Source organism: Sciurus vulgaris (genome assembly GCF_902686455.1).
Source record: "Sciurus vulgaris genome assembly, chromosome: 12".
NCBI classification, from domain to species: domain Eukaryota; kingdom Metazoa; phylum Chordata; class Mammalia; order Rodentia; family Sciuridae; genus Sciurus; species Sciurus vulgaris.
The window spans coordinates 12,798,898-13,298,931 of NC_136473.1; the positions used below are offsets into that span (position 1 = coordinate 12,798,898).

Below are 500,034 nucleotides of genomic sequence, written 5' to 3' on the forward strand. Positions count from 1 at the left end.
AAACAGCATCTTCGCTTTCATTGTTCTTTGAGGAAATTTGGCAACAGGCACAGAACAAATTTCTTGCAGCCCCCCAGCTCAGCACATGAAAGACGGGCTGCCTCTACACCCCCGGATGCCCCAATGCCCCGGAGCTCCCTGCTGGAGCCTGCAGACTAGGGAGTGGCCCTGTCTCTTTTGTTAGTGACCCCACCTGGAGATGCTGAGCTTGGGGGGAAACAAGAGCTGGCAGTGGGCTGGTTGGCTCCAAGATGCCATCTCAGCAACCTGCCTGGCCTGAGCACCCGGGCTGGGGAGGGCTGTTCCTGCCTGTGCTGGGGTCAGAGGGAAGGGCAGCCAGGAGCACCTCCAAGGGGCTGCAGCCACTGTTCTCAGGAACGTCACATGCTTGGTGTCACAGAGGCCTCACACAGGCCATGCACAATGGGAGGGGTGCTCTGGCCTTGTTAATTCTTCTCCTGGCTCAGGGGATTGACTTTTAGCACTCACACTGAGTTATTTGTTGTTGTTGTTGTTGTTGTTGTTGTTGTTGTTGTTGTTGTTGTTGTTTTGAGGGGCCCTCAGTGGGAACTAGAGCAGGATCTGCTATGGCAGCTGGAACCCTCACTAGGAATTCTTACCTTGCTTGGGGCTCCTCCCATGTGCCCTCCGAGGCCAGCAGGTGAGACTGAGGCATGACCACACCAGAAAAATGAAGAAGCAGGCTGCTGACGAGGTCCATTTCCCCAGTGGTGAAGATTGAACATCAAGAAACACCAAGGCAAGCGTAGGAAGCAAGTTCTATTCAAAGAACAGAAACGGACTTCTTCTGGGAGGAAGAAGAGGACCCAGAGTTGGCATCCAGAGAAGTGGGGGTGTCCTGCCCCTTTTATACATTTTCAATTGTCTTGGTTCTCAGCCCTCCTTCGCCTATCTTGCCTCTTTCTTTCCCCGTCCTGAGGACATGACTCGTGGCTAACTGGCCAGGGAAGGTCTGCCCAGGAGGAGCTTCATTAACAGTCTTTGGGAGGAACAGTTCCCTGTACTCAGGTAACCATGGTAATGGGGGGCCTCCTCTGGAGGTATCAGCATTTCAAACCCCAGAGTCCATCTCTATCTTCCCAGACCCAGATCAGCTTTCATCTCCGCTGTCCCGCCCAATCACCTGTCTACACTAACTGCCTGGCCTTGGTTCTGCTGCACTTCTTCCTGGTGTCGGACTGTCTCAGGATCCCCTTCCAGAAGCCAGAGCAGACCCCTGTGTTCTCCAGGCATGACTCCATCAGGCATGAGGGTGGATTTTCACAGCATCCCTCCAACACAGAGGGGGTGAGTTTTTATTATGACCATTTTGCTGATGTGGAAACTTTAGTACCAGAGACGTGACCTACAGAATGGCATCCTCTCTGTCACTCCCAGTACTTTTCACTTCAACACGCTGCAGTCAAGTGAGGTCGCCCATTGGGAAAGGTGAGCCAAATAAGGAGAGTTGCAAGGAACTAAATAGAAAATAGCACCACCCTGGGGGTGAGATTCTCACCCCAGTCTCAGCCCTGGGGAGTCTCTCTAGAGTCAGGATAAAGGCAGGAGCCTGTGGAGATCAGCCAGTCATCCCCCAACTCCACTCCGAGGAGAACCCACCCAAAACTTAGCACGTGTATCTTGTCTCTAGGAGACTGTCCTACTGCTCCCTGCTGCCTATACTGCTAGAGACAGGAGGCTATTCCAGGATACTCCCAGCCAAAATTATCTTTCCTTAAGAAAACCAAGGGGACAGATTGGGGGTGTCACTCAGGGGTTGGGTCCTTTCCTAATACGCATGAGGTCCTGGGTTTGATTCCCACCATCAGAAAGAAGTAGAGCGAGAGAGAGAGAGAGAGAGAGAGAGAGAGAGAGGGAAGGAAGGAAGGAGGGAAGGAAGGAAGGAAGGAAGGAAGGAAGGAAGGAAGGAAGGAAGGAAGGAAGGAAGGAAAGAAAGGGAACCAAGGTACACGGCAGGGTCTATAAGCCTAAGAGGGTGAAGAGGGGGACTGGGGACCCTCAGGGAGGTGGCTGCTGTGGACAAGAAGTGCCTAAAAATAGCCGTGCACTCCTGACCACTGAGTGACAGCCTCTCCCTGGGCACAGCTGGGACTGTGTGGCCCAGCACCAGGGGAGCAGTAGCCAGGGAGACTAAGTGTCCCCAGGGAGCTTAAGCAAGCTATTTGAAGCCAGTTTATTGGTCAGCCACCACGGCTCACATATACTTTCTTGGTGACCCTCAGAGGCCTTTGGTCCAAGGAGGAGACAGAGGTGGCAGCTCAGAACAAAGCTGGTTTGGCCAGAGGTGGAAACAAAAGGAGCAGGATGCAGCACAGACCTGCAGAAGGCAGAACGGGCAACATGTCACAGAGGCCTTCAGCCAAACCGCAGGGCCCGTGGCTGGAAGCTGCCCGGCTCTAAGGAACCTCAGGACACCTCCTGCCACTGGAGGGCTTGGCGGGGAAGAGGCAGCCCAGGACTGACTGCTGCAGCGTGGGCCCAGTCCCCAGGTGGGCAGGTTCTGCTGCGAAGGCAGGACTGAGATGTGCTGAGGGAGACACAGGAGCCAGGGCACTGGCTGCCCTGCAGTACCTGTCCACCCTCCTCTCTGGCACTGGTGGGTGTCCCCTCCCACTGGCTGAAAACTGTGACAGTGCCAACTACCCAGCCCTGCTGTGGGTACAGAGGTCCCTTGTCACAGTACTTCATAGAAAACCACCACGTGCCAAGGTCTTGCCTGCTCCAGCCTACTATCTCAGCCAGTTCCTGCTGCCCAAGCCCTCACCCTGAGATTCTGATCTGCAGCTACTGATGAGTCACTGCCTATGACTCCTGTTTAGCCCCAATTCATTGGCATGGTTCCAGGCCCTCACATGGGAGGTTACCCCATCAGTCCCAATTCTAATACTTTCCTATTGTCCCTAAGCCCGCAGGACCTGCCATATCTGAATAGGAAATGCCTATCGGTGCTTCCCTGTTCTATGTCCCCTGCCTTGAGTTAGCTACAACAATCAGATCTAACATCTGATGAGAAACTCTTCATGTATCTGCCCCAAAGTTTCAAACATGTCTTCCTCAGTTCCCTGCTGCCACCCGCAGCAACAATCCTGCGGGAAGGAATCGGAGGCAGACTGGGAATGAACTACTTCTATTATCTTTTTCTGGGCTGCTTTCTTGCTTGCTTGCTTGTTCGCTAGTTTATAGAGGAAAAGAGGCTTGCTTGCTTTTAGAGGAAGAGAGGCTTGCTTGCTTTTACTATGCTTTCAGAGAGGCTACGCTTTCAGAGGAGCTATTTCTTAGAGTTCTGCTGCTGCTTCTTAGAGGTGCGTCCTGCATCCTGCATCCTAGAGGTGCGTGCTACAGGTGTGTGCTATCAGAGGTGCTTCTTAGTAGTGCATCCTGTGTACTGCGTCCTTCATTCTGCGATCTAGAGGTGTGTTCTCCTCCGAGGTGAAGAGAATGTCTTATATACACTAAAGCAGCCAATCAGCTTAGGATTAATTAGCACAATTGGAACACTCACCACGGTACCAATCAAGAAAGAATGAGGAACATGAGTCTGCCACTAGCGTTGAAGAGACATTAACCAATCAGGCAAAGGTAGATCACTCCAAGTTAACACTAATTATGCGTCACCTCTTGGCCCAACGCCAGCCGCCATCTTAGAGCTGCTTAAACATGTCTCTGCAGTTCCCCACCTTCCCTGCCCACCTCTGCCTTAACCAAAATGGAGACACGGATCTTAACCAAAATGGATTTCCAGTTGGATAGAATAAAGACAGTCAACAACCTACAATGGTTCGACTTACAATATCTCACTTTTTATGATGGTGTGAAAGTAATCCATTCAGTAGAAGCCATACCTCAGACTTTGAAGTTGGATCTTTTCCTAGGCTAGTACCATGCCGTATGGCGCTCTCCAGCAATGCTGCGCATAGGTGAAAAACCACAGCCCCTGGTCAGTCAGGTCCTCAAGACAGAACCGGCCCAGCCCCTCCAGTGTGCTGTGTTGCTAACCCTCGATGTTCACTAGGTTAGATACACCGAGTGCATTTTCGATTTGTGGTATTTTCGGTGTACAATGGGACACGTTGGGGAGCGTCTCATGTGAGTAACAGCATTACGGTGTAACAAGTGGTATGAAGCAAAGACGCACAGCCACCATGACAGCCATCCAAGAGGTCTAGGCAGGAGAAGAGCACAGCGGCCACGGCTGTTCAGGAAGGTTCTGGAGATGTGGGTGTGTGCTGAGCTCACAGCACCACTTCCGCATGGGAGAAGGGGTGGATGCTGAGGTTCAAGGCAGAAGCAGGCAGGGCAGGTGGGGAACTGAGGAAGACATCCACAGCATAGGTGGACTCTAGGGCTGCTGGAGAAATCACAGGGCAGGGAGATAGACTGGAGACGGCCACAAACTCAGAGACGGCCTCGAGTCTAAATCCGTGAGCATTGGGTCCTGTCAGAAGTTTAAGGTGGGGCTGGGAATAGAGAGAAGGCAGGAATGCCAAGCAGGGTTTTCCAGAACTGGGCCTGGATGCGGTGTTGGGTAGACCATGGGCGGAAAGAGTAAAGGCAGGAATCACTTCCAGGGCCCTGATCAGAGCATGAGCAGAGAGGCCACTAGAGTAAGGGAGGGTGGACGATGGCACCACTGGACCCAGACCAGAAAATCTGGTCAAGCCAAGCATACAAGTGACCCGCTCAGATGACCTCAGGAACCTGACAGATGGCATCGTCCCCCTGCCCCTGTGGTACTGTAGACTAAACTCAGGAGCTCTCTACCACCAAGCTACATCTCCTTTTTTGTTTTTTTATTTCAAGACAGTATTTTCCTACGTTGCCCAGATTGGTCTCAGTTTTGGGATCCTCCTGCCTCAGCCTCTCCAAGTAACTGGGATTATAGACGTGCACCCTCATGCCTAGAATAAGCCCCACTCTTAATGAAACCTCTTAAAAAGATATCCCACTGACTCAGGAGGCTGAGGCAGGAAGACCTCAAGATCAAGACCAGCCTGGGCAACTTAGCAAGATACTGCCTCAAAATAAAAAATAAAGGGCTGGGAATGTGGCTTAATGGTAGAGTGCTTGCCTAGCATGTGCAAGGTCCTGGGTTCTATCCCCAGCACCACCAAGAGGGAAAAAAAAAAAAAAAAAAAAGCAGCAGGAACTGATACCAGGGATTCAAACCCCAGCAAAGGAGAGGCCTGGCAGGGTATTGTCCCATCCTACTACACAGTTCCTATGCACAGGACAGGGCAGGGATACTGTCTCTGTCCCTGAGGGGCACAGAAGTCCCTTGCCGGTGGGAACCCCCTTGCCCCCCACCCCAGTGGCAGGCCCCAGCCCCTCGTCATCCACCTCTATGGGAGCCTCCCATTCCTGCCTTCGTGGCACTCTGTCTGCCTTAGTGGGGTTCCTACATGGAAGGGGGCCACTCATTCTGCTGCGACCGACCCAGGCCTTTCTGATGGGAGTCACGATTTTTACTTAAACTTTAATGAATGCCGTGGGGGCTCCATGAGGTTCCCCCCTGCTATCCAGGATTTCCCACCATTTTCACAATCTGGGTGCGATAGCCCCTCCATAGCTGCCCCCTTCTCCAAACTGTGCTCCCTGTCTCGGCCCTCACTGTGCTGCTCACTGTGTGACTGTCCTCATAGTCCCCTCCATACTTTCTTCTCCCCCAGAATGTCAGGCAGCTACAGAGGGGTAGAGCATGTGGGCTCCAGAGAGCAGGCAGCTTATCAGCCTTCTGTCTCCTGCAGAGACGGGGAGGGCGCTGCCAAGGGCAAGAAGGGCTAGAAACCCTCCGCGCGCACGGGTAGGGCAGGTCCCATCCACGGATCAGGACTGACCTCCTTGTGGCTTCAGGGCTCTCTCCAGTGTACCCCTGCCCTCATTTATATCTCCCTGCATGCCGGCCTGTCCATGGGGGTATGCCCTGACCATTGCAAGTCTCTCTTTCACCTTCATATTCCACGAACTCTAATGTCAAGTCCGAAGCCCTCCACCCACCCATTCTCAGAATTCTCAGAATTTAGTCATGATGCCCTCCAGGCACTTTAAACCCAACTCCACTTCCCTTTTACTTCTCATCGCTTACTCTTCACGAAGACCAAGCTAGGCCATTAGACCCGACTCTGAAGGAAGAGGAAGGCCATGGCTGCCACTCTCAGGGGACTTGCTTGAAGATTCCAGCGACGTGGCTGACAAACGGGCCTGAAACCCTCAGTGCTCTGGGTTGTCCTGATGGGTGACTGAGAGGTTGAGGCCTGAAAGTGGAATGTGCTCTTCTGACCCCACAGCCATCAGGACCTCAGGCCAAGCTCCCAGAGGGGCTGCCACACCTGTCCCTGTATTTCAAGAGGCCTAAAGGCAGCTTCCCAGGCGCAGACTCAGGGGACTTTCAAGGGTCTGGGGAGATGGCTTTCCCTCTCCATGTGTCTCTGGGAGCTGGCCTCCCACCATGAAATGCTCTAAGCCGGAGGTCTGCTCCGCCAGGACGGGGATGGCAGGCGTAGCTAAAGGCTTCCTGGGAACAATGTGCTGGGCCTGCTTTCACCTGTTGTTCTCTTCCTGACAGCTGTGGGAGATGAATGAGCCCAAGCGGGCCAGCAGCTAAGGACAGGCTGGCTCCAGCCCCTGAGGCTCAGTCCATGCGGCCTCCGTGCCTGCCCACACGCACGCACACACCACGGCAAACCTGTCTTTGAAGATGCGGTGGAGACTCAGATTGGCCTGAGTATAAGGCTTCATGGCCTCCAGCCTCCTTCTCATCCTGTCTTCTACCCTTGTGTCCTAGGGACAGAGGGAAACCTTACACCGCAAAGATGTATAGCACAGCGGGGATCAGGATCTGTTCTGGGAGCTCCCTCCAGGCCACACCTGCAACAACTGCTCTTCCACCACCCGGGAGCAAATGGGAGCAGGTGACCCGTGACCAGGTGACTCCCTGACAACCATGATTTCATGCTCTTTTCTTGCACGTTTGCCTACTCAAGGGGATTATACCCCTGATGCTCAGAAAACTTTGCCCCATCATGTTTGGCAAACTTCTGCCCAGATGATCTGAAGCCTTTGCCTTACAGATTCTTAGAATTTCAGCATGGCACTACCCCTACGGTTCAAACACAACTGAATGTTGCATTTATTTCCCAGAGCTTCCTATACACGGAGCACCAAGCGAGGCCATTAGAAATAAAGGGAGGATGTTATCAGTCCCCTCGTGTGACTTGCTTGAAGAGCTGGAGGAGCATGGCTGACAACTGGACCAGAAACATGAAGAGGACAGCACAAGAAAACAGCAGTTCAGGAACCACCGTGTGCAGGGAGCAGTCACTGGGGTCGCAGACCAGGAAAGTCTGAATGTTTTAAAGAACAAGGGGAATTCTTCGAGGTGTTGATATCAATACCGGAAATCAGAAATTATCTTGCTTTTGGAAAAGGAGCATATAGAATTGCCCAGATCACAACCGAAAAGAAGGAAAGGGGAGTCACCCTTCTCCGGGGGTCACTAAGCATCACCCAAGCCTATTGGTATCACTTGGGGCAGGAGAAAACTGTGAGAAGTCCTCCCAGCTCTCTCATTCCTGATTTACCAATTAGATGTGATCATGAATTTTTCAAATTATCCGAATGACAAACGTTCATGGTAGGAAACTTAGCAAGTGCAAATACGCCAGAAAAAGGAAACAGAAATCTTGTGCATGCTCACCCACAATAACACCCATTCTTCCATTTTTTTCTCTACATATATTTTTGTCCAATTGTAATGTGTTGAATGAGAGCATTCGCTTGGGGTGTATTTATGTGACCTTGTGCAACTGCCACACGAGTACAATGGTGGTTTACTAACAAGATGACTGCTTAGACTGGAAAGACTTCATCACTCCCTGTGGGAATGACAGCCATTGTTTGTACACCTTGGGTTTATTGTTAACCTGGGTCTTTGTATGAAGAAAGTTAAGCCCCCTATCTACGGTCTCCTCATTCCCCAATACAATTGGCTACCTTACCGACCTGATTTCACCTTCATTTTCCAACACTGCACGACTCTGACGCACGCTGGTTAGTGGCCTCAGGTGCGTGTTTATAATACTCCTTATAACCTCACTGCCTCATATTTAGCCTCTTTGGTTCACAGTCTATACAATCTATACTCATGACCAGAAAAGGGTACAAAAATATCCCTGTTCTCCCAGAACGGGCTGTGACCTCAGGGAATGATGGCTCTTGGAAGAGGCAGCCCATAGATTAAAAAAAAAAAAAGAACACATAATTCATATGCCCATAGATGCGCTAAGAACTGGAGGGGGACTTAGAGATAAGCTAGTCCCTCCACCACCTCCACCGCCTTTACCTCACAGATGAGCAAAGTGGTTCCAGAATCGAACTTATCTAAAGGCCTCAGCGTGTTTGGTTTTGAGTCCTCCTGTGACCTCTTAGTTTTGTGCCTTCTAGTTTGCGTACCTACGGTTCCGACACAGTGTCAGTTAGTTCACAGTAAATCACTGGCTCATCCTTTCTTCCTCTAAAAGGCAGAAAGCACCCAGAGAAAGTGACAGGAACTTTCCCATCCCCAAAGGGTTAAGAAGGGCTGGTGATGTCAGTATAGGCACAGCGCTGCTTGGACAGGAAAAGAACGCAGGGCTGTTTTTCTTCTCTGAAAGCCAATCCCAGTGGAGTCGCTGGGGTTTTTAAAACCAAATGTCTTTACAGCTTGAAATGAATAACTGCATGACCTCAGCTGTCACGCACGCAGCCCCTGCTGTTATACCTTGAGCCCGACTGCACTCTGGGCGTCCCGTAAATAACCCACGTCTGTGCCGCACATGTGGGGAACGAGCTGCCCTCAGAAATGGTTTCAGCGGGGAGGCCAGAAACTCTGTCTCTGTGAACGCTGCAGTCATCTGGTAGCGATTTCCCTGTCCCCATTAAAGCCAGACACTGGATCCATTTGCCTCCTTGCAGACCACCAGAAGGAATTCACTTTTATTGCTTGGCTGTGGGTCTCTTGGAGGAGCCCTTTGTGTTGCCGACGGATGAGTGTGAAACGCCATGATGACAATCTTGATGCTATGAGAGTTCACAGATTGTTGGGAGATGGAATCCTGCATTCGCTGTGAGAACAGAGACTCTAGACTATAGAGACAAGTCAGCTCCCCCTCAGAATAGGAATACGCAAATTCCCATTTAAGTAAATCGTTGCATTGGAGTCTTAGGGCTACCTTCAGACCTAACTCTGCAATTGAGACCTGGAACTCAAGCCTGAGATTTTTTGCCAAAGTTACAGAAACAAATGTTAGATATTGTTGTTATTATTGGTAATAGTACATTTTTAAAATAGTGGTTATTAACTAACTTCATGGAAACATTTATAAAACCAGTCATTGTCCCAGCCAAACAGGACTGAATTCTGTCCTAGACCCTCCCTGAATTTGTTCCAGGACTTTCGATATATCATGTAGATTGAGCCTCAGTTTCCTCTTCCATCAGATGAAGAGTTTAGATTATGTGAATTTCCATCCATCCCTAGGCACCTTTAGGAAGGATGGAAATAGAATCATCAGAATATAACATCATGTGTGATTTCTAGAAATCATTGTACTAGAGTGGTGGAGGGCACTGGGTGGGCACTCTGAGAGCATTCTAGGAGCATTCTGGTAAGAAAGGCCTGGGTCTTCCCCCAGTTTGCAGATGAAAAGAACCATAAATGCAATAACAAGAATCCCTGAGCACAGGACTGAATTTGGGCTCCAAACCACAAATGGCTGTGGCTAAGGAGCTGCATAGTATGCTGTGGGTTCAACAATGTCGGTCTTCAAGGTAGACCCCCAACAGCAGAAAAGCCAGGGTTATTTATGCCACAGGAGCAGGGGACCCTGGACAGACAGGAAAACAGCCTTTTCCTGCAGGGGACTCCTGGACCTCACAGTATGGGCTCTACTTGACCAGAACACACCCCATTCCCCATCCCCTTGAGGAGTCTCACGGGCCATGACAGTTCTGCCCAGCCTGGACAAAAAGGAAAGTTTGCAACCAGGACTCTGCAAACTGCTTTTTTGCTCTCCTTTGTTTTCCACAAGTGATTGATGGATTGCAAGGAAGTTTAGCCTGATAAGTCATTTCCTCTCCCAAAGCATTTGACTCACCTCTAATTCACCTCCTGTGAGTCTTCTCAGGACCAGACAACTCAGGAGTGTTTTCTGAGTTCTAATATATCATGGTTTTTTGACTCAAGTAGTGTGGCCTGTGCAGGAAGCTCAGGCTGGGACTGTGTCCTAATCCTGCTTCTCTGCAACAAATCCAGCTCATCTCCCATTTCCGCTCCAGGGAACAGTAGGATAAAGCTGCCCAGACTCTCAGGAGCATGGGGTCCCCATGTCTTCTAGACTACTCCCCAAGTCTTGAAAGCCTTAGAGGAAAGTGAAAATATTCTCCTGTACGGTATTCTTCTTTCTTTCTGCTAGGGGCCTGTGTATACTGAAGAACACGCACACTGGAACACACAAATGCACAGGCACACTCACAGGTAAACATGTGAGGAGCACGTGCTGTTGGTAGTAACCAGGCATTAGCAGACCCAGCAGGGTGGGCAGAGGGAGTGATGGATAGAATGAGCCTGCAGCTTTGGGGGAGAGAGCTCTGCCACATCAGCCCAGCCACATTAGGAGAGAAAGTGGCAATTGCACCTGGGTCCTGTAGAAGATGCTCTCATCCTGCACAGGGAGGAACTATCTCTGCCTGGCAGGGTGCTCAATTTCTCACCCACCATTCTGTGAACTATTACTAGATATCCAGGAGGTGTACCCACAATGGTCTGTGTGTCCCACAGAGATGGCCCAGAACAGGCCCAGATGATGTCATCTGCCTGCCAGGTAAGTGCTACTCAGAGAGCATCAAGTCCTAGACAAGCAAGGACAGGTGGTAACTAATGTCATGGAAAACTCCTGGGGCAGCAGGTGAGTCACTGAAGGAGAACCAGAGGAGTTAGGGAGGAGGAGCCACTCGCCATCCTTGGGGAAAAGGGGTTCTGGGAAGAGGCTGGACAGCTTCATCAGGTCCACGTTGGAGGGAGCTCAGAGCTGTGGCAAAGCTTGGACGAGGGACCTCCTTCCAAAACCCTGCTGATGCTGAGGTCGGAGAGGATGCATCCCACCAACTGGGCCTGCTGGGGAGCAGCCTAGAAGTGGACTCTCTAAATAAAATGCATGGTGGGCTCTAAGAAAGAAGAGTGACTGAGGAGGAGAGAGGAGCTCAGGGACGCTCTCACCACTGCACTTTAGCCCTGAGAGAGACACTCAGGCAGCCATTGAAGCAGCTGTCCTTGTCATGAGGCACATGGAAATGTGAACTCCAGAGATGTTCATCTTCCTGCACTTTCCCCTTTCCTTTCCCTTCAAACTTTGTGCCTCAATATTCCCAAGTAAAAAGAACAAGAACAAAAATAGTCATATTTATTGGGTTCTTATATACGTACCAGACACACTTATTATTCACTCATTTAATCTCAAGGGAGGCCTGAGGCAGGGTGGGAAGCAGAAACAGCCTGTGCATTGTTCTGACTTTTGTTATCGGGAACCCTAAGTCCTTGAGAGAATTGAGGAGGTAGAGCAGGCAGAGACAGTGTCTCAAAGACACTAGAGGGGAGAAGGCTCCATTCCTGACAAACATATATGTTACTTGTCTGTAAGCTTCCAGTGTAACATCTGCTAGTTATTTAATGACTTTTTGTAGAATGATAGTCTGAACCAGAGACAAAAGGTGTTGTGGTGAGGCAAACAGAGACATTCAATCAATCAGCAGTTCTCAAACTGGAGTACAGGGGCCCTTGAAGTGTCCCAGATCCTTTTATAATAATCCTCTGACTACGAGTTGCTGTTTTCATTCTCATTCTCTCATAGAGAAGTTTCCAGATGCTGTATGCCATCTGGAATGTGCAACTGACTGAATGTGGAAAGAGAACAGCAACCACATTGTCTTCTCTTCAAAAGACTTGTAAAATGTAAAATAATGACATTTTTCATTGATGTTTTTGTGTTTGAAAATAGTTAACATACAATGGGTTTTGATGCATCTTAATATATGCATTTTAAATTTTTTTCTCAGCTTTATATTTTTTCTCAATGTATATGGACAGATATGCTCCATGTGAACAAGAGTTCTTTGGAATTGTCAATAAATTTTCAAAGTGCAAAGGGATCCTGAGACCACCATGTTTGAGAATCACTGAAAGAGACAAAGATCGACAAGGGAGGGTAGGAAGGAAGGGAGAGCAGATTTGCAAGAGGCTCTTTGACCTTGAGCAAGCCATTCAACAACTCCCTGGCCTCGTCTCCCAATGAAGATGCTCCAGATGTGCTCCAAGGTCCCTTTACCTGCAAGTCTCTCACTCCTGGTCCTTTCCCCAGCAGAGGCAGACACTGGAAATGCAGTAAGTCAAAGACCCTCCCCAAAACCCAGGTTCCCTGGGGACACCAGGGGAATGCCACAGGAAGGGTTCAGTCTAAAAATAACTGCCCTAAGACCTGGGGGTCAGAGGGCTCCTCCCAGAGTTAGGAGGGAGATGATGTCAGTGCCAGGAGCGGAAAGCATTCCTGGGCCGCTCAGGTCTGTGGCTGACTGCTCAGGAATTCGAGATCCTTTTAGGCCTCCAGAAATGTCACCACTAATCTCTGCCTGAGCCCAGAGCCTGTGCGTGTGTGTGTGTGTGTGTGTGTGTGTGTGAGCACACACTGCATCAAATTCAAGAAAGTAATCCGATATAGGCTCTGACGTCTTTTCAGGGGAAACTTGCATTGAAACAAAGCTCAGAGCCTTATTTTTCAGAAAGCCATAGGCCCTGTTTTGTCCTCAGCAAGCAAAAGTGCTAAGGAGAGGGTGGGGCCGGGAGTCCTGGCGGTGATGGTAACCTGCCCTGCTCCAGCCCCCTTGCCCCATCCCAGGAGCAATTGCTGGAGCCCACGCTCCTTTCCGGGGTTCTTGGAGGCCTACTCTGAAACACTGTTATAAATACCCAATAATAAACAAACATGAGTTATTTCTGAAATGTACCCAGGAATAGCCAACTGCCCAGTGAGTCAAGGTTGTTCTGCAGATCCTGGGAAAGATAGAAACGTGGGTATGGTTTATTTTTCCATTGCCCAAAAAAGAATCATTGGTCATATATGTCTAATTTTAGTTTTCTGTTTCCACTTTTTTATCTTATCATCTTGGGGAATGAAAGAAGAAGGAGAAGGAGAGAGATTGGGAAAGAGTTGCAAGGGAGAGAAAAATGAAGAAAAGAGGAAACAGGGCAGGAAGGGTCCAAAATTCAACTCCGCTTTTTGTGACGACATTCAGAAAAACAAAATAGTTTAGACCATACTGTTCCCTGGACCTGTTAGTCTGAATTATAAAGACCCTAGATGGTGGGTAAGCCATAGAGAAATTCCATAAACTTTCCAACCCCAAAAGAATCAGATGAAATGGAAACACAGGTAGCTGAGCTAAAAAGGGGGCCCCGGTATAGACTGGAGCTGACTTGGAGCTTCAGAAAGTCTTCTCATTTGCAGGAAAAGAGCAATGTCCCCACAATCCCCCATTTTTCCCTTGGCTGTTAAGACTCAACATGTTCAGCAGATTTATTGAGGCGCTGCCAAGAAAATATTTTCAGTACTGGGTGAGCAAGTTGATACTGGCAAAGCTGGCCTTCTTGGGAAAGGCTGGTGAAACAGAACTGTGCCCTCCACATCTCAGGGGAAACAACCCTAGGCAGTTGACATTCCTCCTGGCCAGGTTCTCACTTACCAAAGCAAGGACCTAAGAGTCCTGCCACTGGCCAGACATTGCACCATCTTCCTAAGAAGTTGGGGCTGGAATGCTTAAAGCAGTCTCAGGATCACACGAATCCTCTCCTTTGTTTCTAACTTACTCTGTGGACTCTACCTTCATCCAGCCTGGAACATCTGATTGTCTCCCTCGCTGCAGGTGGCTTCTGGCACTTTGTGGATTTGACTTTGCTTTTGGTCCTCTTGGTCTCAGTTCTCCTCAAAGGATCTCATTGGATGTAATCTTCTTCCTTTCTCTATGCACTCTACTAATCCAAATCTAGCCAAACAAGCTCTTAACAACACCCCTTGCTCCTGAAATACTGGAGTCAAGCATCATTGTTCTGTTTTAAGCTTGAAACATGTAATTCCTGTTTTATCCTCCACACAGACCCAACATCTGCAGGTTGGCCCACCTGATGAGATGTTCCCTGGAAGTTCATTCACCTTCCTGAGTGCTCTTCACATGCAAAAAAAAAAAAAAAAAAAAAAAAAATTAGTCTCAATGAAGCAAGAAAACATTTCTAGTCTTACCTAAGGCCTTCCTCCAGAGCTGTTCCCATGAATAACACAACCCTGAGCGGCATCTACCCCAAAAGCTAACTCCCCAGAACCACAAGCCACAGAGCCTCCCAGAGAACTTGAAATGTGTGTCCTGACAGGTTGAAATTTGCAATAGATTGTGAGACAGTGATAAGCTTGAATTCCAAAAAGAAGTCACTGACACTTGGTAGAAAAGATGAAAAGAAACCAGATACTGCATCTGATTATTCTTGGACCAAGGATACATTTGCAAGAGATCTCAGAGACTGAGGAAACAGTCTGCAATAATGGAGCAAAGGGAAACGAACTGGCCCAGAAAAATCTCAGACCATGACCTTTGTTTATGAGCCTTTCCACCACCAATATTTCCACCAATAATGCACATTACTGGAGCCACACTGCAGTCATCTGAATCCCCAGAAAGCCACGCAGAGAAAATGCAGAGAACTCACCTTCTCCTCATCCTAAGCTCAAAAAAGTATGGGGTAAATAAATAGCCTCTTCCTAGGACTCGTTAATATGATTTGTGCCTTTTGTATTCAAAAACCACTCCACTTAATATTAGCTACACATTGTCTGTACTGTTTCCCCACAGGCAATATATGGCTAGATTTGGGAACAAAATAAAGCAAGGTTAACACAGAGACTACTTCAGAATATAAGGCAGATTTCACAGTGTCTTTAGGTCTCATAGAAGGTGAGTTGCGAGGAGATCAGATAAAAAGGTTTTAAATACTGAAATTTGAAAACACTTTCTATGATCAAATACGATGATTTTTCTCCCTTTCTTGGGTTTAATTTCATACAGAGCTTTTTTTTTCCAATAACCTAGGCCTGCTATACAAAAGGGTTTTGCTTCTATTATGAGTAGAATTCAGAAAGAAAGACAGACGTGAATGGACAGGAAAACACACCTGTGATTGTCAGGGGCCCCACTCTGCCAGATGTCCGTGGAAGCTTCCTGAAGTGGGGTGCAGAGCGGGGTAAAGGGCTTCGAGTTGGGTCATAATTGTAGTTTTAAACTGGGTGGCTAAATTTTAATTACCAAGAGTGACCAGAAAGTTGTGGAATCTGGGGCTGGGGAGATAGCTCAGTCGGTAGAGTGCTTGCCTTGCAAGCACAAGTCCCTGGGTTCCATCCCCAGCACCCAAAAAAAAAAAAAAAAAAAGAAAAGAAAAGAAAAAGAAAGTTGTGGGATCTGCTCAAGTTCTTGTTAGAGGGGAAGGGGTTGGAGAGCAGAGGAGAGCTACCATGCAGAGGCACCAGGAACAGCTCGAGCTGTCCCCCTCCACATGTTGAAATTCTTCAATGCACAGGCCCCACCATTCGTGAAATTGCTGAAGACTAAAGTGTTCATTAGAGTTTCCATGTTCCTGGGGAAGACCTGGAATGTGGGGGTAACAGATTGCCTAGAACCAACATGGGTTTCGAGCAATGTTCCTGAGGCAGCTTGATTCCCAAACCTCAGTTGAAAATACCCCATTAGTTTCCAGAACAAGCATCGGCCAAACTGAGTGCCATTCCTCATAAAACCTAATAAGCAATACATATCTCCACCTAAAAATAAATTCCAGCTTCAAAACAAGCTTACAGGGTTATATACAGCATACGAAGCAAGGGAAATGGAAAGATTGAGCCTGCTCTCAAAAACAAAGACAAAAACCTTCCCAGCCAGTGAGCATGGACCTTGTGGAGCAGCCCTCCTGTGCTCTTGTGTCTCTTCTGTGGCCACGATTTTCCCAACACAGACCCTGATGATTCCCAGATGCCTCTGGAAGACCTTGCTGGCTTGTGTTAATATCTTCTTTTAGCTTCTTCTCTCAAATCCTGGCCCACTTGCTTCCAGCACTGACTTGGGGAGATCCACACCTGTGCCCAACTAGCTCCTGCGTACAACACTTATGCTCCAAACAGCCTTAAATCAAGAGGCCCTGATGACCTCTCTGGCTTCGGGCTGCTTCAACAAGTGAGAATCTGTTCCATCGTAACAGGAAAGCCAAGAACTAGGGAGGGACGGTGTTGTCTGAGTTGCTTTCAGGACTTAAAAGAAGTAATAATGCACATTAATGGAGCCATAAATTCTTTAGAGCATTAAGTATATCCACTTACATGATGTATTTGTAATGACAAGCCCAGGACTGGAGATCAGAAGACAAAAGTCTCAACAGTTCACATTTAAATTCCATCACTTAGCCATGTTTATTTTGGGGGTCAGTCTTGTCCCCTCCCTGAGCCTCATTTGCCTCCCTATAAACTCAAAGGCAGCAATGGGAACCTCTAAGGTCCCTTCTAATTCGGTCAGTGTCCGCCGTGTTCTTCATGGGTAAATCTAACTTCAGCCTAGCAGGTGTCCAGTAACCGAACCCCATGGATCCCCCCTCCGCCCCTGCCTCTGTGGCCCTCACTGCCATGGTTGAGGTGTGTGCGTGAGTTCCTCAACTTACACAACCCATCACTTAATAAATACCCTCCCACGTCCCACGCCTGTAGGGCCAGGGTGCAGCACTAACAAGGAGCCTACTTACAATTAGAGCTGTGGCATCTTTCCTTCACTAAATAGACGGTGTGAGTTTTGCAACATAGGAAAGGGGGTCGGGCTGAATGCAGACTGCAGTGAGGTGCGGCCTGTCATTTCTGGTCCAAAGATGCAAAGAATGGAGAGTCCGCACATAATCACAAACTGGGCAGGTAGAGGCTTTCTAAGACCGAGCCCTGAGCAAAATCACCTATCAGCTTGGTCCTCAAGGCTAAGACTGGCATAGAGAAGTTTTTCTCATGGTTTCCCTAAGGAAACTGAGGCAGGTGCTTTTCGCCTCTTCTGTGGTCGTGTGAGCTAGAGCTAGTGTGTATGCAAAATGAAAATATCCAGCCCTGCAGGAGGAGGAGCAGAGGTGGGCGCAGACAAAAGTGAGTCATTGCATCCTACAGGAGGTGCCAGACACCACGGGGACCCCAGGACAGCCAAGGGGCTGGGCCTGCTCCCCATTTCCTCCCCACATACATGACGCGCACTCAAGAGTTGTGTTTGGACCCAATTCTGACTATTAGAGGGGGTCTTTCTAGAAGAGCTATTTCTTTATTTTCAAAGAAAACGTGACTTTCAGGGAAGCCTTCCCTCTCTCCCCAACTATTTCTCAAACCCACTTCTCTTGCTCAATCAGAATTTTCATTCTCAGAAGTTCAGCCTTTGGAAGGAGGTGGGGTATTAGCCCCCCTATGGTGAAACCTTTCACAAAAACAGTGCTATGGGAAGGCTGCCGGGTGCTGGCATCATAAATGTGGCCATTGTGGTAAATGAACCATAAGACCTGCAAGGTCGAAAGGGAGAACAATCTCTCTGGGCCTTAGATCATTTACAGTTCTGTTAAATTTGTTTTTGTTTGGTTTACTTTGGCTGAACACAGTGGCACGTCAGAGAAGAAAGTGGAGAGATTTATGGGAAACAGAATATGAGAAATCTCTCCTCCCCCAAGAGCAGCAGAGGAACACAGTCCCTTGTTTCCATGCAGGCGAATTATCACCAGTGTTCACATATTGGCAATACTGCTTGGGTCCTTCAATGGTAAGTTCAACTAAGAAGGCCTTGCCTTCTAGAAGGTATTCTAAAGTCTGTGAAACGAACTTCCCTCCAACATGCTACTTACTGTATACCCACTGAAATGTATTGGGTAACTAAAGGCAAGAAGTATCACACTAAAATAACATTTGGCAGATGAGGAAACTTAGGCCCAGAAAGATAGACCCTAACACAAATCTCCTCCACTACAGCTCAGTGACCAGCCCTTCCCACCCTCCTTGCACCATTCCTGCCTTCTGAAAAGGGCCTGGTTGGGGCAATACATGACTTGATCTCTCTAACTTTAGCCCAAGATTTAAGAGACTAGACAAATGAAGACTATCCAACCGTCAGGTCCTTTGAGTCAGCTCTAAGCTCCATAGAAGAGAGCTGAGATTAGAGTGAAAAATGGCTCAGCGCTCAAGTGGGGGAGCTGGGTAGGGGCCCTCGCCTTCCAGGAGATGCAGTACCTGCTGTCCTCCACTCAGAACTCCACTCTCCTATTTGCAGCAAAAAAAATGGAATTGGGGAAATTACGTTAAGTGAAACAAACCAGACACAGAAAGACAAGAACCACGTGCAATGCTAAAATAATAAAGAAAACAAATAAATAAAAATCAACCTGAAAGTAGAATAATGATTACTATGGATAGGAAAGGGACCAGGGATAGTGTCAGGGGAAGCCAGAAGAAGGGTGGTTGGATATGACCAATGCACACTGTATATAAATAGGAACTATCACACTGAACCCCAAATGTACAATTAATATGAATTAATAAAACAGAATACAGGAAAAAGAGAGAAAGAGAAAAGGAAAAAGAAGAATTTCTCTGTCCTGTTCTGTGGCCAATGAGTCACCAGGGTGCCTGCCTCCTATTCAGGGCCTCTGAAGTGCCTGCTCATCTCACTCTCCTGATCTGGAATCTTCCAGGTTCACTGATTGAAGTATGTGATCCCAAAGGCACTGTTAGAGCCATGAAAGGCAGATAGATAGGAGGAGCTGCTCACCTCAGCCCTGTCAACACACAATTGTTTAATCACTAAGCACAAGTTCAATAGCCAAGACCAATCACAGTCACCACAGTGTCCTCAGAGTTGCGGGGGAGGTGAATACATGGGCAGGAAGTGTGAGGCAAGTCCTTATTCTGCAGTTCAGGAGTCCAAAGTCAAGGAGAAGAAAGTGAGGAGGGCCCAAGAGGGTTTTCTGGTACAGTTTGATGTTTAAATGGTATGAATGACCTAGAGGCTGTGGACACGGAATCTTATCTCAGCGTCCCCTCTCCTTCCCACGCCTGGGAACCTGTGCACGCTGCTCAGCTGTCTTTGTTCACCTTTGGACAGGTGAAAGAAGGAATGTGGCAGGATTGGTGCATTCTCTCTAAACATGAGAAAACCAAGACCCAGGAAAAGAAAAGTAGGCATCCCCTCCACACCCAGGGGCAGAGCTGGGCCGAGTCCAGCCTCCCCTGCTGGACCTCCATCTACTGCCCATCCTTGTGGGCAGCATGGTTTTGCCTGACTCTGCCTTGGCCCTTACCACCCAAGGGACAGCTCGTCTGGCTGGCCATTCACCATTCAGGACAGGATCTGACAGTGGAGTGTGTCCTCGATTTGCACTTAAAGCTTAAGCTGTATCTCCCAAATTCATTAATCTTTCACTATGTTTTCACCATGCTACTTTTAGGACCTAAAGAAATGCTCCTTGAATGATCTCCAAGAACCCATCCATCTTTGATGGATCTAGATTAGGTAGCAGTGCTTCTTTCTTTTGATTTGGGTACTTGGCAAATTATTCATATAAGAAGAACTCAAAATGTTCACTCTTTGGGGAAATGCTTGCATTCAATTAATGTACGGATGTAGGCATGGAAGGTTCCTGAGGGCAGATACCAGATCTGCCTTGCTCCTTTCCATATCCAGAACCCGGCCCAGGCCCACACATCATGGTGAGAGTGTACTGAATATCACGTAAGTGAATGATTCTTCTATATGTGGATAGAACCAATTGCACTGCAGACAGATTTATTGAGTCCCTAAGTTCTTAGTCTTGTTCACACCCCTGAAGGCATATTATTAATTGGAATATTTTTTGTAGACTTTGATATTCTTCATCTCTGCTCACCCGTGCTAAAGCCTCTAGGGACCCAGGATGCATTTCCAGTCACTTTAGCACCAGAATAAGGACTAAATACCTTGACAAACCTAATCATCTGCCCCTCATCTTACCCTTCCAGGCATCCCCAGGCTCTGCAGACCCCAGCACAGGATGAAGGGTGGACACGTAAGCCTGTGTCTATGGTTGGTGTGCCTGGCCTATGCATTCTCAAACACGTGTGGTGCAAGTTCCCGGAAGGCAGCATCTCCGCCATGGAGAATGAATGACCTACTTCTGTGCCAGCTGTGCCAGCATGCACGCTGTGCAGGGCTCAATCTCTCAGCCAAGCGAGAGCAACCAGGAGTCTGAAGGCCCCATCCTCCTCCCTCAGCCTCAACTTCTGACAACTGAGAAGAGACACCTGTTCTCTCTGGTCACCCCTCTCTCTTGGCCTTCTTCAGTAAATCTAGGAAAGACTCCAAAAAGGAAGTCCATGAGGTTTCCAAATAGCATCAGAAAGACGAGAACAAAGGACTGTCATTCTCACCAGCCAGATTTCTAACCCCCATCCCATCTCCATGTCCCTACTTCTCAGCAGGCTCTCTATGGGCAACTTTTCTGACCTTCTTTTTCCTTCTCTCCCGCTATTATTTCCTGTCCCTCATCTACTCTTCACTCAACATGTTGAGAATTTTGTTTGTGCTCAATTTTATGTTAGTCCTTGAGTATACAAGGACTAGGCCACATCATGGCCCACCACCCCCAGGTAAAAATGGAGGCCCAGTTAGGAGGAAAAACTTGCCTTCAAGTCACACTGAAAGGTGATGGGGATGGGAAAGAGAAGTTGGTGGAGAAACCAAGTCCACGTCTATTTCTTTTTGCACATCAACAGTCTAAACAGTTGGCCAGTCCCAGAAACCTGGGTTGCTTTGTGATTTACTTGAAAACATGAAATGGGGTAAGAGGCATCAGTTCTCCCAAACATTCTGCTGTACTAAAATGATACCCATGGCTCCTCTTCCTGCCTAGTCCTCCCCAGCCCTTGACCACACACAAGTCACCCCAAAGCAACTGTGCCAGCCTCAAATCTCAACCATCATGGCTTTGGTGGGCTGGCCCACGTGGCCAGACCTCCTTGAAATTGTTTCTGGCGGACCTGGAAAGACTTGACATCTTCTGCAAAAGCTTAGAAGAAATGAGGTTGGGTTCTGGAGATGCTACCCAGTTTAAATTAGTCCTGACACTTCTGCCCAATCCTGTTAAAGCCCTCAAACCAAAAGATCTCAAGAGGTGACATGTAGAGTGAGGAAGAAGCAGAAAGAAGGTTTGTACTCACAATCTGCTTGAATCTGGCATTTTTTCCATTAGCCAAAGGGGACATTTCCTCCTCGATCCTCAAGTTTGGGTCCTTCTAAGGATTTGGGGGTTGTTTGTTTTCTTTTATTTGATGGGAGAGAGAAGCAACAGAGGAAGGTGTGTTAGTCAGTTTCTCATCACTATAACAAATACCAGAAATAATTACCTTATAAAGATAAAAGAGTTATTTTGACTCATGATTTTAGAGGTTCCAGTCCGTATTCAGTTGACTTGGTTGTTTTGGGCCTGCGATGAGGCAGCACATCATGGTGGGAGCATGTGGAAGAGCAAAACTTCTCACCTCACAGCCAGAAAGCAAAACAGAGAAGAAGGCGGGGGTTCCACAATTGCCTTGGTGGAAGACACACCCCCAAATGACCTACAGACCTCCCCCTAGGCCCCACCTCTTAAAGGTTCTACCATTTCCTTATTAGTGCCACACTGAAGACCAAGCCTTTAAAACATGGGCCATTGAGAGATATTCAAAATCTAAACTTTGGCATGAGGACTGTTGAATTTTACTCACTTAAGGTCCTGGGGTCCCAAGGCCAAACATGTATGAGGAGCCCAGTAAGCTGCAGACAGGCAGACCCCCTAGCCTTACCAAGAAGGAAACGCAACACAAACAAATGCACAACCCATAAAGTCTTAGAAAATCATGCTTATAAGGTAGCCAGAAGCTTGAGGATTGCATTTCCAGGTCCCACAGAACTGTGGTGGGGTCTGCAGGATGGACAGCTCCCAGAGGGACAGTACCTGGTGATTGATAGTCACTGCACCTGGAAAGGTTCTTCTCCATACTGAACCCCATAGGAGACTGACCCTGATGTCTCTCCAGATCGCTACTCTTCTTCTCCTTACTGCAGGCAAGTGAGACAACTCGTGCATGTTCGTAAGGATGAGCGGACAGCCCCAGACCAGGCTATGATCACAGGGCTGCTTTTGACCTTGGCCTACTGCAGATGAACCCCAGCTTCTAGGAAGAACTGGAGGCTGCAGATGAGGGACATGCTTCTCTGCCGATCTGAGTACTTAGATGGACATCCCTTGGGACAAGAGAAGGTCTTGTCTGTGTCAAGGGCATGAGACACTCTACTGTCAGGCAAACAAAAGCCTCCACTGGCCTTTCTTCAGAAGCCTTGCTTATCATAGGCAAATTCATCAACTTCAAAGCTGCTGCTTATGTTGTGGGGGGAGAGCGGGGAGCTCATGACCATTTAACTAAACTTTGGGACCACTTTATGGAAGGTTTTTCAGGAAATGAAAGTCAGCCAGGAAGTTGGAGCCTGGTTGTGTTTAGCTGTGCACACTGGCCTTGGCAGTCATGGAACAATCCAGAAGTCCACATACCCGACCCACCCTGAACTCAGTATTTTGGTTTGGTGTGTTTTGTACCATCTCATCACTAACCCTGTTGTTTCAAATGCCTCCTCCCTGCCTCTGTTCCACTAGGTTCCTCTTTCCCCAGAGGATTTTGCTGCCTGAAGCCAAAATAAATACTGGGAATTGGAACAGAGGAGGACTTTTCCAAGGGAGTGTCTGCTGGCACCTTTTTCTCTGTAGTCCGCACCCCTTCTCCACCTGCATTTTAGCTGTGAGCCCCGGCTAGGGCTGGAGTTTCGCAGATCTCAGATTTCACAGCCAAAGCTAAAATTCAACGAATGTCCTCCTAGGGTAACCCAGCACAAGTACTCAATCACAAAGTTAACTGATGTTTACCACTCTAATTGAGATTCAGGTGGCACCCCATTTAGCAATTCGTTCCCATTCTTCCTGGTTGTGATATTTTAGCTTTTTCTTCCTTTTTCTGTCATCTTTAGTATGACTATTTTCTTCTCCAAAGTACTTAGATGAGGTGGGTTCCTATATGCATTTGGTTGGTCACTTAATCTCATGTCAATTCAGTGAACTCAGTCAGCAGGTGGTATCCAGACTCTACCTTAAATCATGTAGGCCACTTAGCTAGGCCTGATTTCTCCCAAAAGTATGAATGTACACGTTAAAAAGCCTTAGTTAGGTTCCCAAACGCGTCATTTTGCATTGATGTGGGAAGACTTTGAAGCCTAGTCCAAAGTTTAAGAAGCGATCCCAAAGAAGGAATGATTAAAAGCTACCTAAGAACACGCAGCATTCATCAAATGGGCTTTCCTAGACCCAGCTCTAGAGTAAAACTCATTCAATAATAATTATCCAGCCAGGTGTGTGGGGTCTGCCCATAACCTCAGTTACTTGGGAAACTGAGGCAGCAAGATTGCAAGTTTGAGGCCTTCCTGGGAAACTTAGATCCTGTCTCAAAAGAAAAAAAGAGCCAGGGATGCAACTCAGTAGTGGACTGCTTGCCTAGCATGGTGAAGCTCTGGGTTCAATCCCCAGTACTGCTAAAAACAATAATAATAACAATAATTTATTCAATGATAACTATGCCAGTCCTGAGCTAAAAGTTTATATATTATTATATATTATTTTATTCAGTTCTCCCAATAGCTGCAGTAATTTTTTTTTTTTTTTCCTTCTGTGCTGGGGATTGAACCCAGGTCTTTGCTCATGCTAGGCAAGCACTTGGTCACTGAGCTACACCTCTACACCTCTGGCCCTGTAATAAATATTTTTTAACTCATTCAGATCAATCCTTAGGGAGGCACAAAGTGACTCAAGGGTACAGTCCAATCCAGCTGGGCTGTCTAGAATTGAAACTGGGGCTCTTAACCACTGGGGTCCCAGTTTCTGGTTCTGGTTCCCCTGTTCATATACTCAGCATCTGGGATGAATTACTTTTCTCCTAGCTAGGGGAGTAGTTCAGTGGTAGAGCATGCGCTTAGAATGCACAATGCCCTGGGTTCAAATCTTGACATTTAATTAATTAATACTTACTTCTCTCCATGACTTCTACCACTTTATTTTGCAGTAGGCATTGTTATCAACCATGCACTCAAAGAATGTCAATGGCCCACACCTGACAAGGTGGGCAGCAAATAGGAAGTAATAGGAAGCAGCCCCCAGATTGTCATGGAGATTGAATGAGATGATGTCTCTAGATCACTCAACATAGTACCTGGCAGGTAGTTGGCATCCATGGACAGGAGCAGTGGGAGCTGGCTAGTAGGGATAGCTCCACGGGACTTCCTAGACCACCCATGGCTGCCAAACTCCCTTTTTCTATACCAGCTCTATGGCCCTCTCCTAGCACCTGCCGTGAGTGCAAGTCTGTCTCCCACTTTCTGATAAGGTCCTACTCCGACACACCCTGTACCCACAGGTGTCTAGTAAAGTGCTCAAGCATAGAAAAGACCCCAAAACACTGGCAGGTCAATCCCAAAATGTTCTCTATCCACAGCTGGGAGCACCCTCCCATCCCCCTCCATTCTGCAAGATCCTAGCCCCTCTCCTCCTATCAAAGCAAATTGAGACAGTCAGCCCCGACCCCCAGGTACAGAATGAAATAACTCCTTTTGAATAGCCAGTCCCCCAGCCCCAGTCACTTTTGTCCTCAGGGATTCAAGTGTTTTTACAAACCCTCATCAGCTGGCAGGGGGACTTTCTGGTCCCTCCACCGCCAGTGAGCCAACTTCAGAGCCAAGCCTGAAATCAGAAAATGTAGGGAAGTCGGCAAAGTCTGCGCTTTCTTTGAGCTTAAGACTGGGCAGAGACCCCTGGCCCCGAGTCCCAAGGGGACTTGGGGGGAGTAATGAGATCATGTCTGCAGAGGCCCCCAGGCCCTTGGAAGAAGATTCCTCTGTAATTTCTTGGAAAAGCCTTCTCCTTCTAGCCATTTCTGCTCACGCCGTCTCAGTTTTCCTGTCTGGCTGCAGCCACCAGCAGCAGCCTGCGGGAGTTTGCCAAATTTCCATTGACTTGCTCTCTGGTCTTCTCAGGCTGTTGGGTTTCTCCCCTCGGGATCAGATGTAGGTCTGATCACATGCAGAGCAGAGTTTAAAATTGTGTGGTCCCCACCAATCATGTCGTCTTTCAGAAACTGTCATAAAAGAGGTCTAGGGACTTGTGGGGGAGGATACATGTTTTGTTTTGTTTTTTTGATTTTATGCATTCCCTCACTCCGTCTGGATATAAGAACCCAGGGAGGGAGGAGGCAGGTTTTCTTTGTGGGAAGGTACTATTGGGGAGTACAATAACACAGACCCTGGGGATCCTTTGTCTGCCTCCTGCTTGGTGGGTTTTCTTTTCCTGGCTTCTCAGAGTACTCAGGTGGCTGTGGGTGGGGAACCCCGGGGACTCCCTAAACAAGTCTCTCCCAAATGCCATGGACCTGGGCTCCAGTTCCATCTCTCCTAGTGGGTTTTCTTGGTAATGGACCATAAATCCCTTCGCATCTCTGGTTTCAATCTCTGGTCTGTGAGATGGCCATCCCTGTTAGGCATTCCTCCATGTTCCATAGGAATGGAAAATGCTTCTGAAGAGTCACAGCCCTAGAGAGCCACTGGGGTGGGAAGAGGAGCATGGCAGTGTTCCCCATGAGGGCCGTGAGTGTCGCCAGGGCAGCAACAGAACAGCAGGGCTGGCCAGGGAAGAACGCTTCCCCAGGTCAGATCGCAGCAGAAGGGGCAGGACAGAGTCACACAGGTAAATAGGGGCAAGGCCTTTGATGCCGTATGAAGGGATTTGAGGTTCACTCTAAGGACCAAGAGCTTTTATCAAGGTATTGACAGAATTTGGCAAAACCGGAGGCAGGAAGACTGTCAGCTCATCCTGCAAAGGTCATCTGATAGATATAGAGCAAGTAGAAGACCCAGGGAACCCAGCAACTCCAAAACCATCAGGCAAGAATGCGTCCTAAGCCAGGCACTGAGGCACACACCTATAATCCCAGCAACTCAGGAGGCTGAGGCAGGAGAATCTTAAGTTGGAGGCCAATATGGGCAACATAGCAAGATGCTATCTCAGGGGGATGGGAATTACTTTTTTATTTTTTGGAAGTAGGAAGTGCAACAATTCCCAAGTTCCTAATGAGAAAGCAGAATCTCAGATAGGTTCAGTTGGAATGGTGACTGATTTCTTAAATATGGCAGGGAGGCTGAACATCAGTTCTTACTGAGCCTTAAGAAGCAGCTTGTGTTAGAAAGAAGGACTAGAGCTAGGCATGGTGGTGCACGCCTGTAATCCCAGTGGCTCGGGAGGCTGAGGTAGGAGGACCACAAGTTCCAAGCCAGTCTCAGCAACTTAGTGAGACCCTAAGCAACTTAGCAAGACTCTGTCTCAAAATAAAAAATAAAAAGGGCTGAGGATGTGGCTCAGTGGTTAAGCACTCCTGAGTTCAATCCCTGGAACCAAAGAAAAAGAAAAAGAAAGGAGGACAAGAAATGCTGGCAGCCATCGCCTGAGGCCTTGTTGGTGCTGGGTGGGTGTACTGTGAGGGGTGGCTGACAGGGCCCAGGCGGTGGAGGCAGAGTCCCGGCTGGCTCTGTGAAACCACAGGCCTACACTTTTTCTCCACACGTTGTGGGAGGCTTCAGCATTTCCTCTTTGGAGAAAGGACACCCCGCGCTCCAGGCCAAGGCAGGCGGGTAATCAGTAACAGCTGCAGCCTCCGCTGGCTGAGGGTCAAGGCTCCAGCCCTCCTGCTCTTCGCCCTGTGGTTTCGTAGCCTGGCTGAGCTGCCAGGTCCCCGTGCACAGAGCCCCATTCTGTCTCAAGCCAGCTGTCTGGAACAGCCACCTGTCAATCTCCAGAATGAGACTGGAACAGTGTAGGTCCCTATTCGATGCTGAAAGGATGGATGAGACAGTGAATGCATGAGTGAATGAGTGAATGAACAAATGAATGGGTGACTCCACCTCTTCTCCTGTTAAAGGTAGTCTCAGGACAACTATTGTCTCAACCTTCGCAGCACTGCATTGAGAAGAAGGGACAGCTCAGTTTCAGGACCCAACCCCAACTCACAGATTATAGCAGCCAGACCCTCCTCCTGCCCACTGCAGGGCCAGCAGCTATGCACTTAAGCACCTGAACACAGTGGGGAGCAGTGTCCCCAAACCCCAGCACAGGCCCAGGGCCACTGCTGCTGAACACGGCAGAGGAGTGAGAGGCAACCCTATTCAGAAGGAAGCAGGAGCGGGACTTGGGCCAGGGAGCCTGGGCCCCACGCTCTGAGACCTGGAGTAAAGGGCTAAACTGCACAGGCCCTGAGCAGAACATGTGGAAGGAGTTAACAGGAAAATCCCTGCCAGGCCCTCACTGGAGAGGTTGAGGTTGCCTGGAGGTGAGGAAGGGGCGGTGGGAACAGGAGAGTGAAGGCCCACCGGCCCTGTCAGGGGGACGCAGCCTTTTCCTCCAGACGGATATTTCCTTCCCTTTGAGGGCTCCATGTGGGAAACACCAGCCAGAGGCAAATTGTTCAGCCTTGCTCCGTGGGGACGTCCCCTCCCTTGTTGCTCCCCCAACCCCATGCCCCTTTCTCCTGGCCAGGGAAGACCCCACTGAAGCAGAGCCCCCACAGTCTAGGCATCCATGCTTCCTAACGTCATTGCTTTAAGTGGTTTGGAAGTGAATCCAGTTCTGGGTTTGTTCTGAGGCCAAGATACATGTTTTCAGTTTTTTGCTCTTTCCTTCTCTGTGAACTTGTTATGACTGGTTTTGGAGCCTGCAGGGGGAAGGAGGTTGGGCAGGCTGTAGGGGAAGTGGTCCTGTCCCCAGGAGGGGGCTTCAGCTTGCAGGCAGGCCTTGGACAGGATCCCCTGACCTCGTGAACAGGGATGCTGGGTTGGCTCACAGGCCACAGAGTTCCAGAAGCAGCAAAAGGAAGGCAGAAGGAGCGGCCTAGAAGGCAGTTTAGGGTTGGTTTTGATGGGCGAGTGAGACAGAGAAGGGAGAGAAGGGAGAGGAGGGTCCTAGAGGAGGCTCCGTCCTTTCCCTGGGTTCTGGACGGTGCTGAGCTCAGGCGGCATTTCACCCACCTTGAGCCAATAGTTTCTCATTTGCTTGGAATAACAGAAAGTCAGAGTTTAGCTTCTGGCCTCTGGAGCCCACCAGGACAAAAGAATTGCCAGGAGCGCCCTCGGGCGGCCCTGTGCTCGGTGACCCCCTACCCTCTCTCGGAGGTGACAGCAAGAGCAGGCGGGGCACGTGCGGCCAGCGTTGCAGAGGGGTGCTGGGGGCATCACCAGCATTCCACAGTGACCACAGCCTGGGAAAGGCCAAGGACACCGCCTCAGACTAAACAGAAGACGGGAAAACACTGGTTCCAAAAAAATCACTATTTTTACATCTCCCTTCCCAGAATTCCAAGGTATCAAGATACAATCTAAAATAATAATAATCATCATCATCAAAAGGAAGGAGGGTAGGGGTGGAGGGAAAATCCACCAATGAAAGTCGTTCATTCCTTCAATACATTTCTACAGCGCTGTTTCCCCTGGGTGACGAAAAGACGTAGATTCCACCCGGCCCCAGACCCCCAGAACCCCCTCAGCATCTGCGAGGGCCCAGAACTCCACATGTCCATCAGCAGCATCCTACTGACTCTGCACCACCGTTTAGGGGCCAGATGTCAAGACACTGGAAGGTCTAAATGGGACAAAATCGACAGCAGTTCTAGACGCACTGTAAATAAGCCACTAATCTCAGGTGCAGGATGTAGCAGTGAACAAAGCCACCTGAGAGTTATTGTTGGGTGACTACAGGTGCTGGAATGAATAAGTGGAAATTTTTCTGGGGATTCCATTCTCCTGGCTTTTTTTTTTTTTTTTTTTTTTTACCCAAACTCAGTGGCTTATCCAGGCTTGGCAGCAAGAAGGTGGAAGTGTCTAGTCCTCAGATTCTCAAGTCACCTAACAGCCTGTGCTCAGCCTCCCCTCCTACCACAGAGCCCTGGAGTCACAGGGTTCCTGAGGGTTGAGGGAGCAGAGGCCCTACAGACACACCCTCTTAGCCCAGGTGGAGGTAGCACCAGACCAGACCTGGCCCAGATGGCAGTCCCTTCCTCTGGCCAGGCTGGCATGCTGGTGCCCCCGTGTGGCCAAACAGCTGAACAACAGGCTGCGTGCAAATCATCACTGGACAGCTTGCCCAGCTTGAACCCTACCTACATCCTGCCCCTTTGCGGGTCCAGGTCAGCAACATTAAGGACGATATGCATCAACAAATCAAGACCATAAATTTGTGCCTAACTAGTGCCTGGAAAATACTTTGGGATGAGGCTTTGGTTTATTCATGAAAACCAAGAACCCCGAAAATCCTGGGTTTAAAAGAGCTTATTGGCAACACTTAAAAGCTAACTTCATTAAGGTACAGGGATGCAGTTGGATAGGAGGAATAACTCTTAATGTTCTGTAGCAGAGTGAGGTAACTACGGTTGAGAACCCTTAATTGAATAATTGTCCCTATTTACTCAATTAACAAGGTAATTGAATAATTAAGAAATTGTTTCTTGAATTGAGTAACGTAAGTAGAGACCATAAAAGCGAAAAGTACCAGGCCCAACTGTGTCATAGGGAGCCCTCAAAGAACCGTGCCTCCAGAAAGTTCTTATTAAAGTTAAAAAAAAAAAAAAAAAACGCTTTCCAGAGATAAGGAGCACAATGAGCCATTCTCTTTTATTTTGTGGGTTTTTCACTTCTTTGAGAATAGAGCCTGAGGGGTCGTGTCCAGGCCACCACCAGGAGGGCAAAGTCATAGAACAGTTGAGAGAAGGAGGTCCATGCAAAGCCTCCCCAGGATGCAGAAGCAGTGAGAAAGTAGGTTGGGTTTGGGGGTCCTCCCCCTGCACCCCCTCTGCCTTGGAATGGAAAACATTTCAGCTCTTAGACCCTCCCGTGTGCAGATCAGGGAGGAAAGCAGCCCTTCCCCAACAGGGCCATGGTGAGGAGGTGTGCCCCATCCTAATTACACACACACACCATTTATATGTGCACTTGTCCTTTCTTTGCTGTTGTCTGTCAGGTAGACTCTGAGCTTTCACCAGTGGCGGAAGTAGCCCTGCTGTGAGGGTAACCCTGCGGAAGTGCCAAGGACTCCAGAAGGTCACGTTTCTGACACAAATGTCAGCCCTCTATCCCTAGCCTTGCTGACTCCAGCTGGGGCCTGGTGCTGCTGCCTCTCTGACCCTCTCTGACCCTCTCTGACCCTCTCTGACCCTCTCTCCAAGCTCTCTGCATCAGAAAGGCCAGGCCTCTCTGCCCAGGCATCCTGGTTGCCCTGAATTTGAACCAGCTCAGGAAAGTTACTAATTCATCCATCTACTCCACACTGCCGTTGAAATTTAGATTCCAGGCTTGAAAGTGCAAACACCTTTACCCACTGTTATGGCTTGGGTATAAGGTATCCCCAAAAAACTCACATAGGAGAAAATGCAAGCGGTTCAGAAGAGTAATGATTGGGTTGTAAGAGTCTTAACCCAATTAGCAATTTAATCCCCAGATAGGGATTAACTGAGTGGTAACTGAAGTGGTAGGGTGTGGCTGGAGGAGGTGGAACTTGGGGCATGGCTATGGGATATATATTTGGTATATGGAGAGTGGAGTCTCTCTCTTTGCTTCCTAATGATGCGAGTTGCTTCCCTATGCCACGCTCTTCCGCCATGGTGTTCTGCCTCACCTTGAGCCCTGAGGAATGAAGCTGGCCTTCTATGGACTAAGACCTCTGAAACCGTGAGCCCTTGAATAAACTTTTCTGCCTCTATAATTGTGCTGGTCAGACCCTGTTAGTCATGCAGAAAAAAAAAAAAAAAAAAAAAAAAAAAAAAAACTGACTAAAACACTCACTGACCCCAGAAGCTCCCGACCAAGCATTAACCTTTGGACCCACTGACATCTCCATGGACTCCACCTGCTGCCCACACCAGGGCTCTCTAATGGCTGCAACAGGGTTCAGTGTCCTCTTAAAAAATGAGAGAGAGAAAAATTGCTGAGATGTGCAGAGTCAGGTACAGTCGGAAGATTGAGGAGGACCAGCACATGGTGGGGACAGCCAGGGACCCTGGATACTACTATTCATCCTGCCCCTCATTCAGCAAACAAATACAAAGCTTATTCTCCCAGCCAGGCCACCTGCTGGGCACAGGATTCAGGGTGATGGTAGGCAGGACCCAGTCCCTCTCCTCAAAGCACTTCCAGTGTGGGGAACCTTACAGACACATTAATAAATTATTAGAATCAAGTATGAGATGAATTATGGAATTAAAAGTCAATCTTTGGGTAGAGTGATAAGCCCAGGGAGGACATGATTCTTCAGTACCGGAAGAATTAAGGAAAAGGTTCACAGGTTGTAAATGAACTGAACCCTAAAAGATAAAAAGGATTTCCCTCTTTATCATGGTCAGAAATATTTTTCAAAATGAGATTCAGGATTGGCAGTGAACACCTGGACGTGTGTGATGGGGATGTTTTACACCCGCAATCCACCCCATTATGTTGATTGCCTGAGAATAATGTTCAGTTACCCTGAAATTTAAAATGGTCAGCCCCCAAACTCATAAATATCAGAATCCAGAGATAAACCTGCTCCTGTTAGGACTTCTGGGCATGGTCTTAGCTAGTAAGTTCCAGCTGCCATAACAAGGTACCGTAGACTATGGCTAAAATGACAGGCAGTCACTTTCTCACAGTTCTGGAGTCTGGAAGTCCAAGATCAGGACATCAGTCCTCTCTGGCTTGTAGATGGCCACCTTCTCACGTGACCTCTTCTCTGGAGACAGACAGCTGAAGTGTCCCTTCCTCTTACTCAGACAGATATCGGTCCTGTCAGACCAGGGCCTGCCTTCATGACGCATTTAACATTCACTATCTCCTTAAAGACCCTATTTCCACATACAGTCACGTGGGGAGTCAGGGGTCCAAAAGGTGAATTTTGTACAGACACAGTTCAGCTCATAAAAGGGAGGCCCAGAAATGTGTTTTTAAAAATGCCACGTTGACAAGAGACAACACCAGTAAGGGAAGAGCCGGACAGGAAGAGGCCATGGCCAAGACGGGTTTCCCAGAGCCCTGCCAAAGATTGACGACCTGCAAGCCAGAGCACCATCCGGGCACTCCCAAACCCAAGGAGAGGCCAGGGGGTATGGGCCTCTCTTTTCCTCTATCAGTTCTCCTACGCCATCATACTGAATTCTCCTCTCCCCTCCCTGTCCTCAGCCCAGACTCACTCTGGGGGTGGGCAGGAATGACAGGAAAGAACAGAGAAGGAGACTCTCAGGCTGTGTCCCTGGAGGACTCAGCTTTCCTGGGTCTGGGGGCTTAGGGACTTCGTGCCACACCACGTGCCCCACAGCACTGGGTGTCAGCTCTGGTTTGGAAAAGAGCAAAGCCTGGCTTTCTCATAAAGCACTTCCAGGTGGGGCAGATTGAAGTGGGTGGTCGAAAGGCATCTTAGAAACTGCTCCCCGAGAAGCCGGGTGCAGTGGTGCCCGCCCGTAACCTCAGCAGCTCAGGAGGCTGAGGCAGGAGGATGGCGAGTTCATGAGCCAGTCTCAGCCGCGTAGCCCTCCCCTCTTCACACTTCTAAACTGCTGCGTGAACCATGCAAAATGTCTTTCTCTCCTGCCTTTCCTGCCTCTTTTGTTCTCCAGCTGGAAAGCTGCTTATTGTATGAAAGGAGTTGTTGGGTGGTTTGAGGTTTGTTTGTTTTAAACAAGGATTGAAAAGTTTGTGTCATCTTTTAGAAAATTTAGACTGTGAAGGTTGTGTTCTTGTTTTATTCTCCTCTGTGGATTTCATAACAGAGTGAAGTTAGAGGTGATCAGAAACAAGAAACTAAGGCATCTTTAGGAACTGATTTCCTGCTATGTGCTTAGCACAGTACTACTTTAGGAGTTGGAGGATAAGAAGAAAAGTAGTTATGCCTGGGCATGCTGAGTGCTACTGACTATTTAGTCTTTATCCTCCTCTAAAAATAAAACAGCAAACAACAAACAACAACAGAAAAAAATGGTAAATGAACTTATTTGACTGGCAGATCTACCTTTAGCCCTGTTTCTTCCTTTTTCTTTCTTCCTGAAACATGAACATGAGGACCAATGCTTTAGCAGCCATCTTGGAACCATGAGGACAAAAGTCAAGACAATTACAAAAATGTTGACCCTCGCATATTGAACCTCTATGCCATGGGGTAACAAACTGTGGTCCCTGAGCCAAATCTGTAGCCCACCAACTGTTTTTGTAAATAAAGATTTATTGAAACACAACCTCATACTCATTTGTGCTTCTCTGGCTAATTTTGCCCTTTAAGAAAGAGTGGAGTGGTTGCAATAGAGACCAAGTGACCTACAAAACTAAAAATATTTACTAGGTGACCCTTAACAGAAAAATATTTAAACTCCAATCTAAACTATAGGCAGCACTGCCTGACCCTGAAATTATTATGGGAAAAAAATTAATCCTCTTGGTTGAAGACACGAGATTCTTGATGCTTAACATCAGATTTCTGTTACTCATAGTCTAATTGATATAATAATACTTAAACTTGAAGTACGTAGAGTTTATACAACCATAGGAGTGGAGTGTGGCAATTTGGGGGAAATTAGAAAAAGACTAACCCCCAATTTTCTCCATTAGAACAAGAATCATAGCCAAGTGTACATAGCCCCAGAAGTCTCTATTCACACCACAGTCTAGGTGGGATAGTGCAGTGCTCAGCCTGGGCAGCTGTATGCCACAGCCCTTGAACCTGGCTTCATCCTGGAGTCCATTCATTAAGCCAGTCTATGTGCACTATCTCTATGTCAGATACTGAAGGTGCATAAAATATGGTCCCTGGTTTGTAGAATATAAGGAACTAAACCAAGTGACCATGTTATGGACTAAGTTGTGTCCCCTGCCCCACCAACCCAAATGCGTATGTTGAAAACCTGTTCAAAGAAAAGTTGAGAGCAGCTAAATTATATGTTTACTTGAGCAAGAAAAAAATCATAGAACAGGTAGCATGAACCAGGAATGGAAAGATGTCTCAGAGCACCCTGTTTGGCCACATGGGTAGGTATATTTGTCCGGAGAAAAGGAAGCTGTGGACAGGAATGACCTGCCTGGATTCAGCCAGCATGTGCCCTGTTCCTGGGAGCAAAGGAAACCTGGAGAAGGATGTGGACGTCCAGGAAGAGAGGGTCACAGGGGTGGCTGGTAGTCCCAGGAAGCAGTGACCTTCTCAGGGTGACATGGCCATGAGGAGGCCAGAGCTAGGCTGTGAGGAGTCTGCTCCAACCAGTGACCCCCAGGAAATACAAGGAAAGTCAAGGTCACTTACACTGGGGGCTAACATCCCAAAGTCAAGCCGGCAGGGACACTATGCTGTCACTATGTGGGTTACATTAAAGTAGAGGGACATCCGCGGCAAAGGTTGTGTCCTGGCCAGTGAATGCCCACCAATTAGCCCTGCAGGCTTGTCCCTTTTGCGTCTGAATTGGCCTTGCCTTCACTCTCCTCCCTCATCAACATCACTCACCGCCTCTCCCAAACTCCTGAGAGAACCTTGAGCAGATTCCAGCCTCCAACCTCTGCCGGCTGCCAGTCTACAAGGCCACAACCCAACTAACCTTCAGGAACACACATTTTAGCCCCATTCCCTGACTGGAGATTCACTGGAGATTCAACTCGGAGTCCCCTCTTCCATGAAGCATCTCCAGACACATACATTTTTTTAAAACTACAAATTCTCGAGGACTTTTCCCTCTTGCCTACCTTTCACTCTTCTGGCTTTTGTTGAGATTGATGTTGGTGTTGTTAACACATCTTTCATCCCCAGAAAATGGGAAGGTCATATGGGGAAGCTGAGATCTGTGCAATTCCCCTCCGAGACCCAGTTCAGAACCATGCCTTGGACATTCGGTACGTACGTGTCTATTAAACAGAGAGACAGATGATAGATGGATAGATAGATAATAACTGGATAGATGATGGATGGATGGGTGATTGACAGGTAGATAGGTTGACAGAAGAGACAATATTAGCAGTAATGCTTTCCGGTATTGTTGGGATTGCTGTCACAATCATGATGAAAGTCGCGCTTTCCTCAGAGTCCACCTGGGAACACACCATTAGCCCAGGTGAACGTCCTGGTTTCCTAAGAGGACCAGATGTCCTAGTTTGGGCAAAAGGACCTCTTGAAAAAAGATGTACCACCAAGGACTCGCTCCAGGCTATTGCCAGAAGGGAGAGGAACTGTCCCCACCCTGCCACTTGTTGGGAAGCGACGGCTTCCCCATATGGAGGGGTATTCCGTTCTGCGGTTTGCAGTGACGTGCACAGGCCCTGCCTGCAGGGGACCACAGGCAGGTGGAACTTTCTCCGCACGCTTAATTTTTCTTCTGCTTCTCAGTGTTTCCGGGTGGAAAATGGAAACAGCTCTTACTGGCACTGCTCAGGGGCAGAACTTTACAAGGCCTTGAATGGTTGGGAATAGGAAAAGACACAATTCATGGTGGTGTGTCCTTAGGGATTCATAGATATGAGAGAGATGATCCAAGGTCTTTGGATCTCTCCCGTTCATCAATCATTTACTTCAGTGTTCAAAACATCACGAGGAAAACAATGATTCACACCTGGCAAGAGGTAACTAGCGGTTGTCTGTGGGCACAAAGTGCAAATGATTATAGTGTTGGCTTTCCAAGGCTCTGATGCTTGGCTGCAAGCCAAGTCTAGCAAGGGGCGGCAGAGAGAAACACAATAACATCCTTTGCAGCCAAGATCTGCAAAGTACATTTCCAGGGATTCCAGCTCAGGAAACCTACTTAGAAGCCATTTCCCCAGGAAGCAGAGAAGAGCAGAGTCCCTAATGGAAAAGGGGCCTGACTCGGCCTGGCATGCCTAAGTCTCTTAGATTCCAGCAGAGGGCTCCTTAGAACACTAAATCGCAAGGGCCATTCATTAAAATCAGGTTAGAAACTATAATGAGAGAAGCCGGTGCACAGGAAAAAATGCAGTAAATTAGAAAAGTGGTTCTCAGAGTGTGGTTCCTCCGGACACCCCACCTGCACTTCCTGGAACTTATAAGAAATGCAAACTCTTGGGATCCACCTGAGGCTTACTCACTGGGCACTCTGGGGGTGGGGCCCAGCAATCTGCAGTTTAACAAGCCCTCCAGATTACTCTGATGCATGCTACAAGTTTAAGAACCAATGAAATGTTTCTTGAAGGCAAAGGGTACACTGTTGTAGGCTGGCCTGGGTACTCAAATATCACTTGTAATATTTGTTTCTGTGAAGAAATGTGTCATAGTTCACAAATGGCACCTTCCCGCTGTGTCCTCATGTGACACAGGGCTAGGTGGTTCCCTGGTGCCTCCTTTACAAGGGCATGGATCCCATTTATGAAACTCCACTTCATCACCTCTTCCCTCCCAAAGACTGGCCTCCTAATACCATGGTGCTGGGGGTAACAGTTTCAATCTACAAGAGCGGACCACTACCCGCCCCTAACCTGCACATCCTTGATGCAGTTATCTGCTCCTGGGCCCACTCCCTCAGAAACGGACTCTGAGATCCTTTGGGGCCAAGGTATGTTTTATGTTTTTCATGTGCTTAGTGCCCATCGGGGAATCTAAAATACAACAGTGGCTAAAAAGAAAATAAAAGAAAGGTGAGGAGGGATGGGTAGGAAAGTGGCCTGAGGAGTGAGTACACATTCCCTCTGTCCCTCTTGGCCTCTGTCCCCAGCACAGCAGAATGAGCTTCAGGGTTCGATTAACACTGAGAAGCAGAGGGAACAGTCTTTGCCAAGAGCTTGGCATGCAGACTGGTAAATGAAGGGCACATCCTGGCTCAGAGTCAGGGACAAAGTCTTCCCAGCTTCAAATTCTCTGTTCACAAGAACCACACACCTGGAGACCAGCTGCTGGGAAGTCAGAATTTTTTTGAGCAAATAAATGTGTGTGTGAGAGAGACAGAGCAAGCAGGCTCTTTCATCTTTTCTCCCTTAATTATTGTATGGAGACCTTAGGCTTTTAGGGAGCACCCTGTTTAGATTGGGCCAACTTAAGACATACTTTCATTTGAATTGCCAGAGATCACAGGACTTTCCTGCCAACGTAACTAGGGCCTAGTCATCAATGCCATGTGGTACTATGGTGGAGAAAAGAGAAAAGGCAAAGACTCCAAGGTCTGGAAATGTTTTCCAGGCCATTGCAGAGAGAGCAGGCCTCCCATAGGGTGGGGCACCATCCAGAGGACAGCTCAACTGCTCACAACATGAGTGGGCTGGAGAGCTTTGTTCTCCAGAGCCAGCTACATGCTCACTTTGGTGGATAAAGAAATTCCACTGCTTAGAAGGAAAGTGTGTTGCCCCTGGAAAGAAAGTACAAGCAGTCTTCCAACAAAATAAGGGGTGGAAGTGGACATGCAAGACGTTCTTTTTGTCCTAAATGACTTCCCAGCTCTCTGCAGACTCATCTGGAAGAATAGATGGGATACTGCAGGTAGCATTTCTATAGTACAGGAAGGGACCAGACTTCCTCCTCAGCAGATGGTAGGCAACCCAGAGATGAACAGCTGCAGCTGGGATTCAGTGGAGCCCCTTCCTCTCCCTGCTCCATGCCTCTTACCTGAAGAGGGCAGGCAGTGCCCAGGCCAGTACAGGCTGGAAACAGCTGGTGCAGCTGTGAAGTGGTCCTTCATTTAGAAACAAGTTTTGATCTCTCCAAAGGGTAGGGTGTGAAACTGCAGCCTGTCCCAAGAGTCTCATCTCGAAGGCTCTTCAAGATGAGGGCTGAGGAAGCCAAGTCAGAGAAGAGGAGGCTGATCAGGAAACAATACTTCATGCCTCACTCTCCTTCAGACAAGCTGGGAGGAGCTGTCTGCGAGCCACGTGGCACGATCTAGAGGTTTAAATGCTTCATTTGTCAAAGGAGGGGAGATCCGAAAAGAGATGGTGGAATAGATCTTACAACCCAAGCCACAAACTCAGGGCTAATAGGAAGCTGAAGGGGATTTTTAAAGCAGAATCCAGTTTATAAGAGTCGCACAGATCTCTCTCTCTCTCTCTCTCTCTCTCTCCCCTCTCTCTCTCTCTCTCTCTCTCTCTCTCTCTCTCTCTCTCTCTCTCTCTCTCTCTGTCATAAAGACATGTTTACCCCTTGTTGCTCCTCTACACATACAATTTTTATGAAAAAAATTAAATATCAAAACATATAACACCCATGTTTCTATTCACTACCCAACATGAACGAGTAGTAGCATTCTACCAAGTTTATTTCCTTTTTGCGGGGAAGGGGTACTAGGGATTGAACTCAGAGGCACTCAAACACTGAGCCACATCCCCAGCCCTATTTTGTATTTTATTTAGAGAAAGGTCTCACTGAGTTGCTTAGGGCCTCGCTGTTACTGAGGCTGGCTCTGAACTTGCAATCTTCCTGTCTCGGCCTCCTGAGACATATCCCTATGCCCCTTCTCATTTTCCAGAGCCATGACCAGGATGCTGAGGTGTTTTTTTCCACATGCGTGCATCATACATATGTATTCTTGGATACCTGGGCTCTTTCATATTTAAATTTATGCAAATGGTTAATTATGTAGATAGATGTGTGGCAACTTTTTTCATGTACCATTAAACATTTTAGATTTATTTATGTTAAAACATGTAACTCTAATTCATCTTAACTGTTACAGAATGTAGACATTATGCAAGTACTTTCTACAGCTTAGTCCCCACTGACGCCATCTTTCACCATGACAAATAGAACTGCAGTACACATCCTCATACACATCTCCCTGTGATGTCATTATGGTATATTTATATCAAAGAAGAGCTCCTCAGGATCTGGGCTATGTACCCTTTTAACCACGCTACCATCTAACTGCTCTCCAAAATAGATGTTCCAAAGTATTCCCCATTAGTAGTTTGAGTTCCTATTTGTCTTTATGGTACATGGATATTATAAAACTATCAGATCTTTCAACATTTTTTCAAGATGGTGGTAGACAGCCTCATTTTGTTGAATTAAATATTCATTAATTACTAGTTCATGTGAATGGACATTTGAAGATTCTGCTTTCATTGATCCTCTGTACAGATTCTTTGCTCAGTTTCTTTCTGTTGGGTCATTAACATTTTCCTTAACAATTTATAAAAGGATCTTTTTATATTTTGATTACAATTATTTGTCATATGTTTTGCAAATGGCTCCTCCAAATCAGTCAACTGCACATTGAGTTTCAAATGCAAACCATGAGATTTTCTGACATTAGCGTATCTGAAAGCTATAGGATCTACAATCATTAACAAAGCCACAGAAGCAATACCCACATAACTTTCACACTTGAGGAACATCCTTTAATCATCTAAATTCAGCCTCACAAAAACGAATGAGGCTAGTGGGGTCTCATTTCCTCGTCTGTGGGGAGAAGGGATTGGTCAGTGGTTGGTCAAGATCCTTTTAATGACCTAGGTCTGACCTGTTATCCCAATATGGCAGCTGGGACAACCCAGGCCCAGAGGAGTAAGAAAACAGTCTCTGTCACAGCCCTGTTTAAGGGTGGAGGACCTACACTTAGTCAACAGGCCTCTTAGACCCAACTTCACCCACACAGGAAGAAGCCTATCTAGTGTTTCTGCCCGTAAGAAAAGGGTCACATGAATGCACGGCACTTTGTTCAACCTCTTTTATTGAGCTTTAAGCATTCGGGCACCTGATTCTATTAAGATTTATACCATCTGGAGACGATACCAGATTTCATTGCTAGAGGGAAGTTTCTATTAGAGATGAAAGAGACAAAACCCAATGCTTTTTAAAAATTATTATTGTCATTATCACATGCAGAAACATTGATTCATTCGGAACAACTTCCCAGGACAAGACGAAGCCCCACCATAACAATGGCTAAAACCTCGGAGATGGAAAACACCCCTGGCGGCCGGCCTGGAATCCCTCACCAGCTACACGGCCCCACCCAAGAAACCACGCAAGGAGATGGGCTGAGGCGCTGGCAACACGGGCCTCGCGCTGGCCAGCTCAGTCTCCTGTTCCACACTGCGGATGGGAGGCTCCGGCCCACCTGGTGGAATTGTCTGGTGGCCACCCTGTCCCCACTTCTGGGCACGCTGGCTTCAGAACAGGCATGTCCCACATGAGCCTCCTGTTTCCCCAGAAACTAAACACATCTAATTATGCAAAATCCCCTGGTTTAACTCCCTGTTGAACATGTTATTTCTTTTCTTTTTAATTAAGATACAGGATGTCAGTCAGGCAAGTGTTATCTGAACATGCTACTTACTATTTCACCTTGTGGCCTAAGCAGTAGAAGGACTGGTTCCTATTACCACGAGGAGGGATGAGACGTTTTCTTTCTCTGCCTTGCCTGGTAAGCCTCATTCCTTCCCAGTTCAAAGCCCTGGACCAGCGCCTTACGGATGACAGAGGTGGCACAAGCGTCCACAAGATGAGCGAGGGAATGGGTACTAGTGCTCCTCGGGAGCCAGGCACTCCTCGGGAGCCAGTTATTCCTCAGGTGCCAACCTCTCCTCACGGTCTACCGCTTCAAGGACTTGGTGAGACAGGGTAGGTGAAGAACTCATTTGGCAACTGTAGAACCAGATGAAAAACAGTCCCTAAAAAGTCTCCTAACAGCCCTTTACGCTGGGAATGACCGGCCATGAGACCGGCTATGAAGGGCCTTCCCTTTGCCTGTTGTTTTTATGGCTCGTTGACAAACCCTTAGTGTTGTGGCGTATGCCTCTTCTAAAAAAGGCTCTTCATCCTGCATGAACTTCTTAAAAGAGTCGAGACCTAACATTGAAGACGAACTTCCTAAGAAACACTGCGAGTTGCGGGGAATTCAAAGCTTGAGCCTTTCCCCACTGCGACCCGTATGAAGCCCCTGAGTGGTGGATACGCCTGGGCACAGGTAGGCCTTGGATAGTGCCAACTGCTGCCCCCAAAATAGTGTTCAGGTGGCAAGATGCCATCAGAGTGGTCGTCCCAAACCCCCAAGATCAGGTGCCTGGGACTCGGAACTTCTGTGGTGTGCCACCCATACACACGAAGATCAACAGCAGTGCCCCCAGTCCCTGCTGGCCTGGCCTCCCCTGTCTCTTGGAGTCATCTGTCCTGAGAGAGCCTTTGAGAGAAGTGGGTAAGAAGAGGGAAACTGGACACCGAGGCTCACACAGAGGGACGGCATCCATTCCAGAGGACCAGCACAGGGTCACACCTACAATTATGACCTGAGACACTGGCCTTTCCAAGGCCTTGGAAATCTTCTCCGGGATTTGGGAGAGAAGACCAAGCAGGACAGCTGAAAGGGACTCAAAGAACGTTGTTCGATCTACAACAATCATGGTGTTTCAGACAGGCCAGTGGAAACCTCTCCAGCCTGAGACTGGGCACAAGGGCAGCAGCCAGGCAAGTGGCCAGCCCACCCGGCCCACACTCCTGCAGCTCAGTTGTATGAAAGATAATCGATGAGCCTGGGCGGGATGTTCAACTTGGCTATTTTCTCCAGTCCTCGAACTCCGGTGGCCTTCCTTAGGCTCACCCTGCAGAGTTGTGACAAGGTCAGAGGTGTCTCTGGAAAGGGAATGAGGAAGCATATGAGGTTAGTTTCAGCAGGGAGCCTGATGTCCCTTGACCTAAAAGACACTAGGGTGGAATTGGAAAGCCTCCCTTTCCCCTGGAATTAGGACATGCCTGCATGCCTCCTCGGCAGAGTGACCAGAGAGGACAGCCAGGGACCCAAGGAAGATCAGGAAACAATACAGGTGATGGCCGCCAGGGTTTCATTTTGTGGATTTTGGGTTTTGAGCAGGGAGTTCATTTTTGTTTTTTTGAACCACTGTGCAATTCGCCACACAGCTTTGTCAGCAAAGAACTGATTGGGTAGCTGGTAGTCTTGTTTGTCAAACATCCAGACAAATGAAGCACAGCTTCAGAGTTGAGGCTGGGGCAGATGCTAATGGCTGGCAACACTGCTCCAGGCCCCAAGCCCTCTTTCCCCAGTGACGCCACAGGCCACAAAAAAACCTGGGAAGAACTGGCATGCCTGCATGAAACAGCTCCTGCAGATGAAGTACTCTAATGGCATCCCAGTGACAAAGAACAGGAGTTCAGGACTAACTACTAGGCTCTAAGCGGGAGCTCAAGGAGAACTGGCAGACTAGCCCAAGGCCAAGGGTGGAGGCACCAGGGGCCGGTAGTAGGGGCACAGTAGGAGGGGCTCACTTTCGTAGTACTCAAAGCACTTGGCAGGGGCGCTGCTGCTCCACGTGTAGTCGGAAGGCTTCTTCCCACGGTTGTCCCGAGCGTAGATGTTGCCTCCGAACTCAATGAGCATCTCGATGAGGTCCACATTCTTCACTTTGGCCGCATGGTGAAGGGCTGTCTCGTGAAGTTTTGCTGCATTCACATTGGCTCCTGGAGGTCCAGAACAAAGAACATGTCACCAAGGAGAGCGCTTGGAGCCGAGAGAAAACTAGCAGGTGCGACGTGCACAGAAAGCAAAATCAAGAGAGACTCTACAGGAGCTTTTCACAGATGCTTTTCAAACTCCAAGAGCAGTAACTGCTTTTTTTTTTTTTTTTTTTTTCTTTATGAGAAGGCAACAATAATAAAGAAAAATAACTGCATGTAGAACCAAAGAGAAGAAAAAACAAGAAGCTTCCTTGTGAGTTGACCGTCAGTTCTGACACACTCTGCCCTCGGAAGGCCACAGATTTCCAGAAGCTCAGCTGAGCCACCCAACTGTTCCTGTGTCCTGAAGAAGACACAGTGCTCCCTCCTGCTGTGGGCACATCAGGCTTGAAGAGCACAAGCTGAATGAAAGAATGGATATTTCTTAAATATAAATATTCTTTTACGAAACAGGAGAGGCGAAGGGAAATCAGGCAAAGTACCCAAAAAGTTAACTGTGAGTTCAGCTCTGCCTGCCTCATCTTTCTGGGTTTATTCAAAAAAAGATGCAAAGACTATCTAAATGAAGCATTTTTTCAATGCATTAAGAAATAAAGATTATGACAATTTAATCTGCATAAAATATTATTTTTAGGGCAAAGCCTTCATCAGTTCCTTTGGAAGAACATACCAACTTCTTTGACGTCTGCTCCTAAGTTGGCAAGGAGGGTATAAGAAAAAGGAGATAAAGGTATTTTAAAGAGTCTGGGTGTGGTGGCGCATTCCTATAATCCCAGCAGCTCTGGGGGCTGAGGCAGGAAGATCACAAATTCAAAGCCAGCCTCAGCAACTTAGCAAGGCCCTATGCAACTCGGTGAGACCCTGTCTCTAAATAAAATATTTTAAAAAGGCTGGGCATGTGGCTCAGTGGTTAAGCTCCCCTGAGTTCACCCCCCAATACCAAAAAAAAAAAAAAGGAAAAAAAAAAGTATTTTAAAGAAACCAAGCAAATAGCCCTTCATCAATAAGTAATCCCCCAGTGACAGATTCAAACCACAATCATAAAATTATAAAATATGGCAACAGTATGCCACCAATAACCTCAGAGGGTCAAGAGTGGAGGAAACAGGCAGGCGTACAGCTGTTTCATTTGATAGTCCCACTGCTCAAAAAATTTGAAACATCCCGCTTTCTGCTTTAAAACGCTTTTAATTCCCTAATGAAATGTAAGAAGTGTGTTAATGCTGCTGAGAATACAGAAAGCACTCCAATGGGATGAAATGAGGGATGAAACTCTTCCCATTTCCCAGAGTCAAAAGTCACAGCCAAGGGCTGGGTGTGGCTCAGTGGTAGAGAGCTTGCCAAGCATGTCTGAGGCCCTGGGTTCAATCCCCAGTATTGCAAGAAGAAAAAAGAAAGAAAGGAAACAAAGAAAGAAAAAAAAGTCATAGCCAAAATTCAGAGCTCAAGTCAGGCAAAAAACATTCCTCAATCAGGAAAAAGGCTAGACTGGTGAATTTTTTTTTTTTTTTTTTTTTCTAGTATTAGGACTAAACCCAGGACCTGACACATATTTTACACAAACCCTCTACTACTAAGTTACATTCCCAGCCCTTTTTTTTTTTTTTTTTCATTTTATTCTGAGATAGGGTCTTATCAAATTGTCCATGCTGGCCTCAAACTTGTAACCCTTCAGCCCCCCATATAGCTGGAATTCAGACATATTTCACCATACCTGGTTATAGATGACCTACTTACTTAGTTTGGCACAAATAAATTACAAAAAGTGTATTAAAAGGCAATAAATTAAAGAAAGATCTTCCCCCTATATCCAACCACAATGTCACGTGAGGAATTTTCTTCCAATACTTGCTTATAGGAATGAATATCTTGTACAATCATAACTCAAATGTAAATTTTAATGCTAAATGCACACTCTAATGAAAAATAAACTGTGAGGTCCACAGAATCTGAAGTCCAGGTTGCTTCTCTCACCTTATTAATTCTGTCAATACTTTTGCTAGCTAGGGAGGAAGGCAATTGTCTCTAACAACAGAGAAAGAGGCACAAGAGAAGCAAAGCTCTACCCTCAAGGTCAGAGAGGAAACTGAGGCTGGAAAGAGCCTAAAAACAACCCTTGCCTGCCATGCTATTTGCTACAGCGACTCCATAGATGAGGCCCCAGTGAAGACTCTTCCAAAGCTGCCTTCCCGAGGTGTACATTTGTTGTTGTTGTTGTTGTTGTTTGGTGTGCTTTTTTGTTTTGTTTTGTTTTTTGGTGTTTTAGGAGTTTTTTTTTTGCACTGGGGATTGAACCCAGGGCTGCTTAACCACTGACCTACATTCCCAGCCTGTTTTATTTTTTATTTGGAGACAGCGTCTCCAAATAAGTTGTTGAGGTTGGCCTCAAAATTGCGATCCTCCTGCTTTGGCCTCCTGATTCACTGGGATTACAGGTGTGCACCACCACACCCAGCACAATGGGATCTTTCTGAAACGGGCACTTGGCCTCATTTGACTGGGTGTTAGAGTAAGAAAAGTGAATGAATGAGGAAGGAAGCCGGAATCCTCAGTGGCAGTTGGGAACACCAGACCAGATGTGCACAGAGCAATGTGGATGAGACTTGAAAATACACTGCTGGATGGGGGAAAAAAAAAGAAATGGAGTAAGATATATAGCCCCATACCATTTATGTCCATTAAAAAAAAGTGCCTCAACTGATAATGGGTACCTTACAAAAACACAAAGAGAAAACACATAAGGATACACATGGAGAAACAGAAGAAAAAAGGAGGAAGGCAGAGAGGGGGGGAAGGAGAGGGGAAGAAAGCAGTTCTGTGCAGCTCAAGGATGCATGCCTGCATGAGTAGCACGAGGCAGAGACGGAGACAGAAAAGGGATGCCGGCAAAACCACCAGCTTCATGTGGGCACTGAAAACTCTCAGCGTCATGCTTCAGAGAAAGGGGTCATTACCGAAGTCCTGACTTCAAAGCGAAATAGGATCAAAGTGGATTCAGAGTAAGAACCACAGTCAGCAAAGTGAAGGGACTCCCTAACACACCCTAGCATGCCAAGAGCCTGCACAACCCTGGAACGTAAGCACAAATAGCTCAGTGCGTCCTTTCTGCAACAATAAATGGGGGGGAGGGGGGAATCAAGATGAGGCCCGCCCTGGGAAGGTAGAAACACAACCATCCTCCTCAGCAACTTCCAAATGCTTCCAGCAGAGTTAAACATTTACTGGTGGCGCTCAGATCAAAAATTACATCACCAAGATGACTGGATTTTCTCCCTCACCATTCCTCCGCCTTTGCAAATAGAATCTGGTTCCTTGACTTGGTTGCGCTGCCTAACAGAGAACAAACAGAGTAGGTGTCTGCGCGGTGCAACGTGGCAGCTCCTCCGCTCGGCTTGCTCAGGGCCACTCTGGAATCAGCGGAAGTGCTGCAGCAAGTTCTTCTAGAGGCTTGGGACGGGGCTTTCCAGGGAAATCCAAGCCCCACCGTTCAAAATCACACTTTAAGAAAATGCAATTGTGAGCAGCTCGGGTATGCGACTGCTTCTCTCTACTTTTCTGTGGGTATGAAATGTTTCACAATGAAAAACTAATTAAAAAAAAAAAAAAAACTGGTTTTTGAGAAAAAAAAATAATCCATTTGCTCCAAGAGAGGCTGTTACAGGAAACCATCTGAGAGGATTAGAATGGCCACCGAGGATCATGTGCAGACTTGACAGCGTGAGCATCACCAAGCATTGAGCTGGTAGTGACATACCACAGAGGCTTCCCCAAACCCTGGTCATCTGCAATTTCCCATCAAAATGGAAACTCCCTTTAAAAACTGCTGGGTAACCTTTTTTTTTTTTTCCCCACAAACTACATGATTTTATTTATAAAATTCGGCAAATTGCTTACTATTACTTGTGTCCATTTAAAAAGTCTTTAGTTACAGCTCTCAATTTCCAAAATAAAGATTTTTGAAAATGTACTATCACTAAGTATTTTATTAAATTGATATTGGGTAACCTTTTTTAAGGCTGTAGTGGACATTACAGTTGTCCCTTCTTCCTTTCCAACTTTCCCCCACTGTGGCCACTTGGCAATGTGCAGTTGGGTTGCTGGGGTGGGGTGAGAGGACCTGCCGAGCCTCAGCTACAGGTGTGAGCCCCGAAGGGTTTGATGGCCTCCCCCTACCACAATAATAAGTTCAAGTGATCCGGATTGGGGCCAATCAGAATTGGGCCACGTTGGGGAAAAAGGGATCCATTTAGGTTTGGACATGCGATCCACTTTGGGCCCGTGGAACACTAGCAGAGGTAGGCCAGAGACATGGAAAGGTGACTCCTCACTCTTCTGAAAAAACTATCAGAGTCTTAAAAAGTACAGCGTTTAGATTTTAAGCCTGAATCTGCTGCAATCATTTGACCACTACCCCAGGATTATCTAACATGTAGGGAAACAGAATTTTAAAATTCAAAGAAATGGAGGTCTTGGTGACAATGTGGAGCCATCAGGTAAACAAGGGACCCTCGACCTGAGCTACTTATCTTTTAAGCTTCCTGAGCCAAGACATGCCCTTTATTGTTTACCCAGTTTTAACTGGTTTCCTAATTACAGTTAGCCCTCCCTATCTGCAGGTTCTACATTCATGAATTCAGTTGAGAATTAAAAATATTCAGAAAAAAAGATTATATCTGTACTGAACACGTACAGACTTTTTTCCACCTTGGGAGAAGACTGAGGCTTTTTTGAACACATTGGCAATAGTTGGATTCCAAAGATTCCCTTCTCCTAAGACTGCAGGCTCCACATCCCATTATACCCTGGTCTCTTTTGGATTCAGACAGCAATCCCATCAGGCATGATTGTGTCCTCTAAAAACAGTCTTTTGCATTTGTTGATCTCCAGCCACACAGCAAGTACTGTGGAGACATGATTAAGACTCCTCCCAATAATCCTGCAAAATAGGTTTTATTTTTCCAGTTTTATTAGAAGCTGAGGCCGGGCTGGGGTTGTAGCTGAGAGGTAGAGCGCTTGCCTAGCATGGGTGAAGCCCTGGGTTCGATCCTCAGCACCACATTAAAACAAACATACAAATAAATAAAAAAGGTAAAAAGGTGATTTAAAAAAAAAAAAAAAGAAGCTGAGGCCAAGTTCTCCCTGGCAAGTGTGAGAGCCGGCTCCAAACCCTGATCTGTCTGACTCTGCTGCCCAGCTCTTTGCCAGACACAGCACAGGCAAGCAATTCATGCAGGTAAATACTAGCTCAGGTAAGCCACCCACAGAGGTAAACACCAGTTCAGGTGAGTAACTACGCACCTGCATTGAGAAGCACTTTGACACAGTCCAGGTGTTCCCGTGCACAGGCAACGTGAAGGGGGGTCCCAAAATGGCAATCATGTGCTTCCAGATTGGCCCCAACGTCAATAAGAAGCCTCACACATTCGGAACTCCCTTAGAATACACGGAAAGGGATGGAAACATCCATGAGTATGTGCACTGGAAATAAGAAGCCTGACAAACAGCAACTGGTACAGATCGCCCTATGGCTGCTGGCATCCCAGTCCAGCCTCCTGGCTGAACTCCCTCACACTGTCACTGTGCAGGTAGCCCTGCCTCCTTCTGGCTCCTCTTTCTGTCTCCTGTGCAGGTTCAGGGCCCTCTGCTCTCCTTTCCTGGCACATGCGCCCCAGACTCCATCCTCACACTTCCCATAATTACCTCTCCACTGTTGATAGTTACCCAATTTCCACCTCCAGCCCTGAAACCCAACTCCACAGCCACAACTGGGCTGGCCAGCCTCACCTGGATGTTGCGACCCCCACACAGTCCTATCTCTCCCCTTCCCAGGGTCCCTGCTCCTGGCCAGTCCCTTTCAGCCAGCAGCATTGCTCCCAGCTCAAACTTGATTCACGCTTGACCCTGGGCAGTTCTCTGTCACACCAAGTTCTATTAATTGATCCCCAAACCTTTTTAATAAATCCACCCTTGCCGCATTCCTTCTCTGGGCTGTGAACACTTTGCACTGGATCATTTCAATGGCCCCTAACTCATTCACTCACCACTCATGCATGCCTCATGCAGCGGGGACGCAGTGTACAGTGGGGGGTTGACCTTCGCCCCGTAGGACAGCAAGAGCTTCACACACTCGATGCTGCCAGAGGCACAGGCATCGCAAAGGGGGGTGCTGCCGTCGATGTTGCGAGCGTCCACCTCCAGGGGAAGAAGATACAAGTGTCAGAGGGGAGAGAAAACCCCTGCAACTTCGTTCTCATCTTGATGTGGATTGACCTTTGCAAAGACATGTCTTAGAAGCTGGTTGGCTATTAGGTACTGAGGCACCAGCTAGGCAAAGAAGTTCAAAGAGAAAGAGACGCTGTTGGGGGAGGGGGTGCCCATCAGCTCCCCAAGTACAGAAGGTTCTTTTCTCCTGAGGCAGGAGAGGCTCAGCCCTGCCCTCACCACTACCTCAAAAAACTAAAAAGTACACTGCAGGAAAGTAGAGGCTGAGGCTGCCAGCTGGGGGAGGAAGGACATAAAAATGGGTTTTAACTGAAGCCTCAGCTAAAAGAAGGCCCGAGGCTGCTTAACCTGCCTCTCTAGCACGAAAATCATGGGCCAACAAAAGGCAACTCCCTAAATTGGCAAATTCCACTCAGAATTTGTCCAAATTCAGCTTCTACGTGGGCATATGCTGAAACTTGTTCCATTGCAAGCTTCTGGAAAGAGTAGATAGTACACCGCCCTCACTTCTTCCCCACCCTGGCAACTCTGAGACCAGAGCCCCACATTCCTTATAAGTCACTCAGTGGGGGAGGGGGAGGGGTCCTGCCAGCTCCCCAGAGCCAGCGGCTAAACAGCCAGGAATTCTGCCAACTGGAAACCACTGGCGCCTTCAAACCAGACACAGGGTGAGTACTTAACGCTAGGGAAGGCACCAAACCAGAATTTTGCTTTTGTTCCTTTATGCTTCCCTCCACCCCAGAGAGCCAGCCTCCCTACTCAGTCATCCTGGACCCCAGAACCCTGCTCTCTCAGCCCAGGCCCCACCCTTCTCCCAGGGCAGAGCACCCCCACCAACAAACGGCTGAAACTCCTCAGTCCATGAGCACTTCGTCCTCCGTGTGCAGCACACACTTGCCGTCCCTCCCTCCTCCTGAACTTCCAAGCACACTCTGTTCTGTCTTCCCATTTTCCTTCCCAGTCTCCCTCAAGGGGTTCTGTGTATCCCTGTCTGCCCATCACAGAAGGCAAATCCCAAGTCATTTCTTTTCCTCCCTCCAGAGGTCTCCCTAGCTGGTTGCATCCGTTCCCGCAACTGCAGCCAAGCAGGGGCCCTGTCCCCCAGGGGCACTTACTTGGGCCCCAGCTGCCAGCAGCAGCTGCACGCACCGCGCCTGGCCCTGCAGACTGGCGGCGTGCAGGGGTGTGATGGAGTCCACCGTGACCTGGTTAACGCAGGCGCCACTCTCGATCAGCCGCTGCAGCTGTTGGCTCTCGCCCCGCTGGGCGGCCTCGTGCACTGGGGTGCGCTCCACCCAGAAACCTGGAGAGGAAACGAAGCCAGCGCTGAGACCCTGACACTTCCATCCCGGACAATAAACACACACGGTAAAACGGAGACCCCTGATACCCAAGGCAGGAAACATGATCACCGTAATTGGTCCCAGCACTCCTGTTAAAATTCTTGAAAAGGAGGGTGGAGTCTAAACTCCTTGGCAGGGCATAGGAGGAAGTCCGTGGACCTCGCTCATCTCCATGATCCCATCTCCCCTGGGGTGGAGCCCAGGTGGCATGTGCAACTCTTGCCTGACGTCCAATCAGCCGGATATCAAGATGGAATTGGCACCCTCTACGACCACGTACAAAGACAAATGAGATGCAGCACAGTCAGGGGTGAAGGAAGTGTAGAAACAATCCAAAACATGGTCACTATAATAGTATCTCCCAAATTCCCAGGGAAGGGCAGGAAAGCATCACAGAGGACCAGAAGCTGTGGCTATGCAGGTCAAGTTTTGTTTATTCATCCGTGTGTTCCTAGCACCTGGCAAGGCCTATGGCTCAAAGAAGATGTTCATGTCCACCTGCTTGGTGAAAGACTGCACTAGTGAATGAATGAATGAATGAATGAATGAATGAATGAATGAATGAATGAAGAAATCTAACTGAATTACTAAAATGAATTATTAAGTGGACATTTTAAATAAAATTTTAAATTTTAGTTATTAAAAGAAAATCTAATTTTATTTCTTTATCTGACCACTCCTTAGAGGAAATGCAACTTATTGGAAACCATATTTTCTAGTAAATAAACTTCAGCTGCAGTGGTCTGAGTGGCAACAATGTGGGTAGAGACGAGAAGCAATAGATATGATAAGAAAACAAAAAGGAAAGAAACAGAAACAGAGAGAGAGAGAAAAGAAAGAAAAATAAATTTCTGTCCATTAAAGGGCATAGTCAACAAAGTGAAAAAGCAACCCATGGAATGGACAAAGTATCTGCAAATCACATATCAGGAGTTAAAACCCAGAATATATAAAGAACTTCTATAACTGAAAAACCAAACAACAAATGATCAGTCTTAAAAAATGGGCACAGGATTTGAACAGATATTTATCCAAAGAAAACATACAAATAGCCAACAAGCATTTGGTAATCATTAAAGAAATGCAAATCAAAAATCACAATGAGATATGTTCTCATAGCCATTAGGATGACTATATCAGAAACAAAAAACAAAAATCAAAGTACGTGTGGGCAAGGATGTGGAGAAACTGGAACCCCCGGCGCCATTGGTGGGAATGTAAAATGGTATAACCTCTGTGAAAATGGTTGGCAATTCTCTGAAAATTGAAACAAAGAATACATGAGGTCCCACCATTACACTTCCTGGTATATATCAAAAGAACTGAAAGCAGAGACCTGAAGAGATACTGGCACACCCATGTTTATATCAGCATTACTCACAGTCATGAAAATATAGATAGAACCTCAGTGTCCATCAAGAGATGAACGGACAAGCAAAATGGGGCACGTACATTCAATAGAATATTATTCAGCTTCACAAAGGAAGGAAATTCCGACACACACTACAAGATGGATAAACCTTGAAGGCATTCAGTGAAATAAGCCAGTCATAAAGACAGATGCTGTATGATTTCACTTACGTGAGGCCGCTAACATACTCAAAATTAGAGTCAGAAAGTAGAACGATGGTTACCCGGGGCCGGGCAGGGAAATGGAAGATTGGTGTTGAACAGGTACGTCGAGTCAGTGTGGTAAGATGAAAAGGATTCTGAGAGGGTGGTGGTGACCATTGCACAGTAATGCAATGAGCTGTGGCACTGAACTGATGCTTAAAAACGGCTATAATGGTAAAGTTTGTCCTATGTGCTTTACCACGATTAATTTTTATTTTCATTTGTAAAGAGTAACAAAAATACAGAGGAGGACCTAGGGCACAGTGAAGGCTGTCCCCTCCTGACTGCTCTCTGCAGGGAACAGCTCTACAATGGGACTGGGAGGGGTGCTTGAGTGACACCCCCAAGCCACCAGATGGCCCTCCTAGGGTTGCAACACAAGGAGGAGGAAGAAGCCACTCCCTTCATGAAGACCAGCAGCTAGCACCACAGAGAAGACATCCCAGTGACAAACCTGTGACAAGGTTAAGAGGAAGGGCAGCATGGGTATCAACCTTAAACCTGTCCCTGGAGAGTGAGCACAAGAAAAGTGGTTAACTAGTAGACTGGCCAGGCCTGACCACAGCCTGAAGTGTCACATCCAGTGTGACAGGATGTTCCCTCCTGGACCCCAGCACTATCTCCCTCAGGGAGTGACACCCTGGAAACCTGAGACCCTGCACTGTTCTGGCAAGTTCCCTCTGGGGCTAGATTCCTCCCCTCAACCCCTGCCACATAATTGGTCTCCATCCCTGGCTCCCTCTCACCCCTCTCCCTCTAACGTAGCTAAATCATGAGTTGGTCATGTGGGCCCTGCTCACAATCCTCCCGTGGCTCCCTTCTCCAGGGTAGGACCTGCACACCCCTATGACCCACCCTGCCCTACCCTTCTCCAACTGAGATAGAAATTTGGGGATAAAGGAAGATACTGAGTCTCAAAGGAAACACCCATTGAAATTCAGGAAATACCTAGGAACCATTGAGATGCAGAAAGTACCCATGAACAACGGCCACTCTGCAGTGACTTGCCCTTGGCCCGTGCCCTTGACTCCTGCTCTTTAACAAGAGGGTAATGCCCAAGTGCAGGAAAAACTGGCTCGAAATTGTGTCGCTGCACCCTGACTTCACCTCTAGTCGAACCCCCAGCAACTGTCCCACTATAAATATTGAGACCCCACAGCAGGAGGTTGATGTCTCCCTGTGGAGGAGGCCTGCTTTCTACCTGAGTGTGTATTTCTGGCTTTACCCCAAAGGTGTTTCTCTTGAGATAGCCTCTGTCTGCCTTGAACACTCTATCTGCTTTCCTCAGTAAACCTCTGTCTATACCTTTGACTGGCATGTGCTGAACTTCTTTGCCATCAGAGGGGTCTGCTGGTGCCCCTTCACTCTGGGGCTTCCTGGAATCCTTCTTCGGAGGCCTGTCTTCTACCTTGACACAATGACTGAAATTTTTAAGGTTCAGAGTGTCACATGGTCTCAGGCCTCTGAGTGTGTTGTTCTTCCCCTGCCTGGAATACCTTCCCTCATCCCCACAAGCCCCAGGTCCACCTCCTTTCCAGTCCAGTGACTCCACCAAGACCCAGAGGAATGTCTGTTCTTTCAAGAAGGCTCCAAGCGTGTGGCTCACCCACCCATGCCCTTCATCTCTATACAGATAGCTAATTTGCATCCTTCCTACCTGACCTTTCCCCTGAGGCAGTTCTTGGGCACCTTAGGGACAGGACCATGGCAGATTGGTGTCCAGCTCCAGCATAGAACTGACACACAAGAATCTGAATGAATAAATATCCCCCACAAGCATTTTTTACTTACTGGACTGACCTTGTTATCCCTGCAGCTGGTTCTGCCCCTGCCCTGCCAAATGACAACCATCTTCCAACCCCTTACAAGTATACCCACTCCTAGACAATGACCTGAGACAACATGGTTGTGCTTGCAAACTCTAGCCACACTAGGAACTGATGCATCAATTAAAGAAGAATTTGTGTTGTAACAAGAGACAAGGCTGTAGCCCTGGACAGTGTGTGATCCAGCACAGACTGCTGGATTCCATTTCATTCCTGCCTCCTCCCTCCACTTCAGTTTAGGGTCAGGGTGATGCTTACATTGCTCCTTATACTCACCTGTTGCTTGCAGGCTCCTGCTAATGAATGGCTAAGCAAAAACCTTCAACTTGAACCTAGAAAGTTCCATGAACATCATCGACTTTTCTACTGCCAGGTAACTGCTGAAATCGACCTGAGAAGGAAGGGCCTTTGCTTGCAAACACTCTCCTCTGTCCTCTACCCATATGACCGTATTGATTCAGCCCGTGTACCAGCTGAGAACCTTTCTGGTTCCCTAGTCCCTCAGCCCTCTCTGCCTTTATCTGGGGCCCCTGACAGTCTCACATCTGAGAGCCAGGCCCAGGACCAAGCCTGACCGATTCTCCAGATAATAAAGGCCTAGCCAAGAACATCAGGCAGTTCAGTATCAGTCTTCCCTTGGAGAGCAGATTTGTACAGTGACCAGCCCCAGGCATCACCCACAGGTGAGTTCAGATCAGTCTCTGTCACTAACAACTGGTCCTGTCACCTTGGGCTTCTTCTCTCAAAGCCTCTGTCTCCTCCCTTATAAAATGGAAATATTAATGCCTAGCTCACAGGGTGGCTGAGACTGAATGAACTAATGCCTGGACATTATTTTACACAGTCCTAGCCAACTGAAAACGCTCAGCAAGTGACAGGTGTACAATTATTGAGGGACCCTTATTATCATTACCACTATTCCTGAGTCCTACCTGGAACTTCTGTGCCACTTTTGTCTGTCTTTGTTCCACAACAAGCCCCACCTTGTACTTCAGTCCCAGTAACTCAATCCTTGTCTGAGTCCCCAACGGGCAACTGACTGAGTCCCTGAGCAGTTTATTTGCTCCGTTCCCACCTGCTTAGTTTCTGGGTCCTCTGAGACCCGGCCCTGAATCTTTTAAAAGTGGTTTGCTGGGGCCAGCTGCTAAATAACTAGGAATTTTGCTGACCAGACAGCCATGGTGTGAGTATATATACCAGGAAAAAGAGCAAATCGGAGTTTTATTTCTGCTTCTTGTTCTCCCATCCACACAGAGACCCAATTTGCCAACACCCCATTTAGGCACTCTGAAGCACAGAGTCCTGCTCTTTGAGCCCAATCAGTAACTACTCAGCCCAGACCAGGTCCACCCTTCCAGAAAGGGCCATACAAGCCAACTCTCCTGAGACCATCCTCTATGCTGTTCTGTCTGTGTCTGGTGGACCTAACTTGACCATGACCATGACCCAAGCCACTCCTCTCCCAGCTCAGCCTCTTTGTGGACAAAACCCCACTCCAACAAAGAGTGTTTTCAAACATCCCCAAGGACACCTTAAACATAAAGCCGATCCAGCACTATGGTTTTGAATTGGGGTCAAATATCCAAGATGCACTCTTAAATGTTGTACTGGCTGGGAATCTTGTTCAAAATAAGTCACTAAAGGAAATCTGGGGTCCTGGCAACCAGAAGTGTTGAACACAATCTGAAGGTTCTAATGTAAGGCCTTCCCCCAAAACATTCTTGAAAGGACAAGGGCTCTCAGACATGCCTCATCAATAAATGTAGTTAAATGGGGATGACTCCCCACACGCTGGGAAACAACCACAGAAGCACCATGGGTGGGCACCGGAAGCTGCAGGGGATGGCTTTCTGAAGGAGCTCCATTGGCTCATCTTTAGCTCTCAGGGAGAAGTCTGGTGTCCTGAGTGACTTATCCCCCAGTGCTGCAGACAGCTGAGAGTTGTGCACGTAACAACTGTTAGAGCTGGGAAGGACCTGAGACATCCTTTCAACTGACACTCCAAGGAAAGGACTGCAAGGCACGCCATCTGTTCATCACCACCTGCTCCCCAAACTGCAGCACAATCATGATAAAGGAGTATAAGCACAGGTGGGGAGACCGGCCTCTTTGCCCTCATGCCTTTAGCTCTGTGCACATATGGGTTTGTCCCCTCCCCAGAGCTTAAGGGTGACAACACCTACCCTGCAGGATCCTTGTGGTAATTAAAGACAGAATGAGTGCTGAGAAGTAGGCGCTTAATAGTGTTGATCATTATCACCGAACTGTAATCATGCCATCTGCATTTAAACTTTAGCAGACTAGAAATTAGCAGGCACCTTGATTCCCAAGTGGGGGGGGGGGGGGCGCTATTTTGATTTGTAGGAATTGAGCTATTTTATTCTCTCTCTCTCTCTCTCTCTCTCTCTCTCTCTCTCTCTCTCTCTCTCTCTCTCTCTCTCTCTCTCTCTCTCTCTCTCTCTCTCTCTCTCTCTCTCACTCACTCTCTTTCTCTCTGTACTGGGGTTGAACCTAGGTGCACTCTACCACTGAGCTACATCCCAGTCTTTTATTTTCTATTTTGAGACAAGATCTCACCAAGTTGCCCAGGCTGCCTCAACCTCCTGAGTAGCTGGGATTACAAGCATGTACCCAGCTGTCTCATTGCTTTTAAAGATATTTTCAACCATGTCTTTTAAAGTGTTTTAATTACGAATCCTAAAATACGCCTTGCAGTAAAATTAAGGTCAAAAGACATACAATATGGTTTTTTAAGATGTGTTCAATGAGGTTAAAAATACTAAATATGTTTCCATTCTTGGAGAAAACAGTCAAAACCGAGTAAGAGTGGCAAAAAGAAAGTGAAAGAGAAAAAGTGAAAGTGAAAGATGAAGAGAAACTAAGTAAAGGTAGATTGCCTAAGAAGTGACAGAGCCAGAAGGAAGGAAAAGTCTGCTATTTAATGAATGATGAGCCTTCTACGAAGACCTTGAGGAAAATACACCTACTTAGACACCTTCACCTCCAAACCTCCCTCCCCTCTCCTCCTTGCCCACCCATCCTGCAGCCTGCTACCTCCACTCCTTCCCTTGCCACCCCAAGATGCTTAGGACCAAAGTGGGGAGCGGTTCCCTGTCCCCTGGTTCCCAAGACCCAACAAGGTACTGTGAACCTGGGCTTTGCCTCAGAAAGACCCGAGCTCTGGTCCTACTTTAGGGAAGTTTTTCATTTTAAATCCTCTGAGCCTCCATTTTCCTATGATTGGGGGTAACGTTTCACAGGGCCATTTTATGGAAAAAAAAAAAAAAAAAGATAATGATTCACACTATTTTGCCGGTGAAAGTGCTCAGTGTTTGTAACTTACTGTTATTTCCTTTGATACCTTTGTTGGCCCTAAATAAGATTTTCTGGATCATATGTTAACCAGTTCTCTTTGAATTCCTATTTTAGAATAAACTTCCTGCCCAAAATATCTCTCTACTCCTTAGAAAATGCCCTGGATTTCTGCCCTATTGAATTCTTTTTTCTCCTTCGCCCCTCACAGAAGTAAAGAATGTTAGAATTAGATCCCCCAAAGATCTCATTCCTTTGAGAGTAAGAGAGAAGGTATAAATCCACAGAAGCTAACAAAAGCTGTGGGGTGAGTTTGGGAAAGATTTGGGGAGCTGGACGGCAGGCGGGATTCTACCTAAATTCTTTGTGCTTATTGAAAAGGCCATATTGTAAGACTCTATAATCAATACCTCTGTGAAATGTTATATTCAAAACATGTAACAACTAAAAAAAATGTGCAACAACCAGGCACAGTGGCACAAGTCTGTAATCCCTGCAACTTTGGAGACTGAGGCAGGAGGATCACAAGTTCGAGGCCAGACTCAGCAACTTAGGGAAAACCTGTCTGAAAATAAATAAAAAGGACTTGGGATGTGACTCAGTGGTAAAGCACCCCTGGTTTCAATCTTATGTACAAAAATAAATTAAATAAAACTATGTAACAATGAATTTCTCTATTATGTATAATTATAATGCACCCATACAATTTTTTTAAAAAATGAAAAATCTAAATGTTTTGGTTAGAGTATACCACAGATAAGAGAATTTGAAGTCAGAATTCTAAAATGGGTCAAAGCTCCTAGTGCCCTCCACGTCCACTGGGACAACAATATTGTTTTGTATCCAACACATTCAGCTTATTCATTAGGGTTGGACATTAAAAAGTGAGCAAAACATATATTTTAGAGCAATATATTAAATTATGACAATGTCAACAACAGCTGTGCATCCATTAACTAAGAATGTGCCTTTCTTCTATAGACACATCCAGAAACATGCTCAAAATGCTACCATGCTATTTTGAATCCTCTACCAGAACAAAATAAAATGTGTATTTAAATAGGTTTTGCAAGGGAGGAGAGGAGAAAAGGGGGAGAACTAGAGACTGAATTAGAGCAACTTATAGTTCATGCTTTTATAATTTTGTCTAAATGAATCCTAATGTTATGTATGATTAAAAGAACCAATAAAAATATATGTTATAAAAACAAACAAATAGGCTTTAATGGGTAGCTGTTCATTGCGTATTCAGTTGAGCCAATCAAATACAGATCATGCTGTCAGGGTCAAAGTCTTAAGTCTGCCTGCCATGAAATGCCAAGTAAAAAGAGAAACTTTGTTAAATGCCTTGATCATTTTGAAAAGGAGGTTGTTTTGCAAAATCAATTAAAATATCTCTGCCTTGCTATCTCTGCAGTTCCCTTTTCAACTAAATTTACCCTTATGACTTTCCACTTTTATTTGCGTTGCTTTTTACCAGTGTAAAAGTACCTTAGGCATTTTAGGTTTTTTGTTTTTTTGTTTTTCTTTTCGGAGTTCAAAGTGCTTTCCACGTTCATTTCAATTGCCATAGTATCCTACTTCATAAGACAGTTTTCTTCCCCCAAACAATGTCCCTTTGCCCTCTAATCCATTTGATTCTTGAGCTGCCCAAATGATAGAGTGCAGAATTGCTACCCCCTTTGTCACCGCGTGTACCACGGTGTCCCGAGGGTATCCTCATTCTGGGTGAATTCCCTGGCACAGCTGGCTGCATCCATAGGATGCTAGAGACACTGCACCACGGCTTCGCGGGCGGCTGGCAGCTCCCACAGAGAGCTCAGACCAGGGCTACCCCACCAGTGGACCCGGTGGACACGTACTGGGTTCTGCCTCTCAAGTGTGCAATGACACCCCTCACCACCACCACGCACCCGCACCTTCCCCAACGTGCGTTGGGCTCCGGTGGGTTTGCGATTCTGAAACCCCACACTTGGTGCGTCACACTGATGACCAGCCCTGCAGTGCGCTGCTTGGGTCAAGGTGCGGGACACCAGAGCAGGGTCTGAGATGCTCGAGATCACCGGGACCCTCTCCATCCGCGGCCCACCACCCAAACGCCCCTGACCACCAACTCCGAGCAGGGCATGTCACCCATCTCCGGGACGAATGCCATCAGATGCGCCTCTTGAGTCCCCTCTAAGAGCTGTTCCCGCGGTCCCCGGTCTTTCTCCAGCCGGCGATTTCTTCCCCGCTCCCGCGTCCTCCCTGCCACCCCGCTCATACCCACGTCGCCCAGGAAGCAGCCGTCAGCCGCCCGCGGCTCCATGCGGCTCTCTGGCTGGGTGCGGGCACCTCGTCGCCCCGCGACTCCGGGCACTGGGACCTGATCGGGGACCTGGCCCGGCCGCGCCGGGCCACTGGGCGGAGCCAACCTCGGAGCGGGGCGGTCAGCTGCCGGAGGTGGCAGCGCGCCGGGAGTTGTAGTTCCTGCTGTCTTGACACGGTTCCCCTTTAGTCCCCACTCCGCAGCGTGTGCCGCCGCGCTTTGCCAAACAACTGAGAACTGTGTATACTTGTATGTGCGAAACACGTATCAGTGTGCAAAACACGCGTTCCTGTGTAAACGCGCTGCCTGTGTGGAAACGTGTCCATGTGCAGACCTGTGAGTGTGCAGGTGCAAAGCATGCATAATCCTTGTGCTTGCGTGCAAAACGCGCGTCCGTTTGCAAAACATGCTTGCTGCGCAAAACTTACGTCCATGAGCAAAACGTGTCCAGCTGCCAAAACTCAACCCTGCGGCTTTTCCCTGATCGTGCTCGGTTAACTTTCATGAAGCTTTCCTTCGGAGCTGGAGCCGGTGTTCCGAGTGCCTGTTGGAGACAGGGACAGGGTCTCACTAAAGTGCTTAGGCCCTCACTAAGTTGCTGAGGCTGGCTTTGAACATGTGATCTTCATGCCTCAGTCACTGAGATTACAGGCGTTGGCCACCACTCCGGTCTTCAAGTCCATTCCTTTAGGGATAGGTTTGAATCCAGTGTTCCCCTAAGTCTTAGCAGATGGAACCTGAGGCACAGCCTGGCAGAACCTGTTTCCAGATTGACTTCAAGTCAATAATTGAGTAAGTGAAGTTTTTGGGGTTTGGTTTTGCTTTCAAGCAAAGCAGCTTCAGAAGTTTAGAAGGTTTAACCTTGCCAAAGTTGGTCACAGCCTCATGGTGAGACCTGTACTAAACCTGAATTTATTTATTTGTTTGTTTTCAACACTGGGTGCATTACCATTGAGCTACATCCCCAGCTCTCTTATTTATTTATTTAGGTATTTATGTATGTATTTATTTATTTATTGAGACAGGGTCTTCATAAATGAAGGTTTGCTTTCAGTTGGCAGGGGCCAAAATTCACCTTCACTCTCTTACTTCAGAACTTTATCAACATTCCAACCTTATGTCACAATGTAGTCTGCAGGAATCCTGACTGTCTCTCCATCCAACTAGTCCATCACCCTGGCCCATTATTTTAATAATATGGAGTTGATTGCCTCTGATGAGCAGGGGCTATTGTCTACTCTAAGCAACTTGGTAAGGCACATGCATGTCATGGGGTAGGAAATAGAGCCACAGAAATTCTGCCTATCACCTGAGGGAAAGCTCGTGTGACATCAAGACAACCCCTCCAAAGTGAAAGGAAAGTAACTGACCCCTCCAATCACCAAGACAGCAACACAACTCTGAATAAGCTTCCTTGTTTTTTGATGCTACATATCCTTTATTTTAAACATGTTTATTTTCTAATAGAAGCAGCAACTGACTCTCGCTAAATTTCTATCATCGGCTTCTCCAAGTGCTGGACCAAGTATGTGTAAGGCTCCGAAGCAAAGGGCACTACCTTCTTCTGTTGGCTACCTGTGTCTTTGAAGTTGGAGATTAAATAGATAAAGCGACAAACTTCCCTTTGACCACTGCTTTTGCTGTGTTTCAGTTAACTTCCCATCACCTGAGGAAAAACAATTTAAAAGAACTTAAAGGAGAAAAGACCCATCTTGGTTCTTGGCTTCAGAGGAGGCTTTGGATGTGGTTGCTGGGCCCGGTGCTTTTGTCTGCAGCAAGGCAGGAGTGCACTGTGGCGGACGCACGTGGCAGTGGAAGAAAGCTGCTCAACCTAGGGGAGCCAGGAAAGAGAGAGAAAGGGAGCAGGAGGGGTCAGGGACAAGATATACCTTCAAGGGCATGCCCCCACTGCCCTTCTTCCTCCACTGGGCCCTCCCACCTAAAGTTCCCACTAGCACACAATAGCACAACTCATAAGTGGATTAATCCATGAGGTCAGAACACTAAGGACCTAATCACCTCCCCAAGACCCCACCTCTGAACAGTGCTGCACTGGGAACCAAGTCTTTATCACCTGAGCTTTTGGGGGACATTTAAGATCCAAACCATAACCAGCTGCATACCACAAATTTGATATGTTATGATTTCATTCAGTACCAGATATTTTCTAATGCCTCCTATGATCTCTTCTTTGACCGCTGGCTTATTTAGATGTGTACAGTTTAATTTCCACATACTGGGAATTTTCAGATACTTCTTCATTGCTGATTGAGTACAAAATATATCTATAATATACCCTATTATTTCAATCCTTTCAAATTTACTAATGTTTACATAGTGATGCAGGATATGATCTAGCTTACCTTACCAATTGTTCCATATACAAAATAGAATGTGTATTTATTTGGCAGTCAGGTAGTCATTGAGTGAAGTTTTTTTGTTTGTTTTGTTTGGTTTTGAGGATTGAATCCAAGGTGCTTTACCACTGAGCTACTTTCTCAGACCAGCCCCTCATCCTTTTTTAAAAAAACTTCTTATTTTGAGAGAGTCCTGCTAAGTTGCTGAGGGTTAAATGGCTGGTCTCAAACCTGGTGATCCTCTGCCTCTGTCTCCACAGTCTCTGGGGTTATAGGCATGTGCCACTGCACCCAGTAGGTGAACTTCTTACACACTTCTTAGGTCACCTTGTTTGACAGTGTTCAAGTCTTCCAAAATTCTTGCTGATTTTCTATCTGTTTCTACCACTTCCTGAGAGAGTAGGGTCAATTTCCAGATTAATGTGGATTTTTTTTTTCTTTTTCAGTTATCCAATTTTGGCTTATGTTCCTGAGCTCTCTTAGTGAATGTGTACCCAGTTAAGACTATATATTTTTTCACCAACTGACCCTTTGATCATTACTAAATTTACCTTTTTAGATCTTGAGATATATTTTGCTGTATGGTCTACATTGTCCAATATAAATATGCTACCTCAGCTTTCTTATGATTAATGTTTGCAAGTGTATATTTTTCCATCCTTTTGATTCCAGTCTAAATTTTTATATTTCAAGTATGTCCCTTCTACTTAGCATACTCTTAGGTCTGACATTCATCTTTTAGTTAATATGCTTTACCACTTTTGCATTTAGCATGTTTAGTAATATAGCTGAGTTTACTTTTTTCTATTTGTTCTTTGTATTTTTTTCTCTCTTCCTGCCTTCTTTTGTTGCTTGTACTATTGGTGTCTTTACCACATTAAGAAATTATTGCCAGTGCAATGTTGAAGAGAATTGGCAGAAACAGACATTCGCCTTTCCCTTGATCATTGAGAAGCATTGGGAGAAAACATGCAGGACTTCACCAGCATGACAGGAGAAAGGGTGTTGTGAAGAGATATCTACTAGTTTAAGTTTCTGCTAATTCTACTTTTTCTGAGTTTGCTTTTTTAATTAAAAAATGTCTTATTTTGTCCAATTTTTTGCATCTATTGTAATGATCATGGTGTTTTTGTATTTTATTTCATTAGGAGACTTTATTATATCAATTTTCAGATGCTAAAGCATCCTTATATTCCTGGGATAAATTGCATTTGGTCATTGTGTTTAATTCTTTTTTTTTTTTTTTTTTAATGTTGCTGGTTACAGTTTACCGGTATGTTTTTAAGGATTTCTTGCATCTGTATTCATAAGGAATGTTGGGTCTTCTTTCCTAATTTTGTTATCGGGGTAATAATGGATTCATGATTTGATTTTGGAAAGTATTACCTCATCTCCCACTTTTTTGGAAGAATTGTGAAGCATTGGTGTTAACAGTTCTTTAAACAAGTGTTAGAATTCATCAATGAAGCCATTTGAGTGGGCTTTTCTTCGTGTGAAATTTTAAAATACTAATTTAATCTCTACTTGCTGTAGGTTTACTTAGATTTTCTATTTATTCTTGTGTCAGTTTTGGTAATCCATGCCTTTCTAAGAATTTAGCCACTTCATTCAGGTTATTCAATTTATTGCCATGAATTGTTTACAGTATTCCTTTATAATGCTTTTTTTACTTCTGTAGGATTGGTAATGATGTCCTTTCTATAATTTCTGATTTCAGTAATTTAAATCTTCTCTTTTATTTTTGAGTCTGAGTGAAAGTGTCAACTTTGTTAATCTTTTCAAAAACCAACCATTGTGATGAACAAATATATGAAAAAGTGCTCATCATCTCTAGTAATTAGAGAAATGCAATTCTCTAAAACCAGTTAGATTTCATCTAACTCCATTTAGAATGGCTATTATCAAGAACACTAGCAATAATAAGTGTTGGCGTGGATGTGGGGAAAAAGGCACACACATACATGGCTGGTGGAGTTGCAAATTGGTGCAGCCACTCTGGAAAGCAGTATAGAGATTCCTCAGAAAACTTGGAATGGACCCACCATTTGACCCAGCTATTCACTCCTCCATTTATTCCCCAAAGACTTAAAATCAGCATACTGCAGTAAAACAGCCACATCAATGTTCATAGCTGCTCAATTCAATGGAACCAACCTAGATGCCCTTCAATTGAAGAATGGATAAAGAAACTGTGATATATACACACAATGGAATATTACTCAGTCATAAAGAAGAATAAAATTTTGGCATTTGATGGTAAATGGATAGAATTAGAGAATATCATGCTAAGTGAAATAAGCCAATCCCAAAAAACCAAAGGCCAAATGATAATACATAGTATGTTATGTATTATGATGATAATACATAACAGGGCTGGGGGACAGTAAGAAAAGAATGAAGTAACTTTGGATTGCGTAGAGGGAAATGGGGCAGGAGAAGGTGGGGGAAGAACGATAGTGGACTGAGACAGACAGTATTATCTTGTGTACATGTATGATTATACAAATGGTATGAATCTACATTGTATACAACCATAGAAATGAGAAGTTGTACCCCATTTGTGTACAATGAATCAAAATGCAGTCTGTAAAAATAAAAAATAAAATAAAAAAAGAAACAACCGTTGGTTTTGTTGATTTTCTCTATTATTTTTCCATACTGTTTCCATTCTAATCATATTATTTCCTTCCTTCTGCTTGGTTTGAGTTTAAATTGCTTTTCTTTTTCCAGTTTGTTAAGTTGACATGTTAGGTTATTGGTTTGAGATCTTCTTTTTAAAATAAATGATTACGACTCCCCTCTAAGCATCCACTGAGTTTCAGTATACTGATTTTGGTTTTATTCATTCAAAGTACTTTCTAATTTCCCTTGTGATTTCTTCTTTGACTCATTGGATATTTAGCCATGTGTGTTTAATTTCCATATATTTGTGTATTTCACAAATTTCTTTTCTATTACTGGTTTCTGGTTTGATTTTGTTGTGGCTGAAGAAAACATTTTTTATGACCCAGCAACTCAGTTACCTGAGGCAGGAGAATTGGAAGTCTTAGGCCAACTTAATGAGATGCTGTCTCGAAATAAAAAAATGAAAAGGGCTGGAGATGTAGCTCAGTAGTAGAGTGCCCCTGGGTTTGATTCCCAATACTGTAATATAACCACTTTGTATCACTTAATCCTTTTATCAAATTTTGTTTTATAACATAGCATATGATCTATCCTGAAGAATATTTCATGTGCACTTAAGGAGAGATCAGAATCCTCTCAGTCCTTTCTTGGCTTGTGCACAAGCTATATACACACACAAACACACGCGCACGCACATAGGCTTCTAAGTCCTCAGGAATATATTGAAGTTTTCCATATCTCCCTATGAAGGTCTCATTCACTAGGTTTTCCATTTAAGTTCTTGGCCAGCCTCTCATTTGCTCCAGTTGGCATCACTGTCTCAGATGGCTGCACAGTTTAACACTCACGATGATCATTCCAGCAAATCTCTTGGGCATTTCTCACTTACCAATCTCTCTGATCAAATAAAGACGATCCCTGTGAACAGAGTTTTTCCACAGGGCTTCCAGACAGGCGAGATAGTGAAAACCCTCTGGAGACAGGGCTTTCTGGGGAGACTCCAAGCCCCTAATATCTACCAGGCTGCTGCTTCTCACAGCTGCCACGATTCTGAAGCAGTTATTTTTCAAGAATACGGCAGCGTTTAAGAGAGGAAAGTGCAAATAGGGCGACTTAAAATGTCATGATGTTTACTATTCTATTGTGATTTGGATATTTCCTCTAAGTAAATGCTCCTCTGGTTACTATAAGCCTTCAATTACATTCTAGAGTTCTAAAGAACAATATTTGACTGACTTTTCCCAATGTTCTCACTGTTCCGTGAAGGAGTTGATTTTGTGGAAGTGCTTCTCTGAGCATTACATTTTATTTTATTTTTGGTACTAGAGATGGAACCCGGAGGTGCTTTACCACTGAGTCACACCCACAGCCCCCTCCCCTTTTTAATTTTTATGTTAAGACAGGGTCTCACTAAGTTGCTTTGAGCCTAGCTAAGTTGCTGAGGCTGGCCTTGAACTTGTGATACTCCTGCCTCAGCCTCCCAAATCACTGGGATTACAGGCATGTGCTACCATGCCCAGTTGCCTTGAAATATTTCTGATGAGAAGTTTCCTGCTACTATTATTGTTTCCCTCTGAATCTAATCACTCATTTTCCCCTCTGACTGCTTTTTTTTTTTTTTTTTTTTTTCCCTGCGGTGCTGGGGATTGAACCCAGGGCCTTGGGCCTGCAAGGCAAGCACTCTACCAACTGAGCTATATCTCCAACCCCCTCTGAGCGCTTTTAAGATATTCTCTTTATATACAAAGATACGGAACACTTACAAATTCATCCCACAAAACCTACATACCTAAACCAAATAAGGAGACATCCAGGAAAGAAAAGTACAGATTAGTATTCCTCATGAACTTAGATGCAAAAATTCTCAAGAAAATACTAGAATATCATACTCACAACATATTAAGAAGATTGTATGTCATGACCAAGTTGGTTTTATCCCAGGGATGCGAGGATGATTTAACATAAGCAAATCAATAAATTAATTCATCATATAAATAGGATGAAGGACAAAAATCATGTATTCATTTCAATGGATGCAGAGAAAGCCTTCAACAAAATTCAACAGTCATTCATGATTTTAAAAGAAAAACATGGAAGAAACCAGGAAGAGAAGGAATGTACCTCAACATCATATAAACTGTATATGAAAAATACAAAGCCAACACTATAGTCAATGGGGAAAAACAAAGTTTTTCCTTTAAAATTTGGACTGAGACAAAGATGTCCACTCTCATCACTCCTATTTAATATAGTACTGAATTTCTAGACAGAACAATTATGCAAGAGAAGGAAATAAAAGAGATAAAAATAGGAAAATAATAAGTTGAATGGTCACTAATTGCAGATGATATGATCCTATACTTTAGAAGATCCAAAAGCTCCACCTAAAAGAATACTAGTTAATAAATTCAGCAAAGTAGCAGGACGCTAAATCAACGTACAAAAATCGGTGCTGTGGCTCAGTGGTAGAGCGCTTGCCTTGCATGTGCAAGGCACTGGGTTCCAACCTCAGCACCACATAAAAGTAAATAAATAAAGATATTGTGTCCACTACAACTAAAAATATTTTTTAAAAATAACTTTATTTTTATTGTGGTGCTGAGAATCGAACCCAGGGCCTCATGCATGGTAGGCAAGTGCTCTACACTGAGCCACAACCCCAGCCCCTAAAAAATATTTTTAAAAATACAAAAATCAATAGCTTTCCCATATACCAATAATGAAGCTTCTGAGAAAAACAGAAAAACAATCCATTTCACAATAGCCTCAAAAACCTAGGAATAAGTCTAATTGGGGAAATACCTCTACAATGAAAACTATAGAACACTGAAGAAAGAAACTGAAGACACAAGAAAATGGAAAGACCTCCCATGTTCATGGATAGGCAGAATTAATATTGTTTAAAAGACCATACTACCAAAAGTAATATACAGATTCCATGCAATCCCATCAAAATACTCATGACATTTTTCACAGAACTAGAAAAAAACAATCCTAAAATTCATTTGGAGCAATAAAAGACCCAGCATAACTGAAACAATTCTAAGCCAAAAAAAAGCAATGCAGGAAGCATCACAATAACTGACTTCAAATTATACTACAGAGCTACAATAGCAAAATCTTCATAGTACTGGTATAAAAACAGATACATAGACCAATGTTACAAAATAGAAGATACAAGACAATAGAAGACAAACCCACACAGATACAGTCATCTGATCCTTAATAAAGGTGCCAAAAACATACAGTGGAGAAAAGACGGTCTTTTTTGGGAATGGTGCTTGGATAACTGGTTTTCCATATGTAGAAGAATGAAACTAGGCCCTTGTCTCTCACCCTACACAAAACTCAACTCAAAATGGATCACAGACCTAGGATTAGATCAGAAACTGTACAACTCCTAGAAGAAAAAGTAGGGTCAACACTCCAATATATAGGCAGAGGCAACAATTTTTTTCAATAGAACGCCTAAAGGTCAGGAAATACACTCAAGAGTTAGTAAGTAGCCCCAAGCAGCCCAGCCCCCTCCGGTGGGAAGCGCCTCTCTAGGCTAGCTTCCCAGGGCAGACCGCCCAGTGAGAGCCTCTCGATGCAGAGCCAGCCACAAGTCCCCAAGCCAGCAGAGACATCCAATACACAAGCGGCTTCTGGGACCAGGGCTGGGCAGCCAGAGACCTCTCCAGGCAGCATTGTCCCCCTCCAGCTGCAGGCTTTTTCCACGGGGTGATCCAAGATGGCGGACTAGAGGGTGACTGCATCTCCAGTCGCCCCAGAACTCAGGATTCAAGAAGGGGAGGCATTGAGAGACTCAGACTAAGATAGAACCACGGGGTGAGTCTCCCCCACCCAGCGAAGCTCAGCTGGGTGGCAGGCCAGGATTCGAGTGGCTTATTAGAGTAGGACAGGGCAGATAGCGTCTCCCACAGGCAGCTCTGTGCAGTCTGGCAGTGGGCTCCACCCACAGGGACAGATCCTCCAGCCTCTCTGAACAGGCCCCCCAGTGAGAGCCCTTCTGCACAGAAGCAGCGCAGCCAGCTCCGGCCCGCCCCGGCCAGCTCCAGCCCACCCACAGTTTGCTTCAGTGACCAGCACAGGGCGCCAGGGACTTCCCCAACCAGCCCAGCCCCCCTCCGACGGGAAGTGCCTCTCTAGGCTAGCTACTCGGGGCAAATCGCTCAGTGAGAGCCTGTCTACACAGAGCCAGCCACAAGTCCCCAAGCCAGTGGAGACCTCCGACCTACAACCAGCCTCTGGAACCAGGGCTGTGCAACAAGAGACCGCTCCAGGTCTCTCTCCCTGGAACCAGTAGCGGGCTAGGGGCAGCGTTCTTCGGAAGCACTGCATTATCAAATTAATCCAAGACTTCTGGCTACTGAAGGCTGGTAGGTGATACACTGGAAATCTACAGGGTCACTATAAGCCAATAGAGGAAATCTACAATATCACAGAGTCCCATTGACATCTGACCAATATGAGAAAACAAGGGAAGAAAATGTCCCAAACAAACCTAGATACTATATCAATAAAACCCAATGACAGCACAGCAGAAGAAATGTCCGAAAGGGAGTTCAGAATGTACATAATTAAAACAATCAGGGAAGCAAACGAGGAGATGAAAGAACAAATGCAGGCATTAAATGAACGCACTAATCAACAGTTAAAAGAGCAAATAATGGAAGCAAAAGAGCATTTCAATAAAGAGAATACTGATACAATACTCTAATACAATTAGAGATACTGAAAAAAAAACAAACGGAAATCCTTGAAATGAAAGAAACAATAAACCAAGTTAAAAACGCCATAGAAAGCATAAACAATAGGATAGATCACCTGGAAGACAGAACCTCTGATATTGAAGACAAAATATTTAATCTTGAAAAAAAGGTTGACCAAACAGAGAAGATGGTAAGAAATCATGAACAGAATCTATAAGAATTATGGGATATCATGAAGAGGCCAAATTTAAGAATAATTGGGATTGAGGAAGGCTTAGAGAAACAGACCAAAGGAATGAACAATCTATTCAATGAAATAATATCAGAAAATTTCCCAAATCTCAAGAATGAAATGGAAAACCAAGTACAAGAGGCTTATAGGACTCCAAATATGCAAAATTACAACAGACCTACACCAAGGCACATTATTATGAAAATACCTAACATTCAAACTAAAGACAGAATTTTAAAGGCCGCGCGAGAAAAGAATCAGATTACATTCAGGGGGAAACCAATAAGAATATCAGCAGATTTTTCAGTCCAGACCCTAAAAGCTAGAAGGGCCTGGAACAACATTTACCAAACCCTGAAAGAAAATGGATGCCAACCAAGAATTTTATACCCAGCAAAACTTACTTTCAGATTTGACGATGAGATAAAATCCTTCCACAATAAACAAAAGCTAAAGGAATTTACTAAAAGAAAGCCAGCATTACAGAACATTCTCAGCAAAATATTCCATGAGGAAGAGATGAAAAACAACGATGTAAATCAGCAACGGAAGGAACTAGCCTAAAGGAATAGCCAAATAAAGGAGAAACCAAATCATGTCAAAAAACAAAAATGAGTCCAATGACTAGGAATACAAATCATATCACAATAATAACTGTGAATGTTAATGGCCTGAACTCATCAACCAAAAGACATAGACTGGCAGATTGGATTAAAAAGAAAAATTCAACAATATGCTGCCTGGAAGAGACCCATCTCATAGAAAGAGATACCCATAGACTAAAGGTGAAAGGATGGGAAAAAACATACCATGCACACGGACAGAGCAAAAAAGCTGGAGTATCCATCCTCATTTCAGATAATGTGGACTTTAAGCTAAAACTAATCAGAAGGGATAAAGAAGGACATTACATACTGCTTAAGGGAAGCATAAATCAGCAAGACATAACAATCATAAATATCTATGCCCCAAACAGTGGCTCATCCATGTACGTCAAACAAATCCTTCTCAATTCCAGAAATCAAATAGACCACAACACAATAATACTAGGTGATTTTAACCCACCTCTCTCACCGCTGGATAGATTGTCCAAACAAAAATTGAATAAAGAAACCATAGATCTCAACAACACAATCAACAATTTAGACTTAACCGACTTATATAGAATATACCATCCAACAAAGAACGAATACACTTTCTTCTCAGCAGCACATGGATCCTTCTCTAAAATAGACCATGTCTTATGCCACAAAGCTACTGTTAGCAAATACAAGAAGATAGAGATACTACCTTGTACTCTATCAGATCATAATGGACTGAAATTAGAAATAAATGACAGAATAAAAAACAGAAACTTCTCCAATACTTGGAGATTAAATAATACACTATTATATGATGAATGGATAACAGAAGACATCAGGAGGGAAATTTAAAAATTCTTAGAAGTAAATGAGAACAAAGACACATCATATCAAAATCTCTGGGACACTATGAAAGCAGTACTGAGAGGAAGATTTATTTCATGGGGCGCATTCAACAAAAGAAGTAGAAATCAACAAATAAACGACTTAACACTACAGCTCAAAGCCCTAGAAAAAGAAGAGCAGACCAACACCAAAAGTAGTAGAAGACAGGAAATAGTCAAAATCAGAGCCGAAATCAACGAAATTGAAACAAAAGAAACAATCGGAAAAATTAACAAAATAAATAGTTGGTTCTTTGAAAAAATAAACAAAATTGATAAACCCTTAGCCACACTAACAAAGAGAAAAAGGGAGAAAACTCAAATCACTAAAATTCGGAATGAACAAGGAAATATCACAACAGACACGAGTGAAATACAAAACATAATTAGAAGCTATTTTGAAAATCTATACTCCAACAAAACAGAAAACCTCGAAGACATCAACAAGTTTCTAGAGACATATGAATCACCTAAACTGAACAAGGAAGACATACACAACTTAAATAAATCAATTTCAAGCAATGAAATAGAAGAGATCATCAAAAGCCTACCAACAAAGAAAAGTTCGGGACCAGATGGGTTCTCAGCCAAGTTCTACAAAACCTTTAAAGAAGAGCTCATTCCAATACTTCTCAAAGTATTCCATAAAATAGAAGAGGAGGGAACCCTCCCAAACTCATTCTATGAAGCCAATATCACCCTGATACCTAAACCAGACAGAGACACATCAAGGAAAGAAAATTTCAGACCAATATCCTTAATGAGCATCGACGCAAAAATTCTCAACAAAATTTTAGCAAACCGCATACGAAAATATATTAAAAAGATAGTGCACCACGATCAAGTGGGTTTTATCCCAGGGATGCAAGGTTGGTTCAACATCTGGAAATCAATAAATGTCATTCACCATATCAACAGACTAAAAGTTAAGAATCACATGATTATTTCAATAGATGCAGAAAAAGCATTCGATAAAATACAGCATCCCTTCATGCTCAAAACACTAGAAAAAATTGGGGTAGTGGGAGCATTCCTTAACACTGTGAAGGCCATCTATGCTAAGCCCATGGCCAGTATCATTCTAAATGGTGAAAAACTGAAAGCATTCCCCCTAAAAAGTGGAACAAGGCAGGGATGCCCTCTTTCACCACTTCTATTCAACATTGTTCTTGAGACTCTAGCCAGAGCAATTAGACAAACCAAAGAAATTAAAGGGATACGAATTGGAAAAGAGGAACTCAAACTATCCCTGTTCGCTGATGACATGATTATATATTTAGAGGAACCTGGAAATTCCACCAGAAAACTCTTAGAACTCATAAGTGAATTCAGTAAAGTAGCAGGTTACAAGATCAATGCTCATAAATCCAATGCATTTTTATACATAAGTGATGAATCTTCAGAAAGAGAAATTAGGAAAACTACCCCATTCACAATAGCGTCAAAAAAAAAATAAAATACTTGGGAATCAATCTCACAAAAGAGGTGAAAGACCTCTACAATGATAACTACAGAACACTAAAGAAAGAAATTAATGAAAACCTTAGAAGATGGAAAGATCTCCCATGTTCATGGATAGGAAGAATTAATATTGTCAAAATGGCCATACTACCAAAAGTGCTATATAGATTCAATGCAATTCCAATTAAAATCCCAATGATGTACCTTACAGAAATAGAGCAAGCAATTATGAAATTCATCTGGAAGAATAAGAAACCCAGAATAGCTAAAGCAATCCTCAGTAGAAAGAGCGAAGCAGGGGATATAGCAATACCAGATCTTCAACTCTATTACAAAGCAATAGTAACCAAAACGGCATGGTATTGGTACCAAAATAGGTAGATCAATGGTACAGAATAGAGGAAACGGACACAAACCCAAATAAATACAATTTTCTCATACTAGACAAAGGGGCCAAAAATATGCAATGGAGAAAAGATAGCCTCTTCAAAAAATGGTGCTGGGAAAACTGGAAAACCATATGCAACAGAATGAAATTAAACCCCTATCTCTCACCCTGTACAAAACTCAACTCACAATGGATCAAGGACCTCAGAATCAGACCAGAGACCCTGCATCTTATAGAAGAAAAAGTAGGCCCAAACCTTCAACTTGTTGGCTTAGGAGCAGACTTCCTTAACAGGACTCCCATAGCCCAAGAAATAAAAGCAAGAATCAACAACTGGGATAGATTCAAACTAAAAAGCTTTCTCTCAGCAAAGGAAACTATCAGTAATGTGAAGAGAGAGCCTACAGAGTGGGAGAATATCTTTGCCAATCATACTTCAGATAGAACGCGAATATCCCGAATCTATAAAGATCTCAAAAAACTCTACACCAAGAATACAAATAACCCAATCAACAAATGGGCTAAGGAAATGAACAGACACTTCACAGAAGAAGATGTACAAGCAATCAACAGATACATGAAAAAATGTTCAACATCTCTAGTAATAAGAGAAATGCAAATCAAAACTACCCTAAGATTTCATCTCACCCCAATTAGAATGGTGATTATCAAGAACATAAGCAACAATAGGTGTTGGCGAGGATGTGGGGAAAAAGGTACACTCATACATTGCTGGTGGGGTTGCAAACTAGTGCAGCCACTCTGGAAAGCAGTATGGAGATTCCTCAGGAAGCTTGGAATGGAACCACCATTTGACCCAGCTATCCCACTCCTTGGCCTATACCCAAAGGACTTAAAATCAGCATACTACAGAGATACAGCCACATCAATGTTCATAGCTGCTCAATTCACTATAGCCAGATTGTGGAACCAACCCAGATGCCCTTCAGTTGATGAATGGATAAAGAAACTGTGGCATATATATACAATGGAATATTACTCCGCCATGAGGAACGACAAAATTATAGCATTCGCAGGCAAATGGATGAAATTGGAGGATATCATGCTAAGTGAGATAAGCCAATCTCAAAAAACTAAAGGACGAATGATCTCGCTGATAAGTGGATGAGGACATAAGTGGGGGGTAGGATTGGTTAGTGTTAGGGTTACGGTTAGGTTTAGGGTTAGGGATAAGGTGGTAAGAATGAGGAAGAAAGGAATGTATAGAGGGAGAAGAGGGGTGGGAGGGGAGGGGAGGGGGGAAGGAAAAAAAAATAAAATGAATCAAACAACATTGCCCTATGTAAATTTATGATTTTTAATTAAAATTAAAAAAAATATTAAACTAAAAAAAATCTTGCATGCATTTTATTAAAATTATGCCTTAGAGTTTCATGGTTTTAGAAATCATTATAAATATTACTGGGCTATTATTTTTATTTTCCAATCATTTCTCTTGTCTACAGAGATTCTGTATATTGACTTTATATCATGCAACCTTGCTTAAAATTCATTTCTTAGTTCTACTGTTTTTTTTGTAGATTTCACAGAATTTTCAACATATATCCGATCACCTGTTTAAAAAAAAAAAAAAAAGTTTTCCTTCTTTTCAAACTCTTGCCTTGTATTGTCTTATTGTACTGGCTAGAACTTCCCATACAGTGTTGAATAGAAAGCTATACTTGTTCATTTTTCAACATCACATTTGCTGTTGATTTTTGAAGATGCCTTTTATCATGTTGAGAAGTTGCCATCTATTCCTTATTAACTGACAAGCTTTTCTCCTGTCAAAACCTTATGTTGAAATATGTTAGGTTCTTGGCAGTAACTGAAATGATCATTTGTTTTTTATTTTATTCTATTACTACGATGACTGACATTATGTGATTTTTTTTAAAAATGTTAAATCAAGTTGTATTTCTGCAATAAATTCCACTTAGTCATATTAAAAAAAAAAAGAAATTGATCAAACAGATGTTCTCACACAATTAAAAAATGGCATTCTATATATGGTTTTTCATCTCAGAATTGTAATTATAGAGGCTTAGCAAAAATAACAAAATCGTGATCATATTTTTAAAAAAATTACATCCGTACAAAGAGAAATGATAAAGTAAGTTCTCTGTGTACTTGCATAAAATAGTCTTGAAAATAAATTGTTCAGTGAAAAAGCAAATTATAAAAAAGATGAGTATTCAACATGCATCATTTGTGTGTGTGTTAAAAATAAAACATTATTTTCAATATGAAGGAAATATTTCTGTAAGGACACGCAAGAATCAAATCCTTTTGGTGACCTCTGAAGAGGAAAATTAGGTGACTGGAGACAGACTCGGGAGGCAGACTCCCTCTGGTATATTCTTTTGTACCCTATAAATTTGAACTATCAAGTGTAGTGCTGGTTTGGAAACTAATGAATGAATCACAATATCTGACATAAAAAAGTGCTCAAAAAAAAAAGAGTTAGTAAGTAGGAGAGTATCAAATTAAAAACCTTCTGCACAGCAAAAGAAACATAAAGAATGTGAAAAGAGAACCTACAGAATGGGAGAAAATCTTTGCTAGCTCCTCTTCTAACAGAGGAGTAATACCCAGAATATATAAAGAATGCAAAACCCTGAAGTCCAAAACAACAAATAAACAAATAACCCAATTAATAAATGAGTGAATGAACTAAGCAGGGACTTCTCAAAAGAAGAAATACAAGTAGACAACAAACACATGAAAAAAATATTCAACACCATTAGCAATTAGGGAAATACAAATCAAAACTACACTGAGATTTTGCCTCACTCCAGTCAGAATGGCATCAAGAATACAAACAAGAGGGCTGGGGTTGTGGCTCAGTGGTAGAGTGCTTGCCTAGCATGTGTGAGGCGCTGGGTTCAATTCTCAGCACTGTATATAAATGAATTAATAAAAAGTAAAGGTCCATCAACACCTAAAAATTTTTTTTAAAAAAGAAGACAAACAATAATAAATTTTTGAGAGGTTGAACAGAAAAAGGGCACTTTTACACTCTTGACAGTATTGTAAATTAGTACAACTACGCTGGAAATCATTATGTAGCTTCCTCAAAAGACTGGTAATGGAACCACCAAATGACCCAGCTACACACTCCTTGCTATTTATCCTAAAGAACTAAAGTTATCACACTACAGCAATACATGCATACTTACGTTTATAGCAGCACAATTCACAATAGCCAAACTATGAAACCAGCCTAAGTGTCCGTCAATAGATGAATGGGCAAAGAAAATGTGTTATATATACAAAATGGAGTTTTATTCAGCCAAAAGAAAAATGAAATAGTAAAACGGATGGAACTTGAGAACATTATGTTAAGCAAAATAAGCCAAACTCTGATCAAGGGTCACATGTTTTCTCTCTTAAGTGGAAGATAAAAAGGAAAAGAAAGTTGCAGGGGATGAGGAGCATGGGTCATAAAAATCAAAGGGAGAGTAGAGGAAAGGGGAGGGGGGACAGTGGGGGAGGGGCAGTGCCCGGCAGAAGGGAAGCGAAATCCTGAGGAATGATTTGGCCAAAGTATATTGTTATATTGTGTGTATGTACAAATATGTAACAAATCCCATCATTGTGCACAACCATAATGTATCAATAAAAAATGTGGAAAAAAAAGATGTTCTCTTTATCACTGGTTTCTAGCAACTTCATTATGATACACCATGTATGCTTTTTGAGCTTTGTGAATATATGGTTTCATGATTTTTATCAAATTTTGAAGAAGTGTTTCAAACATTTTGTTTTTAAATGTTTTCTATACACCTGTTTCTATGATTATCGCATATTACACAAGTCACTGAGGTTTGGGTTTTTTCTTTTCCTTTTTAAAAAAACAATTTCTTTACTTAAATTTGGTAGTTTCTACTGCCATAACTTCATGTTCGTTGATCTTTTCTCTGCAGTGTATAACTTTGTTAAGCCAGAAACTCAGTTTTTCTTAATCTAAGTGAAATTCTAGCGAGATTTTCATTTTAGATATTGATTTTTTTTAGTTCTAGAAGTTCCATTTGATTTTTATATAGTGTCCATTTCCTCATTGTTTCACATTTTTCTTTAAACACTTTTTTTTTTTTTTTTTTTTTTCGATACCTAGGATCGACCCCAGGGGTGCTTAACTACTGAGACACATCCCAGTCCTTTTGTTTTTTATTTTGAGACAGGGTCTCACTAAGTTGCTTAGGGCCTCTCACTAAGTTGCTGAGGCTGGCCTTGAATTTGCAATCTTCTGGCCTCAGCCTCTGGAGTCACTGGGATGACGGATGTATGTCACCTTGCCCAGCTCCTGTGTTTGGAGTGTTGTTCTGGAAGTCAGTTAATTTACTTGCAGATCCGCTCAATTTTCCAAATCTTCTATATAAACTTCATTAGCATATATCTAGAAAAGACTTTTGGTCTAGTTTAGTTCCACCAAAGCATGGCTTTTACGCATCTCTACTAATGTCCCAGATGTTCAAGATATTTCCATTCCGGTGTCTCAGAATTCAACAGTTTCTCAGCCCTGGGCAAGTTCTGGTAGTTACTTCCACAGCTGCTCAGTGGTCTTTCCGTGGGAGTTGTTCTTTTTCTGACCACTTGAAATATCTTCCTATGTATGTGTAGCTCCAGGGGATACTGACACAAATTTCTGAATCTCTTTTTCTACATGTTTTTTTCTCTTCTTGGTGCACTGTCTCCAGAGTTCAAATCACTAAGTGCTAGAGATGTTGAACATTTTTCATATATTTGTTGACTGACTGTATTTCTTCTTCTGTGAAGTGTCTTATCTGTTCAGTTCCTTTGCTCGTTTATTGATTGGTTACTTGTTTTCTTGGTGTTAACTTTTTTGAATTCTTCTACAGGAAGGATATATTCCTGGAGATTAATGCTCTATCAGAGGTGCAGTGGCACAAGATTTTTCTCCCATTCTGTAGGCTCTCTCTTCACATTCTTAATTGTTTCCTTTGCTGTGAAGAAGCTTTTTAGTTTGATATCATTTATTGAGTCTTGATTTTACTTCGTGTGCTTTAGGAGTCTTGTTGAAGAATTCATTTCCTAAGCTGACCTGGCTCTCGAGCAGGTTTCTTGAAGATCACTGCTACTTACTCAGTCTGCCCCTTGCACCATACAGGTCCACTTTACACATACTTGGGGAGCAATTCACCCACGGCTTTTCTGGGCAGAATTTTAAATAAGAAGGTCGATGGTACAAACGAGCCCCTGTCTATGCAAGTAGTCTGAGGACCTCAAATGGTACCCATCCTCTTCTCCACTGTATAGTCTTAATTCCCCTCACTCTTAGCTATTACTTCATTAGATCTCGTTTCTTACCTAGTAGCACGACTCAAACCTTGATTCTTGAGGAGTCTTAACACAGAGTAATCACACATTTCTGAGGTTGGAATTGCTACACGTGTCCATTAAGTTACAGTGGGGCAAGGGAGTACCAAGACACACAGAGATTCCTTCCCATACATAAAACTTCTCTACCTCCTCCTGCTTATCAGCAGAAATTATTATATTTCATAAAGGTGATTTCTTTTCTCAACTAATGTTCCAGGGACACAAAAGTCCAAAGTATTCTGTCAGCATCCTTAGCTTGCAATTTAAAGGCATATTCTGAGTCCTCTGATATGAGAGCACTTCCTTTGGAGACCAGAATCTCCAGTCTAATAAAGCCTAGAGTTGTGAGAATAGGAAGCACAAAATCTCCCAAAGGGTCACTGGAAGCGACAATAATTGGGGCCACTTCTGCTTCCATCTCAACCCTCGACTTTTCTCTCTTCCATTCTGGCCTTTTTCTGGTTGCAGAGGTATAGTAGGGCCCTCATTAGCTGCCCATTTATTTTGCCCCTAGGAATATCATACACTATTTGCCTTCTCTGCAACTCTCTAAAGGTTAAACTCCCTTGGCTGCCTCTCCAACCCTGATAGTCACTAGAGTAATTATGACACCTGGCTTCTGTTACCACCTGCCTCTATTACCTCAGACCCCCATCAGTACTGTGTATATTAATGAGCAGCTCTGTGATCACCTCTCCTACTGTTAGCACTGAACTAGTCATCACATTTCCCAGGATACTACTGGCGAACTCTTCAGCAGTTAGGCTACCACTTTATGCCAAGGACAATCCTGTACCTCACATTTCATTTGGAATGTACTCCTTCTTGCCATCTGGATAGTGAGTAAACCAATTTCCAAATCCTATCTAATCTTTTTTTTTTTTTTCTTTTAGACCTTTCTCAGTTTTACCTGTGTCAGTTCTGGTTCTCTGAAAGGAGAGACAGAAGTGGACTTAGTTGGGGGAAATATCTGCAAAGAACAAAGGAGGAAGGAGCAAGAGTAGATGAGAAGAATCTTCAGATTATGGTACAGACCTGATGTTCACATTTCCACTGTGAATGGAAATGAGGAAGGGAAAAATTGGATGGGAAGTCTCAGGCTACTGCAAAGTCTGAGAAAGTCTCAACTGGACTTATGCAGAACTCTGAGCAAAGGTTCTGCATGAGAGGAGGCCTACTCTGAGCAAGAATAACCCAATAGCAGCACACCCACCATGCTCAGTCATTGGCTGGGAACAGTCTGAGGAAAGGACGGCCTCAGCATGAAGCTGTAGTAGACTCAATCGGGTGGCAGTTGAAGGTTGTCATCTGTGTTCTCCACAGCAGGTTCTCATGCAGATCAGAGAGGGGCATCTCCATGGCCACCACAGGATGTAATACCTATGAAACAAGGGATGGGGGGATAAAACTGAGCATATCTGCAAGGCAATTCTAAAAAATACCACTCTCATCCCAAATGGGATCTCTGCAACATATTAGGAGAACCCCACTTTGTGCAAGAAATGGATAGCCTACCTGAGCCACTGCCTTGTTCAATTGTTATTAAGGGACTGCCCTAAGAAGAGCATGATTTCTGCCCAAGAACTGATGCAACCTCTGAAGGAGGAGCTAATAACTGGGACATCAGTTAATGATAGTCCTTGCATCTGGATAGCAAGTTCTTCAAGGGGGCCTGAGCATTCCATTCCCAAGCAGGCAGGAGTGATTCTTAAACTCACTTCAGTTTAAGAACCACCACCTGTAGGCTACCTACTTATTCACTAGCCTTATTAATTTTCAATAATAAGTGATAATCACATTAGTCATAGTTCTGTTACTGAGGTCATTTGGGGGATTGTTATACTTTGTTTATTTTGTGTTATCTATTTATGTTCTTGTAGACATTTCTCTGCATTTGACCAAGTGGTTTACCAGGAGTCCTTCTTAGCTAAGTCTAAGATTTCTAACTTTCAAATGCAGAAGTAAAATCAGCCAGCTAATTTGAGAGGAGATTTAAAACAGGAAATGATTGCGGATATTTCAAGTTTAAAGAAATCATTATTGGATCCATCATTACAGACTTTTTCCACAGGAGTGGAATAGAGGCTAGAAGAATTTGTCCAGTCCTGTTATCTTCCTTTTATCAGTTTCCTCTGAATATACCACTTTCTCACTTCACTTTTCTCCCCTTGCTTTTTCTTTCCTTTCAATACTCTTCCTTCCTTCTTCCACTTCAATGCGGTGAAACACAAGTCAACTTAGAGGCGGGAAATTTTATTTTGGGCTCTTGTGGTCAGAGGTCTCAGTCCACAGACAGCCAAGTCCATTGCTCTGGACCTCGAGTGAGGCAGGACATCATGGTCAAAGGGTACAGTAGAGGAAAGCAGCTCACCTCGTAGTGATCAAGAAGCAGAAAAAGAGAAGTGGGTGAGGAAACATGCACCTTTCCAGGGCATGTGACCCACCTCCTCCAACCATACCCTACCTGCTTATAGTTACCAGTCAGTCCAATCAAAATAATTACTGTGGACTAATTTGGTTATGGCTCTTACAATCCAATCATTTCAACTCCAAACATTCCTGCATTAACACAGGAGCTTTCGTGCTTTTGAGGGACACCTCGAATTTAAACTGTAATACTAAGTTTTGAAATTCAGGCAATGGGTTACTTTTAAAAGAGATACTGTTCATTTCCTTCTTATTATTTAAAATGACTTAATCCAGTTGGGTACAGTGGCTCACACCTGTAATCCCAGTAACTGGAGGAGCTGAGGCAGGAGGATTGCAAGTTTGAGGTCAGCCTCAGCAATTTAGCAAGGCCCTAAACAACTTAGTGAGACCCTGTCTCAAAATTTGTGAAAAAAGGGGGAGTGGCTGGGGATGTGACTCAGTGGTAAGCACCCCAGGATTCAATCTCCAGCAACCCATCTTAATCCATTTACTCTACTCCCATTTTCTTAATTACGTATCTTTTTGCCCTCACCCCTAATACAACTGTGTTGGAATATGTTTGTGTTTTGTTGCAGAATTTGTAGTTACATTTTTATACATAGAGAAAAAGGCAAATATTGGGTCCATGGAAAACAAAAAAATTATATAAAAATGTTTTATTACTTAAGTGTAAACACAGTTAATATAATTATATTGGGAAAATGGATAAAGACAAATATATATTTTCAGGGTATTGACTTAAAGAGTTCAATTTTCATTCATTTTAAGAAAATTTTACCTAAAATTGAGAAATTGAGCTGCAGAATCAATCATTTTCTAAAGTAGCATTTTCAATTACCCTTTTACTACTTTTTGCAGGGGTGGGGGGGGGGCCTGTTCTAAGTTTACCACAGACATCTTATCAGAATGAGCTTTGAATTTATATTAGTTTAATCAAGTGACACATAAAAAGGCAAACCTATATAGCTCTATTCCCTTTTCTTTCTTTTTTGTGCTATTGTCATATATATCTGTATAAATATACTAACTCTATTAATCTTACAAACACAATAATAAATTGTCACACCTATTACTTTACCATTGGTGTTGATAACTTTAGCCAAATACAGCTTTGGTCTCACCCACTTTCTTTATGGTGTTTTTGGCAAATATCTTAGATTTGTAGTTCATTTCCCTTTTAGGTCCAACATTAAATTACATACATATTATTTTATACAATTGATTTAAAATCGGTTCTATGAAGGAGAAAATGTGCATTCATATATTTTTCATCATCTCATAATCAACTTTACTAGTGCTCTTTGTTTTTCAAGAGTTCAAATTACTATTTGGAGTCACTCGCTTTCTACCTGAAGAAGTTCTTTCAGTATTTGTTTTGTTAGGCAGGTCTTCTAGACACAAATTTAGTTACTGTTTTTGTGGTACAATCTGTAATTCACCTTCATTTTTGAAACAGCTTTGCTGAATATAGGATTCTTGATTGACAATTTTTTCCCTTGAGCCTTTCGAATATGTCATCTCACTAACTAGAAGCTTCTGTTGTTACTGCTGCTAAGGCAACTATTAATCTTACTGGATTTCCCTTGTAAGTTACAACTTATTTCTTTTTCCGCTTTCATAATTTTGTTCTTGTTTTTTACTTTCAACATTTTTTTATGACTTCTCTGTTTCTTTGTGTTTACATTGTCTGGAGGTTGTTGAGTTTTCTGGATGAGTAGGTTATTTTTTAATACATTAAGGAAGTTTTCAGCTTTTTCTTATCTTCTCCTCTTGTTGGTATTACTATTATTACCTATTATTTACTCCTCACTTCTCTAAGGCTTTGTTCATTTTTCTTAATTTTTTTTATCTGTTGTGCACTTTGCATAATCTCTGTTGATGTATGTTCAAGTTCACTAGTTCTTTCTTCAACCAGTTCAAATCAACTGTTAAATCCCTCAAGTGTTCTTTATTTCAATTATTATACTTCTGAAGTTCTGTTTTCCATTAGGTTTTTAATTTTTCTCCTCAGTGATTGTTCTATTTGATTCAGCATTTATCATATACCTTCCTTTACTTATTTTTATCATGATTTCCTTTAGTTTGGTGAGCATATTTGTAATGTTTACTTCAGTCTTTTTCTGTTAAATCTGGCATCTGGTCACTTTTGTAGGCAAATTCTGTTGGTCGGTTTTCTTCCGGTATAGGAGCTACAGTTTCTTGTTTCTTTGCATGCCTCATAACTCCTGACTGGAAACTGGAGACTTTAATAAACTGCCCTGGTCTGCGCACTGCCCCACATTTGGTGTTATTTTTCCTAATGCTGCTGCTCAGGGAGACAGAACTTTGAGTACGTCTACGATCACTCAGGTATGAAAGTGGAAGTGGGAGGACTCTCTTCCTGAAATAGGTACTAGCTCCACATCTATTAAAAATGAAATCTGTACTTAAAAACCTTCCTAGAGCCAAACGCTGTGACCCAGGCCTGTGATCCCAGCTGCTCAGGAGACTGAGGCAGGAGGCTCACAGGTGCAAAGCCAGTCTCAGCAACTTAGCAAGGCACTGTCCCAAAATAAAAAATAAAAAGGCCTGGGGATGTGGCTCATTGGTTAAGTGCCTCTGGGTTCAACTGTTGATACAAAACAAAAAATAAAACAAAAGACCTCTTTCCTATAAAGAAAAATAAAAGCCCTGATGGTTTCACTGATTAATTCTAGAAATAGTAATTTTAATCAAAGTACTTAGGAGACTCATCGCATGAAGTCAGAGTTATCTTGATACCCAAGTCAAAGATATTGTAGGAAAAGTAATACACATTTCAATAGCCTTGTAAGTGCCAGAGTCCTTACAAAAATATCAGCAGTTCATGTCCAGTAATATTATAAAGAAGATAATGTATTCTGACTAAATTTGGGTTCATCCTAGGAACTCAATGTTGATATAACATTGGAAAACCAACTGATGTGCAGTTCACAACATTAATGGGTTATATAAAATGGGATATATATATATATCCAATTCTATAACATATGATAATCACATACATATATCATCTTGATGCAAAAAAAAGCATTTGACAAAATTCAACAACCACTTATGGAAACTAGGAACAAAAGGGAAAATTCTAATTTTAAAAGACGGTGTACAATATACCAAAGTAACATTATACTTAATGGTAAAAAAAAAAAAAAAAAAAAAAAACCTTAAGTGTTTTCTTCTTAGATAAGGGTCAAGTCAAAGATGTTTGATCCTACCCGCATTAGAGGGGCTTAAATAATGTAAGAAGGGGAAAATTCCAGATTGGAAACAAAGAAATGAAGCAAATTTTATTTGCAGAAAGTATTTGTCTTAGAAGATTCTAAAGAATAAAAACACAAGTAGCTACTATATATAACGAGTGAATTTAGCAAGTTATAAGATACAAGATTAACACTGGAAAATCCATTGTACTTAAATGTACTAACAACAAATTTTTGTATGTAAAATGTCTAAGTACCATTAACACCAAAAGATATGAAGAGATAAATATAACAGAATGTGTGCAAGACCTGTGCACTGAAATTTATAAATATTGCTAAAAGATTTAAAGACCCAATTAGATTTATGTTTCATATTTTTGAAGGCTAATAAGATGTTAATTCTTGGGTACAGTCCCAACAAGCTTCGTGGAACATATCCCTCCTTATCATATAGGCGTGCCCACCACCATTCAATTTCATCTTCGTCTTCCCTTCAGATGATTGTCGTACAGTCTCCTTCTTTCATGGGCAGTTCATCATCATTCTGAGGCTCATAATCGCAAAGTGCATAAATGACTCCTTCATTCATTATGCCCATTTTCTCCTCACCTCCATAAACTGAGAGCACTGTGTGTGGCCTTCCTCCATCTCCTCACACTTATCTGCAGCAGTCTGCATGTCACTGTAGGTCATGGCAATCACAGCTGCTCCACCAAGAACTTACACGCCTGGACATTGTTACAGGAGGCAGCACAATGCAATGGGGTCCATCCATCACTATTAACAGCATTTGTATTTACATCGATCTGCACCAGGAACTTAACAATTTCTGTGTGGCCTGCGCACACAGCATTGTGGAGAACTGTGATATCCTCGTCACTGGGCGGACTAGGGTCATCAACCTCATAAATAATTCTCTGTACAAGGTCAAACTCTCCCTCCAAAGTTGAATCTAGGAGTAAAGCAAGAGGGTTGAAATTCACGAAACTTCCTGGGACTGAACCCAAGAATTAAACCAAGACAAAGGAGTTTGGCCTGAAACTTAACAGAATTTTAGTTAATGAAGGATTAAGCTTAATGATCACCAAGAAGAAAGAATACAGTTGTTTTTGGCAGTAATTTCTCAAAACTTATTTTAATCACAATGTAGCTCGAAAGCAATGAGGAATGTGCTCTGGAAGAAAATGAAGGATTGAAGAATTCACTGCTAGATACTCAACATGGGAAATGGAGCTTGTAAGTCAGCAGAGCATTCTGTGCTAGGCACATCTGCTCCACGGAACACTCAGGAAGACACACTGTGACAATCTCATTTTCTGCAAGAAAGAGGACCATTCCTTGGACTGTTGGGAAATCAGCTTCCTGTCCAGTTTAGTGGGCATTTTTTTTGTGTGTGTGTATATGGTGCTGGGAATTGAACCCAGGGCTTGGAGAATGCTAGGCAAGCTCTACCAACTGAGCTATATCCCTAAGCTAAATGCCTTAATGGGCATTTTTGGCACTGTTTGGTATTGGTCTTCCTGCCAGAAGGACCAATGCCATCATGGCACCATCCCCACGCCTCCAGCACCAATAGGCCTTGGACTCGTGGGGGCTTGAAGGCGCCATATGCTTGTATATTGTCAGCAAAGAACTGCTAGTTGTTTGTCAGTAAGCAGTAACTATTATATATGAGTTCTAGCATCTTAAGAATTACACATGGATTTGAAATACTGAAACTACACTGCCTCATCTAGATTAGATTTAGAATCTTGTTTTTAGGCTGAACATGAATCTATATTTATTGTCTTTTGTACCTTGGTAATTAGAGACTTGTTATAGACTTTTCCCATAATATTTGTCAAGATCATAGCTAACCTTAAAAACATTGTAATAAAATTAAACTTTTTGACTCAAAAAAAAAAAAGATGTTAATTCTCCCCCAGATTTATCTGTATATTCAGTACAATATCAACCAAAATTCCATCAGGTTTTTTTAAGATACATCAGGTTTTTTTTTTTTTTTTTAAGATGATAAAGGTGATTCAGAAATGTATACAGAAATTCAAAAGACTTAGAATAGCCAAAATATATTTGAAAAAGAACAAAGATGGAGCAATGCAAAGTCAAACCACAAGGTATCTTCTAGAGTAGCTAAATATTAAAGCACTGCCAAGGATGCAGAAAAACTAGAATTCTTTTATGCAGCTACAGAGGTGTAAAAGCTAGATAAAACTAACCTGCAAAAAGTTTGGCATCATCTACTAAACGTGAACACATGACTTTATTGCCACGATAGTGCTCTACTATAAAAAACCCCAAACTCAGTGGTTTATGATACAGCATTAATGATCAGCCTTATCAATCTTCGGGACATCTAAGGTTCTGCTAATCTTAAGTTCAGTTGTGATTTGGCATCACATCTATTTCACATAGGGTTTTTTTTTTTTTTTTTTTTTTTTTAATACTGGGGATTGAACTAGGGTACTTTACCACTGAGCTACATCCTCAGACATTTTTATTTTTTGAGACAGGGTCTCATTATGTTGCTTAGGGTCTAATTGCTGAGACTGGCCTCAAACTTGCAATCCTCCTGCCTCAGACTTCCAAGTTGCTGGGATCAGAAGTGTGCACCACCACATCCAACTCCACAAAGCTTTGTTCTGGAGACCTGGGCTGAAAGGGCAATAGCTACACAAGGCCTGTTTTCCTCATGTGAATCACATGAAGATAAGAGCAGAGGCAAACTACACAAGTGCACTTAACACTCTTGTGTGATGTTTGCTAATATTCTATCAGCCAAAGAACTCACTTAACCAAAGTCAATATCAATGGAGAAGTAAACTTGGTCAATAGTGTGTGGGAAAATATTTGCAAAGACAAAATCCAAATTACCATGTTTAACATTCCATTAGAAGGGTGTATGACCAACAGAAATAACTGCACATGTGCTTCAAAAGACATAAAAAAGAATATTCAATGGCAGCATTATTTAAAATAGTCAAGAGCTAGAAACAATCCATGTCCATCAAAGTGCCATGATTAAAGAAAATGTGCTATACCCATATACACAGCAGTGAAAAATGTAAGAACAGAAACACACAAAAACCTAATGTCTCATACACATGCAGAAATCTATTCAATTTGTGTTGAGTTCAAATTACCAACAAATACATGATAAAGATTAAGGAAACATACTTAGAAAGCAATCATGATTTTTTTAAATAAGGAAGACATTATCAGGAGTCAGAATAGTGATTAGATTTGGTGGTAGGAGAGAATGATGTCTTGGTCCATTTTCTGCTGCTTTAACAGAATACTACACACTGAGTAAATTAAAAATAGAAGCTTATTCTGCTTATAGTTCTGGATGTTAGAAAATCAAAGACTGAGGGGCTGCATCTGGTGAAGTCCTTTATGTTGCACTATTACATGGTGGAGGAGCAAGTGGGCACATGGCAGAGTGAGAGAACGCATCAGGCCAAACTTCATCCTTTCATTAGGTACCCATTACTAAGATAACTAATCCACTCCTGCAATAATCCATACACAAGACCAGAGTACTCATGACATAATCAACTTTTAGAAGTTCCACCTTAGTACTATTGCAATGGTAATTAAATTTCATGAAGTCACAAAGGGAACATTCAAACCATAGTAGGGAAAATACTGAATGGGAAACACCAAAGGGAACTTCTAGAAATTGGTAATGTTCTATTTCTTGACCTAGGTGGGGGTTTCATGAATATCTGCTTTAAGACAAATCATGAAACTAGACATTCTGTTTTTTTGTATTTTTAAAATACTGTCATTCTCTTTTCTTCAGTTATTTAACAAGGTTAATGTCACTTCTTATGTCCTTTCCACTTGCTTTGCCTTCTGCTGTGTTTGGCTCTTCCTCCAAATCTTCTAGGGATTCACCTGGTCATCTTCATCTTTGAATCTGAATGTCCCCTTTTCATTGAGACCTTATAGTTCTGCCTCTTCTGCTCTGTAGTTCTGGCCTCCAGCTTCCAACTCCATGCATCAGAATTTCCAGTTTGTCTTCTCGACATGCATCATCCGAAATTCTACTTTGTTATGGTGTTGGTTTATCTGTTTCTCATCCACCTCTAAATTCGATTATGGCTGCAGAGTCTTTGTCCAGCTTGTTCATGACTGTTAATTCCAGTGTCTAATGCTGCACCTGGTCACAATAAGCAGTGAAGTATCCCACCAAGTGACTAAATCTCTTTGTATTCCCCAAACATGCCAATGTCCTTGGCTCGAAAGCCCCGGATTAACGTTATTTATGGTCACTCTAACTGTCCCAACAGATTATGGAGAGCTGTTCTAGGGAACCAGCGCAACGACCGCGTGTCACATGCCTTTTAACGTTTACTAATTTAAGAGAAGGGCTACACTGGAAATGTCTTAACTGGCCAGAGAGAACAAGGGTCGTCCTGGAAGCTGAGGCAGGAGGAGCCTGCAGCAGGGAAGACGAGGAGTAGGCCAAGTTCACTGGACCACCCACATCCAGGGAAGCCACCTTGAGTCTCCCGCCGCTTCCCGCCAGGCGCCTTCCGCATGCGGTTGGGCGCCAGTCTCGCGAGAAGCTGAGGCGCCGAATTCGTCCGTTCCAGCCAGAGACTCGCGCCTGCGCAGAGACCAGAAGCGAGCGCCGCGTGGACGCCGATGGCGGCTCGCGCCTGCGTCCTGGTTTCGCCCCCGTGATTGGCTCCCGTCTTTCAGCGGACGGGCAGTTCAGTTTTCACTTTCTCTCTTTTTCCGCACCCCTCCTCTTTTTCCTTGGGCCACAAGGTTTTACTTCCGGTTGCTGGAGCCCGGCAGCTAGAAAGTCGACACGTTCCTTCAGGCGGCGGGCGTCCAGGGGCTGCTTCTCGCCTGGGACTCAGGCGCGACGGGGCGCGGGGCCGGGCGCGACGTGGGGAGCGCGGCGTTCCTCTGACGAGACGCTGTCTGCGCGAGGGCCGGAGACGACGCCTGGTTCCGTGCACACTTGCTGGCCAGCTGGCCGCCAGGCCCGGGAAGGAGGAGCGGACGCGTTGGAAAAGCATGGGAAGAAGAGTGCGCAGTGATCTCAGGTCCTCGAGGGCGGCGGCCGCGCCAGGGACAGGTAAACCCCATTCGGTGTTGGGGCGCCCTGGTGGCGCATCCCCGCAGGCACCCCGAGAAGAGCCGGTCCCGAGGGCGAGCGCACCGCCAGCTGCCCGGCCGTGTGCGCCGCGGCCGTGGGCTGCGCCGCCGGGGTTCTGCGGTGATGCGCGGCGGGCGCGTTCCTGCCACCTGTTTGCAGTGCTGCGGGTGGGAGGGGTCCTTTCCGCCTGGCCACCTTCCGATGACTGCTTCACCCTGTCCCAGGTTCGCCAGCACAGAGATCTGAACCCTGGGACAGGTCCGTGCCGGGCTTCCAGATTGGTTTCTCCCCCTTCTCAGGCTCAGAATCTAAACGGTTTACACATTAAGTTTGGGTTCGCCTGTCACAAGGCAGCTGCCTTCTCAGGGATAGGATATTAAGTTCTTGGCTGAAGTCGCCCTGATTGGGTTTGGACACGCCAGCACCTCGTTTCCTAAAGGTTCATTATGACGCCTGCTACTCAAGTTTCTTTTTTCAGAGACCATGGCAGTACATGACCTTTTTTTAAAAAAGTAAAAGCGCTGCCCATAGGGAAGGTCATTTAATAGCAAGCTGAAATAATGCATAAGGAATGTTCTAAAAGGTTGGTCTATGCAACCCAGCAGTTTGTCTGAAGGCGGCACCAACCAGCACTTTCTGGGAGAATGTGATTGATGAACCTCAAAATTTGAGGTCGATAACTTGAAAATTCTCAAGTTTTTCTTAATCGCCATTTGTCTATTGGAAATTCATATTTAAACCAGTCTTACCTTTCTTTTTTCGTAAGGTAAAATTAGAATGGTAGAGTTTATGAAAATGTGAAGTATTGTACAGGTACATGATAATACTGTAATAGCATTAGTGATCTGAGGCTCCATAGTGTTCCCCTGAGAAAGCATTATAAAGGGAAGAGGGTGTGTGATATATTCAATATTGTAGAATAGGAGTCTGGTGTAATCATACCTGGGAGGTTTACAACAAAGTGAACTAACCGTGTAAGAATACTCTTGTCTTGAAAACCTGCCTTGTGGAAGTGAATAGCTGTGTATCATATCTCCAGTACATCAATAACTAACTAGCCCAGGCCAGAAAAAAAAAAAAGGTGACTTAAGTGTCCACAGTTATTTCAAGGAAGACACACACACAGTGTTTGAAATATATTTTCAGGGCATTTACCCAAATGTAACAAATGCTCTTTAAAAAGAGATATATTATGAGCATCTCCTGTAACCTGGATGTATTTGCTTAAATTAATTAAAACTCAGAGTGACTAAAATCTTGCCTGAGAATATTTGTTAAATATAGTATGATATCTAGTTCGTATAATTAGACATTATATGTATTTTGTTTCTCTGATGGTAGATACTTTCAAGATTTCCTTGTAACAGTGCTGCAGTGTTTGGTTTTTGTTGTTTTGATGCCATTACAAACATGCTTTAAGTGCTCAGATAGTGGTTTTGTAGAATGCAATCCTTATCAGGATGATCTCAAGTAATTGTACCCTTTTGAATTCACTTTCTCAAAAGGTGTGTTAATCTTCCTGCTAGCCAGCGGTGGATGGTAAAAGTATTTTCTAAATATCTTACCCATTTAATAATTGAAACAAAACCCTTTTAATTTTTATCTTCTTTAATAATTAAGAAAGTCAAACATTTTTTATTAGGTCAAAATATCATTTGTGTATGTATTTACTGGGTCTGAACACTCTTTGAGCCATTTATTGTTTTAGTTATTGTATCTTTATAATATATTTTGGTGCTTTCTTTTGAAAAAGCTTTGGGTTCTTTTGTGTTTTTCTTCCAGATGAAATTTAGAGCCATCTCTCCAAGTTCTATTGAAAATCTTGTTGGGATGTTGTTTGTGATTACATTGAATTTATAGATTAATTTAAGAAGAGACATTCTTTTGAGTTTTTCCTTTTAGGACAATAGGTATGTCTTCCTGTTTCCTTTAAAAACTTTGTGTTTTGTATGAAATATGCTATTAATATGTACTGTTAAAAAAAAAAAAAAAAGTATATCTCTGTATGTTGCTTAGTAGAAGACCACAGGTATTTTGGAAAGATTTTGTGTCTATTCTAGGAGGAAATCATTCTAGGCTCCATCACCATAATTATATTAATTTCATGTTAATTATTCCCTTGCCTTCTATTATATGTATTTCTTAACATGTTAACATGTTGTTTACTTTCACTTGCTTTTGAACTTTATTTTTAAAGTTTTTTTTTTTTTTAAGTTGTGGATGGACACAATATCTTTATTTATTTATTTTTGTGTGGTGCTGAGGATTGAACCCAGTGCCTCACACGTTCTAGGCAAGCGCTATACTGTTGAGCCACAACCCCAGCCCTGAACTTTACTTAAATAGAACCATCGAATATATTCTGTCAGTTATTTTTGTTAAAAATTGTTTCTGAGATTCATCCATGTTGAAGCATGTGCCTGTAGTTCAGCAATTCAGAAACTGTTGGTCTCAGAATTCTCTAAAACTTAAAAACTATTGGCGGGGTGCGGTGGTGCCCACCTGCAGTCCCAGCGACTGGGAAGCTGCGGCAGGATTTTGAGTTCAAAGCCAGCCTCAGGAAAGGTGAGTTGTTAAGCAATCAGTGAGACCCTTTCTCTAAATAAAATACAAGATAGGGCTGGGAATGTGGCTCAGTGACTGAGTGCCCCTGAGTTCGACCCGTGGTACCAAAAAAAAAAAAAAAAAACTATCGAGGATCCCTAAGATCTTTTGTTTATTTAGGTAATATCTGTTGATAATTACTACACTAGATATTAGAACTGACAAATTTAAAATATTTGTATGTATTAGTACCTTTAAAAAATAAGCCCATTACATCTAACATAGATAGCATTTTAATGACAGCTACCCCCACTTCATTATTAGCAATGAATGGCACTGCTTTCCTCTTTGAAAATATCCTTAATGTCTCCTAGAATTCTACTTGCATTTTCACATCAGTCTCCTGCAATTTATTGTTTTGGTCAAAGTACAGAGAAAAGCTGGTCTCTACTAAGTGGTTGGAAAAAGGAGAAATACTTGAATGTCATTTTCAGGTAGTTATGTTTTTCTTTGATATTTGTCATTTATGATACTAACAGTTTCTTAGAGGTTAACCTCAATGTAGAATGTGGAACAATATGAGTAACCTTCCTTTGCTCTCTGACATTAACATCCATTGGTCTGTCTTACACTTTTAGGAAAAATATGCTTTTTCTCCTACTCATTGGTCATTTGGAAAATAATGCTTCACTGAATTATGCAGATCTTCTAGATGACAACCCATACCATTAAATAATATTTTTAAAAATCACATATATTAGAACCCCTGCTGTAATTCATTCATTTGCAGTGAAATATAATCCACTGATAAGAATATATTCTGTATTTATCCATGTTGGTTATTTCTATCATTAGCCTGTATGATTAATGCTGCCATAAACTTTCTTGTTCATGGCTCCAAGTGCATATGTACAGTACTTTTACTCTGGCCCACTAGTAGTGAAATTACTAGATCCTTTGGAAGACTGTGTTGAACTTTTATTAGATACTACCATTTCCAAAATGGTCGTTTTGATTTATCATCCAGCAGTAGTGAATGAAACCTATCAGCTCTCCACATATATATGACTTTGTCCAACTTACTGATTTTTGCCAGTGTAGCGGAAGTGAAAGAGTACATTATTTTGCTTACGAACTATTTCCCTGCTTACTTAAACAAATTGAGAATCTTTTCATGTGTTTTTAGCCAAACATGTTTTCTTTATCTAGTAATGTTTATCTCATTCTTTCTGTACACTTTCTGTACACTAGCTTGTAGGCATTTTTAAAAGTATGTTGTACCAGTTGATAAATTCTTCCTGTTGCTATACCATGTTTTTTCTTAATATATCCTGAAAAATCTTCACAAATAAGAATATAGAAAACATACTTATTCTACAGCATAAAATAACAGTTTTCCATTGTGTGACTACCAGTTTTTTGTTGTTTTTTTTTTTTTATTTTGAGAAAGGTTCTCACTGAGTTGTTTTGGGCCTTGCTAAGTTGCTGAGTCTGGCTTTGAACTTTCGATCCTCCTACCTCAGTTTCCAGAGCCACTGGGATTACAGACATGCGCCACTGTGCCTGCAAGTTCTTAAGATAGTTGAATTTATCAATGTTTTCCTTGTAAAGGTTCTCTTCTATTTTCTCAAAAACTCGTAGAGATTATTTCATGTTTATATATTTGGAATTGTTATTTGTGTGCATTGTTGGGTATAAATATAATTTTACTTTATTCTCATGGAGATAACTAATTGTGGAATTTGCCATTGAATTCACTTGGACCTAAAGTTTTGTCAGTGGCAGATGTTTGAATAGTAATTCAATTTTTTTAGTGGTTACGAGATTACTCAGATTTTTTAAAAATTTTGTCAAGTTTGGTAAATTCTATTTTTCTAGGATTTTGTCTATTTCATCAAATTTTAGTACATATCAGAGTTGTTGTAAGTGCCCTCTTACAGCAGTGCCGTCTTACAATAGTATGATGACTTTAATTCTTTAGGATAAATACCAGAGTGGTATAGCTGGGTCATATAATGGTCATATATTTAATGTCTAAAGCATGTGTAATTATATTATTTATTTATTGGTACTGGGGATTGAACCCAGGGTGCTTTGCCACTGAGCTACATTCCCAGCCCTTTATTTTTTTATTTTGAGATAAGGTCTTGCTAAGTTGCTGAGGCTGACCTTGAACTTGCTTCAACCTCCAGAGCCACTGGGATTAGAGGCATGCACCCCCATGCCTGGCTCTTTTTAATTTTTGACATTAAGTATTTAATGCTACTCCCCATTTCTTTTCTGTTCTTTTTTTCTTTCTTTTTTAGGTACAGGGGATTTAACCCAGGGGGCTTAACCATTGAGCCACATCCCCAGCCCTTTTTTATAGTCGTGTATTTTAGATAAATCTCTTTTAAGGAGTCCCTGTTGGAATTTTTTTAAATGCAGTTTAAACAAGCTTTAGGTAGGACATTATAGCTTATTTGCATTTAATGCAGTTGCTCTTATTTTGTATTTTATTTGCCCTATTCTATATTTCTTGTCTCTCGTGTTTTTATTCATATTGATTTAATATCTTTTATCATTCATTTTTTTAATCTACCAATTTGAAAATTATATACTTTATTTCATATTTTCCCTAGAAATATGCATCCTTGATGTTTCAAAGTCTAAAGTTAAATGATATCTTTATTTTCCTTAGAGCTGAACTTCATTCATCCTCTTCATGATTTAATGTTACTTTTATTCTGTATTTGAATTCTTTTTTCCATATTTTTAATTGGTGCATTGTAGTCATGCATAATGGTAGGAGTCGTACATATTTATGCATGCATACAATGTAACAATATAATTAAGCCATTGTCATTTCCCAGTATTTTCCCTTCCTTTCCCTTCTCCCTCCCCTGTCCCTTTCTTCTATCTACTCATTACTCATTTCCCTTTGGTTTTCAGAGACCTGCCCCCTCCCTACTTCTTTCTTTTCTTTTCCCTCTTTAGCTTTCACCTGTAAGAGAAAATGTGACTCTTGATCTTCTTGGTTTGGCTTATTTTGCTTAACAAAATGGTCTCAAGTTTCATCCTTTTTTTTTTTTTTTGCAAATGATAACTATTTTTTCTTTATGACTGAATAAAACTCCATTGGAGATGGGTATATATATCACATTTTCTTTATCCATTCACTCATTGATGGACACTTTGGCTGGTTCCATAGTTTGGCTATTGTGAATTGTGCTGCTATAAACATAGGTATGCATGTATTGCTGTAGTGTGATAACTTTAGTTCTTCAGGATAAATAGCAAGGAGGGTGTAGCTGGGTCATTTGGTGTTTGCATTCCTAGTCTTTTGAGGAAGCTCCATACTGATTTCCATAGTAATTGTACTAATTTACAATTCTTTCAAGAGTGTAAAATGTTCCTTTTTCTGTACATCCTCTCCAACATTTTTATTCTTTGTATTCTTGATGCCATTCTGACTGGAGTGAGGCAAAATCTCAGTGTAATTTTGATTTGCATTTCCCTAATTGCTAATGCTGTTGAATATTTTTTCATGTTTGTTGCACACTTGTATTTCTTCTTCTGAGAGTCCCTGGTTAGTTCATTTGCCCATTTATTAATTGGGTTATTTATTTTGTTTTTTTGGTCCTAAGTCTTTCAAGTTCTTTATATATTCTTGTTAGAATTCTGTTAGAAGAGGAGCTAGCAAAGATTTTGTTATCATTCTGTTAAGTTCCCTCTTGACATTCTTTATTGTTTTGGTTTTTTGATGTGCAGAAACTTTTTAATTTGATGCCATCCCATTTCTTAACTCTTGACATTATTTCCTGAGCTTTATGGTCCTATTGAGAAAGTTGTTTCCTGTGCCTTTATGTTGTAGTGTTGACCGAACACTCTTCTTGTAGGAGTTATGCGTAGTTTCTAATTCCTAGGTCTTTGATTCATTTTGAGTTGTTTTGTGTAGGTTGAGGGATAAAGGTCTAGTCTCATTCTTCTATGTGTGGATAACCAGTTTTGTATTTGAAGTCTTTTAAAAAAATTTATTACCAGATAGATGGGAACCTACATTAGTTTTTTGTTGCTGCAAGAAGATACCTGAGAAAAACAACTTAAAGGAGGAAAGATTTATTTTGGTACATGTTTTTGGAGTTGTCAGTCCATGGTTAGTTGGCTCTATTGCTGTGGCTCTGTGTAAGGCAGAACATAGTGGCAGGGAGCATGGTGGAGCATGGCTGCTCACCTCATGACAGCTAGGTAGAAGGGATTGGAGTCAAGATATAGTACCCAAGGGCACACCCCTTAAGTACATGCTTTTTCCCAATTAGATTCCACCTCCTACAGTTTCTACCACCTCCCAGTAGTCCTTTCAGTCATGAATCCATCAGTGGATTGACCTATGAGGTCAGAGCTGTCATAATCCAGCTCTCATCCCAAAGGCCCACCAATGAAATTTGTTGCATTGGGGAGGAAGCCTTCAGCACATGAGCCTTTCAGGGACATTCCAGATCCAGACCATAATAGAACCTGTTTAGAATTGCATTTTATAGACAGTCCTTATTCATATTTCCCACATTTTTGCTACTTTCTCCCTTACTAATTGCCTCTCTTCTTTTATTCTGTCTGGAACCATTTTCCTTTTGCTTTCCTTCTGTACATCCTGTGGAAAGGCTTTTGTTGAAGGTCTTTGGATGAACTCAGTTTTTGTTCACCTAAAGGTGTCTTTCACTGTCATTCTTGAGAAATGTATTTGATGAATATAGAAGTTTAGTTGGTGAGGATCTTCTTTTAGCATGCTGGAGATTTCATTCTTGTCTTTGGCTTCTAATACTGCTATTAAGTTACCTCTTAGTCTTGTTAGTTTCTTTTTCATATTGCTATTGATATTTTTCTTTTTGTCTTTAGCTTCCTGCCATTTTGCTCACCTGTGTCTGTCTGTCTTATTACCAACACAATTTAGAAGTTTACTTTATTTAATAGACCCAAATAAGCTTCATACTAATGAAATGGTAAGCATTTTTAAATGTTTTTGAAAGTATACCCTAAAAACTAACATAAAATGTAATTTAATATTAATTGTTTGAGGGAAAGAAGGGAATGACTTCTAAACCCAGAAACCATAGAGGAAAAAACAAACACTGATGGATTTGACATCTTTTGAGTGTTGTTATAATCAAGTCTTTTTATTATAATTATTAATGCATATAAATTATACAGATTAATGGATTCAGTGTGACATGCATATTTCTGTATTTTGTTTGAGCTGTGGTTTGACTTCTTCAATACGTAAATTAGAAGTGTTTTTAAATGTGGTAATAGGCTACTAATAATTCTTTAAAGTGTGAATTTCTGGGCTAGGGTTGTTGCTCAGTGGTAGAATGCTCACCTAGCAAGTGTGAGGCCCTCGGTTCGATCCTCAGCACCACATAAAATTATATAAAGGTATTTTGTCTACCTACAACTAAAACAAAAAAAATTTTTTTTTAAAGTGTGAATTTCCATTGTGTGTTCTTTTTATCTCATTGCATTAAGATAAATTTTTTATTGCCTACATAGTAAATATCTTCTTACAAATACAGGAAAAAGATTTCTAAAACTTTAAAATACCAAAGGCAATTTACACCAGTGTGTTTGGAAACTATATAAATATCATCTACCATTATTGTTCTAAATCAAAGAAATATCTGAATAAACCAGTAATGATGAAAAAAAAGAGTACTCATAGCTCTGCTCTGTCTTACACCTTACTCTTTGTTCCAAATATTTTTTCTTTTTCCATAATTATAATTGCTATAAGATTAGCAATTTAATTAGTCTTTTCAAAGAACCAGATTTTGCTTATATTGATTTATTAGATTGAATTTTTATTTTTAAGTTGGCTTCTTTTTTTTTAATTACTACTTTTCTCATAAGAAATGTGTCTGGAGTGTACTTTGTTTTCACCTAATAAGATTTAATAACATTTAATTGGATAATTCAATCTCTTGCTAATAATCTATTTTCTGTTCCTTGGCATGGTGAAATAGACTGTGTTTAGAACCTTTGTACACCTGTTCCTTCATTAGAAGGAATGTTTAAGACTAATTCCTGAAGCCTGGTTTGTTCGGTTGAGGTACCTATTTCACCCCTTGGAAATGCCCTACTTCTTTATGCCCTTCTTTATGTCTCACTAAGTTGCCCAGGCTGGCCTAGAACTTGTGATCCTCCTGCTGTGACCTCCCAAGTTACAGGCATGTGCCACTGCAGCAAGAATAAAATTTTTGCTAGGTGTAAGATTATAGTTATCAGTCTGATAAACTTTTTAGAGTATTTTGAATTTTGAGAATGTTAAAACAATTTTTAAAAACTGAGTAATTATCTAAACCCTAGAATAAGCTAACTGCAATTAAATGAAAAAGTCAAGAGTACATAGATATAATTCATTTTACTCAATGATTATAATCTCCAAAAAAAAATTTTTTTTAAAGACACTTTCTCTCCACCAGTTAAATAAAATGCCCTAAGTGAATGTGTTATTTTAAATAGCAAATAATTGCTGGGCAGGAGGCTGAGGCAAGAAGAATCACAAGTTTGTGATCCTAAGTAACTTAGACCCTGTCTTAAAATAAAAAATAAAAAAAGGACTGGGGATGTAACTCAATGAGAGAGTAACCCTTGGGTTCAATACTCAGTACTGAAATAATAATAATAGCAGTGGTAATAATAATTAACATACTTACTTAGTCTACATAATTTTTTAATTTAAGAAATTTGCTTTATGAGGTCAAATTATCCTATGTATGTTGTATACAACACAATTGTAATGATTCATTCAGTCTACTAATTGATTACATCCAGGAAATGTATTGTAAGTGGATATCTTAAGTTACTTAGTTTAAGCATAATGTTAATAAGTAGGAAGTGAAGACATCCTTAGATCAAGGACAAGTACTTCACTTCCTACCCCTATTGGATTTTATCTTTGGTGTGTTTTGAGGGCTGCATAGGTTAGTGGAAGGGAGGATCTCCCATCCCTAATTACAGGTGCTGTTAACATCTCTTAAGGATGCGTGAAGTATTCAAAATCATGTTCAGTATAAATGGGGTTATAAATGGGGTATTCATGGTTTTATAAAACCCCATGAAATCATATATAGCAAGACTGTATAGACAACAGTGGAACAGTGATTTAGAATAACTTGAGGTCACTGTAGTGAAAAGAACCCGGACTTCAGAATCAACCTGGATTTGTAATCTGGTATCGTTGCTGGGTGCCTGCAGGCAGGAATGCGCGCTGTAAAGCCTCACGGAAACCGCACCCCGGGAGCGGTCCCAGGGGTACCCGAGAAACACCGGACCTTGGCTCTCCTGCCTGTGGCCCCCAGGCTTGCGACCCCCTGGCTTGCGACCTGAGCGCGAGGCGGGCACGCCCCGCTGCTCGCGGAGCCCCGCCCTTGTTGACTTTCAAAAGGCGCGGGCCCGCGACCTGCGCACCTCGCCCGCCCGCCCCTGTGTGGCCTGCAGATGCCGGCCTGCCCGGCACTTTGGCCTGGGTGGGCGGGAGGGGGCCCGAGGGGCTGCCGGCCGGGCAGAGGCACAGCCCCCTCCCCCGCGCACCATGAGGTGAGGAGGGAGGCGGCCGCCTCCTGCAGCTGCCGGGGGCGGGGGGCAGCCGCTGACTTACCCGGCTGGCCTGCGGAGGGGCTTGTGCTAGGGCCTGGGGTGCGAAGGAGCCTGGATAGGGGCCACTCGGGTTTATCTTCAGGAGAAGGTTAGCGAGCGAAGCATTGGCAGGGCCACGTCAGGTCTGTGCCGCTGAGACCCGGTTTTAGTAGACAGGGTTTGTGGGGAGTTGGAGGTGTACTGAAGCGCTCCACTCGTGATTCTCACTGGGCTGTACGGTTGTGGTAGACTCCAAGAACTGCATTGTGTGTATGTAGACCTACCGCGGTTAAGGCCATCCAGTGAAACGTAGAACAGTGACTCGAGTGGACTTCGCGCTTCCAGTAATAGCAAGATGTACCTTGGGTTTTATTCCTGTTGTGTGTAATCTTCACTTCAGAAAATATGTAAATTTTTGTACATGGGAGAATTTCCTGAATGAATTTTACAATTTCTATGAAATCATACATTTCTCATTATGTCATTTAAAACGTTTTAATAGAAATGTTTTGTATGAGTCTCTTTGTAACTTGTGGGAAATACTATTTCTGTTTACTTTTTTGTGTTTTGTGGAAGTTTTATCTTGCTGCTACTTAGAGCTGTGCTCCCAAAATGAAAATAGCTCTATTTCTTCCAGATTATATTTATGTTTATTTAAAATTTTAGGTAATACATAAGTTAAAAGAAAAAAAGCAATAAAGAACTTGGCCCACCCAAAGATAACTTTGTATTTTATTATTTACTGCTGGACACTGAGGTACTTTGGTGAACAAGACACAGTATTTGCGTCTTTGAATGTCACATTGTAGGCGGGGGAGATAGACGCCCCCACCCCAAAACAAAACATCTACTTTAGGTGGGTGATCAGAGAGTAGGAAGTCAGGGGAATCCGTGACAAGGTGAGGTATAAGAAATGAGCAGGAATCAAATTATACTTGTCTATGGCAGGAAGCACATGTATTTTGAGGGCAGTGGGAGGCAATAGGTTTGGTTTGGTTTGGTTTTGGTACCAGGAATTGAACCCAGGGGTGCTTAACCCCTGAGCTACATCCTCAGCCCTTTTTATATTTTATTTTGATACAGGGTCTCACTAAAGGTTGGCCTTAAACTTCTGATTCTCCTACCTTAACTTCCAGAGTTATTGGGATTACAGGTACCCAGTGAGACAAATGGTTTTAAGCTGAGAAATGAAGTGATCTGGGAAACTAATTCATTAAGTATTTTTCTAATCCTCACTGTGTACCAGACACTGTTCTGAGCACTGAGTATACAACATTGAAAAGGACAGCAACCCTGTATTCATGAAGTTAATTATCTAGTGTTGGAAGATAGATAAAATTATTAGTCATTGATGTGTGTTACGCAGATGACTATTATTGTACTTGTGGTATGTGTTAAAAGAGTTGATATAGGTAGATAGTGCTTCTCTTTTGTAATCTGCTTTTCTTTCTGCTAAACAATTTATGGTAGGACAGTTTCCTGTTACTACTAAATAAGCAGATTTCTAAGATTAAGTATGGTAGAAATAACATGCACAAATAAAAAATGCTGTGCAGCAACAAAAATTTACATATGATAAAGCTTCTGCTGGGAAATAATTGTAATTTCTTTTTGACACACCAGCTTGTGATTCTTCTCCCTCATTTCACACCACAACAGCTCTTTTGTAGTTTGTTTAGTTATGGATTTACTATTGTGAACCATTTCTTTTATTCCGAGAATGTTTTGTTTGTCAGGTTTTGGTATTAGAATTTGACTACTTTGTGAAAATAATTGGAACATTTTATTTCTGAGTTTTAGAACAGATTATTTAGCATATACATTATTCTTTCATTCAGTTACCAAATACATATTTATTAAACACCCATTATGTGCTAGCATTTTGCTAAATACTAAATAATCAATGGCAAACAAAACATACATGATTTTTGTTGTCACAGGGTTTCATTTGTAAGGAGAAAGACATTAGTTGTTTATAAGTACCAAGCCGTTTTTTATTATAGTGACCATAATACCTGACAACAACAACTTAGAGAACAAAAGTTTATTTTGGTCTCAAGATTTCAGATGTTCAGTCCCTGAGGTGATGCAGACTATCCTGGTGGAAGAGTGTGGGTAAGGAAAACTGTCAGCTCATGGCAGCCAGGACGCTGAGAGAGAGGGAGGGAAGGAGACTGTGCATGTGCACCAGAAGCAGAGACAAAATATGATCCAAGGACATACCCTTATTGATCTGCTTCCTTCAGCCATGCTCCACCTGCCCATAGTTACTACCCAATAGTCCATTCAGATTACAGCTCTTATAATCTTATCATCTCACCTCTGAGCGTTACTGCATTGCCTAACACATGTGCTTTTCCAGGGACATTACAGATCAAACCATAGCATTATAGATTATGGTAAATACTATGAAAAGGGCAATGTACTTTGAGAGACTATCATTGAAGATCTACTTTAGATTAATAATATTTTATTTTATTTATTTTTTTTGGGTGCTGGGGATCGAACCCAGGGCCTTGTGCTTGCAAGGCAAGCACTCTACCAACTGAGCTATCTCCCCAGCCCCCCAATATTTTATTTTTTGAGTAAATAGTTTTTGATTACATATGTAATACATTTTAATTCATTTAAAATTAATACAATATGTTAAAGATTTGGTGTGTAACTAGGGCTATGGTAGATAAATAAGAAAATAAGTTGAAATAAATTAACAAAATAATAATTACCATAGTAACTGATGTGTACGTATGTGTATGTTATATGAATATGTTCAATTGAGGATTGAACATACTAAGCAAGTGCTTTACACTGAGCTACATCCCTAGGCTCCTATACTTTTTAATTCAAAAAATTAAGACGGGTTAACTAGGCACTTCTGGTTTGACATGTCTAATTATACACCCCTTCAGAAATTCTTCTCTGATTATAGTAAAAGAATAAATATATAAATGCACATAAATCCAAGAGGAAGAGTGAGGAAAAGACAAGTGAAATCAGTAGTTGCAAAACTAGGGGGAGAACTGGGAAAGTATTATATGATTGAAGGATTAGAGAATGGAAAAACTAAAGAGAGGTATGCCAACAGGAAACAAGCTAAATCTAACTGTAGAATCGGGAAAAGGCTCAAGAGTTAGAGGCACTGAATACTTTTCAAGGCAAGAATACAGGGGTGGAAATAGAAGGGTTGGTTCTTGGTCTTTAGTAACATTGATGACCTAGATCCCTTTCTCCACTGTCATACACCCAGACAAACACTTCTCCATACTGACTAAAGACAGAAGATTGACCCTCAGGCTTTCAATCCCTGAGGTGGAGGTGAATCTTCTAAATGATACTTAGGAATAAGTGAAAATCTCTGTGCTGAACAGTAAAATCCACAGCTGTCTTTTGCTGCTTGGCTCCCAGAACTAATAGTCAAGCTCATGTGCCCCTAAACAGAATATTAAAGATTATTTTTTGTGGAAACTGACCAGCTCATGGCAAAATATTTAACAGCTGTGGACTGTAGAAATTCATCGGATTCAACAACTAGGTTCCCATCAGATCACCTGGAGGTAAGAGATTTTGATCAAGAAGCACTGTCCTGCACTACAACTTTGAGGCAGCTTTTAATGCCTCACATCTAAAGAGAAATGTATAGCCAAGATTATCAGCCCTTCAATAGAATTTCTAACAAAAGAGATCAAATAAGAAATAAACAATTAGAAAAGAAAAGGAGTTTGGTAGAAATAGATTTACTGAAGGAAACCAAAGAAACTTCAACAAAATATTGTATCTTTAAAAAGAAGAGATTACATTTATGAAAGATGAAGAGGTTCTAATTTTAAAAGAATTTATTCAGAAAATAAGAAAAATTAAAAGAATTATTAAAATTTTCTAATTCAAGATTTAGACAATAAGGCTAAAGAATTCTCTCCAGATTTTCAGATTAGAAATGTTCAACCTGTACTTTGGGGTTTCCTTTGTGTCTAAATACATAATCTGTAGGATTTGGTCTTGGGTGGGTTTGTTTTGACTCAACTGTGGAGGTATGATTTTCATACAATAAAGTGAACCAATGAATTTTGGTAAGTGTATGCACTGTGTAGATAACATACTAGTAAAACTATAGGACACTTCCATCACCCCAGAAAATTTTCTTGTGCTTACCCAGTTGCAGTCAACTTCACATCCCTGCTCTTGCCCTGGGCAGCTACTGGTAGGATTTTTATTTCTTTGGATTAATTTTGCTGGTTTAAGAACTTTGTATAAATGGAATTCTGTAGTGTATACTCTTTGTGTCTGAATTCTTTTGCTCAGTTTAATGTTTTTGAGACGTGCTTTTATCGACAGTTTTTTTCTTCGTTTCTTGATAGCATTATGGTATATGAATGTACCATAGTTTGTTCACAAAAAGGATTGCAAATGAAGTTCAGAGCAACATTATTGATAATAGTCTAAAATTGAAAAACTGCTGTTCCATTTGTCCCTCATTGCCAACATTTGATATTTTCATTCTTTTTAGTTTTGGTCATTTCAGCAGATACTATTTTGTCATGGTTTTAATTAGCATTTCTCTGATAATTAGTGATAATTAGTTTCTTAATGATGCTCTTTTGAAGATCAGAAGGTTTTAATTTTCATTAGATCAGTGTATTTGTCTTTTTTTTTTTCTATAGTCATTAATTTTGCACCCTGTGAAAACTTTTTGTATCCAAGAGTAAAGATTTTTTTTTTTTCTGGTAGATGCTTTATGGTTTTTGCATTTATGAATGTATGTGCAATCCATTTCCAGTTTAAATTTTGTGGTTCAGTATTACCAAAAATGAGTATCTGGACTCTTTTCTGTTATGTTAATCCATATGCATTATCTTTACATTTTTACCACATTATCTTGTATTATCTTGACTACCTACTTTGTGTAGTAATTCTTGAAATTAGGTAGTGAGCCATTTGTTCTTTTACAAAATTGTCTGGCTATTGTGAATCCTTTGGATTCTTACATAAGTTTTGGAATCAGATCATTAGTTTCTGCATACTTGTATTATATTGAATCTATAGCTCATTTTTATATCTTTAACATCTTATAGCAAAGTTATAAAGCTGAGCAGTAGTATCACAGAATACAAGCATGGATTGAAGCTGAAGCACAGAATGCTCCATGAAGGATCATGAAGGATGCTTCTAAGAAAAAGGAAACTGCTCAAATCAGACTAAAAAAAAAAAAAAAAACAACACTTGATCCATCTCTATCCAGAGGATATTTTTAGTTCTCTGGGAAATTTTCAAATTGAGATAATGATCGATAACTGAAATTTAAACAGAGGCCATTTTAAATTCAGAAAAATAAAACATGATGTAAGAAAGGAGCATGACTACCCAGAATGACTCAGCCATGATTAATATACACACTTAAGTAGTGAAACTTTGAATACTGGTATAACAAAACAGTGATTTACAATGAGGGGATGGGGCAGAGAAGCATACTTTTGTGGGTGAGGGAGATGTTTTCCATTAATAGAATGTCTATGTATATGTGTATTTTACTGGGAGACAAGGTTTTGCTAGAAGATACAGCTGAAGTTCAAGGTGGTTGGCAAATGATGGTAGCACATAGCAAGCACCCAACAAATGTTAACCATTATTATCATTAATAACAGCGGCTTCCTTGCTGATAAGTACATAATAGGATAGATTATGTTTTTGGCAACAAATTTTTAAAAATTTATCAAATTACCTAGTCTCAGTATATAATGTCTCGGCATAACAAGCCTTCCTCAGTAGGGCAGTTTATAGGTCATAGTGTTAGAACTGAAAGGAGTCTTGGAAAGGTCATTACAACTAAATGAGGCCTTAGAGAATATAAATAACTTTTTAAAAATTCATCAGTTAGTACGCTACAGCCACAAATTAAAGTTGTTTAAGCAGTAATGTTTCAAAAAGTCCAGAGACAGGGCAACTCCAGACAGTTGATTCAGTGACTAAAAGATTTCATCAAGGATCAAAGTTATTATCTGTTTCCTTCTGTCCTCAGTGTGTTGGCTGATCAGTCCTGAATTGGTTGCAGGAGGTTCAAGGCAGCACATCTTCAGATAAGGTCCTAAGACTACACTGTAGAGGCCAGAAGGGTGCATCTTTTCCTCTTGCTCTTTTTAAGAGAATTTCCCCAGAACGCTGTCTGTAGATGTTGATTTACATCTCATTGGCCAGCATTGACTTACTGGTTTATTTAAAACAGTCTCTAGCCAAAGGGAATAGAGTTACCATAATTAGTTTAATTAAACTTTCTCAATTCTCTCCTGAAGCATAGGATCACCCATACCTTAGAAATATTGTAGTTTTGGGAAAAGGAAGGAAAGAGGGGCATGATTGTTAAAAAGTCGTCCAACAATAATTTTCACACCAGGGTCCAGAGAAAACTAGTGGTAAAGCCTACACTAGAATCTCCTGATCCCTAATTTAATTTTCCTTTCTTGACATAGATAATTTATCCTTATTTGCTTAATTAATTGACATCATCAACATAGCTACTTTTTCTAAAAGATCTCCCATATATTCACACAATTCTAAACATCTTTGGGGAAAAAGGTATGTTGTGCATGCTGTTCTTTTTGTAAAGTATATTGAAATCATGAAGTAATAATTGTTTAGAACACAATACTATAAAGCCCTTGATTAAAACTGAAAACCTTACATCTTTTTCTTTGCTCTTTTTTTTCCTCTTCTCACCCTCATTAATCATATGAAGCTACTTGAGGTTTCTTTAGTGTATCATGTTTTTAACTCTGCATTTGATCATACTATTTCTACTATCTAGAAAACATAACACACTAGTTCATCCTTTTCGATTTATCACTTAAATATCTCATATTTCAAGAATTAATGACCTCTTTTCAGACTTATCTCTACCTCCATTAGATTGGTTATACCACTGTGCATTCACTCTATTATGTTCTAGATACTCCTACACATTTACAGTACTGATTTCTTTGCATGTGTCTTGTAGTTTGAGCTCTTTTAACTTATTTATTTGCAGTAGATCATTTCTCATGTGTCTTGATAAATTAAAGGTATGTCATAGTACTGGATACATAATACCACTCATAGTTTTGTTTAATGAATTTACTGATGGGGGGGTGGGAATGATTTTTTTTTCATTGTGTTCTACTTGATTTTGTTATTTTTAACCAAATAAAGATGTGGTTCTATGTCCTGCTTTTCATTTAAAAAGATTTTTTTTTTCATTGAGGCAAAAGTGATTCCTAAAAGCACAGGAATCTATTTCTGTGTACAAGTTTTCACTAGAAGTTAAACTCTTGGAGGAAAAATATTTCTAAGTATGCTACTGCTTTAATAGTACAAATTTAGTACTTAGCTGTAGAGATTTCTCAAAGGAGGTAAATTAACTATAGAATCATTCTTCATGTAAATTAGATACTTGTTTAACATTTGTTTATATCTTAGAGTCATTTACTTTATGAATTATTTTTTTTTTCTTTTTTCATTTTAGCATTTATGACATTAACAAAGAACAGGACCGCATCAAGAATTCTGGGGGTATATGTAATATAAAGGAACTAAGACCATCCTCCCAGCTACATTCTCTCTTAGAGAAGATCGAGACAGGGTTCCTAGCAGAAAAGAGTGGGTATTAACCTAAGTGCTGTAAATTATTAAGTGGAATAATAACATTTTTAGTTTTAATTTATATCATGAAAAACAAGGCTTTTTTAAAAAAAGTATAATTTCCAGTAGCTGCAATGTTTTCATAATCATTAGCCTAAAATTGATAGGTGGCTAGGTTTTTGAATTGCATCATAAAAAGTACATTCTTCTGTTTGCCTTTCTTCAAAATTATAATTCATTTTTTCAAAATTGAGATAATTGAAATAGTAGAAGTAATACATGCTTGTGTAAGAACAACCTAAATTAGAATAATATATGTTAGATAAAAAACTTAGGTTCCCCTTTTATCACTTTCCAACTTCAGTAACTATTAATTTAACCAGTATTAATTGTTTGCTTTCCCATCCTTATATATTTTTTTCTGTATACTTGTCAAACACCTAATTTTACTTAATATTTTTTTCTTTTCTGCCAAAGTGGCAGGTAACATGTTGTTTCTCAGTTGTATATAATAGATACCTTTGTATGTCAGTATATACAAGTTTACCTTGTTTTTAATAGTTGCAGAGTATTCCTGTTGATGTTTTAGGTTATCTTCATTGTTTTTGCTATTAGGGATGCTCATTCAAGGAATGCTTGTGTGTGTCCTGTACACTTATCCCAGTATTTCTTAGAAATACATTCCTAGAAACAGAATGGTCTTTGTGTATGCACATTGCAGTTTTTTTTTTTTTTTTTTTTTTAAGATTCTGCCAAATTGTACTAAAAATATATTTATTTTGAACCAGCTATCTTTTAGTATCTAAAAAGTAAAGACATAATACATTTTGGGATTAAGTGATTCAGGAATGAACTGCTCCCTTCAATTATCAAATGGCTTACTTAGAATAGGTAAGGTGTATAGGCATCATTAGGATAGGTAAGGTGTATAGGCATCATTATTATTAACAGATGTAGGTTGTGGACCTTCTATGGGGAGATTACAATCTAGTTTTTGTTAGAATCACTGTGACGTCTAATTTGTCATTAGTTTATTTCATCATCTGCTTTCAGACCAGACTTTCTTTTCCCTCCTTTCCCATTCCCCTTTCATGTGGTACTAGAGTTCACACCCAGGGCCTAATGCTTGCTGGGCAAGTACTTTACACTGAGCTACACCCCCAAGACCAAGAGTTATAGAGTAGAAAAGTTACCTGTGATATAGTACATAGGAAGTTGGTTTATTATTTTCTCATCCCTCCTATTAGAAGTTAGAAAGAGGTGTCCAAAACCAGACTTAAAGACTGAGCACACAAATAACAGAAATGTGCCAAAACCAGGTACTACAGGAAAATTCACTTCCCAGAACCATTGTGATTGAACTTAACCTTTCTCTGTGTACACTTTATTTTCACTTAAACCCTCCAGGATACTTTGAATACTTTACAGACAGGCACTTTTTGGTTATCTTCTTAAATGTTATTTTAGGTTTCTTTGTAGAAAAGCCCCGTCTTTGTTTACTTAATACTATAATTTTGAATGTTTGAATAAAGCATGAATATAGCTCAGCAAAAATAGGGCCATTGATTTGTGAAGTGTTCATATTGTTCAGTACACTGATTAGACTCAAGTGAAAATATATTGTGTAAAGAAAAGCATCAATAATTTTTTGGGTAAAATTCTTACCTCACAGAGCAGGAAACTCTTGCTCTTTTAAGGATGTAATCATGGTCATTATTATGAAATTGTGAAAGATTCAAGATTAACTATGGTTTTCCAACATTGTTGTTTTCCTTCTACTAACCATAAAATTATTTCTTACATAAATATGATGCTGTTCAGATAATGCTGGCTTAAAAAGGAAAGCAGTTTTAGCTGTAAATAGTTTTAGAAATAAAAATATGTAAGCACAAAATAAGTCATTTTATACTTGTTCCTCCTTGTTTATTTCAGATCATTAGCTTTATTCAAGGCTTAATTGAGAACAGTATTTCTCATACTGATGTGAAACAGTGTTCTTTGGCCATGTGTTAAAAAGTTAAGTTAGTTTGTTTTCAAAATTTGCACTGGGGCTGGGGAGATAGCTCAGTCGATGGAGTGCTTGCCTTGTAAGCACAAGGCCCTGGGTTTGATCCCCAGCACCCCCCCAAAAAAAAAAAAATTTGCACTAGTTCTTGGTTTTTCACTGTATTATGCATTGTGATGCTTAAAAATGGGAATGTATATGGTATTCAGTAATATCTGAATTTAATATCTGTTATTTCCCTATTAATGTCTTGCAGAATTTGGAGATGTTGATAATCAGAACATTTATTTCCAAAGCTACTTTTGTTTTTCTTTTTCATCATAAACAACATGTTTCACACATATTGGGCCTCAGTGAATAGGCAGAAAACTGTAATTTTAACTATTATCTTTGGCGTTTTGCTATTTGAATCCATTCAGGGTTTTTTGTTGTTGTTTTGAGATGGGGGTCTCTGATTGGCCCCAAACTCCTGGACTCAAGCCATTTGCCTCAGCCTTCCAAGTAGCAGCAGAGCCATGAATCCCAGCTTAGAATATCCATATTTTTTTACAGCACTGGTATTGAAGGAGAAAATGACTGAGCAAAAGTAAAGCTTAGAATGAATGTATATAGATCAGATTTGCTAACTTCTGAAAATTCTTAAAGTTTTCATCCTGGTTTGTTTGTTTTTTCTTTCCTTTCTGTTTGCAGTCTTTCATTTTGAAGCTGAAAAGTTTCTTAAAAGGATTTTTAAAATACCTTGAAGCATTGGGACAGTTTAGTCAAAATTAAATTTACTAAAATGTTTGTTTTCATTTCATCATAGTATGGTTTTAGGTAATAGGTAACAATTTATATATTTTGTTCATAAGTTAATTTTAATTAAGATGCTTCTCTTTAACATTTGAAATTTAATGAAATTGGCAGTTTTTTTAGAAGTGGGAAGCCATTTTAATGTATTTATACTATGTGACCAAAACTGCCAGTGCTGTATAAATCATTCTTATTTATAAAGAAGTGTAGAAGGAAATAAGAGTGTTGGTGCATTTCATTGTAGAAACTATAATTTGAATAATATACAAATCAATAAAAAAAAAGTTTATAAATCCCTCAACTCTGATAAGGAGAATGAAAAGAATAGAAACGAGAGTAATCAGTTCAGATGGTTAAATATTATAAGTATTTATTAGGCTCAATTCTTGTTGAAATGAAAAAATCCAAAGGTACAGAGGATCATCAAGGGAATTACTGGATTCAGGTAGTAATTCTCAATTAGGAAACATACTTCTCAGGGGAGGAGTATATTAGTCTCGGGATAGTGCATGAGTATGGTTTCTTAAAAACACTTAAACACTTTTATCTTGTAAAAAGAAAAAAAATTTTTACAGTATATTCCATGTGAATTAAAGTTCCACAGATGACTCTTAGCTGGTGTGGAGACCCCAGAGACAGAATGATTTGTATTGTTTGGTGAGTGTGCAATAATTGGCCTCTTAAAAAGGATTGTAACAGACTTATGAAGAATTTGATGAGAGGATGGGAAGAGCGATTATCAGAATGTGGCATAGGTAAAAGGAATAAAAACCTAAGAGGTAAAAAATATTGACCTAAGCAATTGTTGACTGCCACCTTGACCTGACAGTTAACATCTGCTTTTGTCCAACTATAGTTACATTATTGTGCTGAGCTTTAAAACAGTAGGTTTAAGGGGTCTGGCAGGTTATATCTGAGCTCTTAAATTAATAGTAATTTTGCCTCAGTTGTAATTTATTTAGTCTGTTTTCCTCACATGAATGGTCTTTTAAAATTCATGAAGACAGTACAGATATAGTACCTACAGTACATCATTAATTTCTTAGTTATACGGGAGAAGAATAGATAACATTGAGTGATATTCATTGTGCCTCTGGTAACCCTATCCTTTCATTATCTTAAACAGTGACATTATTTTTATTTGTGTTTTACAGTCTTTGAGACAGTGTCCTTGAGTTCAGATTCTCTCTTCCAGAGGGCAATTTCAATTCTACATACTTCTTATTTGGACTCTGCATCTGAGCATGGTTTTCAGTACAGTCAAGTGACTTTGGTGAAAAATGACATTTTCTTAAATGAGGTGAGGTACTTGGTGCACACTATGTGAGTTTTATTTTAGATTTAAAAGAAATACTCATTTTTGGCCTATAGCCTCATACTTCTTGGCTATCATTTTTCAGATGAGGTAAAAGAGCTTTGGAAATAGTCACTTAGAAGATACTATATTTTAGGGAATAGAAAAAATAGTACATTTAATTAATTTTTCAGCTGGAGGAGTTCAGATGACACATTTAAAGAATTTATTTGCAGGAGAAAATAGCGTATTCATTGCATTTGGTTATTCTTTCTTTATACAGTACAAAACTTTTTACGAACAAAAACAAGCCAATAATTATACTCAGGAAGAACTTCAAGAAACTTACGGGTTTCTTCTGTTTGAAACTGAAAATCAGGTAAGGGAATTAGATTGTAGAAAAGTACTTTTGTGGTTTTATATAAACCATCATTAGTCTTAAATGTTGATTTCCGTTCTGTGAGATTATCAGATGACCAGTTTATTGGTATTTTTTATTACTTAGTTCACTGGCAGTGTAAATAATAATAAAAGCTAACATGAAAGAGGTTTGATTTTTAGTTTTTTACAACTTTTTATAGTTTCTCTTTAGTTTTATCTTACAGATGTTTATAAACTTATGGTAAAAATTAATTCAGATTAAATACCCTTTAGTGGAGTGAACAGACACTTTTCCATTATGGATAATTGTTTACTACATTTTTTTTTTTTTTTTTTTTTTACTACATACTTTTTTTAGAGGCTGTCTTTGAAGATTGAACATATGTTTGATTTTCAGTATCTAAATTGTGGGAGAAACAAACCTCAGTGTAGAGAATGTCTCCAAAGATGTGTATGGCTTCTAAGATACAATTTTAACAATACTAGGGATCTATCATCTGAAAGTGTTCCCAAAGTAATTCTTAGGTTGGGTTAATGGTTTATAAAGAATGAGGGCAGATTTGCTTAAAAATAAGTAATGTGTTATAAAAGGTTATATAGAGCTACTAGAGGGGTTTAATCCCTTTTAACTTCATTATATAAATGAAAATAAGATGTGTTATGGGCTTACACTAAATACAGACATTTTAAATTTAGTGGATTTAAAACTGTAATTAGGGCAGGGGGACCTTCAAGGGAGTACTTAATTGTGACCTTGTTTAATTTGGTTTTGCTGGTGATGTTTTTGTTAAATGTCACCAATGTAAAGTTTTATGGAAAACTTTGGACCATTACTCAAAATATAGTTGTTATACATGAGCTTGCTTTGTACCATGAATACATGCAGTGAACAGATTCTATACTTATTTTAAAACTTGTAGATTATATTGCACTATTTCATTGCCTGTCCTAAGACTGATAATAAGCAAAAGTAGTATCTTTTGTTTAAAGGCAAAATTGGTATGTCAGCGTGGACTGTGTGTTGGCAGCAGTGCTATTACCACTCTTGGTGATCCAGCCAAAGGTAAGTCTGTAAGGAAAAAATTTTTACGAAATGAAGCGAGTTTTGTTTAATTTCCATACTGGTTTTTTGTTTTGTGGGTTTTTGTTTTGAGGTACTTGGAATTGAACCTAGGGCTACAAAAGTGCTCTACCACTGAGCTGCATCCCTACCCAAGGTTTAGTTAATTTCATAAAACACTTTTATTATTATTTTTAAGTGATCATTATTATTTTATTTCGAAAGAGAATTTGATCTAAAGTATTTGAATTTCTTGTGTGTTTACACTTCCTGACCATTGAATTAATGTGAATTGTTAAGAACGTATAATAGTTACAGAATCATAGTAACAGTAAAACACATGTATTAAATACCAGTATCATTAGTGTCAAACCAATCATAATCTTTAGAAATCAGAACTTTAAACTTAAATGAGTTTTTAATCTAAAACTTAAAGGGATATTTTTTTGTTTTTTGTTTTGTTTTTTTTTTTTTTGTTTTTTCTTTTTAGCAAAGATTAGCACTGTCATGAGGATCCCTTCTACACTATCATAATGGCAATAAGAATGGAGAATAGATAGAACTGACCAAACTTGGCAACCATGGAATGTTAGGAGTAAGAGAGAAGAATCAAGTATAAAGTTTTAAGCGTATACTATAGCGATATTACTAGTAGGAAGGAATCACAGAAGGAGAGAAGCAGATTGGTAGGGAAGCTGATCAGTTAAGAGAGATAAGTAATGGTGAACATAATTAACAATGAATTTTTTTTTAGTCTTCAGTTTTCTCATTTGGAAAATAGAGTTTTGAAGATTAACTGAATAGTACTTCTTTAATGAGTTAAATTTGAGAAATAATGAGCTTTCACAAGTGTTTCTTAAACATAACTTGCAAGTGGTAAAAATAGTTGGGAAAGGATCAGAATTGGGTCTTGAGGGTACTTAGGATAGTATAGAAGAAATAGATGGCCCACAACCAAACTTTTTGATAATTAATGGGACCAGGGTGTGGCGAGATAGAATGCATTTGAATGAGGAAGAATTAAGAGTAGTCCATTGAGTGGAGAATTGGCAAGTAGAGCTTCACACAAAGAAGTATCTCAAGAAGAGGGATGTTTTGCAGGGTCAGGTGCTATAGAATGTAGAGATCAGGATTGAGAAGGATTATTGGTCTTCATGGTTAGATTTTTGCTGATCCACCCCCTTTTTAATTACTTGCATTGAGATGTAATTCACAATACTGTAAAATTCACCCATTTAGAAAGTGTACTATTCAGTGTAGCTGTTTTGTATTTTTTTTTTGTTTGTTTAGTCTGTTCACAGAATTATACATCATTAATTTTAGACCATTTTTGTCACCCAAAAAGAAATCCTATGTCAATGAACAGTGACTTCCCTTTCCCCACTATCACCAGCTGTAGGCAACTGTTAGAAAACTAGGCTGTTTTCTGTCTCCATAGATTTGCCTTTTCTGAATGTGGACGTAATTGGAATCACATGATGTGTATCTTTTATGAGTAACTTCATTTACTTAGCATAATAGTTTTAAGGTTCATCTATATCATAGTCTCTGTACATCATTATTTTCTTATGGTCTAATCTATTATATATTTGTATGCCACACTTTATTCATCAATGGATGGGCATTTGGGTTGTGTTCACTTTTTGGCTGTTATGCAATGACTATTCTGCAGCTATGAACATTAATGTATAAGTTTGTAGACATGTTTTCATTTCTCTTGGGTATGTAACTAGCAGTGTAATCACTGGGTCACATAGTAACTGTAAAACAAAATTTAAACATTCAACTCATATCTTCTAAAGGATATTATAAGGGTGATAAATTTATAACCCCAGTACCATTACATAAAGCCTTTTTTTCTTTTCCCCTATTTTTTTAACCCCACTCTCTTCATTACAAAAATTCTAACATATAGAAAAGTTAGAGAACCCAAGGTTAACAGATAACATTTTGCATCATTTGATTTGCTTCATTTGCATTCTTTTCTGAAGAATTAGAAAGTAAATTACAATAAGCGCCTCAGCTTCAATCTCAAAAAATATGAAAATTTTCCTGCTTTACTACAATCATGTGATTTTATTGCTGATGCTTGAGAGGCTGATTTCAGTAGAGTGGTACAAGTAAAAGATGGATTATTCTGTGAAGAGCACATCCTTCTGAACCCATGTAGGGTTTGATAATGGAATAACACAACTGCCTTCATGTTTCCTAACTAATGGCTTGTATAGAACTGGATAATTATGTGTTTAATAGTAATGTGTTCTATTAATACAGTGTTTTATAGTTTTAGAAGTGTATTAATCTTATATTTTCATGAGAATGTACGGTCTTTGTGTCTGTGACCCAGGCTTGCTCTTCTCCCTTGAGGAACTTTTTCATAACTGGAATCAAAGCTTCTGATCACAGATTAATTGGTCTTTGTCACTGTAGCTTAAGCTTTCTCGCTCATTGCCTTTTGTATTTCAAAAAAGATGCTTCAATTGAGGAATATCTCTGAAGCCTGTCCTTTCTCCTTATTTTCACTGCTACAGCCTTATAGGGGTCCTTCTCTCTTAGCTATTACTGGAGCTTTCTAATTGTTCTTCTAATCTCCCCTCTTTACTGGCAATCTGTTGCTTAAACCTTTGATGATTCTCTGCTGCTGGGGACAGAATACCTACCACATTTAGGACTGTGATGTGGCTACAGTGGCAAACAATAAATATAATCTCTGCCTTGATAGAATTTGCAATCTAACAGAATAAGCTTCTTTGAAGGCTGGGGCCTTATTTTACTTACTTTTTTGTCACTGCTGTCTAGCACAGAACCTACCACGTAGTAGACTCTCAGTGAGTATTATTAAATAAGAGTGCCTATTGATATTTTTTCACAAAGGATAACTTGAGAGTCAGATTGCCAAATTACCATAGGCCTTTTGATTGAATGATTGCATAGAAATCTCAAAGAAGACATTTAGGATTTTTCCAAGAATGTGATACTTTTTATCCCATTTTAGTTATTGTACCCAACTAGAATTGGTTGTCAAACACATATTCTTAACTTTAAAGTTTTGATACACAAATAGTGATTCTTTAAAAAGGTAAGCAATATCAAAATAGCATTTTTTAAAATAAACTTTTATTTGTTCTTTTTGAGGTATTATTTAAAGACAGCCCTACATGTAAATTGTATCTGTACAGAGTCTGTTTAAAGTGTAAAATAATCTATGTTTTATACTTTTATAGGTGTATACATTTCCAAATACTCAGACTATCTTCATCCAAGACCATGGTATCATGGGAAATCTGGTTATGTTGTAATTTTTAATCTAATTAAGGTAAAGGCCCAGATGTGCTTTTATATAATTTTCTTTTAAAAACTGAAGGTTATCTGCTTATGATATTCTTTGTAGATCATTAGCTAAAGATAGTACTTGGTATCCAAATTCAGTGAAGCTAATTTTTTTTAAACAAATTTTTTGTTCATTTAATACATTATCTGAACATATTTAAGAAAAGAAATATCAAAATAATGAAAAAAGTTGTTCAGTGAAAAGCCTCCCTCTCATCCCTGTCTAGCAGAACTCCTTTTTAAATATGAAATAAAACAAGTAGCTGCTTATAAAATAATATGATTACAGTTATGGAAGATGAATTTAAACAACATTTGTTGTCTGATTTGAATTGTCAAAAATAAGAAGTTTTCATTTTCTTAATTCTTAAGACATTCAAAGCTTGTTCACAGCTTTATGTGGCACCTTAGTACTTATCTCATAAATCTTGAAGTCCTGAGTAGTTCATTTTAAGTGAGGAAGTCAATTAGAAATTTCATCCAAATATGAAAACTCTGATTTTAGACGTTGGTGGAATTTTAAAGGATATTTCTGTGGTCTTGTTTAGTTTTACTGACTTTTTAGGCTATAAACTCTTCATATTTCTTTTTTTTTTTTTTTTTTTTTTTTTTTTTTTTTTTTTTTTTTTTTGTGGTGCTTGGGATCGAACCCAGGGCCTTGTGCTTGCAAGGCAAGCACTCTACCGACTGAGCTATCTCCCCAGCCCAACACTTCATATTTCAAAGTTTGTTCCCCAAAAACTAGAGGGAAGGTAACACGGACATGATTTGCTTTTCCTTCCTTAAAACTTCATTCTGCTGTTTTAAGTGTTGTTGTTCTGGTGAAGAAAGTAGGCCTGTTAGTGCAGATAATAAGCATTTCAGTTTTGATTATGTAGGTTTGTGTGTCTACCTTGGATTCTTGCCAGTGTCTGCTCCCCTGTCTGGCTAGAGATTGCTGTTCAATTTTTGCCTATGTGCTCTCAGTCCTCATTTTATTTCAGAAAAGCTAAATATGCTCAGGGCCATAGATGTTTCATGGGAAAAGGTAGAGGTTATGGTTACTAAGTAGTGTTATTTACCCTTTTTTGGCCTCTTAGTATTGCCTTTGGTGGTCCTGTAAGTGAAGAGGCAGGACTTGAAGAACAATAAAAAAAAATCTTTCTGTAAAAAATGTAGTTCCAGCCGTGGTGGTGGTGCATGGCTCAGGAGGCTGAGGCAGGAGGATCATGAGTTCAATGCCAGCCGCAACAACTTAGGATCTAAGCAACTCAGCAAGACCCTGTCTCTAAATAAAATTTAAAAAAGGACTGGGGATACTACTCAGTGTTTGAGTGCCCCTGGGTTCAATCCCTGGTAGGAAAAGGAAAAAAAAAAAAAAAAATACATTTTTTGGGGGGTTAGGGGAGGGAACTGGGGATTGAACCCAGGGTCACTTGACCACTCAGCCACATCCCCAGACCTTTTTTGTATTTTATTTAAAGACAGGGTCTCGCTGAGTTGCTGAGGCTGTCTTTGAACACAAGATCCTCCTGCCGCAGCCTCCTGAGCTGCTGGGATTATAGGCGTGCGCTACCATGCCTGGCTAGTTTCATTCTTTTTATAAAAGTAAAAATTGTCTATAGTTTTATATCCCACTTTGGTATATATGGTGTATGTTTTGTATTTTTTCTCATATATATTGATTTCTTACCCCATAAAAGTTTGTGGTTTGTATATTTATATTTATATTCTTTTTAAACTTAACATTATGAACATTTTCTTCCATCATTATATTCAGTGTTTTCTTATTTTTCATTCAGCTTTTTAAATCATTGTAATTCATCATATGTAACTTGACTTTGATCCTGTTGAAGAAGTCTATAATGGGAGACACTGTTGGCTGTTCAGTGATCAGGGCTAACTGCCCGCTAAGCATTTTGCTACGCATTTACTCCTTCCTGACTACTGGGCCCTGGCATAATTTACAATTATTAATACTTTGGTTTGAAAAACTCATCTTTTGAAATTTTAAATTTTGTTATATTTTCCGTTATCATTACTAATAGCCATTCAGAGTGTATCATAAAAGATGGTAGACTCTAGTTTTTCTCTTACATGTTTCTTTTTTTTAATTTTGAGAAAGAGTCTCACTAAGTTGATGATGCTGGCATCGAACTTGTAACCCTCCTGTCTCACCCTCCTGAGTCACTGGGATTACAGGTGTGCACCACTGCCTAGCCAAAAAAATAATTTTTGATTCTCTTAAGTTAGGAGTTATTCATGTATTCCTTTGATATTGTGATAAAAGCTGTGGACATTTGCCTCAGAAAGGTAACCATACACACCAGAGTTTTAATTTTAAGACATTTGTGATAATTAAAACTACTAATCTTAAGATCATTGGGTTTTATTTATTTATTTTTTAATTTTTAGTTGTAGATGGACAAAATTCCTTTATTTCATTTATTTTTATGTGGTGTTGAGGATTGAACCTAGTGCCTCACACACACTAGACAAGCGCTTTACCACTGAGCTAAACCCTAGCCCAAGATGATTATTTTTTAAAGATAATCCTTACTAGGGTGACTGGTGGTGCAAACACAACCACATCCTTGTTAGGCTTATGAATCTTATAGTTAATGTGTTTGCTATTTGAAGACATCTGATCAGTCTTAATTTTTTCATTCTAGGGAAAAGTCAAGTTTGTGTCTGAGAATTACACAACTAACTACACTAGGCCATCTTCTGGCTATGATTGCCACGTGGCAGCAGATACAAACAAAGTTTCTCACAAGACAAGTCATTTTCGTGCCTTTGAGCTGAGTCAGGTATAGTCACCTATGAATAAATAATACCTAAAGTATATTTCTGAATCTAATGTTAAGTTTCAGGGCTGGGTAAAGTAGAGATAAATTTGGTACAAGTGTAATTCCGTAGTACTGATAAATATGTATTTTTGTTTTTTCAGTATTACCTCTATGAACTTTCAGGCAACACTGTTATTAAGCGACCAAGACAGATCTGTCCTTATGTAATTGTAGCTTTTCAGTACAGGGAACCTAAAACGATGGCAGTACCAGCTCATAAAAGCATGTAAGTAATTATATGCATACTTTGTTTTACTGAATTTTCTTCTTTTGCCTCTAATAAAAATGCTTTTTTTTGTTTTTTCCTTTTCTAGAGTTGAACTCAGTAAAAATGGTAAGAAATTATTTTTTTGGTCTTTCAGTTTTTAGTAAATACTTTATTCATAAATAATCAGTTTCTTTTTTTTTTTTTTTTTTTTTAATCCTCATTTCTTAAAGTTCTCTCTCCATGGAAAGGACAGTTAATTATTCAAGGTTGTGTGCTGTGCGATATAACTCTTTGGTCTACTTACGGTACGATAGTTCCAACACAACTGTAAGTATTTTGTTTCCTTTCTAAATGCTTCTACTGCCTTTGGTTTGTTTTTTTGTTGTGGTGGTGGTTGTTTTCTTACTGCTGGAATTCATACCCAGGATCCTACCCATGCTAAGCAAGCAGTCCACCACTAAGCTACCCCACTACCCCTAATTTTTTTTTTTTTTTTTTCTTTTTAAATTCTCATCTTGAGGTCTTGCTGGTTGGCAGTGGTGTGAGTTGCAACAATTATACTTGCTTTTAGATTAGGGTATATTTGAATAGGTGTGTAGAGCACAAAGACATGACACAGGAGACCTAAATTCTAATCTATTGATGGAAAAATGATCTCTCAGAATAAATTACTTTATATTAGAGGTTTAACATTTCTCCAAAGAAAATCAGGTTTGCCTTAATAACAAATACAAGATTATAGCCACTCAGTCCTCTTACTGAGTCTTTATTAAGATGTGCAGTAACTGCTAGGTGTGGTGTCACACACTGGTGCCAGGGGAGTATGAGGCAGGGAGGATCAGAAGTTTAAAGCCAACCTCAGTAACTTTGCAAGACCCTAAGAAACATATCAAGACCCTGTCTCAACATAAAAAAAAAGAAAAAGAAAGGACTGGAATGTTAGGCACCCCTAGGTTTAATTCCTGGCGTCAAAAAAAAAAAAAAAAAAGATATGCAGTACCTAAGTTTCTAGCTTTTACAGGATTCTCTGTGAAAAAAAAATTAAATAAAAGTAGCTGATAGGGCTGGGGATATAGCTCAGTTGGTAGTGTGCTTGCCTCGTAAGCACAAGGCCCTGGGTTCAATCCCCAGCACCGCGCAAAAAAAAAAAAAAAAAAAAAGTAGCTGATACATCTGTACATTATAATGAATTATCATAATGAATATTTTCTCCAGGCAAACTGTGAGGTACATCTTATGAACTCTCTTCATTCAGCTGATTCCTTTTTTCTTTTTCTTTTTTCTTGTGTGTGTGTGCATTGCTGGGGATTGAATCACCGGCCTTGGGCATTTGAGGCAAGCACTTTACCAACTGAGCTATATCCCTAGCCCTCATTCAGCCAATTCTTTATACTCAAAACCACTGAAAGATAGACAGTTTGATCGAAATACAAGGTGAAAACTGGTGTGGAATCAATTGTTTTCTTTCTGCTGGCCTTTTTAAAGAAGAGGCAAAGGGGTATTATAACCCATAAAATAAAATAATAATTTTGTGAATAAATGAGGAAGAAGGAAAGGTTCTTCCTCAGAGTAGAGCACAACTACCAAATGTACAGAATATGTTGAAGTATAATAATCAAGTGGATGCTAAAAATAGTTAAGAGAAGGATGGATATTTGCATGTCTCTTTAACTTGCTTACTAATATAAAGTGCAGAAAACTGGCAAATCCCATCTTAACTAAGGGTCAACTTAATATAACTATTAACAGAATAGATGTTGTATGCTTTCCAGTATAAAGCAGAGAGGACACAGTATCACTTCTGTAGGTAATAGTACTGTAGCATTGTGAATTTTGTGAATTTGCTAATTACTTTGCCATTGTGTCAGAAAATTTTCTTTTTGAAGAATTATTTGGGGTAAAAAAAATCACATTTGCATTTTATTTTCAAAAGAATCAGAATTAATATGGTTATATAGAACGGCAGAATAAAATAAATATGGAATACTGGTGACATTTAGATTCGAATGAAGTGTATAAAAGAATTTTTTTGTTCCATTTTTGCACAGTTTAAGCCAGTCTAAACCTTTCAAAAATAAGTTTTGAAAAAGGAAAAAGTAGTTGGGAGATGATTCAAAAGATCTGTATGTGTAAGAGTTTTCAACTCTTAGCATAATTTTTTAAATTCTCAGTTTTAGTATATGTAATTTGTTGAAACTTCTGGATATTTTGGTTTTACCAAAATTGCATGTATTCAGAAAATGTGAACCAATTTGCAGATTTGGGTCATTTGTTTGAAAATCTGTACTGTATATAAATGCATATTATTATAGCTAGATTTTATCATTTTAAGTACTTTTTGTGGTTATTATATTTTCATTTGCCATTTATGTTAGAAAACCAAAAATTATGGAACTATATATAATATCAGTATTTATTGCATTGCTTGATATCCTTGCTTTTTTAGACCACAGGAACTTGATTTTAAGTATGTAATGAAAGTGTCTTCTTTGAAAAAACGACTACCAGAAGCTGCCTTTAAAAAACAGAATTACTCGGAGCAGAAAGGTCTGTTGAAATGTGATGGCACACTGCATGTCCTGGACTTTTGTTCATGTTTTTTTCCATTCTCTCTTGCAGCATATACACGCACACACACACACACACACACACACACACACACACACACACACACACACACACACACACCCCACTTCTGTTCTCAAGACCTTCTTAAACAGTTTTTTGAGAAAGTTCTAGATTTGCCACATTCTTCAGTTCTTTGGAACCCATCTAGAAACTGTGAAAGGTAGTTTTATCTAAGATAATAAAGACTAGCTTTTAAAATACTGAGGGAATTAGGCAGAAATTTAAAATAGCTGGAAATTCATGGACATTTCCTATCATTTTGTTGCTGTTTTTATTTATGTCCTTTTAAATAAAAAAAAATTTTGAGAAGAAAAAAATTTGGTCTCTTAGGTTAATCTTTGGAATATTGGTGTTTATTTTGTTTATACAGTATTTGTCCTGTTTACCCTATAGCAGTGTTAATGTAAATGAGCATTGTTTTGAAATTATTATTTCAATGACTTTTTACTAAGTAGTTTTATAACTAAGAACATTAAGTGATAAAGATTTATTGAGTAGTATCCCTAGTTTGTCTTTCATTTTTGTAACGTATAAAATGATTGAATGAACTATTAAAAAATAAAAGAATATTGTTTTTCTGTTTTCCTTTATAGTCTCTTGCCAAGATTTGTGCTTTGATTTGTATGAGGTGGAACTGTCAAACAAACAAGGGGAAAGGATAGATAAATTAACAGACTACATTAAAAATAAACAATTGGTAAGAGTCATTCATTTAAAATGTAATTATTTTCCCCTTAATTGAGAAATTGTATCTGTGTATTAGTTGGCTGTTACCTAGATTGAATTCTTTTAATTTGCTTAAAAGGATTTTCAGTGTATAGTATTTATTTAATTTTTTAACTAAGGGGATTGAACCCAGGGTTGCTCTACCACTGAGTTCCATCTCTAACCATTTTTATCTTGAGACAGGGTCTCACGAAGTTACCTAGACTGGCCTCCAACTTATGATCCTTCTGCCTTAACCTCCAGAGTCACTGGAATTACAGGAATGTACCGTGCCCAGTCTATGAACTTAATATTCATTGACTAACACATTTTTATCCTTCTTGTATATCAATTTATGATGGTGTCTCAGGTTTTGTTTTGTTTTCTTTTGGTATTGTATGGACATTGGGTTTTATCTTTGTTAGGGGTACATATTTTTGAAATGTCGAAAATGGAACTGTTAACCTTATGATTTGGAATAATAACTTTTTGATAATTTCCCCTACTACCTGGGATGTTATAAAAAGAATTCTTTCATTGGATTGTATTTCTAGTGCTCCTAGCTTCAGGATTATACAATAATTTTCATGTAAATATAAGCTTAAGGTGCTACTATAAAAAATATAATCTGATTCTCCTTGAATCAGTGGCTGCCTCCTAACATTGTCTTCAGTGGTTTGAAATTGCAACTGTCTCAGTGGGGAAAAGTGAAAAAAGGCTTTTCTGGCCCAGCCAGATGGGCCCATGCCTATAATCCCAGTGGCTCAGGAGGCTGAAGGAAGAGAATTGTGAGTTCAAAGCCAGCCTTAGCAAAAGTGAGGCACTGTGCAACTCAGTGAGATCCTGTTTCTAAATAAAAATAGAAAATAGGGCTGGGGGTCTGGGGAGATAGCTGGGTTTGATTCCCCCCAGTACCGCAAAAAAAAAGAAAAGAAAAGAGGGCTAGGGATGTGACTCAGTGGTCACATGCCCCTGAGTTTAGTCCCTGGTACCCCCAAAACCCCAAAAAAGGCTTTTCTGATTGACCTGTGGTATAATTAAGCACTCTTCTAAACTAACCCTTGCTGTTATAGTTATTATACCTAAAACATGGCCATGATTATTTGAACTAAGAAACTGGAAATTTGTAATACTGGTCTCTAAATTCTGTGATGCCTAAAAACCTTAACATTTCAAAAATTTAAAAAATTCTTTTGAGCTCAGAATACACTGTGTGTGGTAGATGAGAGGGGTGTTGAAGATCCTTTTTTTAAATTTTATTTTTTGCGTTTCAGGCAATCATTAAATGCTTAGAAGACCGGGGATTTTTTATTTTACTTACATCATCAGCCTTAATACCAGAACCAACAAGTAAGGACAACTTTTTTTGGATGAAATAGTTTTCAGTGTACTTACCTTTTGTTATATAAGATTGACAACCTAATTTTTCTTCTTCTAATTCCCGTTTGTATAGATTTTGTAGGTGAGCAGATGGGTCTACATGGGTTATATTTGTTCCATTCACACCTGTCAACAGGTAAGGATACAGTAGTATCCAGTTCACTTGATCTGTTGCATATTATCAAGTCCTCATCTAACTTGACCTTTCAGTAGCACATAAACTGTTAAATGCTGTTTCTTGTCATCCCTTAATCTTCCTAGTTGATCTCAGACCTCCTTTGCAGGCTTACCCTGTCCTCTGAGCTTCAGACGTATATCTCCAACATCCCCTGACATTTCCACCTTGATATCTCCAAGGTACTTCAAATTCAGAATGTCTAAAATTGAATTTGTTACTGAACAACAGTAGCTAGGAGATAGTTTTGCCATAGCCTATCCTGTGGGTAGGCACGGTCTTCATGGATACTCTTCCTACTGTTTGGACTATTGGTCTCCATATTTGGCTCATGCATTCTCAGGGTGATGTTGACTGCCCAAAGGACTGAAATTTGATTTCTGTGGTGAAAAAATATTTTTTATACAGTATGAAAACAGATATGCAGTGTATCTCTGGCATTACATTTTCTTATGGCAATTAGGGGAAAAAAATAGGCCTAAGAAGGCTCCTTAGGGAGGATAATGAACAAAAACCTTAAGGAACACTGATCTAGCTTATTCATATATGTCAGGTTGTAGTTTCAGTATCAGTTTTTTTTTTATAACCTCAACTATGCTTACCATTAATATAATTTAAATATTTACTTGTATAATTAAACACCTACCCTTCTCCTAACTCTCTTTTTTCCTTCATTTTCCTGAGAACGGAACTTAGGGCCTCATTAATGCTAAGCAAATTCTTTACCACTGAACTGTATCCCTGGCGTAGTACCTGCCTTTCTCATATTCTACTGAATCCTTAAGCCCTACCAGTACTGGACACCTCAAAAATAATAAATATTTGCTGAACAAATAAGTAAATGAAAGCGAGTCTTTTGTTTTTCAACGTGAAGAAATTAAATTCTCAGTTTCATAAATGTGTGGGATTTTCTTTGGTTTATGGTAGTAGGGAGCTAACCCAGAGCCTTATACCTATTAGCCAAGTACTCTACCATTGAGCTTCATCCCCTGCTGTACACTATGTGTTTTTTGAACAAAAAATTGTGTCTTAAATTTATAAATCTACAACCATTACAGAAAGTATTTAAAAGGTTTTATTGTTGTTGCTTGTTTTATTTTTAACATGTGTTTGGTTATGTTTGAGACAGGATCTTGCTATGCTGCCCAGACTGATCTTGAATTCATGGGCTCAGGTGATCTTTCCACCTCAGCTTCTCAAGTATCTGGAACTATAAGTGTATGCCACCGTGCCTGGCTTAAGTTGACTTTTGTTTTAAATTGTGCATTGTTACTCAAAACAAAGAGCTTCACTTTCTTGGGTATCATGTCTTTGGAATGAGCAGAACAATACCAACTGTAATAAAAGAATGGCAAAAGCTGATTGCATATATCATGTTAAGTATTTAGAAATTATTAAAATAGGTGCTCTTATTGTAACTGTGTCAAAGTTGAACCTGTACCCAGGAACAGCCCAGGAATTCTATTTGAATACTTATTGGAGTTTTGTGTTTCACATGCTACTCAGGCTCATGAAGACTTTTTCCCCCCTTAACAGTCATTCAGAAGTAAAACTTCAGTTATTTGTTTTAAATTGCATAATATTAGCCAGGCATGGTGGCACATGCCTGTAATCCCAGTGGTTTGGGGACCTGAGACAGGAGGATCATAAGTTCAATGCCAGCTATTGCCTTAGCAACTTAGTGAGACCCTGTCTCAAAATAAAAAAGGATTAGGAATGTAGCTTAGTGGTAAAGCACTCCCAGGTTAAATCCTCAATACCAAAAAGAAAAATGAGTAATATATTGCCTCGCTAAATTAGGTTCTCTTTCATAGATTTTTTTTTGATAGTCTATGACAAATCATACTGGGTTCTGCCTTTCCAGATTCCATCTTGAAATAATGAGGTTGTATAATACTTTATTCTGAACTCTGTCCTTAAAAATACATAAGGGCTTTTTTATTTTTCCTTAATTCATTACTGTCTGAATAATGAGCTTTAAAGAAAGGAAATGTTGTTTTAATATGTAGCCATGTTTTCCTATTTATTCTTATTTACTCTTTTTTCCCTTTTCCTAATACTTAGTATTGTATTAATATATTTAACTAGGACTAACTTGGTGTTTAGTAATTCTGAGGATACCTTTTCTTCAAAATGATGGTATGATTTCTATTTGCATTTGTTTGTATATGTGGGTTTATATTACGAGTGACTGAAATTTCTAAGTTTTTCTTAAACAGTTCATAGAGGATCTAGCCTTTTTCCTCACTACTTTTTAAGTTATCAGTTTACTAAAAAAAAAAAAAAAAAAAAAAAAAAAAAAAAGAACACTCCAAGACCAAGGAGATGAGGTGAAACACAGCTAATTGGTTTAGTTTTTAAAATTTTTGTTTCTTTTGATAGAAAAGGCGATGAAATTAGCAACTGCTCTTCAGTGAGATTTGGGGATTATTTAAATCCTTTACTCCTTTCAATTCACCTGATTTGTATTATATCGTCTAAAAAGATTTTGAGGTGTGTTATATAAGATAGATATAAAATAAGATATATTTTAAAGAAAGAAAATGAGAATTAAAAAGGAAAGCAGATCTGCCCATTGTAATGGCCAGAACTACTGCTTTGAAGGACCTGTTGAGCTGCTTGTCAAGTGAAATGGAGCTGGAGGCAGGGCTTAGCTTAATTCATTCTAACCTAGCAATTGCATATTAAATGATTCTTTTTCAGTTCAAAATGTGCATCTAATTTCAAATATATGGAGATACTTATTTATGAAGTGTACCCATAAGTCTTTTAAAGTTGCTATTTAGGCTGTCATTTGAAATACTGTAGCATATTTTAACCATTCCATCTAAATATATTTTTCTTAAATGTTTTATTTAAAGACAGAACAAAACAACCTCAGGTTTTTAATATATGACATACGTTTTAGGGGTGAAAGATTTGAAAATTGAAGATGACATCGCATTGAAAGTGATACCTCTTTTACCTGCCCTTAATTGCGCCCTGCTGGAAGCAAAGAAAGCACTTCCTGAAGAAGGAACCCATCCAAACACATTAGTAAAGCATAATTTTCAAGAACTGTACAAGGTGGATAAAAGCCCTTCATTGACTGTTCCTTCGGATGGAATGAAAAAGACTGCATTCTTTGGGAAATCATCCAGTGATTTTGACTTGGTTCCTCCACCTGAAAAGTGCCCTGTAGAGTTTTTGACTCAATTGAGGTCTTATTTTTCAGATCCTAGTGGTTACACTTTGGAAGTTTCTACTGCTTTGGATTTTTTAGCAGAGCATCCTCAGTCTCCTTGTATTTCAGATGGAATTTGTGATGCTGGATTTTCTTTAGTTATGACTCCAGATCCTGAATTTCTTGACTCGGAGGTGGAAATAAGGAAAGAAACTGAAACAGAAAAGAATTCTGAGGAAATATTGACAGTGGAAAAGGGAACTGTAGTTCCCTTGAGTCCAGCATCAAATCTGAGAGTGCAGCCGAAGAGAAAAGCCAGCATGCCACTCCTAGGGCAGAGTAAAAGGGTGAACTTGTGTCGCCCACTTCCCAAAAGAACTGTACCTGGAACAGACAGTGGATCACGCTCTCCAACAACCCTTAAGTTAGTTAAAGGACAATTTCCTCAGAAAAGAAAAAGAGGTAAGCGTGACTTATGTGGACTATTACTAGTTAGTTGCATTTGAACACTGTTCCTCTCAGGATTTGTGTGGATTGCAGCTTGGCATTGAGTTAGAATTTTGTTAGAAACATGAACATACCTCCTCATGTGATTTGTAGGCATCCTTAGCTTGAAAAGCAGTGACCTAGATAATAGCTTAAGACCCAAGAAATGAGAGATCCTGAGGTACCTCAAAAGCCTACCCACCAAAAGCTTATGTTTCACTTGTAAAAACCTCTCTCACTGTCACTTACATATTTCAGTCTAAGAAAGATGGTTATTTAGTTTCTGTTTTATGTGCCATCCTCTGACAAATGGAGACGGAAGAAAGGGATCCCACAGCTAGCTCACCAGTAGTAGCAAAGGATGATGGTTGATGGCCTGAACACCTGTGAGGAGACAGGGTACACCTGGGCTTCCAGACTAAAGCAGTCTGGGGCCAGCTTTTTCATCCTTCGTGTGCATCAGAGTTTTTTAAGTGATCACCTGGGTCTTAGGTCTGACCTACTGAAACAAATAAGCAGTGAGTAACAGAGTCCAGAACCATTTACTATATGGACAGATATACTTTAGGTAGCTCAGGACAGCAAACCTTATGACTTTGGCATAGAGTAATCTCAAATTATGTGTAGTATATATTCTCTAAAAGGTTAGGAAACTATATGCTATATGATGACCCCTTAGCAAAAGGGTCATACACTTTACCCAAGAAGCCAGAATCATACCTATATCATATCTGGTTCTTCTCTCTCTATGTTGACATTGTTGAGCAGTCATGACAGAGACCATTTGGCCTTCAAAGCTGAAAATAATGCTTTCTGGTCCTTCACAGGAAAAGTTTTCCAGCCCTATCTATACTACTTTGAATTAGGAAATGTTAATGCCTAAAAAAGAATTATAGTCTATAGGGATCTACAAGATTCTGAATGAAGTCTTACCCTATGGTTTAATAAATAATGATTTCTGGCCTGGCCTGTTACGGTTTTGTGGTTTAAGAAATGGGTGTGTGTATATAAGAGGGCAGTGGAAAGTACAGCAATATGAGGCATTGAATCTTGTCATACAGCTGTTTGTAAAATATATTCCAGGCCAACCGTATTGAACTTCTGTTCTATATAAACTAATTTACTTCAGGTACTGAACAATCTGTAAATCAATATTCTTACTGTTTCTCAAATGGTTTTAGTTTTTAATCTATTATAAGAAGCATATTTGATATTATAGTCTACCCACAAATTCATACTGACTGAAACAAAATTTCAAAAACCATTTACTGCGTATAATACAATCTGATGACTTCTATTGTTTCATTTAAGAAAGAATTCTGGTTGTAGCATATTGAATTTGACACTCTACCAGTGGATTACTGAATGCAGTTTGAGGAACATGGCATTGAGTAATACATACAAATAGAATACCATCCCTGAGAATCACCTGGTTGTTTCATTTTTCTTTTTCTTTCCTCAGGACCTGAGTTTGTGAGAGAACTTCCCTTCCTGACTGTGCAAATGTTAGACACTTTACCCCAATGTCTTGGTTGTCTAATGTTACTCTTTTCTCTTCTTCTTTTTTTTAAATCAAATCTTAACTATTTTCCTGCTTGATATATTTATTTTGCCTGTGTGCTGAATATTTTAGAAAATGTAACTGGAATGAAATGAGAGAAGTCTTATTCTTGAAAAAGACCAATGTACTGCTTCATTTCATGTGATAGTTTAATAGGTAAAAATACTTAGACCCTGGGAAATGTACATTAAGAGGTTATTCTGAAAGCTCTCTTTAAAATACTGATTTCTCTAATTCCCAGAAGAAGGAAATGAATCTCTGTTTTATCCCTTTTGTTTCACTAACACTCATCACAGTTTATCATGCTGTTTAATACCATGTTTATTGTTTTCAGTGAGAAATGCTATTTTCTGTATAATGTAATTTAAAAATTCTTTTGACAACATTCATTTCTGATTATTTTGTATATCTTTGTGGCTATACTTTCTGATGGGAACAACTGGATTTATGAAAAGTCCATGGGGAAAAGTGCTCAAGGGAGTACTTATTAACATGTTTTTAACTCTTAAAGAGCTCAACACTTTTTTTGTATAATGTTTAGATGGGCAGTATTTTTCCTCCCCACCTAGCTCCCATCTTAAGCTATTTTCTTAATTCCATGCAAGAAGCAAACAGAGCATCCAATAAGAAAGGAGTGGGTTTTTGTTTTGTTTTGTTTTGTTTTGTTTTTGGTAAATAGATTTCTCAAAATTCAGGCACAGATTTTTGTCAGTCTTCCCCTATATTTTCTTACAAGTTTGTTTTTCAGGTAGTATTAAAATATAGATGTTTATAAGTATTAAAGTAAAATATATAGTGTGGTTCTTTATGAGTATACAATCTCCTTTCTGTAGCACAATTACAGTTTTAACCATATCACCTTATGAGACCTGTGTTGTTTTCTGTTTAAATATAACTATCCATCTCCTAGGGCTGTGAACTAACATATTCATTCTTACCTGCCACATCAGTCAGGAAAGTTTATGTACATTAAAAAAATTAATTTGCACCTTGTTTTTATAAAGTTATTAGGTGATTTTTTTTAACCTGATAAGGCTATAAGCAGACACTTAACAATTTCATTTATGTATGTATATATTTACATATTTCCAGGAATTGAACCCAGGACTTGCTAAGTTTTACTACTGAGCCACGTCCCTAGCCCTTTTTTGGTTTTTTATTTTGAGACCAGTTTCACTAAGTTACAGTCCTGCCTCAGCCTCCTAAGTCACTTTTTTTTAAAAAAATCTTTTAATAATACCTCAAAATATAATTTATTCCCCATTAGTAAAGTTATCCCCCCAAATAAAAGAAATAAAGGGAAAAGCTATGCTGATAAATATCTGGGGCCCCATCCCTTAAAAAACGGTGTCTTTTCTACATAAGGTGCGGAAGTGCTGACTGCACAGTTTGTACAGAAAACCAAATTGGATAGGAAAAACCAAGAAGCTTCTATTTCTAAAGATGTTCCAGTGGCAACGAATGCTAAAAGGGCAAGGAGACAAGAGAAATCTCCAGTCAAAACTGTTTCCAGGGCTAAGCCACCTATGAAGAAATCTCCACAAAAACAGAGGGTAAATGTAGTAAAAGGCAATCAGAATCCCAGAATCAGAAAGCAGCCACAGCCTGGTAAGAACCATTCTTCCTGTAAATGTAAACACAACAATACAAATCTAATAGAGATTGCAACATAATATATTGAAATAATATGAGCAGTTGAAATTCATCAATAATTTGTTCTATATTCTTTAGTTCTGACACTAACATAAATAACTGGGTATCCTATTGTAAATAAACTAGAAAAGGGCAATATTTAAACCACAAAATAGACCATACTTTTTAATTTGCATAAAGTCTTAACATAAATTATTTCTAAGAGTTAAAGTATAAATGAGCTTATTCATGACTAAATGCACAAGCAAGTATTTGACAGTATTTGAACCATAATCAGTTATAAAAAGTGGAATGCTATAAGTTTGTCTAAAGGAATTTTAAACATTTTTCAAACCCGTCAGTATTCAGAATCCTATATTTGGTTTAAAAGACATTAACTTAATTTGAAAAGTTATTTTAATTTACTAACTTTTAGTGAATAGTAAAGTCTAGTTACTTGAAGAAAAACCAATCTGCTCTACTTTACATATTTCTGTTAGATATAACCTCTTAACTATAGAAAGTGCTGTTTCCACCTCAGACTTTACCTCTCTGTAACTGAACACACACCACCCTACTCCTGGGTTTCCTTCCATTCTTAACTTTGCTATGTATGGTATGCATCCTCTTCCAAACTGCAGTCTGTAAATGACACTTTATCTTTGGTATTGAGGCCTGTTGTGGTATATGGGGTGTTGTTTAACAAAAAGATTGCATTTCCTCATATCTTGATATTTTAATCTGTTTTCTAAATCCAATTTCCCTTATTCTGTTCTCCCCCTTATCACTAGATTTTTTTGTATCTAATAGATAGTGGGAATTCAGAGAAACATGTCCTGTTCGTGGTAAAATTATAGGTCTACTTTTTTTTTTTTTAAATGACTGAAGTTTTTTTAAAAGCTTATCACACCATTTGAAAACTATCCAATTTTGACTTACATACCAAATTTGAACTTTTGTGCTTGTTTCTGATGGAATTCATGGTGTGGTCTTATACGTGTCCATATTTAGCTCCAGCTGGTTCTTGACATGTCTTTCCTCTTTTAGTCAGTTTGTGCCTCCCTAGGCACAACAGGTATTTTTACTTTTGTGCAGTCCCACTCTACAACTCATCCAGGTTCTGTGCTGCTGAGTTCTACTTTCACAAGCCGGCGATTCCTTACTCTCTGACTAATCTCTCTTGCATTTCCTTTTGGAGTTGTGTGTTCGTTTGCAGTACTGGGGATTGAACTGGGGCTTCACACTTGCTAGGCAATCATCCTACTTCTGAGCTACCTCTCCAACTCTTTTTAAATTTTATTTTGAAACTGGATCTTGCTAAATTGCCTCCGTCTCCTGAGCAGCTGAAATTACAGGTATGCACCATCATGCCTGGCACCTGTTTTGTTTTAGAGAACATATGGAATTCAGTTCATCTTATTTTCTATTAAGTATGTGCTGGTCCTATTGTTCCAATTAGTTTGTAAACATTAATAATGTATTCTTAGCAATTTCTTGAATTCTTTGTACTGAATTGGCTTTCAGATATATGTGACAAATTTGAGAGGAGTATTCAGTTGAATGGTGGCAGAAAAGTAAGTCCAGAAAACTGAGTTCTCAGGATATATGTTTAGCCAGGCACATTGGCACATGCCTGTAATCCCAGTGACTCAAGAGGCTGAGACAGGAGGATTACAAGTTCAAGGCCAGCCTCAGGAACTTAGCAAGACCCTGTCTTGAAATAAAAATAAAATGGTCTAGGGATGTGGTTCAGTGATAAAGCACCACAGGTTCAATCCCCAGCAGCCCCCCAACCCTCAAAAAAGAATAAGTGTTCAAAAATAGGCTGATTTGCAGTGCAGATGTTTATAGATTATGCAGCAACATACCAAAATTAAAAATTTACCTTTTTTTTTTTTTATTATTTTTTAAGGTTACTACCTTTTAAATAGTCTCTTAATTTTGCTTCCATTTTCTAATCACCTGTACTGATCTATTTTAATTTTTGTATTTGAAATAATCAAGAGTTTAAGAAGGCAGATAGGATATGGCCTTGCTGACCTTAATTTGAAAATTATTGATTGTTATTTTAACTGAGACTAATGATTTTCTGTCCTTTTTAAAGTTTGTGATAGTTTTTTATTCACTGAATTTATTCACTGTATGTCTGAGAGATATTTATGTTATTTTTAATTTACATGAGACTATATTTATTAAACTATTCTTTTCAACTTCACAGTATTCTTACTGTTAGGCTTAATTAATATGATATTCTGTGTAAGAGATAGACAAGTATATGGAAGCCATTATGTTAACAAAATAGAATAAAATTGTATCAGTAAATGCACTAGATCAAATAAATTGCAGGTTTCCAGTACACCTGTGGGAGCAAACAAGACATTTCTACTTTAAGCCCTATTTTCTACATACCCCCACTTTGGGTTTGCTATTTTAAATAAAAACTGGTTAATAGTAATAATGCAGGGGGACTACATACTTGCTCATTCTAATTGATGACATCATAGGCCATAGTTTTCTTCTCTTTAAATATATTAGTATTTGGCTTTTGAAGGGACACTATCAATTAATTTCAGAACTACTACAGTTTATTATAAAGAGGAGCACATTTGACTTTTCTGTTCATCCATTTATCTGCATCAGGGAATCATTGCCTAATATAGTTGTGAACTTTATCCTTCATAACAACATTTAAGAAGGATTAATTAATAGCCTGAAAATGCCTAAACAAACCACTAGAAATTGTAAATTTTCTGATTATGGGAAAATGGATAGATTTCATTTTCTACAGAAAGAAAACTTTTCAGTATATATGCTTTTTTGCAGATTTAGTGATAATGTTTTTATGACTGAAAGTAAAGTTTTTAAAAAATGATAAAATTAATTGGTGATTCTGAATATTCTTATGTTCATGTTATGACTTCTAATTTTGTGTTCATACTATATCTTATAATTAAAGATAATATGGTTTAAAATCATCTCTAGTTTGAACTTAGGTGATTCCTTAATAAACCACTTATTAAGGGAATTGGTTTCTGAGAAAGTATGTTAGTAAACTGTAACACACTTCACATTTCTACATTCTTATATCCTCATTAGACTGTAAGCTCCCTGAGGGCAGGACTTAAACTGTTCTTTTCTTTTTCCTGTTTGTGTATTTCTTGAGGTGCACAGTACATCTGTGTGTAATTTAATACATGCATTTTGGAGTGATGATTTTTTTAATTAATGTCTAAATTCTTTAAATTGTATTTAATTGAGCAACACATTAAAATAGATCTGAGAATTGAAAGCAACCTCAGTCTGACAGTAAACTTAAATGCACTCTACATAACATCTAGAGGTTTTTCTTAAATATGTCAGCTTTTCCATTAGTACATTAATTTTCCTTTCCTTTTTTTCTTTTTAATTCTTTTTACTTGTTCATGGACCTTTATTTTATTTATATGCTGTGCCTCACATATGCTAGGCCAGTGCTCTACCACTGAACTATGGTCCCATTTACTAATTTTCAATAAGTCATAGTAATATGGCACAGAATTCTATGAAAAGGAAATGTTATATGTGTCCCTTTTTTTTTCTTTTATGTTAAAGCCAAGGGAGAAACTGCTTTACAGCTTCAATCAAATATTTCATCAGATGACCAAAAAGATGGAATTAACATAAATACAGATCAACCAGAAAGTACCACAGTGGCTCATGAAGATCTTCCTGAAAACTCCATTATGAACTATGACTCCCAGGCCCTAAATATGTTAGCTGATCTTGCATTAAGTTCTGCTACCTCTTGCACACCATCTTGTGAGCCTAGAATTCTTCCCTGCTCCTCCGAATTGCTACAGAATGATGTTTTACTCTGTAAAGAAAATTCATTGCATGGTACCTCTGACCATGAATATCATAGGGGTGTTAAAAGTCAAAAAGGTGTACCGTTGCCCAAACTGTCCTCTGACAGAAAGAGTAATTCAGGGTCAGACTTAATTGTTAACCAGGAAGAAGAGTGCTTGGTACCTTGTCTGGCCCCTGATAAAGCCCAGTCACCACCTCATGAGGAAACAGTAAAATCTTCAGATGCAAACCAAAACTCTCTTGTTGCTGTGGAACATTCATATGCCCTGCTCCTTGCAGAACATTCAAAGAAACATCTACAGCAGAGAGGGTTACCAGGCCCTGCTTTTGCCAAGAATGGGACTAAAGGTCCTGAAGCTGGAACTCCAGTGGGAAAAGTCATGCCTTTTCGGCATCTACATAATACCTCCCCTCTACAAAAGGTTTCTTCTGTGGATTCATTGATAAAGCGCAAAAATCGATTTGTATCTTCCCACCTGAAAGATTTTTATTGCTCCCATAGCGTGCTTAGCTGTGATGGCTCCTTTAAAGTCACTTTCACATGTGAAACAGAATATGCATTCAACTTAGATAGCAAATATACCAACAATCCACTGGAGAAAACTGTTGTAAGAGCACTGCATGGGTAAGTATGAGTAAAACTTGATGAAAATGATTGTAATTTTTCTGTTGAGTTAGACAAGATTTTTGTGCCAGACTTTGGGGTAGGAGAAAGAAATGTGTATAAAACCAGTTATTTGTTGAGAATACTAAGCAGATTTGTTTACTAAATTTAGAATAAGAGGCAGACTTTGCCATATTGGTGATTACATGGAGAGTATTTAAAGATACCTTTAACCTCATAAATGTCTTTCCATTTTACAGAATTCCATCACCACTTGTAGTCTTTGAGTTAAAGGTTTTAGATGAGATCTCAGTGTAAGAGTATAAGACATAGAAATAATGCTTTTTAGGATGAATTCCAGACGAACGTTTTTAAAAATTATTTATTATTAAAAATTATTTCTTACTAATAATCAGATTGATAGGAATAAGTGATTTTGCATAGGCTTATTCTAGAAATCTTCCTTATGGAAGTTTCAAGGCAATACTAGCAGAATGCTTAGATTTTAGAGTAGGGTAGGCTTGCATCTAAGCTCTTCCCATTTATTACTTCCTGTGACCCTAAGTAAGTTTTGTGCTTCTAGACAGTGCTTCCAATCTTTATTGTGTATGTAGCTCATTTAGAGATCTCATTCTGGTGTATTCTCTTTGGGGTGAGGCCTGGAGGTGACATTTCTAGTAAGTTTCCAAGTCTCATTATTGAAGGATGACAGTCTGTGCATAACACTTTCAAAAATGGGTTTAGCAGGAGCTACATACTGAGATTGTTACATATATTTAAGACTTCTGCACAGTGACTGGCCCATCGTGATAAATAGTAACCATCACAGTTAGAAGCATTCACTGTATTGCTTTCTGTCAGTCAGTTCACATGTGACTAAATGGACTTTGCATATATATCAGACTTCTTTACTTGCCCATGTTTATATATACTTAGGAGACTAGGAATTAGTCATGTTCAGATCAGAGTTCTGCCACAGGTGTTGTGGTTTGAAAGAACTCACTTAAATGTTCTCATTGCCCTTCTGTTTAAAATGGGTTAGATTTAAAATGTTAGATTCCAAAGGCATTTGTTAAATCAACTTCATGTTTGCTTATTCATTCCTATCTGTGTAATTTTTAAAATAAAAACGAACACAAACTACAGTTCTAATGGAGGCACTTACTTATAAGAAAATCACATAACTATTTCAATTTTTTTGTGTGTTCTTTAAAATCTTAGGCCCTGGAACACTAATTTGCCTGATAATGTGGAAGAAGTGAAGCTTTTACTTCACATGTGGGTAGCTCTGTTTTACAGTAATCAGAACAAAGTTTTACGATCATCCCGAAAAGTGGTAGAGCACAGCAATCCAGCAAAATATGTGTCTATAAATAGCACTTTAGAGTCTTTTGAACTCAGTGAAATTGAGGAGTCCTCCAGTGTGGAAAGATGTTCCATAGAACCTGTGTTGGAGACTAATGAAACATCCAGGGGTCATGCTGCAGAAATGTCCTTCCCTGGCCCTAACTGCTTGCTTCCTTTGATTAAACCACCACCTGCCAGAGGTTTGGAACTCTGTGTACAGAATGAACAGAAAGAAACTTTTGCAACAGAGTGTCATACAGATAACTCAGAAAACCAGAATTTCATCTATTCCTGTAATAATGAGGTAAGAAAAACTGAATATTATGAATGTTGGCATTATGTTTGAAGAAATTTCATGCTTTTTTTTTTTTTTTTTTGGTATGCAAAATCACATTCAGAGTAAGGTGTTTTATTTTAGGACAGTGGTGTAAAGGATTTTAATGCCAAAAAATTGGTTTTCATAAAGTGTTGCTCTACACTGTCTGCAGTAGTTTATCATCCTGATTGAAAAACAGGAGTAGAAAAAGGTCATAGGGGTGTAGGGTGAGGACAGATGATCTAGGGGAGCCACTATAATTATGTCACATACTACTTTTATAATTTGGGGCAAATTACTTTGTTCTCACTGAGCATTTTTATAAAAAAGGTGATGCTAATACTTGTCACGTCTTATCTAGATATTAAGAATCACATGTTAATAAACATTAGAAAGGCTTTGTTAAACCTTAAACTAAACTTGACTATACCAGAATTAATTTTGAAGATAAATAATTGAATAGTAGAATACTAGGCCTGTGAGAGGAAAATCATTGCAGTTAATGATTTCTAAAAATGGAATGAACTCTTTTGTACCATTGTTTTCAGCTGATGTTCAATCAGACCAGATAATCAGATTCTAACAGGAATAAATCAGAAAGTCGTTACATAATTCTAAGTAAATAGATTGACAAAATGCCCAGATTTACTCTGGAATAATTTTGCATGGGTTTGGGCAGCACTTACGAGGCGGGCAGTGTTTCTATACCAGAGGTTACTAGAGACTTGGAGGTCCGTGGTGAGCCTCAGAGGATGAATATCTTTAAATGATGATGATGCATAGTAAACTGTCAAGCCAAGTTTCAAATCCAGACAACTTACCAGCAACTTGAATATATTTATGTGTGTATATATACTTTCAGAATGTGTATAATTTATTTCTGAAGATGGGGTTGAGAAATTTTTATCTGATTCTCAAGGAGATACATAAAATCCAGTTAAAATTACTACCTTAGAATGATAAAATATTTACAGTTAGGTGAAATTCCTTTACTACCTGCCACACTAGTTTCATATATAGTACTTTTTGATGTGGTAGTGTGTAATTATTAGTATTAATCTTTGGAATGATTTTTGGCAAACACAAAAATAGGATATAAAGAAGTATAAAGGAATATTTAAATTAAAGATTGCTAACAATCTCTAATATATACAGGTTGCATATTCCTTATCTAAAATGTTTGGACCAGAAGTACTTAAAATTTGACAATATGTTAGATTTTGGAATATGTTCAGATTTACTGGTTAAACATTCCTAATGTGAAAACCCCCCAATCTGAAATAGTCCAAAGTCCAAAACTTTTTGAATATCATGATAGTGCTCAAAATTTTAGATTTCAGAAGTTTTTCTGTTATCTTGTTGGATATTTTGGCTGCACCTCTAAGGCACACGTGTTATGCTACTCCTTCCTCAGCAAGTGGGCACCCGGAATGTGAAGAGTATTCTAGCATAGTAGGCACTAGAAACCAGTAGTATGTTGCTTTTAGTCATCTAAAGAGCAGTTCTTTATATCATCAGACTTTTTATTGTGGAGACATTGTACACTGATAATAAAATATATATATATATATAAATATAAATTTGAAAAACACTTCCTGACTCCCAACATAATGTGCTTCAAGACTTGGTAGGCAATCTGTGAGCATAGTGGTCCAAACATTGCAGGGATACATAAATTATGTAATCAGTCCCTTTTACTATATTCTAGATAAGACCATTCTGGAGGCTTTCAACAGAAATAAACAACCTCTTTATGGGAGTAATCAGAACTGTCCTGAGGTAGTTCTACTAATATTTTACCTAAGTTGTTCTTTCTATTGTTTAAATCATTCCCTTTAGTTTGTAAATGCAAACTGCATTGATAAATTCTGTTACTCTGTGGAATAAGAGGTATGAAAGTGAAAATTATCTCCAGTTTTAAGCAAAGAAGGTATCTCGGGGAAGGAACCTTTATTTACCAGAATCAGTTATTTGGAGTATGGGGGATAATAATTAATTTACTCTGTCTCATGGAAAGTACCAAATGAAATTATATTTATAATCTAATTTAAAACTGATATTTAATAGGAAAGTTAGCTTTAAAAGTTATCTCTTGCCAGGTGTAGTGGTTTATACCTGTAATCCCAACTGTTTGAGAGGCTGAAGCAGGAGGATCATAATTTCAAGACAAGGATCAAAAAATTAGCAAGATCCTATCTCAGAATTTAAAAAAACACCTATTTAAAAAAAAAAAAATTAGGCTGGGGATGTAACTCAGTCTTTCCTAGCATGCTCAAAGCCCTGGGTTCAATGCTCAGTACCACCAAAAAAAAAAAAAAAAAGAAGAAGAAGAAAGAAAAAGCATCTTTTAATCTCATTAACAGCAAAGTTGGGTACTTTTTGTTCAGTGCCACATTTCTGAATTGAGATATGCTGTTTGGCAAACAGAATGCAGTAGTCTAGCCACTTTTCTTCCAAAAGTGTCATTTAAAAAGTTATAATTTTTTAAAACTGGGCATGGTATCACATGCCTGTAATCCCAGTGTCTCAGGAGGCTGAGGCAGAAGGATCACAAGTTCAAAGTCAGCCTCAGCAACTTAGCGAGTCCCTAAAGCAACTTAGTGAGATCCTGTCTCTAACTAAAATATCAAGAAGGGCTGGGAATGTGCTCAGTGGTTAAGCACACCTGGGTTCTATCCCTGGTACCAAAAATAATAACAACAAAAGGCTATACAATTAAAGTTTTGGCGTTCTCATCTATATATATCTTTTTTTTTTGGCCGGGGTTGGATACTGGGAATTGAACTCAGGCACTCAACCACTGAGCCACATCCCCAGCCCTATTTTATATTTTATTTAGAGACAGGGTCTCACTGCGTTGCTTAGTGTCTCACTGCTGTTGCTGAGGCTGTCTTTGAATTCATGATCCTTCTGCCTCAGCCTCCCGAGCACTGGGGTATAGGCTTACGCTACTGTGCCTGGCTTATATATACTTTCAAGGAAGAAAAATTCTGCTCTGGAGGATATAGCTCAGTGAAGAAGGGAAAAAAAATTTTTTTGATAGTGTTTTAAGCCTATTGAAGATCTAAGAAGAGATGGATTTGCTTGATCACTACCCTCTGGTAGTCTTGTAGATTAGAAAATTCAAAAGAACAGACACAGACTAAATAAAATTGGTCCTTGACTTTTCTGTTCTTCACATGTGTAATTGTGTTTAAAAAAATCTGTTTGACATTTATTTATTTTTATTTTTGTCATTTCAGGTAATTATGGGGAAAGCCAAACAAGAATCATCAGATAAACTAGAGACTTCTAATCTTGTGCTTTCTGGTATTGAGAATATGCAAACTAATGGACCTTCTATCGCTGGTGAAGAAAAAACCTTTCAGTTACTTGAAAATACTACAGTGGCTTCTTATAATGATACAGTTACACAGGCCACATTCACCACAACTTACGATGAGGCCAGTAGTCACTCAGGGGTACATCAAAAGTCTGCATATGACACTCTTGAAAACAAAGTTGATGTATTTCATGCAGCAGTGCAGCCAAAAACAAGTGCTGTACAGGATCTTACCCAGCATAACAGCCCCATAAACAATGAATGTCAGCCCTCCTTGGAAAGGATGGATGATGATATGGAGTATGTGATGATTAATCTGGAACCAGTTACTCTGACTTTTGAAAAAAATGCCTGTGTACCAATACATTCAGAAGTAAATAGACCTGATAAATCCACAGTCTTTGATACAGCGCTGATTAAACAAGTATCTCCTGCTGTGAGTCCTAGACATCCCATAGCTACATTGGAAAAAGTGCAAACACTGGGTCTTAGGGATGTTCCATCTCTAGCAGTGTCAGGACAGAAAGCTACTAACCACCTTTCTGCCTCCTCAGTTAGTAGAGAGGCACTTGCTCAAGAACTGTGTTCATTACAGAAAGAGAAGCCTCTTCCAGTCTCATCACCACCATCCAATAAAGCATTGATAATGGAAGCATTATCATTAGCCAGAAGTTCTAATTATCCATTACCCAGTGAAGAAATGAAAGACTCTCAGGATTGCAGTTTGCAGACTCAAAATGTCTTTAGCGTATCTTCAGAAGAGATTATAGAGCCATCCCAGGTTGAAGTAGTCTCATCATCAGCCTCGGCCACCTTGGGGAAAGGGTATTCCCATAACTGTATTCCACCAGGAATTACTACGTCAGATGGCTCTTTAGAAATAAGGAAGAATGACAAGAGTAATCTAAGTCATGAAAACACAAATGTGGAATCATTGACTTCAACATTTGCCCAACAAATCAGCCCGTCCGTGAGTAGGGAAGAGACCAGTCTGGAGTTGTCGGAGGAAGATTCTGATATTGACCTAACTCTAACAATATCACCACCTACAAGTCCCAAGGAAGAAATGGCAACTGATGAAATAGAGCAACTTCAGGAGGCCCCAGTATCAAATTTAGAACTTCAGGATATAGCTGAAGAAATAGTTCAGCCAGAAGAGGTAACCCTCGTGGAAAACAGAAAAATTAATTCAGCTAGTTACATGTCGGTGTGTCCTGTGGTATCAGAAGAACCACTAGAAAATAAGGAAATAAAAAGTGATAGTTTACAGCCAGTTACTTTAATACTTTCTAAAGAAAACTGCACCCTTGAGATTGCAGAAGAAATTAATGTTACCTCTGATTTCCCCTTTGATTCTCTAATTGAAGAAGTGTCACCACCTTCTAGTCCTGACCCCCCAGTAGCAACTAAAGAAACACGACCTTCTCAGGCTGTGTCTCCATGTAGTTTAGAACTTCATGGTATACAGTGTGAGAAAAGTAACAAACTGTACCAGATTGGTTCAGGAGATTTAGCCATAACTGAAAAAGAAAATTCTTTTGTTAGTCCTAACCATCCAATGGGACAAGGTGACTTGACTCAAGTGCAACAAATTCAGTTTTCTGCTGAAATACCTCTAATGTTAACCAATAATCCAGGAAGAAAAGGTAGACCAATCCTTCCTGGTAAAGTAACCGAGGAAATTGTCCCAAATGAGCATAATGAGGGTTTTTCTTTCTCAGAAAAGGTGCAGTGCTACAATGCAGTATTAAACAAGTCTGCCTCAGCTGCCAGATACAGAGGTAATGTCAAGCCTTCTGTCGAAAAACTGGTAAAATCAGGAAATCCATTGCAGCCAATTAGTATAGAGAACAGAAATTTGGACTTACAACATCTTGTCTTAGAGTCCAGTGAACCTTCATTTAGTTCTAAAAAGATTATTGAAAATAAGACTTTGGCTGACCGATTAGTTTCTACAACTGCTCTAAGTGGAATCGTAAATGTGTCATTAAAACAAAAGACCAACCCTAAAAGCATTACAAAAAATCTTTTTGAGAGTGATTTGAAAACAGATGCTGGTGGTTATATGCAGGTGAAGTCCATGGACTCTGCCTCCATTGATAGAGCTGATGTTACACAAACATACATGCACCCAGAGAGCCCAAAACTTGGTTCTTCCTCAGATAGCACTATATTCACCCATTGTACACAACCAGGGAGTGTAGAGCCAGGGTTCCAAACACAGGAAATATCAGTAGTCAGAATGGCCAATTTACTTAAGAATAGTGAGACGAAAGCTGAGTTACATGAAGAAAGCACAGATCTAGGTACTGTAAGCCTTCATTCTAACTCTACATCTTCAACAAAAGGTGAACAAAAAATTCACACACCACAGGATACGTCAACATGTGAAATAAAAGAGTTGCTGAATGGTGGATTTTTTCCCATGTATCCTGGTTCATACCAAAATACAGCAGATACCAGTGAAAGTATCAGTAAAGGGACTTCTGCTTCCTCTGACTCTCTTGTTTGTGGAATCTCTAAAGAGCATATTGACAATAAGAGCCCTAGAGATATATACAGGGCTGAGGCTGATTTTGAAACTCAAAGCAGAGACACAGAGATGAGGGTGAATTCAGACATGCATTATGAACCACTTTCTGGAGACTCTGATCAAGACTCTCTTGATTGTAGAAATCCCAAATTAGACATGGAAGATTCATGTACTATGAGAAATAGTCACACCAGCAAAAAAGAGGATGCTACAAAAGATAGTTATGAGTCTTTCCTAAACTCAAACAATAGTGATAATGAAGCTTGGAGTTATAAAACAGTTCCAGGGCTAGAGACTAGCTTTCCTCCCAGAAACAGGACCTTTGGATTAAAGCAAGAAGATAAGTGTGTGCCAAGTTATGTCCAAATACGAGATCTCCATGGTATCCCCAGAACCTATGCTAACTTTACTATAACGAAAGAATTCAAAGATACATCTAGAACTTTGCATAGCCTGAGGAGGCAGCCAGGTTTCACTGCAAACTGCAGCCTGCTCAGCTCCTGGACAAGTACTTGGCAGGTGGCAGATGACCTCACCCAAAACACATTGGATCTGGAATATCTGCGTTTTGCACATAAAATTAAACAAATAGTAAAGGCAGATTCTCAGAAATCTACCTCTTCCCCCAACATCTTTCCAAAGGAGTCACCTACCCAAATCATGGTTGGAACTTTACCTTTGACAAAAATACCTGAGGCCCCAGTTCTGCATCCCACATCCAAGAGCAGAAGCCCCATTCTAGTCACAATTGTGCATCCAGATGCTAGACAGCAAAGTCAGCACAGAAGAGGCCACCCACCCACCCATATGGACAGCACTTCCTCCTTTTGGAAGGAGAGATGTAATCACAGCAGAAATCTTACAAATTCTCAGAAAAATCAGACGGTTTCATTCCACCTCAACAAACTGAAATATAATAGCACTTTGAAAGAATCTCGGAATGATATTTCACTTATTCTCAATGAATATGCTGAATTCAATAAGGTGATGATGAATAGCAACCAAGTTCTTTTACAAGATAAAGAATTAAACGTGGCTTCTGGAGAAGCCATGTCCCAAGAGGTGTATCCATCTTTTCCAAGACAATCAGCCTCCTACGAAGACATGATTACAGACTTGTGTGCCAGCTTGCATGTCAAACTAAAAAGTGTTATGAAAGAAGCTTGTAAGAGTCCCTTCCTGTTCTACCTTGTTGAAACAGAAGAAAAGTCTTTCTTTTTAAGAACAAAGGTAAAGTTTTGAGCTTATTATGCTTTATATTATTGATTGCCTTCTAATTTTTAGTGTATTTTAGAACTAATGTAGCAGTTTTGGCCTCAGAAATTACAATATGAGGTGGTTTTTAGGTTTAATAGCATAGTCTTTATCTGCATACTAAGTGTTTGTCTACAAGTGTTTGTCTACAACTTTGAAGATTTGTATGATGTTACAAAAATTAATGCAAAAGACTAGTTTCACAAGTTAGCAGTGCACACAATCCCATATTCAAATGTACGTACAAATGTTCACTATACTAAAATACGGGTTTTCCAGAAATTATTACCTGTGTTCCTCTAGTAATGTGAATAATTGACCAGGACTTTTTTTTTAAAGAATTTAACCTTTGGGGTTTTTGTTGTTGTTGTTGTTGTTGTTGTTGTTTTTACATTTTGTTTTGAATGTAGGGTTGAGGAGCAAACCCAGTGCCTTACCCATGCTAGGCAACAAACAGCTCTACCACTGAGCCGCAATTCCAGCCCTTGACAAGGACTTCCTTTGGTTTAGGATGTCTTTTTTTTTTTTTTTTTTGACCATTAGGATAACCAGTGTTCCTGTGACTACATGGTCCTTTATGTTGGTGAAATCCTGACTTGGGAGGAGCCAAAGTCTATCTTGATTCACCATTAGCTTTTTCATTTTATTCTCTCTGAACTTATTTCTCTTCAGTTTGACATATTGACACCATTTAGTTTTTAAATAATTGCAAAAAGTTACATAAAGGTTATAGAAATAGTACTCTTCACCTAGATACAGCAATATTAACATTTATGAACCATTTGAAAATGTTGCATGCAGTGTTCCATTACCCCTTGATACTTAAGTTTATATCCCTGGGTACAGGATATTCTTGTATATGATCATAGTACTACCCTAAAATTTAGGAAGTTAGCTATCTGTTCTACAGACCCAATGTGGGATCACAGGTGTCTTCAATCTGAAATAGTTCCTGTCTTGTTTCTTACCTTTTATGGCCTTGGCAACTTTAAAGACATTAAGCCAGTTATTTGATAGAATTTCCTCTGATTTGCATTTATGTGATATTTACTCAAGATGTGAGCATCTATGGCAATAAGCTCCTAATACAATGCTGTGATCTTTTCAGTGCATTTTATTAGAAGGCAGATTGTGCCTTTACTAATGTATTAGCTTTTTTGCTTGGTTAAAATGTCACATTTTGCCAATGTAAAGTTAATTAGGCAGTTTGTAATTAATAAGCTTTTGAGACTGTGCAAATAATCCTACTTTCTCATCATACCTTCACCTACCCCATTTAACATCCAAATCATTGATGAGTCTTGTCTGAATCAGTTATGGCTATGATGATTGCTTACCACCTGGTGGTATTCTAATTCAGTCATTCCTTCTACATTTATTAGTTGACATTCTGCACAGTAGACCTTTCCCTTCTCTCCCATTTATTTGTTCATTCATTTGCTTTCATATATCAGTGTGGCCTATTTGTCCATTTTATACTAAAAGGATTACTATCTGTTCCTTCATTATTTTAGCACTCAGATCCACCAGTGGGAGTTCCCATAAGCTGGTTTCTATGTCCTCCTGACAAGTCTCCAGTAATTCTTTGTGCACTTCCTTACTTTGTGATGCAACCTGATGTTCCAGGCTTGTCTTGTGTTTACTGTGCCCCAGCATTGAAGTCAGCCATTTCTCCAAGGAGCTGTGTCTTTTTATGAAATACCACATTTAGAACCAAGGGCTGGGCACTGGTTAAACTCAGTGCCATTGAGTGTCACTGCTTCTAGGACCTCTCGGCACAGAGCCAGGAAATTTATATGTGTACACACAAATATGCATTTATATCTCTACATAAAACGCAAAACCAAGTTTTTGAGCATCCCCTGTTCCAATCCTGCACCACCAAGTCTGTGCTAGCCTTTCATATTTGGTGCTTCCCTTGTCCTGACTTCTTGACCTATGTCATTCCCACTGTCCCCTTTGTAATCAGACCCTTGCCTGGGGCACTTGCCCAGAGCTAGGCCCTAAGCTTACCTGTCACCACTGGGGAGCCACTGAAAAAACATTTTTAAAAGATTAATAAGAGCACGTTACCTTTTAGAGAGATCTCTTCAGCAGATGGAGAAGAGATGGAAAAATGGCAGATGACAGGGCTAACTTGAATACATTGTTCTGTGAGTCACATTTTCTGTAAGATGGCTCCTACTTTGTCATTTAAATATGTCAGATTTTTAAACTTTTGTCCTAATTTTTGGAATCTGTTCTTTATCATAGGTTTTTTTTTTTTTTTCTTCCCCCTGCCAAGGATCCTTCTATTCTCTAAGGTTCTTAATAAAGGGCTCCTGGATTTGATTTTGTTGTGTTATGCAATCCCTTGTCTTTATTCCAAGTTTCTTACCATTTGATAGGCAGTATAGTTAAGAAGGTAAAATACTGAATGATCCTCAGTCTTTCTGAAGGTGTTTGGCCTTCAAAGCAATCTGGAAATTAACTCTTTCCTTTAACTTAATTTTGTTTGTTATCTTGCACCCAGACAGACATGTACTGAATTGGGATCAGCTGAGTTGGCATCATGACCATGTACCTGTTTTGCCACAGTGAGCAAAATACTGATCTTTTTTTTTTTTTTTTTAATTTTTTTTTTTGCTTCTATCTTAAAAGCAACAAAACAATCATCTTATTTTTCAGTTCCTTTCCAGAGCAGGCGATACTAGTTTTCTTGCCGAAGGGGAGATCTTACTAATGCATTTTATTTGTAGTAGTACTTCTAGATAATATGCTTTCTATAGTGCATACATTGTTTCATGATGTTTTATCATGTGGCCACTTTTGATAACAAATAAACTTTGTGCAAAGATAAATATCTTCAAATGGATACATGCTAAAATAAACTTGAATAATGTTTTTAAAACTCAGAATGTAGGGCTGGGGAGATAGCTCAGTCAGTAAAGTGCTTGCCTTGCAAGCACAAGACCCTGGGTTCGATCCCCAGCACTGCATAAAAAATTAAAAAAAAAAAAAAAAACTCAGAATGTATCCTGGATAATTCTGTTGTGGGAACTCCTGAAGCATTAATTTGTGTTTATATGTAAGGTGAGGATCTGCAAGCACTTTTATTACTATTGAAATTGGAGTGCACAATAGAAGAGCCCAGAATGCCACGTGAATTATTTCAGTATTTTCAGTAATGAAAATGTATTCATTCTAATTGTTCATTAGTTAATAAGGGAAAAAATTTATAATTATTTCAGTAGGTTTTTTTTTTTTTTTTTTTTAAATCTTCTAAGAATCTCTTCAGTAATTCATGCTATCCATTTTGAGTGGTGATGAAATAGTCAAATTTTAGTTGTTTTGGGATCCAAGGCCAATAGGCCAAGTTACACTCTTATTTTTCAAGAGGAAATAGCAACAATTATCATGAGTGTTTTGGATATAACTAGGGTGTACAATGGAAACCCCAAATCCCTCAAACAGAAATTGTTCAGTTCAGGAGGTTCCTTCACTACACACTTTGACCTTCCCAGTGAAGCCATTCTATGTGGTATGATAGAAGCCATGTCACAGCCGTACCTCACAAGCACTCACAGTTTAAACTGTATCACCCATTGTATTCGAAGATGTAGATCGAAGGGACAACTGACACTGAATCAGTCCCGATTAGTGATAAAGGAACACATAGCTTTTGTTTTGTTTTTTAATTGGCTAGTTTTGGCACTTAAATATCTGGTATCCCCAAGGTATCTCACGCCCTTGAAGAAATTTAGATAGATAAATTTGATATTTAAGGACATACATTTTTGGTACTTCATGGACATAAATGATTACAGATTGCTTTACCTTTGAAATAAACTTCTAAATTCAGTTGTTACTAATAAACAAGAGTCATTTCTTTTATATATAAAAGGTTATTTAACAGTAAAACCAACTGTTCTTTCTGTTGCTTTGTTAGGATATAATTTAGCAAATAGGATGTGTTTTTTTGTGACTTTTTAAATTTGTTGGTTTTAGATATTGATGGCTTACTTTTAATAAACTCTAAGATAGTTCTGTGCAAGTATCATTTGTTAATAGCTATTTGTAAATCTTTCAGAACATTTTGAGGAAAGGAGGCCATACAGAAATTGAACCTGAGCATTTCTGTCAGGCTTTTCACAGAGAGAATGATAAGCTAATAGTCATCATCAGAAATGAAGATTTATCATCACATTTGCATCAAGTAGGTTTGGAATCTTTTTTTTTCCAAGAATGTATCCCCAGGAACTGAAATTGTTCTGTAGTATGAGACTCATGCCTGCCTTTTTCTGTAGGGAAAAGGCAAACACACACAACCATTGGGCCTTTTAAGTGGGAAGATAATAGAAATAAGGTGATGGGTGCACTATGGAAGACTGTAATATCACCAGGGTATTTGTAGGGCAGAGTAAGTTTCATAAACTATCTACATTATGTAAGCGAAAATTGTGAAGAGGTGAACGATTGCTGAATTTTTTCACTTGAGATAAATCTGTGTCACTTGATGTCTAACAATAAATCTTGCTTTTAAAGGACTTGGGAATATTTTCTTAACTCTGTTATGATATTTACCTAGTAGCTGACAAAAAGTAATTGCTTATTCCAAGAAGATCCAGCTTACAGACATAGACCAGGTGCATAATCCTGCTTGTCAGTAGATAGTGACATGAGCTTGGCAGCACTGACACCTATCTGTGAACTTGTGGAGACAAGACTGAATATATGTGACCTGCTGATTACTTCACAGGTCCTCAAAGCCTTAGATGCACCTGTCCTCATGAACAATTATTTTCAACCCTTGAGACCTCTTTATATAACTAGTTTTAAGAGTTCATTGAAGGCAATGATGATGAGCTTAGAAATAGTCCTTTATGCACAACCAAGTTACCAGTCAGTAGTCCAAATATATTTCCAGCTGTTCCTGGACCTTGGAAACCTTTGCATAGGAAATGTGCCTGGTGAACTCTCTTCACAGGGCCCTTTTCTGTCTAACAGATTCCTTCTCTGCTGAAACTGAAGCATTTCCCCAACGTCATCTTTGCTGGAATAGACAGCCCTGAAGATGTTGTTAACGACACCTACCAAGAGTTGTTTCACACAGGAGGCTTTGTGATATCAGATGACAAAATATTAGAACATTTAACTTTAGGTTGGTCTTTTATTTTCCTCTTTTTGAAATCTAGTCAAATCCATTTCTCCTTACCTTGTGACCCAAGTATTATTACATCAAAAATTATCAACTAAAGAATTTCAGTTGCCACCTGTTGAGGGTTTAGTTCCTGTCAACTACTACTAAGCACTTTTTATATAGTAATTCTCATGGTAGGGCTCTTAACCTATTTTTAACTAGATATCTTCATCACCAGACCTGCTTCTAAGTTCCTTCTCTATGTGGCCAAACTCCATTTATACAAATTTGAGATTTTTGTATTTAACTTCTTCAATTTGCCAAATCAAGTCTGCTGTACAGTAAATTTTTTTGCTTAGAATCAGCCCTGTTCTTCATTTCTGATGACTATCACAGAAATCTAAAAAACAATTACTGTAAGTCATATTTTGTAATCATCTTGAACTCTCCCACAGAACTTACTTCTCTTATGGCAGACACTTTTATGTGTTATCCAAACCTGCCCCATCTCTGATCACATTAGAACTCAATGTGGGAGCTCCTTCTGGATCAGATTAAAATGATCTGCTGAAGCATGAATTCTGCATGGAAACTGGGATTAAAACTATTGGTAGCTTTTGAGTTTATGAATCTCAACTTGCCTTGTTCCAACAGCATGGAGTCCTACTCTATCACATGGCTTGTCCAGTCAAGCTTTTAATTGCAGACTGCTATGCCCCTGTCTCTACAGTTTTTTTAAATATGTGGTATGTGCGCCCGTCTCTACAGTTTTTTAAAATATGTGGTATGTGCCTCACACATGCCAGGCAAGCACGCTACCACTGAGCCACACAGTTCTAGTACAGCCCTACACAGTTCTTTCATGCTATAGGGTAAGCAGGTGGTTGAGGGGCGAAAGTTTGTGCCTTTGTGAGAGTGGAAGCTGCCCAACCACTTAGGTGGTAGTGGTGGTTATGTACTCAACCATGGGTCTAATTTTTTACATGTGGCTTCACATGAGCCAAAAAATAAAATAAAATTCTAAAATATCTCTCGCCAAACATTCTACAGTTCAACTGAAGGACATTGTCAAAATTCTGGAAAAACTAAATGGAAATGGAAGATGGAAGTGGTTACTTCACTACAGAGAAAATAAAAAGCTAAAGGAAGACATAAGGTAAGTACTTTGGAGTGGGGGTAGAAATGCCCTTATGCTCTTTGTGCTGTAGTGTCCCTCCAAGCACTGCAGCCAGGTGAGTTGTCACTTTCATCACAAGTGTTCAGGTCTGTGTCTAGCTGTTGCACTTCGGTTTTGTAGCAGGACATATAATGAAGGAAGCTGTGCATTATAACAGTATTTGAGCCATGCACTTCTCTAGGTTAATGGAAATCAAATTTGTGTCAAACGGTATATAGTTAGATTTAGGCTCTACTACCATGAATTATAAAAATAATAACTAGGTTTAATGTATATGGGGTGTTTTTTAGATATTTATTCATAGTTGTTAAAAGAAAATTTTGATTCTATGGAAAAGAGTTCTGGGGCCTCTGAAGATTCCTGCCTATCCAAGGTATGCCTCTCAGTTCTCCTGAGACAGGAAAAAGAGTGGGCTGGGAGGCAGAAAAGTGTTGATTGGACAGGCATTGTTAACTGATGAAGATGTCAGGCACTGGTAGGTGCTTTACATTTATTGTGTCCTTGAAACTTCACCAAGAAAGTACAAAGTAAATCCTGCATATTAACATTATTGAAGCACCTAGAGAACAAACTATTCCAAAATCAAAAAGTCATCAGGTTTGAAGCTGGGCTTCAACCCCAGAATGTTCTCCTCCAAAATGACTTATTTACGCCTTTTACCATACTGCTTTCTCCAACAAAGTAGGAGCAAGCATAACAGATTGTATGAGTTACAAAACCTTTAAAGGAAGGAAAAAGAACAGAATTCCAGTAAAGGCTTTCCCTTGATAGAGGATCTAGTAAAGCAGAGAGCGCTCAGGGGTCTGAGCAAGCCAGAGGGAGTAGAACCTGGAATTCACAGAGGATCTTGTTACCCAGGCAGTTATGAGGGAAATTTTAAACTTAAGTAATTAGAGAAGTACATTAAAGCTCTGAAGAGCCTCATCATATCTGTAAGTTATTAAGTATAAATTAAACTAATTTAAATCCTTTCAATATATTAAGGATGCATTTTCCTCTAAAAGAGAAAGAAAACAGTACTAGAATTTTAAGAGAGATGAGAAATTAAGAAAACTGCTACATAGTTTTAACAAAGTTACTGATTACAGAATAGAGATCTTTTGGCATACAAATATTTAATGCAGACAAAAAAGACCAGTACAAATCAATGAAAGACTTGCCAGGCCGCACAATTTGAAGTGGCAGTAGGTAAATGTGCAATGTCTCTCTGGCATGAAATGAGGCCAAAATTTATAATCTGCATTTACACAAGAGTCATTACAGTAATAATATTTTAAGGCAGCTCAACAGGACAATGACATCCAGGACCTAAGTGTGTCATGAAAAAGAACACAAAGAAGCAAAGAGTAGGATCTCTCATGAGTTTGAGTTATAACAACTGGTTAAAACAAAGGCAAAAAAAAGTCCTAGGAATAAAACAACTGAAAATTCAGGTAAGTAAATGAATGGTCACAAACTTACACTGAATCTTAATTTAGCTATTAACATTCCTATGTATTTTCCAGAATCGATTCAATTGCACATAAAAAGAACTTAATATTGAAATCATATCAGAGTGCAAATATCATTGAATTGCTTCACTATCACCACTGTGACTCTCGATCACCAACAAAAGCAGAAATACTGAAATGTTTGATAAACCTGCAAGTTCAGCATGTTGAGGCCAGATTTGCTGTCTTCCTAACAGGTAAATTCACATCCTGAGTTTTAATTTCCATGATTTGTTGCCAAAATAGGTTGGCTCTAGAAATGTCCTTCCCAGTAGCATATAATTAACATACGTGTGGATACATTTCATATCTGACAGCCAGGAACAAACTTTCAGTATAATGTGTTCTGACATATTCACATAAGGCTAGAGGTGGGGGTATGGTTGCTTTGTCTAATTAATAGTCCTTTAATAAATTTCATGAGCTCTTATAAGCAATCTAAAGGATTTGTTTTCTGTGAATCTTAACCAGACATTTTTAAAAAGTTTATTTAAATAGTTGCAGAAGTTATCACTATTGTCATATTGTGTTCCTTCTTCCACCCCCATGGATGCAGCTTATATTTTTCTTAACATTGAACCATTTTTTCTTTTCTTCCCCATCTCATATTATTAAGAACTTGTACGTAAGATTGTTTTTTCCCTTAAGTTCTCCTGTTTAAAAAAAAAAAGTGGATTCATGATGTTTTTCACCAATTTTTTTTCCTTCTTCACAGATAAGCCTACTGTCTCAAGAGAAGTCTTTGAAAATAGTGGAATCCTTGTTACAGATGTAAATAACTTTATTGAAAATATACAAAAAGTAGCAGCTCCATTTAGGAGTAGCTATTGGTAAGAACACTTTCTATGTAACTCTCCCCGTATGAGTTGGAGTTGTTGGCAGCAGACACTGACGTGCATTTATGAGACACAGTTGTTCAATAACTGCTCTTTACCGTATACATCGTGCGACAAATTTAAGTATTTAGGAATGGAATCAGTTTAGTTTCCCTAATTATCACTAATGATATAACCAGTGTACTTTGAATTACTCAACTGATGTCCATTGTCACATGTGTTAACCTGGGTTGCCAAAACAAGACAATGTAACCTTAAAATGCATAGGAGTTTGCCCCCATTAGATACAACAACCTATTTATAAAATATTGGTCCACTTTTTCTATCACTTTTGTGTTCCTACACGTGATTTACCTGCATCTGCCTAGACATGAAGGATGCCAACAAATTAGTATTTTCCAGTTTTTTAAAATTTTGAAACACACATACACAATTATCTCATGATTGAAAAAAAAGGGTGTTCTACACCTTAGAACGTTTTCCTTCTTTCATTTTCCTGTGTTTTGCTCTAACATCTGACTTCACAGTGGCACAGTAGTTGCCATTAGCTTTGGGTTGCAGTGTTGAATATTGTTTTAAATTATTTTCGTTTTAAACATATGCCTTCAAAGCTATTGAACTTACAGTTACAAATTTACAATGTTTACATAGTTGGAGCGAAGATTAGTCTGTTTTAACAAATAGCTTTGGTTTTGCATGTTAATGTCAGAAAGGCACATGAAATGTATATTGTGGTGTTTTAAAGGTTTTACCACCCTTGTTAAAAAAAAAAAAAAAAACTAAAATCTTGAATGGTTTTATTTGCTGTTATACAAGCAACACTACACAAAGTTAACACATTTTATCCTAAATGGTACAGATTTATAAACTGTTGTTTTTCACTTATTCAGTTTTTGTAAATACTGCACTACAAAATCAACCTCTGAGGAAGAAATAATCATTTATTTATGATATTAGAAATAATTTCTATAGTAATCTTTAAAACACAAAGCCAAGCCAAAAAAAAAAAAAAAAAAATTTTGTAAGATACATAGTATCTATTTGGAGCAAAGGTTTTTATAACTAATTTGTTTCATTTTTTAATAAAGACAACTAAAAAGTCATTTCACTGTTTCTGCATTGCTTACATAGCAAAAATTAAAATTTGTATGGGAGGTCTTGACAATTTTTAGGCTATTTATACAAGAATAACCAGCTTCCAGAGGAGTTGTACCACACAGTTCCTTTTGACCTGGCCTCTGTTAATCTAGTTACTGCAGACTGCCTGTGCAACTGGTGGTCTTTCCTTCACAAAATCAAATATACTGAGCAGCAAACTACAGAAAGGAAATTTCAGCTGGCCTTTATACAGGGCTGTGCAACTCATTCAATTGCTTTGTACCATTGCTACTTAATATTATGTGCTAGTTTTACTCTTTAGCATCAACAGTTCTCTTCACTTCGTGATTAAATTATGTGTATCTAGTAAGGGGGACCAAAACTATATTTGGTACACTACACTACTCCGAAATTACTAAGGAAAGCAACATTTTTTAAGCACTCACTACCTGTCATGCTACCTGCCTGGCACACTACCTTACAGGTTACACCTCAGACATCTCTCCCCTTGCTCAAAAGCCTTCCAGAACTACCCACAAAGCCATTCTTCTTGATTCCATATTACCTTTCCTGTAACTTGTAATCCTTAACCAGAAATAGTATCTCTCTCCTCAACTGTTAGCTCCCCCAGAAAATGCACCTTCATCATCTTTGTGTTCCACTGGCCCAGCACATTAGAAAAATGAGAATGTTCTGGTCTCTTTTTTTCTTTTTATCACTAATCCAACTGGTGCCTTTCCTGCATGAGTTAGGTTCGCAATTAGAACATGATGGGGAATCAAGGGAAAGGCTTCCTGGAGCTGTAGCATGTAGCACCTGATAATGTCCGGAGGCATTTTGGGCAGTGTAGGGCAGGTGATGATGATGGCTATGATACAAAGTTATCTGGCTCAGTGAGAAGTTGAGAGTCTCTGAGCTAAGTAATCACATAGATACCTGAATAACACCTTAAATTGCTTTACCAGATCATCTACTTCCATCTCTTCTCTTTCACTTAACTATGAAATACTAGTCATCTGTGTCAAACAACAGCATATACATTGAGGCTTATTATGAAGAAGAAAGGTACTGCAAAAACCAGTTCTATCATTTAAAGTACATAAAGTACTAAATCTGATAGACACAGTGGTGCATGCCTGTAATCCCGTCAGTTTGGGGAGCAAAGGCAAGAAGATCATAAGTTCAAGTTCAGCCTGGGCAACTTAATGAAGACTTGGGATTTTTTTGACTTTAGTTTTTTAATTAAAAAAGACTTGGGATGTAGCACAGTGATAGCATGTCCCTGGGCTCAATCCCCAGTACGGTGGGGTGGAGGGGTGCTAAAGTTCCTCTTCCACCTGATTTCACTTATTAAAACTGGTAAAATTACCAAAGAAGAATCTAGTCATTCTGTCAGAAATAAAATATGAGGTATATACTCACAGTAAAGCCAGAGGATGGGCTGTTCTGATGCATCCAGGTCAGAAGCTACACCATGTTCCCAGCTCCAGCATCACTCTTGGCTCTCCTGAAGGCAAGGCAGTAGCTGTGTTGTGGCCCTCACAATCAGGACACAAACAGACCAATACAGAGGGCAGTGGGTTCCAGAGTTTGGCTTTATTTTGCAGTACAGAAATCATTTGGAGCCATTTTGGGATAGACATCATTGAAGTAGAGGCTCTGTCAAATCAATACTGCATTGCAGCTTGGTCCATTTCAAGAAGCCACACCTGGGGTACAAAAGATGCTTCCACATTTTACCTGCTTTTTAATGAAAGGTTCCTTTCCCCTTCTCATCAATTTTATTATGTTAAAAAACCACATACTGGCTTCCTCCAAACGAATCCCTAAGTCTGGAGTTTGGTTAGAAGTTTATGCCCACATAAACCAAACTTTTGGCTATGGTATTTGGGCCCTGCCATAATACTTAACACAAAATGTAGTTATAGGGAATATTCAATTTAGAATCTCCTTAATGTCAAGATGGCACACAAATTGTATGAATCCAGCTCTTGAGCAGCAGAAGCACACAACTGCGAAATCTACCCTGATTAAAAGATACAAATACTGTATCAAGTTCTCTGTATTGATATCACAATGTTTAAAACTGCTCCTTCACTAGAAAAAAAGCCAGTTCAGTTAAATTGAACAGAATGTGGTAACTGGCCAATTCTGAATAGCCACTCCATGAAAACAAGTTAATACATGATATTAGAAAGATGAAGGGGAAGAGTATTTACTGATACAATGCTCTTCAATCTCTCCATTTTTTGATTACAAAAGCAGGCCTTACAATTTTGATTTCATACAATATGCATTATTTGTCAAATATTAAATTTGTCCTAATTAGATTTTAATGTGTACTGCTGTTAGTCTTCCCCATAGATGTCATTTTTCTTGCGCTTCATTTCCTCAAAATCAAACTCAGATCCTGTCATCCTCTTATAGATGTCTTTAATGTCATCACAGGTCGTCTCAAAGTGAGTTGTGGCATCATATGTGCGGGAAATAAAGATCTGGAAATAAAAATTACAAATATTTAAAAGTATTTACAAGATGTTTCCTAATAAAACCTAACATATCCTTTACAGATCTCCACACTTACCTGGCTCTCTTTTCCCAAGTCTTTTGGTACAAGGAGGTCACTGATGCTAACAAATCTGAAGGGGAAAAATAAATTGGCAAGTTAGTTGGTCCCACACCAAGTCACTGCTTTGCCTGAATTTTTAAGCCCAGAGGGGAAGACTGGTAGAGATGAAGCACTTCAAGACTGCCCACACAGCAGCCATCGTTGGCCGGTGGTCAGCCGGTGGTGTTCTCCTGCTCACCTCACCACAGAACCAAAATAAAGCCTCAGTTTGGATGTTAGCTGACACAGCACTCACTTTTGTTCAATTGGTTCCAAGAGTTCCAAAGCTGGTCTGATTTCTTTTTCAGGTTCCTTGGTTTCCACAGTTGTACTAACAATGGCAATGTACTTTCCTTGCGCTGCCACATTGTGTGCAGAGGAGATCATGCAAACGTAGATATCTAGAAATAATAACAACAGTTCGAGGCCTGAAGTGTATAAACCTGGGACAAGGGTGCCCTCAGGCTTTACTATATTTCATTGAGTTACTGCTCCTACAAGCTTAAGCTCTATGTGAAAGCAAACTGGGTAGTGGTAAATATGCAAATATTTAATAACCTGAACTTTCTTTAACCTATTAGAGATTAAGGATTGATGTGACTATGAACTGCTAAACTTGGAAATAAAATTCCTTTCCAGCTCTGTCATAGCACCATATTATCTTCTATTTTCTGCTCTATACCCTGCACATTTGGAAACATTCTGAATAGCTAAGAAAGGATTTATTAAATATTGGTTTCCTCCTTTTATTAGTTAAAAATTGTAGGTCAGCATAAATTACTTTTAAGTTGGCAATAATAATTTCTGACATCTGACTTGATCGGTATACCAGTATTCTATATTCTCAAGTAGAAAATTATTGGGCTCCTTTTATGTACATTTTCAGAAACCCAGGGACTGTTTGGGAACAATAAGATTAAGTCCCTTTGTTCTACTGATAATGTTCTGCAACGTGATTTCTCCCCACTACTGGAGGTTGAACCCAGGGGTGCTTAACCACTGAGACATATCCCTAGCCATTTTTGTTTTGGGTTTTTTGTTGTTTTGTTGTTGTTGTTGTTGTTGTTTTGAGACAGGGTCTCACTAAATTGTTTAGGGCCTCACTAAATTACTGAGGCTGGCCTTGAATTTGCAATCTTCAAATCTAAGCCTCCCAGTCACTGGGATTACAGGTATGCACCACCCACCACACCTGGTTGCAATGTGATTTCTTAAAGTGGAAAAAAAAAATCATAATACAGCTATCTCTTAACTGTTTAAAAGCTTATAACCCCTTATAAATTGAATTTTAGATACATAGGATGTAGGGCTTCTAATTGAAAGAAAGATGGGAAACACCTAACAGTTGAAAACAACTGGTTAAAAGCAAACAAATTAAGAACTCTAATTTCAAAGCCATGAACACTTTGCTAAAATGAAATATAAGAATTAAGTTCACAAATGATGACACAGCAGTAACTATGTCATCAATTCAAAACTGTAATGGATTCAATTGAACTTATCAGCATAAACCTCCATAGTCACTCATGTTAGAGCCAGGAGATTGTGAGAATTCACCTATTCCATTTATTCATCCTAGAGGAAGAAACTGTGAGGTCAGAAGTGATGGATACAGGTCCAAGGCAGGGCTTCTAGTTTATTTCAACACATGCTGCAGGATCCTCAGAAGCTGAAAGGATCACATTATGTTTCCTATATGTAAACTAACCACACATAAAGTTAGGAATTTAGGATGAAATAAAGCAATCCAATATCTGCATGTCTTCAAAACTCACCAGACTTTCGATTGACTTGGTTCTGTGGAATAATGATCTGACAGGAGTTGGCATCATTGGTGTTCTTGATGGGGTGGCTGAGGATGCATATAACTCTGATCACCTGGCCCACTTTTTCTACCCGATCTTTTACATAGCTGGGGTCACAGATGAGCTGCTTACAGCGAGCAATCTATAAGAAGACATTTTAAAAGATCTTATAAAGACATAAGCACATGGGAAATCCATGTTCATGGATTAGAAGACTTAATGTTGTTGCAGTAACTAAAATTCATGTTGAATCATAAGGATTGAATTAATAGCCAAAACAATCTTGAAAAAGATCAAGCTGAGAATGACTAAAAAGCTAGGTAGTCAACACAGTGGTACTAGCATGAAGACTGACAAAGGTAACTGGGATTAAAATAAGAGCTCAGAAATAAACCCTCACATTTACAGTCAAATGATTTTTGACAAAGATGCCATGGCCAATCTGTACAAATACGACAATCTTCTCAAGAAAGAGTTCAGACAAAAGAATGAAGTAGAACCCTTACCTAACACCATACACACAAAATAAAATAGATCAATGATATAAAATTATGAAAGCTCCTGGAATAAAATGTAGGATAAAAGCTTCATGATATTAAATTTGGTAGTAATTTCTTACACACCAAAAACACAGGAAATAGACAATCTTCATGAAAAAATTTTAATTTTTGTACCAAGAAGAAACACTATCAACAGCGTAAAAGGGCAGTCCACAGAATGGGAGAAAATATACATGGATACATCTAAGGGATTGAAAGAACAATTAAAAAAAAAAAAACCTGACATGATTCGAAAATAAGCAAAGGATTTGAAAAGGTATTTCTCCAAAGAAAACAAATGGCTTATTAATAAATGTGAAAAGACAATGAGATACCACCTCCTATTAGAATGGCTACTATCAAAACAGGGATGTGTTGGCAGGGATGTGGAGAAACTGCACCCCTGAAGGGAATGTAAAATGGTACTACAACCATCAAAAACAGTATGGCTGTTTCCCAAAAAAATTAAAAGCAGAATTATTATATGATCAATTTAAATTTAAATTCAAAAGAAGTGAAAAGCAATGTCTTGAAGAGAAATTTATTTGTACGCCAATGTTCATAACAGCATTAATTGAAATAGCTAAAATGTTGAAACAACCCGAGTGTCCACTGATAAGCAAAATGGGGTTTACACACACAGTGGAATATTATTCATCCTTAATAAGGAATGAGATTCTGACATATGCTACAACTTAGGTCAACTTTAAAGATACTGGTGCTAAATGTAAAACTATTCACAAAAAAATGAATACTGTTTATGTGAGATATTTAAAAGTAGTCGAAATCACAGAGAAGGAATGGTGGTTTCCAGGGACTGGGACAAAAGGAATGGAGAGTTACTGTTTAATGGGTACAGAGTTTCAATTTTATAAGATGAAAAGATGCTTAGTGGTTATGGCTATAAAATATTATGAATGTGTTTAAAACTACAGAACTGTACACTTAAAATGGCAAGGATGGTAACTTTCATGTTTTGTGTACTTCAAATCACATTTTTTCAACTGGGGGGGGGTGGTTTATAGTGTTTAATACGGTATCCTGAGCTGAAGATGTAACTCAGTGGTATGGCGCTTTTTTAACACATGTAAGGCCTTGAGTTTGAACTCTAGCTCCACAAAAAACAAAAAATAATATATTAATTTTCCCTTGAACAGAATTTCTTATATTTGTGAACTATAGATAACTAGTAAAACAAGCTTTTCCCACAGTTCATATAAATTTTCCTTGGACAGGTGCATAGTATTCAGAAGTATACATTTTAGAATAGGGCAGATCAGAATTCCAATTCTGGCTCTACCTGTCCTTAAGGGATTGCTATTAGGACTAAATTATATGGTGTATATAAGGGTTGTCATATGTGCATGTCCTGGCAAAGAAAAAATAAATGAATATATAAGACTAGCATTATAAACAGACCAAAATCATCATCTTAAGACTGCTTTTTAAGTAAAACTTTAGCTCCAAGATTAATGTATTATGCCCGTGTCTTTCTCATGGCAAAGCCCTAAAGTTTCCTAAGAAAGGCAGCTTTCTGCTGTGTGCAGCAGAGTGAAATGAAAGAAAAACCTGCAAGAGAAGGAAAGAACTTAATCAGATTAAAACATGTATCCTTAACTCCCAAACAACTATTGTGCTGAAAGCACAGGTAGATATATGACAGATCTCAAATAACAGAAGTTCAGAAGTTCAGGTGACCAACTAGTAAAAGGAGATTATTTGGCATTTAGGCCAGGAGATACCATCAGGAACAGCAAAATAATTTTAAAACTTTTTGAGTTTGTTTTTGTGAATGGCTTGATTTGTAAGGACTGATATTTCACAACTTTTTCCCTTAAAGGTCTTCCAAAAAAATAGAAAACATCTACCTTACATGGCCAGTGAACCCCTTTATAAATGTATTATACACAGTGAGATCTTGGTGATGATATCTGCCCTACCTTGAAACATTTGACCATTTTATCATTTTAGGAATTAAGTAATAAAAGAATGGCAGAACCAACTGTCAGAAGGTCAAAGCACCAGTAAAATGTCATCCTTCAGTTCTTATATATATTCCATCTTCTTACAAGAACATATATAAGACTAGAGACTACCAAGGTTATTTTGTTGTCACCTGTGGCTTTCAATAAACAGAGCATTCAGAGTTTTTCATTTTCTGCCTATTAACGGGCCAAAAGAAAGAAATTAACAGGATTAGAAAACAGCAGAATTAGAGAGGACCACAATGCTAATGGTGAAATGATCAGACAAGTGACTCTCAGATTATGGCTCTTCAAGTGACAATATCATAGATAAATTTTCCCAAACTCAAGAACTGAAGAGTGAACAATGTAACTCTACAGACAAAAGAAGGTATAGGATCCTCACAAAGTCAATCATTTGACAGGAAAGACCAAGAATCGGGAACCACCCTGTTTTGCCAAAAGGACGTAAGTCAGTATTGTTATATCTTTTAAGAGTGTAAGACGTCTTTCAGATCTTACTCGCTCTAAAGGGTTTGTTTAAATTTTCTATGTTTATAATTTCTAATAGTCTTTTACTATCCTTTATTGTTCATAATCTATTCATAAAACAAGGTTAAATACTAAAAAAAGTGGTCTAAGAGTGAGGTCCTTTGGATATGATTGGTGCTATTTTTGCTGATACATCTAACAAGTGGTCATCAATAAAATACTTTAATGAACATTTCAAACAATCTGATTTCTTTCTTTAATGGATTTGTAGTTCTTCATTTAAAGTAGGTAAGCCAGTTGTACTGACAATCAAGATAAAAGGAGATTATAAGAGCCGGCGGCAGTGGTGCACACCTGTAATCCCAGCAGTTTGGGAGGCTGAGGCAGGAGGATAAAGAATTTAAAGCCAGCCTCATCAATGGTGAGGCTAAGCAACTCAGTGAGACCCTGTCTCTAAATAAAATACAAAAAAAAAAAAAAAAAAATAGGGCTGGGGGTGTCGCTCAGTGGTCAAGTGCCCCTGAGTTCAATCCCCGGTACCTTCCCCTCTACCCCCCAAAAAAAGATTATAAAGAAGTAGCCTGGAAAATATAAAAACTATGAAGAGTCAATATCTCAGGAGATAGAAGGTACAAAGATGATTATATATCTCTAAAACACTTGGGCCTAGAAACCTGGTTCCTATTCCGCCACAACCATTCAGTCATCTGCCATTTTATTCAGTTACTGTTGGCAGACCAAGAGTATCATGATCTGCGAGAGCTTTTAAGAAAAGGCAGAGCCCCCTCAACCTTCTGAACTAGAATATGCATTATAACCACTTACCAGTGATTTATCTACAATGCAGATTTATGGAACTACTCATAACTCCACCTGTGAGGACTGCCAGCTCCACAATGTGTGGACAGGTGCCAATTCACACCATTTACATAGGGCATACTCACCTGTAAATATGTAGTATTATCATCCATAATACTGGACATTTTGGTCTTCAGCAACAACTGACACAATGGAAAGGATAAATTTGTTTTTAAAATAAGAAAAAGCAACTATATTAGTCCTTAGTTGTGATGAATACTACCTTTCATGAAGAAATCTCATGTAGTCTGAAATCTAGCATCAATGGCCATAGTAAAATAAGTACTTAGTAGATAATACATTTTCTTCACAAGAACACAGTATTTTTAAAATTGTACAAGTTACTCACCTCTCCTTCAGACTTTACACCAACCACTTTTCCATTTTGCACAATGATTTCTTCAATTGGTTTATTCAACATGTAGGTACCTCCATAAATAGCACTCAGCCTAAAAAGTTTTTAAAATCTCAATTATAATAAATGTTTTAATTGCTAAAGTCTCCCTCCTTAGCTCTATATGAATTATAGGCAATATATTTGCTAAATTACCATCTAAAAGGATATTAGCTTAATTCATTAAAGTATAAATTATAGAATAAAAAACACAAATTTGTCATACAGTTGAATACTGAGAGAGAAAAAAGACACTGACCAGCAACAGGAATAGCTTATATTCATTGGTCTTATCCTCCTGCATATAAATATAACTTGGGACTTAAAAACTAAACACTGTCAGGGGCTGAGGTTGTGGCTCAGTGGTAGAGTACTCGCCTTACATGCATGAGGCCCTGGGTTTGATCCTCAGCACCACATAAAAATAAAATAAAGGTATTGTGTCCACCTACAACTAAATTTATGTATATCATTATCAGAAGGCACTGAACATTATCAGAAGGCACTAGAGAGTGCCTAAAGTAGTCAGAAAATGACAAGAATCAATTGGCTGAGCTCTTGGGTGGTTTACACTGCTTTCCCTAAGGGAACTACTTCTCTAGTCCTTTAACTTGGAGCAGACAACAGAAACAGGAAGCCTACAGCCTTACTGATTTGAGGTACTGTAAGCATTTGAAGCATCACATGAGATCATTGGGGGGCTGGGGCTGTAGTTCAGTGACACAGCACTTGGCTAGCATGTATGAGGCACTGGGTTCAATCCTTAGCATCACATAAAAAATAAAAAAAAAAAAAAATAAAGGCATTCTGTCCATCTACAACTATAAAAAAATTTTTTTTTAATCATTGGGGAAACCTTACAAAAGGAAGAGCCATAAAGGAACCCCCCCCCAAAAAAAAAAAAAAATCTGTGATAAAAATCTCTTCAAATCTTAACTAAAAAAGTATTTTCCTTCTGTTCCTCCCACCCACCACGTACCGGGATCAAACAGGGCTTCATGTATGCCAGGCAAGTGCCCTGCCACTGAACTACACCTCCAGCCCTTCTGTTCATCCCTTTAAACTTCTTAATGCAAAAAAATCAACATTGTACTATGGGGCTTATAAAGTGTGAGAAATGTAAAATATAAACAATAGCAAAAAGGAAAATGGTAAATAAAATGATAGTGTTGTGAAGTTTTTATATTTATGTAAAATGGTACAATATTAAGTCTAAATATAAACTGTGATAAGATTATAATTTGTAGGGTAAGCAATGAAACAAAAAGGTAAAGATTAAAACCTATCAGAAGAATCAAGATGAAATACTAGAAAATAATCCAAAAACAGGAGCAGTAAACAGTGGGGACTATATGGATTATTATATTAAACCATAAACTATAATGGTTCGTTATATTAAATGTAAATGGACTAAATACTCCAATTAAAAAGCCAAGATTGTGGAGCTGGGGAGATAGCTCAGTCAGTAGAGTGACTGCCTTGTAAGCACAAGGCCCTGGGTTCGATCCCCAGCACCCAAAAAAAAAAAAAAAAGCTAACATTGTCACAATGGACTAAAATAAATAAATTATTCAACTATATGCTGACGCTGTCTTCAAGAACAGCGTTGCTGGGGATACAAGATGTATCTAGCTCCGTGGTAGACTGCTTGCCTAGCATGACCAAGGTCCTGGGATCAACCAGCACCACACACACACACAAAAGAAGAAAACTGATAGAACTAGAAAAAGAACATACCTTTGAATCTTTCTACAATTTTTCTCTTTTAGGTACACCAAGGAATTCACACAGAGGCACTTTAACATTGAGTTATATATCCCCAGCCCTGTATATTTTTTATTTAGAGACAGGGTCTCAACTATGTTGCTTAGAGCCTCACTAAAGCTGGTGAGGTTGGCTTTGACCTTGCAGTCGCCCTGCCTCAGCTTCACAAGTTGCTGGGATTACAGTGTGCACCACCACGCCTGGCTACCAGTTCTCTTTATAGAATACTCCACCCAACAAATGTAAAATATACTTTTTTTTTTCCTGAGCATATTCACTAAGATTGTATATTCAACCATAAAATATGCCTTAATTTCAAAGACATTAATATTGTTTGTTCCCTGAACATAATGAAATTAGACACTAATAACAAAAATATTTAGAGAGATTCTCCAAATGTTTAGAAGTAATTATTCTTCCAAATAACTCTAATTTTTTGGGGGGGTGGAGGGGGCAAAAGAAATACAGTGGTACCATGGTGGATAGCAGATTTAGAGGGAAATTAAACTTTTAACTTGTATCACATGTGAAAAGTATAAAATCAAACATGTTTCAACTATAAAAAGTCAAAAAAAGGGAAGAAATTAAGAAAAAGCAATTGATAAAGATAGGAAACTATAGAGAAAATTAATGAAGCTAGAATATTGGTACTTTGTAAAAGATAAATGATATTAAATCCTAGAAGAAAATATAAATCACCAATCACCAGAATGAAGGAGCATCACTAATGATCTTATGTACGATAAAAAGATAATAACACTAAGCACAACTTTTTACCAATAAATTCAAAAACTTACTTGAAATAGTCAAATTCTTTGAAAACCACAAAACTACAATAAGAACTAGTGTATTTGAATAGGCTAATTTCTATTAAAAGAAAATTAACAATCAAAAGCCTTGCTCCAAAGAAAGTTCCAGGTTCAGATGGCTTCACTGATCAAGTCTATGAAACTTTAAGAAAAATCAATAGCAATCTTCACAAACTTTCAGAAAAGGAAGGAGAAAACTCTTCCAAACATTTTATGGACTACCAAACCTTGATACAAATAGGGACATTAAAAGATTTATAAACCAATATCATTAACAAACACACAACTCAATGTATCTGTTATTTGCATTAGTTGTATATGCACAGTCAGTCAGCAAATTAAGTTCAACAATAAACAAGCAAATGCATCATGAATAAGGAGCTCGTCCTGGGAATGCAAGGTTTTTTAACATTAAAAAATAAATCTGTAATTCATTATATTAACATACAGAAGAAAAGCTGCATGATTAACTCAATGTCAATACCCATTCATAATAAAAACTCATAGTAAACTATGAATAGAGAGGAATTTAATCTGATAAAACCATCTATCAAAACTACAGAAAACATATTTAATAGTATAATATTTAAGACATTCTCCCTAACTCAGGGAACAAAGTAAGAATGTCCATTCTTACCACCTTAACATTGTTCTTGAAGTCCCAGCCAGTGCAATAAAGGTAAGAGATATGGGGGACATGTAAAGATTGTTAACCTCTATATTCCCACATGACACGACCATGTATGTGAGAATTTTAAGAAACCCATAAAACTAGTTGAATAAGTGAATTACTTTAATGAGCAGGTCACGAGACACAAATATACAAAAATGAATTTTATTTCTATATATTAGGAGCAAATAACTTTAAAATGAATAGGAAAACTCACTATTATGATGATGAAAATTTTCCTCAAATTAATCTATATATTTAACTCAGTTCAATCAAACTCCCAGCAAGTATCTGTCCTGGAAAGAGACAGCCTGATTCTAAAATGTACATAGAAATGCAAAGGACCTAAATAGCCAAAACAAATTCTGAAAAAGAACACAGCTGGAGGACTTACATTACCTGACTTTAAAACTTACTACAAAACTATAGCAATCAAGACAGTGTGGTAATGATATAAGGAAAAAAAAAAAAAGAACACAAAATCACTGAAAGAAAACTGAATCCCAAAGCAGACCCACCTACATGGCCAAATTACTTCCCCATAAAGATACCAAGACCACCTGGAAAAGAAAGTCTTTTCAATAAATGCTACAAAAAAAAACTAAATACAGGTATAGGGGAAAAAAAATGAACCTCAAGCCCTACCTCATTCAACAAACCAGTATTATTTCAAGATTAATGACAGATTAAAATGCAAAAATTAAACTTCTGGAAAAAGACATGAGTATCTTTGTGCCCTCAGGGTAAGCAAAGATTTCTTAGGACAGAAAAGGCATCAAACATAAAAAGATAATTTTGATATACAGTACTTTATCAAAATGTAAAAATTACAAAAGACAAGCCAGAGACTGAGAAAATATCTATAATATATATCTGACAAAAGACTTGGCACCACAATACATCAAGATATACAAATCTTGGGCTGGGGCTGTAGCTCAGTGGTAGAACACTTGCCTTGAACGTGCGAGGCACTGGGTTCAATCCTCAGCACACATAAAAATAATAAATAAAGATATTAAAAAAAAAAAAAGAACTACAAATAAAAAATAAAAAAAACCAAGTTAAAAATCTGCAAAAGATTTGAACAGTCACAGCATAAAATTATAAAAATAGTCAGTAAGTGCATGAAAAACTAGTTAATTTTAGTTCACAAGAAATGCAAAATAAAACCATTTCATATGGCATTCTACTCATTGGGTGATTAAAATTTTTAAAAATGACAGGGCTGGGGATGTAGCTCAGTGGTAGAGCGCTTGCCTAGCATACCTGAGGCTCTCAGTTCAATGCCCAGTGCAGCCAAAAAGTAAAGAATAAAGCTGACAACACTAAATATTGATAAGGATGGGGAGCAACCAGAACTCTCATATTGCTGAATGCATACAAGTTGTACAACTACTATGGAAAACTGGCAGCTTCTTATGAAATTAAACATATACTTGTCACATCAGCCAGCAAATCTAATTGTACACAAAAATTTAAGAATGGCTTTAAGAAAAGCCCCAGGGGGCTAGGGATATAGCTCAGTTGGTAGAGTGCTTGCCTCACACACATAAGGCCCTGGATTCTAATCCCCAGCACCACAAAAAAAAAAAAAAGGAAAAGAAAAGAAAAGCCCCAGAGTGAAATTCTAGATGTCTATCAATAGGAGAATGGTACATTCATATACAAAAAGAATGAATTATCAGCATTAACATGGATAAATGTCAAAAATTTTGTTAAGCATAAGCAAAGAACACAAATGCATGCACACTGTATCATTCCATCAATAAGAACTTCAACAACAGGCAAAATAAGCTGGTGGTAGAAATCACAAATGTAATGCAGGAGAAAGGGGATGTATTGTTTACAAAACCAGGAAATTTTCTGGGCTAGGGAAAATATTTTATATTTTGACTGGGGCTGTGGTTACACAGGGTCAGTACATTTGTCAAACTTTTTTTTAAACCAAAGATGTTTCATTGTGCATAAATTTTACATTACTAAAAATAAAAGAATGGGGGATAAGTTTCATCGGAAGAGCACTTGCAAACATGTTACTCTCAACACCATGAAAAAAAAAAAAAGGAAAAATACATGAACACCTTGTCTCATTGCTAAAACCAAAGCTCATGTGCCTGTGTGAGATAAAATTCAGAATCAGTGAGATGTTAGCTAATCAGTTAAAAATGGGCTCTTACCTTGCAAATCCTTGTGGCAACTCTCCAAGGCCATAGAGTGGATAAAGGTATGGGCTTTTGCCATATCTTGCCAAAGACTCACTGTAAAGTTTAATTCTATTAATGGTTTCACAACATGGTTGATCTAAATAGCTGGAAAAGAAATGAATATTAGAAGAGGGTTTTAATTTTCTTTCTTAGTTGTTCAATTTCAAAATCTTTTATTGAAGAGATTTCAATTCACTACCTTCTGACTTCATTTAAAAGGTTCCAACACTAAACAACTAGAACTTCTTCTTTTACAGTATAACACAGCTCTATGTTTTGTTAGAATTTCCAATTTGGAGAACCTGGAAATTTAGTCAGCATTCCAAGAAAATTACAAATCTTAAAAACCAAAACACTTACTCATCAGTTCTGTAAAGTGCAAGAGCATGACCAGTAAAATCTATAACATCTTGGCCCAAATCAAATTTCTTATACACATCTCGCATCGTGGTCTTCTTAGGATCGATACCCTCAAAAGTTCTAGGATCTTTTTCATCAAAGTTGGCAACATACACTAGGAATTTTCTGAAGCGACGCTTTTCAAACAGTCCCATTAAACCTAAAAAAGAATTTTTCAAAAAACATACACTCACACTAGGACACTAAGGGATTAAAAAAAGTGTAAGAGGAAAATTTAAACATGATCGTCATTAACTTAGGCCCCTAAGGCAAAATGTAAATTAAGATATGAGAAATTTGGATAACAGCACCTCCAGCTTCACACTTTAAAATATAATCCACAAAATTAATACAGGTTAGAAAGTCTTTAAGTTTACCCCCAGTAACAAGTAATTACAGTCAATAATTAAATATAAGTTAAATTATGTCTCTTATTAGATACAAAGAAAATAAATAAGTCTTTGAAAAAAATCTTATCTACAAAGGGATCAATATCACTGTGGATGTTGACTGCCCTATTGGTTACTTAGTTTAGAGAAATACTAGATAATCCATTCCCTGCTTTTTACACTAAAAGGTGGACAGACACTATAAACTACCACCTTGTAGACCCTCAGCTCTTCCTACTAGCAACATGCAGTTACTAGAAAGACAATGAAAAAGAAACTTCTCCTCTTCCTAATTGTACAGAATGTTTAAGTTCACTAATGTAATCTCCACTGCCTAGAACAGTATCTAGCACATGATGGACATTCAATAAATATTTGTTGACTGGATAGATGGATTTCTGAGATTCCTTTCTACTATAAAAATCTAATTATCCTGAGAAGATAAAACGAAACTACTTACTAGATGCCAGGGCTTCTGCTTCGGTGGAAGGAACCTTGTAGATTTTTCCTCCCTTATAAACAAAGCTCCCTTCAGTCACTTTGAAATCCAGATATCGAGTGACCTCTGTATAAAGCAGCATCTTAACCAGCTGACCTAAAAAAGTCACAGAATTCAAACTTCAGATTTAACTTGCTGGGGTTGTGGCTCAGTGATAGAGCGCATGCCTAATCAAGCATAACACACTGGGTTCAAGTCTCAGTATCACATATAAACCAATAAATAAATAAAAGTCCAACAACAACTAAAAAATTTTAAATTAACAGAAATAAATGCACATTTACTAATACTAATGGCTTCCCAATTTCTTCCTAGTATTGTCCAATAGCTCCTACAGAACAAATCTGCAAAGCCATATTTTAAATGGTAAACCAGGATGCATACCTACTGCAGATATAGAAGTTTCTAATGTTATGACTTCAACATTAATAATTTTTATAACTTGCCAAAGATACGAAATATTAGAGGTATGAGATTTAGAACTGCAGTATTACTGTAAATGGATTTAGGCTGCTTTACAGTTTCTATCATATTTCAAAGAAACAACTCCCAAAATATTTCAGTTTCCAAGTCAATTTATATTTATTAAAGTGAACATCAACACCATGCATAGAAAAAGCCAGGCATACAAGTAAAAGTACTACCTGCCTATAAGCCCAAACATTCTTATGTAACAAAAACAGCAAGCCTGTGAAACCAAAATTATTTTAAAGCTGCTTTGAAGATACACATACTAAAGTTGTCAAACATAAAAAACTATTTTTTCTTTTTTAAGAACAAGAAAGTAAGTAATGAGAGACTTATGCAACCAGATATTAAAGTACAATTATAACTGTACAGATAATACTGTATAATTATATTAACTGGTCACCAAATTAGGGGAAAATAATATGTAGACACCATGTGTAAGAATGTAATCTGTTAAGAAATTAATGCTTGATAAAATTTCAAATCAACATAGAAAAAAGAATGAATGGTATTGAAGGACAAGTGGTTGGCCGTCCTGAATAATAAACTTCAATCTCTACCGTCTGTGTGTGTGTTTGTGTATGTGCATGTATTCCCAGAGACTCAACCCAGGGCCTCAATGCATGCTGGGCAATACTCTACCACTGAGCTACATACCCATTCAGTCTCTACTTTTCAACCAACAGGAAAACAAAGCACATAAATTTCATAATAAATATGAATCTACTTATATGGTAAAATGACAAAAAAAATGAAACTGTAAAATCATTCAAACAACCATTAGCATTCTAATAAGCTTGAGGCGAGGTGGAAAGAAAATTTCTAAGCATAACCCACCCCCTCCCAAATAAAAAACAATGAAAGGAAAAAAGATCAATATGACATGAAAAAAGCCTTTGGTACAGAAAAAAAATTTAATTAATTATAAGGCAAATTACATATCTTTAAAAGGGTAATCTTAATTATAAAGAGCTCTTTCACATCAATAAGGAAAAACAGAAAAACCTCAATGGGAAAATGTACTAACACAAGGCTGGCCAATTTACTAAATAGGAAAGTCAATCAATATCTAACCATTCTCTAAAAAATAGACATTTTAAAAGTACAGATTTTGCCTCTTAATGACACAATGGCAATCAAAACAAATAATATCAAGGGTTGAGAAAGATTCTGGAAATGGAGCTGGGGGGATACTGGGAAATGGATAGGATAATATCAATGGTGAAAAGAAAATGTGGCAATAAAAACAAAAAGACTTTTTAAAAAGATTGTTGTCTTTGTCCCCATAATACAATTCAACAAGTATACAAAAGGGTTTCACACATACACACATTCATAATACATTGGCTAAAATAAACAATATGTTAATTGGGATCAAAAACACTGTCATGCACCAGAATATTAACCATGATTAAATCTAGATAGTGAGATTATAATTATGTAAATTTGCTTTTCTTTCTTTCTACTTAACTGCTCCCTAGTTTTAATAATATTATTTAATAAAACTTTGTTTTAGAGTTTAGCTAAATTCTAAAACAAACTCTAAAACAAAAAGAATTTAGCTAAACTAAATTTTAAATTTTAGAGAAAATTCAAATAAGGTCTCTTTCTATTAAAATGAACTATGTAATAAAAACTAAAAAAAAAAAAAAAAAAGAAAAAAAAAAGAGGAAAGGGTAGCATAGACTTTATTCATAGAACATAGACCTTGATAACCAAGAATTTAGTTTTCCAGTGTCATCAAGTGCTAATAACACTGCAATTTAAAAGGATATCTCATGCCTCTAAAAAGAGAGAAAATATGAACAAAAATAATTTTAAAAGCCTACACAAGAAAAACTTTTAAGATGTTTCATTTTTAAAGGGCCAGTTATCTAAAACTGTCACCAAAACATAGAGAGGGAAATCTGTTACAAATGTTTACAATTCTGGTATGGACTACACCACATCCTAATAAGTACCAATGTTTAGAGCTATGTCAAATGTTTACGATTTTTCACAAAACTTATGTTCACAAAATGCTTGCAAAATTTGGTATATTGTGCTACATCATATCTTTGTTTCTCTAGAGCTATTTACTAATAAGTCACACCCACTTCGCTCCATTCTTAACTTACTGACTCCAGACACCTCTAATGGACCATATCACTAACCATACTATTGCCATTCAACAAAATCCAGTTCGTCACACCCACAATATTCTCTCTTCAAGAGATAATTTCTACCTCCAAATCAGATCCAGTGTACTTTCATAAATTAAGTCAGAATTCTTTACCATTAGCCATAAGAAACTTGGGAATTAAGTCAACATTCCAGTCTCTTCCTCTCCCCATTGATGCTGGTGGTGGTCCTGGTAATTTAAATCTTTTGTATAACTAAAAGCAAAACAAAATGTAACAAAATTTAATTTTCCATTATACAAGTATTCGTGATGAAGTGGCTTTGGTACAATAAGGAAATACTACTACAAGAGGTAAGGAATGAGGGAATTTTATTTTTTACCAGATAAAAATTTTAGCAAGGTCCTAATATATATGTAAGTAAAATAGGTTAACCAACTTGTGAATACTAAAATAGAGTAAATATTGTATAAATTTTTAATTTGTTTTTCACTAGCAGGAAAACAAGAATACAAAACTGTCAGTGACACTCTAGTTCTTCAAGTACACCCCTTTATTTGTAGAAATCAAACTCATTCTTCCCCCATATAAAAAGCTAACAAAAGGTTTATGTAGCTCTTTAGTAGTCTTTTTGTTTTGTTTTTAAAACCACAATTAAGCATTGCATTTTTGTTGTTTCTTCTTATTCTCATCTTTGAAAGTCTTCGCACTTTTCTTTTGAGAGGATCACATTAGTTTGTAAGAAACTATTGATTACATCATACTGCATCACATTAGGGGGCATATAAATGTCGTTACCCCACCAATTTTGCTTCTTTAGTTACAAAGTTAAAAATAAATTTTGGATTCTCCAAACTAGAAAAGATAATTAAAATTAGTTCTAGTAAATAGCTTTTTAAGCTTCATCAAGGTATAATTGATATACAAAAAACTGCACATGCTTAATGTATACATCCTGACGAATTTGGAGACTAGTACACACCCATGATACTACCACCAAAAAGTATTAAAGATATCCATCTCTCCCCAAAACTTCTTTGTGTTGTTTTTGTTTCTGGGGGTTTTTGATTTTTGGTTTGGGGTGTTTAGTAGTAGGAAGAGCTAACTTATAATTCCTAAGTTGAGGAGCAGCTTTAATAAAAGGAAGCTTGCAGTTTAAAATTTGAGAATATTAACTCAATTTCATGAATCTTACTGATAAGGTAAAAACAATAAGTAAAGTTGGTAGATACGCAATAAAAATTCATGTCTCTGAATATATTCGCCATAAGAAAAAAATTTTAAAAAGAAAAAAAGGGAAAGAAAATGTGCTCAACTTATTAAAACTTATTAGCTAATAAATGTGCTGTGTGTGGAAGGAATGGTGACAGCACATCGCTCCAGACTATATACAAAGAAATTTCGTGGCCGTCACCTGAACTAAGAGGTCCAAGTTAATGGTGGATACATGTGGATGTTTAATAAGCCCCACACAGAGAAATAAATGAGTTTAGTAAGACACAGTGCTTCATGTGCAGCTGGGGAGGTAGCTCAGTTGTACAGTGCTTGCCTTGCATGTTCCAGGCCCTGACCCCAGCTCTGGAAGAAAAAATTTTTTTAATATGCTTCATGTGGCCATGTCCTAAAAAAGCAGGAAATAGGTTAATAAAGCAAAGGGAACTAAGCTTGGAATTGTAGAACACAGGTTCACAACCAATCCCTGAAATTTTAACCCTCCAGAGACTATTTTGTAACCCGAAAAATGGGGATAAAAATATGCCTTTGAGTGACTCAGAGAATAAATAACACCCACATGGAAAGCATTGGCATTGTGCTTGGTACGTTAGTCCCTCCATCCCCATCAATTTTCCTAGTCTACATTCTATTAACTTTGAAAGATAATAGACACTAGATGGCAACAAAAGGTCACAATTAAAATTTCTACAGTCCTAAACAAGAAGCTCCTAAAAAACTTATGGTGCTCCAGACTTTCTTTTTAGTAAATTAAAAAAAAAAAAAAAAAAAAAAATTAAAACCATCTCTAAGGAGTAAAATGAAGATTAACTAGTAAAACATTCAAAATATAAAAGGCATATTAATTTTTATTAACACTCACATCCTCCAGTGGTGTTATAGATGCACTTTCTCCTCCATAATATGGGTTTCTATCCATATGAAGAACCTTCTTTCCATTCACTGACATTATTCCAGACAGAATACATTCCTACAGGGAAAACATAAGTATCTTTAAAAGAAGGCAAGTCTCACAACATATTTAAAACTGATTCTTCTTTAAAAAAGAAAGTCTGTCATTAAGAATTCTCTTGTTAGAAAAAAAGAATTCTTAGTAACTAACATTTATATTCATGCAACATGACATATTCCATGAAGAAAGCCTTAAAATAACCAGAATTCAAAGGGTGGTCTTGGACCTCAATGGCTCCCAACATTAAAACTATTTTCACAGCTGGGCATGACGGCTCACACCTGTAATCCCAGCAGCTCAGGAGGCTGAAACAGAAAGATCTCAAGTTCAAAAAAGATCTCAAGTTCAAAGCCAGCCTCAGCAACACTAAGATGCAAAGCAACTCAGTAAGACCCTGTCTCTAAATAAAATACAAAATAGGGCTGGGGATATGGCTCAGTGGTTGAGTGTCCCTGAGTTCAATCCCCAGCACCCTGACCCTGCCACAAAAAACAAACAAACAAAAACAACTTTTCATAACAACACCAAGAACATTGAGTCACTTTTTAAAAACTAGGTTTGCATTAGCACTGATGATGCAAAATCAATGGTGAAGAAAACAAAGACAGAGGTTCTAAACAACTAGCAGTTATTATATTCACTAACAGGCACTTGCTTAAGAGGTATCTTTAATGAACTACAGAAATTAGTTTATTAAAATATATCTTTTATACATTCTTTTTATATTCTGTATAATAAAATGGGAAATATACAGTACTTATTGCTCAGGAAAAATCTTTTAAGTCACTGACTAGTAAGCTGAGCTACCAAATCACAGATCATCATTTTGATTTTAAAAACCAACTGACTAACAAACTATGATTAATCAGGTTTAGGTATCTGTCAGCACTTTCTCAAAAATAAAGGAAAATAACTAACACCATTTGTTGCAAACAACAAGAAGTTAAAATTGTGGGCACATACATCAGGTCCCTAATACTGACTTCTAAATGACTTTTCAGTGACAGTATTAACAAATATGATTTTTTTTTTATTGGAAAATGAGTGTGTCAACATTGGGGAAATCTGCATTACTCAGTAAGCTAGTTTCCAAATGACATAGGAAAAATGTTCTGAAATCATGCAGTGGAGAAAAGAGAGGAATATATAGTGTAAGCTCTATCAATGGATTTCAATGTATCAGAATATCAAACCATTGATGAGTTTTTGGGTTATTATTACAATTCAGTTTTTAAAAATTTGATGCTTGTGTTTTCATGTAAATAAAAGAATTTCAACAATAATCTATAAGCTTATTACTATATTCCTTTCTTGATCCAACTACATACACATTTGTATGTTCTGATTATTTTCATAAACTTCAGATAGACAATTATCACAACAAACTACACACAGTAGTTTTTATAAAGTCAGACATTAAAGAGATCTGCAAGAAGTGTAAGACAATAATGGTCTCCTCATAAATCTTAATTTTGAAAAAGTTACACTTAATAAAATTGTCATGCATGTTAACATGTAATGGGGTTTATTACTGTTATTTTAAGTGCATTAATTTTTTAAATTTCTGTTGCTTTCTAATATTGACAGAAACAACCCTTATATAAACAAGTTTTTTTTTTTAGGATTTTCAATCTTTAAGAGTGTAAACAGAAGCTAGACCAAAATATTTGAGAAATAGGGTCCTAAGGAAGAAGCCTCCAGGATAAAGGATAACCATTACTAAACTGACAACTGAATCGTCAGTGGTCATTCTGAAAAATGATAAAGCCTGGACAAATTCAGACAAATCAAACAAGATGAGAGCTGGCAGTGGGATCAAGAAGAAAGAATACACACAAAAAAGGAAAGATCAGTTAGTAAGTAGTAACACAGACATGGGGTATACATTCATTTGGAAACCTTATACCAGAATTTTGGAGATCAGTGATTTATTTTTGAAGACATAGGAAATTCCACATACATTTATAAATTTTAGTGTCTCTCAAGTTTGCCCAAAATACCCTAGACAGCAGAGAAGTACGATTTCATTCCCCTAATAATCTATTTGACTTTGAAACATTTATTCTTTAACATAAAAATTTCAATTTTCCTCTATGATGTATGTATTTGTTTGACATTTTTAAAATGATTTAAACAACTATCAGGTTTGATTTTAGTATACAAGTGTGCATAGTTTTTAATGATTCAAGAAACAAAACATGTTCTGAAAGTTCCTCATGCCCTGTTTCACTCATAACCACCACCACCTTCACTCTCATGCTACTAACAGCAATGATTTGTTGTTTTTGAACTCCATATAAATAAAATCATGTATTTATTTTGTTGATCTCACGTCTTTTATTCAACATTGTTTAAAGATTCATGTTTTGTGCAAGGTATAATTTGCTTATTCTCATTGCTACAAAGCAGGGATCCCTAAGGTACATAATCCACATTCAGCATGCTGACTACTTTTTTAAATAAAGTTTTACTGGTATATATCCATGCCCCATTTATGTATATATTGTCTACAGCTATATTCACACTCCCCCAGTTGCATAATTGTGGCAGAGATCATATGGCCTGAAAAACCAAAAATTTACTATTCTGTACCGTTTCAGAAGGAATACCTAATCTTGCAAGCAGAGAATATTAAAGTGTAGTACCTGATCTGGCATTTCCTAAATAGATTCTAAAACTTCTAAAACTTCAGGTTGCATCCATGACTCCAAGAGACTTGATCAACCTGGAGGGGCCCATCTGAGTCCATAGTTAGGATGGGGGAGATGGTGTTAAAATATAGTTTCTGACTCATGTACCTGAGTGGATCCTAAACTACTCCATTTTTAGCTAAATTCTCCAGCAATGCAGATGCAGTTGATGTATGGACCACACATTGAGTAACAAAGCTGCAGAAGTCTCCCCTGAAGGGATATACCACATTTTACTTAGTCCACACTTGGAAAGTATCCAGTTTTTGACTATTACAAACAATGCTCTATGAACACTCTCACATGGCTTTCAAGTATACATTTCTGTTAGCTAGCTAACAAGGACAGCAAACACTGCCAATCAGCTTTCCAAAATAGTTGCACAATTTACACTTTTGTCAGCAGTATATGAAACATGTCTTTGAAGTTTCAAATCCTTGCCCAAAACTTAATGTTGTCTTTAATTTTAGCCCATTCTTGTTAAGATGAATTTCCTGATAATTAATGAGGTTTAGTATTTTTTGTAGTTGACTAAGACTAGGGTATCTTCTTTTAATAAGTATCCATTCAAATTTTTTGCTCACTTTTAAAATGGGTTTCCTGTCATTTTCTTATTGCTTTATGAAAAGTTCTTTATATATTCTGGAGATATATTAAGTCCTTCATTCTTTACATGTAGCATAAAGATTTTCTTCCAATTTGTGGTGTGACTTTTCATTTTCTTAATGATATCTTGATAAACAGAACTGAAAGTATTTTATAACTACAAATCAGCCCTAACAGCATCTAAACAGTTAACTTGCTAAAAAAAAAAAAAAAAAGGTACTAACACATATAGTTCAATATAATATATGAAAGTACTTTAATCTCGAAACCAGGTTCTTTAAAAAAAAAAAAAACAGGAACACCAGTCATATTCCCAGTTAACAAAAGAAGTGGACTCCAGGGTTCAACTTTTGAAGAGAAAAATCACAGCAAATAACTCTGAGTGTTGCACAGCTTCCACATATAACTTTTCACACTCTACTGCCAAAAAGCATGACCCACTGGATCTAAAGAGAGCACTGAAGGCTAAGAACTAAAATAAAGGGCCCAAAAATTGAAAGATACAGAAAAATCAATGAGCTGACAGTAACTATCTTCAAAGCCATCACCTGGAACAAATACAACCAAAAGTTAACTGAAGCTAAAAAAAAAATATCTGCCAGTCCAATGATTCTTCTAAACTCATAATAAAAGATTGTCTCTACACTGCTAAAAGAATACAATATAGTACTATATAGACTCTGTCTCTAAATAAATAAACAAAAAAACAAACATGGTTGGGGTAGCTCAGTAGTTAAACATTCCTGGATTCCATTCCCAGTACCAAAGGAGAGACAGGGGGGGGGGGGGGGGGGGGGGGAGACTGAGACTCGAAGTTCCTAGGTCTTAATGGCTTCATAAGGTTATAGCTTAAGATAATAATTAATCCTTGTGATATAAAAATCTTAGTTATCAAATAAATTAATAATGTTCTTTAGTTTGTTAAAGAAGTTATGATATCATTTATAAAGGTTTTTATCTAAAAGCTATAGTTCTTTAAAGGAATAACTCACAATTCCTTATAAAATTCAAATATATAGAACACTCTTTTTTTCCCTCAGAATAAAGACTTTAATTTTTACCAAATCATTTCAGGTCTTCTTTATTAAAGTTACTATTAACATTTGTGAATTAACTGTAACTACTGGATGTCATCCAGATGGTGGGCTCATATTTTATGATTTTGTACCATTTGTATCATTGTACAACAGTCCTAAGACTCATTATAATGTATTTTTTAAATTTTTGAAATGTGTTACATTTTTTAAATTTAGGGCATGTTGTAGAGATCTATTGTTTGTAAAAACTAACAATAAATAAAACAAAATGGAAAAATTGTAGATTAATATGAGCTAATCAGACAACTGATACAAACAATGCCAACTAAAGCAATATACAAATCTCCAACAGTTCCTCATACTCCTTTAACGGTAAAAGTTCCTGACACGCAAAGTTCTAGGAACATCATGTAATATTTGGCATCTATACTTGATACCATATACCTTTATTAGGGTCTTAAGTATTAGGTACTAAATATTTATAAACCAAAAATTAAGGAAAGTAAATGGTATGTTCACTTCAGATACTCAAAATTAATTTTAATCTGAGGGTTTTAAACTTTGGTGACCTCCACATTGAACTGCCATCTAAGTCCTGGTATCACTAAAAATCAGAATCCCTCTATCATGACTACTCCTACCAATGATGGCAGCAATGTGATTGCCCTGAATTGATATAATTCTCAAAGAACATCTCACAAAATAATCTAGGAAGACTAACAGATTGAAGAGTTATCATAGCTAGCTATAAAACCACAGCAGAAATTGGTAAGTATGTATCCACCACTCAACAAAAAGTTCACACTCCAAATGCAAATTTAAATAAAGTGTATTATCTTAACTTGTTTGTTATCCTATAAGACTGTGTACCACCTTAGATACAAAGTGATGCTTCTGAACTAGGCAGGTGGAAACTTGCATGATGATGCATTTGTACTCACTGGTCTATGTTCACCTGACCTGAATCATGAGCAAATCTGAAAGACTAGCAATAATCATAGAAAAAAGAGGGGAATGAACTGGCTCCTAGAACTGCTGGCAGCAACACTACCCATCCGATTGGCCAAAATCCTCCACAAACAACTAAATTCAGCTTGAGATCCTAATTAGGCAGTTAAAAACAAAAACAAAAACAAAAAACCTGCAGTGTGTAGGCCTATTCATTCAGGCATCCAACATTTTCCCCAACTTAGCATCAAAAAAGAAATTCAACCAAATTCCCCACATTTAAATAACTAAATGACTTTCTGGACAAATAATCACATCTGTTTAGTACTATTTCCTAGACTGTCACAAGTCTATTTCTGAGCTTTTCAAATATAATAAAATATTCAGAAATGGATGTTCAGCAATCATCACAAGTCACTATAAACAGAAAGATAACCTTTTCCTTAAAAAAAAAAAAAAAAAAATCAGCCGAATAAAAGCGCAAAGGTTTTCTCTCATCTAGAGAAATCAAAAGTAGTTATTTCTGGGTGTTAGCTTTATAAAAATTAATCTGATTCTGAGAAAACGTATTTCAAAAAATTTTAAGTGGTGATTTATATTAAATGACTCAGGCATTCGCGATCGGACTATATGGAATTCACAAGATTTACAACAGTGTTCATCTACATTACATCAGTATTCACGATTTAGTAGCCCCATCAGAATTTCAAATTTCCCCAAAAAACTGATAGTCGAATGGTCCTCTCTACAAATTGAAGTCTTCTGCAAGAACAGTTCTCATTTTCTTAAAAAAGCAATAGGAAAGGTGCAAGATACAAAACCTGCCTGCATTATTTGCAGAATATTCTCTAAAGAACTCTAAGCAGACAGATGTATAGAAAAATAAATATACCATGGCATTAGATATGCCTTGCATTCGTATATTAGGAATTTATTCTCATGTTATTGATTTATCTCCTAACTCCCTGAAGGGAGCTAAGTAGTAGAAAGATCTTGGCCTCTAGCAATCCATCACGTTTCTTAAGAGAAAGCATTCAGAACAGATAGCGGAGGCAGGAAATAAACCAAACAAAAGGAAAAAATGGCAAAAGTCAGGTGCAAAGCATCTGACATCCAAGTTTTGAGAAAACTAACTGCCAACTCTACCGATGCTCAGTAAGTGGGTTGAGAGAGTACTTCAAAGGAAGCAACATGGCTTATCTGGAAGAGGAGGAATTTTAAAAAGAAAGAAAAACTAATCTCTGCATTTTCTCCAAAAACTTAGAGCAGTGCCTATTCAATGACTTGTCACGAAACCTCCCGGGCTTTGGCAGTCAAAGACACGAGTGGCAGCGGCTGCAGGCTAACTAGGAAAGGCCACTGCGAGCGGTTTACACCTCCCCCTCTGCCTAGTGCCTCTCCGCTTCCAATCGCGAGAGGTCACAGACCAAAAGGGAAGTGGAGGAGCAGCAGCACCCCCAGGGCAAGTGTTTTCCCCCCCTTTCCTCTCCATTTCTGCAGAAGGGTGAAGCTTCTTCTCACCTGCTTTTATTCGGCCGTTACTACCCGACTGACTACCTTCACAGACGCACCGCCTGGGTTTCCATTTCCTGGTGTTTCGCCGCAAACTTGGAGAATGCTCGCTTCCTTCAAATCCGTCCATTTCCACTAGCCACATCCCCCTCCCCGAAACCAAGGCAACGGCGAAAGGCAGCCCCCGAGGAGACTCACAGGCCGGCAGGTCTGGGACGCAGGGCCGTCGTGTGCCCGGGGGTGCGTCCAGCGCCACCCGGCCACCGGATGGCGGGGGAGTGGCGGCCAGGCCGGGAGACTGGGCGAGGGGAGGCCGCGCTGCCCCGGGGCCCGCAGAGCGCGGGCCGCCCCGCACCCCTCCGCCCGCAGCTCACCGTCAGGCCGGTGCCCAGCACGATCACGTCGTACTCCTCATTCATGGCGGGGCAGGGCGAGGACCGAGGATCCCAGGAGAGAGAAAGCGCAGAGGCTCTGCAGCCACCCCAAGGAGGCGGGAAGGTGCTTCGGCCGTTTCGGGCCGAGGGAAAGGGAAGAGCGTAGGAGAGGTAAAATGGAGCTGACGAGGAGGTGAGGCCGACCGCCACCTCAGACGGGAAGAGCGGAGCTGGGCAGGGCGGGGAGGGAGGGCAGAGAGGAGAGGGCGCGGCGGGCGGTGACCGAGCCTCCGCAGCCGGGGCGGGGCCTGCAGAGAGGCCGCGAGAGCCGCCAGTCACGCGCGCCCCGCCCTCTCATTGGCTACGTCCCTGTCGTTCGCCCAACCTTCTTCTTTTCTCGCCAGTCGCGAGAGGAGGGCGGGATGTCGCCATCTTGGCTTCCGGTTCCCCGCCCGTCCTCTGCCACCGTGGTCTGGGCGGCGGCGCGCCGGCCGGGAGTTGAGTTGCGCGAAAGAAGTGGGACCGCGGCTGCGGTGCGTCTGTCACTTTCATGACTCCGCCGCTTGGGCTGGAGCTCGCTAAATCCAAGGGCCAAAGCCAGACCGCTGCCCTTGGACTTTGAGCTAGTATGCGCCGTTAGGTGCGTGTGGGGCCACGTGGGTGAGGAACAGCGACCCGGGCCGCCTCTTGGGAGCTGCCAGCTTTGGTTGCACGCTGCAGCTTGGCGCCTATTCCTGCCCGCAAGGCAGGGAAGAGCTCAGAAAGTATGCGTTTTCTTTCGTGCCCAGTGCCGTACTTGTGGGTTCTGAGAAATAAATATGGCTGGTTTCCATGCTGGAGAAAATTTGCCCTAAAGTAGCCTCCATCTACAGTGAACGGCACCCTAGCTTGATGTGCAAACAGGTTGTAACCTAACTTTAGAGTATACCCTGGTAACCAAGCAACTGAGCTTTGGCCAGTCCCAGGCTGAAGGCTGCCAAATTGCGCCCTAATTAGGCAAGTGCTGAATTGCACTATTCGAGTAATCTTTGTACATTTCCTGTTTTTCTGGTTATAAATACAGTTCACCACATTTTAGGTGCTGGGGTATTCTGAACCATTTTTGCCCTGATGTGCTACCTAGTTCCATGTATTTGTTGTTTAAATAAACTCTTAAATTTAACTCATCTTAGTTTTTTTGTTTGTTTTTAACAGATTAGCATAGTTAATAGAGTCCAAAGCAGAACTTACAGTGGTTCCCAGGAGCATCAAGCCTCCACGCGAGCTAGTCACCAGCACCCTTTGGGCCTGGTGATCTTTTACAGCATCTGGAGATCCTGGGTAAGTTTCTTTCTTGGATCCCATGCTCCACTCATTTTGTGTTCTCAGCTCTCCAAGTTCATCTGAGCAAACTTTCTGTTTTTCTCCTCCCCACCCCGCACCACTTTCCCGAATTGAATTCAATTAAGAGGCCTGAGTTTTCTTAACAAAATATGAATTGGGTTTCAAGTCAAATTGGATATTGAACACTTAAATGGGTTAGAAAAGCAGTGGTACAAGTTTTAATTTAGAGAGAATTATTTGCAAGTCATATGTGAAAAACAGATTTTTTAAAATCCTGCTAAAACAGGACTCAGTGGCAGAGTACTTACTAAGCATGTGCAAGGTGTTGGGTTCAATTGCTAGCACTGGAAAAAAAAAACAAAACAAAAAAACTGCCAAAACAATAGGACTTTTAAAATTTTTTTTTAGTTGTTGAACGACCTTTATTTTATTTATTTATATGTGGTGCTGAGGATCGGACCCAGTGTGTCACACATGCTAGGCAAGCGCTCTACCACTGAGCCACAACCCCCGCCTAGGATATGTTTTTTAATTCATATGTAGACGTATCTATACCTGATGAATCAGAAATTTCTTCCTGAATTTTTTTTTTTTTTTTTTTTTTTTTTTTTGTAGAAGCAGTTAAGCTTTAAGCAAAAAATTAAGGGCATGATGAAAGAGGTCTATACTTTAATAAGTAAACTAAAACTCTGTCTCTTCTGTCTTTATCTAAATACTCTGATTCCACTAACCCTTTGTCCAATTGCCTTTTTCCTTTGAAGATAAAAAGAGAAAGACAGATGCTAAATAAAGTGAGGCCTTCTGACCAACCAAGGATACCCACTATCACTTTTGCCCCATGTTCTGAGATAGAACTTAGAGCCAGCATAAGAGAATTTCCAAATCTAAAAGAAAATCCTCAAAAAACTTATCCAGAAATTTAGAATTTTCATAGCGGCTTACAATCTGAGACTCCCTGACCTTTACCAACTTGTGCACATGACATTGGGACCTAGTGAAGCTTGAAATGGATGGCAAAAGCAGTTGGAAGGAACCTCCTCAGGATATTAATGACCCTTTCAAAAGTTGTTGAAGGGTGAGACCAAGGAAAGCTAGGAAAATTATTGACTTTTAGATTCAGTCTCTGAGGTTTTTTGCAGAAGATTAATTTGTCCATTATATAATCCTGCAGGCAAAAGAAGGAAGAAACAGTTTCAGATTACAGAGCTCACTTAGAAACACAGTGAAGCATTCTGGACTCAAAATACATCAAAGACTATTTCCTGCCACAACTAAAATGCCAGAAAAACCAGGCAGCCATAAACTCTGTCAGGGGAGGATAGACTCCCACAACTATGACTTTCCAGTTATTTTCCAGCAGTTTCTACAGGGAACAGACACCAAAGGACCTGAAATTGGTCCAGTAGAAGACTTCAAAAGGAAAACAAAGGGCTTTATGGATCTGGTATGGCATGTAGACCCACTGAAATAACTCTTGGGATTATCTTTTTAATCCGTATACTTCATGCTACCTTAACAGCTGCAGGAGTAAGAAGGCGATCTGCCCGCATCATTATGTCTGAGATGCACATCACCACAGTTACTTTCTTCCCCAAGAAACTGCAGAGGGTAGAGCAGAACTAACCCAAACTGAAGTTGTATCAATTTGCAAGTTTGGATATGATGTGTGATTTGGTATTACAGTTGGTTCTTCTGCAAAAATAAGAAGCAATGTCAAACAAGTCCAGAAGAGATTTAACCCATTTGTGACATCAATTGAAGACCAGATCTGTAGGACTCTGCCAGTTTGTTAATTGGTATGTGTCCCATCCTGTTACCAGTTACCAATTGGCTCAACAGTCAATCATGAATTAACCAATTTGTATATGGAATAGTAAACACAAGTTTCACCTAAGAAGTAGTTGATTGAGCATATACAGTGGTCTCCATTTATATCCAAGCAACTACATAAAACACTATCTGACATAAACAATTCACAAATAGTACGGTTTTACTTCATCCTGTTGCTAATGAAATTTCTGCTTTCTTGAAGGCCTCAAAAAATGTCAAAAACAATTGGATTCTGTTTGGAGCAATCCAACATTGTGCAATTCTATAATTATCGCTTCAAAAGGTCCCCAACTGCTATACTGCTACAGACAACTAGCTGAAAAAGCACACTCCATTCTATAATTCTTTTGTTCTTCCTGAGAGGACACTAAGAACAAGTTTAAGAGTCTCTTTACTTGCCATTGCTTCTGATCAGAGGATCACTTACATAAGTGACCAACATGGTTTGGTTCCAAATGATTAAAAAATATTGGTGGAATAATTGTCCTAAAATTGCTAAAATTATTTATAATCAGTTTTTGGTTCTTCAAACCCATATCCTGGGAAGACAACAAAAACTTCTGATGGTACATTTCCCCCACCTGATGGACCCTTTGAACATTACAGATGAATTTGATTCAGTTGACACCCTCAATGTGCGTTTTAGTCAGCTTTTTCACTGCTGTAACTAAAAGGACCTGACCAGAAAAGTAGAGGAGAAAGTTTATTCGAGGGCTCACAGTTCCAGAGGTCTTAGTTCATTGAAGGCTAGCTCCATTTTCCCAGCTTGAGGTGAGGCAGAACGTCATGGTGGAAGAGTGTGACAGAGGGAAGCAGCTCACGTGGTGATCAGAAAGCAGAGGGAGACTCCACTTGCCAGATACAAACTGCCCCACCTCCTCCAGCCATACCATTCCTGACTTCTGCTACCACTCAGTTGATTCCTATCAGGAGATTAATTCACTGATTGGGTTAAGGCTTTCACAAGCCAATCATTTCTTCTCTGAGCCTTCTTGCATTGCCTTACACATGAGCTTTTGGGGGATGCCTCACATCCAGATCATAACAATGAGCATCTAGTATGTTCTTGTAATAGTGTATTTTTCTGTTAGGATGGAAACTTTCCCAAATAAGAAAGCCAATGCTATGACATTATGTAAGAAACAACTAGAAAATGTGTTTCCTTTATAGGACATCCCTGGAGAAATTTCCAGTGACAGAGAAACCCAATCCATTGGACATATTATGAGGCAATTAAATAAGATGAACTGTTTTAGTCATCTTTTCATTGCTGACTAGAACAACTGAGAGGAGGGAAAGTTTATTTTGGTCTCACAGTTTCAAAGATCTCAGTCTATATACAGCTGACTCCATTGCTCTGGGTCCAAGGTGAGGCAGCACATCAGGGGGGAAGGGCCCAGTGGAGGAAAGCAACTTACGTCAAGGCAGGTGTAGGAAGTGACCACAGGGGACATGCACCATTTCAGGATATGCACCCAGAGACCAACCTCTAGCCATGCCCTTCCTGCCTGTAGTTGCTCCCCAGGTAAGTCCATTCAAAGTAGGATGAACTTCAGCTGTAAATCTAATCACTTCACCTCGAATATTCCTGCAGAAACAGGAGCTTTGGGAAGACACCTCATCAAAACCATAATGTGAACACCATAGTATTTTAAAATTGAAATTAGTAAAGTCAACCAACTGTATTGCCTTGGCCAAAGGTGTTACCACTGGCTTTAATGGCAGTCCTACCCACTCCCAACTGACAAATGTAGATTGACATTTTATGAAGATCTATGCCCAATTTGTTAATAACAGCTCAAACATCTACTATCCTGAATTCTAATATAAGTGCTGTAAACCTTAAATGCCAGTGTATTTTCATCCAGAAAAAGAAGCTTTTTGTGACCTACCAAGTGATGGTAACTACACTTCTCAAAATCTACAAACTAGAGACTGCATTTTCTAGAAGTGACATCAGAGAAAGATTGCTCTTGAACCTTATTGGAAGGACCCTACCAGGTTGTCATTCACACTGCAGCATAGTTTCAAGACCTTGAATGTTGGTTCTGCATCTCACAACTCAGAAGGACCCCTCCTGACACCTGGAACTGTACACCTGTTGAAGACTTTAAAATAAAACCAGGGGAATTTTTTTCTGAGAAGCGTGGCATCATAAGATGTGATAGCTTTCCCAAGAGAGCAGAACAAAATTTCTCTGTCACCATGAGGCCTTTCCTCCTGTTTTTCTGCCATTCTAACCCCCTTCCCTTTTTCACACAGGGAATTCCACAGGACAGTAATCTTTGGATGGTTTTAATGTAGCAAAACTGTGTGATCTTGCAAGAAACCAGAGTGATTGTTCTGTGGGTTCGTATATATAAAAAAAAAAAAAAAAAAAAAATCAGAAAACCATTCAGTGCCAGTACCTCTTGATATTCCAAACAAGAAACAGGAAAGGAATAAACTCCAAAAGAACAGAATGGTATTGTATTCCTTGAAGTTTTAACTATCACTACTTCTTTCTTCCCTCTGCCTGTGAGAGGTAGTACTCCAGCCTTTCTGCTCAGTAGCCTGATTGTTAACAGGTATAGAAAAACTGGTTGGAACCTGCATGAAGTATTCACTTACTCTGTTCTGCCTTATCATTAGTTTTGATCTTGTTATTTGGCCTGGCTTACTCTTGCTTTCTAAATAGATTTTCTTAAAATTTTTCAGAGCATCTCCCTTTATCAAATGTCAAAGTGGTCTATAACTGAAATTAGTACCTCTCTCAAAATAGGACAAATTAGTTTCCACTGAGGAGAGGTTCCAGTGGTTCTTGGGGACTCACTTTTGGCAGTAGTGAAGTGCGAGAGGCATGGAATTTAAAACTGACTCATAGGTTGGGAGCAGTTTCAAACTTTACAGCCAATCAGAATTCTCAGAGATTTAGACAGAAACTACTCTGCAACAAATGATTAACATCTGTGTACAATGAAAACACATAATGGAGAATCATGCAGCTCTTGATCTCTTTGCCCAAGCTGGGGATGTATACATGTTACTGAACAAAACTGAATGGTACACTTTATCTTTACCCTGATTTAGTGCTACAGAGAGCTTAATTAGAAAAGTTACTGATACTGCCATTTTTTAGACCTGGCCACCAAACACATTAAGGAAATTTCTCAGGGGAAAGTAATACATTATGTGTTTTGGGGAAGAGCTAGCATCTGCTTTGAAGGCATCTTGATTGGTGAATGTTAAGCTTGGCTGTTAAAAGTTTTCCTCTCCTTTACATTTCCTTTAGTAGCCTCCAGATCACTATGACTAGTGTCAGCAGAGTAGCCACAAAATTGAGTACCTCTTTGGATCAGACACTTTGCAGCATACTATGTGTTATTGTCAGCTTTTGTGTTGCTGTAACCAAAATACCTGACAAGGACTACTTAGACGATGGAAAGTTTATTTGGGGCTCAGGGTTTCAGAGATCTCAGTCCATAGGCAGCTGACTCCATTGCCTCTGGACCCCAAGTGACACAGCATGTCATGAAGGAAGGGCCCAGGAGAGGAAAGCTCAGCTTATGACAGAATCAGGAAGTACAGGGTGGGAGAAGGGGTTGGAGAGAGGGAACAGGCACTCTTCCAGGGCATGCCCTCGGTGACCCACCTCCACCTGCCTGTAGTTACCATCCAGGTCATTCAAACTAGAATGGACTAATTGGGTTGCATCTCTCGTGATCTAATCATCTCACCTCTAAATATTCCTGGATTGACAGGAGCTCTAGAGGGATGCCTCATCCAAACTTTGGTATTCCAACCCAGCCCCCGGAAGCTCTTGTCCATCTCACATGGCAAAATGTCTCATCTCCAAGAGTCCTGTAGTCTTAATTTCAGCAGTGCCCTAAGTCCAAATCCAAAATCTCATCGGACTGTGAGACAAAATAAAAAATAAATTACATATATCTAATACATACTGTTACAGAGTAAACATTTCCATTCCAAAAGGGAGAGATGGGGGCATAGAAAGAAGGGTTGGGACCAAAGCAAAACCAAAATCCATTTGGACAAACAAGTCCTGTAGCTCCATGTATAGCATCTAGGATACTTCTCTGAGAGATCGTTTTTGTTTTTTGTTTTGTTTTGCTGTTGAAGATTAAGGATTGAACCCAGGGGCAATTTACCATTGAGCTACATATCCAGCCCTTTTTTTTTTTTTTTAATTGAGACAAGTTCTCACTAAGTTGCTTAGAGCCTCACTAAGTTGCTTAGGCTGGCCTCAGACTTTCAATTCTCTTGCCTTAGCCTCCTGAGTTGCAGGGATTACTGGCATGTACCACTGTTCCCAGCAGGGTACTATTTTCAAAAGGCCTGGGCAGCTCTAACCCTTGGGTCTTATCAGTTGTAGCATTCATGGCCTCTCTTTTACCCTGGTTCTCTCTGTACCCATCATCTTTCCTCAGCAGACAGCCCAAGTTGCTGGCATCTCTTAATCCCTGGGTTCTCCATTCCAGATTAGCTTCACCTTTACATTTTAACACACTTTTCTCTCAGAGGCAGCCTGCAGATATTCTGACCTGTGACACTGCCTGAATTTCTAGGCCTTCCTTTGAAATTTCAGTGGAAGCCTCCTTAACTTGACACCTTAACTTGAGCATGCTGCATTCCTGCCAAATCAATACCATGTGGATGATGCCAGGGTCTGCTGCCAGCTCACACAATGCCTGGTCTCCCTGGAGTTAGCTGCAGTGGTTTTTGAGTGCCTGCATGACTCAGCATGGTTAAACTACTGCAAGGCCCCCCTGCCAGTGCAAGCAGGGCGCCCCTATGATCTTGTCCTAAAGGAAGTTTCTATACCCTGGAAACTGCAATGGGTGTACTTTTGGAAATTCCCAAGATAGGCATCTTTCCTATTGTCTCTGTGTGAAGTACTTAGCATCTCTTGAGGTGCTATAATCTCTTCAACAAGCACACCTTCCTTAGCCACAGCTTTACATGCATTCTTTTGTCAAAACTGCAAGTTTTTAAAATCTTTTAGCTCTTGGAACTGAGCAGGCACTTTACAGAAGAAATATGAATGCTCAAAACTTTATGAAAAAATGTTCAACATCTCCTGCAGTAAGAGAAATACATATTAAAACTGCACAGAGATACCATCTCCAATCAGAATGGAATTTATCAAGAATACAAGTAACGATATATGTTGGGGAAGATGTTGGGGGGTAAAGTACACTCATACATTGCTGGTGGGACTGCAAATTGGTACAACTACTCTGGGAAGCAGTATAGAGATTCCTCAGAAAACTTGGAATGGAACCACCATTTGACCCAGTTATCCTACTTTTTGGTATATACCCAAAGAACTTAAAATCAGCCTACTATAGAGATGCAGCCACATCAATGTCTGTAGCTGCTCAACTCACAATAGCTAAGCTATAGAACCAACCTAGTTGCCCTTTAGCAGATAAATGGATGAAGGAAATGTAGTATATATACACGATGGATTACTACTCAGTCATAAAAAAGAATAACTTTATGACATTTAGTGGCAAATGGATGGATTCAGTGACTATCATGCTAAGTGAAATAAGCCAATCCCCAAAACCCAAAGTTCAAATGTTCTCTGATATGTGAATGCTAATACACAATAAGGGCGGGGGAGGGAAGAATAGAAATTCATTGGATAAGGGGACTGAAGGGAAGGGAGGTGGATAGGAATAGGAAAGACAGTAGAATGAATCCAACATAACTTTCCTATGTTCATACATGAATACACCACCAGTGAAACCACATCATGTACTACCACACAAGAATGGGATCCTAATAGATAAGTTATACTCCATGTATGTACGATATATCAAAATACACTCAAGTGTCATGTGTATCTAAAAATAACAAAAAGAAAAAAAATTTGCCCTGTTTTCTGTTCTTGAGTCTCAAAGTAAACCTGGCTAAAAGCTGCCAACAATATCCATGCCAAATGAATGATGTACTGCCTTGAAATTTCCTCCCCAAGATTAGTCCATCATCTTTAAATTAAGCCTCACACAGTCTCAGGACATAGACAAAATGTAGCCAAGGTCTTTGCCAGAATATAACACAAGTGCCTTTTAGTCCAATTCCCAAGAGTACTCATTTCTCTCTGAAATCTCATGAGCATGGTCTTTATTCTTTTTTTTTTAATATTTTTTTAGATGTCGATAGACCTTTATTCTATTCATTTACATGTGGTGCTGAGAATCGAACCCAGTGCCTCACACATGCCAGGCAAACACTCTACCACTGAGCCACAACCCCAGCCCCGCATGGTCTTCATTCTTACCAGTATTCTGGTCTGAGCTCCTACCAGAATTGCCTGTTAAGCTCTGCTTACAACATTCTAAAACTTACAGCTAGCATTTCTTAACTTTTCACAATTTCTCTTACCAGTTCCAAAGGCTTCCAAACCACATGTTCAAGTTAGTCAAAGCAACAACCCCATCCTTGGTACCAGTTTCTGTTTTAGTTAGTCAGCTTTCGTGTCAGTCTTACCAAATTCTTGACAAGAATGACTTAGAGGAGGGAGATTTTATTCGGGGCTTATGGTTTCAGAGGTCTCGATCCATAGATGACCAACTCCATGGCTATTTCCAAGGTGAGGGAGTGCCTCATGGAGGAAGGGCTCAGCTCATAGTAGGGTCAGGAAGCAGTGGGGTGTGGGAAGGGGTCACAGGGAACGTGCAGCTTTCTGGTGCATGCCCCGAGTGACCCACCCCCTCCAGCCATACCCCACCCTCCTACAGTTACCACTAGTCTGTCCATTCAAACTAGGATGGACTAATTATGTTACAGCTCTCGAAATCTAATCATCTCATCTCCCAATATTCCTTGCAGAAACACAGGAGCATTGGAGAAACACCTCATACAAACCATAACAGTCAGTTTCTCAATTTCCACCATAGTTCAAACACTCTGATCAGTGGGACACAGACACTTGAATTTTGAATTGTTTGCTTTTGATCAATTGATTAATGGAAGCCTCCTATTGCGGTTTCTTGGCACTATATCATGCTCACTCAAAAGTGTTAAATGTCCCTACATAGCTATCATTTTTACACTGATATCATTAGAGTTAGAAAAATAACATAAGACATATGAATCATCTACTATTGTAAAGTTGTGGACACAATACTGAAATCAAGCAGATTCATTATGACGGTTGCAGAAGCTGGTGTATGGCCCAGGCCCATCATTTCTGTGAATCTCTCAAAGATAAGAGGGTGCCCACAGGGAGCTGGGGAGAATTGTAAATTGAAATAAATTTAACCTAAACCTAACTTTCTACTTGAGAATAAGATGTGACCCAAAGTGGCCTCCATATTTAATGGCCTACTATCTCCCTTAATAAACCTTTAACCTAAGAATGGGTAGCTGCAACTTTTAACTTAAGAATATACCCTAAGAGCTGGGGTTGTGGCTCAGTGGTTCAGCACTTGCCTAGCATGTGTGAGGTACTGGGTTTGATTCTTATCACCACATATAAATAAATGAATAAAAGTTCATCAACATCTAAAAAATAAAAATAAAAAAAAAGAATATACCCTATTAATCAAGGAACTGAGCTTCAGCCAATCTCAGGCTGAAGGCTGCCAAGTTATATGCTCAAATAAGGCAAACAACAAACTGAACCAACCAGGTAATCTTTGTGCATCATTTCCTGGTTTTCTGGCTGTAGATACAGCTCACTACCTTATAGAACTGTATATGATATGGAGTACTACCCTATTTCTTGCTCAAATAAACTTTGTTAAAGTTGACTCAGTTTTATCTTTAACAGTGATGCCCAAATGAGTAACTTAGGAAGGTTGGGAAGAGCAGGGGGAGCCTCTTTTTAAAAGTTTAAACAGGAACTGAAGAAATAGCTCGTTTTGGAGAGTGCTTGCCTAGCATGCACAAGGGCCGTAGTTTGAATCCCCGGCACCTCAGAGGAAAAACAAAACTCTAAAAGCTTAAATAAACTGGAAGATCAGATTTGACTTGGAAGCAGATATTCACCTACTGAGAGCTATAATTTAAATCAGCTATAAAAATGCCACCTGACCAGGACACAAAAGGTTTAAGTCATGAGCACAGAAGAAATGCTTCCCCTATTCACCTCCCTCATCTCTCCTACCCACACCTGCTTTTCAAGAATTATTATTGAAATCTCCAGCGCTGGTGAGGATACAGGTATGAACAGATATTTTCAACTCAGAGGCAGACTCTGAAGAGGCCTTCTGGACAGCGATTTTCCTACAGGTGTTAACAGTTGGAAACACCAGTGTTTTCAGAAAGTGATAGATCTGCATACCCAGCAGCCATAAAGATTTGGTATTTCCTTCAAGATTTACTCTCAAATATAGCTGGATAAGAGCTATTTAAAGCAAATCTTGGTAGAACTTCTTTCCTCACACTTTAATTCAGATTGAGGAAAGAATATAACCATTTTTTATATTCTTCAGCCCATAGGAGGATGTTATTTCGACCAATGGACCTTTTGAGGGATGAGAAAGGAGAAAGTCACTTAAATTTACATACAACCTTAAGTGGATTTGTGTGTATTTGTGACCAAACAAAATTTCCTAAGGCAAATGCCAAGTTCAAAACCTACAAGACAACTGAATCTGGTTATATGACAGTTGGTGTAACAATTTTTTGTTGACTAAATAGATGATTCCTTAAGAAGGTACTGCTGAGTTCAAGTTATCAGGAGTCATGATACCTAGATTCTGTGGAACAAGGAGGTTGAACCCAGGGCCTCCTGCATGCTGGACAAGTGCTCTAACACTAAGCTACGCCCCCCAACCACTTTTATTTTGAAACAGGGTTACACCAAGTTGCTGAGGCTGGCCTCTCACAATCCTCCTTCCTTAGGCCTTGAAGTAGCTGAGATTACAGGCATGTGCCAACACGCCCAATGTTAAGCTACATTTTTGAACTTGCATGAAATATCCATTTTTAAAAATGACCGATGACACTAAAGAGCCTTCTTCACATTTTGCCATCATCCTCTGAATGTTGAAAAGGCTTTTAAACATATCAGCTAAATTATGGTACCTTGCTTAATTGAAGGTTATTTCATGAATATTCAGCTATAGTAACTGAGAAACCTAAAGGCACCAAGATGAGGGAACTGGATTTAGGGCAAATAAGGATGCCTTACACTAAAGTTTAGTTTTGTTGGCAGTACAGGTCCTATGGCCCTGCCGAAGGGCAAAAAATAAAATACGTCGACTGATTTTTGACTGAGGCCATAAAAAATTCTGTACCCCTCCTTGTATCTTCCATTCCTACCTATTCCAGTTGCCAAGGAACTTGTTAGACAACAAACTATTTATGGTGAAGTGGCGTGAAAGTCACTAATTGGTTCAGTGGATTGCAAGACCACAGATGTTCTTAGTTCCTGCTAGAGTGAAACCTCAGGGTTAGGGGAAGTAGGTTGGTTGGCAGAGAAAAGTAGAAAACACCATCAATCTCAAAAAATATTTCAAATATTTACACAAAGCAGGAGTACATGGCAGTCTTATCTGTATTTGGGCACTTGAGAATAATCGCTGATCTGTTTCTCCTAAGCCTTCATCTGTGCCTTACAAAGGAAGAGACTGAGTCTGAGGAAAGAGAAAATTAGAGTGACCCTTTGTCCAGGACACTCTCCTTCCTCCTGGACCAATATAACAGTTTCTCATCAGTTTTTCCCACCTCTCTTCTTACCCAATTAGTTCTTTATCAGTTCACTTTCTTCTTAAAACATGAATCAGATTATGCCACATTTCTTCAAGTCCTTTATTTTTTTATTTTATTTTATTTTTTTATTTTTTTTATTGTAAACAAATGGGATACATGTTGTTTCTCTGTTTGTACATGGCGTACAGGCATACCATTTGTGTGATCATAAATTTACATAGAGTAATGTTGTTTGATTCATTCTGTTATTTTTTCCTTCCCCCACCCCTCCCACCCCTGAAGTCCTTTTTTTTAATTAAAATATTTTTTTATTTTTACAACACATTTTGATTCATTGTACAACTTTTCATTTCCGTGGTTGTACACAATGTATATTCACGCCATTCATGTAATCATACATATATATAAGGTAATACTGCCTGTTTCATTCTACTGTTTTTCCATCCCCACCCACTCCCACCCCTTTTTCCTCTACACCATCCAAAGTTCCTTCATTCTTCTCTTCCCCCCACCACCCCCCATAGTTATACATTGTCATGCACTCATCCGAGAAAACATTCGGCCTTTGGCTCTTTGGGCTTGGCCTATTTCACTTAGCATGATATTTTCCAGCTTCATCCATTTACCAGCAAATGCCATAATTTTATTCTTCATTTTGGCTGAGTAATATTCTATTGTGTATATATATACCATGGTTTCTTTATCCATTCGTCAATTGAAGGGCATCTAGGTTGGTTCCACAATCTAGCTATTGTGAATTGAGCTGCTATAAACATTGATGTGGCTGCATCACTGTAGTATGCTGATTTTAAGTCCTTTGGGTATACATTTTGAATAAAATGCAAATTCCTCAATATGGCCTGCACAGGACTGTTTAGTCTGCATCTCTCTCCAACTTTGTATCGTATGCTTTCGCTTCTTGATCATTCATCTATAAGCACACAAGTCTTTCAGTTCCTTGGGTGGTTAAAAATTTTCTGACCAAACTTTTAACAGTCCCATGGCCTTTGTACTCTAGTTGGTCCCATGGCTACCAACCTTCACTTCCCCCTGCTCCTCTTCACACAGCTAGCTCTTTCCACTTCCCCTCAACCACTCTGTTAGTATCCTGCTTATTTCTCTCAAATTTTCAAATTGCTAGTTATTTTCTTCACTTGTCCTTTGCCTGCCAGTTAGAATGTAAAACACCATAAAGGCAGAGATATCATCTGTCTCTCCACATTTATGTCTCTAAATCCCAGAAATTGCTGAGCATCTGGTAGATGATGTGTAGATACCTGATGAATGAATTAGAGACCTAGAAGTTGAGCCCTACATCAACAGGGGCTAAATGTGAAGGAATTAATACCAGTTCTCTTGATACTTTTGAGAAGTACAGCTTTTCTTCTAAAAGAAGATACAGTACTATTTTAAGAGGTTTTAGAGAGAGGAATTTATAAAATACAAATCTGTTTAAAACCTAGATCACTAATGCCATTAAGAAAACTCACATTGTACTAGAAAAAAATTTAATAAAGTTTCAAAATGTGTATTTCCTACTATGATGAATCATTTGTCCAGACCCATCCTCCCCAAAAATATTCATCTGCTTCTGGCCTCCGTTTCAGCAGTAACTGATTAATTTCAATCTCTGCCAAAACCAGAATTCTAGATTGCCATCCTTGATACTGCCTTCTCTCATGTCTATTCTGGTTTTCCATTGCTATATAATAAAACACCCCAAAATTTAGAGGCTTAAAAAAGAATGGTGGCTTAAGATACAGTATATTATCATCTCATGGATCTGTGGGTTAGAGTGGTCAGCTAGGTGGGAATTGCTTGGACCTATCATGCAGCTTTAGTTTGGGGATATCCTTCTTTGAAGGCTCCACTGGATTTGACATTCAAGATGGCACCCTCACATGGCTGATCATTGACACTTTCTGTCAGTTAGGAATTAGCTGGGTCTAGAGCAACTATCTATGTATGGCCTTTCCATCTGGCTTGCACTTCTCAAAATATGATGATTGTGTTTCAAGAGTACACATTCCAAGAAATAAAAAATGGAAGATGCCCGTATCTTAAGTAAGGCCTGGGTCCAGAAACTGGCACTTCTGCCATATGTGTCAGTGCATTTACAGAGCACACTCAAATTCAGGAGAAGCTGTAGGACAGAGCTCTCACAGAAAGAATATCAATGAATTTGTAGTCTTCTTAACTATGTCACAGGTACCCCATTAAGGTCTAGCCATTCCACCTCATAAAAATCTTTCCAGTCCCTTCTTTGCTCCTTCATTGTCATTATTCCAGTATAAACCACTAACTTCTTGCCTAGACTGTGGCAACAGCTTCCTAATTGGATACCTGGCTTTCATTCAGTTCAGACTCAAACCCGTTATAGCCCAAGGGATCTTTATTAAAATCAAAATTGACCATATTGGCTATGTCTTTAAAGTCTTCTATGGGTCTCCATCACTCTTAGACAAGTCCAAATGCCTGACCATTTGCTGATGTGAGCTTAAATGATCTATTGAACCAAATCCCTCATCACAACTCTCTTCACCTCTTATCGTGTTTTCTGATTTCAGTTGCTGTATTAGTATCTACTTGAGAAAAAGCTACTCTAGGTATTTTAAGCAGAGTCAATATAATATAAAGAATTAATTTCAGAACTGTTAAAAAGAACTGGAGGGGCAAATACAATAAGGTTACCCAGAGATTCAGAACTGCATGAAACTAAGCTGGAGCAAGAGTAAAAATGATGTTACCCACACTTGACAATGGTCTCACCCATTGACTATTGTGCTGCTGAGGTTAATGGAATTCACAGACATACACCACCTTATTACTACCACTGGCACTGAAGCTGTTAAAATGACCACTGCCACAGCTGCCAGTGGAACCCAGGAGTCCCTGCTTACTAGCTGCTGCAGTCCCCACAAGTGGAGATGCTACCAAAGTGGGGGAATATGGCTTCTCCCTTCCTCCCTTCCACAGTCTTCCACAAATGCTTTCCATTAGCAGAATCTAGCCATAAGATGGATTTGGTAAATGTGACTTGCTGGTTTTCAGTCTGCTGCAATGCAGAGTAAAGCAGGAATAGAACTGAGAGCCAACAGACAAGCTACTGGCACAACTGCAGCAAACAGTTTTGCGATCCAGGAAGTTACCATGCTATTTCCCCTTCTGGACATGCTTTTCCCTCTGCCTGATCATCCTATTTGGACTTGCTTCTCCTACTTGCTTGAAGGCTCAGTATTAATGTCACACCCTGAAGGGATCTTTCCTTAATTTCCCTATCTGAATGAAATCCTCCTATTCTAGTTTCCCATAATACCTTCCATTATCCTTCTCTTAGCACTTGTCACCCTAGGTTGTAATCGTTTACTGCTCTGTACTCTTTCTACATTGTGTACCTCTCAAGGGTATAGTATTCACATTTCCCCCTCACTGTCTAGTTCATAGTAGACACTAAATAAGTACTTACCACAGGAGTTCCTAACCTGGGAATAATTGTGTTGCTACTAAATGGTCTATGAACTCGCAGAACTGTATGCAAAATATAGTGTACATATACATTTTACAGAGAGAAGATCCACTATCTTAAAGGGTCAAGGACCCCTAAATGATTAAGAAACCATATGTATGGACAAAGAATATGTCCACAATATTCCTGAGACTTAAAGAAAAAGATAGTTTCCAGGAAGAAACTAAATATCAAAAAGACCATTTCCAGTGACTTGTAAATATCACAATTTTTATTGAATTCCTGTATATAGGAAAATGAAATCAGCACCCAGACTTGTAATATAATTGCAAATAGAAAATAATATGCATAGTAGAAATCATTTGCAAGTGTGTTATTAGTAGCAGCTCTACAGGGTGCTTTGTACATAGGGACCAGGTGGCAATGGGTGGGGCTTGTGCATAGTGGCAGAGCTGGTCAACCAGGTGTCTGGATTCCCAGAAAGGCTGATAAGCACAGTGCAAGCATGTCCTACACCCATTCGTCCTTTGAAAAATTTCAACTTGCTCTAGCTCCTACGTGTAGAGAAGATATAGGGAAAATAGCATGTGTATCATGGAAAAGTAATGCAATAGACTGTGTTATTTTTTGTATCATCCTAAAGACAAGAATGATCCCAATGTAGCCTAATGTGCCTTAGATCTCTTAAAATCACTTGAACATTTCTTATATTAATTAAAATTATTTTTGTTACAAGTAATGAGAACTACATTTTACATATAAAAGAGAGTTTATTAGAAGGATAAAGGGACAAAAATGTAATCAGGTCCTGGAAGAAATTAGAAAATTCTGTCTCTAAGCTCAGCCTCTCTCTGTGGAACTTCTTAGTTATTTTCTCTCTCTGTGATGACTTTGTTTCTCTTGCACGAGGAGAGTAAATGAAGGCTAGGGGCTTCCATCTGCTGAGTTTACATTATCTCTGTTCAGTTCTTAGACCTAGAACAGTTTCTTAACCTCACAAAACTGACATATTAGGCCAGATGGTTCTTTTTTGTGGGGGCTACCCTGCACAGCACCACCCACCCTACCCACCCCACAAAACTGTGGAAATCAAAATGTCTCTAGGTATTGCTAGTATCCCTGCTGGGGAAAAATCACCTTGATTGAAAACCAATGAACTAGATTATCTAGGCTTTTAAAATTCAATATCAAAATTCCAGAAGGAAGAGTCCAGTTGGCTGTCCCGTCTTGGACCCTGTGTCCAACTTGATCCAGTTAACAGAGCCAGGGCATAGATCATGTGGCAAAAATATGGCTACCAGGAATCCCCTCCTGTGGAGGGTCAGGCAGCTCCTAGGAAAGGTGTAGCCACACATTTCATAGAAACAACTGCAGTTCCTTGATCCTCACATGAAGTTTTCCAGCCTAACACTACACACCTGGACACTTGGGTGATTTAGGGGAAATGTTTACAGAGATATAGTTAGAGAATCTATATATGCCTTTAAAACAATTTTTAACCCAAAATTTTCTACTTTAAAGTAAAGGGCTTTAAAGGTATAAAAAATGATTGGGGGTGAAGGATGTTGCTGGGGATTGAATTCAGAGCCTTGCTTTATGGTAGGCAAGTGCTCACCCACTCACCCCCACCCTTAAAATATATTATTTTTAAGTTTATTTCTTTCAGATGTATGTGTTATATCTGTTCTGAACCAGGTGTTGGGCTAGGTCTTGGTAAGCTAGGAAGATTGGGTCCTGCCCTCACAGAGGTAACATTTCAGTTCCAGATTGAGTTAAGGATTAAAGTAGAATATCTACCATATGTTCTACTTTGGATTATGGTCGTTTTTCTTTTATAAGCTAATTACTTTTTTATTTAAAAGTTTTTAAATCAATTCACTTTTTTATACCACTGTGGTATCTGCTTGTTAGAACTGAATGTTTGTCCTGGTATTCTTATCAGCAATTCATGAACAAATAGTCCTGTTTTACTGGAATAGTCACAATTTTGAACACTGAAGTTTTCTTGCCCCCGGCTCAGTCTTGACTCCTACTAGAAATAAATAACAAAGTATTAGAAAATATTTTTTTGTCTTTTCCCAGATAACAGAAAAATAAGTTATACTAGCCAGAAAATAAGGATTCATGCTGCAGTGAAGGTTATGTAGATAACCTTGTTAAGTTGAAAATAAGCTAAGTTTACAGAAATCGATCTCTCCCTATCTCCCAGAACAGTGTGTTGCTCTTCCAGTCCTGCTTAATCCACATCAGGATCTCTAGCATATTCTGTGAGACAATAAAGCCTCAAGATGCTTTTCAAGGGAAGTGTTCCAAAATCATACAAGTTTGAGAAATGCTGCACATTATACCCTTCTGGGGGCAGTGGGAGTGCCAATTGACATGTTAAGGGCTCTGAAAGTTTTCATAACTGTTTTGGAAAGAAAATGGTAGTATTTCATTAGTTTAGTTTATGTGAATCTTATGTCCCAGCATTCTATTCCTGGGTATATATCCAAAAGAAAATTTCCTGGTATATAAAACATATTAAAATATTGGGATGGTAATATGTGGTAGCAAAGAGTTACCTACTTGTCCTTCTAAGAGAAAGAAGATGTAAAGTGTGATGCATGATGACACTTCTTGCAACTATCAGAAGGACTAAGTAAACTACAATGTAGCAATGTAGAGAAAGGTGAAAAATGGTGAGTGAGACAAATGAGAATCAGAATGAGATTCATATCATAATATGGTCATTGTAGAAACACATACATGCTGTACATTGTTCAAAATATACTTACATTTAAATACAGAGTAAAACTGAATCATGATGGTGATTAAATGCGAACAGGTGCATGTGAGAGAGGAGACAGAGGTAGGAGAACAATGACAAGATCCACCTTAACATGACATCTCACAGACTGAATGCATGCCTTTTTCTTTTCCTTTTTCTCTCCCCCCCCCCCCTTTTTGGTACTGGGGATTGAACCTAGGGGCACTTTACCACTGAGATACATCCCCAGCCCTTTTATGTTTTGTTCCCTGACAGTGTCTCGCTAAGTTGCTGAGGCTGGCCTCAAATTTGCCATCCTCCTGCCTCAGCCTCACAAGTCACTGGGATTATAGGCCTGTGCCACTGCACCCACCTGCCTTTTTCTTGATTCTTACAAGAAATGGCATTAGAGAACATTTTTTTCAAATATATTAACCCACAAGTTCAAAGGAAATAGAAGATTCAGCAATTAAAAGAAGTTGATAGAATCTTGAAAGATAAAAAGCAGATGGTCAAATATAACTGACTTAGACTAGAGAAAGCCAAAACACCAGAGCCAGAACAGAGGTACAGCATAATTATAGAAGCAAACTTGTTCAAGCTAGAGGTTCCTAAAGGAGACAGCGGCTTAGTGAGAGTGAACACCTCTGAGAGCCAGACACGAGTGGGTGAGAACAGCAGTGTAGCTGAAGGTGTGAACAGGAGCAGTCGGGTCTCCTGCCTACCCACCCACCCACCAAAGGGCCGGTGTCGACTGTGTAGAGGTTGACCAGAAAGTCCCCAATCCTAGCACTCCAGGCACAGAGAGGAAAAATGCCACATCAAGCAAGGGAACCCAAACGACACGTGACAATGAGAAAGCTACCTGCACTTCATCTCCATCAACCTGGCGTAGGGAACCCTGGGCACATCCTATAACCCAGGAAGTGGGGGTAGGGGACCTCCCTGACTTCTCTGTTTTTCTATGGCCACAGAGGCACACCTGGTTTCTCAGGTAAGCACCTAAGGACAAGAGGCTTCCACAGAAGTGGAAAAAAAACTTCCAGACAAGGACTGGGGGGACCTAGAAATTTCAAAGATGGTCTTTGAATCCTGTGGCATGAATCTGGCCATTTTCACACTCAGAGGAGCTTTTCACTGGGACTTTTTCCTAAGACTGGCAGTCCCCTGATGCTGTGGCAGTACTGCCTTGTAGAGGGTTGCTATTCCCAGCTCACTTCTTCCACCCTGGAGTCCCCAAATTTAGAACCACTGGAATTTAGGAGATTGGAAAGGACTTTGGAGACCCCACAGAATCTCCCCATTTATGCATTAGAAAAACTACAGCTAAGAAAATTTAGATGACTTGTCACCTCTCAGTTACAGTTCTCTTCAACGCTATACGCTTTTATAAGGCCCAGCTTTGCACTCCGCAGGTTGTAACTTAGACCCAGAGAATTTCTTTAATTTTCAGCCCTATCGCTTCAGAGAAATTGTTCACACTGAAGAGCTGTCAATGTGCTTTTTTTCATGAGGGAGACTGTGCTCACATAGTCTATGCTCCCACACAGGCCTGACTGGCCTATGTGCTTTATTTGTTCTCTTATTGACTGAAATAGCAAGAAAGCCACCAAAATACAAGTGTGGCATTAATTTTTGTATCCTTGATTCCTACAGTTTTTTTGTTATAATTTTTAAATTTTTTGTTTTTTTAGATATACATGACGGTAGAGTGTATTTTGACAAAAATACATGCAGTCTAACTTCCAATATTTTTAATCATATTCTATTTTAAGGTTACTATAGGTTTCCTGTTTAAAATATAATAATCTAAGCTTTCATTTCTTGTAGCAACAAAGAAAAGATCCCCTGTGTTTTTATATTCCTACAGTTTTTTTGACAGAATTTCTTTTTTTTTTTTTTATTGTAAACAAATGGGATACATGTTGTTTCTCTGTTTGTACATGGCGTAAAGGCATACCATTTGTGTAATCATAAATTTACATAGGGTAATGTTGTTTGATTCATTCTGTTATTTTTTCCCTTCCCCCCACCCCTGCCACCCCTCTTTTCCCTCTGTACAGTACTTCCTTCCTCCATACTTGCCCCCCTCCCTAACCCTAACTCTAACCCTAACACTAACCCATCCCTCCCCCTCATTATGTGTCATCCTCCACTTATTAGTGATATCATTCGTTCTTTGGCTTTTTGAGATTGGCTTATCTCACTTAGCATGATATTCTCCAATTTCATCCATTTGCCTGCAAATGCCATAATTTTATCATTCTTTATGGCTGAGTAATATTCCATTGTATATATATACCACAGTTTCTTTATCCACTCATCAATTGAAGGGCATCTAGGTTGGTTCCACAGTCTGGCTATTGTGAATTGAGCAGCTATGAACATTGATGTGGCTGTATCTCTGTAGTATGCTGATTTTAAGTCCTTTGGGTATAGGCTAAGGAGTGGGATAGCTGGGTCAAATGGAGGGTCCATTCCAAGTTTTCTAAGGAATCTCCACACTGCTTTCCAGAGTGGCTGCACTAATTTGCAGCCCCACCAGCGATGTATGAGTGTACCTTTCTCCCCACATCCTCGCCAACACCTGTTGTTGCTCGTATTCTTGATAATTGCCATTCTAATTGGGGTGAGATGGAATCTTAGGGTGGTTTTGATTTGCATTTCTCTTATTACTAGAGATGTTGAACATTTTTCCATATGTTTGTTGATTGCTTGTAGATCTTCTTCTGTGAAGTGTCTATTCATTTCCTTAGCCCATTTGTCAACTGGATTATTTGAATTCTTGGAGTAGAGTTTTTTGAGTTCTTTATAGATTCTGGAGATTAGTGCTCTATCTGAATTATGATTGGCAAAGATATTCTCCCACTCTGTAGGCTCTTTCTTCACATTGCTGATAGTTTCCTTTGCTGAGAGAAAGCTTTTTAGTTTGAATCTATCCCAGTTATTGATTCTTGCTTTTATTTCTTGTGCTATGGGAGTCATGTTAAGGAAGTCTGGTCCTAAGCTGACATGTTGAAGATCTGGACCTACTTTTTCTTCTATAATCTGCAGGGTCTCTGGTCTGATTCCGAGGTCCTTAATCCATTTTGAGTTTAGTTTCATGCATGGTGAGAGATATGGGTTTAGTTTCATTCTGTTGCATATGGATTTCCAATTCTCCCAGCACCATTTGTTGAAGAGGCTATCTTTTCTCCATTGCATATTTTTGGCACCTTTGTCTAGTATGAGAAAATTGTATTTATTTGGGTTTGTATCCGTGTCCTCTATTCTGTACCATTGATCTACCTTTCTATTTTGGTACCAATACCATGCTGTTTTTGTTACTATTGCTTTGTAGTAGAGTTGAAGATCTGGTATTGCAATACCCCCTGTTTCACTCTTCCTGCTAAGGATTGCTTTAGCTATTCTGGGTTTCTTATTCTTCCAGATGAATTTCATAATTGCTTGCTCTATTTCTGTAAGGTACGTCATTGGGATTTTAATTGGAATTGCATTGAATTTGTATAGCACTTTAGGTAGTATGGCCATTTTGACAATATTAATTCTTCCTATCCAAGAACATGGAAGATCTTTCCATCTTCTAAGGTGTTCTTTAATTTCTTTCTTTAGTGTTGTATAGTTCTCATTGTAGAGGTCTTTCACCTCTTTTGTGAGATTGATTCCCAAGTATTTTATTTTTTTTTTGACGCTATGGAGAATGGGGTAGTTTTCCTAATTTCTCTTTCTGAAGATTCATCACTTATGTATAAAAATGCGTTGGATTTATGGGCATTGATCTTGTAACCTGCTACTTTACTGAATTCACTTATGAGTTCTAAGAGTTTTCTGGTGGAATTTCCAGGTTCCTCTAAATATATAATCATGTCATCAGCGAACAGGGATAGTTTGAGTTCTTCTTTTCCAATTCCTATCCCTTTAATTTCTTTGGTTTGTCTAATTGCTCTGGCCAGAGTCTCAAGAATGATGTTGAATAGAAGGGGTGAAAGAGGGCATCCCTGCCTTGTTCCAGTTTTTAGGGGGAATGCTTTCAGTTTTTCACCATTTAGAATGATATTAGCCGTGGGCTTAGCATAAATGGCCTTTACAATGTTAAGGAATGTTCCCACTATCCCTATTTTTTCTAGTGTTTTGAGCATGAAGGGGTGCTGTATTTTATCAAATGCTTTTTCTGCATCTATTGAAATAATCATGTGATTCTTGACTTTAAGTCTATTGATATGGTGAATTACGTTTATTGATTTCCTGATGTTGAACCAACCTTGCATCCCTGGGATGAAACCAACTTGATCATGGTGCACTATCTTTTTAATATGTTTTTGTATGCGATTTGCTAAAATTTTGTTGAGAATTTTTGCGTCGATGTTCATTAAGGATATTGGTCTGAAATTTTCTTTCCTTGATGAGTCTCTGTCTGGTTTAGGTATCAGTGTGATATTGGCTTCATAGAATGAGTTTGGGAGGGTTCCCTCCTCTTCTATTTTATGGAATACTTTGAGAAGTATTGGAATGAGCTCTTCTTTAAAGGTTTTGTAGAACTCAGCTGAGAACCCATCTGGTCCCGGACTTTTCTTTGTTGGTAGGCTTTTGATGACTTCTATTTCAGTACTTGAAATTGGTCTATTTAAATTGTGTATGTCCTCCTCGTTCAGTTTAGGCAATTCATATGTCTCTAGAAACCTGTTGATGTCTTCCAAATTTTCTATTTTGTTGGAGTATAGATTTTCAAAATAGCTTCTAATTATGTTTTGTATTTCAATCCTGTCTGTTGTGATATTTCCTTGTTCATTCCGAATTTTAGTGATTTGGGTTTTCTCTCGTCTTCTCTTTGTTAGTGTGGCTAAAGGTTTATCAATTTTGTTTATTTTTTCGAAGAACCAACTATTTATTTTGTCAATTTTTTATATTGTTTCTTTTGTTTCAATTTCATTGATTTCAGCTCTGAGTTTAACTATTTCCTGTCTTCTACTACTTTTGGTGCTGTTCTGTTCTTCTTTTTCTAGGGCTTTGAGCTGTAGTGTTAGGTCGTTTATTTGTTGAGTTTTACTTCTTTTATTAAATGCGCTCCATGAAATAAATTTCCCTCTAAGGACTGCTTTCATAGTGTCCCAGAGATTTTGATATGATGTTTATTTGTTCTCATTTACCTCTAAGAATTTTTTAATTTCCTTCCTAATATCTTCTATTATCCATTCATCATATAATAGCATATTGTTTAATCTCCAGATGTTGGAATAGTTTCTGTGTTTTACTCTTTCATTTATTTCTAACTTCAATCCATTATGATCTGATAGAATACATGCTAGTGTCTCTATCTTCTTGTATTTGCTAACATTAGCTTTGTGGCATAATATATGGTCTATTTTAGAGAAGGATCCATGTGCTGCTGAGAAGAAAGTGTATTCGCTCTTGGTTGGATGGTATATTCTATAATTGTCTGTTAAGTCTAAATTATTGATTGTGTTATTGAGATGTATGGTTTCTTTGTTCAATTTTTGTCTGGAAGATCTGTCCAGTGGTGAGAGAGGCGTGTTAAAATCACCTGGTATTATTGTGTTATGGTCTATTTGGTTTCTGAAATTGAGAAGGATTTGTTTGACATACATGGATGAGCCACTGTTTGGGGCATAGATGTTTATGATTGTTATATCTTGCTGATTTATGCTTCCCTTAAGCAGTATGAAATGACCTTCTTTATCCCTTCTGACTCACTTTGGCTTGAAGTCCACATTATCGGAAATGAGGATGGATACTCCAGCTTTTTTGCTGAGTCCATGTGCATGGTATGTTTTTCCCCATCCTTTCACCTTTAGTCTATGGGTATCTTTTTCTATGAGGTGAGTCTCTTGCAGGCAACATATTGTTGGATCTTTCTTTTTAATCCAATCTGCCAGTCTATGTCTTTTGATTGATGAATTTAGGCCATTAACATTCAGGGTTATTATAGAGATATGATTTGGTTTCCCGGTCATTTGGTTCATTTTTTAAATTTTATTTATTTATTTGTTTGACACAACTTGTTTCCTCCTTTATTTGACAATTCCTTTAGGATAATTCCTCCCTTTGCTGATTTGCTTCTTTGTTTTTCATCTCTTCCTCATGGAATATTTTGCTGAGAATATTCTGTAATGCTGGCTTTCTTTTTGTAAATTCTTTTAGCTTTTGTTTATCATGGAAGGATTTTATTTCATCGTCAAATTTGAAGGTAAGTTTTGCTGGGTATAAGATTCTTGGTTGGCATCCATTTTCTTTCAGGGCTTGAAAAATGTTGTTCGAGGCCCTTCTAGCTTTTAGGGTCTGGATTGAAAAATCTGCTGATATCCGTATTGGTTTCCCCCTGAATGTAATTTGGTTCTTTTCTCTCACAGCCTTTAAAATTCTGTCTTTATTTTGTATGTTAGGTATTTTCATTATAATGTGCCTTGGTGTGGGTCTGTTGTAATTTTGTGTATTTGGAGTCCTAAAAGCCTCTTGAACTTGATTTTCCATTTCATTCTTCAGATTTGGGAAATTTTCTGATATTATTTCATTGAATAAATTGTTCATTCCTTTGGCTTGTTTCTCTAGGCCTTCCTCAATCCCAATAATTCTTAAATTTGGCCTTTTCATGATATCCCATAGTTCTTGTAGATTCTGTTCATGATTTCTTACCATCTTCTCTGTTTGTTCAACTTTGTTTTCAAGGTTAAATATTTTGTCTTCAATGTCTGAGGTTCTGTCTTCCATGTGTTCTATCCTACTGGATATGCTTTCTCTGGAGTTCTTAATTTGGTTTATTGTTTCCTTCATGTCAAGTATTTCTGTTTGTTTGTTTTTTTCAATATCTCTAACTCTTTATTGAAATGATCTTTTCCTTCCTGTATTTGCTCTTTTAATTGTCGATTGGTGCGATCATTCAATGCCTGCATTTGCTCTTTCATCTCATCATTCAGTGCGTGCATTTGCTCTTTCATCTCATTGTTTGCTTCTCTGATCATTTTAATTATGTACATTCTGAACTCCTTTTCTGTCATTTCTTCTGCCATGCTGTCATTGGGTTTTATTGATGTAACATCTAGATTTGTTTGCAGCATTTTCTTTCCTTGTTTTCTCATATTGTTCAGATATCAGAGGACCGCTGAGATATTGCAGATTTCCTCTATTGACTTACAATGTCCCTGAAGATTTCTATATATATCCCCCCTTAGCCTTCAGTAGGCTGAAGTCTTGGAGGAAGTTGATAATGCGGTGCTCCACAAGGAAGCTGCCTCTCTAGGAGTGGTGGCCTTCAGGTGGGGTATAATTCCTGCTAGTGGGCAGAGGTGCCTCCACTTGTTGACCAATGGTCATCCAAAGGGGAACTAGGCTGCGGGCTGAGGCAAGGCCTGTTTGGGCCTGAGTCTCTGGTTTTACCGTCCTTGTGGGGAAACCTCACCCGGCAGGGAAGACTCACCCGGCGGGGAGGTCTCGCTGGTCAGTTCCCTCCTAGAGGTTCCCCTCAATTTACAGCTACCGCCTGGGCTGGGCTGCCTTCCTCTGCAAAGTTCCCAGGGGCCCGGCCCTACCTCCTGGGCCTGGGAGCCTCACCCTTCGCAGATGAATCTCCTTAGGCTGCCCCTCCTCAGAGAATCTGCCCGCAGTCCCGGAACCTTCGCTCCGCCCCTAAGCCTGTCTCTGTGCGGCTCTTCCACCCAGAAGCCTCCTAGATCCTGGGACCCTGCTCTGCACCTAATCGTCTGGCTATGCGGCCCCTCCTCTGAGCAGCCACCTGGGGCCCCGTACAATCACTCTGAGTCCCAGAGACCCACCACACACCTCTTCCTCCAGACAGCCACCCAGTATTCCGGTGCCGTCACTAGAAGTCCAAGAAACTCACTGCGTGCCTCCTCCCACCAACCACCTGTAGCCCTGGGCAATCAATCACTCTGAGTCGAAGTGACCCTCCCTATTCCTCCTCCTTCTCCAGATAACCCCCCGGGTGTTCAGGAGCGGTCGCTCTGAGTGGCTCTGAATCCACGTGACCCGCTGCACGCGTCCTCTGGGCAACCGCCCGGAGCTCTGGTGCGGCCACTCGAGACCAAGCGACCCACCGCGCTTCCCCTCCAGGCAGCCCCCTGTGTTCAGGAGCTGTCACTTTAAGTCCAAACAACTCACCACTCGCCTTCTCCTCTGAGCAGCCGCCTGGAGCGCTAATGCAGTCACTGCGAGTCCGAACGACCCGCCGCGCTCCTCCTCCTCCTCCTCCTACTCCTCCGGGCAGGCCCCGGTGTTCAGAAGCGGTCGCTCTGTGTCCAAACAGCTCGCCGCGCAGCTTCTCCTCTGGCAACCGCCTGTAGCTCTGGTGCAGTCACTCCGAATCCAAGCGGCCGCGCTCCTCCTCCTCCTCCTCAGGGCAGGCCCCGGTGTTCTGAGTCCACACAGCTCTCCTCGCCACTCCTCCCCTGGGCAGCCACTGGAGCCCCAGTGGTGGCTCTGAGTCCCAGCGCTGTGCTGAGCGGCCTCCTCTACGACGCTCCCAGTTGTCCGAGTTCACTGCTCCAGCGGGGGGAGGAGTGTCTCGCCGGCAGCTCTACTTCACAAAGTTCCCTGCGTTCCGGGACCACTGTCCCATCTGGGACGCCTTCCCAACAGGTGCGAGTCACCCGGCTGCTTTGAGTTGGTCCCAAGTGTCTCAATATCTCCTCTTTTGAATCCTGAGTCCTGGAGCAACATGAAATGCAGCCACCCTCTAGGCCGTCATCTTGAAAACCCCAGAATTTCTTTTATTATTTTAAGGAACACTATTTTTCATATGTGTTTAAGCAGCAGTAATTGGTAGAACAGACAGCCAGGGGATTAAAAGATAGGTCAATTTGCTATGGATTATTAAATCAACCCTGTTTTTTCCCTCATCTCTTTCCCACCCTTTCTTTTGTTTTCTCTGTATATTAGTGAATATTTTGCCACTGTAACCAAAAGACCTGCTAAGGACACTTTTAGAGGAGGAAAGGCCCACAGTTTCAGAGGTCCCAGTCCATAAGACGGCTGACTCCATTGTTCTGCGTTCAAAGTGAGGAAGACCATCAAGGCACAAGAGTATGGCAGAGGAAAACAGAGAGCTCTGTTCACCCTGGACAAAATATATACACCAAATGCACACCCACAGTGACCCACCTTCTCTAGCCACACCCTACCTGCCTACAATCACCACAGTTAATCCATTCAAGTGGGCTAAAGCACTGATTAGGTTAAGGCTTTCCTAAGCCAATCATTTCAGCTTTAAACTTCCTTGCATTGTCTCACACGTCAGCTTTTGGGGGACACCTCATGTCTAAACTATAACACCCTCTTTCCTTCTTTCTCTTAAGTCTTCTTCCCATGGGCCCTTTGACACTTTCCGAAGCACCAGCATGGGAAGATATGTTGTTTGGAAACGGACATAATTAAGATTTCCCACCTGTCTGGTATGTGCCATGAGCTCCCCTACCTTCTGATACCACTTATGTTCCCAATCCCATTGAATGGTGTGCTTCTTGGGGGCTCAAATTCTCCAGGAGTTTCGCTCACCCCACTGCCAATAACTCATCAATGTGTAGGTTAAAGTGCCTTGGGATGCAGCTTTGAGGGGCTGCCTCCTTAAGTAGGAGTCAGGCCCTCATTCAACTCAATATCCAAGTGTCTCCTGGGAAAACTGCTCTGAAGATTCGAGTCGTCAGCCAGCTTTATTTTCATATTGAGGTTGCTTGGTGTTTGTCCTTGTATGTAGAGCTCCTGGGTATTCCACGATGCACAAGGACTCTCCCTCCCTTTACGTGATACATGATACCACCCTGAGAAACCCTGCTACTTAGCCTGGCTGGCAGGAGAGGACTCCTCCAACATTTCCACAGAATTGGAAAGCTAACATTGTACAGTTTAGCCTTAAAATGCCAAGATTATATATTTTTATTACTTAATTTTTGTTTAAAATAGCCACAGGGAAAAAATTCAAATAATATGTAAGATTATAAAGAAAGAAGTAGAATATGTTCCCTGTCCCCACTTAATATTTTTCAACTTCTTTTTTCACATAGGCAGTTTCATATCTCCACCCATAAATAGAACCTTTCTTTGTAATGGCTACATAGTGTTTTATGATTAAGCATACCTTTAAAAAAAAACAAAAAACAGGGATTTATCCCAGGGGAGTTTTACCACACTGAGCTACTTCTGGAGATGTAGTTCTTTTTATTTTTTATTTTGAGACAGGGTTTCACTAAGTTGCAGAGAGTCTCACTAGTTGCTGAGGCTGGTCTCAAACTTGCAATCCTTCTCCTACCTCAACTTTCTAAATTGTTAGGCTTATAGATGTGTACCATTAGTGCCTGGCTAAGCAAACCTTTTGTGTGTGTTGCTGGGGATTGAACTCAGGGCCTTGGTGTATACTACACAGTACTCTACCACTGAGCTAATCTCTAATCCCAACTTTTTTTAGATTATGGTATATATTTTAAAAAAGCATTATTAAGATACAAGGTGGAAAACACTTTGGAGTCACATTCAGTGTAAACATCCCAAATAAAATAGAAACCTGTACCTTTATGGCAATGCACTGCATTTAAGGCAGGACAAAAGTGAACTTTTCCTTCAAAAAGCACGTAGTGGATTGAATAGTGACCCCAAAAGCCTCATGCCTGACCCTGGAGAACTATGAATGTGATCTTTACTTACAAAAGCATCTTTTCAGTTACGATTAAGTTAAGGATCTCAAGAAGAAATCTTCCTAGACTTAGGGTGGGCCCTAAATTCAGTGATAGGTGTAGTTATATAAGAAAGGCAGAAGGAAATTTGACATAGACACACAGCAGAGAAGGCCACTGTGAACGCAGAGATAGAGATGTGACCTCAACCAAAGAATAGGTACAACTACCAGAAGTTGGAAGAGGCAAGAACCCATCCTCCTCCAGAGTCTTCCAAGGAAATGTGACTCTGCTGACACTTGGTATCAGACTTTCAACCTCTAAAATTGTGAGAGAATGAATTTCTGATGTTCTAAGCCACTTAGCCGTGATGATTTGTTGCAGCAGCTCTAGACAACAAATATTGGGTACAGTTTAATCAGCTTTTTTGCTGCTGTGACCAAAGAACCTGACGAGAACAATTAGAGGAGGAAAAGTGAATTCTGGGGCTCATGGTCTCAAAGGTATCAATTCACAGATGGCCAATTCCATTCCGTGGGGCCTGAGATGAGGCAGGATGCATGTCAGAAGAGTATGGTAGAGGAGAGCATCTGGGAGCATGGCACTAAGAAGCAGAGAGAAAGAGACTAAGCTCAGCTCTCAAAATACACACCACAAAGGCACGCCGCCAATTACCCATCTCCTCCAGCCACACCATACTTGCTCAGTCACAACTCAGTTAATCCCTATTAGGGGATTAACACACTGATTAGGTTAAGCCTCTAATAACCCAATCATTGCACCTCTAAACTTTCTTGCTTTGTCTCATACATGAGCTTTTTGGGGACACCTAACATAGAAACCATAACAGGGACTGATCTATGTTTCGGGAGTCCTGGCCACATCCTTTTAAATTATGGCATTAAATGCATGGCCTGATCCAAGCCATCTAACTCATTCTGAGTTTTGGGTTTCTTCATCTCAAAAGATGAGAAGATTGGGCCAAATAATCCATAACTGTATTTCCAGTCCAAATGTACTCTTTAGAATTTGAGGACATTCACCCTTAAAAAGTTAAAGTAACAACACCAGGTCATAAGTGATGGATGGGTGATAAATCCAGGAAAAGGAAAAACACTGCAAATTCAGATAAGAGAAACTTCCCTAAGAGTGATGTGTTTAAGGAAGGTTTACCAAAGCAGGTTGGAGGAGAGGAGACAAAGAGCCCTGCTGGGTGGTGATGGGGTGGAGATATGTAAAGTGTGAGCTATGGTGAGTGGTCTAGAGGATACCAGATTCAGAAGAGCAGTAGATGGGAATGTGTCAACAGTAAAATTATTTCCCCCACCCTGTGGCAAAGACAGAGGGATCTAAATGAGCAGAATTTTGTCATAAGGAAGTTAGCTTTGACTTTAAAGAGGACACAAAGAAAATTTGGGGAGTATTGACTTTGGGGAATAATGGGAAACCACTTGGAGAGTGAGCCTTTAGTTTGCCAACCACTAGTAACTGGTTAAGATTGACAAGGAGATGGAGATGCCTTCAAAATCACACTTAGATCTTGACCTTAAGAAAGAAGCCAAGAAGGAGGACACTTCATCAAGTCGACAAATGGAGAAGTTTGCAACAAGTGTTGAGTTGAGCTTAAACAGTTGGAGCGATGGAGGGGAAGACATTACGGCCACAGGGAAGACTTGGCAGATATGGAGTTTCCTGGGAATGATCAGGGACTTCCAACAGAACAGTAGCAGCACGACACCCAGGAGAACAGACTGCGAGCTGACTGCGCAGCTGTAGTGAAGCAACAGCCAGGGGCGGGCAGAGGGGCGAAAGCATCCTTCCAGTGTTGCTTCCTCAATCAGTGATATCGGGATGAGGGTAGATCAGAAGATGAACATGTTCCAGATCAAATGAGAAGATATTATGAAAAATAATGATTTTTTTTTTACAGTGTTCTGACCCCTCAGGCAAATTATCTTTACATTTAAAGGATGACCTTATACTACTTATAACTCAGTTCTTTCTAACCTCCCTTCATGTTTAAAGTTATGGACACTTAAGTTCAGGCCATGGAACCGGTTTCTGATCTTCCAGAGCGTGGATTTTGTTTTGTTTTGTTTCGTTACTCCTTCCTTTCAGAGTGCTTCTTTTCTAATGCTTTTCCGTAAGTACCGGCATAAAACACCATGACTACTTCTGACCAAAGGAACAATTTTTCCTTCAAACAGTCAGGACTCTTTTGTACCCAAAAGACTATTTAAAATAGCTAGGGAAAAGGGAAAACGTGCTGTATATTAAAATGTACCAGTTAGATTATCTTCACAAATAAATAAATTACTACTCAAATGCTAGCAGACCCTCAGCTGAAGAACTTGCCCAAGGCCAAGCCAGGGCCACAGCCAGTGACTGATGGCAGCAAAAATACAAAGACTAGCCCCTATTCCATGGAAGGACTTTTCTAGCTCTCCAGATCTCCTGTGGGGCTGGCCAGGCTGGCCTTGGTCTCCTTGGAAGTATGGCTTCTCCCTCGTACCCCTCCTGCTTCCTTACTCTGCCTTCCATAGGTGTTGATCCCAAGACACTGCCTAGTAACCACCTGCCTGCTAAGCCCCATCACCTGCCCCCCTTGGGGCAGGGAGCCTGCTGGTTACTATAAGCACTGGTGGAGCAGCACAGCAACTTCAGGAACCCCAGTCAAAGCACCCACTTGAGCTAACTGCTCACTGGCCTGCTACCAGCCTCAGGGCTGTACCGCCAGAGAAACCGGACTTCACTGTTTCTGCCCCAGGGAAGGGTGCCAGGAAGGGCTCCTATTAGTCAAGTTTGAGTCTGGCCCAGCTCTAGATCATGGGGAAATCCATATTTATCCATGCTGTCCACCTCAACCATTTATTTAAAGGCAGGAGAAATCATAACCAAATTAATAAGAAGCAGGAAGGTACTACTGAGCAGACAGATCCAAGATCATGGGACACCTTGGGTTGTCTAATGACACCCCTTCCTATCCCTTCTTCCATTGGTAGTCAGGTAGCCCACATCCCCTCACTCAGCCCAGGGCATCTCAGGATGAGTGATTGAGTCTGACATCCTCCCATGCACTGAGACTTTGGTGAGGTCAGTGAACCACTTTGCTGCAAGGCAGCACTGACTTGTTTCTCCAAGTAGTGTACCGGTTCCTTGAGGTCAGCAACATGCATTGTGCTCCTTGCTGGAGCTAACACTGGCTCACTGTTTTGGAGGAATGAGAGTGGAACTGCTCAGGAAGGGTTTCAAGAATCCCTAGATGTGTTTTTCTGGCCCATTCTGGCAGTTCAAAAATGCTAACCTTCTGATACATGCAGGCCTTGAGGTCAATAAGAGAAATGGAGCTTAAAAAGAGCCAAAACAAATTAAACAAAACCTGAAAAGCTTACAAAATGATCTAGCTGTTCAGCTCTCTCTGTCTCTCTCTCTCTGTCTCTCACTCTTTCTCTCAAGGCACCCCATATCCCACAGCGTCGGGTCGGAAAGGCACAGGCCCTGCTGAAAGAGCAGATGCTTTTAGTGCTCCTGGTCACCTTCCCTTCATTGCCCCATTGCCCAGCACCTCTGGAGCCTGGACCAGATGGGTCCCTGACTCACACCAGAATAATTTGGAATCAAGTCCCAAGGCGCTACACGGTGCTTGGAGGGCGGGTGTGCCATGGGGGGTTTCATAGAAGCATGGGAGCAAGACTGCATAGAGGCAGAACAGGCAGGACACAAGGGATGAGGAGGTCCTGAGGCTGAAGCCTGAGCCGATTTCCCTGCATGATTTAGCTCCGCATTTTTGTGCTGATGGCATCAGATGAAAGAGAAAAGAAGTCCCACAAGAGGCCTCCGCCCCCAGCCACTAATCTGTGTCCATCTGGGTACTCCTTTCATTTTAGAATGTAAATGACCAGTAACAGCCCAGAGAGGTAAAATCTTCCAGTGGGCATTAACATTTCGATAGGGATCAGTGCCTTAAATCAAAGAGATTTAATTCTAGGGAAAGAATTTCAGATGTCTGCTGGGACTCCACTTTTCAAGTAATCTAGAAGCCAGAGGTAACCTACTTTTATTCTAGGAACGGCCCCCAGTGAAGGTTAAGACAGCCTGAGGATCAGTGGTTTTCTGCAGAAAGAAGGGTTGGGCTCTGAACTCTGAGGTCTCTTACTTACATCTGAGGACATTGATATTCCAGTTCCCTCGCACCTGCCACAGCACCTGGCCCACCGATGGGCAATTAGCAAGCTTGAGTGGGTGACTGGGTAGTGGGTGAACAACCTGGAAGGAGTCCCTGAATGCTATACCTTCAGATAGCTGGTGGGAGCATCCCCAGGAAGTTCCCAAGAAAGGGAAACAATTTCAGAATTGTGTTTATCTCCTAAAACATTATGATAAGTAAAGGAAACCAGAAGACATAGATTGTGTGATTGCATTGATATAAAATACCCCAAATAAGTAAAACCATAGAAAAAGAAAATAGATTGCTTGTTGCAAGGGGCTGTGTACAGGGAGAATGATGCAGGATTGCTTTATGGGTGCAGAGCTGAGCTCTGGGTAAGGAGAACTCTTCCGAACCAGAGGTGATGATGCACCTCATTGAGGAAGTACTAAATACCACTAAACTGTACACTTCAAGTGGTGACCTTTATGTTAAGTGAATTTCACCTCAATAAAAAGCAAAGGCATATGAAGTTGTACTATACTATGTAAAGCCCATGAAAAGACAGGAGGAGGGGCAGCTGACTCCACCTGTGGGGTCAGGAAAACCTCTCTGAGTAACTCAGATTTTCCCTGGTGGTAGGTTTTGTCTGAGCTATGAGGCCAAGAGCAGCTGTTTCCTTTGAAAATACAAGGAGACTCGTGCTTCTCCCGTGGAGGTGGGTCTTCATTTCAGGGTCAGACCTCAAAGCACTGGTTGTGTTTGCTGGAGTCATTGTCAGCATGTTTGTTACTTTGATTCAGAGGCTAGGATAAAGAGCCATTATCAAAGGACTGCATGTTCCCTGTCTGATCACTATAGGCCTGGGCAGCATCCCTGGAGGCTATGAATTTACTGGACAGGAACAAAGGGACCATTGTTGAGTGGATAAAGCCGTTAGAAAGTAGATTTTTCTTTGCTGGTGCTGTGAGGCACGAATAAGATTTTTTTTTTTTTTTTTTTCATTTTTCAAAGTACTGTCATGTCTGAGGAGTGTGTAGGCAAAAGTGTCCACTCAGGTCCATGGCTACCTGCTACAGAAATTGGGGAAATGGGGCTCACATCATTTATCAAGTGTTTATCAAGTGTTTAGTGTACAAACCTTGTCCAAAGCTCTCCTGAAAACTCTTGATGATGGATGGAGGAAATCAGACAAGACTAATGGGATGTGGAGTTCCCAGAGCTAATGCCATGCATCCCTGGAAGGTCTCATTTGCCACAATTGGTTTGGTAGGGCTTCAGCCCAGTGAGGTTTCAGTCTGTGACTGCCCCTAGGTGAAAACCATCCAGGCTTGGGAAGTAAAGTCGATCTATTCTCAGCCCTCAGACCACCTCTCCACCCTTTTCTTTCTTTTTATAGTTGTTTGGTACTAGGAACTGAACCTAGGGGTGCTTTACCACTGAACTACACTCCAACCCTTTTTATTTTTTATTTTGAGATAGAGTCTTACTAAATTGCTGAGGCTGGCTTTGAACTTGTGATCCTCCTGCCTTGGCTTCCAGAGTTGCTGGGTTTAAGACCCGCTCCACCATACCCAGCTGAAATAAGAGATTTCTATGGTAGCAGTGGTGCATTTGTAGAGCAATGGGAGAAATTTGGATGTTTTTTCATGGGTTTTGTGTTTGTGTGTGTGTGTGTGTGCATGTGTGTGTGTATTCCACTCCTAGGCATATATCCAAGAGAAATGAAAATGTGCCCACTCAAACACCTGTAAAAAGATTCTTTATAATAGCATTAATCATAACAGCCAAAGGATGATAACAACCCAATCCATTTGATTGATGAATAGAAAAACAAAATGAGGCATGTTCATACAATGGAATATTGTTTGGCCATAAAAAAGAATGAGGTACTGACCTGCTGCGACATGGATAAACCTTGAAAACCTTGTGCTAAATCAAAGTAGCAGGGCTGAAAAGACCACATTATGTGAGTTCCTTTATGACATGTCCAGAACAGGCAAATCTAGAGACAGAAAATAAGTGAGTGCAGGAGATGAGAGAGGTAGGTAGTAAAGCGTGTGGTAACTAATAGGCAAGGGGTTTCTCTCTGAGGTGATAAAGAATTCTACAATTGACTGTGGCAAAGTTCGTACATATCTGTGAGTATAGTAAAAGTCAATTAATTGTATATTTAAAGTGGGCAAATTGTATGGCATGCAAATTACATCTCAATCAAGCTATTTTTTTTTTTTATTGTTGTTGTTGCAGTGCTGGGGATTGAACCCAGGGCCTTGTGCTTATGAGGCAAGCACTCTACCAACTGAGCTATATCCCCAGCCCCTCAATCAAGCTATTTTTAAAAAGAAGTTTCAAGCCAGGTACAGTGGTGCATGACCATAATCTCAGTGTCTCTGGAGGCTGAGACAGGAGGACTTCAAGTTCGAGTCCAGCCTCAGCAATTTAGTGAAGCCCTCAGTAACTTAGCAAGACCCTGTCTCAGAACTTTTTAAAAAGGACTGGGGATGTGGCTCAGTGGTAAGATGCTACTGGGTTCAATTCCCCAGTACAAGGAAGGAAGGAAGGAAGGAAGGAAGGAAGGAAGGAAGGAAGGAAGGAAGGAAGGGAGGGAGGGAGGGAGGGAGGGAGGGAGGGAGGGAGGAAGGAAGGAAGGAAGGAAGGAAGGGTACTTAATATAATTTCTTGAGTTTTCTAAATATATAAACTATTTAAACTCCTTAACATGAGATACACATTTTCCCCACAAAAGAACAAACTACTTATTACCTACAAGGAACTTAACACCTCAGTTTTGTTCTCATAATAATCCAGGTCTCTGCTTCTATCTTTATCTTTAGTGTCAAAAGAGGAGTGATGTGTTTGTAGCCCCTGTATTTGACAGATCTTGTAGGGTAGAAGAACCCCCCAAACAGTCCACTTCCTGCCTGGACCAAAAGGAGTTGAGAGAAGGGTGGAGTAGAATGACCAGTGAATCACATCCCAGGGGACTCCACATCTAACACCTGCCCTGCCCACCCGAGGGACAGTCAGGACTCACCTCAGACCAAGGAGAGGGAAAGTAAGTCTGCCTGGGTGAAGAGCATCTGATGAAAATGAGATATTCCTTGTATTTTCAGAAGATACTTCAAAGTTACACAATTTACTTAAATTTAACTTTAAATGATGAAGCAAATGAAAATGAAATTTCGGCATGATGGTTTTGCTTGTATGTCTTGCCACCCCCTCACAAAAGTAGCTGTGTTCACTTTCTAAGATGCGGCAGGACAGCCCTTAGAAGGAAGGATTCCATAAGTTCTTGGTTAAATGAATGGTAATAATCAGAGACAGGAAAAAAACTGAAAAGAATGTACTTGTGTAGAGACAGTATGACTAAATTGAATCCTTTACATTTGCCTTTAGGCATTATTATAATACCATTAAATAAAATTTGGGCTAAAAAATTATACCCACTTGATGAAACTGAAACAAGCTGTTAAAAAGTATAAAGCATGTCTATAATGGACAGGAGTGGAAAGATGTCCAAGTAGGAGCAGCAGGTGAGCAATGTGCTAGGCAGACACGGACAAGGCCCCTCAGGAATAGGCAGCTCGGGACCAGTGACTCCATCCCAGCCTTAAGGTGTGCGCCAGGCCCCGAGCCAGTCCCTGAGGCAAAGGCACAGGATCAACATACTGACTGGATAGGGGGCACATGGACCCAGGAGCCCTGCTGTGACTGGACTCAAAGACCTAATTTTTAAAAATCTCTAGCCTGTGGTCTTCAAGACCTCCTAACTACCTTCTAATCTAGATAACAGACACCCCTCGGCAACCCTCCTTGGGACCACTATCCCCGCAGAAACTCTGATTTATTATTGCTTTAATAAATCCTGGGGCTGGGGATATAGCTCAGTTGGTAAAGTGCTTGCCTTACAAGCACAGGGCCCTGGGTTCGATCCCCAGCACAAAAACAAAAACAAAACAAAAAAAAATCCTGCTGCTTTGCTCTCACCCTTTGTGTCTATGGATCTCATTATTTGAATTCACAAGACAACCAACAGATCCTCTCATCTCGTCTATTATAGTTATGAGAAAAAAAAAGTAAATTCCCCAAATAAGGTATTAAAGTATGATCATATTTTTTCCTTAAAAAATAATCAAAGCTAGCATGGTGGCACATGTAATGCCAGCTACGCAGGAGGCTGAGGCTGGAGCATGACAAATGCAAAGCCAGCCTCAGCAAATTTGGCCCTAAGCAAATTAGCAAGACCCTGCTCAAAATAAAAAATAAAAAGGGCTGGGGATGTAACTCTATGGTAGAGTGTCCCTAGGTTCAATTACTCCATGACAGAAAAAATAAAAATAAAAATGTCACGTGAGTCTTTGATTGTTCTAGAAAACCCTCAATTTTGAAGCCTGGGAGTTGGACTCACTGGCTTCTAACACCTTCATATTATATGTAACTCAACCCAAAGGGAGCCACATACCTCAGGATACTTACTCTTCCCTCTTGGAAGACTGAGCAAACAGAATACAACTATGATTTTTTTCAAGTATTTGTTTTAAATGCATACTCTAAACCATACATTTCATCTTAATTGTGTCACAGGTATTTTTTGACCTTAACTGTGGAACAAGGTATTTTATTTATAATGTAACCTTGAAAACATATGCTTGTGATCTAACCAGGAGGACAATCTGTATTGTAATTCGTCGTAGCAAAATGGACAACTTGTAATTTTGCCTAAGGAAATAACTAAGCTAGAGAATGGTATTTTGCAGCTTGCTGAAAATACAAAGCAGATCTGGTTGCAGATGTTTGTGGATGTTATGGTTTGGATACAAGATGTCCCCCCCAAAAGCTCCAGTGTTAATGCAGGATATTCAGAGGTAAAATGATCAGATTACATGAGCTGTGACCTAATTGTTCATCCAAGGTTGAATGACTGAGTGGTAACTGTAGGTTCTGGGATGTGGATGGAGGAGGTAGGTTACTGGTGTGGCCCTGTTGCTCCTGCCTATTGCTCCCTCTGCTTCCTTGATGCCTAAATGGAGCAGTGTCCCTCCACCACACCCTTGTGTCATGATGTTCTGCTTCAATTTGGGCTCAGAGCAGTGGAACTGACACACTATAGACTGAACCTCAGAAACCATGGGCTCAAAGTAAACTTTCCTTCCCCTAAGTTATTCTTGTCAGGTATTTTGGTCACAGAGAAGAAAAGTTGACTGACACAGCAGATGGATCATTCTGAAGGACATCTCTGAAAGCCAGCAAAATTATTTGCCTATGAAGTGTTCTACCTTGTTTTTGGGTTCAGATAAAAGGGGAAATTACTGTTTATCTCTGAGATCTGGAGACATTTCTATTTAAGCCTGTCTCATTTCTGGATGTTGGCAGATGGGAAAGGTCAAAAGAATAAACTGACTAAGGCTGTTGCAATAGGTCACAAAGCTGGGGAATTCTGTTAAATTAATGTCACAACTTCTTTCTCACTGATCCCTCCTGTCACTTGGAAAAATATGGTCAAGATAAACTGACCTCAGCAATACAGATGCTGGCCATGGTATATCTGTAGCTACATGAACTTGGGGGCTGCTCCTGGGTCACTAGCAGGTCAGCCTCCTCTCCAAGTTCTGCTGACATGGCAAAATGAAACCAAGTTGAAAGCCAAAATCAAAGCAGGGCGAAAATGCCACAGAAGCCATTTGAATCCAATCCTGTTGTTATTAGCAACTCATTTTTGGTCCGGATTGACATCTACACTATAAAAGTGTTTACTATTACTATAGGGTTGCCATGTTAATAGAACCATGGAGGGAAAATTAGATCCCACTGAAAAGTCAAGCATGGTATTACAGCCAATGAGAAGAGACCATGGTACGTTTTTCAGATTTTCTTTAATTCAATTGGAATGGGAAACTAAAATCCCAACCTTTGCATAATTATCACTGATATTTAAATGTGAAAGAAAGCAACTTTCTCAAGTGTTCCAAAGATGTAGGAAATATAGCCTGATCTTTTAACATGGAAATGTCTAAGTGATAGCATGGACATTTGGCAAAGATGGCAAGAAGCCAGCTGGTTTGAGAACCTTAGCTATGTGTTCTCAACCAGGTTATTGAATTTGATTGAACCTCAACTGGATTGAATAGTTTCTCAAATTTACAACATTAAGTTATAAAAATTCTGATACTACTATTCTGTGTTTCTATTGGGTAAATCAACACCACTCAGCAAGCCACAGAAATATTTTCAATGACAGATTACAAACAAGATGACAATACTCCAGTAAAAACTCTTGATTAAGTGCCTTCTATATGCCAGGTACTGTACTCTCACGGGAGTACAACAAGGTAAGTAATTTGATCTTTTTACAAATGAGAGAACTGCCAGGTACGACTAGGGAGGCTGAGGCAAGAGGATCACAAGTTCAAAGCCAGCCTCAGCAAAAGCAAGGTGCTAAGCAATTCAGTGGGACCCTGTCTCTAAATAAAATACAAAATAGGGCTGGGGATGTGGCTCAGTGGTCAAGTGCCCCTGAGTTCAATCCCTGGTACAAAAACCAAACCAAAACAAAGCAAAACAAAATCAAATGAAAGAACTGAGGTTCAAGGAGCAGATCTATTTGGTCTAAAATCTAATAGATAGTGAAAGACTAGGTTGTGATTTATACACAGAGCTCTCGAGTGCCAAATCCTGGGTCCTTTCATTCTATAATCTGTCTTTAATGGCAGAGGATTCTGGAGCCCACAGGAAGATGACATTTCCAGGCCCTTCCTATGTCTGGGTAGAGCTATATGTCCAGTCTTGCTAGTGGAATGTGGTCAGCATTGACTTATGCCCTACACAACCCCACCCCCAGAAGGATCACGTGACTTCTCACACCATCTTTTCCCAGTTTGTGTGACTAGAAACCAAGGACTCTGAGGTGATGGCATTGCACAGTAGAAGGAACCTGGCTCCTTGAGTGCACTTCTTGCAGAAAACTGTCCAAATGAACCACCAACCAGGAGCATTTCCACATCAGATGTTTCATACATGAGATATAAGTCGTAATCCTGTCAAGCTCCTGAAATTTTGAGGTTGAGATTTTTAGCAATGATTGAGAAGATGGGCTCCAACTTAAGTTCATTTTTTCTGTGTTCAGTTAAGATATCAAGCTCAATTTTTCTTTCTTTTCTTTATTTTCTTTCTTTCTTTCTTTTTTTTTTTTTTTAAGTAGTGGTGCTATGAATTGAACCCAGGGCTTCATGCATGCTCCTCAAGAGCTCTGTCATTGAGCTATATCCCCAACCCCATTTTTGGCCTTTAAAAAAAGAATCAAAGCTGCCATGTGAATTAGCATCTCATATAGGGTTGTCAAACTTAGCAAACAAAAGAAATAAGATTCTTACTTCAATATGAATTTCAGACAAACAAATACTTTCATAGTGTAAGTACTTTCTATTCAATATTTGGGAGATCCTTATTCTAAAAAATTTGTTATTTATCTGAAATTCAAATTAGATAAAAACAAGAAGTTAAAAGCAAGCAGGAAAGGACTGCTTTTATTTAATTTACATATCTTTGAAATGACTTTATGATTGGCATACAAAAATCTCTATGCATCCAATGTATACAACTTGATATTTGGGGGCAAGTAACCACCTGTGAAACCATTACCTTAATATATTCCACAAACATGTCCACCACCTCCAAACATTTTCTCCTACCCTCTTTATTATTCTTTGTAATAAATACACTGCTGTGCTTGGAATCTCCTCCAAATTCATATGTTGAAATTCTAACCTCCAAGGTGATGGCATTGAAAGTTGGGTCACTGGAGAGGTGATTAGGTCATGAAGGTGAAGCCCCTACAAGTGGGATTAGTGCCTATATAAAAGAGACCCCAGAGAGTTGCCTTACCCCTTCCACTATGTGAGGACACAGTGAGAAGACTGCCATTCATGAATCAGGAAGTGGGTCTCACCAAGCACTAAACTTGCCAGCGCCTTCTTTTTAGTCTCCCAAACTGTGAGAAATAAATATCTGTTGTTAATAAGTCACCCAGTTTATAGTATTTCGTTAAAGAAATCTTAGTGGACTAAGATACTTAATGTAAGATCTATCACCTTAGCAAATTACGTATATAACAGCATGCTGGTAACAATAGGCACTAAGCTGTACAGAGCTCCAGGACTTATTAATCTTGTAGAACTGAAACTTTACACTCATGGACCAGTATCTTCCCATCCCCTAACCTCTGGCGACCACCATTCTATCCTTTGATAATATGGACTTGACTGTTTTAGATTTCACATATCTGTGAAATCATGTGGCTTTTGAGTACTTGCTTTCCTGTGCCTAGTCTATTTCAATTAGCATAATGTCATACAGCTTCTTCCACATTGTCACATATGACAGGATTTAAGGAAGGGCTTTTAGAAGGTGGGGATTAGAGGACAGCTCCTCTCAGGGAATCATATTTACTGGCTGGGATTGGAAGATGACAGGGTAAACCCTATGACAAGTCAAGGAAAGACATTCCCAGGGAGACACTGAGGTGGAAGAAGGTCTGGTCTGTTTTGTTTGAGGAACTGAAAGGAGGCTGGACCCTGTCAGTGTGGCTACAGCAGGAGGCTCTCTCTCCACAGAGGGAGAAGCCGCAGGGCTGGGTCGTCCCCATGGTGCCTTGCTGCTGGACTTCACCCCAAGTGAAGGAGTCTGAGCCAGGGATGGATACCACCTACTGGTGGCATCTTTTCCAGGCTGCCGTGAGAACTACCTGAAGGGAAGTACAAAAGTGGAAGTAGCAAGACCAGTAAGGAAGACATCACAGCAATTCAGGCAAGAGAAGGATGCTTGCACAGGGCTTCTCCACCCAAGTGTCCTTCCAGAATGTTGCTGCTTCCCATCAAGAGGGGTTGGGGGTGTAGCTCAGAAGTAGGGTGCTAGCCTAGCATGCATGAGGCCCTGGCTTCAATTCCCAGCAACCCCTCCACACAAAGGGTGGCTCCATTTCCTTCCCCTTAAACCTGGGGGAGACTCTTGACTATCTTGACAAAGTGGAATGTGGGGAGATGATGTGGCCTGACTTCAAAGCTTTGTTATGAAAGGCTCTAAGGCTGCTGCTCTTTCTCATGTTCACACACGCCCATATGGAGGCACCCCAAGGAGCAGCCTAGGCAAAGAGGAACTGAGGTTGCCAAACAACAGCTGCCAGCAACTGTCAGACACTTGAATGATTTCAGCTGTCAGATTTTCCAGCCAAGACCCCAGTCATGGCGGAGCAGAGACCAGCCATCCCTGTGTGTCTCGTCTAAATCCCTGACTCGTAGAATCCATAAGCATAATAGTTGTTTTATATTGTTGGATTTTGAGGTAATTTGTTACACAGCCATAATAACTGGAACAAGAGGACAGGGACTGCAACTTGTGTGGTGGCAGTGGATTTGGAGAAAGTAGACCTGTTGGAGAGGCTGAATGGAAACAGAATTAACAAGACATAGTTAAGGAAGGGTCAAAAAACAACTTAATTGTCAAGATACAGGGGAAGGCCAGGATACAATAAACTTTTGAATCTTTTTTTACATTTTAAATGAAGCATACATTTCATCTTGAGAGTTTTAGCCATTTTTAAACAAATAATTTTATCTCTGTTAAAGTACAGAAAACTAAGGGATTGGTAAAAACCATAAAAATTTTCATTCATTAATACCTTAGTATGAATAAAAACTGAAATGAAGTTTTCTTTTAGATAAAGAAAATGGAGCCAGGTGTGGTGGCACACACCTGTAATCCCAACTATTTGTAAGGCTCAAGCAGGAGGACTACTAGTCTGAGGCCAGTCTGGGCACAGTGAGGCCCTGTCTAACAATAAAAAGTGAAAAGGGTTAGGAATATAGCTTAGTGGTAGGGTGCCTGCCCAACAGGCACGAGGCCCTAGACTCAATCCCCAGTACTGCAATTAAAGAAAAAAAGGCATCTGAAAACTAACGCAATGTCCCCAAAGAGGGAAAGAGAAAAAAAAAAAAAAAAAAAAAATTGACACACAAAATACAGATGGCCTTCATAACTACTTCTGTAGTTGAGCCCTTCCTCTTGATCTTAGACAGCTGTTAACTATGATTTTCATTCATCTTTGACAACTTACCCCATTAGGCCAGACACTCAACTAACTGGTCTTGCTGTGATGAATGATAAAAATGATTACATGTGTTGAGTGCTTGCTATGCGTCAAGCATCATATGCATCAATTTATTTACTTCTCCCATGAGCTTGGGAAGGAAGTCCCATTGTTATCCCTCCCTTTACCAGGAAACAGAGGCAGGAAGTGTAACTTGCACAAGGTTACCAGCTGGCTATCCACAGTGCAGGGGTCCACACCTGGCTCTCTGTGGGTGCACAGCCTTTCCTCAACCTCTAATAATGTCTTCTAGACTGCCTTTATTGTTCTTCACAACGTCAAGCCTATAAATAAATGAATTACTCTCTGCTCTCTGGGATTAAAATAGAGAGTTAAAAAAAATAAAAACAAACACAAAGAGTTAAGAAGTGCTGGGGTTGGAAGTGGGGGATGGCACTTAATCCCAGCGACTCAAGAGGATTGCAATTTGAGGTCAGTCTCAGCTGATTAGTAAGACCCTAAGCAACTGAGGGAGACCCTGTCTTAACAACAAAAAAAAAAAAAAAAAAAAAAAAAAAAAACATAAAAAGGGCTGGGGATATGGCTCAGTGGCTAAGTGCCCCTGGGTTCAATCCTCAGTACCAAAAAAAAAAAAAAAAAAAAAACCAAAACCAAAAACGGAAGTGCTGGGGAGGGGTGGGAAGAGGGGAAGAGAGAGGTGGCAAAGTGTTATGGGGTCAGATAATCACATCCAAGTAGTAATAATCAAGGTAACTCTGATAAAACCATGTTGCCAGAGACCCTAATTGTGCCCAAATTTCAATTCTCTTCTAGTGGTCATGTGACTGAGCTGTGGCTAGTTGGATGTGGTGGATGGAAATGATGTGTGTGCCTTCTTTTTCTTTTTCTTTTTTTCCCCGAAGAATCCTTTTTAGACTCTAAAACATTTTATACATGTTAACTACTAGTTTCACTGCTTCAACCAAAAACTGTGAAAAGACTCACATTCAACAACTATGGAATACTTATTACTCATCTTCCATTACCTTTTGATAAGGTTTATTTGCAAGATGCCATGCCCTTTAAACACCATAAAAAGTAATTTCTGAGTGATCAACCTCTGCCAGAGGCTTATGGGACTTCCCCAGGTGTTGGCTGTTAGAGATGTCTCTTACACTTTTCTTCCCACGAGTATCACTGCTAACTTTCTCAGGATGCTTTAAGCAAGGGGAGTATTTCTTTTTCTTTCCTTACAATGGAGAATCCATTCATCAGACAGGCAGAGCCTTCAAAGGGATACTTCCATTCATCTGTTTCTTGGAATTGATGATCTATTCCCAAGCTAAACAAAAGGTTCTTCTCCTTCTTTCTCCTTCTCCTTCTCCAACTCTTCTTCCTCCTCCTCCTCCTTTCTCCTCCTCCTTCTTTCTTCTTTTTCTTTTTTAAGCTTTGCCAGAGACAGCACCTTAATGAACTGCTTCAGGCTTCACTGCAGAACTTCACCATTTGAAATTTCTACCTTGTATTTAGCCTCAGTCCATTTCTTGGGATCCAATTATTGAGAGCTAGGAAAGACTGGCTATCAGTCTGGAATGGCTGTCTCCAAGTTGGTTTATTTCACCAGCAAGCTAGTTTATTTCACTAGTCCTTCATTGGATAGCTGAGTCATTGTAGGCAAATCACTTACCCTTTCTATGCCTCGATTTCCTGCCTGTTGGACTTGTTCCACCCTCAGCCTGGGCATTCTCCTCTGCAAGAGGCAAACAGTAATATCTTCCCTACCTGAAAGAGGTCACCATCTGCTGGATGACTTTGTGGGCATCTGTATTCTGGAACATGCTGTTGTAAATATGTTGTGATTACTATTTATTTAAACATTCTTCTGGATAGTGAGCTCTAAGAAGGGGGAACCCTGTCTTTTCCACCTCTCTTCTAGCATTGAGTGCGTATATTGGGAAGCAAAGTGAAGATCATTTTTAGCCAAAAATTTCTGTGGCGAATTTTCCACAGTCATTCACTAATCCTGGACTCAGGATGAACTTTTTACAGCAACATCACGGTAGGAAAGGGGGAGACCAGGGATCGGGGAAGCTAAAACTAAGCGCGCCAGAATGAGATTAGCGATGGACCAGGAACGAGCTTGGGCTGTCGCTGTCAAGGGGACGTCGGTGGTAGAGGTGATGCAACTCCAGGCTCCACTTCGACCGGTGTGCTGTTTCATCCTAATTCTTGGAATTGGGTTGAGCTCCCTGGCGTTCTGCAGAAGTAACACGGCTGCCAGCGGCGCCCGGGATTTCCCACGAACGCAGAGAGAATAGCTCTGGTTCGGCAGGCGCCCCCCAGCGCCCTGCCGGAGACAAGGCCCGGGCCGGGTCAGCCCAGGTGGGGGAGACGCACCTGGCCGAGGCGTCTGCTGTAGGCTGGGTAGAACCGCGGCAGCAGGGGCGGCGGGGAGGCATCATCGTTTATCGCAGGCAGAAACGTGGATCTGCACGTACGGAATCATCGAAAACTCCGTCCCACAGGGGGCAGAAGTGTGCCTGGCCCTCATGGAGGCAGTTGTGGGAGGTTTCACCAGGTAAGGACTCCAAGGCGGCAGTGCCTTGTGCGCCTTCTTTAAAAAGCGAGCGTGATGTTCTCACCACAGGTTAGGGAGCAATCTCGATGGCACAGGAGGGGTCAACACACTCAGGATGGCAGAATGACCAGCAGGAGACTGGATCACTGATACCCAGGATCCTGAACTCTTGAGTGTGTGAGAAAGGGAACGGAAGCTTATGCCGTTGCTATTTTGGGTCTTAGTTATAGGAGAATTTACAACCTGTTGGCCACGAGTTGTGCACAGCGCTATGGAAGCTCTGAGAAGGAATGCTTACATGTGAAAACATTTATTTTGATCCTCTGTGTGTATGTGTGGGCCTGTTTGTGTGCATGTAAGGTCAAGGGAGTGGGGATTTTTGAGAAAGTACGATTTCCCACAAATGGTGCAGATGGTCATTTTTTCATTGCTTTCTGGAGTGTATAGGTTTTTCTTTACCAGAAGACCTCTCTTACTGAGTGACTTTTGTTTCCATTTAACATTCTATTATAAAATTGAATTACCTACATCTATATCAGCTGGAAGAAAGGGAATGTTGTACCCCCAGAGCTGTACACCCAAGGGGCAAGATGAAGTTGGTTGTTGTTCCTACATCTTTTATGTTTAGTCACAGCTTGGATGATTGTGAATTTTCAGCACCACTGGGCAAAATGAAGACCATGCAAGCTGTAGGCAGGCACTGAGGGTCAATTTATTTACCACACGTTGTAATCAAAACAGGAATACTCTACCACATCTGGAGAGTCTGTACCATCCTGCTCCAGGTATTAGTTACCTCTGTATAGCCACTGTTGTTTTTTTTTTTTTTTTAGGTATTGAACACAGGGCACTTAATCACTGAACCACATCCCCAGCACTTTTTATTTTATTTTTATTTTGAGACAGGGTCTTGCTAAGTTGCTTAGGGCCTTTTGAAGTTGCTGATGCAGGTTTTGAACTCACAATCCTCCTGCCTTAGCCTCCCGAGACTCTAGGATTACAGGTGTGCACCATTGTGCCTGGCTTGAGTTTTTTGTTTTTGTTTTTGTTTTTAAGGAGATATATAAGTCATTTCTGCTCTACTTTAGTCTGTTTTTTCACTCATAACTGTATACCCAAAATTTTATTGTCCCTATTTAAAATTATGTGTAGAGCTAATTAACTCAATACAGAAATTATTCTTACAAATCAACAAGACAGGTAAAACAACTGGTCAAAAAATAAGGCAAAAACTGACTTCTTTAATGGTCCCAGTCAAAGGCTTTTCTATATCCAGGTCTTTGGGATGTTTCCTCCTACAGTGTCCTGGGTGAGGCCCAATGACTTGCTTTGGCCAGTGGGATGGGAGCATCTGCGCAGAGTAGAGATTAGGAAAAACATTTGAGTCTCTCCTTCCTCTCTCGAATCTGTGCCACTCTCATGAACATCAGCCTGAGCTAGCCTGATGGCTAGAGTCCCAGGGAGTTGAGCCAATGTGGACCAGCCAATGCCATCCTATGCCAGCAGCCACTAGTGACTCACCAGCTGACTGAAGATTCTCGAGGGAGCCCCGCTGAGATCAGCTGAGCCTAGGTTCAGCAAAACAACCCTGATGACCTCTAGACCATGTTTTAATCTACTGAGTTTTGGGGGGTGGTTTGTTACTTAGTAATACTTATATAGATAAAAATAGGAAAATGAACTATAATGGCAAATAAATAAATCTAAAGATCTTCAATTTTATTTATGAAGAAATGCAAAACTCAAACACTGAGATAATATATCAAATTAGTAGTCATTAATTTTGATGATGGCATGGAGGAATCAAGCACTTCTGAGAAGGAGTACTGGCAATAGTTAGTAGAGTGCATGGCACTTGAAATGCAGTTCAATCTTGTCTGTCTTCTGTGATTTCTCACTTGCAGAAGCAGGAAAGTTATAGGCTCCATTCCCTAGGCTCTCTGAGAGCTAGATTTCTGGATGTGAGTTGCATTCTGCTGGTTACTTGAGCTCTGGAAGGCAGAAGAGGAAACCATACTTTGCTGCTTAAGTTGGCAAACACTGTCAGGAAAGTGACCCCCTGGTTGTTTTGGTTTCCTGACTAGCAGAGACAGCATGCTTAGAGAGTTTATGTAGGTCAAGGCAGCAGCTTCCCAGTTGGGCAATGACTTTTGGATTGAAAACGTAATAGTTCTTTTTGAAGCTCAGGCCTGCAAGCATGGCTCTTGAAGTCAACTCTCAAAGTTCAACGTAGATTTGTTTTTGAGCCTTCCCAACAATGCTGCATTCCATCCAGTAGCCTGTAACAAAACTTCCACATAAGCTGGGTGGAACATATACTCTTTTCAGCTAGCTGAACTGTAATTGATACAGTTATCAACATAAAAAATGCATAGATCCTTTGATCCACTTCCAGGAATTTATCTTCCTAGGAGCTTATCTTTCAGTTGTTCACAGGACACAGAGGTACTCATTGCAGCACTATTTATAACAACATCTTACAACCCCCCAGAAGCATTCTAGATGTCCATAAGTAGGAAACAGCTTAGACAAATTGTGGTACATCTAAATGACAGAATGTTCAAAAGAGTACAATGCTATGCGACTATTTAAAAAGAATGAGGTAAATCTTTTAAGAACTAATAAGAAACAATGTCCAAGATGCCCTAAGTTTAAAAAGTCACAAGAGTATGTATTATATGTTCCTATTTGGAATAGATTGGCTTCATTTGTAATATTTTAATTATTTTCCCTATGAGCAAGTATTATTTTTAGAAGCTCCAGCGTTACACCATATATAACCTTATTCAAGTGCACAGATAATGCCTTTAAGGTATAATAAGTGTAGGCCCTGTGCACATGTCTTCTGGGGTTTATGAGTTAAGAAATAGTCACTGCCCTCCAGGACTGTGAAACTTCTACACATATAAATAGTTCTAATATAAGTAAACCGTGTGATAATTGGTAGGAAGTGTCAAACAAGAACAGGGTAGGAGAAAATACATTCTCTGGAAGAGGCTCTGCTGGCCTTGGAGATTGTGACAAGAGTTAATTATTATCAAGTGCTCTCCATTCCTTTGGTCTTTGAGGATTTTCAGCATTTTTTACTTACTGTGTGCCTTCCCCCATGTTAAGTGATTTAGATGCATTATAATTTTTTTAATGTTCCCAGCAACTCTATGAAGGAATAGTCATTATCTCATTTTTCAGATGAAAAAAAAAAAAAAAAAAAAAACAAAAACTAAAGCATAGAGATATTAAGGGACCAGCCCAAGCTGGACTCAGTCCTGCCAGACCTGGAGCCTGGGCTCTCAACCACCATGCTGTACAGTTAGATAGAAGGATTGCTGTGTGTGGATTGGAAGATGGGGTTGTAAAGGAGAGCAGGTGGCTAGATAAACACAATGGATTTTTTTTTGAGCATATACTACGTCCAAGATGTGGTGCCAATAATCCTTTTATTTTGTTTGCCTGATAAAACTCCCGTCTTGAATAAATCTAACTTCCCACCTGCTCTGTACTTGATCAGCTGACCCTGGTAGAGAAGAACACAGGACAATGGACTTCAGCTGACCCCTGGGTTACTCGAGATCCAGCTGCATTTCCCGGTTCTGGTGGTTCTCAAAATGTGGGTTACCAGCAGCACCCACACCAGTATCCCTGGGAACTTGAGGGAAATACAAATTCCTAGGGGAGAGCTAGGACATTATTCAATGGTTTTAGTTGTGCAAGATGATTAAGTTCTAGAGATCTGTGTACAGCAGACAGCCCACAGTAAATAATACTAACAATGCACCTAACGATGTGTAAAAAGAATGGTCTCATGTTAAATGTCCATACCATACACATACACAACCCCGCCTCCCCTGAAAAAAATAGCAGGGCTGGGGATGTAGCTCAGTTGTAATACCCTTGCCTAGCATATATGCGGCCCTGGGCTGGATACTCAGCATCACAAAAATAAAAAACAACAACAAAAAAAGAGAGAAACAAAGGGGCATGAAGAAACACTTGGAGGCTTGTTAACCACTGAAGTTTCATGGGAGTATGCACATGTCTAAACTCATCAACTTGTATACATTCAGTGTGAGCAGATTTTTGTATATTAATTACGCTTCAGTAAAGTCTTTAAAGAAAGAAAAAAGAAATGCAAATTCCCAGACTCCACCCCAGACCTTCTGACTTAGCCTCAGGGCTGCCTGGCTGCCTGTGCTTAACAAGCCTCCCAAGTAAGTTTGAGAATCTCTGTTCAGGCCTCCGCTCTCCTGATATTTCACACTTCTTTCTACCTCCTTGAACCTCCACATTCTCAGCTGATTGACGAGAAAATAGAAGCAATCAGAAGAGGCCTCTGTTTCTCCTAGCATATCATCTCCCCAGCCCCGGCTCCTTGCTCTTCCATTCTTCATTTCCTCTTGCATCTTAGGGTGGGGACTGTCATGTTAACAAATGTTTCCCTCTGTACACTCAGAACTACTCCAAGTGTGGACTTTGGAGCAGTGGTGGCACGGGAATTTGCTGGAAATCCAGACACGCAAGGTCCTCAAATCAGAATCTGCATTTGACAAAACTTTCAGACAGATAGACTCAGCTTAAGAAGCACTAGGTCCCGGTTCCCTTCCTCACCCACACAATGGTCTCTTTCTTCCTCATTACCCCTCCCCACTGGATCTTTCTCTCAGCATTCACACTGTAAGCTCCTCCATTAAAGAAAATACTGCCCCACATGGTGACCCACAATTCTTTCTATTGCTTCATTTTTCAGCTCCAGTTCCAGTCTTCTTGTTCACTCTTGAACCTGCTTTGATCAGACTTTTGCCACATCACCAAGACCACACTGGGGGGCTCCCAGAGCCCATGCTGTGAAGTCGTCAGCTTGGCCTGCCCATCCCTGACTCACAATACTGCTCCAGCTGGACATTCCTCCCCTCTTTACCATGTGGGCCAGCACCAGCTTCTCTTCATCCCTCCTTCCTTCCTGCTACTGCTTTGGTCTCTTTGCTGGTCTTCCTCACCTTCAGGGGCCCACATTCTGTATCACCCTGGGTTCAGTTCTAATCAGCTTCTCCTTGCTCATGCCTTTGGTGATCTCTACTCAATGTCATCTCTTCACAGAATCCTGAAGCTGCCTCTCCCACCCAGACCTCTCCTCTGAGCTCCACCTCTTCTAGACGGCTACCTTCTGGGCTCCTTCACATGGACCTCTGAAGGGCAGTTCACACTCTACCAACAGTCAGACCCACACTGTCGACCTTCCTCCACTCCAGATTTTCCTCCCAGCAGTTCTACCCTCCCATTTACTCAGGTCCAAAGACTTAACCCTTTCTCTCTCATCCACATTCACTCGTCAGCAATTCTTGTTGATTCTACCTTCAAAACACATCATCCTGATCTTTCTACCCCATCATCCTGGGCCAAGTTGCTCTCCTGTCTCTCAGTGGTTACTTCAATGTCTTCCTAGGCAGGCTCTTTGCTTCTGCCCAACATCCAGAATGATCTTGCTATTAAAACAACAAACAAAAAACCACCCAGGTCAGATTTAATCACTCCTCTGTTCAAAATCCTCAAATGACTTCCTCCATGTCCCCAGAAGAAAACGGTTCCAAAGGGCCTTATGCACTCCAGCCCTGACCTCATCCTCTGCCACTCTCTCCCTGCTTACTCATTTCTGCCATGCTGGCTTCCTTCCCCTTTCTCTAACACACAGCCACTGTTGGCTCTGTCTGGAATGTCTTCTCACCGCTTACAATGTTCTCTGCTCAGCTGTCACTGACCACTACCCCCGTGGCTCTTTCTGCCCTTTCTTTATTCTCTTTGCACTAATCACCACCTGGTATACAGTCCCCCAGTCTGTGGTTTGCAGGCTGTCTCCCCTTAAAACTGGAGTTTGAGATGAAACTCGATTCTCTGCTTCTGTTGGTTGGTGGAGTCTGTGTAAGGTGCAGGCCTCTGCAGCAGAGAAAGCCCGTCTTCTCCACTACCACTGAGTGGTGAGTTGCAGATCTCAGTACTGCATCTGTGTATGGGGGCTATGCCCTCCGGTGTTCAACAGAATCCAGCAGCTTACCACCAACTTCTCTCCAGGTTCTTGTCTTGCAGATCTGACGAATGAAATTCATGGGACAAAGGAAGGCAACAGTGAAAGGAATAGGATTTATTCAAGTGTAAGAATAGAAACAGAAACCTCACACAGGCAAGAGGAGACCCCTGTAGCAGTTGCTGGCTGAGTATGCCAACCTAGGGGTTTATACAGCACATAGGTCAACACTATTGGTCCAGACTGATGCTATTTGGGGTTTAGAAATGTACTAATGCTATTGGTTAACCCTTGAGCCTGAACTTCCATTCAGGTTTCCCCACTTCCATTTTCCTGCTGCTCCCTAGGAAATGGGAGGCTGAGCTTGTGGGATCATGGATGTTCCAGGGTTCTGGCTCCAGGCATCCACACTGTACCCAGTAGGGCTGCCTGAGTGGGACAGGTTGACATGCCCTGGCTTGCCTCTGGCCCTGGCTTGCCTCACCTCAGGCCTGTGCCGGTATGGCTCATCTACACAGCTGTAGCCTCTGCTCACCACCTACATTCCAGCCAGCATGGGCTGCTACTCTGTCACTCTGGGACAAGGGCTTGGCTTTACCCTGACCACAATGAGGTGAGATCTTATCCTGGCTGTCTGGTGCTGAAGCCTCCATGCCTGGCACACAGCAGGCATTCAGCATTTGATAACTGAGTGAACATGGATGATCCCATTTAATCCTTGCCACAGGCACCCTGTGCGATAGGCACTCTTATTTAGAGATGAGGAAGCTGAGATTTACAGACAGTGGAGTAAATTCTCCAAGGTCACTTGATTAGCCATTGGCTGGAGTTTGAATCCATAGCACATGCTGGTAAATAAGCTGTGCTGCTTCTTTCTTTTCTGTGAAAAATCTATGAAACAGTAAAGCCCTGTGTAAGAGTAATTACCTTTGCTATTTTTTAAAATGTTGATTCAAATGCAACACATACACATACACACCAGGGTGTTCTTAACCCTTCAGAGCTTGGGAGGAAGGAGAACAAGATCTAGTTTACAGAGGACATTGTGTTGGCTGAAATGCCTGCAGAGATGCTTAGACTGATGTGTTCAAGACAGAAATTGCACAGAAGCAGAGTTAGGTGGCTGATAAATGTCATTATTCTCTAGTTCCTTTCTTAGGAATGCCTAGGTCTGTTTTCATTATTACCTTTCTAAGGGATGGTTAAAGGAGTTCGGATTCTGCAAATGCTGAATGATGGGTCTAGCCATATGTGTCAAGCAAATCTTTCCTCTCACAGCTAATGTCAGAGGCCAGGCCTCCCCCATCTCACTTTTTTCTCAATATAAACCATATCACCATTCTAGTTGAATCTTGACCCCTTCTGCATGTTGCTGGTTTATGAAAGCAATTTTAAAGTGTAAGACTATCAAATAAAATTTTACATTAATTCGTTATTACAGAAAATGTGATATACATAGTTCATCCTCCTCCCCCTGCTTGGCCCTGACATTCAGTGTTTTACCTCTCTTTCTCCTTACCTTACCAGGCCTTTCTTCCCTTATTAATGCCTATAAGCAGGAGGTATTCCTTCTGCATCTGCAGCTGAGCCTTCCCAAGGTTTCCTGACCCCATTCCCCTGCCCTGCAAGAGGGCCTGATCGCTGCTTGTTTCCTTCCCTTCCCACTGGTGGGTCCTCCCCTCTGACCAAAAACATGCTGTGCTCTCAGCCCCTCTGAAAACAATCTACTGCCTTCTCCAACTACCTTATTTCTTTCCTTTTATTACCATTTGACACATCCAAAAAGATTACAGGCTTGCTCAAGCCCCTGCATGCCTCGAATGCCTCCCAACCATTGCCTGCACCTGGCGAGCACCTCAGAGCCATTTCCCCTCTCCGTTTGCTCTTGCTTTCAGTTGACTCTGACAAAATCCTTCTATCCTGTCTTTATCCTATCTTTAAAAGAACCCCCAAACAACCAAAATGTCTATATAAAAATCAATATGCACAATATGATGGGGCTTTACATATTTATTAAAAACAAAGTTCACAGAGTTTTTTTAAGAGCATAAGGATTTGGTTGCCATATAAAGTTGGAAGGAATACCATATATACAGCCTCACCTCAACCATATGCATTTAGACAGACTGGGAGAAAATAAGAGTGGTTACAACTAGCTGGTGGAACTGTGGGGTAATTCTGTTTTTTCCTTTACTACTTCCTATATTTCCTATATTTTACAATAGCCTTTTTTTTTTTTAAAGTCTGGGAGAATACAAAGGACATTTTTCTGGTCTGCCATCTGCTGGTGAATTCCAGCAATACCCCAGTTGAACTGCATTTGGTGCCTGCTCTGCCTTTTCTCATCACCTAAGTTCCTTTGTTTAGTTCTCATGTTTCCTCCTTTCTTCCATTTTTTTTTTTTTTTTTTTTTTTTTTTTTTTTTTTGGTGCTGGGAATTAAACTCAGTGCTTAACCACTGAGCCACATCCTCAGCCCCTTTTTAATATTTTATTTAGAGACAGGGTCTTGTTGAGTTGCTTAGGGCCCTTCTAAGTTGCTGAGGCAGGCTTTGAACTCATGATTCTCCTGCCTCAGCCTCTCGATCGACTAGGATTACAGGCATGCGCCACCACTGGCAGGTATCATGTTTCTTTAGTCTGATTCTGCCATTTCTTGTTCACTTTGTAATCCCTTCTCTATCTTGTCTTGTAACAATTTCTCATATAATTTTTTGTAGGTAATATATGTCAGGTCCTAATTATTTCCAAGTGATTGAAGTCCTTACCTATTAGTATCTCTTGCTGGAAATTTTGAACCTGATTGAGCTTCATTATGTGTACTCATCATGGAGAGGGTGACAACCCTCATGGAAGTGGGCCTTAGCTGAGTGGCTATAATAATGCACTATATATATGCTATAACTAATGCACTGGTGAAAGCTCAGTAAGTTATTTGAGATGAGAGGCACGAAGAATCACCATTGGCAATCACTGGCCGTTGGCTGAATTGGCAGGAGCTCTCTGGCAACTATGTGGAGGGCAGATTTGAGGACAACAGGACTAGAAGTAGGAGTAGTAATTAACAGATTGCCGCAATAGTGCTCTGGGATGAGAATATGGGTGCCTGAGCAGGGAGTCACAGATGGCACAGAGTGGACTCACAGATTAGCGAGCTATCCAACAGGCAGAACTAACCAGGACTTCCCGTAAAGGGACCCCAGATTTCCAACCTAGATGGCCTGGTGAGCTGTGGTCCTCAACTGAGGCAGTGAACACAGTGTGAATTTGAGTGGGTTATGGACAAAGTTAATGATGAGAAATTAAGTGTAAGGCAGTCTTAGCAAACCTATGTAAAACTGTACTGCAGGTAGTAGAAAAGAAGGGTTGAGAGAGACTGGGATGTTCCTGATATTAGGATGCAGCTGAAACTAGAAGAACGGATGACAGCATCAGAAGCAAGTGTAGAATAGGGAAGAGGAACTGGGAAGAGAAGCTGGAGCACACCAGCAATTAAGGGACAGACCCTAATAGAGGAGCTCATGAAAGAGACAGAGAAGGAAGAACCAGAAAGAAAAATCCAGGAGTGAGTAGTCACAAGTGGCAAGAGTCCAGAAGGTAGAAGGGACTGATGATTGGAATTTCAATTGATTACTGAATAAGATCAGTAATATAAGGACTAAAAATTCATTACTTGATTTGGCAGTTAGAACATCCCTGGTATCCTCACAGTGCCTAGTTTGCACAGAGTAGGGGTAAGAAAGCCAGACTGCAAGGGCCTGAGTGGCACCTAAGAGTCCAGGGTACCAAGGATAGTCTCTTCTTCAAAGGAGTGTGTATGAGGAAGGGAGCTTGAGATTTAATAATAACTAGAAGAGGCTGCATGGTACAAGAATCAGAGAACAAGAGGAGATGATCTGTGCAGGATGCTTAGCATAGAATCTAGCATATAGTAAGCTCTTGATAAACACAAATTGTTACTATCATCCATTCATTAACCATATAATGTATTAAAATTTATTAATATATTAACTTTCCATTTTATGGTTATAGTTAACAAAGATGACAAAAATTCCCATCCAAGGTGCTTATATACCAATGGCAGACAATAAACAAAATAAATAACTCAATTTACGGGGTATATTTGCTAGTGGTAAATGCTAAGGAGAAAACTAGGGGAAGACAATATCAAATGTTGAAGAAAGGAATGAAATTGGAGATAGGAAGCCTGGAAAGTCCTCACTAGCAAGTTCACTTGTAGGTAAAGACTTCAAGGAATTGAATATAGAAACTATAATTAGGAAGTGAGGGAATAATTTTAACTATCATCATTGCAACAGCATCCTTAATATATTACTATTACAGAGATACATTGTTATCATCTATGATTACTGTTCTCTTTGCTATAATGAACATTGTTATTATAATCATTGTCATCTCTGGCTGCTGAGTGGTTTTACTAGTGGTAGTCAAAGTTTATGTCAAGGTCTGGGGATATAGCTCAGTTGGTAGAGTGCTTGCCTCGCAAGCACAGGCCCTGGGTTCAAATCTCCAGCACCGCAAAAAAAAAAAAAAAAAAAAAAAAAAAGTTTATGTCATAAAGGTACAACTAGAACTACTGGGAAACAAAAGTGTAACATGATGTGTTAAAATCATTGTCCAGTTTGTAATGGCAGAAGCAAAGTGACAAATAGTAGATGATGATACATGTGAGAGCTGCAAGTAAGATGCTGCTGTATCCGTGTTTCAGAGGGAAGGAAGGCCAGCACCGGCTGGGCTGTGGACCCTACCTCACATATGAAACAGCCACACTCAGAATCATCTTCAGATCCAAAGGGCACTGACGCAGATATATCTTTGAAGCAACAGGAAAATGGCCCTGGCATCTCAAATCAGCACATCGGCAGAGTGTGTGATTGAGAGGACTATGTTTCTACTAGAACATTTATTTACCAGTTAGGGATAGGAATTCACCAATGCCATCTGGCAATAGTTAAGAGGAACTAGAAGTTCTTGCTATTTACCAAGGCAAGCACAATGCTGAGAATAAGGTGGATGTGTAATAAGTACTTGCTGAATTGCACTGAACAAGAGAATTAAATCTTGCTCATGACTGATGCACACCACTTTTTAAGTCTAATTTGGATTGATAATTATTCTTTGCAACAGAGAAAATGGTCAAAAAAGAAAAAGGAAAGGGGAAAACAAAAGAACACAAAAAGAGTCTGAATGCCTGAGGATTCATCCTATCCAGCTATTTTTAAAAGTGATACGAGTATATCATTCCTCAACAGTCAGAGACTGCACTGGCTTATGAAAGGGGACATAAAATGTAACTTGAAGTTTTAAGAACAGAACCTCATTAACTCAGGTTAATGGAAATTTTTGGAAACATCTTAATTGCATTTTCTAGTTGTATTTATTACTTGAAGGGGATCAAGAATTTGTCTATTAAAACAAACAAAAGTTATAAAGTTATAAAGAACATTATACAGATTAAAACTTTATAACTTAACTAGCAGTACTTTGAATATAGAAAAGTTTTCATTAATTCCTTACAAATGTCAGTTTAGACAGATATAAGCATTTCCTTCCTATGAAACCAAAGTGTTGGATCACTGTAAAAGTTTATGAAGGAAGAAGCTACATAGGCCAATTATGTTTTATGGTCCAAGCTAATAGCAATTTATATTATATTTTTGATGTTATCATTGCCTTACCATATAGCATTTACCATAGTACATTTTCATAAAGGTGTATATGTATATTCATTCATGTTATATGCTTCTCTAAGCATTCTAGAGATTGTCTTCACAGACATTATCTAATTCTACATTAAGGGTAGAAAAACAAGAAATTGGATTATGGAAAGATTGAAATTGTGCTCAGGATCCCATAACATGTCAGTCATGGAGCCAGGAACTCAGATTACTGGTAATCCAGGAAGTCCTCAGCAGGAGAGGAACATGCCAGAGGGAAGGCAGGAAGAGAAGAAAACATCTGTTACTGAATACTTTCAGTGAGTCTGTCAATGACTTAAGAAGCAGGATATTGATTACCACATACTTTATTTTCTCCTTTTAGAAACATCCTTATACCATCTCACTGTGGTCAAAGCCCTGAAGGACACCAGCTGTCTTTGTGAGCTGCTGAGCCAGGGTTCCGGATATGTCTGCAGAATCCTTTAGCCCCAACTGCATGAGAAATTCAGCACAAACCAAGTGCTGACCTGCACAGGCCAAATGCAGGGCTGAGGGAAGACGAAATGACATGGACTTAGAACATGACCCCCTAGAGTAATGCTGACCTCATTAAGTCAAGTGCACCCAACAAAACTTTTGGTTCATTCAGTGATAAGTAGTTTATACTTTTTAATCCAGCCCCATGATTTCACCTATACCGAATTACAGTATTTTTTTTTTAACTTGATTGGGCTGAAAATATTTTTAAAGATAACAAAACCAGTTGATAGGATTTAAGAAACTTTTCCAAAGCAATGGAGCAATGAATGAGAAATAGGAGACTGGTCCCACTCATTCTCACTCCTGTGTGCCATTCAAATGCAGTTTCAATGGTATTGAAATTTTTCTCAATGTTTTGTTGATTCTTTTTGGAAGTAAAAATCACCCTGAATAAGAAGCACATGACAAAAAGAAAACATGCTGACCAAAATTCCCATTCTAGGTGTCCTGAGAGTTCAAGTTCTATGCCTGAACTTGAGGAGCTAGACTGCATCCCTGCCTGCACTAGTAGCAAGTCTTTGAAGCATAAAGATCCCAGTAAAGCCTGGCAGAATGGCCTTTGACTCATAGAATACTAATTAGAGGGTTTAATTCTAAAGTCCAAGCTTAAAGTTAAAGCTCTGAGTGGGGCTGGGGATGTAGCTCATGGTACCATGTACTTCAAGCAAGTAGCCAGCACTCAGAGGCTCTGGGCTCAATTCCCATCACCAAAAAAAAAAAAAAAAAGAAAAAAAAAATTAGCTTTGAGAATATATTCCTGAGTCCTTGCCCTTATCTATATACCACCTCCACAGCAGGTGTCCTCATGAATTAGATACAAAGTGCTTTGAGGGCACATATTTTGCAGTGGTTTAAAATAACAGAAAAAAGGGCAGTGGTAATGAGTAGTGGTCATCATTGTCATGACAATAGCAATAGTTTTATAGATTTTGCAAACAGAGGAAAACTTATTTTGAGGAAAAGTTGCTGAGCTACTGGAAGAAAAATATTAAAACCAATACAGGTGTGTGTGTGTGTGTGTGTGTGTGTGTGTGTGTGTGTGTGTGTGTGTGTTTTGTTTGTATTACCTATGTGGTACTGGATGTCAAACCCAGGGGCTTGTGTATGTTAGGTAAGTGTTTTATCACTGAGCTATACCAACCCCACGTCCAGCCCCAAACCAAAGCTTCTAATATAAAAGTAGGTGTATTGTTTACATTTAATACCTGATCGATTTCTTTCATCTTTAGAGTTGATGTCAGCACCCAAGGACAAGAGAGTCTGAACCGTGCTTGTATGTCCTTCCTGAGTGTTGAAATAAATTCATTACCACTGTGATGAGAACAAAAGAAAACCTTTACACACAAATTCTAGTGCATATTTGGCTCTTGTAAAAAATAGTCAACTGCTAAAACAAAATTTTCATACCTAAAGACTCAGTATATCACTCTCAATTATAAAACAACAAATAAATATCTTGGTAATATTTAATTATTAGGATATAGATGATCAATTTTGTAGGTTAAATTATCAATTGGGTTTCTGAAAATATAAGAAGTATAAATCTTATAATTTACATAGAATCCACAATTTCAAAATTTCCCAAACAAATTGCTATAATCGTTAGGGTAGAGATACACTATAAAAGATTATAACCTCTCATAGAAGAGAATTCTATTATGGGTAGCATTACCATTTTTATAGTAATTTTTTGGGGGGGTACTGGGAATTGAACCCAGGGGTGCTTTACCACTGAGTTACATCCCCATCCCTTTTTACTTAGAGATAAGGTTTCCCTAAGTCACTCAGGCTGTCTTCAAATTTGTGATCCACTTGCCTCAACCTCCAGAGACTCTGGGATTATAGGTGTGTACTGCCATGCTCATCCATATGTAATTTATACATTCTTTGTCTAGCCAGTGAGTCTATTAGTGTGAAGAGACCAAAATTAAGGATTCAGGTTTTATCTTTCTGTGGAGGGAACACTAGTTTTTTTCCTTTGGTGGCCATGAGAAAGGATCAGGAGAGAAAAAAAAAAATCCTGCTTTGAAAAAAAACACATAAAGGCAGGCAGTCACTAAATAATGTGTAGGTAATACATAAGACTCGTAGCACTTAAAATAGTTCTTTTTCTAGTGAAGAAGTTTTGCTTATCTTCATACATTGGCAATACCAGTGAATATAATTACTTCACTCCAGTTAAAGCGATCTTAACTTCTGAAATCCAATGTAAGACTAGAGAGCTATAAACTTCATGTGATGGATCTTTATGACTTTAACATTACTCTGGAAAACAAACAAGTTGGGAAGGAGGCATAAAGTCACATTTATATTTAAAGAGATAAAGGATTTTGGAATCAGGAACATGGGCAATTTCTCCATAGAGATGGAGCCAGACAAACCTAGAGCCACCCATCAACGGAATAAAGCAAGCCTACACCAGGCAAAGGCAACATCATGAGGACAAACCTACCTTAGCTGCAAAATGAAGTGCTGTGAGGTGGGTTGCTGTTCTTGTATCTACATCAACGCCAAGATCAGACACCAAGAATCGGATGGCTTCATCTTGCCCAGTGACTGCTGCCCTGTGCAGAGCCTGGGCCCCCAGGCTATCCTCAGCTGAAAAGCAAGCCTGGTAGACAGGAGAGAAGAACAAACATAAGAAGCAGAGAAACCTGGGTCCATATACTTGGTAACATTCTGGCAACACTTATTTACTTGGTTGTCTGTGTCTCTCTGGGCAGAGGATACAGAGCTTTTGTCTGATTCTCAAAGGACTCTAGCCATAACTAAAAAGAGGTTAAGTCAGTGTTCACATAAATACAGTTATCTCATACTATACAAAGGCACCATAAACATACATTGGAGAAAAGATAGGCTCTTCAACAAACGGTGCTGGGAAAACTAGAAATCTATATCAAGTAGAAGGAAACTGAACTATCTCTCACCCGGCACAAAACTCAACTCCAAGTGAATTAAGGACCTAGGAATTAGGCCAGAGATCTGTGCCTACTGGAAGATAAAGTAGGCCCAACTCTCTACCATGACGGCTTAGGAACCAACTTCTTCAATAAGACTCCTAAAATGTAAGAAGTAAAATCAAGAATCAACAAATGGAATTGTATCAAACTAAAAAGCTTCTTCACAGCAAAGGAAACAATCAAGAATGTGAAGAAAGAGCCTAAGGAATAGGAGAAAATCTTTGTCCTCTGCACCTCAGATGGAGCATTATCTCCAGGATATATAAAGAACTCAAAAAACTTAACACCAAAAGGCCAAATAATCCAATCAATAAATGGGCAAAGAAACCGAACAGGTACCTCACAGAAGGACAAATATGAATGGTCAAAAAATATATGAAAAAATGTTCAACATCACTAGCAATTAGAGAAATGCAAATTAAAGCTATACTGATATTTCATCTCATTTCAGCCAGAATGGCAATTATCAAGAATACAAGTAACAGTTTGGGGAGATAGCTCAGTTGGTAAAGTGCTTGCCGTACAAGCACAGGGCCCTGGGTTTGATCCACAGCACGGCAAAAAAAAAATAATAATAATAAAATAAAAAAATACAGGTAACAATAAGTATTGGTGAAGATGTGGGGAAAAAAAAAAGTTCACTTATACATTGTTGATAGGACTGCAAATTGGTGCAACCACTACGGAAAGCAGTATGGGGTTTCCTTAGAAAACATGGAATGGAACCACCATTTGACCCAGCTATCCCACTCCTTGGTTTATACCCAAAGGACTTAAAATCTGCATACTACAGCAACACAGCCACATCAATGTTTACAGCAATTCCGTTCACAGTAGCCAAGCTATGGAACCAACCTAGCACTCTATAACAGATGAATGGATAAAGAAAATGTAGTATGCATACACAATGGAATATTACTTAGCTATAAAGAAGAATGAAATTATAGCGTTTACCGGTAAATGGATGGAACTAAAGCTTATCATGCTAAGTGAAATACGTCAGCCCCACAAAACCAAAGGCCAAATGTTCTCTCTGATATGTGAATGCTAACACACAATAAGGGGGGTAAGGGAAGAATAGAAGTTCATTAGATCAGACAAAAGGAATGAAGGGAAGAGGGAATAGGAAAAAACAGTAGAATGAAGCAGATATAACTTCCTTAAGTTCATATATGAATACATGACCAGTGTAACTCCACATCATGTACAACCAAAAGACTGGGATCCTAATTAGAATAAGTCATACTCCGTGTATGTACAATATGTCAAAATACAGTCTATTTTCATGTATATCTAAAAAAACAGAGCCTACGTTCCATGCTATAGCATCAAAAGCACTGTAAGGGGCCAGTTTGTTGCTATTATTACTATCAAAGGCTATTTATTGAATTCTTTTAAAAATTTTTTTAAATAGTTGATGGACCAATACCTTTATTTCATTTATTTATTTTTATACGGTGCTGAGAATTGAACCCAGTGCTTCACACATGCTAGCCAAGAGATCTACCACTGAGCTACAACAGCAACCATATTATTTGAACTCCTAATTTGATAATTGCTCTGTGTACTTGAAATTATTTAATCCCTGTTGGAACCTCCTGAAGAAATGGAATTTGTTCCCATTTTACAGATGGGAACATGATATTCTGATGCTTAAAGAAGTCAAGGGGTACCATGTGGGGAACTTACCAGAGTTGGGATTCAAACCCAGGATCTGAATGATGCGTTCTTCTTATTCTATGATCTAAAATTTGTAGGAAGAACCAAAGGAATCAAACAAACCCATTTTTATACCTCATGCTTTTCAAGGAGTAGCCTGGCTATGTCGATGTGACCACACTGAATTGCATCCATAAAGGGGGTGACACCACAGTTGTCTTTGCAGTCTGGTTCATACTGACACCTAGAGCCAAAACCAACAGAGCGGAGAACATTTGCCACTTCAAACACAATGGACAGTTGATACTTGATCACCTCAGGTACACTGTGTGCCTTAAAACTACCTGTGATACTCTGGCATGTTCTCCCTCTTCTCCCCACCTCAGTATCTGAACTGAGTGCTGGATTTTCAGGAGCACATGTTGATCTTCCCCAGAAAACACCCTCCTGTCTGAGCCTTCTCTGTCCTGTGTGATGGCACCTTCTCTCTAGTTTACCTGCATCCTGACCGCTGCCTTTCCATCACTGCCATCCTTGCAACTCCTGATCTCTTATACCCAGCTACCCACATCTCTTAGCTCTGAAGTCAAACTACTCTAAACAATCTATATGCTTCCCTCTGTCTCAGCTTTCACTCCTTAAGACTAAGTCATTTGGCAAGGGTCTTCCAAAATTCTTCTGCCTTGCTCTGCCATTCTCCATAGTAACCATGGTCCTCCCTCCATAATGCAGTGGGCAGAGTCACTCCTGCTTAAAACATTTAACCGCTGCTCACTGCGCGAAGGATAAAATCTCAAACCTCGCCTGAACTCCAAAGACCAGAAGCATGTAGCACCTGCTTATGCCTCCAGGTTCCCCCAACCCTGGGCTTTCCATGCTTGCTTTTGCTTCCTGGTTCTTCCATTGTGGAACCCTTTCCTGCCTTGGCGTTCACTGGGCCTTCTGTTTGGAATATTACCGCCCCACTCTTCCCTTGGCCAACTCCAACGCATCCTTCACATCTCATGTGAATGAACTCTCGATAGAGGCCTCACTTCACCACCCCCTAATCTACACAAGGACTTGGTTCTCTCCTACTGTTCCATACTTTTCCTTTGTAGTATTACAATCTGTAATTCTATGACAATTATTTGTGAGATTATTCATCTGTACTTGCTTCCATACTAGCTTACAGGTTCCACTAGAGGAAGGATTGTTTATCATCCAGAACCTAACACACGAAGGTGCTGGAAAACATTTCTTTCTTTCTTTCTTTTTTTTTTTTTTTTTTTTTTTTTTTTTTGTTTTTGCGGTGTTGGGGATCGAACCCAGGGCCTTGTGCTTACAAGGCAAGCACTTTACCGACTGAGCTATCTCCCCAGCCCCGCTGAAAACATTTCTTGAATGAATAAAAGAAAGAATACTTATAAATCTGCAGACAACCAAGTATGTTCCAATTAGTAGCAGGCAAGCCTGCCACACAGCAACATTTTCAGGGCCCAGTGTTAAGTGCTTTTCTCTAATGACATGCTATTTCCTCAGTTCATTTCTTTCACTTCTGGCCTCAATTATCATTTCTATGTCCATGAGCCCCACATTGCTAATTCTGCCCCTCTGTTTCTCTAACTGCCTGCTTGAAGTTTTTGCTTGGATACCCTTAACATGTCTACAAGTGAAATTATCTTTTATCCAAATCTACTTCTTCGGTGTTCAATGTCTCAGCAAGTGGCACCTGTACCACCACCCTGAAAGTCATCCTAGACTTCCCATGGACACCTGAAAATCATCCTTAATGTCTCTGCTTCTCCCTCATTCGTGTATTTATTGTGGTGCTGGGGACTGGAACCAGGGTCTTGCATATGCTAGGCAAGCACTCTACCACTAAGATAGGTTGCAAGTCCTCCTTCATCCTCTTTGTTATTCACCTAAACCTGTAAGTCTACTTCTTAGACACCTCCAAATGTTTTTCTTCAACTCTAGTCATCTCCCCAGCCCCGCTATTATCATTTCTTTCCCATTTCATTGTACCAGTCTCCCAAATGTTTTTCGAAGCACCTTCCTACCACCAACCCCCACCCCCATTTTACAATCAGAGGATTGAAGATCTTTGAAAATGCTAATTTCTTGTTATCCCTTGACTTCAAACACATCCATATTATCTCACGTGCTTAGAATAAAATCTAAACTCTAACATGGTCTGCAGTATATATGCTCCCTTCACTGTCTAGGCTTCGGCATATCAGTTTCTCAAATGAACTAGTTTTTCCTGGCTCAGAGTATCCACAGCTGCTGACACCCCCATCTGGATGTTCCCTTGCCTCCAAGTTGCAGCCAATTTCTATTCCTTCCTCAGGTGAGAAATTAAGTATTGCTGGTGCTGAGATCCTTACTTGTAGGCAAGCAAGCCTTCCCGTTATTTGCTCCCCTAGGGATCCAGCAGCTCCTTGCAACACTCATCAGACTTACAGAGTTTGTCAGTCTTTCTTCTTGACAGTCTCTGATTCCATGAAGGCAGAAACCATATCTGCCTTGTATCTGTTGTAGCCCTTATATTGATTCAGGGCATAGGGCATAGTTTATAATGGACACTAAATGAATATATGCATGTTTGTTGAATAGAGAAATAGATGATTTTTCCCTCATATGTTTGCTAGCTATTTTGGTTTTACAGTCCGAGTTATCGGCTCGTGTCCTGTGTTCACTTTTCTTTTGCAAGCTTAATTTGTTTCTTAATCTGCTTGAACTTCTTATGTAAAGTCAATATTAACTCCTTGTTATAACAAACAAATATTTTCCTCCAATTTACTGTTTGCGCTTACCTCTCAAGAAGCACGTTTACTGCTTCTAAACGGCCATGCATTGCTGGGAGAAGAGAGTTGAGAATTAGAGCTTTTTAGTGCATACATAAAATGCTTCTTGGTTGGAGATGTAGCTCAGTGGTAAAGTGCCTCTGGGCTCAATCCCCAGCATCAAAACAAAACAAAACTGTAATGTTCTCATCTCTGATCTCTATTTTCCCAAATCCTCCATTCCCTCTGTGGGTGACTTGAATAAGCTGTTGGGCAGTCCTGGGTGAAGCAGGTTGCACGAGTGTGCCTGCATGCCCACAGAGCTATAGACTATACCTGCAGTGTGCAGAGGCGTTCTTCTAATTTTGCTCTCCGTCTTCCATGCATCTGGGCAAACAGTGAGCAAGTATTGGAGGATCAGAGGGTCGCCTTCTCTACTGGCAATATGGAAACTGTTCCAACCATCTTTGTTCTTCAGGAGTGGATTGGCTCCATGTTCTACAAGGTCCTGGATCACGTCAAGATTCTTCCTTGTGCAAGCCATCATCAGAGGAGTCCTAAGGCCAACCAAGATAAGCTGTCAAATAGAAGGCAGCTGAGACATTGGCAGCAATGGAACAGGACTTAAGGAAGTACACATCTTTGGCACAGATGGAAGACCTAGAGAATTCAGGGGACTGGCAACTCTGCCTGCTGTGAGATGCCTGGGAGAAATAACAAGAGTAAAATGAACATGACTAATGTGAACCTACAGCAGGAGGGTACCTGAGAGATGAACTGTTTATGAGCCAGGATAGTAATCAACTATAATAGAGCTAATAAAAGTCATAGATGATCCCCAAAACATAACCAGGTCTACTTTTCCACCAGAGTGGGGAAGATGTACTTAACTATATGGCTCTCTCCTGTGGTGGTGGTAATGGTTTTGCAGTGCTGGGGATGAAACCAGGCCCTACTGCTAGGAAAGTGCTCTACCACTGAGCCACACCCCAAGCCCTCTCCTACTTATTTAAATCGAATCATGAATCACTTGAAGGCAGGAACTTCATTGTGTTGTAAGACAAAGTCAATGAAACAAAAGGGGATTGGTTTGTGTGATGGTACAGTACCTTGATGGTGGTGGTTATACAAGGCTAGGCTTGGTAAAATCGCACAGGCTGTACTCACAGTGCATGTGTAACTGATGAAATTTGATTACTTATATTGATTGTAAAAATGTCAAAACTACAACTGGTGAAGTAATTTAGCTAGGTGAATAATCAGTGAATTGTGTGCACTGCTCATAGCTCAGCGATGTGAGCTATAAGCAGTGCACACAATTCACTGATTATATTTCATACTGTTTTACAAAGGAAAGTTATTGTCCTGCCCAGTTAACCCCAGGAGGGCAGGAAGGTTGTGTCAGGACGACCCTGCTGCTGAGCGGGTTTCTAGGGTGAGAACTAGCAGCTGAGAAAAGCTATCTTGTCGAAGGGGACAGACTGAAGAGGTACACTAAAATCTGATTCTGCCGGGAGTGGGAAGGCGGAATGTCTTTCTGGATCCCGGCCACCTACCAGTCGGCTTTCTTCAGGCTATCCACAGTTGCCCCTCGGGCCAGCAGGTAGCGCACGCAGTCCCGGTGGCCCATGGAGGCAGCTTCGTGTAGAGGCCGCTTGTAGTCTCGGTTCGCGGCCTCGATGTCCATCCCCCGGGCTTCGGCCAAATAGGCTAGGATGTCCCGGCGCCCGTTGCGGGCAGCACAGTGGAGGAGGGTGTCCCCGGTCGGTCCTTGGTAGCCTCCAGCCGCCTGCAGCTCCTCCTGCAGGGCGAGCAGCTGGCCTTCCTGCACTAGCCTGCAGAGGCGCCGCGGATCCTCGGGCCGGGCCATCACCCTTGGCCCCGCAGGAGTGGGAGGGACCCCGAGGAGCACCAGTCCTCTCTCAGCTGGGGCCCCGCTACTGTAGGCTGGGCGAAACTAAGAAGGGTCAGGGGATTTAGATTTCTGAACGTGACCTTCCTCCGCGACGCTGTGCCGGTGCCCGGCTGGGCCCGGTTGGGTTCCCGGGAGAGCAGCGACCCCTAATACCCTCACGCCACTCGTTCTGGATGTGGGGAAGGAGCCGTGATTCCCAGTACAAAAAAGGTGACTCCTTAACCGGACCGGACAGTCCGTGATGAGCACGTTTGTGGGCCGCTCTTGTTGGCGCGTTCCAGGTGCGCGCAGTAGTCTAGGCCGAGCCCTCGGCACCAATGCAGCTCCGGGTACGTGGATACATCTCTTGTTCTGGAGCTGCCCGCTGCACAGAAGTGACTTGAGGTCGAAGAGGTCAGGGTGTGGGGTGTGATGCTTTACCGACGAGCAGTGAAGCGACGGAGAAGCCCAAGCGGTCTGACCCTGACCCCGCACCCTACCGAGACAGGGGTAGTTCCAGAGGAAGCCGGGCCGGACCGTGGCCTGCTCTCCTCGGCCCAGCCCACACGGATCTTCCTCCTGCAGCCTGTCGGCTCACGTCTGCTGTAGGGATAAGTGTGGGGCTGCGGCGCGCAGAGTCGTCCCCTGTCCAGGCCTGACAGACAGGCTGCTGGGGCCGCTCACCGATGGGGTGGTGTTTCTATACTCCGCCCACTCCTCACCCAATCAGCTGCAGTACTCGGCTTCCTCCCCGCAGCTACAGCTGTAGCTCCCGCGGGAACCCAGGCAGCTCGAAGGAACTCTGGGAAAGTTTCCCCTAGCCTCTGCGCGCGAGCGGAAGCGCGGACAGGGCGTGGCTCTCCGGCGGAGGCCGCGCCCTTTGCATTCGTGAGTTTCTATTGGTCTCTGAAACCATCCGTCAGCCTGTTCCCCCAGCTGCGAGACTCGATTGGTTCTTGGGGCCATCCGTCACCCTCGGCGGCGGGTGCTTCCCTGGGCTGAGGCTGGGCGGAGCTCGCGGAGGAAGTCGGCGGGCGTCTCTGCTTGCTGTCTGGGACGGAGGAGGAGCTTGCTGCGGAGGACGCTGGGCTGGGCGGTCAGCGGCGCCGGCCCGGAGGCAACGTTGGCAGGGACCCGGGTCTGGAGCGCCATAGTGCGTGAGACCATAGACATGGCAGGGAGTTTAGGCGGGGATCTGTCGCGCGGGGAAGTTAACCTTCCAGAGCCCTGCCCGGGGGTCCCGGCCTCGGGGGTGGGGCACAGTCCGCGGGGGGCGCGGGGCGGGGCCGGGCGCAGGGTGTGTGTAGGGGCTCCGGGGGCCGCCGGCAGGTGCGGGGCGTGGTGATGTGCGCACGGGGGAGGCCCTGGCGCCGGGTGAGCTCGGGCCAGGTCCCCGCCCCCACGCTGCTCCCTGAGGCCCTGGAAGGGGCAGCTCGTCGTTTCTCGGGGGCTGGTGGAGGAGGTAGGGGTACGTGGCCTCGGTTGCTGACAAGCCAGGCTCTTTCTCCTCTGATGTTTTGACCTTGGGCAAGTCATTTATGCTACCCTGTTGTCTCTCCTTCTCTCCCTCTTACCTGGATATAAGAAGGTTAGGGTGATGTGGAAAGGCCTTGGGCTTTAGGAGGCTTCGTTGAGATCTGAGTAAGCTGTATATGAGGTGATGGAAGAGATTAGGTTAGTTAGGTATGTGTTCCTTACCCGACCTTACGAGGAACTAGTCATTTAACCTCCTGGTGTTTTCAGTTCCTTTAGGGGCAAAAGGGGGGTCGCTACTCTGTCAGGGTTAAGAACTCTCTTTCCACTTTGGTATTGCACTCTGATTTTCAAAACACTTGACGTTAGTTTTCTAATTCACAAACAACACTGTAAAGCATCATTCTGGTTTTACAGGCGGGAGAATTGAGGCCTAATGAAATTAGTGATTTTACCAAGAAGGTATGGATGATAAAGTCTTTTGGAAGGAAGAATGGCACCAACTGTTGAGTGTCTGCATGTGCCAGACACTGCTAAAATAAGTGGAAGATTAAAATGAAGCCTCAACTGTGCGATCATGATAATAAGCCCCTTTTACTAATAAACATATTCAACTTAGTTTAGTTACTGAGTGGTATGGTCACTGGAGACAGAACGAGGTCCAAGTATCAAGTTTGCCAAAGTTTATTGTTCATTAACTCTTATCCCCCCTCCAAAGGGGGGAAAACAAGAAGGCAGCAAATGAGGGCTTTTAAGTGCACAAAGTTTTAAAACATGCCAAGCAGTGTGCTTACTGCAGTTGTTAGAGTCAGTGCAGTCTTGAAGTTGAGTATCTGGTAGTGTCTTTTTGCTGGTAGTGCTTCTTTCCACCCCATTCTCCTGACAGATAACCCTGCCTTCTCTTGCCTCTTGTCTCCAGTTTCCCTGTTTTTCTTCTTTTTTGAAACAGGGTCTAGCCTTGTTGCCCAGGCAGGCCTGAACCTCCTAGGCTCAAGTGATTCGGCCTCAGCCTCCTGAGTAGCTAGGACCCCTGGTGTATGCCATTATGTCTGATTCAATTTCTCTATTTTATGTTTTCTTTTCTTTCTTTTTTTTTTTTTTTTTAATTGGGGCACATGGTTCACAAAAAGATGGAATACTTGAATCCAGGATAATTATTTAATTGGTGTTCCAAACTTGATTCTGTCTCTCCTGTCTGCTTTATGAACTTAGCTTTGATCTCTGTCCCCCTTTGAGTAACTAGATGATGAAGTATGTGAATCTGTGCCCATAGTGCCTGTGATTTTCTGGAGCAAAAGCCTGGTCTGGAGGGTGTGTGTATGGTGTGTGTAATAACCCAGTTATTTCTGGGTTGTCGCTGTTTTTTGACAGTTAGGTTACCCATTTCTTTTGTGCACACTTTTGGAGTTTGTGGCCTGGCCTTTACTGTCTCACTTCCTATGTAATTGTCATTGGTTTGTGATTTGCTGCTTGTCTGTTTTTCCTTTTTTTGTGTGTGCTGTATTGCATGAATATGTAGCACTCAGCTGTGGTCACTGGGGTACTGATGATTTGATATGTTACTGATTTGTAAGTACATCAGACTGTTAGAACTCAAGTTCTAATTTCACTTTTGTTTCCGTTATCTTTTTTCCCTACTTATCATCTCTTTCTATCCCTTTTATACTGATTTTTTTATTTGGAAACTGAATTTAAATTTTGTCTTTGCTCTTTTGGCTGTGAAGTTACCTAACTCCTAGAAAATTATCTATCATAGCATCACAGATAATTTATCTTCATTGACTATTTGCATGCTTTTGGAGGACCAGTCTCATTCAAAGTATTTCTTGGAGCTTAACCTCTATTCCATAGATACTTTTTTTTTTTTGGGGGGGGGGGTACTGGGGATTGAACTCAGGGGCACTTAACCACTGAGCAACATCCCAGCCCTTTTTTGTATTTAATTTAATTTAGGTCTTGCAGAGTTGCTTAGGGCATTGCTAAGTTGCTGAGACTGGCTTTGAACTCACAATCCTCCTGCCTCTGCCTTCTGAGCCTCTGGGATTACAGATTTGTGCCACCACACCTGGCCCACGGATGCTTTAAAATAAAACCAAAAATTATTTTCAAAACTAAGACTTTAGGTCTCCTTTCACTACAGAAAAAAAACAAACAAAAAAATTATTTCTCTTTAACATGGTTAATGAATCATCTTTCTTAATATTCTCTTCTTAATATTCTCTTCATCTTTGGGTCAAAAAAAAAAAACAACCCTTGTTGGTAGTCATCTGTTCTCTCAGCTCAATTTCTGCTGCTCTTAGGCCTTTGACAACTCTCACCTCTGTTGGTATAGTGACTTTCTGACTAGTTTTCCTGACAGTCTTCATGTCTGTCTAAATTTGATTGTGTATTGACCCTGCTTTAAAATAGCATGATACCCTGAATCACTGCCACGATAAAGTCCAGTTTCTGTAGCAGGGTGTTAACGGACCTTCATAGTATGTGGCTCCAGATTAATTTCCCAGCCTTGTTTCCCATAATTCCCCATTAGTGAACCTCTTATTCTGACAAAACCCACCTTTTTGGTCACACAGTGCTTTGCTGTGCCCCTGTGTTTTGGGACATACTGTTTCTTCAACCTCACTGAATCCTATTCATCTTTTAAGGCTCAACTCTTTGTTAAACCTTTCCCAATTTTCCTCTTTTCAGTTTACTACCATAGCACTTTGTGCATATATTTATGTAACACATTGCTTCATGTTTAGTAATTTGTGTTTGTTTTGGTAGTTGCCTTATGGTCTGGTTTATTCATTTTTGTATACTTAATGTCTAAAATAGCATTTAACATCAAGGAATACCATAAGGAAAGTCCTTGTGGAGTTTATAATGAAACTGGGACATACTAGATATATAAAAGTGGTCGTGGAATAAATTGATAGTAGAAAAGGACTTTCAAATATATAAAGATATATTTTAGACAGTAAATAATGGTCTTGTTTTTTCTTTGTCATTCCATTCCTTGTGAGGAATGTAGAGAGTGAACAGCCCATCCCATCCTTGCTTGATATATTCAGCAAGTGCTGTTTCCAAGGGAGCAGGAAGTATTTCAGAGTGTTGAGATTATTCGGGAAAGATTAAGCCTACTGACTTGGGCCTTGGAGTGTAAAGAGAAGCAGGATGTAGTTAGTGGCTGGAAGGGACCTGGCTTTATGTACAGTGAGTGTATTAGACAGTGGAGCTAGAGCTATATGTTCTCTTTCTGTTATTGTTTCTTTTAGAACTAAGGGGGAAATACTTTGAAGCTTTTCTATTTGAGTCTACAATATATAGTGATTTTTTTTTTGCATAGTGTTTTCTGCATACCTATTTATTAAATTTCAATATGTCCTTGAATAAATAATTGCTAGAAATATATTAAATAACAATGCAATGGAGATATATTAAAAATGATAATTGTGTAAGACATTAAATACATACTTATGAAAAGAATTGTTACAAATGTCTTAGAAGGACTTCTGAGTACTACCTGGCTTGAGTGAGTACTTTTCACAGTGCTGGAGATGCGGGATAACACACATTTACTTACTGGATTCAAGGTTTCACAGGCTGCACTCAGACCTGTCAAGTACCAGAATCTTATCAAGTATCAGAACCTGTATAATAATGGGCTATGTCTCTGTTATCTCCATAGGAGACACCAGACCAGGTATTCACTTACTCATCTTTACAGACCTGCCCATCAGAGAATAGTGAAGAGTATGTGGAGAAACTAACCAGATGAGGTTAGGTTACTCTAAATTATCTAATTAGCACTAAATAGCAAAATTAGGTAATGGGTTTAGGAACAGTTTCTCCACTAAGGGACATTGTACAAGTTAACCTGATTTTTTTTTTTTTTTTTTTTTCCTTAGAGCAGTTATGTAATGAAAATCAGACCTCTAGAAATAGTGGGCAGTTACTGTCTTCATCTTGTCCATTTAGGTCTGTAAACTGTAAGTTCAAGAGGACTTTTTGGTATGAATTCTAATGAGTAAAGATAGGGGAAGAAAGGAAATGATTTGATACCAATTTCAAATGATCCTGTAATAGTTAGGGTAAGCATTGCAGCAATAACAAATACATCCAAACAAGTAATGACCTCACAATAGAAGTTTACTTTTTAATCCCATAGTAATCTAAGAAGGTTACAGATGGTGGGGTTGTTGGAAGTTTGTGTGTGTGTAGGTGTTTTGGTGGAGAGGGAATCTTTGAAAAGAAGTAATGTAAGGTCTCAGGCTGCTGGAGGCACTTCATCTTGAACATACAGCTTCTAAGGACATCCTGAGGAATCAGCTTCCCAATTAACTTGAGATGGCATAGAATGGGGGACAGGTCTGGAAAAGGCACACACCACTTTTATTCACACTGCATTAGCTAGCACTCAGTCTTAAGGTGTCATCCAACTGTACATGGAACTGAAAAGTGGAGGTGGTTTGTGCTAAGGAAGAAGAGGAACAGAAGTCTGCCACAAGACCCAAAGAACTCAGTTTCAGTTTTTGCGACTTGTTTTGTAGATTGATTTTCAATAAAGAAGATTAAAATAATTTGAAACCAGGCAAAAGAAAGCATAATTGAGTAATTATAGTGACATATTTCTCATTGAACAACTCTTTAAATAGTATCTGCAGTCCTGTGCTAAGCCCTTCGAGGGATAATGATGGTGAACGTGGTCCCTGCCTTTGGTTCAAGTAGCAGAGTGTGAGTAATGAGTACAGTTTAAGGGAGACTGCTGAGAGCCTGATCTCCTCTATCAGGGACGCCTCGGGAATGGTGTGGGATCCAGTGGGCTCGGAAGAAGTAGACCATCGTCAGAGTAAAGAGTCTGACAGTTAGAAAAGAGCCAACCCGAGTAATGACCACCTTGGAGTCAGCAAAGACCAGGAAGCCAGTGGTCCATTGATCTGAGATTAAAAGCTGAGGATATTACCAGAGGAATATTAGAGTATTAGAGGGACTTAGAGTAGGGGACAGAGAAGTCACTCTAAGAGGGCCATTCCATAAAGAGCAGTACGGGAATGGGCTTATTTGAGCCTAGGCAGAACTGGTTTTTCTTTTGTTTCAGGGGCGCTTTCCATTGAACCATACCCTCAGTCCTTTTTACTTCATATTTTTACTCTCAGTCCTGTTTACTTTATATTTTTACACTTTTTTTTTTTTTTTTTTTTGGGGTGGTGCTGGGGACTGAACCCAGGGCCTTGTGCATGCGAGGCAAGCACTCTACCAACCGAGCTATTTCCCCAGCCTGTATTTTGAGACAGGGTCTCCTTAAATTGCTTGGGACTTCTCTAATTTGCCCAGGCTGGCCTTGAACTTGTAATCCTCCTGCCTTAGCCTCTGAGTAGTTGTGATTACTCATTAGTCATTACAGGTAGGGTAGGCATGGCCACCCTACCTGTCTGGGCAAAATTGTTTGACAAAATGGTTTTCAAACATTGTCAGTTTTTTTTCCCCTTCTTTTTATTGTCCTAACACCTGAAGGATATGACATTACTATTAGTCTGGTAGAGGGTCTCTACCAGATACTTTGATACGGAGAGAATTAATTTGAGTATCTTTGGAGTCTCACATGGTTTGGAAAAGCCTCATGAACAGTTCTAGCCCTCTCTGCATGGGACACCGAGTTTAGGCATAGTTTCCCTTTGTGTACATTCATTATGTAGCATTCTTTAACTTCACTTTAAAGTCACAAACAACTTCTAACAACATCCTATAAAAAAGAGATGTTAAGTACATTCACTTCTAGGTGGGAGGAATACCATTAGGTTTGGGTGACTCAGGGAAGAAAATTATATGGAAGAGTCAGCATTTGAGCATTTTTATTTTGATAAAGTTAGATTTGAAATGTTTTTTAAAAAGGCATATTAAAAATAAAAGAATGATTGAAATTTCAGTGTAGGTTTTAAAAAAATAAATTTAGCAAGAACACTAATGCTATCAAAATAAAACCTTTTAGAGATGCTCAGATTGGTCTGGTAGTTAGGTAAATCTAGGAGTTTCGTTGCTAGGTTTTGACACAGGTGTGGAGGTAGGTTTTGTCACCCTCAGTGTGGGTGTCACAGTACTTACACATGTATGATAGGGTTCTTTGGATTCAGTGTGGCAGGTTATTACACTCCTCATTTTCATAAATTTTAGCAATGCATGCACCTGCCTGTAGGAGGGTCTTCTAGCAAATTGCCTTGCCTCTGGGTTGAGGCTTTGAGAAGGTGTTAAATGACTTAACTCCACAACAGCTAGGCTCCTAGCTCCCACATCAGTGGATCACAGCACTTACCTCTAAGGGACCTGAATCTGGTGAAAGTGCCAGTTCTCCGTCCCTGGCAAGTCATGACTCAGCACCATTTCCAGTGGATAGTAGAGGCAATTTATGTTAGTACACAGAAGCCATGTCTTCCAACTGAGGTGCCCTCCTCCAGTTGTCAGCCTTAGCTCTTTCTACAATGGCTTCATGCCTGAAGTATAGTGGAATGTACTTAGAACTCTGGAAGCAAAACACTGTTCTAACATTTCTACTAACTCTCTTATTCTTGTACTTCTTTAGCTGCTGTGACTAAAAGGATCTGACTAGCACAGTTGTAGAGGAGGAAAGGTTTAAGGGCTCACGGTTTCAGAGGTCTTAGTTCATAGAAGGCCGGCTCCATTACTTGGGACTGGAGGTGAGGTAGATCATCATGGTGGAAGAGTGTGGCAGAGGGAAGCAGCTTGCATCATCAGGAAGCAGAGAGAGAGAGTCTCCATTCTCCAGATGCAAAATATATACCCCATACCCATGCCCCAATTCCCACCTCCTCCAGCTACACCCTACCACTTCAGTTCATCCCATCAGGGATTAATTCACTGGTTGAGTGAAGACTCTTACAACCTAGTCATTTCTCTGAACCTTCCTGCATTGTCTCACATCCAAACCATAACATTATATATCTACAAATGTAATCTTCTCAATAAACATTTTAGAGTCAGATTTATTTTATGAAGTAAATACATAAACAAAAATATGTAAAAAAAAATGTACCTATGCATACTACCTATTTTTCCCCCAGACAATTCCTTTTAGGAGTGAACATTTGGATGTTCTCTTAACTGTCTGATGTACTTTTAAGGAGGTCCCCTGTGGGTCTGCCCTTGCCAAATTCCACATAAAAGTCTTCACCCCTTTTACCCTGTCCTTAGGTCATCTTTCACTCATTATTTATTGACCATGTACTCTCTTAGTCCATTCAGACTGCTATACTGGCAGATTTGGTGTCTTTTGAGGGCTCACTTCCTAGTTTGTGGTTGATGTCTTTTCACTGTGTCTTCATATGGCTGAAGGGGCAAGGGAGCTCTCTGAAGTTTGTTTTATAAGTGCACTAATCCAATTTATGGGGGCTCCATACTTATAACCTAAACACCTCTCTAAAGCCCCAACTTTTAATATTATCAGCTTGGGGGGGGTAGGATTTTAACGAGTTTGGGGGAACAAACATTTGGTCCATAGCATGCACTGTGCCTGGCAGTGTGCTATGTACAGATGGTATGGCAGTGAAAAAAGGCAGACTAGTTCTTATTGTGGAGTATACTAACTGTTTTTGACTCTAAAGCATATGATTTAGACATGCCAGTTTTATGATCATTATAAATGCCTGTTTTCTTACTAGGGCCTCTTGTAGTTTGGCTGGGGAAGGCTGGGATGAGGCCATTCTTACATACTTTTACAGAAAAAGTTCCAAGGTTCATCCTGCATACATAAGCATACAAATCTATACAAATCTATTTTCAACCTCTCTTTTGTATAACCACGGTATTTCTTTTTTTTTAAGACGGTTTTTTTTTTTTTTTAGTTGTTGATGGACCTTTATTTAATTCATTTATTTAAATGTGATGCTGAGAATCGAACCCAGTGCCTCACATGTGCCAGACAAGTGCACTACCACTGAACCACAACTCCAGTCCCTAACAACAGTACTTCTGAAAGTCAGATTTAGGAGTGTCATAGATTCAGACAGGCATAAGAATTCTTCACTGAGCCTAATGTTGTCATTGATTATCTGTCTCTTTATTGATTTTTCAGAACCCTTATATTACCTGACTTGTACCACTCCCCTAAGCAGGCCTATGACTGGCCCCAAGATCCCGGATCCTATAAATTTGAGTGGTGTTGATCTTTTGATGTTTTATCTGTGAAAGCTTTTCCTCTCTAGGCCAGTCTGGCAATAGATGTTCACCTTCTATGTACATGAGATGTCTTCTGTTGGTCCAGTTCTCTCATATCTCCAGTTTTAATTGTAGACCTTGTGCTTGTCAGCTCTGAAGCAAGTGGAAATATTGAAGAGATCAGAGATAATTTTCATAGCTTGGATTTATGGGGTCAGTGGGTTTATTGCTTAGAAGCCTGCAGCTGCTCCTCTGGGTGAGCCTTGTATGGAGCACCTGATCTAGGGCCCACATCTATCTACTGTGGAGGGCACCTCACGGCTTCTTTTCCTTGTCTCTTTTCCATTCTCACTAGAGGACCTCTTTCAGACAGAATAATAATTGGGTTTTTATTTGTGATATGAAAGGTTTTGAATAGAGGTGATAAAATTTCAAGTCTTATTTTTAAAAGGGATCAGACTTTGTTTTTTTTTCCCAATGTTCAAATGTATTCTTTTCAATATTTGAAAGATTGACTTTTTTTGCTTTTGTATGGTGAATAAGACATTTAGAGAAATGGTTCAACAACAACAAAAAATTTACAAAACCATTAAAACAGTGGAGATATTTGATTTTATGTTAATAATGAGTAATTGAGACATTACTTGCTATTTTATGAAAGTGTTTCCAACACAGAATAGACTGTAATTGGGCTGCTGATGTGCTTCCTGTCATGCTGTTAGGTGTTACCATCTTTATATTTTAAAGATATTTCCATGTTTTAAGAAAGTTAATCAGATAAACCTTGTTGAAGAGAGGAAGCAGATAGCTATATTTGCATATGGTTTTATATTTGACAAACACTTTGGGGTATATTTTCTCATTTAATCCTAAGTCTCTAAGACTTGGTGAAGCAAAATGACCTGAAGTCATATAGCAAACAAGTGGTCAGATGGGTCTCAAACCCAGTTCTGCCCGGGCCACCATCTATGCCATGCAGTGTTGCTTTCATCAGAGTAAGCATTTTGTAACTGCTGTTGCCATGGCTTAACAATGGTAGCATTGCATGTTCTAAATTCAGTGGTTCTAAGGTCTTCAGCATCCTTTTAGAGTGACTCATAGAACTGTTTTTGTATGTGTAATTTTAATTTTTGAGAAGTCTTAAAATATTCATGAAGTATTTTAAAACTTACACCTTAAAAAAGAACTACAGAAATTTACAAGAGTGATTTCTAAAGATGCTGGTGGCTGGGAAGGAATATTGATAAAAATATTAACTGTACTACTTATACTTATTGGTGTCTTGATTTTATATGTTTTAAAGTATAGAGAAAATGGTTAGTGAGATTCTGGCATTTGATACTACAATTCATTTTATATTTAGGACTTTTGAAAATAGGTACTGGCAGGAACTGCTTTTATCCTCTTGTAACTTCAATACTATATAGCTGTACTTGTCTTTAAAGAAAAAAAAAAAACTATTGTACTTAAATTTTTAATTCCATGAGGAAGGAGGTAGCTAGAGAAGTAACAGAGAAGCATGAAGAATCTAGGCTAAACATGAAAAAGCATTGCTTGACAAATTGAGTAATATAACAAAATATTTTGGTACTCTTTTTTTGGGGGGGGGGGGCTAGGGATAAAACTGATGGCTTCACACATGCTAAAGCATTCTTAACACTAAGCTATACCTCCAGCCCCTTTATTTTAGAACTACTGAAACAAAATTCTAAGCTCAGTTGCTATTGTGATATATTGCTGAGAGAAGATAGAAAATTTCCTCCTCTGAAGGTCCTGAAAAGTAGATTCTATTTTTTTCTTTTAGGGGCCTTGCTGTTGTCCTAAGCCAGTTCTCAGTACTGAGATCCTCTTGGAGCTGAGAGCTCTCTGTGTTATGGTCATTCTCTTGAGTAGTTTTCAAGTTTTATTATGATTATTTTGCTTCTGAGACTTGTAGATGCTGGTGTGTATGTGTGTGTGTGTGTGTGTGTGTGTGTGTGTATATATATATATATATATATATATATATATGAAATGTAAGTATTTTTAAAATACCATAGCCGACTCTCATAAGTTATGTTTTTTTATCACAATTGAAAAAAAATTGGACAAAAAGTAAATTATAAAAGTTCTTAATATTTTTTAAAAAGCTATATAGTTAACTCTTAAATATATATGTAGCTAATGTAGGCACGTATGTGGCCTGGACAGAGGCAAGGGAAAGTTGCCAAATCCAACTTATCCTTTAGTGGCAGCTTCTTTTTGAATAAATATTTCATGATCAAGTCTTCTAGAAAGTTTAAGTAATAAATACTAGTAAGTAATAAATACTAGAGAAGTATCATTTTAGGATCTTTTAAAAAATTGAGTATAATTTGCTGACTCCCTTGTAGAATTGGTGATAACTAATGAATATCCCATTTCTTTTGCCTGTTGGTACAAAACAGTGAGACGGTTTAAGCGGAAGCATCTTACAGCCATCGACTGCCAACATTTGGCTCGGAGTCATTTGACTGTGACCCAGCCCTTCGGTCAGAGATGGACAAACAGAGATCCGAATCATGGTCTCTATCCTAGATCCAGAACAAAAAATGGGAGTAGGGGTATGTCTTTAAGAAAGTATCTTACCTTTCAAAATCTGTAGTCTGTGTGGCCTTTGGATAGTTTCCTAGTATAAAAGTAGTTATAAATATTACTGCTGTGATTTTGTAGTCTTGTAATAGTTTGACACTTGTTTCATTATTTTTGAATTTTCTATGAAAATTCTGTCTTATAATGTTGATAAAAACCCCAGAGAACCTGTTAATTTGTGTAATTATATTGTGATAAAAGGCACCAACCAATATCATCAGTTTGCCAGTCCAAAAACATTATAATTACTTGATTCTTTATTTAATCTTCTTTGTCCAGTCTGTATCATTATATTGCCTCATCCACTGCTTTCATGGCAGACCATGCCCTTTGTCACCACCTAGTATCTGGACCACTGCAGTAACCTTTCTCCTTTTTTTTTTTTTTTGGTGCTGGGGATTGAACCCAGGGCCCTGTGCTTATAAGGCAAGCACTCTACCAACTGAGCTATCTCCCCAGTCCCGTAACCTTTCTCCTTGACTTCAGATTTTTCAAATCAACTGGAATATATGATGTTGAATATTAATTCTTGAACATGATTATTTTCTGTCATGTTACAACCATTTTTAAGAACGTAACATGTTTTTTTTGTTAATACGATGGAATCAAACTTATGCTTGCCATTACCTAATAATTTTAATTTTTAAAATTGACATATAATATTTGTACTCATTTATAGGTTACATATGATAATTTGATATGTGTATACAATGTGTAATGATCAAATCAGGGTAATAACAAATCTATCTCCTCATTTTGATATTAATTATTAACATGGAAATTCTACTTCTGTCAGTTTGGTTCTCTTATTTTACCCATCCCTGTACCAGATGAGTTCCTTCTTTTGTTCATGCCTGTTAGTATAATCTAGATTGCCTTAGTTCCCTTTGGTACATCTAATTTCAGAATCCAATTTAAATATTACCTAGTCATCTTTAAATACTGTAATATGTGTGTCTCAGTTTTGGGAACTACTGTAACAAATTATATTAGGTAATTTTAAACTTAACTATATACTGTCCGATATTTAGTTTGTTTTGTGTGTACAAGTCAACTTCTCATCTATGTTGTGAGTTCTGCAGCATTCTGAATATGGTGCTAAGTACATAGTAGGATCTTAACTATTAGTGTGACTGAGTCTGACAATTAGGAAATAGCAGGATATAACCAGGCCTTACTGTATTTAAAATTCAGGGTATCTACCAGAGGCAGTTACAATTGTTTTTTCCCCTAATATACAAAAAATATTAATTTCATCTCTAAATTTGATTAAAGGCCAAACCTAGTTTCAGTTCATTCTCTTATTTTCCTCAGTAAGAATTTTTGCCATAACCATTTAGAAAGGAACCATGTATATAGTTATATATTTATAAGGTTCTTACTTCATTGGCATTTAAAAATAACTTTTTGGAGTTTGAAAATAGTGTGGTGATATGGGAAATAACCATTTAGGCTCTGTTATGTGTCTGATATGTCTGTGAGATCATGGACTGTCACTTTATATTTGTTTCCGAATTATGGGTACTTAGTAAATGTTTGGATAGCATGTAGAAGAGATTAAATACCACTGTAATCATATGAAACGAATTCTGACTCCTTCCTCTTTTTTTTAAAAAAAATAAATTAATGCATTAGCTTCACAGGAGGGAAAATAAAGGGCTTTAACTTCATCAAATGAGAAAGGTAGGACTTTCCAAACTTGATAACCTAAAGCATGTTGCTTTTTATGTAAGCAAAAGTAGACTTGCTGTTGTAGGAAAAAAACAGGATGTGCCTTGTGTGAGCAGATATGTGAATCTGAGCAGTTGTTTCCTTTCTGTCTGTCCTTTCAGGTGTCCCTTGTACAGCATATGATCTGGTACTTGTGTATGTTGCAAGGTATAAAGTAGGCCATCACCTCTCGAGAACTGGTCTCCATCTGTTTCCAAGTATATGTCTGATAATACTTTGAATTAGCTATTTATATACACACCTAACCCATAAACATATCCTTGTCTCCTTCCTCTGTTAACATCAATAATTAAACATTAGGTTGTCTTGTTTGGATCAACTACAGGTCAGCAACCATGGGTCATTTTTGTCCATTCTGTTTGCATTTTCTCTACAGGTCAAGTATGTCAAAAATACAGCCCTGAGTTCTTCCTAGCTGATCAACAGCAGTGCACCAATGACATGGCCAAAAGCAGTTCTGTTGGCCAGGACAGCTGTCAGGACTCCGAGGGTGACATGATCCTTGCTGCAGAGAGCAGTTGTGCCCTGCCTCAGGAAGGTGATGGAGGAGAGAGATTGGGCTCCTCAGAGTCTTCTTTGCCCCCAAGGAAGCGCTCTCGGTCCTTTAAGGAAGATAGTAGTAATGCTACAGGGATCAGCCCAAGGGATGGAGTTGCTAAGAAAACCCCAAGACAACATTTGTCGCCATCATGCACAAGACCTAGGGAAGCCAGGCAAGAGGCAGAGGACTGTTTGTCGTGGCACTTTGCAGAGTCTGGAGAAACTGGCCAAGACATTGAGGACATTGGTCCAGACCCCATTCCTGACTCATATTATGGGCTTCTTGGGACTTTGCCCTGCCAAGAAGTGCCAAGCCACATCTGTAGCCTGCCTAGTGAAGTCTTGAGGCACATCTTTGCCTTCCTCCCTGTGGAAGACCTCTATTGTAATCTGAGCTTGGTGTGCCACCTTTGGAAGGAGATAATCACTGACCCACTGGTGAGTAAAGTGCTCAATTGGGTGATAATCCCTCCAAAAGCTTGTATATTAGCTTCACTTAATGATACTTTGGATTAGAGGATATCCTCAGAAATGTTTCCATTTTCCTTCAGAATAATGGCCGTATTCCAAAGGGCATTTCATCTATTTTTGTTCCATCGTTCCAGATCTGCAACATGTAAAAAAATTTAAATAAGCTGGGCATGGTGATGCATGCTTGTAATCCTAGCAATTTGGGATACTGAGGCAAGAGGATTTCAGAGGTCAGCCTCAGCAACCTAGTGAGACCTTGTCTCTAAATTTTAAAAGGGCTGGGTATGTAGCTCAGCGGTAAAGTTGCCCCAGGTTAAATCCCCAGTAACACACACACACACACACACAAAATAAATAAGTAAAAATTAAATTATAATTAATTATAATTGCATAATATATAATAAAATAATTATAATAATACTAATATAATCTCTAGATTATGATCTGTGTTCTATTTTAATGCACCTGTGTCAAATTTGATGAAACATTCACAAAATTGAAATCTTGGGACTTGCTGGGGTTAAAGCCTTCCAGGCTTGTCCCACTGTATCGTTCTAGCCTCCTTGTTCTATTCATCTTGGCTCATCTCTGTGTTCTGTCTGAAACACATGATTTTTCCTGTCTTGATTGTAGACTGCATGCGTGTTTCTGGCCCACCATGGCATGCTCTAATCTCCCCATCCCACTTGAAGGGCCCCTCATATCTGTTTTGAAGTCTTAACTCTGGATTCACCACTCCTCATTTCATCCTGTTGAGGTTAATCATTGTTTCCCCTTTGTGTTCTCTAACAGTCTATACCTCTGTTAACATAATTTATCATAAACTCTATTATGGTTTTAGACAGTTTTCTTCCCTACTTAAACTTATTAGCTCATTGTTAGACGCTAATGATTTAAGTCGGTTATCCTATTTGTTGAAGGCTGATTGTCCTATTCATTTCTGTATAGTGAACAGGTATTCAATGAGTGTTGCATTGGAGTCACCCTGGAGTACTGTTATAGATTGGTAATGGGAACCCATACTCTCAGAAAAGACTTCTTGATGCTACAGTTGATCAAATTATTGCTCTGGCTCCTGTCCTTTGTTCATTGTCTTCCTTTCCATCCCAGATTTAGGATCTTAGGTCAACTTGAGGACTGGAGAATGTTTTGCTTAGACTATCTATTGCTTTTCCTTAGACTATCTATTGGAGGCAGGTCAGAGATATAAAGATTAAATCTCCCTTCAACATATTGATATTTAAAAATTCAGGGATGGAGTACATGATATATCAAGATAGATGATTTTTTTTTCTTCTAAACACAAAAGATTTTGGAGGAAATGTCAGCATCACTCCAGATTCATTCTTTGCTCGTGATCCTGTCTCCTAGTTTCTTGAGAGAAATATCTTCCTGCTTCAGATGTGAACCGTTTGTGTCGTATTTCTGCCTACTAATTGAGCACTGTGTGTGAATGCAGAAGTTGTAGGTGTGAATAAGTGAGCGTTTTTTTCATTCTGCTTGAGAAGATTTTTGAGACAGTATCCCAGTTTGTACTTATTCTGGAAATGTTAGACTAATGCTGTTTTTATCATCACTAACAATGACATGATGTATTTATTTTTAGCAATTTGTCATAGCTCTCAGATTTTGTTCTTGTAGTGTCTCTGTCTGGCTTTCATGTCATGGTAATGCTTACCTCATAGAATGAGTTTGAAAGTGTTCCCTCACTTCAGTTTTTGGGAAGAATATGAGGAATATTAGTGTTAATTGTTCTTTAAATATTTGGTATAATTCTCCACTGAAGCCATCTGGTCCTAGGCTCTTCTTCATTGAGAGTTTTAAAATTACTGATTCAGTTTACTCATTATTGATCTGTTCAGTTTTCCTATTTTTTTATGAATCAGTCTTGATGGGTTGTTCTAGGAATTTATTTTCTTCTGTCACTCGATGCTTCAGTCAGCTATTTCACTGCTGTGACTGAAGGACCTAACCAGCACAGTTGTAGAGAAGGAAGTTTGGGGCCTCACAGTTTTAGAGGTTTTAGTCCATAGAAGGCTGACTTCATTTGTAGGGACTTGAGTTGTGGCAGAATATCATGGCGGAAGAGTGTGGCAGAGGGAAGCAGCTCACGTGATGATTAAGAAACAGAGAGCAAGAGAGAGGTCTCCACTTACCAGATACAAATATTTACCCCAAGTCTTGACCCCAATTCCCATCTCCTCCAACCACACCCTACACTTCAGTTACCACTCAGTTAATTCCTAACATGGGATTAATTCACTGATTGTATTAAGACTCTCACAGCCCCAGTCATTTCTCTGAATCTTGCATTGTTTCACATGGTGAACCTTTGGGGGACACCTCACGTCCAAACCATAACACTCAATTTATTGGTGTGTGATTGATTGTAGTACTCTTTTATAATCTTTTTGTTTGTGTGGCATCAGTTTTAATGTCCCTTATTTTGTCACTTATTTTAGTTATTTGAATGGTCTCTTTTTTTTTTAAGTCTAGTTAAAGGCTTATTAATTTTTTTTTCTTGCCTAAAAACCCCAACATTTTGTTTTGTTAATTTTTTTTGTTTTTCTACATTTATTTCTGCTCATCCCCCTCCCCCTCAGTGCTGGGGATCATACCTGCCACTGTGACACACCTCCAGTCCTTGCTCTGATCTTTTCAGTTTCCTTTCTTTGGCTAACTTTGGGCGGCTTATTTTTCTAATGCCTTGAGGTATAAAGACGGGGCGTATGTTTCCGGTCTTTCCTCTTCTTTTCAATGTAATTATAGCTACATGCTTTGCTCTTAGCACTGCTTTCACTGCATCCCTCTATGTTGTGTCTTCATTTTCCTTTGTCTCAGGTATTTTCTAATTTTCTTTGTGATGTCTTCTTTAACCCTTAGGTTGTTTTAAGTATGTGTTATTTAAATTCTGTGTATTTGTATATTTGCCAGCTACTTTAATTTCTAGTTTCATTCCATCGTTGTTGAAAAAGATACCTTATATAACTTCAGTCATTTTAAGTTTTTTAACACCAGTTTTGTGGCCTATGTGATCTACCCTGGAGACTGTTCCGTGTATTCTTGAGAGGAATATACGTTTTGCTGTTGTTGGGCAGAGCGCTCTGCATGTATCTGTAGATTTATCAGTCTACAGTGTTGTTTCAGTACTGTGTCCTTACTCATCCTCTAGCTCGTTGACTCGTCATTTGAAATTGGGTGCTATTTCTTCCTTCAGTTCTGTCAGTATTTGCTTCATTCATTGAAGAGCTCTGATGTTTGATACATATCTATAATTATGTCTTCTTGATAAATTGACCCTTTTTTCATTGGATAACATCCTTTAACATCTCATGTAACAACTTTTAACTTAAACTCTGCTTTGTCCGATAATAGTATAAAAACAGTTGTCATATTATTTTATCTTCATTGAAACTCTTATTAGTGACCTGATGTTCTAGATACAGAAACTGAAGCACTAGGTTTTCCCAGACTCTATAACAAGTTGGTATTTAGATATAAGACTCAGTTCCGGTTTCCAACCAAACTTTGTATAATATTTCTACATAATCTGTTCAGCTTATGATTTGGGAGCTATAATTGCTTTTCAGTGGGTAGAAGATTGTATGTGTTTATGTAATCCACTTTTTACTAGTCATTGCTAACATGTTATTTTGTTTTTGTATTTGAACTACATAGTTCATTCCTTGGAAGAAGCTGTATCATCGATACCTGATGAATGAAGAACAAGCTGTTGGCAAGGTGGATGGCATCCTGCTGAGCTGTGGCATAGAGAAGGAATCGGACTTGTGTGTACTGAACCTCATACGGTGAGTTTCCTTCCTCCTGTGTGGGAGATGGTTTTCCAAGTCCTTCCTCACACATCATTGCTTAGGATCATCTTTCTTATGGACTCTTCTCTGAATGTTTTACAGATACACAGCCACCACTAAGTGCTCCCCAAGCGTAGACCCTGAGAGGGTGCTGTGGAGTCTGAGGGACCATCCCCTCCTTCCTGAGGCGGAGGCGTGTGTGCGTCAGTACCTGCCTGATCTCTACATGGCTGCTGGGGTGTGTTAAGAGGCTCTGGGGGACTGTGAGGGATGGTGGCATCTTTTTTCCACTGGAAGCAAGTATATTGGTGATCAGGTTCAGCTGAAGATTATATTCATTTTCAAAACTTATGTAACCTCTGAATGCTTGGAATCATTAATCTTGTCATTGGTCACCTTAGAGAAATAAAAAGCCATATAATGATAGATTCTTGGATTTGGAAGGAATTTTGCAGAAACAGTTCAATTTCCCAGTCTGTTGAGGAATTCTCTCTGAAATATTTCTGCAGGGGGTCATCTAGCCTCTAAACACTATCAGTAGTATGATTTCTTTATAAGACAGCCTATTCCATTTTCAGCTTTGGTTATTTGAAAGGAGCAAAGAAATTAAAGGTCTTGGTACTGACACAGTAAGGTAAGGAGATGATGGAACTAGCCCTAGGTTTCCTAAATCTCAGTCTGGTTGTTCCTCACCCAGATCAGGTGTTCTCATGTTTTATCTTGGAAGGTACCTGCACCTTTTCCAGCATTCTGATAGTCACAGAGGACTAGAAATCCCAGCATCAACCTCCTCTTTCTGTCCTGAGTAAAATGATTGCAGATGATAGTGCAGCACATTTTCCCTCACAAGATGGTCGTAGTGAGAGGGAAATGGGGCTTTTGTTTCTTGGAATGCATTCTTTAACAAGGAGATATTTGGTAATGTCAGAATGATAGATGTGTCCATTATTGACTGTTTCTGCATTACTGAGCAGTTATTTCGATATAATAAGTAAGCATTATGGTCTTCATAAATCCATTTTAAATAATTTATTTACTATTTAATATTTAACAATTATTGAATAATAAAAAATAAAGATTAATTAACATCCTAACACTAGGAAGTTGTCAGTCTTGATGTCCTTCCTGAATACTGACTTGTATTTCTAACTTTTGTGCCTCCCAGGTAGGCACTCATTAGCTAGTTACCTTAGTTACCTTGTTTTGACTCTGAGTACTTGTATACCTGAGAACTCACACTGACCTGGAGAGGAGAGATGGGAGATGAGAGGGAACTCTTGTTTTTAGAGTGTCATCTCTATGCAAGATTCTACTAGATACTTTGTAAATGTTATTTAATTAAAGAAAACTAAGATCTCAATTCCAAAAGTGATAAAAAGAAGGAATCCAGGGCAGTTGAAAAGTTTTCTGTTTTCCATATGTGAGTTGAGAAGTTTGGGCTTGGTTCTGACAGCTAGATGGCATGTGAACCCCAGAAGTGGCTTTCCTCAGTAGTTCTCTGATGTGGCTCTTGATTGTGGCCTGTGTCTGGCTGCTTCTCCTATCTGTGCCCCTTGCCTTGCAGGGTGTTAATGTCTGGGCTTTGGTGGCAGCCATGGTGCTCCTCTCTGGCAGCGTGAATGACATCCAGCAGCTACTCTTCTGCCTCAGGAGACCCAGTTCCACAGTGACCATGCCAGATATCACCGAGACCTTATACTGCATAGCTGTGCTCCTCTACGCCATGAGGGAGAAGGGAATTAACATCAGCAATAGGTAATGCCCTGGAAAAGAGGAGGCACTGCGATAAGTGAGAAGATCCCATACTTGGTACTACCCCACCTTGCCACTCACCAACACTCATATCCAGCAAGCTATAACTCTTACTGGTTAGCCTCAGTTTCTTCCTCTGTAGGTTGAAGAGATTGTGAAGTTTCAGTTTGGAGATGTAGGAAGCATGCTTTGTGAATATAAAGTGTTATGCCACTGTAGAGTGTCACTGAGGCAGGTTTTATATTCATGGGTATTGAAGCCTTAGGCGAAGCCCACTCACTGAGAAAGGCTATCTTACCACTTTGGCATAAGTAAGGCACTTAAACGGGTTCCTAATTCAGAGTGACTTCTATGGTTTCTTTTACCAGAGTACTGAAGTGTGCACAGGTCAGCACTCAGAGGAATATGTGCATCCAGAGGATATGGAGTACCTACCACCTGTCAGATAGTTGTGCAGGCACTAGCAATTCTACTGGAAAAGTTAGATAAGATTCTTGTTCTAGTGAGGGAAGACAGATAATACATGTGGGAAGGAACATTTTATTGGTAAGTGTTACATGGAAGACAGAACAGAACGACATGAGAGGGAGGTGGGCAACCCTGCATTACATTGCATGAAAAAAAACATTTCTCTGAGAAGTAACATCTGAATGTCAAGGAGAAGCCGTCATTTTGAAGTTTGTGGGGAGAATCTATAAGTATGGTATAGATCATTTAAGGGCCCAAAGGACAGAAATGAATGTGCAACATACAAGGAAGTGAAAAGTGCAGGGAATAAGAGAGAGGCTCATGTAAGAATGAGAGATGGATGGGGACAGGCAAGGGAAGTGTAGCCACAGTTAGAGGTTAGACTGGAACCCAGAGTGTGTTTGGCCTCTTCCCTGATGGTGAAGCCAGGCAGCTCAATAATGCAACTGATCCCAGAGAAGCAGGCTAGCCCACAGAGTATTGCTCTTCTCCAGGGAAAGACAGTGGCCCCTGGAATTAGCCCCAAGAAGAACGTGACTGGGTACACAGGTAAACCACTCATCCTTGGTAATGTATAAGGAAGGAACCTTATTTGCCAGAAATGTCTAGGTGTTTCTTGTTTTTCTGATTTAAGTTTCAGTTTGTTAACTGTGGTCTCATTGAAGCAAGGGGCAAGGAACTTTATGATAGAATTCAGACTGGACAAGTGATGAATAATGTCCTGACATGCAAGTATGGACATATGAATCATCTATTTACATGGATATAGATGGGGAGCAGGAAGTATGTCTTAGCTCAGGCTGCCCTAACGAAGTACCACAGAATAGGTGGCTTAATTAACAGACATTTATTTTATGTTCTTGGCTGCAAGTCTAAGAACAAGGTGGCAATGTATTCCATTCCTGGTGAGGAACCTGCTTCCTGGCTTACAAATAGTCACCTCCTCTCTGTGTCCTAACATGCAAAGATATAGAGCCTGGTGAAGTCTCCTCTTTTATGAAGACGATAATCCTTTTGGATGAGAGCCCCAACCTTATAACCTCATGAATCTTAATTGCTTCTTTACAGCAAACAGATTTGGGACTTGAGCTTCAATTTATGAATTTCAGAGGGACCCAGTTTAGTCTTTAATAGTAAGATGGTTGATTTTTGTTTCATTTATTTATTTCTTCCTGCTTTGAAATAAGGTGTTTCTAAAAATACCTGTTGTATCAAAAAGAGTTGATGCCTGGACAACAGCTCCCCTCACTGGGGGACAGCACAGTGCACTTGGTTGTGGGAACTGGTGATACAGGGAGTTGAGTTTGGGCATATGCACACATAGAGGTTTTGGAGTAGCTTATGGTAGACTTAGTCTGACCATGTCCTTTGTCTCTGTTGATTCAACTTTGTCATCTTGGTGACTTGCAGGCTGTTTTGATTTCTTGTGTTTGTAATCTCAGTAGCCACATAGCACCTTTCCTTTGGAAGGTTAAAAGCTTCTAAATCAGTATTACTTCACAAGAAGTTGGCAGCAATGGAACTGTGTTTGGAAAGATAATGACATTAAAATTGTCAGCAAGATTATATGAGAGAACGGGAATCTCACTGCTGGGAGTAGAGTTTACACCTGTTTTACACTGGTTCTTACTGCTTGTTTGATTGTCTCCTAAGGTTACAGTGCTCTTGTTGTCCTGGTCTCACTCTCGTTTTGATGTTACACATAGAAACAATGTACTTTTTCAGAACTGTTTCCCTGAGAGTACATTTGTCACCTCTGCAGATGATCTAAATTCTTTTCTTTCCATCTTTGCATCAAATGGTGATAAGTATTTTCTTTTTAGAAATGATGAGTTTAAATACATCTGAGAAAAAATAAGATACAGATTGTGACTTAAATTTGAAAGTTTCTAAATTTGATTTTGTTCCCCATTAGGATTCATTACAACATTTTCTATTGCCTGTATCTTCAGGAGAATTCCTGTACTCAGACCACTAAAGTTAAAGAGGAACTGTCTGTGTGGCCAGGGTATGTATATATTATGAATATATGCATATGGTTTATCTTCTATTTGTGACTCTTTCTTGTACATAAGGGGAGATGTTTTGCTTTAACACTTTATTGAGGCATATTTTACGTTACGTGAATTTCTGCCTTTGAGTATATTACTGAGTCATGCAACCAACTTTACAGTCTAGTTTTAGAGATGTTTTATTCCCCTAAGAGGAGAACTTTTTGAGTCAACTTTCATTTATGCAGTTTGCCTGTTTGATTGTCTGATTTCTGTTCTATAATGATTATAGAAAGAAGACCATCCAGCTTACACATGAGCAACAGCTGATTCTGAACCATAAGATGGAACCTCTACAGGTGGTAAAAATTATGGCATTTGCAGGTAAGGAGCTCACCTTAGTTTCTGGAATAGAGCATCAGGTTCACAATGTAGTTGTTTCCTACCTGTTACCACTACATCTCTTCTTCCCACTACCTGTCAGAGCATCTGTACCTTGATTTTTTTTTTTTTTTTTTTTCTGGTGCTGAGGAAGGAACCCAGGGCCTCATGCATGCTAGGGAAGCCCCCTTCCTAACTCAGCCCTCTACCTTGATCTATTATCAAATTACCTCAGTCAAATAATCTGAAAAGTGGTTATCCAAGGAATCCTTGTTTTCTCCTGCTACTCTAGGGAACATCCACACTGGAATTCCTGTTTAGACAGTGCATAGGAATTCATTTTGAGGGTACATCACTGGGTTGAGCTGGTCGTTTATCATTGCACATGCACAGTCACTGTTTGCTTCTGGCAGAGGCAGGATGTGTTAATCTGGTCAAAGGGTTTCAATATCTCCCTGATTTTGTAGGGTAATATCTAGCAGGCCCTCCCTCCATGTGGGTCTAGCTACTTTCCTAAATATGTTGTCACTATGGTACCTCAGATCAGCTGAACTGATCTCCTTATGATCTCCTCAGGTACTTGGTTAGCCTTTTGTCTGAATCTTTGTTCATGCTAGTTTCTCTACCTATAATCCCTTCCTGCTACTGTTCTGCCTGAATGTTCTGCTAGTAATGATTTATTAAGTGTGCCTGCAGATTGCTGGTCCTAGCAACATTCTGTAAGGTTGGTTAGTTATTCTTACTTTAGAGATAAAGTAATTAAAGCTCAAAGAGATTTGCTGTAGGTCAAATAAGCAAGTTAGTGGTAGAGCCAGAATTCAAAGCTTGTCTCCAAGGATATGTCTTCTTCCCCTTCTTCTCCCTTCTTTTTCCTTCCCTTCCTCTCTTGCCCCCACCCCCCCCGACTTCACTTTTCCTTTGCTATGCTGTGTTAACTTCCATCATCTGTTTATTCCTGATAAAGTCTTCTTCAATTGTTTGAGTCCTACATATACATTTGTTGAACTATAATTAATCATCTTTTAATTACTTTGTCCCTGAACATTATATAGTAACAATAGCCAACCCAGGTGTTTTGTCAGTATTCCATATTACTTCATTAATCTTCAGAACAGTTCTGTTAGGTAGAGTATGAAGTACCATTTTTGTTCTTTGACAGGTGAGTGTTTTTTTGTTTATAACGCATATTCTTTTTCACTGTACTGTGATCATTATACTCTCATTTTGTTGTTACTTATTTCACCTCATATTGGTATTTTATTCCCAACTAGATTTTAACACATTTTTTAATATCTTATGTTGCTTAGCATGCAGCTGAACAAATAGTTGGTGCTCAATAAATACTCATTAAATTAAAGATAGGTGGAATAACTGAATAGTTAAATGAATCATGGAGAAGTGAAACAGACAAGAGTTCAGAGTGAATCGGAAGAATCCTTGAGTCCCATTTACATATTCTTGCTACTAGAGGCTTAAATGGCAGTTAGATTGGACATAGCTACCTTTTACTGAGTTCCTGCTGCTGGGGGGTTTGATGATTATCTTTGCCCTTATAAACTCCACAATTCAGTGTTTCCATGAATTGTTAAGAAGCAGACTGAAGCTCAAGCCGGGGTCATTACCTCCAGAACCTCCTGGAGGCCAAATCCCAACCCACCTTAATCTGACTTAAAATTTGCTGCTCTTCTCATGGCACCACTTTGATCAGTATTGAAAACTTGTCCCTGTCCTGGTCTGAAGCCTGAGGTGGAATAAGTCTGAACAAGTGAACAAGACCTAATGGGCATCCTTCAGCATGTTTTCCCTCGTCAGAGAGTCACATCCTCTCCTCTTTGCTTCCACAGGCACTGGGAAGACCTCGACCCTGGTCAAGTATGCTGAGAAGTGGTCTGAGAGCAGGTTTCTGTATGTAACGTTCAACAAGAGTATTGCAAAGCAGGCTGAGCTTGTTTTCCCCAGCAATGTCATCTGCAAAACTTTTCATTCCATGGCCTATGGACACGTTGGGCGGAAGTGAGCATTGCCAGGGATGGCGTCGTTGTCAGTTCTTTTGTTCTTTTTCACCTGATGCTTATTGATCACATATGAACTTATCCCACAACACTAAGAAAATATAATGTTGTTATCTCTGTTTACAGGGAGGAGATAGATAGCTTTACTGATATGTACTTTTATCCCATAACATAATTTACATGCAGCAATATCTTACTGAGGGTGCATTCTCATGTTTCTGAAACTGAGGCACAGAAAGTCAACATGTCTTGTTTAAAGTTCAGGATCTCACATATCCTCATCAGTTTTAGGCTTTCCTTGAAAAGGTGGGTGGGGAGAAGGCTGGGCTAAGGTGCACACACCTGAGGTTTCCTGGACATGAAGCCTTCAAGAAACTTTGAGTCCCTTTGGGAGTCACTTGGAGCATGGACCACACCTTGTGATAGTGGTGTCTCTGTGAACTGATTCTCTTCTAGGTTTTATAGTTCCTAAAAGCCTGGTGTAAGCCCTTTCAAAATAGACATGGATCTTGCAGGACTCCTTGTAACTTTTAAACATTCTGTCTCACCAGTGTATAACACTTGGAGTGACTTGATGGTGTTATTGGGAAGAATGGGGGAGATAGGGAGACTCTCAGTAGCACAGTTGCAATAAAGCCAATTGCTATTCATTTGGGATGTGCATTACAGGTACCAGCTGAAGAAGAAGTTGAATCTCTTTAAGTTAACACCCTTTATGGTTAATTCCGTCCTTGCTGAAGGGAAAGGTGGATTCATAAGGGCCAAGCTAGTGTGTAAGACTTTAGAGAACTTCTTTGCTTCGGCTGATGAAGAGCTGACGATTGATCATGTGCCTATTTGGTGTAAGAACAGCCAAGGACAGAGAGTCATGGTTGAACAGAGTGAGAAGCTGGTAAGTATCAAAGTGTCTTAAACATTAGCAATCTAGTATTATTTCTGTCTTTTCACTTCTTTAGAACTGCTCATAGGAAGTTGAAGATAAGCAGGTGAGACTGTAGGCCTGTCCTGACACCTGTGAATTGTGTGGTATTCAGAGACATCTCACTTAATCCTCATAATAGTCTTCCCTTTTAACAAATGAAAACAGGTATTGTGTGACCTGCCCACAGTTTATAAGAGCTTGTTGTAAGATCTTATGGACCCAGAATCTGATCTTATCTGAGCACCAGCAGTCTAATTTTTTTGGTTATTCCTTCTATATAGATTTACTAGTGGAAAAATCTATTTCTTAGTTCTATGAAGCTATCAAGTCTTTCCAGTCATTTGTTATTTTAAAAAAATTATTTATTTATTTATTTTTTGGTACTGGAGGTTGAGCCTAGGGTTTCTTTGTCACTGAGCTGCATCCCTAACCCTTTGTATTTTTTATTTTGAGAAAGGTCTAAGTTACTGAGGCTGGCCTCATATTGGGCTTATAACGTGCACCACCATGCCCAGCCTTTGCCATTCTTTTCGTGAAAGAATGTGTCAGTCATAAATCTAGAAATGTTGATTTTTTTTGTGTGTCAGCTGTTGTGATCTCTGATCTTTGCTCTGCCATACCTCAGTGGCCTTAGTTTCCCACTCATCTTTGTGCTCCAGACCCTGCCTGAAGTTCAGAGATTGCTGCAGGACCCTAGGAGTTTAGGGAGGGCCTGCCCTCTGTTTCATAATGATGTCTTTGCTCCTCTTATGTGTGTGGAAGTGAAAATGTGATTTTAGTCTTTTCTAGGATATTCAACTTTGGTTCACTGTATCACATGCTTTCTAGAATGGTGTCCTTGAAGCAAGCCGACTCTGGGACAACATGCGGAAGCTAGGGGAATGCAAAGAAGAGGCTTACCAAATGACTCATGATGGTAGGCACATTTCCAGACATTGGTGTCTTTTAAATACAACTGCTTCCCTTGTAGGTTTTGACTCTTGCTCCCTTCTTTCAGGCTATTTGAAACTCTGGCAGCTGAGCAAGCCTTTGCTTGCCTCTTTTGACGCCATCTTTGTGGATGAGGCCCAGGACTGTACCCCAGGTGATAAACTATTCAGGACATCAGTAGTCTCAAATACGTAGAAACAGCATCATGATTATGTAAGAGGACATATATGTGAAATAAGTTGATTATTCTTATTTGTGATAAAGAAGAGGAACAAATGCTAGTCATTCAGAAATCCCTTTTATTTGACTTAGAATTTCAACAGTTGTCTGTTTCCCTTACCCAAAGCAGATTTATCTTTCTCCCTATATTTTGCTGAAGTTGTTCTTACAGTGTTAACTGAGTAGCTCATCAAATGAGATGATAGAGACTTAAACTTGAGTGGGGGAAAAGTGGTCAATTTAGAGTGAAAATTTGTTTTGTGTTGTATATTTTTCAAGTGGCTACCAGAGAATAGACAGTGTTATGAGTGTGATTTTTAGGGCGTTATACTATTAAAGAGAGAAGACAATTTACCTTATTTTGTATTTACCTATGTGTTTTCTTAGACTCAATAGTTCAATCAGGACTAAAAGTAATCATTCCTAGGACCAGGAACTACTCTTTTTTCCATTATAGAATTATTTCTTTTGATTGAGTGCCTATCCTGCAGGAAAAGACAACTTTGTTGTCTGTCGTGGGCTGGCTTAGTTTTGTGAAAGCATTTTTATGCTTTTCTTTCTTAAATATAGTTTCTTTTTGCTGTGTATGTTGGACTTCTTCCAGTTTCTCACTGTTCATCTTATTGGTTTCAGCTATCATGAATATAGTTCTATCTCAGCCATGTGGGAAGATCTTTGTAGGGGACCCACACCAGCAGATCTATACCTTCCGTGGCGCAGTCAATGCTCTGTTCACAGTCCCCCACACGCACGTCTTCTATCTCACACAGGTAAGTGCTCTGTCTGCTTCTGAGTGCCCAGGAGCATGTAAGCAAGCATCATATTTCCCCTCCTAGGTTTTTTTGTTCCAGGCCCTGTGGAAGTACTATGCTAGGTTCACAGTACATAGCATATCCTTACTTGTAAGCCGTGGTTCTCAAAGTGAAGTTCTGTGGAGGCCAGCGAAGTCAAAACTTTTCATCGTAGTTATTTGCCTTTTTTGCTGTGTCGACACTTGGTGCTAACTGTGGGTAAAACTTCTAGGGCCTTACCATGGATCAAGGCCTCGATACCAAATTGGACTAGCAGTTATATTCTTTCAAAACATTCAAAGTGAAAATAAAAGAGCATTTTACTTAAGAATGACCTTGGTGCCATAATTATTAATTTCATGACCTGTTGACCCTTGAGTACATCTCCTTAATATTCTATGTGCTGACATGGGAAGTAGATAAAAAGCGTTTCCACTGAAAACTGAAGCTCGTTGGTGTCCCAGGAAGAATACTCTTTTAGTTGAGTTGTGAGCTAAACAGGCTGTTTTTTTCTTGTACAGTTTTTACTTGAAAGAACAACTGACAGACCATCTGTGGTTATTTGGAATTGGGTATTTGGCATTTTCTCAAACATGAGTGAGATGAGCAGTGACTTCAGGAAACTAAATAAGTGTGTGTTGCCAAAGATAAAATTCTTACTTTCAAGTAAAATTAAAATTTAGGAAACCATGCATCTGTCACATTGAACATGATGCAACTCACAGTGTCTGTGATTATGTAAAAAGGTGATTAAACATTCTTCCCTTTCCTATTAAACATTTGTGTGGGGTTGAATTTTCTTCATAAACTTCATCCAAGATAATGTATCACAACAGACTGAATGCAGATGTAATTGTGAAATGCTGCATGTTGAAAAAAATCTGTAAAAATTGCCAAACTGTGCCACTCTTTTTATTAATTTTTTAAAAATTTTTTGAGAAATACACATGATTTAAAAAAGCGTTCCTTACACTATCATGTAGTGGGTTTTGTGATTTTTAGTTTTTTTCTTCTTTTTTTTATATTTAGTTGTCGATGGACCTTTATTTTATTTTTGTATGTGGTGCTGAGAATCGAACCCAGTGCCTCACATATGCTAGGCAAATATTCTACCACTGAGCCACAACCCCAGCCCCCTTTTGTGATTTTTAAATGGATTCGAGTATCTGCTATGGTGTAGGTCACATAAATAAAAGTGCTTTGAAGGCTTCAGTATTTTGTGAAAGTGTGAAGTGTCCTGAGACCACATTTTGAAAACCACTGCTTTTAGTAAACTCTCTATCCCTAGAAGAGATGTGTATCATTTGTATTAAAGCATAAGCTCTATTGTTTTATATTATTGAGAGGTCCATGAACTTCTCTGTGACTATTCCCTTGAGTTCCCATCTGCTGTAGTGACTTAGGGTATCATTAGCTCAGAATTGTTTGTTTTTTAATTGACATTATTTTTTTAAAATAGTTTCAGATTTACAAAAAACTTGAGGTGGTAGTTCAGAGAGTTTTCATACACCCTTTCCTCCGTTTCCCCTACTTTTAACATTTTAGATTAATATGGAGCACTTGCCACAAATAATGAACAAGTATTGACATATTATTATAAAACTAAAGTCCATAGTTTATTCAGAGTGTTAGGTTTTGAGTAGTATCTTTGGCTGCTCCAGAATCCCATCTAGGATAACACATTACATATAATCGTGTTTTATTTGGCTTTTCAGGTATTTTTAATGTGCTCTGTACTGGAATTTTTGAGGTTTTTTTTTTCTCATGGTTAGACTGGGGTTATGGATTGGGGGTGAAGGCCACAGAGGTAAAGTGCCATTTCGATCACATGGTATCAAGGTACATATTATCAATATGGGATAGGACTGGGTGTTGACCTTGATCATCTGGCTGGAATAGTGTTTGTCAGGTTTCTCTACTGTAAAACTGTTCCTCTCCATACTGCATCCTGGGGAAGGAAGTCCCTCTACTGAGCCCACACTTGAGAATTAAGTATTGGAGTATCTTCATAAATTATTTGGAATTCTGCAAGAGATTTGTTTTTCTCTCTACCTGATAGCATAAAGAGATTTGTTTAGTCAATATTTATCTATCTTAATATAGACTCACGAATATTTATAATTTGGGTTTATGGTTCAGTACAGATCGTTTTATAGTGACATAGTACTATTTGTTCAAATTCTAGTTTTCCTATGTCTATGTTATTGCTATTCACCAAAGTACACAATACTTTATTACCTTAAGTTATGAATGTGTGGAAAAAAAGACAGTAAATACCAGGAGATGGGGAATAATGATATTGTTCCAGTTGGAGTGGTCAGGGAAATAGGGTCTCGGGCCAGATTGAAGGACAGAAAAATGATTTATTTTTCTGTGAGGAAAGGACTTCCAGTCTAAGCCAGGGTAGGGCAAATTTAGGGACTTCTTAGGCCATAGTGATTCTACCTGTGACTGTCTTGTGCAGGGCAGGAATTATGAATTAATGTTGAAAGCACTCTCAAAGGGGAGGGGAGGAACCCTTAAACTGTCTTAAACTTTCATATAATTTAAACATTTAAACTGTGCTAGAGTTGAATAAAAAGGTGGTGGGGGTAGATTTGCTTAAAAGGAGAGTTTGCTATTGGCATGGAGGAACAATGGAAAGGAAAGACTGTTCAGGTCATGGAAGCTCTTGACAGTGAGTACATCTTTTTTCCATATGTATTGTTCCTTTCTTCTGGTAGCAAGGAAATGGTATAATAAAAGTGTTTGCATAAGATTAATCTAGCAGAGGGAGAGAGAATCATATGACGGGGAGGGAATTGGAGGTAAGAGACCAGATAGGTGAGACATGAAATATGTGAGTCCAGCAAAGCTAGTGGCAGGGATGAGAAAAGATAGTATAGATAGGGTGATGGAGTATGGTCAAAATTTGGTTGGGGTGGTAAGTGAGGAGAGAAATAGATCATTTCAGGGTTTCAAGATAGAAGATGTTACAATTAACACTTAGAAATAAAGTTAGAAATTTTTGATTGCCGGACTCCTGTTTGGGTACAAATGGTTTTATTTATGGGGAATTTCCAAATCCCCTTCTGATGTTGGATAAGTTGGACCTTATCAGTGGTAGAAGTGAGCTCACGGGTATCAAGGTGGGTTGCCAGTTCATTTTATTTTACTGTTTCCAACAGAGTTTTAGATTTGGTGTGGAAATAGCTTATGTGGGAGCTACTATCTTGGATGTCTGCAAGAGAGTGAGGAAGAAGACACTGGTTGGAGGAAACCATCAGAGTAAGGTTTTCAGTAGCTCTTCTTTTGTTAACAAAATTAGTTATCCTCCTCGTTTTGATTTGTCATTGAGTTTGTGCTGTCTCCTCAAAGGTGGCATTAGAGGTGATGCTAAGGGACAAGTGGCTCTGTTGTCTCGGACCAATGCCAATGTGTTTGATGAGGCTGTACGGGTAACTGAAGGAGAAGTACCTTCAAGGATACATTTGATTGGGGTAAGAGTAAATCTCTGTTGACTGCTTCATTCACAAAAATGTTATAGACAAACATACGCAGTGAACATGTTCAACTTCATTAGACTGATTATGCAGGAAAACATTTGGGTTTTTGACTCTTCACCAGGCTGCACTGAAACTCAACTCTTTACTTCTGGCAACTCTGATTATGCTAGTAAAATATTCCTAATAAGTGAGACCCAATAAAGAGGATTTTTTTCCCTCTACTCTTTGAAAAATGAACTTCTTTAAATTTGATTGTGCAGTGAGGCTGCTGGCCACCTGAGGTTTTTCTGATTGTGTTGTTTATTAGTATAAGAACAACTGAACTGACAGCACCAGTTATTCTACAACACATGGGGTTCAACACCTGGGTTCTAGCTCTGGCTCTGTCACTGACCTGTGTGACTTGGGGCAAGTCACAACTTCTGTGTGCCTCATTCTCTCCATCTCTAAGATAAAAACAATGCCTTTCCTTCACCTGTTTCACAGGGAAGTTAGGATTAAATGACATGTTTACATCACTTTTAACTCTGAAACAAAGCTATGACTGTAAGTTACTCATTTATGAAAAAATATTTTTGACAGCCTACTGTGTGCTGGGCACTCAATAAATAGTGAATCAAAATCAAAGCGGTCTTTTGATTTTTCTTTCATTTTTTAAAATAAAGATGATATAAGCATGTTATAGAAACCTTCGGACTAAAAGGAAGAATCATTAAATAAGAAACATAAAATTCAAATATTTCATATAATAATTCTCATTTTTGCTGATTTTTCTTTGTCTTTGTCCTTAATGTGTTTTTTTGCATAATGTGTAGTGGTGTACATAAAAATGTATTCTATTCACTCAACACATAGTCTTATTTTCTTTCATTGCTGTTGTAATGGCTTTATAATATCATCTAGAAGACATCGCATAATTTAGCCATTATCATTATTGTAAGAGAATAATATTTTGGAATATCCATGCCAGGCGTAATATAAAGTAAGTTGTTCTCACTCCCTCTCTTACCTCTGTTCACTGCCTGTCACATGTGTTATTACACTTGGTCACTTATCTAGTTGTGAGATATGATGTACATCATTTTGTTTTAGCGTCCATTTTATGTCAGTGTTTTACATGTCTTTCCTCAAAATATGAAAGGTCCTTAGAGTGGGGAGCCCTTGTCTTGTGCCTCCTGTGCCAGGCCTGGTGCCCTGTGAGTGCTGGCGCCAGGCCAGTGCTCAGCAGGCCCTCCTTAGTTAGAACAGGGCTAACCCATGGTATAAGCAGGCCCTTTCTCCAAGAGCCAACCTTTAAAATCACAGAATTATTTAGACCTATAGTAGGTATTCTCTAGTTCTTTCTCAAAAGAAACAGTGTGGTAAGTATTCAACCCTTTCTATTCAGTTACCATTTGTATTCTTTTGCAACCATTTCACATTCCTGGAGAATAGACTTAAATTGCCCATTTACTGATTAGAAAACAACATGCAGCTATCACTTGTCTTTCTTAAAAACATATGAAGAATTTGAAGTAACAGCTAAATTTAAAATTTGATAATTCTGAGTTTCCAGGCCATATTATAGCCCAGTGCTTTGCAGTTGATGAAGTTCCCCATTCACGGTGATGCTTTGGGTACAATATGAGATTCGTTTCCAAGAAACCATCTCATTTCAAAATCCCACAACTACATTTGCTTTATTTTGTTTTGTTAAGAAACAAAACAAAAAAACAAAAATCCCACCAAAAAACTTTTTCAGGGGATTAAATCATTTGGATTGGACAGAATCATTGATATTTGGATCCTTCTTCAGCCAGAGGAAGAACGGAAGAAACGTGAGTACCTTCCTGGCCTTGGAGCAGTGGAAAGCAGCACTGGAGAGACAGGGATGGGGAAGGCCCGGGTTGGTCCTCAGACAGTGTTCTTGTCCTTCCAGAGAGGGGGGAGCTAGTGTTGCTCTTTTCCCTTGAAGAGGGGGATGCCTGAGGCCTTTGGTTTTCAGAGGTACTCACAGACTTTTCCAAGACCTTCTCTTGGGAGTCTCATTACTTGCCAGCGTTGGTCCCAGAGATTGTCTTCCCTCACATCATTCTGTCTGCCTGGGCAACTTCACACATCAACACATTATATGGGCCCCAGATGATACTTTCTGATATTTCTATGGCGCTCTTTCAAATCCCTGTGAAGTAGGTGAGGATCTCAAGTGTGGGGCCCTTGATCCTCAGTTGGAGACGGAGAGGCTGCTGCACTGACTTGCCCAGGGACACACAGTGAGTTAGTGATGCAGTCAGGACTGGAACCTGGGTCTCCCACATCTCAGACCACCCATTGTCATGTTGGTTAGGAATGTGCAGCTATTGCTGTCGAGGTAGAGGAGCCTGCACCTGCTGACTGAGTGTGTTCTCCTCAGAAAACCTCATCATTAAAGACAGATTCATCCGAAGATGGGTACACAAAGAAGGCTTCAGTGGCTTCAAGAGGTACGTGACTGCTGCTGAGGACAAGGAGCTTGAAGCAAAGATTGCAGTAGTTGAAAAGTATAACATCAGGATCCCAGAATTGGTGGAAAGGATAGAAAAATGCCATATAGAAGATTGGGACTTTGCAGGTAAGGAAAGAAAGCACTTGGTTTTTGCCTCCCTTCAAGAGGAGGTGGAATGTCCTTACCTATATGAAGTAACTGTGACATGGGTGGCTGTGTTATTTATGAAAAAAGGAACAAAGCCCTGGTTTCAATCCCCAGCACCACATAAAATTTAAAAAATTTTAAATAAATAGAAAGGAGAGCCTTAGGGCTCTTTATTGCTGTTCCACTTTCAAGTCAGTAGAATGGGATTTTCTAGTTCAGCTGCTCCACCTAGGCAAACCATGCAGCCCTCTTCTGGGCCTCTGTCCCTTCCAGTGTAACATACTAGGGGATAGGGAGAGTCACTGTGGTCTGCAGAATGTGATTCCTGAGGTACTTCTTGGATTAATTTTCTACTTTTCTTCTCAACCTTTTTTTCCTCCTTTTAGGGGCCCTACTCTCCTCCTCCTCCTCTTCCCACACAACTGCATGCAGCAAATGAACTTTTGTTTTTCTCTGGTTCCTTTCCCTGCAAAGTCTCCATCTGACTGAGCATTGTTTTTATTCTAGAGTACATTTTGGGCACTGTGCACAAAGCCAAAGGCTTGGAGTTCGATACTGTGCACGTTTTGGATGATTTTGTGAAAGTGCCTTGTGCCAGGCATAATCTTGCCCAACTTCCTCACTTCAGAGTTGGTAAGGACACTGGTGGCTCTTGGGATACTCTTACTTTAGTAATTAGGAGGTGACTGGCTTGGTTTTGATTGGATGGTTGTAGCCTCCTGGTAGTTCCTTCTAGAAGGTGAGAATCACCTCCTGTCCTAAATGTTTGACTCTTATTCTATGGTTCTTAGAAAAATCAAACTGTAAACTGGTACAAGGCTGCCTCTCTTAGGGTTATGTTCACAATGGCCCTCGCAACACACCTCTTCAGCTTCAGATTTGTCACCAGCAGCCATTGGTGCTCAGAAAAGCTTGAAAACATTCCATTCACCTGCTTTCCAAGGTGTTTTTCTTTCACTAATTCCCTTTCCTTTTATTTAAAAAAAATAAATCAGAAAATCATAAAAAGTTAAGCTAGAACTCTTTATCATTTGTCTGCTTTTTAGTAAATTTAAATTCAAGTCTGTTTGTTAAACTCTAAGCATTAGTGTTTCATTTGATCTTGAAGCTTGGAATAAAAACATTTGAAATTTCCGAACAAAAACTCTTTATTAAATATAGTTTCAAAATTTGGGACATAGCATACATTGAAATGATGAAATAAAAAACTGACATTCCTTTTCTGTAGTGAATAGCCATAAGGGTGTAGAGACACGGTGTTGAACATAAATCAGAGTGGAAGGAGGAGGAATAGGTACTGTGGAGAGAGATCACCTGCTTTTTTAGGGATGAGTGGGCAAATATTTATTTTGCTACTATCTTTTTTCCCCTTCCTGGTTTATATTTACATACTTTTTTGGTGACTGCTTTTTTGAGATAAAATTTACACACCACATAGTCCACCCATTAATGTGTACAGTTCAGTCAGCAGCTTTCATTCTGCTCACAGGCCAACTCTCTCTTGTGCTAGGTATTGAGGCTGAACGATGAGAGGGGTAAGTGGGCACCACAGACTTACAAATGTGGTTTTCTTCCCTGGTTGTCTGCTGCAGATGTAAGACGTTTCCAGATTGGGCTGTCAGTACAGAGAGAGAGCAAAAGGAAATGGAAAGAGCCAGGCATTAGAGACTATTGACTTGGATCCAGCTCTGGCTTTTTTTGTGTGACTGAGTCAGCATGTTCCCAGCATTTACTGTAGCAGAGCTAAAAAAACCCAGTACTTAGTGCCACTAGTATGCAAAGTTTCTGTTTGTTTTTGTAGTTGATATTTATAGGAAAATTCTGTAGATACATCCAGCAAATCGTGAGTGAATTGACAGGGTGGGGGATGAGTGAGGGGTTGTAAACACTTAGGTGGGAATACAAGTTTTCCTAAGCAAGCTTTTTAGTTGACTTTTCCCTGTTTCTCTAGAGTCATTTTCTGAGGATGAGTGGAATTTACTGTATGTTGCAGTAACTCGTGCCAAGAAACGTCTCATAATGACCAAATCACTGGAAAACATTTTGACTTTGGCTGGGGTAAGAGTAATGCAAAACAACATTTGGCCTGTACTGGTTTGAATGAGATTTCTGCCTGTAGGCCCTTGCAGGGATTTGGATCAGGATGTCAGACAAGAAGGGAAGGTTTCTTCGGTGTACAGAGGCCAGTCACTAAAGTGAGAAGTGTTCAGACCATTGAGACCAGAGTATGCTTGCTTTCCAGATTGTTCCCTAATTCAATTTTAAAAGGTTTATTTAAAATGTCAACTGTTTTTATGTGTTTCTTTTGCTCAGTTAATTCTGAACAATGTTAGGGGAAAAATCAGCAAGAATGTTTTCTGCATCTAAACTTCTGCCTCCCACTCCCTGTTCTTAGTCCTTCCAGGAATAAGCGTGCAGGTTGTGACCTAAGTCACAAGCTTAGATGCAGAAAAGCAAGCTCATTCACACTTATTCCCCCCGCCCCTACACTTACTCTTTAACTCCCCATAAACAACTCTCTCTCTATCCTCTTTTCTTGTTTCTATCTCTTTCCTGCTTTTCTCAGTCAGAGCATAAATGATTTCAACTTTTCAACCTTGTTGGAATAAATAGTCAACAAATATGAGATAACAGTAATTGCTTAGTCCATCTTTCCCTGAACCAAAGATACTCAAATCTAAACTTTAAGCATAAAACTTAATAGAAATACTGGTGTTTTTTTTTTTGGTTTTTTTTTTTTTTTTTTAGTGGTCTCCATAACATAAGATTTTGTACAACAGGATGACTTATTCAGAGGCATATTGTGCTATTTCTCAAGGAGGTGAGATAGGACCTGTAGAGTTTAAACATTGCTTCTAATGGTTTTGAACCTCTGGGTGGGGATTAAGTGGGACAGTAAACAGTATAGCGAATGATATTCAAATTCTGAGTTGTCAGTGGTAATAAAACAACCTTGATATTCATAGTTTGAATATTATAATAACATTTTTCCCTTATTTTTTATTGGTACATTATAGTTGTGCATAATGGTGGGATTTGTTGTTACATATTCATACATACCCACAGTGTAACAATATAATCTAGCCAGTATCAACCAGTATTTTTTCCTAGTATTTCTCCTTTCATTCTTCTCCTCCCTCCCCCTGATTCCTTCCCTCTTCTCTGCTGATTTCCCATTGATTTTCCATGAGATCTGCTCCCTCCTTTCTCCTCCTCTTTCCTGTCAAGCTTCTACAAAGGAGAGAAAACTTAGGATAATTAACCGTCTGAGTCGCTTAATAGTATTCTCAGGTTCCATCCATTTTCCTGCAAATAACATTATTTCATTCTTCTTATGACTGACTAAAACTCCATTGTGTATACATACTACATTTTCTTTATCCATTCTTCCATTGATAGAAACCATAGTTTGGCTGTTGTGAATCGTGCTGCTATGAACTTGCATATGCATGTGTCACTATAGTATGATGACTAATTCTTTAGGATAAATATAAAGAATGGGATAACTGGGTCATATAGTGGTTCCATGCCTAGTCTTTTGAGAAACATATCAATTTTCTTAGTGGTTTTACTGATTTACAATCCCACCAAGAGTGTAGCAAGTGTTTCTTTTTCTCCACATTCTCTCCAGCATTTATTATTATTTATATTCTTGTTGTCTGTCATTCTGACTGTAGTTTTGATTTGCATTTCCTTGATTGTTAATGATGTTGAACATCTTTTCATACATTCGTGAGCCATTTGTATTCCTTCTTTTGAGAAGTGCCTGTTTAGTTCATTTGCCCATCATTTAATTGGGTTATTTGTATTTTTGATGTTTTTTTTAATTCATTATATATTCTGAATATAATCATGTGTCAAAGAGTAGCTAGCAAAGATTTTCTCCCATTCTGTAGGTTCTCTTTCCACGTTCTTGTTTCCTTGTTGTGCAAAAGCTTATTAATTTGATGCCATCCTATTTATTAATTCTTGGCCTTATTTCCTAAGCATTATAAAGGAGTCCTATTGAGAAAGTTATTGCCTGGGCCTACAAGTTGGAGTATTGACTACATTTTCCTCTAGGAGTTACATAGTTTCTGTTCTAATTCCTAGGTCTCTGATCCATTTCGAATTGACTTTTTTACAGGGTGAGAGAGTAGGATCTAGTCTCATTCTTCTACTTATGGATAACCAGTTTTTCTAGCACCATTTGTTAAAAGGCTTTCTTTTCTCTATTGTATGGTTTTTGGCACCTTTGTCAAGGATCCAATGACTATCTGTGTGGATTTGTGCCCGTGTCTTCTATTCTCTGCCATTGATCTATGTTTCTGTTTTATGACAGTACCTTGCAGTTTTTGTTACTATAGCTCTATAGTATAATTTGAGGTTAGGTATTGTGATATCTCCAGCATTACTTTTTTTTTTTTTTTTTTTTTTTGGATACCAGGGTTTGAACCCATGGGTGCTTAAACCACTGAGCCACATCCCCAGCCCTTTTAAAAATATTATATTTAGAAACAGGGTCTCACTGAGTTGCTTACAGCCTCACTAAGTTGCTGAGGCTGGCTTTGAACTCGCAATCCTCCTGCCTCGGCCTCCTGAGTTGTCCAGCATTACTTTTTTAGCCTAGAATTGCTTTGGTTATTCTGGGTCTTTTTATTCTTCCAAATGAATTTTAGGACTATTTTTCTAGTGCTATGAAGAATGTGCCATGGCGACTCATATAATCCCCGTTGCTCCGGAGGCCAAGGCAGGAGGATCACAAGTTCAGAGCCAGCCTTGGCAAGTTAACAAGATTCTTGCTTTCGTAAGCCTGCATCTACACTAAGAAATAGAGGACAAATATGTATGTAAACAGGCATTCTCTTCACACTTTTGAGGAGGATTGTATCAGAGCTTGAAAGGTAAAGTATGCTTAAATGGTAAAAGTAAGTCTTTTGCCAGGCAAGGTGTGTGCCTGCAGCCCCTGCTATTGAGGAGCTGAGGCAGGAAGATCGCCTAAGCCCAGGAGTTTAAGACCAGCCAAGGGAACACAGCAAGACCCCATCTTAATAATCAAATTGTGAAAAGCTTCTTGCATAGGACTGATTAGGTTGCATTTTTATTTTTCTTGACTTCTTTGTCAATTTTCCTCTAAACCTCTATGAGATAGGCGTATTTGGTACTAAGATAGGTGGTTTTGGAGTTTGAAATCATATAAATTTTTCTTAAGGTAGATTTTCCCCTAGGCCTCACCTGAAAACCCAAGCATCAAAACTTAGAATTCAAGCCCTTTTTTTAAATTTGTATCTTTAGTGGTATCTAGGTCAACTGCATTCTTTTTCTGAAAAGGGCGAGGAAGTAAATATTTTAGATTTTGCCAATCATATGATCTCTGTTACAGCTATTCTGCTCTCCCGTTGTACCTCAAGGACAGCCGTGGACAGCATGCTAGTAAATGAGTGTGTCTATTCCAGTAAAACTATTTGTAGAAACAAGCACTAGTCTGGATTTGGCCCACTTGTAGTTTGCTAACTTTAGTTTAGATCCAAGTGTGACTTTTCTAAATCTCTAAATGAGTACCCCCAAGGAGTTAAGTGGAACAGTAATCTTTAAGTACAAATAATCTTGCCTATTATGTGAAGTTTTATATAAACTGATTTATTTTTATAAACTGTTGTACAGTTCTCTCCTAAAATTATTGTTATGCTATGGTTAGCCCTTTAACAAAACTATATTGTCATATTGGTGAGTATTATAGAACAAAATAATCATTTCAGGACATGGTTAAAGTAAGACTTTTCGTTAATTTATAAATTTGATATATTAAAAAGATGGTAAAACAATACATTAAACAACCATATACAAGTCACCCCTATAAATATTTGGAGTAATCATTTCTAAAAAACAGATTCTTTTTTTTCCATAACCACAGTGCCATTTTCACATATGAAATTTATAATAATGTGTGGCTCCTACACACCAGTCTATAGTTATATTTTTATGACTATGTAAAAAATGACGTTTTTACAATGGTTTGTTCAAATCAGGATCCAAATAAACATTTGGTTGTTAATCTCTTAACTTGCTTGATTTAGAAGAATCCAGTAACCTGTCCCTTCTTTTCTAATGCCCCTGTCTTATTGAAGAAACTGTGTCAGTTGTCCTATAGAGTGGTCCTCATTCTAGATTTGTTTCCTGTGTGGTTTTGTAACTTGTTCTACCATTGCCTACTCTGAATTCCCTGTAACTGGCAGTTAGCCACAGAGGTTTCCCTAGACTTAGGCTTAACTTTTTGGACAGGAATGCTCCATGATAGGGGTTATGCACTATGTCTCATCATATCTATTTTATTTAGAGACAGGGTCTCAATGAGTTGCTTAGTGCCTTGCCATTGCTGAGTCTGGCTTTGAACCCACAGTCCTCTGGTCTTAGCCTCCCAGGCTGCTGGGATTACAGGCATGTAATCTTTTTGATGTTAAATGTAACACAAGTATATAAAATGGCATAAAGCAGTTTCAAATGATGCAGTGAGTGTCCCAAAGCAGGAGATCTGCCACCCATTCCAGATGTTGATCAGTGGCCCCTCATCGTATATACCCTTCTGCCCTCCTGAGAGTAACCACAGTCCCAGCCCTTACAGTACACACAGGCTTTGCAGCTTTTCTTTGATCACGTTTGTACCACCAATAATGTGAATGCTGAAAAGTAGACAGTTTTCTCATATGCTCTCTCCATTCTGGTATTTGGAGCTGTACCATCTCTGAACTGTCAGAGCCTTTAGCGCTTGACATTCTCACTCTCAGGGATTATGGTTCTACAGTCCTCTCAGATTTAACATTAAAGGAGTTTTCCTCCTTTACATATGTGTCTTTTCTCTTCTGCTGAAAATCTTGATTCCAGACAGTATTTATTAATTATTTGTATTATTCTGTGTATTTCAAAACAATATTCAAAATAATACCAAGATGATTAATGAAATACTGAATGGAATTTAAGATTCCCTAACGGCTCCATTTCTGGACATATTTCCAGTGATGTATAATCAAAATACCATGTTCTGAAGTCTTTTGAAATAAGTTTTTTCCTCCACTCTGTGGTTTTATCATCAATTAAATATGCAGATGTTTGTTTGTTCATAATCCCTTAGGGATTGCTGTTTCTTTTTGAATGTGTGAATCTTACTTTTTCAGTCAAAACTTTGTAACAAGAAAAGTCTCATTTCACCTTCACCCCTGTCCCCTTCAGATTATTCTCTCTACCATTAGTAGCTTCCTTGGAAAAACAAGTTATTGATTTATCTTTCAATATCTTTTTGTAAATTTTAGTAAATCTATATATTTTCATATTCTTCTTTTTCACAAAATGTGGCATTCTCTATATACTGTTGTGTGCCTCATTTTGTCGCTTAAGAAGTGCGTGTTGAAATCAGAGAACTAGGGATGTGGCTCAGTTGTAGAACACTTGCCTAGCGTGCACTAGACCCTGGGTTTAATTCCCAGTACTGAAAAAAAGAAGGAACTTACCATCAATTCATAAAGCTCTCAGCTTTTGCACAGCTGAACAGTGTTCTGTGTCACTGTACCATAATGTATGGTTTCTGCCTCTGATAGACATAGAATTGCTTCTAGTCCTTTGCTTTCATGGTAACACAGTACATAATCATAAGTCATATGGTTATCCTCCATAGATTGTGTTATTTTAGAGGCCCACTAGTTAAGTGTAAGGGTTAAATAGGATTTTTAAAGCTAATTGGAAGCTGGTCAGTTAACTGTCGCATACATATAATGAAGAAGTGAGTTTTCCCCAAAGAAAAGAATACGGAACCTAGAGAAATGGTTCCCCCTTATGAGACTGGGTGGGGAAACATCTGTCTGCCCACAGGGTTGTTCTCAGGAAGCCCTGGGAAGCTGCCTCTTTGTGTGAACAAATGTTTAAGTCTGAAAGACTTTGCATGAGGTGGAGTACTTCTGCTTTTTCTTTATTGCAATTTGTGAGTAACTGGGACATCCTGTTGCAGAAGTGGCTGAGTCCAACCTGTAGTCTGAACGGCAGGCCATAAAGGATATTGAAGACTCTGGAATAAGAGTGAGGGATCTAATTTTGAGGCTATGAAAGCATGTTGAAAATGGTAGAGCCATGAGTGTGGCATTTTAAAGACATAAAGAAGCATTGCTTCCTGCTACCTGAACTGATAAGCCATTTTGATCTTTATAATCAAGAATAGGGAATGCAGTCTCCTTATCTTCAACCCCTGTATACTAGTCTGCTTTGTGTTGCTACAATGAAATATCTGGGGGCAAGGTACTTTAAAAAATTAATAAGTTTATTTGAGTTTATTTGGCTTGATTTCAGTGGTTGGAAGGGCCAAACAGCATGTTTGCAGAATCCTGGCCAGGGCCTCCAGGCTGCATCACAGCATGGTGGAGAAACAGAAAAGAAACTGGAGATATGTAGAAGGGACCAAGTGTATAGGCAACCTCACTTTATAATGACCCATTCTCATGAGAATTCACTGGCTCAGGAGATCAGCCTTAATCCCTTTTGAGGCAGTGCCCCTGACCTAACTACCTTGCAGTAGCCACCATCTCTTGAAGGTACCACCTTAGCACTGCCACCCCAGGAATCAAGATTCCAGCACATGAACCTTTGGGGGACAAACCACATTCAAACAATAGCACCCCCTTAGAAAATATATCTAATCACCAGAAGCTTTTTTTGTTCATTTGTTTAAGTTTTGAGCAAGTGGGCTTGGGATGTACCTCAGTGGCAGAGTGCTTGCCTAGCATGCCCAAGGCCCTGGGTTTAATCCTCAGCACCCTAAAATAAATAAAATAAAAATGTCTTGAGGAAGTGAAGGAAATCATGAAATCATTACATTTTTTTTTTCAAATGCAAAAGTCATAAGAAAAATACTGTATTCTCATTGTATTTCATTGAAACAAAAGTTTCATTGAAACTTTGCCTCAGTTTCATTATCTGTAAAGTACCATAATGGCAATAACTATACCTCAAAGGATGTTTTTAACAGGTTAAGGAAATGTTAGCTATTATTTTATCACATTGAAGTATATTACATTTTGTTGCAGATTTATAAATTTCCAGGATTTTACAAAGTCAGACTGTTTATAGTACACATTATGTATGTAACACACACTTTACAGTATGTGCTACATTTAAATGACATGGATAGTATGTTCACAGTATGTATACCTTATGTGTAATATATGCTGTGTTTTAGTACACGTATGTTATATATGTAATATGTACTACACATGTAACGCATACTGTTTATAATACATATTGTACATAGAATTTCAACACTGTTTGCAGATATTAGGGCTTATTTGTCTTTTCACCCTGTACTTTCATAAGTAGAGCCCCTGAGTCTACCTGACATGTGATGGCAGCACAGACTGAATGCAGAAGCAGAGATGAGAGTCCAGTTACCTTTTATTGACCTGGGTATTAAGAGAGATTTGCAGAATGTAAAAATGCTACTCTTCTAGGTTTTTTTTTTTTTTTTTTTTTTTTTTTTTAATATGGTTGTTTAAAATAAAATGGGTTAATATAATGGACTTACTATTGTTATTTTTAAAGAGAATTAATATTTTTTAAATTGCATAGTTTAAACCTCTAACATGGCAAATATTAACAAGTCACATATGACATAGTCTCCTTGGAGTCCTTAAATGTTTAGTAGTATAAAGAGCCCTGAGACCAAACTACACTGCTGCTCTATAGTAGTACTTTTCAAAGTGTAGGTTGTAGTTCATTAATAATTTATGCAGTTAATTTTGTGGATTATTATAAGCTTAAAAAAAAGTGAAAAAGCATAAAATCTAAAAAAAAAAGAATACATTGCATGTAAGATTCAGCAGCATTTCATGAAATTTTTATTTTAATATCTTATATACATGTGCACATATAAAATTTCAATGAAAGTGGGTCAAAAAATTGGAAAGCCAGTACTGCAGAAATTCATGCAGTAGGGAAAGAAACGTACAAAAATATTCACTGCTGTTGTTGGAAATATGTGGAAACAACCTAAATATCCACACTAAGGGAAGGGATAAATAAAATGTGAAAGAACGCTAGGTTTGAATCCTGTGTATAGCACTTGAGAAAAATGGACTAGGTTAGAAGGAAAAAAATAGTGTAACATTTATGAAAACAAACACCCATAAAATGCTCCCTTATGTTCTTGGACGTATATGTAAAGGTGAAGAAGCTATTTTGGAATGGGTCAGAAAGGATGCATGCCAAAGTCATGATGCTGGTTGCTTCTGGGAAAAGGAATGAAAATAAAAGGCAAAGAGACTTCAAAAAAATTTTTAAAATTTTATTTTAAAAAAGATTTCGTACTGTTAATTGTCAGTGAGCATTGATTGAAACTTGAGTGTTTATATTTTCTTTTCTGTAGCAGGTAAGCAGGTTCTCCTAGCAAATAAATCAAAATGTGCAGCTAAGTTGTGGGGAAAAAAATCTGTAAATAGCCAGTTGTAGTTCAGAACACATAAGATCATCATTTATTGATAGGCAGATACTTGGAACCCTGCTAGTACACCAGGTGTGTGGAACTCCTTGAGGGTAGCAGCATCTCTGGCAGGTCCTTGACCTCATGGCTCAGTTTAGGAAATGACCAGCATTTTATTTGGCTGCTCACCTTTGCCAGACATGTGTTCTAACATACTTTTGTTTTTCTTACTCAACAGCAACCATGTGAAGTAGGCACCAGGTTGCTTTGCATTTTACAGATAAAGAGGCTTGAGGCTTAAGGGATCATTTGCCCCCTGGTCAGCCAGTGGCTTAGAGGGTATGGAAACATGCAGGATTAGTTAGGAAAAGTTTTTTTTTTTTTTTTTTAAGTGTTGTTGGTTTCAGCTTTCCTTGGTTGTAAAGTGAATATACAATTTTCTAATGGTGCAGTTGAGGATGGGTTAGTGTAAGATACAACCGGGAAGTAGTCCTGAAATATCATTGTAACCAGTGGTTTTTGCAAGTTTGTCCTTTAAATCTTTTTTTTCTTTTTCTTTTTTTTTTTTTTTTTTTTGAAAAACTGGTAATTTTATCAAGAAGCCCACTGGACTGATCTGAGCATTCTCTCTTGGCAGTAGCTTTGGAGGCAGAAGTTAGAGAAACTCAGGAAAAGCAGGAGAGTCAGTGTTTTTCTCATTGTGAATATGTCCAAAGGGTGTTTGTAGCTTTATAGTTGTTGGAGTTTCCAAGTAAGATGTAGCAGAGTTATTGTTGTTGATCTCTTCCTCTTTTCTTCTCAGGAGTACTTCTTGCAAGCAGAGCTGACAAGTAACGTTTTAAAAACAGGAGTGGTTCGCTGCTGTGTGGGTCAGTGCAACAATGCCATCCCTGTGGACACTGTCCTCACCATGAAGAAGCTGCCCATCACTTATGTATGTTTGCTATCTGTGCATTTTGTTGCTTGGGAGCTGTGTGCTTGACTGGATTTGGGGTGAGGGAGATAAAGGAAACATTTGCGGAATCCTTCCTCAGGTTTTTATACATGTGAAGGATCATAGATGTGAGGTCTGCCCCTGGTCACACAGTATAATGTGGAGTTAGGATGGGCAGTACTGTCTGGACGAGCCAAAACCTTCCTGTCTGGGAGATGAGGCTGTGACCTGACATATCAGAGGAGGGCTGTTTCCCTGGAGGGCTCAGTTTCTTTTTTTCTTGGTGTGCTCTCTTCCTCCCCTTGTTTGAGCTGGAGATCAAACCCACTGAGCTACACTCCCAGCCCCCAGTTCTTTATCACTTCCCTGGATAAATTGCGGTTACTACCTGAGGGAATTTGGTAGAATTAAGTCTATCCTTGATGGTAGAGTTGTGGGAGGTGTTACCTCCGAGGGTTTGCACGAGTCTGAAAGCATCAGAATCATAGTGCCTTAGTGCCATAGTGGACTTATACGACAGTAATTGATCGCTTTGTAATGGAAGATCCTCATCCTTGGGTTTTTTTTTCCCTTACCTCTTTTTCTCAACTATCACTGCAGAGCAACAGGAAGGAAAACAAGGGTGGCTACCTCTGCCACTCCTGTGCAGAGCAGCGGATCGGGCCTTTGGCATTCTTGACTGCCTCGCCCGAACAGGTACGCTCCATGGAACGCACTGTGGAAAACATAGTGCTGCCCAGGCACGAAGCCCTGCTCTTCCTCGTCTTCTGAGACCAAGAGGAATGTTCTGAGTGCGTAGAGGGGCTTGCTGTGGACTCCCAAGTGCTGAAGAAAGCCAGCGTGGGTCGGGTTCCTGCTCACCTGAGACTCAGTTCAGTCATGGAGCATTTTCTGGGGAAGAGGAACCCAACCAGGGTTGGACCTGCCATTTCTCTGTTCTCTACAGATAGCCAGTTTCCACTTGTCTATCCTCCATATGCATCAGGTCAGGGGAGTGGGGGATATTCTTTTGATAAAAAACAGAAAACAAAAAACATTTTATGTATTTAAACTTTTATTACAAGGTTTCAATTAAACAGGCATTGCAACACTAGCATGCCACTGTGACACTTAGCTTCGGCACTGTCATTTTTAAACTTCCGCTTTTTACTGTTTTTTCTTTTCAGCAGCTTTTCACTTTTCACATCATATGCCAAGCAGAGCATAAGATTTTCATGCCATGGGGAGTCACTCATGCATAAGACATAGTGTGAGCCTTTGTCATTTGGGGCTCACAGCAGAAACTAGGTATGGGCACTATACGTCAAAGTATAGTGACAGTAGCTAGAGTTCTCATTTTTTCTGCAGGTACAATTGAAAAGATCAGAAATACTTGCAAGGGAAAGTGGAGGTGGGCGACCACTGGAGGGGCGGGGAGCACATAGAGGGGAAATGGGAACCTGGTACCTGGTTCACTAGGCTTATGGATGCTGAGAGGATGTTGTAATAAAGTTACAGATTTTTACAGAAATGGCCACTGACAACACATCCCATAGATGTACATGGATTTGGTTTAACATTTTGGCCATTCAGTTTGTGTAGGATGCTGATGGCAGGTGAAGGGGCAGACATTGCACCACCAAAGAGTTCACCACATTATTCTACAGGTTAAACCAAAAAAGAATGCAGGATCTTCATCTTTTTTTTTTTTTTTTTTTTAGAAAGATCATTCCAGATGTAGTTTGGAGGATATTTTAAGAAGGTCAGATAAATAAAAAACAGTTGTGATATTAACAAGGTATGACTAAGGCTGGTGATTAGGGAATGGACACAGAGATCTTTAGTTCTAAAAGTGTGGTCCCCAGACAGGCAGCATTGGCATCACCTGGGACCTTTTTAGAACTAAAATCTCTCAGCTGCCACTTAACACTTAGAGGTTTGAATCCCACAAATTGGTATTTAATAAGTCATACAAGTAATTCTGATGAACTGTTCTTGATATTAAGAAGGTAGAATCATCCAGGCATGGTGGCAAACACCTCTAATCCCAGTGACTCAGGACACTGAGGCAGAAGAATCACAAATTTGAGGCCAACCTCAGCAACTAAAGCCTTAAGCAACTTAGTGAGACCCTGTCTCTAAATAAAAAGGGCTGGGGATGTGGTTTAATGACTCAGTGGATTGAACCTCTGGATTCAGTCCCCGGTACTAAAAAAAAAAAGAAGACGGTAAAATTGATAGGTCTTAGTACTTGGACTAAGGGTATAATAGAATCTCAATATGTATCCCCATTTTCTGACTGGTTCACCAGGTAGACAAGGGCACCCTCTGTTGAGAAAGGGAAAGTGGGAGGTACAGTAGGTTTGTGTAAAAATAATGAGTTTGATATTCAAAATGTTGTTTGTGAGTATTGTGAGAAATCCAAACATGGTTGTCCAGCAGGCAACTATGTAAACACATCCGTACTCTGCAAAGCACCTTGGGCTGTGAACTTGGGCTGTGTTATCCATATGCATTACTTAAGTTCTAGGGTTTTCATGAGTTTATCCTAGGAAGATGTTAAGAATGAGATGAGCAGAGGTCCAAGAAGCCTCACACCATGAGACTTGGAGTTCAAGGAAGCAGAGGGTTTTGTGAAGAAGAGTGACAGCTCAATCAGGAAGAATGGCCATCATGGTGGAGTGGTAACTGCATTCAAGAGAGGTGAACTTGAGCATCCAGTGCTTTAAAGAGACCAGGTGAAATAAAGGCAGAAAGATGTTACAGAAACTGACAGTGAAAGTCAGCAGTGATGTTAGCTCATCAATTTTGATAAGGTTGGAAACCAGACTGCAGTAGCCTCAAATGTGAGTGAAGAACTTGTGGTATTTGATCAATTAATCATATGCATTGCTTTGGATTCTTCTGAAGTCATACTAAAATGACAGTAGACAGTGATTTTTTTTTTTTTTTTTTCCAAAGCCTTAAGGGCAAAGAAAATAAGAGACAGCTGCCACAAAAATTTCCAGGTTGGAAAACATGTATTTGTCCTCAAGGTAGAAAAGGACAGTTTTTTCTGTAGGGAATTCAACCAGCTTCAGTGGAAATGCTGACAATGACATTGGAGTTCCTAAGGAGAAGACCAACCATATCATCCAAAGGAGTAAGATTGCAACTGTCAAACTCCACCCACATGCTTACTGCCCATTCTTGGCTTCAGTGTTCTGCCCTCAACTAGGAGCAGTAAACCAAGGAGCAACAGATATCTGAAAACCACCTTGTTTTAGTCAGCTTGTTTGTCACTGTGACCAAAGGACCTGACAAGAACAATTTTATAAGAAGAAAAGTGTAGTTGGTGCTCATGGTTTTAAGAGGTCTCAGTCAATAGACAGCTGACTCCACAGCTTCAGTCCCAAAGTGATGCAGAACATCATGGTGGAAGGGTGTGGTGGAGGAAAGCAGTTTAAGACATGGCAGTCAGGAAGCAGAGAAAGACAAAATATAAATCCCAAAGGTATGCCCCAATGACCTACTTCCTCCAGCTACCCGCTACCATCCTTCAGTTACCATGCTGTTAATCCATAGCATTGGATTAATCCACTGATTAGGTTAAAACTCTCATAATCCAATTCTTGCATTGTCTCACACATGAGCTTTGTGAGGACTATTCATATATAAACCATATAAGCCGTACCAAACCTCCCAGATGAAAGTTGAATATCAAGACCAAAGAATAAACTTGGAGGGAATGGTCTATCAAGGAAAGGAAAGCATCTAAATATCTGTAATATATTCAAAGGATAAAAGAAGATAGTGCATCCATGAAATTATGGGATCACTTTATGTGAATGTTTGGAGTAAGAAATGTGAAAGAAATGAAAAACCCTCTAGAAGTTTTGGAAGAATAATCAATTGAAAAAATGATAAAACCAAGATTAAAAAGCAAGACTTTAAGCTGCTCATGGTGGCGCATGCCTCTAATCTCTGTCTGTGGAGCCACAGGCAGGAGGATCAGGAGTTCAAAATCAGCCCCAGCAATTTAGCAAGGCACTAAGCGACTTGGTGAAACCCTATCTCTAAATAAAATATTTTAAAAAGCGGGGGTGGGGCACTGGGGATTGGCTCAGTAGTTAAGCACCACTGGGATCAGTCCCCAGTATTAAAAAAAAAAAAGAATTTAAGAAGTTGAGCTTCTATCTTCATATAGGCTGATACGGAGAGATTACCTGGAGTCATTAAATGGAAAAAGCAACTTGGGGCTGAGTGTGTACAGTTCATATCATTTGTGTAAATTGTGAGGAAAAAAAATGATTATATGTGTTTTTTTCTTGCCAAATCATAAAATAACCTTTGAAGGATTAAAAAAAAAAAAAAAAGTTGAGCATTTGCATAATACAAGGAGTTTCAGGAAGAGAAATAGAAAACAGAGGCCAAGGAAATTTTTAAAAATACTACCCAGAACTGATGGTAGAAGTTTCTGGATGGAAATGACTTGCTAAATACTCAACAAAATGGGTGAAAATAGACTTCCAGTGAGTACATTGTGTCAGGCAAGCACCATAACTACTATACTACAGAAATGAGTATATTGTGAAATTTTTAGATTATTAATGACAAAAGTTCCAATAAGTTCCCAGAAAGAAAAAAGTTACATAAGGAGAGTCAGGGATCAAAATGTCACCAGATTATACAACAACCGAACTGTGGAACCATCCCTTAAAAAAATGGGGGAAATGATATGCAACCTAGAACTCTAAGCCTAGCCAAAGAATCAGTAGAACAAGGACATTTTCATGCCTCCTTTTTTTTTTTTTTCCTTTCCTTGCCTACTATTCAGCTTTTCTCCAGAAGCTACTGGAGGTTATAATTTGGTAAGATAAGGGAACAAGCCAAGATTGGGGAGGATGTTCCTTGAGGAAACTACTGGGTGTAGGAGGAAGAGGATGCCAAGATTCCATGCACAGGGTCCCAGAGCTTTGGAGTAGGTCGTGGGGCTCTGGCTGTAGTCGCTTCAAGATGAACTTAGTGGAATACCTAATGTTCCCGAACATCTCAAAGTGTTCAGGTAACTGGCAAAGTGTTTAGGCTGGAGTTAATGCTGAGTATAGAAAGCTAAGCAACTGAGGGACCAATTATTTTGGAAAAACCTGGTCCCATTGTGTGAGAATCAGCTGTCAAAAGTGGAAGGTGCCATAAGACCAAAGAAAAGAGATCCAGGCTTGCACAAAGTGCAGTTTACTTAAAACGTGTGTCGTGAGCAGCAGCAAGTGATGGTGTGTCCTCACACCCTAGGACAAGAAGAAGGATTTAGATACTAAGCTAGATAAAAAATCCAGAAAGCACCTGACCTTTTTCAGGAACTTGGTATGTTCAAATGCCAGTTAAGAAACTCGCTCAGCACAACAGTGTTCTATTGAAAACTTGGTTGATCCTATAGGATTTGGGATGCACATCAGGGTCATTTGGCAGACAAAATGGCAGTTATAACCAGGATGGTGTCATCATGTCAAGCTGGATCTCTGAGCAGTTAGTCTTTGGGAAGCAACAGGTGGTAGAGGAGGGGAGAATCGACCTTAGTTTACTTCTTAGCTCAGCTGTATCTAAGTCTTAATCCAGTCAGACACAGAGAAGAGGGGAATGAACTGAATCTCCTGCCTCCACCGTAGGATGTGAGTTCCAGTGCCTGAAACTCAAAACTGGAAGTAGAAGCCAACGTGAGCTTCCTTTTAGACAAGAAGATACATACCAAAACAACCAATGGAAAGGTTTAAAATATTTTCTTTGGGGGAGGGGGAGGGAGATCAAAGTACTTTTTGGGTATGGTGCCCTATTTAACTGTTGACTCTAAACTATGCGTCCGAGTGATAAAACTGTAAAATGTGAAACACTGGAAACCAGTCTCAACAAGCAAGGCCAGTAAGGTAGACTTGGGATGACTTTGGGGGGTGGTTTTTGCTTTTAAAATGCAAGATTTTGAGCAGGCTTACATATTAAATTAGGGGAGGTGGCTCGATGGAGATATATGGTGTAGGATGTAAGGATTAGGATATAAGATATAAAGGAAACAGCCTGGGTGCACATTATGAGGGTTAGGATGTTTAGAGAGCCCTCACTCAATAATTTCATCTTTCTAGTGAAGTTAGAAATAAGATCATCTTGAGAGATTATTAAGTTAGGGGCAGATGTAGAAGAGAATGGAGTAGAAGCTGATGCAAAATCAGATTGCAGGGCAGCATTCACCCAGTTGTAGTTAAGTATCATCCTTTTAGTTGATAGAGATTTGTTTTCCTCTAGAAGACTGGGTGTGGGAGCAGAGACGTCAAATGATTGAAATAGTTTAACACTAAAGTAGGCAAAATGACAAGGCCCCTGTGGACATCATCCTACCCAGGAAGCCTGGTCACTATGCCTTGCTATTCCCCACACTACATTCCTGTAGTGGCATCTGGTTGGCCTCTGGGAGCAACTAATTGAATTGAAAAGGAACTTCGACACACCTAGAATTTGACTTGCAAGCTAATGTTTATCTTCATGCTTCTTGATCGTCTTTGTCCATCACTCCTTCCTAGTTATCCTGAACTTCTGAGTTTTTAGGAATATGGAATATATTGAGAAACCAGAGCCAATTGCTTTGAAGTTTTAATGAAGGGGTATAAATCTGGCTTGAAATGAGGCAGGCAGAGTGCCTTCAACTCACTGCCCAAACAGATAAAAGACCCCCTAACATACACACCCTTTCTCAGGTTCTTCCTAAGCATCTTCACACACTTAGGGTGTGAGAGCTTTCTAAGCATTTGGCGGAGACTTCCTTTCCCCCATGCTACTTAATCATAGATTTTCCAAGAGAACCCAGTAATTGCTGTCCCCATGTTCCAAATCACTAGTGATTTTTGTATATTTGATGTCTCTATCATCCTGGCCTAAGGGGTAGGATAGATGGACAGAGTTTCCAACTCAGATATATAACTTCTTTACTTGATACTCTTTGATACCAATATCTCAGACTTAAAATCCAAAATGCAGCCTTTGCTTTCTTCTGACCACAGCTCTTCCCCTGTTTACCCTACCCATGATAAAGGCCTTCATTTGGGACCCATGACTGATCCATCACTTTCCATTACTCTAATTCACCTACCTGTAAGTTCCTGTGACTTTTTCTCTAAATATGTCTTGAGTTCATCCCTGCCTCTCCACCTATCCTTCCTCTTGGACCAGGCAGATGCTATAGTGTTTCACTGCTGAGCTATGGAAACTTCTGATTGCTCGCTTTACTTTTACTATGACCCATCTCTTGACTCTATAAGGGAGGACATCAGATCTTAAAATGAAGACTGCTATGTCATCTTCCTGCTTAAAACCCTTCACGGGTTTCTTGTTGCAATGGAATGGCAGCCTACATTGGACTGCAGGCAGAGAAGTCTTCCACTTTCAGTCCAGCTACCTTCATGTGGAGCTGATCTCCCCTGGCTTTTGGTATTGGGGGTTGAATCCAGGGTCGCTATACCACTAAGCCACACCCCTAGCCCTTTTTATTTTTTATTCTAAGACAGGTTCCTACTAGGTTGCCCAACTGGCCTCAAACTTTCAATCCTCCAGCCTCAGCCTCTGAAATCACTGAGATTACAGGTGTGCACCCCCACATCCTCTAAACATCTTTTAAAGTAATGTATAACTCTGTGGTTCTGGATTTTTTTTTTTAGCAGTGATTTTCCTGACACGTTTTCCTAATACGGACCCACAGTAAACAGGTAACACTGTGATCATTTGTTTCACAGCCACATAACCAAGGTCACTGGCGGCCTCACACAGTAGGGGCCTAACAACCCTGTCTTGCCAGCTCCACATTTTAGGGTCTGTTACAACATCCACACTTCTTAATACTAAATTCAGTATTGAAATATTTTGTGCTGTGAGTAACCTAAAAGCAAAACTATCAAGGGCATTAAACAGCGTCGCTGGCTCTTTGCGGTACAAAATCCGTGGATATTTGTCACCGCCTGCAGCAACAACTTGCACGGGTCTTATGGGTGGTGGACTGGAAACTGAGGCACTTCTATCTTTCTCTTTAGTGCACTGCTTTCTTGCTTGTTTGTTTATAGAGGATAGAGGAAATGAGGTTTACTTGCTTTGAGAGGAGAGAGAGACCCCGCTTATCAGACAGAAAGAGACTTTGCTTAAGAGAGAAACTTTGAGAGAAAGACAGGCTTTGCTTAGAGCTTAGAGGAGGAGACTTGCTATGCCTTAAAGTCCTGCATCCTGTGAACTAAGGGTGCGTCTACCTAAGGTGCCCTAGTGATGCGTCTCAGTTCTCCGTTCTGCGATCTGCCTTCCGCTGCTGCCCCTACTCGCTGCTGCCTGCGTGTGCCCTTCTCCTGCTTTTCTGCTAATGGCTGCTGTGCGTGTGTTTCCTTTCTTCTGGCTGCTTTTCATGTCTCTGTCTCACTCCGCCTACGCTTCTATCACCTCCAGGAGGCGGAGAGCAGGGCCATGCCTCTTACGCAAAGATTAGGCAAGACGCTTGGAGCAGGCAATTAGTGCTCGAGAACACATGCACATACATTGTGTGCATGGACGAGAAAATCACCAGAATGTGCTTATGTCAATTAACCTCCTCGCTGCCGATGTGATCAGGCGCCATCTCGGCGCCGCCAACATGGCACAGCCCCCAACAAAACAGGAAATGGGGTTTCACACAGGTGCCCTGAGGAGGGCAGGCTGCAGGGGGTGCTCATCTCAGCTGCTTGGCATCTGTTACAGTTCAGATCAGGAATGTCCGACAGGGTCTGGTGTGTTGGAGGTTTGTCCCCAATGCTGCACCATCCAGGGGTGGGGCTTTGGGGGAGTGATTGGACTGTGAAGACTCCAATCTCAGTGGACCAATCCAGTGACAATGATTTGATGACATTAGAGGGAAGTGGTTGAAACTGTAGGGTAGAACCTAGTTGGAGGGGGCTCTTTGTCCCCAGGCAATTCTCTCTGCTTCTCAGCTACCATGAGGAGAGCAGCTTTCCTCTGCCACAATCTTCCACCATGATGTCCAGCCTCACCTCAGACCCAGAACAATGGAGCTGACTGACCATGGATGAAAACCTCTGAAACTAAGAGCCAAAACAAATCTTTCCTCCTCCAAGGTGTTCTTGTCAGATATTTTGGTCACCACAACAGAAATATAACAGCATTGTTGTTAAGGACCCAGGCGTGCTGGGCCACATGCTTGTAATCCCAGCAACTCAGGAGGCTGAGGCAGGAGGATTGTGAGTTCAAAGCCAGTCTCAGCAAAAGTGAGGCACGAAGCAATTCAATGAGACCCTGTCTCTAAATAAAATACAAAAAGGGGTGGGGATGTGGCTCAGTGGTCAGGTGCTCATGAGTTCAATCCCTGGTAATAAAATAAAAATAAAAATCATTAATAAAAGAAAGCTTCCCTAGCCTACCTCATATCTTGCTGACAAGAACTGGGTCACCTGTCCATTCCTAAACCAGTCACTAGCAAGGAGGGATGGCTTAAAGTCACTTTCTTTCCTGGAACTTGGGAAGCGGTCAGCCTCTTTGATGCTTATGGCTGTATAAAAGAAAAAAAATCCTAACAAAGTGGGAATTCATTTAAGAAGGAAGGAGCAGGGAAGTCAGTCACTGGTCCCATATTATCCCACCTGGCAGGCAGGCCCAGCCTCCTCTTGCAGAGGATGAAACGTTTGATGAGGAATTGGGCCAGGATCACAGAGTTTGGATGAAAACACAAGTTCAGTCCCCAAAACATGGTGCTTCCACCGCCACCATGTGAAAAGCCAGAATTGAAGCTCTTCTGAAAGGACATCATGGTTTTTAAAAATGCCATTGAAGATTTTCATATGTTCCTTGCCATAGAATTCTCCAAACCAAATTTTACTTCCAATTGAAAAGTGTTATGGTTTGGACGTGAGGTGTCCCCCAAAAGCTCATGTGTGAGACAAAGCAGAAAGGTTCAGAGGAGAAATGGTTGGATTGTGAGAGTCTTAACCCAGTCAGTGAATTGATCCCTGATGGGATGAACTGCAGTGGTGGGGTGTGGCTGGAGGAGGTGGGAACTGGGGCGTGGCTATGGGGTAGATATTTAGTATCTGGAGAGTGGAGTCTCTGTTTCCTGACGATGCTTACCTCTGCCACTCTTCCACCATGATGTTCTGGCTTACCTCCAGTCCCAAGGAATGGAGCCAGCCTTCTATGGACTAGGACCTCTGAAACCGTGAGCCTTTGAATAAAGCTTTCCTCCTCTATGGTTGTGCTGGTCAGATCATTTAGTCATAGCAGCGAAAAAGCTGACTAAGACAAAAAGTATAGCTGCTGTGATTATACAGGACTCAGGGTGGGCACTCAGAATTCCTTCTGAGCTCTGTGCCCTTGGCCCCCTCAGCTGCCTTCGTAGCCTCCAAGGCTTCTGGAATACTTTGAAAATACCAGCAGGCACACGCATCCTGGTGGGCCTAGGACCACCTTAGTACTGGACTAACTTGGGTACCTGCTGGGATGCATTTGCCTCAAAGAGGGTTTTGAAGATTACACACTTGCTTTGTAATGAGGGCTTTTGGCTTTTTGCCACCTATATTTGTGGTGAGGACATCTGCCAAAAGCAGACAGCTGGGTGGAGCCAGAGACATGGCATTGAAGTCCCAAGGATCTGCTCATTGCAAAACTTTCGTTCTTTCAGGCTGCTTTGTTTCAGTTGTGTTTAATGCAGTTACTGAGCAATATTCCCAGAACGCTGCTAATATGGGGCTTATAAGAAGTATGATGCTTCCCAGCCTGTGTTGCCGTCTCATTCTTATCAGCCCATCTTTCATGCTCTGCCTTCCTTTCCTGAATGCGGTGCTTGAGTCCCCGTTTAGAATGCTCCCTGCAAATTTATTTAAATTCCACTCATTCTTCCACTCACGTCCTGACTCTACAGCGCTCCTCAGATCTTCAGGCCTTCCCGTGGTCTCCATCTCTACACGACTTGTGTGACAGTGTTCACGCTTCATGTGGCGTTCACTGACTGCTGCGTTGTGGTAGAAGGTTTTTGCTATGGTATGGTATGATGGTTTGACATGTCCTTTCTGAACAGGCTGTAAGCTCCTCGAGGATAAGAGCCAGGTCTCAAATGGGACCTCAGGACTTTGTGAGAAGGTAGGCACTCAGATTGCCTAGGCCGTCATTTCCACTGCACCAAGGTGGTGTTTGCAAGTTACCACATTACAGAGCAGAGAGTGAGTGTTACAGGAGCTCAGAGGACACGAGTACATAGGACAAGGGTAGGCTTGGGGTGCATGTGAGCCCCACGTTCCCCCTATGTCCTCCTTCCAGTACTGGGGCCTTGTCCTTATCCAGTGAATCTAGGCTGCTCCTGCCTCCAGGTTGCGCAGACTCGTGGGAAAGCAAACAAGTGGAATTCTGAGGCCATGGTGTGCAGGTTCAGCTAACAGTGGGAGGTCCTCGAGGGCAAGTGGGGCTGCAACTGGAACATGGGATGGTCTTCAAATGTGTCTTTTGGACCCTATTCTACTTCACAGTTTTCTGATCTATGGCATGAAGAGGTTGGATTAGGCCTATGACTTTAAAAATAAATGCCATAAACAAGAAAAGAAAAAGAAAAAAATAGCAGGGGGAGGGGGAGAGAAAGTAAGGGAAAGGAAATCTGAGATGATGTGTGTACCAGGAGTAGCTGGGCCCAGACTTGCCACTGTCTAGATTAGACTACATTGCTTTTCCTCACATGAGAATGCTGTTAGAAATTCCCCCAAACTGATCTTTGCCAGCTTTAGGCAAGATTTTTTTCTCTTTTTAGAAAGAAAACCTGAACAACTGGGCTCCATGGGACATCCCTGTAATCCCAGAAACTTGGGAGGCTGAGGTAGGAGGATTTTAAGTTCAAGGCGAGCCTCAGAAACTTAGCAAGAACTTGTCTCAAATAAAGAATAAAAAGAGCCAGGGATATAGCTCAGTGGTAGAGTGCCTCTGAGTAAAATCTCTACTACCAAAACAAACAAACAAACAAAATACAGTAACACACACAAAGAAAGAAAACTTGAGCACACTCATTCTGGGAACATTCCCATGCTTCTTCGTTCCTTTGTGGAACATTTCTCATTGGCGATTCAGTACATTTTTTATATTGAAAATAGATATTTTATTTTGTCTATACAAAGCACACTTTCAAAATACAAATCATATATAATATGTAGGTATAACATATAAAGAAGTATAAATTAAAAAACACATGTATGTAAAATGCCATCGAGTTCAGATTTCTCTCCAAATCTGTTCTGCCTTTCCTGCTCCCTTTTAATGCATGCTGAAGGCTGGAGACAGGGTTGTTAGGAGCGTGAATGCTGGGTCTTCCCTGCAGACATCTCCCAAGCCAGGAGGATCCTTGGAATGAACTGAAAGCCTCAGGTGGCCTCCTGTCCTCTGTAAACTACAAGTCGGAATGGGGACGGAGTAGAGTCCAGCAGAGAACTGTCCTGGGTCAGTGTGAGTGAAACCAGCAGCCTTCATGGACCCTCCAGCCTCCCACGAGTGCTTCAGTAGCTTGGATTCTGGGAAGCAGGCCCCTGGGTCCCTCAGTGGTGTCTGTCCAGGCACTGGAGAACCCACCCACTCAGACAAGCGGTGCCTGGGCACGGTTCATACGGGTCATCACATTTGATGATCTTGGTGGACTTTTTCCTGGCGCCCAGCTCCCTGTGTATCTTCCGGGTCTTCTTCAGCTAAAGCAGAGCTGGCTGCTTGGCTCCATACTTTGCTGGGCTGGTTTCCTGGAGTTTCAGAGTTTGGGGGAGCAGTTTCCCTAGTCTTCCTCTCTGCTGCCACTCGCCAGAGTCATTGGCATCACTTCCATATTCTCCATTTCAACAGCACTTGGCTGGGAAGTTTGTCTGCAAAGATGATTCACAGGTTTTGAAAAGAGGAGACAGTCATTCTCCAGTCAGAGATACTTTTTATTCAAAGTGTACATCCAGCACTAGGTGGGGTAGGGGGGTGGGTCACATAAGCAGACATGGGCCCTGCCGGCAAACATCATAAAATACCTAGTCCACAGTGGTCTGTGTTGTTCAAAGACTGGCAAAAACCTAAAGTGCCTAAATGTGCACATGATATTTAAATCCTATTTCGGTATTCTTGATTCCTCGTCTGCAAAGATTCACCAAAGATGCTAGAAAAATTCACACCATCCCTGCCCTTGCTTCCCACTGGCTAAATCCTCTGCCTAAAAAGCAGTGCAGATGGTCTGGGCAAGAAAAGGTAAGAGTAACCAGTGGCCTGGTTGGACCAGGCTCGATCATGCTGGTAAAAATGATTTAATAGTCATGAAGCTTTTAAAACAGTTTTTAGTGTTTAAAAAGTATTCAACAAATGAATAAATAAGTCAGTTCCTGAATAATAAAGTCGAGGGAGACAGAGTCCAGTTGCATTTGCCTGCTGTCATGGAGCTACCTGCTTTAGGCCCCGAGGGTCTGCCTCAGCACTGTTCCACGGCTTATGAAATGTCCCTCCTGGGGATGAGCAGCTTTCTAGGCCGTGCCAAGACAAGCAGTCTGAGTTCCTTGGAGCGAGAGCTAAACTATATATCAGGACTTTAGGTCGATTTTCCAAAAATAATTTGATAAAAACCAATTTGTTGGATGGCAAATATACCTATTATCCAGTTTGAAAAAAAAAAAAAAAACCAAAACAACAATATTTTCCTCTAATGAGCATATTTATTGATTGTATATATCAAATATATTCTTCTAAATATATTTTTAGGAATATATTTAATGTATTTTTTAGAACGATACCATGGACATTCATTTTAATATAGTCAATGAATGTATTTAGTAATTGTTAATTCTTAAGAATATAAATCCAATGACAGCATTTTATGTGAAAATTATAACAGTATTTTGAAAGTCCTTTAAAAAGTAACTTTCTATTTTGTCAACATTTAGTATTTTTTGAATTATTTCAACAAATTCTTGAGTAATAAATAAACCTTAGTTTGTTCACTTCTAAATTCTTTATTAGATGTGTTATATTTCTTATCAGTTGGTCTGGCATTATCAGCTTTTGAAGATTTACGCAAAGTTTTAGATGATTGCTTTTCATTTTGGCTTGACAGTAGCATTTCATGGAATGTTTATTTTGTCAAAATCAGGCTCAAAGGGTCATAATTTTTATATTGACATAATATGTAATATTTTATTAATAGAAACTAAAAATGAGTTTTAACAAATCTTACATCCATTCATAGAATAATGCTGAGAAGAATTCAGAGCAGCCTATCAATATGAAATGCTGAAATACTGATTCTAACTGTCAGAAATACAAAATGGGTGCTAATGTGTCACTGGGGTTTTAATAAAATGATAAAATGCCTAAATATTAGAAAAATGAAAATATAAAAACAAATGTCTGCCTAGTGCAGTGGCACATGCCTGTAATCCCAGCAGCTGGGGAGGCTGAGACAGGAGGCTCACAAGTTCAAAGCCAGCCTCAGCAACTTAGCAAGGCCCTAAGCACCTTAGCGAGATACTGTCTCTAAAAAATAAAAAGGATTGGGGATGTGGCTCAGTGGTTAGGTGCCTGAGTTCAATCCCTGGTACCAAAAACAAACAAAAAAACCCAAAATACAAACGTTGACAAAACCTAGACTTTTCATAAATGCTGAAATGCAGATTTCAGTGATTAAAAATATGGAATTAATTACTGGTGAATGAACATATTCAGAAGAAATCATTTAGTAAGTACATATGAGAAGAATATATTCATGACTATGTCATAAGAACTGGTACAAATTGTGTATTCATCCAATTAGGCACTGGGTGCATTCTTTCTTTCCTTTTGGGGTGGGTGTGGGTGCTGGGCTTGAACCTATAGCCGTGCACCACACACTCTAAGCACATGCTCTATCCCTGAGCTACACGCCCGGCCCCATTCTTTCTGAGCTGGTATTTTGGCAGATTGGCCCCCACATGGCCGACCTGGTTTCTGCTGCTCCCATTCAGAGCAGGGGTCTGAGAACTGTGGGCAGTGAATGGCACTCTCGGGCTCTCAAGGGCTGGCTTAGTCCTGCTCCGCTCTGATGCTCCTTTTGGCTGATACAGAGGGGCCCCCGTATGAGAGAAAGGGATTCTTCTCTGCAAGGCATCCCAGAATTATTCTGATATAGCTCTTTTCTCCTGGGAAGAAAGAACCTGGTCCCGTGGTTTCTTGTGCCACTTACCTTAATTTGATGTAAATCACCAGGGCATACACCAACAACACTACAAAAATTGTGACGGATGTGGAGATGATCACTGTAAAACAACAAAACCAAGCTGAAACCCTAGGAGAATCCCAGGAGCACATTCATTGCTAAGACTTGGCAAATTCTTGGCAACTTACATTCTTAGAGAGCGATCTAAATCCCATTAGCTTGCTGTTACTAACATTTGAGGGCCATGCAGTTTGATCTATTCCACATCTGGGCAAAAACATTCTTTTCTGCTGAGGCTGATGTGCTGAACTGTCCCCACTCATGTCATCTCATACCCTTGTACCTGCTTTGTCCTTGGGCAAAGAGCCTGGGGTGCAGAACAGGGATGGGAGGAAGTGAGGAGGAAGAGGAAAAGCCTCCAGGACCAAGCTGGGTGATGGGGGGAGCAGCAGGAGGAGACCTGCAGCCCCTCCTGCTAAATCCAAGGGGAAGGAAATAGGGAAAGGCTCCTCCTACCCTGGGGCAACACACAAGCACGCAGGATTATTTTCCTTCCAATCCCATCATTGTTTCTTTTACATTTACAACTTTTTATGGCAGAGGAAGAACAGCAGGAGAAAGGAGAGGTGTTACAGGTAAGAAGAGGGGAAGGTAGTGACTAAGGGGAAAACATGTTTTCACTGTCATAAAAGGAATGGCATGGGGTGTGGGGTCACTCATGGACATGGGATCAGCAGCCATGCCTTTGCCTGAGAATTACCAGAAGGAAGAGGGGAGTCTTTACATGTGAACAAGGGGTCTTGGCCGGAAGGCGGTAGAACAGAACTATTGTTCCAAATGCTTGTGGATTTGGCCAATTCACCTTACTATTGTGAAATCTCGCCACAAAAATCACCTGTCGGCCCTGCAAGCAGATGACAAGGCTGAAGCACCAGTCTCACTGAGGAACACAAGTCACATACAGCTCAGGCACCAAGTCCACGCCTTGCATACCAGGATAAATATCCCAGAGCTTGGCCTTCAAACACAACTAACTCTAGTGCAAAACAGGTGAATACAGACAGGCTTGCAAGGAGTCCTGTAGAACCTCCGTGATTAGAAATGGAAGTTGGCTCCCAAGCACAAGGCCCTGGGTTCAATCCCCAGCACCGCAAAAAAAAAAAAAAAGAAAAAAAGAAAGAAATGGAAGTTGGTTCAGTTTTTCTCAAGGGCAATTCGCTACAGACAGCAAAAGCCTCAGAGAAGCCCAGGTGCTTTGACACTCTAACTACAAGAAATTTATCCTAAGGGAATAGAGAACTATATACAGGGGTATTCACTCAAGTATTGTTTAAAATAATTTTCAAGATGTCAATCTAAATCTCTCTTCCCTAGAGAATCAGTTAAATAAAATATGGCATACCCATAAATGAAATACCATCCAACTACTAAAAATTATGAAATGGATATATATTAAATTATTATGAAATGGATACATATATTATTACGAAATGGATATAATGCATATTATAAATATGTATGAAAAGATGTCTACAATATCATGACTGAAAGAACTGATTAAGATAAAAATGAACCCAAAATAATTTCCAACAAGCCACAGGTATATGCTCAGAAAAGTCTTGAGGGATACAAAGAGCACCAAAGCATTAAGTAATGGTGGGATTATAGATAATCTCCATTTTCATCTTAGAAAATATTTATCATTTTCCTCATATTTTTACACTGACACTGTAATCAGAATAAACAGTAAAATTAAACAAAACAACCTCTAAGTAAGCAAACAAAACAAGCATAGAGAAGGTGTTATAAAAGAAATAATAGAAAATAAGAGAAATTAAAGATGTTTTGAATTCTCAGACTTAACATTAATTATCATTTTGACTTATAAAAAGAAGTTTTACTTTTTTTTTTTAAGTAGAAATGTTGTACCCAATGGTAAATGAACTATGTCACACATTGGCTAATAGGTTTGACATGCATTTACTGTCTGTGGAGAGGTTTATGGGAAAAGGCGAGTTGAGAGAAACTATGGTTCTACTTTCACAATGTTTCTTCCTGTTTCGTTTTGAATAAAAATAAAAACTGTAGAAATCACAAGCAAGAGAGAGGCAGGCTCTTGGGTCAATGACAAAACAAAGCCATTTGAATTCAATGACTTAACTCAGGTCTTGAGCCTCTGTTTTGATCATAGCCAAGCAAAGTTGGTAAAGAAATGGAAGCCAGAATCATGGGTTCACCTGATAAGTTCTCCATCCTTTTGCTTCCTGTAGGGGGTGGATTGGAGAAAAAGGAAGAGGAGAGGAAGGACGGAGGGGGAGAAGTTGATGCTTGTGCAGAAGGCCACCTGGGCCAGGGGCTCCCCCATTTTCTTCAGCCTTGGTGCTGCGTCTAAGCTGGAGAAGGCAGCTGAGATGCCAGCACCACCGCCCAGTGAGGATGGAGAAAGTCACTCCCTGGCAGCTCCTCAACAAGCCAGGCCCGGCACAGGTTAGCAGCGCCCACCACACCGAGACCACAGTGCTGTGTGCCTGTGTCAGATGGAGATGGTTTTGAAGGAGGTCATCACTCATTGCTCCTGGGAGGTGTTTCTTTTCTCCCTCGCTGCCTAGGCAACGCTGAGTGTCAGGTTCAGGGTTGGGAGAGTAGCCCAGTGGTAGAGCGCTTGCCTAGCACATGTGAGGCCCTGAGTTCCATCCCCAGTATTACAAAAAAAAAAAAAGGAAAAGAAAGAAAAGTAGTGTTGGGTTTGAACTAGACAATAAATAATTGTTTGGAGTTCAACCTTTAAAATTCCAAAAACTGGGCTGGGGCAGGAGCTCAATGGCAGAGCATTTGCCCAGCACATGTGAGGCCCTGAGTTCAATCCTTAGTACCACATAGAAACAAATAAAATAAAGGCATTCAGTCTGTACACAACTATAAAAAAATTAAAAACAAAATTCCCCAAACTGAGGTAAATCTGCCTTTCATTGCAGCATGGGACAATATCTGGTACAGAATAGGGACTTAATTTATACTGAGAATGGATGAGTGACATGAAAGGAGCAGCTCCTGCCAAAGGCCAAGCAAATTGTACAAAAGACTAGAAGCGGAGGAACGTTCTGGAAAAAAACTCTTCGCTCCTAGTGTACTAAATGGGCGTGGCTGTGTGAAGGTTGCTGTGGTTTGCACGCTAACCTCTCATTTTATAATCAGGCCTCATTAAGGGCCAGAGATCAGATTGAAAGAATTGAATAAAGTTACTGACAAAAAGGACTACCAAGTAAGTTGGTATGAATTTAAGAGAGTGGAACTATGAACCACCTTTCTTAAATATTTATTAAAAGGCAAAGCCCTCCAATTCACTTATTCACTTGCTCACCCATTCAGTATTTATTGAGCATCTGCTATGGCCCATTTTCTGCTGAGTTAAAAGGGCAACTTTTTAAAGCAATGATAGTCATTCATTTAACTCACTTTAAAAAACCAAAATTATGATGATATGGGTAGTATCAAAAGGTAGAGTAAAACATCAATTTACTAAGCAACCATGACGATCAAAGCATGGTTAATATTTTCCTACAGAGATGAGCGCCACTGATTGCTTACTCATGCAAAAATAACAGCTGCTCTAACCTCCAATGAGCCAGTGAGCATCTCAGCCACACGTAACCAACAGTGGGGTACTCCTGGTTCACAGGGTGGATGGCACATGACATAATTTGAAGGCCTGATAACAGAGTTTTTAGAAAACTAGCACAATTTTTGTTTTAGTACATCTTATTGGCAGACAAATTTAGATCTCATTTTCAAGCCTGCTGACCATTCACTCTTATGTTTAGGCAGCTTGAAGGAAAGAAATCTTATTCATATATGAAAGACATAAGTATTATTTTTAATCTTTGTATTTTTATGGTGTGTCCCATAGAATTATCTTTGTTCATTGTAGGTGTTCAGTTAATGTTTATTATGTTGCATGTCAGACACTTGAGAGAATTTTTGGCATTTTAGCCTACAGAAAGTCCTAAACTGGGGAAAAAATTGATGACAGATTATAGCCTATAATCAAATAGTTTGTTCAAAGATCTACTTAGAAAATTTTGCATGTAGGATTTTATCTTACAGACACACTCACACCAAAGGTTTACAAATGCTGTTTGTAATATAACTAAAATATACATGCAATCACATGTCTAGAGAGGATACTGGCTAAATAAGTTGTGGCAGATCCAGACAATGGAATATTTGGTAGCTGCTAAAAAGCATGAGGTGGGGTTTATGTACAGGAAAGGATCTCCAAGATATGCCAGTAAGTGAAAACTAGGTGCAGAACTGTAAAAAGCAAGCAAGCAAACAAAAACCAGCTGTCAGCATTATTTACCTTTTATGTACTTGTTTATATATACCCTATGTGGGAGGATGCACAGGTATCTGCTTCCTTTCTGCAAGATTTTGCATCAAAGATAGGATTTTTTGTTTTTATTGCATATCCTATGTAACTTTTCATAGGACCCTGTGCAAAATATTACCAATTCAAAAAATTGAATAAAAAACGTAAAACTACACTAAAAAGATTAATGCAGATTGTAACATCAGGAGAAAAATTAGGTTGGCTACTTTACTGTTCTCCTTTTTTATTTTTTATTTTTATTTTTGGTACCAGAGACTGAACCCAGGGGTACTTAACCACTGAGTCAAATCCCTAACCCCTTTTTTATTTTTTATTTTGAGACAGTGTCCCACTAAGTTGCTTAGGCCTCACTAAGTCACCAAGGCTGGCTTCAAACTTGTGATCCTCCTGCCTCAGCCTCCCAAGCCAATGGGATTACAGCATGTGTTGCCATGTCCAGCTAATGTTTTCCTCTTAAATCATGAGCATATTTTTGTTTCTATTACCCTGTCACTAAATGCCACAGTCTTTCTGTGAAAATACTCTCCAAAGAGGCCTTTTAAATGTCTTGCCTTGGCTTTTATGTTTTGATCCTTAATAAAAACAAACAAACAAACAAACAAACAAAAAAAAAAACGGATTCTAAGCAATTAACATCTAAGATGCCCAATGCCACCGTTTTTTACCCCCTGAGATGAAACTTGATCCAGGTAAAATGGGACCACAAAAAATGTGAATTCATGACCAGAAAATAGAAATAATTTTTACCCATATCAAATTATAGTTGTGTTCTTCTTTTTGTTCCTTTTAAAGCTAGTCAGACTAAAGTATCAGATTTTTTCTCGCCATCTGCACCCGTTTCCCTGCCTCTTGGGTTTTTGTTTTGTCTGCAGTGCTGGGGATGAAACCCAGGGTCTCCTGCATGCTGCCCAGCGCTCTACCACTGAGCTGCACCCCCGCCCTCTCCCTGCCCCTGGGTCTCCCTTCTTTCTCTGGTTCTCTTCTCTCTTTTCTGAGCTCTCTGATGTCTTCATCTTTTTCTTTCATTCTCACACTCTTTCTGTTTTCCTCTTAGACTCACTTGCACATTCTTTTTCTTTCTCTTGGAACCCTAATGCTGTGCATCTTGGGGAAAACGCCTTCTGTACTGAGAAATCCTGGCAGTCTCCCTGGACAGTGCATGGTGCCCTCCCTGGGAGAGGTCAAGGCAGGTTCTGACAGATGAATGGCATCATGTTAGTGGTGGCAGCAGACGCTCCTTGTTTCCTAACAGGCCCTGGCATGTACCTAGCCTGCCGAGAACTGTGAGTAGCTGAACCACAAGGCCCTTGGAGCATCGGCCTCTTGGTGTCAACATCTGCAGCCTGAAGGATAGAAACTGCAACTATGAAGAAAAGCAGTTACGAGGCATGAGGAGTGCCCTGAATGTCCCCATCAGATAATGGAGACAATTCTGAGAGGGGAAGGGGAAGCCACCAGTGAACATGCTGGGGTGGTGGCACGGACCATCCAGGACCAGGACTATTATTTAACGCTCTGTGTCTGCGATCACCCTGATCATGAACATGTTGGACAAAGGACAGTACTTACCAGTGGTCTCTCTGGAGCTGAATGCAGTAGCATCTGCAGAGAAGAGAGGACAGCACAGTCAGGGCTGGAGTCCTAAAGGTACGAGGGTATCATGATGCTGGAGAGATAACAGACAACTGAGCTACCATCTCAGACCCTTAGAAGATTCGTGCCTGGTATAACCACTCTTCTTAGCAAAGAACAAGCAGAGTAACTGACTGAGGTGCTAGACCATGCCTGAGAGCTGGGCATGCCCTCCAGAAGGGCCCTCCCACGGTGGAGGGTGCAGATGGCATTTAGAGTCCTAGCCCAAGCTGTGCAGTGCTGGCTAATAAGGTGAGCCATGTTGCATCTGGGAGGTGGATTTCATTTCCAGCTGTCCCAACTGGACCAGGCCAGGTGGAACAGCGAGAACAGAGACAAGGCAAGGGATCTGTGGGAGGCAAAAGGCAGCAGGGCAGCTCCATCAGTCCCAACTTGAGACTGAATGTTCAGAAGCCATGCAGTTATCTTGGGCCAGATCTCAACCCAAATCGCAGAAGCAGCACCTGGGGAACTGGCCTCTCATGCAAAGCTAGTGCTAACCTGGTGTCTCGTGGGGGTTTGCAGGTGTGAGTTCCAAGGTCTTTGCTGTTGTCTGGGATGGGACTTGGGAGGACTCATGGCTGCCTATGCTTGTGGTTCCTGCCGAGGGTGGCTGGGATGGCATCAACTGGGAGCCTGGTACCATAGCTGTCTCTGTGGTCACTGTGATGTCTGGGTTGGGGGATAAAACTGCTGGCTCTGTAGGAAATTCTAAGACAGAACAAAAATATTTAGACTAGTGTCTTCTCGGCTCCAGCAGAGGGTGGACCTAAGGACCTACTTTGGTGACCCCACCACAGCAGCCCGCTTGCTGCCAGCAAACTGTCCTTTAAGTGGGCAACATATCCAGCCACTTGAGCCATGGGATGTGTGAGAACTCTAAAAGATACAGTTATTTATCATGGTGCATAGAAAGAAAAGATCCCTCCGAGTTGAGTACATTCAGCTGTTTCCTAGAGAAGCTTGTGAAATACTAAAACACTTGGTTCCAAAACACAAGTAGAGCTGTATTTGCTGAAGACAGCAGGGATGCTGATCTTTTTTCATTGGTGCTCTGGATGCACAGTGGTGGCCTGAGTTCCATTTTCATTCTTTCCCAGACACACATGTTGTGAGAAGTCCTTAGTCACTACCTCACATGCACCTTACCCTATAAGCTGCCCACACTCCTGTAGTTAAGAGTCCCCAGAGCAGTCACATCCAGTCACCCATGATCACACCAGTCTGTGTCAAAGGTCACCATTTCACGTCTGAGGTTTTTGTCTCAAGAGATGGATATCTGACCGAGTGTTTGGGGCATTGAGGCAGAATTGGGAAAGGTTACTTGGTCATTCTTATCTCTTTGGTGAACTGAGTGTGATTCAGATCAAAGGAATTAGGGAATCACCCTAAATGTAAACGGAGCCAATACTTCAGCCCCTTATTTTTGTTTGCAAGCAACCCACCACCAGGAGGCAGCCTCCTTTCCGCCTCTTCGTCCTGCCATGAGCAGTGGTCCTCAGCCCAGGTTACCCAAGAACCACATGGGTTGCTTCTAGAGCCTCTGACTCCAGATCACTCCCCGAACCATGTGGAGTTCACTGTGCGTCCAAGACTGAGAACCACAGCTCTGGGAAGGTGTGCCTGAAGAAAACGGAACAAGCGAAGAGAGAGATGCCCACACCTGGAGGCAAGGAGGGGAAAAGGAGCCAGGAAAGGTCACACAGTGGATGAGCTGACTCTAAAACAACAAGAGTTAAATGCAAAATAAGGGTGCCATGGGATATGAGGCATATTAGCCAAGATATTTAGCTTCCAATGTTTCGAACTGAGAAAGTACTGAGGAAATTGGGCTAAAAGATCACCCAAGACTCCGTTAAAATACAGAACATTGGTGGGTTCATGCAGTACTTCTATAATAGAGCATCACTGTTAATTTGCCGATGCTCAGGACCAAGGGAGGGACAACTCTTCATAAGTCCCTTACATTGCTACACATCTTGCAAATAGAGGACCTGATGGACTTTTCTCTGGACTATCTGCTCAAAGATACATATCTAGCAAGTACTTTGGAAGACAGATACAGTGTCTCTTTCTGGAGGAAAGAACAGACATATTTGCTGCCAGTTATAAAATATCAGGTTCCCTGAGCCCAGTGTTCCTCCCAGACAGTGCAGCCTGCTAAACAATGCAGCCATGTGTTCAGGCCCATCCATGTTGTCCCTGTGGGCCTGGGAGTCAAGAGATTTTTGCAAACATGCTCATGCTCTTGCTACTTGTGCACCATGTGAAAAGTCCTTTGTTTACCCTCCAAGAATATCAGCACCCATGACATAGAGGCAGACTAACAAGCAAGTAAGGTCAAATTTCAGTGTTCCCAGTTCTTGACAAGCACAAATGTCTACAACTAAATATGGTTTGGCATATTAATACACTATTATTTATGTACATATGAAACCTGGATCTCAAGCAACTTTGGCTTAAACAGCTAAGCCACTGTCTTTTTTTTTTTTTTTTTTTTTTTTTTTTAATAAAAAGTTTGCCCTATTGCCGAAGTTCTCATTGGAACATTATCAGCGATCTATGAATCTGCAGGATTGGTGGGGAAGGAAGGAGGGATCTGGATGATAGTTCTTAAAAATCTTCTCATATTCCTACCTTTTCCAGAAGGGGAGGGACTCTCTGGCTGTGGGGTCACCCTTGCCGGCACTACTGTGGAGGGAGGCACTGGCCTTTGGTGAATCAGGGAGGGGTCTCCTAGAGAGAGGACAACCACATGGCATTTATGATCCTGAGTGAGACACTAGGGTGGCTTCAGAACTGGATATAAATAAAAACTCAATACATAGATTTAAAATGGAAATACCTGGCTTCTTAGGACAGGTTAGAAGCACTGGAAGTAAACAGTGTTTCCAAACCCAAATGCAGAGACAGACTGCAAACATTTCCAAAAAAGACTGCACAGGTGAAACATCAAATTTATTTTTGATTGGAATATATCTGGTATTGACTCAGCTTTATAATCTTGGTTTTTCATGGGAAAATGAATGATCACTTAATAGATTCCATTCGCTTAGCAGGAAAAAAAAAAATCCAAAGCATAAGAGAGGGGGAAAAACAACAAGGGGAGTTGCTAGTGGTAAAGGTTTGCAGGGGAGGAATCTTTGTACCTGAAGATACCTAAAGATGCCGCCAATCTGTGGGCTCTAAAATTCTGATTCAAGAGTCTTTCTTTCCTTCCCCTCTTGGCCCTGTTCAGAGCTTGCAGTTCTTCTCCATCCTAGACTCATTCACCCAAAGAATGTGGAGCTTTGAATAAACATAATTTTCCCAACAATGGAAAAGCCCTGATTTTTCCACTCTGACTCCACACTCACTGCTTGTCCCTGGCCTCCCTGGGCTTTTCCCTTCAACTGCGGCCAATGCTGTGGATGTGGTGTTCTCCAGGCCTGCAGTTCCTTGAAACTAGTGACCGGGCTTCCTCCTGCCCTTCTCTGACATCTGTGTGAATCATTCTGAGGAGCAGGAATGGAAGAGGGTTAACCTAACACTACAAATGCAGCAGGAAAGTCTGGCTCTTCCAGGAGTTTCCAACAGAGGGAGGGAATTTTCTATAGAAACCCCACCTCCCTTCCCTTGTCCCAGAGAGGAGTTGGGCATCTCTACAGATGCTCTGTGAGAACATATCTAGCTGCTGCTGATTGCACTGAGCATGTTTGTTAAATTAGAATTCTCTTGGAAGATCCTGGGCTAACCTTTATCTTCCTAGAGGAATAAGGAAAGCAGAACAGAACCTAGTATTTCTGGATATAGCATTAAGTGGCTTGGCTTCCACTCCAAAATTATTTGGCTTCCTCTGGGATGGTACTGCAGTTGTGGATGGTTTGAAAAAAAAGTTTATTCTTGCAACTTCCTCATCTCGCTCTTGAGCACTGGCTGGACACCATACATGGCGACTAGGTTAAAAAAAAATCCTTCCATGTGGGCCTACCCCAGCCCAGTGGGTTGGGTAGCAACCATCAAGAACTCAGGAGAGTTTGGCTTCTCATGGGGAATCCAAAACGCTCTCCAGGCAGCAATCACATCCTTCTAAGTGGTGTGACTGATAATCAGAATCAGCCCACTCTCTCGCTGATTTCAAAACACACATGGATAATAGTAATAGTTAATATTTACCAATCTCCTTTTAATTCTCCTACAAACCATGGTGTTGACATCAGGTTCATTTTCTAGATGACCAACCAGAGTTCCCAGAAGTTAAAGGCTTTGCTGGAGACCTCAACATGGTCAGCAGCACAATCAGGATTTGAACTCACAATTGTGAGACCCCAACACTGTGTATCTGCACCTCTGGCTGATGTTGCTTAGGGTCACATGGGCATATTTGGCCTCAGACCCCAGTACAGATCTCTGCCCTGAGACGCTTGTCCAGCTCCCACACTGCTGCTCTGCTCCCTGTGGCCTTGGCAGCAGGGGTGGGGATAGTCCTGGGACTGGCTACTTACTGATACACCTGAGGCTGGGAGTGGTCCAGTGGGTGGTGTTTGTGGTCTTGTTAAACACACACTCAGTGAGGCTGGAGGTGCCGGCCTTCCGCTTGAAGCCAGAGTTGCAGACGTACCGCTCCCTGGAGTTCACGCTGTGACTCTTGACCCGGATATCCGCATGCTCAACAGCCACCGGGGTGGGGCACGTGGTGCCTGCCAGAGTGCACAAGAGGGTCGGATGAAAAGAGCTGGGCGTGCTAAGAGCGCTTCTCCAGGGCGCCGGCGTGCAGCAGGAGGAAGCTGTGTGGCCAGGGTCCACTTTTCCGGGAGGCCCCTCCAAGCATGTGCAAGGGGATCAGGAAGGGCTTTCAGGAGCTGGTCTTGAACGCCAGCCATCCGGACAGCTAGGGACAGGGGAGTGGGTCTCCAGCCTTTGCTGTCTCTCAGTCCCGACCAAGCTATGTGGGGACTCCCGTTTTCCTGACTTGCTGGTCAACAGTAATAACCTTCCACAGCTCTCCCTGTATCTTGGCCGCGGCCCCACAACATAAGCCGATGGTCCATTTCTACAGGCAACCGCATGATCCTTAGAGATGCATATTTGATAGCTTTATTCCTCCCTGGCTGCCTGCAGCTCTTAGAATAAAAACTGTTGACTGAGGATGTGGCTTAGTGGTAGAGCATTTGCCTAGCACATGAGAGGCCCTGGGTTCATCCCCAGCACCGCAACAAACAAAAACCCGTGATCCCTAAGAAGTCCCCAAGGCTCTGCCAGACCCAGCCCTGCCTGCCTCTCTAGTTCTCTCTGCCCCGGACACACTAGCCTTTGCTTTCCCTGCACCACTCAGCATGCCAAACCCCACTCCTCACCCCCACCACCCCGACCCCCAACCCACCACCACACTTGGCCGCCTGTCTCTACCACCCTTCCTGGCTGACTGCAACTGCACCTCCTCAGTAAAGCATTCCTTCATCTACCCAGTAAATTGGCTCCCCTACCTCTGTTCTTTCCCTTTATAGTCTCTTCCACAGTATATATGTAAGATGTGGAGATTATATAATTAAAACACATCTTGCCATCTGTATCACTTTGAGCTATGTGAGGAAGGGGTTCTGTCTGTTTTGCTCAACATTACATTCCTGAGCCTAGTACAGAATCTGGAAATAGTAAGTACACAAGACAATTTGCTTAGCAGGGCATGGTGATGCATGCCTGTAATCCTGGCTACTCAGGAGGCTGAGGCAGGAGGTCACAAGTTTGAGGTCAGCCTTTGCAATTTAGGACACCCTGTCTCAAAATTTTAAAAAATGAGAAAGGGGTAGGGATGCATCTCAGTGATAAAGAGCCCCTGGTTTCAACCCCCAGTACTGAAAAACAGAAACAACTTGTTTTAATAACGAATAGGAATACATACACTCTTCCTCAATAACAGGCTTGAGTCTGACCATTGAATGCGAGTGAGTTGAATGTATTTTATTTCTACATGTATAATCAGCATATATATATATATATATATATATATATATATATGCTGATTATTGCCACATTTTCAGAAGAAACCAGGAGTGAGGTGGACTGGCCCAGGTGGGTCTACTTTCATGATATTTGGAATTGAACTCAGACTATAAACTCCAGTTTAAGATCCTGGCAGTTGTGTACTAGCTGTGTTCTGTAGAAATGAGTTTTACAAGTTAATATCTAAGGGTCCAAAAAGAAAAGGAGGAGCTACAGTGTAGGCTACTTCCATTTTGGGGGCGCCATATTTGTCATTGACTTTTGGCTGTTGTACATTTTTTCGTTCTTTCGCTCTTTCTCTCCCAACTCTTTGGTACGTTGTTTGGAATCCCTTCAAAACCATCTTCCTGCACAGGCCTCATGTTCAAGTGAGAACGGATTTTAATTTCAAATTACTATGTTCGGAATTTCTCGGTCTCTTTTGGGTCACTTTTCTTCTGTCTTCACTGTTTCCTGTGTTGTGCTCAGATTTGGGATTTTTGCCAGGAAAAGTTTTCGCATGTTCTAAGTCTCGAAATATTCCCTTCCAGTGTTTTTCAACTCCTAGCGTTGGTAGCACACTTTGAAATGAAACATTTGTGGCTGATTACTCAAGGAGATTTAAAATGTCAATGCAATAGTGATCATGTCAGTAATAATTATAATATAGCCAATGCCCATGAACCCCATGAGATTCAGTGTCGCTGGGTGATTCCTTTGGTCACCTTTCAGTGCTGGTCGCTATGTGAGTGGAACAATTTATCATGTATCAAGATGGACTCAAAGTTCTCATATATTTCAGTAAACATGCAATCTCCTTTGGTGACAGCTCAACCTGTTCCTTACTTTCAATTCCCTGTGAGTACTCCTCCTCTGAGCTCAGCACCCCTCCTGCTAATATTGCTATTATTGTACGGGTATTCAATTATAGGACAACAATATATATATATATGTTTTTTGTGGTGCTGGGGATTGAACCCAAGGCCTTATGCTTGCAAGGCAGGCACTCTACCTACTGAGCCACATCCCCAGCCCTCTTTTTATATTTTATTTAGAGACAGGGTTTTGCTGAGTTTCTAAGTGCCTCACTAAGTTGCTGAGGCTGACTTTGAACTTGCAATGCTCCTGCCTCAGGCTCCCATGCTGCTGGGATTACAGGCATGCACCACCTCGCCTGGTTGGCATAACAAATGTCACATAGCTAATAGGAAATGATTCACCATAACTGTGCTATGTGCACAATTGAAATCACTGGTTTTAAATGAAAAGGAAACTCGGTCTGATCCTGGAGAAATAGTGACTGTTCTTCATCTGGAGATTTTCCTCTGAAGTCTGACTATGCTGTTCAGGCTGGGGATAAAGATCTAAGTCATTGTTATCACTCTTTTTCTTCTTGATAATCTAAAGGAAGTAGATGTCATCAATGAGTAAAAAAAAACTAAGCCTAGGTTTCTCACTGCTGAAAGAAGTTTCAAATATAAAAAGGGGGAGGGCCAACTAGCACATAGTACCCTATATTGCTGGAACATAATTGGGGTTAAGGAGTCCTATGTAATTATGTGTATGCATGTACACACCTCTGGTTTGAGTATATCTACATGCATGTGTATGCTTGTGTCTTTGTATGTGTGCATGTGGGTGTATGGGTGCTTACATGGGTGTGCAGTGTGTACATACGTGTTTGTGTGAGTGTACGTGTGTGTGCTCCTGCTGTGCTGTCAGTGCCTAGTAGGAATGCATATTAGCAGTGAGTACCTAGTGCCAGATCTTGGTCTCCAGTCAAAGGACTCAGGGCTCCTCAGGGAAAAGGCAGAATCCAGGGCTAGGATGGAGAAAGCACAAGATGAGCCTGGAACATATTCTTGTGCCAGAAAGTAGGGAAGTACTCAAAGCTTGAGGGGAACATGTCAAAAGGCTATAATTGCCTAGCAGGACAGATGCTTGCTGGCCAAATGTCAGATGATTTGAGCATCAACCAATCAAGACATAAACAGATTAGAACTAATGGAACCAAATAAAATAATACTGCTGGAGTCAATGCTGATATAAGCAAATGAATAGATATATAAGTGAGGGAGAAGAAAAAGCTCTTCTTCCAGATGTTAAATAATAAACATCAAAGGAATGATGGAATAAGAAAAGAAACCAGGGATGCTGAAGTTTGGTAAGGAGTAAGGTCTTTAAACTGTGTGGATTTTCTGGTGTGCACTGAGCTGAGCCAGACACACACTCTCCACGTCCCTTCTCTGCAGAGCCCAGTCGACTCAGGTCAAAAGGAGAGAAAGGGAGTGAAGCCGTCTTCCTGCTGTTGAGCTCTGAGATCCGCTGGTCACTGGGTGTCCTATGCTCTGTGGGTAGGACACCTCCTCTAGCGGGTGGGGATCTTTGTTGCCACTTCTCTCTTCTTGGCTGGGTGCCTATTTAGTTCTATGATGAGGGGGCCTGGTAGGGTACCCCATTGTGAATGCTGGAGTCTTGAAGGTCAAGGTCAAGAGCCCACATGGGTAACAAACAACCCAGCCCCACCAGTTCCAGGTGATTCTTGCTTCCCACCCAGACTGGCTTCTGGTGGACTTCAAGTTCTAGGCCAGGCACACAGAGAACAGCTTGCACGGGCTACATGACCAGCTCCAACCACTGCACGAGTGGGTTCTGTTACTCTCTGATTCTTGGATCAGAGTTCGGGTGGATCCACACAACCTGAAAGCATCTTCCTGCAAATCCGTGACCAGTGACAATGGTCACTGATGGGGAAAATGGTAACAGCTGGAAACCTCACCTTAAGCAGGTGATCAAAGTTAACGTCACCAAACTGGGGCAAGACAATATCATGTACCTCACTGAAAAGAACACATGCGTTATTCCTGCAGTATTCCTTTTAAAAAAAACCCCATAGCTGAATCTAAGAGGAAACACCAGAGGGGCTTTCTAGCTGACCTGTATTCAAGCTCAAGAGAGAAGGCGGAGGAAGCGTTCCAACTTGAAGGGCACTGGAGAGACACCAAATGCAACACATGACCCTGGATTAGGTCCAGATTTAGGGAGAAAGTCAATAAAAAGGACAGCAATGGCATGATTGACAGATTTGAACACAGACTGGGTATTGGACAACAAATCAGTGTCAAGTTTACATTTCTTGCTTTTGACAACAGTGCGGTGATGACGAGTGACTTTTTGGAAGAGAACGCCATCGTTAGGGAAAATACACTGAAGAAGTCTGGCCAAGAAAGACGTAATGTCAGCAGCTTACTTTAAAATGGTTTAGAAGAAAATGCACATGTGTAAATATATATATGGAGAGAGACGGGGAGTGATAAGTTAAACAGCAAAATGAAAATAGTCAGGGAAGCCGGGCAAAGGGTATTCGGGAGGTCTTGCAACTCTACTGTGAAACTGAGTTTAAATCAGAACTTAAAAGTTTAAAAGTAAGCAAAGCGAGAAACACATAAAAACCACTTGAAGAGTGGTCCTTGGGGCCTTCCATGATTCCCATCCCGCCCTGGGAGCTCCTGTGTGAGAAACTCCATCCCCAGAGTCTCATGTTGACGGTATTTGAAGTGGGGCCTGTGGGAGGGAATCGGGATAGTTAAGGTCATCAGGATTGGGGCCCCATGATGGTGTTAGTGGCTTTATAACAAGAGGAAGGGAGACTTAAGCTAGCATCCTTGGCCCAGCTCACCATATGAGGCCCGCGGGCATGTTACGAGGCACTCAACCAGATACAGAGAGAGGCCACGCTTTTGGACTTCGTCCTGAACTGCAAGCTAAATTAACCTCTATTCCTGATAAATCACTCAGTCTCAGGCATTCTGTTATAGCAATATAAAATGGGCTAAGCCTGGGACCTTTGAAGATTCTTCTTGAAGAAAATTCTAGAAGTCCTTGACGACTCAGGCTGAGATTGGTGAGGAATGTTTCTTAGTTCCTTAATCATGGTTTTCAGAGTGTTGGTTTGTCCTCTTTTTCTCACCACTTTTCCACACCTTGCAGAGCTGCGTCTTCCATGACCAGGATCTAGTGGTTTTGATGCCACTCGTTTGACATTTGGTATTTCAGTTGTAGCTTTGGTTTCCTGAACAAGTTCACATTGCCACGTGGAGGGTTTGCTCTGCTTCTTATTGCCTCTCTTCACCTCAGGTTGTCTGTCACTGATGTCAGTATTATCTGGCATCAGACGCACCTGGAGGGCTTCTCAAAACATGGAGTTCTGGGCCCCCCACAGAGCTTCTGAGTCAGGAGGTCTGAGGAAGGGCCCAAGAATCTGCCTTTCCAAGTTCCAGGTGATGGTGGTGTTGCTGATCCAGAACCGGTGCTTGATGGTGCTCACAGATGCACTGCAGCAAGTGGCTTTTTAGCAATCATTAAAAATTTCCCTTGAAGTTATGAAGAATGGCTTGCTCATGACCTTTTCAGGTCATTGGTTCCATTGATGATGACTGTGTTTACATGTTACCGCTTGCTGATCTCTTCTGAATTCCTGTTCAACTACATTTTTTTGGTAGGGGAAAGGTACCAGGGATTGAACTCAGGGGCACTCAACCACTGAGCCTCATCCCCAGCCCTCTTTTTGCATTTTATATAGAGACAGGGTCTCACTGAGTTGCTTAGTGCCTCTCTGTTGCTGAGCCTGGCTTTGAACTCGCAATCCTCCTGCCTCAGCCTCGTGAGTTGCTGGGATTACAGGCATGTGCCACCCCGCCTGGCTCTGTTCTACTACTTTTAACTGGATCTAACTCCCCCTTCTCCATCTCAAAAATCCATGTGTGTGTGTGTGTGTGTGTGTGTGTGCGTTTAGCTTGGCAGTACCACAGGTTTAGTTCCATGCTATCAGTCTTAAATCTGTTATCTGTGGTGCTTGGTTGTATGCTACTACACAGCTCGGAAAAATACATAGGGGTGTAAGAGTGGGGTTGGGTGGGGAGGAATGTTCATAACAATCAACTCAAATCAACCCTGGAAATGTTTGGCAGCAAACCAGAATGGAGAGTCCCATAAAAACATGAGGCCTGCTCTGTGATTAAATGTTCCTGAGAGAGCCTGCACTGACCTTGAACCTTCGGACCTCTCTGGGTGCTATTACATCATCTGTAGCTAGACAGTCTCTCTCCAGCCACGGATCAGTGACTCCAGAAACTAAGAGAAAAAGACATTAAGTCCCGTGAGGAAGAGCTACACAAAGACTGGGTTTTCGTTGGCAGGACTGTCACTAACTGAGTTTCTCACCTGCCCTTTCTCTTGCTTGCTCCAAATCTGTTCTTTCACATGGTCGTCTTGGGTCTTCAAGGATCCTGTGAGATCACAGCTCCCCACCTCCAGAGGACAGAGGGCCTCTGCCAACGGTTATTCTGCAACCTCCAAGGTCAAGGAAGCCTCAGAACCCCTTCCTCACACCAACACCTCACACTTTGTTACTCAGATGACGGGTTCCCTTCACTGGCCACAGTGGTTTCTCATTCCACTTGGAGGACCCTTTTCTCCTGAAGGCTGACGTCGCTTTCATTTCTGGTTGGTCCTTCCACACATTTTGTTTGCAGTGCTTTCTCTTCCTGGGATAAAGTGTACAGGATTAGGGGATAAACCAGGTAGACACCCCAGCTCCGCTGGGAGTGATAGACATTGCTATATAGTTGGAATGGCTGGCACATTGCCCTGGAAAAAGTGGGAGGAGGGGCAAGAGTTATCCAAGTGAAGGAGGGAGGAGCAGGAAAGGCCCATTCCAGGTAGAGGAACCAGTGTGTGCCCAAGGCCCAGCCAGGAAGAAACCTGACGGAGAGGTGGAATTGGAGGCTACAGCCTATAAAGCTAATGCAGGGACCCAATCCTGTGATTTATAGTTTTTCAGGCTGTGCTTCTGTGCACAGAAGATTTCTACAACCATCCTGATCCCTTCTTATCACTGCTGGGAGAGTGAGCTCAACAGAGCCGACTGTCAGAATGGGTCTCCTGTGAGGTGGACCCCTGGCCCTGCCGCTCTCCCTCATCCAGCAGATTAACTAACAAGGACTCCAAGAGTGAGTCTGTGGCCAGACAGACCCAACACATTTGTTCTTGTTCCATAAAAACTCAGACTTAATGAATATGGGGTCTGACAGGTTATCCAGTCCATCTGCAAGTCAATCAATGACTTCTGTTTACTGAATAAAAGAGTAGAGGAATAAGGGAATAGAAAATGATAGAAAAGATTAGTATAAAGTATACTGGGCGTGGAAAGAGAGGTTGAGTGACTGGGTAAATCTCTTAATTTCACTCAACTCCAGTGTCCTTATGTGTGAGTTGAGCATGATAATTCACAAGGCCACTGAGAAGACCCAGGGTTACTGAGCATGAAATGCACTTTGTGAACCGAGACTAAAATGCAAGGAATCATCATCTCTCAGTGTAGCCCTCTGTACCTCTAAATTGGTAATCTCCAACTCCTTCACCAAAATCCTGGGAATTCCCATCTCCCCTAAAGGAATCCCAATGCAGGCACCAGGGAAGGATACAGAAGAAGAAATGGCCTCTAATGAGCCTATTATTGAATGAGAAGAACACACAGGAGAGCATTTCTTAATTAGTAAGGCTTCCTTGGCACAGTAACAAAGTCAGAAACCATTAAAGAAATGATCACATAAACACCTAAATGAAAGTAGTAAGTGAAACAAAAGAACTAAAAGACAATAAAATAAAATAAAATATTTACACCAAATGTCAAAAAGTTAAGATGCTCAGTACATAGCGGACTCTCATGAAATCAATACGAAGATAAATACCCTAATGGAAGAGCAGGCCGAGGACGTAATGGGTGATTGACAAGTGTCCATTCAAAAGATTTCCCAAACCTCACTAACACATTTTGCCGGAATTCCCTGAACTCCCTCTTGCTTCTGAAGTTGAAGGATCCTACATCAAGTTCCTGGCACATCGGTGACACACGTGCGAATTCCTTTAATAAGCGGGGCGGACGGTCCTTACGCTCCAGGTGGTTCTTTCGATTCAGCACCAGGGCTGCTATTCTGTCCGTGGTAGTCCTTGATTTATTTCCTGTTTAGGCATTTACTGTCCAATGGTGGTGACCCCTGCTCCCCACTGCCATGAGGAACCTTCTTCCAGGGGACTGAGAGTCGGAGGATCTGGCCTGGCCACGCTAGTCAGTTGTTGAGCTGCTTTTGGATTTTGCTATTGCTATGGTTACCATTGGAGCACCTGGACCTCAAAATTGCTTATCTGGAGCTCAGGGTGGGGTCTGGAGTGTCGGTGTTTTCCCCCAATGTTCCTGCTCTGCCCTGTCTTTTATCCTGCATCGCAGAGGGCTTATCTCTCCGTGCACCCTCCGGAACAGGGTGTGTTTGCTAGCTGGTGCTGCTTCCCATGGTATTTCTATAAGAACCTGAACCAGGGCCAATTATATGTGTGTTTATGTCTGGACTTACCATTTTAGCCTGTCGATTGATTTATCTGTTTATCTTGACACCATGTTGGCTTGATTATCCTGGTTTCATAAGTCTTGAAGTCGAGCAGTGTAAATCTTTTTTTAAAATATTTTTTAGTTTTTAACATTTCTTAGTTGTAGGTAGACGTAATACCTTTATTTATTTATTTTTATGTGGTGCTGAGGATCGAACCCAGTGCCTCACACATGCTAGGCAAGTGCTCCACTGCTGAGCCACAACCCCAGCCCCGTGTAAATTTTTGTCAATTGTTTTTCGAAGTTTGAGTTTGCATTTCTAGGTTCTTTACTGAATTTTAAAATCAGGATTATCAGTTTCCAAAACTAATAATACTAAGTGTGCTGAAATTTTTATTTGAACAGTATTAAATCTATAAATCCTTTTGTGGAAGAAATGACATCTTAATAATACTGTTATATATTATTTTGTCTTCTTAAAACCCATTTACACAGTATCTCTCTTGAGTTAAGTCTTCCATAATTTCTGTCAGAAATATTTTATAGTTTTCAATGTACCACCTTACTTATCTTTTAACTAAAAGTGCCTAGAGATAGCACTAAGCATTTCATATTTTCAACATCAATGCAAATGGTATTTTTCATTTCAATGTCCTATTGTTTGTTGCTAATGCTTTGTATATTGATTTTTTTTTGATATATTGACTGCATATTCTGCAACCTTGCTAAACTCACTCATTCTAATAGCTTTTTTTTTTTTTTTTAAGATTCCATAAGCTTTTCTATGGAGATGAGACCCTGTCATGAACTATTTGAGTATATTTTATAATTCTATTTTACCTCCTGGGTTGTCTTATTAGGTGTAACTGGATTATTTTAGAGGTTGCCTGGGAGTTTACAGTTTATCTTTCTGTATCACATCTTACCTTGGAGTGATATTATACCACTTCACATATATGGCATGAGAACCCCACGCAGCCTACCTCCATTTCTCTTCTCCCAATTTATGTGTGGTTGTTGTCATTTATTTGGTTTTTACCTAAGTTATATATCCTCAGAATATAATGTTATTTCCAAATGTTTTCATTGTTGCACAATAATTATACAGGAGAGTGTCCTGAATCGTGGTCTATCCACACATGCACATAACACAATTTGATCAACTTCGTTCCCTAGGACCTCCCTTGCCTCCCCCTCCTCCCTACCTCTACCCCACCATTCCTTCTATTTTCATGAGATCCCCTTTTCTCTCCAGCTTCCACATATGAGAGAAAGCATACAACTCTTGACTTTCTGAGTTTGGTTTATTTTCTTACCATGACACCACCCAGTTCCATTTATTTTCCTGCAAATGACATAATTTTGTTCTTCTTTATGGATGAATCAAACTCCATTGTGTATACATACCAGATTTTCTTTATCCATTCCTCTGTTGATGGACATCTAGGCTGGTTCCATACCATGGTAACTATGAATTATGCTGCTTCCCATTGTTATTTTTTTGCTTTAAGTGTTTGATTATCTTTTCCCAGCTATGGATTTAAAGAGGTGTTTGTGCTATACTACTCACCATTTCTGGGTATTTTATAGCAGGAGGATTTTTCAGTAAAAAGAAAAAGGAAGTCCATTGTGCATGGTCCTCCAACAAAGAAAAACCCAGGAATAGCTGATATTTTAATGTACAAGGATTTCAATATATTGCAGCCAACCCCACCAGCCAGATGGTGGCCAGTTACTTGTTTTATAATGCTAAATGATCTCATAATTACATTGGAGATAATACATTTAATTGTAGCAATATGTTCTCATTTACACAAACCCCAATCACATCTTTTGGTGCTTCAATTGCTGTATCATACTCCATAACATTACTCCTTAGATGCTCAATGTAAGTTTCACCTTGTCTACAGTAGTGTGAGGACCTTGAAGGTGTTGAATATTCTTCCCAGTTCTCTGCTACTCTCAGATTTCTAAGCCCTGTGTATGACAGACATTTTCTGAGTTTAGTAGCTTATGAATACATACACCAGAAGGGATGAAGTAATGGAATTTGGAACCAGACTAAGGTTCTACGATTTTCGAAACTCAAATAGCCAAAAAACGTATACTAGTCCAACGATCATTTGTTAAGAAAGCCACCAAAACAGTGTGTAAGGTCACAACTCTTTCTGCTTCCCAGAACCTGTGAATCAGGCTTCTTGATAAGGTCAATTTACAGAGTCTACTCTGGGCAAGGAGCCCTGGCCTACTCTCACATCCAGAGCTCAAAAGCTGTCAGGTAAGTGTGACCCTTCCACTCTTTAAGCAGAGTCAGAATCCACTTCAACGTGTTCTTTAACTTACTCTACCATTCACTTGCCGCAACGTGCTACATTTGGGGAGATACAAAGAAGCTTAAGATGTGGGTCCTGCCCTCATGAAGCTCAGTATGAAGCTGACATATTAAGAGAGTCCGAGTCTCTGGACTCCCAGTAATCCATTTTCCTTCCTTGTTTTCTAGCTGAAATGCCAGCCAACTCAACACACTTCCTTAAGTACAGACTGTACTCAGCTTATTGCCCCAAACTCATCAACTCTTTTCTTTCTCTCTCAGGCTTAATAAACTGGGCTTCCCAACCCATCTTACCATGTCAATGAATTTCACTGTCACTCGGTCAAGCCCTTAAATAATAACTTTTGGAGAAGTGAAAAGTTGGATGGTTACTTTTGGAGATGTGGAAGGTCAAAAGGAAAACCAAAAGCAAAGAATGAAATAAATACATTCTGTACTCAAGAGAATACCTGTTCCCTCCTGTCCCAGTTTTGACACTGCCTTGGTTCATGATTTCATTGCCACTCATTGGAACTATCACGAAAGGCTAAGCCTAGCTTCCAGCCTCCAGATTCCCTGACTGCTGTTTCTTATCCATACTCTTGGCAGAAGGAGTCTTTCCTCCATACGACTCCAGTACTGTCTCCCCTGCACAGATTCCTCAAGGGCTCCCCACTGCCCCAGTGCTGGGAATCAAGTCTTCCAAGGACAGCAGGTTTCCATGTGTAATGAGTAACACTGACACACCTCTAGAATATACACTAAGGAATCTTATACAATTGTTTACTTAGTTCCATACTATTTTACAAAACCAACCGGGCAAAAGTGATTCAGTCCAAAGGAAGTTAGTTTGTAAAATGATGTGACTGAAGAGGAGAATTCCCAGAGTTTCATTTCTTAGACATTAAAGGTTTTCCCCTGGCTCTCTCTCCCCACCCCCATATAGCTTATTTTCATCCAGTTATTCCTACTGGATGTTTAGAACATCAAACACATTAAAACAACCTAAATATGCCACAGTTCAGGAGGTAACTGAAGTCTAACCACAATAAAGGATTGTTTCAATAATTTGTAAAGCTTTATAAAATGTATGTATGGTATACACAAATGTTATATGTAGTGACTTTATATTGAGCAATTTGCAAAACATCTAAAGTTATGAAAACACAGCCAGAGATCAGAGTACTATTGAAGATGAATTAGGAAAAACTCCTAAATTGTAGATCTTTATTGTTATTTATTTTGTAGTTTGATCTATTTACATTTTTTATTACAAAACCAATTCAAATTATGACAAAGTTTTTTTTTTACCACCTTTTTGCTATCAAGGAAGGCATAAAACAGTAATAACTAGATAAAATTGATTTGAAATAAATAATAGATGCTTTGGGCAAAGTCCTCCTGAGCTATGAAAAATGGTTTATAGAAAGCTTAAGGCATCTACAAACAAAGATGGATTCTCAGCCCAGTTCTACAAGACTTTCAAAGAAGAACTAATTCCAATACTCCTCAAAATATTCCATGAAATAGAAAAGGCAAAAACCCTTCCAAACTCATTCAATGAAGCTAGTATCACCTTGATACCAAAACCAGACAAAGATGCATTAAGAAACTTCAGACCAATATCCCTAATGAACATAGATGCAAAAATTCTTAACAAAATTCTACTAAATTACATACAAAAACATATTAAAAAGATAGTGCACCATGATCAACTGGGTTTCATCCCAGGGATGTAAGGTTGGTTTGACATCTGGAAATCAATAAATGTAATTCACCACATCAACAGACTTAAAGTTAAGAATCAGATGATTATTTCAATAGATGTAGAAAAAGTGATAAAATGTAGCACCCCTTCATGCTCAAAACACTAGAGAAAATAGGGATAGTAGGAACATACCTCAACATTGTAAAGGCTATCTATGCTAAGCCCGTGGCCAACAACATTCTAAATTGAGAAAAACTGAAAGTATTCCCTCTAAAAACTGGAACAAGGCAGGGATGTCATCTTTCACCACTTACATTCAACATCGTCCTTGAACCTCTAGCCAGACCAAAGAAATTAAAGGGATACGAATAGGAAAAGAAGAACTCAAACTATCACTATTTGCTTAGGACATGATTCTATATTTACAGGATTCAAAAAATTCCATCAGAAAACCTAGAACTCATAAATTGAATTCAGCAAAATAGCAGGATAAAAAATCAACACTCATTAATCTAATGCATTTCTATTCCTATTTCTATTTCTGAAAGAGAAATTAGGAAAACTACCCCATTCACAATAGCCTTGAAAAAGCAAAATACTTGGGAATCAATCTAACAAAAGAGGTGAAAGACCTCTACAATGAAAACTACAGAACACTAAAGAAAGAAATTAAAGTAAACCTTAGAAGGTGGAAAGACCTCCCATGTTCTTGGATAGGCAGACTTAATACTGTCAAAATAGCCACAGCAACCTTTAGCAGGAAGAGCAAAGCAGGAGGTATCACAATACCAGACCTCCAACTATACTACAGAGAAATAATATCAAAAACACCATGGTATTGGCACCAAAATAGACAGGTAGACCAAAGGCACAGAATAGAGGACACAGAGACAAACCCACATAAATATAGTTATCTGATACTAGACAAAGGTGCCAAAAACTTACAATGGAGAAAAGATAGCCTATTCAACAAATGGTGCTGGGAAAACTGGAAATCTATATGCAGCAAAATGAAATTAAACCCCTATCTCTCACCCTGTACAAAACTCAACTCAATATGGATCAAGGACGTTGGAATTAGACCAGAGACCCTGCACCTAACAGAAGAAAAAGTAGGCCCAAATCTTCATCATGTTGGCTTAGGACCAGACTTCCTTAACAAGGTTCCCAAAGTACAAGAAATAAAAGCAGGAATCAATAAATGGGGTAGATTCAAATTAAAAAGATATTTCTCAGCAAAGAAAACAATGAACAATGTAAATACAGAGTCTACAGAATGGGAGAAAATCTTTGCCATATGAACTTCAGATAGAGCACTAATCTCCAGAATTTATAAAGAACTCAAAAAGAAAAAAAAAAAAAAAAAAACTTTACACCAAGAATACAAATAACCCAATCAATAAGTGAGCTAAGGAAATGAACAGACACTTCACTGAGGAAGATCTACAAGCAATCAACAGATAAATTTAAAAATGTTCAACATCTCTAGTAATAACAGAAGTGCAAATCAAAACTACCCTAAAATTTCATCTCACCCCAATTAGAATGGTGATTATCAAGAATACAAGCAACAATAGGTGTTGGTGATGATGTGGGGAAAAAGGTACACTCATACATTGCTGGTGGGGTTGCAAATTGGATCAGTTACTCTGGAAAGCAGTGTGGAGATTCCTCAGAAAACTTGGAATGGAACCACCATTTGACCCAGCAATCCCAGTCCTTGACCTATACCCAAAGGACTTAAAATCAGCATACTACAGTGATGCAGCCACATCAATGTTTATAGCAGCTCAATTCACTATAGCTAGGTTGTGGAACCAACCTAGATGCCCTTCGATAGATGAATGGATAAAGAAGTGTGGTATGTATACACAATGGAATATTATTCAACAATAAAGAAGAATAAAATCATGGCATTTGCAGGTAAATGGGTGGAATTGGAGAAATCATGCTAAGTGAAATAAGCCAATCGCAAAAAACAAAAAGCCAAATGATTTATCTGATAAGTGGATGATGATATATAAGGTGGGGAGAAGTGGGTAAGAGAAGAACAGAGGAAGGATGGATTGTGTAGAGGGAAATGAGAGGTGGTAAAGAGGCAGGGGGGAAGGAAAGATAATGGAATGAGACAACCATCATTACCCTATATATGTGTATGATTACACAAACATTGTGATTCTACTTTGGGGTACGACCAGAGAAATGAAAGTTGTACCCCATTTGTGTACAATGAATAATAAAAAAAAAAGCTTAAGCTTAAGCTTAAGACACACAAGAAGTTGAGAAAACACCCTCAAGCACACTAATACGCGGTACATCGAACTCAAAGAAAAACTTTCAGGGAACCAGGCACATTCATCTTCAAACGATCATTACTTATCCAGCAGCTCTTGGCCAAATCACCTGTGGCCTTTCAGATAAGGATTGCCTTTAGGAAGTAAATGACCTTCTGCCCAAATTGGTGGATTAACCTCCAAGTCAGACCTTTTAAATGAGAACATATGGACAACTTCCTGCTCCTCCTACAGCCCAGAGCATGAACAGATCAGACACTATTATTTATTCAGTGATAAGGAATGTGCTGTTCTCTATAATTTCTGGCCAGAATCATTTCACCAAGTAGCAAATTTAGTAATTTGAGTTTCCTTCCCTTCTAAGCTCATTTAAAAACACCAGGAGCCCTCTGTTCTGTCCTATGATTTCTTTGTCCATCTTTATACCAATAGCACACTGTTGTGATTACTGTGACTTTATAATAATTCTCTCAGTCAGGGAGCAGCCTTGTTCCTCCAATGCAGGTCTTTTTCAAAGCTGTTTAGGCAGAGCTGGTTCTTTCTGCATTTACCTGTGGATTTTGGAATCAGTTGGCCAATTTCTATAAAAAAGCCCTGTAGGACTTTGATTTGACATCTTAAGGATATTGATTGGCCCAATCTCTGAACATGTCATATTTTTCTACTGATTTATATCTTCAAAGTTCTCTAAGCAATTGTCTGTATTTTCTGTATACAGGTCTTTCACCTCTTTAGTCAGATCTATTGCTGAGAACTTCATACTTTTCAAAGTTCTTGCAAATAACATATTTCTGAAGTTTCAATTTCCAACTGGTCATCAGGAATGCATAGAAATACAATTGGCTCTTGCATGCTGATGTTTCGTAAACTGCCACCAACTCACACATATATGGATAACTGATATTCAAAAAATGCTAGAGCAAGTCAGTGGAGATAATCATTTCAATAAATGGTGCTGGAATAATTAGATATTCATATGCAATGAACATTAACAAACTTCAATCTATACCTCAGACTATACTCAAAGTTAACTCAAAATGGATCAAAGCCATAAATCAAATTTATTCACTTCTAATTGAACACATCAAAGAAAACCTTCAACCTTGAGCTAGGCAAAGATTTCTTTATATGGTAACAAAAGCACAAAATATAAAAGAACAAATCAATAAACTGGACTTCATCAAAATTAAAAACTTCTGCTCTTCATAAGGCACTGTTAAGAGAATGTAAAGACAAGCCAGAGTCTGAGAAAGTATTTGCAAATCACATATCTGATAAAGGCCTTGTATCCAGAATACATAAAAAACTCCCAAAACTCAATAAAAATGCAACTCAATTTATAAAAGAGCAAAGGATTTAAACAGACATTTCACCAAAGAAGGTGTGTACAAGGCAGAGAAGCACATGAGAAGACACTCAACATCATTACTTACAAGGAAAATGCAAATTAAAACTAGAACAAAAGACAATTTCATTACCTATTAGATGGGACATAATTAATCATACCCAGAACATGAAGGATCATAACTCTTAACACTGCTTGTGGGAATGTGAATAAGCATAACCACTTTGGATACGGGTTTGGCACTTTCTTAAAAGTCAGACATACACCTACCAGATCCAGCTACACTTCTCCTAGCCATTTTCTACCCAAGAGAAATGAAGGCGCGCAGGGCCACAAGAAAACACGTAGCATGAACATTCACAATAGCTTTATATAAAAGCCCAAACCACAGAAACCAGGCAACCATTCATTAACATGCGACTGGAGAGCCAAGGAATGAAATGCTGTTCAACAATAGAAGGGAATGTCCTATTAACACACATTACAATACGGTGGATTCTCAGAATAAATACTGAGTGGAAGAAATCAAATGAGAAAGAGTACGTTTTGTATAATTCCATGTATTTATATGAAATTCTAGAAAGTATAACCAATCAGTATTAACAGAAAGCAGCATTAACCTGGAGGCAGGGTGGGGCGGTGGTAAAGGTTATGCAGGGTATGAGAACAGGTGGTAGCCACCAATTATGTGGTGCTGGTTTCATGAGTGTAGCATTTACCTCTAACCTTATAAAGCTGCACAATTTAAATACATGCAGTTTATTATGGGTCAATTATACATTAATAAGGCTATGTTTTGAAAGGAATGAACAAACAAACATCAGGATCCACCTGAAGGCAGCAACATCTTTGCAAGATCAGAGTGCAAGCCTATGTGTGGTCCATGAGCTTCAGAGACCCTCCCTCAGTGCTCTCCCGTGACTTTCAGATGGATAGACACGTCCACTTTGCTGGGCTCTGACCAAAGTTGCATTTCACTTTCACATTATGTAATAGAGCAGCTCATTGCTGGTTATTTCTAACATTTCCTCAGACATCATCTCAGGACACTGTCTATGCAGTTGGGAGGAAATGACCAAGTTTCTAACATAACTCAGTTTCTCAGAAGTAGGGGAAAATCCAGGATCACTGTCTTACAAAAATGAAACTTCATAAAACCTTAGTGGAACTATGAGGTTCAGATCAAGCCGTGCAGCAGCAACTGTGAGTGGGCTGGTTCTGACCAAATCCCAGCAGGCTGAATGGCTCCAATGGACTGCATGTAAATTATTGGAGGTCTTGCTTAAAAGCCCATGGTTGTTAACTTTCATGGATATCCTTGGATGACCTTCAGGGGGCCCCTGACCCCCAAATCCTATACACATTTTCTAGGTATGTGCATTCATGCATTTTTCTACAGAGAGAGAGAGAGAGAGAGAGAGAGAGAGAGAGAGAGAGAGAGTTTACAGCGTTTATCAGATGCTGATAAAGCTCCTTCACTATAAACCGACGAAGGAAAAACCTACATGAAGACAGTAGATTGATCTATCTTTTCTCTTCCTTTCTATAGGTCGGGGAACAAAACCCCGCGAATCACTCATTCGATTCTTCCTGTTAAGATCAGATATATAGGGTTGGATCTGTGACTCAGTGGTAGAGCACTTGCCTAGCATGTGTGAGGCACTGGGTTCGATCCTCAGCACCACATATAAAAAGTAAAATAAAATAAAGGTCCATTGACAACTAAAAAATAGTTTTAAAAGATGAGATCTATGAGAACCACATTCTTGAGCACACCAAATGATCATTAGCTTCGTTTCCTCCACTTTTACTAGGAGCTCAGACTTCGGGCTGCAGCTACGCTCCCGGCTCCCGATTTCCTGCCCACTGAAGAACTGGGTCAGGTCCCCAGGTGTGCAACTTGCCCGACACGTTTTTCCTCCCCACAGCCGTAGTCCTTACCCTGTTCTTCCAGCTGCCCATCCATGTGATTAACTTTTGCCTGAAAGTCGAGAGGGGTCGTGTTCCCCGGCGCTCTCCGGAGGCCGGGTGCAGTACAACCCCCGCGCAGGAGCGCACGCCACACATTTCTGGAAATTGCTGTACGCCACTACCACTCGCTCCCATGGCCAAACCCGGCTTCTCTTCTGGCTCCGCATCTGGCCGCTGCGCTCGCTCGAGAGCCAACTGGAGAGGGCAGGCGGCGGCGCTCTTCCCCGGCCCTCTCCGCGGCGCCTCCACGTGTGCCTCCCGCCCGCCCTCTCCCCGGCCGGTGCCAGCGCACCGCGTTCCTCCGGGGCCCGACTTCTGGTCCGGCCCGGGGAGGTGGGGCGCCCGGCGCCATCCCGCTCGGCACCCCGGCCCCCTCTCGCAGCCCCGCCCGAGCGCAAGCCGCTCCCTACCCCGCGTCACCGGCGGCCGGAGCAGCAGCAGCAGCGGCAGCAACGCGCGGAGGGCGGGGACTCGATAGCCGCGGAGTCGCCGCCGGGCCATGGCCGCACGTCCCGCGGTGCCCCGCCGAGACGCCCCAGGACAGCCGCGAGTGCAATGTCCCGGCCCCGGTAAAGTGGCGAGTGCAGCTCTGGGACCGGCCGCCCGCCAGACGCATTCACTTTCGCTTTTGCTTTAGCCCCCGGAGGGCTGCGGAGAGGTGCGAAGTAGTGACAGATCCATGACTCAGCATCCCCACCCCAACTTTGGAAGAAGCCCCGGCGGCCGCCGTGACCCCCGCGCCATCGCTCTTGTAGCTGGGGAGTCGCGGACAGTGAGCCCAGAGGACCGGGCGCCGCACCTGCTCAAGCCCGGCATCTTCCCGGTCTCGCTCCTGGGGACTCCCAGTCTTTAGGGCTAGCGTCCCATGCAAAGCCGTCGGAGGGCAACTCTTTCTAGTACCCTCTGCTGCTCGGCGTTCACACCTGACTGCAGCTCGCCTAAGCGCCTGTCCTCTTGTAGCTCCGACTGCAACTTTCCCTCGGGTGGCCCTGCGCTTGTCGATCTGCGCTCGGCGTCGGTGGGAGTCTGCGGAGGTGTCGCCGCGGTGTGGCTCCGGCGGGCAGCGGACCATGCTCGGGGTTTGGGGAACGCCGGACTGACTACCTCCTCGCTCCTGCAGTGGCCGCGACTGGCCCCGCCACTTTGTCTTGTTCCTGCTCCTCTTTCTTCCCCAAGAAAATGTAAGATTTTGCAGGGGTGGGGATGGGAAGAGCAGGAGGAGAGGAACCGACAGTTATTCATCTTTGCGCTTTATTTCCTTAGACTAGTTCTCCCAGTCTGCCAACCTCTTTTGCAGGTGGCTTCCATCCCGCCCTCTTGACATCTCAAGTCAAGCCTCACAGAAACCCGCTGTGTACTGGAAAAACTCCGAAGCGCGGTCAGAAATGCCCAAGTCTAGGCGTGGAGGTAGTAAGATGTTCCTCCACTTCCATCTGTGGCTTCCTAAATAAAATCTCCCAGCGTAATTATGATGCTTTTGTGAAAGAATACATGCAAATTCTCTTGGAAAAGAATTGGGTGATGTGTGAATTGAGGTTATTAACTACCTCCCAGGCCCAACCGGAGATGGCGAACCTTTGCCTATACTTGTTCCCCTTTCACTGAAAACTTTCTGATTGACAGGGTAAGTGTAAAATCTGCAGAATAAAGGAATTCAGAGGATTGGAAATCACCCAAGGTCCCAGCCTCCAAGTGTAATCAATGCTTTTGTGTGCTTCAGACTTATAAAACCTTTTTTATTATGGACGTTTTCAAACATCAGAAGTAGAAAGAGTGGCATAATGTAGCCCAGGTCCTCAACACCTGGCCTGGCAGTGACCACAGGAGACCCACTGTCTGGACTAAGCAGGAGTAGCTCCCACCTCCAACTGGGGCAAGTCTAGATAGCCTTTCATTTCCTCCCTGAATTCTTAAGCATCTACTGATGAGGAGGGCAAATAAAAAATTTAATATTCCTTGATACCATCAAATATGTCCAGGTTTTATTGAATGCATATTGATCACACTCTGTATAAAAATGATCCTTTCTGCAATCTTTGAGCCTTTATAAAAAATCAGGATTTCCCTATTATTACAAACTTTGTAAACATTTTAGTGGCAGTAAATTAACATAGTCTAACACTCCCCCTCTTATTTCAATAATAAAAACAACACTGTAATGAACATCTTTCTATAAAATTCACCTAGCAAATTTAAGATTGTTTAAAATAGATTTTCTACTGTACAACTCTTGATCAGCAGGGAATAAAGACTTTTTTTTCTTTTATACAAATGCTGCCAGCTTGTTTTCGAAGTCTTGTGCCTTAGTCCCTTTTGTGTTGCTGTAACAGAATACCTGACATGGGTAATTAACAAAAAACAAGATTTTATTTCTTACCATTCTGGAGACTGGGAAGTTCAAAGTTTAGGGGCCCCAATCTGGTGAGGGCTTTCTTGTTGCATTATCCTATGGTAGAAAGTAGGAGAACCAGAACATTCCGGAAGAGAACAAGAACAGTGACACAGACAGAGAAACATGGTTGAACTTGCCCTGGTATCAGGAACCCACTCTGGGGATGACGGTTCATTAATCCATTCTCCAGGCGGAGTCCCACAACACTATTGCATTGGAGACTGGAGTTTCCAACACAGAAATGACAAAGTTTCTTTGCTGTTCTTGCTTGTTTTTTATCCATATGAAATTCTGCATTTTGTTTCAGATTGTTCTCTGCCCCTTAATAAAAGAGACTCAACACATCTTGAATTGCATTTAGATGGAAATGACTTTCAATTTCATTCATATTCAATGACAACTACTTTCTTGGGTTACATTGATATAACTTGATGGCTATTTAAAAAACTTCTTAAAAATTTTGGGATAACCATAGATTCACATGTACTTGTAAGAAATAATACAAAGACAATATGTAGACCCTATGCCAATTTCCCCCCAATGGTTACATCTTTCTTTTTTGGTACTAAGTATTGGACCCAGGGGCATTTAACCACTGAGCCAAATCCCCCCCCCCCCCCCCGCCTTTAATTTTGAGATAGGGTCTTGTTATGTTGCTAAGCTGCTTAGGACCTTCTAAGTTGCTGAGACTGGCTTTGAACTTGGAACCCTCCTGCCTCAGTCTTCAAAGTCACTGGAATTAGAGATAGGCCCCCTGGTAACATCTTGAATAACTATAGTACAACATCACAACCAGGATATTGTTGTTGATAGGCCTACAGACATTTCAATTTTGCAGTTTCACATGCATTCATGTGTATTTATTTATATGCAGTTTTGTTACATGTATAGATGTGTGTGACACCACCACACTCAAGATACAGAACAGTTCTAACCCAAGGATCCCTCATGCAGCCTTTCATAGCCACAGCCATTGACCTCTCTCCTCTTCTCCCAAAGCCCTGCCAACCACTGATGTGTTTATAATTCTGTCATTTCAAGAATGTTATATAGAAGCATGCAATGTGTAGCCTTTAGATGTCAGTTTTTCCACTAAGTATAATTCCCTTAATGCACTGGCAAAGTTGCATGTATTAATAGTTTGTTCCTATTTATGAGTAGTAACAATGGTATCTTTTTGAATGGAGTGAATCTGCCATCCAGTCTCCAGCAACTCTGTGTTCTTATATGTGTGTTAGTTTCCCAGGGCTGCCCATAACAAAGTACTAGAATTCCGTGGCTTAAAACAGGAGAAACTTGAACTGGGGATATAGCTCAGTAGGTAGTAGTGCTTTCCACCAAAGCACAAGGCCCTGGGTTCAATCCACAGCACCGCAAAACAAACAAACAAAAATTTTAAAAAACCCAAAAAACAAAACACAACAACAACAAAAAAGCAGCAGAAACTTACTGTCTCTCAGTTCTGGAGGTGAGAAACCTGAAATCAAGGTGTCAACAGGGCCACATTTTCTCTGATGACTGTATGGGGTGATCCTTCCTTGTCTCTTCTGGCTTCTGATGTTTGCTGGAGATCCTTGGCATTCCTTAGCTTGCAGCATTGTGTCACTCCATCTTACGGTCACCTTTTCCCTGTGTCTCTTCACATGGTCTTCCTTATGTGAGTATTGCTTCTCCTTATGAGGATGGAGGACGTATTGGATTAGGGCTCATCTTACTGGTCTTATTTTAACTCAGCTGTCTCTGAATCTATTTCCAAATAAGGTCACATTGTGAGGGTTAGTGAGTTATGGTTCCAACATATATTTTGGGGTGAACATACTTCAACCCATAACAACAAGGTATCTCTATTTTTGAGAACAAAGTCTGTTATAGTTCAGACATAAAGTATCTCCCAAAAGGTCCTGTGCCAATGCAGGAATATTCAGAAGTGAAAGGCTTGGATTATGAGAACTGAAACCTAATCAGTCCATCCTAGTGTGAATGGACTGAATGGTTGGTAACTGTGGGCAGGTCAGGACCTGGAGGAGGTAGGTCACTGGGGCCTGCTCTGGAACGGTCATCTTCTCTGTGGTCCCTTCCCCCTTTCTCTCCCTTTGCTTCCCAGCAGCCTTGAACAGTGTTCCTCTGCCATACGCTTCTTCCATGATGTTCCATCACCCCAGGGCCCAGTGGGGTTGAGCTGGCCAACCATGGACTGAGCCTCTGAAACCATGAGCCATAATAAACTTTTCCTCTCCAAGTTGTTCTTTTTGGGTAATTTGGTCCCTGTTTTAGTCAGTTTTTTTTTTTTTTTTTTTTTTTCTTTTTTTTTTTTAATGCTGTGACTAAGTGACCCAACCAGCACAAAGGTAGAGGAGGAAAAGTTTATTTAGGGCTCACAGTTTCAGAAGTCTTAGTCCATAGAAGGCTGGCTCCATTCCTCAGGCCTGAGGTGAGGCAGGACATCATGGTGGGAGACTGTGGTGGAGGGAATCAGCTCACATCATCAGGAAGCAGAGAGAGACTCTACTCTCCAGATACAAAATATATACCCCATAGCCACGCCCCAATTAACCACTTCCTCCAGCCACACCCCACCTACTTCCAGCTACCACTCAGTTAATCCCATCAGGGATTAATTCACTGATTAGGTTCAGACTCTCAAATGCGATCATTTCTCCTTCTTCATCGTCTCACATGTGAGCTTTTGGGGGACACCTTATATCCAAACCATAACAGTCACTGAGACAAAAAGTTGACTAACAGAAAGTCTAAGATTCATATTCTCAGGCCAAAGGAAATAAGCTGACTTCAAACCCAGTGGCTTCTTAAGGCAGTGTCCACAATTCAGAAGTAACTCAGGTAAGAGTGTCCTCTGGGGCCACCTGGGGACCCACACAGGGGCAGGGTGCTTGCTCAGCAGTCATCACTCAGAGCATAGGTGCAGCTGAGTTCAAGGCTCTGGGGCCAGAAAAGACAAGGCTTGGTAGGAGGTTTTCAGCCTTTGGAGGGTGATGGACCCTCAGAACTGAAGAGAACAGGCAGAGGGTCTGGGGTTAGTTTGGATTTCTCAGTGAAGAAGAGAAGAAAGAGCTCAAAGTTAAATCAAAACCAATGGGTCCCCCTCCTTCTTTGTGTTTGTCAACTTTTCATTGCTGTGGCAGAATACCTGAGATAATCAATTTAAAAAGAGGATTTATTTTGGCTCATGGTTTCAAAAGTTTCAGACCATGGTCACTTAGACCTGCCATTTGGGGTCCGTGGTGAGGCAGAACATCGTGACCAGGAATGTGTGTGGTAGAGCAAAGCTACTGACCTTGTGGTTGTTGGGTAGCAGAGAAAGAGAAGGAGAGACCAAGGTCCCAGTATCCCCCAACTTCCTTCTACCAGGCCCCACCTCCTAAAGTTCCACCAGCTCCCAATAGCTCCAGCCGCTGGCAATCAAACCTTTAACGCACCAGCCTTTGGGGACCCTAAGAGCTTAACCATAACCTTCCTTTTCCCTCTCCCTTTTCCCTTTCTCCTGCTTCTCCTCCTTTCTCTTCTTTATCCTTATCATCTTTTTCAGAACCTTAACATTTTAAATTGAGTAATAATTCATTTAACATTTTACCACTTTAAAATGAACACTCCAGGGTTTTTACCATTTTTTGTGATATTACACAACCATCACCACTAATTCCAAAATATTTCTATCATTCTGGAAAAGAAACCCAGTACCTATTAGTAGTCACTCCAAATCTCCCTTTCCCCAGCCCCTGGGAACTTCTAATTTTGCATCTCTATGGATTTTCCTATTCTGAATATTTTATGTAGATAGATTTATACAATATGTCTTTCTGTGTCTGGCTTCTTTTACTCAGTATATTTTCAAGATTTCATGTTGTAGCATGTATCAGGACTTTACTCCTTTTTAGGACAAAATAAAATTCCAATAAACATTCCATGATCTGTTTATTTATTCACCAGTTGATGGATATTTGGATTGTTTCCCCTTAGGACTCTTAGGACTATAACTACTATGAACATTCATATACAAGTTCCTATGTGAATATACATGTCAGTTCTCTTGGGTATACACCCAGGCATGGAATTGATGGGTCCTCAGATCATGCTAATATTCTTGAAGGTGGGCAGGAGGATTCGGGGAGCCAGGCACAAGAGGTTTTCTGTGGGAAAGTGATACACTTCCAATGGGAGTAACCTCAGCATTCAAGACATTGATTTAAGAACCAAGGCAAGATAGAGTCTGTGGCAGCCTGCATTTCTGGATCTGGCTGATGCAGCTAACCTGGAGACCCAAAGGCAGTCAAAATGAGGTAAGAGAGATGAAAGGAAACAAGTCCACTCAGAAGAATTTTGCTCAAGAGCAGAAAAGAATGTTGGATGTAGAGGATGGAATTCTCTATATCCAAGAATTTTTTTAAAAAATCACATTTCCTCATTTTCAGAAATCCTATCAGATCTGATGCTTAGCTTCCACACTTGCCAATATCAACAAAAATCTGAAATCCTTCTTTTGACTTCCCTGGGGCAAATAATTCTCTTCTCTTTCCCAGGATTGTGTCAGGACGCAGGGCCCAGGGGAAGATAGGCAGAGGCTACAGCCTCTGTTGTCTTGGTTGCTAGTAAGAAGGTCACTGCCTCCACCTGCCTTGTTTCCTGTCTCAGCAAATCCACCTGAAGCCTTCGCAGGCAGTCGGCTTCAGAACACTTTGGCACATTCCCCAACCTCAGACAATCCAGGTGGATTAACTTGTTTCCCTGGGTCTTCTTCCAGAAAGGCCTATTTGGGGCAGCCTCCCTGCCTCATTCCTGGCAATTAATCAGTGCACTGCAACCCCAGAGCAAGACCGCCTCAGATGCTGGAACACAGAACTTGCCTACCCTTGGGGACAAATTATTCCATTTTTCCCAGGATGCATCTTTGGTGGCCCAAATTCCCAAGTGACTGATCCATTTCTTAATAATTCACCCAATTATGTGAATTGCAGTCTTATATCCATAATTTAATCACTCTTGTGGGGGGAAAAATTAAGCTATGAAATGTATTTTGAATTTTAAATCTTTAAATATATTACAATGAGTTCAATGATTTAAGAGTTTCCTTGTTTTTCAACTCAGAGTTCTTTTGGTATTTTACTTTATAATTGATTTTGGAAGTGTGTTCTTTCCAGTTTTGTGTTTTATTGGCTAGAAGTCTCTGTTCCTTCTGGTTCTGCACACAGAAAGGACAACAATGAACAGACATCATGTGGATAAAAAGCAACAGTGTTGCAATTCTCTAGCCTCTTGAGTCTTCAAGAGAAACTAATTATACCTGCCTTTTACTTGTCAGAAGCCTGTTTCTTACCTCCTGCCATTTCTGTGATATTTTGCCCCAGTTGTGAAGAATTCCTGAAAACGTGCAGGTTTTTATCTTGACCTTATTCCCTAAATAACCTACTTATAATGACTATTTATGTAGAATTTGCCTTGTGTTAGGTATTATAAGTCATCTAGAGATGACTTAAAGTATGTGGAAGGATGTGTGTTGGTTTTATGGAAATACTGTGCCATAGTATATAACAGACCTTATTTAGATTAAGCATTCACAGATTTGGGGGTCTTCAAAGTCCTAGAACCAATCCCCTATAGATACAAGGGAAAACTGTATGCATATATTTGTACACATGACTAAATGGGTTCCCTTGGGGAAGTTGTTAAACTCTGTTCCTTGATTTTCTCACTTGTAAAATGGGAATAATAGAACCTACACCATGGGCAGGCTTAAATGGGGATTAAATGAGCTAATAAAGGCATTTTGAACTGTGCCTAACATGCAATAAACTCTCAGTGATCACCAGATGTATAATGAACACTACTTAATAGACAATATATTGTCCCTTGTAAACTCTCAATGAATATTAGCTGGGCAATACACAATATTTAATAGATAGTATCCTGTCCTTTGGAAGCTACCTAAGATGATTGTAGAGGAAGTTGTCAACCAAGCATGTTAGGGATTGAGAGAGTGTTTGGAGAAATATTATCTACGCCAGTAAGTCAGAACCATCTGTCGAGGCAGGACGCCAGAGCGTGGAGGAGATGGGTGGGGAGGCCTTAGGAGCAGATGGTGAGGATAACACCCTTCCTGGAAGTTCCAACAGCTGGGACCAATCTTCCAGATCTCTCGCTGTCACTTCCCACAGCAAGACTACACACGACTCAGATGTAACATCATGAAGCAAATTGCCCAAGAGGAAGTGGTGTCCTGTCCCTCCACCTGCCCTTCCACCATGTCCCAGTCTCTACTCGGGAGAGGAGGAAAATCCTTTAAAAGCCTGTGGCTTTCACCTTGTTTTTTGTTTTTGGTTCATCCCTAAATAATCTCTAGATAAAAGTGACAAAACCTTAAGGTTTTAAACTCCAGAATTATCTGGAAATCTCAAACCTAAATGTCTCTAAGGCCAGATTACAGTGTTGGAGAGCAAGAGACAAGAAGGGGACTGTGTGCTCCTCAGGCTGTCAGGGAGCAACAGCTGTCCAGTACCACCAGATTGTTAATCTTTGAAAAGACTTTGGAAATAGAAGACCTTGTGTAATAGCTCCTAGTTTATGAAAAGTGATTGCAATTTTAGTTCAAAAAATCAAGGCACCGTGTAAGCCTAACGAAGGTGACAAACCATAGACTTTAATCCCAACAACTACTAGAAGTGCTTCCATTGTCCTGCCATAGGAGAAATCAGAAATATTGAATTTACTGGAATAAGTGTGCTTCATGAATGTTAAAATCTTAGCTCTATGACCAAGCACAGTAGGTGACCAATGACCTGTTGAAACATTTTATGAGGCGTTTTTCTGCAGAAGCACTCAAAGCATCCATCCACTTTCCAAAGATGTCCTTGACCTAAAATGTTAGAATAAAATGTCTACAAGAGGTAAAAGTTTTTAGCCATTATATATTTTTACTTGTAGTAATTTATGGGTTTCTAAGTTAAAATCAACTACAAACTTAAAACCATTTTATTTCTCTGAGTTTAGAGTCCTTTCTTTGTTTCTTCCAAATTAATATTTGTCCAATTGTATCATAAACAAAATGTTAAAATAAATCTTAATAATTCCCAAGATTAGAAATGACCCAAAAACTTATCAATAGGGAAATGATTGGATAAACTATGTAATGTGTATAAAAGAAAGTATAAGGCAGTATTAAAAAAAAGCAACATTCCTTGTTAGAAATGTCTCCAAAATATATTGTTTGAAAAGCAAATAAATGAATGAATGCAAAATTACATGTAGTAGTTTGCCCCTTATGTTATAAAGGAGAAAGTGAGACTATATTTATATTTGCTTGTATTTACACACATATTCAACACTGAAAAAAAAAAACAGGAAGCTAGGTGCAGTGTCACATACTTGTGATCCCAGCAGCTGAGGCTGAGGCAGGAAGATCCCAAGTTCAAAGTCAGCCTCAGTAACTTAGTGAAGCACTAAGCAACTCAGTGAGATCATATCTCAAAATCAACTATAAAAAGGGCTGGAGATGTGGCTCAGTGGTTAAGTGCCCCTAGGTTCAATCCCTGGTACCAAAAAACAAACAACAAAACCCAAACACACAGGGAGGCAATAAATGGGCTTCTCTGTGGGGGTGGGAACTGAATAGAGGGGAATGGGGTGAGTGTGTTCATCAGCTTTCTGTTGCTGTGACAAAATACCTAAGAGAAGCCAACCTTAAGGAGGAAAGATCTATTTTGGCTCATGGTTTCAGAGGTTTCAGCCCATGGTCACTTGACTCCCTTGTTTCTGAGCTTCTGGTGAGGCAGAACACCATGGCAGAGAGGGCGTGGCAGAGGGAAGCTACTCACCACATGGTAGCTGGGAACTAGAGAGTGGAAGGGTCCAGGGACAAACACCCATCAGAGGCACACCCCCAGGGCCCACCTCTTCCAACCAGGTCCCACCTCATGAAGTTTCCATCACCTCCCAATTGAGGGGACCAACACATGAGCCTCTGGGGAACATTCCAGATCCCAGCTGTAACAGTGAAAGAAGGATGCTTTTCTGTACTTTTTCTTTTTTCATATTTTAATGGAAGAAAAAATAGTATATTCTTTATTTTTATCAATTTTAATGTATTAGTAAGCTTCATCTGCACATTTCCATTACATTTTAGTGATTTAAAATAAATTTCATTATATTTCACTTACATGGAACACAAATATATTGTGTGTGTGCACATGCGCAACATGGAGCACACAAATATATTATGTGTGTGCACATGCGCATGCGTGCGCACGCATGTGTGTGTGGTATTGGGGATTGAACTCAGGGAACTCAACCAGTAAACTACATCCTCAGCCCTTTTTATATTTTATTTTGAGACAGGGTCTTGCTCAGGGTCTCACTAACTTGCTGAGACTGGCCTCAAACTTGGAATCCTTCTGCCTTAACCTCCTGAGTTGCTGGGATTACAGGCATGCACCCCCATGTCCAGCCATTCATGTTGTATTTTAAAAGAGAAGTTTGTTATTGTACATAAACTTAATCAACCATTGACTTCATAATACAATAGAAAGAACATTTATGAGATTATAAGGCACTTAAAATTATTCTCATTTTCTGTCTTTAAAAACATTGATCATTTCTTCATTTAACTTGATAAATTTCATTTAAGGGGGAGATTCTGGCTAGTCATGTGATCTACCTAGCTTAACTGATGATTGTTAAATTTTCAATCAATTTTTTTTTTTTTTTTTTTTTTTTTTTTTTTTTGCCATGCTGAGGATTGAACCAAGGGCCTTGAGCTTGCAAGGCAAGCACTCTACCAACTGAGCTATATCCCCAGCCCTTCAACCAATTTTTAATTGACAACTGATTTAGGTCTTTGAAGCCATATCTGGTTCTTTATGTGAGGTATAACATTTCATTTCTGGATCAGAACTTAGTGGCTATTAAAAGTACCATCTTATTGACTGGATATATTGGCTCACCCAATCTTTATGCTCAATAACTTAAGCAAACTCGTGTATGAAGAGCTGACACTTCCATTATTTCTGTAGCATTATCCTTATCTTCAGATATTCTGAAGCAGGTGCATAATCACACTTGTAAGCAAGACCAGCTCTATAATTTGCAAGGCCCCGTACAGAATGGAAATGTGAGGTTCCTTGTTAAAATTTTGAAGAATTTCAATATGGTCACATGAGAGCATTAAACCAAGTACAAGCCCCTTCTAAGTAAACAGGCCCTTTGAGAGAGCCCAGGTCACATGTCCTTAAAACCAGTAGTGGTTAGATCCAAAGAGAATCAACTCCCACACTAATCAGCCAAGGGAAGATGTACATCCATTTCTGGGTGGCAGTGTTATTTGCCACCATCTCTACTACTCTTCTTTTATACATGAAGTAATCCAAATTATAAGAGACCACCCCCAAAAAGATAAAATGAGATAAAACAGTAAAAAATTCAGACACAGATGGTGCAGATGCTGAAACTATCAGAGACTTTGTAATTAACATGTGAAATGACCTAAGGCTGGGGAGGTAGCTCAGTGGTAGAGCACATGCACAAGGTCCTAGTTTTGATCTTCAGCACCACAGGGGTGGCGAACAGTTAAAGAATGTAATGAAGAAGACAGACAACATGTGGGACGGAAAATTTTAGAGAAGTCTACTCTAAGGAAGAGTTCGATGAAATGCTAGAAATGAAAACTAGCATTTTTACGGTTTGAATTGTGTCTGCCCGAATTTGTATGTTGAAGCCCTAATTTCCAATGTTAATATATTTGGGAATAAGATCTGTGCTGGCAGATTAATTGCAACCATATTCTTAGACATACGGGATTCTGTAAATAGGCTTATTAGTGGAATGGATTGTAGCACAGAAAAGAATTGGTGAACTTGTAGATGGGTCAATGGAAACTTTTCTACCCAGAAACATGAAGTAAAAAAAGAGAAGATAAAACCAACCAACCAACCAACCAAACAAACAAAAACCAGAACTCCCCAGAACCATCTAAAAGTGGTGTGCATGCAATTGAGTTTCAGAAGAAGAGAGTGAGGACATGCGAAGAGATTTCCCTCAAAGAAATGACAACAAACCACAGATTGAAGAAGCTCACAGATCCCTGAGCAAGACAAATACAAATAAATACAAACCTGGTCACATCACTGATTGTCAGATTGCTGAAAATCAGCAATAAGGGGGAAATATTTTGAAAAATATTAAATATTTCCTAAGGAAGACACTATGTTCAGCAGACTTTCCATTAGACACCGTGTGAGCCAGAAGGTGATCGAAATTTTTAAAATACGGAAAGAAAGAAAATCAGCTTGGAATCTCAGTGAAATATCTCACAGTCCACCGAAATATCTTTCAAAAACAGATGATGGAATCTATCAACTACAGACTGTCAGTAGAGAAAATGTTAAATTCTTGCAGTAGAAGGAGTATGACACTAGAGAGATTTTGATCTACACATAGAAATGTAAATACATAGGCAAATATGGAAAACATCTTTCAATCTTCTTTTCAATCTCTTTGAAAGATAGTTGACTCTCAAGAGTAAAAGCGTATACTGGAATTTATAACATAGGTAGATGTAAAGTGCAGAAGCTAAATATCATCAAGATGGAGTTCAGTTCACCATGAACAGAACCTCTTGCCTCTTTGTTAACCAAATAAGCAGTTCAGCCATTACTTAAGGACTTTGAATTGAGACAAGTTAATTAAGAACTGTAGGTCCATTTGGACTGTTTAACAACAATTGTATTTAGAAAATAATTAATATGCTTTTCTCTGTTGCCTTTCTGAAACCACAACAGTTACCTTTGTTGGTCTGTTTTGTGGGGAGTGAGGTATTTAGACTTGTTATAGGAAAATGTGAAGAAAAGACTAAGCTACCACAGGTCATTGGATCTAAAGCATGTATTTACCCCACATTTTAAACATCTCTAAGCCAGGAGCCACTTGTAGCCCGTGGTGTGTCATGGTTTTAGGGGAACACTCTTTCTTTCTTTCTTTCTTTCTTCCTTTCTTTCTTTCTTTCTTTCTTTCTTTCTTTCTTTCTTTCTTTCTTTCTTTCTTTCTTTCTTTCTTTCTTTCTTTCTTTCTTTCTTTCTTTCTTTCTTTCTTTCTTTCTTTCTTTCTTTCTTTCTTTCTTTCTTTCTTCTCTCTCTCTCTCTCTCTCTCTCTCTCTCTCTATCTTTTTTTCTTTCTTTCTTAGGTTTACATAAGGTAATGGTGAATTGCCACAACCTGCACAGCTGTTAATTTGGAAACCAGTGAGGGGCGATTGGGGACTAAGAAGGACAAACAAATACTTACAGAGAGAAAGCTGGGATCAGGAGGGAGACTGTCTTTTGGTGGAGGAACAGTGACCCAGAGCTGGCTCAGCATGTTTATTATATAGGTTTTCTCATCAAAAGAGTTTCTGTGAGAAAGTTTCTGCAAAGCAGGCAGTCTTGAAGGTCGAAGCACCTGCAAGCAATTATAATTATCTATTTTCCCTCATAATTCTCTATCCCCAGCAGTTGATGTCTGAACTCTGGGTCAAGACTGAGAGTCCCATGCCTTGCACAGAGCCTCCTCAAGCAGGGCATCACCATAGCAATTGGGCAATCTTGATCTGCAACTTTGCACAGGAAGTTCCCAACACAAGCGTAGCCTCCGGCTGTGAGGTGGTCAGAGACCATGGCCCAAGTCACTACTCTCCACAGTGAATCTTATAATTGATAATATATTTAATGAAATATAGTGATTGAAGTATAGTATTTGAAGTCATATTGGAGTTGTTCTTCTTTTTGTTGTTTCGTTTTGTTTTCTTTTGCAGTGCTGGGGGTAGAACCCAGGGCCTCACACATGCTAAGCAAGTGCTTCACCACTGTGCCACACCCCTAGTCCTGAAGTCTTTGATTGAGAGCTACTTTACTGAGCTAAGTTCTGACAAATGCATACAAGTATGCCTCTATCAAGTCAGAGGACATTTCCCAGGAAAGATCCTTGATGTTCCTTTTTAGCTCAGTCCCATACTATCCCCTGTCCCAGGTAAACATTGTTCTGATTTCTTTTGTTATGGATTCATTTTGTCTGTTCTAAAATCATATATGTAGAATCATACAGTATGTGGTCTTTTATGCCTGGTTTCTTTGGCTCAGCATTGTTTTTCAGGTTCATCCTATTATATATACATCAGTAGTTTGCTCCTCTCTGTTGCTTGAGTTGTAGTCCATTATACAAATATATAATTTATTTTCTTCTGTTGATGGACATTTGGGTTATTTCCAATTTTGGTAATTATGAAAAAGATGGACATTTTTGTACAAATATATGTGTGTGTTAGATTTCTCTTAAAATTTTTATTAGAGAATTGCTGGGTCATCTGGTAAGGGTATATTCAAAATGGGGTTTCTTTTTTCAGTACTGGGGTTGAACCCAGGGCCTAGTTTATGGTAGGCAGAGGCTCCATCACTGAGCTATGTCACCAGCTCAAAATAGGATTTTATTTTATTTTATTTTTTTAGTGTAAACAAATGGGATACATGTTGTTTCTCTGCTTCTACATGGCATAAAGGCATACCATTTGTGTAATCATAAATTTACATAGAGTAATGTTGTTTGATTCATTCTGTTATTTTTCCCTTCCCCCCACCCCTCCCACCCCTCTTTTCCCTCTATACAGTACTTCCTTCCTCCATACTTGCCCCCCTCCCCAACCCTAACTCTAACCCTAACACTAACCCTTCCCTCCCCCCCATTATGTGTCATCCTCCACTTATTAGCGATATCATTCGTCCTTTGGCTTTTTGAGATTGGCTTATCTCACTTAGCATGATATTCTCCAATTTCATCCATTTGCCTGCAAATGCCATAATTTTATCATTCTTTATGGCTGAGTAATATTCCATTGTATATATATACCACAGTTTCTTTATCCACTCATCAAGTGAAGGGCATCTAGGTTGGTTCCACAGTCTGGCTATTGTGAATTGAGCAGCTATGAACATTGATGTGACTGTATCTCTGTAGTATGCTGATTTTAAGTTCTTTGGGTATAGGCCAAGGAGTGGGATAGCTGGGTCAAATGGAGGGTCCATTCCAAGTTTTCTAAGGAATCTCCACACTGCTTTCCAGAGTGGCTGCACTAATTTGTAGCTCCACCAGCAATGTATGAGTGTACCTTTCTCCCCACATCCTCACCAACACCTGTTGCTGCTCGTATTCTTGATAATCGCCATTCTAATTGGGGTGAGATGGAATCTTAGGGTGATTTTGATTTGCATTTCTCTTATTACTAGAGATGTTGAACATTTTTCCATATGTTTGTTGATTGCTTGTAGATCTTCTTCTGTGAAGTGTCTATTCATTTCCTTAGCCCATTTGTCGACTGGATTATTTGAATTCTTGGAGTAGAGTTTTTTGAGTTCTTTATAGATTCTGGAGATTAGTGCTCTATCTGAAGTATGATTGGCAAAGATATTCTCCCATTCTGTAGGCTCTTTCTTCGCATTGCTGATAGTTTCCTTTGCTGAGAGAAAGCTTTTTAGTTTGAATCTATCCCAGTGGTTGATTCTAGCTTTTATTTCTTTGCTATGGAGTCCTGTTAAGGAAGTCTGATCCTAGACCAACAAGGTGAAGATTTGGACCTACTTTTTCTTCTGTAATCTGCAGGGTCTCTGGTCTGATTCCGAGGTCCTTAATCCATTTTGAGTTTAGTTTCATGCATGGTGAGAGATATGGGTTTAGTTTCATTCTGTTGCATATGCATTTCCAATTCTCCCAGCACCATTTGTTGAAGAGGCTATCTTTTCTCCATTGCATATTTTTGGCCCCTTTGTCTAGTATGAGAAAATTGTATTTATTTGGGTTTGTGTCCGTGTCCTCTATTCTGTACCATTGATCTACCTTTCTATTTTGGTACCAATACCATGCCGTTTTTGTTACTATTGCTTTGTAGTAGAGTTGAAGATCTGGTATTGCAATACCCCCTGTTTCACTCTTCCTGCTAAGGATTGCTTTAGCTATTCTGGGTTTCTTATTCTTCCAGATGAATTTCATAATTGCTTGCTCTATTTCTGTAAGGTACGTCATTGGGATTTTAATTGGAATTGCATTGAATTTGTATAGCACTTTAGGTAGTATGGCCATTTTGACAATATTAATTCTTCCTATCCAAGAACATGGAAGATCTTTCCATCTTCTAAGGTGTTCTTTAATTTCTTTCTTTAGTGTTGTATAGTTCTCATTGTAGAGGTCTTTCACCTCTTTTGTGAGATTGATTCCCAAGTATTTTATTTTTTTCGAGGCTATTGGGAATGGGGTAGTTTTCCTAATTTCTCTTTCTGAAGATTCATCACTTATGTATAAAAATGCATTGGATTTATGGGCATTGATCTTGTAACCTGCTACTTTACTGAATTCATATGAGTTCTAAGAGTTTTCTGGTGGAATTTCCAGGTTCCTCTAAATATATAATCATGTCATCAGCGAACAGGGATAGTTTGACTTCTTCTTTTCCAATTCATATCCCTTTAATTTCTTTGGTTTGTCTAATTGCTCTGGCCAGAGTCTCAAGAACGATGTTGAATAGAAGTGGTGAAAGAGGGCATCCCTGCCTTGTTCCAGTTTTTAGGGGGAATGCTTTCAGTTTTTCACCATTTAGAATGATATTAGCCATGGGCTTAGCATAAATGGCCTTTACAATGTTAAGGATTGTTCCCACTATCCCTATTTTTTCTAGTGTTTTGAGCATGAAGGGGTGCTGTATTTTATCAAATGCTTTTTCTGCATCTATTGAAATAATCATGTGATTCTTGACTTTAAGTCTATTAATATGGTGAATTACATTTATTGATTTCCTGATGTTGAACCAACCTTGCATCCCTGGGATGAAACCCACTAGATCATGGTGCACTATCTTTTTAATATGTTTTTGTATGCGATTTGCTAAAATTTTGTTGAGAATTTTTGCGTCGATGTTCATTAAGGATATTGGTCTGAAATTTTGTTTCCTTGATGAGTCTCTGTCTGGTTTAGGTATCAGGGTGATATTGGCTTCATAGAATGAGTTTGGGAGGGTTCCCTCCTCTTCTATTTTATGGAATACTTTGAGTAGTATTGGAATGAGCTCTTCTTTAAAGGTTTTGTAGATCTCGGCTGAGAACCCATCTGGTCCCGGACTTTTCTTTGTTGGTAGGCTTTTGATGACTTCTTCTATTTCAGTACTTGAAATTGGTCTATTTAAATTGTGTATGTCCTCCTCGTTCAGTTTAGGCAATTCATATGTCTCTAGAAACCTGTTGATGTCTTCGAAATTTTCTATTTTGTTGGAGTATAGATTTTCAAAATAGCTTCTAATTATGTTTTGTATTTCAATCCTGTCTGTTGTGATATTTCCTTGTTCATTCCGAATTTTAGTGATTTGGGTTTTCTCTCATCTTCTCTTTGTTAGTGTGGCTAAAGGTTTATCAATTTTGTTTATTTTTTCGAAGAACCAACTATTTATTTTGTCAATTTTTTGTATTGTTTCTTTTGTTTCAATTTCATTGATTTCAGCTCTGAGTTTAACTATTTCCTGTCTTCTACTACTTTTGGTGCTGGTCTGTTCTTCTTTTTCTAGGGCTTTGAGCTGTAGTGTTCGGTCGTTTATTTGTTGAGTTTTACTTCTTTTATTAAATGCGCTCCATGAAATAAATTTCCCTCTAAGTACTGCTTTCATAGTGTCCCAGAGATTTTGATATGATGTTTCTTTGTTCTCATTTACCTCTAAGAATTGTTTAATTTCCTTCCTAATATCTTCTGTTATCCATTCATCATATAATAGCATATTGTTTAATCTCCAGATGTTGGAATAGTTTCTGTGTTTTACTCTTTCATTTATTTCTAACTTCAATCCATTACGATCTGATAGAATACATGCTAGTGTCTCTATCTTCTTGTATTTGCTAACATTAGCTTTGTGGCATAATATATGGTCTATTTTAGAGAAGGATCCATGTGCTGCTGAGAAGAAAGTGTATTCGCTCTTGGTTGGATGGTATATTCTATAAATGTCCGTTAAGTCTAAATTATTGATTGTGTTATTGAGATGTATGGTTTCTTTGTTCAATTTTTGTCTGGAAGATCTGTCCAGTGGTGAGAAAGGCGTGTTAAAATCACCTAGTATTATTGTGTTATGGTCTATTTGGTTTCTGAAATTCAGAAGGATTTGTTTGACATACATGGATGAGCCACTGTTTGGGGCATAGATGTTTATGATTGTTATATCTTACTGATTTATGCTTCCCTTAAGCAGTATGAAATGACCTTCTTTATCCCTTCTGACTAACTTTGGCTTGAAGTCCACATTATCGGAAATGAGGATGGATACTCCAGCTTTTTTGCTGAGTCCATGTGCATGGTATGTTTTTCCCCATCCTTTCACCTTTAGTCTATGGGTATCTTTTTCTATGAGGTGAGTCTCTTGTAGGCAACATATTGTTGTATCTTTCTTTTTAATCCAATCTGCCAGTCTATGTCTTTTGATTGATGAATTCAGGCCATTAACATTCAGGGTTATTATAGAGATATGATTTGGTTTCCCGGTCATTTGGTTCATTTTTTAAATTTTATTTATTTATTTGTTTGACACAACTTGTTTCCTCCTTTATTTGACAATTCCTTTAGGATAATTCCTCCCTTTGCTGATTTGCTTCTTTGTTTTTCATCTCTTCCTCATGGAATATTTTTCTGAGAATGTTCTGTAATGCTGGCTTTCTTTTTGTAAATTCTTTTAGCTTTTGTTTATCATGGAAGGATTTTATTTCATCGTCAAATTTGAAGGTAAGTTTTGCTGGGTATAAGATTCTTGGCTGGCATCCATTTTCTTTCAGGGCTTGAAAAATGTTGTTCCAGGCCCTTTTAGCTTTTAGGGTCTGAATTGAAAAGTCTGCTGATATCCATATTGCTTTCCCCCTGAATGTAATTTGGTTCTTTTCTCTCACAGCCTTTAAAATTCTGTCTTTATTTTGTATGTTAGGTATTTTCATTATAATGTGCCTTGGTGTGGGTCTGTTGTAATTTTGTGTATTTGGAGTCCTAAAAGCCTCTTGAACTTGATTTTCCATTTCATTCTTCAGATTTGGGAAATTTTCTGATATTATTTCATTGAATAAATTGTTCATTCCTTTGGCTTGTTTCTCTAGGCCTTCCTCAATCCCAATAATTCTTAAATTTGGCCTTTTCATGATATCCCATAGTTCTTGTAGATTCTGTTCATGATTTCTTACCATCTTCTCTGTTTGTTCAACTTTGTTTTCAAGGTTAAATATTTTGTCTTCAATGTCTGAGGTTCTGTCTTCCAGGTGTTCTATCCTATTGGATATGCTTTCTATGGAGTTCTTAATTTGGTTTATTGTTTCCTTCATGTCAAGGATTTCTGTTTGGTTTTTTTTTTTTCAATATCTCTAACTCTTTATTGAAATGATCTTTTGCTTCCTGTATTTGCTCTTTTAATTGTCGATTGGTGCGATCATTCAATGCCTGCATTTGCTCTTTCATCTCATCATTCAGTGCATGCATTTGCTCTTTCATCTCATCGTTTGCTTCTCTGATCATTTTAATTATGTACATTCTGAACTCCTTTTCTGTCATTTCTTCTGCCATGCTGTCATTGGGTTTTATTGATGTAACATCTAGATTTGTTTGCAGCATTTTCTTTCCTTGTTTTCTCATATTGTTCAGGTATCAGTGAACCGCTGAGATATTGCAGATTTCCTCTATTGACTTACAATGTCCCTGAAGATTTCTATATATATCCCCCCTTAGCCTTCAGTAGGCTGAAGTCTTGGAGGAAGTTGATAATGCGGTGCTCCACAAGGAAGCTGCCTCTCTAGGAGTGGTGGCCTTCAGGTGGGGTATAATCCCTGCTAGTGGGCAGAGGTGCCTCCACTTGTTGACCAATGGTCATCCAAAGGGGACCTAGGCTGCGGGCTGAAGCAAGGCCTGTTTGGGCCTGTGTCTCTGGTTTTACCGTCCTTGTGGGGAAACCTCACCCGGCAGGGAAGACTCACCCGGTGGGGAGGTGTCGCTGGTCAGTTCCCTCCTAGAGGTTCCCCTCAATTTACAGCTACCGCCTGGGCTGGGCTGCCTTCCTCTGCAAAGTTCTCAAGGGCCCGGCCCTACCTCCTGGGCCTGGGAGCCTCACCCTTCGCAGATGAATTTCCTTAGGCTGCCCCTCCTCAGAGAATCTGCCCGCAGGCCTGGAACCTTTGCTCCGCCCTAAGCCTGTCTCTGTGCGGCTCTTCCACCAAGAAGCCTCCTAGATCCTGGGACCCTGCTCTGCACCTAATCGCCTGGCTATGCGGCCCCTCCTCTGAGCAGCCACCTGGGGCCCCGTACAATCGCTCTGAATCCCAGAGACCCGCCACACGCCTCTTCCTCCAGACAGCCGCCCAGTATTCCGGTGCGGTCACTAGGAGTCCAAGAAACTCACTGCGTGCCTCCTCCTCCCACCAACCACCCGTAGCCCTGGGCAATCAATCACTCCGAGTTGAAGTGACTCTCCCCGTTCCTCCTCCTTCTCCAGATAACCCCCCGGGTGTTCAGGAGCAGTCGCTCTGAGTGGCTCTGAATCCACATGACCCGCTGCATGCGTCCTCTGGGCAACCGCCCAGAGCTCTGGTGCGGCCACTCGAGACCAAGCGACCCACCACGCTTCTCCTCCAGGCAGCCCCCCTGTGTTCAGGAGCTGTCACTTTAAGTCCAAACAACTCACCACTCGCCTTCTCCTCTGAGCAGCCGCCTGGAGCACAAATGCAGTCACTGCAAGTCCACACGACCCGCCGCGCTCCTCCTCCTCCTCCTCCTCCTACTCCTCCGGGCAGGCCCCGGTGTTCAGAAGTGGTCTGAGTCCAAACAGCTTGCCACGCAGCCCCTCCTCTGTCAACCGCCTGTAGCTCTGGTGTAGTCACTCTGAATCCAAGCGGCCACACTCCTCCTCCTCTTCGTCCTCAGGGCAGGCCCCGGTGTTCAGAAGCGTCGTTCTGAGTCCAAACTGCTCGCCGCGCGGCTTCTCCTCTGGCAACCGCCTGTAGCTCTGGTGCAGTCACTCCGAATCCAAGCGGCCTCGTTCCTCCTCCTCTTCCTCAGGGCAGGCCCCGGTGTCCTGAGTCCACACAGCTCTCCTCGCCACTCCTCCCCTGGGCAGCCGCCGGAGCCCCAGTGGTTGCTCTGAGTCCCAGCGCTGTGCTGAGCAGCCTCCTTTACCACGCTCCCAGTTGTCCGCGTTCACTGCTCCAGTGGGGGGAGGGGCGTCTCGCCAGCAGCTCTACTTCACAAAGTTTCCTGCGTTCCGGTACCACCGTCCCATCCGGGACGCCTTCCCAACGGGTGAGAGTCACCCGGCTGCTTTGAGTTGGTCCCAAGTCTCTCAATATCTCCTCTTTTGAATCCTGAGTCCTGGAGCAACATGAAATGCAGCCACCCTCTAGGCCGCCATCTTGAAACCCTCAAAATAGGATTTTTAAAAAATCATTTACTTTTTATTTTTTACAGATCGCATTTTGATTCATTGTACACAAATGGGGTACATCATTTCCTTTCTATGATTGTGCATGATGTAGATTCACACCATTCGTGTAATCATACATGTACATAGGGTCATGATGTCTGTCTCATTCCATGATTTTCAAAATAGGATTTTTTAAAAAAAACTTATTTGTTCTAATTAGATATACATGACAGAAGAATGCATTTTGATTCATTGTACATGAATGGAGCACAACTATTCATTTCTCTGGTTGTACAAGAGGCGGAGTCCATACCATTTGTGTCAAAATAGGATTTTGAAGTAAAATGCTCCACAGACTTTTGGCCAGTTTACTTTCTAAAGGATTGTTATTAATGCTCTTCTAGCATATCAAGTGTCAGGATTGGTGACTAGCCCTCAGAATTTTACATATGAGGTGCGTACAGCAGTAAGAAGGTGGGGGGGCTGTCTGTCTGTTTCTTACACCAGGAGATGGGGAAGAAGATAGACAGGGAGGCAGGGAAGTGATCAGGTCAGTTACAGCCACATAGTTCCAGGGCTGCAGTGTGTGCTGGAGGGAGGGAAGAGGCTGAGCTGAGCCCCGCTTTTTGCTTTTCTATATAGTAGGAACCCAGAAAATAACTGCGAATCTGACTGTGTTGCTTTCTAGAGGGGCTGACTGTAGTGGGGTGAGGTGTCCCTAGGGAAGCAGCAGTTGAGATGGCTGACCAGGATTGTGGGCAGCCCAGACCTCTCCAAGAGGCCTGTAAGGATGAGATCAAGATGGGTTAGTGAGGCAATGATCGTCCCCAGAAAGTCCAGGCCACAGTTTACGACTGAGGCAGGCTCCAGCTGAGATTCCCAGTCAGCAATCAGTACCTGGGTCTGAGGAAAGCCCAGGTGCCACCTTTCCCACTACCCTGAGGCTGCATGAACCATTCTCCTCCCTACTTCTCCCCATGTCACCTGGAAACCATCCTAGAGCAAGAAGCAGAGGGAGAGGATATTTGTGGCTGAGCCTTTTTATTAAAAAGAGGCTAAAAGTTGCCTACAGGGGTTGTTTAAATTGGGTAGAACATTTTGTTTTCCTTCCAACTAGTGGGTAAAGGCTGACTTGTTACAGATTAAATAAAGAAGCTACAATTTCTGTGTGCTCCTGAAAGGTTGTATATCTGTCACCATCAGGCAGGCTGGGTGTCAATAACAAACAGCCCCCCAATCCTTTGTTTTGTATTGGAGCAACATTATATCAAAGTTTAGTCTTTCCACTATGGCAGGTTGATGGAGAAACAGCTGCAAATTTGGGGACATTGAGGCAGAGGAATGAACCAGAGTGGCTCAGGAGAGGCATGTGCTATCTCTGAACATTCAGGCAGGGGTGGTACACACACTTGTCACCCTCACTGCCAAAGCAAATCGAATGCCATCACTGAGCTCAAGAGAGTGGTGAGTAGTATTTTCTCCCACAAAAGAGCACTGATTATTTGTGAAAAATTTTATCATTTAGAGGTAGAAGTTCTCCTTCTAGCTAACGTATCCCCTACTATGGTTGTCTTATTGGATTCATTGGAGCTGTAGGAAATGGTTTGTCAGTTAAAAATGACTCAGTCTGAGACGTCTGGGGAGGGGAACAGTTGAAGAGGAAAGGAAAAGACTGTGAATCCCAAAGATGTGGTTTGTGGAACAAAAATGCCAGATGATCTTTCTAAGGAGAGTGAGCAGGCGGTTACCTTACAGGACCCAAGGCAGGAAGTATATTTTAAAGTCAAAGCTCTCCATTTCTGATTCTAAAGCCCTGGTTGACCAGGTGCCCTCACCCGAAGCTTCTGCCCCCCCGTGTCATTTCCCCTGTCCACTTCAGTAGTTTCCAGGTCAATTATTAACTCAGAATTTGAGTTAAAGTTCTACCTCAGGGTTTTATTCCCCTCTTCTTTGGGTACCTACTGTGAGGGCTCCTGCAATCAGGGGAAGCCAGGGACTGTAGAGAGGTAGAAGTGACATGGAGAGGCACACCCTGCTGGTAGAGGGTTCCCTTCCGCTTCGGCTCTGGTGCACCTAGATGCTGAGGAGTCCCTGTGACAGACCCCAGCAAGTAGCAGCCTGCAGATCCGTGGGTGCTCATTCAATTCCTGGCATGATTGTCTATCTGAATTTCTGTTTCCAACGTCCTGGGGTCTGCTGCAGGGAGCCCAGGCTGCTTTCTTGGTGATCTCTGGAGGGAAGTCATGCCTGTCCGTGACTTCAGTTAACTATACTTCACCAGTGGGCACATGGGGATGTGTGGATCCCATTCCAGCCACATTCCGGAGGGAAACTCTGGGAGCTGTGTGAAGGTCTCTCCTGCCTTTCCAACTTCTGGTCTACAGGACTTGTATTCATGGCTGCCATTCTCAAAACACAGCCAGACTGCCCTGAGTCCTTGGGCTCCTCAGTTTGCTGGGGTCTATGGATCCAAACCTACCTTCCCTCTACAAATCACGGAGCAGCCAGAAGACGAGACTTCTGCAGATTTCACTGCTCCCTTTGGCTTTTCTCTTCCTTCGTAGCAAGCACACTGGGAATGTGGGTGGGAAGGAAACCTGTTCTCCTGGTTGTCTCCTGTTCCCTGCCTCTTGGGTCTCACACCTGGCGCAGTGTTCTTGGAAGTCAGCAGATCGGTATCTATCGATTTTATTCCGTGTATCCCTGTGTAGGCCGTTGCAGGGCAACAGTGCATACAGTGTGGTGCTGTGGTTTCTTACTCTGCCAAAATGGAATCGTTTCCACAGCACCAATGACACCAGCTAGGGAGCTTTCTGTTTGTAGGTTTTCCCTAGGGAGTGGTGTTAAATAATTGCAGAATAAATACGTGAAGAACCTAGAATTTCAAGGTCCTAACAGCATTTTAACATGAGCATCATGATGTATCTGGACCAGAAGACCCTCTCACCTGGGGTTGTTGTGCCCAGCGGCTCGAGACCCCACAAAGAGACCACCAGAGACCACGATCAATGCAAGCAACAAAGAGTCATTTATTAGCAAGCTCGAGCCTGGTCCTCTGCGCACTCGGTAACCAGTGACGCTAAGAGGCCCTGAGCCTTTGTTCAGCAGGCTTTTATAATGAAAGGCAAACAGTTTTACAGTGTTCTTTTTAATTGGTTAACATTTGAACAGCTAAACATTAGTCCTCCTCTGGTTGGGTCCTGCCAATCTATTTGATTCTCATTGGGTCCCACCAGAACTGAACGGTCCTAGAGGAAGAAGGGAGGAGGGAAGGGGTGAACTGTGCAGGAGATGAGTTGCAGTTAGGCCCCCCTGTCCTTGATAGATAAGGTTTCTAGGCAGCTGCACATTTCTCAGGCAAATATTTCTTAACAACCTCGATAAGCACGGGGGCCCAGCAGTCCTGTTTGCGCTGTATTGGCTCTTGAGGGTGCAGTCACAACTGCCTGCTTCCTGGTAATTAAGACAGCTGGCTGCACAGATATCACCCTGTTCTCAACAGGGTCACCACTGGAATTCAGGTGTATCTGGGTATGTCTGATACACCGAAGGGAGACTAACTGCATTTTTAAAGAAGTGAGACTGAAAAAGAAGAAAAAGGAGGGATCCAGAGGGCATCCTGGTGTCTGTCTCAGAGATTGTTCCATTGGTCCGACTCTGTGGCCATGTGTCAAAACCTACAGGGGCTGGGGAGATAGCTCAGTTGGTAGAGTGCTTGCCTTGCAAGCACAAGGCCCTGAGTTCAATCCCCAGCACCAAACAAAACAAAACAAAACAAAACAAAACCCTGTGGGAAGAAAAGCTAGAGTCAGAAGCTAAAGATGCAGACTTTGGAGGCTAAGCTGGTCTTTGGACCAAGCTTACATACTAGAGAGAAAGAAGAGAAGGAAAAAACAAAACAAAAAAACCCAAATTAGGTTCTTGATAAGATCGATGAGCCAGGAAGGAAACAACCATGTGAGGGGTGCACAGTTCCATGGAACTGTTGGAATTTTCTCTGATTTTTCTACTTTGAATCTTAAGTGACACATAGGCGAATATAGTGCTTGATAATTCTGTTACCTTGTAATCAAAGATTTCTTCTTATCACCACAGTCACATTGGTAGGATAGATTGAAAAGTATGATCCTCACTACCGTAGAATAGGACATATGCTTGGCAGCTTGCCCCTTGAAGGGGGAGTGGAAATTACAGCGAGTCTTGAACATCTCAGTAGGCTTCTCATTCCCATCTTAGCCAGAAAACACAATCTCATAGGAATAGATCCATGGGAACCAACATTTTTGGAAAGCCTTCGGGGATGTTACAAATGGACTGCAGTCATTCCCTGAAGATGGGTAAGAGAGTAGTCCAATTTAAAGAGAACAGGTGCCATTTTAGCTGATAGACTTACTTCCTGGAGGGGAAACTTTTCGGGAAGTAGTCATGGAGCAGAAAACATGTCATTACATGAGTCGGCTATGAAGTTGAATGTTGATTCTTGGTACTATTTTTAATTGATCAGATTTTTATACTAATATGACTATAAAAGCAGATTTAAAAAATTTTTTAACTTTATTTATTTTTATGTGGTGCAGAGGCTCGGACCCAGTGCCTCACATGTGCTAGGCAAGGGCTCTACCACTGAGCCACAACCCCAGCCCTAAAAGCAGACTTTTTAAGGAGGAAGTGAGTATATGTTTATGTTTAATGTCATAGGGATGTGATTGTTAATTTTTCCCTAATAAGGGCAAAAAAATCACAGTGACCTCTGTAAGGAATCCCACAAAAACCATGCCGGACACGGGAAATCACATAAGGGAGTTTATTAAGCAATCAGAGTGTCTTACCCTGCAGGGTAAGAGAGAAAATGAGAGGAAAAGAAAGGGAAAGAGAAAGGGCTTAAGCAAGAGAGAGTGGAAAGCAAGGAGGTGAAAGAAAGTGAGTCGGGGCAGAGAAAAGCAAAAGAGAAAAGATGGCAGTGAAGCTATCTTTAAGACTCCCCCAGGACTAACAGGGAACCAATAAAGGAGAAGGATACTTGCAAGCTGACTGATGAACCAACAGCTAGCTAGGATGTTCACAGACTGACAGTAGTTGGGAGGCGGGGAAAATGGCTGCACCAGAAAGGGCGGGGAGAGCAGCTTTCAGACTGACAAGCTAGGTTGTGATACAATGGAAAGGGCAGGGGAGCAGCTTTGTATTACAACCTCAATGGGAATGGGTGTGTATTTCTGGCAGGAGTGCAGTCCAGGTGTACTCAGTCACAGCTTAGCACTTCCATGAAAACAGATGTCTGGGTTCCTTTGATTTTTTTTGTCCTTGTTGAACTTGGCAGGTGGCTTCTATGCTATTAGATATGGAAAATGAAAAACCCCAGAAATAGACCTAGAAAAAGGGGAGTGAGAAAGAAAGCCCTATATTGAGAGTATTGATCCTTTCCCAGGACATTCTTTCCCAGTGATAAAACAAACCCTGGGGAGGAGGTGTCCATCAAACCTAGAAAGGCAGTCTGTCGGGAGAGACCAAAGCATTAATCCTTTCTTAAGCAAATCCCTTCTGGATACCAACCACTGACCCCAGACGCTCCATGCAGTCCAGTAAGATTAATCCCAGAGATGAATCACTGACCCCAAACTCCCTCCCATTTCTCCCAGTAAAATAGACCCCAAATTCCTGAGTGCCCAAGCTGACATGCTCATTAATTAAGTCACCTCTTAGTATAGCCTACATAAGCCCAGTCCCCTCCTTTGTTCAGTGACTCATTTTCCACCAGGAAAGTGGGTCCACCAGCATCATTCCATTCCTACATGAAATTCATTCCTGAATAAACAACTGAGATGATCCATGAAGTTTGCTTTTGGCCCCGTCTTTTTGTGCTAACATATGCCACTGGTGGTTCTACCAAGACCAAGGGCTTGACAGCGAGAAGAGATGACAAGGGGTAGGGCCTGCCTGTCCTCTTCCAGGGCACACCCTGGACGTTCCTTTTGTTCACCGTTCCTTGTCCAGAACTTAGTCACACAGTCACACTTAGCTGCAAAGGAGCCAGCAAATGTTACTGGCAATTGGGAGAGGGTTGGGTTCTCTAAATCATAGGACTTTTATTGACAATGGAAGAAGGGAAGAATGGATTCAGGGGACCATAGCAATCTCTGTCACAATGATTTCTGTGCCACAGTTATTTAAATTCCTAATCTGATTGCACATCACCTCAGTTGTACCTGGGTCTAGTGACGACACTTGCTTTGTCTCTTCAAACTGCGTTTTATCTTTCAGCATGCCTTGTAATTATTCGTGGAAAGTTGTTCATGAGGTACTGGGTGAGAGGAACTGAGTTAAGCAGGCCATTGATGTGAGGCTTTATGTTTGGCTGTCTAATAGTGTCTGCTGTTTGCTGCAGCCATAGAAGTTGGAAGCTAAAGCTTCCTCTGGTGTCCTTGTTTTTTGTCTCCCGTTATTTCCCTGAGGCTACTTCTATTACCATACAAGAGCCCTATGGAGGATCTTGTGATGAGGGGCGTGGTGAGGGGGCGTGGCAAGGGGTGTGGCAAGGGGTGTGAACTCTTTTCTGGTGGGGAACTCCTTCTTTTCTGGTGAGGAACTCTTTTCTGGAGTCTGTTATGTGGCGGTCTCTTAGTGACCCCCTGCCCCAGGTCTGTCTCCAGGAGCTTCTCTGCACCTCCTCCCTTAGGTGAGATGAGAGGGGAGGGGCAGGAATTGCATATTTTTCTTTTCCCATGCGGAAGACTAGAACAGTTTAGTGTTGGATATTTCCCTTCCCCAGGTTTGAGAGGCTCTGGTAAAATCCATGGTGGGCAGGAAAATACTTATCCTCAAGGGCAGGACTTGTTAAGAGAATGGAGTGCCTAATTGCATACAAAAACACATTAGAAAGCTAGTGCTCCGCGATCAAATGGGGTTTATCCCAGGGAAGCAAGGTTGGTTCACCTAACAGAAATCAATAAACGTAATTCATCACATCAATAGACTTAAAGACGAGAATCACGATTATCTCAATAGATGTAGAAAAAGCATTTGACAAAGTACAGCATCTGTTCATGTTCAAAACACTAGAAAAACTGGGGATTGTAGGAACATATCTCAACATCATAAAGGCTATTTAAGTCCATGGTCAACATCATTCTAAATGTAGAAAAATTGAAAGCATTCCCTCTAAAAACTGGAACAGGACAGGGATGCCCTGTTTCACCACTTCTGTTCAACATAGTCCTTGAAACTCTAGGCAGAGCAATTAGAAGAAAGAAATTGAAAGTGTAAAAATAGGAAAAGAAGAATTCAAACTATCTCTATTTTCTGGCAACATAATTCTATATTTAGAAGACCCCAAAACTCCACCAGAAAACTTCTAGAACTCATAAATTAATTCAGCAAAGTAGCAGGATATAAAATTAACACCCATAAAAATTGCATTCTTATAAATCACTGATGAATCAACTGAAAGAGAAATTAGAAAAACTATCCCATTCACAATAGCTTCAAAGAAAATAAAATATTTGGGAATCAATCTAATAAAAGAGGTAAAAGATCTCTACAATGAAAACTACAGAACACTAAAGAAAGAAATTGAAGAAGACCTCAGAAGATGGAAAGGTCTCCCATGTTCTTGGATAGGCAGAATTAGTATTGTCAAAATGGTCATACTTCCAAAGATGCTATCCAGACTTAATGCAATTACTATTAAGGTTCTGATGATGTTCTTCATAGAAATAGAAAAAGCAGTCATAAAATTCATTGGAAAAATAAGAGACCCAGAATAGCCAAAGTAATCCTCAGCAAGAAAAGTGAAGCAGAATGCATCACAATACCAGACCTTAAATTATACTACAGAGCTATAGTAACAAAACCAGCATTGTATTGGCACCAAAACAGACATGAAGACCAATGGTACAGAATAGAAGACACAGAGACAAACCCCATAAATACAGGTATCTCATGCTAGACAAAGATTCATAAACATACATTGGAGAAAAGATAGCTTTTTCAACAAATGGTGCTGGAAAAATGGGAAATCCATATGTAATGGATTGAAATTAGACCCCTATCTCTCACTCTGCACAAAACTCAACTCTAAGTGGATCGAGAACCTTGGCATTAGACCAGATACCCTGCACCTACTAGAAGAAAAAGTAGGCTCGAACTCCATCATGTAATCTTAGGAGCTGAATTCCTCAACAAGACTCCTGAAGCACAAGAAGTAAAATCAAGAATCAACAAATGGGATAGATTCAAACTAAAAAGCTTCTTCTTAGATTAAAAAAAAAAAAAAAAACCATAAGAGAGAGCCTACAGAATGGAGAAAATCTTTGCCACCTGCACTTCAGATAGAGCATTAATCTCCAGGATATATAAAGAACTCAAAAAACTTAACACCAAAAATACAAATAACCCATTCAACAAATGGGTTAAGGAACTGAACAGACACTTCACAGAAGAAGAAATATGAATGGTCAACAAATATATGTAAAAATGTCTAACATCACTAGTAATTAGAGAAATGCAAAGTAAAACTACACTGAGATTTCTCTCACTTCAGTCAGAATGACAATTATCAAGATTACAAGTAACAATAACTGCTGGTAAGTATGTGGGGAAAAAGGTACACTCATACATTGCTGGTGGGACTGCAAACTGGTGCAACCACTCTGGAGAGCAGTATGGGGAACCCTCATAAAACTTGGAATGGAACCACCATTTGACCCAGTTAGCCCACTCCTCAGCATATACCCAAAGGACTTAAAATCAGCATACTACAGTAATGTGACCACATCAATTTTCATAGCAACTCAATTCACAATAGCTAAGGTATGGAACCAACCTAGGTGCCCTTCAATAGATGAATGGATAAAGAAAATATGGTACTTATACCCAATGGAATATTACTCAGTCATAAAGAAGAATGAAATTGTGACATTTGTGGGTAAATGAATGGAACTAGAGGCTATCATGCTAAGTGAAATAAGCCAATCCCCAAGAACCAAAGTCTGAATGTTCTCTTTGATATGCAGATGCTGACTCACAACAGGGGTGGGGGAGGAGTGAAGGCTCACCAACTGGATAGGTGGGATGGGGAGAATGGAGGGAGGACAGAAATGGGAAAGACAGTAGAATTAATGATATGTGAATGCTAACACACAATAAGGCAGGTGAGGGAAGAAAAGAAGTTCATTGGGTTAGACAAAGGGGAATAGGAATGACAGACAAATGAATCAGACGTCACTTTCCTATGTTCATATGTGAATATGTGACCAGTGAAACTCCACATCATGTACAACCATGAGAATGGGAAATTGTACTCCATGTATGTATGATATGTCAAAATATATCCCACTGTCATCTATAACTAAATAGAGCAAATGAAAAAGAACTTAAAAGAAATGCAAAACCATTAAAAAAAAGTTCATTGTGTATATATACTAGAGTTTCTTTATCCATTCATCTGTTGAAGGGCACCTAGGTTGGTTCCACAATCTGGCTATTGTGAATTGAGCAGCTATGAACATTGACGTGGCTGTGTTACTGTAGTATGCTGATTTTAAGTCCTTTGGGTATAAACCAAGGAGTGGAATAACTGGGTCAAAATGTGGGTCATTCCAAGTTTTCTGAGGATTCTCCACGCTGCTTTCCAGCATGGCTGCACCAATTTGCAACTCCACCAGCAAAGTAAAACTGTGCCTTTTTCCCCATATCCACACCAACATCTATTATTGTTTGTGTTTTTGATAATAGCCATTCTAATTGGAGTAAGATGAAATCTTAGAGTTGTTTTAATTTGCATTTCTCTAATTACTAGAGATGTTGAACACTTTTTCGTATATTTATTAATTGCCTGTATGTCTTCTTCTGTAAAGTATCTGTCCAGTTCCTTGGCCCATTTATTGATTGGGTTCCCTGTATTTTTGGTGTAAAGTTTTGTAAGTTCTTTATAAATTTTGGATATAAGTGCTCTATCTGAAGATATTATTCAGCTATAAAGAAGAATAATATTATAACATTTGCAATAAATGGATGGAATTGGAGAATATCATGCTAAGTGAAATAAGCCAATCCCCAAAAACCAAAGGCCAACTATTTTCCCTGATAAGTGGAGAATGATGTATAATGGGGGTGGAAGGTGTGGTGAGTGAGAGAAGAATGGAGGAACTTTATGTAGAAGAAAATGAGAGGGGAGTATGAAAAATGGTGGAATGAAACAGACATCATTACCCTATGAACATATATGATTACACGAATGGTATGAATCTACATCATGCACAACCATAGAAATGAAATGATGTACTCCATTTCTGTGCAACGAATCAAAATGCAGTCTGTGAAAAATTAAAAAAATAAATAATTTAAAAAAGAGATTAAAAAAGTTCATTGAATGGTAAAATAAATAAATAAATAAATATAAAAACGAGAGAGAGAGAGAGAGAGAGAGAGAGAGAGAGAGAGAGAGAGAGAAAGGAGTGCCTATTTCAAAATAGTTCCTTCCTTTCTCCCCCTGTGGATTCCTCTGATCTTCATAGTGAGGAGCTCAAGTGCCTTGCAGTCAAAACTCATAAGAAACTGGGGCCCAGGGACCAAATTCCCCTGGGGCTCTCGTTGCAGAGGTGGCCATGCCCAGCCTCCAACAGTAACTCCTTAAATTATCATTTCCTAACACAGAAGGAGTTTGGGCCCAGGTTTGCTCTGAAAAATGGTGACTCTCTCTAGCAGCCTGTCTGTCTCCAATCAGGGACGTGATTTGCCCTCGCTTCATGTACGGATCTAAGAAAATTTATTGATTTTCAGTTTATACAGTTTTCCAACTCATAGCAAATTCAGTTGTCTATGGAGAGTACCTGTTGGGGCACCAATAATCACAGCCCCTATCTGAACGGGCTGACGGCATTTTACAATATAGCTGAGAGAACACGAGCAATCAATAACCTAACTCAACATCGGTCTGGTAATGTATCAACAACTGCATGCTTCCGGGGAGCTATGCAAGTTTTATGTTCTCAGTGGAATAATGAATGAAGTCTTCAGTAAACTTTAGTGATCTATTTTAAAACTTTAGCAATAATTTTAGTTTTCAAAAACAAAACTTCAGGGTGTCCTAGTAACTCATCTAATAGAACATAAGTGGATCTCCATTAAAACTTCAGGAGGACCTTCCCGGTCCTGTACCGTAGACTGAGGACCTTTCTTTGAGAATCATGAATGAGACCAGCAGGATTCAAGTATTTTGGTCTCAGGGCCTCCTTTTCATTTTATTAAATGAGATGGAATTCACAAAGATAAATGAACTATTATAAAGTATGTAATCCAGCGACTTTCAGTGTGTTCACAAAGTTACATAATTTCTCTTTAGTTTCAAAACTTATTTTATCATCCAATACTTTTTATCTCTCTATACCTGTCAAGTAACCCCCACCCCATCCACTGTCTTTATCCACTTGTCCATTATGGCCATTTCATGCAGAGGGAATCATATGTGACTTTTGGTGTCTGGCTTCTTTCACTTAGCATAATGTTTCTGAGGATCATCCACACAGTAGCACGTATCAATATTTCATTCCTTCTGATGGTTGATTAATATTCCATTGTACGGATATACCATGCAAAAAATATGCTCACCAGTTCAGACCTAAAGAATGGTCTAAGAGACACAAAGTACAGCAAAAAGCGAGCCTTTAATGACAATCTTGTGAGATCAGGTGTCTTGGAGGATTGGATGTCTGAGGGGCAGGCATGTCTGACTGGGTACAGTCTGTATTTTATCCCCTAGAGCATGAGGTCCTGTCCCCAGTTCCCCATTGTCTGAGTACTCTAGGGTGGACAGTCTTCAGAGGTCTCCTAGGATTTACTTCTCTTGTTGGGTTCTTTAAAGAAATATACCTTTAGTTGTCCCCACCCCTGTTCTTGTGTGGCTGGAAAGTCCCCTTGGATTGAGTGCCTTTTGGCAGGCACACAATATAAATAGTTGTGTACATGTTTTGCTTGGACATGTCTCCTTTGGGAACATGAGTAAGAGTGGAATTGAAGGGTCAGGGAAATTCTACGTCTAGTGGTGTGAAGAACCCCCAGCCTGTTTTCCACAGCGGCTGGGCCATTTCCTCTCTCCCAATCCTGAACGAGGGCTCTTCTGCTCCTTCTTTTGTTCAGTCTCCTTGATGGTCATGAAGGGATATCTCCTTGCAGTTTGAATTTGCCTTTCCAAAATGCCTGCGTGATTGATGTGCTTGCTAGTCCTTTGTCAGGCCCTCTTTTTATTATTAAAAAATATTAAAGCTATTACAAACTAGGGAGGATCCCAAAGAGAGCTTTTGTTTGTGTAGATTCATATCTGTTGATATTCACCATACTTAGAAACTAAAAACAAGAAAAATTTAAAACACCATTTATTAATTCTTTCATAAACAACAGAAATGAACTCATGATAGGAACTCATCACATGGCATCTAGCTTCTGGAAAGTTCCACTACTTCTGAGCGTGAGCTGAAGAGTCCTCAAAGAGGCCATGTTTGTATTTAAGAGCTTCCAGATGGTTTAAATTTCACTCACTGGAGTGTTGTGACCTTGTGGAGAGGTGAAATGTCATAAATTAAGAGGCTTAAGTTGTATCGGACAATTTAATTGGGCTCCTTTTCCAGCCATTCGTCACTGGCCTCTGTAACCAACCTAGCATTTTTGTGACCACCAGATAAATGTCTGCTAAGCTTCATGGACCTCTGTTAAATTTTCAGACTGAGGATGAGATGGTACTTGGCTCCTGTAGGAAATTCCTCTGCTTTACTGAAAACTGGAAGATTTCCCTACTGTTTTATAGCTTGCCTGAGGACCCCACCTACTTTATTGGCACAATAAAATACTTGTGTGATCTCTTTCCACGGGAGGGCCATGTCCTTGGTGAACCATATGCTTTGGGAACTCACGTTGTTAACAGGAGTTGGTGTTCCCAGGGCTTGTGTTGGCTCAGGATAAACCATTTTCTTATTTCAAATTTGTTATTTCTATTGTCATGAGCGAGGGAGAGAAAAATAGGTAAATAACATCTTAGATGGATAAGAAAGAAACATTGTTGTCATAGCGCCCTCTTTCCCAAAACGAGTAAAGAGAATACAATTCAATTTTACTTGAGGAAGAATTAAAAAAAATTTTTTTTTAAATTCTGTTCTGAGAGATGCCTCTCAAATTTAGTTTACCCAGAAAACACATATTTGGGAAAGAAGGGAGGATGGACAAGAAAGTCTGCTTTGTACTTGGCATGAATGAAGGAATGAATGAAGGAATGTACAGAAAGAATAGAAAGTAGTTCTTTAATCTGAATCTAGATCCTGCTGAAATCTGCCCATTCTTATTTTGTTATTGATTTATTTTTTGGTACTGTGGATTGAACCCAGGGGTGCTTTACCACTGAACTCCATCCCAGTTTATTTTTTATTTTTTATTTTGAGACAGGGTCTCACTAAGTTGCTGGGACTGGCCTCAAGCTTTCGATCCTCCTGCCTTAGCCTTCCCAGTTGCTGGGATTACCGACATGCACCACCATGTCCTGCCAAACCATATCATTCTTCTGCCTTCCAGAAATGAAAACTGGTTGATAGTTCAAACTTTTTGCTAATTCCATAAAGTTACATGGTGTTCAAACCAGCCAAATGGTTTGAAGAAGTATCTCACATGAGGCTGGACAGGAACTTTCACTGAGGCCTTAGCACCTGAAGCTGATGTTTTCAGTAGCAGCTGAGGGTGGGGGGGCACAGGGAGTGCACAGTGGTTCTCAGAGTGCAGTCCTTGGACCAGCACCATTAGAATCACCTGGGAACTTGTTAGAAATGTAAATCCCGGATCTACTGACCCAGCAACTCCAGAAGTCAACCCAGCAATCTATTTTAAGAGGGCCTCCAAGCCTTGTGATTTGCTGAGCTTTTTGGTAACATTTGAGGACCGGGGGAGCACCTTATCCATAGTAAAATTTTATCAGTATCATCTCCCCCCTTCATTCCTTCTTCTTTCTTTCCTTCTTTCCATGAACATTGAATGTGATCCTTTTCAGTGTTTTTATAATATGTATTAGGAAATATACACATTTGTACATTGTGTGTCTACCAGTAAACTTCAAATTAGTGTAGGCCAAGTTCTGAGTATAATTTATAGCAATCCCAAAGGAACCGACTCTTAAGCCCATTAGAAGGGTACAAGTGAAGCATTTTGGTAATTTTAATCCATTATCTGGGACATAGTTTACCCTTCTGTTCCTGACACTGACATTCAATATTTGAAATCCTCTCAAATCCTCTCCAGTATTGAAGCTTCACAATTCCAAGGGTTTAGCTGCCCTGTTTTGATATTATCCAAAAATTATTCTGCCATAGCTTTTGTTCTTTAGAGATTCAAATCCAAAGCCTCAGGAGAAGGGGTTCACCTTATGGGATTGAGCTAGGCTCATACAGTGTGCTAGTCAGCAGCCCAGAGTTCTTAAAGGCTGTTTAGTAAGCAAAGTGAACATAATGGGCTAGCTGACCCGAGGCTGGGAAAGGATCCACATGTTAAGATCCAGGCACACGGGGTGGCACAGGAGGGAGACTACTCACATTAGTGCTACGGCTTCACCTGGGATTTCCAAACTGGGAAGTTGGGATGAAGTTGACACAAAGTTACTTTGTATCATATGTGTATGGAGAACATTCCATACTGTTCTAGCTTTAATCAACCCATGTCCAGGGAAATAAGTCAGAGAGTTCCTTTTCCCTTTAAAGACTCTGGAAATTCTGGATAGAAGTGGGCAGCTCTCCCCCTTTGATGGTGCAGATTGGCTTGGTGATGCAACAGCAGCTGCCTGATGTTCTGTGATGTGAATCCAGAGCTTCCCAAAAGCCAAGGAGTGTGAGAGATGCCTGCCGAGTGAGCGTTTAACCTCTCTGACTTTGCTTCTGCCTCATGACTTCCGTTGGCTGTTCTTGGCTTCTCGCCACTGAGGGTTTTCTAGATGGTTCTTCTACTCTTTTTCCTGTAATGATATAACCCAGTCACAGCCATGTGTAATACCGTGCCAAGGAAAATGTGGTCCCACCTTATACCGACGTGGGCAGAATATTCTACCTGAGTCCCAACTAAAAGTTAGACCTGCTAACTTTTGATTCTACACCAGGATACCATTACCTTCCTACTTGGTGGAACCTGACCTTGCCACCTTGCCACCCCTCTGGAGACCCAAATGGGCTGCCCAATCTTAGCCTCTGCTCCATGGTTCACTGTTCAATTCAGTGTTCAGCCAGGGAGGTCCGAGGCAGAGTCCTGAAGCCCTCCCGTTTCCCCGTTACTCCAGAGGCAGAGGCTAAGTGGGTCTGAGGGAGTGAAGAACAGGAGGGGCTCTGTTTTGTGGCTAACCGCCAAGGGATATATTACCCAAGATCTTCACTTTACATTTCCTTCTAGGACACAGTGGCCTCAGGGTCCCACTATCACACACAAATGCAACCTGAGGGTCCTCTCTGACTCATCCCTGACTTTCCCCCAGCCAACAAATCCTCTAGCTGATCCTCCTTTGTGCATTTCTGGATAATCCCCCTCCCACCGCCACCCCCATCCCCATCTTTTAACATGGAGCCACTGACCCAGTCAAGCTTTTATCATCTCCCATGTGGATTTGTTCCCCTGGATTCTAATCAAGCTGCCACCTGTATTGCCCACTGTAAATGTGTCCTCTGCAGCGTGGTAGTGCCATTTAAAAGGCCAGGGTTACCACTCACCCCTGAAGTAAGGCATTGTGGGGGTCTCTTGCTCTCAGCCTGGCTCCATCTTCTGTGACCTGGTTGGCCCATCCCTACTGCATGGCCCCCTTCTCGTCCCTGCCTCTTTCACTTGACACCAGCTGCTCAAGACCGTGGCTTCTCCCAAAGCCATGATCCGTCACCAGCTGTCTCACACCCACGACCCTTCCTCCCACTCCCTCTGCTCGCTTCCGCTTTTCTTTGCCCAACTGTTGACATCTCAGGCACCCTCGGCCCTAACAGTGTCCCTTCCCTTTGCTCCTGCCACATCTCTGCCTTAGACTTAAGAATTTTATTTCAAGTTGGGTGTTTTCCTGTGTGTTTTGTTTTTTCCTCTCTTCCTGTCTCCACTGCTCCTAGGAGCAGGACTGTGTCGTATTCATCTCTGGGTCCCTGGCACAGTGCCCCAAACCCAGGAGTAGTTCTCTAAAGGCTTTTGTGTCTACCTGGAGGACAGTGGTTGCCAAATATGATTACTAATACTAACCAACTGTGCTGAGTGAGTTGCATGAATCTAAACTCCCAGTTTCTGGCCAGCATTGTCCTATGGGATTTGCCACAGTGTTGGAAATATTTTTCTTCTGTGTTGTCCAGTAAGGTAGCCATATGTGGCTAGTGAAGACTTGAAGGGTGGCTAATGTGACCAAGGAACCTACTTACTTTATTTATGTATTTATTTATTTTCTTAGAAGTAGGGATGGAACCCAGGGCCTTATGTGAGGCACTTGTACTATCATCGAGCTACATCCCTAACCTTTTTATTTTAATTTGAGGCCAAATCTCACTAAATTGCCCAGACTGGACTCAAACTTAAGATCTCCCTGCCTCAACCTCTAAAGTAACTGGGATTACAGGCATGTGCCACCATGCCTGGCCCAAGGAATTGACTTCTTAATGGTATTTAAATTATTTAAGCTTAAACTTAAATATCTGTAGGTGTCTAGAGGCTGCTATATTGGACAGTATGGTTTTTCACTTTTCCCAGTCCTTACTGAGCTCACAAGAACATCTGGTTACTCCCTACCTTGCTTAGGGCTTCACAGGGCAAAGCTTTGAGCAGAGGTATGCTAGGAATGTCTAACGACAACCCTCTGAAAAACGTTGCCTGTTTCCATTGTATGGTATTCCCATCATGCTTAGCATCCAGCTGCCCATGTGACATCCCTGGACACAGAGTTGGGAACAGATGCACATAGCACACCATCCTGTGGTATTTCCATGATGCAGGTACAGTAGATGGGAACTGCCCTGAGAGCAAAGATCACAGTGAAATGTAGTAAAATAATTAGGAAGTGATCAGTTTTATTTATTGCCCTTGTTTTTAATATAATTTATTTAATTGTTACCTTATACTCTTTCACGTTCAAGAATAGCTGTGCTTAAAAACTAATTCATAGGGCTGGGGGTGTATGTAGCTCAGGGGTAATGAGCTTGCCTAGCGTGTTCAAGGCCCTGGGTTTGGTCCCTATCACTGCTAAACAACAACAACAACAAAACAAACTGTCCAAAAAGAAAAATCCCTGAAAATTTAACCAGTGTGAGCCTGCTGTAACACATTGCTGGTTCCTGGTAATTTCTTTAAAATAAACCAATCAGAAATGAGCCTCAGCAACTCAGTAAGATGCTGTCTTAAAATAAAAAAAAATAAAGGACTGGGGTTGTAGCTCAGTAGTAAAGTGCCCCTGGTCTCAATCTCCAGTACCACAAAAATAAATAAATAAATAAAATTTCTGTCTGAAATGTCATGATCTTTCAGTAAATTAAATGTAGAACATCTTTTTAACCACAAGGGGGCACCATCAGATGAGCTTTAGATTCTAGGTAGTAGGATTTGGCGACAAGCTCTCTTGAGCTGGGGGGTCATTTTGAGATTTATGTTTGAATCTTTCCAGATACTGTAATCCTGGGAGGTCTTGTGGGAACTCAGTTTCACGCAGTCCTTTACCTCACTACGTAAACTCTCCACTGAGGGCTTTTGGTTTTTCAGTTACCAAATGGAAAGTTCCTTGCCAAGTACTCAGCTTGAGGAGGGAGAAGACCTAACAATATCTCAGACACTTGACATACTTCACCTCCTATAATCCTGAAATAATATCTTAGGGAAACAGTGGGACTGCCAGGTCTGTGGATAATTCCTCATACGATAACCCTGAAGGGCTTCTCATTTGCATTGCGATAATTCATACTTTTAAGTTCACATGAGGAGAGTCAGAGTGTCTGGGGGGCTAGAGGACCTCTAAAAATTGGAGGGAACCTGCTTCAGTTGGGTGGGATAAGTAAAGAATCTTAGGGCTTTGGGTTTTGAGGGGTGGATCCATGTCTTCTCAGGTCTTACTTGGGAGTTTATGTCAGGGTGGGCCAGAGTGGACTCTGGCAGGTGGGGATGTCCTGGACCCTCAGAGATTGACACAGTGGGTCTTACAGTCTAGTCTCTAAAGGGAGAGGGGTAGATAGACTTTTCTCAAAATGGTTTCTTCTTAATTCTTAATACTCTTGGTCTAGTCCTCAGTCCTGGTCAGTGCTTATGCTGCTGTTCCAGGGACCAAACTTTGGGATGCTTTCCCTGCTCTAGATGACAGCCTTCCTTAACAATGTTGGACTCACCATCTCCGCTGCCAGGTGAGTCCACTCAGAAAGAGGATGCTGATCAACAGGAAAACACAGCCGGCCACTGTCAACAGAGAGGGCATTCAGCAGGGTTGTGCTGGGGCAGGGTGTCGGGCAGCAGACGCTGGGTCCCCAAAGCTTGGAGAGAAGGTGCCCTAGATGAGCAAGAGCCTCCTGAAGGCTGGGCACTGTAGTTTCCGCCCTCCCTTCTCAGAACACAGGTTCCACTCCTGCAGATTTCTTAGGAGGCTCAAGGTGGACAAGGGCCAGATGGGCCTGGAAGGAGCGCCTCTAAGGAAAGGAGCTGGGACCTCTCCTCTGGGGCAAACTGACAGACAAGCACTCAGAAGGGCTGAGACCAGGCCTTACCTAAGGAGGCTGCGAGTGAAGTCTGTCTGGTGAAAGAATCATTGAAACAGAAGATAAGTGAGAGGTTCACAGGTCACTCTTGAACCTGTTCACATTTTCCAGCTGCTGGTTTATGGAGGTTCTGGAGTTAGCCGTGTAAGTTATTGAGGCAGAGGTAACTCCAAAGCCTGTTTTTACTTCTACCAGGAACAACTGCAGTGTGTATGCAGCTGTTTTCTCTCCCTGGCCTCTCACTGGCTCAGGGCATGGGGCTTTGCCCTTTCAGACCCCCTCAAGAGGAACAGGGTGGGCCTGGCTTGAGAATTAACTCACAACCTACTATCACTGATTCTTGGGTAATGTTAGTATCTGGATTTGCCTTTATCCGCATTAACGTTATGTAGTGTGAGGAGAGGGTCATTTAAACCAGCCAATCAACCTGTCCATGTCTGGTGCACATTTTGTCCACAAAGAAAATGACACGACCCACCTACTATCTGGTACTCCATTGTAAATATGAACGTCTCCATGGTTGTCACTACTTCTGAGTGTTGTTGGAAATCTGTGAAAAAAGGGGTGAGGGAAACATTTGGTTGGTGGCAAATAGAGTACTTCACCAGGCTGGGGAGGGTGACTTCTCCATGGGTAGCAGGGGGCGGATGCTTTGTCCCTCTGCCTGGAGACCTTGGCCCTGTGGTTCCTCTTTCTGACACCTGCTTGGGGGTGTGCAGGTTGCTGAGGCGTGTCCCTGCTCTGGAGGAGAGGGGAGGAAGCCAGGGTTGGCTTCTCCTGACACTGCCCATCTGCCAGAGAGCCTTGCATCAGAAGGACTGTCTGCCCTTTCCTGATGGGGCTTTAATGGCCAAGTGCCTCTGCATACCTGTTGTGGTGATGGTGTGGGAAGTCTCACTCTCAGGAAGAGCATCTGTGCTTGCTTGAGTGTCAACTTCACCTGAGAGAGAGAGAAAGTGTTGCCTGCAGGGCCCCAGGTGGGGAGGTGGGAGTCACCGCTCCTGCACCTGCGCCCCACAGCTGACCCCAGATATGCCTGCTGAGGCATGACTCCTGGTGTGGCCACATCTCTGGGGATGGCACACCACACAGTTTCACATCAGGGTCACTGAGAAGCAGGTAAGTGGCTGCAGCAGAGCAGGTGATGGACAGCGGATCCTGGCTATCCGTGGAACTGTGAGCAGCGATTTCTCCCCAGTCTCCCGGTTTAGCCCTGGCTTCCACCTTTGACTTGGAAATGGGTGATAATAACACAAGCACTATGCACCATCGAATGGAGGGGAAATGCACACAGTGATAGCTTTCCTCCTTGACAGGTCCTCCTTTCCTCCGCAATGTCATTGTCCCAGGTTGGGGTCAGTTATTCAGACCTTGGTGCAGGAAATGATGGGCATGCTCTGGCCGTCAGGGTGGCTCAAGGGAGGCAGGCCGTGGGAAAGAAAGAGCAACCCCAGAAAACCCCGGAGGAAGTCATGGGGCACGAGAAACCGTGGTGAGCAAAGAAACCAGGAACTCTCACGGGTGAATGTGGAAGGAGTCAGATTTCAGAACACATGGCCGAAGACCTCAGCTTAGGCAGGTGGAACATGTGCAAGAGCGTGCATGCACACGCTCATGTTTGAGTGCGCCTCTTCTCTGCACATTTGCACTTTTATCAAAGCTCAGGTGGGGACTTACACAGGAAGGAGCCTGGTAACATGGAGCACTTGCCAAATGACAGATTTACATCATAAATCAGTGAAAGGAAAACGCACGTGGGCGGCAGGTTGAGGTTTGGGTAGCTTGGGGAAGTAGTGGAATTTCAGGATCAGCTAGACAAAGGGCAGCATTATTGCCCTAAGCCGCATCCCCCTGCTTTGGGACACTTGAGAGAACTTCCTCTTCCATCTCTGACTGTTCATCCCCACCCTGGGCACAGGGCCACTTGAGGCGAAGGGGCCTTCAAGATCTCATTCTCTTTTTTAGAATGAGAAGAAACTGAGGCCCAGGGCTTCAAGGAGTTTACCCAAGGTCATGTGGCAGGTCAAATCAGGAATCCCACCCTGGTCAGCCAGAGGGAGAGAGCAAGGGAGTGGACCCAAGAGAGGAGCCACCTACCTGAAAACGGATGGGGCTCGTTTTCATCCAGGCACGTGAGATGGGGTTGGGTCCACCTCGTCTTTCCACCGATCATTTTGCAGACGCTTTTGAAAGGGCCACTCCGTAGGGCCTTGTACCCCTGGATGCACTGGTAGTGAAGTGCCTGCCCCACCATGAAATGATAAGTTCTCTTCGTGTCTTCATGTTCCCACGCAGGGGGCTCTCTGCATTGACCTGGAAGGGAGACGGTTGGTTCTCAAGGCAAGTTGGGGAAAGCATTGCAAATACATCCAGGTGGCCTCTTGCTAGAGACTGAAACTTGGTGCTTTTTCTTTTGTTTGTTTGTTTCAATCAACCAACAGGGATTGAGAATGTCCCTATGTCGGGAACCTTGCTAGGCACTGTGGGGTGGCCCAGAGACCCAGTCACTCCTGCAAGGGTTGGACAGTCCCTGGGGTAAGAACTATGAAGGCAGAGGGTGGTAAGGACCATAGACGTGCAGCAGACTCTTGTTGGGGACACAGGGGAATGAGTCATTTATTCTGACTGATGCGAACCCAGATGAGGAAGTGTCTGAGCCGGTTCCTGGAAGGTAGCGAGGACTTTGAGAAGTGGAAGGGATGGAAAGGACACACTTAGCTCAGAGGTCAGGGCAGGCTGAACCCAAAGTAGAGACATCTTGGATTTCTGCTGAAGAAGTAAGGAAATACATCCCTGAGTGGCAGCTGGTGACCAGGGAAAAAGCCAAAGGCCAGAAGGAGGAACGGAGAGAATCTCAAAAAAATGGAGCATGAACCCTGATCAAGCCATGCCTGCAGCCTGACCCACATGAATCCTATTGAGACTTCTAAGATCCCCTACACCCATTTTATATACACTGCTACAACCCAGGACTGGTTGGCCTTTGGCCTCAGAGATCACATTCTGTTCTGATTTAATCTCAGAATTCCACATCCACTGTCCTCAGACTGATCATAAAGAACTGTGTGTACCTTCTAACCCAAGACCATGAAACTTCACATGTCATGAACTTCCAGATGCTCCATAAGCCTCAGTACCCCAAGTACCCTAGATAAGCCCTCTGATACTGCAGGAAGCCGAATGACCCTGTCCCCAGCTGACTTCTGACCTGGAGTGCCTTGCAAATCTTGACTAAACTTGAGTTTTAATCTCAGAATAAAATGTTCCTTAAAGGACAATAAAATCCATCACTGTCTGAGCCTGTTTGAATTGTGTTTTCTTCTTTCAAATGAAAACATCCAAACTATGACATTCACGAAGCATCCCTCTGCCAGAGCCAGCTGGTTTTCTCTTGCGAAAGGACAACCCACCCTGACTTCTGAAGCCATTCAATAATTGTGCGGGTGACATGGGGGAAGTAGAACAAAGCACACATTCAATGTGTTTGGAAACCCCAGTGCAGCCCAGAGTCAGAGAGCAAAGGGAAAAACCACCATGGTGCATCAGTGTCCCTAGACTGGCCTCCCTTCCCCCGTAATGGAAGCAATAAATAAATTCAAAGTCATTTAAAATAAGTATTCAGTAGAATGATCCCTCATCTAATCCAGGAGACCTGGGATCTTACTCCAGTCCTATTATGTGAGCACTTTTCACTTCTTGGCGCCTCCATTTCTTTGGTAAATTGAAGTAATACTTTCTGCTCTCTGACTCACCGGGCTGTGAGGCTCACATGAGATTATACACAATAAGGGAAGGTTCTTTGTAGGGCTATAAAATGAGCAGAGGACAAATGGGTCTTTGTGTGGCAAAGCTCAGGTGTTCTTAGTGGGCTCCATTTTCAGGCATCATGCCTTCATGGAAGCATATGCACTTGGCAGGCTGAGCTCACTCATCTCCAGCTCATTAGTGAGGAGATGTTCCTCTGGAGCCTGTAAGCATCATCAGGATAGCAGAGCACATTCTATACCTCCATCCTGGAAGAAACACCTGGACAAAAATTGTTCTGTTTGTAATTCATCATCTTGTACTTAAGAGAAAACCAGAGGATTTCCTGGAGGGCAGGAACTGTTGTCTCACTTGTGTTTGGGCCTTCTGTTGGCAGTGCCTGGCACACAGTTAGTCCCAACACGTGCTTTTGAATTGGATTGAATTGAACCGAGTGGAGTTCTATTTGGCCAGTTCCCAAATCATAGCCCAGGTTGGCTGCTGTAAGGGCGGCTGGAGATGCTGAGCACACAGCCTGCCAATGATAAGTGATGGTTCTTGTCTACATGATGTCCTGAGAAGAGGAGAAAGACATGCACACACTTATGGACAGTATGTGGGACTTAATTCCCTCCTTTCGGGAAACATGTCATTTCCAGGCAAGAGAAGGTCAGCTCCCAAAAGTCGGCTAGACAGTTGCTCAGATGCATCGCTTACCTGGAAGGTTTACTTGGTCCACAGGCTGAAACTGGCTTTGCATTTCTGTGTTTTTCCCTTCTTTCTGTTCTTCAGGTTGAGGAGTAACTTGTTTCCCTGTGTTCCCAGGGTCTAGAAGATATGAGAGGAGTACAGCAAACAGCTTCATAAATACTTAAAATAGAACCCACAGGCATCTCTCAGTGCCTGTGACGCATTCAGCAATATCTTGGTGCTGGTGTTGCACAGAAGAGCCAGGGGCAAGCCCTCCCTTGGGTAGGCCTGGCTGTAGCTGGCCCTGCGGGAGCCTCTACGTATTCATGTACGTAATGACAATGCCTACAACATGTTTCTGGAACAAATCAAGGGTTTTCTGGTGGATAATCCTTTTTGCTCATGTGTGTCTCACTAAAAGGGATCCTTTCTTGCTATTGGGTCTGTCAACGTTGTACATAGGTGTTATGGTTTGGATGTGAGGTGTCACCCAAAAGTTCATGTGTGCGACAACGTAAGAAGATTCAGAGAAGAAATGATTGTGTTTTGAAAGTCTTAACCTAATCAGTGAATTAATCCCCAATGTGATCAATTGAAGTGGTAGGGTATGGCTGGAGGAGGTGGGAATTGGGGTGTAGCTTTGGGGTAGATATTTTGTATCTGGAGAGTGGAGTCTCTCTCTGCTTTCTGATGATGTGAGCTCCTTCTCTCTGCCACACTCTTCCACCCATGATGTTCTGCCTTACCTCGAACCCCAAGGAATGGAGCTGGCCTTCTATGGACTAAGACCTCTGAAACTGTGAGCCCTCAAATAAACTTGTTCTCCTTTAAAATTGTTCTGGTCTTGCATGGGAATGGCCACTCCGACATGCCATCATGCACACCCTTTTAGTCATAGCAGTGAAATGGCTGACTAAGACACTGGGTATGTGTGATGGTATGTGGGAGTGGCCTGACTCCACCACCCAGTGAACCCTTCATTCCCCTAGCGCAATTCAAATCCTTACAATTGGACAGGTGCAATCTTAAAGCAATGGCAAGAAGACTCCTCCTATAACACCCCTCCCTGTTGTAAAGAGTTTGGCAAAGGAGTTGCACAGGAGCACCCCAGTGAGGTGGGGGTCAGGACTCCAGCTTAGAATGAGGCAGACATCTGCTGGGAAATGACTCCAGGAGGTGCTTCAACAGAGCAGCGATCTTCCGACTTCACAGTCGTTTCACTCACTGACCCCCACAATCTCTGAACAAATCTACTACTTTCAGCACATTCTAATATCACAGGGTGGGTATGAAGCCTAGTGCAAAATAGGGCTTTGTGAGAGAGCTTTTGGGATTCAAGGAGAAAGGCAACAGCAGAATGACAGATCGATCTAGGCTTAGAAAGCCCAGAAGAATTCTTAGAACTGGTAGACACTTACTAAGCATTTGTTTAATGAGTGATCATTTCATAAACCTCTAGCATGAGTTATCCCATAGATCGGGCTGGCCACTTCCTGTCAGCAAGACAGAAGCTGGATTCCGTCTCATTCTCTCCTGCAGTTGTCTTTCCCTTGGTTTACAAAAGGAACCACTTACAAGAGCTTACACACTGGCACTTGTTTTCCCAGGAAGAGTTTCCTGTACAAAGCATGTAGGGAGACCCGTTTTGTATTCTGCGGAATCCTCTCTTGCATTCGCAGGTTAACATGGTGCCATTCACGTAGGCCAAGGCTTTGAAGGTGGCAAAACGGATCTCTAGTGGTTCGTTATCGCAAAACTCTGCAAAGAGAGAGAAGTGGGTCGTGACTTCAGGAGGCCCTGGCCAGACCTCACGAATTTGATCACGCAATGACTTAATCTCATATTCCTTCACTGCTTAAAGGATTTATATACACTCCACTTTTTCCTAGAAAGGAAGCAAGTCTGCCACGGGTGTCTAGGAATCTTTGTGTGAGACATGGTTCAGGAGTTTTCACCCAAGTTACTTTGTAAAATCAGTAAATACTAAATGAGTAAAAAATCAATGAGGTTTTATTTTGAATATGCCTCCTGTTTAGCAAATACACACAGGGAGAGGACTGTCAAGGAATGTGAGGAAAGGAGAGGAAAAAGACAAATTAGTTTAACTGAGGAACTAAATGTGTTAATGCAAGATGCTTTCCAGGAACTAAGAAATATCAGGTTTTGTATAGTTAATGATTCTGCACCATTTTTGGAAGAAATCAACATAAATGCTCCACTTAATGTCTGGCATGTGGGAGATGTAATTCTCACTTACCTGCCCACCATTGACTTACTGACTATCTTTTCATACCATGAAGACCTTATCCCTCAGTTCAAAAAATGGATACTGATGTTCCAGTAAGGACATGAGGAACAGTGGCCCAACACCCAATTACTGAGGGGGAATCTGGTCCTTGCCTAATCAGAAAAAATGATTCCATTGCATACTTTGCAACAAGTTCTTCTGATTCAAGAGATTGGATTATTATTAACATGCCACAGATTGAATAAAGGAAGCTGATGGAGGGATGGCAGGGACGTGAAGAGGCAGGGAAGCAGAAGTCTCTACCATAGCAGGGTCTGTCCCTTCATGAGAACATTCGTGTTGGTGATCAGGCCTGGCTGCTCTAGTCCTGGCTGTTGGTTGGCCCATTGCTTAGTGTGAGGGCTATTTTTGGATATCAACTGCAATGGACTGATGGAAGCACTCTTTTGGGTGTCTATGAGGTGTTTCCAGAGAAGATTGGCAGGTGTGGGTGGTATCCCCCAAAAACTCAGGTGTCAGAAAATGCAAGAAGGTTTAGAGGTGAAATGATTGGGTTATGAGAGCCTTAACCCAATCCATGAATTAATCCCCTGATAAGGGTTAACTTGGTGGTAACTATAGGCAGGTAAGATGTGGCTGGAGGAAGTGGGTCATTGGGAACGTGCCTTTGGGATATATATTTTATCCCTGGTTAGTGGAGTCTCTCTCTGCTTCCTGTTATGATGTTTTGAACCTCTTGCTTCTACCACTTCTGCCATGACTGACTCATAATACCTAGTAACCTAAAAAAATATATAGATGTGCAAAAAAACAGAAAATATGGCCCACTTTAAAAAAATAGAAACAAACCCTAAAATAATCTGGAATTAACAGATGAGGATTTTTAGAGCAACTATTTAAAATATTTTCCATCAGTGAGCACATTTACTATAACTAAAGAAAAAGCAAACCTCATAGCTTCATAGCTATGACCTGAGTATTGGCTACCATTTATTTTCATAGAGTTTCAATGAGCAAAGTCATACTCACTTATTTACATCTTATCTATGGCTGCTTTACAGCTGCAGTGGAAGAACCAAATAGTTGCCATAAGGACTGTATGACCAGTTGGCCTAAAATATTTATATTTTTACCCTTCAAAAAATAATGAATTTGGAAAATGGTTAAATGATAAATGGTAAATGATATCTTAGCAGATAAATGAAAACTATATATATAAAAAAATGAACTGAAAAGCATAATATTAGAAATGAATTCAATTGAGGGCAAATTAATAGAAATTTTCTGAACTGATGAGCATAAAATAAAAAATAGAGAAGGGAATTGAACAGACCTTCAGTGGCCTTTGGAACAATATCAAATAGTCTTACATCCATTTAACTGAAGTCCCAAAGGGAGATAAAAGAAAGAATGGAGCATTATTTGAGGAAATAATGGTCAGATATTTCTGAATTTGATGACAAACATTGATTTAAAAATCCAAGATGTTCATTACACCAAGCGGGATATACATAAAGATAAGCACATTTATGCACATCATAGCAAAACTGCTGAAAACCAAAGAAAATGAGAAAACATTAAAAGTGATTCGAGAAAGAGGACACATGCATAGATGGGAAAGTGATGAGTAATGACTGACTTTTCAAAGAAACAATGGAAATAAGAAGAGAATAGGACAACATATTCAAAGTTTTAAAAGAAAAAAAGGCCTGTCGGCCTATAATTCTACTTAGAGAAAAAAATTCTTCAAAAATGAGAGTGGGGGCTTAGTCAGTAGAGTGCTTTCCTCTCATGCACAAGGCCCTGGGTTCAATCCCCAGGATCAGGTAAGAGAAAGCTTAGGGAATTGTTACAGCATCTCACATCCATTTAACTGAAGTCCCAAAGGGAGATAAAAGAAAGAATTTTAAAAAGAAAGTGCTAAGGCAATTTTTCAAGCTATAGAGAAATTATCTAGAAATATAAATTTACTATAAATAATATTGAGCACTAGTAAATGTTTAGGTATATGAACATACCATCTTTTTATTGAAAGACAAAGACAACTTTTAAAATAAAATAATAGACTGGGCTTAGTGGCTCACACCTGTAATTCCAGCAACTCAAGAGGTTGAAGCCAGCCTCAGCACCTTAGTAAGACTCCCAGCAACTTAGCAAATATCTTTATCAAGATGAAAAATTTTAAAAAGAGGTAGGAAATTGACTCTTAATTCTGATATCATGCATGGAATGGTATAAGTAGATTATGATAATGAGAATAAATTCTGAATAGCCTGGAGAAACCAACCAAATAATAAAATAGTACAAATAGTGTATCTTAAAAGGTAATAGAAGAAATAGAGTAATTCATATATATATATATATACTAATTCATATATATATATACACATATATATACACTCACAGTGTACATGTATATATGTATATTCACATTGTGCATATATACACATATATGTATATACACAGATTTTTTTTAGGCACAATAAGGAGAGAAAAGGAAGACTAGAGTAAAAAGACTACAGAGGACAACTATGAAACAGTAATAAGACAGACTTAAAGTCAAGTACATCAGTGATTGCATTAAATATAAATGGACAAGAATTAAAGGATAGAAACTGGAAAAAACAGCAGGACCCAACTATATGCTGTTTATAGGAGAACACGCTTTGAATACAAGACAATGATAGATTTGAGAGTAAAAGGATTTTAAAAAAAGCATCATACAAATATAAGAAAGCTGGTATGGCTATATTAATAACAGAAAATAGATTTCAAGATGAGGAAATTATTCACAGATCAAAATGCTGTTTACTTAAAATTACTAAGAAATCTACAAATGGAATTTTTAGCTTAGGAAGTTTAACAATCTCAATATACAAAAATCACTTGCTGTTAGTTCTTTACACTAAAACAATCAATTAGAAATTACAAGGTTTATAAGCAATTGCATTTCCCATGACTTAAAAACATGAAATATTCATGAATAAATTTATCATAAACTTGCAAGACCTCTAAACTGAAAATGGAAACATTGCTCAGATAAATTTTAACAGAACTAAATTGAGAAATATACAATGTTTATGGATTGGAAGATTATTTTTTTAATAAGAAAAAGATGTCAGTTCACCTTATATTCATCCATTAATTCAATTCAATTGCAATTTTAAAATCTGACATACTTTTTAGTATAAAGTTGGCAAGTTGATTTTAAAACCTCTGTAGAAATGCAAAGAATCTAAAACATCCAAGATAATCTTAAAAGACACGCAAATTTGGAAATTCATGCCATCTGATAAACAGACATCCTGTAAAACTATAGTAGTCAAGACAACATAGTATTGGTTTAAGTACAAATAGAGTAATGGTACAGAACATAAAGTCTGCAGTTAGACTCACTCATATGTATATTTCATTAATTAATTTTACAAAATTGCCAAATCAATTCCAAGAGAAAAGGAAAATGTTTTCAATAAATACTTCCAGAACAAATGGACAAATGTATGGAGAAAAAAGAACCTCATCCCCTACACATAATTTAATTTTATTATATGTAAACACAAAGATTCATATACTCAACCTCCGCTTGATTGATAGACAGAAACATTTTATTTATTTATTTATTTATTTTCCATTTTTTTGATAGACAGAAACATTAAAGTTAAAACTATAAAGCTTCTAAAAGAAAATAAAGGTAAATAACTTTTGAAGTTGGGGGCAGGCAGAGATTTTTAGGACTCGAAGTGCACTAATCATAAGAGAAAAATAATAAAAGTTTTTGCTAATCTAAAGACAGTAAGAAATTAAAATAAACGGAGAGAAAAGATTTGCAACACATACATCTGAGAAAATCACTTGTTTCCAGAATATATAAAGAACCACAAATCAATACTAAAAAAATGAAAAATAAATTAATAAATAAAATTAATAAATACAAATACTAAAATAAATAAATGAGCAAAGACTTGAACAGTTCAGTTATTCCTCCAAAGAAGATACATGATTATCAGCAACCATTTGAAAGGGTGCTTGAGCACACAACAGATAACAAGAAAATGCAAATTGAAAACCATCATGAAATGCACCTATTATAATGGGTAGAATAGACAAAAAGACTGGCAGCACCAAATGTTAAAGAGGAAGCAGAGTCACTGGGATATAAAGTACAATATTACTTTGGAAAACTGAAATTAAAAAAAATGAAGTTAAACATATGATCCAGCAATTAAGAGGAGTGAAAGAATATGTCTACAAAAACACTTTTACAAAATACTTATGGTGGCCTAATTAATAACCAACTTAGCAACTTACATATCCATCATTGGGTGAACAGACAAATGGTGTATGACATATTCATACAACTGAAGAATGAACAGATATACACAACATTGATAAATCTCAAAAACATTATGTCGAACGAGAGAAGTTATGGACGACAAAATACATCCAGTTTGATCCCATTTATTTGAAGTTCAAGAGAAGACAGAACTTAAGTAGATAGAAATCAGAGCAGTCATTTCTTGTGGTAGGTGGGTCAACCAGAAGGAATTAGCAGTAGGGCGACCCACCTTCAAAAATCATCAAATCGTATGCTTCAAATCTGTGTATTTCTCTAATTTCTCTGTGTAACTCTCCAATAATTTCACCTCCACAAAAATCAATGAAAAGTACACTTAGCAACTCTTATAAATTATTCATTAGCACAAATAATCAAAGATTAACCTCAGATGTATTTAGAATCTGGCATCTCAACCACAAGCCAAGAAAGTTTCTAAACACGTAAATTTGAAAAGGGTCAGACCCATTATCTTTGAGGCCCTTTTACTCTTTCATATGTAATGGTATCTTTTTCTAGATAAGGCCATCTGGAAACTTCCAGAGTCATCATAAATTAGCCTGAGTATCTGAGGAGGTCATGTGGGGACAAGAGGAAGTTCCAAAATTTCCTACTCTCACCACCCTTCTTTCATAAAATAATCTTTTCAGGAATTGAACACAAGAACTTCCAGATCTGTAGCAACCAGTAAAGAGTTGTCTGCAATAATTAACCCTGAAATGTCAGGTTAGTCAGCTTTGGACACTGTGACCAAAATATCCCACAAGGAAAACTTACAGGAGGAAGTTTGTTTTGGTTCACAGTCTCAGAGGTTTAGTCCGTGGTGGGCTATCTCTACTGCTCTGGGTCCAAGGTAAGGCACAGCATCATGCCCGAAAAGGTGTGGTGGAAGGAAGCTGCTCATCTCAAGGTGGCCAAGAGGCAGGTAGGGGAGGGGCTGCAGGGAAGGAGCACCCTTCCAGGAACATGCCAGGTGATCCACCTCCTCCTGCCGCACCCGACCTGCCTACAGTTACCACCAGTCCATTTAAACTGGAGAGAGACTAGACTGAGAAGGTTTTCATGCTTCAATCATTGCATCTCTGAATATCCCTGCATCAACACGGGGGCTTTGGGGGACTCCCATATTCACTCCACAACAAAGGCCTTTCCAAGGGTCTTCCAGAGATCACGTGAAGCAAGTGGAATCTAGATGAATGTTGGGGAAGACAGCCCTGGAGGTTTGGTTTTTTAAAATTTAATTGGAATAAAACAGGTTATTATTATTATTTTTTACCTCTTCTCCGTCTGGTGTCATTCAAGAAATAGCAGGACGACATCCAAAAATGAATAAAAAATAACGTGTAGCTGTCTTTCGGGAAGATAATGAAGGAGAATTCCATGTACTATGACTCAACAAAGGGCTTTTAAATACTCTTTATGCTAATCATTATTTTCATAACACAGCCTGGCAGCTGCCCTAATTCTCTAGGTTAACTGACTAAAGACTCTGACAATTCCTTCTCCAAATTTGAACAACAGGGCTTTTCTTCACCGCACCTTTGCTCTTATCTTCCCAGACCTGCTCCTTGCTTCTCCCAGAGGCTCTGAGTTGTTAACATAAACCATTCTATCCTCCCGGCGCTTCCAGTTCTCTGCTCTCTCCATCCCCAGCTCCAACCACAATGGTCCTGGAAGCTCGTGAGACAAACAGAATTTTCTTGAGAAGGTGGGAAGGAGAATATTTTCAGTATTGGTACCTCTTTGGATTTAGATGCCATCTTCTCTTCTGAGAGTAAAGCATTCAGTGCCTCAGGAGTGGAGAACTTGAGATTACTAACTTGGGGCTAGGAGGTATTGCTGTGAGGTCTTCGAGCTTGGATTATGGGGCTCCTGGGAGGAGACCCTTGCCACAGGTTCCCAGGCACGTTGATGTGGCCTTGCCTCTAAGTTCTTACACATTTCATGTGGCAGAGGGAAAAAGAGACAGCCAGCAGTTATTAACGCTGAGACTCCCAAGGGCTTCTGCTTGGGACATTCACTGAGAGCACTAAACCTAACTCTTCTGATGTTGGACACGACACATCCTGCGTCAGGTTCTTGCTGTGGAAGATGGTTTGAAAGCCACAGGCAGAATCCTTCCCTGCCACACCCGCCTCCATCATATCCCTGAAATACCATCATGGATGTAACTGTCCTTGGGGTATCTGTGGATTTGTGGCCTCTGGGAATTCTCTGCACAATTGCAAGGTAACACCTTGTAGGAACTTCAGCTAACACTTGGCAAAAACTAGCGATGGTGACAGAGCCACCTTCCTCTGGACTGTAGCACAGAGCAGGTGGGGGAGAATGGTGGGTGAGGGTTGGGACCCTCGGGCACACTTCTCTTTCTGTTGTGGATCCCCCACAGATGAATTACTGGGACTCTGCTTCACCTCTCCATGCCTGTGCTGGTTAGGGAAAGAGCAGGCATGGTCCTCCAGTCACAGATGACCAGAACAGTGTAACCAAGAACGAACAGCAACAGAGTCAGGAAATCAGACCGGCTTTTCTGACTCGGCATCATCTCTCTCCTTTCAAGTTAGACCATACTGTCAGCCACTTGCCACTGTTCCCAGAAGGACAAATGTGCAGTTTTTACTTTTTGGATTTCAAATAAGACAAAACAACAACAACAACAACAACAACAAAACAACAACAACAAAAAAACCAAAAACCAAAAATAAAACCCTGATATCCTGATATGTGATCACCCTTGCCTTCTGTAAAATTCACTTCTCTTCGTGCAAAGGGGCCCTGTCAGAAGATGAAGGTCAGTCGATGCAGATCTGTGGTTCTTCATCTGATGTGGAATTGCTATGCCCTTTATTTGGTTTTGCCCCATGCCCTCAACTCCACTTCCCTGACCTAAAACTGCCCTTTAATTTTCAGGAAGGAACCAGATCTAAAATTAATGCTGCCTTGAGATGTTTTCATGTCCCTTGAGTTATCCAGAAATACCAGCCCTTGAAGGCTGCTTAGGGGACAGTCATTTGATCAGCAGGATGATGCCACTTCTGCAGAGTGATGTAGGAGCTGACTGCTCTCCAGCCAGCAGGACTGCTGTTGAGGTTGCTCACGGCAGTGCACACACAAGTCACCTGTGGGTCCTGTGCATCAAGATTCCCTGGGGGCGGGGGGCAGGCGAGGGGGCTAAGACCATTTCTAACAAGCTGCATGCCTTGCGGGGCTGCCCATCGATAAGCCACACTTGACTAGCAAGGATCTAGAGAGAGCACCTGGCTGGTGCTTCTCCTCATCTACCTGCCCCTTCCTAAGGATCCCAGGCCTCCGTGCACAATGAGCAAGGACCACAGCCCTGCTGAATTCCCTAACAGAGCAGTTAGTACGCAAGTGCTTGACTCAGAACCCAACATGGTGATTGAGGAAAGGTGGGTGGGTGAGAAACATTTGTGGGCGGGGTGATGTTTTTAGTTGTTTTTTTCTCTGATGTTCAAAACCTGGAGAACTCATCTAGCCCTTGTGGCCCGGGGTGAGTGACATTAAAGAAAAAGAAAAGGAAGGGGCTTCCAGAGGATGTGGACTGAGACTAAAATAAGATTCTTTGCTTCACGGGTGAATCAAGGTCAAGTTGTTTTGCCCATAGCCCGGTCAGCACTGAGAAAATGACTTTATCTTTGTGTCTCTCTTCTTTTCCATCCATATAATACAGACTGAGGGAGAAGTTGAGAATAAGTCCTTGAGCACAAAAATGGCTAAGCCTTAACAAGGAACTCAGGAATACATCAAGAGCTTGGGCCACCTGGTAAAGAAACGATCTTGTTTTTACCCCAAAGACCTTCTCTTCTGCATCAGATCCAGAAACAACTCCAAAGATAAAGTCAAAATCGTTTCCCACATTCTTGGGAAAACAAAATCAGTGGTTAGAACTTATAGAAAGTAAGTGTTTTGGGTGCAAAGTAAAATATCACAGAATAGGTTGAATATATTTTTTAATAGGACCAAAAGAATCTGAGAACTGGGACAGACTTAGATAAGGAAAGTGAAGCTGTGGTCATTCCATGAATTTGTGGTAAACCTGAGATTACAGCCAAGTCCCTTGACTCCCAGTTCTGAGATTTCCCATTTCAGAGAGCCTTAATCTCCAGTGTTCTTTACGCATGCACGCACGCGCGCGTACACACACACACACACACACACCCCTGTTGAAGGTTCTATCTTACTGAGAGGTATCTCAACTATCTAAACTATCCGGGTACTGAGAGGTGTTTATGTAATCTTGTGGTTTAGTTCAGATCATTATCTTTGAAGAAGTCAGAGAGCTCAGACCCTCCTTTTGGGGTTATTTGTATAATATTAACCGTGATGCCTGGTCCCTACCTGGGCTTGCTGCAGCTCTGAAAGATAGGCACTGCCATCGTCATTTTCCCTGGTAAGGGACTGAGGTCCAGAGACCCTGAGTTTCCCAAACCACCCGGCCCCAGGTGGTGGGGCAGGAGTCGTGTGAAAATCTCATTGTGCTGCCCTCATTTTTGCTTTTAAAAGATCTCACTCTTACTTTTAGAAAACTCTTTCTAATACCCATCATAATCATATCCAGGTGAGACAATCAGGAAGAGGACAGAGGGGTAAACCTGTAATCATCTCGGAATACAAAGTTGAACTCTCCTGTGTTTCTCTTCCTGTCTCTGCTCCTAATGACCCTTATCCTCTGAGTCACTGGGGCTTGACTCTGAAGCATCCTCTTCTATTCCATTCTTGATCCCCACATCCAATCAACACCCCAGAGTCATTATGTACCTCAACAATACTCGCTTTCTTCTCCACTGACTTTCAAGACCCATCCTGACAGCCCATTGGCCAGCTGCCATAGCAACAGCATCCTACCATTTATCTCTGCCTCTCTTCTCTCCACCTCTCCAATACCTCTTTAAAATACTGTCAAATCAAGCTGAGAGCAGTGGCACAGGCCTGCCACCCCAGCTACTCAGGAGGCTGAGGCACGAGGATCTCAAATTCAAGGCCAGTCTGGGCAACTTAGCCAGACCCTATCTCAAAATAGGAAAAAAAAAAAAAAAAAAAAAAAAAAAAAGAAAGAAAAGAAAAGAAAAAATAACCTTGGCATCTAGCTTGGTGGTAGAGCACCTGGGGCTCAATCCCCAGTACCACCAAAAACCAAAACCCAAACAAACTCCTCCTCCCTGCAAAAGCAAGCACCCTAAGCACAGAACTAACTATACCAGAGGCCTCATAAATGGCCTAGTAATGAAGTCAAATGTGCTTCTCCACCTTTGTGATTTATTTATACCATAAACAGCAAAACTCCCTTAACTCTCTTTTGAGCCAGGAAGTGTTTTTGTCTAACATATGCCAAGTTTTTGTCAAGAGGTGTTGACTATTTTGGGCACCAAGTCGCCAATCAAATAACAGGTGGTATATTCCTCTGAACCGTCAACCAATCATATGATTGAACCCACTGCAGACACCCCAAGTCTTTGCCTTTTGCCCTGATGATTTGTCCTTCTCCATCTCTGGACATGGGACCCCTGTTGGAAATCCTGCCCCTGCCCAGGATCCAGGTCTGCCCTTGACTGTCGGTGTTTTCAGGGTATGTGGGGCTCATGTGGCAGATTGGGCAGGACAGGCCATCCTGGCAGAGGGGATGCCTGAAATAGAATGCTGTGTTCGGGGGATTACAAGTAGGATTTTTGCTGGAGACCGAATTGTAAGGGTATGAATGTCAGAAATGTGTCAGTTGAAATAATGTCAGTGAAATTGAAATCCGTAATGTGTGCCAAAAATCTTAATTGTTACCACAATAGCTTTTTGAGCAGTGTTTTTTTTTATAACCAAGTGATAAAATGTGTATTTTGTGAGCTGGAAAGAAATATTGAAAATGTATTACTTAAAAACTTGTCTGTCTCCAGGAAATAGAGTTTCTTTTGAATTCATATTCTAAGAACTATTTATGAGAATTCTGAATTGGTTTCTTTCCTCTGGCCTATATTCACATGAGTAGATCATAATGGATTTTTAATCTACTACATTATGGTAAATTTGTGGTGTACTTTCTGTACTTTCAGTTATTTTTGGTTGTTGACTGCCTATATCACCAATTATTTAAGATGTTTTGTATACATTATATTACGTATATATAACTTTTTCCTTATTCTCTTAGTCAATACTGCATCTCTTCTTCAATCCTGATACATTGTAACTGTCCACATTGCCTTCTCTCTCTTTTCTTGAACCAACCTATATTTTAAAATTTTTTAGTTGTTGATGGACCTTTATTTTATTTATTCATTCATATGTAGTGCTGAGAATCGAACCCAATGCCTCACACATGGTAGGCAAGCACTCTACCACTGAGCTACAGCCCCAACCCAACCTACTTTTTTTTCTGAAAATACTGAAAGCTTTAGTGGTATCTTTGAATTTTCCTCACTCTGATTAACTTTAACAGGACCTAAATTATTGGTGATCTGATAAAATTTGTACCAAATAAAATGTATAACTTCTGGGAAAAGAAAGGCAAAATAATTATTCTGTGAGCTATTTAATTATGTACTTAGAAAACCTAAGACAGTTAAGGTATTAGAACTATCAAGAGTTTGAAAAGGTGGCCAAATACAAAATCAGTTTATAAAATTTAAGATTTTTGGCTATTACCAAGAACACAAGCGATAATAAGTGTTGGTGTGGATGTGGGGTAAAAGGCACACTCATGCATTGCTGGTGGGGTTGCAAATTGGTGCAGCCACTCTGGAAAGCAGTATGGAGATTCCTCAGAAAACTTGGAATAGTTGACCCAGCTATCCCACTCCTCGGTTTATACCCAAAGGACTTAAAATCAGCATACTACAGTGATGCAGCCACATCAATGTTCATAGCTGCTCAATTCACAATAGCTAGATTGTGGAACCAAATTAGATGCCCTTCAATTGATGAATGGATAAAGAAACTGTGATATATATACACACAATGGAATAATCCTCAGCCATAAAGAAGAATAAAATGATGGCATTTGCTGGTAAATGGATGGAGTTGGAGAATATCATGCCAAGTGAAATGAGGCAAGCCCCAAAAACCAAAGGCCAAATGTTTTCTCTGATAAGTGGATGATGATACATAATGGGGGTGTGTGGCAGGGGGCAAGGGAAGAATGGAGGAACTTTGGATGGTGTAGAGGAAAATGGGGTGGGAGCGGTTGGAGGAAGGAAAGAGTGGACATTATTACCCTATGTACATGTATGATTACATGAATGGTGTGAATCTACATCGTGTACAATAATAGAAATGAAAAGTTGTACCCCATTTGTGTACAATGAATCAAAATGCAGTCCGTAAAAATTTAAAAAAAATTTAAATAAAAAAATAAAAATAAATTTCAACATTTTCTTTATATTGAAATAACCAATCACAAAATATGGAAAATGATCACATTTTTAAATAATTTTTGATCCTTAGTTTCCAACAATGTAATAAGCTCTCAGCAGAGGATTCGAGAACTGGGAGAGACATTAATTACCAGTAGACTTGGAAAGTTAAGACTACTTTTGATCTTTAAAGGAGACCTAATTCTAAAAGTAGAATTAAAATGTGTAACTTGCAAACCAATAGAAGGAAAAGAGAAATCAAAAGGAAACTCCACTGATTCAATATAAGACAAGAAAAGATAAATACAACAAAAATGAAAAACAAAGGTTAATGAAATTCCAAAATAAGACAGCATGAGGGAGCTGGGGAGATAGCTCGGTCAGTAGAGTGCTTGCCTTGTAAGCCCAAGGCCCTGGGTTTGATCCCCAGCACCCAAAAGAAAAAAACAAAACAAAACAAAAAAAACCAGCATGAGTAAATCCCAAAAATAGTATAATAAAGGTAAACAGATTAAACTTATAAAATTCAGAGCTATTCAAATTGAAGGAAAAAGTCCCTCTACATCCCCCACCTAAAAAAAACCCCACTAAAGTACAGTTTTTGTTATTGCAAGAGCTTTTTAAAACATGACCTGTGAAGTTTGAACTAAAGGGTTGAAAGATACATTCCATGTAAATATTTACCCAAAGAAAGTTCTGAAGCTACATTAACATAAGAGAAACTGGACAAGGATGTGGGTACAGCTCAGTGGTAGCACTTGTGTTAAGCATTTGCGACACCCTAGGTCTGATCCCCAGCAAGGGGGGAAAGAGAGAGAGAAAAAGGGCAAAGATTATTTTCACAGGCAAAAATCATGGGAAGTTATAATCATCTTAAACCTGTATGTTATGTCTTGGTCCATTTTCTGTTACTGTAATAAAATAATAATGATCAAGAATAAAGATCCCAGCAGCTCAGGAGGCTGAGGCAGGAGGATGGCAAGTTCAAAGTCAGCCTCAGCAAAGTCAAGGGGCTGCTAAGCAACTCTGTGACACTTTGTCTCTATTTTTTTGGTAGTACTGGATATTGAACCCAGGGCCTTGCGTTTGACAGATAAGCACCCTACCAACTGAGCTATATCCCCAACCCTGAGACCCTATCTCTAAATGAAATATAAAATAGGGCTGGGGATGTGGCTCGGAGATTGAGTGCCCCTAAGTTTAATCCCCAGTACCTGCCCCCCCAAAAAAAAGAGAATAAAGAGAGCATGCACAAAGAAACAATATTATAAAGAAAAGGAAGAAATAGAAATTTAAAAGAAAACGAAAGACCATGTGAATATATACTGCCAATAAATTTGAAAATAGTTGACGTGAGCAACTTCAAAACCATTCATAGGTAAATAGTTTCAAGAAGAAAAAGTTGATTCAAAAAGAAGTAGGATAACCAATAAAGAAACTAAACCAGTAATTAAAAATTATGAAAGCATACAAAGTAAGTTCTTCCTAAAATACCATTTGTTTTATACATACTATTTCAAAAGAATAAAATTAAAGAGAGAAGTCTCTCCAGTTCTCTTTACAGGATTAGTTTAATCTTTCTATGATTTGGATTGGGCTGTAGAAAGAGGATACTATATTTGCTCCTGATTCTATCAACATATTAAGAAAAAATGATATTCTGATCCATTTGAATTTATCCCAGCAGTGATGAATGGCTTAATGTAGAAAGTCTCTTGACGTAATTCACTACTTTTACTATTTAAAGGAGGAAAACCATGTAATAATTTTGATAAAAAGATCATCTAATGATTAAAAGAATATCCATTAATGATTAAAAGAAAAAAATCTTAAGGTATTAGAAATAAAAGGGACGTTTCTCAAAGAACTTATGGGAAGGACTGGGAAATGACTCTGGTAGAGTACTTAGCTAGCTAAGCCCAAGGCCCTGGGTTCCAGCCCCAGTATTGCAAAAACAGAGTACCAAAGAGAAGACAGAGAAGACACTCTAAATTTACAGCAAACAATACATACAAGATACCTTAAAATCCATTTACTGCCAGAAATGTGGGTGAAATATATACAATCTCTACTTTTATTCAAGTGTGTTGCAAGGATTAGCTAATGCAATAAAAACAAGTAAAAAAATATAGTGAGTTGATAAACTGTTGTTTGTAAATAATAATGGTGTCAACTTAGAAGATTAACAAATCTACATGCAATTACCCTGAGAATTAGTATCCAGAATACATAAAGAACTCTAACAAATCAATAAGTAAAAAAGCAAACAACCCAGTAAAAAAGGGATAAAAACTTTTAAAAAGCAAATAAGTAAATAATAAATTTGCGACAGCATTCTATTTATCACCAAGAATCATGGAAATTTGAGATAATGAGACTTCATATCATTCTATCAGAATGGCAAAAATGTTAAGATTTCTCAGTGCTAATGATAGTGAGGATTATGTGAGGAAATCAGAAAATCTCATAAATTGCTAGTGGGGATGTAAATTAGCATAATTGTTTCGAAGAGAAATTTAAACTTAAAAATAGGTAGTAAGATTGAAGCTGTCCATGTTCCACAGTGAACAATCTCCTTTATAGGCAAAATTCCTAAAGAAATTTTTGCACATATGTACATCTCCTAGGCTATTCATTATTGTATTGCTTATAATGGAGAAAAACCAAGAGGGTTTTAGATTAATAAAACAGTGGCATAATCAGACAATAGAATAATGATGCATAGGAGTTAAAATGCATAAACAAGCATTGTTAAGAACAAATTTCAAAAACAAGTTTAAGTGAAAAAAAAACAAGTTTCAAAAGGAATTTACTATCTATGCATATTTAAAAAAAAAAAAAAAAACCAGTAGTGCGCATTGCATTAGGAGGTACAGTTCAAGCTCAGGAGCCACTACTGTGATTGTAAAGAATGGGGTTGGGTTGGACACACAGGGAATGCCACTCTATCTGTAACACATATTGAAAATAACAAAATGGACATGAAACAACCAAGGCCAACTGCAAACATTCATCGAATCCTGAGGATGGATATTTGATAGTGATATGAATCTTAGAGCTTTTCTGTATTGTTTGAAATTTTAATAATTTTAAATTATTTCTAGAACTAATGAGCTTTTCATGCCAACCTGCATGGAAATCCTTGGATAGCTAATTCTTTTCAGCTAATTCTTTGCTAAAGCCTCTTTCTGAGGAAATGACAAGCTCAGGGCCTTTTTCTTCCTCTTGGGGACCTGACCATTTATTAGAGGAGGGAAATGGCTTTCCCCCAGTCCAGTGCCCTATACACAGCAGGAGAGTCTGACTCCCAACTTTATTTCTCAAATCAACTGTCTCCATCATTGCTCTCAATCCTCAATGGTTGAATTCAACAAGATGATTAAGGCTAAAACATCTTCCTGGAGGAAGTGGTAAAAGGACTATGAGAACGACAATACAAAAATTTGAAGGGGCTGGGGTTGTGGCTCAGTGATAGAGTGCTTGCCTAGCATATGTGGGGCACTGGGTTCGATTCTCAGCAACATATATAAATAAATTTTTAAAAAATTAAGGTCCATCAACAACTAAAAAAAATAAATTAAAAAATGTATATGTGCATATGGACTAGAACAAAAAAATGGGGTAGTACGAAATATAAATGGTGGTTTGGGGACTACAGATCCCACCTACTGCCCTCCCATTGTTTTTGGCCAGATGGGCACCCAAGAGCAGCACATAAGCCTTGTTTAGCGTCTTAGCTCGTTTGCAATGAACTGTGATACTGAGCAAATATTTGGGTGTTTCAGCGTTGGTAGTGGTGATATTATCCATCGATTTATTTATTCAAACAAGCATCCACCTTTGACTTTTTGCTTTATCTTAATTTTTTCAGTGGTACTGGGGATGGAACCCAGGGCCCTGGGCATACTAAGCAAGTACCCTACTGTTGAGCTACATCCCTGGCCCAAGTATCCATCTTTGCTCTTTCATACTGGCAGTATAAATGCTGAGGAAACTGAGGCAGAAGTGAGGAACCATGTTATGAGGATAATTATTTTCTTATAAGGGAATTTAAGAAAAGTTACTGTCATCAAAGGAAAGGTGCCCGATTCCCTGAGAGGAGAGGGGAGGTCATGTGTTCCAGGCAGGTGATCTCAAAGCAATCAGGCACAGGATTTTCTAGTAATTAGCCCTGGTTATCTGTGAGGTATTTGTGTTATCTGACCCATAGTTTCTGTGGTCTGGCTGCCCCTGGCCGGGTCAAATGGTCAGAGTCTCCACAAGCCGAGAATGAGTGACTCTTGGCTCAGACCCTTTTGGAAAAAAATCAGCACTTGTTATAAAAATAAACAACAAAAACCCCCAAACTATGGGTTAGGGCATCTAGTTATTTCCTCATGACTTTGAAAAGGATTATGGAAGCAGGGAACCCAAAGTGTCCCTCCACACAGTGTCTCTGAGCTGTCAGCTTTGGGGGGTTCCAAATGCTTCAGAAAGGAATGCTTGGGGTCCGGTTGTTTTCTCACCCTGGAGTCTCTTTGGTGGATGGCAAGCTTCCATGCCTGAGTTAACCACAGGCTTACCACTGAATGTCAACCTGATTAAAATTAAAGTGTCATCAGATAAGAATAACAATGTGGTGGGTGTGTGTGTGTGTGTGGAGAAATAACACTCTGTTCTTTCTCCGAAGTCTGAAAGCAGTTTTCCCTCAAATCTTTGAAACCAATTTCTTGGGACAGAGTCATATTTTTAGTAGAAATACGCTAAATTGGTGAATCCCACCCACAGTCTTCTGCAAAGAGACAGTTTTCTGAGAAATTAGACCATATTGCTAAGGAGATTTTAAACTGGATATCAATGGGATTTCCCCTGAGATTTTAAAGAAAGACCATGTAAGTCAGTATAATGTGGGGTAGAGACTGCGAACCAGAAGGGAAACAGAAAGAAGGAAAAAAAAAAAATAAAAGTCATGGGAAATGACAGGGACCCAAGGCAACGATGCCAACACTGCTCCTCAGAACTGTGTGTGGCCCAGGGGGACCGGTGTCAGAGGAGGGTGTGTCATGTTGACACGTCAGCGGGCCACATCCACATGCCACACCCAAGATGCCTGTTCTCAGTCATGCTTGTGCTCTGCCCTGCTCCTGAGATGGTGCCTCTTGAGTTCCTTTTCCTTCCTGCCATCAAGAATTCACACTCCATTGTGGGGAAAAAGGCACACTCATACATTGCTGGTGGGGTTGCAATTGGTGCAACCACTCTGGAAAGCAGTAAGGATTCCTTAAAAAAGTTGGAATGGACCCACCTTTTGACCCAACCATCCCACTCCTCAGTTTATACCCAAAAGACTTAAAATCAGCATACTACAGTGATGCAGCCACATCAATGTTCATAGCTGCTCAATTCACAATAGCTAAATTGTGGAACCAACTTAGACACCCTTCAATTGATGAATGGATAAAGAAACTGTGCTATATATACACAATGGAATATTATTCAACCATAAAGAAGAATAAAATGATGGCATTTGCTGGTAAATGGATGGAGTTAGAGAATATCATGCCAAGTGAAATAAGTCGAGCCCCAAAAACCAAAGGCCAAATGTTTTCTCTGATAAATGGATGATGATACATAACGGGGGTGGGGTGGAGGCAAGAGAAGAATGGAGGAACTTAGGATGGTGTAGAGGAAAATAGGGTGGGAGCGGTTGGAGGAAGGAAAGACTGGACTGAGACATCATTACCCTATGTACTTGTATGATTACACAAATGGTGTGAATCTACATAGTGTACAACCATAGAAATGAAAAGTTGTACCCCATTTGTGTACAGTGATTCAAAATGCAGTTTGTAAAAATTAAAATTAAAAAAAAAAAAAACGAATTCACACTCCATTTTATGCAAGACCCAGGTTGTTCACACTATGCATTTTGACAGGTTCAAACCCTTTCATGGAGAATGACAATCCAAACATGGAAGGGTAGCCACAAATCACGGTATGGGGGAAGCATTGATTGGGGTTCCAAGTCCTAGGTGTTTGGGAGGCTGCCCTGATCCACCCGTCCACTGTGGTTTTGCTTACGATGGGTTCCATACAGACCAATGGCACATGTACATACTCCACAAACCCACGTATTGACAAGTGCAATTCCATAAAGGAAGTGAAGCATGTTGACATTTCAGCTGTGGGTGGGCTGGATACAGCTGGCAGCATAGAGCTGGGGGAAGATTGTGCTAAGACCACAGGTTAAATGGTCCCAAAAGCCCTTCTTATGCTCCCAGGACTGGCCTCAGAAAACCAAATGCATCCTAAAGGTGTTTCCTGAGGGGTCATATATTTAGAGTGGGCTGGTGGAAATTCCACCCGCTACCTTGTCCCTGCTCCCCCTGTCATGCTGAAAGGAGGTTCAGCTTTGCACTTCCCCAGAGTTTCTTTAAGAGCATAGGCTCTAAAATATTCCTGCCTTGCATAAGTTCTTAGTTAATGTACAAAATCCAGGTCTCTGATGGTATTAGTAAGTAGGTCCTATGTTTTTTAACAGGCACAGATAGTATGTGTGACTGCAGGATGCTACCGTATGAAACTTTGGATCTGGAATGTTCCCCAAAGGCTTGCATATTGAAGACTTGGTCCAAGATGGTGGTACTATTGGGAGGTGGTGGAAACTTTTTAAGAGGTGGGGCTTAGTTTCAGGAAATAGGTCACTGGAGTGTGCCCTTGAAGGGTTTGCTTTTCCTCAGTCCCTTCCTTTCTCTCTGTCTGCCATGAGATAGGCAGTTCTGCCCTGCTACGTGCTCTCTGCCATAATGTTCGGCTTTGCCAAAGGCCCAAAGTGATCATAGACTGAAAGCTCTGACAGTGAGCCAAAATAGAACTTTTCTCCTCTAAGCTAATTTTCTCAGGTATTTTGTCACAGCAATGGAGAGCTAACTATAACATACTGCAATGGGCATTGACAGTGGGCTGCTTCTGGAAGTGAAATCCAAGGTGACCACATTTTCTAAGTACATGGGAATTTAAGACACAGGGCGGGAGCCTGCTTTCCCACGAAATGTCGAAAGCTAAATGTCTTCCTCAGTGTGGTGTTGAAATAATATTTTTTACTCAGCAAGTATTTATTAAACCACAGAATGTTCGTACTGCCAGGTGGCTTAAAGACACTCTATAGCCATCTGCTTACTTGCATGGAGAAAGTGTGTGCTTTGTCTAAGGTCTCTTAAGTTCTTGGGTGCATTATGTGTTTCTCAGCACTGTGTAACCCTGAGGGGTGCAAAGACACCTGGACTGGACCTCTTGTTGACCTGCAGAAGGGGCTGTTGGGCAGTGCATGAGTTCACTACCGCACTGACAGCATTCTATCCAATCTCATACCCTATACAGTGCCTGATGCAATCAGAGCTGGGTAAGCCTAATGGGGACCAGAGGCTGGCAAGGGCAGGTGTATCCGCAGGGGTGTCAGATGCCTCAGCACCTGGGGAAAGCTCAGGAGCCAACCCTGCTCTGAAGCCTTTTGAGAACATTGATAATAACAATCGCATGAGCCGAGACTCAGCGCTTGCTGCAGCCAGGCTCTGTGCTGGGCATCCCCTCGCCCAACTTCACAGCCCTGAGGAAGGAGGCGTTGTTAATGTTAGTGACAATTCATACAATTCTGATTTAAGGTTATATTATGTATCACAACTAAAATATATTATAAATAAAATATTAAAATAAAATTAATGTAGTTTGCATTATATTACATATCCCCAAAATAGATATATCATAAATAATCAAGATATGTAAATTACTATGGTATAATAATATAATTGTTATTTTACATTATATTTTATATGATGATATAATATAACTAAATATAAAATACTTTGTATAAAATAGTATAATTAACATTATTGTGTATTATAAGAAAATATAAACTTATGAAAATTAAAATATATCATAAGCTATCATAGTAAGACATTTATATAATTACATGTAATAATAATTAAGCTATGTGTTCTTCTTTCCTTTGTTTTACAGACAAAGGAACCAAGGCACAAAGAGGTTCAGTGACTTTCCCAGAACCACACAGCCCAGTGATAGTGAAACCAGGATTCGGATGACTTTGTGTCCTCAAGTTCTTCCATTGAGTGTTGGCTGCACCCTGTTCCTGTGGCCACTGTGGTCTCGACCTTCTACTGCCCTTGTCATACATCTATCTGGCATCATGTGAAGCCTAGGGCTTGGGGTGGTGATGGATGAGTAGGAAGAGAGGTCATTGATGTTAAGAGATTTTAAAGGTTGGAATCTCCAGGATTTGGGGCTTGGTTGGTGGCAAGGAGAAGGGAAAGAGAAGAAACTGGATTTTTCCCAGGATTCCTAGGTGGATAGCATTCATCGACAAAGGAAATGAAGGAGACAGGGCGGCCTGGGGCGATGATTCTGTACGAGTCCGAGCAGCTGGTGAGCATCCATGGAGGGCTGAGGTCTTTTGGCTATGTGAGGAACAAGTCCAGTGAGTTGTGGGTACTGGGCCCCTGCCACACTCTGGTCACCTTAGGCAGGCCACCCAGGAGAATCTACGCTCCTCCTGTTTCATACCAACAGAAACTGAGGCACCCATAGGCTAGGGACCTGCCCACCATCAAGCCCCACCTCGGTCACTCATGACCTTTGACTTGCTGCTCCAGCCTCCATCATGTCTGCCTTTCCGTCACGCTTCATGTGGAGCCCGGTGCTTTTCGGAAGCATGAATCACGCTGTCCCTTGCCTTGGCCTCCTCTGTGATACCTGCCCCTCTGCTGCCTTCTCACCCCTCTTTCAGGGCCAGGCTCCACAGCAGCCCACGCCCAGCCTCAACAGCCTCCTCTTCCCATCACACGCCTGAGCTCTTCAGCTTTGTGCCACTATGCAGCTCTTGGAACTCACTGTCTTTTTGTCTTTCCTTGTCCTTGTTCATTGCTTAGTCAGGGTTTTCCAGAGAAACAGAACCATAGATACGTGAGAGGAAATTTGTAATCGGAATTGGCTCATGTGCTTATGGCTGAGAAGTCTGCCCAAGCTGGTAGAGTAGTTCAATCTGAGACAGAAGATTGGAGAAAGGGGAGAGCCACTGTTTCTGAGGCCCTGGATTCCAAAGGCTAGAAAACCAGGACTGGCAATGCCTACGGCAGGAGAAGGTGGATGTCCCATCTGGAGCAAAGATTTCACCCTTCCTCTGCCATTTTGTTCTATTCAGGCCCTCAATGGATGGGATAATGCTCCCCTCAATGGTGAAAGGGATTTTCTTTGCACTGTCTACCAGTTCAAGCTTCTCTTCAGCCTATTCAGCGTCCCTGGAAGCGCCCAGAAATAACGTTTTGCCAGCTGTCTGGGCATCCCTTGGCCCAATCAAATTGGCTTTTGAAACTAACCACTCACGCCGTGCTCATTGATTAGTTTCATCTTCTTAACTCCTGTTTGCCTGAAAGACCTCCCGGTAGGAGTCACCTTTCTCTTGGAAGCCTCCTGGACCCTCCCCAGCCTTGGCTTTGTGGCTTTCCTCTGCATTATCAGACAAGACTACCATTTCTCTACAAATACTTATCATAATGCATCATATCCCCACCATGCCTGCATGGAATGCATGCCAAGCTTTTCTTAAAGGAAAGCAGAATATCACTAGTTCAGACCAGGATATGGATTCAAGCCTATCAGCCTCCCAATGTCATGGGACCTCCACTCTCCTGAGATGCTTTCTGGGCAGAAGCAATTCTAGTAGGTAGATGAGATGTAGAGAGCACTTTAGTACAGGCTGAGGTGCCCCAAGGAGCCAAGCTATGAAATCACAAGAGAAGAAGTTTAGTATGAAGGACAGGAGACCTGCTCGCTGGGTGTGCTATATGTGGAGGGCAGACACAGTCCAGGTTGGAAAGAACATTGCATGCTGGGAGGAGAAAATGGAAATGTGTCCTGGAGGTGACAGAGAAGGAGAAGGACCACAGCTCTGTAAACAGGGGCAAGGAATCATGAGAGCTTCCATCAGGGGAGATTAATTTAGATATAACTTTTTTTTTTTTTTGCGGTGCTGAGGATTGAACTCAGGACCTTGAACTTGCAAGGCAAGCACTCTACCAACTGAGCTATCTCCCCAGCCCCCATAATTTAGGCGTCAATTCAAGTGATAGGGAAGAGGTAGGCATGAGATGTGGCACATGGAAAATAAAGCTTTAATTCTACAGACTGAGTCTATGTGTTCTCTATGTGTTTTTATTTTTATTTATCTATTTTGGCACTGGGGATTGAACCTGGGGTACTTACGAAGTCACTGGGATTACAGGTGGGCACCACTGGTCCCAGCTTCACATGTTTTTAAAGAAACTATACATCCTGGTACTACTCTGACTTAAGATAAGGCTGGTAACAAACAACATATTATTCCCAGGACTAAAAAGTTTTTGCCCGAGGCTCTCCCCAACAAGGGAAGACAGAGAGTTCTGCCCTGAGACTGGAGAGCTCAGGGCCTGTGAAATCAAGTTCCAGATAAAATCAGCCCGCACAAGCCAGGATGACCAAAATTGCCTTTAGGTCCTTGACAGATTATTTAATCTTATTGTAACTATAAATCCCCCCCCCCAGACACTCATGAATAAGACATATGCAATAGGGATGTAGAAGTCTGATATAATCCAACTGTCAGTCAAGAGCTAGGAGGTGGTGTTCTGGTGGGACCCTCTGGAAACCACCCTTCAACCCCAGTAGAAACTGAGCTCACAGAAAACTGAGTTTGTTCTCCTCTCTGATAAGACTCTCTCTCCCGTGGGATTGCTTCCTCCACCCTTCCTCTTTAATAAACTTTGTTATACTTTTTCTATCTCTTAAAATGATAGACAGAGGGCTTGTCTAAGAAGCCTGTGCAATCAATGATGTGTGTCAATGTCTTGCTTCCTGCCAGCAGGGTGGGAGCGCCATTGCAGTCAGCAAGTGATTACTGACTCGCTGCCTCAGTTTTCTCATCTGTAAAACGGGAATGGTGATGATGGCCCCTGCTGTCTAGGTTTCTTGCACGATTCCATGAAATAATGGAGGCAGAGCATGTGGCTCAGGACCTGGCTGGTCCAGGGAAGAGCTCAGTGAATGGGATCACATCCCACAAGGAGGAGGACAAGGAGGACCACAGCTGGAGACCCCTGCTAGTTCCCTGACACTAGCTTTTGCAAATTGGGTCCGAGAAATGGAACCTGAGAAACTGGGAAAGGAAAGTAAAAGTGATGATCTGGTGGGTGACAGGCAGTGAAAACCAGAAGTGAAGAAAATGACCCAGGGGTGAACATCAGGGCTGATGAGCTGGCCCTGTGGTCTCCCGCTCCAGCTCTGAGCTAAAGGTGCCAGCAGGCTGTCTGAGGAAACTGCCCTAGTATTCTAAAAAGCCTTAAAAAAGAGAGAGAGAATGTTTTGTTTTGCTTTCCATTTAAAACAAGGAGTGTTCCCTTTACAAAGGTTCTTTTTGTTCTAAATCAGTCTCTGAATAGAGGTGTCACTACCACAAGTGCAGGAAGCAGATACCACACCTGTGCTCAGCTGGGTCACAGCTCGGGCCGGTTTCCTCAGCAGGGGAAGCCGCCGACAGCCTGCCCACAGCTGGCAAAGTGTCACGCAGCCTGCTGCCATGTCCCCAGCCCCAAAACTCCCAGGAAACTCTCAGGGTGCCCGGGCAGGAAGAGGCTGACGTCAACCTAGGCTTCGGGGACTTCAAACGAAACTTTTAGAAATGAATGCTTTGCCCTTTGCTGGGTAACCAGATAAACAGATCTTTCTCTGGGGGGATGAACAGATTTGCTTCAAGGGGCTCTTTTGATTAATACTTATATTACATATAGCTATATAGTATATTTTTGTATTTATATATTATACATTGTTTATATATCTTATAATTATGTAAGTGTATATTTTTATAGATATACATATATATATATATTTTTTTTTTTTAAAGAAACACTTTTTTCTCTTTTGCTTTGAAAATCATCATAGGGGCTGGAGATCATAGGGGCTCAGTGGTAGAGTGCTTGCCTAGCATGCATGAAGACCTGGGTTCATTTCCTAGCATCATAAACAAAAAATAAAACCAGCCAAACAAAAAGGAACACCACCATAATAATGCAAACTGAATCAACAAGTTCCCTCCCTCCCTGGGAAAAGTCGTGGATGGTTAGGTTTGGAAAGGAATCACACATACTCGGGCACATACTTGGTTGATTGGCACTGTCTATAAATGGTGCCTCTAAGATTCTTGGGGCTGTGGAAGCCAGTTTATTAACAGAATTTAAGTACTGCCACCTGAAATGTTTCTGAAAGGAATTCCTTCAGCAAAAGAAAACTGTCTATATTATGTCCTTTGTCTGTATTATTCTAAATTCAAAATTACAGGTATTTGAGTTTTGGTAACTAATGATGACAAAGCAGCTCCCACCCTCCGCTGTGTCCCACAGGTTGATGCAAATGAGAGGCAGCCAGTGACTTCAGATGGCTTGCAGAAGTCAACAAGGATCCGATCTGTGAGTTCCACCAGCTTTCTTGAAATTCATATCTCAGCACTTAGTGTGTCATAATGGTGGCTGTGTGTCTCTTTCCTGGTAGATGGTGAGCTCCAAGAGGCCAAGGACTGGGTCTTACTCATCTCCGTATCTCTAACCCTGTCTCTCATTTTATAGTACTTGCTCAATAAACGTTTACAGAATGAATGAGTAAACTAAGGAGTTGGCAAACAAATAAGCAGCGGTCCTGCCCCAAGCTCTCCCTAGGGGCCCTATTGCTTCCTCTTGCCATCTGTCTTATCAGCCTGACTGTTGTCCCCACTGGTGCAGCCACGCTCCACTACATGCCTGGGAGGTACATACCTATTCTTGCCTTTGTTTTTTTTATTGCTGAGAGTATAGAAAGCAGCAGGCTTCTGAAGGAGGCATCTATTTTGGTCCCAAACAGAAAAGAGTGGGTGATTCTGTGGGCAGAGATGGCAATTCCTGAACATGGTATAGTGACTCATGCCTAGGGGTGTTCAGAATTTCCTCTGTTTTGCGGCCTGCTGGGGCAGCCGTGACTGTGAGGCTTCCTTTGAAGCCTACTCAGATGCAAGGAAGACACCTCAATCTCTTCTTTGAGGGGAAAAGAAGGATCCAGAGAACCCAGACTCCACCGACCAGATGAAACTAAAGAGCTCCTAAAGAGGCTGGTCACACCAGTAGATTGAGGAGCCTCAAATTATGACAGTAGTGGGTTCTGTAGGCACAGACAACCTTGATTTCTACAGGGCCACAAAGGATGCAGGATGTAACCGATTGCATACTTAAGTCAACTTTTTAAAAGCAAAAATCAGACATCTCTCCTAATTATCCAGGTAGCACATTGTTCTTCCTATTCCAATCACTGATGGCATTCATCAGCTTTGTTCTTTATCCTGTGCAACATTTGATCAATCTTTGATCTCTTCCAGATTGGTTTTCTCATTTTAATCTCAAGCTCTGCGTGCGTAGAAGCAACACACGCTTCTGTCATGTCGTAGCCTGCTACTCAAATGGGGTCTGTGCACCAGCAACAGGGGTTTCATGTCGGAGCCTGTTTGAACCAGAATCTCAGGCACCAGGGCCAGACCTCCCGGAATCAGAATCTGCTTTACAAAATGACACTCAGGTAAATTGTACATACATTAAAGTTTGAGAAGTCTTGTTCTATTCTCAATGAATAGAAATAAAATAATGGAATTAGACCAACTGTGGGAAATGATCATTTTTGTCTCTCTAAAGTGGTAAGTTTTGATTTTAACAGCATCTTAAATAATTTAAGGAACTTAAAACAAATGTTATTGTCATGTTTGGTTCTTCTCCCCCGAGAGTCTGAGAGTCTAACTTTGGCAGTGTTCATCACTTTTTAACACATCCCAGATGCACATACTATGGGTAGCTGGTGCTCAGAACCATTGCTCCAGAGACATTTCCCAGTGGGACTTGCGTTCTCTAATGAAAGGAGGCAAATCCCAGAGTAACCTTAAAATCAGCCAAAACAGGCAAAAACTGAGTAATCTTAGAGTAGAACATGTATAAAAAGTCCTAAGGAATTTTGGGACTTATTTGACAACAATTAAGTTCTGGGATTTGGTGGTGAGATGTGGACTCACTGGCAAACAGTGCTGGCTTTCCCTTGGCAGTCTTCAAGATGGGGACTGCTCAGCAGATGAGTCTTCTCCATGGTTAAATCATAAGCAGTTCGAGAACAATGACTGTAACCTTTTCCTCCCTGTAATTCTAGTATGGATAGACAAAGGGATATCACTGGGAATGGATATGCAGGGAATGTCGGGCTGAAATTTAAGAGTCAGGATCCTACTGTAATCTTTACTTGAACACATTTAGGGATGAAGGGCTTATAGGTTTTTGAAGCCATCAATTGAATCAAGCCCTTCTTTCTTTTCTGCAGAGAATGTCTCTATATAAAGAGAGGAGGGACAGTTTCCCACCCATGTAAAACCTCTCCCATAAGAAACAAGGACATTAATTGAAGGCAGAAATTCCCTTCATGAGCCAACAGCCCAAGACCTCACCAATAGTTGGTGGTTTTGCCTTGACACCTACACTGCAGGGATGCGGAAGCAGTGGGTCATGCTGCCGGGCAGGGCAGTGCCTCCTCAGAGCTGGAAATAACCTAGGAGGAGATAGCAGGCTTTAGTCTATCGACACCTGAAGAGCTCAAGCCTGACCCTGCTGCGTACGTTTCTGCTTGGAAATTTTTTCATTTCCAAAAGTACCTCCACTTGAAAATGCCTTTTAAACGGTTTCTTTCCTTTTTTCAAAATTCTTGATAGAGTGATGGAACAGAAAGGGAGTTTCTCGAAAAGGTTTCATTGGTCAACCTGCTCCTTTCGCAGGGAGAAACCTGTCAGGAGTCACGACTTTCACATGTCTTCTCCTGAGTCCTCTAACCATGTCTCCGGGAGGCCCCTTACTCCACTTTCCATTTCCTGCAAAGTTCATTTTCCTCCTAATTCTAGTCCCTGCTGATTTCAGGTGACCGCTCCTATTTTGTAACAGAATACTCTATTTGTAAGGTTTTTACTCCTCTCAGGAAATTAACCTGATTGGCCAGTGTACCGAGGGCTAGTCTGCTTTAAGGGTGCCTGTTGCTATCCTGGGAACAGCTTCCACGAGAGATTGCACGGAATTATCCAGAATACCCAAATGTCTAGCCAAAAGAAAAAGAGAAGAAATTGAAGACTTCGCATGTTTGAGCTGAGTGGAATGGAATGGCAGAAGGTACCGGCTGTTCTTCACAAGCATCTCTCTGGACACACCAGGGGTATCAACGGTTCTGCACAGAATTGGAAAGTGAATTCTTTTCGATTCTCAGAGCTAAAATAGAGCATATACACGGGTGATGTATCACACTGCCTATTTACGACACACTGTTTTAAAGAAAGTTAGTGGCCGTTTTTACGAGTTATTCCCAAAATGCTTGGCAAAGGCCCATCTCTCTAAGGTCTATCTTGAAGGTGAAAAGGGTAACAAAAATCATAACACTTTGGGATCCAGAGAAATGGAAGGATTAAATACGCAGGCTTAAACATTTTGTGTTTTAATGACTAAGCTCAAGGTGGGAAATTCTAGTGTGGGCAGCAATTTTTACAAGAAGGGGAATTAGACTAATATATCCCCTTAATGGATTCCCACACTTTTTTTTTTTCTTTCTTTCTTTTTTTTTTTTTCCAGTCTAGGGGATGAAGATTGGATCACAGAATTCCTAGAATGAAAGAAAGATGATCAAGGGACGCATAAGTCCTCAATGTTCCACAATTCTGAGAAAGGTACCTTCAATAACGTGCTGGGTTGACGGCATCAGGAGAATTCTCTTTTTAACCACATCCCAGGACCCAGTAATATAGAGATTAAAAACACCTAAGTTGACTAAAACATCCCCTGTACCTCATCACAATTTTAAATGGTGGCTTTGGAAATTTTCAGAATGAAAATCTGCCTTATGAATCAGCTAGAAATTACATCTGTTGACAGACCGATTTTGTTAAAGAACTCTTACTCCTGGGGAATAAAAAAGACTTCCTTATCCTAAGATTGAGTTCCTCTTGGAGGAAAAAGTCTGAGGTGAGATTATTGATTTCCCTGGAGTGGTTCCTGTGTTGTCTCTTGATTCCAAAATCTCAATTCATTTAACTCTCTTTGGTCACTGGGTCCTCATTTGCCTCTTGGTTGGATTATTTTTAAGAGACCTGTGACCCATCTCCCTGCACCTGATCTTCCCCCACTCTATGCCAGAGTCACTTCTGACCTGTTCGCAGTGAACCAAAACAGCACAAACCAGGAAGCTGGGTTGGAGCCCTGACCTCTTAAGGCCTGTGTGACACTGAGTTTTGGGTTCTTCTTCATCTATGGGTTCATGGCATCCACAGTGCAAAGTAGTTATAAGGATTACAAATAAGATGTATATGTCTGGCATAAAGAAGTCACTCTATACACGATCATTCAATTTCCTTTCTAAAAATTTTGCTTACCAAGCAAAATTCAAGGCTTTGACTTGCCCTCCAAGGCTTTGGATCACCCTTTTGACCCTATCCTACCTTTCCAGTCTTCATTCTCAACAGCCCGGCATCCCTGCCCTTGCTGTTCCCTAGTGCTCTGCTGTGTCTTTGCCCACACCTCCTTTCCGTGTGGAATCCGTTATGGAAGTTCACCAGTCCCTCAGGGCCCTGTTGGCACGCCATCTTCCTGAAGGCCTACTGCTGGCCCACACTGCCACGGGGCTCACCATGGCCCAGCGTGGACGCTGCCACTCTGCCTGTCTCCTCCTGGGGAGGTTCTGTATCTCCCAAGGATCAGGACCACGTCCTGTTCGCTTTTGTACTGCCTACAGTGTTGAAAAGGGCGGAAGAGGTATGAGATAGATTAGTGGAGAACCGAGTGAATGAAAGAGTCAGCCGGGCACTCTGATCACCCCGCTGCCACCAAGACCATTCTGACCCGCAGCTAAACCGTCAGGGACACCAGTTTACTTGAAATGTGATTCCCACAGGTAGGGTGCAATTGTGAAGATTTTGTTTTTCAGGGTGGGACTGACCTGGCAAGGGCCCTATTGAGGAACGAATCACCCTGCTAACCTTCCTAAATCATAACCCTTTAATTCCACAGTGGGGAGTTTCCTACCCAGGGGTCAGTATGTTGCCCAACACAACATGGTCACTTCCCCAAAGCAAACACACTCCTTGTATGTAGCATCATTTTTCTCTTCTTAACTCATCCTTTCTGCAACCACTTAGGATTCTATTTCTATAAGTAAAGGACATGAAATTATATATAATATATATAAACACGCACGCACACACACACACACACACACACACACACACATATGGTTTATGGGGTGCTGAGGATCAAACCCAGTATCTCACGCATGCTAGGCAAGCACTCTACTACTGAGCCACAATTCCAATATATATATATATATATATAGGGGCTGGGGAGATAGCTTAGTCAATAGAGTGCTTGCCCTGTAAGCACAAGGCCCTGGGTTTGATCCCCAGCACCCCCCCCCCAAAAAAAAAAAGAAATACACACACACACACACACATATACTTTATTTATCTTTCTGAGTTAACAAGGGAAGATGTTTTTTGGAAATTTCACATTTAATTAGAAAGGGTGGTTTGAGCAATACGTTGTTGGATTTTTATTTCTTTAAAAAAACTGAAAAAAACTATGATGATGAAATTGAAATACTTTCTTATATACATGCACACACACATACACACACATACATATACATTGTTTATACACAAATAGGAAAAAGTAATGTTCTGAAAGTATGTTTATATTTTCTAAAATTTCTATGAAATTTCACTTAAAAGATGCTTCCTAGGTATTATTTCCTGAGGCAGTAAAATCAAAGAAGCTAAAAATTTTTGAGATCTTAAATTATTCCAGTGTTTCATATATGAGTTACTGGTGTCTCCGCAAATTATCATGGATGAAGAGAGGTCTCTAATAGATTTTTTCTGGGGGGTGAGTACTGGGGATTGAACTCAGGGGCTCTCAACCACTGAGCCACATCCCCAGTCCTTTTTGTATTTGATTTAGAGACAGGGTCTCACTGAGTTGCTTGGCGTCTTGCTGTTGCTGTCTAATAGCTTTCTGATATTATGTTACGGTTGGGGTGGGTGATACAGTGGAAAACTAAATTCATTGGAGAATAAAGAAAAATGTCCTGAGAAATCTGCTCATGGGTATCCTGTGAACATCCAAATATCATACCACTCTTCTTTCCAGAACTGTCAAGAACCACGAGTGATTAGAGTCTCATAGCATCCAAGCTTGCTTTATAGACCAGGGGCCACTGAGGCATAAAATGAGTCCTAATAGGTTATAAACAAGAGAAAGCAAAGGTCAGTCTCTTCTCATAACTTTCTACTTGAGTGTCCCCTCTGGTTCAGTGGCTGGGGAGAGGTGACATCTACCAGCCTTTTCAAGATTCCAAGGGCAACCACGGTCTCTTACCTGTCACACTGCCGGGTACCATGATGAATATGAATAATCCCCACATCAGCAAGTTTGGTTCCATCTTCCTGGCACTTGGGACCAGCTTGGCCAGGAAAGAGAAGGTGGTTCTCTGCAGTGTGCCGGGTTGCCTCTCAGCGACTTTCTTGCATGGTGCTGGGAGGGTGCCCGAGCCAAGAATCAATCCGCTCAGGCTGTCATCTTTGCTGGTCCAGCCAGTCTCTATGACAGCTAGCAGTTGCTCTCTTTAAGTATCAGACTGGTGTGTTCAGCCAGGAAATTGTGCTACCACTCTGTTCTCTGATCTCAAATATAGAAAGTGGTTTTTTTTTTTTTTTTTGATGACAACAGAGTTTGTGGTAATTTTCAAACCAGGGTTTTTTTTCAAGTTCAATTGCTGGGAGGTGTGGGCTGAGGTTGGTAAGAAGGATTAGGCTTCATTTATGAATCTTTCTTCAGCTTCACCTATAAAAGGAAAGGGAGATTCCCCTGCTGTTAAAGGAGGGGTGAGCAAGCACTTCTTGGCAGTGGTCTCCTCTACCGTTTTGCCAACTGAGGTCCCCCACCCCCACTCTGCAGGCAGGTGCCCCAGGGGATGGAGGGGCAGCCATAGGCCAGTGTGGAATGGCAGCCTTGACCATAGGTGGGTATTTCCTAAAGTGGTCCAACACTGAGTCTCTTTCAAAAGTCTAGCAGACTTTGGGGCCAGGGCTCCAATATTCAGATCACAGAGAAGGAAGCAGCAAACTACTATTCAGAAGTCATGAGTAATCTCCTAAGGCACTTAATAGGCTGTAATCATTTCACCGAGGTGTTCCAGGTACTTGAAAGTGCATTGTCGTTATATAAGATATTTTGCCTTCAGATTTGTCTTTCTCTTAAAAGATCCTACTAGAAGTGATCTTTGGTTCTAAATTGTCTTTTTTTTTTTTTTTTTTTTTTTTTTTGGTAAAATTCAGTATTGCTTCTCTATCTGAGCTCTCTTGTAGTTTTTCATGATATGGTTGACTGTTGTGTGACTTGGGAATATGTTCCCCTTGCCTATCATCTAGTTACGGTAAAACACAATTTTTAGAGTGCTGGAAAGCAAGGAAAGAAGGCATTGATAAGAGGAAGACCACTTGGGAAACAAAGGAATTCATGATTCCGAGAGGCAGTATCTCTGCCTTTAATATTCCCTCTGAAATGAGACTTGGCATGGGGAATGATTTGGGCCAAATCATATTTTATTGTGTGCATGTACAAATATAGAATGATAAATCCCACCATTATGTATAGCTCTAATGCACCAAAAATATGGAAAAGATAAATAAAAAGTACAAGGAGACTTGGCATTCAGAAAACGAACTGAGAGGTTTCCAAGCTAAGTACCAGAGTTTGCAAGTTGGTTTTTTTTTTTTTTTTTTTTTTTTTTTTGCGGTGCTGGGGATTGAACTCAGGGCCTTGTGCTTGCAAGGCAAGCACTCTACCAAATGAGCTATATCCCCAGCCCAGAGTTTTATAAAAATGTGACAAGATTCTCTTTTTAAAAGATTTCAGAAGGAGCATAATTTCTAGGGGTATTTGCAACTGTGTAGGTGAATGTTTGGGCTGTAATTCCTACTATCTCCAGGATCTGTCAGTTATTAAGATTTTTTGCTACCTATAATTACTATCATATAATTTTGAAAAAATTACTGAAAAACTGGAAGGATAACACAAATAGCTTTCCACCTGGACTGCTTGAAAATAGCTGCCAATGTGTTTGTTGTTCCTTCACGCCCAAATACTTCAACGTGGGTCCCTACAAAAAAGGATATTTTCCAGGATCTAGACAACACAACTATCAAAATCAGGAAATAACATTGATGTGTTAGTACATCATTCAGTCCTCATAATCTAGTTTCTCTAGTGTCTCAGTCATGTCCTTTGTAGCAAAAAGATTTGGTTCTGGATTCAGAACCGATTGCATATAGCGGTCATGCATTTTTAACAGTTGCTTTGTGTTTTCTTGACTTTTATGACCTGACATTTTAAAGAATCGTAGGCAAGTTATTTTGTAGGCTATCCCTCGATTTGGAACAGCTCATTATTTCTTCCTCATTTGATTCAGGTTGTGCATCTTCGGCAGGGATAACACTAAAGCTATGCTTGTTCTTATCCTTGCATACTTTTAACCCATTACTAATAATGTTCACTTTGACCACTTGATTATTTGGTGTGTTCCGGGTTTAAAATTACTCTTTTCTCTTGTGTAATAAATAAGCATTTTGTGAAATGATGTAAACGTTCCATTATATGTCAGACTTTTAATTTGTTCATCATTTTTATATCCACATGGACTTATGCTCTTCTAATTGTATATGTCCGAACATGCACACACATGTTCACCTCCACGTCTATATTTATTTCTGTATTCATCAATAGATATTGAAACCCAGGAATTCACACTGATATTTCCCAACACCCCAATTCCAATCTGACACCCTAGGGTTGGATTTTCTAGTTTTCCTTTTTCTCCCTGGAACATTTACAGGTATGCTCAATCCCTTTGTGTTCCCAATCTCATTTCTATCCCAGCTTCTCTCCTGTGTGGTTTTCCTCTTATCCCTGCTCAGGTTTTGACTCCCTGTTTTTGGTCGGCCCCCAGACTCCTCACCTGGTTAGGGCCTGATGTCCCTTGCCAGGCTAGCCACCCACCCTCAAGGGGATGTGCTTCTGGCCCTGCTTGGGTGCTGAATCCCCATGCTGGACTGCTTCCCTGAGGATGACCTCCTCAGCTGGTTTGAGTTCTGACATCCTTACCTGCCAACCCTCATGCATTTATCCCACTCACCCCACTTGGCTCTGCCAGCCCCGTCTCTGTGGACTTCCTCTCTCCCCCATCAGGTTCTGACCAACCTGGGAGGCCACTACCTGTGGGTTACCCTCTTCGCTCTGCATGGCACCTGGCTGTACACCCTAGACCATCTCCCCATGGAGACACCTGCCTCTTTGCCCTCTTCAGACTGTTGACCCCTACTCTGAGCTACTCCACCAGAATATCACAGATGTCTCCTGGCTTTGTTCCACCCAAAGTTTTAGGACTGAATCGTCAGAGGAGAAAGTCTAGTGACCACCATTCAAGAGGAAAGCAGTGAAAGGAAAATGAGGCCAAAATTAAAAATCCAGACAGGCTCAGAGAATTAACACACATGTTCATTGCAATGAAGAAGCCAACCACACTGTACAGCCCAACAGCTGTTAATGTGTTTTAAATATTTTTTTTACTTTAGAAGGTTTTAGAGATGAATATTTCTTATTGGAAAGTATTGCTCATCTAATACTTTCACTAACACCGTGTTAGTCCGCTGTTTTTGCTGCTGTGACTAAATGATCTGACCAGCACAATTATAGAGGAGGAGAAGTTTATTTGAGGGCTCACTGTTTTAGAGGTCTTAGTCCATGGAAGGCTGGCTCCACTCCTCGGGGCTTGAGGTGAGAACATCATGGCGGGAGACGGTGATGGAGAGAAGCAGCTTATATCATGGTGATCAGGAAACAGAGATAGACTCCAATCTCCAGATACAAAATATATACCCCATAGACACTCCCCAATACCCACCTCCTCCAGCCACACCTTACCACTTCAATTCATCCCATCAGGGATTAATTCAATGATTGGGTTCAGACTTTTACAACCCAATCATTTCTCCTCTGAACCTTCCTGCATTGTCTCACATGTGAGCTTTTGGGGGACACCTCATATCCCAACCATAACAAATACCTTTAAGATTGTTTTAAAACCAGTTTCTTAGGTTTCAAGATGGCGGCCTAGAGGGTGGCTGCATTTCATGTTGCTCCAGGACTCAGGATTCAAAAGAGGAGATATTGAGACGCTTGGGACCAACTCAAAGCAGCCGGGTGACTCTCACCCCCTGGGGAGGCATCCCGGATGGGACGGTGGTCCCGGAACGCAGGAAACTTTGTGAAGTAGAACTGCCGGCGAGACGCCCCTCCCCCCGCTGGAACAGTGAACTCGGACAGCTGGGAGCGCCGTAAAGGAGGCCGTTTGGCACAGCGCTGGGACTCGGAGCAACCACTGGGGCTCCGGCGGCTGCCCAGGGGAAGAGTGGCGAGGAGAGCTGTGTGGACTCAGGACACCGGGGCCTGCCCTGAGGAGGAGGAGGGGGAGCGTGGCCACTTGGATTTGGAGTGACTGCACCAGAGCTACAGGCGGTTGCCAGAGGAGAAGCTGTGCGGCGAGCTGTTTGGACTCAGAACGACGCTTCTGAACACCGGGGCCTGCCCTGAGGACGAGGAGGAGGAAGAGGAGTGCGGCCGCTTGGATTCGGGGTGACTACACCAGAGCTACAGGCGGTTGCCAGAGGAGGGGCTGCATGGCGAGCTGTTTGGACTCAGACCACTTCTGAACCCCGGGGCCTGCCCAGAGGAGTAGGAGGAGGAGGAGGAGGAGCGCGGAGGGTCATTTGGACTCGCAGTGACTGCATTAGCGCTCCAGGCGGCTGCTCAGAGGAGAAGGCGAGTGGTGAGTTGTTTGGACTTAAAGTGACAGCTCCTGAACACAGGGGCTGCCTGGAGAAGAAGCGTGGTGGGACGCTTGGTCTTGAGTGGCCGCACCAGAGCTCCGGGCGGTTGCCCAGAGGACCTGTGCTGCGGGTCACGTGGACTAAGAGCCACTCAGAGCGACCGCTCCTGAACACCCCGGGGGTTATCTGGAGAAGGAGGAGGAACGGGGAGGGTCACTTCGACTCGGAGTGATTAATTGCCCAGGGCTACGGGTGGTTGGTGGAGGTGGAGGCAGGCAGTGAATTTCTTGGACTCCTAGTGACCGCACCGGAATACTGGGCGGCTGTCTGGAGGAAGAGGCGTGTGGCGGGTCTCTGGGATTCAGAGCGATTGTACGGGGCCCCAGGTGGCTGCTCAGAGGAGGGGCCGCATAGCCAGGCGATTAGGTGCAGAGCAGGGACCCAGGATCTAGGAAGCTTCTTGGTGGAAGAGCCGCACAGAGACAGGCTTAGGGCGGAGCGAAGGTTCCAGGCCTGCGGGCAGATTCTCTGAGGAAGGGCAGCCTAAGGAGATTCATCTGTGAAGGGTGAGGCTCCCAGGCCCAGGAGGTAGGGCCGGGCCCCTGGGAACTTTGCAGAGGAAGGCAGCCCAGCCCAGGCGGTAGCTGTAAATTGAGGGGAACCTATAGGAGGGAACTGACCAGCGACACCTCCCCACCGGGTGAGTCTTCCCTGCTGGATGAGGTTTCCCCACAAGGACGGTAAAACCAGAGACTCAGGCCCAAACAGGCCTTGCCTCAGCCCACAGCCTAGGTTCCCTTTGGATGACCATTGGTCAACAAGTGGAGGCACCTCTGCCCACTAGCAGGGATTATACCCCACCTGAAGGCCACCACTCCTAGAGAGGCAGCTTCCTTGTGGAGCACCGCATTATCAACTTCCTCCAAGACTTCAGCCTACTGAAGGCTAAGGGGGGATATATATAGAAATCTTCAGGGACATTGTAAGTCAATAGAGGAAATCTACAATATCTCAGCGGTCCTCTGATATCTGAACAATATGAGAAAACAAGGAACGAAAATGCTGCAAACAAATCTAGATGTTACATCAATAAAACCCAGTGACAGCATGGCAGAAGAAATGACAGAAAAGGAGTTCAGAATGTACATAATTAAAATGATCAGAGAAGCAAACGATGAGATGAAAGAGCAAATGCACGCACTGAATGATGAGATGAAAGAGCAAATGCAAGCATTGAATGATCGCACCAATCGACAGTTAAAAGAGCAAATACAGGAAGCAAAAGATCATTTCAATAAAGAGAGATATTGAAAAAAAAAACAAACAGAAATCCTTGACATGAAGGAAACAATAAACCAAATTAAGAACTCCATAGAAAGCATATCCAATAGGATAGAACACCTGGAAGACAGAACCTCAGACATTGAAGACAAAATATTTAACCTTGAAAACAAAGTTGAACAAACAGAGAAGATGGTAAGAAATCATGAACAGAATCTACAAGAACTATGGGATATCATGAAAAGGCCAAATTTAAGAATTATTGGGATTGAGGAAGGCCTAGAGAAACAAGCCAAAGGAATGAACAATCTATTCAATGAAATAATATCAGAAAATTTCCCAAATCTGAAGAATGAAATGGAAAATCAAGTTCAAGAGGCTTATAGGACTCCAAATACACAAAATTACAACAGACCCACACCAAGGCACATTATAATGAAAATACCGAACATACAAAATAAAGACAGAATTTTAAAGGCTGTGAGAGAAAAGAACCAAATTACATTCAGGGGGAAACCAATACGCATATCAGCAGATTTTTCAATCCAGACCCTAAAAGCTAGAAGGGCCTGGAACAACATTTTTCAAGCCCTGAAAGAAAATGGATGCCAACCAAGAATCTTATACCCAGCAAAACTTACCTTCAAATTTGACGATGAAATAAAATCCTTCCATGATAAACAAAAGCTAAAAGAATTTACAAAAGAAAGCCAGCATTACAGAACATTCTCAGCAAAATATTCCATGAGGAAGAGATGAAAAACAAAGAAGCAAATCAGCAAAGGGAGGAATTATCCTAAAGGAATTGTCAAATAAAGGAGGAAACAAGTTGTGTCAAACAAATAAATAAATAAAATTTAAAAAATGAACCAAATGACCGGGAAACCAAATCATATCTCTATAATAACCCTGAATGTTAATGGCCTGAATTCATCAATCAAAAGACATAGACTGGCAGATTGGATTAAAAAGAAAGATACAACAATATGTTGCCTACAAGAGACTCACCTCATAGAAAAAGATACCCACAGACTAAAGGTGAAAGGAAGGGGAAAAACATACCATGCACATGGACTCAGCAAAAAAGCTGGAGTATCCATCCTCATTTCAGATAATGTGGACTTCAAGCCAAAATTAGTCAGAAGGGATAAAGAAGGTCATTTCATACTGCTTAAGGGAAGCATAAATCAGCAAGATATAACAATCATAAACATCTATGCCCCAAACAGTGGCTCATCTATGTATGTCAAACAAATCCTTCTCAATTTCAGAAACCAAATAGACCATAACACAATAATACTAGGTGATTTTAACACGCCTCTCTCACCACTGGACAGATCTTCCAGACAAAAATTGAACAAAGAAACCATAGATCTCAATAATACAATCAATAATTTAGACTTAACGGACATTTATAGAATATACCATCCAACCAAGAGCGAATACACTTTCTTCTCAGCAGCACATGGATCCTTCTCTAAAATAGACCATATATTATGCCACAAAGCTAATGTTAGCAAATACAAGAAGATAGAGACACTAGCATGTATTCTATCAGATCAAAATGGATTGAAGGTAGAAATAAATGAAAGAGTAAAACACAGAAACTATTCCAACATCTGGAGATTAAACAATATGCTATTATATGATGAATGGATAACAGAAGATATTAGGAAGGAAATTAAAAAATTCTTAGAGGTAAATGAGAACAAAGAAGCATCATATCAAAATCTCTGGGACACTATGAAAGCAGTACTTAGAGGGAAATTTATTTCATGGAGCGCATTTAATAAAAGAAGTAAAACTCAACAAATAAACGACCTAACACTACAGCTCAAAGCCCTAGAAAAAGAAGAACAGAACAGCACCAAAAGTAGTAGAAGACAGGAAATAGTTAAACTCAGAGCTGAAATCAATGAAATTGAAACAAAAGAAACAATACAAAAAATTGACAAAATAAATAGTTGGTTCTTCGAAAAAATAAACAAAATTGATAAACCTTTAGCCACACTAACAAAGAGAAGACGAGAGAAAACCCAAATCACTAAAATTCGGAATGAACAAGGAAATATCACAACAGACAGGATTGAAATACAAAACATAATTAGAAGCTATTTTGAAAATCTATACTCCAACAAAATAGAAAATTTTGAAGGCATCAACAGGTTTCTAGAGACATATGAATTGCCTAAACTGAACGAGGAGGACATAAACAATTTAAATAGACCGATTTCAAGTACTGAAATAGAAGAAGTCATCAAAAGCCTACCAACAAAGAAAAGTCCGGGACCAGATGGGTTCTCAGCCGAGTTCTACAAAACCTCTAAAGAAGAGCTCATTCCAATACTTCTCAAAGTATTCCATAAAATAGAAGAGGAGGGAACCCTCCCAAACTCATTCTATGAAGCCAATATCACCCTGATACCTAAACCAGATAGAGACTCATCAAGGAAAGAAAATTTCAGACCAATATCTTTAATGAACATCGATGCAAAAATTCTCCACAAAATTTTAGCAAATCGCATACAAAAACATATTAAAAAGATAGTGCACCATGATCAAGTTGGTTTCATCCCAGGGATGCAAGGTTGGTTCAACATCAGGAAATCAATAAACGTAATTCACCACATTAATAGACTTAAAGTCAAGAATCACATGATTATTTCAATAGATGCAGAAAAAGCATTTGATAAAATACAGCACCCCTTCATGCTCAAAACACTAGAAAAAATAGGGATAGTGGGAACATTCCTTAACATTGTAAAGGCCATTTATGCTAAGCCCATGGCTAATATCATTCTAAATGGTGAAAAACTGAAAGCATTCCCCCTAAAAACTGGAACAAGGCAGGGATGCCCTCTTTCACCACTTCTATCAACATCGTTCTTGAGACTCTGGCCAGAGCAATTAGACAAACCAAAGAGATTAAAGGGATACGAATTGGAAAAGAGGAACTAAAACTATCCCTGTTCGCTGACGACATGATTATATATTTAGAGGAACCTGGAAATTCCACCAGAAAACTCTTAGAACTCATAAGTGAATTCAGTAAAGTAGCAGGTTACAAGATCAATGCCCATAAATCCAATGCATTTTTATACATAAGTGATGAATCTTCAGAAAGAGAAATTAGGAAAACTACCCCATTCACAATAGCCTCGAAAAAAATAAAATACTTGGGAATCAATCTCACAAAAGAGGTGAAAGACCTCTACAATGAGAACTATACAACACTAAAGAAAGAAATTAAAGAACACCTTAGAAGATGGAAAGATCTTCCATGGTCTTGGATAGGAAGAATTAATATTGTCAAAATGGCCATACTACCTAAAGTGCTATACAAATTCAATGCAATTCCAATTAAAATTCCAATGATGTACCTTACAGAAATAGAGCAAGCAATTATGAAATTCATCTGGAAGAATAAGAAACCCAGAATAGCTAAAGCAATCCTTAGCAGGAAGAGTGAAACAGGGGGTATTGCAATACCAGATCTTCAACTCTACTACAAAGCAATAGTAACAAAAACGGCATGGTATTGGTACCAAAATAGAAAGGTAGATCAATGGTATAGAATAGAGGACACGGACACAAACCCAAATAAATACAATTTTCTCATACTAGACAAAGGGGCCAAAAATATGCAATGGAGAAAAGATAGCCTCTTCAACAAATGGTGCTGGGAGAATTGGAAATCCATATGCAACAGAATGAAACTAAACCCATATCTCTCACCATGCTCGAAACTAAACTCAAAATGGATTAAGGACCTCGGAATCAGACCAGAGACCCTGCAGATTATAGAAGAAAAAGTAGGTCCAAATCTTCACCTTGTTGGTCTAGGACCAGACTTCCTTAACAGGACTCCCATAGCACAAGAAATAAAAGCTAGAATCAACCACTGGGATAGATTCAAACTAAAAAGCTTTCTCTCAGCAAAGGAAACTATCAGCAATGTGAAGAAAGAGCCTACAGAGTGGGAGAATATCTTTGCCAATCATACTTCAGATAGAGCACTAATCTCCAGAATCTATAAAGAACTCAAAAAACTTTACTCCAAGAATTCAAATAATCCAGTTGACAAATGGGCTAAGGAAATGAATAGACACTTCACAGAAGAAGATCTACAAGCAATCAACAAACATATGGAAAAATGTTCAACATCTCTAGTAATAAGAGAAATGCAAATCAAAACCACCCTAAGATTCCATCTCACCCCAATTAGAATGGCGATTATCAAGAATACGAGCAACAACAGGTGTTGGCGAGGATGTGGGGAGAAAGGTACACTCATACACTGCTGGTGGGGCTGCAAATTAGTGCAGCCACTCTGGAAAGCAGTGTGGAGATTCCTTAGAAAACTTGGAATGGACCCTCCATTTGACCCAGCTATCCCACTCCTTGGCCTATACCCAAAGGACTTAAAATCAGCATACTACAGAGACACAGCCACATCAATGTTCATAGCTGCTCAATTCACAATAGCCAGACTGTGGAACCAACCTAGATGCCCTTCACTTGATGAGTGGATAAAGAAACTGTGGTATATATATACAATGGAATATTACTCAGCCATAAAGAATGATAAAATTATGGCATTTGCAGGCAAATGGATGAAATTGGAGAATATCATGCTAAGTGAGATAAGCCAATCTCAAAAGCCAAAGGACGAATGATATCGCTAATAAGTGGAGGATGACACATAATGGGGGGGAGGGAAGGGTTAGTGTTAGGGTTAGAGTTAGGGTTAGGGAGGGGGACAAGTATGGAGGAAGGAAGTACTGTATAGAGGGAAAATGGGGTGGGAGGGGTGGGGGGAAGGGAAAAAATAACAGAATGAATCAAACAACATTACTCTATGTAAATTTATGATTACACAAATGGTATGCCTTTACGCCATGTACAGAGAAACAACATGTATCCCATTTGTTTACAATAAAAAAAAAAAACCAGTTTCTTTTTCTTCTATTAAGTTTAAGTAAAATTAAATTCAGTGCTTTTATTTTAAAATGTTTTTGAGGGATCAAGTAAATATTAATCAGCCCTTGTAAGTTATAATTTAATTAAAGTAGGTAACAAAAATTAACTTCAAAAACTTAAGTCATTGCTATATAAAATAACCAAGATGAATCGTGATTTTTTGCTTTTTGCCAGAACCTCCTCCTCATAATAAATGTCCATTTTACTTTATTAGAACAAATAATAAATAGAAAACTAGATTTAATATCTTCAGTTTTACATTTTTATTTTAAAATGACATACAAACCATTAAAATGAAAGTAGTTATTTCCAGCATCTTTTGAACTAAATAATTCATTTTTGTGGGTAATTTTGCTGAGTTAGAACCTCAAATCAGAAGCCACAGTAGACAATCTTTACTTCCTATCCTACAAGGGTATGTAGAGGAAAAAAGAAAAACACAAAATTTGCATACTGCTCAAGAAAATTATCAGTCAATTTACTCTGAAATATACATTTCTCAATTTAAAAAAATTACATGTTGGATTTTTAAATTTTCACTTTGAAGTAATGGGACTTGTTACTTGATGAAGATAGTGTCAACTGGAAAACCATGTGAAATTTCTTTAGCCACAGAGCCAAGTGAACTATGACTGGATGCTATAAATGTCAGATGTTCATTAAACAGTAATTTCACAAGCAGATGATGAAATTGAAAGTCAAGTTACACAACGTGGACCAGAGACCAAAAAAATAAAGAACCACAACACATCATTGAGTGCGATGTAGGCTGCCAGCAGTCCAGCAAAATTGTTCTTCCTCTCTTGTTGAACACATGAACAGGATTCACTTCCTGGCGTCCCATAGCTAAGTGTGGTCTTGAGATGAAATTCTTGCCAAGAGACATTAGTGGAAGTGATATTTAGTACATCACAGCAACCTAGACCTAGGAACATACCTCCTGTTATGTGAGAAAGCTCTACACTTGTTTTGCACGTTAAGCCACATTGGTTTTGGGTCTTCTGTTATATGTCAATCTGCCTGACTAATACATTTGGTCTCAAGGGACATCAAACTTCGTGTGTTCTTTTGCAGTGCTGGGGATTGAACCCAGGGCCTTGTGCTTGTGAGGCAAGCACTCTACCAACCGAGCTATATCCGCAGCCCACTCCATGTGTTCTTGCATCAGCAATGTCCTGGTGGAATAGCAAGCATGCTTTGGGATGGCTCAACGCATCTCAAGTCACTTAAAAACAACCATAGTAATATAATAGCTTTGGTCCACTCTTTTAAAATTCATTGTGAGCTTCTAAACAAAAACGTTTACCTTTTCAAAACACAGAGGCCCTACTACTTGGTTTTAAACAATAAATCTAGTGAAATAGTTCAATTCTTTTTGGATTATTGTCAACATATCTTGACATCTGAACCAAGATGGTCTCAAGTTCAAGTCAGTAGGCAAGGAAGACCAGGTCCACTAGTAAAATAGTAGAAAAAAGATCCTTAAGTATTAAACTGATTGTAATCATAGAATACTAAATTAATCTTAAGGAAAAGATTTGTTTAAATCACAAGGGTCCCACAATTTTTCAGAAAAAAGAAATAAGAGGACTAACTCCTGGAGCTGAGACAGACCAATGCAAAACAAATAATTCGGTCGACTTTTACAGTTTGCACTGCAGCTGAACACTCCTTCGTAGTTTATTGGCCTTGGGTTTTCTATTTGATGTTCCTCTGCACTCTGCAGAAACATAAGAGGGAGATAAAGGAGGAAAAGAAAGCAGATCCATTTTACCATGTATCATACATCATCTCATATTGAAGCTACATGTCCAGTCAACACTCAGTATCCATGGGGGTTTGGTTCCAGGACCCCATGTGGGTACCAAAATCTGCCGGTGCTCAAGTCCCTTAGGTAAAATGAAATGGCACCTACATGTAACATGCATATCCTTCCCCACACCTTAAGTCATCTATAAATGACTTATGCTACCTAATAAATAGTAAATGCTATGTAAATAGGTGTTGCGCTGCATTGTTTAGGGATGATGGCAAGCGCACACACACACACACACACACACACACAAGTCTATGTTCAATCCAGATGCAATTTTTTTCAAATATCTTTGATCCACAATGGGTTCAATTCATGGGTACAGAGTCCACAGACATGGAGGACCGACTTTGTATCAGAACTTCCGCCCTCAACAAGTTTGCAATTGAAGCAGGAAGACATTGGATTGTTCCTTCTTCCAGCAGGCCTTTTCTAACCCTTTGCTATAATAGCCCTTGACACACTGCCTTGTAATCCACTATTTAATTTTTTTTCTTTCATTGCAGTTAATCTTTTGGGGGAGGATGTAGAACCTCTTTGAGAATATGATGAAATCTTTGGTTTCTTCCCTTTGAAAAAAACCTGCACATCAGCACATACCCAGTAAGTCTGTAGAAGTTCAGGAGTGTCATGGGAACTTTGAACTTTGAGAGTCCCATGATCTTAGGCTAAAGGTGCCAAAGTGTTGGCTTTTAGAGGACAGTCCTATGCCCAGTCTATCTGTGAACTAACACAGTGAATAACACCTAACACAGTGAATAACACGGGAATGTCCAACACTATATGTTAAGATGCATGCACATAAAAATATAACTAGCATATATTACAGCAATTTCAAATATTTTGTGAGCACATATCAAAGTTTTGTTTCAAACCTGCTAGAAGGAAGCAATTTCCAATAAAATCAGTTGAAAGATTTCTTTCCTAGTAGAGATTTTTTTTAAGAAGAAACGGTATCTAGATAACATTGATAGATTTGTTCATAAAAGAAATTTTTGGTTAAAGCTAATTAAGTCCCTCACAGGACAGATGGTCCACAGCACAAGGTTAGTCTCAGTTTATCAGGAAATTGCTCAATTCAATTATCAGAAATGCTTGGTATTTCCCAGAAGAAACAGCTCATCACATCAGATACACAATTTCTGACCTAGACTGACTTACGTCAGGTTAGAGGTGAGTGTCTAACAGTTCAATATGGTACTAAGGATCATGATAAGAAGAGCAATAGAATTTTAAGAAGGGAAAAGTTACTGAATTAATGATGTCTTTGGAAACACCTAAGTGCTGTCCTTGAAGGATGGATGTAGCCTTGGTAGGTGGATCCTGAGGTAGCAAACATGATCTACAGTCAACCGGAAGTAGAATTAGGTAGCAGAAGCTAAGGCTAGAAATGTCAGTTTGATTCAGAGGTGGGTGGATCTGGAAGGATAGAATAAGTTTGGGTTTTATCCACCAAAGATGTCTGAACAGGGGTCAGACATAATCCAGGTGATGCCATAATTAGCCTGAGCTGGTGTGGTACACAGGGCAGAGGAATCATGCAGGGAAGATAGAGACACAAAGATGCTAAGATGTGCTCCAGGCAAGAAATAAAAGCAGACAGATGAGGTGATGCAAATCCGTATGACTCGGAGGCTTACTGCCAGAATATCCTCCAAAGAGAAAATGCAGTTTTAATACCAGGACACAGGGACAAGAGAGAGAGTATGGAAGTTGTAAGCTTTGCTGGAAGTAAGTTTCACTGACCTGAATTAATCACATGAATTGGTTAAATCCAGGCACGGGAGACTGACATGATGTGAGTGGCAGAAAGATGATACTATTTATGGATAGGAGTTGGTTGTTGACGTAGTTCTTCTCTCATCCTCACTTTATGGAAAAGTTCACCCCCACGACCCCATCAAGGGATTTTATTTGTATGTATGTTTTTTTTAATTTATTTTTATTGTAAACAAATGGGATACATGTTGTTTCTCTGTTTGTACATGGTGTAAAGGCATACCATTTGTGTAATCATACATTTACATAGGGTAATGATGTTTGATTCATTCCGTTATTTTTTTCTCTTCCTCCCACCCCTCCAACCCCTCTTTTCTCTCTATACAGTCCCTCCTTCCTCCATTCTTGCCCCCTCCCACCCCCCATTATGTGTCATCATCTGCTTATCAGTGAGATCATTCCTCTTTTGGATTTTTGAGATTGGCTTATCTCACTTAGCATGATAATCTCCAATTTCATCCATTTGCCTGCAAATGCCATAATTTTATCATTCTTTATAGCTGAGTAATATTCCATTGTGTGTATATATATATATCACAGTTTCTTTATCCATTCATCGATTGAAGGACAGCTAGGTTGGTTCCACAGTCTGGCTATTGTGAATTGAGCAGCTATGAACATTGATGTGGCTGTATCTCTGTAGTATGCTGATTTTAAGTCCTTTGGGTATAGGCCAAGGAGTGGGATAGCTGGGTCAAATGGTGGGTCCATTCCAAGTTTTCTAAGGAATCTCCATACTGCTTTCCAGAGTGGCTGCACTAATTTGCATCCCCACCAGCAATGTATGAGTGTACCTTTTCCCCCACATCCTCTCCAACACCTATTGTTGCTTGTATTCTTGATAATCGCCATTCTAATTGGGGTGAGATGGAATCTTAGGGTAGTTTTGATTTGCATTTCTCTCATTACTAAAGATGGTGAACATTTATTCATATGTTTGTTGATTCTTGTAGATCTTCTTCTGTGAAGCGCCTGTTCATATCCTTAGCCCATTTGTTGATTGGGTTATTTGTATTCTTCATGTAGAGTTGTTTGTATGTTTTACATCCCTAGAAGAAGAATCCCAGGAATTTTCCTCCTGTGACTTTTTGTCTTGCTTCTTCATGGTCCACAATGCCAGCTGAGGTTGGCAATACAATGAAACTGAACTGATGGGAGGGAAGCAGATTATTCTGCCACTTGATGTGCATTTGAGCTGCGTGTCATATCTGGGGCTGATCACTCCAAACTTGTTTAACCTGCCTGTGAGGTTCATGACAATTTTTTCAGCTCTGTGATCATCCATGATTTCAAATTTACTACTGAATCATGCATGCTTCATCATCACAGTTAGAAACTGAATGACTTTGGAGCACGGCCTCATAAGGACTGGTGTTTGCCTGTCTTGTTGGCATTGCTGATGCTCTTGAGAGGCATCAGCCAGAATGTTCACATGCACCATTATGGTAGTACTGAAGGATGGCAGAGAAGGCTGTGGAATAGATCTTGAAGAAGGAAGTCTTGTTTCTGGAGTTTATATCTAGACTACCCTAAATTTTGACTTCCCCAACTTTCCCCGTGTCACACTACTGAATAATTCACTTGCCACAGAAACACCTTCTGCTTATGGGGGGTCTAGATTGGGCAGGGGGATGGAAAGGAGCCACGGGGTAAAGGGCGGTGCGGAGCAATCAGTTACTTTCTTTCCTTTGCCTTCACTGATCCTCGTGGCTTGTCTTTTTTCAGCAATGCCTCCTACCCCAAATGTCTGACCCCATGAAAGGAAGATCAAAGAAGTGGGTCATGAAGGGTGAAATGCAGAAATTAAAACAGGTGGGAAAGGATAGGGTAAGGAAGAAAGAAACAGGAAAGAAGTGAGCTCAGAGAAGAACAGTGGGTTCTGCCTTGGTGATGGACACCAGAGTTTGCTTTCCCTGGGAGCTAGGGATAAGAGGGGATCCTGTTTAGTCCTTGCCTTACTGCAGCCGCCACCTTGACGGTTTCATTGTTTACTAGCATCTTCGCCGGGGAATCCAAGGAAAGAAAAAGCTGAAACTCAGATCAAAGAATTCCAATTCTCTTAAGTAGTCCATCAACAAATATTGACTGAACACCTGCAATTAAACAAAGCATTATGCTATTATATGGGGAGAATTCCAAGGAACTAAATCCTGTTCCATGCTCCGAGGATGTGCAGAAGCTACTTAACAAGAACAGGCAATGGACTTTGACAGGGAATGAACCACTCATTTCTCCAGGGTCGTTGACGGGGTCAGGCTGCCCTGTGTTACCCAGCTGGCACCACAAGCAGCAGGCGGTACCCTCCAGCTCACTCTCCTTTCTCTAGAGGGGCCACACGCGGAGCTGTGGTCTCAGAGCCAAAACTGAAAGAGAACCCTTTGCTTTCTTGAAGAGATGACATGAGTGGTTGTAGAGAGCCGTTGTTTACATATTTGATGCTCTTGTTAGGTTTTATTAAAAGTGTGTTTTCCCAGCCTGAAATGTCCCCATAATTTACTTTTCTCATAGTTCATGTGCTCTTGGTCGCATCCTTTAGTATTATTCAATTCAATAAACACTGATTGAAGATCTGGGAACAAGGTTCTCAGCCAGGATGTGGGAGATGCAAAAATAAATGAAAAAGGATTCTTGCTCTTAAAAAGTTAACACTCTAACAGTGGGTTTGGGCTATAGGGAGAGAAAAGCCTCCTATTAACTTCAAGTGCAACTGTAAAGTTGATGATCCAAAGAGGAGCAAATAAAGACAAGTAATGCAAGAGGATTTGTAGCATGTGGGTCTTGGATTCTTATTTGCTGTGTGGCTGATGGATGGCTGGACAATTGTTGCCATGATTGCTACCTCCATTGTTGACAGGCGTGTGAGACCATGTCACGTTCTCCCTGGTGGCACTATACAAACAGGTTTCTTTCTCTCAAACTGTGTTGAGAGAATACTGCTGCTAATTCTGTGAAATGTACAGGTGCATCCTGTTATTGTGGCACTGAGTTGAGTTTCTCACTTTGTAATTTCCACCAGATTTTACCAGACAGGGTACCGGGGTCCTGTGGAAAACCAAAATCCACTATGAATCAAATAACCCTCCTCCACTCAAATGTCTGGTTCCCAAGGAGGACTTGTGAATTGCTCCACCAATAAAACACTAGGCAAGAACAGTTGGTTTTTATGAATCATAAACGGAATCCTCTGTCCCTAACAATTGAAAGTTGACTTTGCTGTCATTTTGTAGCTATGGTAACCTGTCAGATTCCTGTTCCCCCTTTCTATTTGAGTACAACATGTGTGTGCTGCATGAATATCAGCAAAATCTCCCTCACCTCGTCTGTCAGGCTCTCCGTCAGGGATGGACAATAACAAAGTTTATTTCTCAAGCCAGCACTGGTCAATTACCAGTGGCTACTTGACGAAGACTCTGAGGCTCTGTACCAGTTGAGTGGGTTGTGCGTATCCAGAGGAAGGCGCAGTTGTGTTTGAGTCACACTTTGTCCAGATGTCTGTTAGCTCTCAAACCAGCTTCAATGACTCAAATGAACCGCCTTATTTTCCTTCATTCTTACTCATTACTTCCAGTTTAATCTTCTTGAAGAATACTCTATTCTCCCATCCTTTTTCCAAAACTTAAGAGTCTTAGGAATGTCCATAATGACTTTGACATTAAACCCAAATTCCTAAACCTGATATTTTAAGTTTCTTCATAATCTGCCTTAGCTTCTCCTTTTAACATTAGGTCTTCATTTTCCTCCTTTTTGCTTTCTTTGCTGGAAAACAAAATTCAACTCTTCATGATTCCCTCAACATACATCACCTCCTCTTTCCCTGTTTCTGTGGAATCCACAAGCCCACAACTCAATCTCTCTTAAGAATCAGCTCAAATGCTACCTCCTGAAAAAGGTCTCAACTTATCCTTCATCTGAAGGTGCTCTTCTCTGAGCTATTCCCTTATCTGCATCTCATAAATGCTGAAAATAGTCACTAGCTTTGATAAAGCACTTGCTTTGTGGCAGGCACCATGCCCAGCAGTTCAGGTGTGTGATCTCTCGCTGGCTTCTCACATCAGTCCCATAAGGAAGGTGTGCTATCACAATTTCCATTTTACAAATGAAGATTCCGTGTCTCCTGGTGGTTGCCAGTGCCCACCCTCATGAAATTCATTAGGAGTGGTGTCATGTCTAAGTGCCCAGGTCTGTTGAATCCTCAAACGTGCTACTATACCATCACTCTCATGGCATCTACCAATGTATGACCTCATTGTAGATCTCTGGAGACACATCTGATCCCTCCAACTAGATTCCATGTATCTTTAAAAAAATGATATATCTCTAAGTCACATTTTTATTTCCAGTGCTGTTGTAGGATCTGGCACATGATAGATACTTGGTAAGTATCCTTTGAATGAATGATTGCATGAAGAAACTTCAGGAGCTCTGGCGTGGGGAGACATGAGTAAGTGGGAATCAGCTTTAATGGTTTCTACTTCATGGTGAAATGTCATATGTGACTCTTGAGTCCATAATTGCACTGTGGGTTGCAAAAGATATGATTGAAACCTTCAGTGTCGGAGGATAGGACAGCCAGAGGCTTAACTGTGAATCCAAGGTATCGGATGCCATTGGCCCGCTGAGGTAAATTCTTGATTTTGAGAGCACAGTGGGTTCTTTTTGACTCTGGACCTTCCTCCCCTTAAGAACAGATGGGTCTCCAGGAGCAGAACTGAGTAGCTACGTCCCCTGAGCAGGTAGGACAAGGGAGGTGGGTAATGCAACAGCTTGGCTATTCTGAGCAACTTTGATCCCCCCTAAAAACTCAGTTTCCCCTTTGGTTTTTCCATGTCTAATGTTGGAGCTTTATAAAATAAAATAAGCAAAACAGAGACTTTCTAGGTAGTGAAGTCAGAGGATGGTCTCATAACAGATAAGCTTTTATCATATGATACCTGAAGAGTTACATAGAACAGGGGGGCCAACCTCCTGTCAGAAGGTCTGAAGAACCCAGAAGTGACATTAGAAGGTGGTTCAATTCATGGAATCCAAATATCTGATCATCATGAGGCCAGATGAGGTATTCATTTTTTCTGAGAAGTTGAAAATGTTTTGGTTGAGTAACTTCAATTTTTCACTCCCCAACCCTCTGTGAAATGTTCTGTTTTTTTGCTTGATAGATGAAGAGATTGAGTTCTGTTGAGCCTATGTTATTTTCATGGGGTGGAGACAGGACAAATTTCTAACTGTCCCTTCTAAGAGTCTGTTTAAAAAAAAAAAACAAAAAAACAGAAAACCTCTGTCTCCTCTCATGACCCACCTTTCCCCACATTGGTTACAGGTCTGCTTGTACAGGGATTCCTCATTTTCCACTGAGCTCTCTGGTGCCCTGTGATCTCTACTGTTTATTGAGTGCCTACTATGTGCCAGGCACATAATAAGCACCATCATTCTAGTGAGAACACTATAGACAAAATCCTTGCTGTTATTAAAGCACTTCAGCTGGGGTAAGGCAGACAGGCAATAAACAAATAAGCAAAAAAAATATAGTGTAATATTTCACCGTGGTAAGTGTCACAAAGAAAAGTAATGCAGGTAAATAAAGCTTGCCAGGGAAAGGGATGGAAAGAATATCCTTTTAGGTGGAGAAGTCTGGAAAAGCCCCTCTGAGGGAATGACATTGGGTGGAGACCTGGAGGAAATGAGGGAGCAAACCAGGTCACTCTTTGGGGCAAGAACTTCCCTGAGCCAGGAGTGCATCGATGTCCCAGGAACAGCAAGCAGACTGGTGTGACTAGATGAGCCTGGGACAGAGGTAAGGGATGCAGTCTGGAAAAGGAGGTAGAGGTTGGACCATTTAAGGATTTGTCAGCCGGGTCAGAGGTTTGGGGTTTTATTCTGCATTGGTGGGAAGCTACCAGAAGGTCGAGGGCAAAGGAGTAAAGCACTCAGGTTACTATACTTGTCTAGCAAGGCGACAGTGGCCACAGAAGGGGAGAAGGTAAGCAGAGGCCACTTTGAGTCTCTGTTTTAAAAGTAGAGCCCACAGAACTTGCTTCATTGATGCTTATGAGGAGTGGTGTAAGGAAAATAGAAGAATGAAGTCCCACTCAAACGTTTGGCTTGAATCCTCAGCGAAAGATGTTGCTAGTTACTGAGCTGAAGATGAGTAGAATCTGGTTCCAGTTGACGAGGAAGAGGCGGAACCAAGAGTTCTCTTCTGGCAGTGGTAATTGGCATCTAAGTGGAGATATTGTGAAGGTATTAGAACACAATATTTAAAAGTTGTGCTCAAAAGCAAAGCAGAGAAAATAAGCAGGAACTGAAAAAAGTTATGGGAGATGAGTGAGGTTTTTAAAAAATAGACTATTTGGGGCTGGGATTGTGGTTCAGTTGTATAGTGCTTGCCTAGTGTTCAGGCACTGGGTTTGATTTTCAGCACTGCATACAAATAAATAATAAAGGTTGATCAACTAATAAAAATATTTAAAAATAGACTCTTTTTTTAGAGCAGCCTTAGGTGCATAGAAAACTTGAGCAGAAGGTACAGGGACTTCCCATATACTTCTTGCCTTCACATGTGCTCAGCCTCCCCCATGAGTGGCATATATATTTTGATTGATGAGCTTACACTGACACATAATTATGTTTCTTAAAGTTGGAAATGTTGGTACGAAAGGTTTACGGTGAGAAGGAGATGTGCCATACACTAGGTACATCTGGGGAATGTGAGGTTATTGCCACATGGCTACTTTCTAGAATTCCCTGGGGAACGTTAGCATCACTTTTATGTCAAGTGCACCTGGAGTTTCAGACTCAGTCTATGTGGCTTGTGGCATCAGCAGGTTTTAAAAGATTCTCAGGTAATTTTAAATTGTAGTCTTGGTTGAGAAGCATGGCTTGAAAGGTAACTGAAATGTGAGATTAAGAGTGTAAGGGGAGAGGTGTATGGCTTAATTTTTCAGAGTAACCATGTCAAAGATTAAGTAAACCATCCCAAAATGTGTCTCAAGGAATGCTCAGTTGGATTTGACAGAAATTCACTCCAAGGAGAGAGAAAGAGCACCGTTATGGAAGTACATCACAGAATCCAAGGAAGGCTGAAGGCTTGGGCACAACTCATGGGCCAAGGGGGTTTGGGGGACTTTGCAGGAAGGTATAGGCTGTCGATTTAATGAACCAGCATTAAATCACTCTGCCCGTGACTCTCAGCCTTCTTCTCAGTTCACATCTCAGTGAACAAGTGACTGGCCATACTCAACCAATGAAGTGAATTTCCATTCCTGACACAGTCTGCTGTGCCGGGGCCTTGGTCACACACGTACTGTGGCTATAGGAGTCCAAAGTGTGCATGGCTGGGCAGCAGTTCTCAAAGAGAGCGAGTCAGGATTGAGTGGCCTTGCAAAAGAGAGTAAGACTAACCCAAAAATGTAAAATGAAGAATATGGATTGAAAGAATGAAAAGACTAGAAAATGTAGCATTACCAATGCCTCTTCATTCTGCATACAGTGAAATGTTTACAGCAATTTCATAATCTCATTAAGTACACTTCTTTAAAACTGCCTTCCTTGCAGTCAGTTATTTCAAATAGAGAAAACCCAAACAACCTGGGATAATCAAAACTCCTGAAAAATTAATAGATGAATACATACATCCAAACCCCATCAGCCACCATGATTTAGTTGGTTCCTGTCATTACTTGTTCACATTACTGGTTCGCATTACTTGTTCCTGTTCATTCACACATTTCTTCACTCCAGGCTACCACTGTGAGATATGAGGACCTTATACTTTTGAAGAAATGAGACATTCACACACATAACCTGCTAAGCACTGTGACATTGGTGTAAAGGAAGTTTATAAGAAAAGAAGGGGACTGATCTAATCCCACCTGGTGGAGAGCAAAGGCAAATCACAGGATTGGAACTTATTCTTCTGTTAATGTTTATTGGGATAAATTGAAGTTACTTAGTTCTTTGGACAATGGAGTGGGAAGCAGAGGGTCAAGAATGGAGCTGGTATTACCCAATTTTCTTGTGACGTTTTCTATGTAATGCTGTAGGTCTTAATAAAGATCATGTCCAGTTAATACCATTGATATGAGTACCTTCCGATTGACAATGATGGTGATGACCAGGCAAGTGTCACTCTAGATATCCTGTCCCATCTTTAGGCCAATCCTAAGCCTTCCTAGATAGACATGTATGCCAATTTCTTAATCTAGCTGGTTTCAAACACTTTTTAAAGCAAGATATCTTCCCTCCTCTTTTTCAATCATGGCTGGTTCTGTGGGTGAAGAATGCAGAAACAGCTGCATGAAGATGAACTGATAAGCACTTAAAATTAGAATATAGTATTGAGAGGGAAAGTCCAATTTGAAGAATCAGGCTTGTCAGGACAGGAGAAGGCATAATGACAGCAAGTCAAGAAGATTTGCATGTGCATGAACACTTATCACCCTAAGAATAGAAGCAGCCAGAGAATATTTGGCTGAAGATAAAAACCATGTTCTTAACTTGAAGTGCAGAATATAGAGGCTAATCCATTCTGGGTGTAGAATATCTTTTAGAAATTTCATTATTAAAAATGTTTAATGAACTAAATGGTGCAATCCTCTACACTTACCCTTTGAAGTTTGATTCTCAGACTTCAGCGTGCATCAGACTCATCAAGAGAGCTTGTTAAAACACTGATGAACAAGCTCCATTCCCAGGGTCTCTGGTTTCCTAGGTCTGATATTTGTTAGACCAGAGAATTTACACTTCTAATAAGTTCCCAGGTAATGCTGATGAGGCTGCCAGTCTACAGAACTACACGTAGAGAACTTCGCTTTATGTAATTCTGAGAAGAAAAAACTGGCTGAAGATAAAGTATCAGGAACTTAGGGAATATGTAGTCATCTATTATTTAAGAACTTCCATAATGTATATTCTAAGAATTTCTTATAATCATGGAGAGTCTAGAGGCAGTCGAACACATACATTTAGTTTTAGAAAGGAATATTGCAAACACTCACACAAAGGCCAGCAAAATTAGGTAGCAGAAGACTTGGAGAGGAAAGATGTCATGAGGAAGCTGGGAAGCAAAGACATTTAATTTCCGATGGTGTAGTTCCAAGCAATAATGCCCATGAGGAGGCAACCAGAATGACTGAATGGAGAATTCTAGAGAACTTGGACTTCAGAAGTCCAAGATACAAGAAGAAAACCCAACAAGTATGATTATAAGATGCAGTATAGGTCTGTAGAGTGGTGGAATAATGCCAATATCCACATTGAACTGATTTGAAGGAAACAGAGAAGCACAATCAAAATAGCATTGTAACGAATAGTTAAGAGTAAGGAAAGTACACGAGCCTAATACCCTCCTGCCTTGGTTCTTATTTTTACCAAGTTGAAAGGTTCTTGTATATTTTAGAGGAAGAGATGGTTAGATAGCATCTAATAACTCTTCGTGAAATAAATCTCTCCTGGGATACAGCAAGAACTAGTAAATAAGATTCCAAACAGTGTCACAAATCTTTAATAAATTATAGCTGTTTCTCTACCAATAGAGTATCATCCTATCTGTAGATGAGAAGAGCTGTTCCTTAATTTCAAGATATATGCCATTTATTTCCTTTTCTTGTCTTATTGCTTAGCCAGAATTTTCCCAAAAAATATTTAATGATAATGACAAGAGTGGGCATTCTTATTTAAGCCATGAATTTTAGTGAGAAACCTACTGCTTCTTCATTTTATGTAACATTTCCTTACTTTTAGTAAGTTTTATTTATCATATTTAGATTTTCTCTGTTTCTATTTTAATTTAGAAAATGTTTCGGTATTTTTAAAAATCCCTTGTAAGTGAATGTGATTTTTTTCTTTTTCTTTCTTTTTTCAGTACTGCGGATTAAACCCAGGGGTGCTTTACCACTGAGCTACATCCCCAGACCTTTTTACTTTTTGAGTCAGGATCTTGCTAAGTTGCTGAGACTGGCCTCAAACTTGCAATTCACCTGCCTCAGACTCCCTAGTCACTGGGAGTACAGGCTTGTACCACTGTGCCTGGTAAATCTGATATTTTTAACATAGCAATTATAACAATTTCCAATATTCAGACAAAGATTGTGAATGAACCCCAATCTGCTCACTTGAGCACTACAGATGGGCTGTGACAGCTGTTTAAAGTACATCTAAGGGGCTGGGGAGATAGCTCAGTTGGTAGAGGGCTTGCCTTGCAAGCACAAGGCCCTGGGTTCAGTCCCCAGCACTGAAGGAAAAAAAAAAGTACATCTAAGAGTTTTTAAAACAGCTGTTATGTAGGAGAGAAATTAATCTCATTCTAAAAAGCTCCCATAACAGAAAGACAATGGACAGAAATTGCAGCAATAGTTCTACATAGGAATTTTCTAGAATTCACAACTTTCCAAGTACAGATGGCTCCTAGATGAGTTTTTAGCTGCTGGAAGTATTGGGTTAACATATTTACCTTCTCTTTTCTCGCTGGTTTTTCTCTAAGAAGGAAACATGATTGGTGGGATGATGTTATAATTTGGATCTAAATATGTTCCCCCAAAGCTCATGTTTCAAAAGCATGATCTCCAGTGTAACAAGGTTCAGAGGGGAGACTTTCAGACAATGATTAGTGTTCTGACATCACAAAATGTATTAATCCACTGATAGCTGAATGGACTACTGGGTAGTAACTATAGGTAGATAGGGTGTAACTGGAGGAAGTACACTGGGGGCATGTCCTTGGGGGCTATACCTTGTCCTTGGTTCCTCTCTTCCTCCTTCCAGGTTGCCATGAGCTGAGCAGCTTTCCTCTGCCTTGCCTTTCTGCCACAGTGTTCTGTCTCACCTCAGGCCCAGAGGTATGGAGTCAGCTCAACCATGGACTGAGACCTCTGAAACCATAAGCTCGAAATAAATTTTTCCTCCTCTAATTTGTTCTTTTCAGATATTTTGGTTACAGCAACAAAGAACTGACTAGCACAGATGACAAGTCTAGTGGCATTGGTCTACATTTCTGAACTCAATAGGATGAGTATGTGAAGGGTTGTCTGCAGTCTTTACACTCTGAAGGGTTCAAGGTAGGTCACTCTCTCCATAGGGCAGATGGGCAAGGGTCTCTTCTGTATACTCAACTCTCTTTACATAGGTCATAAGCCTAGACTTGGATTTAAGCTTCAAATTCACCATAAATTCCAAACTAGATTTACCACCACTAGCAAAGCTAATACTTCAATCCCCATGTTGTTCCTTCTTTTATTTCTTGATAGGTTTAGAGCTAAGAAGGGAAAGAGATGAAATTGCTTATTACCTTGCCTTAGTTCATTTTCTGTTGCTATAACAAAATGCCTGTGAATGGGTGATTTATAAGAGAGAAATTTACTTTGGCTCATGGTTCTAGAAGCTGGAAATTCCAAGAACCATGGCACCAGCATGTGCTTAGCTTCTTGTGAAGGCCTCAATCTTCTTCAACTCATGGCAGAAAGTGGAAAGGCAAGCAGATGGATGTGGACAAGACAAAGTAGGAAGGGCAGACTTGTTGTAAACAACCCACTGTCATGAAAACAGATTCACTCCCAGGAGAAAGGCATGGATCCCTCTTAACTCTAATCACCTCCTAACACCACCACCATGGTAATCAAGTTTCCACATGAATTTCAGAGGGCACAAGCCATAAACCACAGCATATAAGTCCTAACATTGTGGGTGTAATAGGAAAGATTTAAGTATTGAAGATGATGGGGCAACCCGAAGATTACATGATTCTGTAATGCTTGTCCAGTTCCGTGATCTCTTTGACTCCAGAAAGAAGGGAGGCACACAAATGAGTCACTTCATGGCCTCTGACAGGAATACAGCCCTAACTAGGGCATGAAAAGGGTGTATCAGATTTGCTTCCCTTTCTGGAATAATGTTCTGTTTCCAAAAACCAAAATATCTTCCTTTGGAGCGGGGAAAACCAACAATGCCAGAAGACGCAAACAAATTAAATTCTGACTTTTGGTATTTTTGTAATGGAAAGAAATGGTATTTAGTTTTGCTCAAGGGAGAAGTTGTAGATAAAGAGGAAATGACTGAAATGAAGGAAGGAAAGAAAGGGAGAAAAAATACCAGTGGAGGAGGGGACATCAAGAAATTCAGTAGCACTTCTTTTTCTGTTTGTCTGAAGGTCACAGTTACAGATGTCTTGATAAGGACATCCTCTCTGTGCACGTGGTCTTTTGCAGGAGGGGGTAGACAGAGCTGGTGCTCTGAGACTCAGAGCTGCTGTCTTACCTTGAAATGCTGTGGCACGTGGAGGTGGAGGAAGCAGAGCAAAGTCTTTTTATTTTCCCTGAGGTCATCTTTATCATTTCCCTAATCACACATTTATCTGGACTCCACACTTTTCATCTTGCTTCTCACACCCCCTGTTAGGGAACAATCTTCTGGTTTTAAGACTCTGTGTCTTGAACTTTGAGAGCAGACTGCAGGGAATGATTATTTGGAATTATGAGACTGAAAAAAAATAATTAAAATTGTATCCCACATTCAAATGAGATCATAAAAGATCTTAAGTAGGACAAGAATCCACAATTAAATTTATAATTAAATAGATGAGAAATAACGGGACAGTTTTATGAAATCTTTTTTATTGAAAACACTTTTTGTAGGGCACAGTCGCCCACATTTGTAATCCCAGCTACTTGGGAGGCTGAGGCAGGAGGATCTCAAGTTTGAGGCCAGCCTGGGTAACTTAGCAAGACCCTGTCTCACAATAAAATTTTAATAATAAAATGTAACTCAGAGGTGAATACTCTTTGGTTCTAGCCCCAAAGTCACAAAGAATCAAAACAAACAAACAACAAAAAGCATTATATTTTAGAGCAAGATTCTAAATAGTATGCGTGTAATAATCAGTGCACAAAATCTTAACACTTGGAACGAAATTAGCTTCTGAAATGAAAATTAAAAGTGGAACATAAGCCCCCAAAGAGGCAAAATTAGAAATGATTGCCATGAATGTCTGAGAAAATCCTAGATGCATGTTCAATGAGCATGATGTGTGTGTTAGAGGGGAATGGAGATGGAACGTGGATGTCTTGTTTTTCAACTTAAATCTGACGAATGTTGGGTAGCCTGTTGAAAGAAAGAAGAACATCACTGCAGAATTTCTGAAAGAGGCCAGAGAGCAAGAGCCCAGAGGCAGAGTGTGCTCACCCACCCAACATGAGTTCTTCCTTGTTTTGTCACTGGGTAACACAGAAGGTGGGGAACAGGTCAGTTGTGGATAACTTGGCTTCTGACTACCCTTGCCCAATCCTCCTAGGTTCAAAATGGTGCTCTGAACCCTCTTCTTGTTTCCTGTTCCTTACAAGGGTGGAGCCTGGAAGTAGAAAGGGTCTTGTGGAATCACCAAGATTCAAAATAGTGAATCCTGACACTTTGGTGGGTGTTCACCAGTGTTAAGAAATGAGACAAGTAATTAGACACAGTATTTGCCAGTTTTGTAAATTAAGGTAGATTACAGTTATCCTTTTATCTTCATTCCAAATCATCTGGGTGTGGCTATTCTTTTGACAAAAAGGAGGTGAAATTGCAGTGTGACGGGCTGACATATTTGACTCCATGGAAATGTTATAGGCTAGGCTATATGGGCAATGACTAAACAGATTCCATTTTACCTTGAGACTCCACGTTATGCAGGAAATGCTTCTCCCCAGGGGAACACCCCACCGCTGTACCGTTAACTGTTACTTAGTATGACTTGTTTGGTAATACAAAATGACGAGATGGCAATTCTGGTATAATAAAAAGTTGTTCTCTTTTTGATTCCAAACACTGTACTGTGTTAATGGTGATGTCAACAGTGATTGTTTAGATGTTAGTAACTAATCTTTAGTCTGTACCTAAGTAAGGTCATTGTGACCCACATCCCCCTCTCCTAATGATTTCAGATCCCATGATGTTAGTTTACAATTTTTAATCATAGCAACAGACACTTTTGATCAATGTGCTGAATCATGGTATAAGAACCCCTGCAACCCTATGGTTGGGGCTATTCTCCCAATAGTCATTTTTGGGGCATTGTGTGAGGCAGTCAGCTGGTTGGCATAATAAAGACTCTCAAATTTGGACTTCTCAGTGGTGATGGGTCTGTTCTTAAGTTGCGCCCCATAACAGCAGCAAGTAAACATTCCTGAAAATAAGCATGGGGTATCTTTTTTTTTTTTTTTTTTTGGTGTACATTTGTGTGTGGTGGCAAGTCTATTTCAATCACCTATTGATGCACTTGAGGTTCCTTTACCCCCACAGACCACTTTGTGTGCCTTGACCCCATTCATGAGCTTCCTCTCTCTATTTAGCTCAGAGCTGGGTCATCTATATAGCACAAATATATGACTACTGAGGATGCTGAAATCCAGGGAAGGTGAAGTGGGCACACCACCTTAAGATGGCAGTAGTAGTGTAGACCATTTTTGTAGCCCCAAAAGCAATGTAAAGAGCCACTGACTGCCTACCAGCATGGTGCAAAGGCCAGAGCCCTCAGCTCTCTCCTATTAGTTTCTAAATATTTCCAACATCTTTACCTTTGGAGTTTTTTTTTTTTTATTTTGAAATTAATTGTTTTCTTTTACAAATAAAAAAATTTTAAAAAAGTAGTCTTGATTACATTTTAATCAAGGTTGTGTCACGCATGCATACCTTAATATGACTTTGTTTTGGAATATCTCCCACAATTACTCCATTGTAAGTGTTAAATAAACAGAAGTTCAGTAAATTAATTGGTGAATGATAATCAGAGTCTGGGCACTGGAAGAAGAAACTAAGGGAGATCTGGACTTGGAGCCATGAGGGAAAAGCAAGAGATAATATGGTAGAAGGTTCTGGAAGCTAGAGGCAAGTATATGTTAGAAGTAGAGAATAAGAACTGAAAGGAGAAATTAAAAGACCTGAAGGATAAACTTCATGGTTTCCAAATATTCCAAATTACCATACAAAAACTTCTTTGCTTTGCTCTTTCTTTCCCACTTTATTCCCCTCCTTCTTGGCTGTTTTTCCATCTTGAATTCATTTTTCTGCTTGTTAGTATATTCCGCAAACAAGAGCACATACTAGTATTCTTTAGAGCATTTTCTTTATTTTTAAAATTTGTTTTTGAGTTGACATTGCATGTTCATTGTATGAAAGTTCAAAAGACAGATTTGGGATTGTGGGATTGGGGTCAACATCTGTAAACCGAGAGGGAAAGACCCAGGATTAGGCAGGTGGAGAAGACAAATGGCCAAGCAGGCATGACAAAGTCTTAGCAAGCCTCACAGGGATTTCTAGAGCACAGATGGCACATCAAAGTTGTCCTGAGGTGGGCCAGCCCAGCTGGTGGTGTATGTCCGACCCTGACCAGTGAGTTTGGACCCCCTTCAGAAGGATATCTTCTTGGGTGAGCTACTGCTTTACAACCAAGGCAAACCAGGAAAAGCTGCCCTCTAGAGTACCTGCTGATGGCTCCCAGCTGCTGGGACATGCCCTTCCTTGAAGGGCTGACCAGGGCGCCTGTGTGTTCACTTCCGTCCATCTCAGCACTAGTTGGATATACTTCTCCCAACAGGTTCTTCAGCTTTCTGTTGCACCCTTCCGATGGGAAAAACTGAAGAGGAAGGCTACAAAAAGGAACCATAACTCCTGCTGCCACAACTTGTTCCAAGGCCATGACTTACATTCCTGATCTCCCACCTGCATTCTCCATTCTCGATTCCCCCATACTCTACTACCATTTTGGTGGCTACCATGATGGGAATATCAGCCCTCAACCCTAGGGACTCTGTTTTCCTGGTCACCAGGTCCTGCTTAGTGGCTTCACTTATCCAGGAAGCACCACGAGATGCTCAGTTAGATCACCCTGGGGGCACACAAATGTCTTCCTGCACTGTAACAGGTGATTGTAGGAGCACCCTACCTCTTCCTGCTGACCAGGATCACATACCCCTGCAAGATGGTGACTGCTCTCCTTTCTTCCTGTTTGCTGGACACGAGGAGCTCAGAGTGCTTATGTGGTAGCTATAACATTATCCAATAGGACTCTTGGTATGTCCCCTAGAAAAAGTGTGATCTTTGGGGCATCAGGACCTCCAGCCCTGCTGAGCCCAAGTTTACAGGAATAGGAAACACAAAGTCCCTCAATGAGTTTTTGGAATGATGATAAGTTCACTTCTTCTTCCACCCCTTGGTTTCCTTGGTTCTTCCTTTTGGGGGTCAGTTCTGTGTAAAAGGTTTTGATTCGAAAACCTTTTGCAGTTTGCAGAAAGTTGCCCCACCATAAATATTGCCTTTGAGTTGACATTTTAATGACATCATTAGCAAATTATTCCAATGCTCTTAAGTCAGCTGGGTGGTACAGGATGAGAAACAATCAGAAACAATGAAGCTGGGCTTCTGGGTCACCTGCATCTCTTCTACTCTGGTCATTTCATTCACGTGCTTAGCATGGACTGGTGACTATGGTCAATCTATGTCAACTGGCAATGTCATTCTGTCGTCTTGATTGTTTTAGTGCCTTCTTCATGATGGATACTTTCTGGGGCCAAACATGAATACAAAGATCATCATGCTTTATAACCACTACCATCTGCCAATTCTCCTGCTTATACTTAGACCGTCTCATCCCCAGTCTTCCACTTTTTCCTTTTGGATCTCTAACCAGCCAGCCAGGTCTTCTCAAGTACCCACAAATAGGAGTCTCTTCTAACCTCAGGCCACATCTCCCACAAATACAAAGAGGATGACAAGAGCACCTTTGGACTTTGTGCTCATGTGAAGGATTTTCTTTCCTCAAAATCCTTCAAAATGACTTCTGAGAGAAGCTGTAATGCATCTGCAATCTGTTTCATCTTGTTCCATATAATGAACTTGTCTATCTACATCAAGCTCAGGTATCATCTCCTCCTCTGCATTGTATGTAAGGAATCCTTCACATTACCTAGAGGTGAGAACTGAGTGTCTCTAGTGCACCAGTCTCAGATGGCATGTTACAGGCTGCCTGCTCATCCAGCTTGCTGTGTGCTCTGGTCCTACTTGTGCCTGAGTCCATAGGACCCCTGCCTGTAACTAAGGTGGGTAGTGCCTCAATTACAGCCTGCTTCCTGGAAAAGTGTGATTCCACATCCACCTACCTCTTTTACTTCTCCTGTGTTTCAAATGCAACCAAGAGACAAACCCCATTTCTATTGTTCAGGCGAGGGACTGGCTTTGCTCGTGGGTGTGAGCCCCTTACTCTGCAGAGCTGTGTTCTTTAGGTGTCTGAAGTATTCTGCTACAGGGAGCTTCATCCTGTCTTGTTTTTCTTTCCCTGCATATGGTAGTACTTCCCCATGCCCCAGAGCCCATTGTCCAGAGGTATTCTGGATAGAGCTAAAATTCGCACTTACGTTTCTTACCCTCTCTGTGTATTCAGATACAAGCCAGGCCAACTCTACTTTTTCATTTAAAACTGGAGAATTTGCTAAGCCCTCATTGTGTTAGTCAACATCAAATTGAGTTCTTATTCTCTGAAGTATAATACTGAGCTAGGGTGAGATTTTAAGAAATTGAATTCTGAAATCCCAAGATGAAATTCAATAAAATCTAAGGAATCATCTTAATTTTTAAAGACATACTGGAATATTGTCAGAAACAAAAAATATTATCTTGCACATTTCACTGCATTTCACAGTGAGTTTGGTCTTTGCCCATGTTTTACTGGAGGAATAAGGAGTAGAACTTAGGAGGATGGGCTTGAGAATCTAGGAGCTCTGGCTTCAGGTAAAAACTCCGGCAAAAACTTGAGTTTCCCGTCCTTCATTTGCAAATGGGAATGTGGAAGCTAGCACACAGAGCCCACAGGAAGAATGAATTAGATAAAATATGTAAATCTCTTATCCTAATGTCTGGTGCATAGGAAGTGCTTGATAAACGGTATTATTTCTCAGTAGGAATAATGGTGAGTTTACTAGTACTGTGGAGTCTAAACTGTCCAGTGCCAGAAATATGCCCAAGTGGGGGCATTGCCGTCCTGCTTCTTAATTAAAGTGCTTTCCCATGAGGCAGGTTACTAAAAACAGACCAACCCCAGACAGACAGACCTGGGTTCTCATCAAAGTTCAATCATTTATTAACTGTGTTTCTTCAGGAAATTTCCTAACCCCTCTGAGCCTCAATTTTCTGTTCTGGAAAAAAAAAAAAAAAAAAAAAGGGCATAATAACAGTGGTCTCACCGAGTCATTGCTGTTAAGATCCCTTACACACCATTGGCAGTAGTTTTCCCCTACCGTCCAAGAGTGCTCCACCTCTGATCTGTGTCTCGGCTCACTTTGCAGAGGGAGAGACTAACTTGAAAGAGTTACTAATCCCTCGAAACCCTCAGATCACAGATAAACTCATTTCCCGATCGTGCCACGTAAGCCAATGATCTGGCTTTGATGACCTGATCACACACTGGGGACCACATGAAGGTTGTCACTCAAAGCTGTACTTGTGATCCAAGTGCTGGGACAAGACTTGCTTCTGCTCACGCACACTGGGGATGCACTAAAGGACACAATGGAAAAGACAGCAGTTCCCGGAGAGGCCTCACACCTCCAGTGCTTGGTGCTTTGCTTGAAAAGTGGGAACCTCACAGCTAAAAAGGCTAAAGGCATCATTTTACTGACCATTTTAGATATATACCTACATAAACTCGCCTTTTAAAAGGTATCCACATGAAAGCCATAAGGCATGCACAAAAATTGTGTTTTACTGTTTTGTTTTTGGCAGGGCCGGTGAGGGAACCCAGGGCCTGGTGTATGCTAAGCAAACACTCTACCACAGAGTTTCGCCCCAGTTCAGGAATTATGTTTTCTTTTTCTTTTTCTTTTTACAGACTGCATTTTGATTCATTCTATACAACTTTTCATTTCTATGGTAGTACACAATGTAGATTCACACCATTCATGTAATTATACATGTACATAGGGTAATAATGCCTGTCTCAGTCCACTATCTTTCCTTCCCCCACCCCCTCCCACCCCATTTCCCTCTACACAATCCAAAGTTCCTCCATTCTTTTCTTACCTCCTCCTGCCCCCACCCCCAATTATGTATCATCATCCACTTATCAGAGAAAAAAATTCAGCCTTTGGTTTTTTGGGCTTGGCTTACTTCATTTAGCACGATATTCTCCAACTCCATCCATTTACCAGCAAATGCCAGGAATTATGTTTTCTAAAAAGTAAATTTCTTATTGAAAATATTAGTTTTCAATCAACCAATGCAATTTTGAAATTTTGAAAATCTGGTCAAACCAAGCAGCACAGACATCACTTGGAAGACAAATTAAAACTTTTATAAAACTTCAGAAAATTCTACATATTTTTAAAAAACTAACCACTTGTTTCATTATTTTCATTATAAAGGTAATGCAAACATTCTACAGGGAAATTAAAAAATACACAGGCAAAAATGTTTTAACAAGAGTCCCTATAATTCCATCTACCTAGAGAAAACCACATTGGTATGTATCTCTTAAATACGTGCTTGGTATCTATGTATAAATTATTTAATGTCTTCCAAGATAATTGGATTTCATAAAAGTCTTTATCGTTGGCTATTTGATTTGTTTCTAAACTTTTGTTATTAAAAACATTAAAAAGCAGGAATAACTACAAAAAATGACTTAGAAAAAAAATAACGAAAAAAACTTGAAAAATTATCTGAAAAATGTACAAAACTGATTAAAGATGTACAAGAGGAAACATGAATTTTCCCCATGGTTTGCCAAAAAGTATCACTGCACATTGAAGGCTAGAAAATACTCAACTCTGATCAAATTATACTTTTGATCAAATTGTCCTCTTAACCAATGTGCTTTCCTTCCAGGTCACCCCCCCCCCCCCCCACCTCACAGCCTCTGGGACCCCTCCAGGTTCTGCCCATTATGCATGATGGCATTTCTTCTTCTGCCAGCCCAAACACCCCATCTTCTCTCCTTCTGGAACACCTGCCCTGCTAATTTCCAGTTCTTGTTGAATCCTACCATTTGCTTCCTGCCTTACTCTCTGAAGGAGCACTGCTTGGGGGAAATTAAAGGAATAGTAGGGGTTGCTCTGTATGTTTGCCCAGCTGCTCAACTGGACTCCCAGCGCCTCTTGTCCCTCTTCCCCATCTCCACGGTTTTATTTATGCTGCCTACCTAGTTGCATGTCCTGTTTCATTCTCCTCTATCATGGTAAGTCTCAGATTCTCAATTTATAAAAGTAATATTTATTACCGTTGACAGGAAATAGAAGCAAAATGAATATGCGTATGTACTGGGAGATGAGGGAGTTAAGATTTTCTTCTTGGATTTAAACTCAAAAATTCCCAATGGACAGAACTGTACCTGTGATCTGTGAACCAATAAGTTGTCTATGGATGAATGATTTAAGAACAAATGCACAAAACTCTAAACTATGAAGGAAGGAAGAGGTAAACAATCTATAAAGTGGAGATGTCAAGTGGCTTAGGGAGAGTTGGTAGGCAGCAGGTTCAAATTGGAGGGAGTCACTAGGGTCTGGGTCTCAGAACAAGGGCTTTCATACCACCTCCACTGGTATCAGGGTGTGGGGAGATACCCAGTCCAGATACCTTCTATCTTTGCTCCTTATCCTTATTCTGTTTACACACCATTATTTTCTACTTTTTTCTTTACTGGTGACTTCCTTATACTTTTCAGATTTTTATTGTTTTATTTCTTGGTTTTCTTTTTTTTTTTTTTTTTTTTAGCATGGGCACTTAGCTTATTTAATTTATTCCAACTTTTTAATCAATACCAAAATTTAAATTCTTAGATTTTCCTCTTGGTACTGTTATAGCTAAGTCCCCTGGATTCTGATTCATCATTTAAACTTTCTAGGCATTATACTATTTTGGTTTTGTTTTTCTTCAAACGTTGTTTAGACATGTAATAGTTCCCAAGGAGCAGGAAGGCTTTACTTTCTCTTTTGTCATTAATTTCTAGTACAATTGAATTTTGATCAGATAATATAATCCACATGATCCTACTTACTGGAAGACATTAAAATTTTTCCCTGTATTTTCAAATTTTCAGGATCATTTTCTTTGAGCCCTGTCTTATAGATGACATAGAGTCATGTAATGGTTTGTGCTCCAATCCGAGGTGTACTGTACTTTTTTAGCAGGTAAACTTAGGTCCCTTACATTTATCCATGTCAGATGTTTCCTTAGCTTCGTCATTTGTTTCGCTATGCGTTCTCTTTTGTAACTTCTCCACACGTTTCATTATGTCATTTTGTTTTACTGCTTGTTTCAAGCTTTGATCATCTGAAAGGCTTGTATTTTTGTTCTGGGTTACCATTATTACACCATTATGAGATGCCCTTAATCCTCTATTTCTTTAGATCGTCTATTACCTTCTGACTTTTCTTTCTTTTCCTACTTTCCCTCCCTTTTCTTAATTACCAAGTTTTAGTTGATTGTATTATCTTGTGTCCCTTTGTACTGAGACACCTACCTAAATCTCTAAAATTTTATCTATCAGCTTGAAATATTTTCTACATTTAAAGATGCGAAAATCATATGTACGGAAGTCCCTTTCTACCCACCCCCCTACTTTTTCTAATTTACATTAAACTGCGAGCCTTTGTAACATTTACGTTCTTTTCTGTAATGCTAACCTCGGCACGTTTCCAAGGCCTCACACTTAATTCAGTGCCCACGGCTATTCTTTTGCAGTATCTCGCCTACCGAGATCTACTTTCAGCTTGGTCTCTAAACCAAGGGTTCTGAATGAACCAGAACGACGAGCTAGAAGGGACCCTGCCTCCCCTGTCAGCAAGTGCAACGCGGGACCTTTTCTCCTGCTCACCATCTGGGGTCACTGTCACGTTCCACAAACCGAACAGAATTTCGACACCTTGCCCCACAGCGACACCTCTTGGTAGAAGAGGAGGCCGGCGGAGGAGAGCATGTGCTACGATCCTCCAACCGGCAGGGGGCGGTGTGACGGGACCAGTGCGGCGAGGCAGCGCGGCGAGGCGCCCACGGCGCAGGCGCAGGCGCAGGCGCAGGCGCGCTCTCCTGAGGCCCGCGCTCCTTCACCCTGCGCCGCGGACCGCCCCGCGGACTCGGCGGAGGTTGGGATTCGCGGTGGGCTCCTGCGTCTGCGGGTGTCCCCGGGGTGCGGCCGGGCTCCGCTCTGCCGCCGCCGTGGCCCATGGGCAGAGTCGGCCAGGCAGGCCGGGTAAGTCGCTCCGACGGCTCTGGGCGGGCGGCCTGACGGGTAGCGGGGACGCGGGGCCCCGGGACCCGGGGCGGGTGCGCTTTCCCCGGCGGCGCGGGACGCGACGCCGCGGCTTCAGGCCTCGGCGCCAGGGGTCGGGGTATTTTTGGCCGGTCGGCTGGAGCCGCTGGCGGCCCCTCGCTGCCTCCGGGCGGGTCCCTGGCTTCCTGCGCGCCGCGCCCCGGCCCCCGGCTCCTTAGCCCGCCGCCACCTCCACTGGTTCGGGTTCCTCGCCCTCGCCCCTGCCCCTGTCTGTCTAGGTCTCCTCAGGACTGACGGACGCGTCTTCTCTTGGCGGGCCTCGTCCTGACGAAGCTGCCGGGTCCCTGGACCCCCTGACCCGGCCCGCCCCCTGTATGGCCTCGCCCAGGGAGTGGAGGGAGCAGAGCCGCTCCTTTCTCAGGGGAGGCGGGTGGTGGCGTTTCCCGAGGCCCGGCGGCTCCCCTGGACGCGGGAAGGCGGTCGTGGCCCCGTGGTGTTGTGGCCTGTGTTTGAAAGCGGTCCCTTCGGTCCTCAAACGCCTCTTGAGCACCTCTAGTCCCCGGGATGTGCTTCCAGAGGCCGCAGGTCGAACGAGGTTCTGTTCCCGCTCTCGCCTTTGGTCCCTTAAGAAACCAGGGTTGAAAACTCAGGCCCGGGTTGATCTGAGGAACTAGAGTGGGGTCTGGAAAGGCTTCAGGGAGGAGGTGTTTTGTGAAAAGTGCGAAATGGCCTGGGGTCGTGGCTCCGTGGTGGAGCCTTTGCCTGGCCTGTATAAATAGATAAATACAGTAAAGGTCCACGGACAACTAAAATATATTAAAAAAAAAAAAAAAAAAAAAAGAAGTGGAAAAGGCTCCTTGCAGAGGAAATAAGTGCAGACGTATAGCACCGCGGGGCATTCTGGAAACTTCAGGTAAGGCAGCGTGAAGGTTTAAGGTGGCCAGGTCAGATCATGGAGAACCTTTGAGAGGTCGGTAGGGGAGGGCCGTTGAAGGTCGTTCTTAGACATATGGATGGAAAATAGGATTTCCCAGACAAGAGCAAGATTCTGCATATACTCAAGTGGTGGCTGGATGAGGACTGTGTCTTCCTGCAACAGGTGGAGGATGAAACCCAGTTACACGTTTTTACTGGATAAAGATTGCAGGCATTTTGAGTGGAATAACTAGTTTTAGGGAATAGGAAGCAACATATGGGTAACCTAAACCAATAACATTTTATTTTTAGAGTTTAATAAGCAGCAAACTGCATGGTGCATGGTTTAGGACAGAGAATAGGTTGTGAGATAGAAAAAAATAAAACAAGATGTAAAAGAACATGAACAGAGAAGAGCAGCTTTGTGGGGTTCTGTGAAACCAAAGAGCTTTTGTAGAGAATGTTGAGAGAATTGTTGTACACTCCTAAATGTATCTTTATATAAATTGGATTTCTTTTCATTTGACTTATTTTAATTAATTACCTTTCAACTTCTCCCTGCACATGATTTTTTCAGACCTTTTTCCAGCAATAACCCCTCAAACCTTGCACAGCAGTAAATAGAGAAGACTTAAGTTTCAGGTGACTCTAGTAGACACTCAGAGATATGGTATTTTGGTAGTAGCAGAGCATCAAAGTGATAGGAAATACTAAACTGTGACAAGTGTAGCAGAGGAGGTGGTATAGGAAAAGTTTTTGAATTCTTTAAAAAGTTGTAAACCCTATACAAGAGACAGATGCATTATATAATTACATGTTTATTCTTACCAAGACTACTTAGGTGTTCAGAACTCAGACTTGCACTCATTGTTTAAGTGTATGGTGGTGGTAGTTTTCTCTCTCCAATTTCTGTGTACAATTTGTTTTACTACACTTATATCAAATTCCACTTACCATATGCCCTTAGAAGGCAGAGCTGCAGATCCTACTGTTTCATGATAACCTCTTTTAAATAGATGCATTGGCATATTCTATCCATTCTTCGAAACACTTATAAAATGTTTATAGAGTTCTTTCAATATTCCAAGCATGGTGTTGAGCTGGAGATATAAATACGAAGTTAAAGAATCCCTACCTTTTGGGGGTTCATGGTATAGGAAGAGACAGATGTGTAAACCATTAAACAGCAAAACGTGTAAAAGCTGTTGTGTTGTGAATATCCAGTTATGTTCAAGGATAGTTAATTTTATGTGGGGGCAGTAGTCACTAAAGACTTCTAAGATGCACTTGAAACTAATCAAGGATAGTTAATTTTATGTGGGGGTAGTAGTCACTAAAGACTTCTAATATGCACTTGAAGAAATAAGTAGGTGGGATGCTTCTGAGAAGATTTTTTCCCTGTTCTCTTTTCCTGCCAGTTGGACATGTTTTAAAAAATACTTTGCAACTTAAGTAGAATCTTGAAAAGTCACTTTGTTTAATTCTGGTAGGACCATGTTTATTTTTTTCTCCTTTAAAAAAGAGACATATTTGAAAGATGAATTGATCAAAACTTGGTGCTGCCATAAACATGAACTAAATAGATATTTTAAATTATTGTAAAAACCAGCTGCTTGCATTTACTTAAATCATATCTTGGCTTCTTACAGTATATTCAAATGTTAAGAGTCTTCTGCTTTTTAATCCTTAGCACTGGACTTTATGAAATAAATGTGCTATGTCATCTAAGTATTATCACTTTAATAAGATTAAGTTTGGGTCTTGTCAGAGTCTTGTTTATGAACTTACATTTCAGTGGTTACAATGGGGAAAATTAGTGAATAAATTATGGTATGTTAGGTGCTTAAAACAGCTAAAAAGTATACATGCATCTTAAGGAATAGATGGATTCAACCTATGTAAAATTATATAGAAAAGAAAACAAGGTAAATACTGAGAACAGGATTCAAGGAAAAATCACATAAAAAATCATATAGAGAGCTATATCATTGAGGGTGGTTTATTGTCCAGAGGTGTTTCTTTTGAAGAAATAGAGAGGTACATATCTAAAGTAGAATTTAGTTTGGGTTGCAAATTTTTTGTGATAACTTTATGTTTGTGACTTCCCAGACAGCATTACTGTTTATATTTATTTCTCAGAATGTATTTGTTTTCCCTTGCCATTACAAGAATAAAAAGGAACATATGAAACCATGGTTAGTTAGGCTTTGGTTTGGTAACCAAGTGAATAAAGAAGGCTCAAAAGATTAAGTTAGGTTAAAGATGAAGTCATTTTTTGATATAGTTTTTTTAGGGGAAGTACAATGTTAAGTTGGGCATTCAGCATTGTTTTTCTTTGCTCTTGATCTGTTTGGGTTTTTCCAGGTTAAAGTTCAAGGATATATATCTAAATATAAACAATGAGTTTTGAAATATAGGTGAACGGGAAGAAAAGAGCACAAGAGCCCAGAAGCCATTTGGTTCAGTGATCTTCCTTCTGGCCAAAGTAATTGTTGACCAGAAATTTCTAAAGAGATGTTTGGGAGGGCTTTGCAAGTAGGTTGTGCATTTGGCCTTATTACCTCTTCAGCACTGGGTCAGACATTGATCTTGGTCTGGGAATAGATCAGTGAACAGGACAAACTAGATTTTGATTTTCATGAAGTTACAGTTGGGCGGTTTAAAATAGATTTAGAAGTAGATCCTGGGGGGATTCTCTTTAAATCTTTGAGAGCATGGTTGTATTTCAGCAGTAGTTGCCAAGAGATGAGTTCATTACTTTTTTTTGATTTGGCCTCACTGCCTTAAGCCTAAGGTCACAAAGTTGGCCAAACTTTTGACTTTGGCCTTGAAGGCAGTGAACCTGCCCTGTTGGGGATACTGCTGTCTTCTGAACTGGTGAGTAGAGGAGAATCTGTGGGCTTGCCTCCATTTGTAACCCACGTACTCTGCTTTAATAAAGCCCGCTTCTCCACTGCTTCGGAGACTTGTTTAAAAATTAAAGTAGAGACCGATCCCTAGCCACTCACGAGACTGAGGCAGGAGGATTGTGAGTTCAAAGCCAGCCTCAGCAAAAGTGAGGCTCTAAGCAATTCAGTGAGACCTTGTCTCTAAATAAAATACAGAATAGGACTAGGGGTGTGACTCAGTGGTCAAGTACCTCTGAATTTAGTCCCTAGTCCCCCACCACCAAAAATTAAAAGGAGAAAGTTTGAGTAATCTCAGGGTTCACGCATGAATGAAGAAATGAAAGAACCCTGTAAAAAAAGCAATTGTTAGAACATTGACTTCATTTAGGGAGTTACTGTACCTAGACCAGAAAAGCCATTCTGAGCTAGTAAAAGTTCATTTACTTCCTGTTTCCTACCTAATGCATTGTGGAACTAAGGTCAGAGAAGTCATTGGGGTAGCAGACTCTTAGAATATCTATAATGGGAGGGCTTAGAAGAATGCACCAAAAGGAAATGTTTGCCCTGAGTCAAACCTGACAGGTGTGTGTGTGTGGTAGGGGGGGTGTTGACTATTTTTCTTTTTTTCTATGTGATTTTATGTTCCTCTGAGTAACAGCATACAGGCAAATAGGATTTTGTATGATGGTTTCTGTGGGGAAGTGCTTTCAGGGCTCTTGCAGACTGACAGAATTTTGGAATGTACCCATAAATTGGGGACTACTATAAACATTTATTTGCAATTGATATTAATTAAAATTGTTCTATGAGAAAAAGATTGATTTCTTATTTTAAGAAATGGAGCTGGGTATGGTGGTGCATGCCTGTAATCCTAGTGACTCAGGAAGCTAAAGCAGGAGGATCACAAGTTCGAGGCCAGACTGGGCAACTCCGCAAGACCCTGTCTCAAAAACTATAAAGCACTTGGAGATGTACCTTAGTGGTAAAGTACACCTGGGTTCAATCCCCCATACCACCACACACACAAAAATAAAAGAAGAAGGTTTCAGAAAGTTGAGGGTGCTTTAAAGATGGCAGTTGGGATTTGCTAGCAAGGGCTCTGAAGTTAGCTTGATGTGACCTCAGGCATATCAGTCCCCGCCACCTTACTTTTGCATCTGTAAAGTGCTGGTTTTAATGGTACCTATTACTGATACTACATTTAACGTGCCTGTTGTGGGATGTTATTTGACCCTTACCATTTGTTGTTATTACTACGAATGTATTTTGCAAGGATATTGTGTATTGCACATTCACATGTAGATTATTGATTATCTTTGGTTGTGAGGAAGAGTGTTTAAGATAAATGCATCTACTCCTTCAGCAATCATAATGTACAAAATTATAGCATTTGTGAGATAATTTGTCATCTTTTCTAGCAATGTGTTTCAATTTTTTTCTATATTTTGGCAAACTAACTTGATCTTTTTAGTTTCTGGTTTTTGCCATTGAGTTAAATGAAACTTTTAAAATATCGAATATATATTTAATAATGCCGTGAATCTAGAACTTCCATCTTACCTCATTATATTCTGTGGAACTGAAGAATTTTACTCATGAATCGCTTGACTATGTGATCTAATAGATAGAAAAATTAATTCTAGAGGATCTTTTGTAAAATATTGCATGAGCATAGCTTCATGTATTAGGAACCCACCCTTGATGTTATCAGGGGTCTTGGCTACTCTCTTAGAAGGGCCCTGAACCTTTTACCTCTAAAATTCCATGGCACTAAGTTATTATAACATGAAAAGGTTCTAAATCTTTACTGTGTTTTTTGTTTTTTTAATCTCCATATTGCTTCCCTTTCAGCATTAGACTAAAAAGATGTCCCTGTATGATGACCTGGGAGTGGAGACCAGTGACTCAAAAACAGAAGGCTGGTCCAAAAACTTCAAACTTCTGCAGTCTCAGCTTCAGGTGAAGAAAGCAGCTCTCACTCAAGCAAAGGTAAAAACAAGCCCAGAGAGGGAGAGCAGAAGGCTGCAGAGTATGTTCCTCATTAGGGTTAAAATAGTTTGATTTAAAGTGTTCTTTTGCCTTTTTATTGGATAAATAATATGAGATAGTCATGGGACAGAGTTTTAAGATCACTTTGTTTGGGAATAGAACTATTTCCTGGAATAAGAAAGAAAAACAGTACTTTCAACTTTTCTTTTCCCTTTTTTTTTTTAAATTTTTCTTTTTAGTTGTAGATGGACACAATACCTTTATTTTAGTTATTTTTATGTGGTGCTGAGGATTGAACCCAGTGTCTCATGCATGCTAGGTGAGTGCTCTATCACTGAGCTACAACCCCAGCCCTCAACTTTTCAACAGTGATACTTGTTTTCAAATAAGATTCAGTGTATCTGAGATTGAGAATTTTTTTTTTTTTTAATGCTGATTTTATAGCTATGGTCCTGATATTTTGGTACATTCTGGTTCTAGCCTGGGACCTCAGGAGTGTGAATTCTTAAGTAGCATCCTTTTAGTTTGTTTTAGGTGGTTTAGAAAAAATTCTACAGAATAAGCTATTGTGTATGCATCACTGGGGTTCACATGGTTATGAATGCGTCAGGCATATGTAGTCTTGGTGGGAATTGCTTTAGTTCCCATTGTGTATGTGTTGCACATTGGCGATATTCTTGAAATAATTCAACATGTAAAACATTGAGAAAACAGCTGTTGACTGGAATTACAGTGTTATTGTTGAAAATTTTTAGGAATGAAAATGGTATTAATGCTTTGCTTATTGTTTTAAGGGTCCTTATGTTTCAGAGTACACAGCCGTAATACAGACTATATTCCCTTTAGTGGAGCTAACGTTGGTCTTTAAGGGTTGAAAAAATCTTGTTCTTTGTATTTGTGTATAAAACAGATATAAATATTATGCATAAACAGATAACGTAGTATATCTTTAATGTTAAAATTTCATGGAGCAGAGGGGAATTCTGGACTAAAAGCTTTACCCTGAACCAAATCAAATTTCATATCTAGTTTTCAGGAATTACATGGTGAAGAGGAATAAGTTAAACTAGATCCAGATTATGCAACATTTTAAAAGACAGTGTCAGGGGTAAAAAGGAAGGAGAGAGTGGTGATGGTACCAACAGAAAAACTTTGGTCGAATCCTGATTTAAAAAAAATAAAAAAAGGTGTGTGTGTGTGTGTGTGTAAAATACATTTGGGAAACAGCTTGGGAAGTCTGAATATGAATTGGATAGGAAATGATACAGGGGCATTATGTGGTAAAACTATTGTGGTTATGTGGGAGAATTTCCATAATTTGGGGAGTTTAGCAGTTTGTAGTTGTGCTTTTTAATAAATAATTCAAAAAATACAGTTATAGACTAAAGAAAACATGACAAAACTTTAACAGTTGCTGAAGGTATAATAATGTTCGTTGTTTTCTCTTTAAAATTTTTTTTCTATAAGTTCATAGTAAAAGAGGTCGGGGAAGTATTATATATCCTAGTGGGAGGGAAAAATGCACTAATCCCCAACTATCTTTTGCCCATTGTATCAAAATATACCCATTCCTTGTGAAAGAGCCACATAAGTTAAGGTGTAATGTGCTACAGATTTTTCATCCTGTAGTTGAAGGAGCTTTTGTCACGTTTTTCACGTGTAAATATAAATCAGTGTGACTAAGTTTACTGCAAATCTTTCAGAAACTCTGGAGGAAATCTGAAGTTTCCTAAAAGACTGAAGAAAATAGTGTATGAATCCTGGGTGCAGTGGCCCACTACCCAGCTGAGGCAGGAGGATTTCAAGTTCAAGGCCACTCAGCATGACTTGGCTAGACCCTGTCTCAAAATAAAATTGAAAAGAAGAAAGAAGAAGTTTATGATTATAGTAATGATTGAATAAAAAGCCCGTTTCAAGATTATGATTTTCACGCCTCAAAAAGTTTTTACGGAGACCAGAAAAACATGTTGCAAATAGTATGAATTTTATTTTGAAACTTCTTTTCTTGTTTGTGATGCTTTTAGAGCCAAAGGACAAAACAAAGTACAGTCCTTGCCCCAGTCATTGATCTAAAGCGAGGTGGCTCCTCAGATGACCGGCAGATTGTGGACACACCACCACATGTAGCAGCTGGCCTGAAGGTAAGCCCTTGTACACCTACATACAATTTTGTTTTACATGTGTGTCATTCTTGATAGATTGTCTATTCAATAGGCCTTTAAATAGTATTATTTCAACTTAGTTTTTACTCTTGTTTTCTCAATTTAAAAATATTTATTTAAAATAGTTGTAGAACAATTAGAAACTAGAGATGTGCAAAAAAGAAAAGCAACTTTTAAGTCCTACCCTCCAGAAATTAAAAACTTTGTATTTCAGAATATCTATCTGTTGTTATGTCTTCTCTACATTCTCTTCTCTAATTTGCTTTTCTCATCTAATATATTATGACAATTCATCTCCATCAAAAAATATGGGACTGGGCTGGGGAGATAGCTCAGCTGGTAGAGTGCTTGCCTTGCAAGCACAAGGCCCTGAGTTTGATCCCCAGTACTGAAAAAAAAAAAAAAAAAAAAAAAAAAATACAGGACTGTATGATCATTTTAATGACTTCATTGTATTACCTTATATGGATGTACTATAATTTATTCCTTTAGTGTTGGATGAGTTGTTTCTAATTTTGCTATCAACAATGTTGGTGCTTATTGCTTTACTGTGGATTGAAATAAAGAGGTTTAAAGAAAAACTCTTATACTACACCAACCTTTATTATCATCCCAGTGATTTTACAGACGCTTAAAAACAAAGAAACAGACATAGCCAACTCTCTATAAGCTAGGTTAATAAGGATGAGAATGATTTGGAAAAGGACAATTCAAAATCATCATTAAAACTGGACAATATGAGATACAAAGAATTTAATATAAACTGTAGTTAAGTACATCCACAATTTAGGTATATAGTTATCATTCTGCAGATGACATTCACATAATACAGCTGGGAAACAGTACTGTGAACTACATAAAATTGCATGACAAAAAGTAATTAAAAGATTAATAATGGATAATACTGTTGTTGTTGACTATTTCCAAGCAATATACTCCTGCCATGGTCCATGTGTCGTGGTCCCTGGCCCCCTTCCCCCATTAGAAAGGGCCAGTCAGAAAAGACACAGCCCTGGCTACATGTGCTTTCCCTAGTCTCTCTCCTGGTGGGTTTTTTTGTTTTTTTGTTTTTTTTGTTTGTTTGTTTTGGCTTTGCTTGCTTCTTGCTTTCATTCTGAGATAGGCAGCACCTTAATTCTTGATACCTTTTCTGGCCCCATTTGTCCACTGCCATAACCTGCCGCCTGCCAGCATATCATCTGCCTTTTGAATGCAGATCCTTACTGACCGCCGCCTATTATCCACCATTTGCCCACCTCTTGCCTGACCATTGCCTGCCTTTCATCTACCCATTGCCCACTGCCCAGTGTGTACCAGCTGATCATCTGCTGTTAACCTGCAGACCACCTACAGACTGCTTGCAGATTGCCTGCTGCCCACTGTTGCCTGGAAGTCCATTGTCACAGTACCTGCAGGTGAGGTACTGGAAGCCTTCAGGGACACTCTAAGGGTAGAATCTGTACTGCCTCAGCTCCATACTGATAGATGAGAAGACACACAACAGCATAAAAAAAAAAAAAAAAAAAAAACAAAAAAAAAAAAACGAGAAAGAAGTACCTAAAAGAGACCAAGATGTTCCAACAACAGAATCCATAGACAACACAGTAGAAGTGTCAGAGAAGGAGTTTAGAAAATACATAGTTAGATTGATCTTCAAAATGAAGGATGGTATTAGAGAGAAAATATAGGAAGTGAAAGATTACTTCAATAAAGAGGCAGAGATTATAAAAAAAAAGAATCAAGCGAACTCCTCGAAGGAAACAATAAACCAAATTAAAAATTCAATGGAAAGTATCACCAACAGACTAGACCACTTGGAAGATAGAACCTCAGAGAATGAAGACAAAATATATACTCTTAAACTTGACCGCACAGAGAAGATGGAAAGACTATGAACAGAACTTCTAAGAAATATGAGGTAATGTGAAAAAGACCAAATTTAAGATTTATCAGAATAGACAAAGGCATGGAGATACAAACCAAAGAAATGCATAATCTTTTTAATGACATAATATCAGAAAAGTTTCCAAATCTAAAGAATGAAATGGAAGAGTGCAAGAAGCTTACAGGACCCAAATGTACAAAATTACAGAAGATCCACACCAAGTCACATTATAATGAAAATGACTAACATACAGAATAAAGATAGAATTTCAAAGATTGTGAGAGAAAAAAATCTTATTATATATAGGGGAAAACAGTTTGGATCTCATGATTTCTCAACCCCAACCCTCAACTCCAGGAGATCCTAGAATAACCTATCAAACTCTGAAAGAAAAATGGATGCCAACTGAGAATTTTATGTCCAGCAAAATTAAGCTTCAGATTTGAAGATAAGATAAAAAACCTTCCATGATAAACATAAGTTAAAAGAATTCACAACTAAAAGGCTGCACTACAGAACATTCTCAGCAAAATATTCCATGAGGAGGAAATGGGAAAAAAAAAAAAAAAGAAAACCAGCAAAGGGAAAAACTACACTATAGGAAAGGTCAATCAAAGGAGATACTAAGTCATGTTCAAAACAAAACAAAAATAAGCTCAAATCACTGGGCATACAAATCATAATAATAAACCTGAATATTAATGGCTTAAACTCAATCAAAAGACATAGACTGGCAGATTGGATTAAATTTAAAAAAAAATGTTCTGTCTTTCAAGAGACTCACCTCCGAGGAAAAGACACCCACAGACTGAAGGCGAAAGGTTGGGAAAAAACATCACATTCACAAACTGTGTAAATTTCCATCCTCATATCGGACAAAGTAGACTTTAAATCAAAGTTAACCAGAAGGGATAAAGAAAGACACTTTATTCTGCTTAAGAGAATTATATATCTCTTAAGAGACATAACAATCATAAATATTTATGCCCTAAACAATGGAGCATCTATGTACATTAAACAAACCCTTCTCAATTTCAAGAATCAAATAGACCACAACACAATAATACTAGCACACCTCTGTCACCAATAGATAGATCTTCCAAACAAAAACTAAATAAACTATAGAATTAAATGATGTGATCAATGATTTAGACTTAATGGACACATATAGAGTATTTCTTCCATTGTCCAGTGAATACACTTTCTTCTCAGCAGTACACAGATCCTTCTTTAAAATAGACCATACATTATGCCACAAAGGAACTCTGAGCAAATACAAAGAAATAGAAGTACTACTCTGCATTCTATCAGTTCATAATGGAATGAAACTAGAAATCAATGATAAAAGAAAAAATAAAAGCTGCTCCAACACCTGAAGACTAAATAGCATGCTATTGGATGACAAATGGATAAAAAGAATCAAGTAGGAAATAGAAATACTTAGAGGTAAAAGAGAACACTGATACAACATATCAAAATCTCTGGGACCCTATGGAGGCAGTGCTAACAGGAAAGTTCATTGTGTTGAGCTCATACATTAAAAGAATAAAAAGTCAACAAATAAATGACCTAACACTACACATCTCAAAACCATAGGGAAAGAAGCACAGATCAACACCAAAAGCAGCAGAGGACAGAAAATAATTAAAATCAGAGCTGAAATCAATGAATAAGCAAAAGAAACAATTGAAAAAATTGACAAAACAAAAAGTTGGTTCTTTGAAAAAAATAATAAAATTGATGAACCCTAAGCCACACTAACAAAGAGAGAGAAAAAACAAATTACTAAAATTTGTGATGAAAAAGGAAGTATCATGACACACACTATTGAAATACAAAAAATAATTAAACACTATTTTCAAAATTTATATTTCAATAAAATAGAAAAACTTGAAGACATTGACAGATTTGTAGAGATATATGATCTACCCAAACCGATGCAAGAAGACATGCACAATTTAAACAGATCAATTTCAAGCAATGAAATAGAAGACACCATCAAAAACCTACCAACCAGGAAAAGCCCAGGACCAGACGGTTTCTCAGCCAAGTTCTGCAAGACCTTCAAAGAAGAATTAACACCAATACTCCTCAAATTATTTCATGAAAGAGAAAAGGAGGAAACCCTTCCAGACTCATTCTATAAGGCTAGTATTACCCTGTTACCAAAACCAGACAAAGACACATAAAGGAAAGAAAACTTCAGACCAGTATCCCTGATGAACATAGACACAAAAATTCTCAATAAAATTCTGGCAAATTGCATACAAAAACATATTAAAATATAGCACACCATGATCAAGTGGGGTTTATTCCAGGGATGCAAGGTTGGTTCAACATATGTAAATCAATAAATATAACACAGCATATCAGTAGACTTAAAGACAAGAATCATGATTATCTCAGTAGATGCAGAAAAAGCATTTGGCAAAATACAGCACCTCTTCATGTTCAAACACTGGAAAATCTAGGGATAGTAGGAACATACCTCAACATTGGAAAGGCTGTCTGTGCTAAGCCCAAGGCCAACATCATTCTAAATGGAGAAAAATTGAAAACATTCCCTTTAAAAACTGGAACAAAACAGGGGTGCTCTTTCACCACTTCTACTCAAGATCACCCTTGAAACGCTAGCTAGAGCAATCAGATAAAAGAAATTAAAGGGATACCAAAAAGGAAAAGAACTCAAACTATAATTCTATATTTAGAAGATCAAAAAAAATTCACCAGAATACTTCTAGAACTCAAATGAATTCAGCAAAGGAGCAGGATATAAAATCAATACTCGTGAATCAAATGCATTCCTATACATAAGCAACAAATCCACTGCAAGAGAAATTAGGAAAACTGCTCCATTCATAATAGCCTCAAAAAAATATAAAATACCTGATAATCAGTCTAACAAGAGATGAAAGACCTACAGTGAAAACTACAGAATACTAAAGAAAGAAATTGAAGATCTTAAAAGATGTGAAGATCTCCTATGCTCTTGAATAGGCAGAATTAATATTGTCAAAACGACCATACTACCAAAAGTGTTATACAAATTCAATGCAATTCCTAGTAAAATCCCAAAAGGCATTCTTCATAGAAAAAGGAAAAGCAATCAGAATAGCCAAGGCAGTCCTTAACAAGAAGAGTGGAGCAGGAGGCATCATAGTATTAGACCTTAAACAATACCACCGAGCAATAGTAACAAAAATGGCATGGTATTGGCACCAAAATAGACATGTAGACCAATGGTACAGAATACTGTTATCTCATACTAAAAAGTCTAATACATGTCAAAAATATACATTGTAGAAAAGATAACCTCTTTAACAAATGGTGCTGGGAAACCTGGAAATCCATATTTAACAAAATGAAACCAATCCTCTATCTCACCCTGCACAAAAATCAACTCATAGTGCATCAAAGACTTAGGCACTAGAACAGGGACCCTGCACCTAATAGAAGAAAATGTAGGCCCAAATCATCATGTTGGCTTAGGACCAGACTTCCTTAACAAGACTCCTACAGTGCAAGAAGTAAAAATAAGAATAAATGGGAGGGATTCAAACTAAAAAACTTCTTCTCAGCAAAGGAAACAATAACGTGAAGAGAGAGCCTGCAGAATGGAAAAAAAAATCTTTACCACGTGTACCTCAGATAGAGCACTTAATCTCCAGGATATATAAAGAACTCAAAAAACGCCCCCAAAAAACCCTAATCAATAAATGGGCTAAGGAACTGAATAGATACTTCATAGAATAAGAAATACAATTGATCAACAAACATGAAAAAAATGTTCATCTCTTGCAATTAGAGAAATGCAATCAAAACTACTCTAAGATTTCATCTCCTGTCAGAATAGCAATTATCAAGAATACAAGCAATAGTAAGTGTTGGCGAGGATGTGGGGAAAAAAGGTACACTCATACATTGTCAGTGGGACTGCAGATTGGTGCCGTCACAATGGAAAGCAGTATGGAGATGCCTAAGAAAACTTGGAATGGAACCACTATTTGACCCAGCTATCCCACTCCTCAGTTTATACCCAAAAGAGTTAAAACCAGAGTACTACAGTGATACAGCCACATCAGTGTTTATAGCAGCTCAATTCACAGTAGCTAAACTATGAAACCAACCTAAATACCCTTCAACAGATGAATGGATTAATAAAATGTGGCACATATATACAATGGAATATTAGTCAGCCTTAAAGAAGAATGAAACTATGGCATTTGCAGGTAAATGGATGAAACTAGAAAATGTCATGCTAAGTGAAATAAGCCAATCCCAAAAAACCAAAGACTGAATGTTTTCTCTCATAAGTGGATGCTGATCCATAGTAGGGGGTGGGTAGGGAAGAATGAAGGAACTTTGGATTAGGCAGAAGGGAGTGAGGGGAGGGGTGGGGAGGTAAATGAGACAATTACCCTACATACATGCATTCTTTGTCAAGGTTCTACAGCCATCGAGCTAGGTGTGTGGCATTCTTAGGCATTTTTTTCTCATCTGTGTAATGTTATTTGGGGGGGTCTGAGTCTCTTTTGTGTCATTCTTTGACCTTAATTCTTTGAGTTAACTTGAGATATGAAGATGATATTTACTTTGATGTTTTTACCTTCCTCAGGATCCTGTACCCAGTGGGTTTTCTGCAGGGGAAGTTCTGATTCCCTTAGCTGATGAATATGATCCTATGTTTCCCAATGATTACGAGAAAGTAGTGAAGCGCCAAAGAGAGGAACGACAGAGGCAGCGGGAGCTGGAAAGACAGAAAGAAATAGAAGAAAGGGAAAAGTAAGATTTCACTTGGATTTGGATATTTTGCTGTTGAATTAAGAACCATGATAGCAAACTCCAGCAATTCCTTTGGTGGTGGTGGAGGGGTACAGTGCTGGGCTGTGAACCCCCAGGGCCTTGAGCTGAGCACTCTACCACTGAGCTACATCTCCATCCCAGCCCTTCCAGCAGTTCTTCCTAGGTTCTGAAAATCTAATGTGTAAATTTTGGATAACTTACAAAAACAGATGCCTGATTTTGAAGGATTTTTTGTCACTGTATTATACTACTAAAATTATAACTCTTTAAAATACTTAAATATTATTCTTAACTTTCTAGTTTTGAACCATGTGTAATTTTTCCCCTGTACTGGGGATCATACCCAGGACTTTGTGCGTGGGAAGCAAACAGTCTACCACTAACCTATATTCCCAGCCCCACAGATGGAACTTTTTTACACTTATATGTCTTTTATTTATGTTTTTGAAAAGTAGGGGTAATGAATTTATTTGTACTTTTTAATTTTTTTAATATTCAAATTATTAATATATTAAATACTAATGTTTTGTTTCCCATTTATTGAATCATGAACATATGCATATCCTAGAGAATTGAAATTAATTAAGCTGTTACTATATTCATATACTTTAAAATCAAAACTTAAATGTCAAGAAAACTTTCTTGCAAGTTATGTACCTATTTTTTCTTTGTTTTTTTTGGTTTGTTTTTGTTTTGTTTTTGGTATCAGTGATGCCTAGCTCTTGAGCAACATCCCCAGCCCTTTTTATTTTTTATTTTGAGACAGGGTCTCAGTAAGTTGCTTAGAGACTCACTTAAAAAGTTGCTGAGGCTGGCCTTGAACTTACAATCCTCCTGCCTCTGCTACGCCAGCTGCTGGGGTTACAGATGTGTGCCTCGGCACTCATTAGGTTTTATTCACTTTATCTTTTGAATTTTTCTCACTTTTCATATTTTCGCTACTTTAATCTTAAGCAGTTGTTGTCCAGCCCACCTCACAAATTAATAATTTATTGTGAAAGAGATTTCAGATATTTTTTGGCCAAGAGGAAGTCAAGGTGACATTCCAGCTTCATATCTCAAAATTGATTTCATCCATGATAAGTATTGGCTTCCTTTGTTATCACAGGAGGCGTAAAGACAGACATGAAGCTAGTGGGTTTTCAAGGCGACCAGATCCAGATTCTGATGAGGATGAAGATTATGAGCGAGAGAGGAGGAAAAGAAGTAAGGCATGAACGTAAATGATGTTTTAAACATGGAACAGTCCCTCTGTTTGCACACTTAAAATGGTGAATGTTCATTTGACATTGTTTTGGGTAATTTTTTCTTTGGAATCCCAGCAGTTGACATTTACATAACAGTTTCAGCTTATATTGTTTTCTCATATATTATCTTTTGAGCTTCACAAATTTTCTAACATTTACTTATTACTTTAAAATAGCATAAAATCTATTCCTGCATTTTTCTGCAGTGCAGTGATTTTTTTTTTTTTTTTTTTTGCCTCTTTTTGCCTCTTTTCTAAAGTCCAGCTGCACTTCTTGTCAGCACTGGATCAAGACATCCATCCACAGAGTCTGTTAGTAACAAAGCAACGGATTTGAGGAAAACACTTGGTTTTTTGCATTGTTGTTTTCTTTTACTTGTCACCAGGGTGGGGCAAGAATTAGCACTTGATGCTTTGTAAGGCTCCTTCCATCACTACAATTTTGTGAGCAGAATTGTAGTTGTTTTTAAGATTTTTTTTAAAAAATATTTTTAGTTGTAGATGGACACAATACATTTATTTATTTAGTGCTGAGAATTGAACCCAGTGCCTCAGGCATGCTAGGTGAGCACTCTAGCACTGAGCCACAACCCCAGTCCAAGATATATTCTTAACAACTATTAGCAGTATATAGTGGGATTGAGATAGTGGAGTGCTTCTTATTTTAACTTCATGGTGTTTTGATTGCTGAGGTTTCCTTGATTTAGTTGACTAGTTGGGTTGACAGATTTAAATTTAAAGGAGGAATTAAAAATCTTCTGTTTGTATACTAGATAGGAACACTGTTCTAAATACTTTTATAATCTCCTTTAACTCTCACAACTTGCCATCTCTTTTACCTCTCCCCATTTTAAGGGTGAGACCTGAGGCACAGAGACAGGTCCACATTTTGTCTTTTCCAAGATCTTTCTTTGCCTGAAACCCCTGTTTTAATATGGTACCTTTAACACAAAACCTGTGAGTAATGTCATGAAACTTGTCATATTGCTACATATGTAATTCAGTTTTATGAGGAGCAGTTTAGCTGAGCATGGTCTTCCCAAGTGTGCAGAAAAGGCTGTTTCAGGCTGTATTTTAAATTTTAAAAATAACCTGTTGAGTTAAACAAGTTTATGGTTTAAACTCAAATCTTTTTTTAAGTGCAAATTGTGAATTAAATGCATTTATGGAATACTTATTGTATGCTAAGCCTTAGTAGCCACTTTAATTTTTTTTTAAACAAGGAGTAATGTTAACATCTATTGAATGCATCTGTGTGTTACACATTTTATATCCATTATCTTAGTTAATTAACAACTGTTTTTTATTAACATGTTTTATAGGTTGAATATTTGCAGATATTGTTTTTTCCAGCCTAAAAGTTGATTGTTCTTTCTTGGAAAGAGATGTGCTTTCTATATTAAGGATATTTTTAAAATTTATTAAACAGCAAAAATTATAGTTTCTAAGGAAAGATTTTGTATTTGACTGGCCTTGTAGCTAACATTAGGGAAGTAGCAGCATTATATTCATGATGTACACAATAGTCCCACCTTACCACCCTTTCATTTCCTTAGTTCATTTTCTTAGTTGTTGTCAACTAAGATCTGAAAATTACTGTATAGTACAATAAGACATTCTGAGAGAGAGATCATACCACATAACTTTCATTAGAATACATTGAATGTCTTGGAACATACCCCTGCAGACAATGGGGAATTACTGTACTGCCATAACAGTTGATGTTTATATTTTAACCTGATAGCAAATTTTCAGTAATCACTGAGTTTTTTATACTGAAGTTAAAGTAACTAGCACTAATTTGCTTGCCAGAGTCCATCGGTAATCACTTTAGGTCCTAATGACAAGATTGAAAAGAAATATAAGGAGGTTTTTTTCAGGTTCATATTTCTCCTTAAATAATTGTTGTCATTTAGCCCTGTTAAGTTATTACGCATCTCTATTGCCCTTAGAGTAATTTCTATTGTGAAACATTTTATGGTCATGCAGAATACTTTTGTAGCCAATTTTAATTTACATTTTTAAAAATTATTTCATTAATGGTTAAGCTATAATACATTATGTATGGTTTATCCCTAATGAAAAATTTCTTATAATCTCCATTCACGTTCTTCTGATTGGCAAGTGGAAACAGTCTCTTATTTTTTGGTTCTTTGTATCCACATTTTCCATCCAGGAAAAACAAGCAGGAATAGTGACAGTATCTATCAGGTTTTTCAGGAACCAGGATCCACACTTCGAAATAGATGCTCAGATGCAGTGGTTTACACTCTGGCAAAAGGAGCACGTTGTGTGTTTTGAAATGGCTTTGGCATCACAGGTTGCTGGGCTTACTGTGTTTCTGCTGATTCACTCTAATCATTTTCCCATCTGTTATCTGAAACAAATACCTGTTTCCAAGGGTTATGAAACCTAGATGAGCTCATGTATATGCTAGTCATGTATATGTATCTTGTTACACGCTTGAGTGATAAGTTATGTTACTTTGAGTGTTATTACTCCATTTAAGTAACTACTGTTTCTCGAGATGTGCCGTTTTGCCTAAAAATTCACTTGATAATTATGTTCTGGGACTCTTGAATGCCTTTTATGGAAAAAACAAAACAATTTTGTCTGTCTGGGTGTTGCCATTTTTCTGCATTTTTGTGGGGGTGGGGAGGTACTAGGGATTGAAATCAGGGCACTTGACCACTGAGCCACATCCCCAGCCCTCTTTTTGTATTTTATTAGAGAGGGGGTCTCACTGAGTTGCTTAGCATCTCACTTTTGCTGAGGCTGGCTTTGAACTCGTGGTCCTCCTGCCTCAGCCTCCTGAGCCACTGGGACTACAGGTGTGCTCCACTGCACCCAGTGGTTTTCTGCATTTTTAATCTTACCATTAGATATTTAATCTAAAGGTAGATATTAGAACGAGGGATGAAGTAGCCCTTTTCTGCTTCTGGGAGTATAGTATGGGTGGATAATATGACACTTAAATTGTCTCAGTTCTTGGGAGTCTGGCATCTGAAATGTTTTCCCTCCCTTAATCACTATATTTATGTTTTTGCAGGTATGGGAGGAGCTGCCATCGCGCCACCCACTTCTCTTGTAGAGAAAGACAAAGAGCGTATGTAGATCCTTTTCTTCTCTGCCCCAATACAAATTTTAACCCAGCTGTGGGAAATCTTAAGCTTAAATCCCTCAGTTTCCTGAGTTGAGAGCAGAACAGCCTGAACAGCACTCTCCTACCTCTGACCCTTGGAGGCTGCAGTGGTTTGGGGCTACTGCTCCCTTATATCCCTGGTTCTTGAGCCTTTTTAATACCAGGCTCTGGGACTTAAATTTTTTAGATAGAATTCATTTTTCCCCCACTGCTAAGATTCATGTTTGTTAGGTTCCTTTTTAGTTAAAGTATATTCATGACCTTCCACAAGGGGGCAGTGCCTTCCTTGGTTAATTTTTTCCCATTGTTTCAGAACAGGTGTATGTCCATTTAAATACTTCGCCAAAATATGCCCACCTACCCCTTCTTCTCCCACTGGGCTATCCAGAATTTGGAGGTTGGTAGTTGGCTTTAAAATATCATGTCGATCATTTCCCCTTGCTCTGGGTTGGGCCATACCTAAGCTATCATAAGAAAATGTAATTATCTATGGTGTTATTTATTATCTGTTATACAACTAAAATATCATTAAATATTTATTATGTGAAAATAACTGACATACAGTAAAACCCAGTTGAAAACAATTTCTGGGAATGAGGCCAGGCATCTGGGTAGTTTTAAAGCTTCCTGTCAATTCAAATGTGCAACTAGGTTTGAAAACCACTGCTCCAGTATATGGACCCTGACCTCAAAGATCTTTATGATCTGTGAGACTAATGAGATAATAAGTTGGAGTCTTAAGACAGGTACACAGATACCATGGGAATCAAATGAACATAAAGGAAATATAGAGACTATAAAATTGGGTTTTTTTTTTTTTTTTCTTGTGATAAAAAATGTAGGCTAATCAGTTCAAAATAATTAACTGATACATTAAGTACAGTTTCACATAGTTTGGGTAGTATTTTTGTGAACCTACTTTATTTTTCCCCAACAGTACCCCGAGATTTTCCTTATGAAGAGGACTCAAGACCTCGATCACAGTCTTCCAAAGCTGCTATTCCTCCTCCAGTATATGAGGAACAGGATAGACCGAGATCTCCAACTGGGCCTAGCAACTCTTTCCTTGCTAACATGGGGTATTGGTTTAAGTGTTCTTATTTAAGAAAGTGTAAAAATGGTTTGAGAAACTGTAAAATGTTGCTCTTTCATTAGATGCAGCTCATTTAAAAGTGAAGACTTTCTAGTTTATAGGAGACTCTTAGTGTGTTCAGTCACATAGTGCTTTGCTCAAGGATTAGTGTTCAAGTTATGTAAAGTACATTCCAAGATGGTACAGTTCTGTCCAAAACAGCTGTCTAATGCAAGTTTTGACTGATTTAGATGTTAAACATTATCTAGATAGGAACAGTTTATGGTAATTTCTTACACTCATTTTTATAAGACACCCCCCCCCCCCAAAAAAAAGGTAAGCTTATGTGAGTTAGAGCTTTCTTCAGTTATCTATAAAGGGTGAGTGTCTAACATCTTTTTCCTGATAAAATAGGTCATTTGTGGTAAGGTCATGGTTCTGTACTTTTGATTTAAAACCTTGGTCAAGGATGTAGATATAACTCAGTGGTATGACGCTTGCCTGGAATGCATGAGGTCCTGGATTTGGCAGGGTGGGGGGGCGGACAAAAATTGGACATTTGTTTGCCAGGGTCTAAAAATCAATTTAAAGTTGACATTCAGGTGAGATTTATGAGGGTTTGTTTTTTGGTTTTTTTGTTTGTTTGTTTTTTAACCCTTCTGGACTTGGCATTTCAGATAAGAGAATGTTTTATATTGTTTACTCGGTCTGATACAGTGAAGGAGCTATCTAGTGGAAGCAGTGTCACTAAGGTCTTTGTCCTGTGTTGTTTGACAGGCTGCTCCCTGTAGTGGAAATGCTGCTAGTGAGATAGTCAAGTAGGATAATCACAGTGAGCTACAGTATCTGTTTGCATCGGCTTTGGTTCTCTAAACCTTCAGGGAGGTGACTGCAGAGCTGAAGTAGATGGCTGGCATTTGTGCACATTAAGAACCTTTTGAGTTCCCGAGTTTCTTTGTGTCCCATGTCCTAGACCTATGTGGTCACTACTAGCCATAAGTGGCTATCAAATTAATCTGAAAAAAAAAAAAAAGGAAAAAAAAAACCTTAAATTTTAGTTCTTCAGTCATACTAGTCTTATTTCAAGTGCTCAGTAACCACATGTGGTTAGTGGTGACTGTATTTGACAGTGTACATGCAGACTGCTGTAAGTGTAATTGGACAGTGCTGGCCTATGATAAAAAACATACCTTTTCCTTAATTTCTGTTTAAACAGGAATTAGATATTTAACTTGTGCTTAAGAAACATGTAGTGTGGCCAGGAGCAATGGATGTACCTCTATAACCCCAGCAACTTGGGAAGCTGAGGCAGAAGGATTGCAAGTTCAAGGCCAGCCTGGGCAATTCAATGAGACTGTCTCAAAATAACAACAAACACTTGGGATGTAACTCAGTAGTAGAGCATCCATGGGTTCAATTGCAATACCAGAGAGAAAGAGAGTGAGTGAGTGAGAGCGAGAGAGAGAGAGAAAGAAGAAAAGAAGGAAGATACATACATACATAAGTACATTGATGGATGCAGCGTGGACTGGGCACAATGGTGCATGGGCACCCACTTACTTGGGAGTCTAAGGCAGGAAATTCCAAGTTCCAGGCCAACCTAGGCACCTTAGTGAGACCCCATCTCAGAAATAAAAAGGACTATGGGTATAGCTCAGTGGTAGAGTGCCCCCCCGCCATGTGTGAAGCCTTGGGTCCATTCCCCACTACTGCCCCCAAAAAAGGTGGGAAAGGTTGCAGTATAGCATAGTTCACCCATTTTCAGTTGTCCCCCCTCACCCCCCACCCCCGCCAAAATAGCTTGTTCAAAAGACAGTCTAAAAAGAATTAAATACATGAAAAGGGAGGTATAGTTCTAGTAGAAGCAGGGTTTTGTGATTCAAGCCTAAGCAGCAATATTTGCTGGGAAGTGCCTTTGAACATCAGGCACCTCATGGTGGAAGGTGAAAGCTATTATGCTATTCAGCCCTTTTTGTTTTTTATTTTGAGACAGGGTCTTGCTAAGTTGCTAAGGCTGGTTTCAAACCCCAGTTCTATGCCTCAGTGTCCCAAGCCAGTGGGATTATAGACATGCACCACCATACCCTACCATAGAAATAATTTCTGAATGTACCATTTGCTTTATTTCTAGTTAGTCTTAAGCTGGTCCTAATCTTGACCTTGGTTACTTTGTTTCTCATAAGTACAGTAGATGATTGTGTAAGGGTTCTTTCATTTATAAAAGTCTTTCATTGGAAATATTACTACGTTATCTAGAAAAGTACAGTCGTCTTCATTATCTGAAACTTCATGCTAGTATTTTTACAGACCACTGTTTTAAGTAAGTCTGGTTATAAGCTATGTCGCAGTACAGATCTGGCAACACGTGAGAAGTCTAGTGTTTTCTAACAGGGGTACTAGAGAAGCTAGCATTTCCCTCAGCGCTAACCACATGATATCCTGGATTTCTGTTATATGCTTTTTATATTTCTTTCATCTGAACATCTCCACAGCTTCCATCTAAAGACCCTCTGTTAATTATGTGTGACCTCATTAGGACTCTTTTGGAATTTACACTCTCTCTCTCCAGGAGACTATTGTGGTGTCCAACTTGTGCTATAGTTGATGATATCTACTGCAAGGATCCTTTTCCATTCTCCCCCTCCTAGTGGCACAGTAGCACATAAGATCATGCAGAAGTATGGCTTCCGGGAAGGCCAGGGTCTGGGGAAGCACGAGCAGGGGCTGAGCACCGCATTGTCGGTGGAGAAGACCAGCAAGCGGGGCGGCAAGATCATTGTGGGTGATGCCACGGAGAAGGGTGAGTCTCAGGGTAAGTTCACAGAGAAGCGTCGACCTTCATCCCAGAGGGAGAGGCCAGCCCTCCCTTCTGGCAAAATACGGTAATTTCTGATTATGTTGCACTTCTACTTCTGTTCTGTGAAGCCAAGAATCATCTTTATTTTTCAGGATAGGAGTAGAGAAAGTAAGTTCATACTTTGACTAGACTAAGAATCTTTTTAACTTGATAAAAAATTTATTTTCATAGCATATAGATCAGAGCCATGTCCATTCTATCAGTGGTTATATCTGCTCTATTTCCATCACCTTCAGTTGCTCTTCTCTATTTTTTCCTACCTTTTCATTTTTGATGTAGTTTCTCATTTTCTTAGAGATTGCTTGCTCTATAAGATCTTATGTTACTTGGTAGTCTGTTCTAATTGGTGTTTTATTTTCATTTGTTTTTTTATAATCAGTTCTATTCTGGGAATGTATAGAAATGAGACAAACATGGCATTTTAAGTAGAAAAATAGAGTTGATTTGGAGTTAACTTAGCTGAATTCCCTTATCTACAATAGGAAAAAACTCTCTGGTAGCCCTATTGCATAGCTTATGTAGGAAGCAACCAGTCAGTCTAAATGTTAGTACCAAAAGCCAACAATTATCCTAATATATGGTAATATCTGAAATCAGTGAGTGAGTGGCTACTTAACTGCTTATTATCCTAGGCTAGTGAACTTGGACTTTTAACTTCAAGAATAAAACTTACCAGTAAGGGTCCTAATCCATATGCTCTGTCAGCTCTTTTAGAAGTAAAATGAATACAAAATTGCAGGTAATGGTAGAAGCTAGAAACTTCCAGAAAATATTGTGAAAACATACCAAAGCAAAGCAGATGTTTTGTAGCAGAGACTGATTGCATAGATGCTTGTATGATTCAAGGACACAAATGATGGAGATTGCTGTTGTAATTAGGCATTATAATAGTTCTGTAACATGTCTAATGATGTTTTGATACAGATGCATCCAAGAAGTCAGATTCAAATCCATTAACTGAAATACTTAAGTGTCCTACTAAAGTGGTTCTGCTGAGGGTAAGAAGCAAAAGAAAGGAACCCCTGTTTGTCTACTTGATTTTCGTGTCACCCCATCCTACTCTATGCTTTTTACTCCCACCAATGTCATGAAAGTTAAAACTGAAAATGATACTTTTGCGAATAGTGCCTTTGGATAAATTCCATATAAGACTGAATTTTAGATTCTTTTCTTAGCAAAGAAGTTTCTTAGCTAAATACAGTGTTTGAGATTTCAGTGACTAATATATTTGAAATTGCTAGAACTTCAACTTTGTTCATACATTTTGGTGCTTGCATATATGCTTTTTTGTAACTTTTCAAAGCTTAATGTATGTTTAAAAGAATACCAGTTTTTGGGTACTTAGGGACAGAATTTTTATCGTGTCATTTGGGATTAAGAATAGTTGACACTGAAAGATAGTTTTATTTATGAAATGTTACATATTTGTAAATTATACTTGATACTTGAATTTTTTTGTTTATAGAATATGGTTGGTGCAGGAGAAGTAGATGAAGACTTGGAAGTTGAAACCAAGGAAGAATGTGAAAAATATGGCAAAGTTGGAAAATGTGTGATATTTGAAGTAAGAGGGTTTTTTGTTGTTTATGAGTTGAAATGAGTAGATTCTAAAACATTTTCTACATATGGTTTCATATGAAACAGTATTAAACATAAAAGCAAGGATGATTTCAATTTTTATTTTAATGATTGTTGAGAGTCAGTACAGTGATTAAAGACCTTGATTAATTGTGCTCAGTAGTTTACTTGGACATGTCTTTTCATTTCATTTATTTGGCAATTATTTATTTACTGACTGTGTTGAGAGCATTTAGGATATAGGAAACATGTTCTGTGCTCTCAGATTTGTTCATTTGAAGAAACAATCACATGTAAAGAATTCAGTTGATGGACATGATAATGTTGACTGTAAAAGTAAAGGAGTTGAGAAAAGGATTAGGTCAGAAAAATAGAGAAGGTTTTGTGAAGAATATCAGGTAGCTGAGCTTTGAAATGACAGGTAAGATGCATTTTGTTGGGGTGAGAGAGGAAAAGGTATTGAGATTGGGGTAATAAGACACTGAGGAGGACTATCAAAATGGGCATGTGAGGGATTAATAGGAGATGTGCTTATGTAAATGGGGTGGAGTTATATTATAGAGGACTTAGAAAGCTAGACAAAACTAGTCAAAATATAAGTCTATTGTGAAAACAGAATATCAAATCTTTTTTAGATTTCTTTTCCCGTTTCTGTTTCTGTTTCTTTTTCATAGTGCAGCTGTTGACTGCAAAGTTACTTGTTTGCATGTCGACTGGCATAGGACCTCCAGGAAGGCAAAAACTGCCTTGCTTAGCTGTGTGTTCCCAGCACCCAACACAGTGCCTGCCTTGCAGCATTCATTCAGTACATCTTCAGTAATAAAAAAAAATACTTTTTTACTTGATAATTGACTACTACTTACATATATTATGATAAAAGTATTTACTCCAGCACAAGTAATATCTCAAGTGATGACTTTACTCATTTTACTTCCATTTCTTTTCCAGATTCCTGGTGCCCCTGATGATGAAGCAGTACGAATATTTTTAGAATTTGAGAGAGTTGAATCAGCAATTAAAGGTAAACTGTACAGCTAAATATTGAAAAATTTTAAAAAGTTGAATTTGTGACCCTAATCATTATAATTGAAGTTATTATTTATTTTAAAGTCATTTAAAGTTAATAATGCAATGTTTTATAGGATACCTGTATTAACTGATTGTCTTTTTGTTTGCCTTTTAGCTGTTGTTGATCTGAATGGGAGGTATTTTGGTGGAAGGGTGGTAAAAGCATGTTTCTACAATTTGGATAAATTCAGGGTCTTGGATTTGGCGGAACAAGTTTGATTTTAAGAACTAAAGTCATCTCTGGTGATCCTTAAATGATCTACAGACTGAGCAAAGACAGAAAAAGGCAATGGCCTCTGGGACTGTTGAATACTGAGACTCTTGGAAGGACTTCTAAGATATATGTTGATTGATTTCTTTTTTATTTTGTGATTTTTTTAATATAGTATAAAAAGCCTTTTAAAAATTCTGTGTGCTTCTCTGGTTGTTTTTTTATTGCTAATTTCTGGGTTGATTCTATTTTTGGTTGGGATTTCATGGTAATTCTCAAGTGCTTCAGTGATACTGGGACTTGGGGTTTGTATTAAATTATCCCTTTTCTCTTTTCCCCAACCTCTTTCTCTCTCTCTCTTTCTCTTTTAATAAAGCCTTCAAATTATTAAACTGTTGCTTCATAAATTCTATTATGAAGTATCATCCTGGCAACCTGCCAAAGGTAAAAACCTCTGCTTTTTCTAACAATTTCTTATTGACTCTAAGAAAAACTCTTTACAACCTGAACTGAGGTTGAAGAATAGTTTAGATCCTACCATGACATGTTTGGATGAATCATCTGTTAAGCTAAGTCAGATTGTAGAGTTCGAGATGGGTTTGTGAAGTATGTAGGTATGGAATCTGCAGCAGGGGAGTGTACCCAAGAGGGGTTGTTGCTTAAGTCCTAGTCTAGGGATTTATATTAGCACTAGAGTCAACACTACTGGCCCAAATTTATGCTAATCAGCGTTTGGGAAGGTACCAGGTGCCTTTGGTACTTTTTGAACCTGGGCTTACATTCAGGTCTGCCCCACTTTCATTTTTCCAGTGCTCCCTGGGAGTGGAAAGTTGAGGTTTTCAGATCATGAATGCTTGAGGTTCCGAGCTTTGGCACTTTGTGAAGCAGGCTTCTGTAGCAGGCATCCGCTCTGGCCTGCATCTGGATTGTCTTGGCGTGACAGGTTATCATCTCTGGCTCACCTCAAGCCCGCCACAGCCTTTGCCTGTGCTTACCACCTGTGTTCAACTGTTCCAGTACCATTTCTCAGTGGGGATTATTGGCTGGCTGTGTAGCTGGACCACCAGGGAGCCATGTCAGTAGTAGTATTTTTCCCACTATGTTTTGGAAATAGTTTTTCACTGGAAAGATTTACAATAATGTAAATTCTATTGTATGTAATTTCAAAATTTATAAAATTCAGCCTTTTCAGCTATGTAAGTGTACTGCCAACCAAATATAATTCTGGAATTGTGGAAAATTATGCTGTTGAAGTACAGTTATCTGGTGGCTTAAAAATTTAGCAGGACCACTAAAAAGGAAACAGATAAAAGTATTCCTTACTGAGGTTCATTGCCAGGGCAAGAAGTATTTCAAGAAAACACTTCTCCCTATGCTCTGTACCTTGCATTCCCAAGTATTGCATGCAACTTTCTCAAAGTGACAACTAAAGGACATGAGCCTGTGTTGTCTCTGGGTTATTATGATGTGAAAGGGTATTGCCACCCTTAGGGCAAAATTTACATCCATGGATGTGGTTTGGAGACATAATGAATATTCTGACCCTTAAAATTTTCTCTTGTTTTTATTTAACATTAATAAAAGTAACATTTTATCTTCTTTTGAGTTTACACTGAATTTTATGATGGCTGGTACTCTGATGTGCTTCAAGTATAAGTTCCAAATTCTGCTTTTAATGCTTTTTTTTTTTTTTTTTTTTTTAATAACATTCCTTATTTGCCTGAGGTAGCTTTCCCTGACTTGATCAACAACTGGAAAAAGGCAGATGACTTCATACCACTTTGATTTTATATTACTGTGGGACAACTTGGTGAATATCTTTCTGCTCAGTCTCTTTAATTGCTCTTTTCTAGATAATCCATAACTGCATTCATCATTTAGTGTGTTCTTCATCTTCTACAAGTTTGTGCTTGAGAAATTTGAAATTGCTTCTCAGTATTAACTAAAATCCAAATTAACTTCAATGTAGCAATTAAGTTCAACATAATAGACATTAGTCACTCTTGATGGCCCGTCTCTGATCTTTTAAAATTACTTCCTGTGTTTGGGGAATTTCTTTCATTCCCCCTAAGATAAAGACTATTGATTGGCTTTCCATTCTGTCTTGTAAGTCAGGTTAGGGTTGTGCACTTGAAATCTCTTTTGGCCCTCTACATTACTCTGTTAAAGATCAATGCAACTGGCATCCAAAGGAATTTATTTGGTTATTCTTGAACTTCTAAAGGCATTTTACACAGCCACTCCCTTCTTGAGAACTGTGACCTCTGTACTTGTACCTTTTTTCCTTTTATCATTCACCTCCTTTCTAGGTGATTTTATCTATTATCCTTTTTGTTTATTCTTCTATGTGAATAACATCTTAATGTCACCAGTCTTCATCACAGGACTTCAGAACTATATCCAGCTGCCTATTGATCATCACATGGTTGTCTCCTCACCTCAAATACATGTCCCAAACAACTCATTTTTCCCTTTTCAAAGCCCCTCCTGCTAAATGCTCTAATCTGGAGAAAAGCATCTTCAGTAAAAAATTAGAAATTTAGGCATCTCCCTAGATTTTTACCTTTACTTTTTACCTAGTCCAGTCTGTAATTGAGATCTGTTGGTTCTGTTTCTATTCCATCTTTCATATTAACCCAGTGTAGTTCCTTGATTTCAAATCTTCCTCATCTCTTGCCTAGAATAGGCCAGTGGGCTCTAACTAGTTTCCTTTCTCTAATATTGCACTCCTCTAATCTGACAACAGTGTCTCAGCTGTTAACACTCCCATCTATAAAAATATTTCAGTCGTTCTCCATAGCCAATTCTATACTTTTGGAGTTCTCACTACTCTTGTGTTTATTCTTATCCAACACACCTTCACCTTGATTTTCAGCAGGCAGAATCATTTACAGTTATTTTTGCTTATCTTCCCTCTACCTAGAGAATTGTTCCTTTTCTCCATTATTCCAGTTATCTTGTACCTAGTGAGTTGCTAGGTTTAAGCCTTGTAATAATAAATGAAAAGTCCTCCATTCTGTACTTCCCCTGTGGTAACAACTTTTTTAGCTGAATTTCTTCTGGTCTCTGCCTCCATGTTTCTAAATACATCCCTGTAAGCCTTCTGCCTCTTCCTAAGCAGATGTCTCAGAATAGTCTCTACTCAATCTCCACCTCCTTAATTTCCATTGAGTCTTCAACCCACTACAATTCAAGGAGTAAATCCGGAAGAAGATGGCATTGACACAAGAAGCAGTAAACCCTGTGCAGGGGAGAGGAAAAGCAATTCCCAAGATGATGAAAGGAAGTCTTAGTCTAATAGTCGTGCAAAGGACCCTTAGTTCATATGGGAGCAGAAAAATTAAGGACTCAGAAGTCTCCTCAGAGGGAAAGGTGGAATAAATTACATGCTGTCTCCATTCTAGGAAAAACAGGCTTATAACAGTAATAAGAAGCAAGGTACACAAATGACTTAACTAAGAATGACATCCCAAACTTCATAACCCAGAGACAGGTTACAGGTTTGTTTTTTGATGTTGCTTTATCTCTAACTTGAAAGCATGAATACAAAGTAGGAGGAGAGTCTTGGCAAAACTTCCGTTTTCCAAGAAGTCAGTGAATTGTCAGAATTCTCTTTCCCATGCTAAATCTGTGGTGTTGGAGCCTTTGTCTTCATTTTTTTGGTTTCCTTTCTCCATTTGTTTCCTGAGAAGTTACTCCAGGATATATTGGAAATATATTTTTTGAAGTCTTGCGTGTCTGAAAATATCTTGATTCTGTCGTCATTCTTGATTATTTAAATGTGAAATTGATTAAAAACCATTTTCCCTCAGAAATTTGAAGGCAATATTAGATCATTGTTTTTCTTTTTGCCCTTATCCTTATTTGGAACTGTTTTTTCCTTCTCTGGAAGGTTTTTTTTTTTTTTTGTAAACAAATGGGGTAAAACTTGTTTCTATGTTTGTACATGAAGCAGAGGCATACCATTTGTGTAATCATACATTTACATAGGATAATGGTGTTTGATTGTTATTTTTTCCTCCCCCCAACCCCTCCCACCCCTCTTTTCCCTCTATACAGTCCCTCCTTCCTCCATTCTTGCACCCCTCCCACCCCCTCATTATGTATCATCATCCACTTATTAAGCGAGATCATTCGTCATTTGGTTTTTTGGGATTGGCTTATCTTACTTAGCATGATGTTCTCCAATTTCATCCATTTGTCTGCAAATGCCATAATTTTATTATTCTTTATGGCTGAGTAATATTCCATTGTATATATGTACCACCATTTCTTTATCCATTCATCAATTGAGGGGCATCTAGGTTGGTTCCACAATCTGGCTATTGTGAATTGAGCAGTTATGAACATTGATGTGGCTGCATCACTGTAGTATGCTGATTTTTGAAATCTGTTCTGAAGTTTCATGATTATATTGGCCTGGATTTCTTCTCGTTCATCATGTGGGGTGTTTGGGATGAACTCTTTTGAGTGTAGAAATTCATATTTTTTGGTTCTGGAAAATTCTCTCATTATATTTCCTTGATAATGTCTTCCCCTTCCTTCATTGTGTTTCTTTTTCTGGAACTTTTACTAGCCAGTTTATTTCTGGGTTGATTTTCTTTTTAAATTTTTTATTGATTGACCCCTTAAGGTACTAAGGTATGAAAGTGATTGAGCCCTGGACCATAGTCTTAAAGTCTAGATGTATCTCAATGATGGAGCTACACATTTATTTTTCAAAGTAGGATATTTTTAAGGTCTTTTGAAGAACAATAAACTTAATAATATTGGCATTTTATGTAAACACTATGAGGAAATTATCAATTTCCTTCTTATTATATTCCTCTTAGTACTCAAATTTGCTAAATGAAGAGTAACACATAGACCCTCTGCTGTGAAATGCTGGTTAGGTTCCCTTTGTTTTGGTTATCATTAGACATTTACAAAATAGTTTTGTAAAGTAATCTAAAACTTCTTTTTTCTAAGTGCAAAAAAGGGAAGGATTATAGAAATATTTTGGCGGTACAGGGATTGGACTTTTTATTTTGAAACAGTTGCGAAGGCTGACCTCAAACTTGAAAGCTACTTCAACCTTAGAGTCACTGAGATTACAGGTTTGTGCCACTGCTCCCAGCTAGAGAACTATTTTATATGTAGAATGCCGTGGGTTCATACTGTATAATAACAGAGAAAGATATTGGTGTTATGTTAGTGTCTCTTTAAAAGATACATGATCTGCTGATATTTTTAAATAGGGTTTTAGGGTACCAGCAACTTCCGGATTTGGTAACAGCTGGGTTTTTGTTTAGCAACCACCTTTTTTTCCCCTTCCTCTGTATTCTTACATAGTATTAAAAATACTTCTTATTACATTTCTGTTATCCTCTTTTCCTGTTGTTTTTCTCCCACACATTAATTCTAAGCAGTGGACACATGAAGTTTTCAAAGTTTCTGAAAAGTTACTGCTTACCCATTGATAGGTGTGTAACAAACCCATATGGGTTTGCTAAAACCAGAACTTTCATAAGGGTTAGGAAATGCACTGATGAGAATGTAGTTGCTAAGGGAATTTTACTGATAATTCTAAGAAAAATGGAGTAAATGGAATCAAAGTCTCAAAATTTGGCAAAAAAGAAAAAAATGACACTCGCAAAGACACTTTGCAATAATTTGCAATACTAAGGATCAGAATTGAGACTAAGAAACAATCATGTGACTGTTGAATCATTTTAGAAGTAATTGATAGCAACTCAGTGAACCATCCTATGTGATCATGTACATGGGAATTTTATGAAGATCCAACTGCTTTAAGTTGTTGCAAACTGAGTTTTGCATAATTACTACCAAAATATGAGTTGAAAGGTAAGTTCAGGGTTATTGTTATTCCTATTTTTAATTAATTTTGATCTGTTTAAAAATATATCTGCATATTATAAAATCAACTGAGTACTTGGGTAAATTAGAATAGATCCCTGCCCCCACCATTCCTCTTTACCAAAAGAAAACACATTCAATTAATTTAACTTTTTTTTGTGGCAGTGTTTTCCTATTTGTAACTCATTTGCTTATAATGCCGTTTATTAATGTATTATCTTTAGGCATTTTTTTCTCATCATTTTCTATTATTGAAAAGGAGGATTTAACTCTTAACCCAACTCATAGCCCATTTCTTCTTTCCCCTTTCTACTAGTATATTTACATCAAATTTTTTTTGTTGTTGTTGTTAAAGCCATGGTTGCTGCTGATTCACTGTTATATAAACATTATCCATTTATAATCTAGGTAATATTTTCTTATATAATTTCTGGTTTTGCTAAAGATAATTGTCCAGTTTTTAACAATCATTTAGTTTATATACCTGAAAGTTTTTTCTAATTCTTTTACCATGTTTTATTTTTTTCTTTTCTTTTTGGCAGTACTGGGGAGTCTTCTTACATGCTAGACAAGTACTCTACCATTGAGCTACATACATTTCCAGCCCTTTTAAAATTTTGAGACAGGATCTCTCTAAGTTGTCCAGATTGACCTTGAACTTCGATCTTCCTGCTTCAGCCTCTCAAGTCACTGAGATTACACGTGGGCATCCTTGTGCCCAGCACTTTCTGTTGTTTTTTTTATGTACCATTCAGTGTTCTTTTCCTAAAAGGTCAGGTTTAGTAATTTGTCTTATCAGTTTTGTATTTTTCCCAAAGACCCAGCATTTTGCCTAATCCAGTTTGGTCACTCCCTTGTTGCCTTTTTCCAACTTGAGACTTCCCTTTGCTATGTTTCTGGATCTTTTGTTTTTAGAGTCTCTTTTTGTCCCTAGTCTTGGCCCATTTTCTTCTTAAACAGAATAATCCCTTCCAGGACCTTCATTAAGATGATTTTAGTTTTTTCATATCTGGAAATGTTTTTATTCTACCCCCATTCTTGATTTTTACTCTTGGTATGTGTGGCTGGGTTTTAAGCTGTATTCCATCAGAATTCTGAGCTATTATTCCATTTTATTTTAGTTCCAGCAGGTGATGTTGAAAAAGTCTAGTATTGGGGCTGGGGTTGTAGTTCAGTGGTAGAATGCTTCTTTTATATCTGTATAAAAGAAGTCTAGTGCTATCAATTTTTACTTTAAATGTGACATGTCTTTTCCTCTCTGGAAACATTTAAGATCTTTTCTTTGTTCCCAGGGTTCAGAAATGTTGATATGTGGTTGGCTCTTTTAATCTAGAGTCTTGTTACTTTGAGGTTGTGAAATGAATCTTGTGTATTATGATGATTTTAGCATCATTACACAGTCTTATGTTTTCTTTCTAGAACTCCTTTAGTCATGTAGTGGATTTTTGGAATTGATCTTTTTATATCTTCATCTTTGCCTTTCTTTTTTTCATTTCTTAGTTTCTTTGTCTTAAATTCTTGTTGAAATGTTATTTCTAATATATTCTTTCTTCCATTTTTTTTTTTTTTTAAACATGGTGTCTTGGTCTTTTTTCCCCCCATACTTTATATCTTTGAGGAAATAAGGGTTTTAAAATTATTTTCAGCAAATAATTATTCAGCATCTACTTTGTAACGAACAGTGATCTGAGCATCTGAGATGTACAGGTAGACAAGGTAAACCAGATAGGCCTCCCTGGCTCTGAATGTTTACCAGGTGCCCACCCTCATATACATTCACTCCTTTCCTTACAAATAGATCTTCAAGTTTTAGCTTGACACAAATAGTCTGAAAAAAGCTATATTCCCCAGCTGTTATTCTGGAAGGTGAGCTGGGGTTTCCTCCATTTAATTCAGCAAACATTTTCTTTGCAACTTCTTGATTTCAGCTTGAGGTACACCTCCACCTTCCAATGAGTCTGATGTTCTCAAGCCCAGGGCTGCTGTGGTTTTCCTCCATGTGTACTACAAAGCCCTGTCTGATCTGATTTTTTGTTTACTTCTCCATCGTCATCTCTGACCACTCAAGAACTTTCACCTTTATATTTGGTGGAAGCATTTTATAGCTTCTCTTTGGCATATCTCTGTTGCCACCATCACTACTACTATGCTTTGGAGCCATTATTCAGTAAAATAAGGATTACTTGAATACTAGAACTGTGATACTTGGCAGTCTTTCTGGTAACAAAAATGGCTGCTAAATAATGAACTGGCAGGTAGTGTATAAAATGTGGATACACAGGACAAATGAATGATTGACAGCCAAGTGGGACAGAGCAGGGTGGTGGTGTGAGATTTCATAACACTATTCAGAACACTGCACAATTCAAAACTTATGAATTGCTTATTTCTGAAATTTTCCACAATTTTGGACCACAGTTGGCTGCAGGTAACTGCAGAAGGTAACACTGGATAAAAGGGACTACTATATTAGTTACTGTTGTTTATCTCTTAGTATACCTAATTTATAAATTAACCTTTATTGTAAGTACGTCTGTATAGGAAAAAGCACAGTATATGGAATTTTGTACTGCACCTGGTAAGAGGCAGCCCTCTGTCGGGGCTGGGAACACATCTCCTGCACATGGGTCTCGCCAAGTTGATCTTCCTGCCCCAGCTTCCCGAGTTGTTGGGATTCTAGGAGTGCACCACCACCCCCAGCAAGAACTGAATTTTTAAAAAATGAAATTCTGCCTTACTTTAGAAGCTCCAGAGAAGTTCTGACACTTAACTTCTCTTTTCCAGTCGAGGTGCGTAACTAAGTCCCCTCTCCCATACGTATCCTGTCGCAAGGTGCCCTCAGGTCTCGGCATCAGTGCTCCCACCTACCTGCATGAGGTGGTGGAAGCTTCCCTGTGCTGCGACTCTCGTAAATGCACTCTTTCCTGGCCCCTTCTGTAAGACAGGTGTTAACCCTCCAAAGCTGAGGAAAAAATTAGGATTTCTGAAATATAAGTTGAAGTTGACAGAAAAAAGGAAAAGCCTCTTTTTGGTGAAGACATATTTGGTAAAAGCACCCTTTAGTCCTTAGGCATATAAAGGAGACGGACGAGGATGGAGAAGGAAGATTTTCCCACTTTTCCATCATGTCACATCCCTGGCCCAGTGAGTCAGCATCTTTCACATTGATTCTCATTCTCTGACACACGGCCCACTTCTTTGTTGAACTGTTAATGCATCTGCCAAGGTGAGTGTCCTAACTACAAAGATCACATTCCTCTCAAGTTCTTCACATTTCTGTTTCCTCTGTAGCCTTAGCATTAAGCACAGTTGTCATAGCCTAGCTACTTAATGGATTTCAGCACTGCTGGTTGAGGAGACAACCCAGTAGGAAAGTCTCAAATTTCTGAGCTCAGGTTGAAGACTCAGGGTTGTGGAGGTGGGTCCAGGGTCAGAACTAGATGGAAAAACAGTGCAGTGGACAAGCAGTGCACTACGACTCCTGCTCCTTGGCCCGAGGTAATTCTTAGGCATCTTCCCACATGGTCTCACCTGAGAGTTTAAAACACTGAATGGCAGGGCATAGCAAGATGGTGTGTTGCTTGAGGTGACTTGTAACCAAAGAACCCCATCCTTGTCCTTGAGAAAATACCTGAGGAGCCAAGCTCAGGGGCATGTGCCTATAATCCTATGACCTGGGAGGCTGATAAGTTAGAGGCCAGCCTTAGCAAGACCCTAAGCAACTTAGCAAGATCCTGTCACAAAATAAAAAATAAAGAGGACCAGTGATGTGGCTCAGTGGTAAAGTGCCCCTGGGTTCGATCCCTAGTATCACACTCAAAAGAAGTGAGGATATACTTTATTTTCCTTTTATTTCGGAGTTGGGCTGCCCAGACTGGTCTCGAATTTGTGGGCTCAAGGGATCTTCCTGCCTCAGCCGCTCTAGTAACTGAGACTGTACACCACTACACCCAGCAATTATTTTTTAAATTTTTAATCATTTTTATTAAAAAAATTTCTTTTGAGATGGACTCACTATGTTGCCCAAGTTGACCTTGAACTCTAGATTTTCTTGCCTTAGCCTTCTGGATAGCTGGGATCACAGACTGACTTTACCTGAGGAAATGAGTAATTTCCACTTTACTTATCAATATCAGGTTCCCTATAGACCTTGTATGGACAATTGCTTTATAAAATTCATGAGTACATTTACCTCAGCCAGAAGGGTGGCATATAATTTCTACATTTTGCTACATCTCACCACCTATTATTTTTATAACAATGACTCTGCAGGAATAAGGTGATACTTTTTCCTCCAGCATTTGGACAAAGCATATTTTTTTGGACAAAAATAAATTTTCCTCCTTACATGTCTTTTCAGGCTTCCCACCAGTCGCCCACACAGCCTTTCATTGTGCATAGCAAGTCCCCTCCTGCTAATGACAACTTTTGGGGCAAACCCAGAAGTTGTTTCCAAAGACTAAAATAACTTCTATAATTGGGTGATGCCACCAAATTTGCTGCGCTCTTCAGTGGCCCATACACGTTTGTGCTGAAACACATCATCTTCCCAGGGTGCAAAGGGGAAGAAAAGGCTGTGGTATGCTGTTGAACTTTTTGAAATTAATGAATTTAAAAATCGGGCAAGGGGAGATAGGATAGATCTTGCTTTTCCCAGTTGTTTCCTCTAGTTATCTACACAGAGCAAGGGAAATTATATTTTTTACACCAGTTAAGCAGCAAAGAGGTTTATTAAATGCTTACTGGTAGGCACTGAGGTTTCTTTTTTTTTTAAATAAAATATGTAAACAATGATGCTAGTAAACAGATGAAGATATGATATATTTGGCCTGAAAAACATTTGAGTCTTAGAGGAAAGATAACTTTTTCCCCTTTTATGACTTGCACTGCCTAAAACAAAAAATTAACAAATTCCAAAGCACAAATGCTTTACCGAAGCCATTTCCACACCAAAACTTCAACTCAAAATGTGGGGACTTGCATGGTCTTTCTATTACCTTTTTTTTTTTTTGGGGGGGGGGTATCGAGATTGAACCCAGCGGTGCTTTACCACCAAGCTACGTCTCCAGCCCTTTTTATTTTGAGATAGGATCTCACTAAATTGCATAAGGCTTTGCTGCGTTGCTTAGGTTGACTTTGAACTTGAGATCCTCTTGTCTTGGCTTCCTGAACCACTAGGATTACAGGTGTGCACCACCACACCCAGCTTATTTTTTATTTTGAGACAGTCTCACTTGTTCAGGCTGGCCTCAAACTTGTGATCCTTCTACTTCAGCCTCTGAAGTCACTGGGATTATAGCATATGCACTGTGTCCTGTGGTTTTCCTGATCTTGCAAGGCAAATAGACCCATTGTGTTTTTTGTTGGGCAGGGGGGTGGAGGTATCAGGGATTGACCACTGAGCCACATCCCCAGCCCTATTTTGTACTTTATTTGGAGACAGAGTCTCACTGAGTTGCTTAGCACCTCGCCATTGCTGAGGCTGGCTTTGAACTCTTGATCCTCCTGTTTCAGCCTCCTGTACTGTTGGGCCCGGTGACCCATGCTATTAAGCTAAGCCAAAAGTAAACCCTACTCATCCTTAAATCAGGTGATAAAGCCATGACATTAAATTGACCTATAAGACGAGTAAGTTCATTTACTAAGATGTTTTAAAACTTTACTCAAAGCAAATGTTTTGGACAAGCTTTTGCTTTGAGTAAGTTTTGTGGACTGGGCTAAGTAAGAAGTACCTTAAATAGACCACATTTTGATCAGGCCCTGAAAATCCATGAGAGCCGCTTCTCACACAGTGGGCATCTCTGCGCTTGCAGACTGCCACCCCAAATCCTTGCTTTTCAGCTGCCCCAACACATACGTGTCATTATTCTTTTTGTTGAGATGAAAGTAGAAATAGCTGGGATCTTGTGGGGGAAGCTGTTTCTTTCCTGGTATAAAGGGAATGTGTGGCTGGCACTCCTTCTTTGTAGGAGGCTTCAACCTTGAATGAGTGGACTGATGCCAGGAGACAGCAGTGATCTTAGACCGTGACTTCCCAGATCATCATGGTTGGTGGAACAGCACATTGCTGAGCCTGCTGACCTCTGGGCTTCTTAGACAAGAAGAGGCTTTTTTGTTAAGACACGGTGAATTGGGGTTTCTGTTACTTTAAAACAAAGAATACCTAACTGATAATGGAATTAACTGTCTGAAAAAGTGTCTCCAGCGAAGTTTCTTTTTTAAATGTTAAATCAGCTAAGTGGAGAAGTAGGGTGGTAGGCAGAGGAGCTTCACCTGTTTGAGGATGGAAGTTTAGGAACCCTTGACATTAGGTGGTATGTAGTTATATTGTCATCTACTGACAGACCCAGAGATTAAAGCTATAGTGTAAAGGGAAATAGAACAAAGTTAAGCCTGCAATCTAAATTGACTAAGGTCCAAAATATGGAGGCTTGCAAGGAGTGAGAAAACCTCCAATGTGTCTGACTACGGACCCATTTGAACACGGTCAATGAAAAGTTGTTATTCTTTATTTGATGTGTTGGGACAGACTGCTTGTCTTTTAGGTGCAGTTGGTTGGATCGCAGGATCTAAATCTAGCCTTAAGACTACACAGCATCCATATATACAGGACTCAGTCAGTTAAATGGAATAACTTGCTCAGATTTGGGGCTGGTCTTGTAAACGCTTAGGTGGGGTGTTCTATATAAAGAGGTAGACTTGGACAGGCTTGTGAAAACTCCAGTCCAATTTCTCATTCCCACACTTTTCTGTATTTTACTTTTTAGAAACAAATATTTTCTTTCTTAGCCTTTGCAGCTAATCAATAAGACATAAGCAGAAATCTGGGGGAGAGGGGTTCTGAGAGTACTTGTCTTTCCAGACAAAAGAGACATACTGCTGCTATGCATATTCCAAATACAGATGTGGTGTCTGTCACTTAGCAACCAGGTTGTAACCTTGAGGAAAAGGTCAAGTGAATTACAGAGATGAAAGCCTTGACATTATTGAGTCTCAAGCCGTATTAACTGTTGCTACCTCCAGACTTTCTTGTTCTGTGACAAAACACATCCCAATTTGTTTAAGCCTCTGTAAGTCAGAATTTTATTTACATGGTGCTGAAAGTATTTCTAATGGATACACACTCAAAATGCAAGATTCAACCCTAATGGCAAAGACCATTAGGTGAAGTTAGTGAGGCTTTCTGAGCCAATACTGGTTTCACATAATAAGCTGCTTTCCCTGGAGGCAAGACTTGGGATGAACTGGGGAGGCCTCCCCACCTCAAAATAATTCCCTCAGTCTGATGCCTGAACTCCTGCCTGCAGAGCTGCACAGGATTTGGGTGAGGTGTCTACAGAGACAGAGGGGGACCCTGCAGCTGTGGTCAGGAGGATAGCACCCCAAGCCTTGCCCAGCTATGGTTTGTCCAATGCTGATCCTGTTTCCCAGAATCCTTATGTATTTCTACAGATCTCACTTTCAGAAATTCTCCCTAGTCCTCTTTAAGCATTCCATTTCTGGTGCCTTTAAAACAAGGTTTGTTCTCCTCACCTTATCTGCAAGTCACTCCTTCCCATCTCTGGCTTTGTCCACCCGACCCTTCTCCACCGTCCATCTCGGGACCCCTCAATGCTCGCACAGTGCAGACGGTGTCTTCCAGCATTCTCCCCGGAGCTGTGCTCCGCCCATTGCGGTAAGTGCCGGGCCCTTGAGATGACTGTGAGACCGGACGACGGGCTGGTGCTGGGAGCGGCGCGACCTGCGCGGGGCGGGGAGCGCGGAGCGCCACTCGCAAGCCCTGGGACCCACAGAGTGTGCCGCGGCCTCTGTTTTAATTACCTTTTTTTCCCTTTCTTTCTTTCTTTTTTGGCCGGGGGGGTGCTGGGAATTGCACCTGGGGGCGCGCTACCACTGGGCTACATCCCAGCCCTTTTAATTTTTTTTTCTTTTTCCTTTGCTCTTTCTTCCTCCTTCCCTACCTCCCTTCCTTCTGTCTCTCTCTCCCCCCGCCCCTCCGTCCTCCCTCCCTGCCTTCCTTCCTTCCTTTCTCTTTCAACAAGTCTCTGCCCTTGAACTTAAACCGTCCTCCTGCCTCAGCTCCCCAATCGCTGGGATTTTTTCTATACCTTTTGTTCGCCTGTATTAGACCTACTGTTTGGGGGAGAGAGGATGTTTTCCTTTCTCTGGAACAGAGAGTAAGGCATATGATGTAAAGTTAAAAAGATCACAAAGATGCACAGGGGCCTTACCATCCCTCATCTCCTTCCCATCTTTGGCCTGGTTTGGGCCTGACTCTCTCACTTCCCTTCTCAATTCATTGTCTGGTCAGTAGTCACATTGAAGGGTCCTTTACTAATTCCGGATTAAGCAGGAGGAGAACTCTGCTAGACTGACCTACCTCATTAGCTGGATTTTGGCAATGACTTATTCGCATACCAGAATTAACAAAGCTCCTTAGTTATTCTGAGGAGAGGGGCAATTTGGCTCTCTTCCATCTGCCCTAACAAATAGCTTTGGGGCAAAGGTGGCAGAGAGGGTTGCTGTCCACTTTTCCACACTCAGTTGATGGTGCCTGAACTAGGGCATGGTCAGGATGCAGTGACGACAGCAGCAGGCACCCGCCAGGTGGGGACCCCCCTCTCCGCATCCTGGCCCGAATAAAGGCCAGTAGGTCTGGAAGCCTGAGTGGCTGAGGCTTTCTCAGTGGGTGACAGTGGCTCCAACACTAACCTTTTTATCAGAAGGTTCTGATAATCTTCTGGGTTCTCAGACCCCTGGATGCTCGCACAGTGCAGATGGTGTCTTCCAGCATCCTCCCCAGAGCTGTGCTCCGCCCATTGCGGTAACCTCTTTTCTGGGTAACCTCTTTTCCTTGGGACAAGATCTCCCACTTGTTGGTAATGACATTTTTTTCTTTATTGGGTTTCTTTTGACATTAGAGAAGTGTCTATCTAAGCAGAGACATGTGACGTAAACTCACTGTTGATATTTTAGGGTTAAATTTAGATCATATATGTGTATTTGGCTTTTGTGTGTGTATGTGTATTTGTGATCACATATGTGTGTTTGGCTTTTTTGTGGCACTGGAGATTGAACCCAGAACCTTGAACATGTTTGGCAAATGCTTTACCACTGAGCTACATGCCCAGTCCTGTATTTTGCATTTCAAGAACTTGAAGTTTTAAGAGAATATATCATATTTGAGTATGCTACATTTAAATTGTGATTCCAATTTAAAATGTATAATTGAGTAATTGATATTGATTTGTGATTTAAACTAGAACATTCAATATAATTTTGTTAAGATTATGAGCAGTATGGTAACAAGAGAAGTTAAAAGTTATAATATTTAGTTGGTTAACTACAGTTTGAGCAAACTGAAGTACTTAAAAAGTCTAAAATATTAATTTCACAAATGCAGCTTAAAATCTTTAAGTAGTTCAAATAACTAAATTTCTGATAACTAAATTTCAGTCATCAATGTTTCCCTTAACAGTGACTATGAAAATTTTTCTTTTATAAAAAATTTATAAATACAATCACAGAATTTTAACTTAAACCTATGGACTTAAAAAAAAAGAAAGAAAGAAAAAGAAAAAAGAAATCGGAAGCTGAAGATATATCTCAGGAGTAGAGAGTTTGTCTAGCATGCACAAGGCCCTGGGTCTGATCTCAAGCACTGAAAAAAAAAAAAAAAAAATCAAATTCTGAATTTGAATAAAATGAATATTGATCAAAAATGAAAATAATTCCAAGCAGATATAAAAGCAAGCCTTAATTAAAATAGAAACATAGAATTTGATTTTTTTTTTTTTTTTTTTTTACAGTTTTTAAGAGTCATTTGCTTCTTACATTGACCAATGACAAATACTCTGCATCTTATGGGGAAACAGGTAGAGGAAGGAAGAGAGCAGAAGCCCCGGGAGCACAACAGGGCCTCTGTTGGATTTGTGCACATCCCCTCCCCTTTCACCCATTGTCCTGGCTCTTGTCCTTTGTTAGTTTGGCTTTCAAAGTGTCCTAATTACAGGTAAAATGAAACACTATAACAATCACCATTTTCCTCTGGGAGTGTGCTATGGTGGATATAAGGTGTCCCCCAAAATCTCCTGTTAGTGCAGGTATATTCAGAGGTGAAATTATTGGATTTTGAGAGCTATCACCTGATCAGTCCGTCCTACTAGTTTGAATGGACTGAATGGGTGGTAACTGCAGGCAGTTACCTACAGTTGGGATGTAGCTGGAGGAGGTGGGCCATTGGGGTGTACTCTGGAAGGGTGCCTCTTCCCTGTGGCCCCTTATCTCCTCTTCTCTCTCTGCTTCTTGGTTGCCTTGTCCTGACAGCTTTCCTCCGTCACACCCTTCCCCAACGGTGTTCTAATTCACCTTGGGCCCAGAGGAATGAACTAGGTTAACCATGGACTAAACTCTGAACTGTGAGCCAAAATAAACTTTCCCTCCTCTAAGTTGTTCATGTTGGGTGTTTTGGTCTCGGTGATGAAAAGCTAACACAACATGATTATATGGTTAATTTGATATCACTGATGGTCCTCAGAAGACAGCATCCTGTTCTTGGAAGTAATGCAGTGGAAAGCAATCACTTAGCCCCAGAGACACTGATTCTGATTCCTGGGGGAAAGCCAGCCAGGCTTTCTCAGCTGTAAATAGAGAATCAAAACTCAACTCGTGAAGGCTGAAGGCCCTGGGTTCCCAGCTAAGTTAACCCCTGAGGACTGTGATGTGGTGACCTTAGGACAGGGCTAAAGGAAAGAACAGGATTATTAGGAGGAAGGCCTAGGTCAAGGACTCTGTGCTGTCCTTCTCTGGCTAAGCAACCAGGGCAAGTCACTCCCCCAGCTGAGACCAGCTTCACTGTGAAATGGGGTGAATGCTTGCCTCTGCCTGAATCAAAAGAAAAAAAAAAAAAAAAAAAAGACAAACATGAAAGTTTTTTATAACATTAAAAGAAAAAGAAAACAGCAAAAGAAATAAGAGCCAAGGGAAGTGGTACATGCCTGTAATCCCAGCAGCTCAGGAGGCTGAGGCAGGAGGATGGAAAGTTCAAAGTCAGCCTCGGCAATTTAGAGAGAACCTAAGCACCTTAGCAAGACCCTATCTCAAAATTAAAAAAAAAAAAAACATAAATAACATCTTAGAATATGACTCAGTGGCTAAGTGCCACTGCATTCAATCCCTGATACCAAAAAAAAGAAGAAACAATCTACAGAATGGAAGAAAATATCTGCAAACTATACATCTGACAAGGAGTTGATATCCAAAATAAATAAGGAACTCTCGAGAGTGGGGTCAGGGAAGAAGAGGAAAGAATAAAAAAGAAAAAGAAAGGGAAAACCTGATTTAAAATTAGATAATAGGTGGTGGTACATACCTGTAACCCCAGCACCTCCAAAGGCTGAAGCAGGAGGATCACAAGCTCAAGGCCAGCCTCAGCAACTTAGCCGGGTGCTATCTCAAAATACAAAATAAAAAGGTCCGGGGATATAGCTCAGTGGTAGAGTGTCCCTGAGTTCAATCCCCAGCACCAAGAAAAAAAAAAAAAAGGAAGGAAGGAAGAAAGAAGGTAAGAAAGAAAAGAGCAAAAAAGCCTGGTTTACATAGTTGACACCAGGGCAGGCCTTCTAAGAGCAGACTGGTTACAGCTGAGAGTCCCTGAGGGCTCTGGTGTTTTCAATGGCTCCAGCCTCAGTACAACCCCATCCTTTGGCTCAGTGACTTCAAAGCCCCACGTTTACCGTGGAACAGCTTGCTAGAGCCTTCACTCACTTTGGAGCCTCCCAGGAGTTACTCCTCCCCTCAGAAGGGCATGCATTCCCAGCTGCCTTGGCTGTGGCTGCTGAAGTTGCAAGGACAGCTGAAAGATAGGCACAGCGAACTCTCCTCCCATCAGGAACATTAATCACAGATTTGAACTGCATCCTGAGTCTGGAAATTTCAGCTGAGGGCAGGAGAAAGGATAATTAATTGTATTTCACTAGAGCCAGGGCTGTACATAGGAGCTGAGTTTAAATAGGAAGATTATTTGGGAGAAAAAGGTTCTCTATGAGGCATCTTTCATAGAGGCAGGTCAGGTTCTCGTGGGGGAATGGGGGAGCCCATACCCTCACTGCATAGGGCTCATTCACTCCCAGTGTAATCCTGTGCTACCAATGAATAGCTATTTATTTGGTATAATAAATTATTGTAGCTGGGTGTGATGGGTACACCTGTAATCCCAGTGGCTCAGGAGACTGAGGCAAGAGGATCACAAATTCGAAGCCAGCCTCAGCAACTTAGTGAGGCCCTGTCTCAAAATAAAAAATAAAAAGTGCTGGAGATGTAGCTCAGTGGTAAAGCGCTGCTTGAGTCCAATCCCCCGTACCCCCTCCCCCACCAAAATTCTCTCTAGTGGGCAGAATTCTAATAAATTTCCCAGATTTCCAGGCCTTGTGCATAAACCTCCACCTGATCATTCAGTCCAGTGCCAACTAGGTCCAGCCCTGCAGGGATTTGCAGATGTAACTGGATGCCAACCAGTTGACCTTAAGATAGGGAGATAGTGTAGGCGCCTGAGTTCTTTAAGGCAGAGTTTTACCCAGCAGAAGCTAGAAACTGAGGTCAGAGTTCAAAGTACAGGAAGGACTCAACTGCCCCTTGCCACTTAAAGATGGGTGGTGCCACATGGCAAGGAAAGAGAGTCTCCATAGCAGCAGACCCTGCTAACAGCCAGCATGGGAAAGATAGATGAGTCAGGGGAATAGATTGTTCTTGTGATCTGTGGTTCCATGGGTAGGTCTGCCAAAAGGAGGGGTGCCCTGCATAGGGGATCTTGAACCCCATGGGTTTCCTCTTTAATTCTCAAAGTGTGGCCCCAAAGTAACAGAACTACTGCTTCTGGGAACCTGGGAACCTTGCTAGAAGGCTAGAAATGCAGATCACTCTACACTTAATGGGAAACCAGGGTGTGGCCTGCGGATCTGCTTAAACAGCCCTTTGGGTGGTTCTCAGACCTACTCGGTTTTGAGAGCCTCGTTACCAAATCACTAGTTAATGCGACCATTTGTAAAATGATGACAGAAGGAGGAAGAGGTTGGGGATATTTGAGCCTGATCAACGTCCTTGTAGTTTATCCACAATTCTTAGCAAGTATGTTGGATTTTAAAAACACCACTTTGATGTGCTAAGAGAGCCTTAGGAGCAAAGCAGTGTTCAAATCAATATCCATTAGACAGAAAAGAAATGTCAGTGGGCACATTTGAACGTTTGGTGAGTAATGGTGAAATAACGTGGTTCTGTGACTCAGTGTATTGTTGAAGAAGCCTCAGGATATATTCTCACTTTCTCTTTTTTTTTTTTTTCTTTCCTGGTACTGGGGATTGAACCCGGGGTGCTTTACCACTGAGCTACATCCCCCACCCTTTTCATTTTTTATTTTGAGACAGAGTCTCACTAAATTGCTTAGCCCCCCTCCCCACCCAAATGCTAAGGGTGGTCAGAACTTGCAGTCCTCCTGCCTCAGTCTCCTGAGTTGATGGCTTAACAGGTGTGCACAACTATGCCCAACTTGGGGAGAGATTCTCCATTTAAAATAGCTTCACATCTTTTCTCTTGGTCTGCAAATTGGAGGGACTCCCCCACCACCCCTGTCCCCCTCTCTCCAGGACTGGCTGTGAGGAGATGGGTCTTCAGTCCTGGCCAGCCCAGCAGACCCAGTCCTCCAACTGCCTCCCATCACAGGGTGAATCTGCTGAAGCTGCTCCTTCCAGGAAAAATCCGTGTGCTATTATCTGAACATGGAAGGGAAAGAAGGCAGCAACTGGTTACGTTGTTCTTTTTCACATGGGATTAAACAGATTCAAAGTAGAGAGATCAGAACATGACAGTCTGACCTGATTTTACTCACAAGTTTTCTGAAATCAAATGTGTAGGGTTTTTTTATTTTTTAATTTTTTTTTTCACTTACCAATAACCAGTTCTGGAGCCCAGGTAGACATCCTATAGTTCAATCCAGTTCTGACCGTGCCTGGAGTAAGATGCCACGAGTTCAAGAGTTCAGTCCCACAAGACCCAAGGAAGTACTGGGTACCCAGCTTGGCTACAGTCGGGGGTTCCCACACCCACTAGCCTCCCACCTTTCATTTCAAGTTCAGTTTTGCTAGAACAGCTCACAAAACACACGAAATCACTTTACTATGACTTCGGTTTATAAAGGACCCAGCTGGGGAGCAGCCACCAGGAAGAGATGCAGAGGGCAAGGTAAGTGAGGTGGGGCAGGAGTGTCGATGCCCTCCAAGTGTTCCAACCATGAAGTTCTCGGAGTTCCCTCTTTAGGGTTTGTATGGAGGCTTCGCTGCAAAGGCATGATGGATCAAGCCATTCACCGATGGTGATTAAATCTATTTCCAGTCCCTCTTCCCTCCCCCGAGGTCAGGGGCTTGAACTGAGAGTTCCAACCCTTTCATCAGACCTTAGTCTTCCTGGTCAGCAGCTCCCATCCTGAAGCCACAGTTCCCAGTTCTCACACGGTCATACAAGGGCCACTTGTCACTCCAGAAATCCCAAGGGCTTCAGAAGTATTGGGTTGGGAACTGGGATCAAAGACGGAGCACCGTATATATTTCTTCCCGTACCACACCAGCCACATTTCTCTGGGAACAAGTGAGTCCACTGGGGCAAAGGTGCCAACTGGAAGGAGTGAGACCCACCCACATCAGAGGGCAGATTCTGGCTGTACTGTGACAGCCACTGCAGCACATCTGATATGTGCATTCTGACCCTCTCTTTATCTGGACCTGGTGGCCTTAGATAAAATTTGCCTTCTGTGACCTCCAAGTCCCTGGAACTAAGTCCACATTCACTTGACATTATAATTCAGGCAGGGAAAAGGGCAGAGGGAGCTGACCATCACCCGTAGCACTGAATCTGGTCAGGCCCTGGGAAGCCCCACTTGTGCTCCTCTGACACCCACATTCCCAGTGAAGGCAGTCAGAGCACATGACCCAGCTGTGCAGCCAGGCCCACGAGGCAAAGTGTGTTCACACGGCCCGGCAGCTGTGTTCCCAGGTTAAGTAACAAGACAGGGTCGGAAGCCATATTCCTTCCTTCTTGCTGGCATTATCTCTCTTCAAAACGTAGGGAGAGCTGGGCAAGGTGGTGTACACCTGTAATCTCAGCGACTCTGGAAGCTGAGGCAGGAGGATCATGAGTTCAAGGCTATCCTAGGCAATTTGGCAAGAGCCTTTCTAAAAGGGCTGGGAGGGATGAGGATGTAGCTCAGTACTTGCCCATCATGCCTGAGGCCCTGGGTTCAATCCCTAGCATTGGGGAAAAAAGGAGGAGGAGGAGGAGGTGGGGGAAGGGGAGGGGAGGGGGAGGGAGAGCAAGGAGGAGGAGGAAAGTACCAGTGGTAGAGCACACCTGGGTTCAATCTTCAGTGAAAGGCAGGAGAGTCAGTTCAACAATTACCCAGAAAACATCGAAGGCTAAGAAACCAATAAAAAACAAAAACAAAACAAACAAACAAAAAACCCCAGAACCCTGCCATGCCTACTGGCTGTAACTTTCCAGCTCAGCTCACCAGGATGGTTCTTTTTTTCACCACATGGAGAGTGGGCCAATTTCTATCTGCATGGGCGTTTTAAGTATTAGATGAGGACATTGTAACTAGCATCACTTCTCCAAAGTGCAAACTATAACAGCACTCCTCACAGGATTTTTTTTTTTTTTTTTACCATGTCGCCTAGGCTGGTCTCCACTCATACCTGGCTCAGAATTTCCTCTTAACTGACCCAAAAGACGGTCTGTCTTTGAGACATTTGGGTTCCCCAAACAATTAAACGTCTCCTCAGATGCTGGTCTTTACAAAGCAAAATAAGTAGTAGGGCGAGCGACCCTGGCCTCCACTCCGCAAGAACCCCAAGTGACACGGGTAACTTCTCTTGAGCTTTTATTGAGCCCCTGTGAGATTGTTTCAGGCTCTGGTGAAAGAGCAGTGACAAAAGAGAAAACAAAGATTCGCCTTCACGGGCCTGTGCACAAGCAGACATGAAGATCGTCGGGTGGCAAGTGCTGGGTGGGCTACGGAGCGCAGGGCTGTGCTGAACAGAGGCGGGAAGGCTCCGGGTTAGATGCCCACGTCTTTTCCTGGCGGCCCCCTCCAGCCCTCTAATTTGAATACGAATTAACCAGCCATTTGAGCTCATGCCCTGTGCCCGTCTCATGTGCCCAAACGGCAGAAGGGTAACAATGGGACAGAATTCTCCC

The 500,034-nt window shown here is 40.6% G+C and overlaps 9 protein-coding genes across 29 annotated transcripts; 4 read left to right on the top strand and 5 right to left on the bottom strand.

Annotated features, from left to right (window-relative positions):
* Positions 1 to 39,875: 39,875 nt before the first annotated feature.
* On the bottom strand, positions 39,876 to 59,349 carry ASB13 (ankyrin repeat and SOCS box containing 13). Its single transcript, XM_079107960.1, has 6 exons — positions 59,217 to 59,349; positions 49,972 to 50,159; positions 48,676 to 48,826; positions 47,933 to 48,067; positions 42,446 to 42,637; positions 39,876 to 41,794 (listed from the first exon to the last, which is right to left on the bottom strand). The coding sequence occupies exons 1-6, from the start codon at positions 59,257 to 59,259 to the stop codon at positions 41,667 to 41,669; spliced, it is 837 nt and encodes a 278-aa protein (XP_078964086.1). The 5' UTR covers positions 59,260 to 59,349; the 3' UTR covers positions 39,876 to 41,666.
* A 28,732-nt stretch (positions 59,350 to 88,081) lies between these two features.
* Positions 88,082 to 154,170, top strand: TASOR2 (transcription activation suppressor family member 2). Of its 8 annotated transcripts, XM_079107541.1 has the most exons (26): positions 88,082 to 88,588; positions 90,392 to 90,519; positions 96,029 to 96,132; positions 106,254 to 106,387; positions 110,321 to 110,466; positions 110,744 to 110,839; positions 111,832 to 111,904; positions 115,126 to 115,217; positions 117,883 to 118,020; positions 118,161 to 118,285; positions 118,374 to 118,393; positions 118,498 to 118,594; positions 120,714 to 120,814; positions 121,489 to 121,592; positions 122,875 to 122,950; positions 123,054 to 123,116; positions 126,064 to 126,780; positions 129,731 to 129,973; positions 133,589 to 134,468; positions 135,669 to 136,098; positions 139,353 to 143,195; positions 147,289 to 147,414; positions 148,206 to 148,359; positions 149,389 to 149,494; positions 151,021 to 151,202; positions 151,721 to 154,170. In XM_079107541.1, the coding sequence occupies exons 3-26, from the start codon at positions 96,125 to 96,127 to the stop codon at positions 151,837 to 151,839; spliced, it is 8,073 nt and encodes a 2,690-aa protein (XP_078963667.1). In that variant the 5' UTR covers positions 88,082 to 88,588; positions 90,392 to 90,519; positions 96,029 to 96,124; the 3' UTR covers positions 151,840 to 154,170. The 8 variants fall into 8 exon arrangements, with proteins under 8 accessions (XP_078963667.1, XP_078963669.1, XP_078963668.1 ...); XM_079107543.1 differs by lacking the exon at positions 129,731 to 129,973; XM_079107544.1 differs by lacking the exons at positions 96,029 to 96,132; positions 106,254 to 106,387 and having other exon boundaries at positions 88,083 to 88,588; positions 111,816 to 111,904.
* A 346-nt stretch (positions 154,171 to 154,516) lies between these two features.
* GDI2 (GDP dissociation inhibitor 2) lies at positions 154,517 to 180,488 on the bottom strand. Its single transcript, XM_079107566.1, has 11 exons — positions 180,274 to 180,488; positions 173,017 to 173,124; positions 171,077 to 171,176; positions 168,295 to 168,429; positions 167,407 to 167,605; positions 167,020 to 167,151; positions 161,555 to 161,654; positions 157,323 to 157,494; positions 155,804 to 155,948; positions 155,524 to 155,578; positions 154,517 to 155,434 (listed from the first exon to the last, which is right to left on the bottom strand). The coding sequence occupies exons 1-11, from the start codon at positions 180,316 to 180,318 to the stop codon at positions 155,288 to 155,290; spliced, it is 1,338 nt and encodes a 445-aa protein (XP_078963692.1). The 5' UTR covers positions 180,319 to 180,488; the 3' UTR covers positions 154,517 to 155,287.
* A 67-nt stretch (positions 180,489 to 180,555) lies between these two features.
* On the top strand, positions 180,556 to 418,938 carry LOC306642116 (uncharacterized protein). Of its 6 annotated transcripts, XR_013758381.1 has the most exons (4): positions 180,556 to 180,806; positions 181,468 to 181,593; positions 182,768 to 184,127; positions 418,921 to 418,938. XR_013758381.1 is itself a non-coding variant. In XM_079107589.1 (3 exons), the coding sequence occupies exons 1-3, from the start codon at positions 180,696 to 180,698 to the stop codon at positions 183,065 to 183,067; spliced, it is 537 nt and encodes a 178-aa protein (XP_078963715.1). In that variant the 5' UTR covers positions 180,556 to 180,695; the 3' UTR covers positions 183,068 to 187,295. The 6 variants fall into 6 exon arrangements, 4 of the variants coding, with proteins under 4 accessions (XP_078963715.1, XP_078963718.1, XP_078963717.1 ...); XM_079107589.1 differs by lacking the exon at positions 418,921 to 418,938 and having other exon boundaries at positions 182,768 to 187,295; XR_013758382.1 differs by lacking the exon at positions 418,921 to 418,938 and having other exon boundaries at positions 180,639 to 180,919; positions 181,473 to 181,593; positions 182,768 to 187,295.
* On the bottom strand, positions 227,629 to 249,080 carry ANKRD16 (ankyrin repeat domain 16; the record flags this gene model as incomplete). Of its 3 annotated transcripts, none has more annotated exons than XM_079107568.1 (8): positions 247,930 to 249,079; positions 246,710 to 246,930; positions 246,404 to 246,446; positions 243,741 to 243,849; positions 241,439 to 241,597; positions 240,192 to 240,270; positions 238,811 to 238,994; positions 227,629 to 229,029 (listed from the first exon to the last, which is right to left on the bottom strand). In XM_079107568.1, the coding sequence occupies exons 1-7, from the start codon at positions 248,241 to 248,243 to the stop codon at positions 238,837 to 238,839; spliced, it is 1,083 nt and encodes a 360-aa protein (XP_078963694.1). In that variant the 5' UTR covers positions 248,244 to 249,079. The 3 variants fall into 3 exon arrangements, with proteins under 3 accessions (XP_078963694.1, XP_078963693.1, XP_078963695.1); XM_079107567.1 differs by having other exon boundaries at positions 227,629 to 232,830; XM_079107569.1 differs by lacking the exons at positions 227,629 to 229,029; positions 240,192 to 240,270 and having other exon boundaries at positions 238,929 to 238,994; positions 247,930 to 249,080.
* FBH1 (F-box DNA helicase 1) lies at positions 249,267 to 295,097 on the top strand. Of its 4 annotated transcripts, none has more exons than XM_079107550.1 (21): positions 249,267 to 249,420; positions 260,318 to 260,473; positions 262,609 to 263,210; positions 266,922 to 267,052; positions 267,158 to 267,293; positions 268,620 to 268,810; positions 271,191 to 271,283; positions 271,559 to 271,650; positions 273,492 to 273,660; positions 274,329 to 274,551; positions 275,410 to 275,497; positions 275,579 to 275,665; positions 276,364 to 276,500; positions 279,689 to 279,788; positions 279,879 to 280,000; positions 281,748 to 281,823; positions 282,399 to 282,596; positions 283,125 to 283,250; positions 284,569 to 284,675; positions 293,855 to 293,986; positions 294,587 to 295,097. In XM_079107550.1, coding segments are annotated over exons 1-21 (3,138 nt in total). In that variant the 5' UTR covers positions 249,267 to 249,419; the 3' UTR covers positions 294,758 to 295,097. The 4 variants fall into 4 exon arrangements, 3 of the variants coding, with proteins under 3 accessions (XP_078963676.1, XP_078963677.1, XP_078963675.1); XM_079107549.1 differs by lacking the exon at positions 249,267 to 249,420 and adding an exon at positions 249,586 to 249,729; XM_079107551.1 differs by lacking the exon at positions 260,318 to 260,473 and having other exon boundaries at positions 249,277 to 249,420.
* Positions 306,045 to 339,018, bottom strand: IL15RA (interleukin 15 receptor subunit alpha). Its single transcript, XM_079107540.1, is given in 8 exon segments — positions 306,045 to 306,751; positions 306,753 to 306,837; positions 309,165 to 309,237; positions 315,097 to 315,129; positions 315,661 to 315,870; positions 317,797 to 317,895; positions 319,644 to 319,838; positions 338,547 to 339,018. Coding segments are annotated over 8 exon segments (939 nt in total). The 5' UTR covers positions 338,638 to 339,018; the 3' UTR covers positions 306,045 to 306,598.
* Positions 372,326 to 415,797, bottom strand: IL2RA (interleukin 2 receptor subunit alpha). 2 transcript variants are annotated; one of them, XM_079106896.1, is made up of 8 exons: positions 415,538 to 415,797; positions 384,692 to 384,874; positions 383,144 to 383,254; positions 380,780 to 380,995; positions 379,551 to 379,622; positions 379,161 to 379,232; positions 378,320 to 378,386; positions 372,326 to 372,520 (listed from the first exon to the last, which is right to left on the bottom strand). In XM_079106896.1, the coding sequence occupies exons 1-8, from the start codon at positions 415,599 to 415,601 to the stop codon at positions 372,499 to 372,501; spliced, it is 807 nt and encodes a 268-aa protein (XP_078963022.1). In that variant the 5' UTR covers positions 415,602 to 415,797; the 3' UTR covers positions 372,326 to 372,498. The 2 variants fall into 2 exon arrangements, with proteins under 2 accessions (XP_078963022.1, XP_078963021.1); XM_079106895.1 differs by having other exon boundaries at positions 372,326 to 374,952.
* Positions 418,939 to 451,917: 32,979 nt separating the features above from the next.
* Positions 451,918 to 478,134, top strand: RBM17 (RNA binding motif protein 17). Of its 3 annotated transcripts, XM_079107044.1 has the most exons (13): positions 451,918 to 452,099; positions 456,759 to 456,905; positions 457,775 to 457,912; positions 459,937 to 460,053; positions 466,575 to 466,741; positions 467,871 to 467,968; positions 471,058 to 471,114; positions 472,088 to 472,229; positions 474,871 to 475,034; positions 476,004 to 476,077; positions 476,545 to 476,643; positions 477,606 to 477,678; positions 477,841 to 478,134. In XM_079107044.1, exons 3-13 carry the CDS (start codon positions 457,790 to 457,792, stop codon positions 477,942 to 477,944), a joined length of 1,218 nt encoding a protein of 405 aa, XP_078963170.1. In that variant the 5' UTR covers positions 451,918 to 452,099; positions 456,759 to 456,905; positions 457,775 to 457,789; the 3' UTR covers positions 477,945 to 478,134. The 3 variants fall into 3 exon arrangements, with proteins under 3 accessions (XP_078963170.1, XP_078963169.1, XP_078963171.1); XM_079107043.1 differs by lacking the exon at positions 456,759 to 456,905; XM_079107045.1 differs by lacking the exons at positions 451,918 to 452,099; positions 456,759 to 456,905 and adding an exon at positions 452,163 to 453,033.
* Positions 478,135 to 500,034: the final 21,900 nt, after the last annotated feature.

What these genes read in the sequence shown, in the direction of transcription:
- ASB13 (XM_079107960.1), bottom strand. Translation starts at nt 59,259, where the DNA reads ATGGAGCCGCGGGCGGCTGACGGCTGCTTCCTGGGCGACGTGG. An exon ending in CTGCTTCCTGGGCGACGTGG is followed by an intron (nt 50,160 to 59,216) that starts GTATGAGCGGGG and finishes TTTCCTCTCCAG; the next exon opens with GTTTCTGGGTGGAGCGCACC. An exon ending in CAAAGTGCTTCTCAATGCAG is followed by an intron (nt 42,638 to 47,932) that starts GTGCGTAGTTAC and finishes CTGGACCTCCAG; the next exon opens with GAGCCAATGTGAATGCAGCA.
- LOC306642116 (XM_079107589.1), top strand. Translation starts at nt 180,696, where the DNA reads ATGTCGCCATCTTGGCTTCCGGTTCCCCGCCCGTCCTCTGCCACCGTG. An exon ending in GAAGTGGGACCGCGGCTGCG is followed by an intron (nt 180,807 to 181,467) that starts GTGCGTCTGTCA and finishes TGTTTTTAACAG; the next exon opens with ATTAGCATAGTTAATAGAGT. An exon ending in ACAGCATCTGGAGATCCTGG is followed by an intron (nt 181,594 to 182,767) that starts GTAAGTTTCTTT and finishes ATAATCCTGCAG; the next exon opens with GCAAAAGAAGGAAGAAACAG.
- GDI2 (XM_079107566.1), bottom strand. Translation starts at nt 180,318, where the DNA reads ATGAATGAGGAGTACGACGTGATCGTGCTGGGCACCGGCCTGACG. An exon ending in AGCAGAAGCCCTGGCATCTA is followed by an intron (nt 167,606 to 168,294) that starts GTAAGTAGTTTC and finishes ATTCTTTTTTAG; the next exon opens with GTTTAATGGGACTGTTTGAA. An exon ending in TTGCCACAAGGATTTGCAAG is followed by an intron (nt 161,655 to 167,019) that starts GTAAGAGCCCAT and finishes AAAACTTTTTAG; the next exon opens with GCTGAGTGCTATTTATGGAG.
- FBH1 (XM_079107549.1), top strand. Translation starts at nt 249,612, where the DNA reads ATGTGCGCACGGGGGAGGCCCTGGCGCCGGGTGAGCTCGGGCCAGGTC. An exon ending in ATCTCTACATGGCTGCTGGG is followed by an intron (nt 267,294 to 268,619) that starts GTGTGTTAAGAG and finishes CTTGCCTTGCAG; the next exon opens with GGTGTTAATGTCTGGGCTTT. An exon ending in AAAAATTATGGCATTTGCAG is followed by an intron (nt 271,651 to 273,491) that starts GTAAGGAGCTCA and finishes TTGCTTCCACAG; the next exon opens with GCACTGGGAAGACCTCGACC.
- RBM17 (XM_079107044.1), top strand. Translation starts at nt 457,790, where the DNA reads ATGTCCCTGTATGATGACCTGGGAGTGGAGACCAGTGACTCAAAAACA. An exon ending in ATGTAGCAGCTGGCCTGAAG is followed by an intron (nt 460,054 to 466,574) that starts GTAAGCCCTTGT and finishes TACCTTCCTCAG; the next exon opens with GATCCTGTACCCAGTGGGTT. An exon ending in CTAAAGTGGTTCTGCTGAGG is followed by an intron (nt 476,078 to 476,544) that starts GTAAGAAGCAAA and finishes TTTTGTTTATAG; the next exon opens with AATATGGTTGGTGCAGGAGA.
- IL2RA (XM_079106895.1), bottom strand. Translation starts at nt 415,601, where the DNA reads ATGGAACCAAACTTGCTGATGTGGGGATTATTCATATTCATCATGGTA. An exon ending in GGTACCCGGCAGTGTGACAG is followed by an intron (nt 384,875 to 415,537) that starts GTAAGAGACCGT and finishes CTCTCTTTGCAG; the next exon opens with AGTTTTGCGATAACGAACCA. An exon ending in GTGCCAGTGTGTAAGCTCTT is followed by an intron (nt 383,255 to 384,691) that starts GTAAGTGGTTCC and finishes CATATCTTCTAG; the next exon opens with ACCCTGGGAACACAGGGAAA.
- TASOR2 (XM_079107541.1), top strand. An exon ending in GTGCCTTTGAGCTGAGTCAG is followed by an intron (nt 118,021 to 118,160) that starts GTATAGTCACCT and finishes TTGTTTTTTCAG; the next exon opens with TATTACCTCTATGAACTTTC. An exon ending in ACGATAGTTCCAACACAACT is followed by an intron (nt 118,595 to 120,713) that starts GTAAGTATTTTG and finishes TTGCTTTTTTAG; the next exon opens with ACCACAGGAACTTGATTTTA.